The sequence below is a fragment of the Lithobates pipiens genome, unplaced genomic scaffold (genome assembly GCF_037356315.1).
Source record: "Lithobates pipiens isolate NorthernLeopardFrog02 unplaced genomic scaffold, aLitPip1_a1.2 Scaffold_16, whole genome shotgun sequence".
Lineage (NCBI taxonomy): Eukaryota > Metazoa > Chordata > Amphibia > Anura > Ranidae > Lithobates > Lithobates pipiens.
This window is the reverse complement of record NW_027507748.1, coordinates 412,738,069-413,314,017: the sequence shown is the minus strand read 5'-3', so window position 1 is coordinate 413,314,017 and position 575,949 is coordinate 412,738,069. Positions and strand designations below refer to the sequence as shown.

General features: G+C 42.8%; 2 protein-coding genes and 1 long non-coding RNA gene across 4 annotated transcripts; 1 reads left to right on the top strand and 2 right to left on the bottom strand.

The window, feature by feature from the left end:
- The first annotated feature begins 100,874 nt into the window (after positions 1-100,874).
- On the top strand, positions 100,875-102,655 carry LOC143984166 (uncharacterized). Its single transcript, XM_077484469.1, has 4 exons — positions 100,875-101,173; positions 101,365-101,527; positions 101,626-101,767; positions 102,071-102,655. Exons 1-4 carry the CDS (start codon positions 100,948-100,950, stop codon positions 102,653-102,655), a joined length of 1,116 nt encoding a protein of 371 aa, XP_077340595.1. The 5' UTR covers positions 100,875-100,947.
- Positions 102,656-103,831: 1,176 nt separating this feature from the next.
- Positions 103,832-105,771, bottom strand: LOC143984396 (uncharacterized). Its single transcript, XR_013274830.1, has 2 exons — positions 105,427-105,771; positions 103,832-104,802 (listed from the first exon to the last, which is right to left on the bottom strand). It is a non-coding gene; the product is annotated as an uncharacterized LOC143984396 (long non-coding RNA).
- A 5,507-nt stretch (positions 105,772-111,278) lies between these two features.
- On the bottom strand, positions 111,279-394,118 carry CBLB (Cbl proto-oncogene B). 2 transcript variants are annotated; one of them, XM_077482457.1, is made up of 17 exons: positions 393,583-394,116; positions 321,597-321,847; positions 266,920-267,066; positions 253,753-253,909; positions 246,743-246,864; positions 246,446-246,583; positions 233,071-233,158; positions 229,932-230,063; positions 211,747-211,935; positions 200,710-200,892; positions 199,601-199,969; positions 192,747-192,847; positions 164,544-164,687; positions 161,087-161,166; positions 145,543-145,689; positions 127,054-127,155; positions 111,279-112,260 (listed from the first exon to the last, which is right to left on the bottom strand). In XM_077482457.1, the coding sequence occupies exons 1-17, from the start codon at positions 393,781-393,783 to the stop codon at positions 111,998-112,000; spliced, it is 2,814 nt and encodes a 937-aa protein (XP_077338583.1). In that variant the 5' UTR covers positions 393,784-394,116; the 3' UTR covers positions 111,279-111,997. The 2 variants fall into 2 exon arrangements, with proteins under 2 accessions (XP_077338583.1, XP_077338584.1); XM_077482458.1 differs by lacking the exon at positions 164,544-164,687 and having other exon boundaries at positions 393,583-394,118.
- Between the last annotated feature and the right edge of the window lie 181,831 nt (positions 394,119-575,949).

The following is a 575,949-nucleotide window of genomic DNA, read 5'->3' as shown; positions in this document are numbered from 1 at the left end:
CTGAATTTGACCGGACACAGAGAAATGTGCACACACCTGGATGCACAGGTTCTGCATCTGGGTCTGGGCACCTATCCCTCCTCGCCAGTCTAACTTGGCTGTGGGGGTGAGTTGACAAATATTAATTCACTTGGACTACCTTCATCCTGCTCAGTGGTAGTAAAAACATTTTTTTTTTACGGTGCGCAAAGCTGAACGCCTGTGTGAATGAGCATTACTATAATATTTGTATGATACATGAAGGCACAATTGCTTTATTTTGAAGTCTTCTTTTTCCTGCTTTCATTTAGAACAACCTCTCATGTAAGTTACCCTCAGGAAATGCATGCATTTTATAACCCCTGTGTCTTTTAATCTTGCATGCCTGTGTACAGGATGAGGATATCTGTGGTGTGAGTCTAGCTTCTGCAGGAGGCTATACCACCTATCTCAGGCACATGCTTACAATAGACTGCTTGATAAATGTCTGTTACCCTAGGTAAACAATTGTATCTTCACACTTTATTAACTTGTATTGATGTCTTCGTACCCCAAAGTACCTTAACCGATTGCCGACTGCTGCACGATGATGTACGTCGGCAGATGTACCTGTACATCCCTCCATCATCGCAGTCTAGCAGGCACGTCGCCAGCAGCGCACCTGCCATGGGGACGCACCTGCGGGTCCCAAAAACTCGATGTCCGCCGGTGGCCCGGGATCGGGACATGGTGAGGCAGAACGGGGAGATGCCTATGTAAGCAGGACTGTTCTGCTTAGTGACATGACAGGGATCGACTGATTCCTGTGATCGGGAGCATTGATCTCTGTCATGTTCTAGTGAGCCCATTCCCCCTACAGTTAAAACACACCGAGGAAACACATTTAACCCCTTGATCGCCCCCCAGTGTTTAACCCCTTCCCTGTCAGTGACATTTATACAGTAATCAGTGGCTCTTTTTAGCTCTGATCGCTGTATAAATGTCAGTGGTCCCAAAAAAGTGTCAAAAGTGTCTGATCTGTTCGCTGCAATGTCGCAGTCACAATCACCGGCATTACTAATAAAAAAAATTATAATAAAAATGCCATAAATCTATCCCCTATTTTGCAGACACTATAACTTTTGCGGAAACCAATCAATATACTTCTTGCGATTTTTTTTTTTTTTTTTTACCAAAAATATTTAGAAGAATACATATTGTCTAAACTGAGGAAGAAATTCGTTTTTTATATATATTTTTGGGATATTATAGCAAAAAGTTTTTTTTGTATATCGCACTGCAGAGGTGATCAAATACCACCAAAAGAAAGCTCAATTTTTGGGAAAAAAAGGACGTTGATGTTGTTTGGGTGCAACGTCACACGACCGCGCAATTGTCAGTTAAAGTGACGCAGTGCCATATCGCAAAAAATGCTCTGGTGGTTAATGACCTCAACTGTGGTAAGGTGTCGGTTGATTGCATTACACCCCATTAGTAACTGCAGACCAGACGGAAACAAGATTTTAAAAGCATTTCTTGGAAACGTGCAACATATTACAGAGTCCACATGCAAGATTAGGTATTTCTTTCTATGTCTCTAATCCTAACTCAGACCATATGCTGCCCCAGCATACCTGCAAAGGTAGAGTCCATGTATAATCAGGGGATCCATAAGTTGCTTTTCCCTGTGCTGAAGACTTTTTGGGGACAAGCCCTATGTCCTGGTGACCATTTTTTCATGATAGCAATAGCAGCAGGCGACATTCCTTCACCCCACATGGGTGCGGCTCTCTGATTCTCCCCCCTATGAGTTCTGGGCCTCTTGGGTCAGGGGCTCTCTGCTCTGGATCATTTTCCTTCTCTTATAGCACAAGATCATCAGGGCAGGCCCAAAGAAAAAACAGCCAAAACCAAAGGACGTTAACCATTACTTTCCCATCTGGGGCAGCAGCTAACTGGCTAAATTTCTAAATTGACTATAAATTAAGATCTAAGAAGCAAAATATGTGAGAAAAACAAATATGGAAAACATTATTGAATATAAACTGGATTAAATAAACCAAAATGTATATAAATAATTGATTTTACTTGCTAGTGAAAGATTATTAGATGCATATTTCTATAGAAAATGTGCAAGTAGTCATTATGTTTAAATAAAAATATAAAATGCCATTTCCAAAGACAAGACTATTTCACTGTGTACAAAATCAGAAACAAAACACTGGGTGCTAATTTTAGTGCTTATTTACACTTGCTTTGGCTTCAACAAGGCTTTAGACAGGCTTTGTTAAAGATCTCTGAATTCTAGTCAAAGCTCCTTTCACTAAATAAAATGGTTAGCTTAAGTGGTGCTTAAAGGTGTCTTCAAAGCCTCCATAGTCCATGCCAAAGCTGGCTTGAAGCTCTATTAAAGCCCCACTGAAGCCTCATCGAAGCCCCCCTGAAGCCTCATCAAAGCCCCACAGAAGCTCCACCAAAGCCTCATCGAAGCACCAAGCAAAGGTAGGTGTAAACAGGACTGTAAGCTAACCATTTTATTTAGTGAAGGAGCTTTGACTGGTCTGAAGCCATGTTTTGACGCAAGTGTAAACTAGCCCTTAAAGTAGTGCATGCACCAGGTTAAACACTTGATAAGTTTAAATTAGCTGCAGTATAAATGTAGTAAATTTTTACCAGTGAATGTGCAGCTCATGCTGGTGAATTAAAGTAGAAGTCCACCCTAACACTAAAATCCATGCCTCTACAGACATCCACGATCTAACACTAACCTATTTAGCCCTGTAAAAAAGAAATCAGTATACATACCTTTTTTGAAGCCAATCCGACCCGATCCAATGCTGAGCTGTCAGCCACGGCTTCGCTGTGGAGGTGGGGGCAGAGGACACAGCCAACAATGGAAGCCCCATAGTAAGTCTATGGGTGACCTCACTCCCCATTCATTTCACAGCCGTTGTCGGCTGTGTACTCTGCAGAGCTTCTGCCACTGGAGAAATAATTACAAAAGTGTCCAAATAAATATGTGACATCAAATTGATAGGTGACTATCAAACAAGATAGTGATTCCGTGAGTGTCCAACCAAGTAAGTGACAAACGTGATCCACCACCGACAGCACTAATCGCTTACCAGAGGACGTGGACCCACCCAAGTATATACCTGGTGAGTCTAACAGGCTTAATAGTATGATTTCAAGGGTCCAAGGTTCTTTAATGAGGATCAAACCTCCAGGTAATCGTTCTCATAAGTATGAGGTATGCCAAGTTATAAAGGGATCAACCCCACCAGGAAAGCAAAGAAGAAGGAAAAAGGGGGGACATAGTATAATTCTGCATGGAAAGTTTTATTAAAAATAGTGGTATAAGAATTGCACTTATATATTCCAAGTAACAATCAAGCGCTTTAAAACAAACAATCTACAAATCTGCATATATCTCCATGTACACTAACTGCTTTATAAGGTCTTTTATACAGAATTAGGGGGTTTCTATATAGTATTTTCTTTTATGGTTTAAAAAAAAAACACAATGGAAAAGAGGCAACTATTAAATTATCACAGGAAGCTTAGAGAGCTTTTGCATGCTTTAATTTGTTGACCAGGATCCTAGTAAGAAAGGATCATACGTAAAGATGCTTGCATGAAGGGGTGGCTATAAGACCATTTGTAAGACATTTGAGGCAATTCTGGATACTTGTAAACCTAGAAGGAATCTTTTGTTAGGAGAGGGTGGTAATTTATATCCCATGGGGAAGAAAGAGTGCACTCAGAACCTACTAGCACCCTCTTCTAGGCTCAGGCATGAGTATTCTGGAAGTTGTAACCATATTGTTGATTGAGATCCTTCTCAATCATTCTCAGCATGACTCCACACCCCATCCATTTGTTATGGAGATACCAAAAACACGATGGGCATATTAGACGTGCAACAAGGTTGACAAACGTCAGTAAACTTACAGACACTTTGTACCAAATCTGTGATTTTTACAACTGTCTGCAAATAACAGGGGCTGACGATTTGTCATACTGTGTTGACTTTTTCTGTTTCAATAGTATTTATTGAAAAAGTTTTACAAAGGTTAGAAAGGTAGACATAAACATACAAAAATAAGGCCTACAATCGCCCTCACTTGATTCATCTAAAAGTGAACAAAGTGCAAAATCGCAACACAGGCAGCATAAAGTTTTGTTTTGTGTTGACTTTTTAAAGAGGAGCTGCACCTAAAAAAAAAATATTAAAAGCCAGCAGCTACTAATATTGCAGCTGCTGACTTTTAATAAAATCACACTTACCTGTCCCAGGTTCCAGCGATGTCGGCGGCAGATGACGAGCGATCGCTCGTCTCGCTGCTGCCACCGCCGCCATCCTCTGTCAGGGAATCGGGAAGTGAAGCATTACAGCTTCACTGCCCGGTTCCCTACTGCGCATGCGCGAGTCGCGCTGCGCGTCTCTTATGGTCCCCCGCTGTGTCTCTGGGAACTGTGTGTTTCCCAGAACACAACGGGGGGGGGGCGGAGCGTCTGCGGGGGTCTGCGGCGGTCTGGCCGGAAGTGGGTGCAGTTACCTGGATTATCCAGGTAACTGCACCCCCCTCCCCCCTGAAAGGTGCCGATTGTGGCACCGGAGGGGGGGAGGGATAAGATTAGCGGAACTTCCCCTTTAGGGTGAAGAACCGCTTTAAGCATAAACCAGACAGATTACTTGTTATCGGTATTAGAAGAAGGAAGGCGCTTTGAAGAGTATAGTAGTTTAGTAATTGTATATGTGTACCCTCATCCCATTAGATTAGATTAGAGAAAATGTGGATGTCTCCTATCTCCCAAGGGAGACATCAACAAGGAAAGGGGGTGAGTATCGGGACTATTACGGGGCACATGAAGTATTTTTTATACATAGGAAATGGATATCAAGACAATAAGTCATAAAAAGACAATTTATTTAAAGAAAACAGATAAAAATGAGACATATAAAAATATATAAGAAATCTCAAGATACAGTTGGTAGAGACTCGTGAGGTGATTATTCAACTAGTTTCGCTTAATTGCTTCGTCAGGATAACACCTAAGTCTGCAGATATACAAGTAGATATAAACATATCATTAGTGTCAATGAATACAAAGCTTACAATGTTGATAGATTAAACAAAACTGGACAGTTTGTTGAGACATGAGAGACAATGTCATCATTACAATTAAACGTAGAGGCATATTCCTACCTCTCCTTTCAAGCCCGTCTCTGCTCCCGGTCAAACCCAATGGTGCAAAGGGAAAGAGTTCCTCCCGGCGACTGGGGGAAGGATATATCACAGCACCAGCGGCAAGTTGAAGTGTTATAAGGGTTTGCTAGGTATATAAAAATATATATATAATCATGATAAAGTAAATAATTAAAGATATAATGGGTCAGTGTGGGGAAAACCACCAGAAAAAGGAAGAGGAGAAAAATGTATACCCACAGTGAACTGGAATGAAATCCAGAAATTGTGAGAAGAGCCACAGGATGATATATCATCAATCCATAGCTAGAAGAGTTCCGTGATATAAAAAGAAAAGAAGGGTGCAAAGAGTGAGTGAATAAACAGAGTAACCATAGAAATCAGTGAATCAAGAAGACCAAGAGGTCCGTTAAGAAGTAGAGGTAGATGCTGGACCAAAAAAGTGAGAAGGGAAGGAAAAAAGTGTATATACATGAATATATGTTAGGCTTTACCTCTTCTTAAGGGAAGAAGGAAGAGGAATTTTGGGGATCCCGGGGGGAAAAAGCCAGAAGTCTAGCTGGCTATGAAGGGTAATAAACCGAGGACTATCTAGGAGGCAGGGGTGGTGCAAAGTCCATCCTGATTGGCCAAGTGTTCAATGATATCAGTTGTTGCCCACCAAATGCTGAATGGCACATCCATAAAGTAGAAAAATACAAACAGGCAAAATTAGGGCCATATATTAGAGAATAGGGAAGATTCCTACATAGTATCCAATAAGGTGGACTCGGCGCTCACCCCTGTGTCCTCTGTCAGTCACGTCCCGGGTCCCGTCGCTGCTGTGGATAGGCGTTACGAACGCCCTTTTAAGCCTCCCAACCCCGCCGTAGGTCCTCATGCCGTGTCGCCGGTGTATGACGTCGGCGGGGTCAGTGGTCCGGCAAAGTGTGATTTCTTTTTTTTTTTTTCCAAAGGTTTTTATTGGTTTTCAAAATACATCATACAGAAGAATAATAACATATATATATATATATATATATATATATATATATATATATATATATATATATATATATATATATATATATATAGAACAGGCAATCCATGTTGAGCAAGAATAATACAAACAAATTGGATATGGTTATACAGTAGATGTAGAATGGAACCTTAGGTCTAAGTAAACAGTTAACAAGATGTAGAAATCTATGGAAGAGATTCCAAATGCAGATAAAATCAGATCGTTTGATTGCGTAGGTGTAGAGTTGTACTATGATCAACAGGTCTAAAGTTGGATTGCCCGACCGCGACAACAAAGAACGTGTCGAGGTAAGGAAAGATCGAGAAGGAGGTAAGGGGGGATGTTATAGGTTTACACCTTCTATTCTGGAGATGTGTATCCTTGTAGAGAGAAGGGTGGGGAGAGGGAACTATGTAAAAGAGAGACGGGATAAAGAACGAGTGAGAAAGGGCAGAGAGAGGGGAGGTTGTGTCTTTAGGTAAAAGAATCAGACAGGGGTTCAGGAGATCTGCTACTCGCCGTCTACGAACTAACACCCTTTTAGGGTGGACGGTTGAGGTGTCGTGTGGTAGGAAACCCAGGGGGTACTCGGTGCTAATTACGGGTATCTAAATATGCGAAGGTTAGTCAGGAGGGATTTTGAATCAGGTCGTGAAAGTCAGCAGTAGTCCGAAAGTGGATCCAAGGTGCCCATTTGGAGCTAAACTTCGTCGGAGTGTCAGCATGAATGTGGATCAGTTCTTCTATGTTTGCTATCTTATCAACTCTACGAAGCCATTCTGCAATGGAAGGGATGGTAGGAGACTTCCAATAGATTGGGATGCATTGCTTTGCTGCACTGATTAAGTGGAGTGTGAGAGATTTTCGGTAAGGCGTGCTAGAGTGGGCATCGTGATGTAGCAAGAAAAGTGCTGGAGAGAAGGGTATTGTCGAGCTCGTAATTTTTTCAATTTTCCTATGTATTATCTGCCAGAAAGGACGTATGGCTGAGCAAAGCCACCACAAGTGTAGGAGGGTGCCACCCGGATTGTGACATCTCCAGCATGTATCCGGAGTCTTTGCATCCCAGGAGTGGATCAGAGCAGGAGTACGGTACCAGCGGCATTGTAGTTTATATCCATTTTCCTGCGTTGATACATTCAGCGAACCTTTTTGAATATGTAGAAAGATACGTTCCCATTCTTCCTGTGAAAAGGAAGATTCCAGGTCTTTCTCCCAAGCCTTGCAAGCCAACGAAGTGCCAGGATTGTAATTTTGAAATAGAAGTGAATCAGTCGAAGAAACGAGGTGAGTCAGGGGGGTCTGTGAGGTGCAGAGTTTCTCGAAGGGAGTCAGGGATCTAGTGCAGTCACTTTGTTTATTTGTGAATTGCAGGTAATGTCTAATTTGTTGGTAGGTCCACATGGGGATTGGGGGCATTTGTAAGTTTTCTGCGATTTGTTGTGCCGTGAGCAGTCTTCCTTTGTTGTAAAAGGAGTTAATGAGAATCGGATCGTTAGTCCAATGTTTAACAAGGAAGGATTCGTGCATGCCTGGCGGGAAGAGTGGGTTCTGTTTCAGTGGAGTCATTGGTCCAGGATTAGATGAAATTTCCTTTTGAGCGCATATAGTAGAGAAGCATTGTAAAGTTGGGGCTATTAATGGATGGGATTTAGTCGAAGCGAACATGTGTGAGCGCTGTACCCATGGAAGATGTCGAAGAGGGGAGTCCACGAACGAAGATTCTAGAGCAATCCAATCTTTGTAAGGTGAGTGGATGTTCCAGTCAATTATCCTCGTCATATGAGTGGCTTTGTAGTAGTTAGCGATGTCAGGGAGACCTATGCCACCTTTGGCTTTGGGTAGGGAGAGTTGGTGATAGCTAATTCTGGGTCTGTGCATATTCCACAAGTAATTCGTACATGCTCGTTTGTACGATTTAAAAAAAGCTATGGGGAGTTTAATCGGGACGGCTTGTAAAAGATACAGGATGCGAGGGAGGATGTTCATTTTGAGAATAGCAGCCCTACCGAACCACGAAAAGATTGGTTTGTTCCATAGTTTTAAGTCCAACAATATCTTATGTAGGATGGGTAGGTAGTTTTTAGCGTACAGGTCGTCTAAGTTTTTTGGGAGTTGTATGCCCAGATAGGTAATAGTCTCATTTGTCCATTGAAATGGGAAGTTAAGTTTACATTGTTCGGCCAATTCATGGGGTAGAGAGATATTGAGGGCATAGGATTTACTAAAGTTAATTTTTAGGTTGGACAAGGTATTAAATGAGCCAAATGCTTTTAAAAGGGATGGAATCGTTATAAGGGGATTGGTAAGAAATAGTAAGATGTCGTCAGCGTACGCTGCGATTTTGTATTCTTTTGTTTTTAGATTTAATTCCAGTGATATCTGGGTTACATCTTAAGCTATTTAAGAAAGGTTCCAAGGTGAGAATATATAGAATAGGGGACAGGGGACATCCCTGTCTGGTCCCGTTTCGTATGGAGAAGGCATTCGATAAGGTATTATTCACTCTGATTTTCGCTTTCGGGTTAATGTATAGGGCATCAATAAAGCGGAGAAAGCGAGGTCCTAATCCGATGGTTTTCAAAACACAGTGCATGTAATCCCATGCTACCCTATCGAATGCCTTCTCCGCGTCAAGGGAAAGGAAAAAACCTTTTTGTCCAGAGGTTTTGATTAAGTGATGCAAGTTAATGGCTTTAATCGTATTGTCCCGGGCCTCACGGCCAGGGACGAATCCGACTTGGTCACAAGAGATCAGTTTAGGGATAAGAGGAAGAATTCTGTTAGCAAGAATTTTAGAGAAAAGTTTCAAATCAACATTAAGTAGTGAGATAGGTCTATAATTTTCAGCTTTGGTTGGATCTTTGTCACCCTTCGGAATTACCACTATATGGGCTTCTAGCATATCCTGATGAAGGGGGGTAGTGTCTGAAATGGAGTTGAAGGCTCTACAGAAGGGATCTAAGAGAACGTCCGAAAAGGTTTTGTAATAAACCGCGGGCAGTCCATCTGGGCCTGGGCTCTTTCCAGTTTTGGTCTGCTTAAGGGCGGTCTTCCATTCTAAAGGGGTAATCGGGTCCTCTAGAGAGGATATGATGTCTGGGTTTTGAATTTTGGGACAGAATTGGTGTAAAAATCCCTCCATCGTTCGTTGTCTGTGAAGTTTAGCTAAGGGGGGTACATCAGAGTTTTTAAGATTGTATAAATTAGAGTAGAAGCATTCGAATTCTTTGGCTATCTCTTCGTTCGATGTGAGTTTTTTACCTGTGGAAGTATGTAAGGAATGTACAATCGTCTTCGACCGTTTGGCTTTCAAGGCTTGGGCTAGAAGATGACCACTTTTATTGCCGAACTGGTAAAAGAGTTTCTGAGAGAGCATATATTTTTTCCGGATAGATTTCCCCAATTCCTCACGAATGGAGGAACGAATTGCTTGTAAATCGTGGAGGGTCTGCTCAGCCAGCGTACATTTGTGTGCTGTCTCTAACTTTCTAAGACGCATGAAAAGATCGGATAGGCGACGTTTTTCGTTCTCTATTGATCTCAGCAGAAATGGATATGAGTTTCCCTCTGATAACAGTTTTGTGAGCTGCCCATTGAGTGACAGAAGAGGTATCTGGGGTAGTGTTTTCAGTGAAATAATCTGTGAGACATTGTCGGAGTTGAGAAGTGTGAATAGTGTCAGTCAGGATACTTGGATCCAATTTCCAGATATATGTGTGGTCATGAGTCTCAGGGAATGTCAGAGTGATCGAAATAGGGTGATGATCCGACAGGACCATAGGTTCTATAGTCGCATGTTTGAGATAGGATAGATCAGTCTGGGTTAAGAAAAGGTAGTCAAGTCTAGAGTATTTGTCGTGAGGGTTAGAATAGAAGGTGAAGTCTTTTTCGGTCGGATGAAGGGTTCTCCAAGTATCGTGGAGAAGTAGATCTTGTAGCGTCAGTCTAATTTGTTTTAGGGTCCTGTAAGGGAGAGTAGAGGAACCGGTCGAGGTGTCAATCAGAGGATCTAGGGGGACATTAAAGTCGCCCCCTAGAATCAACATACCTGATTGAAAAGTAGCCAGTTGATTCGAGATTAACCTAAAGAAGGGGACTTGTGCCGAATTAGGGCTATATATATTTGCTAATGTAATCGGTTTGTCGTGTACTGAGCCCTTAAGAAAAATGTACCTACCATGATCATCGATCTTGGTATCAATAATTTGTAAGGGAGTCCGCTTGGATATGAGAATGGATACACCCTTCGTTTTAGAATTCGGAGTGGTGGAGTGATAACCCTGAGGGTAGTGTAAGTTGGAGAATTTAGGCGTGGCCTGAGAGCTAAAATGGGTTTCCTGAATAAAAATGATATCAGCTTTCATAGATTTCATATGGGCCAGAAGTTGAGATCTTTTTTCGGGCGTGTTAAGACCTTTCGCATTTAGAGATACTATCTTGAGAGATCTAAATTGTGGTGTGCGTATCGAGTGCTGGGAGGGCATGATGAACGAAATCGTAAGTGACCAGCAGAGAAATAGACGGCGAGTAGCAGAAAACCTACGGGGTTGGGAAAGGGAATGCGAAGGGCAGGATAATAAACTACAGGAAAGAAAAAGAAAGAAAAAAGAAAGAAAAAAAGAAGAAGGGGGGGGGTGAGGGATCAGATACGACAGTAGAAGGACTGATCAAAGGTAAGTGTATTGTAGGTAGTATGTGACAAAAAAGGTGGGTTTTTGGGGTGTAAATACAACTGGGGTCCGGAAGTATTATTAGAAACTTCCCGACAGTAAATAATACCAGTAAAGGTCAGGTGGATCTCATAGAGATTCCTGTGGTGGAGAGTGTTCGGTAACCCGACAAAGATGGGATATGCTCCATGTCCCTTGAGGTCGAGAAGGGAGAAGGAGGGGTATCAGTTCGTTTGTGGCGACAAAGATATCATGAGAGGAAATACACAAACATGGAAGAAAATGGAGATATTGTTATGTAAAGGTACGGGGAGTGGGTAGATTCTACAAAGAGATCATGAAGAGAGGCACTTCTGATCAGGAAGATGCACAATACAACTATGAGGGATCGGATGTGAGTTCTTAATACCGTACTCTACAAATCCAAACTAGAACATAAGCATGAAAACCGAAGGCAGTCTTTATAACAACTCTTGGAGCGAGTAATCAGGGTCTGGGAGCATACATACTGAGGTGCAAGTTAACTGTATATTCAATGAATGAAGTGGGATCGATTCTCCTCGCGAGGGTTGCCTCAGAGAGAACAAGTGTTCGTAGCCAGATATTCAGTGAATATACAGTGTTATGCGGTATTCATGCATAAATCGAACGAGAAGGTTATTAAGCAAACAACAGTAAACGAAAATCTATAAAGCATGTCAAACTGAACGGATACACTCATCATGCAGCTGGTTTATCAGATATACAGAGATCCAAGAAAACTTGGGAAAAAACTGAAAAATAATATACCAATAATTAGAAAAGGAAAAGTAAGATAGCACTGCACCACCATAAAGAAAAAAGAAAAAGGAAAAAATTAAGCAGGAGATGATGACAAAGTCCAAGTGTAAGTTCACCAACTATTAGGGATCGCATAGTGGATAGATATTGTCCAGCCAGACAGCTTACCTACAGGTTTGACGTACGAAATCCAATGCAGTGCAGTAGAGTCTGTAGGTGGTGCGTTGAGGATGCAGGAGAACATTCGTGGTAAAAGACTCCAATCGAGTGTATCCGGGGTACATTCTAGGTCAGTAAACCGCAAAATTTCTCATACATCTATAGTGGTTGTCGAATGAAAAAAGAAGTAGAAATCCTCAGAGCAGTATAGGTTCTAGGTTTCATGTGGGACTGCACTTAACTCAGGTAACCGGGAAAACAGAGAACAAGGTTCGTGGGGTTGTGTGTCAACGAGACGGATTTCCAGGAAGAAGAGACTTTACGATCTCCTGGGCTTTCGGTGGTCTGGTGAGGCTGTAGGGCTGAGATTGCGCACGTTGCCTCGAGCTCTCGGTGATGAGGCAGGGGGATGGCTCCTCCTGCGTCTGCCGATGTTAAAGTTGCCTGCCTCTGCAATGCCTTCCATAGAGTCAGCTCTCCGTAACACGGGGAGACGAAAATCCCTGTACCAGTCAGGCACTTCAACGTGGGGCAAATTGAGAGTACTACAAAAATGATCAAGATCTTCAGGAACTCTGAGATTAACTGAGTGACCATTATAGTTGACTGAGAGACAAAGAGGGAATTTCCATCTGTATGGAATAGCGCGGGCTCTCAAGAGATCTAGGACCGGTTTTAGCTCTCGTCTTCTCTGTAGAGTAATGGCCGACAGGTCTTGGAAAAGTTTAATTTCAGCGCCTTGATGAAGCATCCGCCCTCCATTCCTCGCCCTCCGCATAATTTCTTCCTTAAGGATATAATCGGCTATGCAGCATATGACATCCCTAGGGGGATCAGCATCCCTTCCCCTGGGTCGTAGGGCTCGATGAATGCGCTCTAGGACAATAGGCGTATCGGGAGGCCTCTCTAAGAGGCCATTGAAAATGGCCGTGACAGAGCGGGCAAGCTGTGTAGGTTCCACGGACTCTGGAAGACCTCGTACTCGAACGTTGTGTCTTCTTCCACGGTTGTCAAGGTCTTCCAGGTGGCGGTTAATGTCCCTGAAGTGGACCGCGTGGGATTCCGAGACTTGTTGCAATCGGCAAAGAGTAGTGTCATGGCGGGCTTGTGTGTCTTCTATGTCTTCCACCCTCAGGATCATCGACTGAAAGTCCACGCGTAGTTCAGAGACCGCAGCCGCGAGTGCTCCTTTGATATCCGCCGTCATAGCTTTCAAATCTGCAAGACTGAGCGATGGAGACGACGGTGGATCCGTGGGTTGAGATTGTGGGCTCCGGCTTCTGGATCTGTTAGGCCCTCTGCCATGAGGTGAATCGTCGCGCGGTGCTGCGTGCGAGTCAGACGCCGTTCCTCTATGCCGCGCACGGAATATCTCCGGTATGTGTTGGTTTATAAGGGCGTCTTGGCTCCTGGACGAACGGGAGGGTAAACCAGAAGGGTTTTGCGGTGTGATCCCCATGTTTTTCGGTGAGATAGATACCCGATGAATAGATAGCTGGACCTCTGGGAGAGAGAGCTTAGAAGCGAGCGTCCATCTTCCTCAGGCACCAAGCCACGCCCCGTGATTTCTTATATATTTTTATATGTCTCATTTTTATCTGTTTTCTTTAAATAAATTGTCTTTTTATGACTTATTGTCTTGATATCCATTTCCTATGTATAAAAAATACTTCATGTGCCCCGTAATAGTCCCGATACTCACCCCCTTTCCTTGTTGATGTCTCCCTTGGGAGATAGGAGATATCCACATTTTCTCTAATCTATTGTTATCGGTATTGTTAGTGTTTTCATATTGTGTTTATACTGTGTAAAATTAGATTGTCCTGGTTTTTTATTAAGAGTTCTGTAATTTTTCAGGCTGTCAGTTAAAAAAAAATGTTCTCCGTCAGCAAATTTTTCATGTTTTGTCAGTAAAAAATACTGTGGGAGGTTGGCAACACTAGTGTGCAAGGTGAGTTGGGGCAAATTGCATGCCTTTTTGTAATTAAAAAATATGAAAGTACCCTCCCAGTATTTAAACTGTGTAAACAACCAAACTTATTGCAAAGGACAATACGCATCCATAGGAAATCACTGCAATTTAATTGTAAAATTCAATGGTTTACTACTTCAGAATGATAATATACAAAATCAGGGTATTTGTGTGACTGCGTAGCAATACAATATAAACAAAATGACCAGTACAGCTCCATTTCCCCCTGTAGAATACATGTTGTCAAATTTTGCTTTCCTGGTGAATGCCCAGGTGAATCTAAACAAGACGGCACTTTATCATTTGCCAATTTATAAGTATGTCTCTTATGTCTCTAGACTCACTGTGTGTTAAAAAACCTTTATTTACATCAACAGCAATATAAGATTACCGCCTGTCTTACACGCTAATTTTCCATTCCGCTGGAAAACAGACGCTATTACTTATTTAGGTATCTAACTCCCTAGTAAACTTAATGATCTGTATGAAAATAAATTCCTGTCGGAACTTAGGCTTGTACAGCAGGGTCTCCACAGGTGGGAAGACCCTACCATCTCCTGGTTCGGTCGGGCTTCGATTTTAAAGATGACAGTGCTCCCCCGCTTACTGTACAAATTACAGGCTGTTCCGATTCATTTGCCTCCCTCCTTCTTCACAGCATACAAGTGCATGTGCAGAGCCTTTATTTGGGGAACTAAGGTGGCGCGAGTGGGGTGGGCAAAGTTAGTACTACCAAAGTCGGGGGGTGGAATCAGACTCCCAGACCTCCAGAGGTATTACTGGGCAGTTCACCTGACCCGGGTAGTGGATTGGAGGATCCATACTAACTATAAGAGTTGGGTCTTACTGGAAAAACTGACTTTGGGTACTGAACTCCACTATATCCCCTGGATCTTAAAGAAACACATACCGGCTAGTGTCCACTCACATCCTCTTGTCGGAGCAACCCTGCATGCCTTTGACAGGGCGGGCAAAGTGCACTCACTGTCAACCATGTATTGTGCAATCACGCCTATCAAGGGCAACACAGATTTTTCTCCTGGAAGGAGCCTTCTTAACAGCAGAATGGCCTTATGCAGAAATGCAGGCTAAGCAATTCTTTTACAGGGGAAGGTTTCTCCGACAGGGTGAACTGGCAGCATTGTCTAACACAAAGTCTTTCCCCTTCTGGTTCTATATCCAATTGAAACATTTCCTGGACAGTCCCACAAATAGAGAACACTTTACAAAAACTCCTATGGTCCTGGAATCACTATGTTCTAGCTCCTCTCCCCAGAGCCATTTCATCTAAGGGCTTTTCACCACAATGTTTGGGGAGCCTTATGCCTCATTGAAATCAGAACTATTGGGAAACTGAGCTGGACATAGTGATTGATGAAACCGCCTGGGACTCTTTGAACGTCGATACGCATGAGAATGGTTACAAAATCAAGACGAAGTGGTATAGAACCCCCGAACTGCTCCATAAATTTAACCCGGCAGTCTCAGACCAATGCTGGAGATGTGAACAGGGTCTAGGCACGTTCCTGCATATTTGGTGGACATGCCCATTGATTCAGCCATATTGGCGTAAAGTGCATGAAGTGACGACTGGGATATCCTCGCTGTCTTTGGAATTTTCACCAGCTCAATACCTCCTTCACATCTCCAAAATCTCCCGTAAAAAACATTATAGGTCAATCGCTATCCATATGATCAACGCAGCTAGGCTGTGTCTGCCGGTACACTGGAAGTCCAAGTCACCCCCTACCATAAAGGAATGTGTGACACGGGTCAACCAGATAGCAGCTATGGAGGAGTTGATTTTCACTGCACAAGACAACAGCATAGCATGCTTTTCGGCGATATGGGCCTTGAATACCGAAATTCGCAGCGCTGTCAGGACTTAACCCGGGATAACCCTTGAAAGGTAAAATGAGGGTCACAATATTTTTTTGCATTACATGGGGTTCATTGGGGAGGTTAGCTGGTGGCATTTCCACCCCCTCCTCAAATATTCCCCTCTCAGTGTCCCCCTCAACCCGCCCTCTCCCTCCCCTCTCCACTCTGTCCTTTCTCTCTTTCCTTTTTCCTTTCCTTTCTCCTTTCCTTTTCTCTTTTCTCTTCTTTCCTTATTTTACGCTACAAAAAGCACTAGAGTTGAGTGCCAACCTAGTAGTCTGATGCCTCTCCCAATCCCTACTTATCTTACAGTACTTACAGAAGATATTTTGAATTCTGTTCTACGAAGTCTCCCATTCCAATGTACATCAAGCAGACTTGAAATACACGGCGGTGTGCCTTCCTAAAAGATTACTCCCTACCACTATAAGTTTTTTTGTGTGACCGTGGTTTTAGTATACATAGAGACAACATATGTGGGTTCCTACTCTCTTGAACTTTGAACTCTATGTATCCTCTTAGATGGAACCAGGCACTTATATCTTGGTTATATGTTTTATGGTACTAATTGTATTATCTATGAAAAAAAATCTTAATAAAAGCTTTTGTGGAAAAAAAAAAAACTCTATTTGTTTTGTCAATCAATGATCAATCATAATTATTATTATAAAACAAAAGACCATCTAGAATCACTGTGCCCATCAATTTTTTCTGTTATGCTATTCCCATGTATTTATTCTCTAGGATAACAAATGTTGGGTCTAATTTGCTGGAACCTCAAGAGGTTTGCCCATCCTTGATGTTGCATATTTATTGCAAATAATTATTTCAAAATCTGTTTTATTTATTTATTTATTTTTTTTTTTTGGCATATGCAAAAAAAGCATTACAAGAAGTAAAATAAATGTATTAATACATTACCTGCTACCCATGACAATTCATAAAGAACTCTTTTGTGTTTAGATGCACCTCCAGCGATGTAAAGCACTGTTGGGAATCTTGCCAAATACTATATATACAATGCTTTTTGGCTACAGCAACAACACTAGTTTCTTCTAACTGCAAACAGAAGCTTAATGTTTTATGGCTACTGATCCTCATTCCTATATGTGATTTTTCAGCTCACTGGACACTATCCAGGAATGAAAACCTGAACATCCAGATAAGCAGTGTGCAACTCTTTCTTGTTCTTAGCAACACATTGCTCATACTAATAAGTCCAATAATAGGCCTTCTGTAGGTGAAAACATAAAATCACTCATTGCTGTGATCAATAAAACACTACAAGAAAACAATATTGTGCATTAGAAGATATAGCAACATGTTTTTGCAGTTTTTATTAGGACTTATAATATGACTGGAAATAAGTGGTATAATAGCTGTGTACATGTCAGTTTCTTCTTAAAAATCTATCACTGTATATTGTAAACAGAGAATCATTAAAGTGATATTAAAGGATCGTTTTTAATTTTTTTTAAATAACAAACATGTCATACTTACCTCCACTATGTAGCTCATTTTGCACAGCGTGGCCCCGAATATCCATTTCTGGGGTCCCTCGGTGGGTCTCGCGGCAGCTCTCACAGCTCCTCCCTGCAATAGATAACTCCCTTGGAGAAGCGTTCCCCAGCAACCGCGTCATTGGATTTGATTGACATCAGTGGGAACCAATGGCTGCGCTGCTATCAATCTTCCCAATCAAGAGCAGGGATCCTGCGGAGAGAGGGACAGCTGGGATGCACCAATGGAAATTTGGGGCTTGGGTAAGTAAAATGGGGGGCTAGGGTGTCGGTGACTGCAAGGTGTTTTTTTTACCTTAATGCATAGGATGATCCAATCCAATGCTGCATCTGTCCTCCGCTGGCTCTGCAGGGAGAACTGAGCAATCAAACACTGCTGATTGCTCAGGTCTCCCCCTCCACTCTGAGCAGAGAGCCACTGGCTCTCTGCTCTCCCCTCTAGCACTCACTGGAGTGCTGGCCTGTGGAGGGGGCAGGAGGGGCTGGCTCAGGTTGAGCCAGCACCTCAGGGGATCCCAACCATATAGTCAGGATCTTTCCCAAGCCTGGACTGGCTGAGTGACATTAGCCGACAGCGGGCTTTATTTGTTGACTGAAAATGGGTCACAGGAGTGCACTAACAGCACTACGGTGATCCATAGGAGAAGTATGGCCAAAAAAAGCTTTGACTGTACTTCTCCTTTAATATAATAGACCATGTCTCTCAACTATAAGTAATTGAGTCATGCTTTGACTGTACTTCTCCTTTAATACAATAGACAATGTCTCTAAACTATAAGGAATTGAGTCATGCCAAAAAAGAAGATACCACAAGGAACTTGCAGTTAGGGATAAGGGAGCTGTCAACTCACCAAAACTTTGGAGAAATATCTGGACGTTGTCAAAATCTGCCACATCACTGAAATGCATTGCAGTCAATGGGGAAGGTGAAATAAAAGAGCACCATTGAATTTAAATGACTTGTGAGGATTTGGAAAGCTATCTTTTTTTTTTTTGCAAAAATCTTTTGATTAAAGCCCCATACACACTAGAAAGACCACTTTCTGGTAAAGAGTCAACACGGGAATCTCCCTGATATTTTCAAATGGCGGTTTTTGAAGCTCCGATAACACCAGGTTCAGATCCCACGGGGGTAACGGTGGACGCACCGGAGGGACTACATGTCACACCCCTTGAACAAAAGTACTCACTAATGAGTGAGATGCCAGGGGTCACTGAAAAAAGACAGCCACGGCTGATTAATGGTGCTTAATGCCAATTTCTGGTCTACTCCTTGCTGAAGAAACAGCAGGATTCTGGATATAGAAAAGGAGCGTGGATACCATCCTTTTTACTCGCACATGGAAATGTAAGCCTTCAAGGTCCGATGATATATCTTCCGAGAAGAAAATTTCCGTGCTCTCAACATAGTGGGGATCACCAAGTCCGACAGACCCCGGTTCCTCAACACCTGCCTCTCAATAGCCATGCCATTAAAGCCAGCAATGGTAAAGCAGGATGGAGAATGGGACCTTGAGACAGAAGGTCCTCTCGTAACGGCAGTTGCCTTGGGGCATCTGCCACCAGGCGCACTAAGTCTGCGTACCAAGGCCGCTGAGGCTAATCTGGGGGACCAGAATTACTGGAATCCCCTCGACTTCCACACTGCGGAGCAGTATTGGTAACAGCTTCAGAGGAGGAAAGGCGTAGATCAGCTGGTACTGATCCCACGGAGCCACCAGCGCGTCTGACGCATCTGCCCATGGATCTCTTGTCCTGGACACGAATTTCGGCACCTTTCGATTGAGACAGGAGGCCATAAGATCCACGTCTGGTGTGCCCCACCGCAGGCACAGTAGCCTGAAAACCTCTGGATGCAATGCCCATTCTCCTGGGTCCAGCATCTGACGACTTAGATAGTCAGCCTGCCAGTTCTCCACTCCCGGGATGTAAATGACCGACAGGGCCGGCAAGTGTCGCTCTGGCCACTGAAGTATGTGAGCGACCTCCCGTGCAGTGGCTGAGCTTCTTGTTCCTCCTTGGTGATTGACGTATGCCACCGCAGTGGCGTTGTCTGACTGGATATTGCTTGGACGCCCCTGCAGTCCCATCGACCATGTGGAGAGGCATAGCCTGATCACTCTCAGTTCGAGTAGATTGATCAGCAACTTGGATTCCTCCGTCGACCAGAGGCCATGAGCCGACTGGGCCCCCATTACTCCACCTCAGCCGGATAGGCTGGCGTCCATTGTGATCACTGTCCATTTCAGAGGCAGGAACGACTTCCCGGACTGAAGCACCGGGACCTCAGCCACCAGATCAGTGAATCACTGACTAACTGGCTCACTTGGATCTGTCGATCCAGGGACAACTGAGAGTTGTCCCACTTTGTCAAAATCTCCGTCTGCAGAACCCAGGTGTGGTACTGCCTCAAAGGAGGCTCCCATGAGTCCCAGGACTCGCATGCAGAAGCAAAGCGATGACCACTTGCGGTCTGCAGCTTGTCTGAAGGGAGAAAAACTCTTGCTTCTCTGGAGTCCAGCAGCAAGCCTAGGTACTCTAAACGCTGGGTCGGTAGTACCAGCAACTTCTTTAGGTTTAACAGCCACCCAAACTCTTGCAGGATCTGCATGGAGATCGCCACATCCTCTTCTAATTCTGATGTGGAAGATGCTCTCAGGAGAAGATCGTCTAGATATCCCCCAATCACGATCCCACGTTGCCACGGCAACGTCAAAACTGGAGCCAATACCTTGGTAAAGACTCAGAGGGCTGATGCCAAACCAAAAGGGCAGCCACAAACTGTTAGTGGGCTTCCCCAACTGCAAAACGCAGAAACTTTTGATGCCGGAGGCATATGGGTATGTGCAGGTACGCATCCTGGATGTCCAAGGATGCCAGGGAGTCCCCTTGATGGAGTGCAATGACTACTGAGCAAACTGATTCCTTTCTGAACCTCTGCACTTTCACAAAGTGATTGAGGGCTTTTAGATCCAAGATTGAACATACCCCTTCCTTCTTTGGAACTACAAACAGGTTTGAGTAGAACCCCTGGAAACATTTTGATTCCGGAACAGGTGCAATCACCCCGTAATTCAACAGGTCCCTTTCTGCCCCCAAGAGGGCCTCTCGGCGAGCCGGGGAAACGGGTATGCTGGAGGGGAAGAATCTGTTTTGTGGCCAAGAGAGAAATTCTATTTTGTAGCATTAGATCACAGACCCATTGGTCGGACAGTCGAGAGGATCACTGGGCTGCAAACTCCCGAAGGCGACCCCCAAGCCAAGTCATGGGTGGGGGCAAACCTTCATGCGGTAGCACTTTTGTTCACAGGCTTGTTAGGCTTGCAGTTCCAGGGACGTTTCTGTCCTTCCGTGGTCATCCTGTTGGGCTGGGGATGTTTAACCGAAGCTCCGGGCGGATGAAAAAGCCGTTTGTGAGCGGAAAAAGAGGGCCCCTGCCTACGGCGTGGCTCCTTAGCCTTCCTGGCCTGTGGGAGTAGAGTACTCTTACCACCTGTGACATTCTTAATAATGTCACTCAAGGAAGCTCCAAAGAGCGGGTCGCCAAGGAAGGGAAGATCTGTAAAGCCCCGTACACACGAGAGGACTTATGTCCGACAGACTTCCGAAGGAGTTCTGTCGGAGTTCTGCCGGAGTTCCGACAGAGTTCTGACTGACTTTTCGGCTGAGCGGACTTGGCCACACACAATCACACTAAACTCCGACGGATTCGAACGTGATGACGTACGACTGGATTTGAATAAGGAAGTTCATAGCCAGTAGCCAATAGCTGCCCTAGCGTCGGTTTTAGTCCGTCGGAATAGCATACACACGAGCGAATTTTTCAAAGGGACCGGGTCCGGCGGAGTTCCTTCGGAAAAATTTGAAGCATGTTCCATATTCTAAAGTCCTTCAGACTTTGGCGAGTCAAAAGTCCGTTGCAGCCCACACACGATCGAATAGTCTGACGGAATCAGTCCGTCGGACTTTGGATGTTGAAAAGTCCGCTCGTGTGTACGGGGCTTAAGGACTTTTTTTGAATGCCTGGTCAGCAGACCAGCATTTCAACCAAATCAGACACCTCAGCACCACTGCTGACACTGAAGCCCTGGATAACAGAGGGAGAGTATCCAGGGCCGCGTCACAAATGTACTTAAGTCCTTGCACTAGTTGGTCTTCTAGTTTCACGCAGACAGGAGAAGCCTGTTGTTCTCCCAATTCATGGTGCAACAGTTTTGCCCACTCAGTTAGTGTCTGTGACACAAGCGCGGATGCCAGTACTGGTTGCACGGCTGACCCCACAACCGTAAACAAGGAATGAGCCGCTGCCTCTGCCTTCCTGTCCGTGGGATCCTTAAATGCAGGAGTCCCCTCTATTGGGATCGTGGTTACTTTGTTTTACCTGGATACTGGAGGGTCCACGACCGGAGGAGCCGACCACTTTTTGAGAGGACTCTCCTCAAAGGGGTAACGCACCGCAATGTATTTGGGTACCAAAAAGGTCCATTGCGGGTGACCCCATTCCTTGTAAATGAACTTGTCAAAATAAGTCAGATACGGGAACACCTTAGGTGAATGGGCTGGCTTACGGGACCCAAAAGGGACCACTACCTCAGCAGAGGAATCTGCTGGCTCCTGAATCTTCAGGGTATCATGTACAGCTGTGATAAGTGCTCCAACAAGCATGTGCACGGACACGGACTCATCCTCACTGTCCGAACGGTCCTGGTCAGTATCATCTGAAACGACAGAGCAGGGGTCACCAGCCTCAGCGGGACCCGAGTCTGCATCAGAGCTCTCCCCAGAGGATGGGGGGGGCAAGGGCCACTTTATAGCACCTTTGCACCCACGCACTGCCTCCATCTTGGTAACGAATGAATTGAGGACCGCTGACAAGGTGTCCAAGGGCACTGTGCAGTCTGCAGGTGACCCGGTTGCAATTGCCTGGATTTTGGGGGAAGAAACACCAGTTTCTGAAGCCATGCTGACCCTACCCTGTCTGCCACCCGAAGGGGACTTAGGACAGTGACAGTCCCACCCTACTTACTGCTGCTGGCTGAGGGGCTCTTTCCCGCAGGACTCACCACCCTGAGGGGTTCTGCGCTATCCAGCAGGTTGTGCCTGTAGTCTCTGTTGGCTCCCAGGTGCAGAGGAATCAGCTCTGTGTCGGTGGAAGCAGCTGCTAATGGCGATAAAACTACTATGTAATGTGCTCAGGCTCAAAGAAAATGCCTGCCTAGCGTCCAGCGTAAGGACATAAAACACAGGGAAATGGCCACAGGAGCACATGCTGCCACTAGAGAACACTGAAAAACGTGTTCAGGCTTCCAGGAAATGGCCGCCGACATCCAGTATAAGGACAAATCACAGGGAAAATGGCTGCCGAAGCCCAGGAGCCGCTGTATGTAAAAGCCATGAGGGACAGAGAGAAACAATGGCAGTGAAACAGCGCTGCACAGGACACAAGCACAGCCTCAAGGGCACCTCCAGAGACATGAAAAACAGGACCCAGGACACAGCCAGCCAGCGCAACCCCCCCAGGTGAGAGCCCCCCCGGAGAGCCCCTGCACAGACACACACACGGCATCTGCAGCATCCCCCACAGGGAGGGGGAGGGAGAAAGGGACGGACTGAGAGAGAAGAGAGGGAGGTGAGGTAACCCCGAATCGACCTCCCAGTGAATGCCCAGCTGCTCAGCCCCACTGAGGCGGGGAGAGCCGTCCTGAAGAGCTGGGAGACATTCCATTACAGACCCGCTCACTGATCAGTACAGGGTGGCTGCTGGCCCGGCACACTGTGACGCAGACATCAGTAGCCCGGTCATATGTGTGCCCCGGAGCATAAAATCTCACCAACCACCTCCGGAGCTGAGGTTTCATCGTGGCCGACCCAGCACGGAGCTCTGGTCTGCATGTGCTGGATGGCCGGACTGGGGAGACTACAAGGATAAGGGTATCCAACCTGTCACCCAGCCGGCTGTTGATAGCAGATCACAGAATCTATCATATTGCACAAAAAGTCAAGCTTCTGCAGAAAAAAAACGCAGACCGATGGGCCTGTCAGAGTTTCTAGGTAGTTCTGCTTCACTAGGCAAAATAAAACCGTTGACTGCATGGCAGGCTGGAGGGTTGTTACCCAAGGGACTGCCCCCTGGGTGGAACTGGAAAGTTCTGTGTGTTACATAACATGTAATGCCTAGTATTCTTCTAAAGGTGGCGTAACAACCCAATGGCTAAGAGAGGAGCTGTGTCGGTCAGTGAATATAAGGGAAAATGCCTTATTATTTGTAAGAGCATTCTATCATGATTACTGTTCATTATTCCAATGTGCTACCATGTGTACCATTAAATCTGTTATTTTTCAAATTTTGCAAAGAATTTATACTAGCTCTACAAACAAACAATAAGCATACCCTCTTGGCAATGATACAATAAAGGGTGGGCCAGACTGATTGACAGGCAAATTATTTACTTGGCAATTCTGTAAAGAAACATTTGACTGCAATTGTGCCATTGACAATGACAACCTTGTATATGTCAGCAGTATGTCAGTATTAGTCATGCAATATTATTCATAAATTTAATTTGTATTAATCTGTCACAAAAACTCTGACACTTATAAGTATTCCGTCTTGCTGCACTGTTAATTGCTTTGCACCAATAATCCCCAGGATAAATATTAAGCTTTTATTGTTATATATAGGTGCTAAGTTGAAATGGTGCGATATGATTAAAGTGATGGTAAAGGATGTTTTTTTTTTTTTTTTGTCAAACATGTCATACTTACCTCCACTGTGGAGCTCGTTTTACACAGAGTGGCCCCGAACATCCTCTTCTGGGGTCCCCCGACATCTCTCACAGTTCCTCCCTGCATCATATAACCCCTTAGGAGAAGAGCTCTCCTGAGGGGGTTACCTTGCGGCTAAGCTCCCGTGTCCAGTATTTTTGTCCACAGACATGAATGTTGGACTCAGCCTTGCCCCCGTACATTGTCTATAATAGAAAATGTTTTAAGGATTCTAGAAGCAAAATTGTCTACTGTAACATATCGAACTATAACATAAACATTTTTTTTTTCATTTTTTGCAGCTTCAAAATGTTCTTCTCCTTGTGGACTTTATCAGAAAACACCTTTACCTTTCAGTAATGTGCTTTCTGTAAACCCCTTGTCACTATGGTGTTCACTGTCATTATCCATCCTGTGAAACTAGCTAGCTGATACGGGTTCTTTTTTTCTCTTTCAATAAATTTTTTATTGAAACACATATTGAATACAAATGAAAAAACCATCAAACAGTTAAGCATTACAGATCCAGACTTCCACGATGATACAAATGTTCAATCACATGGAAATTTAATGGAATCATTTTAATGGAAATGCTATTATCTAGAAGTACAATGGTTCACATTACCCTCCTCTACTACAAAGTAGTTTCACATAGCATTTGTGCAGCTGATTGGATCCTCCTCCAGAAGTTTGAAGGGTCAACATTCCTATAGATGTGTCAGGTAAGGAGTATGAAAAGGCAGGAAAAAAAACATGGGTTCTTTTTTTTAAATGAACCAGTAGGAACAGAGATGATTGCCTTCTTGGAAAATTAACCAGTAATCTAATCAAACTAATTTGGATCAACTACAGCAATCAGTATATAACAATAACCATATATATATATATATATATATATATATATATATATATATATATATAGATGCACACCAGTATGTAAATAATACAAGCTATGTATAAGAAAATAATAATAGCACATATAGCCAATACGCAGCTTTATCAGCAAATGACCCAACAAGAGTCCTGGTGAAATTGTGCGCATTTACATAGTTATTAAAGTGGTAGTAAAGTCTTTTCTATTACTTTGACCTACAGGTAAGCCTATAATAAGGCTTACCTGTAGGTAAAAATAATATCTCCTAAACCTGTACAGTTTAGGAAATATTCCCATTGCATGCAGCCTCTAACTTCAGCGGCACATGCGCTCTGAATTTCCCAGCCAAAAAGTCCGGCAGGCGCCGGACCTTGCCGGAAAGAAGTCTCCTGCACGCAAGACAGGCCGAGGGAAAATGTCAGCTCCTTCGGCGTGGACCAAGATCACCTGCCAACGCCTTTGTTCTAAGGTAAGTATTTCATGATGAGCTAGTATGCGGTGCATACTAGCTCATTATGCCTTTTGACTTACAAGTTTAAAAAAAAAATACCTGCTGGTTTACTACCGCTTTAATTAAAAAAACTCCAAATGAATGTTGCAGCAAAGTTCAGTTGCAGAAATCCCTGAGGATTATCTTGATGTGGCATAATTTGTTGTGCTGGAGACTTAAAGATGAAATCAACAGTAATGGGGAGATCCTCCAACCATTTTCCAGCCAGCCTGGAACACAGATTCTCACCAGCAGATAATGTGGTGTGGCACTGAATCTTATAGTCAGCCTATCTACTCTGCATCTTAGTTTCTAGTAGTATCTAATCTGTCATTCACCTGGACATCTAACTATCAGAAGTGACCATTGGATGTCTAACCTGGCTCTAGCCTATACTGGGTATTGAGCCCTAAGATAAAACTAGCTAAAGAGTCCCATACCAGAAGGGACAGGGTTAACTTAACCCCTTGGGGCCAGCGCCTCCTGACCCTTTAAGGGGTTTCAGGTCCTGGGAGGCAGGGTGGCGTTTATGATCATGTGACCGCCATGATTGGCTGTCCCGAGTAGCGATTGAAAGCTTTCCATTAGCTGTTGGTAACTGTGCCATGAGTATGCAGGGCACGCACACTCAGCACAGCTGTGTTTGCATTGTGGTGTGCAAATATACGGCCACTCTGTGCCAAGGCCCACCTGCACACATATTTGCATGCCGTCGGGGCAGAGAGAATAAATACAGGGACTGCATATACTGTAAACTCTATTGCAATAAACAGGTTTACCTTCTAATTTACAGGAAGGTGCCTGGCGATCAGTGGTCCCAGAAGTCTCAGTCCTCACAATCAGTTCCTCCCTGATGTGGTAGCACATGGCAACAGGTCTCCCCAGCTTGGATTTCAAGGCACAACTCCTCTCTCTTTGGGTCAGTCTTTAGCTCTGTTCTCCACAGTCTCTCTCCTCAGAGCAGGCAAGCACTGGTTTTCCCCACACCATCCATCTGTTTGCTGCCCACACTGTTCTCCCCTGAGCTCCATTCACTTGTATTGAGACGCGCCCCTTTAAGAATTACATGTCCCGTGATCCACTGCTGCACAGTAGGCCATCTCTTTGATGCTCTAATTGGCCCCTGCTCTCCTGCTCCTATACAATATTAATATAATATAATGTGAAAAATATAGAACATTTCACTGCTTTAAATTGAAAACCTACTAAACAGTAAAATCTAAACCTACAGTAAAAACTAAACCTACAACAGTAAAATCAGATTGTATATGCAGCAAAGCACGCTTGTTATACTTACTGTGGAACCTAAAGGGTTAATCCTTTGCATTGTGTAAAAAGGCTGTTTGATCTTGTCTTCTCTTGATCCTCACCTTCTTTAACTGTCCCCAAAACATCTGCTAATAGAACCGAGCCTTGGGGCACTCTGCACATGCTTTGTTTGGTGTGTATAGCTGGAGAGTATTTTTTTTTTTGGGAGGGTACATGTGATCAGCATAGGGCCAATCAGCACTGTCCAGACAGAAAGTCAGGGGTCATGCAGCCTCATATGACAGCCAGAGCAGAATGAAAATTCCTTCTACAAGTATTAGCCAGTGCTTGGCTGAACACTGATAGAAGTGACAAGACTGCTATTTACTGTTGATGAGAAAGGGTATTCAGCAGTTTATATTTAATAAAATAATTTAATTTTCAAGTTCTGTGTACTGTGGGAGACCCGATATAGTGAATGCAGGGTCCTGTGTTTAGTAACACTTTAATGGATGTTTATTGAGCTAGCCATAATAGTATATAACACTTAAAGGGGTTGTAAAGGTTTGTTTTTTATTTTCTAAATAGGTTCCTTTAAGCTAGTGCATTGTTGATTCACTTACCTTTTCCTTCGATTTCCCTTATAAATGTTTTTTTCTTTGTTTTCTTTGTCTGAATTTCTCACTTCCTGTTCCTCCTCAGTAAGCTGTTCAGTAATCTGTTCTGGCTGACTAACCACCAGCTCGGATGATGGTGAGAAGTTTACTGAGGAGAAACAGGAAGTGAGATATTCAGACAAAGAAAAAAAACATTTAGAAGGGAAATCGAAGGAAAAGGTAAGTGAACCAACAATGCATTAGCTTAGAGGAACCTATGTAGAAAATAAAAAACAAACCTTTACAACCCCTTTAAAATGTTTCTATGAGCCTAATTCTCTACCAAGAAGTAATTTTGACCTACTTTTGACAACATGGATATGAAGTTTTATACTGTATTTACAATTTGGGGTATGTTTATAAAAATGTACAGGATTGCTCATCCTGTAAAACAGCATGCACATATGTTATGTGCAAGAACACGAGAACAAGGAGCGCCACTCTAAGTGCAGTATGCAATAAAATACCATCGTTTTATCATGCTCTGTGCAAATGGGGGCAAAATCAAATGTTGCTAGGCTCTTTGCTTTCCAGGTAAAATGTCATTCATTAATACAGAATATAGTGAATCAGGAAAACATAAATGGTCACTGGATGTAGCAGATAATGAGGAAATACCTACATATTTACAAGGATCATCGACTTCATCTAGTTGCCATAGAGGGGGATTTTTCCTAACCATTATTTCTAATGGATACTCAAAAGTATAAAAACTGAATACTTCTGAGTAAGTCCCCATCGTATTCCAGGCCCAAGATTCTCCAAGTTCTAGAGTTTTTTTTTTTTTTTTTTTTTTAACTGAGGGGGGGAATTACATATTTCAACAGTAGTGTTCATTGTCACAAGCTAAACAGGCTGAGGTTAATATCCTAAAAGGGTTGCTCCTAGTGGATCTCTAGGTTCTAAGCCAAAAGCTGCTTTTTCTATTTCTAACCAATATTTGTCCCTAGTGTTGTAACTTGGGCTGACGTTGTTTCAACCGATCCTGTATGGTGAATCTACAGTATTGAATAATACTGGGAGCACCCATGCCAGTCAAGTATCTATTGTAGGTCGAAGTAAGGTAGAGTTTCTGCATATGGGTTGTGTCATCCCCAAATATAGCAGTTAGGAATAAGTTGTAGTTTGTGTAGATAAGGAACATGAACATTTTAACCATTAAGATTCTACACACTCAGAAATAATTTTTTTCAGCAATTCATTACATTAAGTAGTTATCTTTTTTGCAATAAGGCATTGTAGTTGCATTAAAAAAAAAAAACTTAGTGAAGTAAGTTGTATCCTCAAATTTTGTAGAAATGAACTTGGAGACCATTGTGTTTTAAGGCCTTGTTGTATGTGTATGTCTAACATTTGGAGGGGTTCATTTTGTAAAGTGAAAGCTGGCCAGATGTTGTGATAACCTGTTGGACACCAGCAATAGACACAAGGGGATTAGAATACAGTCAAATGTTATGTTCCTAAATATCTTATACCCAAAATGTTGGTGTCTGATCTAATGGCTTTAGCCATCTTCCATTTTTTTTATTTTAAATAAATATACTGATTTGTGTTACTGTATTGCAGTTGCTTTGGAAAATACAGCAGCATAAAGAGCCAAGTACTAGTTATGAGCCATATTTGGTACAATAGGGCTTTGTAACATGAACATCTCAGCTTAAAATAGCTATGCTTTCACACATGTCCACTATGTGTTTTTTCATTGTTATATAACACTGGCCCTCATCAAAGTACCTGAAAAAAAAACGGCATGTGTTGCTGAAAGCAAAACACATTCATCTTTTCATTTCAAACCTGCATCGGAACTAGGCAGATGCAATCCTGAATTGCTTTGGGGAACATATGTTCTTTTAGACACTTTGGTGAATATATCTCAACCCTAAATCTTTAAATATATCTCATTCAAAAGAATTTCTATAGTCACATGAATAACAGCCAAAGCCTTTATCCAAACATCAGCTAACACTAGGTTTGCAAAACCATAATTAATTTGAAGGAAATATGAAATTGTTGAGACTTCCTTCCAGCTAAATATTTACAGCTATTAAAGCACTTAGTCTGGTATTTTGGCTGCAAAGATCAATTATGCCAGTTGTTTTGCACTGTAATAATTACAGGACAGTCATTATACAGAATGACTCAAGTAAGCTTTTATTGTAAGCTCTGTAGCTAATTGCACTTTAATGTAATAAATCTCCATTTTTTTTTTCAATCAACTCAAGTATATACACCAGTGCTGCAAAATGCTGCTCCACGTGGTAACCATAAATAATGTGTGTCATGCATACAACATACAAAGAACGTACAAAGAAAAGCCAATGTACAGATATAATAGGAATGGAAAAGAATTGTTCAAAACCAAACTTTCCAATATTTAAATTATGAAAGCTTGCCAAGGTCTTCGTCTGTGAAAAATATTTTCTGTAGGAAATTTGGGGTATGTAACAGGGATTCTTTGCTGTTCTTGGATTTATATGGTAAACATCAGAGATACAACAACATTTATTATGTCGAGGGATATTTTTACAGTTGGAAAAATTACTAGTGGCAAGATGGCAGACTCAAAGTCAAAGTGATCATTTAAAAGTACATTATAAGCATGTAATTGACTTTAAAATATGCCAAGGTTTGAATAAGTGTTTAACAGAGTGAAGCATTTGATATGAAACAATGGAACATTACTCTGAAGTTTTACAAAATTTAGTAATAGATAAATCATTTGAAAAGTCTTATAACCAAGCTAATGATATACAGTACTTTAGAGTCTAGGTTATTTTAATCTCAAAAGGCATACATGGTTGCAACAAAGGGATACCTTTGTGTGTTCAGGACCACAGTTGGCCCTTATTGCATTAGTATTGGGAGTGTGTCTGTGCCATCCGTTGGCAGAAATAGGAAATATAACACAATTGTCCCTCAGTATGCAGATGATCTCCTCAATGAGTAAGTACAAATATTGCACAGTACAGTGGATTCTTGTCTGGGCAAATGTTTTCCATTGTTTCTTGTAAGCTTTCAAACTTGCCTTATTTGTGTTTTTCATCTGTCTGCCACCAGTTTCAATCTGCCAGAGACATGACCCTGTCTAAACTCTGCCTGCCCTAATACACGCCAATGTTTGCTTGATTGCTGTCTATCCAAAATTGTGCCAATTTACACACTAAGCCCTTGCCCATAATTTTACAATTCACTTTTTGGCCATCAGATCTTCAACTGTTCAAAGTGTGGAAAACTGAAGGAGTGCCACTGAATTACGTAGAGCTGCAATCTCCTGTATAATCAGCGCTCCGTCACTCACAGCCATGCCTCCTGGCCCCACATTGGGCCACTGTTCTGTCTTATCATATAAGCAGGGCCAGGAGGTATGGCTGTGAGTGACGGAGCACCGGGTACACAGGAGATCGCAGCTCTGTGTAATTCAGTGGCGCTCGCTCCTCCTCTTCCCTCGGAGACAATAGGGATGATCCAACACTGGTGAGGCTGCAATGATGGGAAAGGTGAGGCTGCAGATGGGCACTGAACAGGCTGCATTGTTGGTCAATTTAATGGCTGTAGATAGGCACTGAGCAGGGTGCATTGATGGGAAATTTAGAGGCTGCAGATGGGCACTAAGCAGGGTGCATTGATGGGAAATTTAGAGGCTGCAGATGGGCACTAAGCAGGGTTCATTGATGGGCAATTTAGAGACTGCAGATGGGCACTGAGCAGGGTGCATTGATGAGCTGTGACCCTAATTTTACTTCAAAGTTCTTTGTTTAAAATGTAAGTTCTTTTTCTTAAACTTCCCTCTTAAAATTGGAATGCGTGTTATATGTTAAAGTGTTTTATGGATGCTATGCTTTGAGGACATGGATTATTTCTGAATTAGAGGTGTGTTGACCCAATCTAAATTGTGTGTACTGAAAAAGTGATCGATATTTTTACATTGTATTGAAATACATGATGTAAGATATGTGTTCACAGATATGGCAAACTTTGGATCTGCCCTTTTTTTGTAGTCTAGTTCTAATTCTAAAGTCTGAATTTGAACTAAGAACAGAAACTGTTATGTGTGCCTTCCTTCCAAAGGACTCATGGATAAGCTTTATTCTATATACAGTGATGCCTCGCTTCACAAGCTTAATTTGCGAAATGACTCTGGTCGGGAACCGAGGCAATTTTTCCCATAGGGTTCAATATAAATCAGTTAATCAGTTCTGAACATTTTTTGTGGTTTTTGAACCACAAAAATATGAAATAAAGTACAGTACAGTATGAAGAGAGAGAACACTAACCTTGCTTGAGATTACTTTTACCGCTCATTACCGCTCTGCACTTTCTTTTCAACAACATGCTTTGTCTGAACAGTCTTGTCACCTTCATTACCGCTCTGCACTTTCTTCTTACCACCATGCTTGCTCTGCATTTTCCTTGGAGCCATGTTGGTACAGTATGTGATAAAAAAAAAAGCTTTACAGCAAGTGTGCACAGGAATGTATAGTACAGTACTGTACAGTATGTGCTAAAAAGCACACCAAAAAACTTCTCAATATAGTGTCAGAGCAGGGAAAATGGCCATGGCCATGGCGTGTGTTCGCGAACCTAAGCAGTGTTTGCGTACCAAAGCAAATTTTTGTGAACGTTCGGGAACCGAGGTATCGCTGTATTGTTCAGACCCAGTTTGATCTAGTGATCGGTTTAGAAACATCAGAAATCATGCTCTCAACCTACTTTGTTCACGCTGCTGGTCTCAATAAATATTCCTATAAATCTTTGCTCAATATTTTCCACTGGCTCCATGGGAAAGGCATGTAGGGAGGCCACAAGGGGAGGAGTATTGTAAGGAACTGGTGGTTTACATTTACCTCCTGTGTAAAGCTGCCAGTCTTCCATCCTTGCAGATGACTGTGCTGGTGTTTGTCCTCTTAATGTGGGCATGCTTGTATTAGTGGCGGTCATACCACTAAAGGGCAAGTGCAAATTCTGCTCACTGTACTGTGCAGATAACTGAGCAAAAAACTCTACATAATTGGGTGCATGACTTAGCCCCTGCTTCAACATCTACTTATGATAAAACTTATGTGATCACCATCCACCCTGGGCCATGGCTCTCCTCTGCTTCCAGCTGTCCTGACCTCTGCCAGGTTACACACTACCCTCTAGTCTAACAATCTGGTATTTTTCTTCAGCTGCATGTAAGCGGTTGTAAATGAGGTAAAATCAATGGTCATGACCCAGGAGTGCCAATCAGCATAATTTAAACATTTAATTGGGGATTCGGGATCCACACTAACCCTTGACAAGTCTGTTGTTAGGCTATCTTAATGATAAATATAAATTATGTTTCCTTGTAATCCATATATTTTTCAGGATTCATATGGTAGTGTGCACGCCTTTGTATTTACTTTTAAGATTCCCCCCCTTCCCCCAAAAAAATCTTGAATTTTGTGCCACAGCAGTCTGAACAAAACAAAACAATCATTCAGGTATGCTTAAAGTGTTACTAAACCATGGATCCTGCATTTACTATATCTGATCTCCCACAGTACTAGACATGTGCATTCGTTTTCGTCCGAATGCATTTTCGTCCGAATTTCAGCTATTTTCGTTTTCGTTTTGACAAACGATAACGAAAGCACAAAATCCGAAAAACGAAAGATCCGACATAAATAAATGCTTTATTTTCGTTTTCATTGTTACAACAGTTCGATATAGAATAGGAGATTCGACATGACTCTGACAACAATCTGTGTCTATAGAACCTGTGTTCGAATGTGCCTAACCTTACCTCTATTAGTCCAAGATTATATATAGAGAAAATATTCGACAGAGAAAAAAGATTTGACAGAGAGAAAAGATTCTGCAAGATACTGTCCTAAAAAGTGTTTGGGGACCCGGGTCCTGCCCCAGGGGACATGGATCAATGCAAAAAAAAGTTTTAAAAACGGCTGTTTTTTCGGGAGCAGTGATTTTAATAATGATTAAAGTGAAACAATAAAAGTGTAATATTCCTTTAAATTTCGTAGGGGGGGGGTTGTCTATAGTATGCCTGTGAAGGGGCGCATGTTTCCCGTGCTTAGAATTGTCCCTGCACAAAGTGTCATTTATGCAGGAAAAAAAGTCCTTTAAAATCACTCGCAGCTATAATGAATTGTCGGCTCCCGTAATACAGAGAACACTCATTGAAAGTCATTGATAAAAAAATAAATAAATAAATAAATAAAAAAAGCGTGGGGGTCCCCCAAATTCAATTACCAGGCCCTTCAGGTCTGGTATGGATATTAAGGGGAACCCTGCCTCAAATTTAAGAAAAAATTTGACGTGGGGTTCCCCCTAAATATCCATAACCAGACCCTTCAGGTCTGGTATGGATATTAAGGGGAACCCCGCGTCAAATTTTAAAAAAAATTGACGTGGGGTTCCCCCTAAAAATCCATACCAGACCCTTTATCCGAGCACGCAACCTGGCAGGCCGCAGGAAAAGAGGGGGGGACGAGAGAGCGGCCCCCCCTCCCTCCTGAACCGTACCAGGCCACATGCCCTCAACATTGGGAGGATGCTTTGGGGGTCTGTGACCCCTCAAAGCACCTTGTCCCCATGTTGATGAAGACAAGGGCCTCATCCCCACAACCCTGGCCGGTGGTTGTGGAGGTCTGCGGGCGGGGGGCTTATCAGAATCTGGAAGCCCCCTTTAACAAGGGGACCCCCAGATCCCGGCCCCCCCCCTGTTTGAAATGGTAAGGGGGTACAAAAGTACCCCTACCATTTCACAAAGAAAGTGTAAAAAATGGTTAAATAAAACAAACACACTTTTGAAAAATTCCTTTATTAAAAATAAAAAAATAAAAAAAAGATTCCAGCGGCGGTAATCCACTCTTGCTATCCAGCGACGGACGGTCATCTCTCCAGCGATGTCTCATCTCATCCAGCGCAGCGAATCCTCCGTCCTTCTTCTGTCTCCGTGGAGGAGACACTGCAAGGATTCCGGCGGCTGACGTTTCTTATATACGGAGGGCGGGGCCACCCGTCACCTGACCCCGCCCCCCTCTGACGCAAGGGGAAACCCGGGGGTTCCCTGTGACGTAGGGGTGACCCGCACCCCTCTGATGTAACACAGGCAGGTTTCCGTTACATCAGAGGGGGCGGGGTCACCTATACGTCACGGGGAATCCCGGGTTTCCCCTTGCGTCAGAGGGGGGCGGGGTCAGGTGACGTGTGGCCCCGCCCTCCGTATATAAGAAACGTCAGCCGCCGGAATCCTTGCAGTGTCTCCTCCACGGAGACAGAAGGATGGATCGCTGCGCTGGATGAGATGAGACATCGCTGGAGAGATGACCGTCCGTCGCTGGATAGCAAGAGTGGATTACCGCCGCTGGAATCTTTTTTTTATTTTTTTATTTTTAATAAAGGAATTTTTCAAAAGTGTGTTTGTTTTATTTAACCATTTTTTACACTTTCTTTGTGAAATGGTAGGGGTACTTTTGTACCCCCTTACCATTTCAAACAGGGGGGGGCCGGGATCTGGGGGTCCCCTTGTTAAAGGGGGCTTCCAGATTCTGATAAGCCCCCCGCCCGCAGACCTCCACAACCACCGGCCAGGGTTGTGGGGATGAGGCCCTTGTCCTCATCAACATGGGGACAAGGTGCTTTGAGGGGTCACAGACCCCCAAAGCATCCTCCCAATGTTGAGGGCATGTGGCCTGGTACGGTTCAGAAGGCAGGGGGGGCCGCTCTCTCGTCCCCCCCTCTTTTCCTGCGGCCTGCCAGGTTGCGTGCTCGGATAAAGGGTCTGGTATGGATTTTTAGGGGGAACCCCACGTCAATTTTTTTTTAAATTTGACGCGGGGTTCCCCTTAATATCCATACCAGACCTGAAGGGTCTGGTTATGGATATTTAGGGGGAACCCCACGTCAAATTTTTTCTTAAATTTGAGGCAGGGTTCCCCTTAATATCCATACCAGACCTGAAGGGCCTGGTAATTGAATTTGGGGGACCCCCACGCTTTTTTTTTTTATTTATTTATTTATTTTTTTATCAATGACTTTCAATGAGTGTTACGGGAGCCGACAATTCATAATAGCTGCGAGTGATTTTAAAGGACTTTTTTTCCTGCATAAATTACACTTTGTGCAGGGACAATTCTAAGCACGGGAAACATGCGCCCCTTCACAGGCATACTATAGACAACCCCCCCCTACGAAATTTAAAGGAATATTACACTTTTATTGTTTCACTTTAATCATTATTAAAATCACTGCTCCCGAAAAAACGGCCGTTTTTAAAACTTTTTTTTGCATTGATCCATGTCCCCTGGGACAGGACCCAGGTCCCCAAACACTTTTTAGGACAGTAACTTGCAAATTAGCCTTTAAAATGAGCACTTTAGATTTTGAACGTTGGAGTCCCATAGACTTTAATAGGGTTCTAAAGTATGCTATATACTAGCTCCGTCGAATCTTCTTTATACATTCGACAGACACCATAAGCCTTCAAAGACAGATTCGACCGTGATTCATGTGGATTTTCGGACGAATGCAATTTTTGAACGAAAAACGAAATAAATAAAAACGAATTTCGGGAGTAACTAAATAAATTAAGTTTTCAGACGAAAACGAAATTCCGAAACGAAATATTTTACTCTGCACATGTCTACACAGTACACAGAACATGGTATTGCAGTTATTTTAGTAAATGTAAACTGCTAAATACTATTTCTCATCAGCAGTTATAGCAATCTTGTGACTTCTATCAATGTCCAGCCAAGCATTGTTTAAAGCTTGTAGGAGAAGTTTTCATTCTCTCCTGATTGTCCTATGAGGCTGCAGGACCCCTGACCTTCTGTCTGGACAGTGCTGATTGGCGCTCTGCTGATCACATGCACCCTCCCAAGAAAAAGAAAAACTCTCTATCAATACACACCAGACTGAGAATGCGCACAGTACCCCCAAGTCTCTGTGCTATCAGGAGATGGGTTGGGGATTTTGGAAGAAGGGGAGGATCAGAGAAGACAGGATCAAACAGCCTTTTTACACAATGCGGAGGATTAAGCCCTTAGGTTCCACAGTGAGTATAGCAAGCATGCTTTACTGCATATACAGACTGATTTCACTGTTCTGGGTTTAATAACACTAACTCTGAGCATAAAATATTTCATTAAAATATATTCCTTGTTAGCCACAGAAGATATAGATCCAATCTGTGAGCACAAAGTGCCTTTGCAAATCTAGATATTGGGGCAATTCACTAAGAGTTAAATAGTCTTGAAAGTGCAGTTCACTAATAATTTTGCACTAAATATTGAGTACGGTATTTGTTGGCTTTAATGGAAATTACTGCATTTTTTCAGCTGGTTGCTAAGGAGCGGGATGGGAAGCCGGCTGCTGAGTCTTTAACATTGGATGACTCGTCAGCTGTCAGCGAGTTCCCCCGCTGACAGGTGAATGTTAAAAAAACGTGCTGATAATTAAAAAGTAGGAAAAAACAGTGCGGGGTCCCCCCTATGCATAGTATCTATAGCATGACATTTCTAAACAAAAAAAATTTATGAAATACATTAAAATTGCCGACAATGCAAAACCATTGCCGGCAATAGAAAAATGTTTGAAAACGTCATTGGGCCCCCCTTCCAGTCCATACCAGACCCCTTCGGTCTGGTACTGATTTTAAGGGGAACCCCACACCAAAATGAAAAAAAACAGCATGGGGCACCCCCCCCCCCCAAATCCATACCAGACCTTTATCTGAGCATGCAGGCCGGCAGGTCAGGAAAGGGGGGGATCAGCAAGAGCCCCGTCCTGAACTATACCAGGCCACATGTCCTCAATATGGTGGGTGTGGGTGCTTTGTTGATGCTTGGTGGTTGTGGGGGTCTGCGGGCCGAGGGCTTATCAGAGTCTGGAAGCCCCATTTAGCAAGGGGGCCCCCAGATCCTGCTCCGCCCATGTGAATGAGTATGGGGTACCCATTCACCAAAAAAGTGTCATAAAAAACAGTGTCCCCCAATGTAAATCTATCATCAATCACACCTGCCACACGCCTGCCGAACCCAAGAAAAACCCCAAGAAAAAGCTCCGCTCATGAGGAAGGCTGACCGCCAAATGCCAAGCATGCACCACCCCATGTTGAGGGCATGTGGCCTGGTATGGTTCAGGAGGGTGGGGGGGCCCTCGCTTTTCCCCCCTTTCCTAACATGTCGAGCTGCATGCTCGGATAAGGGTATGGTATGGATTTTGGGGGGCCCCATGCCATTTTTAAAAACATTTTGGTCTGGGTTACCCTTAAAATCCATACCAGACTTGAAGAGGAACCCGCAGACAGCTGATGAGTCTGTTAAGGACACAGTAGCTGGCTTCCCGGCCCACATCTTAGCAATAGCTTTTTCTCAAAAAACATTGTGGGGTCCCCTGACGCCCACGCTGTTTTTTGACAAATACCACATGTAATATCGCCAGCAAAGCCTCTTGCAACAGTAGCAGTGGCAGCAGTACCATTTACATAGCTTGGGCAAAGAGCAGAGCTTTGGCAGAAAACTGGCAGAACCCACCCATTACAGACTGCCTGCAAAAAAATACAGGAAGGTGCCAATACAAGACCAGTCTTCCTGCACGAGGTGAGAGAGCAGCAGTGACTGCTCTTTATTGGAGATGCTCTTGCACAGAGACATTTCACTTTGGATTACTGCATAGTTCAGGAAGAAATACACAAAACACACCAAGTTTCAGTCCTGGTTCACTTTGGTATGATTTGACATGTGTTTGAAAATGCGATTTGACATGTGAAATTGGTGGCAAATCGGCATCTTAATCGGTGCGGCTCTGCATTTGCAGCTCTGCACCGATTTTCAAAAAGTAGTTTCTGTACTACTTTTTGCGATTTTGGGCTGCAATTTACATTGACATCTATGCAGAAACCTGCACAGATGTCTCTGAAATCACGGCCGAAATAAGGACTTGCGCAGCTTCATTACCGCAACTCATTATGAACCTGGGCTGAAGTAAGAATACACATGGCTCCTGTATTTAGAAAACATTTGCTTATCCAATAGTAAGATCTAACCAAATGTCACATCTGTCAGCATGGCAGGACATGTAGGGACCTATAGTTCCACAGCAGCTCAAAAGCTCCCCTCCTGAACATGATGGTGATGGTTTCCTTCCACCACCAACAGTGCCTCCTGCCCTCCAGTGGATGCTTTCCAGTTTCTTGCACCGGAGCCCTGGAGGTACTTGTTACGCCTCTGATAGGAGGTATATATTAAGCCTCCATAGGGGGGCAGCTTTGTTGATTTTGGAGCCAGTTAGTTGTATACAACAGTTAGTTGTATGGTAATAGGGGCATGATCTGACCAAGTGATAGTTTCAATAGATGAAGAGGTAACAAGTGGGATTGTCCATCTCTCAACAATAAACATATTAATTCTTGAATAAGATCTATGAGAAGTGGAAAAGAGGGAATAGTCCCTCTCTCCCGCATGATGACATCTCCAAACGTCAGACCATTTTTGAAGAGAAACGTGTTCAGACAGGCTGAGGGATCCGTGACAGCATAAATGGCCTTGACGGTTTATAGCAATTTGTTTAAGAAGTTTATTTAATTAACGGATCTGATTTACGTTGGGAGTATATAAATTAACTAGCGTGTATGAAACATCATCAATATCACAGACTAGAACAATAAAACTGCCATTAAGCTCAGTTATGGAAGACTTGGAATGGAAAAGTTGGAATTTAAAGGAATCCTTGATGGCTATCAATACCCCTGCTTTCTTCTTGGCAGCAGAAGCTGTAAATGTCTGTGGGAAATGCTTCAATGAGAGCTTCGGTGGTGCATGTTTGAGGAAATGGGTCTCCTGCAGAAATATAATGTCTCCCTGGAGGGATAGAATCTCTTTTTGCAAGGCCTTTCACTTATGTGGGCTGTTAAGGCCCTTTACATTGAATGATACGATTTTAGGGCCCATAATCCCAGTAGATGTGAGAGGGGAATGCTTGACTTGACGAGTGCAGAGTAAAAAGGAGCATCCCAATCTCTAACCCAGGTGAGGGGTTTTTGGGTATGTAGATGAGTAGTTTCCAAAGATTTGATGAGTATCTTGGGTGGTTGCAGTCATTCATACGGGTACATGGGGGATATGCCATATCTGGAAAAAGAGAGAGTAGGACCAGGACTTGAACTTCCAAATAGGAAAACAAAACAAAAAATAAAACAACTTGGAGCATAAAACGAGCTCCATGGGCAATAAGTGAAACGTATTGCTTAATGGGGGGGGAAATCAGAGAGGTAACAAAAAGTAACCTATAAGTATCCACTGTATGAATCAACATAGATCCCAAGAGAGGCAGATCCCGACTTAGGGCCCTCCATTTTAGAGAGCAAGCAGATGAGAGTGAGGCGATGAAGGGATGCTACCACCTTGATTAGGACCATCCCATGGGGATTTTAACAGGTGAGGTTTGCCAAGAAGTGGGGTATCCGGAGAGATAATGTTCCACTCTTTCAGGAGCTGAATTCCTTTATCGAGCAAATGCACCCCGTTTCTTGCCTTGGTGTGTAATGATCAGTTTAGTAGGCTGTCCCCATTGGAAAGTGATCTTGTGATTGTGTAGGGCTTTGGTTACGGTAAGAAATTGACGACTGCTGTTAAGAATGGCAGCTGAAAGGTCAGCTTAAAGCGCTGCCCCGTTGAATTTTTCTGATAATGCCAGTTTGGTGCAAACAACTGGTATGGCTTTATCCTTGGTGGTATAAAAACGTATACGAGCCAGGAAATCCTTCGGAATGGTGTCAAGGAGGTGTGAGGTTTTAGGGATTCTGTGAGCCCTATCTATGAGGAGATCAATATCTGATGCTGATGGTAGCAGTTCAGGTAGCAGTTGGTGAAGGAAGTTGTGCAGTAGTGGTTGAGTAATCATTTTGGGTATGCTGTAAAATTTGATGTTATTGTGGCATGAGCGGACTTCGAGATCTGCTAATTTGGCTGACAATCTTTTGATTTTTTCCTCATGGTCATTATATGCATCAATGACATCTTTATGGACATGGCAGATATCCCCCATTTTGTCTTCAGAATGGGACATCCAGCGAAAGGTCTTGTACTGCAGAAGTTACATTGGTCAGCATAGCTATAATATCAATGTGGATAGATTCCTTGAGAGACAGGAGCATATCTTTAAGGTCAGCAATGGTGGCAGGCTGAGCAGAGGGAGGAAAGTCCTCAAGGGGTCTCATTAGTTGCAGTGAGGAATGGGATCTAGCTGGGAGCCTTCACACCCCCATCACCACCTTCCTGCCTGGACATTTTGAGTTTTGTGGGGCTGTGTTTGGTGAGGGAGTCAGGAGGGGAAGTCTCACTGTTTGTTTTGTCCAGAGGAGCCGTGCCGTTGCCCTGTGGAGGCGCTGCTACATGTCTTCTCCCCACCACCACAGTGCCTCTGTGTGACTCGTGTGAGAAGAAGCTGCCGCTACCGCCACCGCCATTTTGTTGAAGCATGTCTCTGACCGATGGGTAGAAGTCTGCATGGCTGTCATCCCAGAAGTAAACCTCTTCTAAAAATTATGCACAAGAAAACTGTTTGCTGAAGACAAGCAGGCTAAGAACATGGATTACTGGAACAATATCCTGTGTTCTGATGCAACCAAAATAAACTTATGTGGTTCAGATGGTGTCAAGTGTGTGTGGGGCAACCAGGTGAGGAGTACAAAGACAAGTGTGTCTTGCCTACAGCCAATTATGGAGCTGAGGGAACCATGAAGGCCACATGTACTTGTCATAATATGCCCAAACCATTGTGACTCTATTTTGATATGCTTTGCCATTTCAAACATGAAAGACTGCTTAGAAAAATGCTTGCACAAGCACTGTACTTTATATATATCATTATGGTTTAGTTTGTCTTTTCATGATAAATGTATTTTAGGGGTCATTGACTTGTATAATCATATATTTTATACCAATACATCATTTACTAACCACTCCCCCCTCCCCTCTTTCTATTGATATGTTGAATCATATATAAGCTGTAACGCACCTAATAAAGGCAGACATTTTACGAATGTACAACCTGCTTCTCATTTCATTCGGTGTCTCCAGATATCGGAGGGCCCTGTTGGTGTACCTATAGAAGGGTGGTCGTCCAGAATATCTACTATTTCGTTTCTGATGGGGGTTCTTCCAGGATTTCAAATGTGGTTTTGTCATTGCTTAGGGTGTTATAAAGAAATTAAGAAACATTGTTGCTGTGGTGCATATGGGAAAAAGGGGTTTTGGCTATGCGATTTAAATTTGTAACAGATATTTATATTTTTGCTGAGTGTCAACAAATATCTTAAGAGAACAAAATAGACATACAGTATATAAAGAGAATTAATTTCAAACGACCAGTCAGTACAGTAACACTACAGTAGTGTGTGAGGTAGGTCTCCCCCTTTACTAATATTTGTTTATAGAAATTATAGTGCTTTATTTTGCTGTAAAGATGTGTAATTTTCTTGAAGTACATGTTAAATACATGTTTTGATGACTCTTTGAAGGTAAAAAAGAAGAGAATAGAATTTTGAAGGTTGCAAAAGAATGTGTTAGGTGTGCTGGGGGTTTGTGTAAGGAAAGGGAATGTTCTGAGTACACCCTACTGTGGGAAGAATAACATAAGTGAGTTTAAAAGTGTTTTTAACCGGTTCCTGACTGCCAATATACATCAGCAGAATGGCACGGTTGGGCAAATGGGCGTACCTGTACATCCCTTCCTCCCCCTGGGATTTATGGGCTGGACCTGGTGATCGCTCCTAATGAATGGAAACCTTCCCCTGTCTGTGTAAGTGTAAACACAGACAGGAGGAAATTATGTCATCTCTCCTTGTCGAGTCTTTTCTATTTCAGTGAGAGGAGAGATAACATCTAACCATGAGTTGCACCAACAGTACACATAGGTACACTTGCTACCCCCCGATATACTACCTAATAAAGGGTTTAACCCCTTGATTGCCCCCTAGTTAACCCTTTCACCTCCTGTCACCAGTGTCACTAATCGATTGCCATATTTGTGTCACGGGTGACGCTAGTTAGCCAGTTAGGTGATTTGTTTCACCGTCAGATTTTTTATAGCGGCAGGTACCCCCATATACTACTTAATAAAGGTTTTAACCCCCTAATTGCCCCCAGTTAACCCTTTCACCCCCTGTCACCAGTGATCACTGTATTAGTGCTACGGGTGACACTGGTTAGTTTTTTATAGCATACCCGCCGTATATAAAGGTTTAAACCCCTGATTGCCCGGCGGGTAATATCAGTTAGGTTTTAGCATCAGTCAGGGTCTGCGTTGCCCCTGGCAGCATCAGATTAGTGCCAGTAGAACCAACACCCACGCATGCACCATACACCTCCCTTAGTAGTATGGTGTCTGAACGGCAAGCACCAGTGGCCTAGTACACTCTAGTCGTAGTCAAACCAGCATTGCAGTAACAGGTGGTGGCGTGGCGAGTCCCATAAGTGCAGTTCAAGATGGTGAGGTAACTAGAACAACTAGTGTCCTGCAGCCACCAAGAAGACAAAGATAGGCCCGTTCAACCCATAGTGCCCTAACTGCTACATCTGTCAATCGTAATTGAGAGCCAACCACTTCTGCAGCACCTGTACTTCCCCCATTCACTGGCCAATCTGGAATTCAGGTGGAAACACTTGATTTTTATTCACTGTTTTTCATGGAAGATCTCTATAGATCTATTGTGGACCAAAGCAATTTGTATGCTGGTCAATTCATTGCCGTTAATCCCCATTTGACCCTTGCCAGAGATAGGAAACCTATTACGGTTTAGGAATTTAAGACCTTTCTGGGGCTATCCCTCCTCATGGGTATAACTAAAAAGAGTAAGTTGCGGTCATATTGGTACACTTACCCAATTCACCATATGCCCGTGTTCTCTGCCTCCATGACCAGAGCACTATACGAGCAAATCTTGCGGTTCATGCACTTCAATGACAATGATCTCTGTCGTCCACGGGGTGACCCTGGATACAATCAGCTCTACAAAATTCAGCCCCTCATAAACCACTTTAACCAAAAGTTTGCACCCTTGTTTACTCACCATCAAGTTGTCTGCATTAATGAGTCTCTGATTAAGTTTTCTGGCCACTTTTCTTTCAAACAGTATCTTCCCAGCAAGCGTGCCAGGGCCACAGGCTATACATATAGTTTTATGGTTTACGAGGGAAGAGTTAGTCACATAGAGCCAGAAAACTGCCCAGATTACATAGGGAGTGCTGGTAAGATTGTGTGGGACTTGGTGTCACCCTTATTCGGAAAAGGGTACCACTTGTATGTGGACAATTATTACATGAGCGTGCCCCTTTTTAGTCACTTGTTTAATCACGGAATTGGTGCATGTGGCAGTGCAATCTAATTGCTGGGGCTTACTTCAGCTTGTAGATTCCCGTCTTAGGCTGGGGGAGAGAACCTGTTTGAAGTGTAATAATTTGCGTGCTGTGAACTGGAGGGATAATCAGAATGTTTTTGTTCTGTCCTCCCTTCACGTAGACACGGCGGTCCAAATTCCTATGGCGACTGGTGTTGTGGAGAAACCCCTCTGTGTCCATGAATATAACCATATGGGAGGGGTGGACCTCAACGACCAGTTGTTGGTGCTGTACCTAATTGTCCATAAGGCCAGACGCTGGTACAATAAAGTGTCTGTATACTTATTTCAATTGGCTCTGCTGAATGAATATGTGCTATACAAAGCGTCAGGACCAACTGGATCCTTCCTTATATTCCAGATTCCTTCTGTTTCCAGACGGTGCTGTGGCCCAACTTCCCATTCCAAATGCAGTAAGCTGGGTGCATGGGAAGCATTTTCTGTATGTCCTCCCTGGTACCCCTACCCAACGAGCCCCCCAAAGAAAGCGTGGATATAGGTGTGACACATGCTATTATTGTCCCTACTGTCCTGACCATCCTGGTCTTTGCATTGGTGAATTTTTTGAATGCTACCACACACTAGTAGAGTATTAGCATAAGGTACAGCACAACACAGACTACGAAACACTTTTACAGGGTCTCCAAAGATGCCATCGTATTTTGGGAGACCTGAGCCTGGAACCGAACTGTTACAACAGTTACAGTTACAAATAAATGTGCAAAAAATTATATATATAAAATAAAATAAAACAAAAACTGTTGTTGTTTTATTGTTCTCTCTCTCTATTGTTCTGCTCTTTTTTACTGTATTCTACAATGCAATGTTTTATTGTTACTATGTTTTACCTTGTTTGCTTTTCAGGTATGTAATTATTTTATACTTTATTGTTTACTGTGTTTTATTGTTAGCCATTTTTTTGTTTTCAAGTACACCATTCAGCTGCAGCACTGATTTATTTATCTTGACAGCAACCGATACGTAAAACAACGACTCCAGCACTGTAGAAGGGGATTTTACCATCACAGCTTAAAAAAAAAAAAGAGCATATATGGCAAAGCACGGGGGCAGGGGTGGAGGGGCGATTTGCCCCTAACATTTGGGGTGGATTGTCCCATGCTTCGGCATATATATTTTTTAGGCCCAGATTGCGTTAAAAAATGTTTTATTTTTACTATGTTTTATTGTATTTGCTTTGCAGGTATGGTAAGCCTTACTAAATAAAGAGAGAGAGACGGCGCCCTCTAAGTGCAGCGATAAAGAGGCTAAAATGTATTAAAAAGGTTTAAAAACACTCACATTGGGTTAGTGGTGTAAAGGCACATCTTAGATACAAGGTTTCATCCGTATATACCTTGGGACACAACACATGGGGGCTGTAGTGCAGGGATCCAAGCAACTGTCCTTTAGCCGATGGTTAGTGGCTTGATCCATTTCATGACAGTTTCAGGATGGTCGGAGCGGTGCTGGTCACTGTAGTACCCTTAGCTTGATGTTCAGAGAGTCTGTGTCTTCCGGGAACGGGCTGGAGTAGGTGGCGCTTCGGAGCATGCGTGCTTCTTCATCAGGCTCTAGTAAGCCTTACTGTTATAGTGTAATGTCACTTTGTTTTATTGTTAACCATCATTTGCTTAACAGGGACGCCATTCAGCTGCAGCACTGATTTATCTTGACAGTAACAGTGTTTGCTCCCATGATACATAAATCAGTGACTCCAGCGCTGTAGGAGGTGATTTCACCACCACAGTTAAAAAAAAATGTTGCATGTATGCCCATCATTAGAAGTGGGTGGATGAAGGGCTAATTCTAATAGTGGGCATACCCACCGATCAATCTCTTCTTTTCGTTCAGCCCACAGGCTGCATGAAAAAAAGAACATACAATGTATGCCTAACAAGGACCAGCAACATACTGGTACTTGCTGGACTTTGATTGGTGATACCAGAATGATGCCTGCAGGTTTAGGTATTATTCTTTTCAGCCAGCGGTCGGCTTTCATGTACAGTAAAAGCAATCCTAGAGGCTAATTAGCTCCCACCATCTTCCATAGTTTCTTGGGCTCTCCTGTCCCAACAGGGAACCCGCGAACGCAGCCGGTGATTCCGCTAGCTGACCATAGAGCTGATCAAAGACCAGAATGGCTCCAATCATCTCTATGGCCTAAGAAACAGGAAGCTATGAGCATTTCATGACTTAGGTTTCGCCGGTTATAAACAGCGCCATTGGGAAATTGGCAAAGCATTTTCTCACACCGGTCTTGGTGTGGTCAGAGGAGAGATCTAGGGTCTAATTGACCCCAATTTTTTGAAGAAAAAAAAGAGTACCCGTCACTACCTATTGCTATCATAGGGGATATTTACATTCCCTGAGATAACAGTAAAAATGATAAAAAGAAAATAAAAATGAAAGGAACAGTTTAAAAATATAATAAAAAAGCAAAGGTGAAAGCAAGCGTCGGTCTGGTGTCATATATAAACAGAAATTACACCAAGCATGTGAGGTATCACTGCGAAGGTCAGATTGAGTACAGTAATTTTAGCAGTAGACCTACCGGTACTCTATAAATCTAAAATGGTAACCTGTAAAGGCTTATAAAGGCTTTTAAAAATATATGTAGTTTGTCGCCGCTGCACATTTGTGCACAATTTTAAAGCATTTTGTGTTTGGTATCCATGTACACAGCATAAGATCATCTTTTTTATTTGATCATCACTTGGACAATATAGTGCGTTTTAGTGCATTCAAATTTAAAAAAGAGAGTTATTTTTTCAAAAAAATTGGGTTTGAAAAATCGCTGCGCAAATACTGTGTGAAAAGAAAATTGCATCACCCACCATTTTAATCTTTAAGGCCTTTGCTTTAAAAAATATATATAATGTTTGGGGGTTCAAAGTAATTTTTTTTTAGCAAAAAAAAAATATTTTTTCATGTAAACAAAAAGTATCAGAAAGGGCTTTGTCTTCAAGTGGTTAGAAGGATGGGTGATGTGTGACATAAGCTTCCAAATGTTGTGCATAAAATGCCAGGACAGTTCAAAACCCCTCCAAATTACCCCTTTTTGGAAAGTAGATACCCCAAGCTATTTGCTGATAGGCTTGTTGAGTTCATGGAATATTTAACCACTTAACAACCGCCCATTGCCGATTAACGGCTTCAGGGCGGTTGTTTAACTCTGAGAGGCCGTTAATTAACGGCCTCCCAGAATTCTGCTCTCGCGCGCCCCCTGGGGCGCGCACACGAGAGCATCCGTGACCGCTGGGTCCAGTGGACCCGGCGCATCACGAATCACGGTAAACGGCCGCTCGTCGCGGCCGTTTACCACGTGATCGCTCCGTCAAATGACGGAGTGATCACTTGTAAACAAGCCGGCGTCATGTTATGACGCCGGCTCCTCCCTCCCCCTCTCTGTACCGATCGGTACAGCGGAGGGGGAAGAGATCGGTGTCAGCAGCGATGTGGGCTGCATCTGCAGTGCCCACATCGCTGCTCACCGAAAATTAACCCCTCGATTCCCTGCATTACTCTGCAATACCCTGCCATTACTCTGCATTACTCTGCAATGCCCTGCAACACTCTGCAATGCCCTGCAACACTCTGCAATGCCCTGCAACACTCTGCAATGTCCTGCAACACTCTGCAATACTCCGCAATGCCCTGCAACACTCCGCTATGCCCTGCAACACTCCGCTATGCCCTGCAACACTCTGCAATGCCCTGCAACATTCCGCAATGCCCTGCAACACTCTGCAATGCCCTGCAACACTCCGCAACGCCCTGCAACACTCCGCAACGCCTTGCAACACTCCGCAACGCCCTGCAACACCCTGCAACACTCTGCAACACCTTGCAACACCTTGCAACACTTTGCAACACTTTGCAACACCCTGCAACACCCTGCAACACTCCGCAACACCCCGCAACACTCCGCAACACTCCGCAACACCCTGCAACACTCCGCAACACTCTGCAACACCTTGCAACACCTTGCAACACCCTGCAACACTCTGCAACACTCTGCAACACCCCGCAACACCCCGCAACAACCCGCAACACTCTGCAACACCCCGCAACACTCCGCAACACTCTGCAGCACTCTGCAACACCCGCCAATACCCTGCAACACTCTGCAATGCTCTGCAACACCCGCCAATACCCTGCAACACTCTGCAATGCTCTGCAACACCCGCCAATACCCTGCAATGCTCTGCAACGCAGTACTCTGCAACGCCATACTCTGAGATACCCAGCCATAGACATCCCCCCCCTCCCGCCGCCCTCTGCCCTCCGGTGCTTCTACCGAATCGCTAATACGATCAAAGCCAGAATCTTTTTTTTTTTTCAGGCTTCCCAGCTTAGAGGTGAGATGCGGGGTCTTATTGACCCCATATCTCACTGTAAAGAGGACCTGTCATGCCATATTCCTATTACAAGGGATGTTTACATTCCTTGTAATAGGAATAAAAGTGATCAAAAAAATTATTTTTGGGGAAAAAAATGTCAAACTAAAATAAATAAAGTAAAATGAACAATAAAAAAAAATGTTTTTTTTTAAAGCGCCCCTGTCCCCATGTGCTCGCATGCAGAAGCGAACGCATACGTAAGTCCCGCCCACATATGAAAACGGTGTTCAAACCTCACATGTGAGGTATCGCTGCGAACGTTAGAGCGAGAGCAATAATTCTAGCCCTAGACCTCCTCTGTAACTCAAAACATATAACCAGTAAAAAAAAATTAAATCGTCGCCTATGGGGATTTTTAAGTAGCGACGTTTGGCGCCATTCCACGAGCGTGTGCAATTTTGAAGAGTGACATATTAGGTATCTATTTACTCAGCGTAACTTCATCTTTCACATTATGCAAAAATTGGGCTAACTTTACTGTGTTTTTTTTTTTTAAGCACAAAACAGTTTTTTTTCCAAAAAAAAGCATTCGAAAAATTACTGCGCAAATACCGTGCGAGATAAAAAGTTGCAAAGACCACCATTGTATTCTCCAGGGTGTTTGCTAAAAAAACATATATAATTTTTTGGAGTTCTATGTAATTTTCTAGCAAATAAATGATGATTTTTACATGTAGGAGAGAAATGTCAGAATTGTCCTGGGTGCTCCAGAACACCTGATGGCGCTCCATGCATGTTGGGCCTCTGTATGTGGCCACACTGTGTAAAAGGCTCACACATGTGGTATCGCCATACTCGGGAGTAATAGCAGAATGTGTTTTGGGGTGTAATTTGTGGTATGCATATGCTGTGTGTGAGAAATAACCTGATAATATGACAATTTTGTGAAAAAAAAAAAAAGTAAAAAGAATCTTGATTTTGCAAAGAATTGTGGGAAAAAATGACAACTTCAAAAAACTCATCATGCCTCTTACTAAATACCTTGGAATGTCTTCTTTCCAAAAAGGGGTCATTTGGGGGGTATTTGTACTTTTCTGGCATGTTAGGGTCTCAAGAATTGAAATAGGCCGTCAGTACTTCAGGTGTGATCAATTTTCAGATATTGGCACCACAGCTTGTGGACTCTATAACTTTCACAAAGACCAAATAATATCCACCAATTTGTACTTATTTTTACCAAAGATATGTAGTAGTATAAATTTTGGCCAAAATTTATGAAGAAAAAATTACTAATCTGCTAAATTTTCTAACAGAAACAAAGAAAAATTCATTTTTTTACAGAATTTTCGGTATTTTTTTCTCTTATAGCACAAAAAATAAAAAACCCAGCGGTGATTAAATACCACCAAAAGAAAGCTCTATTTGTGTGAAAAAAAGGACAAAAATTTCATATAGGTCCAGTGTTGCATGACTGAGTAATTGTCATTCAAAATGCGAGAGCACCGAAAGCTGAAAATTGGTCTGGTTATTAAGGGTGTTTAAGTGCCCAGTGGTCAAGTGGTTAATATTTTGCCGAAAGTTTCGAGAAAATTACCCTTTCTTTTTTTTTTTGCACAAAATGATATATTGTTCAAACATGGCATGGTTATATGTGGAATTACACCCCAAATACATGCTGCTTCTCCTGAGTATGGTGATACCTCATGTGTGAGACTTTTTGGGAGCCTAGCCGCGTACAGGACCCCAAAAACCAAGCGCCGCCTTCAGGATTTCTAAGGGTGTAAATTTTTGATTTCACTCCTCACTACCTATCACAGTTTTGAAGGGCAAAAATGCCCCCCCCACCCCAAATGACCCATTTTGGAAAATAGACACCCCAAGCTATTTGATGAGAGGCATGTTGAGTCCATGGAATATTTTATATTTTGCCACATATTGCGGGAAAATTATTTATTTATTTTTTTGCACAAAGTTGTCACTAAATTATCTGTTGCTCAAACATGCCATGGGCATATGTGAAATTACACCCCAAAATACATTCTGCTGCTTCTCCTGAGTATGAAGATACCACATGTATGAGTTTTTTTGGGAGCCTAACCGCATACAGAACCCCAAAAACCAATCACCATCTTCAGGCTTTCTAAAGCCCCATACAAACCTTAGGGGTTTCAATGTGTATGCAATCAGGCAGGCCCTTGTATTACATGGTTTTGGTAAACCTGAAGGAAAAAATCAGTAGACAATCTGATAGTGTGTATGGGGCTTTAGGGCGTAAAATTGTGATTTCATTTCCTCACTACCTATCACAGTTTCAGAGGCCTTGAAATGTCAAGATAGCACAAAACCCCCACAAATGACCCCATTTTGGAAAGAATACACTTCAAGCTTTTTGCCGAGAGGCATGGAATATTTCATTTTTTTTTCTTACACAAAGTTGTCACTAAATTATATATTGTTCAAACATGGCATTACTATTGTTCAAACATGGAATTACACCCCAAAATAGATTCCGTTGCTTTTCCTGTGTATGGGCATACCACATGTGTGAGACTTTTTGGAAGCCTAGCCATGTACAGGACCCCGAAAACCAAGCACCGCCTTCAGGCTTTCTAAAGGCGTACGATTGTGATTTTACTCCTCACGACCTATCACAGTTACGGAGGCCCTGAAATGTCCAGATAGCACAAAACACCCCCAAATGACCCACTTTTGGAAAGTAGACCCCAAGGTATTTGCTAAGAGGCATTTTGAGTATGTTGCAGATCTCATTTATTTTTGAAAATGAAGAAAGAAGAAAAACATTTTTATTTCTTTTTTCAAATTTCAAAAACTTTGTGACAAAAAGCAAGATCTGCAAAATACTCAACATGCCTCTCAGAAAATAGCTTGGGTGTTTACTTGCTAAATTGGGGTCATTTGGGGGGTTGTGCTATCTGTTTTCTCTATTTCATGGCCTCCAAAACTGTGATAGGCAGAGAGGAGTCATCAAAAATGTACGCTCTTAGAAAGCCTGAAGGCAGTGATTGATTTTCGGGGGGTCCTGTTTGTAGTTAGACTGCCAAAAAGTCCCACACATGTAGAATCCCCATACTCGGGAGAAGCAGCAGAATGTATTTTGGGGTGTAATTCCCCATATAACCATGCCATGTTTGAACAATATATCATTTAGTGACAACTTTGTGTAAAAAAAAATTGTAATGTTCCAGAAAATTGTGGCAAAATATAAAATATTCCATGGACTCAACATGCCTCTCAGAAAATAGCTTGGGGTGTCTACTTTACAAAAACTTTGAAACTGTGATAGGTAGTGAGGAGTGAAATCAAAAATGTAACCCCTTAGAAATCCTGAAGGCGGTGATTGGTTTTCGGGGCACCATACACGGCTAGGCTCCCAAAAAGTCTCACACATGAGGTATTCCCATACTCCGGAGAAGCAACATAATTTATTTTGGGGTGTAATTCTACATATAACCGTGACATGTTTGAGCAATATATCATTTAGTGACAACTTTGAAAAATGATAAAAAGAAAAGAAAAATTACACAATCACTTGTGACAAAAAAATGTAATATTTAATGGGGTCAACATGCCTCTCAGCAATTTTCTTGGGATGTCTATTTTCTATAATGGGGTCATTTGGGGGGGGGGGGGGGGTGGGTGTACTGCCATTTTAGAACCTCAAGAAATGAGTCAGGCTGTCATAAACTAAAAGCTGTGTAAATTCCAGAAAATGCACCTTAGTTTGTAGATGCCATAACGTTTGCGCAAACCAATAAATATACGCTTATTGACTTTGATGCTTTTTCTTTACCAAAGACATGTGGCTGAATACATTTTTGCCTAAATGTATGACTAAAATTGAGTTTATTAATTTTTTTTATAACAAAAAGTAGAAAATATATATTTTTTTCGAAATGTTTGTTTTTTTCCCATTTATATCGCAAAAAAATAAAAGTCGCAGAGGCGATCAAATACTATCAAAAGAAAGCTCTATTTGTGGGAAAAAAAGAACGCAAATTTTGTTTGGGTAAAGCATTGCATGACCGCGCAAATATCAGTTAAAGCAGCACAGTGCTAAATTGTAAAAGGTGCTCTGATCATTGAGCAGCCAAATCCTCCGGGGCTGAAGTGGTTAATGAAAACATCCTACATTGTAGAGGGTAACGCAAGTTAAGTTTTGAAGGTGAAGAGGAAGAGAGGAGTTATTTATGAGTGAAAGTTAAATTAAATTAGGAAAAAAAGAGAGGGATTGCAGTGGAAAAGTTACCAGTTCTAGGGCCAGGTAGAGCTCACACCTAGAAGCTTAGGAACACTGTGGGGGTTATTTACAAAAGGTAAATCCACTTTGCACTGAAAGTGCACTTAGAAGTGCAGTCACTGTAAATCCGAGGGGGACATGCCCTAATGTACATGTATACATTTAATTAATGCCACCCGAGCATTAATCTCTTTGCATTGGAAATCCACTACTCCCCCCATCTCCATCAGGATGTAGACATAAGGTGGATGCTGATTTACCTCTTCCTGCCAGTCGCCTCCCGATCCTAAAACGCTGGGAGGGGGAGGTGGGCATTCAGGTCATGTGACCGCTGTGACTGGCTGTCACATGAACAGAAAGTTCCTGATCAGTAGTATGCATCAGAGCTTTCCAGTAACGCTCTAAGCCCAGTAAGTGGTTTACAAAGGGTCGCATATATGTGACCACTCGGCATGAAGGCCCGCATGTTGAAAGGCCACATATATATGTGTGCAGCCAGAGTGAAGAGCTGCTAACACCAGCCATTGAATGACAAATCACTCACCAAATTCCCCATCAACACCAAGACTACATTCCCCCACCCTCCTTTTTGGGAATGGGAAGGGTGTCCCTGAATGGCAGTTTGGAAATGTGGTCATCCTAGTTACACAGTGCTATGCTTACAGAGTTGCAGCGGGACGAGTGCACTCCTGCTTTCATTCAAAACAGTCACTTCACTCTCCGCTAAACCCGAAAGGAGCTTCCTAGGTCTGCGTTTTGTCATTCAGAGGGTGGGAGCCAGGATGGAAGAGGAGCAGTGTGGCCACTCCAAACTGTAGCAAATCCACTACCTACTGTGAGTGAGCACAGAGGCTGCACAGCTTTGTCATAATGACTTAACTGTGTGATCGTAGTGGTTAACTTTTTAATTTGGGATTATGTGCGTTTGTGTGTCTGCTAGTGTATTCATTTGGGTTTATGTGTGTATCTCTGAGTGTGTTAATGTGGGATTGTATGTGTGTCTGCCAGTGTGTTAATTTTGGGATTCTGTGTGTGTCTGCAAGTGTGTTCTTTTGGGATTCTGTGTGTGTGTGTTCTTCCAAGTGTGTTAATTTTGGATTGTGTCTGTCTGCCAGTGTGTAAATTTGGAATTATGTGTGTGCCTGCGAGTGTGTATATTTTGGACTTATGTGTGTGTGTGTGTCTGCCACTGTGCTAATTTGTGATTATGAATATGTGTGTCTCCAAGTGTGTTAATTTTGGATTGTGTGTGTGTCTGCACGTGTGTTAGTTTGGGATTTTGCGGGTGTCAATGTGTTAATTTGGGATTGCATGTGTGGGTTTCATTGTGTTAATTTGTGACTGTGTGTGTATTTATCTATCGGTATATTTGTGTGCATCTGTCATTGCAGCATGCACACATACAATGATATTGCACACAAACAAAAATCTGCACAAGCACATACTGAAATTACACACACAGAAACCGTGACAACCAAACAATAGAAATTACTTTCTTAAGAAAGGGGTACTTAGGAATTTTTTTTAGACCTGCAGGGGTATTTCACAGTAAAAGGTTGAGAAACACTGCCCTAATGTACATACATACCAGGTATCAAGAGTTTGGAGAACAGCAGCGTGAGGTAACTGCTTACAACAAGATTCATGTTTTATAGCACCTATACATTTATCTCCCATTTTTCACTAATCTGCCAATTTCAATATGTTTATGTGATGCGCAAAAACCAGCATTACATTTTCAGATTGCTTTCAAATATTTTTTTTATGGATTAAATGCATGCATGTGGGCTATGTTTTAAATATTTTTTGTGATTTTTCATGGTATACAAAAAGATATTTGCAAGATTGCAGGGGCCCTAAGGGGGGGAAAAGTCAGCACAGATGCACTTATAAGTGCTGCAGCACATTTTTTTTTTTTAAAAGGAGGCCTTAGTACTACTTCAAGTTATATAGTGCTGCTAAATTCCATAATGGGGCACACAGGCTAACCAGTTCCTATAACTGGAGGAACTAAGAGTCAAAAATTCCTGCCACAGACATTTAGGCAAACGTCTTGGTGGAAATCATCTAACTTGACAGCCGTTGCTTGGGAAGATAACCCACACGCATACAGAGAAAGCAAATTCCCTACAGACAGCTGGAAATTTAACCTACAATTTCAACTATAGTATTCAATCAAGGCCAGACATAAGTAGCTCAGGATGGTCTTTCAACTTGAACTTGAGTAGACCGGCATGAACATAAGAAGCTTCTTTCCAGACAACTTATCATATACATTATGCACACACCTTTCTGCAGTAAATTATTCTCCTACACAATAATGAGACATGGCAGTAAATTGGAATTTTGCAGATACGATTTATTATATTAAAGCCCTTGTGATTTTAACATTCATTATCACACTGTCATTATGTGTGACTCAAGTTCAGCCTGTCTCCCACTGTAATGTAAAAGCATAAGCTGAAATGTACAGTTCCGAATAAAGAAATGATTGTAAATCTTTTTTTATGCCAAACAAATGATGTAGCATTAAACAGGTAGAAATTAAAGAGATAAATTGTAAAAGAATTCAAGCTTTCAGATTACTACAATGAGTCAGGAAGATAAACTTTGATTAAGGATTCGGGAAGAATTTGCTGTCAATATAATTTCCTTTTACAAGGATTTCTTTGCTATTGATGTCTACTCCTGGATTTACAGGATACAGAACTCAGAAGTAAGAGTAAGCAGATGATATGACCTATATTTTTTTATTTTTCTGAACAAAAAAATTGTTACTGGAAAAGAAACAGAGAAAAAGAGTAATAAACACCACCTGTATTGTGATTGCGTTTCCTATAAGTATTGTACATTGGTCCAAAAAATATTTTAATTAGGAGGCAAAGAATACCACAGGCCCATTCAGAGGGGCAATTAACAGTCTTAATACTTGAAAACATTACTACTCCCTGGAGACCTAGGAACACGAGCGTACAACATTTTAAAGAACACAGGACTCTTTTTTTGCTGACATTTTTTTTATATAGGTACATTTCTTAGTAACTATAAATTTGTTGCGCTTAAGTTTCAGGGTCTGCGCACCAATTATGAGAGGTTCACACTTTCTCTGCTGTATTTTTTTATTCATTCAGAAGTCAGGAAACTTAGGGCAGGGAGATCACCCCATTGAAGTAACCAAGAAGTCAGGGGCTGACTCAGATTACTAGTCTCCACATGTAACTAAATTATCAGATAGGCCAACTGATAATTACAATTCCAAGATAAAAACACTAGACCTGTTGAACCCTAAATGACAACCATTTTTTTTCTCTGATCTTGTTCTTTCCTTTTAAGCCTAGTACACAGGGGCTGAATGTCGGACAATATCAGCAGATTCAATAAAAAACAGCCAACATTCGGCTTGTGTGTATGGCAACTGGTCGGACAGAGGCCAGCTTCTGTTGGACGAGCGTGCTGAAAAGCCAATGTCTGAGAGCGCTGACCGTGGTGTGTTCTAGCGGGTAGCCTGTCCTTCTGTCAGAACCCAGTAGCACAGCAGGGGAGGTCGCTGTACTAACATCAGTGTGTTAGTACAGTGGCTACGACCTGTTCTGTCAGTTTTTTTCTTCGTTGAACCTGCTGGGTTCAATGAAAAAAGACTAGTGCTATGTACTAGGCTTTATATCAGGCCAAGCCAAGATACTGCCTTTAGTGTGGGTGTCATTACAGCACTATATTGCCATTACAGCATAAACATGTGCATTTAGTTTTTGTCCGAATGTCTTTTTGTCCGAATTTCAGGTATTTTCGTTATTTTAACAAACGATAACGAAAGTGCAGAATCCGAAAAAACAAAAGATCTGACATAAATAAATGCTTTATTTTCAACAACAGCTCGATATAGAATAGGAGATTCGACATGATGATGACAATAACAATCTGTGTGAAAATTGCTCTGTTTTTTTTTTTAGCAAAGGCAGAAAGCAGCATGCTCCACTCCCTGAGTGCACAATTCGCAGACATGTAATGTAATATGCCTTCCAGTGGGGGTTGGTGGGCATGTTATCCAGTGCCTGTGGTGGTGGTGGTTGGAGCTAAGGGGATATTATATAATACATTGCTGCCTGTAGAGGTGAGTATTTGAAATGTCAAAACTTTTTGCTGTTATTGGGGGGTGGAGAAGTGTACAGTGACACAGCAGTAGTGGTAGGGAGAATGGAATTTGTATCTACAGTGGGGAAAATAATTATTTTATCCCCTCCAGATTTTGTATGTTTGCCCACTTACAAAGAAATTAAGGTTTTATCATTTTTATCATAGGTGTATTTTAAATGAGACAGAATATCAACCAAAATCAAGGAAAAACACATAAAACAAATTATATCAATTAGGTTGCAGTGTAGTGAGTAAAATAAGCATTTGATCCCCAAGCAAAACATGACTTAGTACTTGGTGGAGAAACCCTTGTTGACAAGCACAGAGGTAAGACATTTCTTGTAGTTGGTGACCAGGTTTGCACACATCTCAGGAGTGATTTTGGTCCACTCTTCTCTACAGATATTCTCTAAATCCTTAAGGTTTTGTGGCTGTCTCTTGGCAATTTGACGTTTCAGCTCCCTTCATAAATGTTCTATAGGATCAAGGTCTGTAGACTGACTAGGCCACTCCATGACCTTAGTGTGCTTCTTCTTGAGCCACGCCATTGTTGACCTGGCAGTATGTTTTGGGTCATTGTCATGCTGGAAGACCCATCAATGGGCCATCTTCTGTATTCTGGCTGAGGAAAGAATGTTCTCATCCAAGATTCTACAATATATGGCCCCGTCCATTGGCCTCTCAATGTGGCAAAGTCAGCCTGTACCTTTAGCAGGGACACAGTCCCAAAGCATAATGTTTCCACCTCTATGCTTGACTGTAGGGATGGTGTTCCTAGAGTCATAGTCAGCATTTTTCTTCCTCCAAACAAGTAAATTGAATGCCAAAGAGCTCAATTTTGGTCTCATCTGACCACAGCCCTTTCTCCCAATCCCTCTCTGAATCATTTAGATGTTCATTTGCATGACTATACGTGTACCTTCCTGAGAAGGGGGACTCTCCATGTTTGGAGAAAGAAAAATGCTGACTACCCTAAGAACACCATCCCTACAGTCAAGCATGGAGATTGAAACGTTATGCTTTGGGGTTCTCTGCTAAAGGTACACACCGACTTTACCGCATTGAGGGGCCAATGGATGTGATCATGTATTGCAAAATCTTGGATGAGAACCTTCTTCTCTCAGTCAAAACATTGAAGATGGGTTATGGATAGGTCTTTAAGCATGACAATGACCCAAAACATACTACCAAGGCAACAAAGGATTAACTCAAGAAGAAGCACATTAAGTTCATGCAGCGGCCTAGCCAGTCTCCGGACCTTAATCCTATACAAAATCTATGGAGGGAGCTGAAACTTTGTGACCTTAAGGATTTAGAGAAGATCGATAAAAACCAAAATCCCTCCTGAGAGGCACACCTTGTCACCAACTGCAAGAAACGTCTTATCTCTGTGCTTGCCAACAAGGGTTTACTCACTGAGCTGCAACTCAATTTATAACATTTTTATCCTGTGTTTTTTCAGGATTTTTGGTTAATATTCTTTCTCTATCATTTAAAATACACCTATGATAAAAATGATATACCCTTCATTTCTTTGTAAGTGGGCAAACTTACAAAATCTGCAGGTGATCAAATAGTTATTTTCCCCACTGTATGTGTTGTTTAGATCTGTACCTGTTATGCTTGAATTACATAACTGGTTTGGCAGGTTAGTTTGAACCTTGAAAGATATATTCTACTTTGATAAGCTCCAAAAATGTTCAGTGGAAATTTGGAAATTAAACTATTTGTAATTTTGGTTCACTGCCAATTTTAACTGTGAATTAAATCTACAGAATGTGGCAGGACTACCCGCAGCGAATTTCGAAATATAGCTTGCTCCTGCACGAACGCTGGCAAATCATAGCATTTTCCACACCATGTGATTAAACAACAATAGCATAAAAAGTTAAAAATACCTCAAAATAGAGGAAGATTGCTGCAAAATAAAAAGAAGAAACAAAAAAACATTTTTGAAACTAAATGAAAGTGAACTTTATAATAAATCAGTTCACAGCAAACTGTGTAGCTAAAATGGTAAAGTATTTTATACTTTTATACAAAGTTGCCCAGGCAGGAAAAGTTTATAATTGTAGCTTTTCAACCAAACTGTTATTATTTCTATTACCAACAGCATTGAAAACAGCAAATTTTCAACTTCCCATTTGAACTCACAGGAGTTGATTTACTAAAGGTCGGTTCCTTGGTTACCCTGCAATGTTTGCTAAAAAAAACATCCAGGGGGTATGTGCTCAAAAGCTTTGCCAGTGTCAAATCACCTGAAGGTACCAGCCAATAGCCCAGGGTCGATAAATGTCAAGCCAGTGTCCTGTACTCCAAGATAAGGGTTTTACTTTTAAGCCAACGTCCTTTTTTCCTTTTTTTTTGGGGGGGGGGGTATGGATGTGGACATTGGTATTTAGAATTCAGTAATATAAAGAGCACATTTTGTTAATGAATGCAACCACTGAACTACACCTTCTGCTGTATCCTTTTAAGGTTTGTTAAGGGTACCAAAATGCTTGATGTTTCACATTTTAAAAGCATGTTGGAAATGCACTTTGTCTGATGTATACAAGTACCTTTAGGATTACAGAAAAATGATCTTCGTGCAATAAAGCTACCTTAAAAATCCAAGGAGAGTTCCCCGATGGGTGCAAAGGGCAGAGACAATAAAATTGAGATCCCAAGGATGTACAGGGTGCTGTGAGGGTGGTTTTATTCACATTGAATAAGAATTTTGACAAGGGTGCATAAGGTCAGAAGTTGTTTTAGAGAAGAATGGACAAGGCCCAAACCTGTCCATTAAGAGTACTTAAGGCCAAGTCCCGAATAAAGGGAGACCAGAATCTGGGGCATGGAGTAATCTCTGGGGTTGAAGTACCTTTATTCACACCAAGTTTCTGAAAGTGGTTTTCCATGTCCTCTCTGACATGTCAGGGTGAAGGGCCCATTCTCCTTGATCCAGGCAGTGATGACAAGGTAATACACCTTCTAATTGTCTACTCCTGGGATGTGAGCAGCGAAGCTCCCCAGACAGTGTCTCTATCCATGAGATGATCAGGCTTGCTTCCTTCAAGGTTGCATGACTCCTGATGTAGGCTACAGCCATGGCAATGTCTGATTGCACCCCTGACTGGGTGTGCCTGAAGAAGGTGGTCCAGTAATGCAGAACAATTGTTATTGTTCTGAGCTCCAAGATGTTGATGGAAAGCTTGGTTCCTTGGGAGACCTGCAGAGATTTAACACTCATCCACAGTTTGAGAGCCTGACCCTTGTTGTCACCTTCCATTGGTGTATTAGGAACGACTTCTCTATTGTCAAAACTGGGTTGGAAATCCACCAGCTAGGGATTTCCTTGCTTTGCTGGATAGAAGTGTGTGTGTGTGTGTGTGTGTGTGTGGGGGGGGGGGGGGGGGGTCTAGAGAGGGAGTGTGGTTGTTCCATGCCAACAAGATGTTGTGTTTAAGAGGCCTTAAGTGTAATTGGAAGAATTGAACAGCTACGATGACCCAAGTGTGAGATCTGAGATGGAACAATTTGTTTTCTGGAAGAAAGGCATTTGTTTGGGCTATGTATATAATGAGGCCAAAGTATTCCAGGTGTAGGGAACATTGGAGAATGGATATTTGAAGCTTGTTTACCCAGCTGAAAGCCTGAAGTATCTGAATAGGGCTATAGACATTTACTGATAGTTGAAAGGGAGAGGAGTCTTTTAGAAGAGGGTCTGCAGTGGCCTGAATGCCTTGAGTTCATAAGAGAGCAAGAAGGGACAAAAGCATTATTATGATTCCTCTGGCAGCCAAGGATAAGCCAAAAGGTAGAGTGGAAAGAAAGCGAATAGAAAAAGTAATACAGAAATGCTCAAAAACAACATGCATAGATGTGAATCGAGCCTTATAGACCCTAGATCTCTACGTAAAGAGGACCTGTCATGCCCTATTCCTATTACAAGGGATGTGTACATTCCTTGTAATAGGAATAAAAGTGATCAAAAAATAAAACATTAAAAGGGAAAGTTTAAAAATAAAAAAAGACAAAAAAAAATTCAAAAAAACTTTTTTTTAAATGCCCTTGTCCCATCGTGCTTGCATGCAGAAACAAATACATACGTAGGTCACACCTGCATATGTAAACAGCGTTCAAACCACACACGTGAGGTATCAATGTGAACATTGGAGCGAGAGCAATATTTCTAGCACTAGACCTCCTCTGCAATTCTAAACTGGTAACCAGATTTTTTTTTGTCGCCTATGGAGATTTTTAAGTACTGTAGTTTGCCTCCATTTCATGAGTGTGCGCAATTTTAAAGTGTGACGGGTTTGTCATATACTTACTAAAAAATTGGGCTTTCTTGCATTAAGATTTATTACATTGTATTTGTTGCACTGACCCCCGCAGGACCTGCTGGATTTATTGGGCTTACCGTTACCTTCTTGACCTCGTGTACATCTAGGGGTTTCCCAAGGTAGATAGCCCAAAGAATTGTAGAAACTGACACTGGATCCGTTTTTGGGATTTTATATTTGAAAAAAAGGGTAGACAAAACACAGTCTCTCAATGAGGGTTTGGGGGTTTAGGTAGAAAGTCCAATATTTATGATCCAGCCTAAGCTTTTCAAATACGTCACTGTTTATATTATGCTCTGTTCTAGAGTCTGTACTGCGTGATCTCTGAGCAGGAGGTCATCCATATACCCGAGCTCCAGAATCGCTTGGGCCCTTAAAAGACATAGTACTGGTGCTAGGACCTTTGAGAACACCTGGGGAGCTGTAGCAAGCCCGAAGGGTAGAGCCACAAACTGAAAATGACGTTCCTCTACTGCAAAACGTAGGAGCCTCTGATGAGGCCGAAAGATAGGTATGTGTAAGTATGCGTCCTTTATATCAATGGAGGCTAAAAGTCTCCCCTCTGGAGTGAGGTTACCACCGATTGGACAGACACCATCTGAAAGGTTGTATCAATAGATACTTGTTCAGGGACCTTAGGTCCAAAATGGGCCTTGTGTCCCCTGTTTGGTTTCTGAACCGTAAATATGTTTGAGTAAAACCCTGTGCCCCTTTCAGATACCGGAACCTCTACAATCAATCCTTGATGCACTAGATGATGTAGTGCCTGAAGCAATACTTTTCTATTTGGAGGATCTGAGGGAACGCTGGATCTTAGAAACCTCTGAGGGGGCACCCCCCGTAACTCCAGCTTGTAACCCGCGAGATATAATTGAGGTGGCCCACTCGCCCCGGAATTGTTGTTTTAAAAATGTCTGCAAAGTGCAGTAGCCATCCACTCAAAAGAAGGGCTTGGTCTTTTCTGGCCCTGGCCTTGCGGCTTGCCCCTGGCCCTAGCCAGACATTTGACAAAGCAGCCCCTGAGTTTTTAAACAAGGTGCTTTTCTTCACAGGAAGTAGAGAACTCTTTCCTCACGAAATCTTTTGGATATATTCGTCCAAGTGATCAATGCATAAACATTCCCCATGAAACGGGAAACCTGCCAATAACTTTTTACAAGGAAGCTCGGCTGACAAGTTCTTAAGCCATAAAAGTCTGCACATATGTAGAGATAAGAGAGCCAGATGAGAAACCTGCTGTATTGAATCATTTAAAGCATTCACAGCAAAACACAGTGCGAGGAATATCTATCTTACTTTCAGTAAGATCATCCTCCTGGTTAGGCTATCCAGCCATTTGACTTGATCCTTTACGGACTGGCAAATACCAATTGCTGCAACAGCTGGCTGAATAACTGAACTGGCCAAAGAAAAGGAAGCCTTTAACAATAACTCCAATTTCTTGTCAACAGGGTCTTTCAAGCCCTGTAAGTTATCAACTGGACAAGTTAAATTCTTGTTTAAGGAAGAGACTGCTGCATCTACAGCTGGCATGTTCCATTTTTTAACAAACTTTTCATTCATGGGATATAAAAGGGAAAACCTTTTAGGAGACCAAAAAGTCCTGTCAGGATGTTCCCAATCAGCATACACCGCCTGTTCTAATAGGGGGTGTAGCAGGAAAGTGTGCAACCTGAAAAGGTCTCAGAGAGCCCAAAGAGGACCATGGGGGCTCAGTCACCTCTGCAAGAGGTCAGGATCAAAAACGTCTGCGACTGAGAGGCAGGCATCGAGTGGATATCTTCTTGTCCAGATTGCTTGGAAGCAGACTCATCTGCCAGGCACTCCACCTCCACCAAATCCTGAGCTTTAAGCTCTTCCCCATTCTCAACCCATTCCTGCTCCAGATGAGGAAACTCAGGGGGAGGGGGATCTGTCACACTTCCTGCCACCCTGCGGAATAGAGGCAATCATGCCGGCTAACCCGGTTAGGGCTGAGGACGGTTCATCCTTAGTGATAAGGGGTGAAGCAGCAGCGTTGATTGTAGGCACAATACCAGATAGGTGCAGTGGCTCAGATTGCCTGGGAGCCTCTGGTCTTTCAGGGGAAACAACACTAGGGATATGACTAGGTTCATCAGGATCTACTAATTACATAGGTGTGCCCTTCCCTGTGGTGTTAGTCCCACTCCTCTTTTTGGAAGACATTCAATGCAACAAACAAAGAGTACTTGGGTGTAATTAAAACACCTCAAAAGGGAGACCCTTTGATAGGGCTCACCAAGCCCCTATGCAACAATCCTGCTAAGCACCTTTAGCCTCCCGAGCCGACCTGGGCAAGGAGAAATAAACCACTGCAAGTGTCTGTTCAGAGCCTGCTCTGTGTCCCTCAGCTGCCTTCTGGAAGCACCACATGCTTGGCATACACAGCTTAAATAAGTTGGGTGTGCGCCGGAGCATTCTATGCATGTGTGCGCACAGTGTGTGGTCCCGGCGAGTGGGCATAACTATTCGCATACAATGCAAATCTTCCTGCGCCCAGACAAAGGCTACAGTGCATGTGCTGCAAATTCACGTGCAACATGGCTGCCAAATAAAAACTGCGGTGCTCTTTTGCAAATGCACTTGCGCCATGGCAAAATGGCGCACCATAGTGCACCATCGTACAGGTAGAAAAAAACAAAAACAGCCAGACACAAGCAAAAAGGGTACACCTTGCAAACACCAACAGCTAGCCCAGAACTCCCCCGTATAGTCACCGCACACAGGTGTCCAGTCTTTAGCTAGCTTGACTGATTGTTACAATCACTGGGACACCCCGCAATAATAAAATAAAGGGGTTTCACTTACCCATCCAGGTGCAGGGCCACTTAGGAACTAAGGGCCCAATCTTCACCCTTCACGGCGCGTTCCTGTCACTTGGACCCTCAAGGACTGGATACCCTTTCATTTTTAGGGTCCACTCCCTTGGACCTGTACAGCACACTGCAGGAAATGCCTTAGCGCTGCAGTGTCCAGGATTTTCACTCCACAAGGTCCAGCCACATTACAGGCAAAACCTCGCAGGATCTTGAGTCTTCTTTGCGAGGCTTGGGTACCATTTATCTAAGCATAAAAGCCTGTGTCAAATGGATCAGATCAGTCAATGCCTTGATTCATTTTTGGAACCGTCTGTGGGACTAGAGACCTGGAGCTCGGAGAGCTCAAACAAACCATGCCATTCACCTTGCAAACACTGGTAAAAAACAAAAGTACTTGCTGTAAGGGTGGGGTTATATAGGGGATCACTTCCTGTCTGAAGACCTTTGGTCTACCAGTGTCTATTCACCTGATGGTGAAGTATAACCCAGCTGGTAATGAATGTTAGCCTGACTCTGTGTCCCATGATGTATGAAAAATAATAATACATAATGTACATAATGTTTGGGAGTTCTGAGTAATATTCTAGCAAAACAAATTGTAAGGTTTACATGTAGGAGAGGAGTGCCAGAATTGGCTTGGGTGGCAAGTGGGTAAAGTGAAGCTACACTAATGTCATCTGTAACCATTTCTATAATGTAAGGAAGAAGATTGCGTATTCACACACCAATGTCTAAGTGTAAGTAGTAGCAAATGGCAGCTAAGAGGCAAGCAAAACAATATTTTTTGATTCTGATTCTAGAGCATACTGATTGAAACTAAATTTTCATCTTAGCCCATGGTTAGTATACCCAAAGGAATCTAGCTACTTTATTCAGTGATCAAAGACTGTTTGAAAACTTACATTTCCAGTTTTATCTTGTTACAATAGTGCAGTCTTCAGAAACAGGTATTTAATTTTTTTTACTTTTTAATTGTATTCTCTTCCTATCAAAATGTATGGTGCCCCAGTACCTTGATTCAGAGCTAACATACCAAAGGTACTGTCAACTATTACATGAAAGACTAATGCCGCGTACACACGATCAGAATTCTTGTTGGAAGAAGCTCTGATGGTTTTTCCGACGAAATTCCGCTCAAGATGTCTTGCCTACACACGGTCACACCAAATTCCGAACGACAAGAACGCAGTGACGTCCACCACGTACTACGGGACTAGAAAAGGGAAGTTCAGCACCACGTACGGCACCCTTTGGGCTCCTTCTGCTGACCTCGTGTTTATCGTGTGTTAGTAGAAGTTTGGTTAGAGACGATTCGCGCTTTTCAGATTTGTGCTTCAGTTCATTGCTGCTCTACAGTTTGTGCTTGTCGGTGCGTATCTGTTTATCAGTGCGTGTAGTCACTTCGCATTTGTTGCTCATTGTGGACTATATCTTGGTATAGTATGCTTTGATTTTCAGTGCTTATTGTCCGCTCGTTGCTGATTTGCATTTCGTTCTTTCAGGCCTTGCTGTTTATCAGCGTTTTCTGTTGTCCTTTCTGACCAGCGGACCGTTTTGAAGCCATGCTACGTGCACGTACTCATCGTAGAGTTCGTGCTGTGCGGGGGCTTGGTGTTGGGGTTTTTACTTTGACACAAGCCCAGTCCATGAACAGGGCGAGGAGGAGTTCGTGGACTAAGAATTGGTTGCGCCAGCGTGACCAGTTCTCTCATATGCCTTTGCTGCGTGAGATCCGTGAGAATAATCCTGATGATTTCAGGAATTATCTCCAGATGACGGACCCCGTTTTTCACCGTCTGCTGGCTTTGCTGTCCCCTTATATCAGCAGGCAGGATACCTGCATGCGGCAAGCCATCACTCCGGAGCAGAGGCTAGTTGCCACATTGCGGTACTTGGCGACGGGGAGAAGCCTTCAGGACCTCAAGTTCTCGACAGGCATCTCCCCCCCAGGCTCTGGGGCTCATTATTCCAGAGACCTGTTCTGCCATGTAGAAGGACTATATGAGGGTAAGTTTTCTTTAACATCACATTCTATGTATTTAATGTTTGCTAATGTATTGTATTTCTTTCATCATTCTATAATTAACATAATTGTAATAAGCTGGGAATTTCCTCTTTGTCCTCATGCATGTTGGAATTTTGTTTGCTCCTTTTTTGTCCTTAATGCATATTTGCCTTCACTAACCCCCCCCCCCCCCCCCAGCATGCTAACCGAGGCCCATATACTCCTATAGTCTAGTCACTTAACAATGTATTTTGTCATCTCCATTGTAATGCTTTACCCTAAAGACCCCCTAAAATGTTTACAAATGTTATTGTTGTCCTTAAATTCATGCAGAGTGCCAGAGGCCTTTTTGTGGGGCACAAAATCATTTGGAACCCCCCTCCCCCAACCGCTAATAGCAATCCTCTATCTGCTGACTTTGCCAAATCCAATACACACTATACCTACCACTTTTGTGGTCAGATTTATGGATGCATTTCTCCAAAGCATGTAGTTACAGGGCCTGCCTCAATACTTTCAAATGCTACTGTTTAAATTTTTATTCTCCTATTATTATCTTGATAGGTAATTGCAGAATCTACAAATGTGCTTCCAATTATTCTTTTTTTTTTATGCCACTTCTTATTACCTGTCCGGTGGGCTGCCAATAGTGTAATTAAGAAGGGGCTGGCCAAAGTAACACACATTACTTTGTTATTACTCCATTACGTAGTGGAGAGGGTGGTTACCTGTCCAAAACATACCTCCCCCCAAAATATTTACAAGGGGCCATCAGAGGGGGTGATGAATCTAATAAGTGGACCTTATATTTTAGCCTTTAAATACTCTTTACAAGAAATGTTATACTGATGTTGGCCAACAATGTTTGTGTATAATCTGCTTGTAATGTTTTTGTGCAAAATTACTAATTAGATTTTTTTGTTTTGACTCCACAGTTTCCTTCAATGCCACAGGAATGGCAGACTGTGGCCTCCCAGTTTGCCCAGCGGTGGGATTTTCCTAACTGCGGAGGGGCAATCGATGGGAAGCACGTTTAACTATAAGGGGTTTCATAGTTTATATATGTGGACATGGGGAGGAATGGCCGGATGTCGGATGGAGGAGTATTTACCCGGACCGAGTTTTACCGACGTCTCGAGAGTGGTGGCTTGGGATTGCCACCCCCGGAGGAGAACGTTGTGTTCATAGCAGATGAGGCTTTCGGTCTGGGAAACCATATCATGAGGCCATTACCCCAGAGGACCCTCACCCCTGAGAAGAGGGTTTTTAATTACCAGATGGCCAGAGCCAGAAGAGTTGTGGAGAACGCGTTTGGGATTCTGGCAAGCCGGTTCCGCCTGTTTCAAATGGTCATTAATATGGAGGAATACAAATTGAATACCATCATTTTATCTTGTTGCATCTTGCATAACTTCATGAAAAGAAACAACCCAAATTATGTGGTCACAGTTGGGCCTGACGCAAATAAAGACATCCCTGGAAGCGGCCCGTCCTGGCTTGCCCCCCCAAAGTGCCCGTGAAGTGCGCCAAAATTATTTGGAATATTTTTCGGGGAGGGGGGCCATTGCTTTGCCAGCACATGTTTGAATACATTTTACATCTAAAGCTGGAAAAATTTGGATTTTTGAATTCCTGCTTGTGTTTCTTCTTTCTGTCTCCTAGTGCACTTGCAATACCAAGTGGTTTGTACATTATTATCTAAACCCATTGACAGTGTAAACACCAATTTAAACACAAAAAATGGTATTGATCATTGAAATAAGAAGCCCCACATTGTTGAGTAAAAATTATTTTACTTCATACACATTCACACGTGTGTTGTAAAACATTTTTTTGTAAAAAATATAACATTTTGAGTTAGCTACATATTTTTTGGGTTTAAGGTTACATAAACAGCCATGTTTCAAAACAGAACATACACGACTATGGAACTTACAAAGTTCAACATTGAAAAACTTAAAAGGCAAGATCACACATTATATTGTCCAAAATGTGTGGATCTTGCCTTCCACAGATGGGGTGAAGTCATCCCTGTAAAAGCCTAATTTTGAAGATACACACAAATTGGGAGTCAAACTGGGGATTTGCATTCTGTTCCCATGCCTAATGTCAACATCTCCCATCATGGGGGACAAATGGATGTGTTTTGGGGGTGCAACCCCTTCCTCTCACCTACTTGAGTTTTGAGGAAGGGGTTGCAGGCACAAAACGTGTACATTGCTATCCCCTGATGGCAGAGAGCACATGTTGACATACTGTGTGCATCTTCAAAATTAGGCTTTTTTAAAAGGTAAAACTTTTTGACACAAAATAGTGCCCATTTTTTGTAAAATTAAATTCTTCCTAGGACATCAATCATGTTGTTAAGTTTTACTTCAATATCCATAGTTTTCTGATTTATAACATGTAAATCCTGACTGCACCACATGATGTACTGGATTAGCCTTTGGGCACTGTCACTGGTGAAATGATCTGATTGTTCTTCCACAACCTGTACTTCACCTAAAAATCAAAAAAACACACCATGTATTAGAAATATGCAAGCATACATCTCTTATTACCTGAAGCTGGGGTGTAAGACACTCACTTGTTGTAGTCTCAGTCTCCAGCACCTCTCCTTCCTCTACATCCTCTGGCTGTGACCTCTGATCCCCTTGTTCAGGAGGTGAGGGGTCCCTGGTGACCTCATATCTCCCGATTCTTTGCTCCCCTATGAGAATGAAACAAAAGGTATACAAATGGGGTACAATTGTCTGGTCAGAATTACAAGCTGAAGACATGATTTATGCCCTATTAAAGCTGGAATACTTACCCTTTTTGGGCCCCCAAGTATCCAATGGAGTACCTGTGTTTGACACCCTAAAAAGTTTGTTCTGGTGTCCCACACTAGTGCACCTAGCCCAGATGTGTAGACAGGTGCTGACTGTCATCTCCATACATTACACTGAATCTAGTTTGCTGTTCCTTCTAGGTTCAAACACATCTAGACAACAATGTCCTAAACCTCTTTTATTAAATTCAAAAATAACATGAACAAACAGCGTATTTATTTGGAAAACGAACAATGTTTATTACGACCGCTTACTGTGTGTATGAACATGAAAGTAGCCAATTTAAATGTACAACACCATAAAGAAAAACACATGGCGCAGCATGCAATATTAATAATAATAGGAACACACGACAAATACTTTTTTACCTTTTCTAAGAACTTTCTTGATCTTTCTATACTGATCGTGCTCCCTTAATTTTAGGTCCGACCAGCGTTTCCTCAATTGATCCTTGGATCGTCATACCTAAAATTCCTGTACAGACTCTTCACAACTTTAGTCATGATCTTGGCCTTTCTCAGGTTTGGGTTTGGGTATGGACCATAATTCCTGTCATAGTCGTTCTTCCTCAAGATGTCGACCATCTCCAACATCTCAGCAAAGGACATATTTGTGGCCTTAAATCTCCTCCGGGATTGTGACATTCCTGGTTCCAGGCTTTCCTCCTCCTCCTCGTTACTGCTATTATTATTATTCACCTGGTGTGTCTCCGCCATGTTCCTCTGCCACTGCGACAAAAGAGATGGGGCGGGGAGTATTCTAGAAAGAACGTCAGGGGCGGGTGATGCGGGCGGAATTTCACGCATGTGCAGTGTATATCAAGCTTAAACACGTGTGTGTCGGGAATATTCTAGAAATAACATCAGGGGCGGGTGACGCGGGCGAAGTTTCACGCATGCGCAGTGTATATAAAGCTGAAAAAAGGGTGTGTCGTAACTACGTACTGTGTGCAGAGGAAGGAGGAACGAAAGCGACAAATGTTAGACCGAAGGTAAGATTTTAACTTTGGTGACATGAGCGGACTATACTGAATCTAGATTGATGCCTATATTGGCTTTTAAGATTATCCTGAGATTAGTTTTTTGGCCTTTTGTTTGGTCTTGCAGAGAATATGTATCCATTTAAAGATCAAGAATTCCTGGGTGAATTCCTGGATAAATACAGAGATATGAGAAATCTATGGGAGGTGAAAATCCCCTTATATCATAGCAAAGCAGCTAGGAAGGCAACGCTGGAGAAGCTGCTTGAATTTGTGAAGACCCGGGCCCCCAATGCAGACATGAGGTCTCTGGAAACAAAAATTGGTAGCTTGAGAAGCACCTATAGGAAGGACTATCAGAAGGTCCAGCAATCCCTGAGGTCAGGAGCAGCAGCAGATAAGGTGTATGCACCTAGTCTGTGGTACTATAACAGGATGCTCTTTCTTGATGACCAGATTGAGGCCAGGGAATCGCTTGCTTTCGACTCTTCCAGCACCCCTTCCCTCCAGCCTTCCATCCAGCCTTCCCTTAACCCCAGCTGAGGCTTCTGTGGACACACCTGGGCCTTCCCATCCAGGAGGAGATTGATAAGCCCAGTTAGAGCCAGGTATAGGATTTGTATACATATTTTTTATGTGAAAATTATGATTGTTAATTAGATGTTATTAATGATAAGAAATTAATGATTTAACAAAAAGTGTTTCACATATCAATAGACAGTAGTGGCCAAAAATGATTGGGGTAAGAATGAAAAATGCTGGGCTCAGAATGATAATCTTTTGTATTTAGTAACATTAAATTTGCAACAGTCATGAGCTGAAAATTGTGTGTGTTTGATGAACAAAAAACTAAAACTATGTCCCTTTTTCATACACAGGAAGACCTCAGCCAGGACGAGGCTCTGGCAAGTGGCACACAGGAGGAGACGGAGGAAGGTGTCAGCCAGGAGATGGCAGGGCCCAGTAACACCCAGTCTCAGGTGCCTCCCCTCGTCCTTCCTTACAAAAGGCCCAGGAAGGGGACTAAAACAAAGGAGGCAGCACTGGCCCTCATCAAGGAGGCTGACGCCCTGAAATCCCCCCTCGATGCTGTAGAGGCCTATGGCATCTACATAGCCTCCAATTTACAGCAAATGGAGGAGGGCCAACAGCGCAAATGTGAAAAAAATAATTTTTACAACCATCCACAAGGGGTTGAGTGGCAAAATAACTGATGACGACCACCTGTGTGTGCTCCCCCATCCTCCTCCTCCTGCCACAGGTCCACCTCCAGAGCCACAGCCTCCAGGGAAGGCTGCAGAGAAGGCTGTACGGAAGACAAGAAAGTGATTGCCTGCCTTCAGTCTGGTCTGAAGAACACACAGCCTATTGTAGTACCACAGCCTGGATACATATGTCATCTGCTGCTGCTCCTGTTCTCTGGGACTCCTGGACCAGACTGACCTCCTTTCTATATGGACTTCTCAACTACCAAGTTTTTGAGCCACAAAGTTCATGTGTGCCTTGAGGGCCAAAGGCTTTGCAAATTTAAGCACTTTCTCCAGTGTTGCCTTCATCTTTATTTTGTTTTTATGATGTGAAATAAATTGCCTATGTGTTTTTCTTCAAATAGCAAATATAAAATTTTTGGGTGAGTAGGCAGGTACATTTAAAAAATACAATGTCAAAATGAACAAGGGACATCAACAACAAACAGGTTTACAAATACAACATAATAATGGTGCTGTGGAAATGTGACAAAATGTGATAAAAATGAAATGTGATAAAAAAATAAAAAGAGAGCACGAGAAAATAATACAATAATCCAAAAATGTATATTAATGAAAAAAAGGACTTTACAAAAAAAACATATATATTATGTAGATCTGGCTTAAATTAAAATAAAGATTATTCAGGAGTAGGGATGAGCTTCGTGTTCGAGTCGAACATACGTTCGACTCGAACATCGGCTGTTTGCCCGTTGGGCGAATTCTGAACGTTATGGGCCGTTCGCGCCAAATTCGTGTGGCGCTCACGGCCCACAATGCACTGCGTTATCGCAGTGCATTGCTGGCTCATGATTGGCCAAGCATGCACTGTGACCCCGCATGCTTGGCCAATCACAGCGTCAGCAGCGAGGAGAGCCATGATTGGCCACAGGAAGGATGCCTGTGGCCAATCATAGCTCAGGCTGTGTAGTACACGCCCCACACTATATAAGGCCGCCAGCGCGGCGGCCTAGTGTAGTGTGTTGGCGTCTGAAGCAGTTAGTGGGTGTTCTGAATGAATGAAATACTTGTATAGCGCACAATGCGAACTGAATCGCCTCTAGGCTCTGTGTACCTTCAACAGAGTACACACCGATCGTTATCGGCCGATTTTCGATCTTGCTCTTCTGTAGTGGTTGTTGTCTGTGTGCCTTACCGCAGTATACACCGCTATATTCACCTCACCTATATAGCTAGTGATCTATCTTTTATAATAGAGCTTGCAGTCAGTAGTGTTAGGAGCTTGTGCGTGCTGTCTGCGTGCTCTGTACCCAGTACACACCGCTATATCCACCTACATAGCTCTTCTCTATTTGAGCCCACTTGCCATCTGCAGGAGTTATTGGAAGTTGTGTGTGCCTCCAGCACAGCACAGTATACATCTGTATATACCATTTTATCTCTGGTGTTCTATAATAAAGGCATCTGCAGGAGTTAGTGGGTTTTCTGTGCCTCCAGCACAATATACACCTGTATCTACCCTTTATTGCTGTTCTCTAATAGAGGCATCTGCAGGGCTTAGTGGGTGTTGTGTGACTCAATTACAGTATACCCCTTTATCTCTGGTGTTCTATAATAAAGGCATCTGCAGGAGTTAGTGGGTGTTGTGTGACTCCAGCACAATATACACCTGTATCTACCGTTTATTGCTGTTCTCTAATAGAGCCATCTGCAGGGCTTAGTGGGTGTTGTGTGACTCCATTACACTGCTGTTTTACCCAACTCCCTTCAGGCCATTACCATGTCTGGAAGGCCAGCAAGGAGAGGCAGACAGGCGCGAGCCGATAAAAGAGGGCAAGCAGGCTCTGTGTCTAGAGACAACAGTGCTGGTCGTGGACGCGTTGCATTGTCATCAGCACGTGGCCATGGGACACGCTTGTCCTTCTTTTCGGCAGCTGGACATGTTGAACCGCAACATGCCAACGACTTGGTAGAGTGGATGACCAAGCCCTCTTCATCCTCCTCATCCTCTCTCACCCAGTCTCAGGGTACTAGCAAAGCAGCTGCCAACGCATCGTCTTCCCTCCTCTCAATGTCATCATCAGTGACTCCTTCCCTAGATCCACCACGTCCTCCTGAGGAGTCTCCTGAACTCTTTGAGCACAGTGTTGGGTACATGCTCCAGGAGGATGCCCAGTGTTTTGTAGGCTCTGATGATGACACTCAGCTAGAGGAAGGCAGTAGCGTGAGCGCAGAGAGAGGGGATGCTCAAGAAGGACAGCAATCTGGCAGTCATGTTCCACAAGCTGCAGCATACTGCCAGGTTTACTACAGCGATGAAGAGGGAGGGGATGATGAGGGCACTGACTCCACATGGGTGCCTGGTAGGAGAGAGGAGGAGGAGGAGGAGGAGGCACATGTCCAACGAGGCAGGATGCCCTCCGGGGGCCAGCTTAGGGGCAGCACACCGACTGAATCACACCGCAGAGCTCCGCCTGTGCAAGGCGCTGCCTCTGCGCGTTATTCTAAAAGTTCTTTGGTGTGGGCCTTTTTTGAGACGAGTGCATCAGATCGCACCGCTGCTATTTGCAACATATGTCTCAAGCGTATCTCGCGTGGCCAAAACATCAGCCGCTTGGGCACCACATGCTTGACCAGACATATGTTGACCTGCCATGCAGCTCGTTGGCAAGCGTACCTCAAAGACCCACACCAAAGAATAAAGCGGACCTCTCCTTGCTCCTCATCAGCTGGCATCGCCAACCCCACTAGACCTTCAGTCCTCTCTGAAACCTGCTCTGAGAGGAATGAAGGTGTAGAATTAGGTGTGTCCCAGCCAAGTGCTTCCGGGAACTCTGCTAGCGGTACACCCACGTCCGATTATAGCAGGCAAATGTCCCTGCCCCAGCTGCTGGACCGGCGAAAGAAGTTCACTCCCAGCCATCCACATGCCCAGCGGTTGAATGCTAGCTTGGCTAAATTGCTAGCACTTCAACTGCTGCCTTTTCAGTTGGTAGACTCGGCCCCCTTCCGTGAGTTTGTACAATGTGCGGTTCCTCAGTGGCAGGTCCCCAAACGCCACTTTTTCTCACGGAAGGCGATTCCGGCTCTCTACCGGCATGTGGAAGGCAATGTCCTTGCCTCGCTGGACAGGGCGGTCAGCGGTAAGGTGCATATTACCGCTGACTCATGGTCCAGCAGGCATGGACAGGGACGTTACCTGTCTTTCACGGCCCATTGGGTCACTCTTCTGGCAGCTGGGAAGGATGCAGGACAAGGTGCAGTAGTGTTGGAGGATGTTCCGCCACCACGCCTCCAAAATGCTTTTGGTTGTGACACACCTCTCTCCTCCACCCCCTCCTCTTCTTCTTCCTCCATGGCCTCTTCCAGTGCTCTGTCCTCAGAACCAGCGGTGCTCCGTAGGCGTTCCAGGGGCTACGCAAGTACGCAGGCAAAACGATGCCATGCCGTGCTTGCGCTGGTTTGTTTGGGGGACAGGAGCCACACTGGGGCGGATGTTTTGTCAGCTCTGCAGGGGCAAGCCGAGAGGTGGTTGACGCCACGCCAGCTTAAGCCAGGAATGGTGGTTTGTGACAATGGCACCAACATCCTCTCCGCCCTCCGACAGGGACAACTGACCCATGTGCCCTGTGTAGCTCACGTCCTTAACCTGGTTGTGCAGCGGTTCTTGGGCAGGTACCCCGGCTTACAGGATGTACTGAAGCAGGCCAGGAAAGTCTGTGTGCATTTCCGACGATCATTTAATGCCTGTGCTCGGCTGGCTGAGCTCCAAAAGGAGTTGAACCTGCCCAAGAACCGCCTTATATGTGACATGCCCACCAGGTGGAACTCAACGTTGGCCATGCTGCAGCGGCTGCACATGCAGCAGAGGGCCATCAATGAGTACCTGTGCGACTACGGCACCAGGACAGGGTCAGGGGAGCTCGGGTTTTTCTCACCACGCCAGTGGGGCATGATCAGGGATGCATGCACTGTCCTGTCACCGTTTGAGGAGGCCACAAGGATGGTGAGCAGTGACAGTGCATGCATCAGTGACACTGTACCACTTGTCCACCTCTTGGAGCATACGCTGCATGGAATAATGGACAGGGCACTTGAGGCAGAACAGAGGCAGGAAGAGGAGGACTTCCTTGCCTCTCAAGGCCCCCTTTATCCAGACAGTGTTCCTGCTGTGCCACCCATCACACAGGAAGAGAATGAGGAGGAGGAGGATGATTGTGTCAGCATGGAGGTGGAGGCTGGCACTCAGCATCAGCAGCAGCAGCAGCAGTCTTGTAGGAATGATTTACAGTCCCAAGAAACACGTGGACTTGTACGTGGCTGGGAGGAGGTAGCTGCGGATCATGTTGCCCTTAGTGACCCAGAGGACTCCGGACCGAATGCCTCAGCTAACCTACGCTGCATGGCCTCCCTGATCCTGTAAAGCCTGCGGAAGGATCCTCGTATTCTTCGGATCAAGGAGAGGGACCATTACTGGCTGGCCACTCTCCTTGATCCACGGTACAAGGGTAAGGTTGCAGACCTTATCTTGCCATCGCAGAGGGAGCAGAGGATGAGACATCTCCGGGAGGCCTTGCAGAAAGGTCTGTGCAACGCGTTCCCAGAGACTGGGAGGTTACAAACTCCTGGTCCTGGACAACGTGTTGCTGAGGCATCGGTCAGAAGGAGCGGTGGAGAAGGTGGCCGTCTGACTGATGCTTTCAGACAATTTTTTAGTCCGCGGCCCCAAGGTATGATCGGTTCCAGCAACCATCGCCAGCGTCTGATTTACATGGTGCAGGAATACCTAGGGGCAAGGTCAGACTTGGACACCTTTCCCACCGAAAATCCTCTGGCTTACTGGGTCTTGAGAATGGATCACTGGCCAGAGCTTGCACAGTATGCAATTGAGCTACTGGCCTGTCCTGCATCCAGCGTTCTTTCGGAACGCACCTTCAGTGCTGCTGGTGGCTTTGTTACCGATCACAGGGTGCGCCTGTCCACCGAATCAGTTGATCGACTGACCTTCATCAAGATGAATCAGTCTTGGATCACCCACAGCTACCAAGCACCTGAAGCTGATGTAACCGAATAATTTTTTTTGAAATATCACATCCCTTCAAGGCTGCCTATGCTGATGCTGAGTGACTGTCCTGTTATGTTGATTGTCTATCCTCTTCCTCCTCCGCTGATATGTTGGAAGAACATTTCTGGTTCTGGGTGATGCCATCAGCCCAATTTTTCTGCCCCTGTTTAACAGGGGCGTTTAAGTACAATTTGTGATGCAATGCTTTGCAGCAGGGCTAATTCCTGCAATAAAACTAGAGTATATGGGAGAGGTTGCAGTGTCGTGGCACCAGCACCAGTGCCTAAGGCCCAATTTTTCTGCCCCTGTTTAACAGGGACGTTTAAGTACAATTTTTGATGCAATGCTTTGCAGCAGGGCTAATTCCTGCAATAAAACTAGAGTATATGGGAGAGGTTGCAGTGTCGTGGCACCAGCACCAGTGCCTAAGGCCCAATTTTTCTGCCCGTTTAACAGGGGCGTTTAAGTACAATTTTTGATGCAATGCTTTTCAGCAGGGCTAATTCCTGCAATAAAACTAGAGTATATGGGAGAGGTTGCAGTGTCGTGGCACCAGCACCAGTGCCTAAGGCCCAATTTTTCTGCCCCTGTTTAACAGGGGCGTTTAAGTACAATTTTTGATGCAATGCTTTTCAGCAGGGCTAATTCCTGCAATAAAACTAGAGTATATGGGAGAGGTTGCAGTGTCGTGGCACCAGCACCAGTGCCTAAGGCCCAATTTTTCTGCCCCTGTTTAACAGGGACATGTAATTACAATTCTTGATATAATATTTCACAAGAGGGCCCGTTCCTGTGCCCGCCCAGAGTAACTGTGAGGAATTATAGTGTTGTGGCACCAGCACCACAACCACCAAATGTCAATTTTTCTACCACTGTTCAACAATGGCATGTAATTACAATTCTTGATATAATCGTTCACAGCAGGGCACTCCAGCGCCCACCAAGAGTCACTTTGAGGGCTTACAATGTTGTGGCAAAACCAACACCTTGTTCCGCCATTTCTGCAGAGCATATAGGGCAGGCCCCTACTTTCAAACATCCAACTTACAAACATCTCCTACTTGCAAACGGAAGGAGACAACAGCAAGTGAGATGAAAAAAGATGGACGACAAAACAAATTATACAGGGGTGATAACCCTTCCCTATGTTTTCCAAAAAGCTTAAAAATTGTTTTTTTGACTGGAGCTACACTTTAAAAATGGACCAGTTGAAAATTACAAACAGATTCAACTTAACACAACAAACCTACACAGTCCCTGTCTTGTTTGCACCGCCTGTATACTGCTGTTCTGAGTATATAGGGCCTGGGGGCCACACGTATTTCCTTTTTTTAATATGGGTACAGGGTTCCCCTTGATATGCGTACCAGACCCAAAGGGGCTGGTAATGGGCAGGGAGGGCTACCCATGCCATTTTTCTCAATGGTTTTCAACCATATTGCAGGAACCAGATATAACATTACAACCGCAAGCAGTTTTCAATGATGTTATTTCTGTTTAATGTCATTTTGTGCAGGGACTGTTCTAAACATGGGAAACACGTGGCACTTCACAGGCATACTACAGACACCCCCAGGCACCATATTTAAAGGAATATTTCACTTTTTTTTTCACTTTAATCGTCATTAAAATCAGTGCTCCCGCCAAAACGGCCATTTTTAAAAACATTTTAGGCATTGACCCATGTCCCCTGGGGCAGGAGCCAGGTCCCCAAACCCTTTTTAGGACAGTATCTTGCATATTAGCCGTTAAAATTAGCACTTTTAATTTCGAACGTTCGAGTCCCATAGACGTCAATGGGGTTCTAAAGTTCATTCGAATTTGGGGTCCGTTCGAAAGTTCTGGTGCGAACCGAACCGGGGGGGTGTTCGGCTCATCCCTATTCAGAAGATACCTAGAAATAATAAAGAAATAAGTTTGTGATAACTCTGTGTGAATATGAGCAGCAAAACAACTTCATTCTTCTAGCATTATATAAAGAAGAGAATGCACGGCATTGAACACTTTAAAAATTTGCAGTTTGACGAATCTGCTATCTCCATTACAAACGCTAGTTTTACCAGACCGAGTGGTTCCGTCTCGTACTGGATTCTGAGCATGCGTGATTTTTTGGCATGTCGGAATTGCATACACACGATCGGAATTACCGATAGAAAGTTTTTCCGTCAAAAAACATGCAACAATAACATGCTATCAATTTTTGGCTGGCGGAAATTCGGACAGCTAAATTCCGATGGAGCATACACACGGTCGCATTTTCCGGTGAAAAGCTCTCATGGGTCTTTTTCTGGCCGGATTTCCGACCGTGTGTACGCTTAGCCTAGGTTCACACTGACAGCAGGATTGAAACTGTGCAAGTTCAGCTGAACTCGCATGATTTCATTCCCGCATGTCAGTCCAACTTCAGAGATGATTTCAGAGACATCTGTGTGGGTTCCTACACAGATGTCTATACAAACTGCACCCCAAAGTCGCCAAAAGTAGTACAGAAACTACTTTTGAAAGTCTGTGCAGCGCCGCAAATGATTTGACATACGATTGACATGTCAAATCATTGCAATGTGAATCTAGGCTAAAGGCTTTATAAAACTCTCATTCAGCAGCCCAAATAGTGTGTCCTATCAAACTCAAGGACATTGGCCAATCAACCTCTGTGCAGACTATACAACCTGAAATTTCTGCTGGGAGAGAATACAACATACAGTATTTATCAATTTTACAAGTATTGTAAACAGTATTTATGAGCATATACACCAACCTCTGAAAGATTAGGTTGCATTATTATACCAAGTTAAAAGTGGAATTTCAGAAGAAACCTCAATTATTGACTAGCTCTGTTTATAAACCACATCCCATGCAGGGGAACAATATACATTATGAGGGTTTTATAGATTCATTCATCTCCATTCTGAAGTAAATCATGATTACCTTACAATATATTTTCTCAAGCTTTCTGCACTATACTAGAGGGTAAGGTTTTGTAATAGGGTTTTCATCCATTTAGACAAGGAGTAGCCAGAGAAAGTACTGTATGACACCAGCACTAATTAACTATTGAAAGGGGTGCCTGTAATTTGACTTCTGAGGAAAAGCAATGGACCATTCACAAGAAGGAAATGACATTTTCTGGGGGAGACCCATACACAAACAAGAATGCAAGTGACCCAATATTTAATTTTTTTTTAAGAATTTATAAAAAAATCACAGTGACTGCTGCAGATTAAAACACGTTACTTTAACAAGATCATTTTTAATATCCAAAACACAAGGAGACTTTTGTAGCAATTACATTTTATTTTGATGGCAAAAGTGAACAGGAGATCTGCGTACATTTCTGGTTAGGCCACAACACTTGTAAGCCTATCTTATTACATTTGACAGAATAACATAAGGATTTTTGACTTGCTGTAAAATCACTTTCTTAGAATAGATTACAGGACACCGATTTCTAATAATCTTGGCCATTGGTTATGTACTGCCATCTGCAGGTGAAGACATTGACAAGCAAAGTTGATAGGGCAGCTCATTTAACCCCTACCACTCCCAGCAATCCTCAGTTTTTAAGCAAGCAATAAAAGGACAACGCCATGACATAGAGCCTGTGTCCTTTACTGTACTCTAAAAAATATTTTTTTAAGCCAGAAATACCCATTTCATAATTCCACAGTATGGGGCACAGACATCCATTAATCAAGACGACCATGAGATATACCCAAGCAATACAACTGAGGGTTGGAAAGTGGATATTGTGCCCAGAACTCAAGTGCTGTAACCACCGCTATTAATTACACACAAGCTCCACACCTCTGTGCGCTCAATGCTCATACCTTGCACCTATGACCTAAATACTATTTAGATCATATAACGCACATTCAGAATGAAGAACATGTACACAGCCAGAGAATCCTGTGCATCTGAACTGACATAAGAGCCAGGTGAAAAAAAAAATATATATATATATATATATTTTTTTTTTTTCTTACAGGAAGCCCACCAACTGTGTACAGTGGCAAAAAAAATTATTGTATCCCCTGCAGATTTTGTAGGTTTGCCCACTTACAAAGAAATGAAGGGTCTATAATTGTTATCATGGGTGTATTTTAACTGCTAGAGACAGAAAACCAACCAAGAATCCAGAAAAAAACACGATACAAATGTTATAAATTGAGTTGCAGTTCAGTGAGTAAAATAAGTCCTGCAATACTGTCCTCTATATGAAATTATAATTTTTTCACACAAATAGAGCTTTCTTGTGGTGCTATTTAATCACTAATGGGGTTTTGGTTTATTGCTAAACAATCAAAAACTTTTTTTTTGAAAAAACAAAACAGTTTTCACAGTTTTTTATAAAATTTTGCAAACAGGGAATTTTTCTCCTTCATTGAGGAGCACTGATGAGGCTGCACTGGTGAGCACTGGTAGGTGACACTGATAGGCAGCACTGATGGGCACTGGTGGGCACAGATGAGGCGGCAGTGGCTCTCCGTGATCAGGACCGATGTCCCTCTGACAAATACTGGTGATCGGCTTTTTTTCCCACTCCTCATGTTGTCAGCGTGAGGAAAAAAATAGCCGATTACCACCTCTGTTTACATCACCAGATCAGCTGTAGCATGTCTTTTATGGGCAGGAACAGGTTAAGAAGGTCCTCCTACAACAACTCGTTATTTGTAGAAAAGACATCTGTTCACAGAATCTCTTTCTTCCATTCAAACCTCACCATCATGGGCAAAACCAAAGAACTATCAAAGGACGCCTGGGACAAGATTGTAGGCCTGCACAAGACTGGAATGGGCTACAAGACCAAAAGCAACAAGCTTGGTGAGAAGGAGACAACTGTTGGAGGGCTTATTCACAAATGGAAGAAATACAAAATAACCATGAATCATCTTCGATCTGGAGCTCTATGCAAGATTTTTCCTCATGGGGCAACAATGATCATGAGAAAAGTGAGGAATCAGACCAGAACTAGGACATAGGAGGAGCTTGCAAATGATCTTAAGGCAGTTGGAACCACAGTCACCAAACAAATCATCGGTAATACAAAACGCCGCCATGGATCAAAATCCAGCAGGGCCCGTAAGGTCCCCCCCTCCATAAAGCACATGTACAGGCCCAGAAGTTTTCCTATGAAAATCGAAATGATTCAGAGAAGGTTTGAAAGTGCTGTAGTCAGATGAGACAAAAATTTAGCTACCTGGCATTAACTCGACTCGCCGTGTTTGGAGGAAGAAAAATGCTGACTATGACTCTAAGAAAACCATCCCGACAGTGGCAAAAAAAATTATTGTATCCCCTGCAGATTTTGTAGGTTTGCCCACTTACAAAGAAATGAAGGGTCTATAATTGTTATCATGGGTGTATTTTAACTGCTAGAGACAGAAAACCAACCAAGAATCCAGAAAAAAACACGATACAAATGTTATAAATTGAGTTGCAGTTCAGTGAGTAAAATAAGTCCTGCAATACTGTCCTCTATATGAAATTATAATTTTTTCACACAAATAGAGCTTTCTTGTGGTGCTATTTAATCACTAATGGGGTTTTGGTTTATTGCTAAACAATCAAAAACTTTTTTTTTGAAAAAACAAAACAGTTTTCACAGTTTTTTATAAAATTTTGCAAACAGGGAATTTTTCTCCTTCATTGAGGAGCACTGATGAGGCTGCACTGGTGAGCACTGGTAGGTGACACTGATAGGCAGCACTGATGGGCACTGGTGGGCACAGATGAGGCGGCAGTGGCTCTCCGTGATCAGGACCGATGTCCCTCTGACAAATACTGGTGATCGGCTTTTTTTCCCACTCCTCATGTTGTCAGCGTGAGGAAAAAAATAGCCGATTACCACCTCTGTTTACATCACCAGATCAGCTGTAGCATGTCTTTTATGGGCAGGAACAGGTTAAGAAGGTCCTCCTACAACAACTCGTTATTTGTAGAAAAGACATCTGTTCACAGAATCTCTTTCTTCCATTCAAACCTCACCATCATGGGCAAAACCAAAGAACTATCAAAGGACGCCTGGGACAAGATTGTAGGCCTGCACAAGACTGGAATGGGCTACAAGACCATAAGCAATAAGCTTGGTGAGAAGGAGACAACTGTTGGAGGGCTTATTCACAAATGGAAGAAATACAAAATAACCATGAATCATCTTCGATCTGGAGCTCTATGCAAGATTTTTCCTCATGGGGCAACAATGATCATGAGAAAAGTGAGGAATCAGACCAGAACTAGGACATAGGAGGAGCTTGCAAATGATCTTAAGGCAGTTGGAACCACAGTCACCAAACAAATCATCGGTAATACAAAACGCCGCCATGGATCAAAATCCAGCAGGGCCCGTAAGGTCCCCCCCTCCATAAAGCACATGTACAGGCCCAGAAGTTTTCCTATGAAAATCGAAATGATTCAGAGAAGGTTTGAAAGTGCTGTAGTCAGATGAGACAAAAATTTAGCTACCTGGCATTAACTCGACTCGCCGTGTTTGGAGGAAGAAAAATGCTGACTATGACTCTAAGAAAACCATCCCGACAGTCAAGCACAGAGGTGGAAACATTATGCTTTGGGACTGTGTCTCTGCTATAAGGCTACAAGGTACAGGCTGACTTTGCCACATTGAGTGGCCAATGGACGGGGCCACATATTGTAAAATCTTGGATGAGAACCTTCTTCCCTCAGCCAAAACCCTGAAGGTTGGTCATGAATGGGTCTTCCAGCATGACAATTACCCAAAACATACCGCCTAGGCAATAAAGGAGTGGCTCAAGAAGTCTAGCCAGTCTCCAGACCTTAATCCTATAGCAAATGTATAGGGGGAGCTGAAACTTCGAGGTGCCAAACGACAGCCAAGAAACCTTAAGGATTTAGAAAAGATCTGTAAAAAAAGGTCTCCTTCCTGAAATCTGTCTATTAACGACCCTAAGAGGTCCCTCACCGTACCTTTGGTACCAGGTGTTTCTTCTAGGTTTTCAATATTTGGGTCAGACAGACCAAACTGTTTCACATACAGTCCCATCCCTCCCCTTATTTATTGATTCCCTCCTGAGATGTGTGCAAATCGGGTATTCAAGAATCCACTTACTTCTGTGCTTGCCAACAAGGGTTCCTCCACCAAGTACTAAGTCATGCTTTGCTTGGGGATCAAATACTTATTTTACTCACTGAATTGCAACTTAATTTATAACATTTGTATCATGTGTGTTTTTGTGAATTTGTGGTTGAAATTCTGTCTCTATCATTTAAAATACACCTATGATAAAAATCATAGACCCTTAATTTCTTTGTAAGTGGACAAACTTTGCAGGGGATCAAATAATTATTTTGCGCCACTGTATGCAGTAACACCTATTTTTGGAGTGTTGAGGGAGTCATTAAGATCAATATGGAGCTAAATGCTATATGCTTGGCCCAGGCTGCCAGAGTTTGGCAACAGCTATAGATGCTACCCAACAGTCACATGGCCCACAGACCCAACAGTCACATGGTCCACCTTGAGGATCTTGCTAAAGAGGCTTTAGCAAGATTCTCAAACCTTTTGTTTACTGGGTCTTTTAAGACTGAGATGTCCTCAACTGCAACTGTCAGTGATTTGTTGAGGCAGAAAATACAAGATCTAAGATCCAATGACCCAGGTGGGGAGTATTTAGAGCAATCTTTAATAACCTCATTACGGTCCTAAGCACATTGTATGCTGATCTGCCTCCTTGTTCCATATGCCTGATGTCAGGCATGAGAGTGAGGTGATTCCCAACCTGTTGCTGGGGATGTGCTAAGTGGAGCCAGCCTGTGCAAAACAATGCAAACAAACGTGCAGAAAAAATGTTTTATAATTTATATATATATATATATATATATATAATATAAAACGCAACCAATAGTGCTGATAGTAAACTGAGTCTAGTCCATGTAAATCTGTCAGGTCACCTAGAGCCCAGGTGACAGGTGCACACCGTAGGGTTGGGGATGCACCGCAAGGCTGTGGACCCTACGGCTGACGGCTGCAGACGGGGGACAGATCCCACTGGGGTAAGAGCGTAAGATTCCCCGGGGCGCGGAGTCTAAGAGCCAGCTGGTGTTCACCAGAGCTTCGAGTGGTGAAGATGGTCTTGGCTGCAACTGGCTCCAGGTCGCGACCCCCAGGGTCCCCCAGCTCACACCCACAGTAGGTAACAGGAGGATAGGGATGGTGAGGGACAAAGCCAAGGTCGGGGCCACAAGCAGAACAGAATAGTCGGGTACACGCCAATAGGTCAGGGTCACAGGCAAGCAGGGATGGTCAGAACACGCCAAGGTCGGTAACGGAAATCAGAAGCAGAGCACACGACAGGAAACAGGAAGCTAATACACAAAGGTTGATCAGCAGGATAGGCTAGCAGTGCAAAGGTTAATATAGTGTAGTCTGATAGGGGCTAGGGTGGAGCCATTCCAGAGGAAGGAAATAAAAGCAGTCAGGTGAAGCTCGGCTGGTCTCTAGAAATGAACACATGCAGACAGGTAAGGAGAACAACTCTAATGCATAACCATGACAAAATCCTGCAATATGCATCAGGGGAAGTCACGTGGTCGCGACGTCACGCGTAGGGATGGGATAGGTGCTTCATACTGACGTAGGCAAAACTAGCGCGGCGCTCGTAGGAGATAAGTGTTGTTTTTATTTGTTTATACAGTATGAGTACCCTGTATATTATTTAAATAAATATGCTGATTGCTTTTAAAAAATACTACACTATATGGCACTCCCCCTTTCTTTGATTCACCCCTGCTTCTGCTGAGAGACAAAGATGAAAAAAATAATCTACCTGGGTCCAGATATATAAACATCCACTTAGATCCAGAGATATGGGGAGAAGAAGCTTATACAGCCAATGTTTCTATATATGTGGTTACCTCTTTACCGCAAGGTAAGGGGCCACTACTTATTAGTGTGTATTTACACGAAGAGGAGAAACACTTTGATGTCTGCACATTTGGAATACCTGCACATCTAAATATTTGCAGTGAAGCACCTGCACTTTGGAATACTTGCACATTGGAATATTCTATGCATGGTTGAATATTAGCACATGTGTATGCTGATTCATGCGTAGAGGATTTTAAACTAACAGACTACTTTTTTTGTTGCAAATGCATTATTATTTTTTTTTTTGCATATTGCAGGATTTACATGGACTAGACTCAGTTTACTATCAGCACTATTGGTTGTGTTATATATATTTTCTGCACATTTGTTTGCATTGTTTTGCACAGGCTGGCTCCACTTTGCACATAGGAATTTTTCCTTTTTTTTGCATTGTATCACTATCTGTACACCTTCTGGTGTGCTGTATGTATATTGTTTACTACCGACGGTACATTGTTTATTATATAGTGATATTACTCACTTTGCACTTTATTGCAGATTTTGCACTTATTGTGTATGCACTATATTTGTGTACAGTTGCATTTTTTGCACAGATGTGTATTTTGCACTTTGATATGTTTTGATGCCACGATACACCTGAAATTGGAAGGTGAAGGAACTATTAGCTATTTTTGCACAGTACTTAATATTCTATTACAAGAGATATTGTGGCACTTTATTTAATAGTATTTCAAATATTTTTTTCAATCCAATCCATCGTGTCACTATTGTACAATTTTCTGTTACCTCTTAGAACAGCGCAACACCATTTCCTTAATACATTATAATTTCCAGTGGATACGGTTTGACCCACACTCGGTGTTTGCAGCAGGTCTTATACATGGTAGTACAGGAATAATTATCTATTACAACATCTTGATCACCACAACACCAGTCATATGAATGATGGTACTGTACTGCACCAAAAAAAATTAGATTTCTATTTTGCAAAAAAAAAAAAAGACAAAATTACATCTTCAAAAAGCTCACCATGTCTCTTACTAAATTCCTCAGTCTACTCTTCAAAAAGGGGTCGTTTGTACTGTCATGGCAATTTAGGACCTCAAGCAATAAGCCATCACTACATCGGGATTGATCAATTTTCAAATATATACACCATAGTTTGTAGACATGTAGCAAAGTACATTTTGACCTAAATTTATGAAGCAATTAAATTTTTTTTATTGGATATATTTTAACATATAAAGTAGAAAATATTGTTTTTTGATCAAATACCACCAAAAAAAAGCTTTGTGTGAAATAAATTATATAAATTGAATTTGCGTACAGTGTTGCATCACCACGCAATTGCCAGTTAAAGTAGCACAGTAAAAAATGCCTTGGTCATGAAGGAGTAAAACGTTCTGGAGCTTAACTGCTTAACATGAAAGGGCCGCCCTATACACACTATGCAGCCACACAGATGTGAATCAAGGGTTTGTTCACATGAGGTTAGGAGACAGTAAAATCATATGTTTTTACTAACCCCATCCGCTCCCTCTTTAACTTTAGAGGCAGCAGCAACCAGGGTTGTACACATGCTATGGCACTGCATTGCACGGAGATGATGCAATTAGGGAGTAATAATCGGCGTTAATGAGGCAACATCATGCCTCTTCACCACCTGTCACATATCTCTGAAAAGCGATCTGAGCATAGATTTCGTTTCAGACGAGCAGCAGTCCGGATCGTTCATGATTACAGGTCAAGAATAAAAGTGACATACAAACAGCTGCATATATTGCTTCTCTGCAACCTTGATGATTGTCATATAATCCTGGGTACTGCCAAGTCACCAACAACACCTGGGTCCTGGGTACCTGTACCTCACCTGTCAGACCCGAAGACATCTATACATCCTTATCAGAGCCAAGACAGCCTGCATGCAACAGAATACAGAGCACGCTGTCCTGGGCACTGCCCCCCTATGTGTCACCTCTGGGCTCTGCAGTCCTGTCACCCTCACCTGCTGCAGCTCACCTCACCTGGTGCAGAGCACTGATGCCATCTGTATTGATGTTGTCAGTGACCTCCCCAATCTCCAGGAGGTCTTCCCCTGCAAAGGCAGCCAGGAACTTGTCAGGGTATTTCTATATAAAATTGATGAACTAAATATTTTAAATAAACAATTATCTCTTTCCATGAAACATTTAAGACAAGAGCCTGAAGTCTGGGATGGACAGATGCTTCATTACCAAAGATAGACTAGTGAATATATAACCAGTAATGAATACACAGCCCAGGAAGAAAGCCTTGAGTAACTGGTTCTCTACAAACAACTACAGTGCCTTACAAAAATATGGCATTTTTTGTGTTTTGTTGCCTCACAACCTGGAAGTAACATGGATTGTTTGAGGATTTACATCATTTAATTTACAGAACATGCCCGCAACTTTTAAGATTTTTTTTATTGTGAAGCAAACAACAAATAGGACAAAATAACAGAAAAGAGTCAATGTGCAGAACTATTCACCCCCCTAAAATCAATACTTTGTAGAGCCACCTTTTTCTGCCATGACAGCTCCAAGTCGCTTTGGATAAGTCTCTATGAGCTTGCCACATCTTACCACTGGGATTTTTGCCCATTCCTCCTTGCAAAACTGCTCCAGCTCCTTGGATGGATGGTTGGATGGTTTGTGCTTGTGAACAGCAATATTTAAGTCTGACCACATATTTTCTATTGGATTGAGGTCTGGGCTTTGGCTAGGCCATTCCAACACATTTACATGTTTCCCCTTAAACCACTCAAGTAATGCTTTAGCAGTGTGTTTGGGGTCATTGTTCTGCCTCTTTCCCTCAACTCTGACCAGTTTCCCAGTCTCAACTGCTGAAAAAGCATGATGTTGCCACCACCATGTTTCACTGTGGGGTATGTGATGTGTTGAGTTTACGCCAGACATTTTTATTTGATGGCCAAAAAGTTCAATTTTAGTCAAGTAATGGCTTTCTTCTGGCCACTCTGCCATAAAGCCCAACTCTATGGAGCGTACGGCTTATTGTCGTCATATGTACAGATACTCCAGTCTCTGCTGTGGAACTCTGCAGCTTCTCAAGGGTAAACCTTAGGTATCTGTGCTGCCTCTCTGATTAATGTCCTTCTTGCCCGGCCCATGAGTTTTGGTGTGCGGCCATCTCTTGGCAGGTTTGCTGTTGTGCCATGTTCTTTCCATTTGGTTATGATATATTTGATTGTGCTCCTAGGGATCATCAAAGATTTGGATATTTTTTTATAACCTAACTTGACTTGTACTTCTCAACATTGTCCCATACTTGTTTGGAGAGTTCCTTGGTGTTTGGTTAGTGCTGTCTCTTGCTTAGGTGTCAGATCATGTGACACTTAGATTGCACACAGGTGGACATCATTTAACTAATTATGTGACTTCTAAAGGCAATTGGTTTTATAGGCTTCATAACAATCCGGGTGAATACATATGCACATTTTTGAAAAATATTTTTAATTAGATATTTTTCTAGATTTACTTCACCAACTTAGACTATTGTGTTCTGATCCATCACATATAATTTAGATTAAAAAAACATTGAACTAAAGGCTGTAATGTAACACAATAGGTAAAAAGCCAAGGGGGGTGAATACTTTTGCAAGGCACTGTATGTTGACCAGGTTTAAATATTGCAAATAAGTTTACAGCTATTTAACTCTTCAAGAGAAAGACCAAGGTTGAAGAACAGATGACGTTTCATACAAGAAACCAGATAAATGTTATCAGCCCCACCAAGGCAACTAACTAACCTTATTGTTCTGAGGCTGAAATGACTTATCCCAGAAACAACCAGTGTTTACTCAGCCTGAATAAAGAAAATAATGGGACCAAATAATTCATTACCTTCCCAAAAGTTACAAAACAAGCTCAAAAAGATAGCATTTATATATACAGTTAGGGCCATATATATTTGGACACAGGCACATTTTTCATACTTTTGGTTCTGTATTCCACCAGAATAAAATTAAAATGAAACAATCCAAATGAATTTGAAGTGCAGACGTTCAGCTTTAATTCAAGGGGTTGAATATACATATCAAGTATACATTTTAGGAACTGCAACCATTTTTATACAGTTTCCCCATTTTAACTGGACAAATGACTATAATGATAAAAAAAAGTTAATTTTTAATATTTTGTTGAGAATGCTTTAGTGACAATTACTGCCTGAAGTCTGGAACCCATGGACATTACTAAAGACTATTTTCTTCTTTCTGATGCTTTTCCAGGCTCTAATTGCAGCTGTCTTCAGTTCTTTGTTTGTGGATCTTTCTGCCTTTAGCTTTGCCTGAAATGCATGCTAAATTGGGTTAAGATTAGGTGACTGACTCGGCCATTACAAAATATTCCACTCCTTTTCCTTCAAAAGCTCCGGGGTTGCCTTTGCAGTGTGTTTTGGATCATTGTTCATCAGTACTGCACCATCCAAGCAACGTTGCTGCATTTGGCTGAATCTGGGCTGGTATATCTCTAAACAGTGCAGAATTCATCCGTCTGCTTCTGACGCATCATCAATAAACACCAATAACCCAGTACCACTGGAAGCCATGCATGCCCATGCCATCACACTGCCTCCACCATGTTTTAGAGACGTGTGCTTTGAATCACGAGCTGTTCCAAGCCATCTCAACACTTTTTTGTTCCCGTCATTCTGGTACAGATTAATCTTAGTTTCATCCATCCAAAGAAGGCTTTTTCCAGAACTGATCTATTTTAGATGTCTTTTGGCAAAGTCTAATCAGTTTTTTTCTATTCTCCAGGCTTATGCATGGTTTGCACCTTGTGATGAACCCTCTGCCTTTGCTCTTGTGAAGTTTTCTCTTGATTGTAGACTTTGAAAATGATAGGCCCACCTCCTGGAGGTTGTCCTTCACTTGCCTGGATGTTGTGAATGGGTTTTTCTTGATCATAGAAATGATCCTGCGATCATCATCCACCACTGTTGTCTTCCGTGGATGTCCAGGCCTTTTTATGCTGCTGAGCTCAACAGTGCATTCTTCTTTCCTCAGAATGTATCAAACTGTTGCTTTGGCCACTCCTAATGTCGCTGCTATTTCTTTGATTTGTTTCATTTTTGAAGCCTTACAATGGCCTGTTTCACTTGCATGGACAGCTCCTTTGAACGCATGATATACTGTAGGTTCACAGCAATAGATTCCAAATGCAAATGCCACACTAGGAATTAACTCCAGACCATTTACCTGCTCAATTGATGAAGAAATAACGAAGGAGTAGCCCACACCTGGCCATGAAAAAGCTTTTGATTCAATTATCCAATTACTTTAGGTCTCTTGAAAAGGGGGGGTGACTATTCTTAAGAGCTGTAATTCCTAAGCCCTTCCTCCGAATTGGATGTACATGCCCTCAAATTAAACCCGAGTGTGGCACTTTTAGCTCATATCCATTATATAACTATAGCTTAAATATGTTTTGGTAAATACCTGAAAAAACTAAAATTGTGCCTGTGTCCAAATATATATGGACCTAACTAAATAAATAAATATATATATATATATATATATATATATATATATATATATATTGTAATGGACGCCGTGGCTGGGTCCTGGATGGACGCTATATTTCCCCTCTGTTTGGGTTGTGCTCTCTTTAAGGGAATACAATTGATTAACCCACCTGTTAAGGCAGTGTCTTTAAAAAGCAAGACAGGAAGTTGTAGATGGGTGTGGAGGAGTGTGAGCAGCTTGCTGCTGGTTGAAGAGTGGTTTGCCCTGTGGGAGACTGTAGTCCGTGTAAGGGACTGGGAAAGGCTGACAACCTTGAGAGTCAGGAAGACTAAGGAAGTCGGTGAGTCCAGGGGGCTGGAAAGAGTTGACAAATCTGTTGGGAGCAAGCAGAGGAACTGTTGACAATTGAGAGCCAGGTGGCTTGGTATGTTCATTTGTGTGCTGAATGAATTTAAACCCCTGCGTGGGATTACTGGATGAACTAATATTTTGTTTTCTTATAATAAACGTGGGCTACCAGGCCCTTAACCATAAAACGCCTGCCTGATGTAGACTAAAACGTGCATCTACCAATTGTGCTTAATCACCCGAACATTACAAGTGGTGCTCGAATGCGGGCATGACGGTGGAATCCGGGTCCTTGCTCCATGGTGAGTCGCATCAGGAACTACTGCTAGCTGTGTGTGGCAGCCAGGCGAACAGCATTGTGTATACGTTTATTTGATGGACTGTGTTGCATGCGGGTTGTGTACCTGTGAAGGAAGAATCAAACATCAGATTTTTTTCTTTTTTTTTTTCTTTTTCTCCTTCTTTGCTGAGAACTGTTACAAGCTGCTGTGTGCATGTGATTGCAAGGATGAGGCAGTCAAAAAGCAAGAAGTTCATGTTTAATCAAGTTAAAGAGGATGTTGTTCCTGGCAGCCTGAGCCCAAAGGTGCCACAGCATGACGCAAGGAGGCCTCTGCGCTGCATCCGTTGTAGTGAGTGGGGACATGCTGTTGCCCATTGCCCCTTGTCACAGGAATGTTTGTGGAATAACCAAGCTGGATGGGAGGTTGATGAATTCTGGAGCTCATCTACTAATGATTGTGATCAGCTGTGTCCTCAGAAGTGGTATCCAATGGCAACGAGTGAGAGCCAATCATGGAGGAGATGCCAAGAAGTGAGCTCAGCATGGCCTGAGAAGATGTCTCCACCTTGTAGGACCAGTAAAAAGGGGCCAGTGACATGTGAGACAGCGAATGAATGGTTCAAGCGGAATCGCAAAGAGTCGGGTGCACTGCAAGGGGCTGAGATCTTGGCCTCTGACTATGTGCAACCCATGCTGCCTACAGAGGAGGTGGGAGACTTCCTTGTAAGATTTGAAAAAGTTGCTGTAAAGAGAAAATGGCCTAGGGACCGGTGGCCAAAACTGCTGCAAACCTTATTGCGGATAGAGTTCCGGTCGGTTTACCATTTGATGGATGGGGGCCAGGATGACTATCGCAAGTTTAAAGAGGAAATCCTTCTTAGAGGAGAGTTCCATCGTATCATGGGCCGCCAGCAATGCTCCAGGATGGGAGAAGTGTCGCCGGAAGTCCTAGGAATTGGAAATCCAGAGAAACGTAAGGTTTTCTGTCATGGCCGCTTAGGCAAAGGGGTCAGTCCCGAAAGGAGAGTACATCAGCTTGAATCCTGCATGAGTTATAGCCAACCAGCTTTGGAGCGCAAGTCTGCAGTTACCCCTAGCAACAAGGATCTTGTGTTACCTACAGGGGGCGTCAGTGGGTCCAGAAAGGCTGCAGTTTTGCTCCATGGCCACATGGGGGAGTCAGCCTATGGAGACACCACACCAGTGAGACAACGCACTCAAGTGAAGGCTATGACATCAGCTGCAGGAACTGGTAAGACTGTTTCAGTTTATGATGCTGAACCCAGTGAAGTGGGAGTATGTCCAGTGGGGAGATCCGCAGTACAAATGGACATAGACTTTCTGCAGTGTGCTACCCAGAGCAGTGGGGAGGCACCGCGTAAAGCCCAAATAGACGCAGGGCTAAAGACTGAAAAGGACATGGGGACTCTGCATATGCCTGCTATGATCCAGCAAATGGCTGGGAAAATTGAGCTAGGGGTGACCAAAACAGTGCTGGTACCATGTTCCCTAGTGATAGCTGCTGCAGGGTTGCCCAGGGAAACTTCCAAGGAGCTTGCAGTGTTGGAGCAGAGAGTTTCCCAGGTCAGCTATGGAGCTGCCCAAATAGGCAAAAGTGCCCCTTTACAGAGAGCAGGTGCTGTGAAGAGTCGCTCAGAGGTTATGGTGGCTCATAAACAAACCACAAAAACAGCAGTTGTGTCTACATGTAATGAGAATGCTAATGATCGTACTAACAAAAGTGATACTATTGCTAAACGTTGTGAGTGTAATGACATTGAAACATGTATTTCTTGTAATGTCATATCTGAGAGTGAGGTTGGTAATGTGTTCACTACCAGTGATGAGAGTAGGAGATCTCCCATGACAGGCAGAGGCACAGGATTGTCCATGGAAGTCTCATGGGGTCTCCATGTGTTGGAGTCAGAGGCTGCCCAGGATGGCTCTGGTGCTATGCTGGTGGAACAAGGGGGGACTAATTCACACAGTGAGAGAGTGTGGGCGCAGCCCCACAACCCTACGTGTAGCCCAGTGGGCAAGGGGTTAATTCAGCCTGCAAAAGCTGAGTATACAAAGCTGGATGTGTCTGTAGTGCCACCAGAAAAAGGTGTTCAGAATGGTGTGCTGCACCAAGTTTTAGGTGACGAAGCATCACCCCAATGCAACGTTGATAAAAGTGTGGTGTTACAAAATGATCTGTATAGAAGTGAGGAATGTGCAGTTAAAGCGAATGAATCCCAGGTTTTTGTGCGGCCTTCTACAGCAGGTGATGCAATGCTGTGGAACACCCATGAGGGAACCACAATGGACTGGGACAGCTGGGCCAAACAATTGTTAGCCATGCTGGATAAGGCTAGCTTAAGTAACAAGGGTGTGGACACAACTGCTATGCCAGACAGGGGGATCGCCGACCCGCAGGTGGTTGAGGGCGTCTTGGTCCCTGCAAAGGTTGCTGCCCTCCACTCTGAGGAAACAGTTCAGGGCACTGGCATCGCAGATGTGTTGTCCACAGCCCTACAGCTAAATGATATGGAGTATCAAAGTGATAGTGTGACTTGTAATGACCTGCAGAGGCTCACCAACACTGGTGCAGAAGGGATAAGTGTGAGACATGTGTCTGACAGCTCTCCAGGGGAGAAACAAGCTGTGATGATGAGTACCTCCAAGGAGGATGAGGTCTCTTCAAATGTCTCACCCTCTCAACCTGCAGTCGCTGAGCCCCTCCATGTCTTGGACAGGGTAAAGGACCCTAGAAAGTTCTGGTGTTTAGACATGGGATGTTTAGAGATGACAGAAACTTTACTAGAAATGCTAGAGTTGGTAAAGATGAACTTACTGTATACTTGGGTATCTCCGCCGCAGTTGGACCAGGTGGTGCTGCGTAGCACCAATGGGTGGAGCCAGGTGGTACAGGCAGTGCTGGGAAACCATGACAAACAGTGGAATTGGTGGGACCAATGGTTAACCATTTGGCACAGGATCTCCAGATTCTCTGTGAGCGTACTTCTAGTTATTGATTGGTATGGAAGGCACGCGAGAGAACTGCTTGAGATATCAGAGGTCTCTCCGTCTGATGCGATGACTAGAAACATCTCTGCTGGTGTGGTCCGAGGTGCGGCGGAGCAGTTGTCAGTAGAGGGCGCAGATACTGCCTTACCCGCTAGGCCTCATGAGAAGGAACGGCCCAGAATGGACTCAGCAGTAGCAGAGATGCTTTCTGTCACTGGCCCAGAGGTACAAGTTAAGGTGCCCGGAGACACTATGGGAGAAAGTGTTAATATTGGTTGCCATAACAATGTAATGTGTTCACATGGAAAAAATGGTTTATGCTTGGGTCAGGGTAGGTTGTTAGAACAAGTACCCATGGAGTGTTGGACAACGGGTGAGGTGGAGCTGTGCTATGGTCCCGTCAGATGTAGTCCCTCCTCGGGTCTTCTTCTAACAAGCACTGATGATACGGAAAGCTGTGATCTGTTAAGAGTTCGTTCTGCAAACAATGATTTGGTTGCCATGGGTAACAAGAGAAACTGTTTTGAACCTGAAATACAGATGGTGAAGGGTAAAATGGGTATTTGTAAGTTGAAAGGAGGGCTCAAGGAAGGCAGAGTTCCCCCAAGAAAAGTGAATAAGCCCAGGGACCCCAAAAGAAGAGGAAGGCTGAGTATAGGACAATATAGGAACCTGTTAAGATCCAGGGGGGAATGTTCCTGGAAGCGCACCCGGAAAAAAGGTTGGGCCTACGTGGCTGACAGCCAGCAGAGAGGTGTCCCAACCATCATGATGGGTGCTGGTGTTCCTCCCTCCGGATCGAAACACAGGGGGGGGATATGTAATGGACGCCGTGGCTGGGTCCTGGAAGGACGCTATATTTCCCCTCTGTTTGGGTTGTGCTCTCTTTAAGGGAATACAATTGATTAACCCACCTGTTAAGGCAGTGTCTTTAAAAAGCAAGACAGGAAGTTGTAGATGGGTGTGGAGGAGTGTGAGCAGCTTGCTGCTGGTTGAAGAGTGGTTTGCCCTGTGGGAGACTGTAGTCCGTGTAAGGGACTGGGAAAGGCTGACAACCTTGAGAGTCAGGAAGACTAAGGAAGTCGGTGAGTCCAGGGGGCTGGAAAGAGTTGACAAATCTGTTGGGAGCAAGCAGAGGAACTGTTGACAATTGAGAGCCAGGTGGCTTGGTATGTTCATTTGTGTGCTGAATGAATTTAAACCCCTGCGTGGGATTACTGGATGAACTAATATTTTGTTTTCTTATAATAAACGTGGGCTACCCTTAACCATAAAACGCCTGCCTGATGTAGACTAAAACGTGCATCTACCAATTGTGCTTAATCACCCGAACATTACAATATATATATATATATATATATATATTAAATTACTGAGTTATGTGCAAGGGACAATGCATATCAGAAGTCATCAATGTAAGACAGCAAGTTATGATAAACTGACATAAGTTTTCAAGGGGAAATCCACATTCTCTTCAAAAGGAACGACTCGCAAACAGAATTTTTTCATATATCAAGTCACAAGTGTCGTTTCATGAGACACCATACTACAAAGGACATGATATATTCCTATAAACAGATTGTAATACTACTTTTGTATAAATATTACCAGATGAATGAAGAAAATAGTTATATTCATGAATAAATTATATTTGCATCATGATGGAGATCTACAAAGGTTCTATTTTCCTATGGCCAGCAAATTACACTATATTGGAACAGTGCACCAGCGTTATGAAAGCAGGCAGCCACCATATCGACTTCAATATCACTCATATTAATTCTTTCAGACAAATTCGAATTTCATATCAGATGTACAAGACAGTCTGAATCTCAATTCTGTGGCTGAACTGACACCTAGTGGTCAGGAGAGAAATGGCCAGTTACCACCCACTTTTTACCCATCAATCAGGAAACAGTAAATATTGGTTGAGGAGTCGACAATATGGACAATGGTTCCAAATCATATCAAATTCAGTGAGGACGCTTGGGGAAAAATACTCTGTCAACCACTTTAAGACTGGGCCTATTTTTCAAACTTGTTGTTTACAAGTTCAAATTTTTTTTTTGTTAGAAATTTACTTAGAAAAAATATATATATAATGTTTGGGGGTTCTAACACACTAGAGAATAAAATGGCGGTCATTGCAATACTTTTTGTCACAACGAATTTCGCACTTTTTTTGGAAAAAAAAAAACACTTTTTTTAATTAAAAAATAAGACAACAAGTTCTCAATTTTTAAAATTTTTTTTTTTTTAAATCTCCATTTGCGACATTTAAAAAATTCTACAGGTTGCATGTTTTGAGTTACAGAGGAGGTCTATGGCTAGAATTATATTGCTCTCACTCTAATGATCGCGGTGATACCTCTCCTGTGTGGTTTGAACACTGTTTCCATATGCGTGCGCTACTCACATTGTCACTCACAGTGTAACTCTTATTCCTATTACAAAGGAATGTAAACACCCCAAGTAATAGAAAAAAAATGACAGGACTTCTTAAATATGAGATCTGGGGTCAAAAAGACCTCAGATCTCATATTTACACTAAAATGCAATAAAATTTTTTTTAATGTCATTTGAAAAAAAAAAAAAAAAGTTGCAGAAGTGACATCTTGATGTTGCTTCCGCCCTGCAATGGTATGGAGACAGGTAGGGGTCATCTTCCCCTCACTCATCTCCATACCTAACAGGGAGAATGACGCGATCGCACCTGCTGCTGCCAGCAGCTCTAGTAAGCAGCTGAGGGCACCAGAGAGCGGCGGGGGGGCCCTCTCCCACCACCAATAAAATTGATCTTGTGGCCAATCCGCCACAGAAACCAGTTTTATCTGAAAGTGGTCTGCCCACTGAAGAAGAGGATGTTGGAGTTATGGTAGCTAGCTGCTGCCATAACAATTATATTCCTCTTCGAACAGCCGCCATATAACGACAGTGGGCAGTCCGTAAGTGGCTAAAAAAAAACCTTCCTTGATTACACCGAGAAGTCTGCTGCTCGCTGACCACTGCTGATATCGCTGATCTTTTGCTGCCTAAGACGAACAATCATCTCATCCCATAATACCTCAAGCATTTTTCTTTGGAGGAAGTGGTGAGATATAGGCAAAAGTATTGCTACAAACTTTTCTTTCTTTCAAATATTTTGCTCATAGATTATCCCTAGTGTTTTATGGTGTATAGGTTGAATTAATTTGCTAACCTTTTCCCATGAATTCTTATAGTTTGTATTCAGAAATTGTATGGTGAAATCGTGTGCAGATCACCATAGCTTAAAGAGCTCAGAAAAGTGATTGTTGTGTTATACAGAGTGTCTGAACTAAATTCTTATTGTTTTATGAAGTTATTTAATATTTCCCGTAAACAGCTGGAGGCACTGGCTATTAATTCTATTTATAATTCAGGCACCACCCTTTTATTAATAATTTATAATTCACCAAGCCCCTATTTTTATTTAATTACCGTATTTATCGGCATAGAACACTTACTTTTTTCCCCTTAAAATCAGGGGAAAATCGTGGGTGCGTGTTATACGCCGATCCCTGCCAATCCTCCACTGACTGTGAGGGGGAGAGGAGCGAGCGCCGCCGAGATACACATAGCCGAGTGTACTGTTTACTCGGCTAGGCTTGGCTCCGCTCGCAGTCACGCCCAGTCCCGCTATTGGACCTGTGATATGTCCATCATAGCGGAGATAATTTTAAAAATGATCAGACTGCAATGAGACAGGGCAAGGCTGCAATAAAGCTGGGCAAGGCTGCAGATGGACACTGATCATTCTACAATGATGCACAAGGCTGCAGATGGACACTGATAAGGCTGCATTGATGGGCATTTAAATGTAAGTTTTTTCCTTAACCACCTCAATACAGGGCACCAACACCCCCTTCCTGACCAGACCAATTTTCAGCGCTCTCACAGTTTGAATGACAATTACTCAGTCTTGCAACACTGTACCCATATGAAACTTGCATCCTTTTTTCCACACAAATAGAGCTTTCTTTTAGTGGTATTTAATCACTAGTGGGTTTTTTATTTTTTGTGCTATAAATAAAAAAATACATAAAATTTGTGAAAAAAAAGCCTTTTTCTTTGTTTCTGTCATAAAATTTTGCCAATTAGTAATTTTTCTTCATAAATTTTGGGCAAAATGTATACAGCTACAAATCTTTGGTAAAAATAACCCAAATTGGTGTATATTATTTTGTCTTTGTGAAAGTTATAGAGTCTACAAACGATGGTGCCAATCACTGAAAATTGATCAGATCTGATCAGGCCTTCAGTACATCAGGTGTATCTCATTTTTTTGAGACACTAACAAGACAGGAAAGTACAAATAACCCCCAAATGACCCCTTTTTAGTAAGTAGACATTCCAAGGTACTAAGTAAGTAGCATGGTGAGTTTTTTTAAGTTGTAATTTTTTCCAAATTCTTAGCAAAATGAAGATTTTTTTTTTTTTTTTTTTTTACACAATTGTCATATCAGGTTATTTCTCACACACAGCATATGCATACAACAAATTACGGCGATACCACATGTGTGAGACTTTTACACAGCCTGGCCACATACAGAGCACCAACATTGAAGTAGCACCTTCAGGCTTTCTACAAGCAAAAATTACATCTCATTTCACAACCACCTATTACACTTTTGAAGGCCCTGGAGTACCAGGACAATGGAATTGCCCACAAAATGACCCCATTTTGGAAAGCAAACACTCCAACGTATAATCTATGAGGTATAATGAGTCTTTTGAATGGTTAATTTTTTTCCAGAAGTTTTTGGAAAATGTGCAAAAAAATGAAAACGCATTTTGTTTTACACAAAGTTGTCAATTTATAAGATATTTCTAACACATAGGATGTATATAGCAAAAATTATTACACCCCAAAACACATTCTGCTACTCTTCCCGAGTATGGCAATACCACGTGTGTAGGACTTTTACACAGCCTGGTCACATAGAGAGGCCGAACATTGAAGTAGAATCACACTTTTGAAGGTCCTTGAGCACGGACAATGGAATTAACCACAAAATTACCCCATTTTGGAAAGCAAACACCCCAACGTATATTCTATGAGGCATGCGCTGCAAATAGGTACTCGGGTACTCTGATGGGCTTCAAATAGGTACTCGGGTACTCTGATGGGCTGCAAATAGGTACTCAGGTACTCTGATGGGCTGCAGTTAGGTACTCTGGTACTCTGATGGGCTGCAGTTAGGTACTTGGGTACTCTGATGGGCTGGTGACAGGTACTTGAGTACTCTGATGGCCTGGTGACTGGTATTCGGGTACTCTGAAGGGCGGTGATAGGTACTCAGGTGCTCATATGGACTTTGACAGGTACTCATATGGATTGTGACAGGTACTCAGATGGACTGTGACAGGTACTTGGGTACTCAGATGGACTAGGACAGGTACTCAGCTAGTCTGATGGGCTGTGACAGGTACTCGGCTACTCTGATGGGCTGTGACAGGTACTCGGGTACTCTGATGGGCTGTGACAGGTACTCGGGTACTCAGATGGGCTGTAACAGGTACTCGGATACTCAGATGGGCTGTGAGTGACAGATATAATGATGGGTGGTGACAGGTCCTCTTTATTGGGGGGCAATCAGTGTGTGTTGGTGTACACTGTAAGTGGTAACGAGATGTTACCGCAATCTCCTCCTCACACACGATTGGGCGCACGTGCACAGTGGGGGTGTAACCATCTGTGATCGACCGTGACTTCATCACGGCCGATCACATGGTAAACAGCCATACCCAATGACTGTTCACCCCCCACGGTGGCGAGCGGTGTTTCCGTGACACGCTACCAACAAAGGAACAGGGATGTGCGCTGTTTAAATGGATGTCATATGACGGCTTCCCTCCACAAGCGCCGCCTGGCCTTCATTTGAAAGCTGGCGGTCGGCAAGCAGTTAAACTTCCCTCCTAAAAGTTTTTTTTCCTTAAAATTCCCTCCTAAACTTGGGGTGCATGTTATACACTGATAAATACGGTACATTTTCCCTGTATACATCACAACTAGATTATTTATACCATACGCTTCCAACAAACTCGACCGTCAACTCAAATCATACAGTGTGTCTAGCATTCCCATTCATCTAAACATCTTCTCAGCCACCTTCTGGTTGGTGCAGGACCTGTTACACCGGCAGAGCAATGGGAGCATGGTCTGATCTAAATGCTTCTCAACCAGGATGCCACGGCATCCCGATGATCTCAGAGGGCACCACAGTTGAGAAAGGCTTGGTTAATACATTAATTACAAACATATAGACATGATTATCAGCTGGTTATATTTATACAGTATTTGCAGAGCATAGGTCAAGGGCTTGATTCTCAACAGGGGCACTACTTGCATGGAGATTAAATGTTCTCCAATTGCTTGCCTGGGTTTACTTCCTGATCTTATCATTATAGGTTAGATCGGCAGTCTTCTTTCTATGGAAACCTTAAAGCCAAATTCCAGCAATTCAGCCGCTTTGATAAATGTGCAGGCATACTATAAATACAAGGAGGTGCAAGCCATTTCCTGGACTTCTCTATTATTTACATTGGACAGGTTTATTGCACTTGTGAAGGATACTCTTAGGACTCAGAGGAGAGAAGCACACCACATATATGCCTGCCCCTCCTCTCTGCTACCCACCTAATAAAAAAGACTTCTGTGATTGGTCGGGGGGAGGGGGGCATACCATCTTTATAGTTACAGAGGTTGAAAAAAGACAAGTCCATCAAGTGCAACCTGTGTGTGTGTGCTTTTATGTCAGTATTACATTGTATATCACTGTATGTTAAAGGTCATTTAGGTGCCCATCTAATAGTTTTTTTAAATTATCTCTGCTCCCTGCTTAAACCACTCTTACCACTATTACAGTAAAGTACCCTCTAAGCAGTTTAAAGGTTAAACCAATTATATTCCAATTTTAGTGAACGGGCGCATATTTTTAATTTCCCTTTGGCGGAATTTTTTTTATCCCTATTGTGGGGTCACCAGTATGGTATTTGTACATTGAAATCATATCCCCTCCCAAGTATCTCCGCTCCATAGAGAATAAGGCCCCTTTCACACGGGCGGATAGAATGGTGCTTTAAGCTGCGGATTTTCTAGTTTTCCACCGCAGCCAAAGGCACACAATGCTTTCCTATGGCCCTGTTCACACACAGCGTTTAACTGCGATTTCGTTACGTGCGGTTCGATGCGAATAGAAAAAATAGAATTGTATGCGTCCAGGTGCGATGTAGCGCAGCTATAAGCACATAACCACAGGTAATCGCAGTCTTTTGTGTCAATTGCGGCCAGCAGCGTGAAAGAAGAAAAAAAACACCCGGAAGCACATCCTATACAGCAGGTGTACCTGGGAAATGACACAGGAAGTTGAGAGGGATGAAAGGGGAGAAGACAGCATGGCGGCAAGAGATATCTCGCACGAGGCCATCATCGCACTGGTGCATGCCCGACCAGAGTTATGGGACTCAGAATGCCCAGGATATGCAGACCGAGTGCTGAAGAGAGCAAAGTGGGAGGAAGTCTACAAATATGTCACACCGAACTGGGACGAGATGTCTGCAACTGAACAGGATAACCGAGGTGAGTGCAAGGTTTGTTGTGTCTATGCAGCAGGGTACACATGCATCCTAGTAAAGATTTTACCCCCTAATGACCAGGCCATTTTATAGCAATACAGCACTGACAATGCTGCAAATTCCACAAAATTATACATGCTATCTGCCAATAGAACTTAACCAAAAAGTGCATTCTATGTTTTTTATATATTGCAGGAAAGGAGGTTTACACACGTTGGAGGTCCCTGCGCGACCGTTACAAAAAAGAAGTCAACGAAGAGAAGGCTGCGGAGAGAAGCGGAGCACCCTCAACTCGTCGCAGGCCTAACCCCCATGCAGAGGCTTTGTCATTTTTGAGGCGCACCACTGAGATGCGCACGTAAGTATATCCATTTATTTTACTTAGCGATTTGTGACCAGTAAAGGCATATTCATGTTCACTTTTTTTTTAAACGTGTAATCTTTATTGTTACCTAGAACTGTGTCAAGTGTCCCTGTGAGAGCAAGCGCAAGGCGCGAAAGTTCGTCGCCATCACCATCAGGAGACGCTGACACCAGTCAAGAAACCACAGAGACAGTGTCATCCCAAGAATATCATCCATCCACTCAAGAACCTGCGGTATGTATTTTAAAAATGTCACAATTTCTGTCCACAAAAAAACGTATTACTTACATTTTGAAAAGGCAGCTGGTGTTGGCACAAATGTTGGAGAAACAACAACAGCTTATTTTTGGGCAAGGTGTGACTTGTTCTTCTGGCTTTGGAGGTCTTCAGTGAGATCAGGTTTTTGCAGCAAAACAAGTACCTGTGTGTGGTCTATTCTAAACAGGTGCTGCAATATTTGTACAAGCCATCATATGCTGTTCACTAAAGTGTGACCTCAGTATCAGATGCATAATCTATATATTATAACTATTGCAGGCAAATCCAGATAGGAGAGTCCGGTCTACTTCTACCACCCGTCGAACACGTACTCAACAAGAGACACCTTTTGAAGAATATTTCAACCGTATCATTGAAGAAATGAGAAAACAATCACAAAACCAGGCCAAAGATGATGAATTCCTCAACATCTCAGACCCAGATGTTATGTTCTTGAGAATGTTGCTTTGTGTAATCAGGGAGATTCCTGCAGATAAGCGCATTGAGGTCAGGGGTGATATACATGCCTATTTAACGTATATTGTGTCCGCTTGCAAAGAGCAACGCCCATATCCTAAATTTCAGCCATGGGCTATGGGTTTTAATTCACCTAGTGGCTCTTTCAGTAGACCAATGCCCAGTCAGCAGTGCCATGACACAACATCTGCCATTAACCCTTATGCAGGACCCCCACCACTGTATACACCTTACCCGTCTAATCCTGGTTACCAAAGGATGCATGTGCAGCCACACCCAGTGTCTTCACCCTCATCTTCCCATTCAGGATCACCCGTAGATGTTGGCAGTGAACCAAGCCATTCTTCTCTGCGTAACCCTAATTATCCAATATATGAAAACTTATAGTATTCCTATGGCAGTGATATGACGGTTGTATTTTTCTTGTTGTGTAATGTTAATGTTTTACCTACACTACTTAATGTTTTACCTACACGAACTAATGTTTACAACCAACCCCAGATTCCTCCATGTACACTGAACTGTACGCACAGAAGAATCTCCCACTGTCCCAAGCTTATACATGTTGCTACTTTGCCCCACTTGCTCTCACAATACCTGAACTTTCTGATTGGGTGCTAGCATTGTTTAGGTTGAGAGACTTGGCCCAGTGGGAGATTACCCCATCTACACAGTGGAGTGTACATGGAGACATCTTTTGCACTTTCTCCATCTAGCCAAATATTTCAGAACTGTTTACCGCACTCAGTGCCCATCTTTGGCCCCTTTCACACGGGGCGGATCAGTAATGATCTGCCCCGTGATGATCCGCTCGCTCAGCGGGATTGCTCCGTTGTCCCCGCTGAGCCGGCTGCGGACAGGGCGGTCTCCGCACACTGTGCAGGGACCGCCCTGTCAGCTCTCCGCTCTCCTCTATGGTGATCGGACGAGCACGGACCGTCTGTCCGTGTCCATCCGATCCGCTCTGCAGACGGATAGAATAGGATTTTACTCTGCAGAATCGGACTGTTGCGGAGGCGGACGATATCGGGTGCCACCGCAATTGTCCGATTCTGTAGACGGAGGGAAATCCAATTTTTCTAGCCGTCTGCAGAGCGGATTGGATGAACACGGACAGATGGTCCGTGCTCTTCCGATCCCCATAGAAGAGAACAGAGAGCTCACAGGGCACAGTGTGCCGGGACAGCCCTGTCTGCCACCGGCTCAGTGGGGACAATGGACAATGGAACAATCCCTGCCGACCGAGCGGATCATCACGGGACGGATCATTACTGATCTGCCCTGTGTGAAAGGGGCCTTACAGCACTTCAGGAATACTGTAACCTTTTTTTTTTTTTTTTAGGGGGGTAGTGGGGGATATTTTGTGGACTCGTTATCTGTTGCACTTGAAATTCAATACTTGAAACTAAAAGGAGATTTTATATATATATATATATATTCCAAAGGAATTAAAAAACATTTTTCTATACTTGCAAGCATTCAATGTTTTTGTAAGGTTTTTCTATTTTTTATACACCCTGTGCATTGCAAAAGATAGAAATAAAAACAATTTAAATTCTTGAAAATTGTTGACTACTTTATTTAAGGCAAACGTGAAAACTGACACAAAAACTTGAAAACTGTGATGAAAAAACTTTGACATGTAAGGTCCATGCAACACCGGTTAAAAATTTACACATAGTCCAATTGCCATGGCAGCTGTCCATCTTCACTCAAAAAGTAATCAGTGAAATGTTCACGAACTTGTAGGGCCTGATTACTTGGACGAGTGCCAGTAACATGACCTATGGGTTCCTCAGAAACAGGGGTTTCGGTGGCCACGATCTCCTTACCCCTCAAAAAATTGTGGAGAACACAACATGCTAGAACCACATTGACGGCATGATCAACTTCTAGATGCATGGCTGTCATCAAAACACGCCATTTGGCAGTGCAAATGCCAAATGCGCACTCAACCATTCTTCTAGCTCTGCTTCTAGCTCTGCTGAGTCGAAAAATTCGCCTCCTGGCAGTGAGACCATGCCTGGTATAGGGCCTTAGCAGGTGAGTAGATAAGGCAAATGCCTCATCTCCCAGCACTACAAATGGAAGATCTGGTCCAGTAGTACCAGGGAGAGGCCTTGACTGTGGAACCTGAAATTCGCCATATTGAAACCGCCGCCCCATTACGGAATTTCTGAAAATTCTAGAATCTCCAGAACTCCCATACGCTCCAACATCCACAGCGATGAACTTCATATTTGCATCGCTGAGTCCCAGAAGCACAATGGAAAAGTATTTCTTATAGTTGAAAAAGCTTGATGAGCCGGATGTGTTTCCCATCTAATGCCCCAATGCAGTTTGGGAAGTTGGTCTTCTCCCAAAATTCCTCCGCTATTTCCTCCCACAGACTGGATGTTGGCTCTGGCATGACTGATGTTCTCAGTTCTTCCCAGATAATATGACAGGTATCGTGCACAATGGTGGATACGGTGGAAATTCCCATCAGAAATTGATGATGGAGGGAGGTGAAACTGGCACCAGTGGCAAGGTATCTGCAATACAAAATTGATAACAATTCAGAAAATATATAGTAAAATAAATAAAAAAAAAAAAAAAAATCAATATACATATGGAGTTCTACATGGTAACAAATAAACATCAGCATCTATATAAGCTGATGACTTTTAACACATTGCAGCCCAAAGATAAAACATCCCTCGGCTCTGGTAGTAGGTGCTGGCATCCAAACAGGAAGCCTGGTGGTGGGTTGGTCTAGTACAAAATATTATTTGGTGGTACCTTGCTTGTTAATGCAAAATTCTGCCTTTGTGTTCAGAGCTCACCTACATAATGAGAAACTACTGAAATTTGATGACGTTTCCTATTTGCAAAAAATAAAACTGACTGTGCAAGGCACGATAGATAGTTTTCAAGGATAAAAAATAATGGTAATGGTAGTAATGTGCGAAAAATCGCTGTTGTGATATAGATTAGGTCATAGATTCATCTATATATATATATATATATATATATATATATATATATATATATATATATATATATATATATATATATATACACACATACATACATACACACATACACACTATTGCCAATATTGCCTAAGCCTGCATGTACATGAATTTAAGCATTTGTTCAACATATGGAAAACCTACCTTAAAGTAAGTAACAGCCGTTCTTCTGGACTAATGCTTCTTCGCATATTGGTCGTGGTTCTGGTCAAGTGTCCTCTAACAAGTACCAACAGCTCATCGAAGCACGCCACCGACATCCTTGTGTAATTATGGAACTTGTCCCCATGAGTCCTCAGCTCACCGAACATGAGGGCAAAGTAGCCGATCGATAGGCGCTGAGACGTTAAGGGATGGACCCAGTAACGACGAGGACGTCGCCTACTCTGGATCGCTCTTCTTGTCTTCATCCTCATCATCAGCAAAATGAGCATTGCAAGCAAACTACCCATATTTGCATTCATTTTTCAAAAAACTCTGGCACAAAACTGAGCACTCATCTCCACTCCTGCAAAACTCCAACACACACTCAGCCAGAGAACAAAGAAACAGGTTTAAATACAGAGGACCGCAATGCATCATGGGTACATTCCAGGGAACAAAAACAAAAATAAATAAAAGGGTTGCTATGGGAATAAAAACTGCAGTTAAACGCAACCGCATAAAAACGCATGTAAACGCTGGTAAGCGCACTGTGCAAATGCAGCTGATCGCTGTGCCTGGAGCCTTGAATTTTGTAGAAAAAAATAAACATGATAAACTGCGGCAGAACAGCCGCCCGTGTGAAAGGGGCCTAAGTTAAATGCTTATAATCTTTCCTCATAACTAAGGTCCTCCAGTCCCTTTATTAGCTTTGTTACCCTTCTCTGGACTCTCTCCAGTTCCAGCACATCCTTCCTGAGGACTGGTGCCCAGAACTGGATGGCATACTCCAGGTTCGGCCGGATCAGAGTCTTGTAGAGTGGAAGGAATTATCATTTTATCTCTGGAGTTAATCCCCTTTTTAATGCATGCCAATATTCTGTTTACTTTGCTTGCAGCAGCCTGGCATTGCATGCCATTGCTAAACCTGCCATCTACTAGGATCCTCAGGTCCTTTTCGTCCTTGATTCCCACAATAAGTAGAATGCATTTATAATTTTGCATCCCTATATGCATAATTTTTTATTTTTCTACATTAACCTCATTTGCCATGTAGTCGCCTACCCCATTAATTTGTTTTCCGATCTTCCACGTTTCCACATCCTGTGGAGAAACTATTGCCCTGCTTAGCTTAGTATTGTCTGCAAATACTGAGATTGAGCTGTTTATCCCATCCTCCAGATCATTTATGAATAAATTTAATTGGTCCCAGGACAGAACCTTGGGGGACACCACTTCCCACACCGGAGTATTCTCCATTTATCGCTACCCTCTGAACTCACCCTTGCAGCCAGTTTTCAACCCATGTACTCACCCTTTGGTCCACGCTGACAGTCCTTCATTTGTACAGTAAATGTTTATGGGGAACTGTATCAAACGTCTTTGTCAAATCAAGATACACCACGTCTACAGGTCTTCCTTTATCTAGATGGCTGATCACCTCCTCATAGAAGGTTAATAGATTGGTTTGGCAAGAATGATTCTTCATGAATCCACGCTGATTTCTGCTAATGATAGGTTTTCATTACTAAAATCTTCCCTTAATCGTCCCTTATCATCCCCACCAAGAGCTTACAATTTATTGACGTTAAGCTACCTGGTCTGTATTTCCCAGGGATATGTCCTGGTTCTTTTTTAAATATTGGTGCTACATTGGCTTTTCTCCAATCAGCTGGTACCATTCCAGTCAGTAGACTGTTCCTAAAAATTGGGAACAATGGTCTGGCAATTACTTGACTGAGTCCCTTAAGGACCCTCGGATGCAAACCATCTGGTCCCGGTGACCTATTAATGTTACGTTTTTCAAGTCTATTCCAAATTCTATCATCTGTTAGCCATGAGGGTGCTTCCTGTGACATGTCATGAGGAAAAACATTGCAGTTTTGGTTACTGAAACACACTGTTTCACTCGTGAAGACTGAGGAAAAAAAATAAATTCAATACCTTTGCAATCTCTCCATCCTTTGTAATCAGATTCCCTTCATCATTCTTTCTGTGGCCAATACGATATGACCTCCCTCTTTTATTATTTAAATACTTAAAGAATTTTTGGGGATTTTTGTTTACTCTCCTCTGCTATGTGCCATTTGTGTTCTATCTTAGCCGCCCTGATTGCACACTTCGTAAAGTTGGAATGCTGATGATGACCCCTCAGTCTTGTATTTTTTTGAAGCCCTTCTCCATTGCTTTTATATGCATTTTTACATTGGAGTTAAGCCATCCGGGACTTTTATTAGCTCTTTTAAATGTATTTTCCATTGGGATGCACTGGCTAATACCCTTATTTAATATGCTCTTAAAGCACACCTATTATTCCTCTGTGTTCTTTGTTCCTAAGATTTCATTCCATTTAATATCTTCTAGCAAGGAGCGTCCTTTAGGGAAGTTGGCTTTTTGGAAATTCAGTGTCTTTGTAGTTTCCTTGTGTTTCTTTTTTGTGTGATTTAAACTGAAACTCATTGACCTGTGATCGCTGTTTCCTAAATTGCTCTGTATTGCCACATCTGTGATCAGGTCTGTATTGTTGGTAATCAGTAGGTCTAGTAAAGCCTTGTTTCTTGTTGGTGCATTTACCATCTGACCTGTGAAATTGTCCTGCAAGACATTTAGGAAATGGCGAGCTTTAGGTGAATGCGCAGTTCCTTCTGCCCATGTCTGGATAATTAAAATCCCGCATGATGACAAGTCCCATCCTTGCCACCATTCTAAACTGTGATAGGAGGTCCGTGCCTCCCCCTCCTCCCTCTGGTTAGGGGGCCTATAGCATACTTCCAGTTTTACTTTCCCCTTTCCTCCCTTTATAGCTCTACCCATAAGGATTCCACCTCCTCCCTTGCCCCATTAGTGATGTTGTCCATCACATTCACTTGTACATTTTTTATATACTGGCATACCTCTCCCCCTTTTTTACCCTCCCTATCCCTGTGATATAGGGAATACCCTTGAATGGTTGCAAGCCAATCATGAAAGCTGTTGAACCAAGTCTCTGAAATTCCCACAAAATCTTTTATTCTCCTCGTACAATAGCAGTTCTAGTTTTCCCATTTTGACTCCTGTTCTGAGGTTGCAAATAGTATTTGTTACTGTACTTTACTCAGGTTTAGGTGCTTAAGTCAACCTACCACTAATGCCCTCAATACTACCCTCTGGAATTTGTTCCATGCTGACAATCCCTACCTCTGGACACTCCCCCCATCGCCTAGTTTAAAAACCGCTCTAACTTGTTCGCCATTTTCTCTCCCAGCCAATCTGCAGCTTCCCCATTTAGGTGCAGTCCATCCATGCTAAAGCTGGTAACTGACTGAGAAGTCGGCCCAGTTCTCTAGGAACCCAAACCCCTCCTTTCTACACCACCTCCTCAGCCACTTGTTTGCTTCCCTAACCCCATGCTGCTTTTCTGGCGTGGCTTGAGGTACCAGTAGTATTTCTGAGAATACTACCTTGGAGGTCCTTTTCCTCAATTTAGTTCCTAAGTCCCTAAATTTGTTTAGGACACTCCACAATCCTCTGACTTTTTCATTGGTGCCAATGTGCACCATGACAGCCCGGGCTTCCCCAGCCCCTCCCATTAATCTGTCAACCAGATTCGTGATGTACCAAACCCGAGCACCCTCTCTGTTCTTCTAAGAATTGAGTCCCCTACCACGAGAATCTGTCTTTCCTTTCCCTTGGCTTTACCCCCGCCGTCATGCTCGTTGGAATAAATTCATGGTATACCTGCACTGTTTATTTTATTTTTTACAGCAACTTAATTCCCGCAGTTCAGGCTTAAAATTTATATAAATGTCAACAATTAACTTCTTATTTGATACCATTTGTTTTGTTAAATATACATTGTACCATTGCAATTAAATACCTTGATCATTTCAGAGCCGTCTTTTGTCCTGTGCACATTCCTTTTGTTTGGGATAACCCTCCAGTTCCTGTAGTGCACCACAGCACAAGTAGTGTTGTGGAGAACAGGATAAAGGGTGGGCATGAATAGTTTAACAAAATACAACCGAGCAAGGCAGACAAAAAAACTGTTGTCAGCCCACAGTAGGGCATAGAAGTTCAGTGCATTAGTGGCAACTGAATGGTTATTTTTATGAGTAAAGGTGAACGAACTGAATTTTTTTTGCTCCTGCTGTACACTTTAACATTTACATTATTGAAAGAATACTAGGGAAACTACACACTCTAAAAATTTGGGAGTGCCTAGATGTCAGATGCCAGAAGGGTCCAGGTTACCCAGATTTCATTTTAGAAGATATTGTATTAGGTTCCTATTATAGTATTAATGCACTTTTTTTCCACAGGCCTTTTCACACCTTTCTATTGCCATCATCCTTTATCTGCATGACTTGCAAGTGACATACAAGTCCTAATGAACAATGTAAAAGGGGGTTTAGGGGCATAAATTCAGTAGACCATCACTCCCAATCAATGTTTGAGTTTTTCAAAAAGCTTTTCAAAATAATCACCAAACAACGTAAAATTGGCTTTTTGGCAAGGCATGTGGGGGGAAGACACGTAGGACTAGTATAGACAGGCCGAATATCAGCGGTTCAACAGAAACTGTCCGACATCCGGCCCATGTGTACAACAGTCTGTCCAACAGAAGCCTGCTTTTATCAAGCAGAAATGCTGGAAAACCAGCATCTGATCAACACTTACAGCCACCATTTTGCTATGGTGCCACCTAATTTGTAATTTCCCCCCATAGCATACTAGACAAGAAACTGTTATGCAACTGGGTTTATACTTGCCCACTAGATGGCAATCTGCTTTTAAAATAGTTTATTTACCCACAAGGCTGATCTCCAGTGTCGTTCCTACTTATTTATATTCTATACTGATCAGACTGTCACACCTGGTCTGAAATACTTTGGAAAAGTGTGCTCTGCAGATGGAAGCAACTACCATGTACCCGATGAGACAAACTGCAATTGTTAATCTAATTTGTACCTTTTAACTGAATGTGATACCTGAGGATAGTGAACCTGACAGAGTACAGAATTGCTTCCTAGCTGAATGAAAGATACTACTCCTAAACTGGCCATACACTAGTAGAATTTTGATCGCCATTTTTTGTTTTAAGAATGTTTGTTTTATTTTATAAACCTTAATGGGTTTCAATTGAGGGTTGAGAAAAAAACAGCAAAATTGAAAAATTTTCCCTAACAAATTTCTAACCGTGAATGTGGTTTCTGTTTTGGAAAATAAATTCATTCCAAAATCAAAGGAAACATAATTTTGAAGAACTTTCAAATGGCAAGACAGACCTCCATTATGCTACCCTTAATAGGTTGCCCCCTAGGTTGAGAAAACACTCAAAACTACAGAACTATTGTTATTCAATCAACTGTCCAGTATTTGTACATGGATTTATCAGTGGTGATTTATTGTAAATCATTTTACCTATTCACACATCATGGCTTTTAAAAGTTTTTTTTACAAAAAAAAGCAAAGATTTAAACTCTTAAACTTAAAAGAAGCAGCATATAACATATGGAAAATAAGAGTGCACAGAAAAAAAAGTACATTTCTTAAATAAAATCTATGGGTTACTAATGCAAAAAAGAATACAACCGTCTGTTGCAGCCAAAATCTATTTTTGTCATTGGTAAGGTTTACTCAAAGTTCATCTCCAACTACATATACAGGTCACCACGATGACCAATGAGTTTCATATATACCCTTTGCAGTCAGAAAGTCAAGAGAAATGGAAGTGTTGCATCTGAAATCTACAGATGTCATCAATCCACAAACTTATTGCTTTGCATCCAGCACCAAAACCTCAATAGAGATCACATAATTTAAACTGTTCTGTTCTTTGAAGCATATTTTTCCCCAAACATCACATTACACAGGAAAAAAAAATGATCCTGCTCTTTATTGTAAACCTTTTACTTTTATGCACTTTCATCTAAGATCATAGAAGACTGAAAGTGAGCATATTGGAAGTTATACATCGCTGCTAACAACAGTATCAAAATACTTTTGTAAAGGCAAATCACCCACAAAAATGCATTAATTGTACATTCAAATACTTCCCCACATAATACAAAAAAAAACTTCAGTATGTCAGTAGTAAAGGCCACTGTTTGCAGTATATTTTGGATAAATTAAAATGCAATATATATATAAAAAAAAAAAAAAAGGCAACAAAAAAAGAAAAAAGAAAAGCATTTTCCAGAATGCAATGAGGTCAGAAAGTGCTGGTGAACTTCTACAACATAAAACTTCAAAATGTAAAAAAAAAAACAATAAAAAAAACAAAAAAAAAAATGTAAAACTAGAAAAAATAATAATAGCCCAAAAAAAATGACCAGCTTTAATCGATGAAAAATAAAACAAATAATTCACAGGCTTACTTTTTAAAAGGAAAACATGGCCATATGTTACACCTTTATATGGCAGATTTGTAAAATCAACACATTAACATTCCTTTTATTTTTTGATATATAAGTAAGCAATTATTCAAGCCCCAAAACATCTGAAAAAATGTTGGAATGAAAGTTTTTAAATTAGATGATAAATGAAATCCATTCTTCCTTTTCAAACCCACGGTCCTAAAAGACATGTCATCTTGTTATAAGTTTAAACGTGGGCAGACCGGAGGAGGGCAGCACGCAAATTCTCTCAGTATGCTCCGTGCCACATCTACATTATTCTGAGCAATTTCCAGAGCTCTTTTAACTTCTTCGAAGGAGAACCCCTCACCCATTAATTTAGCTATTTTTGCATCTACATTCTCTGCTGAACAGTCAGCACTGTAAGGTCTTCTGTGATGAATCTCAGGTGCTGTTCTGCGTGGCAGTGGTTTGGGCGGTCTGGCTGGTGCTTGTGGACAATCTGGAAAGGAAAAAAATAAAATATAAATAAAGAGAAACTGTAGTATTTTATTTACAAGGCTAGGCCACTGAAAATAAAATGTAAAATTAAGGTATAACAGAAATATTTTTAACTGAAATTATTTTGAGAGACCAAGTTGTAATGTTCTTGTACAGCTAACCATGGTCAGTAGCCATAAGCTTTCAATGAGCTTGGGGGTGCACAATTTACAGTATCTGACAAAAGTGAGTACATCCCTCACATTTTTGTAAATATTTTATTATATGTTTTAATGTGACAAAACTGAAGAAATGTCACTTTGTTACAATGTAAATGAGTGAGTGTACAGCTTGTATAACAGTGTAAATTTGCTGTCCCCTCAAAATAACTCAACACGCAGCCATTAATCTCTAAACTGCTGGCAACAAAAGCGAGTACACCCCTAAGTAAAAATGCCCAAATTGGGCACAATTAGCCATTTCCCTTCCCCACTGTCGTGTGACTTGTTAGTGTTACAAGGTCTCAGGTGTGGTAAATTTGGTGTTATCACTCTCACTCTCTCATACTGGTCACTGGTAGTTTAACATGGCACCTCATGACAAAAAAAACTCTGAGGATCTGAAAAAAAAATGTTTTGCTCTACACAAAGATTGCCTAGGCCAGTGATGGCGAACCTTGGCAGCCCAGATGTTTTGGAACTACATTTCCCATGATGCTCAACTACACTGAAGAGTGCAACAGCATCATGGGAAATGTAGTTTGAAAACATCTGGGATGCCAAGGTTCGCCATCACTGGTCTAGGCTATAAGAAGTTTGCCAAGATCCTGAAACTGAGCTGCAGCATGGTGGCCAAGACCATACAGCGGTTTAAATCAGGATAGGCCTCACCATGGTCGACCACAGAAACGGAGTGCACGTGCTCAGCATCATATCCAAAGGTTGTCTTTTGGAAATAGACATTTGATTGCTGCAGAGGTTGAAGGGATGGGGGTCAGCCTGTCAGTGCTCAGATGAAACGCCGCACAATGAATCAAATTGGTCAGCATGGCTGTCGTCCCAGAAGGAAGCCTCTTCAAAAGATGAAGCACAAGAATAATCACAGTTTGTTGAAGATAAGCAGACCAAGGACATGGATTGCTGGAACCAAGATCTGTGCTCTGATGAGACCAAGATAAACGTATTTGGTTCAGATGGTGACAAGTGTGTGTGGTGGCAACCAGGTGAGAAATACAAAGACAAGTTTGTGTTGCCTACAGCCAAACATGGTGGTGGCAGTGTCATGGTCTGAGGTGTCATGAGTGCTGCCAGCACTGGGGAGCCACAGTTCATTGAGGGAACCATGAATGGCAACAAGTACTGTGACATACCGAACCAGAGCATGCTCTCCTCCCTTCGGGGACTGGGCCACAGGGCAGTATTCTAACATGAGAATGACCCAAATCACCCACACCAAGTTCAACACCAAGGAACTTTTAAAAGTCAGCGGGGAGTCAGTAGCACACTGCACCTGCGGAGCTCTGCGTTGTGATGCAATAAGGTGGCTACCCTTAAGCTGCCCTCCTAGAGGACATCTTGCTATGTTGGAGTTGTACCTCCTCCTCCTCTTAACTCTCAGGCACCCAGATACAGTCAGTTACCTCATCATCCCCTCCCTCCTCATCACTGTAGCAAACTTGGCAGTATGCTGCAGCTGGGGGGAACATGACTGACCGTTTCTTGTCCTTCTTGGGTGCCCCCTATCTCTAGGCTCATGTTACTCCCTTCCTCAACCTGGAAACCAACATTGGAGCCTTCAAATTTCTGCGCATCCTCCAGCAGCATGTACCCGACACTGTGGTCGAATAATTCTCGGGACTCCTCCGTGCATGATAGTGGGGCTACGGAAGTAGTGGCTGTGGACAAAGAGCCGGTGAAATAGGCCACTTTGGCAGCTGCATTGGAAGGCAAACTATTCTGAGACTGGGTGACAGAGGATAAGGAGGATGAAAACAGCTTTGTTACCCACTCCACCAACTCTTCTGCATGTTCTGGCTCAATAACACGGCCAGCAGCAGAAAAAAAGGACAAGCGTGCCCCATGGCCACCTGCAGAGGATGCACCATGTCCACAACCAACACTGTTGACTGTAGACACAGAGGCTGTGTGCCCTCTTTTAGTGCCCTGTGAGCATCTGCCTCTCCTTGGAGGCCCTCCGGACATGATGTATATTTTGTTTTGCAACCCCACACTACACTGTATAAGATACTGTGTACACCACCAGAAGTGTAGTAGAAACTGTACACACTGTATTAGATAATGTGTACACCACCTGAATTGTATTAGAAACAGTAGACCACGGAATGCACTAGATATAGGCTACAATGGATGCAGAGTATATATACACACATACATACACAGTGGGGAAAATAATTATTTGATCCCCTCCAGATTTTGTAAGTTTGCCCACTCACAAAGAAATGGAGGGACTATAATTTTTATCAACTGTGTATTTTAGATGATAGAGACAGAATATCAACCAAAAATCCAGAAAAAACATGACTTAGTACTTCATGGAGAAAGCCTTGTTGGCAAGCACAAAGGGAAGATGTTTCTTGTAGTTGGTGATCAGGTTTTCACACATCTCCAGAGGGATTTAGGTCCACTCTTCTTTACAGATCTCTAAGGCCGCGTACACACGCGCGGACTGTTTGCCCAACCTTGTTCGTCAAACAGTTTCGGCAAACAGTCCGCTCAAAATTTGCATGAGCGGACTTGCCCACACACGAGCGGACTGTTTCAGCAAACTGTTTGCCAAACAGTTCGCTCAACTTTTGAAATGAACGGACTCGCCCACGTAAGGAGGCAAATCCGCCCATTTCGAGCGCGTGTACAGGTAGGCGGGGCCCGCGAAGGAGACGTCGCGGGCTCCGCCGCCTGGAATGGGCTTAAAGGGGAACCCCAACGCCGAAAAAAATCGGCGTGGGGGTTCCCCCAAAGTCCACACCAGACCCTTGTCCGAGCACGCTACCCGGCCGGCCAGGAAAGGGGGGCGAGCGAGCGCGCCCCCCCTCCTGAGCCGTACCAGGCCGCGTGCCCTCAACATGGGGGGTGCCTTGGGGAAGGGGGGGCCGCGCGGCCCCCCCACCCCAAAGCACCTTGTCCCCATGTTGATGAGGACAAGGGCCTCTTCCCGACAACCCTGGCCGTTGGTTGTCGGGGTCTGCGGGCGGGGGGCTTATCGGAATCCGGGAGCCCCCTTTAAGAAGGGGGCCCCCGGATACCGGCCCCCCACCCTATGTGAATGAGTATGGGGTACAATGTACCCCTACCCATTCACCTGTGAAATAAAGTACAAAAAAAAACACAACACAGGGAAAAAATATTTTATTGCACAGCTCCGGGGGTCTTCCGTCTTCGGGGGTCTTCTCGCCGGACTCCTCCGCTATCTGTGTGTAGCTCTTTTACTAGCGGAGGAGTCCGGCTTTCTTCCTCCCCGCCGCCGGCCTCTTCTCCCGACTTCGGGGGTCTTGTCCCCCTCTTCGGTTCTTCTGCCGGGCCACCGCGCCTTCTTGTAGCTCTTTTGCAGGCGGTGGCCCGGTCTTCTGTCGCCGCTGCCTTCCGTTCTTCTGTCGCCGCCTTCGGTTCTTCTGCCGGGCCACCGCGCCTTCTTGTAGCTCTTTTACAGGCGGTGGCCCGGTCTTCTGTCGCCGCTGTCGTCGCCGCCGCCTTCCGTTCTTCTTCTTCTTGTTCTTCTTCTTCTTCTCCTGGAGATGTTGACTCGACGAGCTCTCCGGCCTGAATGCCAGAGCCGTGCTGTGCGGTCACTTATATAGTGACAATGGGGCGGTGTCACATGGTATATGTCACATGGGTTGGTCACATGGGTTGATGTCACATGGGGACTATGACATCGTAAGGGGGCGGGGTCACCATGTGACCAACCCATGTGACATATACCATGTGACACCGCCCCATTGTCACTATATAAGTGACCGCACAGCGCGGCTCTGGCATTCCGGCCGGAGAGCTCGTCGAGTCAACATCTCCAGGAGAAGAAGAAGAAGAACAAGAAGAAGAACAAGAACGGAAGGCGGCGGCGGCGGCGACGACAGCGGCGACAGAAGACCGGGCCACCGCCTGTAAAAGAGCTACAAGAAGGCGCGGTGGCCCGGCAGAAGAACCGAAGAGGGGGACAAGACCCCCGAAGTCGGGAGAAGAGGCCGGCGGCGGGGAGGAAGAAAGCCGGACTCCTCCGCTAGTAAAAGAGCTACACACAGATAGCGGAGGAGTCCGGCGAGAAGACCCCCGAAGACGGAAGACCCCCGGAGCTGTGCAATAAAATATTTTTTCCCTGTGTTGTGTTTTTTTTTGTACTTTATTTCACAGGTGAATGGGTAGGGGTACATTGTACCCCATACTCATTCACATAGGGTGGGGGGCCGGTATCCGGGGGCCCCCTTCTTAAAGGGGGCTCCCGGATTCCGATAAGCCCCCCGCCCGCAGACCCCGACAACCAACGGCCAGGGTTGTCGGGAAGAGGCCCTTGTCCTCATCAACATGGGGACAAGGTGCTTTGGGGTGGGGGGGCCGCGCGGCCCCCCTTCCCCAAGGCACCCCCCCATGTTGAGGGCACGCGGCCTGGTACGGCTCAGGAGGGGGGGCGCGCTCGCTCGCCCCCCTTTCCTGGCCGGCCGGGTAGCGTGCTCGGACAAGGGTCTGGTGTGGACTTTGGGGGAACCCCCACGCCGATTTTTTTCGGCGTTGGGGTTCCCCTTTAAGCCCATTCCAGGCGGCGGAGCCCGCGATGTCTCCTTCGCGGGCCCCGCCTACCTGTACACGCGCTCGAAATGGGCGGACTTTCCGAGCGGGAACAGTCCGCTCATTTCGAAAGTACAGCGGACAGGCCCACACACGGGCGGACTGTTCGCTCAAACACAGTTTCAGCGGACAGTTTTTCGGAATTTCCGAAAGACTTTGTCCGTCCAACTGTCCGCTGAAACTGTCCGCTGAAAGCCCACACACGAGCGGACTGTCCGCCCAAACACTGTTCAGCGGACAAGGTTGGGCGAACAGTCCGCCCGTGTGTACGCGGCCTAAATCCTTAAGGTTTTAGTTCCAGCTTCCTCCATACATGTTCTATATGATTAAGACCTGGAGACTGACTAGGCCACTCCATGATCTTAAAGTGCTTCCTCTTGAGCCACTCCTTTGTTGCCTTTGCAGTATGTTTTGGGTCATTGCCATGCTGAAAGACCCATCCATGACCCATCATCACTGTTCTGGCTGAGGGAAGAAGGTTGTCATCCAAGATTTTACAATTCATGGCCCCATGAAAATGATGTTCTTAGGGTCATAGTCCGCATTTTTCTTCCTCTAAACACAGCAAGTCGAGTTAATGCCAAAGAACTCAATGTTGGTCTTATCCTTCTCGGAATCATTTAGATGTTCATTGGCATGACTGTTTATGTGCCTTCTTGAGGAGGGGGACTCATGTTTGGAAGGAGGAAGAAAAATGCTGACTATGACCCTAAGAACACCATTCCTAGAGTCACGCAATGAGATGGAAATATTATGCTTTGGGACTGTTTCTCTGCTAAAGGCACAGACTGTCTTTGATGCATTGAGGGACCAATGGATGGGGCCATGAATTGTAAAAACTTGGATGAGAACCTTCTACCCTCAGCCAGATCACTGATGATGGGTCATGGGTAGGTCTTTCAGCATGACAATGACCCAAAACATACTGCCAAGGCAACAAAGGAGTGGCTCAAGAAGAAGCACATTAAGGTCATAGAGTGGCCTACAGTCTTCAGACCTTAATCCTATAGAAAATTTATGGAGGGAGCTGAAACTTCGAGTTTCTAAGCGACAGCCAAGAAAACTTAAGGATTTAGAGAAGATCTGTAAAGAAGAGTGGACCAAAATCCCTCCTGAGATTTGTGTAAACATGGTAACTAACTACAAGAAACGTCTTACCTCTGTGCTTGCTAACAAGGGTTTGAAACCCACCAAGTACCAAGTCATATTTTGCTTCAGGATCAAATACTTATTTTACTCACTGAACTGCAACAGTGTAGGATATATATATATATATATATATATATATATATATATATATATATATATATATATATATATATATATATATATCCTACACTGGGTGCACTGTATATATACTGTATTTTTTGCTCCATAAGACACACCTGACCATAAGACGCACCTAGGTTTTAGAGGAGGAAAACAAGAACAAAAATATTCTGAACAAAATGGTGTACTAAAATATTAACCAGTGCCCATGGAATACAGCCTGACCTGTGTCAAAGAAATGCAGCCTGACCATTGCCAAAGAAATGCAGCCTGACCATTGCCCCAGAAATGCAGTCTGATCATTGCCATAGAAATGCAGCCTGACCACTGCCATAGAAATGCTGTATTTCAAATGCAGCCTGGCCATTGCCATAGAAATGCAGCCTGGCCATTGCCATAGAAATGCAGCCTGGCCATTGCCATAGAAATGCAGCCTGGCCATTGCCATAGAAATGCAGCCTGGCCATTGCCATAGAAATGCAGCCTGACCATTGCCATAGAAATGCAGCCTGGCCACTGCCATAGAAATGCAGCCTGGCCACTGCCATAGAAATGCAGCCTGGCCACTGCCATAGAAATGCAGCCTGACCACTGCCATAGAAATGCAGCGTGACCACTGCCATAGAAATGCAGCCTGACCACTGCCATAGAAATGCAGCCTGACCACTGCCATAGAAATGCAGCCTGACCACTGCCATAGAAATGCAGCCTGACCACTGACATAGAAATGCAGCCTGACCACTGCCATAGAAATGCAGCCTGACCACTGACATAGAAATGCTGTATTTCAAATGCAGCCTGGCCATTGCCATAGAAATGCAGCCTGGCCATTGCCATAGAAATGCAGCCTGGCCATTGCCATAGAAATGCAGCCTGACCACTGCCATAGAAATGCAGCCTGACCACTGCCATAGAAATGCAGCCTGACCACTGCCATAGAAATGCAGCCTGACCTTTGCCACAGAAATGCAGCCTGACCTTTGCCACAGAAATGCAGCCTGACCTTTGCCATAAAAATGCAGCCTGACGATTGCCATTAATAATTGCCCTGTGCCATTGCTTGGGCTGCTCTGTTTTCTCAGCAGGTGTCAGGCCCAGCCAGGAGATTGCCCGGCGCTTTGTCTTCCAGTTTAACATGGTGACAGCAGTATGGGGTGGTGGCCTTCCCGGAAGTGGGGGGTGGGGGCTGTCGTATAGTCACACCATAAGACGCAGAGACATTTTCCCCCATATATTTTGGGGAAAAAGGTGCGTCTTATGGCCTGAAAAATACAGTATATTAATACACCACCTGAAGTGTATTAAAAACAGTACACCACAGAATGCACTGTAGATATAAGTAACACTAGATGCAGAATATACACACACACACACACACACACACACATATATATATATATATATATATATAAATATATAAAATCAAATATAGTGCCACTAACTGAACAACCTGCCTGCTTAATCTAAATCAAGCTATCTCTCTGTCCACACCAACACTACACACGGCCTCCATGTAAGCAGCCTTATATAGTGTGGGGTGTGGATTTAGTCAACCTGAGCCATGATTGGCCAAAGGCACCATACGCCTTTCGCCAATTATGGCTCTCTTAGCAGAGCGTGTTGTGACTGGCCAAAGCATGCACGTGAGGCGCATGCTTTGGCCAATCATCATACAGCAATGCACTGCGATCTCGCAGTGCATTATGGGGCATTCCGTGGTGCTTGAATTTGCTGCAAGTGCCCCATAATGTTCGCTCGAGTCAAACTTATGTTTGACCCGAACATCAAGCTGAACCCTAATTAGGACCACAGAGCACCTCTATGTTACAGAGACGGAAAGGGGAAGGTGTTCGTTAGTCCTAACACACACCGTGTCCCAGGGTGACAGTGCTGTTCCTCCAATGATACAGTACAGTAGATGAGTGCTATCACCTTAAGACAGGCAATGTGCTGACCAGGTAACGAAAAAAAAGGACAAAAACCTGAAGAAAAATACATTTAATACAGCAACCTCATGTAAGGACTAGTAAGCTGCATGTTATTCTTGGGTTTAAATACATTTTCATTGAAACCCAACTAAGCAGTATTTTTGTGTGCTAAACAACTTAAACAAATCTTTTTGCTCTCTCTTTTATTGTTAATTCTTTGACTAATGTAGGTATTAATTTCCACATTCGCACTTAAACAACTGGAAACATATCTAATGAAACAAAAAGAAAAGAAAATGATTTGGTACACTTGGCAGGAATATATTCAGCATATATCAGCCACTGCAGAAAAAAAATGCCTTTTCAAAACATGATCTCTCAAGAATATGACATTATAGCCACTATAGCCACTAATTGGTAAAGTGAATAACATTGATTATCTTGTTAAAATGGAATCTGAAAGTGGGTGGGATACATTAGGCAGCAAGTGAACATATCCCTGAAGTTGATGTGTTCAAAGCAGAAAAAAAAAATGGGCAAATGTAAGGATCTGAGTGACTTTGTACAGGTACAAATTGTAATGGCTAGACCTACTGGGTGAGATCATCTCCAAAACTGCAGCTCTTGTGGGATATTCTCAGTTTGTAGTGGTCATGAGCTATGAAAAGTGGCTCAAGGAAGGAAAATTGGCAAACTGGCGACAGAGTCATGGGCAGTCAAGGCTAGCTCACGTAATCTGATCCAATAGAATAACTACTAGAAAATGTTAGAGCTGATTCCAATAGGAAAAAAAGAGTCAGAAGACAAAGCGCATCGTAGTTTGTTGCATATGGGACTGTACAGTTGCAGATGAGTCAGGGTGCCAATGATCACCCATATCCACAGTCAAAAGTGCCTACAATAAGTACATGAGCATCAGAACTAAACAACAGGAGCAATGGAAGAACGTGGCCTGGTCTGATAAATTCAAGAAGGGTTTAAGGAACACAATGAGTTTGAGGTGTTGAATGGCCTCCAAATTATACAGATATCAATCCAATCAAGCATTTGTGGGATGTGCTGGAAAAAAAAGTCCCATTCATGGAGGCCCCACCTCACAATTTACTGGACTTAAAAATGGTTCTAAATGCTGAAGGTTTTTTACCTTCATGCTTTGCATGAAGGTAAAAAACCTTCAGTGAGTTCCCCCCTTCAGCCCCCCTAATACATACCTGAGCCCCATCTTGATCCAGCGATGTGCATGAGAGCAGTGGCTTTCCCAGGTCTCTCCCTCCTAATTGGCTGAGATGCCGCAGCAGGAGCCATTGGCTCAGGCTGCTGTCAATTACAGCCAGTGAGGAGGGAGCGAGCCACGCTCTGTGTCTTATGGACACACATATAATGAGGATATTTGTCAGCACGCCACAGATCGGTGGCGTCCAAATGATTTTTTATTGAAGCATGATCACATCACAGAACAGGTAGTGCAACAGGCGTGTTTGACGAAGGGGTCCTGTGTAACTCTGAAACATTGCACTACCTGTTCTGTGATATAATCATGCTTCAATAAAAAAAATTGGATGCTACCCGTCGATCCGTGGTGTGCTGGCAAATATCCTCATTGTGACTTTCTGATCCAATTTTCAGCTGGTGGTTGCTGCAGTACCCAAATCTTATAGAGCTTTATCCAGGAACGTGTGAGATGGGAATATGGAGCATTTTTTATGGACACAGACCGCTGGCATGGGAGTGAGCGCACACACACACACACACACACACACACACACACACAAGTGCACCCATAGCAAGACGGCTTAGTGCTAGATACCACAGCATACTTTCAGAGGTGTTATGGAGTCTATGCCTTCGAAAGATTACGGTGAGTGGTCATAATGTTATGGCTGATGGGCACATTTTTCACAAACAAAAAAACAGAAAAGACCAATGATTTTAGTCATCTTCATTCAAGGACAACTGCTGCAAAACTGGCTTTAGCAATGTAGTGAGAACTGTGACTATGAGCACAGGCCTTCAATGCAAACTCTTATACATATTCTTTTTAAATTATACATTAAGGAAGAACTGATGGATACAAAATTATTATTTTGCTGCAACAATGCAATATTGGATTTTTCCTACCTATAAGCCAGTTGCCTTCTAAGCTTTCATAACCCTACATTTCTGCAAAAATGATTACAGTATGTGCTGGAGTACAGTCAATACACTGGAAAGTACAATGTAAGCTTTATGGATTTCTTTTTGCTGGTTAAATACATACTTGAGAGACACTTAATTAAAATATCATTATATTTGAGAAATATTTCAACTGCATTGTTCACACTGCTGACTGAACCGAATCAAAAAGTTGCCTGTCTCAGCTGTGTTTTTGTTTTACAAAAACCTCTTCAACATATTGGTGCACTGTGCAGAATGTACTCCTAATTTTTCATTTTCAAAAATGTAACTCATTTTTGTGCACACTATATAGTCTGCAATGAGATTTTGATTCATTACCAACTTACTACATTACAATCAATTTCCTATGTATACTGTGCAAAAAAGTGCAAAGGCATCAAGTACATTACATTTGGTAGGCATAGTATATTACCATATTGCAGTGACAGAAAATTAATTTTAGTTCTTTCAAATCAAGACATTTAAAGAATATCTAAACTCAAAAAGAAAAATGTTTATACTGTAGCTTACCATTCCTTACAATGACTGCATTCGTTTTCACTTTGCAGGTTAAGAACATTTTCCAGCCCTTGTCACTTCCTGTGAGCTGAACTGAAAGCACAAGCAGTGTGAACCTACTTCTGTAAACTACTAGTCTGCTCTCCTCTCCCTGAAAAGATTCTTGTGTTGGAATGTCAAGGTTCTTGCATTGATTCATGCGCCATGGAGCATCTCCAAGCAATGAATACGAAGGGTGGACAAACACTAGGCAAAAAAAGGCAATAGGCCCAAAAAAACAGGGGGCAGAAATCAGATTGTCACTTAAAGATCCTTTTGGTCAAAAGCTGCACCAGCAGAAGACTGGACATCCACCGGTAAAATGTTATAAAAGTATGAACAGAAGATCAGGTGGGACCTTACACAGTTAGGGTACAGATGCTTTGTGAAAATGCACAGGAAACTGCTACACCTCGAGTGTTTTTTTTTTTTGCAAGCATACTCAAATTTCTTTGTGCAATGGTGGATTTTCAAGCAGAATGTTTCTTCTAAGGACCGGAACAAAGAGGGATAAATCATTGGCTGGGACCTTCTGACAAGCATCCACTGTGACTGGACACATCGGGAGTCAGCAGCAGTGTGTGTGTGTGTGAGAGAGAGTGTGTGTGTGGGGGTGTGTGTGTGGGGGTGTGTGTGTAGGGGTGGGTGGGTGGCTGGGTGGGGGTCGTACACCCTGTGCTTGGAAGCACAGAGTGACGTGACATACAGGTATGTCGCTGTGCCTGTAGAAGCTGCCCATCCACGGTTCAATGACGGAGGGTGTTATTGAAGTGATCAAGGATGTCAAAAGCCAGTAGTTATCAAAAGAGACAAATCTCTAATATCGCTTCATGCATACTGAGGTAAGCTAAAACCAGTGACATCGCTATGAGGTGCGGACAGCACCCGGATGACACCACACCATACATAGTTGCCAACTTTCCTGATCTTGTTGGGACACTCCTGGCAGAGTGACAAGAGAGAAGTAGGCAGGTGGGCGGTCTTCAGGAGGTCAGAGCAGTCGGTGGATGTATCATGCAGGTGTGCTGGGAGTGGTCGGGGGCCCATTGTCATGTAGGTTCCAATGAGGAATGGCAGAGTGCGCTGTGCAGGGGGTCAGGCGAGGGGTGTGCCAGCGTAGGGGCTCACTTCTGGTAAACCTGGTTGATAATGTTTGGATTGTACCACATCAGCATAGGCTCACCAAGTAATTCTTTTACACTTGCAACCAGACAAACAAGTATATTAAAACAGACTTTCCTTTACATCAAACTTTGGCTCCTAAAGGACTCAATGAATTGCTTAGTTTCAGCTGCTTTCTATAAACCATTGGGACTTCTTGGTTATTGCCTGTGGGTGCTATATGTGAATGAGTCCTCACTTTCTTTATTCTGGTTGTGGAGTATTGATTCTTGTTATGTTATTCTTGTTATGTACATTAGTATGTATTCCTTACTTTGTGCACTGTCAGTTTTTCTGTCCTTTTCTTTTCTAGACGGCTTTTCACTTTCTCACACTTATTTATGGCAGAAGTGTGCCATTTTTTTTGTTTACTTTGTCATCTTTCATCATGCTGCCCTAGCATATTACTTGCTGCAAATTAATGGTGGCCAGTTCCACCAGGTGTTACCATGTGTAATAGCAGCCGAATTTGTAAATACTACAGGTATGCTTTTTTCTAACCTTTCTATATCTTCCATTTTTATGCTTTAGTTACTTTTGCATAGCTCTGTGGCAGCTAGAATGCAGCTATTTTTTTTTGTTTTGTTTTTTAGGGGGGGGGGGGGGGGGGGGGGGTTGGTAGACCATTGTGATTTCTTTGATTTATTAGCTTTTTTTTACATTTAGGTTTTAATGTCTTGAGAAAGACAGACTGGGCTCCATCAAAAACAATAAAAATGATGTTGCTTTGACTTAAGACCGCTTTCACACTGGGGCCGTGTTCGCGGTAAAGCACTTTACCACTGTTTAAGTGGCGCTTTTGCACCGCTTTTAACCCCATAAAAGGGGTTAAAAACTCCCGTGTTGTGGTGCTTCCAAATCACTATTCAGGCGTTTCGAAAAGCACTGCCCATTCATTGCAATGGGCAGGGGCGCCTTGGGAGATATTTGTTCCTAAGGGGAGAATTACACAGCAGTTGAGAATGCCACAAATCACAAAAACAGAGGTATGCGTCCATGTGCATGAGCCCTAACAAGCAATTCTGTAGCCGACTCCACCTTGATGTATTTAATCCTCAAATTGGCATCTAAAGTGTGACACATTTTACATCTGAAGACTGTGTATGTCTTTTCTGCCATAAATGCTGAGAGTGTACAGTCCTCGCACCGTTCTGTTTTATGACACAGTAACTATTAGTTACTTCATTCCAGGCTAGCCAATCAAGACAGCTGAAGACTTGGAAGATACAAAGAAGCCTTGGTGTAGATGGAAGCACCAGCAACTATGGGGCACAGCTGTCACAGAGAAGGGGATAATCATATTTGCACATTATAGCAAGAGCTCCTGACAGCCCACTCATCTTTACTTTTTAAGTCTAATTCCACATTAATAAATGTTCCCCTTGAGAACCAACCTGGTTGAACATCTGGTATCTCTCAAATCCAAGGGTCACTGATAGCTCAGTTATGATTAGGAACCAACAAGCATTGTTCCTGATCAAGTGATCACTATGTCAGCTATGATATAACAAATATATCCAGGGTGGAGACTTTATTGACAGAATAATGAACACTGACACTTCATTCTGCAATGGGACCTGTTGTGCCATCTATTTAATTGTCTAAATATATGAGAAAAAGCAATGTAACAAAAGATTTATTTAGAAAAATATTAAGGTATGAAATAATAAGATTTATTGTCACGTTAACCATAGCTTGCAGACACTGCCAAATTTTCTCTCGGCATCTAGTCATCATTGACCCCTGGCCATGAAGGGCATTTGAACAAGTCTAGATTTGGTCTGAATAAATAAAAGATCATAACAGAAAAATCTTTGAGCAATTTAGTGCCTGGTCATGGAATCATGCCCTGTGTCTTGTGGATAGATGTTAGGAAGACATTTAGGCATATCTAGGGAGCCAGCAGCTCTGATTATTCCTCCAAAATCGAACGCACTGGTAGTGACTTTTTAAAGTAATACCTTGGAAATGGTAAGGTTACCAGGCCTTTTTAGGATTACTGTTATAAGAACAAATGTAAAGGTGTTAGGCTGTTATGCAGGCTTAATATTGAAATAACTATGTTAACTTTTTACTATAGCCCTTCTTTAATTGCATGTGGAAGGGTTTAAAGACATCTTAAACCTTTTTTATGTAATGTTGCCGAAACAACCAGTGCATTATTTTTCTGTATTGATCCCTCATCACAGACCTGTTTTCGGTATGTACTTTTGTCGCTGGTCTTTCTGAAAGTATATATGCCTTCAAGATTAAGAAAAGGAAAAGGCATAATCTACAATACATTAGAATAGAGAAAAAGGGCAACAATTGCACAGTTTATAATCATATGGAGATTTGTACACTTTTTACTGAAAATAATAAGCAGGAAAACAAAAGGGCATTTAATACAAAACTGAAAAAGTAGTATGGTAAAAAGCATGAACAAAACATATCAAAGCATGTTGAGTGCTTTTAAAGTGTTGCTGTAGTAACTATAGACAGTCATTTTTTATTTAGGACATGCTATCCACATCCTACTTCCTCCTTTATAGGCAAGTATATGCACGGTCAGTAATACATGCCGATTCACTAAAATAACTGAACATTTATGTATTAATAATGGGACTGATTACTTTAAAGTAGAATTAAAGGCAAACTTGTTTTGTCATCTGTCTCATTAGCGTGATTTTTTGTCACTTCCCCTCTCATAGCCAAAACAGGCAGTGATAAGAAAACCCTCCAAAGTGAGGTAACCCCTTGTTACAAACAGGGTCCCCAAAATGACTGTCCCTATTGAAAGATTTGGGACTGTATTTTCCTTTAGCTCCAAGTGATAGCAGTAAACAGGATAAATAGAAAGGGTGAATCTCCCTAATCTCCCACTTTATCCAAAACTAAAAGAAATATTTGCCTTTAGTAATACTTTACTCAAAATTTATATTAGTTTACCAAAATAAAAACGTATACCTGAGCATGCCGGTAGGTGATCATATTCTTGGGAAAGTCTATTTATTTTGACATCATTTGGTGCTCTTCGAGTTGGTGGCAAAGGAGCTTCTAAACAGTGATCTAAAATATGAAGGATATATGATAAAAAGTTTTTACAGCAAATGGGGCCCCTCCCATTTATTTCAACCCACCAATAGCTCAGTTTGCTCTTGTGAATGAAAATTCTGTATTTAATAAGCCCTTACTAGACACCTTCAGTAATTTGCAATGCAACACACACATATCATTCTGGGAACAAACATAGCACAATTGTCATTCACTGTTTGTACAGTGTGCAGCCAGTTTCTTGAAGGACATAATTAAACTCTTCACCTGGTCAATGGCCCTGTAAGTCAAATAAGTTCTGACACTTAAAGTGGTATTAAACCCAAAAGCAAACATTATATTGCAGCTTATCAATTCCTAGATGTGTAGGCTGCATTAGTTAACTTTTTTAGGTTTTATTATATTTTTATCTGGTGATCTTGCCAGTAAGTCTTTTTACAAAATAACAAGCTCTCTTGCACATTTATCAGTTACAGGAATGAGACAAACCATCCAACACTGGCAGAAGTGCTTACAATGATTAGTTTTATTTAAGTAAAACCTTTATCTCAAAAAAGAGCGTTAGCGGTCTGCTAGTACATCGTGCACTCCCTTCCCCCCAGATTAATAGTGCTATCCAAAGGTGCGCCTGTTCACCTTCATCCAGAGGGTGAGGGGGAACCAATATGGGTGGTGTGCTACTAGCCAGATTATCAGGTGAAAACAGAGGGGGGAAAAAAAGCCTAAGAAAAGCTAATGCAACCATCACATCTAGTAATTGGTAAACTAAAATATATTACATTTCTGATTTTGGGTTTAATACCCATTTAAAAAACAGTATAGGCTTCATAGTTTAAAAAGTACATACACAGAGATACAAAAAAAATGCACAAATGAGGGCATGCTGTGCCTATGAAATGTGTGTATCATAATTTTTACTATGGATCACATCTATAGAACACTTTGTTAGTGCAGACTTGGTAAAATCGTTAAGCCAATCACACAAGCAAGAAAATGTTTCTGGGGGCCGTTCAGTACAGATTCTGTGTACAGAACACCTCCAGGCAGTCATATTGCATTTTTAGAAAATTACATCAGCTGCAGATTGAAAAGCAAAGATAGTTTTAAAAAACATTCAACTACAATATGACTTGTGTTGTAATTGTATACGCTATATTATTTCTTCTTTGCGTGCTGTTTTTTTTTTACCCGCGAAAGTGGTTACCCTTAAGGCCTCCTGCACACTGGACATTTTTTGATGTTTTTACAGCAGCTGTTTTTGGCTGTAGATGTTTTTTCTAGTCATTGAACTCTCCATCATGTTATCCTATGTGTCCATGCACACATAGGCTGTTATCAGCAGTTGGGCAGTGGAGTTTTTGAGCAGTAAAAGAAAAACCCAAAACCAGTGGGTTCTGAGAGACGTTTTTCAGCTGTAAAAAAGGCTCTAGCGCTGATAAACGTTGATAAACGCTAAAAACCAATGCTCCCCAGCATTTTTTAAAGTTTTTGATCCATTGAAAAAAAAAATGCTAATAAACGCTATTGCAAAAACATTGAAAAACTCACTGCAAAGCTACTGCCATTTTTATAATGTTATTTTAACATTCAGTGTGGACTTAAAGTTATTATAAATACACACACATACATTATATATATACACACACACACACACACACACACACACACACACACACACACATATATACACACACGTGGGAAGACTGGCCAAAGGCCAGCCTGTATTTGTGGGTGGAGTCTGCCCCTGGATTTCTGTCATGGCGTTGCTGCCCCTGGATTTCTGTCATGGCGTTTCTGCCCCTGGATTTCTGTCATAGCGGTTCTGCCCCTGGAGTTCTGTCATAGTGGTTCTGCCCCTGGAGTTCTGTCATAGCGGTTCTGCCCCTGGAGTTCTGTCATAGCGTTCTGCCAGCATGTCTGTCATAGTGCTTGGCCCAGGATTTCTGTCAGTGTTCTGCCCAACTTTTTCTGGCTCAGTGTTTCAGTCTCAGTGTTTCTGGCTCAGTGTTCAGTCAGCATTTTGGTCATAGCATTTCTGCCCCAGGATTTCTGTCATTGCATTTCAGTCTCAGCGTGGTTTGTCATTGCATTTCTGGCCAGGATTTCTGCCGTTACATTGCAGTCTCAGCTTTCTGTCATAGTGTTTCTGCCCCGGGATTTCTGTACATTGCGTTTCTGCCTCAGCTTTTTGGTCTTAGTATTGCTGTCATTTGCGTTTCTGCCCTGGATTTCTGTCACTTCATTTCTGCATCAGCATTAACTTTTAGCATTTCTGTCATGGCGTTTCTGTCGTGACATTTTTTCTGTCAGTATCTCTGTCATAGCGTTTCTGCCCAGCATTTCTGTCATAGTGTTTCACCCTCGGGGTTTAGCCTCAGAGTGGCGTTGGTCACTTATGACATACTCTGGTAGGTTTGTCTTTGTTGATTGTCATGTACCATCGTATCTGTGTTCATGTTTGTACCTGGGTTAGTTAGCTAGGGCTCGCACATCGGGGTCTGTCACGTCTACAGATCCATACGGGCTGAGGTTTCGTTTGTTAACCGATTGTTGTCCACAATCTTCTCGCCCATATACCATACGTCATACGATGCATGTTTCATTCACCACATCCAAACGACTACCCACCAAGGCCTGTGGGTACACTAGCACTGAGTTTCAGTTAATTACCTGTCTCTGCACTGCAGGTTACTCGGGCTCCCTTGCCACTTACACAAGGGTGGGGGGGGGGGGGGGTCTGTCGTCAGGTTCATGTACGCGCAGTGGTCTTGACATTTCTGCTCATGTTTCATTCTTAGGTAGGCAGAGGGGCGTTGTTGTTCTCATGTCTGATTGTCTGTCATTTATCTAGTTTGTGTGTTTTAGGTTGGGCCGTCTTGGCATCCATACCAATATAGACCATGCTTGCATTCACTTCCTTCAGCCCGGCCGTTGTTGGGAGGCTAGCTGATTGGTGCTGATATCGTTTCGCCACTGGGCTCACCCTTGGGTCAGAAGCAGGCGTCAATTTTTCTTCAGTTGATGTCCTGTTGTGTTAAGGCCCTGGTTACCGCCCAAGGATGTATAGTCAGGGTGTGCCATAGCCACGGTCCTTAGGTGGTAGGTTTGGGCGAGGTCGCTGAAGCACGACCTGTTCGTATCCGGTGGGGCCAGTGTCCTGTGTCTGGCATGGTGTCTCCAGGTCGACGATGCTCTTTGCCATGGCACCTACTCCATCACATCCATCAGGCAGCCAGGTTTCCTCTCCTGTCACTGGTCTTTTTGCACTCTCCCTCTCACTTTCTTTTACCAGGTATGGGTAGGCCAGGGGTTGGGGGGCTTTTCACTGTGCTACTTCACTGGTGTCAATCGAGGTTTTCAGTCTTCTCGGCCATCTTCTTGCAGGGGTTCCTCAGGTCAGCCCTCGCTCCCTTTCCCCCACGTATCCTCTCATTCACAAGAAGCTCATTCTCATGTATGGGTTACGTTGGGCATCAGGCTCATCCTATCCTTCACGGGATGTTCAGTTGGGTTCTGCGTAGCTTTGCAGGCTCTAAAGGGGGTTCCTTCTCATCATCAGGTCAGGATTCAGTGGGTTCTCCTGTCACAGCGGATACTTACCGGTTACTTACTGTTGCCATACGGGCACACGTCATTCTATGGGTTGGATCTTTACCTTTCCTTTCCCACCTAAACTTGTGTCTTTTTGCCCTCTTTTCAGGCATACTGACCAGCCAGGCCATGGCACACCTCAGGCCTTGTTTCTTAAGTATATCGCATTTCCCACTTGAAGACTCCGATTACAAGTGGGAAGGCTGGCTGATTACAAGTGGGAGGAGTCTGAGGGACTATTTTACCCTCCTCCTCTGCCAGGGCTGTCATTTCTGGGTGCCCACCCATCCGTTTCCCCCAGTTTTGTCATACATACTCATAGCATTTTTCTTATTCTTACATTCAGGGTATGCCCTCTTTTCAGGCATACTGACCAGCCAGGCCATGGCACACCTCAGGCCTTGTTTCTTAAGTATATCGCATTTCCCACTTGAAGACTCCGATTACAAATAATATACCCAGTATCTCACAAAAGTAAGTACATCCCACACATTTTTGTAAATATTTTATTATATCTTTTCATGTGGCAACACTGAAGAAATGACACCTTGCTCCAATGTAAAGTAGTGAGTGTACAGCTTGTATAACAGTGTAAATTTGTTGTCCCCTCAAAATAACCCAACACACAGCCATTATCCACTTAAGGACCAGAACATTTGCCCCCTTAATGACCAGGCCAATTTTTGCTATACGGCACTGCGTCGATTTAACTAATTGTGCGGTCGTGCGATGCTGTACCCAAACAAAATTGATGTCCTTTTTGATCACCTCTGTGGTTTTTATTTTGTGCACGATAAACAAAAAAAGAGCAACCATTTTGAAAAAAAAACAATATTTTTAGACTTTTTGCTATAATAAAGATCTCCATTTTTTTTTTCTTCTCAGTTTAGACCGATATATATTCTTCTACATATTTTTGGTTTAAAAAAATAAAAATAAAAAATAAATAAAAAATTTGCAATAAACGTATATTGATTGGGTTGCACAAAAGTTATAGCATCTACAAAACGGGATATATTTATGGCATTTTTATAATTTTTTTTATTAGTAATGGTGGGGATCTGCGATTGGGACTTTGACATTGTGGCATTGTGGCGGACAGATCGGACACTTTTGACACTATTTTTGGGACCATTGACATTATATCAGAGCTAAAAATAGCCACTCACTACTGTATAAATGTCACTGTAAATGTGTATGGGATGGGACTAACTGGGGGAGGAGACCGATTGTTGTTCCTAAGCAGAAGGAACAACAGAGAAGTCTCCTCACCCTTGACAGAACAGAAGTCTGTCTCATTACAATGACAGACCTCCATTCTATCTCTCTCAGGAGCAATCACAGGTGCCTGGTACATGCATCGGCTCTGTTGTCGCACGTCCCCTAGTACTCTTAAAGCGGCCGACATACAGCTACGATGGCTCACCCAAAGAAGCCAATCTGCCACAGTATAACTGTGGTGGCTAGTCCTCAAGTGGTAATGTCTAAACTACTGGCAACAAAAGTTAGTACACCCCTAAAAATACTTTCACATTGGGGCAGGGGGGCTTTAGCGGCGCTTTACTGCTGTAATAGATGCACTTTTCAGGCTCTAGCGGGGCGCTTTTAACCCCTGTTAAAGGCCGCAAAAAGGGTTAATTGCACCTGTAAAACGCCGCTGCTGAAGTGCTTTGCAGCTGTGCCCATTGATTCCAATGGCAGGGGCGGTAGAGAAACGGTGTATTCACCACTCCTGCACCGCCTGAAAGATGCTGCTTGCAGGACTTTTTCTAACATTCTGCAAATGCACCGCTCCAGTGTGAAAGCACTCGTGTGTGCACTCACTCCAGTGTGAAAGGGGTCTAAGTGAAAATGTTCAAATTGGGCCCAAAGTGTTAATATTTTGTGTAGCCACCATTATTTTCCAGCGCTGCCTTAACCCTCATGGAGCATGGAGTTCACCAGAGCTCCACTGGAGTCCTCTTCCACTCCTCCATGATGACATCACAGAGCTGGTGAATGTTAGAGACTTTGCGCTCCTCCACCTTCTATTTGAAGATATCCCGCAGATGCTCAATAGGGTTTAGGTCTGGAGAAATGCTTGCCTGTTCTGAGTGGAACCTATCCTGTTAAACCGCTGTATGGTCTTGGCCATCGTGCTGCAGCTCAGTTTCAGAGCCCTGGCAATCTTTTTATAGCCTAGGCCATCTTTATATAGAGCAACAATTCTTTTTTTAAGATGCTCAGAGAGTTCTTTGCCATGAGATGCCATATTGAACTTCCAGTGACCAGTATGAGAGAGTGATCACACCAAATTTAACACACCTGCTCTCCATTCACACCTGAGACCTTGTAACACTAACGAGTCACATGACACTGGGGAGGGAAATTGGTTAAATTGGGCCCAATTTGGAAATTTTCATCTAGGGGTTTACTCACTTTTGTTGACAGCTGTTTAGACCTTAATGGCTGTGTTGAGTTTTTTTAAGGGGACAGCAAATGTACACTGTTATACAAGCTGTACACTTACCACTTTATATTGTAGGAAAGTGTCATTTCTTCAGTGTTGTCACATATAAAGATATAATAAAATATTTACAAAAATGTGAGGGGTGTACTCACGTTTGTGAGATACTGTATGTATATATATATATTTTTTAAAACAAAACATATACTTCACTGCACTGTGCATATATTTTGCACAAAGTGGGCCCGGACTTCCTCTTCTCGGGTCACCCGCCAGCACTCTAGGCTGCTCCTCTCTTCTCCGAGTGCCCTTCTAGCAAGGCTATTTCTGAGCCCCCTGCTCAGTTCTGATGATTCTAGTTCTGCGTGTCTATTAACACACAGGGCCCACCCCCTCTCGCCTCACAGGATTTGATTGACAGCAGCAGGAGCCAATGGCTCCTTCTACTACTTCCAAGGAGAGAGAGAGAGAGAGAGAGAGAGAGAGATCCCGGGCACAGTGTTGGATCAAGATTGGGCTCAGATAAGTATTTAGGGGGGGGGGGGTGGGCAATTGAAGGTTTTTAACCTTAATGCAAGGCATGCATTAAGGTAAAAAACCTTAAGTCTTTACAATCACTTAAATAAAAAAAAAAACAATATTAAAGATTAAACATACTACAAGGACCATGCATCAGCTAATAAATATCCAGCATATTTTATAATGTGGAGCATTAAAAAGAATCATAACCTCCTAGTGAAATAATCTGATGCCTATTACCTGCCAGGAAATTGCTTTCTTATTAGAATACATTCATGCCAAGAGCATACAAGCATTCTTATTCTGTCAAACATCAGAAATATTGTAATGCTAGTGGCATCCTCTTAACTCTTTCCAATGACTGCAAAGCAGAAACACACAACAGTATCTTCAAAGGCAGTATTCTGGGTTTCAGCATGCTATAGAAATGGACATTTTTTTCAGCTGATTCAACAATGATTTGCACATCGTGATAATATTAATATCAATAGGCAATGAATCACAAATAATGAAAATTGACTGAAAACTATAGCATTTGCAAGAGAAATATGCTGCACTTGACTAATCACATTAACGTAAACAGAAAAAAAGGAGGGTGAACCAGTGTGCCAGAAAAAAAAAAGCTTTTTTGCTAAGCTATCTCAAGATATTTTTCTCTCAAAATGTTCAATTCACAAAAATAAATATTGCATAAGTGTATAATTGTTATTTTTCCAGATGAAATGTACACCAAAATATTAAAAGCCTCAAAACGTTTTACTGAAAGCTAAACTGTAAGCATTTATAAAAAAAAAAAAAAAGACACAATACAGCTCTGTAATCATTAATAAAATAATATAGTTTTTAATAAATGCAAGCAGTGGATATATCTGCAATTAACCTGATATCCTGCAGTCCTGGTAGAGCAGTGATGGAGTGTGAAAGAAAGCATCACAGGAAGCATGAGCTAAGAAAATCAGGTGTATAAGATGACTGGTAGGGAGATGAACGCATCACCATGCTGCTTCTCCTTTCTCTGTCCAGATTCATTTGACCTAGGCTCAGAAAAAGCAAGTTATTGCTGCCCATCAGACTGAAGACATCCATGGTGAAAAGGTAGTACTGAGGGTACAGCTTTGTATTGAAGGGGAATATACCAGCATCGCCTGGAGTTCTGTTTTAAAGTTGAACTTCAGGCAGAAATAAAAGACAGATTAATGCAGTTCTGTATTCAATAATTCATCACTAAATGTATTGTTCTTTAAATCCAAATAGTGCCTGAATTTGATATAGTATCTGCCTCCTCATGTCCACTCTACAGCAGAGCTTTGGCTGGGGAGACAGAAACAGCACAATACGCCAATAAGGTGTGCTGTATTGAACAGGTGTTAAAAAAAAAAAAAACATGCTCATGCGAACAGGACATAATGCAAAGCTTTTGTTATACTCCTTTTCTACGTTACTTAGGTAGCCCTGCCTAGTAAAAATATTTGTTTTGCTTCTCTGTATCTTTTCATGCAATAATGCCAAGCCCCTGCATGGGCGATACTCCTTACATTTTGAGATATACTCAACAACTTTGTATCTACCCATACTTATGTCTAACTTTCTGTTGCAATAAAGTCTATTTTGGTACCAAAAAAAGAACATACTCAGAAGAGGAGGGAGCAGAGCAACAGAAAGATAAACTCTGTCTGTATACCGTACTCTTTTTTTTAATGTCCAGTGATAAACTAGAGGCATAAATAAGACCCAATGGCATTACCCAACTACAGTAGAAAAAAATTAATATCTCCTGCTCAACCACAAAGGGCTGTACTGTGCGGCAAGGCAGTACAGCTACATCTCAGAACTGGGTGGACAAAAATGCAAATTTTTCAACAGGTAAAACCGCTCCCAAATATGTATTTTATCTACAGTAAGTACTTAAATATTGGACAGGCTCCTCAATTGCTGCCAAAGTTTAGCCAACCCAGAGAGAGCTCTCAACACTGAAATCAAAATATACATCATCCCTTCCATTGACACCAGTGAATCAGTTCCAAGTATAACAGTAGATATGAGGGCTGCTGCATCCTGTGGTATCCAAGTGTTGAGAGTTGGAGCAAGAGTGGGAGACTGGCGATCCTGCAGGATCGGCAAGAGAAGTTTAGAAAGGGGAATCTTCTCTTACAGACAAGTCGGTACCTGATGTGGCTTGGGAAGTGGCAGAGTTGGAGCTGGACGACAGGACAGCACCTAGTGACACACCAGGAACATTCTGGGGTGCATTTCTGCAGCAAACGGGTGAGGAGTGATAACTATATAGAAGGATTTTTGATCCAAGTGTGATTGTGCCCTAGTAGCAGTCGAGGGGAAGCCTTAAAGTGATGAGAGCCCATGGTATGACCGGTAGCTGAACGGGCCACCTAATTCATATCTGCCTCCAGGCTGGGGGGTGGGTGCTGCTTGACCTTGTTGTCATGCCTCCAAAGATGGCCTGTAAGGTGTAGGAAGTGATACGGGGTGGAATTCCTTTATCTCCCATTCTCCCGCAGACCTTTTTTGGGGTCATTGAAGCCAAACACCAGGAACTCTATGAAGGGGTGTGGAGAATAGGGCGCTCTGCATAACAAGGAGACTTTAACAAAACAGTACATGCCTTGAAATGTGATTAATGAACCACTGCAGCACGTCAAAAGAGGGAAGCACACTCTATAGGAAAAACAAAGAGAAAAAGGGACTTCTAAGTGCAAGTATAAAACACTTTAACTAGTTCTGGACCACTGCAGCAGGTTGGCTCCCCTGGGCGGGGCGTCAGATATACGTCGGGCTTGTGGTCGCCTAGGGGGTGCATGCACCCGGCGCATCAGCGGCTATCGGATTCATTTCAGAATCGATCATTCTCCAGGCCCAGGCCAATGATTTCTGGCCTGGACCTGGCGATTGGTTCTGGTATGGGAGACTGTCCCTGCCTGCAAGTGTAAACACAGGCACCTTGTCACCTCCCTCTCTGAATTTTTTTTTCCTTCCAGAGAGAGGAGAGAGGAGAGAGGGCATCTAAACGTGAGTTGCACCAACACTACACTGACACAGTACACATAGGCACACGTCACCACCCCCCTCCCCCTCCTTAACCCCTTCACTCCCTGTCACAGTGTCACCAAGTGAACATTTTATATTTTATTTTGATCACTGTACTGGTATCATTTGTGACACTAATCAGCATTAGGGTACTTAATAGCCCCCCTCCAATAAAGGTTTAACCCCTTAATCACCCCAAAGTAAATCCTTTTGCCCCCTGTTCCCATATATAGTATACAGATCTATTTTCTGATCGCTGTATTTAGTGCCACGGGTGATGCTAGTTAGCTAGTTGCCATAAAAACCTAACAGTGACAATGTCAGGGTGCCCGCCATATATTGCTGAAGGTTTAACCCCTGATCGCCCATTTTTCTGTGAGTTTCATTAGTTGTGCCACTAAATTTAGAGGCCACAAGGTCCAATCAAAGGTACACTAGTAAAGAGGCCTACACGTTTCTGAGCACAACAGATGAGAGAGAAGAGGAAGTCACCCATCTGTCAGATTCAGGCTCAAAAAATGAACCGGAAGACAGCAGCACCCTGACAGATAGCTCTGACAACAAAGCAGTGGTCCCTGCCAAGGTCAGGCGTACCTGACCCCATTCTTCTGCTGTTGTTGAGGTGCAAGAACCGAAGGGCTCTTGAATGGAGCAGAGAGCCAGTACTAGTGCCGCTCATCCTTCCAGTGAGCTGGCAAGCACCAGTGGCCTAGTACATCCTGGTCGTACATCCAGCACTGCAGTAACACTTGGTGACGTGGCGAATCCTACAAGTGCAGTTCAAGCTGGTGTGGTGGCTAGCACAAGTAGTGTCCCTCAGCCACCAAGAAGACAAACACAGGCCCCATCGAGCCCTTGGTGTACTTTCTGCTGCATTTGCCAATCCGTATTGGGAGCCCACCACTTCTGCAGCGCCCGTACTTCCCCCATTCACTGGCCAACTCGGAATTCAGGTGGAAACAGTTGATTTTACGCCACTTGATTTTTATTCGCTGTTTTTCACCAAAGATCTTTATAGCTCTATTGTGGACCAAAGAAATTTGTATGCTGGCCAAGTCATCGCCGCTAATCCCCATTTGACCTTTGCCAGAGATTGCAAACCTATTACGGTCTCCGAATTTAAGACCTTCCTGGGCCTATCCCTCCTCATGAGCATAACTAAAAAGAGTGAGTTGCGGTCATATTAGTCCACTGACCCAATTCACCATATGCCCGTGTTCTCTGCCTCCATGACCAGGACACGATACGAGCAGATCTTGTGGTTCATGCATTTTAATGACAATGAACTCTGTCGGCCTCGGGGTGACCCTGGATACTATCGGCGTCACAAAATTCAGCCAATCGTAAACCACTTAAACCAAAAGTTTGCAGCCTTGTTTACTCCTGATCAAGTTGTCTGTGTTGATGAGTCCCTGAATACATTTTCTGCCCGCTTGTCTATCAAACGATATTTTCAGTGCCAGATATGGGGTCAAGATTTAGAAGGTCTGTGACAGGGCAACAAGCTATACAGTTTTATGGTTTACGAGGGAAGAGCTAGTCATGTGGAGCCAGAGAACTGCCCAGACTTCATAGGGAGCATTGGTAAGATTGTGTAGGAATTGGTGTCAACCTTATTTGGAAAAGGGTTCCACTTGTACGTGGACAATTACTACACAAGTGTGACACTTTTTAGTCACCTGTTTGATTGTGGAATTGGCGTATGTGGCACTGTGTGATCTAATCGCTGGGGCTTCCCCAACGGCTTGTAGATTTCTGACTTAGATGGGGAGAGAGCCTGCTTGAGATGTAATAATTTGCTTGTAGTGAAGTGGAGGGATACATGGAATGTTTTCATTTGGTCCTTCCTTCAAGCAAATACGAAATTTCAATGGTGACTGGTGTTGTGTGGATCATTACTGCCCCCAAGACCAGATGCTGGTACAAAAAAGTGTCTGTATATTTATTCTATTTGGCTCTGCTGAACGCTGATATGTGCTATACAAAAGCATCAGGATGAACTGGATCCTTCCTAAAATTTCAGGAAAAGATCACAGCCCTTCCAGACAGCCCCCCCCCCAATGCAAATGCAGTGAGCAGGCTGCATGAGAGGCATTTTCCGTATGTCCTCCCTCCTACCCCTGCCCAAAGAACACCCCAAAGATGATGTCATGTCTGCAGAAAACTCTCTATTTCAAACACTACCACACACTAGTGGAGTATTAGCGTAGGGTACAGCAATACACAGTCCTAGCGCACACTCACACATGGTCTCAAAAGATGAGATGGCCATCACATTTTGAGAGACCCTAATCTGGACCATTTACAGTTGCAATTTATATAAAAGTGAAAGAAAAAAAAAAGCCAAGAATAGTTGTTTTATTTTTCTTCGCTCTCTCTATTGTCACACTCTTATATTTGCTCTCTATAGTTACTGTATTTTTGAACTGTCATGTTTTATTTTTACTGTGTTTTATTGTATTTGTTTTGCAGGTATGGTATGGCTTAGCCCTTGTACACCCAGTCAGACATTCCGACCATAAAATCAGTCTTGCATACACACGGTTGCACAAAGTTGGCGGAAAATCCGATTGTTCAGAACGCAGTGACATAAAAAACGTATGACAGAACTACGAAGAGGCCAGTAGCCAATAGCTTGTGTCCCCAAATTTATTCTGAGCATGCGTGCCACTTTGTGCGTCGGAATTCTATACACCCGGTCGGAAAAAGTCCAATTGGATTTTGTTGACGGAAAATTTTAGGTCCTGCTCTCAAACTTTTTCCGTAGGAAATTCATATCATTTAGTGACAACTTTGTGTAAATCTTTTCTTTTGTCATTTTTCAATCACTTTAACAAAATGACAAAAAAAAAATTTTTTCAATGGACTCAACATGCCTCTCAGCAATTTCCTTGGGGTGTCTAGTTTCCAAAATTGGATCATTTTTGCGATGCAGTACTGCGAAGCTTTAACCAACTGTGCGGTCGTGCAACGTTCTACCAAAACAAAATTGATGTTCTTTTTTCCCCACACTAGCTTTCTTTTGGTGGTTCTTGATCACCTCTGTGGTTTTTATTTTTTGCGCTATAAACAAAAAAGTTTGACAATTTTGAAAAAAAAAAAAACATTTTGTACTTTTTGCTATATTAAAGATACAAAAAAAATAATTCGTCAGTTTAGGCCGATATGTATTTAATAAAAATAAAATAAAAAATGCAAGCAGCGTATATTGATTGGTTTGCACAAACATAGCGTGCCTGCAAAAGCGTCTTAAAGAGCCGACGTACAGTTACGATGGCTCGCACAAGGGAGCCCTTCTGTCGCAGTATAACTGTGGAGGCTGGTCGGGAAGGGGTTAAGGGGCCAATTCTTCCGGGGCTGAAGTGGTTAATGACAAGGGAGGGTTAAAAACACTTACAAGATCAAAGTGAAAAACAGACATATCAATGAATCCATAACATCCAGTGGGATGCCTATTGGGAGTAAAGACAACTACAGGTAGAAGTTCTAGCCAACCAGCGATTCTTGGAGCGACTGGGCATGCTCTGAAACTCTGACTTCACATACCGGTTGCCTGATTTCCATGCTGTCCCTGACAGCACGACTCTCCAGCTGGGATTAGAGACACAGGTTTTCACCGCTGGTCAGCTAGAACTTCCACCTGCAGCTGTCTTTACTCCCAGGGGGCATCCTGCTGGACATTATTGATTCATTGATGTGCTTATTTTTCACTTCCATCTTGTAAGTGTTTTTAACCCTTACTTGTCATTAAAGTGTTTTACTACTACACTTAGAAGCACCTTCTTCTCTGCTCAGGAACTCTGCAAGACTGCTGTATGGGAACATTTGAGAGTGCCAATGTCCATGTGCTCTCCTGTAAGGGAATCTGCTATCATTCAGGAGTTACAAAGGCAGTTATTAAGAATAGAACAATGATGACATATCTTCATTGATAAAGTGGTGTTGTGCTGGCCAGAAAATTTTGGCTTGCACATGTTCACAAGCAGCACACTAAGGTTGGGTAGACACGTAGTTCAGCAGGAACTGGCCTACACTTTTGGTACATGTGTATGGCTGTCTGTTCAACAGAAGCTGGTCTAACGGTCATGCTGTAAAACTAGTAATCGATCAGCACTTGCATCTATTAGTATATCCTGCTTAACACTGGCAAGTGGAGGGACTAGCCAGACCCCAATTATGTTTTTTATAATTCTCTCTATCATAAATGGCTGCTAAAGTTTTTAGTGTATAATACCGTATATACTCGAGTATAGGCCGACCCGAATATAAGCCGAGGCCCCCAATTTACCCCCAAAAAACTGGAAAAAATTATTGACTCGTGTATAAGCCGAGGGTGAGACATGCCTGTCCATCCCTGTGTGTCCGTCCATCCCTGTGGGTCCATCCATCCCTGTGTGTGTGTCCATCCATCCGTGTGTGTGTGTGTGTGTGTGTGTGTCCATGCATCCGTGTGTGTGTGTGTGTGTGTGTGTGTGTGTGTCCATGCATCCGTGTGTGTGTGTGTGTGTGTGTGTGTGTGTGTGTGTGTGTGTGTGTGTGTGTGTGTGTGTGTGTGTGTGTGTCCGTGCAGCCTACCTGTGTCCAGCCTGCCTGTGTCCGTCCAGCCTGCGTCCCGTCCAGCCTGCGTCCCGTCCAGCCTGCGTCCCGTCCAGCCTGCGTCCCGTCCCGGCCCGGCCCGTCCCGTCCCGAGCCGAGCCTCCGTCCTTCAGCTCTTCGTCGGCGGCCATTCTAGGATTCAAAAGCCGCGCCTCCGCCGGTGATAGGCGGAACACTCAATTTCCCACTGACTGCTGGGAAATTGAGTGTTCCGCCTATCGGATGTCCGTGATAGGCGGAACACTCAATTTCCCAGCAGCCTGTGTTCCGCCTATCACGGACATCGTCTCATCCTCGTCCGTAGTACGAGGATGAGACGATGTCCGTGATAGGCGGAACACAGGCTGCTGGGAAATTCAGTGTTCCGCCTATCACAGGCGAAGGCGGAGGCGGAGGCGCGGCGTTTGAATGTTAGAATGGCCGCTGTCTGTCTGCTCGATACGCTGATCGAGCAGGCAGACAGCGATGACTCGAGTATAAGCCGAGGGGGGCACTTTCAGCCTCAAAAAAGAGGCTGAAAATCTCGGCTTATACTCGAGTATATACGGTATTTGCACTACTGCTTTATATTATTAGGTCAAAATTGTTTAAGGATTATGCCAGGTATTGTACCTGTATATACATATATCGATTTTATATTTCTATATATTGCATTTTTATATGTATAGTGTTGGGGTAGAGATACCAGGTTTCCACAGTTATGGTACCATGGCATGGGTAAATGCTATTGTTAAACAAGGCCTGATGTAAGCAGAGGTTAGCACCACTTTAAAGGGGAGGGCCACCCTGAAAAACAAAAAAATGTTAAAAATTACAAAAAATCTAAAAAAAAAAAAAAATGAAAAAAATTTTTTTTTTTTACTTACCAGAAATGCCTGTTGCTAGGCACTTTCTCCTAATCTTCCTCTTCCTCCTCCGTGGAGATCTTCTGTCTTCTCTCTTCGTCGCGGCGTCTTCTGGGTAATGAGTCGCGCTGTGTTCTGGGAACTGTGTGTTCCAGAACACAGCGCGTCCCATTCAGAAAGCGCTGCGGGACTCGCGCATGCGCAGTAGCTGCGGGACTCGCGCATGCGCAGTAGGAAACGGGCAGTGAAGCCATAAGGCTCCGCTGCCTGTTTCCCTTACAAGGGATGGCGGCGCCGGGACCCGAGAGCCGAGGGACGGGTCGGCCTCGGGCGGCCGACATCGCGGGCGCCCTGGACAGGTGAGTGTGTTTATTAAGTCAGCAGCTGCAGTGTTTGCAGCTGCTGACTTTTTTTTTTTTTTTTATAACCGGCCCTCCGCTTTAAGGAAGGCCCTGGGTGTGTCAAATATATTGAGCTGTCTTTTTCCCTTATAAATCAGGGGCTGGGTAAGTTGAATCCAGAAGGTTGATGAGAAATGGTAGAAAACCATCATGTAGGTTTGCACTGCTGCATTGCACCCTTTGGGATGGGTCTGGAATACGAACGAGAGCCTATTTCAGAGAACCTACAGGAAGAGCTGGTCGCCATCCGCTTGTTAAATTTGAATTTATTAGAAACAGTGTCGAAGATACATCATGGGAAGGAGGACACGTTGTACATCTTTACTGTTAAGAATTTTACACCCAGTTCATGTTCACAGTAACCTTTTTTTTAGGCACTTCACCCCCGAAGAATTTACCCCCTTCCTGACAAGAGCACTCTTTGCAATACGGCACTGCGTCGCTTTAACTGACAATTGCATGGCGTTGCACCCAAACAAAATTGACGTTCTTTTTTTTCCCACAAATAGAGGTTTATTTTGGTAGTATTTGAGCACCTTAGCGTTTTTTATTTTTTGTGCTATAAACAAAAAAAAAACGACAATTTGGATTTCTTTTAAAAAATTGCAATAAAATACACCCCCCCCCCCAAAAAAAAATTGATATTAGATATATATAAATTTCTTTCTCAGTTTAGGCCGATATGTATTCTTCTAGATATTTTTGGTAAAAAGAAAATCGCAATAAGCGCATATTGATTAGTTTGCGCATAAGTTATAGCGTCTACAAAATAGGGGATAGATTAATGGCATTTTTATTATACATTTTTTATTAGTAATGGCGGCAATCTGTGATTTATATTGTGACTGCAACATTATGGCGGACACATCAGACACTATTTTGGGACCATTGTCATTTATACAGAGATCAGGGCTATAAAAATATCACTATTATAGCACTGGTTATTGTGTAAATGACACTAACAGGGCAGATGTTAAACACTAGGGGGCGATCAAGGGGTTAAGTTTGTCCTAGGGAGTGATTCTAACAGTGGGGGGGGGTGGGGGTGGACTCACTACAACATGACAGATCACTGCTCCCGATGACAGGGAGCAGTAGATCCCTGTCATGTTGCTAGGCAGAAGAGGAAAATGGCTGGTTTACATAGGCCTCTTCCCTTTCTTCCGGTCCGTATCGTGATTGCAGGCCCCCGGCAGAAATGGAGTCCTCGTGACCCGCGGGCACGCTCATGGAGTATGTGGCGGGCACGTGAGCACCCACATCTTAAAGGGCACATACAGGTACGCCCAGTTGCACAGCCGTGCCATTGTGCCAACTTACATCGTCGTGCGCTGGTCGGCAAGCGGATAAAAAGGCTGATTGCATGGACAATAATTTCCCAAGGTGGGTCACAGACCGGGAATATGTAGCCAAGATAGAGGAGTTCCTCCATAATTCAGGCATTTGTTATTCCATCTTGGGAGATAGGCGTTCTGACGTCTCCGCGTTCTACGCCCAACCAGGAAGTGCGGGCGGCACACGAGTCCGGCCGGCTCGTTTTTTATGTGATCGTTTTTTCTTTACGTATGTGAGTGTACATTTTTTTAAATTCTACTTTATTAAACCAAGTGGTTTTACGCTATGCGAGTGTCTTTGATCTTTTATATATGATCCACGATACCCTCGTTTCCTGATTGGAGGCTTCGTACTGGAGATAGAGACAGCGTGGTGTCAGCAATCTACGACACCTTCGTTCCTCGATTGGAGCCTTCGTATTGGAGCCTTCGTATTGGAGATATAGATGGTGGGATGCCTGTGACGGTTCACCCAGAAACCCCTGTGCTGTTGCCTTATTGATCTCACTAACACTGGGATCTAAAGCTCTGGTAAGCGGCCCCTCTTCTCACTGGTGGAGGATTGTTTTGAATATTTTCTACATACACGCATTTGTGGATATTTTTTTTTCACCTTAATATCAAGTTTGAAGAATCAATAATAATATTTTTGGACTAAAAGTATTATTTTTTCCTTTATCACATATGAACTCTCTATGGTTTTTGAATATTATTTTTGTTAATATTATTCGTTTAGATTTAGCACACATTATTATTTTTGTTTCAATTTACATTAATTACTGTGGGTGTTTTCTATATTATTTATACTAATTTCATTTCAGATCTAGTATACACTTTATTCACTCTATGATGATATGATAGTACTCATATATACTATTTACTAATCACATTTTTGTTTATTTGATATTGTTTTTTATGCTTACTTTGTATAGGTTTTGATTAGGTTTTAGGTGTTTGATTAATTTTTAATTTCTAATTTGTTTTTAGCGCAGCTCATTTTGTTCACCTATTTAGTTTGATATCGGAGTATTACGATTAGGGTTGCTGCTTATAGGTTGCTTTCTTTTGTTGTTTGAGTAGCGTGGTTTACCCTTTGTACCACAAATACTAACTTGTTAGCACAACACAAAAGGTGTGAATCTTCCCTAAACATATACTGTACACCTTTAATATGTACACTTTAATGCAAGGCACTTCTAACACAAACATGAACCCATTCTATCTTGGTAAGACTTTGTATGAACTGTTTGGGATGTATTCTAACCCTTTATAAATCTTCCTAATATGGATTTTAATTGGGTCTGCTCCAGTGGTTTCTTATGTTTATGTGACCCACAGACAAATCAATTATCTGCTCATTTTACCTAAATGGCTATTACAAATTCACAAATATGAAGAAACAGAACCTTCTTAGTACGTCAGTTTGTGGAAAGTGCCTGCAAAGTGAAGGGAGATTTAATGCAAATCCTAATGTTTTTCAATTTAATGCATGATGGTATCTGACATTCCGGAAAAGAATCAATAAAGTACATCAAATGGAAAAGAGTGGTAATAGTTTTCCATTTAATCTGTTTGTGCACAAGTTTTTATATATTTATATATATTTATTTGCTTTCAACCAATCTTACCAACTGATGGAAGAAACAGGTCCACGCCAGAATTCGGTCTGCTTCCCGACACTGATGATTTTGCATGCTCGGTGATGCAGGCACGTGCTGGAGGGGGTGGTGGAGGAGGGGGCTGTGAGGGAGGGGGGCTGTCAAATGCTTCTTCACCTGTGTAGATAGAATTTGTGCATCTTTTAGCTTCATTAACAATATTAAGCACATCTAAGGCTGTGACTTCTGCCATAAATCAAAAACTATATTCCATGACGGCAATAAACAAGTACAAGAAACACTGTGTCTGGAGACTGAGATGTCAAATACAGATTCCATTTCACATAAGCCCGAACGTGCACAAAATGTATGCAATTATGAACCTAGGGCTTCCATTTATTTTTATTGGGACGAGGGGCATCTGATTTATTTCTTCACATTTCCTTTGCTTACAAGGACAAAACTATGGAAAATGACAATTTCAGATACATTTAGAAAACACTTATTTTATTAGACATATAAGAACTGTGTGACCACATCTCTGGACATAGTGACATATGGCCAGTACTATGAAGATGGTTATACACATAAAGAGGTTGCCACACAAAAGGGTCTATTTTGGCTCAACCATGCTGCAGTTTCTGCATATAAGGGTATACGTGATTATGTAGGGAAGACAGTCAATGTTGAAGAAAATCTGGCAATTTGCAAAATTTCAACTAGTCTGCTGTGACCTCTATAGATAAAAGCAAAGCTAAGCTGTCTCATTGCTATAATGTTCTCTACAGAATGTACAGAATCATCTAACGTGCACAAAATAGTAAATGCACATAATGGAGGGATTGTTAAAAAAAACATTACTAGGCATACGAAAGAAAGCTGCTACATGACACCCAGCCATAACAAACACTGTTACCATTATCACACAATGCAAGGAAAAGAAGCACTGAAAACAAAACAAGTCAGCAAAATCCAACACAAAGGGACTAAAGCGATAGAAAACACTTAAGAAGAAGCAGAGCAAGTCCTACTTTCAGCTGTCAGGAGTCCTTAGAGTAATGTTATCTAATCTCATTGTATTGCTGCAGTTGTGGCTTACAAAAAAGAGGATATAATTTTCTGTGAATCTAGCAGCAAAGAAATGGGGAACCTGTTGCCGGATTTAATGCTTTAAGTGATGTGACACATGCGAACATTGTACAGGTGTGATAAGGAAAAAAAAAAGAAAGATGTTTCTTAAATTCAGCAGTCAAGAGAAAGTAAGAAAGGAGGAAAGCTGTAAAAAGGCATAAAGATTCAGTAGCTCAAGCTGTTTAATAAAATGCTGAAGTTAGAAGAGATTAAGGTATGTTGGTGCTGTCAGCTATTTGACCACTTACAGAGAAACTATTTTGTAATTATTCCCAGCATGTGCGAAGAATGCTTGTTGGCAGCACAGTGGAAAGATATGTTAAAGGAGACCTTGTTTGAAATGAATAAAAATTAAGTTCTGGACAAAGTGCAAAGAGAACAGATATAAAATAATAGCTTGCTAACTGCTTAGTTTCTCCCGTATAATCTGGCTGGTCATCCTACAGGAAAACTCAAGGACGGCTGTTTGACTAAGCAGCTATTGACGGTGTTTTGCTAGTACCAGGGTAGGGGTAAATTTAAAGAACATCCAAACCCATTTTTGTTTTCATTTTGAAAATGGTAGGAAATGGTTAAACCCCAATTTTTTTTTGTTTGCAATCTGTATGCTTTTGAGACACAAGTAGGAGGGTATCGTTGCAAAGTAAGATAGCCGTTAGATTTTTAGGCTATTCTGGTGACAACTCGAAATGTTAGCTCTGTTCTCAATTTCCGTCCCAGTGGCAAAGATCACCTGCACAAATAAACATTGGACTGCCATTTAAGTGGATCTAAAACCACAATTTCCTAGTGTTTGCCAAATCCATACCAGAAACTGTATAGTTAGTTGTGAATGTTTATGTGATTAGCGTACAGCATGTCACTGCTTACAATTCAGTAGAATTCAGGTTAAAGTGTTACCTTAAAAACACAAAACATGAATAACAGCACAATGTTTGTGCTGTGTAATTTGGCCCTTTGTATCACCTGAAATACCTGGTTGATCCTGCCTGGTTCTGCCCTCCCCCCTTTAAACTGACGACAGTTCATCATGGCTGCTGAGTCCTGACACCATGGTCAGTTTACGTGCCTCTGTCATCCGCAGATATCCTTGACCCTCCTCTCCCTCTCCCCCCCCCCCCCCGTCAGCTTGTGACAGTGCCTATACCTGCCCTCCTGCTGCTGAAATAACTTTAGCATTTTAATGCCATCCTGTGTGCTTTGATAATGGAATGTCTCCAGTGCATATGCTTTATTAAAAAAAAATAGGATTTTTATAACAGCTTACCTCTAAAATCCTTTTCTTGGAGTACATCATGGGACACAGAGCCATGAGTAATAACTTAATGGGTTATAGGTCACCTTCAGGTGATGAACACTGGTATACCCAATCCAGGAAGTTCATGCCCTATATAACCCCTCCTCCTTCCAGGAGCACATCCGTTTTTGTAGAAAAGCAATATACTTAAATCCCAAAGGAGAGGAGAGACCCCTGTGTCCCATGATGTACTCCAAGAAAAGGATTTTACAGGTAAGCTGTTATAAAAATCCCATTTTCTTGGGCGTGGCCGGCGCGTGACCAAGATGACAATTTTCGTCCGCGCGGAAGAAACAAGATAGCGCCGGCGCGGACTCACAAAGCACACAGGCAGAGGCCGCATCTCGTCCGGACGGAGGGGGAGATTACCGCTTAATGATTAACCCTCTAGTAAGCAGGGGAGAACCTTCTCTCTCACCCCCGGGGACACCCACAGCCCAAAGCCCAGCTAAGGCTAAAATACGCCTAGACAACACAGGGATGGCCCAGTGCATGGATCAGGTTAGTGGGATGCCTCAGGCCTTCCCTCAGCAGCACCAACAGCATATAGCAGCATTTCCTACCATTGGGCAGACTGTCATAGACACTACCTTAAAGGACATGCTCATGTCTCTTAGGAGCTCACTGCAATCTGACATGCTCTCCCTCATGCATAGTTTTGGCAATGAAATAGGAGCAATGGATGACAAGATCACACAAATGGAAGTTACTGTAGGTGACATCACGGGCACAGTGAATGATATTATTGATACTCAGGAGGCACAATCTCAGGATATTGCTTGGATAAAAGACAAATTGGCAGATTTAGAGGACAGGGCCAGACGTAATAACTTTAAAATTAGAGGGGTCCCGGAATCTGTCCAAAACACAGAGTTACCTGCCTTTGCTAAAGGTCTCATTAAAACGGTGCTTCCTGAGGCGAAAAATATTGAGCTTGTCATTGATCGCATTCACAGGCTACCGAAAACCCGCATTCTTACCAGACGCAGTGCCTAGAGATGTCATCCTAAGAGTGCACTTTTATCACATCAAGGAGCAGTTTATGCACAAAATGAGGGGGATTGAATCTCTACCAGACCCGTACTCTCGTCTCCAAATCTATGCTGACCTCTCACAGCATGCCCTGAGTAGAAGGAGGCAACTTAACACGATAACTAAAGCCCTCCGTAATCACCAGCTCTAGTACCAATGGATAGCACCTGCCAAATTGTCCATCCACCGCGAAGGGAGGAAACACGTAGTAACGTCTCTGCAACAAGGATTGCATCTTCTACAAAGATGGGACATTATCCCTGCTCCCCCTGATGCAGCACCCATGGATCAAAGTAATACAGGCTCTCTCTTAGCCCAACCTCTGCCCCCAAGGAGCCAGAAAAATGCCTCCCTCTAGATATCTGGTTTGGGCCCATGCATTACAATTGCCGTTTGGTGTTGCCATCTGCTCACACCAGGTCTTAAGACTCGTTACCCCTGTTTAGTGTTTCTACGCGCTGAGGCGCTGAGGTAGATCCTCAATCGAAACACTTTTTACAGCTTACGGTTAAGTACCATAAATTTCTACGAGCTACGTCAACTTACAAACATCTCTGCTTTTTGGACCACTAAGCTACGTTTTTTTTTTTTTTTTCTCTTCCCCTTCCCATTTTTCTTCCTTCCCCACCTGTTTCTCTGCCCTTATACAGCACTCCGGGAGCCTCAACCTACTTGATTGAACGTGTCTATTCCGGATCCACCCCTGCCTCTACTACAAGCTCACCAGCACGGTTCCTGTACCTCTTGTTGTCCACCAACAAAGCCTACTCATCCTAACATCGGAAACATCTTTCACCGCTCACTGACGTTCCGGTCCCTTCTAGTCCAGCGCCTTACCAGGTAATACCTTTCTCATTCTTTGACACTCCTGCACCCCACATGCCTATCACAATTGTTACAATCAATGCAAAGGAGCTTAACCACCCGGCGAAGAGAAGATCTTTGTGGGCACTGGCCAAACATACCAAATGTGAAATTCTATGCGCACAAGAAATGCATTTCCAAGCTAGTAACCCCCCTATATGCACCAACAGAGACTTCAGTAATATCTTCACCGCCAACACAGACAAGAAAAAGAAAGGAGTACTTATTGCCTTCAAAAATACTCTGGCGTTTCAACTTGTTCAGTGCACTGAAGACCCTGATGGTCGCTATACAATTCTGTCTCTTTTGTTAATGTTTACGCGCCTAATACACACCAAACTCGTTTTTTACGTAAACTATATAAAAAAGTAGAAACAAAAAAACAAGGAGCTACAATATGGTGTGGAGACTTTAACAGCACCCCTGATCCTGATCTCGATTCGACCTTCCAGCCCAAGAGAAGTAGGCTAGCATTGAATCCTCTGCTGAGTAAACTACGACTTCTGGATATTTGGAGATGTCAACACGCAGATGAGAGGGACTATACATACTTCTCCCCAGGACATAACTCCTATTCCCGCATCGACCTCTTTTTGACAGACCCCTGGACTCTTCAAACCGTATCCTCTTCTACCATACACTTGACTACATGGTCAGACCATTCCCCCGTAAGCATAACCTTGGAAGACAATACCAGGCATTCCCCAGTGTATCTTTGGAGACTGAATACCAGAATTTTACAATCTGAACCCTATGCCCAAACACTAAAAGATGAATTAGAGGCCTTCTTCGTTCACAACAAAGACTCTGTTGCAGATCCCCATATTCCCTGGGCCTCGCATAAAGCATTTATGCGGGGACTTTTCATTCAACTTGGGGCTAGGGACAATAGGCGAAGGAGGCAGCAGATGGACGCCCTTCTTATGCGCATCCAAAGTATTGATTTGCTTAACAAGACCCAACCCACCCAAGCACTTAGATCTGAACTAATATCGCTAAGACTAGAACTTAGGGCTCTTCTACTAGAGAAGCATGACAAAATCCAAAGGAGACACAACATGAAATTTTACGTTGCAGGTAACAAATCTGGCAAACTACTCTCCCACCAAATTAAGGGTCATATCACTAGACATCCCATTCCTTATATTCACCATCCTGACTCTAACTCCAAACTATAGAACCCGCAGGACATTGCTAATGCCTTTAGCACATATTATGGCAAGCTATACAATCTGAAAAATGCTCCCGACCAAACCCAACCCACTCATTTGCAGATACAAACATTCTTAGACTCAGTGAAACTCCCCGCCTGACTCCACAACAGCTGGAGGAACTAAATGCCCCATTCACACAAACAGAAATTCAATCCGCTATCCTAACGTTACCCAATGGTAAAGCGCCTGGCCCAGACGGTTTTGTGGGAGAGTACTATAAACAATTCAGCTCTATTCTCACTGAGCACATGACACTGTTCAATTCTGCTGCCTCCTCTGCCTCTTTTCCACAAGAGATGCTAAAAGCCTTAATCGTAGCAATACCGAAGCCAGGGAAGGAACCTAACTTAACTCAAAACTTCCGCCCTATTTCACTGTTGAATCATGACGTGAAACTATATGCTAAAGTTATAGCAAAAAGATTGAACGACATATTGCCAATGTTGATCCATCCTGACCAATCGGGCTTTGTTAAGGGACGCCAAACCTTGGATGCTACTCGACGGATGATCAACCTTGTCCACCACGCAGTGACCCATCGAACGCCTTCTCTGCTTCTTTCATTGGATGCGGAGAAGGCGTTCAATAGGGTTCACTGGCACTATTTAAAATTGACCTTAGAGAAATTTGGATTTCAAGACCATATTCTTTCAGTTATTCTAGCCCTTTATTCTAACCCTTCGGCCCAAGTTTACTGCTCGTCCATGCTATCGACTTCGTTTCACATCACAAACGGCACTCGCCAAGGATGCCCCTTGTCACCCCTGATCTTTGACCTAATGATCGAACCCCTGGCTGCTAAAATTAGATCCCATCCCACCATTTTTGGTATCAACATTGGCAATACTGATAACAAAATCAGCCTTTTTGCTGATGATGTCATCTTTTCTCTAACTCATCCCACAGCCTCCCTGGCTTCGGTACAACAGATACTTGATGAATTCAGCCTTGTTTCATATTATAAAGTGAATGTTTCTAAGTCTTATGTATTCCCCTTGCTCTTACCAGAGCAACAATGTCTGTTCCTAAAAGAACGTTACCACTATGCATGGACTGCAGACTCCCTGAGCTACTTAGGTATCACACTCACTTCTCGCCCTAAAGATCTATTCAAGGCCAACTTTACCCCTTTTCTCAATCAACTCCCATCAGAACTAGATAAAATGTCCAAACTGATGCTCACGAGTTCAGGTAGACTAGCAGCGTTTAAAATGCTCCAACTTCCCCAACTGCTATATATATTTAGGGCAATACCAATCCCCATACCTACATCCTTCCTCACGCAAACCCAAACACTACTCAGAAAATTTGTGTGGCAAGGAAAAAGAGTTAGAATAGCACACAACACCCTCATGAAAAACAAGCAGGTGGGGGGTATGGGTTATATTAATATTAGAGACTATTACAACGCGGCTATACTAGCTCAAATCAGAGCATGGTTTAATCCTGATCCCTCCAATCAGTGGAGCTAAATAGAAACCTGCCAAATACCTGGTAAAAACCTTGGAACGTGGCTCCTGTCTGCACCTAAACTGAGGGGGAATTGTATCCACCTTTCCCCACCCATAATAGCATCAGTGTTAGCGTTCGCCTATTTGGTCGAACACACAAACACGAACATCACCAATTGCAAAATTTCCCTCCCGATTGATATCATTGGTCTACTAATCTCTGATATGCATCTTCACTCTTGGAAAAACAATGGGATTACACATATAGCAGACCTTTATGACAATGGTTTCCTAAAATCCTTTGCATCTCTGCGATGGGAATTTAATCTTCCCTCCCACGACTACTTTAAATACTTTCAAATAACCCACTGCCTACTACAAAATCCCCACCTCCATGTAAGTATTCCTCGGGTAACTTGGCAATACATCACGGGTAATAATGTAACAGCCAAGGGTATCTCTCTGTTCTATGCCACACTTAATGATAAGACGTCCTTTGTTAAACTACCCCCCATGGTGCAATGGGAACAAGACACGGGTACTTCATATTCATCGCATCAATGGTCACTCGCCATAAAAGCTGTTTATTCTGCAACTAAATCGGCTAATCTTTGGGAACTCACATATAAAATTAATCTTAGGTGGTACCTCACCCCAACCCTTCTACACAAATATTTTGAGAACGCAGACTCTACCTGTTGGAGACAATGTGGCCTCCCGGGAACCCTCTATCATACCCTCTGGTACTGCCCCAAACTGGTCCCTTTCTGGACAGACGTATTCAATCTCATATCGGAAGTCACGCACATTGTTACCCTACCTGATCCTGCTCTAGCTCTATTCACCATTGGCATTGAACAATACCCACACAGACTTAAATGCATAGTAACGCACATTTGCTTAGCGGCAAGATTGACATTGACCCAAAATTGGAAATCCCCTGCCATGATTTCCTGTGCTGAAGTTGTGATAACAACACACCTACACGGAATATATGAGCACACGTATGCCACTGCTGAGGGACATCTACCCAAAACCACGAAACTATGGGAAGCATGGATAAAATGGTTCGACAACTCCCATCCCTTACTTATCTGATACTTATGATCCAACATAGGCTCACCTACCCGCTCTTTCACCCCTCCATCTCTCACCTCCCAAAGCCTGACCTTCCCCCCTCCCCCCCCAAACCGTTTTTGTTTTTGTTTTCTTACCCGCTACCATGATCGTAGACCAATACACTTACTACCTACCTAGATCTGGGTGCACTTGAGATATCCATCATCTGTTGTTGTGTTTGCTCCATCCTGTGAGATTGGAGCGTTATATATGTTTTTTCTTAGAGTCGGTTTTATATGACTTGAAATGTTCAACTATACCCTCAGGGAAAACTTTACTGCTGCCCTTTTAATCTTATGATGATCGGAGGCTGATCCTCGGTCCAGTACACAGCGAGATCCCATATGGGGTGTCTGGACAGAGGATATTCCCTGAGCACTGATGTTCATTTTCTCTACTGTTATACTTTCACATTTTACGCAGTCCTACATTATATTGATCAGTTTCTGAACCCAATGTGGATCGTATCACTACTGAATGTAATATTGGCACTATGCTTGTCTTTTATTTTGTTCTTTTGTTTCTTGTATTACTACAAACTTCAATAAAAATCAATGAAACATAAAAATCCTATTTTCTTTATCGTACATCATGGAGCACAGAGACTTAAGTAATAACTTAATGGGACAATCCCATAGCAATGCTACTTGAGGGGAGGGAGACACAACCCGGAGGGTACCCCCAGACTTGAGGACCTATACTGTTGCCTGCAGCACATTGTACCCGGAGGCGATATCCTCATACCTCCTTACATCCACCTGATAAAATTGTGTGAATGTACGCACCAAAGACCCAGTTACGGCCTTACAGATCTGAGCCTTGGAGGCCTGGTGACGCACTGCCCAAGAAGCACTAACTGCCCTGGTAGAGTGCGCCTTAACGTGAAAAGGGGGAATCTTACCCCCTAAATTAAAAGCTTGAATTAAAACTTGCCGAATCCACTTAGCGACAGTGGATTTCGACGCTGCCTGTCCTGAGAGGCGGCCGATCACGTGAACGCCGAGCGGTGCTTGAAAATAAGATATACAGAGGCATTCTTTTAATAAAGCATACACACTGGAGACATTGCATTATTTGACACAGGGGATTGCCTGTAAATACTAAAGTTATTTTAGTTTACAACCACTTTAAGGTTTTATAGTGGATATACATGGTAGTGAAATACTTGCTGCAAATTAACTAATCTGCAGAAAAAGAATATAAATGCTATATAGGCATTTGCCAACAGCCATATTATTCAGTAAAAAAATGGAGGCTTCAGCACATTCCATCTCCAGCATATGGCTACAGAACTGGGAGGCAAAGCATTTGAAAACAAACTGCTTCCTGGTGAAAAAAAAAAGGACACAATTTTACTACTTCTTGGTGAAAAATTATAAAACCAAAATCCCCTTCGTCTCTGGCCCTCCTGGTCATTACACCATGTCTATGCAAAATTACAAATTCCTGTAAAATCAACGAAGGTCCAATTCAGCAAAGATTGAAGAGGGCATGTAGTTTTAGATCATCAAATAGCCTTGATGAAGAGGGGAATCTATACTCAGACCAATTGTTGGTGGACAAGGTCTAAAATAAGCTTTCCCTACAGATCTGCAACTGTAAATTGGCACCTGAAATATGAAATCATTAAAAAACTGCAAAGGTTTAGTATGTATTATTGTACATTGTGCAGCATTCATTGGACTATTTTCTAGGGCACAATTACACCAAAAATTTAACAAATGTAGCAACCATCCTGTGATCCCTATACAAAGTGTAGACTAATCTGACAGCAGTGGCATCCCGTACAGAGAGAACTAGGAGGGTCTATATCCTACAGCTTACACCAAAATGTGAAGATAGACAGATGTGGCAAATCTTCATTTACACATATTATTTGCTCAGTCCTGGAAAGATTATTTGCCCAAAGTCATTACCTGATATGATATAACATCAAAAGAAACTGACAAAGTGGCCTGCAAAGAGAATTTTAATGTACAAGCTTTTATGCCAATATATATATATATATATATATATATATATATATATATATATATAATAGAAAGAAAAGCAAAAGGTAAACACTCAATTACTTTTTAAGAAACCCGAAAACCCTTAGACTGCTACTTTATTGATGGAAACTAAAGACATTTCCCTTATTTTCAACCTCTCCGTTCAATCAGAATAAGGCTGTGTGCAAAAAAATATATATTATAAAAAAAAAGTGAATATAGCATGAACTTGGGTGAATACACTTTTCCAAAAAATGTTGTGTATGCCAAGAAAAATATATTTTTTTTAGCCTGCATTTACGTATCTTTCTAATTGGATGTTTTTATTGAATTATCTGGATATGATCATCATGCAAGGTTAGATTACAAGTGATAGTCTCTTCCAAGCTGCTGCTGCTAATTAACATTAACATTTGTTTGCAGCTAAAAGAATTAGGAAGCTGGCTGAGAAATACGTTATTGTGGAGTTTATGTTTCAACTTACTGAAAGTAGATTTAAAAGAGAGTGGGAGCTCCATAGACCTAAGTGAAAGCAAAAGCTCACATTTTAAATGTATAGTGAATATTAAAATGCTTATATTAACCAGTGTCAAAGCTGTTGCTGTGCCCTGGCGCAAGGGTCATCCTAAATTCTGTATACAACCATATTTAAATTTATGCTGAACTGCATCATCCAACACTGCATGCTCTCTGCTGTCCAGAAGGCAGTTGTCACAACACTGCCGTTGGCGTCATGGCAGCAGCCTCACAAATTAAAATTGCATGGAGCAGGCTGTGTGATAGAGCTACTTGTCCGGTAAAAAAAACTCACTACCATTGACTGAGACCTATATTCTGGACAGCCCCGATGAGCATTGTGCATGCTACTAGGAGAAATGTTAATGCTACTAGAAAAGCATGCTAACAAATACACTCTCCCACTCAATACTGTTGCAATGACAGTGGGGTTGTATGCTCCCCATCACCACCCAAGCAGCCACTGTCAGTCCTGTCTACACTATATCTATGCACTCCCAGAAGCACAAGGGATCTTAAGAATTTTACTATGGGAGGAAAAGCCTCTGTCGCCATGAAAGAACGTAGGATGCCCTCAGCCCCTTCTCACCTGAAAAGGATCAGATTTTGAAAAGAGGTTTGAAATATGAAGATATATTTTGGAGCTATAACATTTTTTTATACATTAAGGAGGCAAAATCAAGTTTCTTGTTATCAAGCTGTCTGTGTGGGCATTGGACTTTAAAAAGAACCTTAACATAAATAGCAAAGATTTGCTAACTTATTGTGAATATCTGTAAGTGCTAAATCGCCTAAGTAGCACCCTGAAAGATTTACCTTTTGTTTTACATTTCCTTTGAAATAAAGCAGTGCCTTTTCTGGCATGTAAGTGTGTATACAGCTTTATAGCGGTATACCTAAGGCACTGCTGCCTGTTACTGCTAGTGTTACAAGATTTGGAGTGAGATTTGGTGATGTCACTACAGTGCTTCTCACTATTTTCCTTGCGATAGAGAAAGTAAGTGTGTAATAATCTCTCTGATGCATTTTTATTTAGTCTGTGCTCCCTGAACCTGTTTTGCTGCTTTTTGAAGTGTCACCTAATAATCAGATCACCAGTCATCAGGGGAAGCACATATATGCAGATGTGTTTTTCACCAACTATGTTGAATAAGTAAGGTATTTTGTTTGTCCGTTTTTTATCTGTCCACGGACAATAACTCATTCCAGTGGGCTTGCGGATGTATATGATTGGTCTACATCTCTGTCCATTAATGTCTATTTTTTTTATAAACTAAACAATACAAGGCTGTCTCCTTTTCCATTTTAACGGATCAGAATGGATGTAAATGAAATGTCCATTCTGTTTATGTCTGTTTTAAGGCAAGAAATATTTTTTGTTTTTTACTTTTGTCACCTATAATTGGTTCCTTCAACAACTAAAACAACAAAACTAATGCAAAAACAGATATAAACTGAACTGAAATGCAAACTGATGTAAACTGAAGTGAACTGAAGACGGGTGTGCATATGGATGTAAAATGATGCAACCTGAAACTGTATTTATCAGTTTTTTTTGTAGCAAACCTGTGTGAAAGGACCCTATAATTCAATTTCCTTTAGATTTACCTTCAATTATTTAGTGCAAGGACCTGCCTGACTACTTACAAACAAAAGAGTTTAGGTTTGACCTCATATTATATGGTTTTGGTAAATCTAAAGGAAAAAATTGTATCTTGTATGGCCAACCTAAAGCCTGGTACACACTAAGGCCGCGTACACACGGGCGGACTGTTCGCCCAACCTTGTCCGCTGAACAGTGTTTGGGCGGACAGTCCGCTCGTGTGTGGGCTTTCAGCGGACAGTTTCAGCGGACAGTTGGACGGACAAAGTCTTTCGGAAATTCCGAAAAACTGTCCGCTGAAACTGTGTTTGAGCGAACAGTCCGCCCGTGTGTGGGCCTGTCCGCTGTACTTTCGAAATGAGCGGACTGTTCCCGCACGGAAAGTCCGCCCATTTCGAGCGCGTGTACAGGTAGACGGGGCCCGCGAAGGAGACGTCGCGGGCTCCGCCGCCTGTAATGGGCTTAAAGGGGAACCCCGACGCCGAAAAAAATCGGCGTGGGGGTTCCCCCAAAGTCCACACCAGACCCTTGTCCGAGCACGCTACCCGGCCGGCCAGGAAAGGGGGGCGAGCGAGCGCGCCCCCCCTCCTGAGCCGTACCAGGCCGCGTGCCCTCAACATGGGGGGGTGCCTTGGGGAAGGGGGGGCCGCGCGGCCCCCCCACCCCAAAGCACCTTGTCCCCATGTTGATGAGGACAAGGGCCTCTTCCCGACAACCCTGGCCGTTGGTTGTCGGGGTCTGAGGGCGGGGGGCTTATCGGAATCCGGGAGCCCCCTTTAAGAAGGGGGCCCCCGGATACCGGCCCCCCACCCTATGTGAATGAGTATGGGGTACAATGTACCCCTACCCATTCACCTGTGAAATAAAGTACAAAAAAAAACACAACACAGGGGAAAAAATATTTTATTGCACAGCTCCGGGGGTCTTCCGTCTTCGGGGGTCTTCTCGCCGGACTCCTCCGCTATGTGTGTGTAGCTCTTTTACTAGCGGAGGAGTCCGGCTTTCTTCCTCCCCGCCGCCGGCCTCTTCTCCCGACTTCGGGGGTCTTGTCCCCCTCTTCGGTTCTTCTGCCGGGCCACCGCGCCTTCTTGTAGCTCTTTTACAGGCGGTGGCCCGGTCTTCTGTCGCCGCTGCCTTCCGTTCTTCTGTCGCCGCCTTCGGTTCTTCTGCCGGGCCACCGCGCCTTCTTGTAGCTCTTTTACAGGCGGTGGCCCGGTCTTCTGTCGCCGCTGTCGCTGTCGCCGCCTTCCGTTCTTGTTCTTCTTCTTGTTCTTCTTCTTCTTCTCCAGGCGATGTTGACACGTCGCTCCCTCCGGCCGGAATGCCAGAGCCGCGCTGTGCGGTCACTTATATAGTGACAATGGGGCGGGGTCACATGGTATATGTCACATGGGTTGGTCACATGGGTTGATGTCACATGGGGACTATGACATCGTAAGGGGGCGGGGTCACCATGTGACCAACCCATGTGACATATACCATGTGACACCGCCCCATTGTCACTATATAAGTGGCAGCGGAGCGTGTCCCTGGCATTCCGGCCGGAGGGAGCGACGTGTCAACATCGCCTGGAGAAGAAGAAGAAGAACAAGAAGAAGAACAAGAACGGAAGGCGGCGACAGCGACAGCGGCGACAGAAGACCGGGCCACCGCCTGTAAAAGAGCTACAAGAAGGCGCGGTGGCCCGGCAGAAGAACCGAAGGCGGCGACAGAAGAACGGAAGGCAGCGGCGACAGAAGACCGGGCCACCGCCTGTAAAAGAGCTACAAGAAGGCGCGGTGGCCCGGCAGAAGAACCGAAGAGGGGGACAAGACCCCCGAAGTCGGGAGAAGAGGCCGGCGGCGGGGAGGAAGAAAGCCGGACTCCTCCGCTAGTAAAAGAGCTACACGAAGATAGCGGAGGAGTCCGGCGAGAAGACCCCCGAAGACGGAAGACCCCCGGAGCTGTGCAATAAAATATTTTTTCCCCTGTGTTGTGTTTTTTTTTGTACTTTATTTCACAGGTGAATGGGTAGGGGTACATTGTACCCCATACTCATTCACATAGGGTGGGGGGCCGGTATCCGGGGGCCCCCTTCTTAAAGGGGGCTCCCGGATTCCGATAAGCCCCCCGCCCGCAGACCCCGACAACCAACGGCCAGGGTTGTCGGGAAGAGGCCCTTGTCCTCATCAACATGGGGACAAGGTGCTTTGGGGTGGGGGGGCCGCGCGGCCCCCCCTTCCCCAAGGCACCCCCCATGTTGAGGGCACGCGGCCTGGTACGGCTCAGGAGGGGGGGCGCGCTCGCTCGCCCCCCTTTCCTGGCCGGCCGGGTAGCGTGCTCGGACAAGGGTCTGGTGTGGACTTTGGGGGAACCCCCACGCCGATTTTTTTCGGCGTTGGGGTTCCCCTTTAAGCCCATTCCAGGCGGCGGAGCCCGCGACGTCTCCTTCGCGGGCCCCGCCTACCTGTACACGCGCTCGAAATGGGCGGATTTGCCTCCGCCTTACGTGGGCGAGTCCGTTCATTTCAAAAGTTGAGCGGACTGTTTGGCAAACAGTTCGCTGAAACAGTCCGCTCGTGTGTGGGCAAGTCCGCTCATGCAAATTTTGAGCGGACTGTTTGCCGAAACTGTTTGACGAACAAGGTTGGGCAAACAGTCCGCGCGTGTGTACGCGGCCTAACAGTTTTTGTTTGCTTGAATGAAAAAAACAAAAAACTGACAGCTGTATTAACCCAAGCAAGGATAGTTCAGCAATCTATGCTGCAGAGCTTTTGTGTTCTGACAGGGGGACTCCCCCACCAGAACACTCCAATCAGCACCTTCTGCCACTGGCTGAGAGCGCTGATTGGGTGTTTGTCAGATGCTGGTTTTCCAGCATGCTTGTCCAACATACACATGAAATGCGTATGTTGAACAACGAATGTTGGCTGTTTTTTTTTGTTTTTTTTAACCGCCCGCTGTTGCCCAACATTTGGCCTGTGTGTAACTGGCTTTAGGGAGACTGTACAAAGCCAGGTGTAAACTGACTGTACAATCTCCCTTAGATGTACCATCAACTATGTAGTACAAGGGCCTACCTGCCTCATGCATATCTTATTTCTGGTAAATCTAAAGGAGATTTTACAGTCAGATTGTAACTTGTACAGCATTCTTTAATTTTATCAGCATTAAAATAAATCCTTATATGGTCAACTATGTTTGGTACAGATGGAAGTGCTGGCCTTAATAAACCCAGAAAAAAACAAGTTTAATTAAAAGCACAGGTTACATATTTAAGGTGTAGTTTTCACAACAGGCTGTGCATTCATTCAAGCATTTAAAACACCAGTTAGAAAATACATCTGCTTTTTTATTTCCGTAAATGATATGCATACTTAGATCTGGAGGCTTCAGCTTTTTCAACTCCGATGTGTCGTGAGTTCCATTTGTTAAACACTGTCCATTTTCACATAACCTGCAAATGAAAAAAAAAAAATCAAAAATCAAATGTTTAATGAAAATAAATTAATGAATCTCAGAAAATTTAATTTTCAACTTCGTGGAAAACCAAAAGGCAACAAACTCTTTATGTTACCCATAGTTGGTTTGAAATTTGGCCAGTTCAGCAGGGACTGGCCAAAATTTGATCCATGTATGGGCACTGTGGTTATACAGAAATTGATATACTGAACCATCCTGTTGGAAAATTTCCCCTTGATCAGTGTATTGTGATGGTAGGGAAGTCTCCTCGCTGTCAAAATGACACAGCGGGAAGGTATTCCCCCATCTACCTCAAATGTGTGGATGGGAAATTGGGTCAGTTTTTTTGATTAAACCCGCTGGTTGAACAACAAAAAAAATGGAGACATCTATGATTCAAAGTTTAACAACCGCAATACGCAGCATGTTATATCCCTTTCTTTCCAGGGCCCATTTTAATTTTTCCGTGCTCTAATATTTTGACTGAAAATTACGGTCATGCAGCCCTGCACCCAAATTAAATGGATATAAGACCTTTTTTATATTTTTGTCCAAGATATAAAGGAAAAACAATGAAAAGAAAAAATGTTCTCCCTACTTTCAGTTATTAAAACAGATTACATAAAGCCTGACACACCCCAAAATGACCCCCTTTGCCACATTTTTTTTAAAGAAACATGCCAGTATTGAAGTAGTTAAAGCGGAGTTCTGACAAAAAAAAAAAGTATAGTTTTGGATTTTCCATCGTTTTCTGTCATAATGGTTACAGGACAAAAAATGAGGATGGGGTCAAAACACAGGAAGCAAGCAATTTAAACTTGACAGTGGCTCTAAAATCATACTTTTTTTTTCTTCTTTTTTTGCAATGGGGTATTTCTTTTCTTTCACTTATATCACAAGTTATTTATGAAACTTTTAGAGTGTCATTTAACGTTACAGAAAACCTAGTAACCTCTAGATCGCCAATTGAAGTAACAAGGCTGGTAGGGAGAACGCTTATTAGGAGTAGATGTTTAAAAAGATCTGTGTGGGTACCATTGGTCATTAGACAGTGCAGATCATAAGAAAATGGCACAGAGTGTCTCTGTGCCTTGTGATCACATTTACGGTCCATCACATTGATCACAAATGTAAACATTACAACCGTTTACATTTGTGAGCTGTCCGCTTCCTCTCATACCAGTGGAAGGGTCAGGAGGATGATTGCAGCTTGAATGAAGGAGATGAGAAAGGCTGCAGCACAGAGAAGGCTGTGGAAGAAAGGCTTTATTCAAGTGGGGGGTTTTAAAGTGCCACTAACCGCCAATGTTGGGGGAGGGATTGGGAATTTTAAATGCCAATGACTATCATTGATTGTAGAATTGCATTTGGTTTCAGTGGATGACTTTAAAAAGTTAAGCACACCTTAAAGCCAAGTTCCACTCAAAAATGGAACTTCCGCTTTAAGTGATGGTGACCCCCCTGACATGCCACATTTGGCATGTAATTTTTTTGGGTGGGGGGGACCGGACACCCTCTTTTTAGAGGCATCTAGCTCCCACTTCCTCCCAGGGCTCCGCGGCATTGGAAGGAAGTTCACCTCTTCCCCCCTCCCTCCCTCCCTGCAATCTTCTGGGACCTGGGATTGCCCGGCCATTCTGCTCGCAGTAAGAATGCCAGCACCATGGAGAGGAGCAGGGCTTTGTACCCCCGGATCTCTGGACCGTGGGACAGGCAAGTGTCTGATTATTAAAAGTCAGCAGCTATACTTTTTGAAGCTGCTGATTTTTAATTATTTTTTGTCACCAGTACAGTAGAGGAGGGTAAATCTTCCAATGGAGTCACCTGTACAAAGGACAACTGCTTAAGAAAAGAATTCCGCTAACTTAAGAGATTTTCTCATTTTCATCTTTATTGAAGGGAAATCTCTCTAAAGGGACACACAGTGTAAGAAATAAGCTGGCAGAGTTTAAAACCTTTAACCTAATCAAAACGGAAAGAAAGGGTTTTGGGTAATGTGCTTTAAATAACAGCAGTACAACCTCCAAGGCTATGTACTTTGGCCCATATGACTGGTGTGATTCCTCAATGCCCAAATTCAGATGTTGTGAGGCACAGAATGACAATGTTAACAAGCTGCTCTAATACTTATTACGCATAATGCAATGTAAAATAGACTTACAGTGTTTGTGCTGATCTAAGCCACACATTGAAAAATCACATAAATCATACTTGAATGGGGAAAATATTTTGATAAGCTAATCAGATGATACTTGCGCTTCTTTTATCACCAAGTATGTAAAGGACAAATCATCAAAAGACACTTGTAAAACAAACTAAGCCCCTGTTCACACCGGTGCGACTTGATTTGACTGTTCTAAATCGCATGACAAGTCGCGCAGCCTTTTTCAGCAATGGGATTTCAAAGCCGCACCAGTGCAAACCGAGACTAAAACAAGAAAAAAATTAATATCACTAAGCAACCAACACTATAAACAACGGGATTTCATACTTCTTAATAGAGGTCCAACATTAAAATCTGCAAAGTTGGACAATTAAAAAGCAGCATAAACAAGCTTTGATGTTTAAACTAGAGTTTATAAAAAAAACTGCAGAAAAAAAACTGGAAGAAAACTCAACTTTGAGTTTACTCAAAAGTGGAGGTTTTATAAAAAAAAAAGTTGAAAAGACCTGTCAGAACAGATTACCACAGAAAGGCTTGTAAGGTTGGTTTAGGCTCCATGCAAATGGCCCAGCTTCAATTTAGGAAAAAAGTTAAAAAAATTAAACCAATAAAAATGCACCATAGCGTTTACAGTCTTATCAAATACGTTGGATGCTCTGGGTAACATTTAAGCAGCAAATTCTGAACACACAACGCCAACTCTGGTTACCTTGGTATACCAAACAAAGTATACAATCTACCTTCCCTAGTAAATTACCAAATCTTGTCCTGTACTGTGTGCCTCTGTGTGGGGGTGGTATAAATTTGAACACCTTTTAAACTTAATGTTCAATTGGGCAGTCTAACTGACCAAAATAGAGGTTCCAAAGCACATGGGAAGGCCAAGGTCCATTTTACAGGAGCTGTACTGCTTACATATCTACCGATAAATATGATACTTTGTTTTTAGTAAAGCCAATACGTTTAATCAGGATATGCTCAGTTGGAATCCCATGGAGTTTTTAAAGTCTAGCTTTAAACCTCTGTTCAAGTAGTTTAAGAAAGCTTCAGAGATAGCACAGTAGAGGGCCATGAGGACCCAGATCTGGGGACAAAATAAACTTGTAATCTCTGTAAAAGTAACATTTTTTTTCTCTTAAAGAACAACAGCAAACATTGAACTTTTCACATGAGAGATAGCATTGTGGATACATTGAAATCTGTCTTACCTAGAGAAAGGCTTTATACTATGGCAGTGAAGAGGCAAGGGACGCGAATGTAGAGGATGGGAAGATGGGATTTTGTATTCACTATCATCATCTTCTGTTGAATTCCTTATTTTATCAGACAGAGAATGCAACAGTAAAGGACACCTAGAGAAAGGAAACAGGAGATCTAGTTAAAGCCAGCTCACCCTGATGATACTGCTTTAATGGTATGTCCACAAAGCCTGCATGATATCAAGCTATCCAAGTCAATGATTTTTTTTTTACTCCAAGCATTGCTGCAGTGTACCAGTCTACTAATACTTTTGGTTGGCAGTTTGGGAATATGGGAACCCTAGCTTGTGATGCAGGAGAGCTATTCCCCAAAAAAATTCACTGAGGCCTGATGTTAAAAAAAAAAAAAAAAATGCGAGGACAAAGAAGTTTTTCTTTTACAGCCACCTATTGTAATCTATAAATATGAGATCTGAGGACTTTTTGACCCCAGATCTCATATTTAAGAGGACCAGTCATGCTTTTTTCTATTACAAGGGATGTTTATATTCCTTGTAATAGGAATAAAAGTGATCCATTTTTTTTAAAACTTAAAAAACAATTAAAATAAATAAGGAAAAAAAAGGTTTTTAAAAACACCCCGTCACGACGAGCTTGCGCACAGAAGCAAGTGCATACGTGAGTAGCGCCCGCATATGAAAACGGTAGTCAAACCACACATGTGAGGTATTGCCGCGATCGGTAGAGCGGGAGCAATAATTCTAGCCCTAGACCTCCTCTGTAACGCAAAAAATTCAACCTGTAGAATTCAACCAAAAAATAAAATAAAAGCCTCATGCATGTGTCCTGCTTCTTAATATAGGGGGTCAACAATGGCAAGAGTTGATAAAAGCAGGGGTCCGTCATCCAGTGATAATTCCGAAAATCATCTAGATTATTCTCCTGGAGTTGCTGCAGCAAAAGGCATTTTACATAATTGGTCATGATTAATAAAGCAACCAATTTTTGGTCCAAGAAATCCTCCTCCTCCTGTTGCTGGACTGGACTTGGGTCAAAGCAATAACTCCAAGGCCAATAATAAATAATGCCTTATCGCCTCTGATTACACAACATGGCTGGTTGATGAACGGCTGTTCAGAAACTGAGAAGCGCAAAATGAAAAGCACAAATCACTCACCAAACTTCTACTAACACAAAATTAGCAGAAGGAGACCAAAGGCTGGTGTTAAAGAGCTGAAAAACCATGCAATACATCAATACATTCGTGTTTGTTGGCCGACAATTCCTTGCTGTTTGTATGCAAAACAAGTTCCTGGCCAACGCCCTTTGTACAAAAGTCAGAGGTTTTGTCTGCGGAAAATCCAAATGCGTGTATGAGGCTTTACTCCTCTAGAGATGGTCACATCATTTCAACAAACACACACACACAGAGTAAAAAGTATACAGTATAAAAAGTCAAAACAGACCATAAAAATTAATCCATAACAACCAACTCTATATCTGGAAAGTAGCTACAGTACAATGTAAGCAATATTTTAAGTTTTAAAAAAAATGAAATATCAGCACCAACAAAAGTAGACGGGTGGCTACTGGGAAAATTGTTTCAGTGGCAAAACCAAATTGAGACTAATGGAAGGGAAAGTGCATTTTATCTCCACTCTCTGTTAATAGATACAATAGAGCAATTTTACAGACTCGGTCCTTAAAACTGTATAGTGAAGTTTTAAATACAGAGTAGTTTGACATACTAAAAAAAAAAAAAAACGAACAGCAAAGAGCATTATTGATTTTTTTTCTCCAGTTACAAAGCATTATAGGAAAAAGATGTTCCATTTACAATACTGTTTCTGGTACTAAAAGAAATAGCCTGTTTCCATTTCTCAGTGGTGTTACACTATTGTAAAAATGACTATCCCATTCTATGGTCAGGGGCAATGTGCAATTACTTGGTTATATGGTCTATAGCATAAGTGTACAACTGCATAGTGATTAAAAATAAGTCAAGTTTGTATTATGGATAAATATGTAAGGGTTCTTCTGAATCTCTAAAAGGTGGCCGATTTTCTGCCTGCTTTTTATTAAAGGTTTGCCATTTTCGTTAAGCAACAGATCTGATTCAGAGGATAAAATTAAAGCACAATTGGTCCTGACATTTCAATTGCAGCTGCATAACCAATTCTATTGGGCAGAGCAGAATAGAGTAAAAACAATATCTTGTGTAGATAGATTATGCCAGTAGAATTATGATATTAAGGAGATAATGGATGTGAGATTCAGAAAAGCTGACATTTTTAAAATGTGAAGGAATGGATATCATGATGTGGTGTATAAAATGGAGTTCAACAATAATAGGAGAGAGGAATATGATAACCAGAGGTAAAATGAATTGGAGACTCTTCTCACATCATAACTGTTGAAATGATTTTTCACGTGTATATATATATATATATATATATATGTATATATGTATATATATGCATCTATATATATATATATATATATATATGTATATATATATATATATATATATATATACCGTATATACTCGAGTATAGGCCGACCCGAATATAAGCCGAGGCCCCCAATTTACCCCCAAAAAAACTGGCAAACTTATTGACTCGTGTATAAGCCGAGGGTGAGACATGCCTGTCCATCCCTGTGTGTGTGTCCGTCCATCCCTGTGTGTCCGTCCATCCCTGTGTGTCCGTCCATCCATGTGTGTCCGTCCATCCATCCCTGTGTGTGTGTGTGTCCATCCATCCATCCATCCCTGTGTGTGTGTGTGTCCATCCATCCATCCATCCCTGTGTGTGTGTGTGTCCATCCATCCATCCATCCCTGTGTGTGTGTGTCTCCATCCATCCATCCATCCCTGTGTGTGTGTGTGTATCCATCCATCCCTGTGTGTGTGTGTCTCCATCCATCCATCCCTGTGTGTGTGTGTGTGTGTGTGTGTGTGTGTGTGTGTGTCCAGCCTACCTGTGTCCCGAGCCTTTGTCCCGAGCCTCCGTCCCGTGCCTTGCCTCCTTGCCTCCGTCCCGTGTCGTGCCTTGCCTTGCCTCCGTCCCGTGTCGTGCCTTGCCTCCGTCCCGTCCCGTCCCGTGCCGTGCCGTGCCTTGCCTCCGTCCCGTGCCCTCTTCCTCGGCGCCTCGGCGGCCATTGTAAAATTCAAAAGCCGCGCCTCCGCCTTCGCCTGTGATAGGCGGAACACTGAATTTCCCAGCAGCCTGTGTTCCGCCTATCACGGACATCGTCTCATCCTCGTCCGTAGTACGAGGATGAGACGATGTCCGTGATAGGCGGAACACAGGCTGCTGGGAAATTCAGTGTTCCGCCTATCACAGGCGAAGGCGGAGCCGGAGGCGCGGCTTTTGAATTATAGAATGGCCGCTGTCTGTCTGCTCGACACGCTGATCGAGCGGGCAGACAGCGATGACTCGAGTATAAGCCGAGGGGGGCACTTTCAGCCTCAAAAAAGAGGCTGAAAATCTCGGCTTATACTCGAGTATATACGGTATATATATATATATATATATATATATATATATATATATATATATATATATATATATATATATATGTATCTATATATATATACACACACACACACACACACATTATCTCACAAAAGTCAGTACACCCCTCAGATTTTTGTAAATATTTTATTCTTTTATAGACACTACTGAAGAAATTACACTTTGCTACAATGTAAAGTAGTGAGTATACAGCTGGTATGACAGTGTAAATTTGCTGTCCCCTCAAAATAACTCAACACACAGCCATTAACATCTAAACCACTGGCAACAAAAGTGAGTACATCCCTAGATGAAAATGTCAAAATTGGACCCAATTAGCCATTTTCCCTCCCCGCTGTCATGTGACTCGTTAGTGTTACAAGGTCTCAGGTGTGAAAGGGGAGCAGATGTGTTAAATTTGGTGTTATCGCTCTCACTCTCTCATACTGGTCACTGGAAGTTCAACATGGCACCTCATGGCAAAGAACTCTCTGAGGATCTGAAAAAAAGAATTGTTGCTCCACATAAAGATGGCCTAGGCTCTAAGAAGATTGCTAAGACCCTGAAACGGAGCTACAGCGTGGTGGCCAAGACCATACAGCGGTTTAACAGGATAGGTTCCACTCAGAACAGGCCTCACTATGGTCAACCAAACAGGTTGAGTGCACATGCTCAGCATCATATCCAGAGGTTGTCTTTGGGAAATAGACGTATGAGTGCTGCCAGCATTGCTGCAGAAGTTGAAGGGGTGGGGGGGTCAACATGTCAGTGCTCAGACCATACGCCGCACACTACATCAAATTGGTCTGCATGGCTGTCATACTAGGAGGCCTTTTCTAAAGATAATACACAAAAAAGCCCAGAAACAATTTGCTGAAGACAAGCAGACTAAGGGCATGGATTACTGGAACCATGTCCTGTGGTCCGATGAGACAAAGATAAATGTATTTGGTTCAGATGGTGTCAAATGTGTGTGGTGGCAACCAGGTGAGGAGTATAAAGACAAGTGTGTCTTGCCTACAGTCAAGCATGGTGGTAGGAGCATCATTGTCTGGGGCTACATGAGTTTCTGCCGACACTGGGAAGATACAATTCATTGAGGGAACCATGAATGCCAATATGTACTGTGACATACTGAAGCAGAGCATAATCCCCTCCCTTTGGAGACTGGGCCACAGGGCTGTATTCCAACAAGATACCAACCCCAAACACACCTTCAAGACGAGTATTGCCTTGCTAAAGAAGCTGAAGATAAAGGCGATGGACTGGCCAAGCATGTCTCCAGATGCAAACCCTATTGAGCATTTGTGGGACATCCTCAAAACGGAAGGTGGAGGAGCGCAAGGTCTCTAACATGCACCATATCCGTGACGTCGTCATGGAGGAGTGGAAGAGGACTCCAGTGGCAACCTGTGAAGCTCTGGTTAACTCAATGCCCAAGAGAGTTAAGGTAGTGCTGGAAATTAATGGGGTCAAACAAAATATTGACAATTTGGACTTTCACTTAGGGGTGTACTCACTTTTGTTGCCAGCGGTTTAGACATTAATGGCTGTATGTTGAGTTATTTTGAGGGCACAGCTAATTTACATTGCTATAAAAGCTGTACACTCACTACTTTACATTGTAGTAAAGTGTAATTTCCTCAGTGTTGTCACATGAAAAGATATAATAAAATATTTACTAAATGTGAATGGTGTACTCACTTTTGTGAGATACTGTATATATATTATATACACACACATTCCACATGTACCACTTGAAAAATTCTAAATGATACTGTAATGGCATCCAATTGGATTAACAAAGTGCTAATGGATCTGGACACTCTCTAAAAAGCTAATTCAAAAGATGAATCCAAAATGAAATTAATCTTTTACAGCAGATACTAAGAACTTGTAAAAATAAGCCGCTATCATTTGGAATGTTAGAGATTTACAGCGTTCAGCCTAAAATATACTAAGCATGGTCATAGGGTAAATTCCCTAATGGAGGGATCAGAGAGAAAATTGAGAAAGGTGCAAAAAACTTAACCAACGTAACCTATTAGCATGCACTTGCATTTGTCTCCGCTACATGTTAGTTCCCAAGGTGGTCACATCGGGGAGGTCCTGAAGAGGCTAGCATAGTAGTAACAAAAGTAATATGTGGGTTCATGGGGAATTTATAAATTTTTTGCTCAACATGCATCTATGCACAAAATTTAAAATTATTTAAAAGATCTCATTGTTCTTGCAATTGTTTCTAGCCTACTCCTATTAATCTGAATGTTCTTGCAGTTTGAAAACTTTGTTTTGAAGATCTCCACACATTTACATAATTTAAAGTAGTTCTAAAGCCAAGATATTTCTACCTTAATGCATTCCCTGCTTTAAGGTAAAAAAATGCCTCCGTATTTGTAATTTATTATTGAAGCTTATCCTAGGTTTATTAACAAGTGACAAACGTATTTTCTACTCCAGGATCAGAAGTTCTAGCATGACATGTAATGAATATATATATAACAATTTGGAAATAAGCCCCAATGAGGCCTTTACTTGCTATACATACTACACTAGGGGATTACAAGTCCTTACATGACATGGCAACCAGTTTTTTGATATTCCCAACTCGTCTACAATGTCTGCTGGCTGGGGTCCCCCACTGAAGAGCAGATCTGCTTTCCTGTCCTCATCAACTATTACTTTTTCTCTGCTATCTGTAACCAAAGCTTGTAAATAAAGCAAGAGCTGCTCGACTTTTTTTTTGTGTTGCATAGCGCTGCTGTGGGTCTGTCCTTTTCTTTCCTTCCACCATAGGGAGCCTTCCTGGCTGGCGGAGCACAATTACTGCTAGCGGCTATAGTTGTCGGCAGTAATCACATGCCAAATATCTAACAAGTTGGTTGTACCCAAGTCGATTGATGGAGGGTGTCTGAGCTGGAAGGGAAGTCAGTCCGTGCTGAAGGGTCTGTGCAGAGCCAGCTTTCGGTGAAAGATTGAATGGGACCACCATGCAACCACCCCACAACTGCATGCCATGCATACAATTGCAGAGTGCTAGTGTGGAGTTCAAAGGGTTAAAGCAGGAGTTGAGGATTCAATACAAGGGCTGTCAAATGTGATCTGAATAATGATCATTCCTCAGAAAACAATGCTAGTGTAAACAAGCCCTTACACTCTTGCTAGTGGCAGTGTCATGAAAGCATATTTTTTGGGTAAACGGATTTCATCATGTGTGCTGAGTAAAGGGGGAGTCGGCTCCATTTTTTTGGGGGGTGGGGGGCAATGACAATCCCCAGGTGCCAGATACGCCAATGTCTGGGGATATAGTATAACAAAGTGTGGAGACCTGGTGGTAGAACTATGTATGATCGAGAGGAATCATACACATCACTTCAAACAATAAAACGTTGCTTCTTTCAATAAACATTATTCCATATTGTGAAGACTGCACACACTGCTTGGTGGGATTGAAATTACCCATCGTGGTGTGAGGCCGCACCATATACACCTCCTGGGGTTGACCTAACCACCATTGCTCCCCACCACTGTACTAATTAATGCATCCAACACCACACAGACACCACAGTGAACTGGACATGGCCAGGAAGATGCAAGATCTTCACCCTAAGAAGACTGATACCAGTGATCAGTGGACCTTTGTTCACCTCCACAATGAATATTTGTTACTTCAGAGACAGGTCTGCTAATCAGAAAACAGAAAATACAAGATGTGAAGTGTTCAGTTAGCAGTTACCTGTATTCGTCAAAGACCACCAATAATGATTGTTAACATAGTGCCTCCATAAAAGTTCCCCCCCGGGGACATTTCCAAAAGTACTTTATTACTACTCCAAAAAAGGCTACAGTCTTGTTAGTACTACTAAAATTTTAATACTACGAAACTCTCAAGTGAACATAAAATTTACTTTAATGAAGAAAAATAAACACCATGATATTTTCTACCGCTCCAAATGAGAAGGCTAAGTTCAGTAGGAGGAGTAAGGAAAATATCAGCACTGCGTCTGCTTATACAAACACTCGCCCTGCTGTGTTATTAACACAAGTCTAAAGGGGTTTGTGGACATAAAGATGCTTGAATAATGCCACTCGTGTATATTAGCTTTTTTTTTTTGCACAAATGCAAACATTCTTTCCTCCACTGTATTACTGTACTAAGAACACATGTTTGCTAATACTATATTTAATACTATAAATTCCCATGTAAACATAATATTTCAGAAACGAATAAGAGTCAATTTGAGATTTTCTAGTGATCTGCACAAGTCAGCTGCGGAGCGCAATAGTGGAGGAGTAATGGAAATATCAGTACTGTGTCTACAAACACAAATGCTTTCTTTGCTGAATTATTCTCACCGGCCTCCAGGTGTTTGTAAATTTACAGACTCGAATCTGAAATCTTTAAAAACCAGACATTTATCCGATTATAATAAAAAAGCATCTTACAATAGTACTGTTCCCAATTAATGATTTTAAATTAGACATTTAGCACTTTTTAACTTCGACAAGTAGTATCACTATTAAAACATTTGCTTGATGTTTTTAATATGTTATTTCATGTCACACTGAGTAAATGAATCTGACCCAGGCCATTAGAACACTCAAAATGTATTCACTTTATTTACTGGTTAAAACCTACAGTTCTCATCAGAGCCGATTCAACACTGTGCTTTATTTTTCTTTATAAGCATTTTAATACATGTGGTATACATTTCTGTGAATGATGCAGGATTAAAGAAAAAAAAGCATGCTAAGGCTAAGTTTACACTTATGGTTGGGAGGTGGTAAAAAAATGACTGCCCCTTTAAGCTGCAAAGGCAATCAGACAGGGTTGAAAAACTTGCCAGGGCTGCGATGCTTTGCTTCATGGCTTGCAAGATTTATACCCCCTTTAGATTAGCCAAGTTGAAGGGGTTGCCTTTATAGGTCAGTACTGCCTGTTGAAAGGGACCCCATCAAGTAAATGTGGGCTATGCCACAACTGCTCTGTAACTGCATGCACTGTAGTGTGGGCTTTCGGGGGTTAAAACAGGTGGTGAGGAGGTGACATTACTGTCAAAACACCCTCTGGAATAAGGTCCACCAGAGGGAAAAGCTAATGTAAATATGTCCTTACTTTACTGAATGAACTGTGCCTTAGGTTGAAAAAAAGCAATATAAAGCTGTATAAATATTTTATATTTGGGGGGGGGGGACACGTCTGTACCAGAGTGCCACTGCCAACTAAATGCATAGAATACAGTACCTAAGCATACACACCCAGTTATTTTGGTTGCAATGTACAGAATCCATGTAGAGTGAGAACGCTCCAAGTTCAAGATAACCAAGTTAATTAATAGGCCCAATTACTAGCAACCAGAACAGAGAAACACAGTTTTTAAGCATAAGCAGTCTTTTGGGACCGATACTGTGTTTGCAACAGCTACAATTCATAAGCAAACAAGAACACACATTTTTAAGCTCTGCATGTAATTGGCTGTAAAACACAACGCTCTGAGATGCCTGTATTACAACAATTCGAAGGACAATCACTTAAAACACTAACTGTATAGCAATTACTGAATTTGCATTGTCTTATACTGAGACAAGCTAAATCATATATCTTTGCTTTAGGCATTTATTGACATACCGTACATCACACCTAAAGCTAGGGGAGTGCTGTATCTTTATTTTCGTTGACAATTCTTGTGAAGTATGAAAAAAAAAAAAAAATACATTTGCTGCATTTTGGTGCAGTTTACAGCAAGCGCATCTTCTTCAAGGTTGAATGGTGCAACATGTCAAATGCACAAGCCTTTCTTGTGGAAAATGCATACAGAAAAGGCACATGAAAAATGTACCTAAAAAAGCAAAGAAACTTATGGAGAAGTGAATCTGAAAGTGATGCCTCAGCTTTCCTAATCCACATCATTTTGATAGTTTTTTCATATAAAAGGTGTATGTCTGGGTAAAAAAAAAATAGGAAGTACATCTCTGTAATATGTGAAACTTTACCCATGCCCTTTCACACTACACTACAGTAGAAGGCTGTGTGGGAAAACCCATGTACCATTCGCGTTTCTAGCACCGCATTCAAAATGCACTGCTCTTGCACTCCGCAGTGAGTGTCAGTGCAAGAATATCGATGGATTATGTGGACATGACCAGATTGGTATTGTTTATAGAACATCCCAATTAGAAGGTTTCAATTGACTTTTTAGGTGCTTAATCAGATAGTACATGGAAATTTCATAAAAGCTATTTTATTTAAACATGATTGTGTTAAAAGCATTTGTACAAACTAGAATATCGTTACTCAAAAACACAGGGGCATTTGACTAGTATGGAGCTAGTATTTTTGACATGTTTTGCCCTATCAGGCTTCTTTAAAAGGAAAAGTGTGATGGATTCACTGAAAAAAAATGCTCCAGATAGTAGAGCTGAAAAAACAAAATTTGAAGAGGAAAGGAGTCTGTCCACATGGGCCAAATGTCCCAAACATTGGCTGATATGCCCCAGAGACCGGATCTCCCGCAGAGGGGGATAACTGGAGCTCACTCTGGCCATACTAGATTTCCAAGGTCTGGAGTATTCTGATGATCATTCAGTCCAGTAATTAACCCTCGGCTGGCTTATGACTGGATGGGTCCTTTTTATCAGGTTATGTCAGTGTTTAACCTGCCATCTAGTGGACGCTTAGACTTCCTACACAGTGATCTAATTTAGAAGAGATCACTAAAGGCCAGTTATCCCCCTCTGCGGGAGACCTGGTCTTTGGGGCATATTCGCCAATGTTTGGTACTTTTGGCCTATGAGGACAGATTCCTCTCCTCTTCAAATTTTTTCAGCTCTATTACCTGGAGCATTTTTTTGAGTGAATCCATCACGCTTTTCCTTGAAGAAGCCTTATAAACATGTTGAAAATACATGCGTGATTCTATTCAAATGCCCTATGTATTTGAGTAATGATATTCTAGTTTGTACAAATGCTTTTAACACAATCATGTTTAAATAAAAAAAAATTATGAAATTCCCTTGTACTATCTGATTAAGCACCTAAAAAGTCCCATACCTATACTTTGTCCTTTGAAAGGTGACAGTGCAATGTAAATGTTTGCCTGCACAATAAAGCCGGATTTTCCCTGGATCAACTTTACCTATAAACTGTTAGTACCCAGTTGCATGTGAATCACGCAGGAATGCGGTTCATGTGTGAACTAGCTCTTACAAATATTACAAGTACAGAAAAATAGCTGTTGATTTTCCAATGACTTCCTAACTTCCTGCCTGGGCTGCCAACTCTACCTCTGCCGCACTGAGATCTCAAGCAGTTACCACCCCTGCCCATGTGCTCCTCTCCTGGATCAAAGAAAAGTTGTGATAAGATGGATGGATGGGGGGGGGGGGGTTTGTAGTCTAGCAGGGTTCGAGAATTCAGGCAGGGCCGACAACATTGTTTGGAATTTCAGTGCAGCAAAGGCATATCTGTCAAGTTAAACTGGAAGTTATGTGCTCACTGGATTTCTAGTAGGATCAACATCTATTTTTCTGTACCTGCAGCATCTGTAAAGAGGCAAAATACAAGGATAGGTGCATGTATTTTAGAAATTCATTTTACTACAGTAAGGTTTTGTGCAAGGTAATATAAATGTTCCATCACATGAATCACAAAGAAAAACTGCTACAGGCAGATATTCATGTGACAGACTAGGGGGGGGGGGGGGGGGGTTACCAGTAAGGTCCTTACCTACACGTTACTTAATTTTTCTGGGTATTTGCTCTAAAGCATCTGTAAAATGTATAAAATAAAGAAAAGGGCGATAAATCTACAGGTCCATACATACATACAAATAAAGGTCACATTTATTATAGTGTACCTCTTAGCCCTTGTACACGCGGTCGGACATTCCGACGGACAATGTCCGATAGGACTGTGTTGTCGGATAATCCGACAGTGTGTGGGCTCCATCGGACTGTTTCCATTGGAGTATCCGACGGACCAAGTTTTCCAGCTGGGCTATAAAATTTTCCGACAACATGATCCGATCGGACAAAGTGCCACGCATGCACAGATCAAATTCCTAGAACAAAGCTATTGGCTACTAGCCTGAACGTAGTCCTGTCCTAACGAAATAACGGCATCACGTTAAGTACGAACAAATTTTCTGACAACTTTGTCCGACTGTGTGTATGCAACAGTTTTGGACAAAATCCGACGGATTTGGTTATCGGATTAGAGAGATTTTCTTCAGCAGTCATGTGACCATGTTACTTCCAGATCATAAGAGCTGGGCACAAAGGGTATTGTCAGCCTGGGGATGGGACTGCAGAAATGCCATGAGGTCTAGCAAAGAGTGTTGCTGTCAGTCTATGTAATCAAGCAGGAAAAGAAAAAAAAATGTGATGGAGGTCCGGCTTTCTTCTATTAGTGCCCAATCACACCAGAAAAAGGCCCTCCTCATCTGTTCAGGATGGGTTTCTGTAATCACATTTTTAACGCTTATACAATGCATTTTACCACATTCCAGTACAGTTCTGTTCTGGAAAAAAAAGCAGCATGTTGTACTTTTTTTTTCTGGAACTGAAAAGCACCAGAATGCACTATTGGTGTGGTGTGAGCTATGCCATTGGAACCTATAGAACCTACTTTCCATGCTTTTTTGATGCAGAACAAAGCACTGCACTGCATGTGGCGTGAACGGGCCCTTAAACTTAATGCATTAGGTAGGCAGTATCCTTTATTTATATTTGGTGCTGGGTGGGAGCATGATTACAAAGCTGACCACAGGATACATATGCACAGCCCTTTGTAACGCCAAACTGACCATTCTCACACAGGTCTGCTTGCCTGCTTGGCATGGTCAGATTTACAGAGGAAGCAAAGTGAACCGATAGATCTTTTATAGAAAAAGAAAATACGAATAACAGGCTAGATTTGCCAAGATTTGTAAAAAAATAAAAATAAAAATATCACAAAACACATATACCTGGTATTTTTGGGGTAACATACCCCAATGTGAATGTAAAATGTAGTGTAGAATGTAAAAAACAAAACAAAAAAAGAAACTTGTTTCACTGCCATCAAAACGTATTCCATGTAGGTGGGGATGGAAACAAGACTTTTATCCATACCTCTATTACCAAAACCAGCTCATCTGAGAATACTGACAAACATTATCCCCCCCTTCCAGTGAGCCAGCCTACATGCCAAATGATTCCCCCATTTACCTCACTGAAGGAAGTGCTCCAGCCACGCAAAGTACAGTACAATGAAGACAAAAGAGGCAAGTAATACATTTAAAGCCTAACCAGCTTGCTCACAGAACATTTTGACCAAGCTTACTGCAAAATTTCAGCTGCCATAGTACTCTTTCATGTAAAAATGTAAATTAATCTCTGCTAATAAAGTAACATTTCAAAAGAAGTACGCTAATAACTTACAGCTCAAACACTATATGTACAGGCAACAAGGACTTCATATGAAAAGGAAGACTACAAAGAATATATTACACATTCTTTTTCACAGAATGACATTGAACTGTAAATTAATACACAGATTGTTTACAAAAGGTTAAATTCTCATATATCTTATATTGCTTTACAGAGAACAATGAACAGTTATTAAAAGTTGTGTTTTTATTAATCAAGCATGCCATCTTCTGCAGTGCTGTACAGAGCTACTGGAATATGTGTATTAAAGCGGCATTAAACCCAAAATAAACCTTATATTGCCGCTTACCAATCCTTAGACGTGATGGCTGTATTAGCCTAAAAAACAAAAAACTTTATTTCTTCAGCAAGTCTGTTTTTTACAAGCTCCCCAGTAGAATTGATCAGTTTACATGGATGAGAAAAAAAAACACTTAACACTGGCAGGGGTGTATAAAATGATCAGCTTTTATTTATGCAAAAACAAAAACTTCTGTAACCGATTATTAAGTGTGAGCTGGAGTTTGGCTTCAATTTGTCAGTGTCTAAATCTGCTATATCTGTATATCTAAACTACATTTAACTCCCCCAGACAATGCTGCTGTCTGCTGTTCTACCTGCGCTCATTCATCCAGAATTGCCTCACAAGATACAAGTGGTGTGTTAGTGGCCAGATCACCAGCTGAAAACACTGAAAGATTGGTAAGCTGCAATAGATCACATTTTTTTGTTTTTGGGTTAATACCACTTTAAAGAATATCCACGCAGGGGTTTTGTGTGGAGAGAACCTTAATAATTAATAGAGACCAACACATTAAAGCGTTTTTTTTTAGGCAAAAAGGTTTATTTAAAAAAAAAAAAAATAATCATTCTCTACATTTTGAGACAGATAGAGCTTTCTTTTGGTGGTATTTAATCACCACTGTTTTTTTTTTTGCTAAAAAAAAAAAAAAAAAAACACAAACAGTTTTTTTAGTTTCGGTTATAAAATTTAGCAAATAAGTAATTGTTATCCTTTACTGATGTGCACTGATAAGGCTGCACTTATAGGATGGCACTAAAATGCACTGTTGGAGCTGCACTGATAACCAAGACAGTGTCACACTAGCCGATACCGGCTCTCGTCTCCTCACATTATGACAGCGTGAGGAAAGGAATGTCAATAACTGACAAGTTTGTTTACATATGATCAGCTTTGATTGGACACATATGTTAAAGAGCCGCTGTGATTGTCCCTTTACAATGATCTGTGATCAGTTGCGTCCAAAGGACACAATGGTCACAGAGCACACCAGATTCATCCATAGGTGCCCTCCTAGAACTGGACCATGCTGTAGCCATCTTTCGGCTACAGAGCAGTCAAGTGGTTAAGGTAAAAAACAAAACAAAACAAAAAACACCACCTTCCAAAATGTTCTCCCCTCGGCCACCCTTAAACACTTACCTGAGCCCAATCTCCATCCAGCGCTATACCCATGTGCAAAAGCTTTTCTCCCTTCTCTTTTCTCACAGGAGACTCAGCAGCAATGAAAGCTTGTGAGGAGCCTGTGAGGAAGGGGTGGGGGCAAGCTGCTCTGTATGCATCTATGGAGCACGCAGCCCAGGTCAGGAGCATGCCCACATACATGCCCCCAAAACAACCAATTTGCTTTGGAGCACTCAGAGAAGGGGAGAGGCAAAGATCAGAAGAGGTGGTTTGAGGCCATACTATGCAAAACTTTGGCATAGACCAGGCAAGTATAATATATTTGTTGTTTTAAGGGAAAAAAGATGCTTTACAATAACTAAAGGGGGGGGGGGGGGGCATTTCCAAAGTAAATTGCCTTAAGAAAAGTGAGCTATGGCCAGAACAAGCCATTGTTTTAGGAAAGCCATAAGAAGTTCCATTTGCAGTTTGGGAGAAGCCATGCGGGGGGCACAGCAAATGTGGAAGAAGGTGCTCTGGTCAGATGAGACCAAAATTTACTTTTTGGCCTAAAAGCAAAACTTTATGTGTGACGGAAAATTAGCACTGCACATTACCCTGAACCCTGACATTATGCAATGTCAAGTGACACAGCTAAACCAAGAATGATAATACTTAGAGGAAAAATAAAGAGAGAGGGGGAGAACAAAAAGAAAGAAAAGAGGGACAGAAGAGGGAGAGAATAGTATATAGTGGATAACAGTCCTCCTGTTTAATATCACAAAATGGCCAGAGCCTATTGTTTGAGTCTATTCCTCAGTTTGTAGGAAGTAGAGTAGTGCATCCAGATGTACCAAAGGGTGGTACATTTTTCCCCAAGTATCCTGTTCTTTAGCCTGCAATTATTATAGTGTCATTGATTATGTCCAACCAGACGGACAAAGAAGTGGATATGTGCATTTCCAAAACCTGGAAATAAGCGAACGGCAAAAGGGAAAAATCTTAAGAGGCTCGATTTCTGAGATTTGACCAAGCTCGGGAAAATAGATAATAGGAAAGATGTCTGAAGATGCAGGGAAAATTTGGTTAATAGAAATCAGGTCACAGTACCATCCGGAAAGCAGTTTATATTTTTCTCTCGTGTGTAACTGGAGATTGAGGATTCATGAGCGAAGAGAAATGCAGTGCGTCAATCTCCAGGAGGGATCTCAAACCCCAGCTCCCTGGAACATAGTTTGGTACATATAGGGAGTGTGCTAAGTGTGTGGGCCAATATTGATTTATATACCATAGAGCAGGCATATGCAATTAGCGGACCTCCAGCTGTTGCAGAACTACAAGTCCCATGAGGCATAGCAAGACTCTGACAGCCACAAGCATGACACCCAGGGGCAGAGGCATGATGGGACTTGTAGTTTTGCAACAGCTGGAGGTCCGCTAATTGCAGATCCCTGCCATAGAGTATCGCGGGGAACCTATGAGAGAAGACACAAATTCTCAAATTCCATTAGGTGTCCATGCACTAGACCTGATCCAAATAAACACTTACAGTAGGTAGATAAATGGAGTTTCGTTAACCAGTTCAGGGGAAGTTAAGCAGCAGTGGATTGGACCACAAAATAACCCAGAGAAGAGTGCACTTATATAAGAGCATGCATAGTGCAAGAGGATCTGTTATATTTATTGTATTTTTTTATCAAAAAGCGGAGTCATAGGAGAGTGAATAATATCCTCTCTGGCGATACCAAACCTGGAATGAAGCTAATGTTAAGGAGGAAAGTGTAAGAAGAGATCGGTATGAAAATCATGGTAATCCCTGAGCAATGCTCATAAATCCACAGGGGGCATATCTTGTTCGACCATGACAGAGGCCTTCACTAATGGACAGGGAAACCCCAACAATTGGGATTTAACTGCAGAGGCACGATATATCTCAAAATCAGGAAGACCAATCCCTCACTCCAATTTATGGTAACAGTAGTTTATGTTTTAGTGTAGAGCAACTACAGCACTAGATATCTAAATCCCAGGAGAGCGGAAGGTACCATAAAATGCAGAGGGTAATACAATTAATATGACCTGAAACAGGTATAACAGCTTGGGCAGAATGTCCATTTTTAAGATATAAATACAGCCAAACCATGGAATTTGCAGGTCTCTGCACAACTCTAAAGACCTCTGGGATGCCAATTGAACTGCCAAATAGTTTTAACCGTGGATAGAGTAGTGGGTGGCAATGAGAGATTTAGGGCTTCTGTTTTGAAGATATACTTTCATTTTTACATGAAAGAGTCTATTTCTGTTGATCTATCTAAAAATAAATTTGAAAAAAAAAGACCACAATTCAACAGCATTAAAACAGGAACATTTCCAATGGGCAAATATGTTTTACAGGCACTGTATATCAGTTTAATTTAAAATGTATTAAATGATTCCTTATTAAATAAATAAAAAAAATCACATATACTTTATTAAAAATACATAACTGCTTTAATAGATGTTTTAATATCTGCCTGGATTCTTAATATTTACTTATAAAGGTTTCTCAGAGATGAAGATTTGTTGGACTATGCAGAATAAAAACCTAAAGCCTAAACATTTTTTATTTAATAGAGTGGAGAGGAGATAGGAGCCCTTTCAGGTTTTCACAACTGAATGGGTAGATACATCCTCATACCATTGTTTTCAGTACAGAAACAGATAGGAAATGCAAACTTTTATAGAGTTAAAGGCAAGGGCAAATCATACAATGGGGGTATCTGTTCAGGTGACCTGCATCTGAGAGGTGATTAACTTTTGTTTCGGGGAAATTTCCATTTACTTCCTATTTTGTCTCAGACAGAAAGTGAAAAAAAAACCTAAATAATCCTAATCATTTTCCTACCCTATCCTTCTCAAAAAAAAATTCTGAGAGTCCACACTACCATGCCGGTCAAAATGTATATATTAATGTTCACACACTAAGGACATAGTAATAAATGTTATCCCCTTTAAACGCAAATACTTTGCACTGCCACAGCCATCCAGGGTCCCCATTGACAAGTAGGAACCAATTGAAGCTTCACTAAGAAAAGTTAAAGCATTCAACCTGCAAACGTATACTGCTACCTTCACGCTTCACTGTTCATCTGCAGTAATGACAGTAATAGAAACTAATGTAGGGTTTTTCATTAAGCAGTGTACCAAACACAAAAATATTTTCCTAAAAATTGGTATATAAACGTTTGGGCATGCAAACTAATTAATGTGATTGATAAGTTAACTGACAGTGCTGCAAAATTTGGCCTGGGCATCACAGCTTTTAGCCCTTGTACACACGGTCGGACATTCCGATGGACAATGTCCGATAGGACCATGTTGTCGGATAATCCGACAGTGCGTGGGCTCCATCGGACCAAGTTTTCCAGCTGGGCTATAAAATTTTCCGACAACATGATCCGATCGGACTTTGTCCGATCATGTGTAGAGAATTCCGATCGGACAAAGTGCCACGCATGCTCAGATCAAATTCCTAGACCAAAGCTATTGGCTACTAGCCTGAACGTAGTCCCGTCCTAACGAAATAACGTCATCACATTAAGCACGATCGGATTTTCTGACAACTTTGTCCGACTGTGTGTATGCAACAGTTTCGGACAAAATCAGTCAGACAAAATCCAACGGATTTGGTTGTCGGAATGTCCGACCATGTGTACAAGGGCTAAGAGCCTCTGGTTTTGAAAAGGCTAAATAATAGTTAAACAAGATCAAGATGAAAGACTTTTTTTGTGTCTTTTTGTTTTTTGAAAAGAAGTGGTTACTGAAAGTGCATAGAATTGGCAGTCACATCACCATAGCAACTCCACTGTGTAAATAATTACAAAAAGACAAAACCCATAAGTATGGACAGCTATAAATTTAGCATATATTGAAAAAAAATAAAAAAAATAAGCAGAGGGTACCATTAAAAAAAAAAAAATTATATATATATATATATATAAATAAATTATATATATAAAAATATATATTAAACACACACACACTGCAACCTTTCCTGTAAAAGCGGAGCTTGGTTTTGCCCTTTCTTGACCCCCAAAGTAATGGGCTGACTTGGTGACCTACAATGCCTTGAAAAAGTATTCATACCCCTTTAAATGTTCCACATTTTGTCATGTTACAACCAAAATTTATTGAGATTTTATGTGATCGACTAACACAAAGTGGCACATAATTGCGAAGTGGAAGGAAAATGATAAATAGCAAGGAGTGAGTCAAATGTCATATTTTTCAGAATTATGTGTTTTTACCTGCCTATATTTGGGGCTGTTGTGCATGGCATTTCCACACGGTGTAACCTGCTTAAATATTATTTTAATTGTATGCAGAGTTTGAATAACTATATATTTGTGACAAGTTCATATAAAACATACACACACGCTAGGATAATGTTCGTTGCAAGTTAAAATATATGTCAAAAAACAAATAAATAAGCAATACATCTTCAAAATGTATGCACATTTTTCATGTTTTATCCAATTAAAGACAGAAAAGTATAGAACAATATTTGTTGATCTGACAGAAATGCACTCGGCTCCTAATATCTGTTCTGCATAGGATGTGAGCAAAGAATAATTCTGAATTTCTGACATGATCAACATGTATTTTTGTGTACTTGAACAGAAAACACCCTCTCAACTGTATATATTAAAGAGCAGGAAAAAAAATGGGATTTACATACACTTTAATGGAGTAAACATCAGGTCATTTTACTTCTGCTCTGCAGGGGGAGCTAAAGTACACAACAAACACCCATAAGTCAACCTGTTCAGAATCGTGCAACATTTGGATAAAATAATTTAACTTTTGAAAACATCTACTACAATCTACTTTTCATACGACATTTAAAAAGAAAACAAAAATGTACAATTAAAAGAAATACTGCATACAGAGTGTTAAATCATTTAGAATTTCGTATTTAAATAAAAATTCTGCCATGTCCTAGTCTAGACACGGTGGTTAGACATGACTGTAGCTTTTTTTTTTTCCTCAAGGTCAAGTCATCCAATATTCTTTCACAGCTAATAGTAATTCTGCTTCCACCTTTCATGATCATTCAGAGGGACTCCACTGCACATTTTCATGTGCATCACATAAGTTATCAGCAGAGCTTCCCCTCATTTCACATTTAAGCCTTAGATTTAGAGCAACTGCACTTCCAAGTGCACTTGCAGTGCAAAGTGGATTTGCCTTTCATAAATAACCCCCAATATGTTAGAAAGAATGTACACGGTTTGTAGCTACCTTGTTGCTTGAACATGTATCTAGGTGGAACTAGATATTTTTAGGAAGCAATAATAGCAGAAAAGGAATTGTTCTCTATAGGATTCATTGCCAGCTGGAAAGTGTGTAACCACAGCCAGGATCATGTGTAAACTATGGTACCCAGCGCTACCCAACTGTATAATAGGAGAATCATGAATATCTGTCAAATATAGTCATGTCATATACAATGCAATTCCCCAAATTGTTAAAAAGGCAATTAGTATGCTAAACTTTACTTAATGCTTTAGAATGACATCTCAGTACTTTGATTGTCTTTAGGAAGGATGGACAAATGGGTCCAATATTGACTGTCCTACACAGCTACCCCTGTACAATTGGCACCAAATAATATCAATGTGGAAATGATTACCTATTACGTTTTTATTCACTGACTGCACAATACATCTATATTATAAAGGTTCAAGTTTACTTAAATCCCAACTATGAACTTTTCAATTTGTTCTCTTTTGGTCAAAGTTTATGTAAAGCTATTTTTTATTTTTTTTTAACTTTAATCAGAAAACGTAATCCGAAAATTTAGTCCTGTTAGATCACTTCAGGCTGGTCCCTTCTGCAGTTTTAGTGCCTATACTGTTCAAAATCCAGTAATACACTGTATAACCCTCCTCTGCACATGCTCAGCGGCTCTCTTTTAGGCACTGTGCCAAATTTATGAAGGCCGATCCGCTGACAGCCTAAAGCTTTATTGCTGTTCAGGGCTTCAACAAAATGGCAGCATCCAGCAAGAAGAAACAGGAGCAATTTACTGCACACACTAACTTTGCTAGCATAATTATTAGTGTGGAATGTATGTCTGTTGCTAAAGAACATTACTCTTTATGAAGTTGTTTTGAGTAAAGTTCTGCTTTAAGTTTTCAATAGAGTAGGGAAGGGCTTAAGTATTTAATCCTGTCTTTATCTCCACTTGACCAAACTGCCCCAAAGATGGTGCTTGCGTGACTTTTCCTAATGTCCCGCAAACGCACCGCCCCAGTGTGAAAAGTCACACTGAAATGAATGGGAGGCGCTTCATGGGTGCTATTTCTAGCGCTAAAATGCCTGAAATCCACCTCACCATGAAAGGGGTCTCAGGGGGTACTCAAACTAAGCATAGTTAGTTGCCTTGTACTGTGTCCAAGCATGGTTACCCCCTCCCCACTCATATTGTGCCATGCCTTAGCATGCATATGTCATCACATCTGCCAGTCAGACCACAGTGAGCCCTGCTTTTATGCTCTGTGAGAGTTTTTTTGCTTGTGCATGGTTAGCGATCACAAAGATACATACTTTGCCTGAGTGCAACTGAGCAGTGTCCATGCCCACCTTTTTCCAAGTGGGCCAGAGCACGGTAGGCTGAATAGTGCCCGAGCATGGTAGGCTGAATAGTGCCCGAGCATGGTAGGCTGAATAGTGCCCGAGCATGGTAGGCTGAATAGTGCCCGAGCATGGTAGGCTGAATAGTGCCCGAGCATGGTAAGCTGAATAGTGCCCGAGCATGGTAGGCTGAATAGTGCCCGAGCATGGTAGGCTGAATAGTGCCCGAGCATGGTAGGCTGAATAGTGCCCGAGCATGGTAAGCTGAATAGTGCCTGAGCATGGTACAGTGCAATAGCAGTCAACCAAACTAAACTTTGGGTTAAAACATGCACAGGGAGAGTATAAATTGCCTAGTGAGAGTACTGCCTTAAAGGTACGGGAAGTAGGAGCAGCAGCAAGCTCCAACACAGCTGTAAAAACTGGGTATTGATAGCGGCTAACAGTACATGCAAGCATCGTGCAGTTTTATTTCCATATGATATTTCCAAGTTGTGGTTAGAGTTTGGCTAAAGAATCTGGCAGATGCAGTTTTCTCTGCAGAAGTTTGTGCCTAAGTCTCTTTTCACAAGACCATACCAAACATATAATTTTTTTTCGGTTACTTTTACAGGCTTATCCTCTACTGAGCAAAATCCATAAGCAGTATAAAAAAACAATACAATCTATACAATGGATAGGAAGCCATTAAGTGATGTATTTTGACAAAAACCCTATATTCTAAAATGCACGTTTGACTAGACCTCTTCATTAACCACTTCACGCCTTAGGGCATACCCATACATCCTCAAGTCAAAGTGGTTATCATCCCGGTAAACTTGTACTTTCCTGCAAAAGTGATCCGAGAGGCTGCCACCCTTCCTGGGCTCTCTGACGCAATCTCGGAGCCCGGGTCTACCTTTCTCTCCCCTCCTCTATAACATTATAATCCGGAAACAAGGATTTTGTCACTTCCAGTTTTGTTGTTTGCAAGCTGTCACTGGCTTGTAAAGCATCTGACCCAATCGATTTCCAATAATATCACAAGGATTGTTATTCATCCTTTGTGAAAACAATAAAGTTGAACCAAAAAGAAAAACTAAGACAGTGTAAAGAAAAGAAAATTGACATAAAATGAATAATAAAATGAAGAAAAAAAAATCACACAAATATGAATTCGTACATAGGTTCCACATGCATATGTAAACTGTGATCACACTACACAGGTGAGCTATCATCATGAAGGTCAGTGTGAGCAGAAATTCTAGTTCCAGAAAACCTGTTTAACTCTAAACTGGTGACACACACCGCTCTGGAGTGAGGATGCACGTGTGGCTTGTTATGGGTGCACCTGGTAAAGAGAAGGAGCCAAGATCGCTGATGAGGGACCCCAGAAGAAAAGGTCTCGGGCCACTCTGTACAATACCATTGCACAGAGTAAAGTAGTATTACGTTTTTGCTTAATTTTATTTAGAAAAAATACAATTAGTAACACTTTAAATGACAAACCTACTGCTTCTATTTCTGTAGGACTCAAGGCGTGTAAATCCTCTATAGTCCAACAAAACCACTGACCACTGTATGACGTGAACTCCAACAGAGAGATGCTGCAGCTGTGGCCTGCAGAGCTAGGGTCTTGCTCAATTCAAAGAAACAGAGTTTAGGCAGCTCTTTGAACTACCTTAACCCTCACTCCTGAGAACATCTGTTCTGGCATCCTCAAGAGGATTTCCATATTGGTCTTTCAAAAGTTTTTTACCAGCAAGACTAAAGACTTCAGATACATGCAGGGAACCACATGAGACCGGTGCATCAAATAGACAGCTCATGTAACCAATTAATGCAAAGAAGCAACTCTATGACCTCTTAACACTGCACTGTGAAGAAGTCTACTGTGCTGTGATCATATTTCGCGGTCAGCAGCAGGCACAATGATTTTGCTTAAGATGAAATGAGCAAAGCAGTTTCCATAGCAACAATGATGAGGTACTCTGGTGGCTACAAAGAAATAATATTAGCAGTAATGAGAAAGCAGGTAAATATCTGCATTGGTAGTTTAGAGAGTGTAGGTAGCTAGCTGTGCCACGCACACAGTAGTTTGGTTTGTTAACCACTTCCGGACCGCCACAAGCCGATATATGTCCTAACTTTGAAGAGGAATATAGTTGTTATGGCAGCAGATAATAGTGGTCTTTGTGGTGGATTCGCAGCAAGATCACTTTTATTGGTGGCGGGAGAGGAGGCCCCCATCGCGCTCCGGTGACCTCTGCCGCTTACCGGAGCCATTGGCAGTGGCAGAGTCGATCAGATGCTGTTCCATGCTGGGTGTGGAGATGAGTGAGGGGAAGATGGCCCTCACCTGTCTCTATACCATTGCTGGGCGGAAGCAACGTCAAAACGGCAAAGCTCTTAAAGGGCCATTTTATTTTATTTTTATTTTTTTAATGACAAAATTTATTTATTTTTTATTTATTGAATTTTAGTGCAAATATGAGATCTGAGGTCTTTTTGACCCCAGATCTCATATTTAAGATCCTGTCGTGTTTTTTTCTATTACAAGGGATGTTTACATTCCTTGTAATAGGAATAAAAGTGAATTTTTTTTTTTAAAAGAACAGTGTACAAATAAAAAATAAAAGGTAAAATAAATAAGAAAAACATTTTTTTTTTAAACGCACCCTGTCCCCCCGAGCTCACGTGCAGAAACAAATGCATAGGTGAGTAGCGCCCACATATAAGAACTATGTTTAACTCTTTCATGACTAAGCCTATTTTTGGAATTTGGTGTTTACAAGTTAAAATCCATATTTTCTACTAGAAAATTACTTGGAACCCCCAAACATTATATATATTTTTTTAACAGGGACTCTAGAGAATAAAACGGCGATTGTTGCAATATTTTATGTCACACGGTATTTGCGCAGCGGTGTTTTAAATGCAACTTTTTGGGAAAAGGGACACTTTCATGAATTAAAAAAAACCAAAACAGTAAAATGATCCCATTTTTTTTGCATAATGTGAAAGATAATGTTACGCCGAGTAAATAGATACCAAACATGTCACACTTTATAATTGCGCGCACTTGTGGATTGACGACAAAGTACGGTACCTAAAAATCTCAATAGGCAACGCTTTAAACATTTTTTACAGTTACCAGGTTAGCGTTACAGAGGAGGTCTAGTGCTAGAATTATTGCTCTCGCTCTGACGATCGCGGCGATACCTCACATGTGTGATTTGAACACCGTTTACATACGCGGGCGCGACTTCCGTATGCGTTTTCTTTGCTTTGCGAGCTCGCGGGGACGGCGGGCGCTTTAAAAAAAAATTTTTTATTTTTTAATTTATTTAATTTATTTTAAAATGACTAAATTTTTAAAAAAAAAAAATAAAAAAATTTGATCACTTTTATTGCTGTCACAAGGAATGTAAACATCCCTTATGACAGTAATAGGCGGTGACAGGTACTCTTTATGGAGGGATCGGGGGTCTAAAAGACCCCCCACCCCTCCTTTACACTTCAGTGTATCCAGATCGCCAAAAACGGCGATTCTGAATACCGGATATTTTTTTAAAACCGCCGCCATTGGCAGCCGAGTAAACGGGAAGTGACGTCATGACGTCGCTTCCGTGTTTACTATGAGGAGACTGGAACGAAGCCGATTACGGCTTCGTTCCAGTTCCTCCCCAGCGGCCGGAGGCAGCGCAAGTTGAATCGGTGCTCCCGATCGAACGGGAGCACCGGTAACAGCGGCGGGAGGGGGGGACGTCCCCTCCCGCTCCTCCGGCATAACAGCCGAGCGGCTTTTAGCCGCATCGGTTGTTATGGCTGGATAGCCAATCGCCCGCTGAACAAAACGGTACCGGGATGATGCCTGCAGGTGCGGGCATCATCCCGGTATACCCCCCGGAAGCCGAGTACGCAGATCTGCGTACGCTCGGCGGGAAGGGGTTAAACCACACGTGAGGTATCGCTGCGATTGGTAGAGCGAGAGCAATAATTCTAGCCCTAGACCACCTCTGTAACTCTGTAACGACTGCCATTTTATTCTCTAGGGTGAAAAAAAATTTATAATGTTTGGGGGTTCTAAGTAATTTTCGAGCAAAAAAAAAAAGTGGTTTTAAACTTGTAAACAACAAATCTCAAAAAGAGGCTTGGTCCTTAAGTGGTTAACAATGCCTTTCTTTAACACACTCCACACAGTACCTACCGTAGTAGTAGAAAAACAACACAAATGTATCTTGGCCAAAAGAAAAAAAAACATGTCAAAACAAAGACATTACATGTCACTGAGCAATAGTTTGCCAGCTATATAGTATGTAAAGTGCTCATGTTCAGCTATGTCAAGGCCTGGAATAACTCCCAAACACCACAGCAGTGCACTGCAGTTGCCCATTAGAGGTTTGCAGCACTTAGCAAAAAGATTTCTTTTCTGAGCTGCTAAATTCATTCTTCTCAGGCAGGGCACATCAGTGCTTTGATTCTATACGCCATTGTGTCCCTAACAAGGCTTATTAAAAGCAAGTGTGTAGCCAAATACACTACTGGGCTTTTGCCATATCCTGGCATGATTCCTGGTACACAACAACAACCTGGCACACACTTCACTCGCATTTCCCTCTTGTTCTGTGTCACTTTAAAACTCCAGCTGGCATTCAGTCATTTGGAACCTAATCCCATTACCAGCCCACAACTACAGCTGAACAGAAGCAGATTTACAAAGTGTTGGAAGAATAGTTTACCTCAACAATACAATCACACTGGCACAAATAAATTGTACAGAACACTCCTGCTGTTGCTCTAAGTGAACTGTTAACTCCTTATTAAAATAATCAATCTTTTACCCATTCTAGAAGCAGCAATTAATACAACAGGTACAATAAGGTCCATTTTCATTATGCCAAAAAGAAGCACCTCTGTGAGGATAGCATTAGAGTTCAGATTTTCAAATGTTCACAGCAGTCAACAGGTTCTGCTTGCTTGGAAGGCACATTTCCAATATGTTAATACATTACAGCGCACAAATTACATTTAAACCTGGCGTTTAATACCTGAATCTACAGATCAAAACTTGCAACAAAATAAAAGTTTACAAGCTAAAGCTCATTAATTCTGTGTATATGTCTCCTTGCATGCATTAATTCATTCTAGTTCTGTGTTTATTTCCCATTGCATGCAGTAGGTAGTTCTAGCTCAGTGTATATGTCTCATTGCATGCAGTAGGTAGTTCTAGCTCAGTGTATATGTCTCATTGCATGCGGTAGGTAGTTCTAGCTCATTGTATAATTCTCATTGCATGAAGTAGGTAGTTCTAGCTCTGTGTATATTTCTCATTGCATGCAGTAGGCAGTTCTAGCTTGGTGTATATTTCTCATTGCATGCAGTAGGTAGTTCTAGCTTGGTGTATATTTCTCATTGCATGCAGTAGGTAATTCTAGCTCAGTGTATATTTCTCATTGCATGTGGTAGGTAGTTCTAGCTCAGTGTATATTTCTCATTGCATGCGGTAGGTAGTTCTAGCTCAGTGTATATTTCTCATTGCATACGGTAGGTAGTTCTAGCTCAGTGTATATTTCTCATTGCATACGGTAGGTAGTTCTAGCTCAGTGTATATTTCTCATTGCATATGGTAGGTAGTTCTAGCTCAGTGTACATGTCTCACTGCATGCAGTAGGTAGTTCAAAGTTTATTTCAGTAATTGAATTCAAAAAGTGAAACTCATATTTAATATAGATGCATTACACACATAGATATATTTCAAGCACTTCTTTCTTTTAATTTAGAGGATTATGGCTTACAGCTAGTGAAAGCCCAAAATTCAGTATCTCAGAAAAGTAGAATATTACACAAGACAAATAAAAAAAGGATATTAAATACAGAAATGTTGGCTTATTTATTTGTCCATGTACAGTATAGTATGCATTAAATACTTGGTCAGGGCTCTTTTTGCATGAATTACTGCATGACATGGAGGAAATCAGCCTGTGGCACTGCTGAGGCGTTATGGAGGCCCAGGTTGCTTTAATGGTGGCCTTCAGCTCATCTGCATTGTTGGGTCTGGTGTCCCTTATCTTTCTCTTGACAGATTCTCTATGGGGTTTAGGTCAGGCGAGTTTGCTTCCCAATCAAGCAGTGATACCATGATCATTAAACCAGGTATTGGCACTTTTGGCAGTGTGGGCAGGTGCTAAGTCCTGCTGGAAAATGAAATCAGCATCTCCTGTAATGCTGGTCAGCAGAGGAAAGCATGAAGTGCTCTAGAATTTCCTGATAGAGGGCTGCGCTGACTTTGGACTTGATAAAGCACAGTGGACCAATACCAGCAGATGACATGGCTCCCCAAATCATCCCTGACTACTAATATACACAGTAGTTCTTTATATATATCTAATTGCATGTTATAGGTAGTTATAGTTGCAAGTTAAATACCAGAACAGCTACTGTAGTTAGATCTCCAAGTCTCCACTAGTTGAAAGCAGGGAGTCAATATCCATGCAGCTGAAAGGATACCATAGTGTATAATAAAGTATTGTTCAATGTGACTTGCCTTATATTATATGGTAAAGCAATTGCCAATTTAACTTCTGTATGAATCAATATACCTGAGTAATCAAACACGCATACAAGTTTTTGGAGCTGTTCAAACGGTCCTAATGATGAATTATTCAGGGTAAGTACTCTGTCCAAAATAAAAAAGGACCTTTTAACAAAAGTTATTTGCACATATATTCTGGCACTAGCTTCTAGCACTAGTGAATTTAATTACTTTCAATAAAATATAGCTAAGGTTTAAATCACAGGCACCTGATACATCCTGGTTCACCGAGTTGTCAAAAGGTTAGGTGAAAGGGTTATTCCAGGTAAAACAGTATCTTCAATGTAATAGATTGTGCCGATACATTATGAAGGACATTTATTTAATTTTTTTCACTTTTGTGAAAATTGGAATTTAACAGCATTGGTATTTTTAATTTAGCAAGGATATAAAATATCATAAATGCATTATTGACTTACATGCATGGATATCTGAAGTAAAATGGGTTGGAAATGATTAAGTATCCTGAAATGCTATCTGTGTCTGGTCATGTAAGAGTCAGGGTTTGGTTGTGTTCAATTTATAATGTGAGCATATCACAAGACTGTTTATACAAGTGCTGGCGGAAATCATAGAAACATTCACATAATGAAAAATATAGGATACTACTGAACAATGGCTTCCACGAGTACAGAAGTCTATGACCAGCTTGACACCCTTGTAACAACATTTGCCATCTTATGTACATTTCTTACTTTGTATTAGGGTTCACAGCAGGGTGAATAGATATCGATGGAGGAGGTGGTGAAATTCTGGGAGGCACATCATAGTCTTCCATTAAAACATTTGATAAAACCTAAGACAATTGAATGATGTGTATGTTAGTAAAACTCCTTAAAAAAAAATCAAATAAAAAAACCCTACACAACAATAATGACAAGTGGTGCTCAGGCAAAAAAACAAAACAAAACAAAACAAAAAAAACAAAGCCGAATATATAACAATTAGGGATGAGCTTCCAGTTCAAGTCAAACTCATGTTCAACTCAAACATTGCCTGTTTACCGAACAGCCAACAATTTGGGGTGTTCGCGGCAAATTCGAAAAGCCTGCGGAACACCCTGTACAAGTCTATGGGTGAAATCTAAAGTGCTAATTTTAAAGTCTAATATGCAAGTTATTGTCATAAAAAGTGTTTGGGGACCTGGGTCCTGGCCCAGGGCACATGTATCAATGCAAAAAAAAAGCTTTAAAAATTGCATTTTTTTCAGGAGCAGTGATTTTAATAATGCTTAAAGTGTATCAATAAAAGTGTATTATTCCTTTAAATTTCGTACCTGGGGGGGTGTCTATAGTATGCCTGTGAAGGGACGCATGTTTCCCGTGCTTAGAACTGTCCCTGCACAAAGTGTAATTTCTGCAGGAAAAAAAGTCATTTATAATCACTCGCGGCTATGATGAATTGTCGGCTTCCCATAATACAGAGAACAGTCATTGAAAGTCATTGATTTTATATATTTATTTATATATATATATATATATATATATATATATATATATATATATATATATATATATATATATATATATATATATATATATATATATATATATATATAAAAAGTGTGGGGTTCCCCGAAATTCAATTACCAGGCCCTTCAGGTATGGTATGGATATTAAGGGAAACCCCAGTTCAAATAAAAAAAAAATGATGTGGGTTTCCCCCCAAATATCCATACCAGACCTTTAGTATGCTGCGCCCCTTCACAGCATACTATAGAGACCCCCAGGTACAAAATTTAAAAGAATATTACACTTTTATTGTTTCACTTTATAAGCATTATTAAAATCCCTGCCCCTGAAAAACGGCCGTTTTTAAAACCTTTTTTTTGCATTGATACATGTCGCCTGGAGCAGGACCCAGGTCCCCAAACACTTTTTATGACAATAACTTGCATATTAGCCTTTAAAATTAGCACTTTTGATTTTGAATGTTCGAATCCCATAGACTATAATAGGGTTCTAAAGTTCACAAGAAGTTTAGGTCTGTTCGCAGGTTCTGGTGTGAACTGAACAATTATTCGAGATATTTATTTAGAGAAGTTTATTTCCACTTTTGCAGCCAAATTAGGATCGCACATATTCCCTTTCACATGGCATACCTTTAAACAAAGTTATATAAAAATCATTGCATACTTTTTTTTACCTGCTGAAAATTCATGCCTAGCTTTCACTAATTTGTAATGTAAATGAGAAGGGGGCATTTATTTATTTTACCATAGTAAAGCATATCTAAACTCCAAACCAAACATGTTATACAGTGAGTATATTGTAGTTCATCAGTAAGGATGGGCGAACAGTTCAGCCCGAGCACAAGATCGGGCCAAACTTTGGTTGTTCGGATGTTCTGCAAACACCGAACAGTATGTGGTATTTGGGGAAAATTCGGAACACCGTTAAAGTCTATGGGACACTAACATGAAAAATCAAAAGTGTTCCTTTTAAAGTCTTATATGCAAGTTATTGTCATAAAAAGTGTTTGGGAACCATGTCCCTGATGCAGGACCCGGGTCCCCAAACACTTTTTATGACAATAAATTGCATATAAGCCTTTAAAATTAGCACTTTTGATTACTCCTGTTCATGGCCCATAAACTTTAATGGTGCTCGTGTGTTCTGCCAAATTTTTTGCCTGTTCAGTATGTTCTGGTTCGAACTGAACCGGGGGTGTTTGGTCCATCCCTGTTTATCAGTCTTTAAATATGGTGTCTGCTTTTATGTCCTTTCACACAGTGCCACTCCGCTTCCTTCAGCAGAGGATCCACGAGTAGATCCCCCTGCTGAATTGGAGATGAATGGAATATAAGTTTAACCACTTGACCACTGGGCACTTAAACACCCTTAATAACCAGACCAATTTTCAGCTTTCGGTGCTCTCACATTTTGAATGACAATTACTCAGTCATGCAACACTGGACCTATATGAAATTTTTGTCCTTTTTTTCACACAAATGGAGCTTTCTTTTGGTGGTATTTAATCACCACTGGGTTTTTTATTTTTTGTGCTATAAAAGAAAAAATACAGAAAATTCTGTAAAAAAATGAATTTTTCTTCATTTCTGTTATAAAATTTAGCAGATTAGTAATTTTTTCTTCATAAATTTTAGCCAAAATTTATACCACTACATATCTTTGGTAAAAATAAGTACAAATTGGTGGATATTATTTGGTCTTTGTGAAAGTTATAGAGTCCACAAGCTATGGTGCCAATATCTGAAAATTGATCACACCTGAAGTACTGACGGCCTATTTCAATTCTTGAGACCCTAACATGCCAGAAAAGTACAAATACCCCCCAAATGACCCCTTTTTGGAAAGAAGACATTCCAAGGTATTTAGTAAGAGGCATGATGAGTTTTTTGAAGTTGTCATTTTTTCCCACAATTCTTTGCAAAATCAAGATTTTTTTTACTTTTTTTTTTTTTTTTTTCACAAAATAGTCATATTATCAGTTTATTTCTCACACAGCATATGCATACCACAAATTACACCCCAAAACACATTCTGCTATTACTCCCGTGTACGGCGATACCACATGTGTGAGACTTTTACACAGTGTGGCCACATACAGAGGCCCAACATGCAGGGAGCGCCATCAGGCGTTCTGGAGCACCCAGGACAATTCTGACATTTCTCTCCTACATGTAAAAATCATCATTTATTTGCTAGAAAATTACATCGAATCCCAAAACATTATATATGTTTTTTTAGCAAACACCCTGGAGAATACAATGGTGGTCGTTGCACGGTATTTGCGCAGCCATTTTTCGAATGCTTTTTTTTGGAAAAAAAACAGTTTTGTGATTAAAAAAAAAAAAAAACACAGTAAAGTTAGCCCAATTTTTGCATAATGTGAAAGATGAAGTTACACCGAGTAAATCGATACCTAACATGTCACTCTTCAAAATTGCACAGGCTCGTGGAATGGCGCCAAACTTCGCTACTTAAAAATCCCCATAGGCGACGATTTAAATTTTTTTTTTACTGGTTATATGTTTTGAGTTACAGAGGAGGTCTAGGGCTAGAATTATTGCTCTCGCTCCAACGTACGCAGCGATACCTCACATGTGTGGTTTGAACACCGTTTTCATATGTGGGCGGGACTTACGTATGCGTTCGCTTCTGCATGCGAGCACATGGGGACAGGGGCGCTTTAAAAAAAAAAAAAAATTTTATTGTTCATTTTACTTTATTTATTTTAGTTTGACATTTTTTTCCCCAAAAATAAATTTTTTGATCACTTTTATTCCTATTACAAGGAATGTAAACATCCCTTGTAATAGGAATATGGCATGACAGGTCCTCTTTACAGTGAGATGTGGGGTCAATAAGACCCCGCATCTCACCTCTAAGCTGGGAAGCCTGAAAAAAAAAAAAAAAAAAAAAAGATTCTGGATTTGATAGTATTGGCGAGTCGGTAGAAGCACCGGAGGGCGGCGGGGGGGTGTCTATGGCTGGGTATTGCAGGGTATCACCGACTATGGCTGGGTATATCAGAGTATGGCTGGGTATCTCAGAGTATGGCGTTGCAGAGTATTGCGTTGCAGAGCATTGCAGGATATTGGAGGGTGTTGCAGAGCATTGCAGAGTGTTGCACGGTATTGGCCGGTGTTGCAGAGCATTGCAGAGTGTTGCAGGGTATTGGTGGGTGTGGCAGAGCATTGGTGGGTGTTGCAGAGCATTGCAGAGTGTTGCAGGGTATTGGCGGGTGCAGGGTAATGCAGGGTAATGCAGAGTAATGCAGAGTAATGCAGAGTAATGGCAGGGTATTGCAGAGAATTGCAGTGTAATGCAGACTATTGCAGGGTATTGCAGGGTATTGCAGAGTAACGCAGAGTAATGCAGAGTAATGCAGGGTAATGCAGGGTAATTCAGAGTAATGCAGGGTATTGCAGAGTAATGCAGAGTAATGGCAGGGTATTGCAGAGTATTTGCAGGGAATTGAGGGGTTAATTTTCGGTGAGCAGCGATGTGGGCACTGCAGATGCAGCCCACATCGCTGCTGACACCGATCTCCTCCCCCTCCGCTGTTCCGATCGGTACAGAGAGGGGGAGGGAGGAACCGGCATCATAACATGACGCCGGTTTGTTTACAAGTGATCACTCCGTCATTTGACGGAGCGATCAAGTGGTAAACGGCCGCGACGAGCGGCCGTTTACCATGATCCGTGATGCGCCGGGTCCTGTGGACCCGGCGGTCACGGATGCTCTCGAGTGCGCGCCCCAGGGGGCGCGCGAGAGCGGAATTCTGGGAGGACGTCATATGACGGCCTCCCACAGTTAAGAAACCGCCCTAAAGCCGTCATTCGGCTATAGGGCGGTTATTAAGTGGTTAATGACATCTGTGTCCATCCAGTTTGTGTCCACATTTTGACAACAGACCTGCGATAGATCCATGAGCAGCCGAATGTAAACAGACATGTGTCCGCAGTGGAGTAGCGTGGGTTGTCAGCACCCGGGGCAAGGCAAGTAATTTGCGCCCCCTAACCTGCAGACTTTTAGCACTCCCGAGTCCCTTTAAATACAATAGTACTGACCTACCCGATTCCTATAATGACCACTACACTAACCTACTTTATTTCAAAACTGACCATCCCGATTGCTTTACTGACCATTACACACTACACTGACCACTATACTATACTGTCCACTACACTGACCACTATACTGTTCACTACACTATACTGACCACTATACTGTATACTACACTGACCATTATACTATACTGTCCACTACACTGACCACTACAGTATACTGACCCACTATACTGTCCCCTACACTACACTGAGAACTACGCTACAGTGTCCACTACACTATATTGTTCACTACACTAACCACTATACTGACCACTATACTGACCACTACACTACACTGACCTGCCTACAGACCCCCAGGGGAGCGCTCTAGCTGACATGTTCAATGTTCGCTGGCACGCTGTGATTGGGCATATGGGGGGGAGGCGGGACTTCAGGAGTGATCTCGGACAGGCCAGCCCTACGCCTCACATGAACCACATACGCCCAATCACAGGGCGCCAGACACTTAACATAGCGGTAGGAGCGCCGGGGGACACAGGAACTTGAAATCAGGAGGAGGCAGTCAGTGACACATACTGGCAACCCCCTAAATGTCACGCTCGGGGCTACGACACCCCCTGCACCGCCCATGCTATGCCACTGTGTGTCTGTCTACATTTGGCTACAGTAATGGGGAGCAGTAATGGTCTGGGCAAATGGCACTAACAGTGCGAAGGGCTTAAAGCGGCATGATTAAATAAAACAAAAGCATTCTTGTACCAAAAAAAAATATGCTTAGATTAATAAAACAAATGTCACTTTAAAAACATGAGCCTACCTTATAAGTGGACAGTGTCAGTCAGTACAGCAGTGGTCAGTGTCAGCAGGGCAGTGGACGGTGTGTAAACAGTGTCAGTGGGGCAGTGGATGGTGTCAGTCAGCAAAGCAGTGTATTTTGTAGCACAGTGGATGGGGGTCAGTAGTTTTTTTTTATTATTTTATTGTTCTTTTTACAATTTATTTCTTTTTTTTAGAATTTTATTTTTGAATTTTTTATTTATTTATCTTATTTTTAAATATTTGTTATTATATTATTATTTTAATTACTTTTTACAATATTTTACTTTACAAATTTTTGAGGGCCCAGTTGGGGGGCTTTGGATAAATATAAGGGTTCAGAAAAAGGGACTGAGGACAGAGATTTCCCAAGTCCCTTTCTCTGCAGCCTCAGATGCACTGGACAGTAAATGAATAGGAAGTGCTCTGTGTGGAGCAGGGTATGAGGATGGCAGCATCCAGGACACATGAATCCCCCCCCACATCCCGCCCCTGCGTTTTGGCCATACTACTATGTATAAGTCTTCTCCAAAGAAACTACTAGAAAGGAAAATGTGCACAGGCAGCATTCAATGAGGATGAGCAAACTTTACTCACAATACATGGATGCTGCAACAGTATGTTGGAGCACCACAAATTTACAAAGCTAATTATATACAATAATATTGCTAAGCTGGCATTTAATTTTGTAACCTCTGCTACAGCAGCTAAGCTTGATCCACTGTAGTTTATGGAATTAAGTTAATGGAATCAATGTGTTTTCTGGGACACACACGTCTCAGAAAGCAACGGGGCTGCTCACTGAAGAGGAGGAAGCACCGCGGAATAGGAAGAGGCAGATTAGGAAGACTGCCTAGCAACAGCGGTTTCAGGTAAGTGAATATTTTTTTTTATCATTAATGCATTTTTTTTTTTTTGGGTGGCTCTAGAATGCACTTCAGCCCATTGCAAATGCACATACTCTCAGGATTTTGAGTGTCCAACATTACGACATCACCTGTGCCTCCTTGAATCTGGGTTGTGTATTTTTTTTTTTTTCTTTACCAGTTCCCATCCACCCCAGGTCACCTGTATTGGAGGGGCTGGAAGCAAAGAAAAACTTTCATTTTCATAGAAATGGTAAAAAATACCCTTCCCGTATGTTTATTAGGAAGCTAGTAATGTGGCAGCAACCTTTAATAAAATTCATATTCTTACCCTTACACCTTCTGAAGGCAAATCATGATGTTTATGTTGTTTGTGCAAAAGCCTGGCATCCGAACTCAAGTGTCTCATGTGTCTTCCATTGAAAATAGAATTAGCTGTTTTTCCAGGTTTAGGGGAACGGTCATGTGAAATATGACATGTAGTTAAATGACTGGCACCAGAAATGTCTCTTGGACACCAGGCTTCAAGGGGCATTGGCTGGTCTCTACAAGGCACATTATCCACATGATGTATGTGTCTACATGTTCTGCTGTCTGGTGGGATCGGAGGCGGTCTCTCTGGTGGAGGAGGTGGTTCCCTTAAAGGAGGTGGAGGAGCTGGAAGTGGTTTATCTTGTTTTCGAACCATACACGGAGAAGACTACAATGAAACAAAAACACATTAGAACAATGTTACACAGTGACATTCTTATTATGTAGAATCATAGAATTTTAAGTTATTGAAACCAACTACATGACCCTGGAGGAAAGGTATTATAAGCCACTCAAAAACGGTTTCTAAACAAGAAAAAGCTAAAATGTCCTACACTATCACTGCAGCAGAACAACCCATCCTAGGCACACATTAGTCAAAGCCAGAAAACAATACATACATTTATGTAAAGAATACTGATAGCACAAGTACCATTTGGCTTAGCATCAACCTCCACTGCACAGAAAGAGAGGGCAGTGGCTGCTGATTTTCTTTGTCCAATCACAGACAGGGGCAGGGAGAGGATCATAAGAAAAGTCAGGTCACCAAACTGGTTCTGTTTCCTGACAGGGCTGTGTAAATCTTAGGACTGGCAAAACATAATTCATAACCCTTTAGAAGGTTAAATCATTTTCATATACAGGTATGCGTTTCAACCACATATTTGTCCATTTGCCCGTCATCAGAAAAAAGGGGCACTCAAGAGCAATCAGATTTATATTAAACTTCAGATACAACACCAGCCTCCTGGCAGTTGGACCATACATAATCCAAACCTAGATATTTTGCAGACTAATAAGGATTGCCTTGGACTCTAGTGTAAATAAATTGCACCTTACTTCCTTTATAAATATTCTGAAGTCTGGTATTTTATAAAAAAAAAAAAAAAAAAACTGTAGGAAATTTACTTTTGGTGAGCCTGTTGGACTGGCGCAAGGTGAGCGTGCTACTCCTTTCTGAATAAGATCTAGTCGAGGAGGAACTGGTGGAAGGTTCAGATGTGGCACCGAGAGATCCGGGGGTGTTTTTTTCCTCTGTGAAATTGGGGAAGAACCTGGTGATGTCACTGGTGAATTATGGCTATTGTTCATCTACAAGAGAAAAACAAAACATTATGTGGAAGGCAACAAGGAGAAGACAGAAAGAGAAAGACACAGTTAGACCACATCCTGGAACTTTATCCCCATTAATGGGAGTAGTCAAATCTGAAGGAGGCGAGCTCAATACCGTGAGTGCTGGGAGGCAGCTGACAGACACTTGAGGATCGCTCTTGATGAGGCTGCTGCATGGAGCTTCACACAAGTACTGCGGACGTATGAACCTCTCCAACCTCTGCTCTACCTTCAATGCTATTACTACCTCACTTATCTTGGTGGTTTCTGTCCCATAGAATTCCACTTTAATGTCTCCCCACAGCCTCTCAAAACATGTTCTGCCACCACTGACCTCAGTTGCCTCATTTTATATCTCAAAACAGTGTCACCGATTCTCACTGTCTGCTATCCATTTGTTCTCCACACCAACTGATCCCAGATGCCTTCCTTCCCATCCTACTTTTGAATTTCTGGCTCCCTTGACTGCTGTCCAATCCCACTTCAGCTGAATTCTGTTGCTGTGTGGTCTTATCTTGCTTCACCAACAATAGTGATGTAGAGGCTGACGAATGGAGCTGCAACCACTAGTGCAATATAACTAGAATAAATTAAACTCACCTAAAAATCAATGTTTTAAAAAGGAATGAGTGTGTTAAAGCTGAATGCAAATAAAGATGTAAGAAACGTAAAAAAAAATAAAATAAAAAAATTCACTTTAAGCTCTCATGTCTTTTGGAAAGTCCAATGATGATCTGGAAGTCTGAGAAGCTCATCTGGCTTGGTATATATAGAAAAATGAAAAAAACAAAAAAACAAACAAAAAAAAAAACATGAGGCCGCATTCCAGGGAACTCCCACTGGTAAGTTTTTTTTGCATGTAGTAGGCTGTTGACAAAGTCCTCGCAAATAGGCCATACCCCTCTGATATGCTTTGTTTTCCCCACCCAGGGCTTCATGGCCGCTCTGATTAAACCCTAGGAGGGGCGAAATGTTACAGAGGTATGGCCTAGGAGCAGGGACAGTGTCAACAGCCCGCTACACACAAACTTACCAATAGGATTTATGTGGAGTTTGGCCAAATTTTTTCAATTTTGTTTAAGAAATGTGTTCCAATGTTACACATTATACAAGAAAATGGACATTCTGAAGTCAAAAACTCAAACTAAATAAGTGGGAGGAGAGGAGGCAAACGAAAAATGATCACTCTCAAACTGTATAACTTAGCATTTATATTCCCTCCTCTCCAACAGGTTTCCTATTACAAAAATTGAAGTTCATAAGGATTTTTATTGCAACTATTGATACTTAAAGAGGAGTTCCGCCTTGGAAAAAAAAGAACTAAAAGTCAGCAGCTACACTTTTAATAGCTGCTGCCTTTTAATATATGGCCACATAGCTGTCGTGGGAGCTGGCGATGTTGGCACCTCAGGCAATTTTTGGGTCTGCTGTGGGGTGCTGCTGCACAATTCATGGTAAAAGAAACTGGCAAAGAAGCCTTTCAACTTCACAGCCGGTCCCCTACTGCACACGCATTAGGCGCAATGCACTTTTTAACTGGCACGGTGGTGGAGGAAGGGGGCAAAATTTCCAAGAGACAGCATCACAGTGCAGTTTCCTAGAAGTGGGGATGGTTACCTATTAAAAACAGGTAACCATCCCTCCCCTTCCCCAAAAGGTGCCAAATGTGGCCACTGTTGGGTGGAACTCCGCTTTAATATCCCAAACTCAAAAAAGGTGGATCTATGTGATGATAACCTAGGCCCTAAGGAGTTAAACATCCACAGATCTAAATTGTTTCATCAGTAATATTCACTTGAAGGCCAGGCTTTTTTCTGACACTGTACTTTTGCTAGAAAATTTCTTAGAACTCCCCAAACATTATATATATATTTTTTAGAAGAGACCCTATAGAATATAATGTGTTTATATAGTGTTTTTTTTTTAAATGTTTATGCCACATGGTATTTGTGCAGTGGTTTTTCTAAAGCAATTTTTATTTTTTTGGAATACACACACTTTATTCATTTTTAATACACACACAAACACAATATATAACCCAATTTTTTTTGGTAAAAAAAAAGCACATGCTCATGGAATAGCGACAAACCATGTCAAAATAGGCAACGCTTTAAAAGCCTTTACAGGTTATCAATTTAGAGTTAGAGGAGGTCTGGTGCTAGAATTATTGCTCTTGCGGGACCAATGCGTGCATTCACCTTTGCGCTCAAGCATGGGGGGGACAGGGGCACTTTCATTTTGAATTTTTATTTTTTACATGGTTTAATTATTTTTATCACTTTTATTGCTGTCACAAGAAATGTAAATATCTCTAGTGATGGCAATAGGCAGTGACCGGTGCTCTTATGGAGAGAGGTCTGTAGATGTCTCTGCACTTACAAGCATCTGATCACACCAAGATCAGTGTATTTAGATGCTTTTCAAATGTAAAAATGTTTACATCTGGCAATCTGGACGTGACGAAAATGCTTGTTGCTCCCAGTTTTCTATACCATAGAGCTCAACCGAGGCCACCTGGTCCTCCACAAGCTCTGTGGTAAGCTGGCTGAACACTCAGGTCTCCTTGTAGGATGGGAGAGCTGCAGGAAGGGGGGGCGGGGGGTTGGTGGACTGGGACTACCCCCTCTTGCTGCTTGTAGAAGCATTTCAACAACTAGTAAGTAAATATTCAGGTATTTTTAGTTGCATGCATGCCCTTTTGTTATTAATAAAATAGTATTGTATTTTAGGTTTTTTATTATTTGGTGATATTTTACTCAATATTTTTTTTTAATATATTTTATTATACCAAACGGAACTAGGTGGGAGAGATATTGCATGAGGCTCTTTGGCACTTATTGTGCAGCCCTTGGAGCCCCTTCAGAAAATAGATGGGGTTTCCCTTACCTGGGTGCCCACTCAAGCCAGTGAAGAAAAATTATTCTTTAGAATGGCGCTAAGTATTACATTTAATATCTTGCTTTTTTTCTGCGTTGTCCTTAACAAAAACATTTTTTCCACGCTGCAGCTCCCCTCCAACGACTTTGAAAATAATTTTATACTGTGAGTCTGTACTTGCCAAATATACTGCAGAAATCTCTCTCCGCTAAGTCTGGCCGAGCCATTTTAACTGTGGGCAGCTGAAGCTGCTGGCTGTTTACTTCCTGGATTTACACAGAGGCACATCTGCCGATCTCATTGGCCCTCTTTTGACTCATCCCCCCTCCCTTTCTGGTAAACTCTCACCAGAGTGAGTGAGCTGTGAATGATGTCATAAGCCTAGGCTTTTTACCAGACAAGAAACAGGAAGTGGGTCGTATAAGGTACTGTATTTCCAGAAAATTAATGTTTTACTATCCAACGTTAAAACAAGGGCAGAAGATTAAATAGATGGAAAGATGAAAAGATAACTGAAGTTCCGCATTAACTTTTTCCCCTCAACTTTTTTTTAAATAGATCTTGCATTTGTACAAGGGGGCAGTAAGTTGCACAAATGGTTTGTAGCATTGCTACAGTGTGGGTCCATTTCCAGTAACATGTTTGCCACCTCCGATCAGCTCTTGTACCATGGCTATGGTATCCGACCATGTTCTGTTGCATGTTTGCAGTCTCTACCAGATTTCTGTAGCATTACATTTACTTGAAAATTATTTGTAACCATTTGGCTATAAGAGGGGCTGAAAATACCATTCATTTATATGTTCCTCTCATATTATTTGTTTTTGTTATGAAAATCTTTACTTTTGCAGACAGGAGCAGACAACGATGTCAATGGTACACAATTCTGCAATGGTATAAGTATCTTACTTGGCAGTTCAGCAATTTTAAATGCAAGTTTATTTATGCATTGGATTTAAACATAAGGCTATATTACACTATTGGAATATCTTTGTGTACTGCACTGCGGAGGAGCAGCCTTATACTTAGAGGAAATAATATCATGGAAGTGGTTTTTGATTTAAATATCAGGAAACCTATGTGTTATGTGGCATGGAAGAATACATAGAAGGAAATATCAGCAAAAAGGTGGGAAGCATTTTTGAACCTTTATAATAAAAAGGTCATTTCCTGCTGGTTTTCTTTATGAGCACTAAAGATGGAGGTTTGCAAAGTGATGGAAGTGGATACCCACAGAGCCGCTTGGAGAAATATAGTTGCAAGAAGATAAACAAACTGTTTTATTCTATGTTCTACTGTTATTTTATAGGAAAGTTGATTTTGTATGTTTTTTGCACTATTCTGCAATCAAAAGGATATGGTTTGCAAATTTAGTAGAGCTGCATGATTCTGGCTAAAATGAGAATAACAATATCATTTGCTTAGAATAAAGATCACGATTCTCAGGGCATAACATCTTTTACACTATACAAAATAAAAGGGCTAACTTTACAGTTTAGTTTTTTTTTTTTTATTGAAGTGTATTTTGTCCCAAAAAATTGTGCTTTAGGCTTGGTCACACAGCAGAGATGCGGGAACTCTGAATCCACTGGGTGTTCCCCCATTGCATGGCACTCGGCGGCAGTAAACACTGCCCTATGCAAACTGCTGGGTGTGTCAACTGAAAGTTAATGACACCCCCAAATCAGTTCACATATCGCAGCGTGAACTGCAAATTCAGATATCCGATTCTGCTGTGGACCAAAAAAGGGTCCTGTGCGAGTTTGGTCCGAATGCAATGTAAATTTAGCCATACTATCTGGATGGATTAAATTGAATTGCACAGAGATTGCATGTGATTTACACTGCAGTGCGAATCACATCTGATGTTGGACATTGCACCAGTGGGAACCAGACCTGAAAGACTTTTGCGCAAATACGGTGTGACAAAATATTGCAACCGCCATTTTATTCTCTGGGGTCTCTGCTAAAAAATAGGATTTTTGTACTCACCACAAAATCCTTTTCTCTGAAGTTCACTGACTGACACAGCTCCATTATTCTTGACCATATGGTTGTTACGCCACCTTCAGAAGAGTACTAGGCAGAACATGTTATACATGTAAAAAAATAGAACTCTCTAGTTCCGCCCAGGAGGCGGTCCCTTCAGTAACAACTCCCCAGCCTGCTTCCTGCAGCTTCAGTACCTCAACAAGCAGTATAACGTAAATCAATAGTAGGGGAGGATGCTGTGTCACTCAGTGAACTTCAGAGAAAAGGATTTTACGGTGAGTACAAAAATCCTATTTTCTCTTTCGTTCACTGACTGACACAGATCCATTATTCTTGAACATAGGGATGTCCCCAAGCAGTGTCATAATTAGGGGTGGGAAAACAGCATAAAAAAGCTTTACCCACTACCAGAAGTGCTCCCTAATAGGGGAGTCACCACCTTATCTAGCCGCATCAAAACTTGCGGTTAACAATGCAACAGTGCATTATACTCAAAGGTACCTGTAATTTCTTTAAAAAAAAATATGAAAAAAATAAGTGCAATTGCAACATTACACGGTTGCCTGCAAAACTTTGCGGCCAAAACAGGCCTCAGCTGATGCACTTATATCCACTTTGTAGAACTTGGTAAAAGTGTGGACAAACGACCACTTGAGCAACTGACGACTGATATTGGAAAGCCCAAGAGGTTCCAATTGCCCTGGTGGAGTGGGCCGTGACGGGAAAGGGGGACACCTGCCCCTTCAAGGAGTAGGCCTGTACCACAATCTGTCTGATCCACTTGGAAGTGGTGGCCGACGAGACCACCATACCTTTTTTCGGACCAGCTACCAAAACGAACAGAGAGTCCTACTTCCAAAATATACACCCTTAGGGCCCGGACCACATCCCGGGAATGTAGGGCCACCTCTTTAGGATGTATCAGTTTAGAACACAGAGATGGTAACATAATGACTTCATTGATGTGAAACGCCAAAACCACCTTCGGCAGAAAAGAAGGTTGCGGACGCAACACCACCTTATTCTTGTGGATAAGCAGATAGGGCGACTTGCAAGACAAGGCCGTCAGTTCTGAAACCCTCCTGGCCGATGTAATGGCCACTGGAAAGACCACTTTCTGGGAAAGAGTCAACAAGGGGATTTCCCTGATGTTCTCAAATGGCGGTTACTGAAGTGCCGATAACAACAGGTTCAGATCCCACAGGGGTAACGGTGGACGCACCGGAGCAACTACATGTCGGACCCCCTGAATAAAAGCGCTCACTAGAGAGTGAGACACCAGGGGTCGCTGAAAAAGAGACAGCCAAGGTTGATATTTGTCCTTTAATGGTGCTCAGAGCCAATTTCTGGTCTACTCCCTGCTGTAGAAACAGCAGGATCCTGGAAACGGAATAGGTACACAGACGCCATCCTTTCTCCTCACACTTAGAGATGTAAGCCTTCCAGGAACTTTGATATATCTTCTGAGAAGAAGGTTTCCGTGCTCTCAACAGAGTTGAAATCACAAAGTCCAATAGGCCCCGATTCCTTAGCACCCTGCTCTCAACAGCCATGCCGTTAAAACCAGTGATGGTAAAGCAGGATAGAGAATTGGACCTTGAGACAGAAGGTCTTCTCGCATCGGTAGTCGCCAGGGAGCGTCCGCAACCAGGCGCACTAGGTTGGCGTACCAGGGGCACCGAGGCCAATCTGGGGCAATCAGAATTACTGGAATCCCCTCGGTCTCCACTCTGCAAAGCCGACATGGAAGTAGCTTCAATGGAGGGAAGGCGTAGATCAGTCGATACTGACCCCACAGAGCCACCAGTGCATCTGCCAAGGATCTCTTGTCCTGGACACGAATCTCGGCACCTTCCGATTGAGATGGGAGGCCAGGGGATCCATGTCTGGTGTGCCCCAACGCAGGCACAGTAGACTGAACACTTCCGTATACAGCGCCCATTCTCCTGGGTCCAGCATCTGGCGACTTAGGAAGTCTGCCTGCCAGTTTTCCACTCCCGGGATGTAAATGGCCGACAAGGCTGGTACATGTCGCTCTGCCCACTGAAGGATGTGAGCGACCTCCCGTGCTGCAGCCGAGCTTCTTGTTCCTCCTTGATAGTTGACATATGTCACAACTGTGGCGTTGTCTGACTGGATCCTGATCGGATGCCCTCTCAGTCTCATTGACCATGTGGAGAGGCATAGCCAGATCACTCAGAGCTCGAGCACATTGATCGGCAACTTGGATTCCTCCTCCAACCAGAGGCCCTGGGTCGACTATACTCCCAATACTCCACCCCAGCCAGTCAGTCTGATGTCCATTGTGATCACAGTCCAATGTAGAGGTAGGAACGACTTCCCAGACCGAAGTGCTGGGGACCTCAGCCACCAGAGCAGGGAGTCCCTGTCTGACTGGCTCACTCGAGCCTGCCGATCCAGGAATAATGGAGATTTGTCCAATTTCATCAAGATCTCCTTCTGCAAGACTCTGGTATGAAACTGGGCGTACGGCACTGCCTCGAAGGAGGCCACCATGAGTCCCAGGACTCGCATGCAGAAGCGTAGCGACGACCACCTGTGGTTCAGCAATAGTTTTACCCCAGTTCTGAGAGTCTGCAGTGTGTATGAAGGGAGAAACACTCTCGCTTCCATGGAGTCAAGCAGTAAGCCTAGTTACTCCAAACGCTGAGTCGGTATGAGTGCCGACTTTTTCAGGTTCAACTGCCACCCAAATTCCTGCAGGGTTTGCATGGTGATTGCTGCATTCTCCCTTAGTTCTGAGGAGGAAGATGTCCTCAGGAGGAGATCATCTAGGTAACCCACGATCGCGATCCCACGTTGTCACAACAATGGCAAAATTGGAGCCAATACCTTGGTAAAGACTCGGGGAGCTGATGCCAAGCCAAATGGGAGAGCCACAAAATGGTAGTGGGCTTCCCCAACTGCGAAACGCAGAAACCTTTGATCCCTGAGGCATATGGGTATGTGCAGGTATGCATCCTGGATGTCCAACAGCGCCAGGGAGTCCCCTTGATGGAGTGCAGCGACTAATGAGCGAACTGATTCCATTCTGAACCTCTGTAATTTTAAAAAGCAATTGAGGGCTTTTAGACCCAAGATTGGACGCATCCCTTCCTTTTTGGGGACTACAAACAGATGAGTAGAACCCCTGGAAACTTTTCGAATCCGGAACAGGCACTCCTTAGCAGGTCCCTTACCGCTCCCCATGAGGGCCTCCCGGCAGGCCGGAAGGAAGGGTATGCTGGAGGGGAAAAATTTGTTTGGTGACCAAGAGAGGAACTCTATCTTGGCCCCGGGTGGACGAAAAAGCCGCTTATGAGCGGAAAAAGAGGGCTCTTGCCTATAGAGTGGCTCCTTAGTCTTTCTGGTCTGTGGGAGTAAGGTACTCTTCCCACCGGTGGCATTCTTAATGATGTCATCCAACAAGGCTCCAAAGAGCCGCTCACTAAGGAAGGGTAGATACGTCAGGGCTTTTTTTTTTTTTTAGATGCCTGGTCCACAGACCAGAATTTTAGCCCAATCAGGCGCCTCAGCACCACTGCTGATACTGAAGCCCTGGATAGCAGAGGAAGCGTATCCAGGGCCACGTCACAAACATACTTAAGGCCTTGCACTAACTGGTCTGCTAGTTCCACGCAGACAGGAGAGGCCTGTTGCTCCTCCAATTCGTGGTGCAAAAGTTTTGCCCACTCAGTAAGTGTCTGCGACACAAGTGCAGAGGCCAGTACTGGTCGCATTGCTGACCCCACAACTGTAAACAAGGAAGGGGCCACTGCCTCGGTCTTCCTGTCTGTGGGGTCATTACACGCAGTCCCCTCTACCGGGATCGTGGTTACTTTGTTTAACCTGGATACTGGGGGGTCCACGACCAGAGAAGCCAACCATTTTTTAAGAAGGCTCTCCTCAAAGGGGTAGCGCACGCCATTCTTTTAGGGATCGAGAAGTTCCGTTGCGAACTTCACCATTCCTCTAAATAAGTCAGACCCTTAGGTGTACGGGCTGACTTACGGGACCCAAAGGGGACCACTACTTCATCAGAGGAACCTGCTGTATCCTGAATTTTCAGGGTATCACGCACAGCTGTGATAAGTGCTCCAACTAGTGCTTTGTCTTGTGCGGACTTGGACGGGGACTCATCCTCACTGTCCGATCGGTCCTGGTCAGCATCATCTGAAGCAACAGAGCAGGGGCCGCCAGTCTCAGCGGGGTCCGAGTTTGCATCAGAGCTCTCCCCGGAGGGCGGGGGCAGGGGCGGCTTTTTACCACCTTTGCGCCCCCACACACCGCCTCCACCCTGGCAACAAACGTTTCAAGGACCGTCGACAAAGCGTCCAAAGGCACTGCACTGTTTGCAGATGAGCTGGTTGCAATTGCAGGGAGTTCTGGGGAAGAAACACCAGTTTCTGAAGCCATGCTAACCCACCCTGTCTGTCACCCTTGGGGACTTAGGGCAGATGCACAATCCCACACTCCTAACTGCTGCAGACTGAGGGGCCCCCACCACAGGACTCACCACTCCGACAGTGCTGCACCGTTCAGTTACAGGTGTCTGTGTCCAGTATCAGCTCCCAGTTGTCCTGAGTATAAAAAAGCGCCGCTCTGAGCAAAAGGGACCAGCGCTGAGGATAAAAACTGTGCTGGGCTACAACAAAACGGCCACCCTGTATAAAGGACATAATCACAAGGAAAATGGCCGCTGAGCTACAGAAAAATGGCCCCTGACCATGCTTTCCACTGAGGCACATCAAAAATGTCCGACAAACAACTGTACACAGTAAAAGGACAGAGAAAATGTTGGCAGAACAGCGCTATGGTGATCAACACATGCAGACCTCCAGACACCCAGCCAGGAGACCGCAGACACCCAGGGACACAGACACCCGGGGCAGCCCCCAATCTAAGGTGAGAGCCCCCCAGGGGACCCCTGGCTACAGGTACACACACCGCTCAGCAGCCCATCATGCAGCATCCCCCACAGGAGGGGGGGGGAATAGGGACAGGGAGAGAAGAGAGTGAGGAGAGGGACCCCCTAATCGACCTCCCAGGAAATGCCCAGCTGCTCAATCCAGCTGAGTCAGGGAGAGCTGTACTTACCTTCCGGACGAGCTGGGGACATCCCATCACAGACCCACTCTCTCCGAGCAGTACGGGGTGGCTGCTGGCCAAAGCACACTGTGACAGGGACATTGGTACTCTGGTCACATGTGTGCCCCAGAGCGTTGCGCTCACCGGCCACTCCTGGAGCCTGAGGGGCATGTCGTGGCTGACCCAGCGTGTAGCAAGGGTCTGCACACGCTCGATGGCCAGGCTGGGGAGAATACACGGATCTAAGATATCCAGCCTGTTACCCAGCCGGCTGTTGAAAGCAGATCACAGGATCTTAAAATCTTGCGCAAAAAAGCAAACGTTCAGTAAAAAAATCCCAGGACCGATGGTCCTGCAGGGAGCCTAGGTCCATCTCCTCCACTAGGCAGAGAAAAACTGAGCTGCAGAAAGCAGGCTGAGGGGTTATTACCAGAGGGACACCCCCCTGGGCGGAACTGTAAAGTTCTGTTTTTTCACATGTATTACATGTTCTGCCTAGTCCTCTCCTGAAGGTGGTGTAATAACCCTAAGGTCAAGATTAATGGAGCTGTGTCAGTCAGTGAATGAAAGAGAAAAGAGAGTTTACTCCCACTTTAATCTTATCAGAATACAATTAACCAAATAATTTCATTCCCCGTTAGCAATTATAAAATTAGAAGTTGGTTAACCTATCGGAATGTTCTGGTTGAATTAAAACCAGAGGAAAGAAATCTAAACACCAATTTACAGCAGATATGGTCCCCGCAAAATTTATCCCAACAACTTATGGTAACATTGTTACTATACGAATGAATGACGTGTCCTAAACCTTAAGAAGAGCAATCTCGGGCACAAATTTTCAGATGTATAAATAAAATAAAAATACGTTTTTTTTACCTTTCTCACAGAAGCAAGTCTGCTCATTATCATCAAGCATTCTTCCCTCTCGTCATCCTCATCAAAATCCAGTATTGTACCTAAACAGTCTATATTGTTATCATTACTTGGATCAAACGGGTCAACTATAATCGGTTCCGTCCCCTTGATTTCACAACGACAGAAAGGACAGCCTTGACCATCAGATTCCTATTAAGAAGTGAATGAAAAATAGGATGAAATAACCATAGGCGTGTTCCGATTCATTCTGTATTAAATTAAAACTGAAAGACAGTTTGTTCATAAAAAGGACTCGAGTATCTAAGCATGTATGCGTATGTACATGCAATAGATATTGTTTCCCCAAAATTGTTTTGTGAATGTAAACAAATCAAATACAAAAGATATTTTTCTGTTAATAATCGGTTACAACACAATTTTTGATTAAACATTAATCACAATCAAACAAGGAAGCAACAGTCATCCACCCACAAACTCCAATACCTGAAAAATCTGAGCATCAAGAAATAGATCAGGGCTCAGACACAACACAATGTGGTGCACTTTAACACATGCATTTTCATGCACTGCGCTAGGTTAGGCATCTCATTCATTTTGTAAGGCCCCATTCAAGAGGAAGTAAACCCTGATGAGTTTACTTCCTCTTTCATTCCCTGCAAAGGCAAAGCATAATGGACTACTATGCATCGCATAGTAGCCCATTATGTGTCACTTACCTGACACAGGAGCCAGCGAAGTCACCGCTGTCCCCTGTAGTTCGGCGCATCCATCTTCTCGGTGGGGTCTCGCAGCTCCGCCGCTGTCATTCGGCGAACCCGCGACGACGTCACTCCCGTGCATGCGCACGGGAGCCGAGACACACGGCATTGTGCGGCATCTTCGTCATGCGCCGTAGACAGCGGTGCCCGTCTTCGGGCAAATATCGCCTAAACCGTATAGGTTTGGGAGATATTTCTTGGACCTACAGGTAAGCCTTAATCTAGGCTTACCTGTAGGTCAAAGTGGTTTGTAAGGGTTTACAACCACTTTCACACTTGTGCTTAGGGCTATAGTGTGAATTCAAACAGCAAGAACTGGAAGATTCATGGGCAGAAATGATAGGTGTCTGTCAATAGCTACCAAGTGTGGCTGTTTTGGATGTAATCCATGGATTACCCTAACAGCAGTTAATTGTTGAAAGTGTGCACGGCCATGGGCAGCTGCAGCCACCGTCAGCCTATCATTGCTTCTTATAGGCCAAGAAGCCTTTCTGGTAAGAATTTGAAACTGTAAAAATAGGAGAAGATACTGGCCAGAGAGCAATCACTTTTATGCGGCTGTCCAGCTTGAACATGTATTAAATAATATGCAGAAGTTTAGGGTGTACAGTGCACAAGAAGAATTTGGATCCCCCTCCCTAAACACTAGGGATGAGCTGAGGTGTGTTCGGATCCTATTCCTAGTGAATTTGTGTCAACCACCTTTGCATTGCCCGTCGCTTCAATTTAATAATAAATGCATTTATCCGCTCCCTCAGCCCAATTTTAACATTTCAGCTTGTATGCAGGGTGCACTTTAAATTTGAAACAAATGTTTATTTTGCGTTTTTTAAATGAATAACATTTTTCACATTTGTCTGCATATCTTCTTTGAAATGTATAATGCCAACTATAGTGCAGTAAGTTACCAAGTTGTACCAGCTATTTTAACTGTGTTAAAATAATGTCATAATTTTGTTATTGATATGTTCAATTCGCATGAATAGTGCACAGGTGGGCAACGTTTTTCCACATTAAATTGTTTTATCCATATGAAATTGTTATTTAGCCATAACAGATATTTATTTCTTATGAAATTATACTTCTTTCTTTAAAAACAATATTTCATCTCCATCACAAATGGCTTTTTCTACTGAACAAATCAATAGATACCTCATTCAACCACACAATAATTGTTGGTCAGAAGCTACCCACATTACCCAGGAGCTGAAATCCCTATCAAACAATTAGTAATCATTTTTTGTGAATTGAACAGACACAAAAAATACTGCAAAAATCAATAACAAGTATGTGGTTCATGCAACTGATCAGTACAGATAAACCTCTAAGTAAACTCAAACCATCATTTTTGACCCTTAAAAAAAATAACCACCATACGATAACGAGAATGCTAAATAAGCTATGATTTCGTGAACTGCTTCTCATGGCTTTTGTTAGTCTCATTATACTGTACAGCGTAAGCTCTCCATTTTCTACATGGTATATAAATAGCTCAATAATGCATAATATATCTTACCTACCTTAAAAATGGAAATTGTAAAGAAAAACAAAATTCCAGCTTACTACTTCCATGACTTTGTCATTGCATGATTAAACACAGCAGCAGCCCAATGATCATTCTGGTCACAAGATCTCAGTCTGACATCAATTAAGTATCAGCTTAGACTCCACACTATCACATGCTCCCTAGCTAAATTGAGAGTTGAAAGACAGTAATCGGATAAACTTGAATATCCCTGCATGTTCAAAATTTGCCATTGGATTTTGGGATGTGCAGCTTCCACTTTTTATGGTGGTCTTTACTAGCTATGGACTGTTCAGCAGAGCAGCTGTTCAACAGACACCATATGGAAAAGCTCTTGTGAAATCTATGACTAAGGCCTAATAAATAACCTTATTACTCATTTAATTGCCACCTATAAAGATGAAGGCTAAGGAATTAGAAAAAAAAAGCACCTTACACTTTCAACCATAGAGGAGTATGACACAGTTTATAGTCACAGAAGCACAATACAATTGGACCCATTCAAAATTGATGCAATGCAGCACACATCTGGGTACATTATTTTTGAGAAAAAAAAGCTAGTGGAAACCAGTCAGCACTAGTCAATACATAATGCCAGCAAACATCTTATATTTTGCTCTATATTGCCCGGGTAGTCACTTAGTTTAAAGAAATTTTAAAAATGTTTCAATATAGCCTGATGTATGGCCCATTTAACGGCAGGTGGGTTGGGCTGCGCTATTTCCTAGTACAGTCCCAATGCAAAAACAAGGCAATTTGTCTCATTTAAAATTAAGGGTGGTGGTGTGTGCTGAGAAAAAGCAGAGCATGCTATACTTATTTCACGCAAGCATGTTACTATCCAGTGGAAAAGAGAACTGAGGGGGCATGGCTAAGGAATGACCGAGTGAGGCAGCTTTTCTCTAGAGCTCCAGGACCACGGCTTCATGCCCCGGCGATTACAGGCATTCCCACCGGTATGAGCTCATCTAGGAAACACCGGACACGGGGAGCGACACGAGGGACCCCCCACAGCAAGTCTGCCGGTTCGTTCCACCGCTACTTCGGGCGCAACGAAGGATCTCCGCCGGGCGCGACTGTGGCGTCTCCACGAGGCACCATACAGGCCTCATTGCAGCGGACACGAGCGGTGTCCTCCAGCCCACTCCAGCCCGCCGAAGAGACACCGCCAGTATATTGTATGGCAGACACGGAGCAGGGAGAGGAGGTGATGTCTGCCCCAATGGCTTCTACACCCTCCATGCTTGACCAGGACATTAGGGAGATGCTCCAGGCCCTCCCAACGCAATCGGTGATAGAAGCATTGATCCTGCGCTTAGAGGAAACACACAGGAGGGACAGCCAGGAGGTCCAGGGGGAGGTTTCCAGCATAGCAGAGCGCGTGTCCACAGGGGAGACATCCCTGACATCCTTGGAGGTCAGAGTTTCTGCGCTGGAGCAGTCGCGTGACCACCACCGAGATACCGCCATCTCCCTTCAGCTACACATGGAAGACCTGGAAGACCGGAGCCGCCGCAACAACCTGCGGCTCTGGGGGGTCCCGGAGGCGGCGGGACCGGAGGATGTGAGCGTGGTGGTCAGGGGTGTTTTCCGAACGGTGCTCGGTGATCCAGAGGTGGTGGTGGCCTTGGACAGGGCGCACAGGGCCCTCGGCCCGAAACCAACTGACCCGGTCAGACCACGGGACATTGTGTGCAGACTACACCGCTACACGCAAAAGCAATCTATCCTGAGGCACGCCTGGGAGCGCGGTGATGTGGAGGTGAATGGCGTGAGCATCCGAATCCTACAGGACCTGTCCCGATCTACGCTGCGACGGAGGGCCCTCCTCAGACCGCTCCTGGACCTGGCCAGGCAGCTTGGCAGTACGTATCGCTGGGGCTACCCTCTGTCAATCACATTCCGCAAGGAAGTTGGAAGCTTTACCCTACAGACTGCCGCCGACCTGCCGGCACTTTTTCGGTTCCTGGGTGCGGAGCCTATCCCGGTTCCGGACTGGCTACAGCTGCTTCTGCGGCAGCTGGGTAGATCAGGCACATCGGTCAACCGGGGCCCCCTGCCCCCCCACCAGCAACGGGGCCGATGGCGGCACCGGTCTGCGTCAGGAGGCGCTCCACGTGAGTAGGCCATGGGCCACCCTCTCCAGACACTCATCCCACTCCCATATGGCAGGAAAAGCACTGGCATAGGTGGTAGGAGCACTCTACACCATTATTGCTTGTGCCCTTGACTCCTTCACTAACAAGCCCTCCCATGGGAAACCCCCCTGCCCCCTTGCCAGTAGATCACACCATTACTTGTATGAAGTTCCCCCCAGAGGCACACCACGGCCACGCTGGATTGGGCCGGTGATACGGGCTCATAGCCGCGTTTCCGGACAGGACTCATTTTTGTTTTTTTTTGTTTCTCCTCAAGACCCGGCATCCCGGCCAGAACGAACAGACCCGTGGTGTCATGGGTTTACCATGTCTGAATGTCACCGTTGCCAACCATTTTGTCCCAGGCAGGGCTGCTTTTCAATGACTCTACGGCCCTACTTTTTCTTGAGCCACGGTGCGGAGGAGCACATTGCCGGCCCTGGAAAGTCTTTACTGTGTTAGAGATATTTAAAAGAGAAGTAGAAGATTCTCAAAAAATAAACATTCATACTTACCCATTTAGATGTCCCCTCCTGCATCTACACCAAGAACTCAATAATCAAAATGTACAACTAAGTTGAACAACAAACTGAAATCTTTCAGGTGGAGGGAAGTAAAAATAAAAAACAAAAATAATATGGTTGCATAAGTGTGCACACCCTTAAAACGAATATTTTGTTGAAGCACCTTTTGATTTTATTACAGCACTCTGTCTTTTTGTGTATGAGTCTATCAGCATGGAATATCTTGGCTTCACAATATTTGCCCACTCTTCTTTGCAAAAACATTCCAAATCAATCAGATTGCAAGGGCTACTCCTGTGCACAGCCCTCTTCAGATCACCCCACAGATTTTCAATTGGATTCAGGTCTGGGCTCTGGTTGGGTAATTCCAAAACCTTCATTTCTTTGTTGCTTTGGATGTATGCTTTGGGATGTTTTCATGCTGAAAGATGAAGCTCCTCTCCATGTTCAGCTTTCTAGCAGAAAGGTTTTGTGCCAATACTGACCGGTATTTGGAACTGTTCATAATTCCCTCTACCTTGACTCCTGTTAGGCCCCTAGGATCTAGGCCCCTGTTCCAGCTGAAGAAAAATGGCCCCAAAGCATGATGCTGCCACCACCACGTTTTACTGTGGGTATGGTGTGCTTTTGGTGGTGTGCAGTGTTTTTGCACCAAACATATCTTTTTGAATTATGGCCAAAAAGTTCAACCTTGGTTTCATCAGACTAACATTTTCCCACATGCTCTTGGGAGACTTCAGATGTGTTTTTTTTTATGCAAAATTTAGCTGGGCTTTGGGTGTTTTTCTTCATAGGAAAAGGCTTCTGTCTTGCCACTCTACCTCACTGGCCGGACATATGAAGAATACGGGAGATTGTGGTCACATGTACCACACAGCTAGTACTTGCCAGACATTCCTGAAGCTCCTTCAGTGTTGCTGTAGTCCTCTTGGCAGCCTGCCTGACCAGTTTTTCTAATCGTCTTTTCATCAATTTTGGAGGGGATGTCCAGTTCTTGGTAATGTTACTGTGCCATATTTTCTCCACTTGATGACGACTGTCTTTACTGTGTTCCATGGTATATCTTATGCCTTGGAGATTTTTTTGTACCCTTCTCCTGACCGATACCTTTTAAAGATTATATCCCTCTGATGCTTTGGAAGCTCTTTGTGGACCATGGCTTTTGCTGTAGGATGCAACTAAGAAAAGGTCAGGAAAGACCTATTAGAACAGCTAATCGTTTATTTGGAGTTAATCAGAGGTACGTTAAATGATGGCAGTTTGAATGTGATTGCTTAATTCTGAACAAAGCTACAACCCCAGTTATAAGAGGGTGTGCACACTTATGCAATCACATTATTTTAGTTTTTTTTTTTAGTCCCTCACCCTAAAAGATTTCAGTTTGTTTTTCAGTTGTTGTGCAGAGTTGTACAGCTTATAGGTCACATTAAAGGTGGAAAAAGTTCTGAAAAGATTTTGTCATTTTTTTTTTCTTTTACATCACAGAAACCTGGCATTTTAACAGGGGTGTGTAGACTTTTTTTATATCCACTGTATATGCACTTGAGGGGTTATAAGGAATACACAGCCACTATTAGGTGACTAGCTGAACCACAATGCTGTAAGAGACCCAAGAAAAACACAGCAAATCACTGTTAAGATTATGGCACTGAACCTGGGAACCTTGATATGCCATACTTCCCAATAGTTATTCGTTAACAATTGCTTGGACTGGTTTTTAAGGTTTAGTAAATACGATTGAAAGAATGTAATTATTATTATAATGGATTTATATAGAACCAATAGTTTACATTGTTTATATCTGCTAGTACTAAAGAGGAACTGTAGTGCATTTTTACATTTTAGAAAATTTGCCAGATTACCAACAGAAATTCCAGTAAGATCCTCACTATAAAAACGTACAGTGTGTTACACGTTTCCAGATTTTCCCCCTTAGCAATTAAAGGAGAAAGTATAGCCAAAGCTATTTTGGCTATACTTCTATGGATCACAGGAGTTCAGCCAACAGCCGACTGAAGGCTGTTGTCAGCTGATGTCACAGAGCCAGTCCAGGCTTTCCGACCTGGATTCTGACCATTCAGTTGGGTTTCATCTAGAAGCCTGGACGGGTAGCTGGCTCAGGGTTTCAGTGGTCCACCTGCCCCTTTCACAGCCCAGTGCTCCAGTAAGCACTGGAGGGGCAGAGCAGTGAGCCAGAGACTGACAGTCCCTGGCTCAATCAATGCTCACAGAATGCTAAGAACTGAGAGATAAGTGGTCTTTTCTGCAGAGTGGGCCAGGGACAGATGCAGCATCGGATCAATACTGCATCCACCTAGGTGAGTATCATTTTTTTTTATCCCATACTTCCCTTTTAAGGTTGCATCCTTCCTCAATCTTTAACCTGTCTTACATGACACATGTCATAACTGCCCACATGCTCAAATTACAAGGTGCTTGAGAACTATATAGTGGTTGCCAATATCCACTCATGGCAACCAACAAACAAGGAACTATGAACATAAACTTGAGAGAGTTTATCAGAATGCAGGAAGAGTGACTATTTATCAGTTCGGCTTTGAAAACTACTAGTCTTAGTATCTGTCAAAGACCAAGAGTATAGCATGGACTTTCATAATTCCTGTATTAGAGACCACAAAGCAGATTTCCAAAAAAACTATCCGATCGATTGCCATTACAAGCAGCGGGAGGAGACGTTTAGCCACCCCCCCCCCCTCACTTTCCGCCTTCTGTGGCTCTCTTGGCCTCTCCCAATCCAACAGGGGGCCTGAGCAACAAGCTGACACGACCGCTGGCTAGTCAGGGACCCATAGAAAGCCAGGATTGGCTTTGATCAGGTCTCTGCAATAATACTCCGGATGCCATGACATCACTTCCAGGTTAACCTGGATGTCAACGGTGGCATTTTTTGAAAATCAAAAGTATAATAAAAATTCAGATTTTGGTGTTTTGAATGCTTTCAAGGTCAAAAGTACCTGTCACGTAACTATTGCTATCACAAGGCATGATTACATTCCTTAAGACAGCCATAAAAGTGACAAAAAAAGTAACAGTTTAAAAAAAATAAAAAAAAAATAAAAAATAATCTAAAATATAATAATAATAAAAAATAAAAAAGTGCCCGTGTCCCCCCATGCTAGCACACAAAGGCACCTACACGCATGCAAACAGCAATTTTCCCACGAGAGGTACTGCCTTGAACATCAGATCATGGGCAGTAATTTTAGCACTAGACCTCCTCTGTAAACCTAAAATGGTAACCTGTAAAGGCTTTTAAGTATCGCCTAGGGATAGTAAAATTTACGTTGTTTGTTGCTGTTTTGCACGGTTAATATTAAAGCGTGACATATTTGGGATCGAATTACTTCGTTTAACATCTTTTATATTTTACAAAAAATTGGGTTATGGTTATGTATGGTGTTTTTTTTTTTGGATTAAAATTCAAAAAAGTGTTTTTTCTTCTTTCCCAAAAACTGCATTGGAAAAGCCACTGCATAAATATTGTGTGACATAAAAAAATGGCAAAACCCACCAACTTATTCTCTAGGGCCTCGGCTTTAAAAAAAATATATAATGTTTGGGGTTTATAAATACCGTATTTATTGGTGTATAACACACTTTTTTCCCCTGAAAAAAGGGGCACATCACGGGTGCAAGTTATGTGCCGATAGTGTACCCCGAAGGGGAAAGAGGGGGACGAACACCGCCGGAATTCACAGAGCCATCATCTGCTGTTTACTCTCCCACTCGGCTCTCACGTCACACACAGTCCCACCTCTGCTACGGCGGAGGCGGAACTGTGTGTGCGAGAGTCGGGTGAGAGCCGAGTGAGAGAAGAGTAAAGGCAGAGTAAACAGGAGATGACAACTCAGTGATTTCCTCGGCTCAGGCTGCATTGATGGGAGATGGGCTGCAGATGGACATTGATCAGGCTGCATTGAGGCTGCAGAGGGACATTGAGCAGGCTGCATTGATTGGGAGATCGGGAGGCTGCAGATTGGCACTAATCAGGCTGCATTCCTGGACACTGAGCCTTAATTTGCTTCAAAGTTGTTTATTTAAAAATTGTGTTTTTTTCCTGAAACTTTCCTCTTCAAATGAAGGTGCGTGTTATATGCATTTACTGGTTATACGCCAATACAGTAATTTTCTAGCAAAAAATACAGATTGTTACATGAAAACAAAAAGTGCCAGAAAAGGAGAAAAGGCAGCCCCTCAAATACTTACCTGAGCCCCATCAAGATCCAGCGATGTTGCATGAGTGTCTCCGCTGCCCAGCACTCCCCTGCTCATTGGCTGAGACTGTAGTCTGGTGTCCTTTGTTCCCCTTGCTGTCAAAGTCAATTAGCCAATGAGGAGAGAAAGGGGATTGGGCCAGGTCACGGCTCTGTGTCTGAATGGACACAGGGAGCTGCGGTTCGGTGCCCCCATAGCAAGCCGATTGCTGTGGGAACACTCAACAGGAGGTAAGGGCCAGGAGCACAGAAGAGGGACCCAAGAAGTGTAGGATCTGGGCTGCTCTGTGCAAATCCGCTACTCAGAGCAGGTAAGTATAACATTTTTTTTTTTTCCTAGTTAAAAGTAACAAAGGAAGAAGAGGAGAGACTTTAGTACCATTTTAAGAAAACAAATCTCTCTCTTTCCCCAACACACCCCCCCCCCCCAGCTAGAGCTCAGACCTGAGTTCTACTCCCCCCCCCCCCCATTCTTTTTTTTTTAATGTTTTGCTTTTCTACTAAGGGATGGGTAATCCCACTGCGCCAGGACACTTGTTGCCATTTCCAGCACCGGATGCCAGATGTTTTTGCAATTTTGCCCTTCTTTTAATTAACCCCGCCAAAAAAAAGTGTGCTTCTTCTATGTTTACATGTTCTTTTACCTGTTTCAATCCCCTGTGTGGGATTTATATGTTCAGCTAGTACTTTGTTTTGTTTTTATTCTCAATAAAAACGATTGTACCTAATTTCAGTCCTTCTCTATCATATCAGTTAACTCAACTTTAAGTGATAGGTCCACTTTAAATGTATTAACTTAAAGTGAACTTGCTCCCAGCCTATGGATATGTTCGCAACCAGCAGTTAAAAAATAAAATTAAAAAAAGGGTTCATATACGCACACACACTAAAGTGAGCCTAGCATAATTCTCCCTGCACCTTGGGGAGTCACATGCTGCATAGAGCCTGCCATACAACTGAATGGTTGCGTGTGGCCGTACTCTTCTAAACACTAATGCTACATTACTGCATGTGCAGCCAATATATTTTCCAAACGCGAACATTCCCCAAATCTTCTGTTCTAAAAAGTAAAGTGTTAAGAGCCAGAATTTACTTTGCCTGGATTTTCAAGAGCCAGGACATTTTGAAGTCATCAACTTGTCTTACATACCAACTGTTTAACAAACCATTAAAGTGGGCAAATAGAAGTCATTGCATTCTTTACACGTAAAGAGTAAAATTGATTTCTGTCAGCTGCTGTTCACAGTTGAGGAGCTCATAAGAGCTATATTCGGCAATGCAGCATATACTGTAGGTAAATGTGAGCAGAAAATATTTACATAATACTTTTACAGCCCTGATATTATCTACTCAGAGGATTTTGGGACATTAATTAAAAGGTGTTTTAAAATCACATTTAAAGTACTGCACATACTAATATTTAAAAAATAATGCGAAATACACCAATACAGACAGCAGAAAGACATCTGGGCATGTGCTAAAAAATATATTACCACTTAGGTCACAAAATAACCTGGTCAAGGAATGAGTCTGATCAGAAGACATTCATTTTTATGCATTCTCTATAAATTCATCCACATTCTCCCCTTGAAAGGGACTGCAGGAAACAGATTTAATGGCATTAGTAGGTTTGAACAAATGCTTTGTTTGGTGATCACAAGTATAAGTGCATATAAACATGCAAACTTGTGTGCACATGTATACATTTTGGTACACAAGGGAGTGAGGTTATTTTTAATTCAAAGCAGAGTTCCAGTCAATTTTTTGTTTATTAAAAAGTCAGCAGCTACAAAAAAAGTGTATCTTCTGACTTTTAATAAAAAGACACTTACCTGTCCCACACTCCAACGACGTGGCCACCCAAACCCTCCCTTCTCTTCCCCGCCTGTCCAAGGCGCTGGCAATACTACTGTGGGCATCCGGCTGTGACAGCTTGCAGCTTCAAAGCCGGGTGTGCATGTCTTACTGTGCTGTGCTGCATAGCTCGGCAATCTTTTGGGAACTGTGATGTGTCCCAGAAGACCAAGCGGAAGTGGTAGCTCGCTGATAATCGTGATGCATCGTGGAATCAAATTGAATCGTTGACCAGATAATCATAATCAAATTGAATCCTGAGACCAGTGAAGATGATCACCCCTATTATAGACACACTAATTTATTCCAAAATATAATTTTTATTACACAAATCAAGTTAAAAATCACAAATACATTATTAAAAGATCAGCCTCTATATACGCTGATCATTTAATAATGTATTTGAGGACTCAAATCCTCCACCATGAACATCAACATCCCTGATTCCACGCTTTCACATCTATGGGATTTCTTTCCATTTCAATGGGCAAACCCAACTCTCCCATATTTGGAAATTAACCTCTCTCCCTCATACAAGGCCATATATGCGGTGTATTATCCTGCTTGCTTTCGGCGTTTAGAACAACTGCTTTCTAGCTGGACATTATATGATCTTTCATGGCTCGATAGAATACATGCAGTCAAAATTACTCTTCTGCTTGAACTTCTCTATTTAGATCCCTGCCGGTAGCGGTCTCTAGAGAGGATTTACTCAGTTTTGAGTCCAAAGTGGTAAAGTTTATTTGGGGCATGAAGGGCCATAGTTTGGCTCATTCAACTCTATTTCTCCTAGGGCAAAGGGAGGTCTCGGAGTACCCGACTTTTATGCATGTTATAAGGCAGCCTAACTGATGCAACTATTGGTTGTGTACTTTCACCACAAGAGACTGGAATGGGTTCAGATTGAACGTCACGCTAACCCCTCCTACGCCATTGATTATTTACTATGGTATCGGCCACTTCTTTACTCATAGAGGTCCCTTCACCCTTCCTCATTGTTCCTCGGTTCTAAAAATGCCCGTCTTAGAAAAAACGTTTTTTTCAAATTGCTCAGTTTTTACATTAGATTTGGCTGGCATGAGAACCCCCTTCACTAACTACATACAAACAATGGTGCACTAGAGACCAGGGCACTAGCAGGGTCTATGGTGCATGAATCGCTGCTCACTACGTCTTGGAAATAGCCATACATGATCTGTGGGAGGGATCTCAATTGTGCCGATGACTTAAATTCCTGGCCGGCTAAACTTTAGGTTGCCTATAAGGAAATACTCAATGTCTTCCTTGTGGAGGCCAGACTTAAAGTGCTGACCAGATGGGGCTTGGTCCCAACTTGCCTGGCCAGGATGTATACTATAGCATCTTCAGAATGTTTATGTTGTGGGGTTCGATGTTTCATCTATGGTGGGAATGTCCTAAAATTAGGGTATTCTAGAATAAGGTTGATCAGCAACCAAGCTTAGTCCTGCTTAATGTTTTCCCTACTAAGTGGCCGTGTCCCTTGAAACATCTGATTTACTTTATATTACTAGCGTCAAAAATAACTATAGCGGGAGCATAGAAGACACCCTTTGTATCCTTTAGATGATTTAAAACCACTAAATATCATGGATTATGATACATGAAACAATTCCTAGTATGAACAATGACCGAAGTGCCTTGCTTTAACAAATGTAGGAACCTTGGGAGTCATACATTCACGTACCTTTGTGAACAAAATAGCTGATAAACAGCGATTATTAAACTCCGCGCCACTAAAAATAATCGGATTTGATCAATAATCAGTGAAAAATAAAATAACTAATAGCTGCTCCCTAAAAAAACAAGGAAAAACTTGTCATACTGGAAATATACTAATGATAGGGGCGCTAGTGCAGATGTAAATATCAAAAAAATGTGAAGAAAAGTGACAATCATAAAACATCTAAAATAATCCACACCATATCACAAAGCTGCAATAAACAACAAAAAATGCAAGCAAAGTAAATAAAGTCCCACGTTCGGGTAATAGAACTCCAAAGTCCAAAAACAAATGTGATTTTTTCAGTGAAAAACTCCTTCTGAATCCATAAATCGGAAAAAGTTGAAATCTTCTATAACGTGATAAAACGTCCCTTCACCAAACAACTTATGGATAAGGAAAAACAACACCCCACTTTTAAAGATAAAGATGTCTTCTTACCAGATGCTGTTGACTACTTTAATTAAAAAGATAGTCAAATAGGCTTATGCAGGTTGATTCCCTGCTGACATGGAATGTGATGGACCTCATATGGACAGAAGCTTCCTCCTCATAGGCTCAGATAGGACATAAAAAAGCCAAACAAAGTTCCAAAGCATAATACCGTTTAATCATAAAATCAATTTAAAAACATAAGGCCAAGTGGCTGCTTACATGTGTAGGTGCCCAACCTGGCACTGGGGCTGCTTGCTTAAAACAAAAATTTCGTAATGGATACGTAGTTCCTCGTGGTGCAAGGCGTGCGTTCCACCAAAGGGCAGCCGATGACCAAGGACGACCGGAACTAGACGTAAACGAACGTGACTGGATACCGCCTCCAGTTTTGAGGCGGTATCCAGTCACGTTCGTTTACGTCTAGTTCCGGTCGTCCTTGGTCATCGGCTGCCCTTTGGTGGAACGCACGCCTTGCACCACGAGGAACTACGTATCCATTACGAAATTTTTGTTTTAAGCAAGCAGCCCCAGTGCCAGGTTGGGCACCTACACATGTAAGCAGCCACTTGGCCTTATGTTTTTAAATTGATTTTATGATTAAACGGTATTATGCTTTGGAACTTTGTTTGGCTTTTTTATGTCCTATCTGAGCCTATGAGGAGGAAGCTTCTGTCCATATGAGGTCCATCACATTCCATGTCAGCAGGGAATCAACCTGCATAAGCCTATTTGACTATCTTTTTAATTAAAGTAGTCAACAGCATCTGGTAAGAAGACATCTTTATCTTTAAAAGTGGGGTGTTGTTTTTCCTTATCCATAAGTTGTTTGGTGAAGGGACGTTTTATCACGTTATAGAAGATTTCAACTTTTTCCGATTTATGGATTCAGAAGGAGTTTTTCACTGAAAAAATCACATTTGTTTTTGGACTTTGGAGTTCTATTACCCGAACGTGGGACTTTATTTACTTTGCTTGCATTTTTTGTTGTTTATTGCAGCTTTGTGATATGGTGTGGATTATTTTAGATGTTTTATGATTGTCACTTTTCTTCACATTTTTTTGATATTTACATCTGCACTAGCGCCCCTATCATTAGTATATTCACGTACCTTTGTCTGTGACCACAGGTACTATGCGGATACCACGCTCATCTCCTCCTAATATTTCTACACCTTGGACCTAGTTCTCTCCTTGTTTCCAGGATTATAATCTCCCCCCCCTTTTTCCCTCTCGCTTTCTTCTTCTGTGTCTCTTCTTTTCTCCTTCTCCTTATCCTTCACAATGCCAAGAACTTCTCTTGCGAGGTTCAGCTGTGAGACTTATGGTTATATTACTGTTGGTGACAGATGACATTGCCTGTGATTCCAGACTAATAAGAGAATCCATCTCTTTAGTTCTGTTATTCGATACACATGTCCGATTCACTAAAGTGTTAGTGACATCTGTCTCTGTTTTGGAATCACTAATTCTTTAGTTCCAATATTCTTGTTCTTAGAACTTACCTGTCTATGCCACTGTCATGAAAATTCCTGCATCGTAAATGAATATAAATTTATAACGTTAAGCAAATTAAAGTAAGGGTAGGCTGTGTTGGCTCTCTCCACCAGATCAATGGACCTAAAAAGTGAAACTTGAAAATTGCTCTTAAAAAGGTAAGCCGCTGCGAGAGTTAAAAAAGATTAAAGGCGTGCTTTCACATGGAATCAAATATTAGCCAAAATATGTTTAAGGCTTTCTCCTACCTGCAGAAAACCAATGGTAGCAGATTCTTGCTATCTAGGAACAGTCACTTGCCTGAAAATCACAAGCTGCAGTTTAAATTTCGAAATCCACCTTATGGAGCAAAACAACCCATGCAGACAAAAGGCCTCAGTATATTACAATGCACTGTGCTTTTTTGTAAAATACAGTTTAATGTGATTGCCACAACTATAGGCCTCTGCTGGCATCCCCAAAACCTGCCCAATATACTTCCATATTTTTTACCTTTGTTTCTACCCAACAGCCTATGGGACCCAGCAGAGCTCAGCCTCATGGTGGCATGCTTCTTTCATTCAAATGAGGTAAATGCAAAGTGTGGGCTTTCTTTCCTTATACCAGCAATGCCGAGTGGCTTGAAGAGGACACACTGTGCATGCACCATGGAAGGAGACCATGGATAATGTATTTAATGGGAAAAGGTACCTCTCGTTTTTAAAAATTATACGGTTGATGAATTTTGTGACATTTTCAGAAGAAGAAAAAAAAGGGGGGAAAGGCCCCTTTCACACGGACGATCCGTCCAGGCCCGCCTGTCAGTTTTTTAGGCGGACCTGAATGGACACCCCATAGAGGTCTATGAAGGGACGGATGTCAGCGGTGACATGTCCGCTGACATCCGACCTGCTCCGATCTGAAAAAGCGTGATGGAGGAAAAACCTATTTTTCCATCCGTCTGTGGATCGGATTGGGCGACGATGGACTCTACGCTCCGTCTTCATCCAATCCCCCATAGGAGAGAGAGACCTCTCATCTGCCTGCTCAGCGGGGATCGACGGAGCGATCCCCCGCTGAGCATAGCGGGCTCCGTACACGGACACGTCCGTGTGAAAGAGCCCTTAGAGATTCCTGTGTTATTACAAATAACCTCCGTTGTTTAGCAATGCACACATGTTCATCAACAAATCATGTAAATATTTACATTGGTTACATTTCTGAATTTACAAATAAAGTGACTCAGTGCATACCAGAATTCAACTGACATGTAAACCTAGAGCAGGGGTAGGCAAACCTTTTGAGCAATGTGCCAAAATTGAGAGTGCCGGTTCTATAAAACAAAATGTCCACTTCACGCTCTCAATAAGAAAAAGAAAATATGAAGAGATTTCTGTAAACAACTTCAATAATAGTTATAAACAAATATTGTGCTTTAAGTGGTAAATAATAACTTATCTTAGTTTCAGAAGATGTGTGATATGAGGTTGGGAAAAAAAAAAAAAAAAAAACTTATGAGGTGATATTGGTCATCCTAATAAAGTTATTTCAGATCAGTCTCAATTCCTGCCCCTTCACACCTCAGATTACCCCAATCCCTACATCCTTCACATCTCAGATCACCCCAATACCTGCACCTTCACACCTATGATCCCCCCCTATTCTTGTCCATTCACACCTATGAACACCCCAATTCCTGCCCCTTCACACCTCAGATCAGTCACAATTCCTGCCCCTTCACACCTCAGATCAGTACCATTTCCTGCCTCTTCACACCTCAGATCAGTCCCAATTCCTCAGTCTTCACACCTCAGAAAAGCATAAATTCCAGGACATTAACACTTCTGATCATGCCCCAATTCCTGCACCTTCAGAACACACAAAATGCATTGCAGCAAGCACTGGTGTCAAAAACAGCAGGAAAAATCGGCTGTTTCCTGCCACTGCCATTTGTATCATGCCTAAAGAATAGGGTTTGGAAACTAATAATTTTGAACAAAATAGAATGTATAAAAGCAGCCGTTACCAAACCCTGTTAAAAAGTTGTAGTTACCTTTTAAAGCTTCCAAAGTAGTGGTTACAATGCCAGTTGTCAAGCATTACTCACAAAGCCAATGACAGTATTATTCATTGCTCACAGAGCCAAATATAACGTGTATTGCTTTATAAATGGCTTTTTGAACAATGCTTTATACCTGGCTTTGTAAGCAATGCTTTATAAATGTATTTTTAAGTACTGCAAAGCCAGTTATAAAGCACTGCTCACAAAGCCAAGTATAAAGTATTGCTTACAAAGCCAGATATAAAGCAGTGCTCTTTTATAACTGGCTTTGTGTGAAATGCATCATATCTGGCTTTGTAAGAATAGTGTTATATCTGGCTTTGTAAACCATGCTTTATACCTGGCTTTGTTTTTTTTCAACACTGCAAATATTGAATCTTTGCATAAACTTCATGTAATTGCCAATAAAAGCATTTGACACTTATGAAATGCTTGTAATTATACCTCAGTATACCATAGTAACAGCTGACAAAAAGATCTAAAAACACTGGAGCAGCAGACTTTGTGAAAATTAATATTTGTGTCATTCTCAAAACTTTTGGCCAGGGTTGTACATATTAGGGCCAATTTAGAGAGGAGCCAATTTACCTACCAGCATGTGTTTTCAGTGTAGGAGGAAACCCACACAGCCATAGGGAGAACATGCAAACTCCAGCAGGTAGTGCCGTGGTTGGTATTTGAACTAGTGCTGCTAGATGGAACACTAACCACTCAGCCACTGTGGTTGATGTATGGAAACTGGTAGGCACAGCTTCTGATTACATCAGCACTGTGCAGCAGGAGCAGGAGGCACACCTATCAGCTCCGGGTATAATGGCCCATTAAAAATGTTGACTCTGGCTGGCATAAATTGGTTAGGAATTATTTATTTTGATTACCAGTTAAAGTACCTTTTTTATACAGTGAATTTTAAAGCAGATATGCCATGTACAGTCTACCATTAATATTAAAAATGAAGTGCAGTACATAGCCACTATTAGACATTTGGAAATAGCAGCATGCATTTTACGCAGGAGCTTTTACTGTTTTATTAAACATAATCACACAAGTTTCCATTTAGACATTTACAAGCAATTAGGAACCATTGGTGCGCACATGGTGGAAACCTTCCTGGGTCAAGAAAATTCTTGGAACTACAGCAATTTACATTAAAAGCTACTAAATGGGTGGTTAACTAAATATCTAAAGACACTTTATCTGCCTACAAGCCAGCAATTTCAAGTACTTGTACAACAGAAGAAATTATACAGCTCGAATGTGCAAAAAAAAATTACTAAAAATGATGGACAATATCAGTTGATGCTGCTCTGCATAGTTAATATTGTAGGTTCACGTTAAAGTCCAGAAAAGGGACATGACATAGCTTATTACTAAAAGGGTATATGCAACTTTAACAAGCATTGCTAACATCCAAATCTTTAAACATACTCTTTACTGTACCTGCCAAGAGGTTAGACATGACGTACACATCAAATGGCCACAAGGCTCAATCTTGACATCCTTGTCATTTTCCGCGCAGATTTTACAGAGCTGAAAAGTAGAGCCCATTTCACAGTACAATTCATATTGTTCCTGAAAGGAAGTGGGCAAAAAAAAAATATATATATATATATTATAACACTTGTACTCACCACTTGCAAAAAAAATAAAAAATCAGTTATCAAGTTGGCTTCAAAACACCGATATAAGCAGCAGGTTTGTGGTTTGCTGAAGCACAAAGCTTATAGAAATGACAAACGATAGCTTTTCTAAGGCTAAAATTACAAGATCAGAAACAATGGGCTCAATTCACAAAAAACAAACATTTTTTTATCTTAATGCATTCTATGCATTAAAACAATTGTATACCTCTTTAGCACATTTTTACCTACAGGTAAGCCTATAATAAGGCTCACCTGTAAGTAAAATGAATATCTCCTAAACCTGTACGGTTTAGGAGATATTCACCTTGCATGCAGTCGCAGACGTCAGAGACGCATGCGCAGTGAAGGTCAGGCATATCATGCCGGAATGGCATTGTGGCTCTGGCCACTCACAGTGCTGGACCTGCCAACCTGGAAGAATCGCTAAGGCAAAACGTGAGCTCCCTTGGTGATGACCGTGAGACGGTGTGGGGGGCTTCATTCTAAGATAGCACACTATGCATCTCTTGTGTGACACATAGGGCTGCCATTAGCCCCAAGCATCTCAGCCCACAGCACAACTGCGGGTGCCGGAACCACAGGGAAACCGCATGGTCAAAAAGACCACACGGTTTTCCTGCGGCCACATTTTTAGAAAGTTGCATGCGCTTTTTTTTCTGCTGTTCATTCAAATGAACGGGCTGCTGTGCTCGAGCAAACGTAGGCCGCACGGACCGCACTAGTGTGAACTAAGCCCAAGTCAGTACAGTTCCTGCAACATATGTATTCATACAAAAGAAAAAAGATGACTGGAATACCAAAGTGAAGCTGCTTTCACAGTATACACATGGTGTAACAAAAACAATTAAGTTACATTAAATAAAAAATATATTTATAAATGTCAAATATTGAATGAAAATGGTATAAAAAAAAATAAAAAAAATCACACACACATAAATACACTTCTTCCACCAATGAAAAAGACAACATTGTCATTGGGGGGGGGGGGGGGGGGATTTCCCCTCACTTCCTGCAACATAGCCAAACAGGAAGTGAGAGGAAATCCCTCCAAATTAAGGGAATCTCACCAGAACCAGTGTCCCCATTAGATTTCCCCTCTTTACTTTTACGGGGCAACCCAAAATTTAGAAGTTTCTTTCACTTTCAATGATAACAGTAAACAAGACAAACAAGGGTTAAGATCCCTACTTGGGCCTTTAGTTATACTTTTAAGAAAATCAGCCCCAATGATTGCATTTTTCCATATTTAGATTTCTATGCATTACTGCTGAGAAACTGATCCAAAAAGGTAGAGACTCCTCCAAATTGGCCATTATATTTTTACATTCCTTAACCACTTGCCTACTGGGCACTTAAACACCCCTCCTTTTCAGCTTTCGGGGCTCTCACACTTTGAATGACAATTAGTCATGCAACACTGTACAAAAATGAATTTTTTGTGCGTTTTTTCCCCACAAATAGAGCTTTCTTTTGGTGGTATTTGATCACCTCTGGGGTTTTTTATTTTTTGCACTATAAATGAAAAATTTTTGAAAAAAAACACATTTTTCTTTGTTTCTGTGATAAAATTATGTAAATTATTAATTTTTCTTCATACATTTTGGCCACAATTTATACTGCTACATGTCTTTGGTAAAAATAACCCAAATTAGTGGATATTATTTGGCCTTTGTGAAAGTTAGAGAGTCTACAAGCTATGGTGCGAATCATACAAAATTGATCACATCTGATGTACTGGTGGCTTATGTCATTTCTTGTGACCCGAACAAGCCAGGAAATTACAAAAACCCCCCAAATGACCCCTTTTTGGAAAGTAGACATTCCAAGGTATTCAGTAAGAGGCATGGTGAGGTTTTTGATGTTGTCATTTTTTCCCACAATTCTTTGGAAAATTAAGATTTTTTTTCCCACAAAATTGTCATTGTAATAGGTTATTTCTCTCACATGGCATGTGTATACCACAAATGACACCCCAAAATAAATTCTGCTACTCCTCCTCAGTATTACGATACCACATGTGTGGGACTTTTTCACAGCCTGGCCACTTAGAGGGGCCCAACATGCAGGGAGCGCCATCAGGTGTTCTAGGAGCATAAATTACACATCTAATTTGTTAACTACCTATTACACTTCTGAAGGCCCTGGAGCACCAGGACAATGACACGTGGCACGTGGCACTGATGACAGATGGGACTGATATGTGGCACTGATGACACGTGACACTGATGACAGATGGCACTAATATGTGGCACTGATGACAGATGGTACTTATATGTGGCACTGATGACACGTGGCACTAATTCTTTGATGCGCGCTCTCAGGAGCACGCATTGCAGAAGTAAATAGGAGGACGTCTAGGGACGCTCTCCCGGCAGGTAACGTCCACACTGTAGCAGTCTTTCGGCTATAGCGTGGGCGGGAAGTGGTTAAATACCTTGACCACTACTATTTTAACGGATGCATTTACTGTAATTATTGGTTTCCTTTTGTAAAATTACTTTAATGAAGTTTTATGAAGTATTTACTGAGTGATTTTGCTTTTTTTGGTAAATACCACATAAGGTGATAAAAAAACTGACATTTTCAGCTTTGCATGAGATAATTGGAAAAAATGTGTCACGTGATTAAACTATCAAATGAAATGTTATTTAGTGAGTTGAGCTTGATGTTTTTGTTGTGAAAAAGACAACCATGATAAAAGATCATAAAGTCTGTAAAATAAAATCCAGCGTATCTTTCATTTTTCATTAACATTTTTGCACAATAGCATAGAGTCAAGTGTATGTATTTCCTGTTTTATGCATACCCACTGGCCATCCTTGGATTTCATATGACATACCCAATATAACCTAGTGTTATGGCAGAAGCTGATAATAATCAAGTAATAATGTATCAAATATGCATTTATGAGAAACACGTATGATCAGCAAAGCTACCTGGGTAACTTTTATGTGATCGTGTGGCATTGGCTCACACAGACCCGTCAAATCAGGATTATAACTTCTTCCATCAGGATAAAGATAGCTGAAAAAAAAAAAAAAGGCCTTTCATCAATAGCAGATAACTAGTACTTGGTAACTATGCGATGAAACATACAGCTAAATACACGAATGCAAATAAGAAGATAAGACTTTTAATATTACATAAGTATAACAGACATTGTTTTATATTTATGTCATTACCTACAATCATTTATGTTTAGAGACGTTCGGATTCCTGATCCTAAATCCCTTTTGCCCATTATGTTTTTGTAGGTTGAAGTAAAGTAAATCATGTAAAATAGAAATATAACCTGAAGGTATACATACAGCCCACATATAGGTAATATTATATAGATGCAAGGCTCAAGTTGTTCATAACATTGGCTCACTATTTCATGTCAAGGACCACTTGTCAACCTTCCTGAAATAATAAGGACTACGTCTTTATTTACTAAAATCTTGTTTCTAAGGCTGGCCATACATTATACAATTTTCCTTTAGAGTTACTAAAACCATATCATACAAGTAAAAACCTATAAACACTTTCAATTAGTATGCAATCAAACAGGCCCTTGAATTAAAATAGTCGAAGGTAAATCTAAAGGAAACTGAAGAAAATTGTATAATGTATGGCCTGCTTAACCACTTGCCGACCGCCGCACGCCGATGTACGTCGGCAGAATGGCACGGGCAGGCATAAGGGCTTACATGTACGTCCCTTGCCTCCCGCGGGTCGGGGGCCCGATCGGGCCCCCGCCCGGTGCCTGCGGCGGTCGGTATTCGTTCGGAAGCGATCCCGGACGAGGGGACGGCCATTCATTCATGGCCACCCCCTCGCGATCGCTCCCGGCGAATGAAATTGTCCGGTGACATCACTTCCTCTCCTGTAATGTAAACACAGGAGAGGAAATGATGTATTCTCTCCTCCGTGTCGGTAGTTTTCGTTCCGGCACCGAGGAGAGAGCATCGGTGAGTTGCACAAGCACTACACTACACAGTAGAACATGCCAGGCACACTCACACCCCCCCTTTACCCCCCGATCACCCCCCAATTACCCCTGCCCCCCCAGTCACAGTGACACCAATAGCTTTTTTTTTTTTTTTTTGCATTGGTGTCATTTGTGACTGTAATAACTGTTAGGGCAGTTAGGGTTAGCCCCCTTTAGTTCTAATGTGCCCCCCTAACCCCCCCAATAAAGGTTTAACCCCGTGATCACCCCCCGTCGCCAGTGTCACTAAGGCAGGGTTCACATTGCAGCGGTTTATGAGAACGAATGTGATTCGCACCGCACTGCAGTGCAAATCACATCCAATCTCTGTGCGATTCGAGTTCAGCCATTCGCCGCACCCGCCACACCCGCCGCACCCGCCGCAAATTCGCACGGGACCCTTTTTTTGGCCCGCAGCAGAATCGGATCGCATGGGTGTTCACACCATGCGATCCGAGTTTGCAGATCGCACTGCGATATGCGAACTGATCTGGGGGCGTCAGTAACATTTCACTGACACTCCCAGCAGTTCACATAGGGCAGTGTGAACTGCCGCCGGGAGGCATGCGATGCGGGAACCCGCCGCGGATTCGTGGCGTTTCCGCATCGCTCCAGTGTGAACCCAGCCTAATAAGCGATCATTTTTCTGATCGCCGTATTAGTGTCACAGGTGACGCTAGTTAGGCAGGTAGGTATTTAGGTTCGCCGCAGCTTTTTATAGCGCCAGGGACCCCCATATACTACCGCATAAAGCCCCCTGATTGCCCCCTAGTTAACCCTTTCACCAGTGATCACCATATAACTGTTACAGGTGACGCTGATTGGTTAGTTATTTTTTTTATAGTTTCAGGGCACCCGCCATTTATTACCTAGTCTCACTAGTGTACCCCTAAATTTAGGGGTGTCTACTTTCCAAAATGGGGTCATTTGGGGGGGGTTTGTGCCATCTTGGCATTTTATGGCCTTCAAAACTGTAACGCCCTTAGAAAGCCTGAAGGCGGTGCTTGGTTTTCGGGGCCCCGTACGCGGCTAGGCTCCCAAAAAGTCCCACATATGTGGTATCCCCGTACTCAGGAGAAGCAGCAGAATTTATTTTGGGGTGTCATTTCACATATGCCCATGGCATGCGTGAGCAATATATCATTTAGTGACAACTTTGTGAAAAAAAAAAAAAAAAAAAAAGTTTGTAATTTTCCCGCAACTTGTGGCAAAATATAAAATATTCCATGGACTCAATATGCCTCTCAGCAAATAGCTTGGGGTGTCTACTTTCTAAAATGGGGTCATTTGTGGGGGTTTTGTGCCATCTTGGCATTTTATGGCCTTCAAAACTGTAATAGGTAGTGAGGAGTGAAGTCAAATATTTACGCCCTTAGAAAACCTGAAGGCGGTTCTTGGCTTTCGGGGCCCCGTACGCGGCTAGGCTCCCAAAAAGTCCCACATATGTGGTATCCCAATACTCAGGAGAAGCAGCAGAATTTATTTTGGGGTGTCATTTCACATATGCCCATAGCATGTGTGAGCAATATATCATTTAGTGACAACTTTGTGTAAAAAAAAAAAAAAAAAAATTACCAGTTAAAGCAGCGCAGTGCCAAATTGTAAAAAGACCTCTGGTCATTTACCAGCAAAATGGTCCGGTCTGAAGGTGGTTAAAGTGTGTATTTGTTATGTGGTTACATTTTATCTGGGAATGCATGGACAGATTAATAAGCAAGTAATTAGTCAATTTAAAGGTAAAAATGTAAACCTATTTGAAATATGTTAAACTCAACGTTTGTAAATCAGCAAACTATGATCTCTTTACTCATTCAGAACCACCCAAAACCCAACAATACCATTAAAGGATTGTTGTTTTTCACATATCTGTCTACCTGTAATCCCTACACAAGCCCAATTATCGCAAGTGATGCTCAGCTCAACTGTAACACCTATCTAATAGGTTTTAAAATGTATTCAACTTGAGCATTAGTTAAGTAGAGGTCCTCAAGTAAAACACAATCCTTAGCAGCAGGGATATCCTACTTGTACTCTACAGCTGACAGGCCTAAATTATCCCATCTTCCTAAGCATTCATACATTTGGCTGGAACACTTGTCTTCCTAGAAGTGCTTGGTTACACTACCGAACACAGCCATTCTAATCTAGTGTTTGCAAACCGAGTGTCTTTCTCATCTCACTTGATATTGACATATTCAATATTTTCGATTTGTTCTCATTTTCATTATTGAGTTAAATCACATACTCTAAAGGTAATATAGTCTGGAATCTAGCGGACGATAAAAAATACCATGTCAGCTTCACTGTCACTGAAGATTCATACACAGCCAGATTGAGTCCGTTAAAGTAACTGTAAAGTTTTTGTTTTTTTTAACTAATATGTCATACTTACCTTTGGTTTTGCACAGAGCAACCCAATCATCCTCCCCCACCGGCCCTCCTGGCTCCTCCTGCCTTCTTCTGAGTGTGATCGTAACAGTCTATTTTTCCTTAATGCAGAGAATGCATTAAAGTAAAAACCTTTACAACCACTTTAAAAAGAAAAATTACTATAGACTTTAAATCTGCCAGTAAAATTATTTATGATTTCTTGGGCATTTTTCAGAGAATATGATAACACAAAAACGTTTCTTTCACTCGTGGTTAGTGTTTGGCTGAAGCCATTTATTATCAATCAGCTATGTTTACTCTTTATAAATCATAATGACAACAGAAACTACCCAAATGACCCTGATCAAAGGTTTACATACCCCAGTTCTTAATACCATGTATTGCCCCCTTTAACATCGAAGACAGCTGGAGGTCTTGTGTGGCATTTCTGGATGAGGCTCTTTATCTTCTCAGATGGTAAAGCTGCCCATTTCTCTTGGCAAAAAGCCTCCAGTTCCTATAAATTCTTGGGCTGTCTTGCATGAACGGCACGTTTGAGATCTCCCCAGAGTGGCTCAATGATATTGTGGTCAGAAGACTGAGATGGCCACTCCAGAACCTTCACTTTATTCTGCTGTAGCCAATGACAGGTCGACTTGGTCTCGTGTTTTGGTTTATTGTCATGTTGGAATGTCCAAGTATGTTCCATGAGCAGCTTCCTGACTGATGAATACAAATGTTCCTCCAGTATTTTTTGATCATATACTGCAGTCATCTTGCCATCAATTTTGACCAAATTTCCTGTACCTTTGTAGCTCACACATCCCCAAAACAGCAGCGATCCACCTCTGTGTTTCACAGCAGGAATGATGTACCTTTCATCATAGGCCTTGTTGATGCCTCTCCAAATGTAGCAGCTTGTGGTTGTGGCCAAAAAGCTCAACTTTGGTCTCATCACTCCAAATGACTTTGTGCCAGAAGGTTTGAGGCTTGTCTCTTTGCTGTTTGGCGTGTTGTAACCGGGAAACTTTGTGGCATTTGCATAGTAAAGGTTTTCTTCCGCCGACCCGAACATGCAGTCCTATATTTCACCTGAAGTTATTTGTGGGTTTTTCTTTGCATCCCCAAAAAAATTTCCTGGCAGTTGTGGATGAAATTTCAGTTGGTTTACCTGACCGTGGTTTGGTTTCAACAGAACCCCTCATTTTCCACTTCTTGATTAGAGCTTCAACACTGCTGACTGGCATTCTAAATTCCCTGGATATCTTTTTATCTCCCTTTCCTGTTTTATACAGTTCAACTACCTTTTCCCACAGATCCGTTGACATTTCTTTTTCTTTCCCCATGACTCAGAATCCAGAAACATCAGTGCAGCACTGGATGAAAGATGTAAGGGTCTGTCAGGAGTCCAGAAGCTCACTGACCTTTTGTACACACACAAGCAAACAGATCACAGGTGAGGATGGTTACCTTTAATTGCCATTCAAACTCCTTTTGTCAACTTGCGTGCATATTATCAGGCCAAAATCACCAGGGTATGTAAACTTTTGGTCAGGGTCATGTGGGTAGTTTCTGTTGTCATTATGATTTAAAAAGAGTAAACACAGTTGATCATATCAAATCATAAATTCTACCAGGTCTGAGCACAACTGTATATATACACATTCATACATATAATAAATATATCTATCTATCTCATATATATATATATATATATATATATATATATATAGATACATATACACACACACATATTATATATACACATATACACTATATTACAAAAAGTATTGGGACACCTGCCTGTACACACACACATGAACTTTAATGGCATTCCAGTCTTAGTCCAAAGGATTCAATATGGAGTTGGCCCACCTTTTGCAGCTAGAACGGCTTCAACTCTTCTAGGATGGCTGTCGACAAGGTTTAGGAGTTTTTCTTTAGGAATGTTTGAGCATTCTTCCTGAAGCACATTTGTGAGGTCAGGCACCGATGTGGATGAGAAGGCCTGGCTCGCAGTCTACGCCCTAATTCATCCCAAAGGTGTCCTATCGAATTGATGTCATGACTCTGTGCAGGCCAGTCAAGTTTTTTTCACCCCAAACTCACCCATCCATGTCTTTAGGGACCTTGCCTTGAGCACTTTTGGTTGGGCCTGGCCCCTTAGCTCCAGCGAAGGGAACACTTAAGGCATTAGCATACCAGACAATATTGGGGTTGAGGAATGTAACTAGCCTGCACAGTCCTGACTTGAACCCGATAGAACACCTTTGGGATAGATTAAAGTGGAGACTGCAAGCCAGGCCTTCTCGTCCAGCATCAGTGCCTGACTTCACAAATGCGCTTCTGGAAGAATGGTCAAATATTCCCATAGACACACTCCTAAACCTTGTGGACAACCTTCCCTGAAGAGTTAAAGCTGATATAGCTGCAAAAGGTGGACCAACTCAATATTGAATCCTATGATGCCATTAAAGTTCATGTGCATGTTAAGGTGTCTCAATACTTTTGATAATATAGTGTGTGATTTATTTTTTCAAGGCAGCACTCACAGGGCAAGAAAAGTGAACATTCAGTGATGAGGTTTATCTTGTCTTCTTTGAGGACATGAACAAATGGTGACCAATTTAATTGAATGTATACACTGATCAGCCACAGCATTATAGATGACCAACGTAATATTGTGTAGGTCCCCCTTTTGCTGTCAGAACAGCCCTGAACAGTCGTGGCATGGACACCAGTAGACCCACAGATGCTCGATGTACTGAGATTTGGAGACTAAGTCAACATCTCAAATTCATTCTATTCCTAAAAACCATTCTTGAACCAATTTGCAGTGTGCCATGGAGCATCATCTTGCTGAAAGAGGCCATCAGACAATACCATTTTCATGAAGGGGTATACTAAGCCAATTCTTAGGTAGGTGTCAAATAACATCTACATGAATGGCAGGACCCAAGGCTTCCCAGCAGAGCACATGAAAAGCATCACACTGCCCTTACCAGCTTGCCCTTTTCTCATAGTGCTACCTGATGCCATCCTTTCCCCAGGTAAGTAGTGCACACGCACCTGGCCATCCAGACAATGCAAAAAAAAGAAATGGAATTCATCAGATCAGGCCACCTTCTTCCATTGCTCCATGGTCCAGGTCTGATGCTCATGTGACTGCATAAGGTCCCTAATTTTCTATAGGTCAGGAAGGCACCAGTATTATATTAAGAAAAGATGGTGGTGGGGAAGAGAGGGTGCAGTGCTCAATTTCTAAACTGATATCAGCACTTTATATACTGCGCTCCCAAGGCTCCTGGGATCTAGGCACATTTAGGTAGGCACTTAATGAAACAAAATGAGTATGTACAAACATCTCAAATTTTAACAGGACAAAAAGGAATGGAATTTTTGTGGGAAAGTTACTTACCAGTTAACCAATTCACCTAAAGTCAAAAATGATCATATTTTCAATTTCATAATACTGGTTTAAGGTCTTTTGTCTCTGCACCCACCTTGATGCTGCCATTAAAAAGCAGTGAGACTCCAAAATCCCTTGCCTCTCTCCCTCATTTGGATGCTCCAAGTCAGCCACGGTCAAAGGTAGGTTTATTTGTGGTAGAGGGCAGTCTGCTCAGTTCAAGGCATCCAATAAGTTTCTTAACCCAACGTAGAAGGAGGCAGTAGGGTTGATTTAAAAAAGGCAAACAGACTATTCACTTTGCAAGTGCAGTTGCTCTATAGCTTAGTAAATGAGGGGGAGCATTGCTGACTATCATCATCCAATCATGTGCACGTGGGTATTCTTTGAAAATTGACGCTTCATCCAATTTACTAAAAAGCTCTGGAACAACTGAATAAGTAAAGTGCACAATCTTTAGTAAATCAACCCAAATAAGTCTTCAGCTGGTAAGAATCCAATGGACCCATGCATGTAGAAAGTGAAGTGTTTTTGGGTGGGGGAGGGGGCATATTTAACAGCAGCAGAAAAAGGATCAAATGGACAGTTTTTAACTTAAGGTCTGCTTTATGAATGTAAACCAAATATCAGACTTTGTACTTGACTTTCCAAGTGCTCCCCTTGAGGTCACACTTTTATTAAATACTGTAAAAAAGTTGTGGATTTTGCCACATTCATGTGACAGGAGAAGAGTGATTCATCCAAAAAGTTAATACTGCCTTTCTCAGCTTAGCACAGAAATATCGCAGCAGCATATCTGATAATACTCAGAGGGTTACTAAAGGCTAATTTTGCAAACATTGCAGAATGAATGTTATCTGCAGTTGAAGTCATAATTGTTTTATAAGTAAATATTTACTTGTCATGGACAAATTACATATTTACTATGGAGTTTGAAAGAAATATTTGAAGCAGCAAAAAAAAAAAAAAAAATGTACACACGCACTCACAAAAATGAGAACACCCCTCACATTTTTTTAAATATTTTATTATATCTTTTTTGAAGAAATTACACTTTGCTACAAAGTAAAGTAGTGAGTATACAGCTTGTTTAACTGTGTAAATTTGCTGTCCCCTCAAAATAACTCAACACACAGCCATTAATGTCTAAAACCGCTAGCAACAAAAGTGAGTACATCCCTAAGTGAAAATGTCCAAATTGAGCCCAAAGTGTCAATATTTTGTGTGGCCACTATCATTTTCTACCACCATCTTAATCCTTTTGGGCATGGAGTTCACCAGAGCTTCACAGATTGCCACTGGAGTCCTCTTCCACTCCTCCATGATGACAGCCGGTGGATGTTAGAGACCTTGCACTCCTCCACCTTCCATTTGAGGATGCCCCACAGATGCTCAATAGGGTTTAGGTCTGGAGACATGCTTGGCCAGTCTATCACCTTTACCCTCAGCTTCTTTAGCACAGCAGTGGCAGTCTTGGAGGTGTTTTTGGGATTATGTTGGCATACTGCCCTGCGGTCCAGTCTCCGTAGGGAAGGGATCATGCTCTGCTTCAGTATGTCACAGTACATGTTGGCATTCATGGTTCCCTCAATGAACTGTAGCTCCCTAGTGTCGGCAGCACTCATGCAGCCCCAGACCATGACACTCCCACCACCATGCTTGACTGTAGGCAAGATACACTTGTCTTTGTACTCCTCACCTGGTTGCTGCCACACATGTTTTGACACCATCTGAACCAAATAAGTCTATCTTGGTCTCATCAGACCACAGGACACGGTTCCAGTAATCCATGTCCTTTATCTGCTTATCTTTAGCAAACTGTTTGTGGGCTTTCTTGTGCATCATTTTTAGAAGAGGATTCTTTCTGGGACAAAAGCCATGCAGACCAATTGATGCAGTGTATGGTCTGAGCATTGACAGGCTGACCCACTACCCCTTCAACCTCTGCAGCAATGCTGGCAGCACTCATATCTAGACGTTGTCTTTGGGAAATAGACGTATGACACTGAGCACATGCACTCAACTTCTTTGGTCGACCATGGCGAGGCCTGTTCTGAGTGGAACCTGTTCTGTTAAACCGCTGTATGATCTTGGCCACCGCACTGCAGCTCAGTTTCAGGGTCTTGGCAATCTTCTTATAGCCTAGGCCATCTTCATGTAGAGCAACAATAATTTTTTTCAGATCCTCAGAGTTATTTGCCATGAGGTGCCATGTTGAACTTTCAGTGATGAGTATGAGAGAATGAGAGTGATAACATCAAATTTAACACACCTGCTCCCCATTCATACCTTAGACCTTGTAACACTAATGAGTCACATGACACCAGGGAGGGAAAATGGCTAATTGTCCCCAATTTGGACATTTTCACTTAAAAGGTGTACTCACTTTTGTTTCCAGCGGTTTAGACATTAATGGCTGTGTGTTGAGTTATTTTGAGGGGATAGCAAATTGACACTGTTATACAAGCTGTACACTCACTACTTTACATTGTAGAAAAGTATCATTTCTTCAGTGTTGTCACATGAAAAGATATAATAAAATATTTACACAAATGTGAGGGGTGTACTCACTTTTGCAAGATCCAAAAAAAAAAAAAAAAAAAAAAATATATATATATATATATATATATATATATATATATATATTTTTTTTTTTTTTATTAGATACACACACACACCCATATATTTAAGGTGAGACTGATTCACTGTGAAACAGCTGACATTTTCCTAAACACCATTATTCATTGGTCTGTGTATGAATTACTTTTCTTGTATCTGTGATTCATGCTCTTCTGTGTTCTCCTTTGCCCAGTACAAGCTACAGTGAAGTCAAAAGATGTCCTGTGGCAGCCATTCAGCATTGGCAGCAGAAGATGGGAATGATGAGCGATTCGAAACCCTGATACAGATAAGAACTATTTGACCTTTTTACATCCAAAAGGCCAATTTTCTCTAGAGCCGCAGTGGCAGCACGTCCATAGAGGGCTCATGGAGGCCACCTCCCCTATCCATGCGTCCAGCCCCCTGAGCTATACATCAGTGGCGCCGGACCATGAACACCAGTGTGGGGTGGGTGTTTTTTTGAAGCTCCCGATTAGAGCCAGAGGCTCCAATAGGCATCAAAAAAAGGGAGGGTTCAGAGCATTGCGCTCAAAGTCCACCCAGTTGTGTGACTATAGCAAATTAATTTTCACTATTATCGTATTAGAGTTAATCCCCGCCAATCAGGAGCTAGGTCTGTGAGACCTGTTTCCCGACTGGCCAAAGCTTCATGTGATCCTAATAAAAGCCTAACACTTTGATGTAAGAGGAGACACACGGCAGTGGAAGCTGGAGGAGTGGACACCGGAGCCACTGTCCGCACTCCAGGAGAGGAGGAGAGGGGACATCACAGCCCTGCCACAGGAGTGAGTAAGTGTTGGGGGTTTGGTGAGGTGGTGGTGCTATTTCAGGGCTGTGCCCCACAACCGGGAGTTGTGCTGTTTTTTGTTTACCACCCCCCCCCCCCCCAAAGAAAAACCCACCAGCCACCACTCCTAGAGCGTGATGAGTGATCTATTCACATTGTTGTGTGGGGTTTGCTTCTACGATAGCTACACACAGCAAGGTAGCGGTTGGAACAACTTTGTTTTCATGAACACATAAGAGGTTGGGTTGTACTAACATGGAGAATCATTAAAGCATTTTTTCCCCATCAATAAAAAAAAAGTTGTTATTCTTACCTGCTCTGTGCAACAGTTTTGCACAGAGCAGTTACATACCTCCTCTTCTGGGATCCCCCGCTGGTCCTCTCTGCTGCTCCTCTTCTCAAAATCCTTCCATAAAAAGAGCCTTGTGCCGGAGCACCAGGATGTGTGCATACATCGCCATATAAAATGCTCGGCTGTTGGCTTTTGACTTCCCAGTAAAATCTGTTTCTTGCAGTAAAGTACAGAACATGACACAGGACCTTTATCTTTAATAGTAGCAAAAAAAAGCTGCAGAGACATGCCTTATATAACCCCCCTTTCCAACTCCCAGCAAGCCTCAGGGGAGTAGGACCTGTGCCCTGCACCGTACCCAAGAAACATTTTGTTTACAAGTCCAAATTCGATTTTCTTTTTTGTCGCACAGTACAGGACACAGGTTCTTTAGTCTTTTACCATGGGATGTTCAAAGCAATCCACCGGGTAGGCAACAAAGCAAACGCTAACAGGCCCATGTAATAAATAGGTCAAGAAGGGATCACCAGAAATTAGTGAGCAGCTTGTAGGATGTTACACCAAAAAACTGGCATCAGAGAGTCAAACAAATGAGGAGGGGTAGCAGCTGAGAGATAAATGCAACCATACGGGCACATGAACATGCATACCGTACTTACATGTACATTTTCTGTGATCATACACATTTCCACATTTAATTTTTTTTTATTTCAGGTACTTACTGTATATAGCGCCGTCAATTTACGCAGAGCTTTATATATACATTGTACATTCATATCAGTCCCTACCCTCAAGGAGCTTAAATCTGAGGTCCATAACTCACATTCATACTAGGGCCAATTTAGACAGGATCTAATTTACGTACCAACGTGTCTTGTGAAGGTACCCAAAAATGCATCCATGCGAAATACACACTGATGTACATGTAAAGCCAGAAAACCAATGTAGTGTGTCCTCACTGATTTTAAATGGCACCTCCATGTACTAAAATAATAGCAGGCAACAGACTTGCACTGCAGTGCTCCACAGTGCATATGCCATACATTGTGGGAACTGTGCTAGAAAAAAAAAAAAAATAGCTCATGTCCAGTTTTGGTGGAGTTGTGGTACGTTGGCAGCACATTCATAATTATAATTAATAGAATTCTTCTTTGTGAGGGCTGGGCGTGGAATTTAAATCTGGTTTATGATCAGGATTTTAATGTCGTTTTTATAGTATGTTGGTATTATGTTAATTATTATTTGGGGTGGTGCCAAAGAGGGTGACGTATTGTTTGCATTTTGGTAGTTTGTTTTTCTGTTATATTTTAATCTGTGTTATTTATACTATGTCGTATTTTAATTGTATGGAAGGTTTATTAGTGTATAGCTTTAAGTTGGTTTATTTGGTGCTAATGGCTGTTATTGGAAATTCTGTTAGGTCATTGTGTCTTGTTCTTTACATTGTTGTGATCTTGTGTTGTCTTTGTTGAGTGTGGCTGTGTCTCAATAATTTCCCTTTGGGATTAAAGTTTTCTGATTAACGGTCTTCCTTAATGCAACACTGCAGCGCTCTAAAGTATGACTAGAAAAGCAACAGTTTTTTCAATGAATACATTTTGACTAACTAAATGCAATCAATTCATTTTTCACAATGAGAAAACAGCGTCTATGCCTTTCAACGACAAAAACTCTGGATTTTTTTGTGTCTGTTGCTGAACTAATACATCATGCTGAATGGCAGGAAAACTTATACCGTATATACTCGAGTATAGGCCGACCCGAATATAAGCCGAGGCCCCCAATTTACCCCCCAAAAAACTGGCAAACTTATTGACTCGTGTATAAGCCGAGGGTGAGACATGCCTGTCCATCCCTGTGTGTCCGTCCATCCCTGTGTGTCCGTCCATCCCTGTGTGTCCGTCCATCCCTGTGTGTCCGTCCATCCCTGTGTGTCCGTCCATCCATCCCTGTGTGTGTGTGTGTCCATCCATCCATCCATCCCTGTGTGTGTGTGTCTCCATCCATCCATCCATCCATCCCTGTGTGTGTGTGTCTCCATCCATCCATCCATCCATCCCTGTGTGTGTGTGTCTCCATCCATCCATCCATCCATCCCTGTGTGTGTCTCCATCCATCCGTGTGTGTGTGTGTGTGTGTGTGTGTGTGTGTGTGTGTGTGTGTGTGTCCAGCCTACCTTTGTCCCGAGCCTCCGTCCCGTGCCTTGCCTCCTTGCCTCCGTCCCGTGCCGTGCCTTGCCTTGCATCCGTCCCGTGTCGTGCCTTGCCCCCGTCCCGTCCCGTGCCGTGCCGTGCCTTGCCTTGCCTCCGTCCCGTGCCCTCTTCGTCGGCGGCCATTGTAAAATTCAAAAGCTGCGCCGCCGCCTTCGCCTGTGATAGGCGGAACACTGAATTTCCCAGCAGCCTGTGTTCCGCCTATCACAGACGTCGTATCATCCTCGTCCGTAGTACGAGGATGATACGATGTCCGTGATAGGCGGAACACAGGCTGCTGGGAAATTCAGTGTTCCGCCTATCACAGGCGAAGGCGGAGCCGGAGGCGCGGCTTTTGAATAGAATGGCCGCTGTCTGTCTGCTCGACACGCTGATCGAGCGGGCAGACAGCGATGACTCGAGTATAAGCCGAGGGGGGCACTTTCAGCCTCAAAAAAGAGGCTGAAAATCTCGGCTTATACTCGAGTATATACGGTAAATAGCAGAATAGGGAGATTCGTGATTTTCTCCTGGGTCAGACCTGCTTGGTTCTGACACAATATACAGAAGAAAAAACACATTTTATATACATTTCCACATAAGCCTGAGTCTTAGACACAACATTTCAGGGATTGGACCATTCTTCCCCAAGTATTCTTGTATACTTACAATCCTTCCCGACTGCCATCGATAAGAGCTTGAAACAATGGTTTGTTATGAGGTATCGTCTGCAGAATATTCCCATCACCAGTCACATATCCTATAGCCCACTGCCCCAGTCTTGTGCAACTCAATCTAAAAATGTAACTGAAAAGGCAAAAATATATAGATCACTAAATAATTAAAATGTTGAATACAAACAAATCACAACAGAATAAACTCCAGAAAGGACACAAAGAGGAAAAAAAAAAACACATAAAACTTTGAAGTGGGAACAAAAAACCCACAAGGAAAATGACTGTTTACCTTCCTGGTTTAGTGCTGTACTTCTGTAAACGTGCCTTGACCTCGTCATATGTTAAAAAGGCCATATAACCAGGGTGAGTCACTGCTAAAAAGTTCCAGTTCCTTAATATGGAGCTCCAAGGCTGAGGAAGGAAGGTGGGAGAAGATATACTGGTGTCAGTTCAGACATTAATAACAAAGCAATCTATTTTAACAGCTTAGATCTTTGAAAAATTCACAGCTCAGTAAAAACATATACAATGCACAGAATTTAAAATGATTATATAATGAAACCATAGTGTTCATATATTTAAAAGAAAGAACAACCTTGTTTACTTATATATACAAAAAAAGATCCATACTGATGTTACGTATGCTATGCATTGCCACAAGCAGCCAAGCAAAAAGGCTGAAGTCATTATATACCATTAATAAATGGTATATAATTATATATATACCATATACCCTTATATACCAAAGTTCAGAGATGCCTTTTGATAAAGTTGTTTAAACAGAATAACACTGATCCAAAGAAAAGGCTCTGCGCTTAACACTCTTAAAGAAAGAAAGCCTGTGTTTTGCCTATGCTGGGTCCTCCCAACCTAGTAGCACACACGTTTGACACTCCTTCACCCCCCCCCCCCCCCCCCCCCCACTGCTCTGTTCAGCTGGCAGGAGCAAAAGAAAATAACTGGTACTTCCAGGTATCAGAGAATGTGACTCACTCCCCTCTCTCATGTGACAGCACAAGTACATGATGATTGGCCCAGTGCTATCACAGTCCAGTTTCGGCTCCAACTACAGCAACTCAGAGCTTATACTGGGCTTCTTTTACTCACCCCTGAAAGTTGAAACGCAACAGTGGAACATAAAGAGGGTAAAAGCATAAGTTGCTGGAGAAGGTTGCATTAAAGTGAGACTATTTTGTGATGCAAAGCAAAGGTCCCCCAGCCATAGGCAATAGGACACTCCTTGCTTTATATGAATATATCCACAACATGCCTTCCACTACTGCTGACATGTATTTCAGAATATTTAGTGCAATGTATCGATCTGTGGTGAGTACAGATCTTGAAGTAGAAGTTTAGTAAAAACCCAACTAACTCTAAACCTGCTCTGAGCCACATTCTAAGCCTATTCTATATAGCCCTGTAAAGATAAAAAAAAAATGCTATCCTTACCTGTTCTGCAGTCGCTCTGGTCCGGTCCCATGCTGAGAGGTCAGCAGCAGCTTCAGTGTATGGAAGTATGCAGGAGAGGCAGCTGACAATGGAAGCCCCACAGTAACTATGGGTGACATCAGTTCCCAGGCATTTCACAGCTATTCTCTTCTGCACACAGCAGCTGCCACTAGAATCCGAACCAGAGCAGTTGCAGACCAGGTAAGTATAGTGATTTTTTTTCTTTACAGGACTAGATAGATTAGGCTTTGAATATGGCAGAGAGATGGTTTCGATTTGTGTTTTGACTAAATTTCCACTTTAAAGCAACTGGTCACAAGTTTAAGAAAGTCCACCCTATAATGAAAACTACTTCTGATCCCCACCCCTGCGTGCGTCCAATCTCTGTTGCCTACAAAATGTTCTACATTAATCAAACTGCCAGGTGCTACATGCTACTGCTGCACCACTGCCACGGGCTGCAACATCACTACTGAGTCACATACTGATATAGGGACTGGCATAAGGAACTATAGTGTTCAGAGAGGGACAAGGCACCATCCCTAATTGCTGGATGCTAAAGAGCCAGCACACCTCATCAGAAAGCCAAGACTAGCAGGTCAGGCTGTGGGAAGGTCAATGAAGAGTCTCTTTCTATGCAGGGTGGCCTCAGTCCTGAAGACTCAGGCCACCAAGAGTCTTCAAAACTCCAGGATGTGCAAATACAGCTTACTGACACAGAACATCTAAAATATGCCTGGCCATTTCAAAACACCTGGTAACACAGCACTGGTATGTGTAATATAACATTTACAGGACAGACTTCAGACATGATCTGAGTCAATGGCCTCAGCCTTCCTGATATGAAATTATGGCACATATGCACAGTAATAAAAGAATGACAAGGAATTGTATAGCACTGTTCAGACCCTAAATATTCTCAAACATTGCCAGAACATATTAGCAACAGATAAGATTTTCTGGAGTTGTTCTTCAATGTCCAAGAGCAGCAGACCTTGAACACTCTATGAATTACTGTGCAATAATGTGTGAATGTAACATCACTTCTAATATACAAGCGTATATTTTTTCCCCTAATCTTTAAGCCACTTCATTTAATAACAAAACTTAGTCTAAATCAGCTTAAGTTGCATCCCTGTGAAAATGTGAAGATAAAAGAAAAAATAGTTTCAGAAGCAGTATTAGGATTCTGTGGAAATACCCTGGACAAGCTTGTGCCATGATGGGTTCCAAAGTGGATTATTTTTATCTCCTCCACAGAAAAAAAAAAAAAAAAGCCAAAGAAAAACACAACAAAATCAGTCAGCACTTTCTAAAAAGATAAACATTTCAGTCTAAACTTTGCAACAACATTCAGACAATAGACTCAATCGCTGTAACCAATTATAGGAGCATTTACGGTTTATTTTTATTTTTTTTGTTTTCTTTTTACTCCAAAATTTTTTTCTTTCAGAATCCTACTACTTATTAATGTGCTGTGGAAAAAAAAAAATTATACAGGAAGGAAATGTGAAATCTCACAGCTTTTCAAATGTTATTTTTAGATGAGAAAAACAAAACTTCCATGGGAGGCTGATGTATTCAAGTAAATATAGCATATGATTTTAAATACTGCATATCATGGTTTCTTTTCATACAACTGCACGTAAAGGGCATTCCCTTTTCCATGGAATTGGTAACGGGAACTTGCTAGAATAGCAGTTATGATCCTCTGTTGGAGGTATATCCCACCCAAGCCTACAAGTGTAGAGTACACCAATTGTATACAGTGCAATGCCTGTCCCAGAACCAGAACTGCTTTCACAAATGGAAACAAGCAAAAAAATATTATATAGGTACAAACAAATCTTTGGGAAGGCCAGTTACAAGGTTTTGTTTGCCCTTTGCCCCAAGATAAAAATCGTACAGTTAACAGCGTTCAAAGAGTTTCTGATGCCAATCGATATTAGTTGTGTACAGAATGGCTTATCGCAAACTGCAAACAGGACTTCTTATGGTTTGCTTTCAACAATGGCTTTCTTCTTGCCACTCTTCCATAAATGCCAGATTTGCAGAGTGCATGACTAAGGCCCCTTTCACACTGGGGAGGTGGGTGTGTCCGGCGGTAAAGCGCCGTTGTTTTTAGTGGTGCTTTACCGTCAATTTTGCGGTGCTATATTTTAGTTAGGGGCATCAGTGTAAAAGGAGCTGAATACAAATGCAAGCCACACTTTTCAGATATTTACTTGAATAAAATGTGACAAACCATTTATCATTTTCCTTCCACTTCACAATTATGCGCCACTTTGCATTGGTCTATCACATAAAACCCCAATAAAATACATTTATGATTTTGGTTGTAGCATGACAAAACATGGACAATTTCAAGGGGTATGGATACTTTTTCAAGGTATGGTTTGACCAATGATAGGATTATTCAAGGGCCATTTGTATAAGGCTCTCAAATGATTGTTCCTCTTGAATCCCTGCTTACACCTCCATTATATATTAGATAGGGCTACCCGTCACAAAAAAAACAACTGATCTCAGTAATGGGATGGTTACTAGTAAGCATAAAAAAATGAAACATTCTGTTTAACCACTTCAGCCCTAGAAAAATTTACCCCCTTACTGACAGGGCCATTTTTTGCGATATGGCACTGCGTCGATTTAACTGATAATTGCGCAGTCGTGCAACGCTGTACTCAAAGTTGACATCCTTTTTTCCCACAAATAGAGCTTTCTTTTGGAGGTACTTGATCACCTCTGCGCTTTTTATTTTTTGCGCTATGAACAAAAGAATACCGACAATTTTGGGAAAAAAATAACAATATTTTTTACTTGTTGCTATAATAAATATCCCAATTTAAAAAAATAAAAAAATTCCTTAGACCGATTTGTATTCTTATACATATTTAAGTGTATATTGATTGGTTTGCGCAAAAGTTATAGCGCCTACAAAATAAGTTATTGATTTATGACATTCTTATTTTTTTACTAGTAATGGTGGCGATATGTGATTTTTATCAGGACTGCGACATTGCGACAGACAGATCAGACACATTTTGAAACCATTGACATTTATACAGCGGTCAGTGCTATAAATAGCCCCTGATTACTGTGAAAATGTCACTGGTAGTGAAGGGGTTAACACTAGGGGGCGATCAAGGGGTTAAATGTGTTCCCTCACTGTGTGTAGTAACTGGGGGAATGGGACTGACTGGGGGGAGGAAACCAATTGGTGTTCATATATTCTAGGAACATACAATCTGTCATTTCTCCCCTGACAGAACTTGGATCCCCATTCCTGCTCTGCCAGGAGCGATCACTGGTGCCTGGCGGACATCGTGGCTGCCAGGCATGTGCATCGGCTCCTCAGTGACGCGTTCGGTGTGCGCACTCCCTATACCCCTTAAAACGGGTGCCGCACGGCTATGGCAATTCGTGCAGGGGTGACATTCTGACGGCAGAAGGCTAGTGGGTAAAATGGATCTCCAAGCAAAAACAAAAGTAACATTTTGTTAGCTTCTGTCATACAAACATACATGAGCCTTGCTGCCTACTTCAATCTAAAATACACCTTAAAAGTCCCACGAGCAAGGAACAATGGTACATTTGACTACTACATTTGTAGACTTGTTTTTTCTCTCTAGACATAGCACTGCACTAAAACAGACAAGAGTGATGAGCCAATGTCCACTGAAAGCCTTTTCTCTCTTATCCCCCCTAAATAACTGCCCAACTAAGCTCCTCCCTGCTAGGGTTGGGAGCTTTTAACTTGTGGGAGATGGAAGCAAACAGGCAAAAACGCAAGGGTGAAAAACTCTAGGGAAAACTTTTTTTTTGAAAGAGTGGTAAATCATTGGGGAGGTTTACTCCATTAGGCCGCGTACACACGCGGGGACTGTTCGCCCAACTTTGTCCGTCAAACAGTTTCGGCAAACAGTCCGCTCAAACTTAGCATGGACGGACATGGCCACACACGACGGACGAACAGTTTGCTGAAACCGTGCGCGATGACGTGAACGGCACGTACGACGGGACGAAAAATACGACGTCCTATACACTGCATTATAACTTTCGGCGTGAAAATCCTTTCTGAGCATGCGCGCAACTTTGTTTGACGAACAAGCCTACACACGAGCGGACTGTTCGCTGAAACAAGGTTTCAGCGGACAGTTTTTCGGAAATTCCGAAAAACCTTGTCCGTCAAACTGTCCGCTGAAACTGTCCGCTGAAAGCCCACACACGAGCGAACTGTCCGCTCAAACACTGTTCAGCGGACAAAGTTGGGCGAACAGTCCGCCCGTGTGTACGCGGCCTTACTTCTGAGAAACCAAAAATTAAAAAGTAACTGAAACAGGTGTCAAAGACAAGAGGATACAGAGAGCAATCAAAACCATTTCTATCCCTCTTCACCAAAAATGTTTTTCTGCAGTTTGTGTCCACATTGCAGATTTCTCCTCTCTAGCTATCCCTGTGACAAAGCATTGTCAGGACCCAGGCAGCGATGAGAGGTTTTTATCATAATTATTCTATCTGAACAAATTATTATTTTTTTTTTAAATTTGAGTTGGGATTTAAAGCACTAGACACTCTTGAGCATACATCTTGTAAATTACCGTATTTATCGGCGTATAACACTCACCTTTTCCCTCTCAAAATAGGGGGAAAATCGTGTGTGCATGTTATACACCGATATAGGCTGCCGAGGGGAAGGAGGGGGTGAGCGCTGCCAAAATAGAGCCGGGTCTCCTGTGTACTCAGCTCAGCTCTCAGTCACGCACAGAACTGCCCCCTGGACAGCTCCTAGCATGGACGACCCAACATTGGACCGGCGTTATGTCCATCCTAGGATCCAGGCCAAGGGGCGGGACGCTGAGCTGAGTACACAGGAGATCCGGCTCTATTTAGATGGCAGCATATATAACAGCAAGGCTGCAGGTGGACACAGATCAAGCTGCAGATGGACACAGATCAGGCTGCACTGAAGCTGCAGATGGGCACTAATCAGGCTGCATTGATGCCCAATGGCCGTTATTTAGCTTCAAAGTGGTTTATTTAAAAAAAAATTAAAAAAATTCCCTGAAACTTCCCTCTTAAATTGGGAAGTGAAGGTGTTATACGCCGATAACTATGGTATACAGTATGTAATAATGTCTTATTGGCTGCTCATATTACAGGATGAAAGGAGGAACAGCTTCTGCTGCCCATGTCACAGAACCTGGGATTTGCCCCAAAGTATCATGAAAATAATCAATTAAGCCGCTTCTCCATTAAACCCTCTTTTGTTAATGTTTTATGCCAAATTCATGAAACATCACCTGAACCATTTTGCATATATTTAGAAAACGCAAAGCATTCACTGAATGGCACCTGTGCCGAATGGCCAACTTCATGTGCTCACAATGTAGGACAGCAGCTGCTCAGTGTGAGACGCGAAAGCAAGTAGAGATCAGTGAAGAAGACACCACTACTCCAGTGATTTCCAGCGGCAATGGACATGTATGTCATATACATAATCCAACCAGGTATAATATGCCAATACCTGGAATTATTCTTTAAGGCAGCAGTATTTGTTAGCATTTTAGAGTACGTTTTTTTGCTTCCCTTCAGCCTGCCTCATTCTAAGCCGATTAGCTATCGTAATTAATATCAATTTGGTTTTACTTTAAATTATTGCAATTGCTGGTAAGGTAGAAATGTTAATTTAGTCCTAGAGTTTAATAAAGACTGCTTTACAAGAGTTAAACAGTATTGATGAAGAGCTAAAATAATTAAACAATAAAAGCAATTTCCTAAGAATTCATATATTTATACACAGGTGTTTAAGACAACAGTGACAAGATACATACAAAGAACACACCATACCTGAAAAAGTCTTGTAAAAATATCAAATTCAAATACTGAAATGTAATCATTGCATGTCAAATCTATTGTAGATTTTAAAGCCATTGCTTCTAAGCCTGATGTGATCTGATGTACTTCATGAAGGCACTGTCTAAATACTTTCCATGGCACGATGGTTCTGTGAAGGGAGGGAAAGAAAACCAATAAAGCTTGTTGTATAATAGTATATGGACACAATGTACAGAAAATAAACATTTACCTTGTGTAAAACATTAATCCCCTAAAAAGGAAGAGTGCATTTTAAACCATGTACATTTTAACACTTGAAAGTGTACTTGATAGTAAATTTTTCTTAAGTGTTTATGAATGCCTACAATATTATAAAATCATTTTTTGTATTTCCTTTTTCGCCAGTATAAACGTGAAGGTTGGGTTCACACTATTTAAAATTGGATGTAGATTTCCCTGCATCCAATTCACATGTCAGGAGACTGTGACCGCTTCTCTATGGAGCTGGTTCCCACATCTCTGGAGCGGCTCCCATGCCAATTGGACAGGAGTCCTGTGCGTCTTCTGGTCCATTTCAGGTCTGAATTCAGCCAAAAATGTGGGTTGAAATCGTACCTAAAATGCATCAGACCCCTGCTTCATGCTGAGGTGTGAACCCAGTCTAAAAGAAACTTTAATGACAACCCGCTAACCCCCCCCCACTCCCCCAATACCAAGGAGAAATATCACGTCTCCATGTATACTCTATTCTTAATGGAGATCATATTACATAGGTTATTCCAACTCTAGGAGTGGATCAGAGGGGAGGGGAAAGACCTATGTCCTGTGTTATATTCCAAGAAAGGATTTTTACGGGCAAGACAAAAATACAATTTTCTTAATCGTACACTATAGGATTTGTATTCTGAAACACTACGGTGTCCAAAAGTAGTACAACTGAGGGTACGACTGTAGCAAACGAAAATCTAACAGGCCCACAAGGAACAAACCAAGACTTAGTTAACAAGGACAGCACAACAAAGCCTACAGTGCCATCTGAAGTACAATACAACCAAAACTGGCAACTAAGCATCCCCCTGGAAAAACTTAATGAACATGTGAACAGAAGACCAGATAACAGTCTTGAACCTGAGCAACAGATGATCAAGCCAGATAACCGAGATGCCATGGAGTAATGAGGAGCAAACAGGGAGTGGGCAACACCCTGAACAAAGCCTTCACAAGGGAGTGGAAGCCAGTGATCTCTGAAAGAGAATTGTTAAGGCTGAGATTTGATCCTTACTGGTATTCAAGGCAAGATGTTGATTGAGACCAGATTAGAGGAAATGTCCTAAAAAGTACTTTCTGGGTTAGAAATTCCCAATGTTGCACTATGTGAAATACAATTTCCAGGTGCAATGTTAGAGTTTACAAGAAGTTAAAATCCTAGCCTTCTGGAAAGCAGAGATATCAGGTAGTCTCTTATACTGTATTCAGGACTTGGGCTTCAATAGCCAAGTCATCAAATCCAGTAACCAAGAAGCAGAATGTTAATCTGATCTTCGGATCACAAGATCCGAAGTATCGGGGAGGGCCAACCGAGACCACCAGAACCCTGTTCGGTGCAATGAAAATACTGAATTAAAGCACAATATCCTTGCGCTGCCCTTCACCTAGCACAAATACAGTGCCTTGAAAAAGTATTCACACCCCTTGAAATTTTCCACATTTTATCATGTTACAACAAAAACGTAAATAGACCAGCACAAAGTGGCACATAATTTTGAAGTAAAAGGAAAATGATAAATAATTTTCCACATTTTTTACAACTAAATATCTGAAATGTGCAGGATGCAATTGTATTCAGCCCTCTTTATTCTGATACCCAACTAAAATCTAGTGGAACCAATTGCCTTTAGAAGTCATCTAATTAGTAAATGGAGTCATCCTGTGTGTAATTTAATCTCAGTATCAATACAGCTGTTCTGTGAAGCCCCTTAGAGGTTTGCTAGAGAACCTTAGTGTACAAACAGCATCATGACGTCCAAGGAACACACCAGACAGGTCAGGTACAAAGTTGTGGAGAATCTGAAAGCAGGATTAGGTTATAAAAACATATCCCAAGCTTTGAACATCTCATGGAGCACTGTTCCATCCATCATCCAAAAATGGAAAGAGGCCACAGAGGCCCATGGTAACACTGGAGGAGCAGCAGAGATACACAGCTCAGGTGGGAGAATCTGTCCACAGGACAACTATTAGTTGTGCACGCCACAAATCTGATCCGACTGTTCAGAGCTGTGCTCCCTTGGGGGCTGTGCCCAGATCCAGGGTCCTACTGCCTCCTCAGGGCAGGAGATAATGGCGTTCTCAGGGTGCCCTGCCACTAGGCCTGTATTGAGCCAGGGCCTGACAGGAGGAGAGGACTCGGGAGGCAGAAAATGAATGCCAGGAGGAGAGGGAAGTGAGCCATCACACTGAGGCTGAGAAAAGTCCTTAGTGGGGTGACTGGGATTGAAATTTGTGAAGTGGGGGGGGGGTTATTTATGGAGTATAAGGGGTAGTGCTGGGGTTAATAGTGCGTCAGCTGACACCAATGCTAGGGGGTTAATCGTACGTCAGCTGACAACAATGCCCCGGGGGTTAACAGTGTGTCTGCTGACACCAATGCTGGGGTAATAATGCATACATTGACACCAGTGCTGTTTTTGAAGTTTGAAAGTTTACACACTGCCCCAGTGGGATATGAAAACTTGTTTTGTGGCCCTCAGGTAATTTGAGTTTGAGACCCCTGGTTTAAATCAAAGCATAATTATTTATTAGAATGGCCCAGTCAAAATGCAGACCTAAATCCAATTGAGAATCTGTGGCAAAACTTGAAATTTGCTGTTCAGACGCTCTCCATCCAATCTGACAGAGCTTGAGATATTTTGCAAAGAATAATGGGCAAAAATTATCACTCTCTAGTTGTGCAAAGTTGGTACCCAAACAGACTTGGAGCTGTAATTACAGCGAAAGGTGGTTCTACAAAGTATTGACTCAGAGTGGATCAATACAAAAGCATGTCACACTTGTCAGATATTTATTTGTAAAACGTTTTGAAAACTGGAGTTAGTACTTACCGGTAACTCCTTTTCCGGTGGTCTTCCAGGACAGCCCTTGAGAGATGGAGCTCCTCCCATCGACCCAGGAAACACATTGCCACAGTTCAAAAGGCGGTCCCTCAGGTCCCTGGTCAGTCATTCACCAAGAACCGAAGGATGGAACTGAAAAACATATAAACCATAACAGGTAATAACATTAGTACATCATTATAATCAAATAAAGGGTGGGATCGTGCTGTCCTGGAAGACCACCGGAAAAGGAGTTACCGGTAAGTACTAACTCCAGTTTTCCCAAGTGTTCTTCCAGGACAGCCCTTGAGAGGATCCCCAAGTACTTACCAGATTAGGGGGGGACCACGGCCTGGAGGACTTTCCTCCCAAAGGCCTGATTCTGACTAGACATTAAGTCCAGTCGGTAATGCCTTGTAAAGGTGGAAAAGCTTGACCATGTGGCTGCTTTACATACCTGCTCCGGGGTGGCACCAGCTCTTTCTGCCCAGGATGCAGACAACGCTCTTGTGGAGTGAGCTTTAACACCCTCAGGAGGATCTCTATTCAAGGCCTTATACCCCTCTGCTATAGCTAGCCTAATCCATCTAGCTATGGTTACTTTTGAAGCTTTCTGTCCCCTACGCTATCCGGAGAAAAGGACAAAAAGGGAGTCTGAAATTCTGCATGGATTTGTTACTTTAAGGTATTCTAGAATACACCTCCTCACATCCAATAAATGAAAACGTTCCTCTTTCTCATTTGCTGCATTTTGACAAAATGAGGGAAGGACAATATCTTGGGACCTATGGAAGCTAGATGCTACCTTTGGTAAGAACCCAGGGTCTGTCTTTAGAATGACTCTGTCTTCTAGGATCTGTAGAAAAGGTTCCCTGATGGAAAGGGCTTGGATTTCACTGACCCTACGGGCTGAAGTGATTGCCACCAGGAGTACTGTCTTAAATGTAACAAGCCTTAAGGAGGCCTCCGAGATAGGCTCAAAGGGTGACCCCAAGAAAGCTTTTAGTACAACTGCTAAATCCCAGGATGGGACTTTGGTGACTCTGACTGGCTTGCGTCTAGCGACTGCCTTACAGAATCTAGCGACAAAAGGATTTTCCTGTAAACGTTCATCTAGGTACACACTTAAGGCAGCTATCTGTACCTTAATGGTACTTAGGGTTAAACCCTTGTTTACACCTTCCTGAAAAAACTGTAGAATATTAGCCGTGTTTATGTCACGGCTATTCAACCAGCTATTAAATTTTTGCCAGACTTTTTTGTAAATAGCCCTCGTGACTGGTTTGCGACTCTGTAGTAAGGTCGCAATTACCTCATCTGTCAGGCCCTTACTCTTTAAGATTTCCTCCTCAGTAACCACGCCGAAAGCTTCAGTGTGGCGACCTGTGGATGGTAAAGAGGTCCCTGCGACAGGAGGTCCTGTCTGTAGGGAAGCCTTAGAGGTGGACAATCTGTCAATTGTAGCAACGTTGTGAACCATGGTCTCCTGGGCCAAAACGGTGCTACTAGAATCAAACCGGTTTTTTCCTTGAGGAATCTTGCTAGGACCCTCGGAATGAGATGAAGAGGGGGAAAAGCATACGCCAGACTGAAAGACCATGGAGCTTGCAAGGCATCTACAGCCAGGGGCCGATCTCCTGGGTTTAGCGAGAAAAAATTTGGAACCTTTGCATTGTTTTTGTTCGCAAAAAGGTCTACCTCTGGTTTTCCCCAGTGATTTGTTATGAGATTGAATGCCTCTGGGTGTAAGGACCATTCTTGGTTCGAAATCTTTTGTCGACTCAAGAAGTCCGCCGTGTTGTTCAGCTCCCCTTTCAGGTGGACTGCAGAAATGGATTCCAGATTGGCTTCTGCCCACTGGAAAATGCGTCTGGCTACTACCATCAAACGAGGACTTTTGGTACCTCCCTGTTTGTTTATGTATGCTACAGCCGTCATATTGTCTGAACGGACTTGTAGATGGTGACCCTGTATTGTGGGGTGAAAGGCTAAGACCGCTCTCAGGATTGCTGTTAGCTCTTTCCAGTTGGAAGAGAAACATTTCTCTTCCGGGGTCCACTTGTCCTGGACCCAGCTTGAGCCGAGGTGGGCTCCCCAGCCCCAACTGCTCGCATCTGTTGTCAGTGTTGAAGTGATAGGAAGGACCCAATGAACCCCTTTGTTCAGGTTCTCCCTGTCCTTCCACCACCAGAGGGAGCGTTTTATCCTTGAGGGGATCAAAACTTCCTCCTCCAGATCTCTGCCCCTTAATTGTTCTAGCAGAAACCCCTGAAGGTCTCTTTGGTGGAACCTGGCCCATTGTACGGCTGGAATGGCTGCTGTCATAAGACCTAAGACCGACATTACTTCCCTCACTGTACATTTGGGGCTGCATTGAAGAAAAGATATTCTCTGCCACAGATTCAAAATCTTTTCTTCCGGCAGTATAATTTTTTGATCTACTGACTTGATCCAGTAACCCAGATACAGGATCTCCTGTGTTGGGGTTGTCTTGGATTTCTCCTGGCTGACAATCCACCCTAACCGACTCAGGCTGAGTTGAGTCAACTCCAGATCCTGAGAAAGACGACTCTCCGAGCGTGCTGTTAGGAGTAGATCGTCTAGGTAGGGAATAATTGAGACTGACTGAAGCCTCAGTGGAACTAAAGCCTCTCCGAGAACTTTGGTAAAGATTCTTGGGGAGGATGACAGCCCGAAGGGAAGCGCTCGGCACTGAAAGTGGTAAACCCTTGTGTCTATCTGTACTGCCATTCGAAGGAATTTCTGGCATTCCTCCTTTATTGGAATATGCAGATAAGCATCCCTTAAATCCAGGGTAGCCATAAACATCTCTTTCTGCAGGAGATTCTTTATGGAGTAAATGGACTCCATCCGAAATCTCTTGTAACGGATGGAGCGATTCAATGGTCGGAGATTCATAATTAATCTGAATCTTCCTGACGGCTTTTTTACTACAAAAATGTGAGAGTAAAAACCGTCTCCTTGTTCCTGTATAGGGACTGGTGTCAATACTTCTTGATCCACCATCTCCCCTATCAGTAAGGGTAAGGCCCTGGCCTTTTCTGAGTGACTTGGAAGTTTTGTCACTACAAACTTTGAAGGAGGGCGGCTGTGAAACTCCAGCGCATGACCCCTTTTTATTATGTTTAAGACAAATTCGTTTGAAGTTGTCTCTTCCCATTGTGGAAGGAATTGGCTTAATCTTCCTCCCACAGGGACCCTGGCATCACTGGGGTTTGGGATCCTGATTGGGGCGGCTAAACAGTATGCCCCCTTTTCCTTTCCCTTTATGCCCCGACCAATGTTTTTTGGGGATTGAACTCTTCTCTGGTTTAGAGGGTTCTTTAAAGGGACGAAAAATTTTTCTTTGAAAATTTTTCTTTTTTGCGGGAAAGGTTTTCTTTTTATCCGCCGTCCTTTCTAAGGCGGAGTCTAATTCAGGCCCGAAGACTAAGTCTCCTGTAAAAGGGACGCTGCACAGGCGGGTCTTAGACGCCGTGTCTCCCCCCCAGGTTTTCATCCATACTGACCTCCTTGCTGCCACTGAAAGTGCTGCTGACTTAGCCGCAAATTTTACGGAGTCCGTGGAGGCGTCAGAGATGAAACTGGTGGCCTTAAAAAGCATAGGGAAGGATTTCAGAAGCTCCCCCCTAGGAGTGCCTGCTTTTAAATGTTCTTGAAGTTGCGACAACCAGAACTCCAGGTTTCTAGCTACACAAGAAGTGGCTAGAGCTGGTTTTAAGCCTGCCATAGAGGCATCCCAGGCCCTCTTTAAGACAATGTCAGTTCTCCTGTCCATTGGATCTTTCAGGTGACCCATATCTTCAAAAGCCAGATCAGCTTGTTTTGAGATTTTGGACAAAGGGGCGTCTAGTTTAGGATTTTTATTCCAGACCGCCTCTGGGCTCTCATCAAAAGGGAACCTTCTCTTAAGGGATTTAGGAAAGAAAACCTTTTTATCTGGTTCAGACCACTCCTTAAGGACAAGGTCAGAAAGCACCTTATGTATAGGGAAAACCCTTGCTTTCTTTTTCCCCAGAGCCTCATACATTTGATCATGTCTAGATAACTGAGTTTCTTCCTCCTCAATTTCCAGCGTATCATAGATAGCCCCCATTAGCTCATCTACTTCCTCAAGAGACAATCTATACTTTGAGGCTTTGGATGTTACTTGATCCTCTTCCTGACCCGAGTCAGTGTCAGAGGAATCGGGGCTAATCAACGTGGGGCTAGGCTCCCTGATCATACGGGGCTCCCCTGAGCTGGGTGTTGTAAGGCATGGTGAGGAAGAGATTATAGTTGCTTTACTCGTGGAGGCAGCTGCAGCTGATCCCACGTCAGTGATTAACTCCCGGAGGGACTTAAAGGTCGACGCCATTTCCTCTTTAAAGGAGCCCAAAAACTTTGCTAAAGGGGAATCTGCCTCAGATTTAAGCAAGCTTGCAATGCATTGCTTGCATAGGGCTTTGTTAGAGCCAGAGGACAACCTATTCCCACAATTAGGACACTTTTTGCGGCCTGTCTTGTCTTCCCTTGGGATATCTTTAGCCTGAAATAAGAAGACAAAGGATTTCTTAGCGTCAGCCCCATGTCCCTCCTTCAATCACCAAGTGCAAACAATCTCACTGTGAGTAAACCGCCACCGTGGGGCACTACAGGACCCAGCCTACAAACACCACCACTCCACCAGAGTAATAGCATGCCCAGCAGCCTACCTGGGATTGGCTGGTGCCTGTCTCCGCCGGAGTATCCTGGGGAATAGCCTCCATGGTCCCCCTCTGATGCTCCCGATCCCGCCGCTAGTCCGGTATTGCTGGACGCTGGTCGGGCTTCACAGGCACAGCGCTGGCTCTCCCTCTCCTCCTTGTACCTTTAGAGACCCGGAACCGGAAGTCTCGGCACGCAGTGATGACGCGGTTCCGCCGGAAGTGACGCTCGGCGTCTCCGACCCCACCGCAACAAGGAGCTGAGATGGAGGTTCCACTCACCGCTCCTGGGGGAAACCAGCGCCATTCTGCCCCTGGCCACCTCGGCACTGGAAGGAGGAGGGTAACGGGTCTGCTCCGAATCAGCTGGACGGTACCCGAGCCGTTTAAAAAAGGTATGGACCCAAAACTGCAGCCAAGGAATAGGACCCGGTCCCTCATGGCTACAGGTTCTCAGGCAGCCCCTGAGAGGGGCCTTCAGGTTCCTGGCAACATGTTCCTCCGACGGAGGAAACACAAATGACTGACCAGGGACCTGAGGGACCGCCTTTTGAACTGTGGCAATGTGTTTCCTGGGTCGATGGGAGGAGCTCCATCTCTCAAGGGCTGTCCTGGAAGAACACTTGGGAAAAAACATTTATCATTTTCTTTCCACTTTACTATTAAGGGCTACTTTGTGTTAGTCTATCACATAAAATCCCAATAAAATACATTTACGTTTTTGGTTGTAAAATTACAAAATTTTGAAAATTTCCAGGGGTATGAACATTTTTTCAAGGCAAGTGCTTTTCCCTCTCTGAGGTAGTCCAATTGGGACACAACACAGATGGGGTGGGTCCAGTGATGTCATCATGCATAACAGATTGGCCAAGCATTGCTGATTACCACTGGCTTTATGTACACAGGGAGTGGTGACAAGCATCTTGCAAAACAACTTGTACATATGCTATCTAACGTGAGTTCTTTTAACCATGGTTTTATTAACCACTTGAGATCCGCGCTATAGCCGAATGACGGCTACAGCGCGGACCTCCTTTGCCGAGACTACGTCTATTGACGTCGTCCCGTGCACGAGCGGCCTGCGCGCCCCCTGAGGGGCACGCTCTGTGATCGGCGAGTCTATGAGACTCGCCTGATCACGGATCCGAGGAAGGGGTCGATCCCGAGCTTGCTATGGGGGATCCGATCCTAGTCACAGCTCTCTGTGTCCATTCAGACATGGAGCCCGACCTGGCCCGCCTCCTCTCTCCCGATGGCTTCCTCTGCTGTCAGCTAGGCAAATTGTGCCGCTGCTGTGTCTCAGTCAATCAGGGAGAAGAATTATGGATGACCGAGACATTTGTGGACATCGTTGGACAGAGAGGGACCTCAGGTAAGTGTTAGGGGGCTAACGGGGGCTGCTGCACACAGAAGGCTTTTATCTAAATGGATAGAATGCATCAAGATAAAAAAACCTTCTGCATTTACACCCCCTTTAAGTACAAACTCTGATAATGACAGAGCTGAATACTTGTCACCAGAAGGTCACACGATTGATTCTTGGAAGACAAAGGGCACATCATGTACTATTTGTTTCAGACCTTCGAGAAGGTGGTTAAAACATTAGGTGTCAAAAGCAAGAAAAAAATAACCACAACAATTGCTATGAAAAACTGGCTGACGTAAAATGGTTGGGCAGATGAGTCAACACTGATTGATTCATCTTTTTAAAGTGCGTCTAAATCCAAAAACAAAAATATATATATATTGCAGCTTACCAATCTTTACATGTGGTGATGTGGTAGCGGATTTAGTTTTTTTTGGTAGGTATTTTTCCACCCGGTGTTCTGGCCAGAAAAACACTTCCTTTCTTAGCGTTGCTACGCTAAGTCCTCCACTGTATCTATGGAGACGCACAATAGCCACCCTTGAACATCAGCATTGTCAACCTGTGCAGAGAGTACTTTTTGGCCAGATATACATGGTTCAAACTTCAGCTGATTCAGCAGGAACCTGCCGAGATTCAAATCATTAATGGGTAGGCTGAATGTGCCAAGTTGATCAATTGATGCTTTAGCCGCTGGCAATAATCATGTTCTTCTCCCAGTGGGGATACCCTCCCCTGCCTGCTCCCGCACCCTCATCTGGGGCAAACAATGGCTCGGCAGGAGAGATTCCCCTGTCAGCACAATTTGTGCTAAAGAAGGAAACACGCAAATTTCTTTCCTGCAACCTGTGGCTTCAGAAAAGAAATTTGCACCATCTATGGCCAGTCTTGTACACACGGTCGGAGAATCCGTCGGAATGTGTCCTATCGGACCGTGTTGTCGGATAATCCGACTGTGTGTGGTATGCATCGGACTGATTCCGTCGGAATATCCGTCGGACCAAATTCTCCAACATGTTGGAAATATTTTCCGACAAACTGGTCCGATCGGACATACTCCGATCATGTGTAGAGAATTTTGATCGGACAAAGTGCCACGCATGCTCAGATTAAATTCCTACACCAAAGATATTGGCTACTAGCATGAACGTAGTCCCGACGTAACGAAATAACGTCATCACGTTCTGAATGATCGAATTTTCCGACAACTTGGTCCGACCGTGTGTATGCAACAGTTTCGGACACAATCCGTCGGACAAAATCCAATGGATTTGGTTGGCATAATGTCCGACCGTGTGTACAAGGGCTTAGACAGACTAATTAATGTAGTAACAGTCACACTTGCTTATAATCATCTTTAATAATTCATGTAGTCTTTCATGCTCTTTTAAGCATATGCTTTTTTTCACAAATCTTCCTAGATAGTATTTTCTTAACCACTGTACAAAACAAAAAACTGGAACAACATTTTTTGCGTCTTTTGATGCTCCTGAGCTCTTTCGGGAACTAGCTCCTCTCAAAAATGCGAGTTTGGTAGAGGTTTTTTTCTGCCTGTAGGAGCATATGCCTGAAAACACCTGAAAAAGCCCTAGTGTGCATGGACACATTGGCTAACATGGAGGGGAGTTTCTAGGCAAAAAAAAACATATTATAAAAAGACATTATAAAAGTGAAACTTTAAGTTCTTTAAGCACTCATCGCCCCTTTACATGCCACATTTGGCATGTCATTTTTTTTTTAGGGGGGTGGGATACCTAGTTATGACAGGTACCCAGCTCCGATGTCCACTCGGCTGCCTAGGTGGCTCCTTCTCTCTCCCCTCCCTCCAATCTCCTGGGACTTGTCACAGGTCCCAGAAGATTGCCTGGCCACTGAGAAGCAATGCACGTATGGCTGTGAAGCCGCAATTTGTCACAGCCGGGTGCCCACACTTGCAATGACAATGCTGCGGAGAGGAGTGAGGCTTCAGGCAGCTGCATCACTGGACCGTAGAACAGGTGAGTGTGTTTATTAAAAGTCAGCAGCTAAATTTTTGTAGCTGCTGACTTTAAAATAAACGTAAAGTGGTTGTTAAGCCACTAACTGATCATTATATCATCCCCTCTATCACATAAAAAGCTGTATCCTAGTGCCTGTGCAATATAAAAAAAAAGTTGATTTCTACCCGTTTTAACTGTGTCTTCCAGCAATCACATGACCCCAGGCTCTCTGCTCTCCCCGTGTCACATCTCCAGTGGGGGGGCCAAGATTCTCCTGCTGATGTCAGCGAGGGAGAGGAGCAGAGAGCCTGGAGTCATGTGATCACTTGACACTGTTAAAACAGGTAGAAATCTGATTTTTTTAGTTTTATAAAGCACAGGCGCTACTAGGGTACAGCTTTTTATGCGACAGAGGGGATGATATAATGACCAGTTAGGTTTGAAGCAGTGGGGAAAGGAGCAGATCGGCACTAGTGAGAGCTGACGTGCAGGGTGGGGAGGGGGGAGGACGACAGAGGGAGACACAGGGAGAGCTGTAGATAACAGAGGCACGTACAATGACCATAGTGTCAGGGCTCAGCAGCCCTGATATATCATGATCAGTGTACAAAGGGTTTAATACTACTTTAAAGCAGATGAAAATCCACTTTTTTTTTTTAATACAAACATGTCATACTTACCTCCACTGTGCAGTTCGTTTTGCCCCCAATGGTGCTATCAGCACCTCCCCACATCGGTAAACCCCCTAGGAGATCGCTCTCCCTGGGGTAACCACGCGGGTGTGCTTGTGTGTCCGACTTTTGCATCCATAGATACAGAATGCCAGACTTGGCCTCACCCCCAGCGTTATTGGATTTGATTGACAGCAGTGGAAGCCAATGGCCACTATGCTATCAATCTATCCAATCAATAGCCGAGACAACACGCAGAGAGGTAGTGCATGTCTCTGTCTTTGGAACGAATGGGCTTTTGGGGGGGTGGGGAGGGGGCATAGGATGCATTAAGGTGAAAAAACACGAGGGTTTACAACCCCTTTAAAGCCCAACTTCAGCTAACACTATTTAAGCAGTTACAGCAACAGTTGTTTCCCTTTTAAAACGCTTTTAACTAAATAAAGTAAAATCTGAACCATTATAAGCAGACTTGTCAGCATTAGATCTGAAATTTGGTATTTTTTTGCCATACGGCACCAAACACATTAGTTATGTGTAATTGTGTATATTTATTTACCTGCAAGCTGCTGCTTCTTGTTAAAATCCCTTCAGTGCATTTCAGAGTTGCCAGATATTGCCCTGAGTGGCTACTACCTGGTGCTGTGGAAGTTACAACCACCGCTGCTAGTCTTAAAAGTTGTGCAGCTCGCTCTACCACCTCTTTTTGCCCTCCGCCATTCAGAGAGCTTGTATTTATTTTCTCCAACAATGCATCACATTCTTTGAATGGGTGGTGAAAGATCTTATCATTCCCCGAACGAGATACATTGTCAGAGAATGGTAATACAAATTTAGTGAATGGTGAAAAGGGCAGGTGAGAGGCACAACTTTTCAGATTAGCAGTGGTGGCTGTTAATTCTTACAGTGACGGAAGGCAGCCTCTCAAGGCCATATCCAGCAGCTATGAAGGAGGCACTGTAGGGAAGATTTTAATAAAAAGGAGCAGCCTGCAGGTAATAAGACACACACCACTAAATGTAATTAATATGTTTGGTGTTGTATCCCAAAATAACATTTTACTTCAGTTTCAAATATTTTTTTTCTCAACTCTCTAATGTTCACTTTGTTGGACAGCATGTTAAAACAAAAAATAAATAAAAATACTTAATGGTCAAATCAACATGTAATAAACCTTTGTTACGGGGGGAGTTGGAAAAACAGACTGTTGTGTTAATGCTACTGACAGACTTCACAAATGTAATTTTATTTATTTTGTCCATAGTTACACTAACATAGTTACGAATTGGCAGTTCGATTTCAGACACACCATCATCATTAGTGAACCTTGATATCTTGTATTTTTCTTACATTGATAACACTTACTTTTCTCCAAAGAACTTCCTCCAGAACTCTGCAGCATCTGCTTTTGTTATACGGAAGTTATCCCCTTGAAACTGTCCATTGGGAAAGATTGCTTTAATTTCTGCCAACATGTGGCTAAATATTAAGGATAGCTTTGTAAGGTTTCTCCTGCAAAGAAAGGGAAACAAATTAAGTGTGTGATAATTCCTGATTTCTCTTTTTAAATCTAAGTTTATCCTTCTCTTATAGGCTGAAAAATTGGGAAGGTGGAAGTGTTGGGGCAGTGCCTGATGCTGACCCATACACATCCCCACCTAAAGAGGTTTTGTGGACTATCTCGGTACTGATACAAATGACAAATAAATTGTAATAAAAATTCAAGTTTTAATACATCTATAAAGAACATACAGTGTTGAAAAAAATATATACACCACAATTAACTGCTAACGGGTTCCCCCTGTAGTGTTTCTGTTGAAGTGGGGTATACGTTGTTTCCTCTACCGGTTTTGCAGCAAAAAACTGCTTCTTCAGGAGTGGTCGATGCAGCAGATAATACATAAAAAAAAAAAATTACATTCAATGTTAAAACAAGACGACTGCACTTGGACGGAACCAGCAGAAGACAGGACCCAACAAACCCCCCCCACGGCGAACAAGGGGCATTGTAAATGTGAGGTGGTAAGGGGACCAAACCAGTAATGCGGTGAAGCAAGAAAGGAAGTGGAAGTGTATCCCGCACACCGATTTCAACAGACAACGCTCACCTGCAGATGCCACCGTCCATCGCAACAGCCCAGCATGGAGAGTCACTACTGCTCACATAGTGGTCCCGAGGACTATATGAGCTCCCCAGCCCTGCAGGCTTCAGCAAGTAGGGACGGCTGCAAACATTTCATTCAGGTGATAAATTTCCACTTTTGCGTCAAGGTTGGTGACATTATGGGAATTTTTAACCTATATTCTAATTTTAGTATTACCTTCCAATTAGAGACTGTCATTTACAATCCCCCTTGTCGCAGAGGGGGAAATTTGCTGGGTCCTGTTGCCTGCTGGTTCCGTCCAAATGGGGGAGCGGGTCTTCTCGTTTTAACGTTGAATGCAATTTTTTGAGAAAATTAATTTGCTTTGTAATTATGCTTTGTTTTAAATGTATTATCTGCTCCATAGACCAGTCCTCCTGAAGAAGTGTTTTTGTCTCAGGGCGAACCCGTTAGCAGTTAGTTAATTGTGGTATTTATATATTTTTTTTAACACTGTTTGTATGTTCTTTATATATGTATTAATTATTTTTTATTACAATTTATTTGTCATTTGTATCAGTACTGAGAAATCCACAAAACCTCTTTAGGTGGTGATGTGTATGGGTCAGCATCAGCAACTGCCCCTACACTTCCACCTTCCCAATTTTTTTTTATACATTCATTTGGATGAGGGTACCTCTATACTACATACTACTGCTTACCACATGAGGCTGCACTCACAAATTGTCATTCTCTTATAGGCTGTCTATTCTTCATTTTTTTTAACCACTTCACATGCAATTACCTTAATTTTAACATATTCAAAATTATTTTTGGTAGGTCCTTCTTAGACTGCAGTTGTTTTTTTTTTTTTAACATTTTACTGGTTCTTGTTGGTGAAATATACACAAAACTTTCTGTATATAGAACAAAATATCTCCTGTAATAGCCCCAACCTGTATACAACTATCAGCTATACCATACTATGCCAACTCTCATGCATTCGACTGCACTATCCCACTTTTTTGCTAATCATCCACACTCAACTGTGTCCTGAGATTTGTCCAGGGAATGAGCACTCCTGCACATTTTGCTGTACATGACAGATGGCATACTGTGGAGCTTGGGTCCCGACAAGCACAGGCATTTCAATGGGGCATACCATTCTGCATTGCACCACGGGGGAATACTGTGCATACTGTGTAGCCTGGGATCTCCCCTCTCTTCCTCCAGAGGGAATTGCATCTTGGAAGTGGGGTGCTGCATCATTCCTGGGCACTCTGGCTTCTGAATAGATGCCAGGGAATGCCTGAGCAGGCACATGACATTGTATATCAAAGCTTGGCCAGGATCTAAAAGAAGATGAAGAGAATGGTAATGGCAGAGATGTGCTGGAGGGCGGGGGTATGAAGGCTAAGCATTTTTGGGGAAGGATCATGGGGGGGGGGGCAGAGGTGTGTGGGGGACATTGGTGACAGGTGTGATGGAAGGGGTGGGGGAACGGAAGCAGTAGTGTGCTGGTGCTGGGGGCAGGTGTGATTGAGGATGGGGATGGAAAGAGGAGCATGCTAAGGAAAGGGGTCTGGAGGTGGAGATATGCTGGGGAGCAGGAACTGGAAGCAGAAATGTGCTTGGGGGAATTGGAAACAGAGGTGTGCTTGGTGTGGGAACTGGAGACAGAAAATTGGTGTGGTACAGAGGTCTTAAGGGGTCATTGGAAGTGGGGGGGGGGGGGGGTCTGGTGGGATCATAGGAAATCATTGGAGATAGAGATGTACTGGGGATGGGCACTGGAAAAAGATGTACTGGGGAGGGGTGGTGGAAACTGAAGGTGGAGGAGTGCTGGGAGAATGGCAATGGAGGCTGTGGTGTGCCAGAGGAAATTGGAGGCAAAAGTGGCATTGGAGGTAGGCGATGCTCTGAGGGGCACTGGGGTGCTGGAGGAACATGGGGAGCTGGCATTGAGGCATAGGCATGCTAGGGGGCACCTGTGAATGGGAGAGAGTGCGACCAGACCCAAGATTTTCACCCCCATTCCCCAATAATGGTACACGCAGAAGAAGCCAAAAAAGGTTCAGGTAGAGAACTTTTTCACAGCAGCTTAACAAAAGACCCAAAGCTATTAGTGTTACTAAACACACAGCAGTAAAAGCAGTCTGTATATGCAGTAAAGCATGCTTGTTATACTCCCTGTGCAGGGGTTAATACTGCTCATTGTGTAAAAAGGGTGTGTAAAAAGGGTGTTTTATCCGGTCTTCTCTGATCCCTCTTTCTATGGTCCACAGAGGAAATTCAGAGACAAGAAGAGGATGTGGGATCCCTGCACAGAAAATTTTTCCAAGATCCAGCTGACTGGGATGTCCTTCACTACTGGTAAGTTATTGCACTAAAGCTGGCGATAAAGCAAGAACCAGGTGAATTTCAGCCCATATGTGGACACTGTAGTCATACAGAAGTTGATCTGCCAGTCGACTTCTGTACAACCGTCCTATTGGATTTTCCCCACTCGATCTTTGCAGCAGATTATAGCCTGCAGCGCTGATCAGTGTATTCTGATAGTGGGGAAGTCTCCTCACTAGGGATGACCTCAGGCGTATTCGCATGGAACACGTGCAGAGCCCGCCAGGAAGTGAGCGCAGCGCTGCACTAATCACAGGCAGTGAGACATTGCCAGATCTCTGCAGCCGCACATCGAGGCAATGTCTCACTGCCTGTGATTAGCGCAGCACTGCGCTCACTTTCTGGCGGGCTCTGCACGTGTTCCATGCGAACACGCCTGAGCTCATCCCTACTCCTCACTGGCAGAATGCAAAGGCTCATCGGGAGGACTCCCCTATCCACCTTGAGCCTGGGTTCACACTATAGCATGCTTTTCTGTGCCGATCACATGCGATGTCTGTGAGTTCAGCCATACAGTTTGCGTCATTGAACTTGCATTGGATTTGCACAAAAGAAAAGGATGCAGGGTCTTTTCCCCACACTGGGATCGGATCGCATGGGTGTTCTCACCTGCGATCTGATTCCTGTCCAAATCCACAGTTTGCACTGCTATCTGTCAACCGATCATTGGGGTGTCATTAACATTGTATTGACACCCAAAGCGGTTCGCAGAGGGCAGTGTGAACTGCCTGTGGGAAAGATGCGATGCGGGAACCAACACTGGAATTGTGCTGATTCCTGTCTCTCTATAGTGTGAACCCAGGCTGATTGTGTATGTAACGAAACGTCCCACACTCCACTTGGGTGCTTTCGTCATATACCACTTCCTCCCAGTCTGAATATAGATATCAGACATTCCAACCAATCACAAGCACAAAACAAGACAATACTTGTTTAGTTGCTGAACATGGACTATTTTATTAGAACCACAATAGTTTATAGTCTTATATACAGTAGAAGAGGAGGTCCCCCTCCTGCTCATATTACTCTAACAATACAATTGTAACCAAAAACCTAATTAACATGAGCTAATTAACTAATCCCTTAAAGCAGCCAATGTGACTCTAAAGCAGCTGATGTGACCTAACTACACTACACGTTATCATACATCTCAACACAGAACTCCTTCATATAGTTGCAGGGTTAATTAGCACAAACAACAATGGGTGAAAGACTTAGAAGCTGTGGCAAGCCAGACTAGAAACATTTACATTATAGAAGACAACAGACAGGTGGCTGGAGTTAATGACATTAGCGTCTAATAGTATGTATCAGTCATTATTTCTAATATGTCATATACAGGGTTCCCAGAGTCTGTGTGTCTTGGGGGGACATGGACCTGAATCCAAAGTAACCACCTCCAGGGTCCCCAGGCATACAGCTCACAAAGAGCACCCTTCTCCCAAATGCCAGGGTCGGTAGGCAATCGGTAGGCAAGAGGCTAGCATTCAGTCACCTCCAAAAGCCTCTGTCCTGGCTAGGTCTGTCACAGTGTAAATTGGGTCAGTTTTTTCATTCAACTCACAAAAAAACTCAGCTTTATCAATATGCCTCTCCGCAAACTAAAGCTCATTTACTTATAGTGGCCAGCTGGTCACACAGCAAAAAGTGGCCCCTTTTTTTTTTTTTATATTGGCAACTATGCTATACACAGTGCAACTCACAGCATACTCAAGTTTAGAAGCGGCAAGTGCAGGAAAAGCTGAAGATTTATGTGCCTTGCCAATGTAACACCAGAATGAGATTTTATGTAAACACAGAAACAGCATCCAGATATTCAGCACTTTCTGGTCACTTTCACATTATAATTTTCTATACAGAAACACAGTATGTTCTAGCAGCTTATGCATCCAACTACTGTAAGTTTGTAATAATGTATTATTCAGTTATTAATCACGTTATTTAAATGCTTGGATAAATATACTGATGTGGTTATAACACAGCCATGCTTACTGTGCATTGACTGTAAACAGAACCACTGCTGAATGCCAGTTTTCCCATTACTAGGATGCAAGCTGTAAGGTCGCCACTAGCGAGTGCAGCCAATTTATAATTGTATCAGAGCATATTATTATTATTATACAGGATTTATACAGCACCAACAGTTTGCACAGCGCTTTACAACATTAGGGCAGACAGTACAGTTACAATACAATTCACTACAGGAGGAATCAGAGGGCCCTGCTCATTAGAGCTTACAATCTAGGCATAGTTTCAAAGCATACCTTCAGGTGTATTCAAAAAATACTTTGCAACTCTTTTTTTAACCACTTCTGGACCGCCTACCATTGTTATACATCGGCTGTTTGAAGAGGAATACAGTAAGCCATGCTCTGGTGCCCTCTGCCGCTTACCGGAGCCGTCAACAGCGGCGGAGGCGATCGGATCTTCACCCTTGCTGGGCATGAAGATCAGTGAGGGGAAGATGGCCCCCACCTGTCTCCATAACTATGTAGGGCAGAAGTGACGTCATGGCTCTTAAAAGAGCCATTTTTTTGTTTTGTTTTTAATTACAATTTTTTAAATTTATTTTTTATTGCATTTTAGTCTAAATATTAGATCTGAGGTCTTTTTGACCCCATATCTCATATTTAAGAGGTCCAGTTGTGCTTTTTTTCTATTACAAGAGAGGTTTACATTCCTTGTAACAGGAATAAAAGTGACTTTTTTTTAAAAAAAGTGTAAAAATAAAAGATAAAATAAGAAAAAAAAAAAAAAAAACTTTTTTAAAGCAGGAGTAAACCCGCAGATTATTTTTTTTTCCTACTAGCATACTAGTTCATTATGAAATACTTACCTTAGAACGAGGCCCCGACATCTGGTCCGATCTACGCCGAGGGAGCCGACATGCTCCCTCGGCGTTTCTTTCGGGTATCGCGGCTCCGGCGCTGTGAGTGGCCGGAGCTGCGATATCGTCACTCCCACGGCCACTGCCGGGCTTTCAGCCGAGAATCTCCTTGTGCGCATGCGCCGCTGAAGTCAGCGACGCATACCGAGGGGAATATCTCCTAAACCGTACAGGTTTAGGAGATATTTTTTTTACCTACAGGTAAGCCTTATTATAGGCTTTCCTGTAGGTAAAAGTAAAAAAAATTAGTATACAACCACTTTAAGCGCGCCCCATCCTGACGAGCTCGCGTGCATGAGTAGCGCCCGTATATGAAAATGGTGTTCAAACCGCACATGTGAGGTATCACCGTGATCGGTAGACATGTTGGGTATCAATTTACTCGGTGTAACATTATCTTTCACAAAATAAAAAAGAAATGGGCTCACTTTACTGCTGTCATATTTTTTAATTAAAAAAAGTTTCCAAAGAAAGTGCGCTTGTAAAACCGCTGCACAAATACAGTGTGACAAAGTATTGTAACGACCACCATTTTATTATCTAGGGTACTAGAAAAAAAATTATCTTTGGAGGTTCTAAGAAATTTTATAGCAAAAAAAAAAAAAAAAAAAACAGTTTTCAACTTGTAAACAACACATCTCAGAAAGAGGCTCGGTCCATAAGTGGTTAAATATTATGGAAATCTGAAAATACTAGCGCAATGAAAAGACTGTCATTAGCAGGTAATCCAATCAGATTGCAGCTGATGCTTGTCTACAACAAGCAGCGGACTGACTGCATTGACTGAAAACCACAATACTATTTGGTGAATGAAAATTCACAGCTGGAAAGAAGATTTTCTGTTATGCATAACAAAACTCAAAACAAAATCAACACTTCAACCAATTTTTATGACGTACACATACCACTTCCTGACATTGCATGCATTTGAAACATCCAGATCCCTCCATCGCCAACTGTTTCCTCTGCATTACAAATATTCATTGTGCATGGATTTGCTACATGTAGTACTTATATTGAAGCCTGATATTAACCACCACCCAATGAGAATTAAAAAACAAATGTGGAAGGAGATGACCGGTCCATAAACATACAATAGCAACAGACCACAGATCAGTTAAAAAATTTAAAGGATGTGACTAGTTTACATTTTCTTATCAAATGCCTATTAAATCATTTTCTGGCTCTTTGCGGACAGGTGTACCCTTCATCTCAGGAACTGATTGACAGCGTTTGCAAGAAATATTCTCCCTGATTTATCATGTATTTCTGTTCACGCACAATACAAATGAAACCATACACAATTGGTAAAGTCCACATCACAGGCCAGAAATCAGCAGTGGATTAGGTCACTTATTGCTTCTGCTAGTTCACCAACTTACCATGAGGGTCCTTTCAAAAGCAACAAAACACTTAGGAAGAGATCAGTTTGCACGTATTTAGAAGTTTGAATTGTCCCCAAAATAAGGCAGCCCATAGATGACTCAATATTTTTTTCCCTTCCTCCTTAGGTGGAAGGAAAGAAAATCACTTAATTCGGTCAGCAACACAGTCAGTGTCGATGGTGGAACGCCTCTCGCAGTGCTATTGTGTTCTGCCAGGGATGGGGCACGGGGAGCCTTCCTAGGCCAGCAGAACATGATTACTGCTAGCAGCTATAGCCGCCAGCAGTAATCCAATGTAAAAAATCTGACAGGCTTGTTTGTGTCCAAGTCAATGGATGGATCGACTTGGGTACAATAAGCCTGCCCACACATGGATCGTATCTTGGCCAGTCCTTGCTAAACAGGCTACATTTCGGTTAAGATGGCCAGCTTAAGATGACTGATACCAGCATTATCCTCAAACATAAGTAAATATTACGAAACCAAAAAAGTACCTGCCTTGGTAGGAGCAATACCATTAAAAAAATAGGTTGCCCCAACAGTTCATCATCTTGATATGTCCCTGCTGTACAATATACTCGTCAGGGTGGAAAAAAATATTTAAAAATAAAAAAATAAAAAATAAAGATTTTTTTGGATTTTTAATCACATTTATTTTAATGAAATGTTTTTGGAGTAAAAATCTACCTAAAAGATAGTTTTCTATTTAACCACTTAAGCCCTGAACCATTTGGCTGCCCAAAGACCAGACCACTTTTTGCGATTCGGCACTGCGTCGCTTTAACTGACAATTGTGCGGTCGTGAGACCTGGCTCCCAAACAAAATTAATGTTCTTTTTTTCCCCACAAATAGAGCTTTCTTTTGGTGGTATTTGATCACCTCTGCGGTTTTTATTTTTTGCACTATAAACAAAAAAAATAGCTTCAGTTTAAAAAAAAAAAAAAAAAACGCATTGAATAGAATTCTTCAGAATTTACAGGAAAGTCATTTTCATGTTGCAGGCAAAAAATATCTGTTACATAAAATCTCATAAAAGTCATGAGAAATTTGCAGAATGTTAATTATAGTACTCAAAATTGATGCATTAGACGTTGATTATATTCAAAAACTTGTAAATAATCTTTAATAAGGAACCAAATGTGTGGCAGTTAATTCTAAAGAGCATTGTGGATGACCTAATAGCACTTTGGTTGAGTTTACCTGCCCTGCACTCTAAAGAAATGTATGATATCGGCAGGAAGAATCTGTATAATTCTGGCAGTGAAATTCAACTACATTTGGAATTACAAATCATAAATGTCGCCTCCAAGTCACAGAGATTGTATAACATATAAGTACCATCATCCACCATTCATAATGTAGAGAAAATATTTGGTATTTGAGTGCCGGGGTAGCCGCTCACGCTAGCCCTTAAGCAGTTCCAAACCACAATAGCAAAAATTGGACTATGTCGGTACTTAGATATCTTAAACAGGCAAAAGGAAGAAGAAAATTTTATTAAAATGTCATATTTAATAAACACATAAGGAAATGACAGAACATCACTCATTAAAATGTAGTAACAGATGCACCACAGTTAGAGCATTCCTAACGGATTCCCCATGGGGAGGGTTCAAACTTGATGGTGCACAGATTTTCTCAAAATTCCTCTACTAGTTTCGCTTCTTCAGGAGGATATCTATACAAAGTATAAGTAAATAACATTTCAATAATTAACAAACAAGACATTTGGAATTTGTATTTGTACCAGTCAATGACACCAGAAGGAACTAGTCTTCAGGCTCTGCCAACACTGCAAGTAGTTTTGCCCCAATTGGTGTAAGAGAAAGAATGTGGAGTGTAACTAAATGAACCTCTTGGCTCTCAAACTTCTGTCTCAGGTTAGTTCATGCACACGTAAATCACATCTAAAGTGAACCTCTGGCCAAGGTCTGGACATTCAAGTGTGTACATATTCTTAAAAATCTGTAAATTAACTTGAAAACAGACCAACACTTCTGTAGTTGCAGACACTGTGGGGAAATGCATCCACAAAGGTCATAAACCAAGTCACAAAAGATGGTCAGCCCTGTATCCTCTCCCAAAGCACCTGTATTGTGTTTATATTAGAATGCTGAAAGGCCACTAAGTCACTGCTGGAATTGGGTGAGGTATGGAAAGGGTGAATTGAGCCATTGAGAAACCAACTGGAGCAGGGTTCAGTTTTTGTGTTGTAAACTTTAACCACTTGCCGACCGCCGCACGACGATATACGTCGGCAGAATGGCACGGGCAGGCATATGGGCGTATATATAAGTCCCTGCCTGCCCGCGGGTGGGGGGCCCGATCGGGCCCCCCCCCCCGGTGCCTGCGGCGGTCGGCATTCCTTCGAGAGCGATCCGGGATGAGGGGGCGGCCATTCATTCATGGCCACCCCCTCGCGATCGCTCTCGACGAATGGAAATCCCCGGTGACATCACTTCCTCTCCTGTAATGTAAACACAGGAGAGGAAGTGATGTATTCTCTCCTCCGTGTCGGTATTTTTCGTTCCGACACGGAGGAGAGCGGATCGGTGAGTTGCACCAACACTCTACACACACAGTAGAACATGCCAGGCACACTCACACCCCCCCTTTACCCCCCGATCACCCCCCCAATTACCCCTGCCCCCCAGTCACAGTGACACCAATGTCATTTTTTTTTTTTTTTTGCATTGGTGTCATTTGTGACTGTAATAACTGTTAGGGCAGTTAGAGTTAGCCCCCTTTAGTTCTAATGTGCCCCCCTAACCCCCCCCAATAAAGGTTTAACCCCGTGATCACCCCCCGTCGCCAGTGTCACTAAGGCTGGGTTCACATTGCAGCGGTTTATGAGAACGAATGTGATTCGCACCGCACTGCAGTGCAAATCACATCCGATCTCTGTGCGATTCGAGTTCAGCCATTCGCCGCACCCGCCGCACCCGCCGCAAATTCGCACGGGACCCTTTTTTTGGTCCGCAGCAGAACCGGATCGCATGGGTGTTCACACCATGCGATCCGAGTTTGCAGATCGCACTGCGATATGCGAACTGATCTGGGGGTGTCAGTAACATTTCACTGACACTCCCAGCAGTTCGCATAGGGCAGTGTGAACTGCCGCCGGGAGGCATGCGATGCGGGAACCCGCCGCGGATTCGCGGCGTTTCCGCATCGCTCCAGTGTGAACCCAGCCTAATAAGCGATCATTTTTCTGATCGCCGTATTAGTGTCACAGGTGACGCTAGTTAGGCAGGTAGGTATTTAGGTTCGCCGCAGCTTTTTATAGCGCCAGGGACCCCCATATACTACCGCATAAAGCCCCCTGATTGCCCCCTAGTTAACCCTTTCACCTGTGATCACCATATAACTGTTACAGGTGACGCTGGTTGGTTAGTTATTTTTTTATAGTTTCAGGGCACCCGCCATTTATTACCTAATAAAGGTTTAACCCCCTGATCACCCGGCGGGTGTCATTTGTGACTAATAACTGTTAGGGCAGTTAGGGTTAGCCCCCTTTAGTTCTAAGGTACCCCCCTAACCCCCCAATAAAGGTTTAACCCCGTGATCACCCCCCGTCGCCAGTGTCACTAAGGCTGGGTTCACATTGCAGCGGTTTGAGAACGGATGTGATTCGCACCGCACTGCAGTGCAAATCACATCCGATCTCTGTGCGATTCGAGTTCAGCCATTCGCCGCACCCGCCGCAAATTCGCACGGGACCCTTTTTTTGGCCCGCAGCAGAATCGGATCGCATGGGTGTTCACACCATGCGATCCGAGTTTGCAGATCGCACTGCGATATGCGAACTGATCTGGGGGTGTCAGTAACATTTCACTGACACTCCCAGCAGTTCGCATAGGGCAGTGTGAACTGCCGCCGGGAGGCATGCGATGCGGGAACCCGCCGCGCATTCGTGGCGTTCCCGCATCGCTCCAGTGTGAACCCAGCCTAATAAGCGATCGTTTTTCTGATCGCTGTATTAGTGTCACAGGTGACGCTAGTTAGGCAGGTATTTAGGTTCGCCGCAGCTTTTTATAGCGCCAGGGACCCCCATATACTACCGCATAAAGCCCCCTGATTGCCCCCTAGTTAACCCTTTCACCAGTGATCACCATATAACTGTTACAGGTGACGCTGGTTGGTTAGTTATTTTTTTATAGTTTCAGGGCACCCGCCATTTATTACCTAGTCTCACTAGTGTACCCCTAAATTTAGGGGTGTCTACTTTCCAAAATGGGGTCATTTGGGGGGGGTTTGTGCCATCTTGGCATTTTATGGCCTTCAAAACTGTAACGCCCTTAGAAAGCCTGAAGGCGGTGCTTGGTTTTCGGGGCCCCGTACGCGGCTAGGCTCCCAAAAAGTCCCACATATGTGGTATCCCCGTACTCAGGAGAAGCAGCAGAATTTATTTTGGGGTGTCATTTCACATATGCCCATGGCATGCGTGAGCAATATATCATTTAGTGACAACTTTGTGAAAAAAAAAAAAAAAAAGTTTGTAATTTTCCCGCAACTTGTGGCAAAATATAAAATATTCCATGGACTCAACATGCCTCTCAGCAAATAGCTTGGGGTGTCTACTTTCTAAAATGGGGTCATTTGTGGGTGTTTTGTGCCATCTTGGCATTTTATGGCCTTCAAAACTGTAATAGGTAGTGAGAAGTGAACTCAAAAATTTACGCCCTTAGAAAGCCTGAAGGCGGTGCTTGGTTTTCGGGGCCCCGTACGCGGCTAGGCTCCCAAAAAGTCCCACATATGTGGTATCCCCGTACTCAGGAGAAGCAGCAGAATTTATTTTGGGGTGTCATTTCACATATGCCCATGGCATGTGTGAGCAATATATCATTTAGTGACAACTTTGTGAAAAAAAAAAAAAAAAAAAAAAGTTTGTAATTTTCCCGCAACTTGTGGCAAAATATAAAATATTCCATGAACTCAACATGCCTCTCAGCAAATAGCTTGGGGTGTCTACTTTCTAAAATGGGGTCATTTGTGGGGGTTTTGTGCCATCTTGGCATTTTATGGCCTTCAAAACTGTAATAGGTAGTGAGAAGTGAACTCAAAAATTTACGCCCTTAGAAAGCCTGAAGGCGGTGCTTGGTTTTCGGGGCCCCGTACGCGGCTAGGCTCCCAAAAAGTCCCACATATGTGGTATCCCCGTACTCAGGAGAAGCAGCAGAATTTATTTTGGGGTGTCATTTCACATACGCCCATAGCATGTGTGAGCAATATATCATTTAGTGACAACTTTGTGTAAAAAAAAAAAAAAAATTTTTTTTTTGTCATTATTCAATCGCTTGAGGCAAAAAAATAAAATATTCAATGGGCTCAACATGCCTCTTATCAATTTCCTTAGGGGGTCTACTTTCCAAAATGGGTGTCATTTGGGGGGGTTTTGTACTGCCCTGCCATTTTAGCACCTCAAGAATTGAGATAGGCAGTCGTAAACTAAAAGCTGCGTAAATTCCAGAAAACGTACCTTAGTTTGTAGATGTGACAACTTTTGCGCAAACCAATAAATATACAATTATTGACTTTTTTTTTACCAAAGACATGTGGCTGAATACATTTTGGCCTAAATGTATGACTAAAATTGAGTTTATTGGATTTTTCTAATAACAAAAAGTAGAAAATATCATTTTTTTTCAAAATTTGCGGTCTTTTTACGTTTATATCGCAAAAAATAAAAATCGCAGAGGCAATCAAATACCATCAAAAGAAAGCTCTATTTGTGGGAAGAAAAGGACGCAAATTTTGTTTGGGTACAACATTGCATGACCGCGCAATTACCAGTTAAAGCAGCGCAGTGCCAAAGTGTAAAAAGACCTCTGGTCATTTACCAGCAAAATGGTCCGGTCTGAAAGTGGTTAAAGATGACATTGCCTTCAGCTACAGTATTCAGTAAGGCCAAAAAGGTACACTTCAAAAAGCCCCGCAATGCATATAAATAAATACATTTAACAAAACAATAAAATATGGGAATGTAATCTTATTCTAACTTAGTTTGCTGCCCTGTTTGCTCACCAGAGAGTAAAAAAAAAAAAGCCCTGTGTAAATGCCATGTCGGTCTTGGTCAAAGATTACACTGGGCTAAAGTACCTCCCCACCAATCATTCAGAGTTGCAGGGACAAAACCAGGACACATCTGATGGCGGGACTGTGTAAATGCTGAGAATTTATTTTTGTGATAAGGTGTTAAAGATTATCTACGATAATTTACTTTTACTGTTCTGTCCCTTATGGGACAAAGTGCGTGTAATACTTTGTCCCATGTTGCTAGATGCTAGCGAACCTTTGCAATGAGGCCCAAACTGCACTCCACTCCTTCTGCCACAGCCGATCTAACAACATCTAGAAAGGAGACACCTACTTCAACAGCAGCTTGTCTTGGCAGGCCGGCACATTCCCCCCCTTCCCATTCCTCTTACCGTTGCTGCTCTCGGGAAAGTGCCTAGTGCCAAGATAAGCTTCCCTAATAAAGCAGCTATCTTCTTCCTAGCTGTTGTCCAATCAGCTGTGGCAGAAGGGGTGCTGTGCAGTTCAGAGTTCACAGCTATGGTTAGAAAGCACCTAGCAATACGCTACAAGGTACCAGATGTACTTTATGTCATAAAGAAAGTATTACGCTAAATCTTCTTTGGAAAAATATAAACAGGACGAAAGCATGACAGGTGTGGGACTGGGCAGGGTATGGGGTAAATCTGTTACATAGACAGTATGGTTGAAAGGACTGATGACTTGGCTTAATACACAGTGGGTTTGATTAACTAAAACTGGAGAGTACAAAATCTAATGCAAGATGGTCATGGTTGGCAGCCAATGTGGTTCTAACTTCAACACTCCAGTAAATTAATCCCGGTGGGCCTTAATAAAGCATGTGCATTGCAGCACACAGAGAAAAGTGTCTGTAGCATTATACAGACTTTAATGCTGCAGCATCCATTCCTGTGAATGGTTCTCCAACACAGAAGACAGAAAACAGGTTCTCTGTCTGTCACAGGAGATATGAAATAATAAGTTAAGGGTACATTGAGCAGCCAGAAATGTTCAATGCAAGCTTATATGAGTAAATTAAGACAAAATGAAGTCTTTTCAGACTCTTTAAACTGTATGTAAGTAGTATGCAGAAAGAAAAGCTTTCAGACTTTTTCTATTCATGTACATTTTTGATCCTTTAGCAACAAGGGTGTTCTTAATACACAGCGATTCCTTAGATGCTGGTAGCAATTATATTAGGAGGTGTTCCACATAAAAAAGTATTATTAGGTCCTGCAGATTTATTCTATGGATGCTTTTTTAAGTTAATTGCATTTTAATTTAAAGAGAAGAAGGCGTACGCATTGTGATAAAATAAAAAAATATAAAAAAAAAAAAAACACAAATGTTCCAATTTTAGATTTAAAAGCAGCAGTAATTTCAAACTCTATCAAGCCATAAAACCTCAGTAAAATAAAAGGCACTGCTGGGTTACAGATTTATTCAAATAAAAATAAAGATAATTCATTTGTACAATAAAATGTATTGACTCCCTAATATATCATTACTAAAGCCCTAATTGTTGTCAAATTGTTGCTTTTTTTTTATTCAACCAATAATGGACAGTGAAAGGGACAACCTTGATAGGGACATCATAGGCATTAACTGCAAGCACTTTCACAAAAAGATCTATAGAACAATCAAAGGTGGTACAAGATGTACAAAGGTTTTTGATAGCATGGAGAACTATGCATTTGTTCTTAGGGCAAAAGCTATAGCCATGCATGCAGTAAGAGCCCCAGTGCACAAAGAACTGTCTTATCTAGCTGCATAATGAGCATGAAGTGAATTATCAGGATGGAACTAATGGGAATAGTTTAGAAACTGCAGTGGAAGTGCAGGTATATGTAAATTAGGGGTGTGGAAATTAAAGATTAATTCCTCGATTAATCGTAAAAATTTTTGAGATCGATCAAAATACTCACCTCTCCGCCGGCTTCCGGGTCTTCAAGGAGTTCCATCAGAGATCCAGTGATGTCACGGACATAGACGTCACCAGACTCCTCCCCCCTTCACCAAGTGCCTCCGTCTGCTAACGAAGGGAAGGGGGGAGGAGTCCGGTGACATCGAAGTTCTGATTGAAGGTAACATGTATGGGGGAGGAGCTACCCATGATGTCACCTGATGCTACCCTACAGTACTAACACAATTGTCGGCTTTACATGTTGTGTTTTTATCATCTTTATGTGAGTAGTTTGTGTTTGAACACAAAAATTAAATCTTATACTTAAGCGGTGAGCACTTAGATCTTTTCCTTCTACCCATGACCTGGTGTCCTTGCTGAGATCTAAGGAGACGTGAGAGAAGTTTATGGTCCATGTTATCCCTTTTGATAACCGCTTGCATGAACACCAGTTTGCACAGGGGTCCATGTCATAAGGGGAGAGTGCTTAGTTCGATCGGAGGTGGAGGGATTGTCACACTACTGTGGAAATAAAAATTACTTCCGTCAGTGCTATAGTTTGAATTTAAAATGTATTTGTGTGAACTGTGAAGTTAAGTCATGGATTGTAGAAACAAACTAGCATCGGGTGATTGTATATAGTATATACCACATTTACCACTGACTAATGCAGAGTTACAATGCAAGGAGATTGGCTAAAAGTAGTTGGACCTGTTTGTGCGTTATAATTAATCAAAATTTGACGATTAATCGATTAAAAAAAATGATTAATCGAACACAAAAATTTTACAGCAACGGCCCTAATGTAAACCTAAGACTAAAATCTCATAAGCATTCACGTTATTTCAGGAGGAGTCATATTCAAATCTGCAGCTGTTATTAAAATAATGTATGTTTCTCCTGCTATTAAAGGGGTTTTAAAGGCTCAAGGTTTTTTACCTGTTTTTTTTAACCAATTTTTTACCTGATCTGTGTGTTTGGGAGGGGTGTAATGTGGGGATTTGTCACCCGCTGTCTGAATAAAAAACAAAACAAAAAAAAGATATGTATACCCAGCTTTAGGGTCCTTGTTCAGGCACATCCTGTCTTACGATTTGTGCTGTCAACCTCTCGCATGTATTTTATTAAAAACTACCGGTAAATGGCAATTTTTTATGATACATTGTGCTTTCACAAACTAATTCTAATTTAAATACAAAAAGCCTTTTGGAGATAGAAAATGCAGGCTTTGTTCTCCAACATAACAAAAGCGTTATACATTTAAAAAGGTGGTAGGATATCTAATGGACTGCACTAAGCCATTAAAGAAGCTATGAGAATGATGATGGCTAGAAACAATAGAAATTGTAATAAAATGGAAATCGAAAAGAACTGTGTGGTAGGCTACCAACCCAAGTTATTATACAGATGCATACAGCCTTACCACTACTACACTACTGTTGGTTACAGTGCTAAACTAAAAGTGATACACAGTACTCACTTTGCATAACAAATCTCATAGACAATTCAACCTTGATATAAAAAGGGGAACAAACTTTCACTAATGGATTTTATTAAACACACAGAAAAGAGGAACATAATAGTTAATCAAATCACAAACCTGCAGGCCATGGTTACAGCTCAAATGCACTAAAGTCAAAGGAGGATTATATTATTCTACAGACCCCAACACACAAAAGCTTCACAAGAAAGGATTATGGTTTAATTTGCAGTATTACATACATTACTATTAATTAGTTTCTTTCATCTACCTAAATTAAACATGCAGATGTTCTGCCAGCCAAATTAGATACAATATTTGTTTTTAAATAGATACAAACTGTATTCAGGACTCCTATATCTAGGTATCCACAACAACTAATTACAAAGCTTGAGAAATCATTAAAATAATGGTGAGGAATAGAACAATGATACAACAGATTTATAAATAAAAGGTATTACATTTAAAAAAAAAAAAAAATGGCTTCAGTTTTTCCAGAGTCACTGAACAAAACCAAGTATGCAGATAATTACATAGCTAGTAAGGTTGAATAAAGACACCAGTCCATCCAGTTCAACCTGAGTGAGCGTCTACAATTGTCCCTATCCCTGTACATTGCACACTCACATCGGTCCCTACCCTCAAGCAGCCCACAATCCAAGGTCCCCATTCATATACTAGGGCCAATTTTTGACAGAAGCCAATTAACCTACCTGCATGTCTTTGGATTGTGGGAGGAAACCGGAGTACCTGGAAGAAACCCACACAGACACAGGGAGAACATGCAAACTCCAGGCAGGTAGTGTCGTGATTGGGATTTGAACCAGCGACCCTTTTTCACTGCTAGGTGAGAGTGCTAACCACTACATCACTGTGCCGCCCCACAGTAGCAGGACTTTTTTTTCTGATCTTCCAGGCCTGCATACTTGTTCCACATCAGAAGTGCTGAACCAAGGGGTCAGAGTAAGCCCTGGCTCACGCTGATGTGATTTTGTATGCATTCCGGAATGCATGAAATCGCATGACAAGTGAAATAACACGACTTTCTATGGTGGCCGTTCACACATATGCAATCCAAATGCAATGCGTTTTTAAAAAGGGTCCTGTGCGTGTTTGGTACGGTGTGATGCGATTTTCCCCTACATAGAGCCTAATGGAAACTGCATAGAAAAAAAACTGATTCCAATGTGATTTCTAGTAAGCTATAGTTATATCCAAGTATCCAAGTCACACTGGAATCACACCTGAACCCTCACTGAACATTATTCTTGAAGCACACTAAAAACCTCAGTCAAATCGCACTGCATAAGACCTTAAGCTGGTTCAGCAGTGACCGGACACATTTCAATCAGTGTATGACCATCCCTGTTTGACAGAAATCAATTGTTCAATCAACTTCTGTCAAAGGGACATGCAGGAAATCTTTTGTCAATCAGTGGCTGCAGCAGCTGATCAGTGTATACAACGTCCCAGTGGAGAGGTTTCAGTCCACTGGCTGGAAAAAAAGGGGGGTCTATGGCCAGCTTAGCAGGCAAGCAACTTGCATTCAGAAGGTAGTTGGCAATGGCAGTCCCCTGTTTGAGAAGTTTATTTTGTGATGAGTCAATACAGCATAAATGAACCTGGAAAAAAAAAAAAAAAAAAAAAACTTAAGCCACATTACAGGGCTGAACCAATATCTGGTGGATATCATACAGGCAGAATGCAACACCTGTGTTCAGAGCACACATATTTGTGAAATCTCATGTATTCATGAAAGGCAGCACACAAAACAACTTCCTGTTACACCAATTGCCAGTCTTCTTCACCTGATGCCAGTGAGCTACTTGATCTCTTGTACCTTTTTGCTACTATCTTTGTGCACACTTGTTTCTACTCAGAATCTCCCCATCCTTACATTACGTTATTGTACTAAGCATCAAATTCGTTTATATCCAGTTTTATACAGAGTTCTTATTTGCCTACGTTGTTCACTCTATCTGTATACATAATGCAAGCAACTGGATTTACTCCAAACTGATTGGCGTGCTTACTTTCATTCATATATTATATTTGATTTTAGGGGTTTCAGCACCCACAAATTTGACATTTATGTGGTTTTAACATATATTAGAGTGTGAATCTGCTATTCCAGTTCAAATGATTAGCTTGGGAGTTTAAAACTTGGACATGACAGAACGCTTGATTTATACACATTGCCGAAGTTTGGTACCTTTGGCTTACATTTACGAGGCTCTGTCAGTGCATTGTGGTATCTAGGTCCAGCTTGCCATTAGGTGTATTATGTGGATTTTGGTATCTCATATCCAACTCAATTCAGACAAACGCCTGGGTGGTGGATTACCACAAATCTCTATGGACATGGTTTAAAATGCACAGAACTTAGTCTGCTATCTCCATACAAAGTAGAATGTGAGCATACAGTGCATTGCTATGCAGAGTGTAGCAACTGTGCTGTCTTGGACTGGTAAGAAAAAAAAAAAAAAACACCCAGGCACACCAGAATGGCAACACCCACATCATCAAGAGACACTCATTCCTTTATTCAGTAAAGAAAAGCAAACATTCAAGGCTTTAGTGTTGCTTAACTGCTTGTTTGTTGATGAAAATATGGTGAACTTTGTGTGGACATGGAAGCCTGCCATGTTTGCCAAGTCAACCTTACATTTACCCTCTGACTGTGGAGGTCTGACCCTTCCAATTTTTCGATCTATTACTGGGATGCTATCCTTGTAACAATCCACTGGTGGTTTGTGCAACCTAGAGAACGCAGTTGTGACACTCGAGACTGCCCTGTTGGGCTCCTATGCGGAGCTGAGTAATTTGCCCTTTTGGGGTCACCTGTCTAACCCCGCGATTACCATTATGATGAAAACAACCCTTTTGGTTTGGAGGCAAGCCAGGACCTAAGCTGATAATGCACATTCCCTGTATACCCCCTTGTGGGTCAATCCCAACCTTTCCCATTTTCATACTATCCCGAATTCAGTTCTATGGGCCAGGCATGGAATCACACTGCTCGAACATATTCATGCACTCCGAGATGCTGCCTGTCTAACATTAGGTTTTTAGGTTCCTGCTGCTTCGCCAAGCGGCCTCAACTCAGTTGCCTCAACCTATTACTCTGACAGCTGACCCATTAGAAATGCCATTACCCTGTGCTGACTTGCCTAAACCATTGTCGGCATTCTATTCTCAATCGTCATCCCTGATTCTAGCTAGGGTGACTACCCTGTACTACAAATGACTTGCTGACATTCACACTTTGACAGATGATGACAGGAAAGACTGCTTGCTTCAGTTTTTGAAGACCACGATTTCCTGCAGGGGCCAGTTTTTCCAACTGAAATTCCTTGAATGAATGAATGAGTGACTTGTATAGCGCTACCTATGCGAACTGAATCGCCTCAGGGGGCTTTCTTGCCACCGGTGTCCATCTGCAGCTTTTTTTATGCGGTCCTTTAACCTGTAGGGTCCCGACACTTCACTGAGTCTAGTACACCACCAGCATCTATTTCAGTGCATCCAGAAAGTATTCACTGCGCTAAACTTTTTCCAGATTTTGTTACATTACAGACTTATTCAAAAATTTATTATTTTCCTCAAAATTCAAAAAAAAACAATACCCCATAATGACAATGTAAAATAAGTTTTTAGAAATCTTTGCAAATGTATAAAAAAATAAATAAATACATTTACATAAGTATTCACAGCCTTTGCCCTGATACTCAAAATTGAGCTCAGGTGCATCCTGTTTTCACGGATCATCCTTGAGATGTTTCTACAACTTGATTGGAGTCCACCTGTCGTAAATTCAGTTGATTATACACAATTTGGAAAGGTACACACCTGTCTATATAAAGGTCACACAGTTAGTGCATATCAGAGCACAAACCAAGCCATGAGGTTCATGGAATTGTCTGTAGACTGCTGAGACAGGATTGTATAGACGTACAGATCTGGTGAAGGGTACAGAAAAATATCTGCAGTATTGAAGGTCCCAATGAGCACAGTGGCCTCCATCATCTGTAAATGGAAGTTTTGGAACCACCTGGACTCTTCCTAGAGCAAGCTGCCCTGCCAAACTGAGCAATCGGGGGAGAAGCGCATTAATCAGGGAGGTGACCAAGAACCTGATGGTCACTCTGACTGAGCTCCAGTGTTTCTCTGTAGAGAGAGGAGAAGCTTCTAGCAAAAACAACCATCTCTGCAGCACTCCACCAATCAAGCCTGTATGGTAGAGTGACCAGACGGAAGTCTCTCCTCAGTAAAAGGCACGTGACAGCCCGCCTGGAGCTTCTCTCTGACCATGAGAAACAATTTTCTGGTCTGATTAACCACTTAAGGACCGCCGTATTGCCATTGTACGTCATCACAATGGCACAAGCACGTACATGTACGTGCCTGCCTTCCAGCGGGTGGGGGGTCCGATCAGACCCCCTCCCGCTGGATACGGCGGTCCGTTTCCCTCCAGGAGCGATCCGTGATGAGGGGATGGCCGTTGGTTTCTGGCCACCCCCTCTCGATCGCTCCTGGCCAATGACGAACTTCCTCCCACTGTGTATTGTTTACACAGGAAGGAGGAAGTGATGTCATTCTCCTCGGGGCGGTCTTTTTGACCGGACTACGAGGAGAAGACTAAAAAGTAAGTGCACCAAAACACTACACTGACACATAGGTACACATAGGTACACAAACCCCCCCCAGTCACAGTGTCACTGATTGCATTGATCATTTCTTTACTGATCAATGCATTCAGTGTCAGTTGTAAAAGTAAAAACTGTCAGGGCAGTTAGTGTTAGGTCCAGGGTAGCCCCCTATCACCCCCCAATAAAGATTTAACCCCCTGATTGCCCCTAGAGTTAACCCTTTCACCCCCTTTTGCCAGTGTCACTAAGCGATAATTTTTCTGATCGCTGCATCAGTGTCGCTAGTGTCGCTAGGTAGCTAATTATTTTTTTAGGTTCACCGCCAGGTTTTTATATCGCTAGGTACCCCGATATACTACCCAATAATGGTTTTAACATCCTGATTGCCCCTAGTTAACCCTTTCACCCCCTTTTGCCACTGTCACTAAGCGATCATTTTTCTGATCGCTGCATCAGTGTCGCTACTGTCGCTAGGTAGCTAGTTTTTTTTTAGGTTCACCGCCAGGTTTTTATAGCGCTAGGTACCCCGATATACTACCCAATAATGGTTTTAACATCCTGATTGCCCCTAGTTAACCCTTTCACCCCCTTTTGCCAGTGTCACTAAGCGATCATTTTTCTGATCGCTGCATCAGTGTCGCTACTGTCGCTAGATAGCTAGTTATTTTTTTAGGTTCACCGCCAGGTTTTTATAGCGCTAGGTACCCCGATATACTACCCAATAATGGTTTTAACCCCCTGATTGCCGCTAGTTAACCCTTTCACCCCCTTTTGCCACTGTCACTAAGCGATCATTTTTCTGATCGCTGCATTAGTGTCGCTACTGTCGCTAGGTAGCTAGTTATTTTTTTAGGTTCACCGCCAGGTTTTTATATCGCTAGGTACCCCGATATACTACCCAATAATGGTTTTAACATCCTGATTGCCCCTAGTTAACCCTTTCACCCCCTTTTGCCAGTGTCACTAAGCGATAATTTTTCTGATCGCTGCATCAGTGTCGCTACTGTCGTTAGGTAGCTAGTTATTTTTTTAGGTTCACCGCCAGGTTTTTATAGCGCTAGGTCCCCCGATATACTACCCAATAATGGTTTTAACCCCCTGATTGCCCCTAGTTAACCCTTTCACCAGCGATCACAGTATAAGTGTCACTGGTGACGCTGGTTAGCCAGTTAGTTATTTAGGTTCCCCGTCAGGTTTTTATATAGCGCCAGGGACCCCCATATACTACCTAATAAAAATTTGAACCCCCTGATTGCCCCTAGTTAACCCTTTCACCACTGATCACCGTATAAGTGTTACGGGTGACTCTGGTTAGTTTGCTTTTTATAGCATCAGGGCACCCACCATTTATTACCCAATAAAGGTTTAACCCCCTGATCACCCGGTGGGTGATATCAATTAGGTTTTAGGGTCAGGGTCTGCGTCGCCCCAGGCAGCGCTAGGTTAGTGCCAGTACCGCTAACACCCACGCGCAAAGCATACACCTCCCGTAGTGGTATAGAATCTGAACAGATCAATATCTGATCTGATCAGATCCATACTAGCGTCCCCAGCAGTTCAGGGTTCCAAAAAAACGCATCGTTAGCGGGATCAGCCCAGATACCTGCTAGCACCTGCGTTTTGCCCCTCTGCCCAGCCGACCCAAGTGCAGTATCGATCGATCACTGTCACTTACAAAACACTAAACACATAACTGCAGCGATCGCAGAGTCAGGCCTGATCCCTGCGATCGCTAACAGTTTTTTTGGTAGCATTTTATATTTAAATCCGGAAGGCAGTGCTTGGTTTTCGGGGTCCCGTACGTGGCTAGGCTCCCAAAAAGTCCCCCACATGTGGTATCCCCGTACTCGGGAGAAGCAGCAGAATTTATTTTGGGGTGTAATTTGACTTCTGCCCATAGAATGTGTGAGCAATATATCATTTAGTGACAACTTTGTGCAAAAAAAAAAAAAAGTTTGTAATATTCCCGCAACTTTTGGCAAAATATAAAATATTCCATGGACTCAACATGCCTCTCAGTAAATAGCTTGGGGTGTCTACTTTCCAAAATGGGGTCATTTTGGGGGGTTTTGTGCTATTTTGGCATTTTATGGCCTTCGAAACTGTGATAGGTAGTGAGGAGTTAAATCAAAAATTTGCACCCTTAGAAATCCTGAAGGTGGTGATTGGTTTTCGGGGTGCCGTGCGCGACTAGACTCCCAAAAAGTCCCACACATGTGGTATCCCCATACTCGGGAGAAGTAGCGGAATATATTTTGGGGTGCAATTCCACATATAACCATGGCATGTGTGAGCAATATATCATTTAGTGACAACTTTTTGTAAAAAAAATTTTTATTTTTTTTTTGTCATTATTCAATCCCTTGGGACAAAAAAAAAAATATTCAATGGTCTCAACATGGCCCTCAGCAAATAGCTTGGGGTGTCTACTTTCCAAAATGGGGTCATTTGGGGGGGTTTTGTGCCATCTTGGCATTTTATGGCCTTCAAAACTGTGATAGGTAGTGATAGGTAGTGAGGAGTAAAATAAAAAATGTATGCCCTTAGAAATCCTGAAGGCGGTGCTTGGATTTCAGGGTCCCGTACGCGGCTAGGCTCCCAAAAAGTCCCACACATGTGGTATCCCCGTACTCAGGAGAAGCAGCAGAATGTATTTTGGGGTGTCATTTCACATATGCCCATAGCATGTGTGAGCAATATATCATTTAGTGACAACTTTGTTCAAAAAAAAAAAAGTTTGTAATATTCCCGCAACTTGTGGCAAAATATAAAATATTCCATGGACTCAACATGCCTCTCAGTAAATAGCTTGGGGTGTCTTCTTTCCAAAATGGGGTCATTTTGGGGGGTTTTGTGCTATTTTGGCATTTTATGGCCTTCGAAACTGTGATAGGTAGTGAGGAGTTAAATCAAAAATTTGCACCCTTAGAAATCCTGAAGGTGGTGATTGGTTTTCGGGGTGCCGTGCGCGACTAGACTCCCAAAAAGTCCCACACATGTGGTATCCCCATACTCGGGAGAAGTAGCGGAATATATTTTGGGGTGCAATTCCACATATAACCATGGCATGTGTGAGCAATATATCATTTAGTGACAACTTTTTGTAAAAAAATTTTTTTATTTTTTATTTTTTGTCATTATTCAATCCCTTAGGACAAAAAAAATAAATATTCAATGGGCTCAACATACCCATCAGCAATTTCCTTGGGGTGTCTACTTTCCAAAATGGGGTCATTTGGGGGGGGGTTTGTACTGCCCTGCCATTTTAGCACCTCAAGAAATGAGATAGGCAGTCATAAATTAAAAGCTGTGTAAATTCCAGAAAATGTACTCTAGTTTGTAGACGCTATAACTTTTGCGCAAACCAAAAAATATACGCTTATTGACATTTTTCTTACTAAAGACATGTGGCTGAATAAATTTTGCCCTCAATGTATGACTAAAATTTAGTTTATTCGATTTTTCTTATAACAAAAAGAAGAAAATATCTTTTTTTTTTCAAAAATTTCGCTCTTTTTCCATTTATATCGCAAAAAAAAAAAATCGCAGAGGCAATCAAATACCATCAAAAGAAAGCTCTATTTGTGGGAAGAAAAGGACGCAAATTTCGTTTGGGTGCAATATTGCATGGCCGCGCAATTACCAGTTAAAGCAGCGCAGTGCGAAATTGGAAAAAGACCTCTGGTCCTTAAGGTGTTTATTGGTCCGGGGCTGAAGTGGTTAAAGAAAGATTGAACTATTTGGCCTGAATGGCAAGTATCATGTCTGGAGGAAACCAGAAACCGCTCATCCCCTGGCAAATACCCTCCCTACAGTGAAGCATGGGGGTGGCAGCAACATGCTGTGTGGATGTTTTTCAGCAGCAGGAATTGGGAGACTAGTCAGGATCGAGGAAAAAATGAATACAGCAATGTACAGAGACATCCTTGATGAAAACCTGCTCCAGAGCGCTCTGAACCTCGGACTGGGGCGAAGGTTCATCTTCCAACAGGACAATGACCCTAAGCACACAGTCAAGATAACAAAGGAGTGGCTATGGGACAACTTTGTAAATGTCCTTGAGTGGCCCAGGAAGAACCCAGACTTGAACCCGATTGAACATCTCTAGCGAGATCTGAAAATTGCTGTGCACCGACGCTCCCCATCCAACCTGATGGAGCTCGAGAGGTCCTGCAAAAAAGAATGGGAGAAACTGCCCAAACATAGGTGTGCCAAAGGTGCTTCAACAAAGTATTGAGCAAAGTTTGGGCTGTGTATACTTATGTATATATTTTTTTTTCATTATTTTTTTTTTTTTAATAAAATTACTTTTAAGTTGCAAAGATTTGAAGACAGAGGCATAAACGGAATTGTAGTTACGCAACAGCGGAGGCCCACAGATTGAGCACCCACATACAGTAGGTGATAACTGCCAGTTGAACAGTGGTCTGCATCCAATCAGATGCAGCCACTTTCAAGTATTCGGCCCACAGATTGAGCACCCACATACAGTAGGTGATAACTGCCAGTTGAACAGTGGTCTGCATCCAATCAGATGCAGCCACTTTCAAGTATTCTGACAGCTGCTGGAGCTGGCTGACAGATTTCAATAGCAAGCTCTGGAGATTCAAAAATCCATGCTCTATAGTAGGGAAGGAAAATTTTCATTTTTTCCTTCAGCCTTTTTCATCCAATATAATCACCTGTGTAGTCCTAGGCTAAAAACAACTGTTAAAGACTATGAATGAACAAGGTGACAGTCTGTCTAATAGTCTGAACTTCTGTTACAGGTTTGCTTTATGTTATATATACTGACATAGCAATAGGTTATACATGCATTATGATAAAGATACAATGACACATCAAATGGTACATTCTTGCTTTCTTCTATAACTTTGTAGCTAACATTTTGCCATTTGTATTAGAACACAATCTTAAACCTACAATTCAGAACACATTCTAATTTATTTTAAAAAGTGCTCAATTATATTTAGCAAAGAAATTATACAGCAAAAAAAAACAAAAAACAAAAAAAAAAACAAAAAAAAAAAACACATCATTAATGCCCACACAAAGTGCACATGCCAAGCTGACACTTCAGTTGTCGCTGTACTCAAATCTTGCTGCCTAGCAACTGATGCAACTTCCCGTTATTCAAGCATTCAAACAGCGGGTTTATTAATTCCTGGCTATATTACCGAGTCTAATGATTATGTGGTGGCCGTGATAAAAACTCAGGATTAATAGTGCATGCCTCAAATATGTAGGAAGTTGTAGGATAAAAGCAAATTCTCTTAAAAGAAAATAAATATTGAGCACTGGCCATTTTTTCATGGCTATTTGGTGTTCATATAGAGCGAGATAGTAAAAGAGAATAAAGGCAATGTTTGTGATCATAAAATTATAATGGCAGGGAGATAAGCAATCACAATAATAATATATGGCACCAGTTTCTAAATATATGATGCAAAACAGGTACAAAAGATTAACAAATGCAGCTATGAACATTAAAAGCCAGGGTGGAAGTGGCCATCAAGGTTCCACAATTACTAGCTATTATACAAGTGTGAAACGAGCTATAGGCACTCTGAGGTCATCTGCCAATCTGTGTTATACCATACAAGTCCCTTTACTGCTTTATGAAAAGTACACTTTTCTAAACCTTGTACAATTACATTATTTTTAAATGTAGCACATTTTTAAAATGGTCTCCACTCCTTTTTTGAGTTTTACGCTTTGGTTAAAGTAACGGGTCAAGACCAGCAGGGCAGTTTGCTCTGGTCCTATGATATGTCATAAGAGAATTACTGTAACAGGTGGTGAGTATACACAGCTATGGATTAGATTTGTTAAGGGGGGGGGGGGGTATGGTTGTACCAGTATCAGTACTCGTGACTATTTACATGGGTATCGGTACTCATGCAAATTTACCGATACTTAAAACTGATACCTCAATTCTTCAGCTGTCAGCAGAATTTGCCCGCTGACAGCTGAAATGTAAAGAAAAGAATTCTGACAATTATTGGTTGTGCGGGGCCATCACGTCCTTAACCAATGACATTTAATTTTCCTCTCCCCGCCGCCTCCTCCTGCCCTCACTTACCCTCCTATTAAGCTCTGATATACTTAACCAGTGGAGTACCCACATTTTTTTTTTTTACAAAGCCAAACACACCGGTGCACTTTTGCTGTTCTTTTCCAGGATGACAAAAGTGCATGAAAACTATTCCCCATTTGGCGCAGTACACATTGCCATGACTTGGGGTCTGACTTGTCAGACCCCAAGTCGTTTGACATGTGAAATTCCATGTTAGTATATGAGAGTGGTCCTAATTAGCACTCCTGAAGTCACGTCGACTTTAAAGAAGGTTCCTGTACTACTTCAAGGTGACTTCTATCCAACTTGTGCCCATAGACTTTAATGGAGGTCGCCTCCAAGTCAGATCCTCATCTATATTTATGTGATTTGGATCCGAAATTAAAGGAAGATTACCCAGGCATTCCTTATGGTGCACATCCACCCTTGTTTCAAAGTCGCAACAAAGTAGTACTCAAGCTGGTTTCCTACTGCGCATGCGCAAATCACACAGCGCTTTGTGAATGGCCAGCTTGTCTTCTGGGACACACACAGGTCCCAGAAGAGAGTGTGTGTGTGAGTGTGTGTGTGTGTGTGTGTGTGTGTGTGTATGTGGGGGGGGGTTCCTCACCGCACAAGAGGACATGACGTCCTGCGCCGTGGCCTGGCTGAAACAGAAGTACACTTAGTACTTCTAAAAAAGGTACTTTAGAAAAAAAAATGTAAATATCCAAAAACGAAGACTGGTCTTTAGTTTAGGTTCACCTTGCAAAAGTGGGTGGATCTCCGCTTTAAAATTATCATTATTGTATTTTCAAACAGATAGGGTTTTCTTTTGGTGGTATTTAATCACCACTGGGTTTTTTTTTTTTTTGCTAAACAGAAAAAAAAAAAAGACTGAAAATTCTGAAAAAAGAAAAGTATCTCTTAGTTTGTTTTGGCAAATAAGTAATTTTTGTTGTTCACTGATGAGCACCGATAGACGGCACTAATGGGGCTGCACTGATTATCAGGGCAATGATGATCAGTGCCCTGATTATCGGCGTAAACAATGTACTCACTGTGCCACGTTCGACTTGCTGGTTATCGGCATTCCTTTCTTTATACAGAGACCGCGCGTGAGAAAAGGAATGCCGTAAACCGGCAAGTCTGTTTACATGTGACCAGTTGTGATTAGACACAGCTGATCACATGCTAAAGGGCTACTATGATTGGTCCTTTAACCTGATCTATGATCAGCTGTGTCTAAAAAAGGGTGCACACACATGGGAGAACATCCATGGACCTTCTCCCAGATTTGGAGAGCCGCGCTGTAGTTGTCCTATAGCGTAGTGGGAACAAGTTAAGCTGCACAAAAGCGCATTAAAAGCACATCAGTGTGAAAAGCCCCTTAAGCAGGGATAAATATGATCAACGAGTAACCAAATGCAACAATAGAATAATAAAATATCTGAACCTGGCAGGATTGGGCAATTCCTGGAATTTCTATGGTGTACCAAAGACCTCAGCAGTGATTTCTGGAAAGGTCAAAAAATGGGTTGACAAATATTAACAGTGATTATTTTACCATCAGAGTGACCGGAAAAGTTTAGACTGTGAAACAGCTTTTAATTCCCAGCAGCGTCATATACCAGGAGCCTTTGGTGAGGTGGAAGATCTTTAAGATAAATTTCAGAAAAGATCAATGTAACAGGTTATGAATTTTGGTGAGCAACCCAAAAAGGAAATTCTGGTCTACTGCAAACAACCGTAATTAAAAACTGTAGAGCACAGGATACAGAGAGCATCACAAAAGGGAATTAGGAGTGGAGTGCATTTCTGGCAGATCAACTGGTATTTTTTTTAAATCTGCATGGTCTTTAAATGAATAAAACACATGAAATGCACACGTACTGCAGACACATACTGCATTTATTTTGTTCTCTGACATTCACTTTAAAGCCACCAAGCAGGGAAAACATATCTACAGGTACTAAGGGAGATCAGCAGCAGGATTTACAGAGTCTAAAAATGGTGCTCCCTCCGTCTGCTTTAACTAAACACTCAGTAAAGAACACTTTGCTTTAGACAGATCTAAAATGATGATAAATCGCTTAATTCTATGCACAGAAAATTTGGCATTCATACAGACGTGAACTACTGTAAACATGCTTAGCAAAAGATATAAAACACAAATGTTGGTAGAATAGAACAGTATATTTGAGAATGCAATGTATGCCTCGACTCCTCTCAGGAGACCACCGGTGTTCAATAAGGGGGATTTTTTTTTCTGTTTCCGGTACAAAAGCTTAAAACCTCACGTGTATTTGGAATGATTTTCTAATCATTTCTAGGACATCATGATGCTGTGAAAAGCAATATAGTCCATTTCAATTAAGAACATCAATTAGAAAATTGCTGCAGTACATTTGGCAAACAGATTTCCTAACAATAAATGTAATAGGAGGAAATGAAAATCTGAAATTTTACAGACATAAAAGAGCGAGTGATGCTTTTAGCCAAATGATATAAGTGAGTAATCTTGAATATCACACTGTAGTATCTGACCTTACCTAACAGAATGGAACTGCTATGATGTGTAGCCCACTATAGGAACAATTACGTAGGTAAAGTGTACATGGGCAATGCCAGTTTGTAAACTCTACACACAACACATGTAACTAAGAAAAGAGTCCATCGTTACACTTTGAAAAATGTCAAAGTTCAAGGTGGATTCTGTGGAAAGGTAACTGCACACTTTAGTAATCCTCTTCCTCTCTGCATTTCCCTTTTTCTTACTGCAAGGCTTGACCGCAATCTGCTTTTTTAACACAAAAGGAGAAAATAGACATATTAAAAGGAAATAGGAGTTTCATTAACTCATTTTATAGCATAAAATTACCAAAGATACTACTTAGCAATGCATGCATTGTTCAAGCAGACCTTCAGCTAGGGGTTAAAAAATAATGCTGCCTTTTGCAAAAAATAAATACATAAATTGTAAATGCAATCCTATTGCAAAAAGCAAAAATGTGCAAATATTTTTGTTTGATTTAAAGCATATCTTCACTGCATCTGAGCAACCCAAAGCAAAAACATTATTTAATTTATCTTTAACCAAGGGGACAGATTCCTCCCACCCCTTTAAGGGGGTTTAGATGCCGGGGGCAGGGTTTATGATCATATGACCACTGTGATTGTCTGTCACAGTGGTCACATGGTCGTAAAGCTCCAGATTGCAAGTAGCGGCTGGTTCCATTACACACCGGTAACTGTGCTAGGAGCACGCGCTCTCAGCACATCTACAAATTGGTCCGCAAATATGCAGCCTCTCTGCGCCAAGGCCTACCTGCTGAGAGGCTGCATATTTAATACTGTCGGTGCCTAGGGGTCGATATTCAAAGAAAACTCCCCAAACTATGTCTCCATGCTTTATTTTGTTGAGAAACAACCCCTAGCATTTCTGGTCATGTACAGCTTGTCTAAGGGCAGATGATTCATGTAGCATTTACTTCTTGGAATCCATCTGCCCTTAGCTCAGGCATGCATGCAGGAGAGTGTGCTTAGTGCTTAGCTGAGAAAAATGCTCATCCTCGCCTCCGCTCCTGAAGACTTCTGGGGTGTAGGACATCATTTGCCTAGGCAAGAAACCAGGCAGTAACTAAATAAATGCAAAAAAAAATAAAAAAGTTGAAAACAAGTACTGTAAATATGATATACTTCCCTCTATTTACTAATGCTAGCAGGATGAGGATTAAACAGAGTCAATGTTAATTGGGAGAGTGAAATTCCACATTAAGCTGGCAAAGCTTTGCAACCGTGATCAGTAGATGGTGGGGGCAATACCCTGGATGTGAAATAAAGATTGCTACTTTTCTGCACATTTTTATGCACTGTATGAATTTATATTTTTATACATTTTATTAATATATTTATATTAGTTTGGCAAGTACGCATTTAGTAATATTTTAGTTAGCGCCACATAAAACACCCCCCTTTATTTGTTATTTTGAGTGTAGAGAACACTTTTATATGTGAGCAGCTTTCTATAGTTTATACCCAATTCCCCTAGCGAGGTTGTGCGCAACAGGACTTACCCTGGATGTGGCAAATTGTTCTTCCAGCTCAGGTTCCTAGTGAGGTATAGACTACAAGTACACTGATGTCACCACACTTGTGCTCCATTGAGAACTATAGTCCCTCTGCTGTCAAGACAGATGGGAATGCTATTCCCAACTCCTTGTAAATGAATGATGCAGCTGTGCGGGCGGAATCATGCCAAATTCAAATCTCACAGGAGCCAGCAGGAAGAATCCCTGGATTATGCAAGGAGGGAGGGATGGTGTGAGGGTAAGGGACTGTGACCAGGTTCATGCTACACACTAGATATATGGGTGGAACATGAAATCTGATCAGAAATTCAAGTTGATTTTAAAAACACCTCTGAAATATATAGGAATGGTTTTATCATATTATTTCTAATTCTGTATAGCCAGTTCCCGTGATTCATGCAGTACAGGTTAATCATAAAGCCTCATACACAGGATCAGACTATGTACAACTTTCTCATGGATTTTTGTCCAAAGGGCGTTGGCCTGTGAACTTGTATTGCATGCACATGGCAGGACTTTTTCAGCCAACTTTCACCAAATAACTTGTTTTTTCTGCTCTTTATCGCCACTTTTGGTCAACTTCTTTATTGTTGTCTGATCATTTGCATTGGTTCTAAGCATGCGTGTTTGTACTTTGTACAAACGTCCTATGGTTTTCTGTACACACGATCGGACTTTGCTCCATCAAACTTTTGTTGCCCGAAAGTTTGTCTGTTCGCACAGCCAACAAAAGTCAGATGAAAACCGAAAAAGTTTGTCCGATGGAGCGTACACACGGTCAGTTGCCTTAAAACAGCTAATTTGCATGTTTGTTGTCAAAAAGTCAGATCATGTGTATGGGCCTTAACACACACCAGCATGTTGACTGGACAGTAAAAGTATAGAATCACACTGATGAATCATCACTTGGATCACATTGATCGTGCCTTCTGGTCCACAGGTTACCTAGAAGCATGTGTGCACTGTAACAGAGCCTGGTTACTTGAGTGTGCAGGCTCTCCCTAACCAGATCTGAATCCTCCTATGAAGGGTTTCACAGGAGGCTGATACAAGACAAACTGTGTGAATTTAAAGACATTAAAGGCTTTTTAAGTTGGATTTACAAGCTTTCCATGAAATTTTTTTTTTTTTTTTTTACGTGTGTCATCGCAGCACAATGGCTTTGATTTCAATGCATATGTATGCACTGCTATGGTCATCAATAAGCCCTTCAACACTTTTTAATGCATCAAAAGCAGACATTAACGCTTTCAGGCTGGTGCGGTGTGGTTTTCCCACAGCGCAGTGTACCCATTGTTTTCATGCGGGATACCTGTGCTTAGACTTCTATTCAATCACGCAGTTTTGGTGAGTTTTCTGAAAGCACACCAAAAGTCCTGCAAAAACACCTAAAAAAATTAAAATATAATATGGCAATTATTTTTAATGATACGTGGTGCTTTCGGAAACTAAATGTCATCCATTTAGGGTTTACATTTTTTTTTTATGTTATAATAGCAAGATGCTAGTTACATGGAACAATTGTGCAACTGCTTGAAGAAAAACAAACAAAAAAAAAAACACTTCTATACACAAAAAGGAAAGACATTGCCTAGTTCTCTATAAAATCAAATATTTGTCACACAACCCTAAGCACGTAGGCACATTAGTGAATTTTCTGATGCAGTTGCTTTCATGCAGCATTGCATGTCAATGGAAATCACATTAATTCTCTTAAGGGCACTTTCACACTGGTTTGCTTCAAAATTGCCAGTAAAACACCTATGCGTTAATGGAGCGCTTCTTCAGCGCGTGTGGTTTTTAAAGGACATGCGACTTCAAAAAAACTGCAGCAAAAATGCTTAGTGGGGGCGTTTTTGAGGCAGTTCTCATTCATTTAAATGGAGAGTTTTTGGTGCGTTTTTTTTTAGCTCTCCAAATATGCTCCAAAGATGCTGCAACGAAAGCCCACCACTCCGTTTGAAAATATTAATTGTTTTTAAAGGGAAGCATTTTTCTTGAGCTTTTCAGGTGCTTTTTTTTTTTTTTTTTTTTTTTATAACACAAAAGCGCTTTAAAACTCCTCAGTGTGCAAAGGCCCTAAGGTGCCCGCTCACATCAATGCAGTGTGTTTTTGGAAAAGGTGCAGTTGCAGCTCCATTTAGGCCCTGTGGACTTCAATAGAAACACACCACAAATGCATGTAAAATTATACGCAGGTTTCTATACAAAATCCAGTCTTCTACAAAAACCACATGAGGCATGAAAAAAAACACACTACAAAAATGTACTGAAAAAAATGAAGATGCAGCAGCACTAGTGTATACCTACAAGTATAAATATACAGTGGGGATCGAAAGTTTGGGCACCCCAGGTAAAAATGTGTATTAATGTGCATAACGAAGCCAAGGAAAGATAGAAAAATCTCCAAATGGCATCAAATTACAGATTAGACATTCTTATAATATGTCAAAAAAGTTAGATTTTATTTCTATCATTTACACTTTCAAAATTACAGAAAACAAAAAAATGGCGTCTGCAAAAGTTTGGGCACCCTGCAGAGTTAATATCTTGTACTGCCCCCTTTGGCAAGTATCACAGCCTGTAAACGCTTTTTGTAGCCTGCCAAGAGTCTTTCAATTCTTGTTTGAAGTATCTTTGCCCATTCTTTCTTACAAAAGTGTTCCAGTTCTTTGAGATTTCTGGGCTGTCTGTCACGCACTGCTCTTTTAAGGTCTATCCATAGAGATTGTGAAAGCCATGGCAAAACCTTCAGTTTACGCCTCTTGATGTAATCTCCCGTGGATTTTGAGGTGTGTTTAGGATCATTATCCATTTGTAGAAGCCATCCTCTCTTTAACTTCAGCTTTTTCACAGATGGCATCAAGATACCATCTTTTATTGAATCCATTTTTCCTTCTGCTCGTGAAATGTTCCCTGTGCCACTGGCTGCAATACAACCCCAAAGCATGATTGATCCACCCCCATGCTTAACAGTTGGACAGAGGTTCTTTTCATTAAATTCTTTGCCCTTTCTTCTCCAAACGTACCTTTGCTAATTCCGGACAAAAAGTTCTATTTTAACCTCATCGGTCCACAGAACTTGTTTCCAAAATGCCTCAGGCTTGTCTATATGTTAATTTGCAAAGTTCAAACGCTGATTTTTGTGGTGAGGACGTAGAAGAGGTTTTCTTCTGATGACTCTTCCATGAAGACCATATTTGTACAAGTATCTCTTTATAGTGGAATAGTGTACCACAACTTCAGTGTCTGCCAGATCTTTCTGGAGGGATCGTGCAGTCAAACGTGGGTTTTGAATTGCTTTTCTCACAATCCTGCGAGCTGTTCTGTCTGATATTTTTCTTGGTCTTCCAGATCTTGCTTTAACTTCCACTGTTCCTTATGACTGCCATTTCTTAATTACATTCCGAACAGAGGATATTGACATCTGAAAACGCTTTGCTATCTTCTTATAGCCTTCTCCAGCTTTGTGAGCATCAACTATTTTCAGTTTCAGTTTTCTAGACAACTGCTTAGAAGAACCCACGGTGCTGATTGTTGGGGCAAGGTCAGATGAGTCTGGCCATTTAAAACCTTTGAGATTGACATCACCTGGTCTTCCCAGACGATGATTGAGAACAATCCATGACATGGCAGGTCTCAGCTTTGCAAAGGGGGCAGTGCATGCTATAAATGCTGCAGGGTGCCCAAACTTTTGCAGATGCCATTTTTTGTTTTCTGTAATTTTGAAAATGTAAATGATGGAAATAAAATCTAACTTTTTTGACATATTATAATATCTAATCTGTAATTTGATGCCATTTGGAGATTTTTCCATCTTTCCTTGGCTTCGTTATGCACATTAATATACATTTTTACCTGGGGTGCCCAAACTTTTGATCCCCACTGTATTTCTCATGGACATCTCAAGGTTTTAAAAGATATTGTGAGCCTTTTTATTTTTTAAAAATATAGCTGCATTCAAGCACTGTAAAAATGTGAGGGGCTCCTCGACCTGTCAGATGTACGCTTCCAACAAATACTACTGACTGCAACCGGTTTGACAAAAAAAATATATATATAAAATACGAATCATTAATTTATATTAATTTGCAATAAGAAAAAAAAAAGAAGAAAAAAAAACACACAGTAAGAGGCTCAGCTGTCTCTCAATAATTTTTTTTTTTAAATAAAATGGAGGTAAATATACTAACAAACCAGTACTTGTGTCACAGCATTATCATAAAATCACCTGCTTAAATCCAAATGCGAAAATCCACAACACTTGTAGTAACGCGTTTCAAGGTTTCCCTCCTCTTCAGAGCCTTGTTTAGATGTCTTAGTGTTGACAAGGAACCTTTCAGTCAGGATTCAATGTTTCTCGGTTTAGTGTTGCTGTATATAGCTTCCTTGTTCCTGGGTCATATACAGCAGCACTAAACAGAGAAGCATTGATCCTGACTGAAAGGTTCCCCTAAGACATTTAACAAGGCTCTGAAGAGGAGGGAAACCTTGAAATGCGTAAGGCCGCGTACACACGCGCGGACTGTTCGCCCAACTTTGTCCGTCCAACAGTTTCGGCAAACAGTCCGCTCAAACTTAGCATGGACGGACATGGCCACACACGACGGACGAACAGTTTGCTGAAACCGTGCGCGATGACGTGAACGGCACGTACGACGGGACGAAAAATACGACGTCCTATACACTGCATTATAGCTTTCGGCGTGAAAATCCTTTCTGAGCATGCGCGCAACTTTGTTTGACGAACAAGCCTACACACGAGCGGACTGTTCGCTGAAACAAGGTTTCAGCGGACAGTTTTACGGAATTTCCGAAAAACCTTGTCCGTCCAACTGTCCGCTGAAACTGTCCGCTGAAAGCCCACACACGAGCGGACTGTCCGCCCAAACACTGTTCAGCGGACAAAGTTGGACGAACAGTCCGCCCGTGTGTACGCGGCCTTAGCCAATGTTACTACAAGTGTACAAGGATTTTCACAAATATATTTAAGCGGATGATTTTATGATAATGCTATGACACAAGTACTGGTTTGTGAGTATATTCATCTCTATTTTATTAAATAAAAACATGTATTGAGGATAATGTTCTAGGCCTATGCACCCTCAGTGTTGTTCTATGCTTTCAGTTCATTCAGTCTTTGGAAGGTAGAGAGGTATGCATTATCCACATATACTGACATGTCAAGATAAGAGTCTGATAACACGTTGGGACTTACCGCACAGCACAGGAGAGTGAACATTTTGATATGCTCTGAAGCTCAGCTATCTCTGTCATTGCCCACAACAAAACTTAAAGGATCCATCATCAAACACAGCTGAACTCGCATGGTTTCAAACCAGAATTTTAGTGCGACTTCGGGGGAGATTTCAAAGACATCTTTGGGGGTTCATGCACAGAGGTCTATTGAAACCAGTGAGGCGCCGTAAAGTCGGCAATGCACCGATTGGAACAATGCCATTGCCGACAATACACTACGATTTGACATGCGATTTGACCAGTCAAAAGCACCCATGTGATCGGGGGCTAAGTCACTGACCTTGGGCTCTAAGCCCTATAATTTTCTCCCACGGAATTCTATCTAGAATGCAAGAGTACATTTTTAATGTTTACCAATACCACATGTACACTTGAATCCATTAAAAAAGTTAATCAGGTTAAAGGAGTTGAAAAGGCAAAATGTTTATCTTAATACATTCTATGCATTAAGATAAAAAGCCTTCTGTGTGCAGCAGCCTCCCCCAACACTTGAGGTCTCTCTCTGTCCAGCGATGTCCACGAGTGTCTCAGCTGTCTGAGATTCTCCCTCCCTGATTGGCTGAGACACAGCAGTGGCACCATAGGCTGCTGCAGAGGTCAATGAATGCCAGCTAGCCAATCAGGGGAGAGAGGAGGTGGGGCGGGGGGCTCCTTGTCTGAATGGACACACTGAGCTGTGACTTGGCTCAGGTGTCCCCAGGGGACACCGAACAGGAGGGAGGGGCCCGGAGTGCCGAAGAGGGACCTTAGAAGGGGCTACTCTGTAAATCCACTGCAACAGAGCAGGTAAATATGTTTGTTATTTTTATAGCAAAAAAAATTAATAAAAAATATGAGCCTTTACAATCACTATGTTTATAGCCATTTACATTTACTATGTAGATAAATGCTCTATGATTTCTTGGTTTCCTTCCCAGGGGACTCTACAATGATCCTTGTTACATACCAAAGACTTTGTTTTACCAGTCTACATGAACACCCTCGGCTGACTTTGCACTTGCCTCAGCAGTTGGGCAAAACTGGGAAGTATGAATGGGATAACTTTCCATATGAATTGCATGTTGGTGCTGACTTTTACAGCTGCCGTAATCTTTAGGTTGACGCTATGGAACTGAACGGATGGTCAGGTTCCCAAGCTGTAGAAAAGCTATTTACACGAGGCTACATCTATAACCATCCATAAATTCTGTTTCCCACCACAGTGTCTTAGAGGACCACAGCTATTCCCAGGAAATAAACAATAAGCACACATGGCATTTGTGTACATTTTCTGTTAAATATTGTGCTTTCAGATTTCTACCTGACTTTTACAGATTAAACTTTAGTCAATTTGAAGTTGCTTTACAAATCTACAGCCCCAAGCAAGGATAAACAGTCTTTCTCCAGCAAAGACTCTGCCGCCAAAAATTCATGCCAGAAAAATCCAGTGGATAAGCTTTTACCTATAGGGCAGATTTGTAAAGCGATATTCGGAAATATGATGGGTCGTGTAATGTTATATGAATTTACATACGTTAAACTGACCATGGAGAGGCTTGCAATGTCTTCTAAATCTTAGACGTCTGACTTCTTTCGTGTAGATAATCGGTTTAAGAAACGATTTGGACTGCTTAGTAAATGCAGGTCAACACATTCTTTTAGCAACATAGTCATTTTGGAAAGCATAACAAAGGAGATAGGTAGGGCAGAGGGGTTTTGAAAATACAAGAATACATGTAAAACACTGCAAACACTTTTAAAGGTGTAAATTGTTTTGACATTACATCTGTTTGCTTTATATTGTTCTTTATGACCCTCTGTTCCTTGACTTGGTCCCCTTTCACACTGAGGGTGTTTTGGAGGTGCTATAGCGTTAAAAATGGTGCCAGTAAAATGCCCTAAAACTGCTGCTCCATGCACTCCACTGTGAAAGCCTGAATTTTGCTGACGTTTTTAACCCCTTTTCGACTGCTAGCAGGGGGTTAACATACCCCCTGCTAGTGGCTACGATGTTCCACCGGCCACCCGATCGTTCCTCAGAGAGGCAGAATGGGAATCTGCCAGTGTAAACAAAGCAGAACCCCCTTCTGACAGTAGAGTTCAGCGTGATTGGCTGTTCCTAGTGATCGGGAACAGCGATCTCACTGTACTTTCTGTGTATTTGTTCCTATTATAAATAATTGAAACATGTGACGCTAAACCAAGTGACTGTTACACCACTAAATATTATACTACAAAGTGCATCAGATATAGCTCAAAAAATTGTATACATAAATAAAAAATGATTAATAGTAAATAAACATTAAATAAAAATAAATAACCCAGTGAATAAGTGATAGTTCACACTATACATTTAAACACTCCTCAGGGAGTATTGCAGAGCATATGCAGTGTTCATACAATGTTGTAAAAGTCTGCGAGTCTCCTGGATTATTTAATAAATAACTGGGTTATTTATTTTTATTTAATGTTTATTTACTATTAATAATTTTCATTTATGTATACAATTTTTTTTTTAGCTATATCTGATGCACTTTGTAGTATAATATTTAGTGGTGTAATAGTCACTTGGTTTAGCGCCACGTGTTTCAATTATTTATAATAGGAACAAATACACAGAAATTACACATTTTAAGTGGCTGCTTAGTGGGGAAGGGTTCTTTTGCTGGAAGCGCAGTGGTAAATACACAGGTGAAAGGGCATTAGTGAGTGTATTATTGATCTCACTGTACTCCCAGTCAGTCCACTCCCCCTACAGTTAGAAACACCTCCCTAGGACACACTTAACACCTTAATGGACCCCTAGTGTTAACCTCTTCCCTGCCAGTGTCTTTTATACAGTGATCAGTGGCTATTTTTTAGCTCTGATCACTGTAATAATGTCATTGGTCCCCAAAAAAAAAGTGTCAAAAGTGTCCGACCTGTCTGTCGGAATGTCGCAGTCCCACTAAAAATCGCGGACCACATCCATTGCTAGTAATAATAAAAATGCTATAAATCTTTCCGTTATTTTGTAGACACTAGAATTTTTCTGCAAACCCTTTAATATACATGTAGAAGAATACATATTGACCTAAACTGATGAAGGAATGTGTTTTCCTTTTTATTTTTTTTGACTATTATAGAAAAAAAGTATTATAGCGCAAAAAAAAAAAAAAATGCAGAGGTGATAAAATACCACCAAGAGAAAGCTGTATTTGGGGTGAAAAAAAAGGACATCAATTTTGTTTGGGTACAGTGTCACACAACCACTTAATTGTCAGTTAAAGTGACGCAAATCCACCCTGACACAAACACAACATAATCCCCAATTAGTAGGAAAGTATAAAAGATGAGGTTTTGCTGAGTAAATACCGTATTTAAATCAGTGTATAACACACACATTAATTTTAAGAGGGAAGTTTCAGAGAAAAAAACTAAAATTTTCAATAAGGAACTCAAAATAAGGGTCAGTGCCCATCTGCAGCCACATCATTTCCATCAATGCAGCCTGATCAATGCCCATCTGCAGCCTCACAAGTGCCATCAATGCAGCCTCACCATTGCCATTAATGTAGCAGCCTCACCATTGCCATCAGTACAGCCTGATCAATGCCCATCTGCAGCCAAGAGGGGACAGGGAGAGAGGCGGGTCGAGCCCGACAGATTACATGCAGGGAGAATCTCTTATGATAGAAAGAACAGTGGTCCAACGGCAGCCCAGGAGACGGGACTTCCTATTACAGAGGCCCCCAAGTAAACAGGAGATTCTCACTGTGTAATCTGACGGAGCTCGTCCCGTCCCCATCAATGTCCCCTCTCAGGCAGCTAAAATTGAAGTATTGCCGTATAAAACGCATATGAATTTCTGGGTGAAAAAGTGTGTTATACGCCAAAAAATACAGTAGATACAAAATATCTCAAATTTGCATGTGCCCAGTAAATGTACTAAGGTACCCAAAAGTGTTCATAGACGCTTTAAAAACCTTTACTGGTCATCAAATGATGGCCCTAGAATCATTGCTTTCACTCTGGCATACATGGCAAGCAGTGTGTGTGTGCATGTGTGTGTGTGTTCTCAAATAAAAATGGCTCTGTGGCCACTTTTCATCTCAAATGCAATCCAATGACAGGGCTGGACCACGCCTGTGTAATGTGCATTAAAAAGGTCACATGCAAACCCACTATTTGAATTATTACATTATACTGTATGTATTTCAATAATTGCCATTTGTGAAGATGCCTGGGTTTCTTTAGATGAATATCAATGAGAGATTAAAATGCTCTACTTGTTTTTTTTTTTGTTTTTTACGAAGAACAAAATGGATTTGTCCAAAATGGACATTGCAAAATTCAATAACACTTCAACCTGGGTAAATTAATAAAATGTGTCTGGTAAATGTAACATTTATCTACTGGTAGTTTTAAAAAGTGGGACTGTTCCAGTAATCGCCTGTTTCAATAGAACAAATGTTTACTGTTGCAAAAACAAGTTATAAAATTGCATTGTACCCATATTCCAAATCCACTCATGCTGAAATAGGCAAAGGATAGTATGCCATTATTACCGTACTTCCTTTTATAATAAAAGATACTATTGTTGCAGCAAACTTGTCCTCTGCCCTACTATTCGGCACCACAAAGTGTTTAGTATTACCTTTCTCTGTTCTGAAAAGCTGTTCCCGAGATTATTTTACCTTTACTATATGGCAGTCATTCTAAACCAGGCTTCTTCAGAACCCTAGGGTCCCCCCAGGGGTTGCTAGGGGTTCCTTGAGCTGTATGAAAAATACCTCCTATACCATAATGCATGTATAGTTCTGGATCCAACTCCACTTGGCCAAGCCAGCAGCATGAACCCGATTATCTTTTGCGCTGTTTTTAAGGTTGGCAAGTCTGACTACCAGTTTAAAGGAGTCCTATTTTTCCCCACTTACTACCAATGTAAGAGGCATTCTTCCCACTAACTCCTGAAGAATTATTTTTACCTGAGATTCCCTGAGTCCTGAAACATTATTTTAAAAGAGAAGTATGAGTTTTTCTCTTATCCCATGATCATACTTACCTAGGTGGATGCAGCATAGGTCCGATGCCGCATCTGTCCCCCGCTGCTTCTTCACTGCGAACCGAGCCACCGAACATCGCCGATGGCTCGGTTCTCTCACCTCCCCGTGTGGAGAGCTGCCACCTGTCGATCAGCAGCTCTCCTCCTCCATGCTCACTGGAGCACTGAGCTGTGGAGGGGTGCGGAACGACTGTTTCAGCAGCTCACTGAGAGGCTGCGACGCCTATCAGTCCAGGCAACTGGTGGATCCAGACTTCCAGAGTCGGGATTACGTGGTGCCTGGACTGATCTTGGCGATGTCAGCAGAGATCGGACTTTAATGAGTCACAGGAGTGCAAAACAAATAGCACTCCTATGACCCACAGGAGAAGCCCAGCCAAATGAGCTCAGGCTGGACATCTCTAAGGGTTCCTCTGGGGTAAAAAGCTTGGCAAAGGCTGCTATAGTAAATCAGGTTCTGACTTGGCCTCAAGTTGGTCCAGAGCCCCTGTCTAATAAGAGAATCTTGTAGATGAATAAATGTACACCCACTGAACAAAACATCATTTAAGAGGGGATTAGGCTCAAAGATGAGGAAGTAGAATCTCCATAGTCAAAGTTGAAAGGACAATAGTGCAAAACATTGCAGTGAAAGCTCTTAAAAAGCATTTCTAATTATCCACCACTGAGAGAAAAAATATTATTATTTTAAGGGAAAATATTTTACAACTTAAGGTGCCAGCCACTATCCTTGGGTCCAAGCCCCACACACACTTGAAGTTCTAAGTTTAAACCACCAGCCCTCTATCTAATTGGAATGTCTCCACTGGCCAGCAAAGCCCTCTTTTTGTACCGGGGATTGGTGGGATGGTTTGGGGGTCTGACTGTGTGATGTCTCTATGGCAAAAAATAAATGCAGTTACGTACAAACAGTTCAAGCAGCCTTTGGGGCTGGGGCAAATAATGTTAGACAACAAGTTTGTTCTGGTTCTTGTTCTTGAGCAGTGGAAAATACACTTATCCACTTGCAGTTCAGCACAATTTTAACATGTCTCACATAAATGTTAAAATCAACATTCTTTTGCTAAAAAATTACTTGGAATACCCAAACATGATATATTTTCAGAAAGCAAAGGCCCTAATGAATAAAATAGTGGCTATTGCAAATTTTATGTCACGCAATATTATCAAAAGTGAAATTTTCAGGAAAAAAAACACAAAAAAAAAAAACACTTTGGATTTTAGTACACACAAGCAATAGAATACCCAGTTTTTTTGGTAAAATATAAAAGCTGATGTTACGTCGAGTAAATAGATACCAAAACATGTCAAGATGTAAAACTGCTTACATGGCAACAAACTATAAATGGTATCTAAAATTATCCATAGGCAACACTTTAAAAGCGTTTACATCAGGGGTGCCCAACCAGTGGCCCGCGGAGCCCTCTGATGTGGCCCTCCACTTCCTGCTCTAAGATGGCAGGTTGGCAAGCCCAGATCACAGGTTGCCAACCAGCCATCCCAGAGCAGCAGTTTTGTGAATGAAGCCACTGGTAGTGTAAGCAAGTGGCTAAGGAGCAGAGCCACATAAGCCAATGCTTCCTGTATGGTGCCCGCTCCTGTTACAGGCAGAGTGATACCAAATGCACTCCGCCTGGGACAGCAACAGCCAGGGATACCAGAATGGAAAACGGTTATTAAAAGGTAAGTTTACCACTAAATTCACAGTATATATGGATATATCCGTTTTGCAGTGGTTACTGGGCTGCTTTCAAACTGATCCAGAGGTGCAGTGTAGCTGCGGGTTACCTGTATTGAGCCATAGACTTCTGTTATTACCTGCGGGTTTGTTGCGCCTTCAGAAAGTGTGCCACACCTGCAGAATATAATATAAGTTTATGGCAAAGTGCAGCTAACCCACAGAAAATCCACAGGTTCACTGCGCTGCACCCACGCTTTGGGCAAATCGCAGCAAATGGGATTGGATCAGAGGGCCCATAGTGGGCTGTGTCTGTGGACACGGACCTGTCTTATCCTCCCGCTCTGCTCATTGTGGCCCGCGACCAGTTACCAATTCACTTACGTGGCCCTCGCTCTTCAAAAAGTTGGGCACCCCTGGTTTACATGTTAACAGTTTAGAGTTAAATGTGAGCCCTGGTACTCTCACCCTGATGTTCAAGGTGATACCTCACATGTGATGCATTTACATATGTGTGTGGAACCTATTTGCAATTGAGCATGGGGTAATGGAGGGGCTTTACTTTTTTTATTATTATTATAATGTATTTTTTTTATTTTTACGTTATTTTTTTCCCCCATATAACTTTACTGCCATCACAAAGAGTGAACATCACCCCTAGTGATGGCTTCAGGCAGTGACAGGTACCCTTTATGAGGAGATTGGGGTCTATTACACCCTTGATCCCTCCAAGGCAGTTGATCAAACAGATCTGTCTGATCAGCTGTTTCCTTGGCCCTGCTGGCCAGGTTAACACAACCCACTTGCCGACTCAACTATAGCCGAATGACTGCTACAGCACAGCCAGCTAGTTCTGGGAGGCAATCATATAATAGCCTCCCGTGATTGCAGGTGGCGCGCTCTAATCGCATTGTCCTACGGACACTGCTGATCACAGAATGAGATAAAGATCAATGTACATTCAAGGCACTGATTATCAGTGCAGCCCCAACAGTGGCACCTACCGGTGCCCATCAGTGCAGCCTCATCAGCACATATTAACGAAGGAGAAAAATTACCAGTTTGCAAAAATGTTTATTTGTTTATTTACAAAAAATAAACCCAGTGGGATTGGGTAGGTTGGGAGATAGATAGGGGGCAGCGTATGGAACAAGTTACATATTACATCCTAAATACGGATGAAACATGTAGCAATGGTGAGCTTAGCCTTCAAGCATGCAAAATCCATAAAATGGCAAAATGTACTACACAACTCTAAAGCCCCATACATATGATCGGATTTTCCGCAGCCAAAACCTCAGACTTTTGTCTGAAGGTGTGTGCCTGGATTTTGTCTTGCATTCAAAACGGCAAGGAATTATCAGCCAGCAAACACGAACGTAATGATGTACTACATGGTTTTTCAGCTCTTTAGCGTCACCCTTTGGGCTGCTTCTGCTAATTTCATGTTAGCAGAAGCTTGGTGAGTGTTGATTCGTGCTTTTCATTTAGTACATTTCAGTTTGCGCTCTTCAGTTAGTTACAGAACGCCCGTTCGTCAACCAGACATGTTGTGGAATCGGAGGAGACAATGTGTTATTTATTATTGGCCTTGGAGTTATTGCTTTGACCCAAGTCCAGTCCAGAAACAGGAGGAGGAGGAAAAGTTCTTGGACCAAATATTGGTTGCTTTATTAATCGTTCCAATTATTTCATATGCCTTTAATGCGGGAGCTCGAGGAGAATAATCCAGATGATTTTCGGAATTATCTCCGGGTGATTGGCCCCTGCTTTTACCAACTCTTGGCATTGTTGACCCCCTATATTAAGGAGGGGGACACATGCATGAGGCTTTTACTTTCTTTTTTGGTTGAATAATAATTTGATTTGTTATATTTTCTATATTTTTGGATGCATAGAATGCACTTGTTGGTTAAGTTCTATTGGCAGATAGCATGTTTTATTTGCTTTCATTTTTAATGTGCAATAAAAAAAAAAAATGTGGAGAATAATACTTGGCTGTGTTTTATTTCAAATGACAGTTGACAGTTTGGGAATAGGCAGTTACATTTAAAAACAATTACAATGTAAAATCGACAAGGGACACCAACATAGTTGTATCTTTGATTTTAAAAACTATGGGATAATGGTGTTGTGGCAACCCCCCCCCCCCCCCCCCCCCAAAAAAAAAGCATAATAATATTATTCTTGATATCACTAGAAAAAAAAAGCCTTTGAAAATTTGTTTGCAATAACTCCATCAGTATCACCAGCAAAGCAGCTTCATTATTATCCCATTAAAGAAGAAGAGAATGTGCGCTGCATTTTGACCGGCCGCTTCTGGCTCGTCCTTGCTTCCGAGCATGCGTGTTTGTAATTTGAACTTTTGTCTGACAGACTTGTGTCCGCGGAAAATTTTAAAACCTGCCATCCAACATTTGTCCGACAACAATTGTCTGATGAAGCATACAAAAAACGGTCAGATTTTCCGCCAACAGCCTGTCATCGCACATTTCCCGTCAGAAAATCCAATCGTGTATATACGGTTTAAATCATAATCTAAATCATAAAAATATGTCTGTATGCAAAAGAAAACTTTTTTTTTTTCTATTATTAAAATAAAAGAGGGTAATACACAGCTAAATTGTTTCATTATAGTGTTAGCTGTATGTTATTTTGTATAAGCAATATTATTTAAAAACAGTCTGTCAGTCCTGCAAGACAAAAGTAACCAAGTTTAGGCATATCATGAACTATACACAATATGTTTTTCGTCCAGCCTAAAACATGGTTCATAGAGGAAATTGATTTCATATAAATTGCATAACCACAAGCTTACTCAATCTATTCCTTGGAAACTCCTCTTTTTATTTCTTTTTTTTAATCAGATTAAATCCTTGCATAACTTGATTTTAGTCATATTTTAAACAGCCAGAGTAAATAATACACTCATCTTTCTGATTCTCACACCATGGCACAGACAAATCTTAGGCCAAAAACATGGGTCTGACCAGGAAACTCTGGCATTACCTAGGTGTTCATCATTGGAAATAAAATAAATGTGTTACATGTAGTTTTAAAAGGTTTCAGTTATCAACAGATTCAACAAATTTTTCAAAAGTCATACTCTCAGTCTTTTCAGCTGAAAGCTTATTGTGACTATAGTACCCAAGACTCAAGAAAACTGCTGGTATTTGAAATTTTCCACACGTTGAATGCTGGCTGTAAAAATGTATTCATACTGCACAAAAATAGAAAATATGGGGCGCTGACATTAATCTGCTCACATATATAGTCATATGCACACTCTGATGTACATATAAATTTGTGCAACACTTTTGCAAATCTTACCTTTTTTATAGGTGGAATTTTACATTAAGTCCTGTTTCCTGTCACATAACCAGGAGAAAAAATGGTCATGGGAATTCCTGCCAGTGTGGAGGATTCTGGGGACAAAAGGTCAGGGAACTCCTTAGGCAGAGATGCATGCTGGCCAATTGCCTGAACACACTGCTATCAGTCATCCAATGTGTGCCGACATCACTTGTGACCAAATCTACAGCATGTCATATGGCCAAGTACTAAAGACTAGGTTCACATAAAGATATAACATAAAACAAAAATATAACATTTAGAAATGTTTAAATGAAGTGCATCTCTAGCCAAATTTTGTGCTGGATAAAGTAAGTTATAGCTAGGGGCCCATTCATATCCCTGAGTTGCAGTAACATTTGCATCAACAATACGGTGTGCTGCGGTACCATACATTGAGAATGGCACCTCAACATACCTTCATAACTCAACATAGTGCAGCACAATGCATAATGGCCTTTGCATTGCTCGAAATGCAGCTGGCTCTATTTTCGTGTGTGTTGCTGTGTGCATGTTCTCAATTTTTCGGTTGGAAAAAGTTCCTATCCAAAAATCCATTTGTGTGTATGCAATTCTGGTGTGTAAAACGCATGCTCAGATTCAACTACAAGACAGGAGCTATTGGCTACTGGGTATTGAACTTCCTCTTTATAGTCCCATCGGAATTGTTGTACGTCACCGCATTCTTGACGGTCGGAATTTGGTGTGACCGTGTGTATGCAAAACAGCTTGCGCAAAATACCATCGGAATTCCCTCGGGAAAACCATCAGAGCTTTTTCCAACCAAAATTCTGATCGTGTGTATGTGGCATAAGGCCCATTTATGAGATTTGCTTTTACTTCTTTTTGAGTAGAGACAACAAAAATTTAGAGGCAATCACTCCAAAGTGATGGAAATCCTCTTGTGAGAAGTCGTCACCAGGGCTGGTACAAGGCAGGGGCAGAAGGGGCGGATGCTCTGAGTGGGACAATTTAATAGAGGAAGGGGGGCGCAGGTGAAGTGTCAGTGGTGCCTGGACTATTATACACAGGCTGCGCCAGAATACTGCAGTCAGTCAGATTCAATGATGTGCCAAGTGCGCTCCTGCACACGGCACAAGCCTAGGTCAAGCCCTTCAGTTCACTTCCCTGTCAGGCAAAGCAATCTCCGCCTGACAGGCATTTCCTAGCCCGTCCCGATGTGACTCCACAGAGGCCAGCTGGGAAGCGGGAGTGAAGAGGGTCATAGAGTGCTGCCGGAGCTGCGAGTGTGATCTAGGAGAAGAGAAACCAAGCAATATAGGAAGCCATCTGCAGATGAAGTAGTTAACTCTTTTTGGGTGGCTGAGGGGTGGTTAATAAATTACCCTTGGTATTTCAGTAATATGCATTATGAAGGGGTTAATGTGTATTGTTACTGATGCATTAGTGACAAGTGGCAGTTAATTAACCCCCTTAGGCTGCATTAGTGGCACCAGTGTCTGTTAATTAACCCCTTCATTCTGCATATTACAAATACCATTGGTAATTAACCACTTGCCAACCCATCGCAGTACATATACTGCGACAGGCTGGCAGCTACAAGCACCGAAACATACCCATACATCACTGCCTGTTTCAGCCTAGGGTCACGCGGTAGCGAACACAAACATCGCATGTGATTCGCACCCGCACTGCAGTGCCGATCACATGCAATGTCAGTGGAACGCAAGTGTATTTGCATTGGATTCACACAAAAGAGGTGCAGGGACTTTTTTTTTCCCCCACACTGGAATCGGATTGCATGGGTGTTCTCACCCATGCAATCCGATTCCTGTCCGAATCCACAGTTCACACTGCAATCCGATCTGGGGTGTTATTAACATTGTACTGACACCTGCAGCGGCTCGCAGAGTGTGAACTGCCTGTGGGAGAGATGAGATGCGTGAATTAGCGCTGGAATCCCACTGGTTCTTGCATCGCTACAGTGTGAACCTAGGCTTAGGGTTTCGGGTGCATGCCCCCGACCGCCTACTCCCATGTGATTTGACACAGTGGGAGTCTGTCAGCAGATCATGGCCAATGATTCATGCCCAGTACCTATTGACTGGCTGTGTCCAATCACAGCCCTGTGTTGACAATTAACACAGGGCTCTGTCCAGAGGGAATGTTTGCTTTCAAAGCAGGGAAAATAAACAAATCAGTCTATGGTAAAAATCAGTACACAGTACACACATTGTTAGACACACATTTAACCCCTTGAATGCCCCTAGATATTAACCCCTTCTCAGCCATTGTCATTAGTACAGTGTTGGTGCATTATATTAGCACTGATCAGTGTATAAGGCTACATTCAGGACCTAGGCGTTCCAGAGCTTCTTTTGGGCAACAGGTGCCCCGCAATTTTGTTGCGGTTTGTCAGAGGACAATGGTCACAAAATTTCACCGCAATTGGGCTGCCATTGAAAGTAACAGGATCACAAGCATGTCTGTGCAGCGATTTGGGAATTGCAAGCAGAGTCACAGCCATCTTCGCCCTGTGAACCAGATGACCTTGTCCCGGCACTGGCTGTCACCCACAACAATTGGCCCCATTGGAAGTCTTCTCTACTGTAGTGCTGCTTTGGCAACAACTTATAATTGTGGCTTTTCCCTCTTTCCTTTCACTCAAGGCAACAATGTTCACCAGGACAAAGGGTGAATCTCTTAGTAGAGACACAGAAAATAATAAAAACTTGTCGTCAGGTTGCTAACAATTCTACACTGTACCAAAAAATAAAAGTTTTGGCATTTGATACACTTCGATTTTAACTACAGAGCATAGTATGGAAAAAATAAATATGACTACATTTATGACTACAGGTTCACATTAAAATATTCCACAAAATGTCAAAGCATCCATCAATACTGGATATGCAGATACAGCTGTCAGAAATACCATTAATACCTCCTTCTGACTAGTGATGTAAGCACTATTGTGAAGCATCTCCATGTGTCTAGCAAGGTTTGGGGTGGCCTTTATTCATTTTTATGATAACTGAGGCTGTCATTCATTCATAATGCAGCTCTTTAAAAAGCTCTGTGTGGCCCAGAGTGGCGTGCTGGCGTCAATGGTCATCGTGTGGCCCCTCTCCAATGTGTTTCGTCACCCTGACATCTGACACCGCTACTGCCAGAAAGTTGAGCCGAATTTGGTAGGAGACACTGCTGCGATCCCCACTGGTATACGGTTATCACTATAACAGGCCTGTTTGTATTTGATGCTTTGTAAGTGCAAGTCCTAAAGGGGGGGGGAGTTTTAATACAATAAATTATTTTAAATGGGATTATATTATGGAGTGGTTTCTTTTGTTTTGGAGCAAGCTCATTAGCGTGTAAATCCTTCCGGCTGCAACAGGATCTGGAAAGAAAATCCTCCAGAGAGAGCTCAAAGTAGAGTTCCAGTGTTTATGCCTGTTATCCAGTTAATTGTGGTAAGAGTCAGATTCAAAGGGGGTCCGCCTTATTCCCCCATTTTGTCCCATGTGGTGGTGTTGGTGACAGCTATTTCATCTCAGTGTGTAAATTAAACACTGTTTGGACTTTTCTACACAAATATTGTGGAGCTGATCTAGCATTTGTTTGCAATTTAATTTTGACTTTATATATTCATGCATTAATGTATGACAGCACATACATTATAATGGAATAATTGGACTGCGCATTTGCTATTTAGCGCTGCCTAATATAGGAGAGGCGACCCCATTTCACTGTGTATATTAGCATTTTCAGCCTGGTTTTTACAAAGACAGACAAGTTGATTGCACACTTGTGGGCTAGGTTTATATTCTTCCCAGGATTAGAGCTCAGAGCTTCCACTTGGAGACAGCTAGTCCGGCCGGGGAGTCAGGAGGACTCCACCCTAAAGACACTACATCTGTGTATGAGTGTCAGGAGGACACCCATGTTCCCTAGGAGAGGGAGGCTACAGCTGGCAGCATGAGCATACGCTCTTAGAAGCAACCCAAAAGCCTAGGCACAAGGTCTGAAGCAGTGGTGTGGCAAGTAAGCCAGGAGGCGGGACTATACAGTAATGGTAGAACCCCTTGCAAGGGAAATTGCTGTTATTTTCTTTGAATTTGTTTCCTTTGAATAAAAGTGGGCTGCCAAGCCTTTAAAATACAGTCTGGACTGACACGTGTTAGTGAAATTGCATTAACCACTAGAGCTTAATCACCCTGGAATTATATATATATATATGAACTGTAGTACAATTTCCTATATTAATATAGAGCGCTGTATATACTGTATGTGGTGAATGTTTTGGGACACCCATGTGGGTGTTTGGATACAGCAGCTGACATGCATTGATTTACCTTTTTTCCCCTTGAGAAATACTAAAGGTGGATTTGCATTAAAGGAGATCACTCAATGGGTGATTATATGCCAGTGTCCACAATTAGCCTACAGTTAATCACCAGGAGCACTCACTGGGGTTCCTAAGTGTTATCAATAGCAGGCACATTCACAGCTGTGAATGTGCGCTTGAGAATAAGGCCCCCTTTACACGGGCACCATCAGTTTAGCCACATTAAAAACTTATCAGTTCTTATCCCTTGCTTCATCCGTCTTCTGTTCTGTTAATATCCGTTATCATCCGTTAATGTACAAGTTTACATCCGTTTTTCATCCGTTTTTTTATCTGCTTTGATCAGTTTACAGCAGTTTCTGTGCCTTTAAAGAAATTACTATAAAAGCATTGCTCCTCCCATACAGATTAACAAAAAAATTATAATTTCATCAAAATGGATCTTAACTGATCGGACGTTGACGGACACGTCAGTTAATATCCGTTTTGTCGCGTAGCCTAGTACGTTAAAAAGAAACGGATAAAAACGGAAGCGGAGGTTAACGGATGGTAACAGATGGTCATCCTTTTGCCCATAGGAATACATTTTTGTCCATTGACGGATGGAAGAAAAACGGATAGACAGTCCGTCCGCGTGAAAGGGGTCTAAAGCTGGCCATGGACCTGTCCATTTTTTTCCTTTAACCAGTAGGTTGGGGGAGAAAAAAAAAAAAAAAACCTGGCCCTATTCCCCCATCCACACATTCAATGGGAAGGAATACTCTCTGTAGTGTCATTGTATTCTGAATCTAAGAAGACTCTCCTGCTGTCAAAATTTTCCAACAAGTCCCAATCAGTAGATCGACTGTTGTTCAACCACAGTGATCATACGTGCCTTGAAATTCAGGCAGTCTCTGCTGACCCAGCCAAATTTTGATCCGGGCCAGATTAAGTGCAAAAAAATACTTGGCGATTCTGAAACGAAATCTCAAACAATGTTATCAGCTTTCTTAGCCATCTTCCGTAAACTGCAAAGCAATTTCATACTGTGTACTAAAGATAAGAGGATGTATTGGTAGCCCAAATCAGGAGAGCCGTCAGGGTGACAACGCTGTTCTCTCATGCATACAGTTCAGTGAAGTTTAGGATTTTGATATGCATTAAAGTGGAAATAAACAGGGTGGTGGCCAACCAGCGTTTGCCATAATGTATGCCCAGTATACTTACCTCTGAATGTGCGCTCATTCAGCTATGAGAGGTCAAAAATGTCAATCTCCATTCTCTTGTCACTGCTAAAGGCCAACAAGACTTAATAACTTAAGTTGACACCTGACTTCATTCTCAGCATCCTTTAGATCAGGGGTCTCAATCTTGCGGCCCTCCAGCTGTTGCAAAACTACAAGTCCCATGAGGCATTGCAAGGCTGACCATTACAAGCAGGACTCCCACAGGCAGAGGCATGATAGAACTTGTAGTTTGGCAACAGCTGGAGGGCCACCAGTTTGAGACCCCTGCTTTAGATGCTGGGGAAGAGGCTGGAACTGTATGCTGTCCAACACATGTGCTGTAGTCAAGTACATGGATAATACAAATTTGCTAACAGAAAGGTGATGTTTATAGCAGAAGACATTTATAAAGTCTAGGCTACCAAAAGATTCTACCCGTTCGCATTTTTTTTTTTTTTTCATAAAAAAAATAAGACATAAATAAAAAATAAATGATTTTTATTAATCTAATATAGAAACTCAGGAATTAAAAGCGGTTGTATACCCGCACAAGTTTTTTTTTTTTTAAACCTGTAAGGCAAAAAGGAATAATTAGCATACTAGCTCTTTATGAAATACTTACCTTAGAACGAGGCGTCGGCAGCTGATCTCTGTCACGGCCAAGGGAGCTGACATTTCCCCTCTTCCAGGTTTGCGGCTCCGATACTGCGAGTGGCCAGAGCCGCAATGTCGTCACTCCCATGCATTTGCGCGGGAGACTTTTTGGCAAGGTCCGGCAGCATTTGCCGGACCTTCACAGCGCATGCACCATTGACGTCAGTGGCTGCATTCAAAGTGAATATATCCTAACCCGTACAGGTTTAGGAGCTATTAATTTTACTTACAGGTAAGCCTCATTATAGGCTTACCTGTAGGTAAAAATATAAAAAAGGGTAATATTAAAACAGGTTGGAACACCATCCACAGTGAAAAGTATCACTCAAATTTGGAGAAAGCCTATTGGGCTTTCCATATACTTCTGAATAGCCCACCCTGTGGCAGGTACATTGTTTCTCCAAGTTTAACACTTTATCCTGAAACTTAAAGAGGGATTTCACTGTGAAAAAAAATATTAAAAGCCAGCAGCTACAAATACTGCAGCTGCTGACTTTTAATAAATAGACACTCACCTGTCCCAGGATCCAGTGATGTCGGCAGCCGAGGCCGATCAATCGCTCGGCTCTCGGCTGCTGCCGCCACCATTCTAGGTGAGGGAATCAGGAAGTGAAGCATTGCGGCTTCACTTCCCGGTTCCCTACTGCGCACGCGCAAGTCGCACAGTGCAATAGGAATTGTCCGTGCTGTCTCTGGGACCCGTGTTTGTCCCAGCAGACAGCACGCAGGGACAGGAAGAGGCATAGACTCCTGTGGGAGTCTATGCCTGGAAGTGGGTGTAAATACCTGTCTTTGACAGGTATCTGCACCCCCCTCCCCCCTGAAAGGTGCCAATTGTGACAACGGATAGGGGGGAGAGTTCAGATGAGCGGAAGTTCCACTTTAGGGTGGAACCCCGCTTTAATCTATTAATTCTGGCAAAGCAGACTTTTGGAAATCATCCACATATCAGCTTATTCCATCACACGACAAGACACTGGGAAAATGAAGTACCTAATCAAGTGGGAATAAATCTGCATAGGTGTCAAAATTACATATTAGGAAAATAGCCAAGCTCGGCATCCTGCAAGATAAATTATCTTAAATCCCTACTACCCTACTACACAAGATCATATTGGGCATCATATACAAAATTAGACAAAGAGAAGCCCAAACCCATTTAAAAAATAAAAAACCTGGTAGATATTTCTGCTAGCAGAATTAACTCAGGAACAGCTGAAGTAGACGGAAATAAAAACTGAAAGATAACTTGGGTAGATTGGAGGTTTCCTAGAGTAGACCAGATGTAGAGAGAAGATAAGCATCCCTAATTATCAAAACGATCCCTACTATAGACTGCTTTGACCACACTGAAAGAGATCGAGTGGACCCCTCTTCCAACCCTACAGAGAATGGGATTGTAAATATAGAGAGGAAAAAAAGGCACCACTACCAAGCAGGCACTTAAAAAGCGATGTTCACAGATGGAATAATAATAGATTTCAATTGGTATCCACCAGTTGGGTTTGTTTTGTTTATTGACAATTCAGAAGTTTATTATATGTAATATATTTGTATTAAAGTTACTGCCACAAAGAACAGAAATGGCTGCTTACCTTTCCTGTGACTGTTCTTCATACATCCTCTCTTTTCCTTCCTTGAAGAGTCTTATTGCTCTTTTCGATTTCTTCATTAGACTGTCAATGTATATTTTAAAATATTCATTTTCACTGAGCTGTACAAGCTTCTGATTGTCATCATACTTGCTCAAAACAAGTCTTAAATGTTGATATGTGTCAGGCAAAATATCAAGTATGTATGGAGGGCTGTTCTTCAGCTGAAGTTTGGGACTTTGGCATAATCTTACCTGAAAAAATAAAATAAAATAAAAACTTAGAACTAACATTCTGAATGTTCTCAGAAATTAGATACACACATTCTATAAATGATAATAAAAAATAAAACAAAATTTGCAGACTTCCCACTTGAAAATGAATGCTAAATATACCGTTTTAACAATCCCCACTTTTTTGAGAGGTTAAATTCAACTATCTGGACTGGATTGTTTTGCTATACAAAATTTTTATGAGCCCCTACAGTTTGCTTGAATCTCCTCCAGATGTCCAGGTGTAATCACACAACTGAGACAACACTCTGCCTTAATTAAGTTTAATCTGCTGCAGAAAAAGTATGTCCCTTGTGCATGACTGTATCAACATGATTGGGTCTGTAGATTGCAGTCATGGGTGGCGCCCCAATCGGCCTAGGGGGCGGCAGACGGACCTGACCACCCCCCAGCCCATACTCCGACAATCCCCCCCCCTTCCTCGGCTCACTGTGTGCATGGCCCACTCACCTCTCCTCTGCTGGCGGGGATCCTCTGGCTCTGGGCACCAGAGATCAGCACACACACAGCCCGATCTCCAGCCCCAATCTCACACTCAGATCCGATCCAGCGTTGGGTGACAGCAGGAGCAGGTGTCCGGGCAAAGCCTTTGAGATCGTCCCCCCGGAGCAGTGCCAATTTTACAGTTCGGATAGAGAGGAGGAGGCGGCGACGGGGCTGAGAGCCGTGTGTTCAAAGAGAGCGCCGATTTCATCATGGCAGCTGTGCGTTTCCTCCCTCATCCCCCTGGGGCCAATGGGATCGCTTCTCCTTTTGGCCAATCAGAAAATGTGTCTCAGGACCTGCTTCATGATTGGCCGGGAGGAGAATCAGTGTGATAATAGCGAATATTCATTCGCTATTGTCCTACAACTAGGTAGGCTCAGAGCACAGTGCTCTGCATCCCAAGCCCACCCTTTTTTTGAAGCCTGTTAGAGCCTCTGGCTCCAATCACGTGCCAAAAAAACAAACAGCTTCCAACAGTGATTTTCACATTCTACTTTTAGCACATCTCAAACGCTAGTCCTTAAAATGATCTTCTCTCTGGCTTTAGGTCACAAAAAGGAGCTTAAAAATAGGAAAGGTTTTATGCATGGGAAGCATGGGGTATTATTCTTACTCAAAATACTTTCAAGGTTTTCTATGCAGAAGTGGGCCTATTTTGCACTCTCCAGCTTTAGTAAATAAACTCCATTGTGTCACCTCAAGTCCTGGCCACTTTGCACCCCGTGTTATTAAATTTGAAATGTAAATGTAGAATTTATTTGTGCTACTTTTTTGTGGCAAAAAAAATATATATCTCAGAAATCAAACTGGCTTACATACTTAATATTCTCCCCCCATCTTGCACCCCATGTAACAGTAAAAGCTTCAGCTGTTGCAAACTTATACTTAAGTATTCTCCATGCATCAGTGTCTTCAACACAGCATAACCTGAGTTGCTTGCATCATCTGGTTTTAACTCGCTTTTATATTTACAGTGTGCGCGTGTGTATGTATATATACAGTGGATATGAAAGGTCTACACACCCCTGTTAAAATGTCAGGTTTCTGTGATGTAGAAAATGAGACAAGGATAAATAATTTCAGAACTTTTTCCACTTTTAACGTGACCTATAAACTGTACAACTCAGTTGAAAAACAACCTGAAATATTTTAGGTTGATTAACTAAAATAATGTGGTTGCATAAGTGTGCACACTCTTATAACTCGGGATGTGACTGTGTTCAGAATTAAGCAAATCACATTCAAACTCAGTACACACCTGCCAACATTTAAGGTGCCTCTGAATAACCCCAAATAAAAGTTGAGCTGTTCTAGTAGGTCTTTCCTGACATTTTCTTGGTTGCATCCAACAGCAAAAGCCAAGGAGAGCTTCCAAAGCATCAGAGGGATCTCCTTGTTAAAAGGTATCCGTCAGGAGAAGGGTACAAAATTATTTCTAAGGCATTAGATAACCCATGGGACACAGTGAAGACAATCATCAAGTGGGAAAATATGGCACAACAGTGACATTACAAAGAACTGGATGTCCCTCCAAAATTGATGAAAAGACAAGAAGAAAACTAGTCAGGGAGGCTTCCAAGAGGCCTACAACAACATTAAAGGAGCTGCATGAATATCTGGCAAGTACTGGCTGTGTGACAACAATCTCCCATATTCTTCATATGTCTGGCTTATGGGGTAGAGTGGCAAGACGGAAGCCTTTTCTCACGAAGCAAAACATCCAAGCCCAGCTAAATTTTACAAAAACACATCTGAAGTCTCCCAAAAGCATGTGAGAAAATGTGTTATGGTCTGATGAAACCAAGGTTGAACTTTTTGGCCATAATTAAAAAAATATGTTTGGTGCAAAAACACTGCACATCACCAAAAGAACACCATACCCACTATGAAGCATGGTGGTGGTATCATCATGCTTTGGGGCTGTTTTTCTTCAGCTGGATCAGGGGCCTTAGTCAAGGTAGAGGGAATTATGAATAGTTCCAAATACCAGTCAATATTGGCACAAAACCTTCAGGCTTCTGCTAGAAAGCTAAACATTAGGAGGAATTTCATCTTTCAGAATGATAATGACCCAAATCAACAAAGGAATTGCATCACCAGAAGAAGATTAAAGCCCAGACCTGAACCCCATTGAAAATCTGTGGGGTGATCTGAAAAGGGTTGTGCACAGGAGGATGCCTTCGCAATCTGGCACATTTGGAGTATTTTTGCAAAGAAGAGCAGGCAAATATTGCTGAGTGCAGTAATAAGACTGCTGAGTGCAAAAAGATTGTTGAGTGCAGTAATAAAATCAAAGGGTGCTTCAACAAAGTATTAGTGTAAGGGTGTGCACACTTATGCAACCATATTTTATTTTTTTATTTTTACTTTCCACCACCTAAAAGATTTCAGTTTGTTGTTCAACTGAGTTGTACAGTTTATCGGTTACATTAAAGGTGGAAAATGAGTCTTAGTCAAATTTTTTTTACACCACAGAAACCTGACATTTTACCAGGAGTGTGTAGACTTAAGATGCACGGTTAAAAAAAAAAAAAATTATATATATATATATTTTTTTTTTTTTTCTCACAATCATTTGTACAAAGTGTTAAATTAAAGAATTCCCACAGTCTTGGCTAGCATTTCCAATTCCCTTACAGTTCACTTTTTAGTGAATAGGGCAGTTAACCCCTTCCCAACCAGCCGCCACAGTTGTACTTTGGCAGGTTGGCTCCCTTGGTTGAACCGACGTAGCTGTACGTAGGTTTGCCTTTTGGCCACTAGGGGGCGCGCCCGCAGGCACGACACCGGAGCCGATGCACAACGACCAAGCACCCGCCATCGCTCCACACGGAGACAGAATGCAGATCTGTCAATGTAAACAGACAGATCTCAGTGCTGTCAGGGGTGAGGAGAGTGATCTGTTGTTCATACTAATTATGATTATAAAATACAAAAATGATTATGGGTATTATGTGTGATCAAATAGAACTGCACAATATTTGGAGATTGAATGCGAAGTTTAAAACAGCCACTATGCAAGCTTAAAGTTCACTTAGTATAATTATATATATATATATATATATACACACACACACACACACACACACACACACACACACACACTTTTTTTTTCATATTCCATCTTGTTAGCTCAGTGGTAGAAGCATTTTTAGAGAGACAATGCCAGTCCAAACTGTATTTTGGGGCTTGTTGACACACACTTATTAAACAAAGTCAAAGTTCAACAGATTGAAGTTGCCCACGCAGGGCTTTTCACCATCAAAACAAGAAACAAATAATGCAAGCACTTTAGCAGCACCACTGCTTAGGCCTTAGACCATGGCCTTTTGGCTTTTAACTGGTCACTCTATTTCTGTGCTGCTCTCAGCTCACTCAGTTTTCTTGGCTCTCTCAGCCTTGTTAGTCACAGTTCCTGGCTGCACGGGCCCATACCCTGGTCTTTACAGAATCTCATGACATCCCAGGCTCTCTCAAGTCCACAGAGTATCTTAGATTTCCTCAGGTCTCTGGACTGAGTCTCCAGCAGCGGGAGACTCAGGGGGGGAGGGCAACAATCCACCCTCCCACTCGTTCGCTGTCTGCCGAATTGTCCGGCACTTACCTCATCTAGGCAGCGGGCACCAGGCCCTGGGCATCATGCAGCAGCTCTTGTGTCCTTTCCTTCTTTGATCGTGATAATAAAAATAATAAAATACAGTCCCTGCCACCCACAGACCCAGCATCTGAATGCCATCTTGTCAAAGCTGTTGGCTCTCCAACTTCTGCCTTTCAGCCTGGTGGATTCTGCCCCCTTCCGTGAATTCCCACAATATGCTGTACCACAATGGCAGGTTCCCAGTCGCTACTACTTTTCACATAAGGCAGTTTTATCTCTCTACCATCACGTGGAAGGGAATGTTCTGGCATTGTTGGGCATGGCAGTCACTAGTATAATCCACCTTACTGCTGACACATGGTCCAGCAAGCATGGATAGGGATGATCTATTTTGTTCACAGCACACTGGGTAACGCTGCTTGCAACTCGAAAAAGGTTGCAGGACAGGGCCGTGGTGCTGCAGCTTGTTGTTCCCCCACGTCTCCATACAGCTGGTGGTGATAATGCCAGACCTGTGGGCTCTACCCCCCTCCTCTGCCACCTTCATGCCCTCCTCTGCAAAACTGTCCTATGAACATCAGGTACCCCCTAAGCGTTCAAAAGGCTATTCTCAGAGTCAGACTAAAAGGTGCCCTGCAGTGCCTCAGCTGGTGTGTTTAGGGGACAGGAACTACACTGGAGCAGAGATTCTTGCAGCTCTGCGGGGACAGGCCCAGAGGTGGTTCACGGCATGACAGCTGGAGCCAGGAATAGTGGTGTCCAATAATGGCTCAAACCTCCTGTCCCCCCTTAGACAAGGAAAGTTGACACATGTGCCATGCCTGGCACATGTCCTCAATTTGGTGGTGCAGTGTTTTCCAAGTACGTACCCAGGCTTGCCACGATACCAAGCTTGAAGTATCTATGACAAGTACAAATCCTAATTGCTTTGCTGTAAATTCATCTTCAATGTATTTTCTAAATTACGGTTTTGAGTAAAACTGCATTTTGTGGAACTGAAATTTGATTTGTCTTACAACCTTCTTTTCCTTGTCATCTGTTTCATCCACCCCCTTTTTTTCTTAAAGGGGTTGTAAAGGTAAAAAATGTTTTCACCTTAATGCATTCTATGCATTAAGGTGAAAAAACATCTGACAGTGCCGGCGCCCAGCCCCCCGTTTTACTTACCTCACCCCTCGAATGTCCCGCGCTCGTCCCCCGATGTCCTTTCCACCGTTCTGTCTGGCCACTGATTGGCTGGAGTGGATGGATGGAAAGCAGCGCAGCCATTGTCTCGCACTGCTGTCAATCACATCCACTGACGCGGAGCGCCGGGGGGCGGGGCCGTGTGATACAGCGAGCGGCTATAGCCGCCGGCTGTATCACGGGAGCGCTCCCGCAAATGCTTCTCACCATGCGAGGGAGCTCGCATGAACGTGAGAAGCACCTGCAGGAGGAAGCCGAGACAGCCGCCGAGGGACCCCAGAAGACCAGGTTCGGGCCACTCTGTGCAAAACGAGCTACACAGTGGAGGCAAGTATAACATGTTTGTTATTTAAAGCGGGAGTCCGCCGGGACTCCGCGTTTTTTTTTTTTTTTTTTAAAGCCAGCAGCTACAAATACTGCAGCTGCTGACTTTTAAAATAGTGACACTTACCTGTCCAGCGTGCCCACGATGTCGGCACCCGAAGCCGATCTCTAGATCGTCTCTCGGGTGGTGCCGCCGCCATCTTGGGTATGGGAATCAGGAAATGGAGCCTTTCGGCTTCATTTCCCGGTTCCCTACTGCGCTTTCGCGAGTCACGCTGCGCAATAAGGACGGTCCCCGCTGCCTCTGGGATCTGTGCGTTTCCCAGCAGGCAGTGGGGCACTTGCGGAAAGGGGCGTAATCTACGCCCCTTTCCGCAGAGAGCTATCCCGGAAGTGGGTGCAGATACCTGTACTGTACAGGTATCTGCACCCCCCTCCCCCCTGAAAGGTGCCAATTGTGGCGCCGGAGGGGGGGAGGGTTCCGATGAGCGGAAGGTCCACTTTAGGGTGGACCTCCGCTTTAAAAAAAAAAAAATTCACTTTACAATCCCTTTAGTTACATATGTCCAATTATATGCATTTTTTGCTTTGGATCACCGCTGCCCTACTCTAACCATAGCCACCAGGAGGTTGTCATGTGCTGGGCCTTTTCCTAAAATCACCCACTCGGGGAGTGCGGGGGCCATCTGCGTCAACTACATTTCTGTTTTTGATATAGCTGGCCTCTTTAGGTCTGGGAGTATTTGGCCGAGCGTATGCTTGCTGCCATGATGCCCATTGTGCACCGCGTGTCACCGATGTCGGTCACCCAGATAATAAGTCTCCGCCCCCCCTCCACCGGGTCGATGGCGTCATGATGCTGACTTTCAGTGCCGCTCTCATCTTGGAAATTTTTGCCAAGCTGACGTTCTGGGGGGCGGATCTGTGCGCTGGGGTCTCTGGGGACTGGGGACTTTGGAAGCTCTCTGTGCACCATGGCTTTTGCTGTAGGATGCGACTAAGAAAAAGTCAGGAAAAACCTACTAGAACAGCTGAATAATATTTGGGGTTAATCAGAGGCACTCTAAATGATGGCAGGTGTGTACCGACTCCTATTTAACATCAGTTTGAATGTGATTGTTTAATTCTGAACATAGCTACAACCCCAGTTATAAGAGGGTGTGCACACTTATGCAAACACATTATTTTAGGATCTCGTTGGTTGGAGGATGCTTCTACAGCTACAACTTCTATACCCTGAAGTATTGTGCACTTTTGTGCTAGTATACTCCTGAATATGTGACTTGTCTCACTTATTATTTAGGGCTGTGGGATTGTTCTTAGATTTATATCTTTATATTGTTATTCATCGTAGAATTGGTTACTTTCAGGATTGTAATAGTATCCTGCATTTTAACATATTTTAGTGCTTGAGCCACACAGCGTATGGTTGTTTTTGACCTTGCTCGACTCTTCTTTAATTATTCGTTTTAGCTTCACCTCAGCGAGGGCACTTTAGCAACTAGTTTGTTATTTTTGTACTAAATATAAAATAAAACAGATTTTTAAAAACTATTATTTGTCTCTCTCTGGTTTCAACAGTAGCTCTAGTCTAGAACAAGCATGGGGCAGATGAAGTCAGAGCTGATCTACACACTTGTCCTAGGTTAATAAAAAGTATTCCAGCAACTAGATCAGTATAAAATCAGACAGCTTTCACTTTTATCAGGAGAGGTTAGCAATGGTAACCAACTTGTTCAGCTGCAAAACACAAAACCACAGGATGTTGCTTAACAGAACATCCCACCCACAAAACAGGCATTTTTCATTGTTTACCCAGTATTTCCAGAGCTGAACTCCCATTTATACTACACAAGGTTTAATAAGGAAGATTGGTTTGCTGAGTACACTTATGCTGGCCATAGACTGTGTGAATTTCCTTCCAGGTTGCAGGAAAGAAATGTGCATGATTCCTCTCCCCCGAAGGAACGGACTTGACCGCACACGATCACACCAAAGTCCGACGGATTTGAATGCGATGACGTACGACCGGACTAGAATAAGGAAGTTCATAGCCAGTAGCTGCCCTCCAATGGAGCCCACAAATGATCAAATTGTCTGACGGGTTCGTTCCGTTGGACCTTTGCTGTCGAAAAGTCCGCTTGTGTGTACACAGCATAAGTGTGTAAATACTGGTTATGGTCCACATAGTTCTGAAAACATGGAGACTCCAAGAATTTGGACATCTGCCATTCTTGGGCTGGCTCCCCTTTACCTCCACAGTCCAGCCAATGCAGAGACGCAAAAGCTTAAAAAAAAAAAAAAAAAAAGAAACGTGGCATCTCTTGATTCCATAAGCAGGTGAATATCCTCTTCATTTAGCTGGTAGTTGGTCCTTTGCCTAAAAATACCATAGCAAGTACTGTATATGATCTGCAGCACCCACAGACATTTCTGGAACCAAAATTTCCATATCCAAAACAACCGGAGTAAGTTTCAGAAAACAAAACAAATGTACTGTTGGAGATGAAAGCTTTTAACAAATATACATCTACTGATACTTCCAACTCAAGCATTGGAGTTTCTTACTTCCAATTACATAGAAGTGATGCAATGCATGAAAGAAGCTGATCTACATCTCCCCAAGATGTTAAAGCAGATGCTTGATTTTAAATTGTATAAATGAGAAGATCATGAGTAAATATGAAAATCTAATTATAGCAATGTATGATCTTGTAACATTCTAAGAAATTTGGCTAGACCTGTCACGTTTATTCCCTTATTGTCATTTTCCTAGTTTCAAGCTGCTCATACTAACAAATAAGGCAATAATATCTGACTGGCTCACTGGTCTGTCCTGTCCTTCACAGTCCTCTTGGATTACAGCAAGGCAACTATGTTAGCTGTAGTTCTAAAAGCACATACCTATACTTGATCAATTTTTACATGAGTTTAAGGTTTGCATTAACATGAATCAAAAAACCAAAAACATGTAATATAGTGACACTTACCATTCCTCAATCCTTACATGTAGTGACTGCATTTTTTTTCAGGCGTTTTGTTTCCTTTTTTTTTCTATGCATCTGCTAAACACCACTTTCTGTCCCTTTGTGTCTACATTCATTTCTCCACTGTATCTATGGTGGCAGCCATGGTAGCCACATAGGCTGAACGTTCCAGATCTGCCCCATGCTCCAGGAACTAGCAGTTTAAACTATACTATAAATAAAATACAATTATATTTGTGTTCCTAGCAAAATTAAACATTTTCTATACTTACTGAAAAAGGTTCTAAGCCTAAAAAGTGAAAAATGAATCCAGCCCCCAAATCTAAGGACCTTTAAGCTGCCTGTGATGTATTACATTTTTGGTTTAGATATGCTTTAACCATTTAAGCCCCGAACCATTTGGCTGCCCAAAGACCAGAGCAGTTTTTGCGATTCGGCATTGCGTCTCTTTAACTGACAATTGCGCGGTCGTGCAATGTGGCTCCCAGACAAAATTAAAATTAACGTCCTTTTTTTCCCACAAATAGAGCTTTCTTTTGGTGTTATTTGATCACCTCTGAGGTTTTTATTTTTGCCATATAAACAAAAAAAAACAGCGACAATTTTGAAAAAAAACATTATTTTTTACTTTTTGCTATAATAAATATCCCCCAAAAATATATAAAATTTGTTTTCTTCTCGGTTTAGGCCGACACGTAGTCTTCTACATATTTTTGGTAAAAAAAATGGTTTGCGCAAAAGTTGTAGTGCCTACAAAATAGGGGATAGTTTTATGGCATTTTTATTATTATTATTTTTTTACTAGTAACGGCGGCGATCAGTGATTTTTATCATGACTGTGACATTATGGCAGACAGATCGGAAACTTTTGATCAGTGTAATTAAAAATGCATGGATTACTGTGTAAATGTGACTGGCAGTGAAGGGGTTAACCACTAGGTGGCGTTGCAGGGGTTAAGTGTGTCCTAGGGAGTGATTCTACCTGTGGGGGGGGGGGCTATGTGTGGCAGGACATTGATCACCACTCCAGATTACAGGGAGCGGTGATCAAGTGTCCTGTCACTAGGCAGAATGGGGCTTGTTTACCTTAGCATTTCCCCGTTCTTGCTCTCCATGAGACGATCACGGGAACCGTGATGACAGTCATGGAGGGCAACGTACAGGTACATTAATCTGCCTGTACGTGCCCTTCTGCCGACGTATATCGCAGTGAGCTGGTCGGCAAGCGGTAAAGACATTGTACCAATAAGCAAAGAAGGTATGTCTAATGCCCAGTACACAAAATGAGAAATTTGGACGAAAAATATTCCTTTCAGAGGTGATCATCCGATAATCTGACCATTCACACGCAGCATTTGAGAGCAGATCACAAGACTCTATGCTAAATAATCTGAAGGGACAAACACAAAAGCAGTTTCTCGTACCATAACAGAACAAACAATTTCCGCTTAAAAGGAGTTGTAAAGTCTCAAGGTTTTTCACCTTAATGCATTCTACGCATTTGGTGAAAAACCTTCTGTGCTGCAGCTGCGCCCCAGAGCCACCCTTTTCCTTATCTGAACCCAATCCTTCCAGTGACGAGAACAAGCCCTCATTGGATAGATTGATAGCAGCAAGCGCCATTGGCTTCCACTGCTGTCAATCAAATCCAGTGACATGGTGGACTCGGGAGCATGCTCACATGAGTGCCTCCATGAAAAGTGTCTCTCTGTGGGGACATTCGATGAAGAGGAGGAGCCAGTAGCACCGCCGGGGGACCCAGAAAAGGAGGATCAGGGCCGCTCTGAGCAAAACCCTTGCACAGTGCAGGCAAATATGATGTGTTTGTTAAAAAACAACTTTACAATCACTTGAAATCAATACAGTTTTCTTCCATATAAAAATTAAGCGACTAAGCCTAAGCATGCTCCGAAATGAAAGACAACATTACAATACATCAGGGCAGGAAGTTGTATTCTGTCTTAGGAGAATTTTCAGAACTCTAGTAGTCTATTGGTTTTCAATATGAAAACAGCATGCAAAACAAAATGGACAATCATTTGTCCAATATTCTCATTGTGTGTACCAGGCTTAAGTTAAATATAATTTACAAAGTTTTAAAGCTTGGAGTTCACTACTCTAGATCTGCAAATTGCCGTTTTCAACTGTAAAAGGTATTATTATCGAGTCAATATTCCATTGCATAATTTACTCTTTTGGCTAGACAAATGTAATATGTATGTTGACTGGCTGTGGTTCAGCTTGTCTACTCCAAAGCATAAATTGCTTGTACTGTACATGTTCTGACAAATAGCAAAATGTTAATTCAAGACAGATCAAAAGCCCTCCAGCCCCCACGAGAATGTAGCTGCTGCAAGAATCCCTATCCACAAAGCTCCTGCAATCACTTAACTATAAATGATATGACAGAACAGAATATTAAAGGCTGCTTATTGCAATTAAACAGGTGTAAACATATTTTTTACAATTGTCTATATACACTTTTAATTTATGATCACCATTAAATTGGTTGAATATAGACCAAGTCACATATGATACTGCATGCAAATATAGCTAAATATAAGGGGGAGGGGTGGGGGGGGGGGGACATTCCCCGTTTCATACTGTGCTGGATACTTAAAGCGGTAGAAAAGTCTTCTGTAGTTTCATCCGTTTGGGGTCCCCCAGGTGGGTTATGTCATAGTGCACTAATCTGCACAGCATATTAGCATATTATGGGACCCTTACTTGACAAACCAACCCATCTAGCGCTGCGAATGACCCGATGGATCCAGGGCGCTTACATATCCTAAGTCAGTCTTCCTTCAGGGTTCTGTGCCTTCAGAGGCTTTAATGGCCAGGCATGCCACTCCCATATGTGGACGGGAGTCACATCACAGCAGCACCGATCAGGGGCTGTAAATGTTCGCTGAGGTGCACAAGCGTGGCTCAGTGTACATTACCACTGACAGGCAGGAGGAAGCATTTATGACAGAAGAGGATATCAACAGGGTCTCTTCTGTCATACATACCCTGCCTGTCAGCAACTTTTCACAATGCTGACTTTACTACCACTTTAAATCGGAACTTCACTCTCTTAATTTACACTATTTTCCCTCCTTGTGCTGATAGCATTACTAAACAGATAGTAAAGCATATCACATTTACTTGTTTTAAACGTATTTCTCTGCATTTCTTCCATTAGGTCCTGGATTTCCAGGCCTAAGGAAATTATAAATCTCAAGAGTCTTCAGGAGAAGAGGAATTTTCTCAGCTAAACACACCCAGTCCTGCCTGTATGCCCAAGCTAAGGCTAGATTCCAGATAGTAAAAGCTACATGAATCATCTGCCCTTACTCAAGATGGCTACGGTGTGTTTTTCAAAGTGATTTCGCAGCAAAATAAACCTTGGAGACATGGATGGATGGATGGATGGATGGATGAGTTTGCACCGAATAATAAAAAATTAATTAATACCATTTTTGGTCTGTGGTACTCAGATGCAGTGTAGTTCCACTTTAATTCTTCTGTAATTGTTCTAAGCACAACTGGTGTTGAGTGGAAGGATTTTTAGATTATCCACCGCAGATTCCATTTCACAGAGGACAAACACAAACATGTGAGACGGCAAGATTAAATCTTTAGTTAGTGGCATGCATACTGCCTTATCTTCATCTTTTCTGTGAGAAAAGAGAATGAGAATGATCCCGTCAGAACACAAGCTCCACACAGAACATCACTAGAATAAAATAGACGCTACCCTGGTATCACCTAGACCTTTCTATATTATGGCCAAGAGATCTGGCCACCTACACAGCAACCATAAACCTAGCCATACAAACTTTGGATTTATTTTGTTTAGCTGGCAGGAAATTCAATCGATGTCCAGCAAGCAGCATGGATAGAGGAATGTCATTGTTTAGCTATAATATTCAGCAGGCATTGCCCTAGCGGCTGCTGAATACCTTACCAAGTGGGGAATGGGAGGCCGACAGGGCCACCCATCAGCTTGAATTCCTGTTGAATTGCTGCAGATAAATAAGCAGAATTTTAATCTCTAGCTGTTAAGATCCTTCGGTCCTCTGGAAAAGGTGTACCCCCACATCCAGAGGTGGACTGTTCCTGATGCCCAGTCTGTGGATGTGAGGACGTCAGGAACAGTCCACCACACAAGAACACTGGACTTGCAGATGGGCAAGAGCTGAAAAGACCGGTCGCTCACTGGGAAGATCGAAGGATTAGGCGAGTATATCTCAGCTCTCTGAACCTCTAGACTAAAACAAACAGATTAACCCACGCAGTGCAGGCACAGCAGCCACTGCATGGTATATAAAAAAAAGTGTGTGGAGCTTAGCTTTAAATTAAATACAAAATGCCACAGAATTCATTACTAGTGTCGTGAATTTGGTTGATCAAATGTTATTGCATTAGACAAAAACACATGAAAAAAAAAAAATGTGCACACAATTTTTCTCTTTCTCTATCCCCTCTTTTTCAGTTTTCTCTGGTACCTCACCTCTTAGCCACCGCCAGGCTTCTGTGCCATTAAAAGGGGAATTCAATCCCTTCAGGCATATCTGCCCACAATCTATCTATTGCTTTATACTTTGTTTCAAAATGGGGACTTTCATAGACTAGTGCAGGGGTAAGCAAGCTTAAAGAGGTGGAAGTCTACCTGCACAATACTGGAGAAGTCAAAAGATCACCAGACACAGTGTTGCCCAGTGTCATCTCACACCCAATTTAAACCTTTAATAGTCGTACTACCATGTCATAATCACATGCATTCCATGGCAATCATGGGTTTAAATCAGGTGTCACCACCTGTCAAACACACTCAGATTACTTTTCACCTTTCTTTCCTGTTGCTGGCACCACTCTGGAGACCAGTAACCAGGATAAAAGGTGGAGTGCAGTTGGTATCACTCAGAGAAGGCATTGGCTTCTGCAGTTCATGCTTCCTGCTACAGCTCCAACTTTACAAGTAGTCCCTCTGCCTTGCACTGTGTGATGTTCTGGAATGGTGGGTCAGCAAGCCCAGACTGCGATCTACCACCTGTCACCTGTCTGTGATCTACTGGTAGATTGCAATCTACAGATTGCTGACCCCCAGACTAGGGGGGTCTTTCACAAGGCAGAGTGGCTTCAGCAAAGCAAATGTAATGCAACTAATCTGTCGGGGTGATCAATAGATCTAAGGATACATTAGCAGCTAAACTCATTAACAAGTTGGCCCCCCTCCCTAGGTAGCCTAAATGAGCAACTAGGAACTCTGGGAAGTGAGGCCAAAATAAAATTTCATTGAAAAAGTGGAGTCATGCATTTAAACTTAGAGATCCTGTCCCCATACTATAAAAATCAGCAACAATCTTCCTCGAGATTATGAGTCAAATTAACTTGTTTCTTGCATTTATTCTTTCTGTAATTCCTGATGTTATGATACTGAAAAGACCTAAGGCTGACACAGATCAGTCGGCAGGCTGATCGGAAAAAAAAAAACTAACATTCCCCAATCCGCATAAGCCAGGCCACTGTCTAAAAGGTCATCTATATTCAGTAGATCTAGCAATATAATCACATGCTCAGCTATAAATGAACTGGGTAAACACAATTTTACTCTAAACTTGTGCTGTCCCTTACTTAGTAACCAAAAAGGTAAGTTTGTTTTCAGGTAAGAAAATGCTTACTATTGACAGAGGTCAGAGAAATTAGTTTATTGAAGACTAAATGGATGGCATTTAGTTTGTTGATACACTCTGCATCCAGCAACTGTTATAGCTTTTTATATATAATATATTTATTTTGTTTACCTCCCACAGCCACTTCCTGTCTATATGCACCCATTCCAGTGTCAGCTGCATATGATGGCTCTGGATCTCTCTCCTGATAGTGACTAGTGTGGACCATTTCTCGGCTATGTGTGTCAGAATGGCAGCTTGTACTTCTAACCTGGGGCAGATACGACCAGTCGACAAAACAGAAAATCAACTGAAATGCAGTTCATAAAGCACCTGCTACTACAGAGTGACAAGGTGCTTTTATATGGGACAAGAAATGAACAGCATAAAAGAACATAAATATACAAGTACATTTCATCAGAATATAGCACAGTAATACAGTGACATATAGTTACAACTTAACAACTTCAAAATCATCTCAAAAGGGAAGTTCTAGCCCAAGTGAAGGGAAGTGAGGGTTTCCCCAATCAAAAAGACAGATGAGATATAACGGAACATGACATAACAAAATATATGTATTGGGGAAATACAATTGGCAATGTTAAACAGGATACACTCAGTATATAGAAGTAGAACATATAAATAATAAATAAAAAAGTTGGAAAGAATGAGGAAACGAAAGAATGAGGAAAGAGAGGAGGTAATATAAATATATATATATATATATATTATCTTATTCCTGACATGTTAGTAAGCAAAGGATCCCAAGTTTTTTCATACATGGTCAAGAGTATCATGTAGAATAGCATAGCTTGTTTTCATTAATCATTATCCATGTAATTTTGTTTTTAACTAGATCAAATGTGATCATTGGCTGTTGTAATTCTAGCTGCTATAAATAGAAATTGAATTAGATAGAAATTGAATTAGTTTACTCATGCATTTAGATATCCCTTTAATAGGTTGGTGTAGTAATGCTTGTAATGGAGATTTTTTAAGTTTAATTTTGGTTAAGGGGTATATAATATCTATGAGTCCAGAATTTACCAACCTTTGGGCACTTACACCAAATATGGCAAACTGTACTCTTAAGCACAATCTCTGAAGCAATTAGAAGAAATTCTTGAAAAGCCAGTTTGACGGGACCATATAACAACGTAATATAACTTTGTAATTCACTTCAACTATCAAGGTATTTATATATGTTGTAAATGCACAGGAAGCCAATTTATGTCAGTTGTCAATATTCATTTCTATATCCAGAACTTGTTCCCATTTGATCATATAGGATCATTTTGGGTATTTAAATATTCAATATGGAATACATTTCAGAAATTTGACCAAATAGAATATTTCTGCAAAATGGGAATGGGAGGTACATGCTGGGTAGCCAGCAGCACCATATCCATGAAGCTACTAATGGGAATTACATGCCCACAATGAAGATGGGTGTGCTCAGAAGGGAAGAGAAAGGTTACTTTTAACGAAAACAAGCATTTAGACAAACGGCATAGCATAACATTTTTATTGATTTAGATAAATTAAATCATGGGGTTTTTACTTATTAAATGTGGCTGGAACTCCGCTTTAAAGCCAACTCCATAAAAAAAGTGGATTAAAAAAAAAAAAAATGAGCTGGGCTTGAATGGGACAAACATGCAAATTAGTTCTGGCTTAACTAGCTACATGCTTATTCCCAGGTATGTAACTCAGAAAGCACTGAAGTCAGTGGCCAATCATTTAGCATGTTCAGAAAGTCACCAATGGACGCCTTCATATTTACTTCAGTATTATGCAGGGCAGATTTGATTTCAGTCACGATTTAAAATCACTAGTAAAAAGGCTTGATTTAAAACATAATTTTTAAAGAGCAACTGTCATCTTTGTCCTGCAGCTTTTCGTCCTCTGACCCACTGTTGGCTGCCCCTCAGTCCCATTCACTTTAAATGGGAAAGCTGGTGATGGGGCTGTGACACAAGTTGATGGATGTGGTGGCAGCAGGTGAGCGGATGCCCACTAAAAGGCGCTGCATGATGGATCTGAAATGACAGGTGCTCTTTAAATGTAAGGGCATATTCTTCCTGGTATTTAGAATCTTTAATATTTGCAAACAAAATGAAGGTTTCTTATTTAGTATAATAAGCAGTCAGGTTAGTAAAACAGTGATATCAGAACCGATTCAATCATACCGTTTTTCAGTGTACATAGATTTGCAAAACAATGGGATGAAGGAATATTCCTGAACTTTGTTTTATCGGACGGTTATTGTGATATTGTGTGAATGCATTGCATGTTATCTCAGCATGCAGAGCTTGGATTCACTAAATGAGTTTACCAAAAAATTAAATATTACAGAATATATAGCCTCATGCTACATAACTAAGCTCCATTTCATGCTAAATAAACTAAATTATGAATGTATCTTAAATAGAAAACTATCTTTAGATTTGTACTCCAAAAAGCATTTTAATAAAAAAAAAATCTGAATTGAAAACAAAAAAATTCTGATTCATATCCACCCTGGTATTACGCTTACAATCACTTTAACTCATAGTTTGTTTTATTTCTCCTCTGATTCTTACTTGAAGAATTCCACATGATGCAACTGTGGTACACAACTAAATAAAGCTCAGAAAGCAGTGCGTGAGAGAATTCTTGCAGAACCCAATTTTGGCTTGTTTCTTACCAGCCAAAAAACACTGTGGTGGAAACATTACAGCTTGAGGCTATTTAGCTGTCCTGGGGCCTAGGTTGCTCACTGTTATGAAATTAGCCAACAAAAAAAAAAGTTGGATCGGTAAAAATGGAAATCTCAGTTAATCTGAAGGGTTATGGAAGAACATCAAGCAGTCTGTATATTCAAGAAAATCCTTGAACACGCCAAAATTCTTTGCCTGTATGTCTGCCAAGGTGGGTTAACATAAGCTATTGAAGTCAGACAAGAATGTATTCCTATCCCCAGCACATTGTTATATTGAAGGTTAGCACTAAATATTTGCAATAAAAAAAAAAAATTGCGATAAAGTATTACAATAATATATGGTAAACTATCAATAGCTTAATATTGTAAATCTATGTGCACAACATGTACAGTATCTCACAAAAGTGAGTACACCCCTCACATTTCTGTAAATATTTTATTATATCTTTTTCATGCAACACTGAAGAAATTACATTTTGCTACAATGTATACAGTAAATTTAGAGTTTGTATAACAGTGTAAATTTGCTGTCCCCTCAAAATAACGCACACAACCATTAATTGTCTAGCAACAAAACTGTGTATATCTCTCAGTGAAAATGTCCAAATTGAGCCCAAAGTGTCAATATTTTGTGTGGACACCATTATTTTCCAGAATTGCCTTAACCGACATCACAGACCTGGTGGATGTTAGAGGCCTTGCGCTCCTCCACCTTCTGTTTGAGGATGACCCACAGATGCTCAATAGGGTTTAGGTCTGAAGACATGCTTGGCCAGTCCATCACCTTCACCCTCAGCTTCTTTAGCAAGGCAGTGGTCATCTTAGAGGTGTGTTTGGGGTCATTATGTTGGAATACTGCCCTGCCGCCCAGTCTCCAAGGGGAGGGGATAATGCTCTGCTTCAGTATGTCACATTATATATGTTGGCATTCATGGTTTCCATAATGAACTGTAGCTCCCCAGTGCTGGCAGCATTAATGCAGCCCCAGACCATGACCCTTTTACCACCATGCTTGACTGTAGGCAAAACACACTTGTCTTTATACTCCTCACCTGGTTGCCACCACATGTATCTTGGTCTCATCAGACCACAGGACATGGTTCCAGTAATTAGTCTGCTTGTCTTCAGCAAAGTTTTTACGGGCTTTCTTGTGCATCGTCTTTAGAAGAGGCTTTCTTCTGGGACGACAGCCACGCAGACCAATTTGATGCAGTATATGGCATATGGTCTGAGCACTGAATGGCTGACCCCCCCCTTTCAACCTCTGCAGGAATGCTGGCATCACTCATACGTCTATTTCCCAAAGACAACCTCTGGATATGACGCTGAGCACATGCACTCAACTTCTTTGGTCGACCATGGTGAGGCCTGTTCTGAGTGGAACCTGTCCTGATAAACCCCTGTATTGTCTTGGCCACCATGCTGCTGCTCCATTTCAGGGTCTTGACCATCTTTATGTAGAGCAACAATTCTTTTTTTCAGAGAGATACCACCAAATTTAATGCATAAGAAAAATAAAATGAGTGCAGTGCAATAATGATTTAGGCAAGTCCATAATACAAAGTTTCTATCAGCCCAATCTCATATCAGAATTAAAAATTTTAATATTGTGATAAAAATAGCATACAACCTATAAAAAAAAAAATTAGCAAAAATACATCATGTGTGCAAATTATTGCAAAACTCATCTTCATCTGGCTGCTGCTAAAACTGAAAACGTGTTCACTTCACATTAATCAACATATATACCAAAACAGTGCTGCGCTGCCAATCAATCTTAAAGTGGTTCTGCACCTAAAAAAAAAAATATTAAAAGCCAGCAGCTACTAATATTGCAGCTGCTGACTTTTAATAAAATCACACTTACCTGTCCCAGGGTCCAGCGATATCGGCGGCAGATGACGAGCGATCACTCGTCTCGCTGCTGCCCCCGCCGCCATCCTCTGTCAGGGAATTGGCAAGTGAAGCATCGCGGCTTCACTGCCCGGTTCCCTACTGCGCATGCGCGAGTCGCGCTGGTCCCCCACTGTGTCCTGGGAACTGTGTGTTTCCCAGAACACAACGGGGGGGCGGGGCGTCTGCGGGGGTCTGCGGCGGTCTGCCCAGAAGTGGGTGCAGATACCTGGATAATCCAGGTAACTGCACCCCCTCCCCCCTGAAAGGTGCCGATTGTGGCACCGGAGGGGGGGAGGGAATCAGATTAGCGGAACTTCCCCTTTAGGGTGAAGAACCGCTTTAAGCAGTATTTAAATGAATGCTAAACATATAATGGAACCAACCTGTGAATAAAAAATATGCAAAATACAATTATGCCGCATACACACAACCAGACTTTCCAGCAGACTAGGTCCGAAGGGATTAGTCCGTCAGACAATCCGATCGTGTGTGGGCTAGTCCGATTGTTTTTCAAAAAAACAAAAAACAAACAAACAGACAGACCTAGAAATAGAACATGTTTCAAATCTATCCGATAGACACAATTCCCACGGACTAAAATCGGGAAAACCGTTCATCTGTGTGCTGGTCCGACGGACCAAATACGTTGCAAGGGAAGCTATCGGCTACTGGCTATTGAACTTACTTGTTTAGACCCGTTTATGTCATCACGTTCAAAGTGAACGGACTTTCGAACTGACCTAGTCCGTTTGTGTGTGGCCAAGTCCTTTCCTTCGGAAAGTCCATTGGAATTCCGCTGAAAGTCCGTCGGGAAGCCCGTCGGACCTAGTCTGCCGGAAAGTCCAGTCCTGTTTACGCGGCATAACAGTGACAAACCACCTGATTGCAGCTGGCACTGAGCAAATGAATAGCCAAAACAGTGCTGCGCTACCAATACAAAGATGCAACATAAAAATCCATAAGCCTAAAAATTATAGCGATATAAAAGAGTCTTCAGTTTCTTCCAAATTGTTCGCAAGTTGAAAGTGCTGGTGCTCTCCTCCACCTCAGTGCTCTAGCTGCTCACCTTATGATCTGAACCCTGTTTTAGCAGCAGGTCAGATAAAGCAGATGCCCTGTGAGGGTAATCAATGAACCAGCCTGGCGTGGAACTGCTAATCCCTTGTGCCACCCTGCCACCTGCACAATAATATGAATTGCGGTGCAGCACTGTTTTGGTATACAAGTCCATAAATAAGTACAAAGGAACTAAAAGTCCCAGGATGGAAGAAGAAGACACCTTGTGAGAAGATGAATTCCAATCCACTGGAAATTCTGAGTGACAGGCCCTCCACCAGTAAATAAATGCTCTTACCAGATAAGGTGGACCCCTGAATTAACAGACAGTCATACACGATTGTATCCACAATTGGATGGAGATAAATCTAAGTACTCTCTGTTTGTTATGTCATTTAATAAAATTCATTCACAATTCATGTGGAATGTCAGCGCTAAGTAGCGCTTAACGATGTGCCAGTAAAGATAGATTAAAAACAACGATAATCCTGAGATGGCAGTGGGTGACCTCCGCATGATAGCTCCTACCCCTGCAAATTTAACACACCTGCTCCCCATTCACACTGAGATCTTGTAACACCAGCGAGTCACATAACACTGGGGAGGGAACTTGGCTAATTGGACCTAATTTAGACATTTTCACTTTGGGGTGTACTCACTTTTGAGGGGACAGCAAGTTTACACAGTTATACAAGCTGTACACTCACTACTTTTCATGTGATGGCACTGAAGAAATGACACTTCGCTACAATGTAAAGATATAATACAATATTTACAAAAATGTGAGGGGTGTACTCACTTTTGTGAGATACTGTATATAAACCACAAACATTTTTCAGGGGTAATTCTTGGGGCTTGTGTAGACAGTAGTTTAACCACTTGACCTCTGGAGGGTTTTACCCCCTTCATAATTTTTTTTTCTATTCAGCACTGTGCTACTTTAACCTGCAATAGTCATGAAAAATGTATCAAAAAAAAATTGATATTCTTTTTTCAGTTTTCATGGTATTTAATGCGGAGTGACACTCAAAACAATCCTTGTCCCTTTACATGCCACATTTGGCAATTTTTTTTGGGGGGGGGGGGGGGGGGAGTGGGTACCTAGTTTTGACATGTACTTCCTGTCCAACTTGCCCTTTTCATTGCCTTGCCATCTAGGCGACTCCTCTTCTCCCCCTCCTCAATCTTCTAGCACACGTCACAGCCCCCAGAATATTGCCTGGCCACTAAGAGCGCAGAGTGACTCACGCATGCACAGTGCACATGACTGCCACAAGCTGTCACAGCCGGGTGCACACATTTGCAATGACAGCGCTGCTGAGAGGAAGAGGAGCGAGACTTTGGGCGGCCGCATCACTGGACCGTGGGACAGGCGAGTGACTGCTTATTAAAAAGTCAGCAGCTACACTTTTGTTTGCTTGCCAGCTTCAGAAAACTATACAAAATTAACAAAGCAGACTTATTAGTATAACAAATAATATCATTAGAAACTATTGTAAAAGTCTGCAACACAAAGCGGCAGGAGCGGTTTACTGCTTCAGCTACTCTGCGTTACTGCCTGCAGTGGGTGGGAGGGTGGTGTGGTGCACGATTTATCACATTGCACTGCTCCCCTTTTTTTTTCCATTTTGTACAAGCTTTATTTAAAGTATACAGAATGTACACTTCGTTCACTACAATGTGCCTGAACATTGAAGTGCGATTCGGGCTGAAGCGCTGAGATAAAACGCAGCACACCGCAGCGCTAGGCTGCGTTGCAGTGTGAATGGGACACATAGGAAACAATTGTTTCCTGTGTGTCCCTGTAGTGACAGACGTATTATGCAGTAAAACAATCTGTAACTGCACATAGTGTAAATTGGCCTTTAACAAGGAAGGATTTTCACAGGACCTAAAAGAATTAACTGATGTTTTATTCGCAGTAGTGGTTAGAACTTTTGCTGGAGTCACCAGTTCATGGAGTTTGTATCTTTCACCTGTGCTTGCATGAGTTTACTCCCGATATTCCCGTTTGCTCCAACATTCCAAAGACATGGACATGCTGGTTGGTAATTTGGCTCCTGTTTAAAATTGCCGCCAGTACCTCTATGCATGCGAGCTGGAGACCTTGGACTGTAAGCTGCTTGACAGCAAGGATTCATGTGACTCTACAGTATGCGGAAATTGTCGATTATATATAAATACCCAGAATAGATAATAAATATTGCTACCAGCCATACAAATAGAATAGTATCCGTGAATTCCTTTTTTTAAAATGGTGTATGTTAAAAAGGGGTTCCTGCTTTGGATGCGTAACCCTTTTTCATGGAATTTCTTTGGTGTAAACTTTTCTCTGTCACTGTTAAACACATGGGTCAAAATGTTTTCCTTTTTTACTTTATAATTCCTTTTAAATATAGAAATAAAGTTTGAAATGCATACGGAGAGCATAGCCTATCTTCAGTTTTTTTCCCAGGTATTGCTGTAGTATAACAGTCTATCCAACTGCCTTTTGTCTGTAATCTAATGATTCCAAATCACCCTTTGCTTATCTGTTTGTAGCGCTAGAGCAGTGATTTCTGAACATGCCAATGCTGGGTACACAAGCTTTTTTCCGATCAACTCGTTGGGGTGAATGAAAAAAATAAATAATAATTTACAGATCGCCACATCTTATGTTAACCACTTCCATACCGGGCATTTTTACCCCCTTCCTGCCCAGGCCAATTTTCAGCTTTCAGCGCTGTCACACTTTGAATGAGAATTGTGCGGTCATGCTACGTTGTACCCAAATGAATTTTGATAATTTTTTCCCCCACAAATAGAGCTTTTCGGTGGTAATTTGATCACCTCTGCGGTTTTTTTTTTTTGCGCTATGAACAAAAAAAGAGCAACAATTTTGAAAAAAAAAAAAACCCACAATATTTATTACTTTTTGCTATAATAAAAAACCCAATTTAAAAAAATAAATCGCAATAAGCGTATATTGATTGGATTGCGCAAAAGTTATAGAGGCTACGAAATAGGGGAAAGAATTAAGGCATTTTTTTTTCACTAGTAATGGCGGTGATCTGCAATTTTTATTGTATCTGCGATATTGCGGTGGACATATCGGACATTTTTTTTACACTATTTTGGGACCAGTGACATTTATACAGCGATCAGCGCTATAAAATGCATTGATTTCTGTATGAATGTGACTGGCAGGGAAGGGGTTTAACACTAGGGGGTATTCAAAGGGGTTAACTGTGTGTCCTAGAGAGTGATTCTAACAGTAGAGGGAGGGGACTCACAAGGGGAGGAGATCGATCGGTGTGCCTCTGTAATGGGGACACATAGATCGGTCTCCTCTCACCTGATAGGACGTGGATCTTTGCGTTTACACACACAGATCCACATCCCTGCTCTGTGATGAGCAATCGCAGGTGCCCTGCGGACATCCCGACCGCTGGGCATGCGCATCAGGTCCCAAGTGATGTGGCGGCGTACGCCCCACACCCTCTACAATGCAGGGAATTAAGGCGATCTCCCACGCTGAGCTGTTGTGTTCTGATAGGGAGCTACCCCTCCATCAGAACACCGCATTTACAACAGAAAGCAGCCGCGAGAGGTCTTGTTGTCTCACAGAAAGCTTGTTATTAGTTAAAAGTTTAATGTAGCCACTTCTTTAAAAACATTTTCTTGGAAGCTTGAGGCTGAATTAACACTAGTGGGGATTGAATATGGCTTTCCCGCATCCAATTCGCATGATAGAAGATTGTGACCAGCTGACAATGGAGCCAGTTCACATATCTCCAAGGCGGCTGCGGACCAGGAGTCCTGTGTGTCTGTCGTTTCAGGTCCAAATTCAGGCAAAAATTCTGACCTGAAACAGAACAGGGACGCACCAGACCCTGCTGTCAGCCTCAAGAAATGAGATAGGCAGTCAGTACGTCAGGATGATCAATTTTCAAATATATACCATAGTCTGTAGACTCTATAAATTTCACACAAACTAAACAATATACACGGATTAGGGTTATTTTTACCAAAGAAATGTAGCAGACTACATTTGTCCTATATTTATGAAGAGAGGTTATAGGCAAAATTTTATAACAGAAACACAGTGGTGATTAAAAGCTGAGCTTCACTCTTTTGTAGGTTTATTAAAAGTCAGCAGCTTCAAAAATAATATTTTTTTTGTTAACCACTTAAGCCCCAGACCAATTTGCAGCCAAAAGGACCATGCCCCGTTTACAAAATAGGGGATAGTTTTATAGCATTTTCATTAGTATTTTTTTTTACTAGTAATGGTGGCGATCAGCGATTTTTATTGTGACTGCTACATTATGGCGGACACATCGGACATTTTTTGACACATTTTTGGGACCATTGTCATTTATACAGCAATCAGTGCTATTTAAATGCACCGATTCCTGTGTAAATGACACTGGCAGTGAGGGAGTTAACCACTAGGGGGCGGGAAGGGGTTATGTGTGACGTGTGCCTGTTTTTTTTACTGTTGGGGGCGTGGCTTGGCATGTGACGTCACTGATCGTCTTTTACTTTAACAGGGAACAGACGATTGGTGACAGCCACACTAGGAAGCACGGGGAGAGGTTTGTTTACACAGACCTCTCCTCGTTCTTCAGCTCTGTGACTCGATCGCAGGACACCAGCGGTGATCGGGTCCGCGGGGTCCCGCGGCCACAGTCATGGAACTCAGGACCTGGTCGCGAGCATGCAGCCAGCGGCGTGCGAGCCGTGCCATTCTGCCTATGTATATTGGCGTAAGGCGGTCATTAAACGGTTATATCGCACACCCTGAATAAGTTGTTGTCTGAGATAGTGGAAGTCATATTGTGTGTTCATCCCCATATCAATGCAGATAACACAATAAGAAATAGAACAAACTACTTCCTTGTCTCTGACTTGGCTATCGTTAGCAATGACAGGTGGAGGAAGTAGAATAGTGGCCACAACCAGCTACCAAAGTTTTTAATTTATTTACATGTACTTGGCTGGGAACTGCCAGAACAGTGTGTTTTCATTTCCACAAAGAGCTGAAATTGCACTGACGTTATTCATGTGGTCAGTTTAGTTGATTTCATCTTTACAGAAATGTAATAGGTCAAAGAAAGCAACCAACGAAAACTCCTTTGGAGTTCAAAGTTTTCACTGTTCAACTGGTTAAAATAAGCAGGTCAAAAGGACAGGCAAAACATGTTGGGGGGGTCACAAAATGCCCCTTCATCAGGGCTGGGTGAAAGGACAATATTTGACTTATTACAGTTGGATTTCTCAACTTGGATGAATGATCCTTTGGGAGACCCCCATCTATGTGGTGAGCTGCCGAATACAGGCTAATTGGGCTTAAAGCGGGAGTTCTACACAGGTATCTGCACCCCTCCCCCCTGAAAGGTGCCAATTGTGGCACCAGAGGGGGGGGAGGGTTCCAATGAGTGGAAGTTCCACTTTAGGGTGGAGCTCCGCTTTAAGTAATGACCACATTTTGATAACCTGTAGAAATCCAAGTTCAGAGCCCCTCTACCACAACCGCCTTATCTTTACAGAAGTCAGAGCCTTGAACATGCACCATTTACCTCCACAATCTGCTTTGCTTAGAATTCCGGGAGTAATATTTGGGATACCGTATTTATCGGCATATAACACGCACTTTTTTCCCCTTAAAATCAGGGGAAAATCGCGGGTGCATTTTATATGCCAATACTCCGCGATTTCCACACAAGTTTTTGGGCTCTGGGCGGCTTTCAGCCGCCCAGAGCCCTTCTCGTGGCTTTCGGCCGATCTCGTACCTTCTCGGCGGCTTTCGGCCGCTCTCGGACATTCTCGGCGGCTTTCGGCCGCTCTCGGACATTCTCGGCGGCTTTCGGCAGCTCTCGAACCTTCTCGGCGGCTTTCGGCCGCTCTCGGACCTTCCGACAGTGGCTGAAAGCTGCCGAGGTCCGAGAGCGGCCGAAAGCCTCCGAGAAGGGCCGAGGCGGCCGAAAGCCACCGAGAAGGTCCGAGAGCGGCCGAAAGCCGCCAAGAACTTCCGGGTGCCGCTGAGATACACGGGACATCTCGGTGGCGCCATTTTTAAAAAAGTGGACAATGCACCAAGACGGACAAGCTGCATGTCAAGGCTGCAATGAGGACAGGCTGCATGACAAGGCTGCAATGAGGACTGGCTGCATGACAAGGCTGCAATGAGGACTGGCTGCATGACAAGGCTGCAATGAGGACAGGCTGCATGACAAGGCTGCAAATGACGCTGACGAGGCTTCAGATGGACACTGATAAGGCTGCATTGATGGGCATTTAAATGTAAGTTTTTTTTCCTTAAATTTCCCTCCTAAAAGTTTTTTCCACAACATTCCCTCCTAAACTTGGGGTGCGTGTTATATGCCGGCGCGTGTTATACGCCGATAAATACGGTATATATAATTTTTTATTTATTTATTATTCATTCAGCTGAGAAACAAATGCTTAACCACAAAATGGTGTACACCTTTTTACACATACTATTTTTGGCCTAAAGTCAAAAAATCTCCCACACACACATTATTTATATATATATATATATATATATATATATATATATATATATATATATATATATATATATATATATTAGGACTGAGAATGTTTGGTTTGTCTAAATGATACATTCTTTCTAGGTAAATTATTTTCTAAGTCTCTGTTCTATGTAAATGTAAACAGGATGTGCTTAACCAAAAGGTCAAGTAAAAAAAAGAAAAAAAGGTTGTTGTTGCTTAGGATTGTTAGCTGAGCACGTGTAAACCAGTCTGTTAAAATCACTTGCAGATGCTCCTTAGTGTTTCTAATAAGGGAAAAACGCACACTTAACTCTTAGAGCAACAGGGTCCATACGATGCATCAAATTGTAGCAATCTTTATAGGTAGGCATAGCAGACACACAGATTATTTTTAGGCAATTAGATCTTTTTTTTTTTTTAAACCCTTTTCCTATGTTGTACTTTTTATGTGCACTGCCTCCATCTAATAGGTACAGAAGAAGATCAAAAAGCTTTTCAAGCTTCAGAGCTGGCATTTGTGTTTTCCTTTACACAAAGAACTCTACAGGTGCATTTTGTATTTCGCCACGTCAAATATCACTTTTGATTTTTATTTTTTTCAGAAAAAAAAATGGCTTCTCTGTACTAATTAATTAGCACTATAAAAGGCTTAAAAAAAATATGCTACATCACAATCCTTCAAAATAAAAAAGTAAAACACATCAAGGCAAAACTTTGAAGTTCAGAAGAATACAGAGCCGAATGCAGCATAACCAGGCCCTTCACATGCTTTCATTAGCAGAATACTTTAGCATATCAGCCAGGTTGTTCTGTCTATGCAAAGGGCATCCAAAGCCCTCATGGAAAGGGGACTCTCTCTTTGTCAGCAAGGCCAACCATCAAACTGGACAGCAAATAGATAGGCAAAGGTTCAGGAGGATGGGTTACAGCACAACTGTATGCTTGGTGTACAGACGGAGCCACCTAGGGCACTCTGCAAATCACATAAGCATAGGAGGTGCCTGTCTTAGTCTTAGTCAACAGGTAAATATGTGGAAAAAGAATGAATGGAAAAGCACCAATGCACTAAAACGCATACTACAGAGCATGTTAAAGACACGTCACACTAAATGCAAAGTGTGCATCTAGCCTCAATTAGCTAACCACTCACAATTTCCAATCTTCTGAATGTGACATGTGTATGAGCTCAGGTAGCAAATATCAAAAGACCACTTGTGACTGGCGCTCTCTTTAAAGTGCCCAAAGATCGCAGGGAACATTTGGACATGCAGTATGTATGGTTTGGGTGGTCAAAACACCAGCACCATCTTGTCTCGGGGTCTCCTCTGCAGAGATGACCTATAGCACAAAGCAAAAGCTCAGATTTGAAGTGGTACTAAAGAGAAGTTAGAAACTGCAGGCACACAAAGCTTTTTCAGGCTGAAGTCAGAATGCAAAATTGATGCGTGTCAATAAGTGGTTACCTTGTACAGTATTTTTTCTTATACTGGTTTCAGTATGACAGCATTCAAAACAAACATTTAAGGAGGAGGTGGAAGACTCAACTGCCTCAACTAGTCTGGTTACGTCAATATCTGCGAAAGGTTAGAAGTTCGTCTTTCTCAGCTTTTACTTCAGGACATTGATTTCCAACAAACAAGTAGTCAGAAATAGGGGGAGGGGGGGAGAGATACTAAAAAAACATGATCTCAATAATGTCTCAGATTTACCAGCCAAAGCACAGAGTGTTCATTTTCTTCCTGGAGTCTGAGATTCCTTAGCGGTCCTATATCAGAAAAAGATTTTGCCTAAAGGTGGCAATGACTATTCAGCACTAAGAACGGGGGGTGCACCTACCCACGCACCGCTAACCACTGGAGCTAAAATATCAATTTTATTTGACAATATCCAAAATAGTGATGTATCGTTCTATTCTATAAATACCAGAAACTGCTCTGTAGTTAACCGCACTTGTACATTTGCAAAGATATGGATATTGGACAACACACTTGTCCTCTACTTCCTATCAACGGACAACAGCTCTATTCTCAAAGGCACTGCGGCCACTAAAAGATTTTATCCGTCTCCCTAACGCCCAGCTTACATACAGTGCCAGCCATTGCCCAAAGATGTGCTAGTGGCTTAAATAAAATTCTTAGACCAGATTCAGAGCATACTTACCAGATGGAAGCCTGACAGAGGGAGGGACCAGCAGCCATATGTCCTCCAGAGTGACGTTTTTCCCAATAGTATTCCCATTGGAAGGATTTCCCCTCTTTTCCAGTTGTTTCACCCTAAAATTTGTAAATTATCCTCCACTATTAGAAAACAGGATAAAAGGTGAATCCCCACTAAAGGAGGAAGACAATAAAAACCTGAAAGGTATTCTAATCTCTCTCTCAACGCTATCCAAAATTATAAAATAAAAATAAAAAGAAGATGTGCTATTTGTTATATTTTAAACATTGATACTAAAGCTGAAAAACTTTGTTTTACCTTAATGCATTCCTTACATTAAAGAGGAACTGCAGTCTGCTTACATATATTGCAATAAAAACATCTTTGCCATTCTGAAGCTTCCCTCCAAGCACTTTGCATATTATTTTATATATACTGTGATTCTGTATTTGCCAAATATGCTGCAGAAATCTCCCTCCACTGAGTCTGGCTGCAACCATTTTGACTGTGGGCAGCTGAAGCGGCTGCCTGTTCACTTTCAGGATTTACACAAAAGCCACCTCCAGCTCTGCAGCTCTCATTGGCCCTGTTATGACTCATCCCCCTCCCTTCCTAGCAAACTTTCATGAGAGTGAAAGAATTGTGCATGATTTCATAAGCCTAGGCTAATGACCAGACATCTCAGGAAGTGGGCTGTACAAGGCATTTACTGGCAGAAAAAAAAAAGTTTTACTATCTAAGTCAGTGATGGCGAACCTTGGCACTCCAGATGTTTTAGAACTACATTTCCCATGATGCTCAACTGCACTGCAGCGTGCATGAGCATCATGGGAAATGTAGTTCCAAAACATCAGGGGTGCCAAGGTTCGCCATCACTGATCTAAGTTAAAACAACAAGGGCAGAAGATTTAATAGATGGAAAGGTATAAAAATGACCGAAGGTCTGCTTCAAGGTAAAAAAAAAAAACATTAGTTAATTCTTTGCCCCTTCCCTCTGTGAAGGGGAAGTGAGGGGAGAATAGACTCAGTGCTCTGCACAATTGCATCTCTGCCCGCACTTCCTCTGCACACAGCACTCAAGCTGCAGGAGAAGCTATCCTGCTGCTGTCAATCAAATGGAGCAAAGAAGAAGTGGGGGCCGGGCTAAGTCCTGCTGTGCAAGTCTATGGAGTACAGCTCTATAGACACACAGCTTAGGAGCACGCAGACACTGTGTGCCTACATAGCAAGCGGCTTGCTATGGGGGCATGCAAAGAAGGCCGGATCACCACTGGGAAGAGAAGAAAAGATTACAGCGCACACATGCTAAAATGACATTTAAATTCTGCAAGGCTATTTAAAACACCTAAACATATTCAGAAGATAAGCAAAAAAATATGGGGATTTTGGCACACTTTATGGCCACATAGTGCTTACCCCCACTAATGCCTCAAAGTACACCATTATGGACCACCACTGGGGGTCTGTAGAAGAGGAGGATCAGGGCCAAGGAGGATCAGAGCAGGTGAGTATAATATGTAACACTTTAAGGGCTCATTAGCAGTTGAGGTTGTCAAACACACAGTTGTAGCAAGTTTTTACTGACTCTCACCCCCCCCCCCCACCAGCACTCCCCCTTAAGTTGCAAAGACAGAACAATGATGTACAAACGCCACAACAAGAATTGTTCCTGTCGTCCAGTGCACACAGCTGCAGTGCGGGTTTGAAGAGGTTAAAACAGATGTTCAGGATGCAACATAATGCTACCACACCGCCTGTCAAACGCCCTCAGAAAAGCAATCTACCATGGAGCACTCCTCAGAGCACTAACGCTAGTGTAAAACTGGCCATTCACTAATAGATTTTCTTCATTCAGCCTGCAAGAGAAAAGCCTAACAGATTTCTTCATCCATACTATACAGCATGAACAGACGAATTAGCAGTGCTGCCTATCTTAGTCCAACGGCCGGCACCAGTGGCTGTCATAATTCCCAAACAGTACCTGCATCTAACTGAATACTGCCGCTATTCATAACAATTTTCTACCAGAGTCTTTCAATTTTTCAATCGGAGGATGTCAAGTGCGGAAGAGGTGGATGGCGACAAGGACACCCACTAAGTAAATTTCACCAAATTCATCTGGAACCAGCCAAAATCCACTCTGTGTATGGCCAGCTTTAGGCATGGATTTTAATGAATTTAAAAACATCAGTTTGCATTTTATCTTTTTTGGAGATCTAGGGGCTGAAAACAAGGAAATGTGTCAGAGAAAAAGATTTCATATCACTTCCTTCTTCATACTGCAGACTGTAATCTACAATTACTCTCAAGTCACCTTAGCTGTACAAATAGAAGTTATCCAGTTTGGAGACCACTTGCAATGAAAATACTTGTTGGTTAGTATCTAGCAAATTCATTCCATACTTTTAAACATGCAACATTTCAAAAGATTGCAAAAAGGAGCAAAGGTTTTTATGTTAGTGACCTCCAATACGTCAAGCTTGAGTTCACTGTATTTTTAAATGAGGATATTTAAAGAAAAAACAAAACAAAAAAAGGAGTTATATTTCAAAACATAATGCCCAGCTACTAAAGGAAAAAAAAAGTACAAAAAACGCCAGTCTCAGGGTGTTTTGTAGCTGAAAAACACAATTAGTCAAAAGATAAATGAAGCAAATACAGACATCACTACTAATAGGCTGCCTGTTCACAGACATCAAACATCAAAGGAAAAAACAAAGGGCTTGCTGCTTTAGAAAAGGTCACAAATAAAGGATAATTATCATCCTCTCTTTTAAAATCAGTTTATTTGCCTCCAGGTTATAGAAGTCTTCTATGTCTATGATTGATGGATTTTAAGGACGCAAGAAAAATAAATCAGAAAAAGAAAATATTAACTTCACTTATAAACCTATCATTATTTCCATAGCCAGCTGTGATATATTAAGCTGTCCTCATCTGACGGTTTGGTGGTCAACTTAATGAATACAGGGGGCTCCAAGTGCAGCCTCGGATATGTCCAGTGTTTCATTTTCATATATAGTGGGGACGGAAAGTATTCAGACCCTCTTAAATTTAGCATTTTTTATTATTTTTAAATCTGGAAAAATGTCAACAATTCTGTGTTTTTCTGTCAATATGGGGTACATTAATGAGGAAAAAAATGACCTTCAATAATTTTAGCAAATGGTTGCAATATAACAAAGAGTGAAAACTTTAAGGGGGTCTGAATACTTTTCGTCCCCACTGTAGTTGTGTTGCATTAACAAGCAGTAAAACACTTATCAATTGCAACGTATGGTAATCTGTGCACCACTGTATAGGTTGCAGTGGTATTGCTTTCAATGACAGCCAAACTCACTGTTACAGTAGGGAGCAACGCACCAGCACTGCAGAGCACCACAATGTACGGTGTTTTTAAATTCATTAAAATTCTGAACACCGTGGGGGTTATTTACGAGAGGCAACTCTACTTTGCACTGCAAGTGCACTTGGAAGTGCAGTCGCTCTAAATCTAAGGGGTAGATCTGAAATGAGTGGAAGCCTTACCTTGTACCCTTACAATCACATTAACCACTTTCCATCCTGCCAATGTAGATAAACGGTTGGGTGGATGCTCTCTACCTCCGAGAGGACATAACCATACATTCTCCAAAAAGCCAGCCTGGGCCACCAAGTAGCACGATCTGTTAACGCTATGTACACCACACACATCGAATCACTGATCACTGTGAGTGGTCCTGGTACTAGGTTATCGCTGCGATCAATCACACTGATCACAGTTAAGAGTAGTAAACAAGGCTGCCATTCATAATGATTGGTCACAGCGATAGTATGGTACCAGAGCCGATCGCAGTAGTAAGCAAGGCATCATGAATGTCAGTGTTACGGATTGCATATACAGTGATCATCACTGTAATAAGCAAAGTGTAAAAAATATAAAAAAATGATATTCCTGCTCACCCTCCCAGAGTAGTGCAATAACTATGGTGATGGTGGTAACTTGCTGTCACCAGTGCACGTGCAGTTTTAATATGGTAACATTGTACCACTGTGGCGCTAATCAAATACAATGGCTGACTGCTCTGATATCACTGTTTGTCAGTGCCACCAGCCACTATGCCTGCTCACTGCCACAGCACTACAATGTCACCAGACCAGTGCTGCCAGTTAGTGGGTGCTGCTACCCACTAACAGTGTCCCTAGTGGCCGCCACACTAGTCATATTGTCCCCAGTAAACGCCACACCAGTTAGAGTCCATGATCACTGCCAGACGAGTCATGTTGTCCCCAATTACCACCAAACCAGTTAGTGTCCCTGATCACTGCCATGCCAGTGAGGTGTTGCCTCTGCCTGTACTAAACCTGGCCTGTTTATTGATCATGTTTCATGCCTGCTGCCTAGATGGTTTATTTGCCCGTTTACTACACTCCTGTGAAACATCAGGCCAGTGAACATGCCATTCCTGGGGGCAGTCATGCACCAGTTGGCTAGGCTTGCTCGGCCTATTGAAACCGGGACGGCTATACATGACCGCTACACTACACTATTTTCCCTGACCACTTGTATATTGGTTCTGACAAGATACAATGTCCGGTACATTACCAGCTCAGACAGTGAAAAAGTCTCACACGTACTCAGGAGGCATACCAGAATGTGTTTTGGGGTTTAAGTCTAAGTATGCCCCAAAGCTGGGTGTGAGAAATATCTTATTATATGGACAAGATTATGAAAAAAAAAAAAGAGATACAATTTTTCCTGCATTTCCAAGAAACACTATAACATTGATCAATTTTAACTATACATACCAAAGTTCGTAGACTGTATAAAACGTTCACACAAAGTAAATAACATATACCAATTTGGTTATTTTTGCCATTCTGCTTTCTATGGGTTATACAATGTCCTTTTTTACCATTTGTATACAGGAGGCCCTCAGTCTCTCTCCTGCATAATAAGGACACAGAAGACACCAATGACGATGTAACCAGGAAGACAGTCTAGTCTTCAAACTATGGCCTTCCAGTTGTTCAGGAACTACAATTCCCATCATGCCTAGTCATGTCCGATCGTCAGAGTTTTACAATGCCTCACTGGATGTGTAGTTCCGCAACAGCTGGAAAGCTGTAGTTTGCAGATCCCTGGTCTAGACTCTAGAGTCTAGACCAAGGTTCCCAAGTGTCCTGTTCTTTTACCCACAATGTGTGATGCTTTCTATACCAAGTTTATTATTTGTTTTGTTAAAAACACAAGCACATGCATTCTGCTTAATGGGCCGAGGAGTATGAAGTTCCTCGTCTCACCTGGCAAGACAACAGTCAAGGTTTGTATGTCAACTTTCAAAAATTCATCACTTCTAATTCAAATACTTCTAAAGAGCCAGCCAAGAACATATTTATTATGTCAGTATTGTCAGAGTTCATACATATTGAAGTATTAATGTCAACATAAGGTGCATCTCATGTTGAAAGCAAGAAAACCATTGTGGAGATGACCAGGCTAGAACCCTACTGACAATATTAAGACCTGGTTCACATCTACGTATTATAGGATGATACATAAAACACCAGAATCTTTCTGCATTTAGAGTCAGGAAACAAATACTCTTCTACTTCGGAACTGAAGGTTTCCATTACAGGTTTCTAAGATTTATCCAAACACTTACAAAGACCCTACCAAAAACTGAAAATTTATTTTGTCAAATAAGGCTATGATCTTTAAAAAAATAACACTTTGAAAATAACCATGTTGGATTCCTTTTGGCTACATTTTTTGTATAAATATGCATCTTCCCCTGGGAAACGTGACATCACAGTTAAAATCAATCAAAATTAGCATAGTTAAAAAAAAAAAATAAAGAAAACGGAACTGAATGAGGCCCAATGTTAAAATATAATTAGTTAAAATGGGTGGTGTCAACAAGGTTATCTCGAATTTCAGGAAGATTTAGCAGAAAATAGCTGAAATTTGAGCTTTGTATGGTAGCAATATAGTACAATAAAAATTCTCTTTACTTCTCTATTTTTTTTACACTTTTATGTTTACAGTATATCTTTAACCATTCATTCTGCGTGAATCAGAAAGCCAATATGATAACCTATTTACCTGAATACCCACTATACTTTAAGTTTCACAGTTAAAGGCCTCATTCATATGGGTAATGACATACATGCAATTGTATGCATTTATACAAGATTTTGAAAGAAATATAAAATGCTATAAGACCCCTTTCACACAGGAGGCATTTTTTAGCGCTAAAGGGCTAATAGCTCTTGTAAAGAGCCTGAAAAATGCCTCCCCTGCAGCAGCCCCAGTGTTAGAGCCTGAGTGCTTTCACACTGGAGCGGTGCGCTTGCAAGACGTTAGAAAAAGTCTTGCAAGCAGTATCCTTGGAGCAGTTTAGGAATGGTTTATACAGCGCTCCTCCACCCCTGCCCATTGAAATGAATGGGCACCACTGCTGAAGCACCTGCAAAGTGCTTTGGCAGTGGCGCTTTTCAGTCCCATTTAACCCTTTCTTTGGCTGCTAACAGGAGTTAAAAGGGCCCCGCTAGTGACCGTAAAGCACTGCTAAAGATAGCAGTGCTTTACCGCTAACATGGCCAAACTGTAAGTGTGAAAGGACTTAAAAGGATTTTAACTACTTCAATACCAGGCACATAAACCCCCTTCCTACCCAAGCCAGTTTTCAGCTTTCAGCACTGTCACTGTTTAAATGACAATTGCACGGCCATGCTACACTGTAACCAAACAGAATTTTTTATCATTTTGTTCCCACAAATAGAGCTTTCTTTTGGTGGTATTTGATCACCTCTGCGTTTTCAATTTTTTGCTAAATAAATAAAAAAACACCTAAAAAAAAAAAAAAAAAAAAGTTTCTTTTGTTACCGTTATAAAATTTTGTAAATAAGTACGTTTTCTCCTTCACTGATGGGCACTGATAAAGGTGGCACCAATGAGCAATCATAGGCAGCACCGATGGGCACTCATGGGTGATATTGGTGGGCACTGATAGGCTGCACTGATGGGTCCTTATGGGTGGCACTGCTGAGCACTGATAGCAGCTGATACGTGGCACTGATAGATGCCATTGATAGGCATCACTGATTGCACTGGCAGGCATTGGGGATGGGCACTGATTGGCATTTCCCTGTTGGTCTAGGGTGGCATCCCTGGTGGTCCTGGGTGGGCATCTGGGGGGGCTGCGCTGATAAACAATCAGCACCGACTCCCCCTGTCAGGTGAGCAGCTGATCGGCTCTCCTCTACTCGCGTTTGTCAGACCCGAGTGAGGCCCTTACTGTTTACATTGTGATCAGCCGTGATTGAACTCTTTACGGAGATCAGTGTAGCGGTGTGTCAAACTGACACACACCACACCACCAATCACCGCGATGTACTCTCCCACGGGCACGCAAGTGTGGACGTTCTGGTGGGCCATCATATGACGTCCACTCAGAACGAGAGCTGCGCCATCCAGCCGTCATTTGACGGCCGGCGGGCAGGAAGTGGTTAAAATGGTATAATGCACACCATGTATTTTATTAGCATTCGGATACATTCAGTTTAAATACCTTCAGAAAAATAAGAAATTTGCACACAGGGGGTGGATTTTACCTAAGCTTCCTGCACTATTATAATGGCACAGAAAAATGACCTGAGTGGCATGTGTGATAATGTGTAATGGGAACACCAAAAACTGGTCAGATAGAGCAGCCATTTTGTACAATTTATGGTCAGCCATTTTTTTTTATTTTTTTTTTAGCAGCAGGACATGGGTACATTAGGACTTCACCTTATACAATTAAACTTTATCCGTCAAAATTTGTTAATAAAAGCATTCAACCTTAAACTTTTTAGCTGCATCCCAGAACATCTATATCAGTCAATTAAGAGGACACCACTGACTTTCTTAACCTATTAACACAAGACACATCTCAGTATCACTAGAATAACCCTCAAGTTTACATCATTAGGAGAGCAAGCAGATACCCTCCAAGATAATAGGAGCATAATACTTTAGCTGGGGTAATTTATGCATATGCAGGTCTGTCAATCTTGTCCTGAAGAATTCAAGCTTCAGCTTATTTCATAACTTCTGAGATAATAACAGTTCTGCCAGGATAAGGATATATTTACAGTACCTGTATCAAATAAGTAGCAGCATTTTAAACCCAAACACCATTATATGCAAAGTTACTGGAGGCAAACTGGACAGTAATGTGAATCTGATACCCATCATATTTGCATTCATTCAAATGGTAATTCCTTGCTGGACAATAATATTTAAGTTATCAGAATGCAAACTAAGTATAAGTATTCAAAGATGTTCAAGCCTGCATTTTAGGTACAACGATCATATGTCCAATGAAGGAAAGATCAGAGCAGAAATAATGTCCAAACAGTGACCAAAAAAAAGTGTGTATAAAAACAGCAACATTTTTTTAATAAAACTTCATAAGGAATGTGTCCAATCAAATAACTAATTTAAAATCCTCAGTGAAAAGTGATGTAGCAAAGAAAACAAGGATCTGGCTGTAGAACCAATTGAAATCCAGACAATCTTCTAATGGAAAGTTTTAGAAAAATACTGCTTACCAGACAGAATGGACCCACTTGCCATACGACAGTGGGTCAATCGAGCTCTTATCAGCCAAAAGTCTGATGGTCAAACAATGATACCATCTCAGATACGATTGGAACATGGAGGATCACTCCAAATACGAACGGTCGATCAATCGACAGAAATGGATACGGGAAGTATTCTCCAGACCAAATATAAATGTAACCTCTGGGGGGGGTCCGTTTTAGAGACCTATAGTAGATGGAATATTTTCACATTTAGACCAGGATGAAAAATAAGGGGAAAAGCTCCATATGGTGCAGGTCAAAAAAGGAGATTTTGAATTTTAAAGATGAGTGCATAAAAAATGTGATCACAAATAAAAAAAAGAGTAAAAGCAATGTGGGAAGCAAGTGAAGCAGGTCTGACGTCTTTAGTCCCAACAGACTTCAAGTGGGGCATTTTTTTGGGCAGAGTGAGGCTGAGAGTACCATCATGGCATATCAGTAACAGCACGGTGCGAGTCTGACCAGCCATTTGTCACAAGTTAGTGAAGGAGACCAGGATCTGACACCACGTCCATCACAGCATGTATCACATTACCTGAGCAGATAGGCCGGTTTTAGGGCTCTTCACGCCACAAGCACCAGTTTCAGGGTGAAATTGGCACAGGGTCCGCACCTAATTAACAAAGGAACATGGACGTTTCAGTATAGAAAACTTCCACAGATCCCCACCAGTTTGACCTGGCATATGGGAGATAGGGAGAGGAGAGGGCGTAGCCCGATTTTTATATTCACAGCAGATATTTAAAAAAAACAAAAAACGCTCTGCCTGGAGCTTTAGCGTACACCTGGGCCTTGCCCATGCAGACCTGCCACCCTTCCCAGCTTCATATTATTAAAGCTGCAGCACGAATACAGGAAACCCTGTGCAAGCTCCAAAATCAAGATTTGGAGGTTACACAAGACTGAAGATTATCACCTTCCCCTACATGATGGCACTGGATGCATGAGCATCCAAACACAAAGCACCAGTGCTGTTACATGGGAGGAAAAGGTGTGCGCCAGATTTCACCTGTTGTCCCCTTATTGGTCTCTAGAGAATTCTCAAATTCAATTGGTAGCCTGGCTATTACATAAACCGCAAGCAGATTTTAGGCAGAAAGTTTTCTTGATAGTCTGGAAAAGATGTGATCACAGTTCCTCTTTTTCCCTCTCTGATTCTAACCACATGCCCACTTGACAGTAAAAGAACCTGTGTAATGCAGGATTTAATGTCAGATTTGAACATTTCTAATGAGGGAGGAAGAGCATGGCCTCTGACACACCATACACATTCAAAAGAAACCTGTCAGGTTAGAAATATGAAAGCTTCCATGGTTGCATTACATCTTAACAGGCTCCTTTTACAAGTGATTTGTAACTGCTTTTTTTAATGCGGAGAACAGCCTTCCTCACGACAAGTAGCAGATTTTAGATCACCATTCTTTCTTATACTCTGTGAAAGCAAGATACCAACATGCCTCCATGCCTGGCATACACATATAAATTGTTGGAGGTGGGTTGCCTTCCATTCAATAACTTTTGAGAAAAGTTGATGAAATTAAATAAAATTGTATGGCTAGGATATGAGGTGCATTGACACTCCCAGAAGTCTTCACAAAACCCAAGGTAAATTTGTAGGTAGCTTGTTGCATGAAATATGGCATCCCCAGGATGACCCCACTAGGGCTGCAACTAACGATTATTTTAATAATCAATTAGTTGGCCAATTCTTGTTTTGATTAATCGGGTAACCTTAAAAAAAAAAAAAAAAGTGTGGTGTATAATTTAGTTAATATGTAAAGTTTAAAAAGAAAAATGTTATTTCTTAAACATCAATAACCAACTATATAGTTAGGGAGCAAAATCTCTAATCCCCTCGAAGAATAACAGACAGAAGAGATAGCCTGTATATACTATTAGAGGAGATATACTATATATACACTATTAGAGGTTGAAGCTGGTAAATATCATCAGACTTTTTTATTTAAATAAAAAATAAAAGTTAAAGACGGTTTTGCAGATTTTCAAACTGAACTGTAATATATTATATGCATGGCCATACAAAAACAATGTCTTCCTTAAAATGTCATTTTAAGAACGTTCATTCGATTTTCTAATCGTTCATGGGGTCAAATTGATGTTTGTTTTCAACCACAGTGATGGTAAAATGTTGAAATAATATAAAACTTTTCAAAGGAATTTTTAGACAGCATATGTGGTTTTCGTTAGGGCCGGTTCACACAGCGAGGCGCGGCGAGGCGTCTCCGACTTGCCTCGCCGCGACCTGCGGGGACCTCAGCGGCGACTTGCAGAGGACTTCTGTATAGAAGTCAATGCAAGTCGCCCCCGAAGTCGCCCCGAAGTAGTACAGGAACCTTTTTTCTGAGTCGGAGCGACTCGAGTCGCTCCTCTCAGAACGGTTCCATTGTACAGAACGGGGGCGACTTGCGGGAGCGAGGCGAGGCGAGCCGTGTCGCCTCGCATCGCCTCGCTGTGTGAACCGGCCCTTAGGAAATGACATTTGTTTTAAAACAATGTCAAAAGCAAGTGAAATTTGCAAACATTCGTACATTCAGCCAATGTACAAAGATTGAACCAAAAAAAAAAAAAAACACTGTTTTGCGTTGAAAAAATCCTTGACCCTTTCCAAATACGCAGTGGCTGAAAAAAAAAAGCCATAAATGTGAACGTGTCCCACAGGAAACCATGTTAAATGAACTGTAGTGTGTTTCTGCAAAAAGCACCAAAAAACACATCGGTGTGAATCAGGCCTAAGACGTTTAGTAAAATAATGGGGTTAAAAAAACTAAAATGAACCCTTTATAGTACAAAAAGAGCAAATTGCTACTGTAAAGGGTTAATTTACTGTGGAACAGTGAAAGTAATATTTACAGTAGCGATTATTTGCAATTTTTGTACTATAAAGGGCTAATTTTAGGTTTAGCCCATTATGTTACTGGCCGATTAATCGATTATGAAAACAGTAATCTATTAATTTCATAATCGATTGTTTTGGCCTTAGTTCCCATCATACTTTACCAAGCTAGCCATACACTACAAGATGTCTCTCATCTAGCCCCGTGGGCTGAACAAGAGGATCTATGAATTCCCACATCCACGCTAAACAGTGGATGGACAAATCTGCAGTGTTAGCAATTGTATTTAACCACTTGCCGACCGCCGCACGACGATGTACGTCGACAGAATGGCACGGGCAGGCATATGGGCGTACCTGTATGTCCCTGCCTTCCCGCGGGTGGGGGGCCCGATCAAGGCCCCCCCCCCGGTGCCTGCGGCGGTCGGTATTCGTTCGGGAGCGATCCGGGATGAGGGGGCGGCCATTCATTCATGGCCACCCCCTCGCGATCGCTCCCGACGAATGGAAATCCTTTGTGACATCACTTCCTCTCCTGTAATGTAAACACAGGAGAGGAAGTGATGTCATCTCTCCTCCGTGTCGGTATTTTTCGTTCCGGCACCGAGGAGAGAGGATCGGTGAGTTGCACCAACACGACACTACACAGTAGAACATGCCAGGCACACTCACACCCCCCCTTTACCCCCCGATCACCCCCCCAATTACCCCTGCCCCCCCAGTCACAGTGACACCAATGTATTTTTTTTTTTTTTGCATTGGTGTCATTTGTGACTGTAATAACTGTTAGGGCAGTTAGGGTTAGCCCCCTTTAGTTCTAATGTACCCCCCTAACCCCCCCCAATAAAGGTTTAACCCCGTGATCACCCCCCGTCGCCAGTGTCACTAAGGCTGGGTTCACATTGCAGCGGTTTATGAGAACGTATGTGATTCGCACCGCACTGTAGTGCAAATCACATCCGATCTCTGCGATTCGAGTTCAGCCATTCGCCGCACCCGCCGCAAATTCGCACGGGACCCTTTTTTTGGTCCGCAGCAGAATCGGATCGCATGGGTGTTCACACCATGCGATCCGAGTTTGCAGATCGCACTGCGATATGCGAACTGATCTGGGGGTGTCATTAACATTTCACTGACACTCCCAGCAGTTCGCATAGGGCAGTGTGAACTGCCGCCGGGAGGCATGCGATGCGGGAACCCGCCGCGGATTCGTGGCGTTCCCGCATCGCTCCAGTGTGAACCCAGCCTAATAAGCGATCGTTTTCTGATCGCTGTATTAGTGTCACAGGTGACGCTAGTTAGGCAAGTAGGTATTTAGGTTCGCCGCAGCTTTTTATAGCGCCAGGGACCCCCATATACTACCGCATAAAGCCCCCTGATTGCCCCCTAGTTAACCCTTTCACCAGTGATCACCATATAACTGTTACAGGTGACGCTGGTTGGTTAGTTATTTTTTTATAGTTTCAGGGCACCCGCCATTTATTACCTAGTCTCACTAGTGTACCCCTAAATTTAGGGGTGTCTACTTTCCAAAATGGGGTCATTTGGGGGGGGTTTGTGCCATCTTGGCATTTTATGGCCTTCAAAACTAACGCCCTTAGAAAGCCTGAAGGCGGTGCTTGGTTTTCGGGGCCCCGTACGCGGCTAGGCTCCCAAAAAGTCCCACATATGTGGTATCCCCGTACTCAGGAGAAGCAGCAGAATTTATTTTGGGGTGTCATTTCACATATGCCCATGGCATGCGTGAGCAATATATCATTTAGTGACAACTTTGTGAAAAAAAAAAAAAAAAGTTTGTAATTTTCCCGCAACTTGTGGCAAAATATAAAATATTCCATGGACTCAACATGCCTCTCAGCAAATAGCTTGGGGTGTCTACTTTCTAAAATGGGGTCATTTGTGGGGGTTTTGTGCCATCTTGGCATTTTATGGCCTTCAAAACTGTAATAGGTAGTGAGGAGTGAAGTCAAATATTTACGCCCTTAGAAAACCTGAAGGCGGTTCTTGGCTTTCGGGGGGCCCGTACGCGGCTAGGCTCCCAAAAAATCCCACACATGTGGTATCCCCGTACTCAGGAGAAGCAGCAGAATTTATTTTGGGGTGTCATTTCACATATGCCCATGGCATGCGTGAGCAATATATCATTTAGTGACAACTTTGTGAAAAAAAAAAAAAAAAAATTTAAGTTTGTAATTTTCCCGCAACTTGTGGCAAAATATAAAATATTCCATGGACTCAACATGCCTCTCAGCAAATAGCTTGGGGTGTCTACTTTCTAAAATGGGGTCATTTGTGGGGATTTTGTGCCATCTTGGCATTTTATGGCCTTCAAAACTGTAATAGGTAGTGAGAAGTGAAATCAAAAATTTACGCCCTTAGAAAGCCTGAAGGCGGTGCTTGGTTTTCGGGGCCCCGTACGCGGCTAGGCTCCCAAAAAGTCCCACATATGTGGTATCCCCGTACTCAGGAGAAGCAGCAGAATTTATTTTGGGGTGTCATTTCCCATATGCCCATAGCATGTGTGAGCAATATATCATTTAGTGACAACTTTGTGTAAAAAAAAAAAAAAAAAATTTTTTTTGTCATTATTCAATCGCTTGAGGCAAAAAAATAAAATATTCAATGGGCTCAACATGCCACTTATCAATTTCCTTAGGGGGTCTACTTTCCAAAATGGGGTCATTTGGGGGGGTTTTGTACTGCCCTGCCATTTTAGCACCTCAAGAAATGAGATAGGCAGTCGTAAACTAAAAGCTGCGTAAATTCCAGAAAACGTACCTTAGTTTGTAGATGTGACAACTTTTGCGCAAACCAATAAATATACAGTTATTGACTTTTTTTTTACCAAAGACATGTGGCTGAATACATTTTGGCCTAAATGTATGACTAAAATTGAGTTTATTGGATTTTTCTAATAACAAAAAGTAGAAAATATCATTTTTTTTCAAAATTTGCGGTCTTTTTACGTTTATATCGCAAAAAATAAAAATCGCAGAGTCAGTCAAATACCTTTAAAAGAAAGCTCTATTTGTGGGAAGAAAAGGACGCAAATTTCGTTTGGGTACAACATTGCATGACCGCGCAATTACCAGTTAAAGCAGCGCAGTGCCAAAGTGTAAAAAGACCTCTGGTCATTTACCAGCAAAATGGTCCGGTCTGAAAGTGGTTAAACAGCCAGTACCCAGGGCTGCAGATCTATCTTTTAAAAACAGCCTCTTTTGTTCTCCTCTGACCAAACTCTGAGCTGCTGGCAACCCCTGTCTTTTTGCATGCCCCTCTTTAACCACTTCAATACTGGGCACTTTTACCCCACCCAGTCCAATTTTCAGCTTGCAGAGTTGTCATCTTTTTGAATGACAATTGTGTGGTCATGCAACGCTGTACTCAAATGACATTTTTATCATTTTTTTTCACACAAGTAGAGCTTTCCTTTGGTGGTATTTACTCACCACTGGGTTTGTTATTTTTTGCTACAAAACAAACAAAAATACCAAAAAATTATCCTCAGAAAATGTTGTAAATAAATAATTTTTCTCCTTCACTGTTGTGCGATAATGAGGTTGCACTGGTGGGCACTGATGAGGAGGCACTAATATGCAGCACTGACTTTCATTACTGATGGGCACAGATTGGAATCACTCATGGGCACTGTTGAGGCTGCACTGATGATCAGTGCCCAAATTATCTGTGCAGGTCTCCCCTGTGAGAAAATGCTATTGATCTGCATTTCCTTGTTTATGTGATTGGACACAGCTGATTACATGGGTAAAAAGAGCCACGTCATTAGCTCTTTACCAAGCTCCTGCTCCATCCTCCCAGCAATTTGACTGACGGCAGCAGAAAGCTATTGATCTGCTGCTCTCAGAACCCTCCTCTACAAGGAGGATTTAGGGAAGCAGTGTAGATCATGGAGGACCCAGCTGTGGTAAACCTGAACCCCACGCAAGTGTTTGGGGACAACAGGGCCACAAATAGATACTGAGGCATTTTGAACCTTAATGCATCATGGGGAAAAAAACATCTTGTATTTAGTCCCACTTTAAAGAAAAAAAAATCTTTATGCACTATACTGCTATTTTTAGCTTTGTAATTTTAAAGGCAGGTTCAGAAGTAATTAACCAAAGCAGCAGCTTTAAGTTCACATTTAGGTGTCTAACTAGTATATTTAGAAAAGGTACCGTATTTAAAAGACAATATAAAATATGATATATGTTTCTGGGTGATTTGAGAAACTGCACATTTGGAGTAAATTCAGACAAATGTAAAACATATTGATAAAGTCTTCAGGGAAACTGCAGTACAAAATTGCTCAAAGCAGATGTTAAAACACAATCGTTTTAAAAATGCTATCGTACAGTACTTGTCAGATCTTCAAAAGTCCCCATACCAGATCTGTGAGGGAAACGTAAAAAAAAAACAAAAAAAAAAATGTATAATATAATTATATATATATATATATATATATATATATATATATATATTTTTTTTTTTTTTTTTTTTTTTTTAAAGAAGAAAGCAAAACCAAACTAGTTTTTATCTGCCAGGAGTACCACTGGAAGGGAGCAATATTTTAACGTTTAGTGCCATGTCTAAAGCGCATGCTGCTATATGTTTTGCATGCTCAAAGCACAATATTAAATAGCAGTGCATGCATATGACTTATGCACTATTGGGTCTATCCTGTGTAAGAGGCTCATGGACGTGTAAAGAAGTCAATTCCCTTTATATTCATAGCGGCAGGAATTACCATTGCACGATCCTGAAGTCAGCTATTATCCCACTCATGGTCAAAGCGAAGCTATCTTGGATCATGATAAATGAAAGACTTTCTGCACTTCTTAATGATAAAGTGAAGTTGTTTGAAAAGGTTTGGGATCCATGGATCTTTGGGAAAACAGTGTTATTCTTAGGCAGCAGCTCCTAAACTTTGCTAAAAGCCTATGTGTACATGGAAACATAGGCTTTTTTGAAGCAGAGTTTAGGAGCTTTGGCAAAAAAATGCAGAAGGCTCCTAAACTCATGTTTAGAAGCTACTAGTGTACATGAAGTCTAACTTTTATTACCGGTAGCAAACAGATGGTTTCTTGGCTATACCCCCTTTATCGCCTTTTTCCCCATCTTCTGAAGATTCTTCCCGTTTACCCAATTCGGCACGTTTGCTCTGTCTCACATTGACACATTGAATTGGAAATAACCTTTCATACAAGGTCCCACTCACTTGCAGTAACTTTGTTTTCCTGCAGATTGTGTACACATTGGTTCTAACATTTGAAGTCACATAAGTTGATTTTTATGTTATTGTCTGTAACCCAAGTTGGGAAATTTGCTCTTCCTTCCTCTTTATATAATGTATTCCTTTTTTCTTTCTTTTTCTATGTAAGAGACAATTGTATTCACGCGTCAACCATACTATGTTTTGTACACCACCTTTTTATTGGGAAAATAATAAACATTATTGGAAAAGAAAACAGACTTATTTAACAGGCAATTGCAAAGTGCAACAGTAAGGTACAAAGTATTCGGATCTAAACGCACCAGCCACACCAGTACCTCTATATAACATTGGTGGCTATTTTTACTGAACCTCATACATGCTGTAATTATGATAAACAATGAATACTGCCTGTATTACTACATGCTTTGCTTCTAGAGTGTTCACATATACTTTAAATACATCTATGTTCCTCTGGCAGACAGTAGAATGGTTTAACCCTCTCTATAGGGTCCTGAGAAAAATGACAGCTTTAAGCCTAGTGTTTACATGTTCTCTTGGTGCTTGCATGGGTTTCCCCGGGTCACTCAGATTACCTGCCACCAGCTGAAGGCACGCTTATAACAGTTATTTCACTCCTGTCTAAATTGGCCCTGGTATGTGTACAAGTGAGAGGGCAGGGACTGATGGGGATGAATACTCTGTAAAAAGTGTTAAACACCTATTATAAGTAAAAAAAAACAAAAAAGAAAATGTTGCATTACTGGCAAAGGGCTGCATTCTTTTATCAATTACCCTATTGGCCTCTAATCGGCATCCTATTCAAGTGATACATATATAGGTAAAAGCCAAAACAAACAAATCATTTTATCTCTAAAAACAAACAAATTTTCAATTTTTCTTGGGTAGTACTGTTCAACGGTGACAATTTATAATGACAAAACGTTAGCATGGTTGTATAATTAATATGAAGTTTTCCATGTAAAAGTTGCATGCTGTTTTTGTAGCAGAGTAGTTACGTAGGAGTTGTTTATGAAATTGAATGCTGTGTTTGAGGCTCTGCTTCTCATACAGCATTATTTACACCTCAGTTATTTTTGTCCATGTGTCTAGCAGATATTGCAATGCATTCTTTAACCCACGTAAATCAGAGATATGTTCGTCTTCCAGCTCCGGCAATCTTTTAGCCAACTTGTTTTATCCTGCACAAGTTTTAAATGTCTCTGTGATGTTTGTTGAAGGGAACAGTACATTAATCATGCTATGTAAATACAGCTGATACACATGTGCTAACTGGTAGTATGCTATTTTCCAAATTATGTCTGATAAAACTGAAAGGCAATAGTTTCATAGTTAGTTAGGTTGAATAAAGACACCAGTCCATCCAGTTCAACCTGAGTGAGTGTCTACAATTGTCCCTATCCCTGTACATTGCACACTCATGTCAGTCCCTACCCTCAAGGAGCCCACAATCCAAGGTTTCATATACTATACTACCAATTTTTGACAGAAGCCAATTAACCTACCTGCATGTCTTTTGGATTGTGGGAGGAAACCGGAGTACCCGGAGGAAACCCACGCAGGCACAGGGAGAACATGCAAACTCCAGGCAGGTAGTGTCCTGGTTGGGATTCAAACCAGCGACCCTTCTTACTGCTAGGTGAGAGTGCTAACCACTACACCACTGTGCTGCCCATGAGCAATACTTCAATTGCAATCAGATTTCCAATTTTCTTCTCGTCTTTGCAAGAGCAAAAAATAAAAAAAATACAAAATTCAGGCAACATTCAGTCAATGGATGTCTATACATAGGCAGATGTCTGAAGGAGGATCTGAGACCTGCCTAAACTTTTAGACCCCTTTCACACCAGGGCATTTTGCAGGCACTATAGCGTTAGAAATAGCGCCTGCAAAACGCCCTAAAGAAGCTGCACCATTGTGTGTAGTGTGAAAGCCCCGAGGGCTTTCACACTACAGCGGTGCGCTGGCAGGACGTCAGAAAAAAGTCCTGCCAGCAGCTTCTTTGGAGCGGTGAAGGAGCGGTGTGTTTACCGCTCCTCCACCGCTGCTCCCCATTGAAATCAATGGGGCAGCGCTGTAATGCCGCCGGCAAAACGCCGCTATTGCGGCATATTGCCGGCGGTTTTAACCCTTTTGCGGCCGCTAGCGGGGGGTAAAAGTGCCCCGCTAGCAGCCGAAATGCGCCGCAAATCCGGCGGTAAAACGCCGCTAAAAATAGCGGCGTTTTACCGCCGACGCAAGGTGTGGTGTGGTGTGAAAGGGGTCTAAAGAATACCAAATATCCAAACCCCAGGTTCTCTTTGCTTGTGTTGTGCTCGTTTATTCTCCAATGTAAATTGAAATGCTTGGTTATTCACTGTAAATGTAAAGGTCTGTTCCAGTCTCCTTTAAATCATATGAGTGCTTGTTAAAGCTTATTTCATGTCCTAAAGGTAGGTAATAGACGATTGGAATGTTTATTACTCATTATTATTACTCAGGATTTATATAGCACCAGCAATTTACGCAGCGCTTTACAATATAAGTTTGACTCATCCTTTACTGCATGTAACAGGCAAGGTATATCTGTCTTTACTGAATAGGTGGGTTCTCTATGCCACAGGTTCGTTAAAAAAATAAAATAAAATAAAAAACCCTAATGGGTGCAAAAGGTTTACAATATGCAGAGGCTGACATTTTGCAAAATTATATTTTTATTAAAAACAAGGTAGTACAAACCAACACCATGCCACTGTATAAGCTACATTGGAAAACCTTTGGTGTAGGAGTGTCAGCTTTGGGGTAGAGCCAGGAGCGCTAGCGAGGGACAGAAGAGGAAAGAGGCTGCTCTGTGCAAAACCATTACACAGAGCAGGCACGTATAACATGTTTGTTATTTCCATAATAAAAAAATAAAAAAAAAACAACAAAGCTTTACAATCACTTTAAGAGCCAGTTCACACCATGACCACACATAAATCGCACAGGAACACTGTGTGCGTTTCAGACTGCATGCAAAACACGCTCCATTTGGGATCTGCAGTGGGGTCGATACAAAGTTGACAAACCACCAAACGCAGGTCGCAAACACAGTGCGTTTGCCTGCACCAGATCGCTGGGTATTTTAGTACCATGCATTTTGGTTACAGTGCATCTGCATGCATTACTTTGGTGCAGTGTGGTGCAATTTTAGCCAATTCAAGACGAATGGGCTGAAATCACACCGCACACAACTGCATGTGAATCGCACAGGAATGCACAGCATGTTCCTTTGCAAATTCACGTAGGTGCATGGTGTAAACCAGTCCTTAATGTTCCTTTTCAGTGTTTGGCTTAAACAGGAGGTTCAGACCCCCATGAAAAATTAAAATTACAAATACTGCAGCTGCTGACTTTTAATATATGGACACTTACCTGTCCAGGGAGCCTGCAAAGTCGCCCCCCAGCCGCTGACATTCCTACCACGCATGTGCGAAGCGCGCTGCACTTTCTAATTGGTCCGTGGTGGAGTAAGGAGGAGGAGAGGCCCGGTCTTCCAGAAGTGGGGAACAGTACTTCTATAAAACAGATACCTGTCCGCCACCTCCTCCTACCCCCCCCCAGATGCGGCACCGAAGGGGGGGGGGGATAAGCAGAAGTTCCAATTTTGAGTGGAACACCACTTTAAAGTAAAACTATAGGAAAAGCTTTTATTTATTTTTGGACAGAGTAGTGGAGGCTTATAACCCATGTCCCATCTACTTTTAAGCCATCTGTGTCCCACTGGGGAGATTTATCATCACTTCCTGGCCCATAGCCTAAACAGGAAGTAAAATAAAAATCCCTTTAAATTAAGGAAATTCCTTGGGGATTCCCAGGTCACCAGAACCACTGTCCCCATTGGGAGATTTCTCCTCTATTACTTTCCTGGGAACAATCCAAAATGTTACCTTTTATCATCAAGAGTGAAAGTAAACAGGACAAATAGAGAGGGTGAATATCCCTAACGGGGGGGGGGGGGGGGGGGGCAGAAGTAGCAATAAAAAACTAATTAGTGTCCTAATTCATCACCACTCTTTCCAAAACTAAAAAATAAAAGTTTTACCTTTTAGGTATACCTTAACGTGCAAGAATGGTTTCAAAGAAAGAATCCAGCAGACAAGGAGTTCCAGAAGCTGCTTCTGTTTACCTCTGCTCTATGGAATTTCTTCATGGTGCTGTCTACGTTATTGTTTCTCAGAAAAAAACAAAAACGGTTGTCTCTAGAGAATGAAGATATTTTTATGGGGATCAAGAGCACATGCTCTGAGCACAACAGAAGAATCCAGGAGAACAGAAGTAAAGAAAGGCAGTAACTCCCAGCAGATTGGTCCTGCAGACTCCTGCCAGGTGACTGTCAACCAAAGAAAGGCCCCAGGAAGTAAACAGAAGAGAGAAGGATCATAAATACAACTATAGCTTCAAGTAAAATAGGCATTCCATTTTTTTAGAACAGCGGTTAGAGGGGGGTGGAAGGAGGGGTTGCTAATGAAGATGGGCTTCGCATGTTCGGATTCTAGTCCCAACCCACCTGCCTGATCCCGCCAGGAAGCCAACACTGCACACCGCTAACAGGCAGCGAGACATTTCCCTCTCTGTGCAGCTGTGGACCAGGAAATGACTCATTGTGATTAGTGGTGTGCAGTGATGGCTTCCTGGTGAGAACAGGCAGATGGGTTGGGACTAGGATCCTGAACATCTTGAGCATATCTCTAGTTGCTAATATGCTGCAGTTGCTCTAAGTTTTAAGTAGTTTTAGTTTCAAGAGATCCAATAGAATGTCACCTGAGTGACAGCTGAGGCGGCTAGGGTTTCTGACATTTCATCCAAGACGGTGGTGCCCAGCAGCCGTCTTAGGGCTTTTGGAGGATGCCTACAAAATGGCATTTTCTTAGGTTAATAACATTTATAAAATATGTTAAATGCATGGAAAAATGGTTCATTTGAATAAATGGTTTGCTGACAAGGTCTCTAAATTAGGGGCCAGCAGGGACACTTGGGCTAACTTTTTCTTGACTGGAGGCTTTGACAGTGAGCTATCAACTTAGAAACCCACAAAAACTCCCCGTTTTATAATACAATAGATATGATGGCGGTCCAGCAGCCCAAAATGTTTTGTGCAGTCACAGTTTTCATGATGGTAAAAAGTACACAGGGCCTCAGGTACTTTCCTCAATTGTAATAATGCTGAAGTCTTATGAAATCCATAGAAATAGATTCCATAGATTGAGCCATTCTAGAAATGCAGACAATAGCAGCTATGTGCGTATTTGAGGAACAGCCATTGGGCAAGTTAAAATGCCTAGTCAAATTGTATGTTTTTCTGACCAGTTTGCACAAAAAAAGAAAATTCTGAATGCCTACCTCACATAAGTAAACTGGTCTAGATAAGAATGGTTGGCAGATATAACAACTGTTCATGTGCTGGCCCTGAACAATTTCTGAAGTCATTCAAATAGGGACCTTCCTCTAGTATCTATGGACATCTTCAGAGGGGAGACTCCAGCAGATTACGAACAATCCATAATGAATTACATTTTTGCCAAGTTTAATAATTCTGTCAAATCTACCATAAAGTACCGTATTTATTACAGAGCTGTTTCACTCTTAATACAAAATGTATTCCAATCTGTTTCTCCTATGCCTTGGTCAGTAACACAGTGGCGTAGTGGTTAGCACTTCCACCTAGTACCACTAGGGTCGCCAGTTTGAATCCCAACCACGGCACTACCTGCCTGGAGTTTGCATGTTTACATAACATGCCCACAACTTTGAAGATTTATATATATATATTTTTTTTTTTTTATTGTGAAGCAAACAATAAATAGGACAGAATAGCAGAAAAAGTCAATGTGCATAACTATTCACCCCCCTAAAGTCAATACTTTGTAGAGCCACCTTTTGCGGCTATCACAGCTCCAAGTCGCTTTGGATAAGACTCTATGATCTTGCCACTGGGATTTTTGCCCATTCCTCCTCGCAAAACTGCTCCAGCTTCATCAAGTTGGATGGTTTGTACTTGTGAACAGCAATCTTTAAAGTGGTTGTAAACCCTTACAACACACTTTGACCTACAGGTAAGCCCAGATTAAGGTTTACCTGTAGGTGCAAGAAATATCTCCTAAAGCTACACAGTTTAGGAGATATTTGCCAAAAGACAGGCACCGCTGTCTATGGCGCATGCGCCGTAGACAGCGGCGCGCAGGCACACTGAGCGTGGCACCACCAACGGCGAATATGCTGCGTGTGGCGGCTCCCGTGTGCATGCGCGGGAGTGACATCATCGCGGCTTCGCCGAATGACAGCGGCGGAGCGAGACCCACTGAGAGAAGATGGATGCGCCGGACTACAGGGGACAGCGGTGACATCGCTGGCTCCTGTCAGGTAAGTGACACATAATGGACTACTATGCGATGCATAGTAGTCCATTATGCTTTACCTTTGCAGGAAATGAAAGAGGAAGTAAACCCATCAGGGTTTACTTCCTCTTTAAGTCAGACCTTAATCCAATAGAAAATCTGTGGTCAGGGCTTTGACTAGGCATGATGCAGCTATCACCATGTTTCACTGTGGGGATGGTGTTCTTTGGGTGATGTGATGTGTTGGGTTTGCGCCAGACATAGCGTTTTCTTTGATAGCCAAAAAGTTAAATTTTAGTCTCATCAGACCAGAGCACCTTCCTCCATACATTTTGTGGTTCTCTCACATGCCTTTTCGCAAACTCAAAACATGCCATTTTGTTTTTTGCTGAAAGTAATGGCTTTCTTCTGGCCACTCTGCCATAAAGCCCAACTCTATGGAGCGTACAGCTTATTGTCATCCTATGTACAGATACTCCAATCTTTGCTGTGGAACTCTGCAGCTCCTCCATGGTTACCTTAGGTCTCTGTGCTTCCTCTCCGATTAATGCCCTCCATGCCAATTATCAGTTTTTTATTTCTGAAAAATAGTTTTATGTATATATTTTTCTAATTTTACTTCACCAACTTAGACTATTGTGTTCTGTTCCATCACATACAATTCATATTTAATTCACTAATGATTAGTGAATACTTTTCCAAGGCACTGTATAAGTACTTGAAATAAATATGCTATCCATACGACCTCTGCAGTAGCTGAATACCAGACAGACAAATACAAGCTACTATTTTTCCTAAATTCTTGTCATGTCATCCATTCACAAAAAGCCCTGCAGTCTTTTAACAGAATACAAGGTGTTCTATGAATGAGATGAGAGGAAGGGGGGGGGGGGGGGGGGGGGTAAATGATGGGATCTCCCCTTGTACATTTAACAGAATGCTGGGAATGCTATAAAAATAATAAAAGTCTATTGGGAATGGATGAGGGGAGAGTAAAAACAATCACAGCATTGTACTCCAGTCAGTGCCTGCAACCAATTCGAATCCATTCCATACAGCAGTGGTTCCCAAACGCCATTCTCAAGCCATGCTGGGAATTTCCATTTGGACTCATGCATACAGAGCTTAAAAAAAAAATACTAGAAGAGTGCGCATGCGCGAGGCTTCCAAGATGGCCGCGATCATCTAAAGCTCCGCTGCCTCGCGGAACAACGGAACCCCTACCGCACGGCACGGCTACCCTTCCGCTTCCCGAGCTATAGGGGCGGAATCCCGAAGTGTTGGGGCACATTTCTGAATGACCGGTGGACTGGCTAAACGCAATCTCGGCCCGCTGTTCGCTTCATTGGACGTGAGGGAGAAATCCAAGATGGCCACCGCAGCACAGCTCCTGTCTCAGGATCACAGATCCGCAGGCACAGTGGATTTCAGGTCAGATACAGACTTTCCTCCCCTCCACGCCACCCCAGGCAACCCCAGGGGTCTCCCCAAGGAAGCCACACCGTCCCCGGCCTCCACGGTCTCTCTGCTGGAACGCACCATCCAGGAGTTCTCTCCCTCCCCAGCGGGGACCTACAGAGTTACCCAGACCGCCATGGCCCCCCACGAGGCTGCTCATACAGACCCAGTCTCCCACATGGATGCCCTGTTTGGCAAATTCTCTGAATTATTAGAGAGGGGCCTCTCCCAAACTGCTTTGCAAATCACGGGGGAATTGAAAGCTGATTTTATTAACCTAGGCTCCCGGATCGAAACGATCGAACATAAAATGGAGGATACCATAGCCAGATCCATCCAAAACTCCAGACACATCTACTCAGTACAGGAGCAATTGGACATAGCCATGGCCCGTATAGATGACCTCGAAAATAGGTCACGCAGATATAACGTCAGAATTCGCGGGCTTCCAGAATCAATAACTGATGTGTCCAGGGCGGTGCAAGACCTCATTCAACAGCTAATCCCTGACATCCCAGCTACTAAGCTTGAACTTGACCGGGTCCATAGAACCCTCGGCCCCCCTAGGAAGGATGGCACCCCGCGAGATGTTCTGGCCAAGCCACATCACTTCTCGGTGAAAGAAGAATTCATGAAGAGAGCCAGATCCCTGCAACACGTCAATTACCAGGGTCACCAGGTTCAGATCTTTGCGGACCTCTCCCCCTCCACGATACAGAGACGAAGAGCTCTAAAACCCCTCTTGCTTGCAATGTCCCACAAAGACATAAAATACAAATGGGTATTCCCTTTTGCGGTCAGGTTCACGGACAAAGGGAAGTCTTTTGCCTTCTCCACTTTTCCCGAGGGGGAAAAGCTCCTCACCAAGCTGAAAATCATCTCTCAAGAAGCTGACATGGACACTTCTAACCCTAGCCAGGGATCTAACAAACGACCCACTCCTAACAGCCCACAATCCCCGTTGTGGACCTCCGGAAGAGCCAAGAAGGTCAAGGATAATGCACCCACCTGAGCAACTTCCAATCCCATTATCAGTCTCTCCATTTTGTGACTGACCGTCCGAGGTCCTGGAGAGGGCCGGAGGACTGCTCCCCAAACTTGGAAAGTTTGGCCCTCCAACCCTTTTTGCCCTCCCCTTGCCTAGGACTTGTGCTACCCTTGTTCTACCCTTATCCCCATTGCCTCCAATAATCCGGGACGCTATGCAGTACTTTGTCCATCTACTGGACTGCCCATAACCCCGCATATATTTTTTTTTTTTTTTTTTGTTTACATACCCTCGAAATGGGCCCTAAGGTTGCTTTGAGGATTTCCCAGGGGGCTGCATTCCTCAGCACCCCCCCTGGACGTACCATCCTTCCTTATGCCTTAAGAACAGAGTTCATTTCTTAGCCCCAGTGTCTTTTAGGCATTATGTTTAGCCGTGCCTCACAAGAAAAGTTCCTTTTTATGTATATTGCAGCTTTTATGTTATTGCTATTTAAAGTTGATTTCACAGTTCGGGTAGTTACCCGACTAGGGGTCCCCAGTTCCGCGAGGGACCACATGTGTAACTCTCCCTCCCTCGGCCTTTCCCAGGCGTCTGAGGGTCGGGACTCCTGACCTTATGGGTCGGTTGTCTTCATTGTGTTTGCTTGGGATTTCGGGGGGTGTCTCCTGCCCTGATCTCCTCCTTCTCTTCTCAGGAACCCTTTCTTTCCTTGCCCTCTCTCCCCTTCTCTTCCCCCTTGATGGTAAGCTTCCCCCGTTGAATGTTTGCATGACACTATTTTTTTTCTCCTCAGGTTGGGCTGAGCCAACCCAGTCGACATGGTATCCTGGGAGACATCCTCGGGCCACCGTTCTCAATGCCCTTACCAAGAACCCAGCTATAGATTGGGTAAGTGAGGTCGTCTTCAGATGCTGGGCTCCCCCTCTGCTCCATGGCTGATCCACAGGCTGCTAGGCTTAAGATAGCCTCCCACAACATTCAGGGTCTTAATTCCCCCATCAAACGGAGAAAAGCCCTCGATTACTACAAATCCCTGAAACTAGATATAATTCTGCTTCAGGAAACCCACTTTCCTATCCGGTATAGTCCCAAGTACCTACATGCCCACTTCCCTCAGTTCTTCTTAGCCAACGCGGAATCCAAGACCAAGGGGGTGGCCATTTTGATGGCCAAAACATGCAAATTCAATAAGAGTTTTGAAAAAGCGGATCCGGAGGGCAGATTTTTACTTGTAAAGGGCACTGTGGGGGACCAACTTTACTCCTTGGTCTCCTACTATGCCCCGAACACGGGTCAGGCCAAATTTTTTGAATCCATGCTACGTATCTTAGCACCTCTTTTAGAGGGGACGGTTATTGTCGGAGGAGACTCTAACGTCGCCTTTGATCAAGGACTTGATAAATCCTCCCCCTCACGTCCCCGCTTAACCAGGCCCACAAAGGCAAGCTTACGGATTGCCAAATTGCTACACGCTCATGGGCTATCCGATGTCTGGCGGGAATTAAACCCCACAAAGAGAGACTACACTCACTTCTCAGCGCCTCACCAATCATATGCACGCATAGACCACATACTTGTCCCCTCCTCGCTCCTTCCCAGGATGCTCAAAGCCTCCATCACTGACACAGTGATCTCAGATCACTCTCTTGTAATTGTGACGGCCCTGGGGGGCTCGAGTGGGAGACATCCTAGGCATTGGAGGTTAAATGAATCCCTCCTTTCGGAGCCATCACGAGTTATAGATCTCGACAAAGCATTGAAGGAATATTTTTCTATTAATGCGACTCCTGATGTCTCCCCCGAGGCCCTGTGGGCGGCGCACAAAGCTTACATTAGGGGAAAATTCATGCAATTGGGTTCTCAAATAAAACGGGAAAGGCAATCAACCATCCTGAAGCTAGAAGAGGAATACTCTAAACTCAGAGCTCTTCACAAAAAGGACCCCCTCCGTACCCCCACGGCCATACTAGACAGGACTCGCTTAGAACTAAATCTCGCCCTCACCACGAAAGCTGAAAAATCAGTTAGGTGGGCTGGCCACAAATTTTACTCACAGGCGGATAAAATAGGCACTCTCCTGGCCAATAGACTCTCCCCTAGAACCAAGCTGAGCACCCTCCCTCGGATCAGAAGCGCGGGACTCCCGCCCACGTCTAATCCGGTCACAGTTCTGAATGCCTTTCAGAAATTCTACACCTCTCTCTACAGTAGCTCCCCACCCCCCAAAGATAACCTCCTCCCAAAGTTTTTGGAGGGTCTGCCCATCCCGGCCTTATCGGACGTTCACAAACAAGTTATGGAAGCCCCCTTCCAGACAGAGGAGATACTGGAAGTCATTAAGACTCTTAAAAAAAGCTCCGCCCCTGGTCCCGACGGCCTGTCGATCCCTTACTATAAAGTCTTTGCCAACACACTAGCTCCCCACCTGGCCAATCTCGGTAACCATAAAGCTAATGGAGACCCCCTGGATCCCCACCTTAACACGGCGTATATCACGGTCATCCCCAAACCTGGCAAGAACTTGGAAGATGTCAGCAACTACAGACCGATTTCCCTTATTAATAATGATCTCAAAATTCTTACGAAAGTTATGGCCAATAGGTTAGCCTCCTTTATTGGACGCTATGTCCACAAGGATCAAGTCGGTTTTATTCCCGGCAGACAGGGACATGATCAAATTCGGAGGGCGATCGACATTATCTCCATTTTGCAGTCTAATTGGGAAGGGGGACCCGGACAATCTGGCTTCCTCCTTTCCTTAGATATTCAAAAGGCTTTCGACTCGGTCTCATGGCAGTACATCTTCCAGCTCTTTGACAGGTGGGGATTTGGGGCTCGCTTCCTTGGCTTATTACAGGCCTTATACTCCCAGCCGAGGGCCCAAATTCGAATGCAGGGATACCTTTCTGAGCCAATTCCCATCACCAGGGGGACCAGACAGGGGTGCCCCCTATCCCCCCTCATATTTGCAATAGCCATTGAAACACTGGCGATCGCAGTCCGCCACAATATGGACATTAGAGGTGTCCAATGCGGTAGTCAAACGCACAAATGTGGACTCTTCGCGGACGACATACTGTTGTTCCTCACTTCCCCCCTCACAACCCTACCCAACTTATCCCGGGTATTGGACGACTTTGCCAAGGTCTCAGGCTTGAGGGTTAATTACTCCAAGTCTGTGGCGTTGAATGTTTCTCTCCCCACTCACCAAGTCCTCTCACTCAAACAATCCTTTCCGTTCCAATGGAGTGACACTGCCATCCAATACTTGGGTATCTCCCTCACACCTAAAATAGAGATGCTATATGCCCACAATTACCCCAAATTATACAGACAGCTGGAAACCGACCTCTCCTCATGGTCTAAACATGAATTATCCTGGCTTGGCCGGATTAACTCCATAAAAATGACCCTTCTCCCCAAAATCCTTTACTACTTCCGAGCCCTGCCAATACCAGTTCGGAAGGACCACCTTTGCTCTCTGCAAAGCAAAATACTGAAATATATTTGGGGTAATAAGGGATACCGTCTACCGCAAAACACGCTCTTCCTGCATAGACGCAGAGGGGGGCTGGGTCTGCCTAACCTCCACAAATACTACCTTGCAGCTCGCCTAGCCCAAATCTCCTCGATCTACTCCAAATATGAGAAACCGGACTGGCAGTCCATAGAACGCTGTGCGGTACCCTCCTATACACTAGATTTTTTATTATGGTGCCCGCCCAAAGCCAGGCCGCCCATTATGTCCCCATCCCTTTCTCACTCCTGTGCCCTATGGGACGGCCTTCGCAAAGAGCCGTCCCTAGTCTCCACTATAAGACCCCTTGCTCACATGTTCCGTAATCATGACTTCCCCCCCGGTCTGAACATTGAGGCCTTCAGATGGTGGTTGGACAAGGGACTATACCGGATAGGTCACTTTTTTAATTCCAGGGGTCCGATTTCCCTAGCTTATTGTATCGAACACTTAGAGCTACCAAACACAGAGAGGTTCCGCTTCCACCAAATATCTCACTACTTGAACTCACTTTGGAAAAACAAACCCCTTCCTCCTCCCTTTACTGAATATGAAGCCTGGTGTGGTGGAGTCGGGGAGCAGAGGGGTGGTATTTCAGTGATCTACACGGCTCTCACTTCCCCAACGGGTAAATCCCCCTATATGACGGCTTGGGAATCTGATCTCCAGACCTCTGGGAGTCTCGAATCCTGGCAGCTGGCCTTAGCCAGATCCTTTCGTGGGATCCAGAACACCTCACTAATGGAGGCTAGCATCAAATTGATAACCAGGTGGTACCTCACTCCAGTAAGGCTAGCCAGAATATATCCCACGGCTAATCCCTTATGTTTCAGGGGGTGCCAACTTCGTGGCTCCATGATCCACATCTGGTGGGAATGCCCTAGACTCCGTTCGTTCTGGACTAAAATATTCAATTTGATTTACTTAGTCACAGGCTGCCGGGTTTCGAGAACTCCAGAGGTTGCGTTACTCAATACCCCGATTCCTTTGATGTCTGGTAACATTCAGAAACTAACTTATTTTATTCTATTAGGAGCCAAAATTGCGATTGCCTCCGCATGGAAGCAACCCAAACCCTCCTTCCTCGCAGTTAAGAGGAAGATATCGTGGATAATGTCCCAAGAAAAACTATCAGGTATTCTGTCAGACACCACACCTAAATTCCGAAAGGTGTGGGACCCTTGGGCCCGTTACATGGGAATCTCTCTGCTGCCGGGGGTTCCCCCAGGCCCTCCCCTAGGAACCAGACCTCACCCATAAAGCACCCATTTTTACACTGAATGTGAAACATTCCCTCGCTTTATCCTTCCACCCTCTCAGGACATAGCTTACCTCCCCCGACCCCTCTGTTCTCCTCTTCTCCTCCTTTCTTCTCTTCTCTGTCCTTCTAGTCGTTCTAAGATTTTGGTTTGCTCAACAGAGCTGTAATTGACAGGTTCACCATACAGTCCAATTTAATGTTGCGGTACCCACGGCAGACGATCCTCCTACTGTTTTTCCCCTCTGCGAGGGAGGGGCCTGGGAGGATACTCCCTCATCCTGGCACAGCAAGTTCCCTATTAGGGGTGTCGGGATGGGGGCTCCTGGGAGTTACCCTAATAGTTCTACCTGGTGGGCTCTCCCGGGGGGGACACCCTCCGTTTACCTCTTATTGATGCAGCCCCTCGATAAGGAAGGGCTTGCCGACTGTACACTCTTGATAGTATCTGTTTTTCACTAATGTCTCATGTTTTTTTTTTACTTACATTGTGACAGCAGGCCCTCCCTGCTACTGCTAGTTTGTGTACTGTTTTACGTATGTAAGTGCCTTTAATATAAAATAAAATATTTTGAAAGTAAAAAAAAAATACTACTTATGCAGGCATTTTTCTTTTGCCCACCCTATAAAAGCACCTCTGTGTAAGATTATGTGCCCATACACACCTAGGCAATTACAGGCATATTACAAGAGGAACAGTTACAGGCAGAAAAAAAAGTGCATCCTTGAGATGAAAGTTTCAGTAGAAAAAAAAAATGTCAATGTGCTTAAATGCTATGCATATAAAATGTATGCGTGTGACTGCATTCCAATTGGTTAAAATACATTATTATTCTGGGCAGTAGAATGCATTTGTTTATAAATGTGTGTTCAATACGTGGCTTTTAGTGCTTTTTTTAATGTTGCTTTTTCCTGCCAGCAGTTCTGAAGTTCAGAGGGGCTTTTTCAGATGCCATGTATGCATGTGGCCTTAGATAAAATGGCTCTCATAAATACTAAGTCACTGACATGGATTTAAAGCATCTATGCAAGGGGAAGGAAATCCTGATAACATGACCTGTTGGTGAATGAAGACTAAGGCTGGGAACCACTGGCATACAGGAATGGTTTAATAAGTATTAATAAGTTGCTATTGTGGTTACTGCAATAAACGGATAAGCACTCTTAAGCAGGCCACACGCCGATTGACCAGCCAAATTTGGATAAAGCCCTGTACACACGGGCTGAATGCCAGGTGACATCGGTCTGTGTGCACGGCAGCCGGTCTGACAGAAGCCAGCCATTTGACCGGCTTCTGTCAGACGAGCATGCTGGGAAACCAGCAGCCGACCAGCTCCAGAACAGCGCTCTTGGCCAATAGCTGAGAGCACTGATCAGAGTGTTCTAGTGGGGTGCATCCCCCTGTCAGAACACAACAGCTCAGCAGGGGAGATTGCTGTACTAAACGTTGGATTGTTGGTACAGCAGCTCTGACCAGAGCAGACAGGTTGTTTTTTTTGTTCAATCTGCTGGGTTGAACAGAAAAAAAGCTCAGTGTGTACCAGGCTTTAGCGTCCAGGCTCCCCTACCTGACACACGTTGAATTTTTAAATCGACTTTTGTCAATGGGGCAGGTTAGAAATGTTTTGGACAATTACTGGCTATAGCCAATCAGCTGCAGATCAGTGTCATTTTATGCAGTGTTACTTTTGTTGTCAAAATTAACACGATTTTAGTCGACTAAAACAAACAATTCAGATGACTAAAATGCCATTTTAGTCAAAAGACTGACTAAAAATAAATCAAAATTTGATGTCAAAATAAACATTGATATTCTGAAAGTAGCGGGTATTACTGTCAGATTACCATGTCCCGGGGACCGAAGGGGCGATGGGAATTCCTCCATCCACCTCATTTGTGTGGATAGCTAGCTTTTTTTGGTCAGTCGATGGCGGAGCCAAACAAAAACAAAAAACCCAATGTGTAAAGTAACGGTGTATGGGCAGCATTAGAGGTATAAGGGAATGTGCATTTTAGCTATCCATAGTCAATACATCAAAGCACAACAGGCTGTAATGAGAGGAAAGGACAGCCCAGTGCTACGGCTACATTTTCACTCTGGTACTTTTTCTGGATTCAATCCAGGAAGAACAAGAAAGTCACAAGGACTACACATTATTAAATCATTTACAATGTCTACATCACAGCAATTACAGGAAAGTACATTTTTACAGTTATACATGTCATTGTTTCCAGTGCTGATGAAGCAATTGTTGAACAAAAAAAAATAAAATGAAATGTTCTAGCCGTTTCAGAAGCATATGCTCCGTCTATTTTTATTCTCAGACTTGATTCTGTTTCAAAACAAGTTTGTCTTAACATGAAAACATCCAAAATGGAAAATGTTATATTGTGTTATGTAATATAGAAGCAGAAGCCTTTATTAAAAATGTCCCAGCTTACAACATGGGCAGGTAGGCCAAGGGAAATTCTAAAACTACTATGATTACTCAATTGGCCTTGGCTGAAAAAGACCAAAATTGTTTGGCAAATGGGGTCTGCAGCCAATTATCTGCATGGACTGTTCGGATCTGCTGCCAGCCAGCGCTCATGGCCGTCAGAGTACAATAGCCAGGTGGGGGGGAGGGGGTAGTATATTCGTTCATCCACGCTCCAGGCTAAACAAAATTATTAGGCTGGGTTCACATTGCAAATTGGATGTGGGATCACCACATCCAATTCACAATAGCAGGAGATTTTAACCGGATCTCTATGGAGCTGGTTCACATATCTCCGCAGCGGGTCTGGTGCATTTTGCAGAAAAACAGTCTTTTGGTCCATTTAAGGCCCAAATTCAGCCCAAAATTTGGTCTGAAATCGGACCTGAAACAGTGAAGTAGCACGCAACAGACTCCTGCTGTGAGATGGATCCGTCTTAGGTATGAGCCGAGCCTCAGTGTATGGTTAGCGGGTTTAAAGAATGAAAAAAAACTGACAGCTCAGGTTGGAGGAGCTGTACTAACAATCCAATGTTAGTACAACAGTCTCCCCTGCTGTACTATTGTGTTCTGACAGGGGAACGGCCCCCCTGCTAGAACATTCCAAGCAGCGCTCTCAGCCATTGGCTGAGAGTGCTGATTGGGAGCCAGTCGCCAGACCTTTTTCAGTCACGACTCTTCGATAGAAGCCAAATAGTTTTCTTCTGTCAGACTGGCTACCATACACATGGCAGAATGTCAGCCGGTTTCTATTGAACTGGCTGATGTCGTCCACCATTCAGCCTGTATGTACCAGGCCTAAAGCCCATCTCTAAGCTTCGTTTGGAAAGAGGTGAATGTAGCCTTTATGATGTGCAGGGTATACACAGTTCGCTTTGTGTTCAGCATTCAGATTCCCCCATTCACAAGTGAAGTGGATGGAGGAATTCTCCCAGACATGCTATTGGCTGCAGACAGCAGGGACTCCCTTACTGTAAGAATACACTGAACAGCGATAAAGCTGCTGATTAAGCCTCGGTTCACATATATGTGGGAAATGCAGCTAATCCTGTGTGTTTCCCACACTACACTGAAATCCCACAGCGTTAACGCAATCTTCTGCGAGTGTCAATATTAAATTAATACCCGAAACAGCTTTGAAAATGCAGTGTAATTACCTGAATCAGATCACATGGGTGTGAACACCTATGCAATGTAATTCCAGTGGGGGCAAATAAAGGGTCCTGCACCATTTTATAGTGGATGTGGTGCAATTTGAGCCATACAAAATGAATGGGTTCAAATTTCCCTGCAAAGAATCAAATGCGATTTGAACAGGAATGTGGTGCAATTCCTCTCTGCATCACATGTCGTTCCCTACACTACTGCACCAGTGTAAACCTAGTTTAAAGGAAGTTTTCCAGCAGGAACATTTAACAGAAGCCATTCTAACAATCAGCTTCTGTCAAACCAGGGCTACACACAGATCACAATTCATCCAGTCCCTGCTAAACCGGCCAATTTTCCATCTATGTGCCATGTATACTGTGTGTGTTCTATTCATGTGTGCATGTGTTCCCTACTATCATAATCTCAAATCAGCTCCTCGTGGAATTACATTGTCTTAGCAACACAGTGTACTGTAACTTAAAATGGGTATTACTGTGTGTGGAGTGGGGATCTTCTAGCACCTAGAGAGACAGCATGAAAAAAAGACCAGTCAGACTGGGAAGGTCTATCCAATTCCTCCCTATTCCCAGTTTAATTGTACTGAGAGGAAACTAAGGCATTCACGGTCTCTAAAACCCATCTCTGGGGAAAGGAAAAATGCTGCCTGTGCAATGTAAATAATAAATACTTATTTATGTCTAGGCAAGGGCCACAAAACCTTCTTACCTGATGCCTCGCTCCCCCAGCAGCCAGGGCTCTCCTTTAACCCCCACACTCTGGTGGTGGACTGCCCTTTGGTGTTCTCAAGTTCAGTACAGGTCTATGGGCTTTTTATTGTATTTTTTATTTTAATTTTTTTTATCATATTGTATTAGAATTTATTTTTATTTTTTGGACAAATTTAAGAGATATATACAAAATGGCAACAAAAAAGATAAGCCAAATAATAAAAAACACATATTGTACGTGACGTCAGAGGACCTGTGACAGGCAGAGGGTAAGGGGACAAGAGTCTGCATGGACTTACAGCCTGGACCACACTGTTTCTTTTTGTTTAAACAAACTTTATTGATAACACACACACACACACACACACACACACTACAGGAACTAATTGTTTATGAAAACATTTCCACTTTGTCTGAAGTACAGCCATTCTATTTTCAAACACCATCCAAATATATAGCAACTATTCTGTATATAAAAACTTTCTATATGCGATGTAGACTTTAAACTTTATATACAATAGACCTTCCAGTGGAGAAAATGTATACGACTACCCACAGACAAGGCAGCAGTTGTAAACATGCAATTACGAGTCAATTATTTGACCACCTAAAAGAAAGCATACAGTGGACCCCCCACAAACTTAATTGGATCATGCAGGGTACAGGGTCAGAGTACACAGAAATTTGTGTTTTGCTCCTGACATGGGTTTGTTAAACATTTCTGCAGGATTTGGATTAGCGTATTTGAAGTTTGAACAGGATAATGTGATGACAGTAAAGAATATCAACATGAAGCTTCTAGGTACATGGAGTGTGTATAACTATTGGGTATGATCATTTGATAATCATAACAGGAACCCTAATTAAAAGCAACAAAATAATTTTAAATAATTGTTGAACACTCAGTCTTGCAGAGCAGAAAAGGTCTTGCCATAGGCAGGCCATACATGGGTCGAATTGTGAAAGAATTTTCTTTTCGAAAATCTTATCTAAGAATTTCCATGCATATCTCGCACCATTAGTGGGCTACAGCAACAGCCAATTTTTGTGCGGCAATCAAATACGAGTAATTTAGACATGTTGGAAATTTTGTGAAAAACTAACAATTTTCTAATCAATGATGGGAGAACCGTGCGAGAAATGTAATCGAAAAGGAAATGCGCACGTGCAAGAAAAGAAAATTCCCGGAAAGAAAAGAAAATTCCCAGCCATGAAAAGTCTTTTCTGTAGCAACATGAGGTGAAATTGAAGGCTTGGTTGGCCAAATTTAGAAATAAATGGTGGCGTCATTGGATCACAAAACGCACAAATTTTCTGATTTTCAAAAGAAAATTCTTTCAAATTTTGACCCATGTATGGCCAGCCTTAATGTGAAGCCAAACTTCTGCGGTCACAAACCGTGAGCAGGCAGGCTCTTTATTGCAGGGTTTCTTCTGTAATTAACTACACCTACCTGCCTGTTCACCGCCTTCTCCTCCAGCTCAGCCTCTTCTATGCAGCTCAGCTTATATCACCATAACAGTACCTGTGTGCCGGGACTCCTGCGCATGGAGTCATCCAGCACCAGCCAAAGTCCGGCATACAGTGCATACATATATAGCCATAGTTTCACACTTGTTTAGGTTTGTGGCCTGCGTCTGTGCGGGCACGGCAGCCCATTCATTTGCATGGGTTGCTGTGCCTACGTTTCATGCAATAAAAAATAAAAAATTTGAATATATTATATATGAATATAAGAGGGAAAATAAAGAAGGAGCTTGCACCATTTTCAATACATGGACGCAGGGAAATCACAATTTCCCTGTAGTTCCTGCAAATACACTGCAGGTCAACATGTGTGAGGGTGCCATTAGGAATTACTGGCAGCCACATCTGTACAAAGTAGTGCGTGTTGGTTGTGGGTGTGGGAACAGCTGTGTTTCCCCCACGCACCACACAGTGACAACCTAGCCAAAAATAATTATTCAGTGCTGTAATGAGCCAGCAGCCCTATGGGGCCCCTCAAAGCTGCAGCCCAGGACAGCTGCCTATTCTGCCCTTGTCATAATCCATCATTACTTCTTATAAAAAGAAGAACTTGCTCTGAGGGAGGCTTCCAACTGTGTGGACCTGAATGAACCTTCCTTCTGTTCATCAAAAAGCAGGCATTACTATCAGTACATGCGATACTCAAGTTACATGATTACCCATTGTAAGTTCCTACAAAAAAAGCAAACAAACAGCAGACGTCTTCCAGAGAAACATCTGCCTGCCTATTTGAAATCTCACCACACACACACACACACACACACTGTACAATCGCCTTCAGATCTACAGACAACTATGTTGTACAAGTGCATGCCTAACTGGATACAGATTGATTGGATAGTTTAGGTAGGTAAACCAAAAAGTTGTTTGTACAGTTCAGATTGTAATGTGTATGGTGACTTTAATGCCTGGTACACACGATGATCGGACGAACAATCGTCTGTTTTTTTGTTTTTGTTTCTTTTTTTCTTTCTCCATGCTAGTCTCAGATTGAAAATTAAATCTTTACTAAATTGACAAAAATTCTCATATGACAAAATACAAATTTGGAAGCAATGTGTTGTAGTGCATTTTCAAACAACAACCATACTGATTAAAATTGTAAATCATATGATTTGGTATCGTACGAGAAATATTTTCGTGTTTGTCCCATCAGATGGACCCAACAGAACACCAACTACAGTTATGACTAGAAACAAAAAAAAGTTTGTTTTCAGATCCTAAAAATAAACACACAAACACCTAAAATTCCACAAACTGTCAAAGGCTTCGTGTGCTGCATAGGTTCAGTTTTCACAAAACTTTTACAATGTATCAGCATTGTAATCATTTACAATTCACCTCATACACACAATAAAAAAAACTCAAAACAAGTAAACAAGAGCAAAACAATCCAAGTATGTCTAATACCCTGCAATGTTTGGTGTACAGTACAAGTAGGTCACTGGATCACATTCCCAGTGTTTTATTTGAACTTTTAGCTCCAAGAATAGTACAGTACCCTGAATTGTATGATCAATGGAGAAAACTAATCAGTAGTATGTACGGTATATAGTGAACATAGGACGCTTCTCCTAGTTCCTGCAACCAAGCCAACACCTAGCTAGGTACAGCAGCGGCCACTTCCTATTATTCCAAGCTGACAAGCATAGCAACCATCCACAGCTTGCAGCTTATTGGCCCATCTCAGTTACCCAACACTTACTCTATATGTAAACCCGAACAGTACATTTACCTCATTTGCTCCCTGATGGTCTGTAAAATATACCAAGAGTTTTATTAGTTAAACAAGGAATAAATAGCCATTCATCCAACAGTAATCTTGGAAGCCGGTAACAGCCCACAGGCAGAGAGCACAGGAAGTAATTAGTCAGTATTGTTCCCTGCTATCTACACGGGCTACAAAACACAAACACACTTGTAGAGAAGATAGGGAGGTGTAACATAGTCCTCTGTGTTGGGGGTGACAGTGCTGCTCAGTACAATGGTCACCCCAGAAGAGGAAGTGTGTTGATGGCAGGACTATGAGGATATAACAAAAAGGGGATAAAAAAGTGTAAAATAAAGAAAAATGCAGCCACCACATTGAGCTAGGCTCATACTTATGTGTTGACTGAGTCTGACTTTTAGGTCAATTTCAAGAAACAAGCTCAGTGTGGCTTCATGTGGGTTCAGTGCGATTCCAATGCGATTTGGTTACAGCTGCATATTTTTCTCTGGAAATCAGCTCAGAAAGACACAATAGCCCGATAGAAAACACACTGGAATTGATTAGTCTTTGAACACCTATGCAGCTCTATTGGGAGATAAACCTTGCATCAAACCACACCAAACAAGCACAGGACCCCTTTTAAAAAACGCATTGTTGCATATATGTGAACGGCCACCATAAAAAGTCATGTTATTTCCTGTTCTGGAACGCATACAAAATCACCAGGGCTGAAAGACTGGTAAGCTGCCATACTATCAAGCTTTGGGTTTAGATACACTAACTTTTTGCAAAATGTGTCATCACATGCTGAACAAGATACTGCTGAACAAGATACTGCTGCTTATCATGAATCTGACAGTTAGGAGATATTCCACTGGGCACAAAACTTATTGTAAAGTGTAAAGCTGAACTCCAGGAAAACGAACAGTCCTCCCTTGCAGTGGGGCTGTATAATGAAGGGTTAACTGCTCCTTTCTGTCTAGGGGACTGGGCAAGGGTACATTCACACCAGCTGCTCCGTTATAACGCGTGGTCCAGCCAGATCAGTGCAGTGATGATGTGCCCGACTTGGTGTATGGCACGGTTCACTTTTTTATTTTATTAAAGGAACTTTATTGAAATGTCACACAGACAACTCATTAAGTTCAACTGGCCAGTGGATAGTGCGAGGCAGTTGATTGCCCCACACTGCACTGTGCTGTGCTGAAAAAAACCCAATACTGAACGCAGTACTTTATTTCATCATACACCATCGCAACACAGTGGTATGAACTGGGCACACAGGAAACATGGCATTTTGACTTGTCCTGGTGGTGGGACTGCATTGGAATAGCTGATCCATGCAGCCCCATTGCATCTGTTGTAAATATACCTTAAAGGATAAGTTCACCTTTTAAAAAAAAAATGCATATATGTGTTTATTTTTTTCAGCAGATTGTGGGTGCCATGCAGTACACCTGCAGACTTCTCAGCGTATCTGTTTGCCCATATCTTGTATGGGCAGGCAGATACGCATTGACAGGAAGAGACAATGACCTAACTAGAGTGCTCAACATCCTGGTAGTTCCCTTTTTTCTTCAAAATAGTGACAGCGAGTGGGGGGAGAAGATCCCCCCTACTTGCTGTCAGTAATGGAAACGGTGTGGGTAGAGGCTGCAGAAGTGGGAACATGTACCATGTTCCCAAAGATGAACTTATCCTTTAAAGCACTTTGACTTACCTGATCTTCTGCTCCAATAAGTTCATCCAAGCTGCTAGACCAGCCATTGCAATCCAGCGGTTTAAGGTCTTTTGATGTCCTTAAGACCAATGCAGGAACCAGAGCCCTGCACTGGACATGAGGATGCTAGGGGACCATTCACTGCCGGAGAGTGTTGTCTGCTAGATGAGCGAAAGATCAGGTAAGAGCTTGTTTACATTAGCAGCAGCCTCTGAAAAATGATCCACAATGGTGGATTAGGAGGGGGACTGACAGGTAGTTGGCACCTGTTTTAACCATTAAAGCCCAACTCCGGGCAATTTTTTTTTTTTTTTTACCATGCAACGGGACTGTGCCTGTACTGCACAAGTCAACTGCTTGTTATGTCTAGGGGTATAGAAAAAGCTTAAGCCTAGTACACACTATCAGTTCAGTAAAAAAACAACTCAGGTCAGAGCTGCTCTACTAACAATCTGGTGTTAGTACAGCAATCTCCCCCACTGAGCTATTATGCCAGAACACTCTGGTCAGCACTGATGTTGCCTGGCATTTGGCCCATGTGTAATTACCCACCATCCAACAAGGTGAACTGTTCCTGGCCTACGGAGCCTGCACTGGGCTTGAAGATGTCAGGAACAGTCCACAACTCAAGACTGCTTGAGTGCAGGGGTGTCAGACTGGTCTTGTGCTGGGCATCGAAAGATCAGGTAAGTTTTTGCTCTCCAATACCCTAGACAAAACCAAGCAGGTGAACTATGCAGTGTGGGCACAAACCCACTACACAGGGGAAAAAGAAATTGCCTGGAGATGATCTTTAAAAGTCCACTACACTCATGGGTCATCATAAATGGCAAAACTGAAATGGGGGTAACATTTGAATGCAAAGTACAACCCAGTCTAGTACAACTGTGTTGGCATTAGAGGGGGCAGTAAAATTGACTTATTCTTACCACAAGTGTAGTATGTGTATGTATGAATGGGATTTAGGGACTTTCAATTGTAAGCTCCTCAAGGGCAGGGACTAATGTGAACGAACAATACATATGTAAAGTGCTGCATAAATTGATGGCACTATTTAATGGGTTACTAAACCCTAAGTTTTTCTTTTTTTTTTTTATAACAAAACATATACTTACCTCCACTGTGCAGCTCGTTTTGCAGAGTAGCCCTGAACCTTTTCTTCTGGGGTCCCCCAGCTGTGCTTGCAGCTCCTCCTGGCATCTGGAAACCCCCTAGGAGAAGCGCTCTCCCAGGGGGTTACTGTGTGGGGGCGAGCTCCCAAGTCTAGCATTTGCGTCTATAGACACAGAATGCCGGACTTGGCGCCGCACCCAGCGCCTGTATCATTGGATTTGATTGACAGCAGCGGGAGCCAACGGCTGCGCTGCTATCAATCTATCCAATCAAGAGCTGAGAACCCCGGCCAAAGAGGTAGAGCCAGTCTCTGGTGGGGGAACAAAAAGGCTCGGGGGAGGGGGGGGGGGGCTGAGGAGTGCCAAAAAAAAAAATGTCACCTTAATGTATAGGATGCATGAAGGTGAAAAAAAAAACACTAGAGTTTACAATCCCTTTAAAGTGGTTGTATACTTATTTTTTTTTTTACTTTTACCTACAGGAAAGCCTATAATAAGGCTTACCTGTAGGTAAAAAAAATAACCTGTATGGTTTAGGAGATATTCCCCTCGGTATGCGCCGCTGACTGCAGCGGCGCATGCGCACAAGGGGATTCTCGGCTAAAAGTCCGGCAGTGGCCGGACTCGGCCGGGATGAAATCTCCCACACGCATGCGCAGGAGTGACGATATCGTGGCTCCGGCCACTCACAGCCACGATACCTGGAAGAAATGCTGAGGGAGCATGTCAGCTCCCTCGCCGTGCATCGGGCCAGATGTCGGGGCCTCGTTCTAAGGTAAGTATTTCATATTGAGCTAGTATGCGGTGCATATTAGCTCATTATGCCTTTTGCTTTGCAGGTGGTAAAAAAAAAAGTAGCGGGTTTACTACCGCTTTAAGTACCTGGAATATTAATAATATTATTTGTGGTGGTTGTTAATAACTACTACTAACAACAACAACTAATAATAATAAAAATAGTGAAAGAGCCCTAGAAGTGCCCCCATCCGCTACACAGAAGTGAGTAATAATAACAAATAATAGTGAAAGACCCCTAGGAGGTGCCCTCCATCCCCTACACAGAAGTGAATAATAATAATAAATAGTGAAGGAGCCCTAGAGGTGCCCCCCATCCTCTACAAAGACGTGAATAATAATAATAATAATAATAATAATTATTATTATTAATAGTGAAGGAGCCCTAGAAGTGCCCCCCATCCCCTACACAAGTAAACGTTATTATTATTAATAATAATGAAGGAGCCCTAGAAGTGCACAAAAATGAATAATAATAAAAAGAAAAAAAAGTGAAGGATCCTTAGAAGTGCCCCTCATCCCTTACAAAGATGTGAATAATAATAATAATAATAATAATAATAATAATAATAATAATTAATAGTGAAGGAGCCCTAGAAGTGCACAAAAGTGAATAATAATTAAGAATACTAGTGAAGGAGCCCTATAAGTACTCCCTATCCCCTACACAGAAGTGATTATTATTATTATTGATGATAATAGTGGAGCCCTAGAAGTGCACAAAAGTGAATAATAATTAAGAATACTAGTGAAGGAGCCCTATAAGTACTCCCTATCCCCTACACAGAAGTGATTATTATTATTATTGATGATAATAGTGGAGCCCTAGAAGTGCACAAAAGTGAATAATAATAAAAAGAAAAAAAAGTGAAGGATCCTTAGAAGTGCCCCTCATCCCTTACAAAGATGTGAATAATAATAATAATAATAATAATAATAATAATAATAATTAATAGTGAAGGAGCCCTAGAAGTGCACAAAAGTGAATAATAATTAAGAATACTAGTGAAGGAGCCCTATAAGTACTCCCTATCCCCTACACAGAAGTGATTATTATTATTATTGATGATAATAGTGGAGCCCTAGAAGTGCACAAAAGTGAATAATAATAATAATAATAAATAGTGAAGGAGCCCTAGAAGTGCTCCTTATCCCATGCACATAAGTGAATAATAATAATAATTAATAACAGTGAAGTGTCCAGAAGTGAGTAATAATAATAATAATAATAAATAATAGTGAATTGGCCAGAAGTGGATAATAATAATAATACCAGTGAAGTGCCCAGAAGTGAGTAATAATAATAATAATAATACTAGTGAAGTGCCCAGAAGTGGGTAATAATACCAGTGAAGTTTGCAGTAATAGTAGTGATGTGGGCAGAAGTGGGTAATACTACTAATACTAGTGAAGTGGGCAGAAGTGGGTGAGAATACTAGTGAAGTGGGCAGAAGTGGGTGATAATACTAGTGAAGTGGGTCCCCCGAATGTAGAGGGCACTTGCCCAGAGTTGGGGTGATGAAGTGTGGTCCCCATGTGAGGAGGACCTGGTAGTCCTCTCCGGGGGTCCCAGCTCTTCCTCCTCCATAGCTCCCAATGTAATGATAAAGTTGGTGCCCCCATGCCCCCTCTTACCACTTTATCCATCAGTTTCCAGGTCTTCTCCACTGTCCTCCTATCAGCCGCCGCCTGTTTCGGGGGTCCCACAGCATCCTGGATGGCATCGATGAAGCCCAATATGCGGCCCTTGCGGGGGTTGGCGCTCCGGGCCCCCGGGAGACGCCCGCTCAGGGGCCCAGCACTGCTCGTACTATTACTGCCGCTACTGCTGGCCATGGTCGGAGAGGCAGAGCTGGTCGGGGAAGGAGAGATGGTCGGGGAGGGAGAGGCGGCCGCAGGCTGACTCCCCACAAGGACACAAAGGACGGGGCCGTCCAGAGCTCCGGACACCACTGTTCTCCACACAACAATCCCCCTCACTCTCCGGACACTCCACACTCCGCTGCTGGGCTTTCCAAACTCCGCGTCCCCTCTCTTCCCTGATCATAGGAGCCGCAGGCTGGGCGGGTGAGATCACCGGAGGAGGAGGAGGGGGGAGGAGCGGAGCTCACTGACTGCTTCACTAGTCTTCTACACCGAGCGGCTCACTCCGGCCTCCCCCGCATCCCTTTAGACGTTCCTGAGCTCCGCTCTGTCCGGAGCCCACACTCTCCACTAGGGGAGGGAGCCACCCCCACTGCTTACTCAGGGGAGCTCCTCTCCCTTCCATCATCCAATCAAGGCCGAGGAAACATGCTGCTAACATGATTGGCCACTCTTTGCCAAGTGACATGTCACCAGGATCACTAAGCCTAGGGAAAGTTCCTTTCTAAAGTGAACAGCCTATTTGCCTTTAGTAAGCCAACTTCTAGGAATCCATGGATCAATTGTATTCAGAGTGCTAGGCAGTCACACAGTGTAACCAGGAGGGGAATAGGCTGGTGAGTAGGGATCATCCCAGGTGAGTTAACAGAAAAGAAGAGAGGGCGCACCGACCTTGTGCAGTACCACAAGTATTTTCATAAAAGTAAATCAGCAATGGTTATACTCACATAGAAACGTGGTATACAAGCATATCAGTGTGCATCTTGTGCAGGCGATTGTTGTGTTGTCTTTGTTAAGTGTGTGTGTGTTGTAACAATTTCCCTTTGCAATTAATAAAGTATTCTGTATCAAGGCAACAGCAATAGCCAATGGTATCTCTTGGGTCTATAGTTGGAACCAAAGATGTCAGAGGACCAGATGGTATAGCAGAGTGGATAACGCGTTTCGAGGGAGGAAACTCTTCCTCAGAGCCAAAGTGATGAATGCTTGGCTCTAAGGAAGAGGGTCCTCCCTCGAAACGCGTTAGCCACCCTGCAATATTGTCTGGTCCTCCGACATCTTCAGACCTAAGAGATGCCGTTCGCTATTCCAGTTGCCTTGATACAGAAAACGTTATTTATCGCAAAGGGAAATTGTTACAACAGACACACTTAACCTTTGTCACAATAATAAACATTACAACAATAGACTGAACAAGGTGCAAAACTGATATGCTTGTATACCACATATAACCAACACCACGTGAGTATAACCATTGCTGTTTTACTTTTATTAAAATAGTTTTGGTAATGCACAAGGTCGGTGTGCCCTCCCTTCTTTGTTATAGGTTTCAGTTCCAAGGACACCCATTGTTCTGAGGAGGGCAGCAAGACCATTTCCATTCTATATAAAAGGGTTGACTGCACCATACATCCCTAGACCCAGCACCCAAGTGGAGGAGAATTGTTTTTTGGAGTGTACCAAAGTCTGAACCCACCCACTGAGTCCCTCCAAGATGATGGCACTGGTAGGCATTCTCCACCCTGCAGCTGCATGTATATATTGCCCATTCTATACATTCAGTTGCAGGACAGGAAATGGAGATACTTTATATACTTATCAGTGGTGGTTGGTGCTTTATTTTCTTGGGGGGGGGGGGGCAGCCCTCTCCTCCCCCCCCCCCCCCAGCAAGCTACATAAACACCCCTCTGCACTCGCTCAATCACCACTCCCACCATCACTCCATCGATCGTCGCCTGCCAGGCCCACTGCCAGCCCCTGTACTTACCCCATCCAGGTGGCGGCTTCCCTCCCCGTGTCTCCTCCCGGATCCCCATGTTTGCTTCTCTTCGTGGCCAATCAGGAGTTAGGACTCGTGGCCAATCAGGTCTTAGGATCCACAGGTAGCCCACGATACACTCCCATTGTATACAGTACATGCGGCTGCAGGGCAGGGAATGCCCTGGCCACAGATAATCCACTATACACTACCATTGTATACACAGATGCAGGACAGGGAATGCCCGGCCAGAGTTCATTTGCTCATTATACATGTGGCTGCAGGACAGGGAATGCCCCAGCCACAAATAATTAGCCTAGTACACACACCCATTGTATACACACCCATCATATACATGTGGCTGTGGGACAGGGAATGCCCTGCCAATAGATAATTGGCCAAGTATACACACCCATTGTATACATGCAGCTGCAGGACAGGGAATGCCCCAGTCACAGAATATGCACCCATTGTGTGTATTCAAAAAACAAAACAAAACACAAACAAACACACACAATATATATATATATATATATATATATATACACACACACACACATATATATATACACATATATATATATATATATATATATATACACACACACACACACATACATATATATATTTTTTTATTATTTTATATATATATATACACACACATCTATCACATAAATGTGGCTACAGGAGAGGGAATGCCCCAGCTGAGGGTTATTGGCCCAGTACAGGCGACTAGGGTCCAAACAGCTACTGAATAAGAGTGTCTGATGGGTGTGTGATAGTGCTAGGTTGATATAAATTAAAATTGATAACAATGGATCTACCATAAAGTATATTTTCGCTCAAAGAAACAGATCTGTGGTTGACATATAGCAGTGATGGCGAACCTTGACACCCCAGATGTTTTGGAACTACATTTCCCATGAGGCTCATCCACTCTGCAGTGTAGTTGAGCATCATGGGAAATGTAGTTGCAAAACATCTGGGGTACCAAGGTTCGCCATCACTGACATATAGCATATGTGGACCTTATTCTGGTCCGAGGCTGCTACCTCTCTGATAGAGGCAAAGAAAACGCTCCCCAGATGATGCATTCTTATGCCTTGTACACACGGCTGGACTTTGACAGCAAAGATCCGACAGAACAAATCTGTCAGATAATTCGACTGTGTGTGGGCTTCATCAGACCTTTGCTGTCGTAAAAAAAAAAAAACAGACGGACTTTAGATTTAGAACATGTTTCAAATCTTTCCGATGGACTTGAGTCCGGTCGAAAAATCTGTTCGTCTGTATGCTAGTCCGGCAGATGAAAACCCACGCTAGGGCAGCTATTGGCTACTGGCTATGAACTTCCTTATTCTAGTCTGGTTGTACGTCATCATGGTCAAATCCATCAGACTTTGGTGTGATTGTGTGTAGACAAGTCCGATTCAATGGAAGTCTGTCGAAACTCTGTCAAAGTCAGACAGAATTCAGTCCATTGAAAATTCCGTCATGTATACACAGCATTAGGTGTGTAATGAAGTACTGAGGCGCCCCTCAGTGCATAGCTAAGAATATTAGATTGACCACACACCTATTTTATAGCCTCTAAACCAGAGTTCCTCCAGTGGCTGCTGGGGGTTTCTAGATTAGTTAGTACAAAAAGCTGCCATAGACAGACCTAATCTCCAATACCTGCTGAACCAAACAAAACTCAAGCCATGGGTGGCCCTGTGGGCACCACCCGGCTCAACAAAACTCAATTTTTTAAATAAACTTTTGTTAAAGGAGGTGGATGGAAAACTGTCAACTGTACAGTGACTGTATCCAATTGCTGACAAGGGGGATTCACTCTGTTTAGTGTAGATGGAGGAATTTATTAGATTTCTTCATAGGCTGAATAAGAGAAGACTATATGGGTACTTGTGGCCTAACTCCAGTGATTTCCGTAGCGATCTGCTAGGCGTTCTTCCCACTGACCATCAATATAAGGGGTAATCTTCCCAACAATTACCAGTATAAGTGGGCTCTTTTCTGTTGACCACCAATAGGAAGGGGCACTACACTGACCTCCAATGTAAGCAGGCACTACATTAATCACCAACATAAGGGGCCCAAAAATGGAAGGCGACATTGAACCGACCACCGATGTAGGGGGACACTACACTGATCTGGGCCCCGTCATTTTTGTGGGGCCCAAAGCAGCTGCCTCATACTTGCCAACTATCCCAATTCCCTTGAAGTTTTAGTCCTGTGTTGTGTCCCGATATCTCTGTGTGAAAGTGCTGGTACTAATGCTGCCCAGCTTTGCCCTATTGTTGTGTACAGATGCAGATGTGTACAGACCCTGTGTTTACATGTAAATAACAGGCATTCATATGTAATTGGAGGCGGCATTGCTAGGTAAATAGCTGCAGCCAGTGTTATTGATCTGTAAACAAAGGCGACATTCATATGTATATCATGCTCCCCTGCAGAGAGGAGATTATGTGCTGTAACCTCTAGCAACCAGTGAGCAGTATTACTGTACAGTGATCTCTAGCAACCAATTAACAAGCAGAAATAATTTGCTGTAACCTCTAGCAACTAATCAGTGAGCCGTAATGTGTGCTGTAACCTCTAGCAATCTGATCTCATACAGTAACCGATTTTAAGTCTAGCTGCTATTTATTGTATGTCTCAGAGTAGGTAGAGCGTGAAAGCGCATGGGGGGGGGCCCCCCCAAGATTTTTTTTGCCCAGGGTCCAGTCAATATTAAAGACGGCCCTGACACCGATTAACAATATGGTGGGGCACCACTGAACAACCAATCTGGGTGGATGCTAGGCAGTGTAAAGCCCCATACACACTATCAGATTATCTGCTGAGTTTTTCCTTCAGATTTACCAAAACCATGTAGTAGAAGGGCCTACCTGATTACATACACATTGAAACTCCTAAGGTTTGTCCTCATATTATATGGTTTTGGTAAATCTGAAGGAAAAACTCAGCAGATAATCTAATAGTGTGTATGGGGCTTAAAACTGATGTCAGATTGGTGATTTACTTGCAAAATCCCCCCCCCCTACATTTCTTTCCCACTGATGTGTTACTAGTTGCTCATCAAAAAAAACTTTGGAATTGTGTTTCCTGTCAACATTATTGCTAGTTTTAATCACCTCTAAAACTGGATACATACTAACGATTGTCCAGTTTTCCTCAATGTTTCGCAGCAAGTTGAACCCAAAGATGGTACTAATTATACAAAATTCCTTATTCTGATCATAGGCAATCTTTTGTATCCATTTTTTTTCTCCTACAAAAACTGTACACATTAAAACAACAATCATTAGTTCTGTTCACGTACGAGAAAAATTCTGGAGTTTGTCCCTTCGGAAATTTTTGTTGGGAAAGTCTGAATTTGATTTTCGTGTAGTGTGTACACAACTTTCGTCATCCACCGATTGTTCCTCGTACAGACGTTTTCTTTTCTGATTTTGTTATAGTGTGTACCCAGGTTAGCTACAAATTGCTGAAGTAAAGTCATTTGTAGCAAAAAGAGACATTGATTGCTGTAGAATTAGTTTAACTTGTAGCAGCAATGGAAAAAAAAGGGGGGGGGGGGGAAACACTGAGCTAAAGCAAAAATGAAAAATAAGCTGCTAACACTCAAACAAACAAAGCTTTACAGAAATAAATAAAAGTAGTGTAGCGCCGATATACAAATTTATGTGTGAAACTGTGACTAAGTGTGAGAAATACCAATGAAGGCTAATCCCATAAGACACACATATCTGTGATAAACACATAAGTGAAAACAAAATTGGAATCAAAATTGTGAAAAAATTGAATATATACAAAAGTTAAGTCCACAATTCACTGAGTATGTAAATTCCGTACTCAGAGGAAAAGGAACATGTGTCCTAGTAAGTACTGAAAGAAATGGAACATATATCCCAATAAATAGTCCGCATATATTATGTAATAGGAATAGATCAGTGGAGATCTTCCTATAAACAAGGTGAGGAGCCGCACATGCCAACAGGAACAGATACTTGTCTGAAGTTGTATCAACAATGGAAAGAAGATGGATACTCTTACCAGAGAAGTTGGACACATGTGTCATATGACAGTGAGTTATATACGCTTGGAATCCTGACTGATCCCAATCAGGTGCTGTGCGTTAGATGAATCCTGGTGGGGGTCCTCACTTTCTCGTCTCAAAGGCCGCAAAGGCAGGGACTCCTGGTGTGAAGTGCTCACTTGTTCGTCTCCAGGCTGCAAACAATGACCACATAAGCATCCAGCATGCATTAATAGAGAACACCACTATGTCCATGGGTTGCCCAAAAGTGTCTCGCACGACCGTGCAATTGTCAGTTAAAGCGACGCAGCACCGAATTGCATTCCTTTGGCTGCAAATTGGTCGGGGGCTTAAAGAGGAAGTAAACCCTGATGAGTTTACTTCCTCTTTCATTCCCTGCAAAGGTAAAGCATAATGGACTACTATGCATTGCACAGGAGCCGCCACGAGCGGCATATCACCGTTGACGGCGGCGCGCTCAGTGCACCGCTGTCTACGGCGCATGCGCACCGTAGACAGCGGTACCTGTCTTTCGGTAAATATCTCCTAAACCGTGTAGGTTTAGGAGATATTTCTTGGACCTACAGGTAAGCCTTAATCTAGGCTTACCTGTAGGTCAAAGTGTGTTGTAAGGGCTTACAACCACTTTAAGTGGTTAAATACCTTCTTCAGCTCTGTGTATACAAAGAAAGTTGTTTGAGCTCCACTATAATAGTGAGTATTGTCACAGCCTCGGATGAACCACCATGGCTTAAAACGAATGTAGTCCAGAAACTGTTCGATAAAAAAAATTGGTGAATAAAGCACCTGGACCAGATGGCTTACATCCACGTGTAATCAAAGAGCTGAGCTCTGTTATTTCAAAGCCATTGTTACTAATTTGTAGAGACTTTTTAATAACTGGCTTGATACAATGTTTTAAAAACATATCAAAGTCTTTAACAACTGCAGACGTTTAACATTCAACTTCTAGAGTTGGGAAGATACTTGAGAGTTTAGTAAAAGACCACATAAAATACTTTTTGCTAGAAAACAATATAAGCAAGAGTCAACATGGATTCAGAAACAACCGGAGTCGTCAAATAAATCTGCTTTCCTTTTGTGAAGGAAAAGGTTAGACAAAAGGAGAGGCTGTGGAAATAGTATACTTGGACTTTCCAAAAACGGAGTACCCCAAAGAAGCAGAATGTGTTAAAATCTGTAGAAAATTTAGTGTTTAAAGTGGTTGTAAACTTTAATCTTGTACCTGTACCTATAGGTAAGCCTGATTATAGGCTTACCTATAGGTACTGTAAGTATCTCCTAAAAGTACACTGTATAGGAGATATTTACTATATATCCTGCTGCTGAGGTCATCGGCATATGTACTCTGAAGGAACGGCCACCCGGGCTGCTCTGTCAGAATCCTGTGCCCTAAATGGCAGCACCCAAACGCATGAGTGGGAGTGACATCACCGCGGCTCTGGTCAGTCACACAGCCGGAGTCCGTGGACCCGGAAGGAAGATGGGTTTAGATGGAAGCAGTCTCCAGCAATGAGATCGCAGTGCTGGAATGCTTCGTTTTTAGGTAAGTTTACAAACCGCTTCAATTAAAGTGAATGTAAAGAAATGTTCTTTTTCTATAAAACATTTTATACTTAACTGCTCTATGCAGTGGTTTTGCACAGAGCAGGCCAGATCCTCTTCTTGGGTCTGTCTTCAGTGTTCCTGGCCCCTCCCTCCTGTTGAGTGCCCCCACAGCAAATACCTTGCTATGGGGACACCCAAGCTAAGCTGCAGCTCCGTGTGTCCATTCAGACATGGAGCTGTGGTTTGGTCCCACCCCCTTTCTCCTCATTGGCTGACTTTGACTGACAGCAGCAGGAGCCAATGGCGCTGCGTCTCTGCCAAACAAGAGGGAGAGTCCTGGACAGCTGAGGCACTCCTGCACATCGCTGGACTGTGATGGGCTCAGGTAAGTATTAGGGGGTCTGCTGCACACAAATGGCTTATCTTAAATGCATATAATGCTTTAAGATAAAGATTAAGAGTTTGGTCTGAGCAACAAACAAACATTTACTCCTGCTAAATCAGTGCCCAATCAGCTGCAGCCAGGGGGTTCCCACATTGCAGTTGCATGCAACAAAAGGGCGAGGATGCACATATTAGTGGCTTAAAGCGGAGCTCCACCCAAAAGGGGAAGCTCTGCTTGTCTGCCTGTACCTGGCCGTGGCAAACTCAGCCGGAAGCTCGGCCCCCCTCCCCGGGCCATTCAAAAAGTGCAGAACACTTTGCACTGTGAAGCCACAAGGCTTTGTAATAAAAACATCTTTGCCATTCTGAAGCTTCCCTCCAACCACTTTGCATATTATTTTACATATACTGCGATACTGTACTTGCCAAATATGCTGCAGAAATCTTCCTCCACTGAGTCTGGCTGCAGCCATTTTAACTGTGGACAGCTGAAGCTTCTGCCTGTTCACTTTCTGGATTTACACAGAAGCACATCTCCAGCTCTGCAGCTGTCAATGGCCCTCTTATGACTCCCCCCCCCCCCCCCTTCCTGGCAAACTCTCATGAGAGAGAGAGCTGTGCATGATGTTATAATCCTAGGCTAATGACAAGAAACAGGAAGTGGGCTGTATAAGGTATTTACTGGCAGAAAAAAAAAAAAAAAAAAATACTATCCAAAGTTAAAACAACAAGGGCAGAAGATTTAATCAATAGATTCTGCTTGAAGTCAAAACATATATAAAAAAAAAAAAAAAAAAAAAAAAAACACAGTTAACATCAGCATGCAGAGATGCCTGCTGATGTGAATTGTATTAAACGGGGAAAAGGTCTGCTTAAAAAGTTTGCTACAATAAAGATTTTTTTAAAACAACAAATATGCATGTATAAAATATCAACTCAGTTGCATATTGAAACAAAATCCCACCCCACCATCAATAGCATACTTTGTAAATGTATCTTATATCAGGATCAGTTGATGCAACTGCACAAAGGATAATTCTTATCTACAGACCTCAAACATCACAAAGACACTGTATCACATGGTACATTCAATGACCTCAAGGCACACAATGCAGTGAATACAGTCAAGATTATATACAAGATATTTTTCTAAAAAGTACTAGGAGGTATATAAAAATATAAACACAGATCATGAATAAATACAAGGAAAGCAATGTACTTGAAAATTCATATACATATTCATGATACAAACATTTTGGGAGGGAATGTAAATTTACAATCCCATTAGTTGTAACAGCTTATTACCGAATGTATATTCTCTTGGCACACATATTTTGTAGCAGATTATTATTGTTTTAAAAATGCATTTTACTTTTTAGTCAATTCTCTTATGTTGTAAGTTATGCATCAGTAAAAAGAGTTAAAGCAGTTGTAAAGGTTCGTGTTTTTTTCACCTTAATGCATCCTATGCATTAAGGTGAAAAAAACACCTGTCAGTATAAGGACAACCAAGGCCTCCCCCCCCCCTGTTTTACTTACCTGAACCCACAAACTTGTCCCACTGGTAAGGGGTTCTCGGCTGCTGATTGGATAGATTGATAGCAGCGCAGCTATTGGCACCCACTGCTGTCAATCAAATCCAATGATGCGGTCGCTGGGGCCGAGTCCGGAATTCATGTCTATTCATTTAATGCTGGACTCAGGAGTGCTTCTCCCAGGGAGTTATCTGATGTGGGAAGGAGCCGCAAAGGGACCCCAGACGATGAGGTTTGGGGCCACTCTGTGCAAAACGAGCTGCACAGTGGAGGCAAGTATGACATTTTATTTATTGATTTTTTTATAACAAAGAACCTTTAGTGTCATTTTAAAGTCCTTAATGACTTAGCAGCTAATCAACAGCTCCAAGTACTGTCACACTGGGGAGGGGAGCATGCTTGCGCCTAAATAGGTTTCAACCCTTAGCAGTTTGGCCCATACAGCATTAGGCCTAGGTTCACATTGCTGCGGGTTAGAAATTGTGCGAGTTCAGCTGATGCAGTCCGACTTTGGGGGCAATTTAGACATCTGTGCAGGAACCGTCGCATAGATTCGGACAGTGCTGTTGCCGGCAATAGCCTCCGATTTGACATGTAATTTTACATGTCAAATCACATGCCAAATCAGACCAAGGTGAACCTAGACTCAATCCCAGTGTTTTTGGGGAGCAAGGGAGACACAGGCGTAGCATATAGCTGGCTGCCGGCAGCATGCCAACATCAGTGACAGGCGGAAGTATGCATCCACTGTATAGCTGGTGTTCTGTACAGTACTTACATTTAAGGTTGTATGCATTCAGAGACTATGGGGCTGATGTACTAAAACTAGAGAATGCAAACTCGGGTGCAGTTTGCAGCTTTTTTTTTTTTTTCTTTTTTCCCCAAAGCTTAATTTAACAAGTTGAAGGTAGAAGCTGATTGGCTACCATAACCAGCTGCATCAGATTTTACAATCTCCAGTTTTAGTAAATCAACCCCTATGTCCTAAATACAACAATTCTATGTCATTGAATGCATACAAACCTTAAACATGAGTACTGCCTGGGACAGCATCCAGCGCAGTGTTTTCCAGCCTGACATTCATTTTGGCAGTCTGCTGGTAGTGGGCTGTAACACTGCACCTGTGCCACCCTTGTGCCCAAAGATGCTGGGATTTTACTTTATATCAGCCAGAGCACCCTTGTGCATGCTCCATAAAATTTGAAGTTTGTAGAATGCTGCCTAGATAAATAAACCTTCACAGAATACATAACTAAAAGTATGCAAAGGATTGCAAGTTCAGCTTTAGATTTGAGGGTGAACCAAGCTTTGTACCCATGCCAGAATGCATGAGCTATGGCATTACATGTCCAAATGACAGACGTTATGGAGGTCAAATACAGTGCTGAGCATAAATGAGTACAGCCCTTTTGAAAAGTAAGATTTTAATCAATATCTCAATGAACACAGGAACAATACCCAATTTTTTGACAAAATTGAGTTGTTTTTAGAACATTTGTTTAGCTCATTACATGAAAGGAGGGTTAACCACTCCAGGACCAAGCCTATTTCTGACACTTGTCAGAAACCCCACACACACATACATATATATATATATATATTATATATATATATATATACACACACACACACACACACACACACACACAGGAGATTAAAGTGGCGATCATTGCAATATTTTATGACACACAGTACTTGAGCAGCAGTCTTTCAAAATGCAATTTTGGAAAAAATGCACTTATAAAAAAAACAAACAAAAAAAAAAAAACAGCACAGTTCGCCCAATTTTTTTGTATATTGTGAAAGATGATGTTATGCAGAGTAAATAGATATCCAACATGTTATGGTTTAAAATTGCATACACTTGTGGAATGACGACAAACTACGGTACTATAAATGTAAAAGCGTAAAAAATCTCCATAGGCAACACTTTGAAATTTTCTTTACAGTTACCAGTGTGGAGCTACAGATGAAGTCTTGTGCTAGAATTATTACTGTCACTCTGACGATTGCGGCAATACCTCACATATGCGATTTGAACACAGTTTACATTTGCGGGCTTGACTCATGTATGGATTTTCTGTAGTGCAAGAGCACGCCGGGACAGGGGCACTTTAAATTATTTTATTTTTTTACATGCTCTTTAAAAAAAAAAAAAATAGGATAACTTTTATTGCTGTCACAAGGAATGTAAACCTCCCTTGTGACAGGAATAGGCAGTGACAGGTATTCTTTACAGAGGGATCTGGGGTCTAAAAGAAATCTGCGTTTTGGAATACTTTGGATTTTTTTTTAAATCAGCGCCATTGGCAGCCGTGTAAACCGGAAGTGACGTTGCTTCTGGGTTACTACATCGGAGACCCAATCGAAGCAGATTCTGGCTTTGTTCAGGACTCCAGCCAGTGGGACAGGAGACCCAGGCAGAGTGGTGGAAGGTGGCGGGGGATGTCCCCTCCCATTCCTTGTGATAATAGTTGAACATCTGCTGAGCCGCATCGGTTGTTATTACCAGAAAGCCAAAACCACATACATTGTTTCATTTGAAGTGGTTAAAAATATAACTTAGCATTACAAATTCTTCAGTTTTACTCAAAATTAGTTGATGCAAAAATGAATGCACCTCACAACAAAAACTAATAGTCTTCTAGGCATGGAATGAACAAGTTAGCGACATATTGCAACATTTATCTTTTTCCATTCTTCAAGAACTCTTTTAGAACCTGGAGAGTGATACTCAACTTTTCTCTTCAGAATTCATTCCCCAGAGGTGTTCGATTGGGTTCAGATCAGGAGACATACTTGGCCACTGAATCACTTTCACCCTGTTCTTCTTCAGAAATGCAACAGTTGCCTTAGGCCGCGTACACACGGGCGGACTGTCCGCCCAACTAGGTTCGTCAAACAGTTTGACAAACAGTCCGTTCAAAATTAGCATGAACGGACTTGACCACACACGACGAACGAACAGTCCGCTGAAAAGTTGCGCGATGACGTGAACGGCACGTACGACGGGACGAGAGATTCAAAGTCCAATACACTGCAATGCAACCTTCGCCGTGTAAATTCTTTCTGAGCATGCGCGAGACTTAGTTTGTCGAACAAGCCTACACACGAGCAGACTGTCCGCTCAAACCAAGTTTCAGCGGACAGTCTTACGGAAATTCCGAAAAACTTTGTTCGTCAGACTGTCCGCTGAAACTGTCCGCTGAAGCCCACACACGAGCGGACTGTCCGCTGAAACACTGTTCAGCGGACAAAGTTGGGCGAACAGTCCGCCCGTGTGTACGCGGCCTTAGATGTGTGTTTTAGATCATTGTGATGTTGGAAAAGGGCACAATGATGCCATGCAGTTTTGAAGCCATAAGTTCCAAAAACATTTGGTTTAATCACTCCAGAGTTCCAGTAGTCTTTTTTTCACCATGGGCCTTGGCAATTTCTAGGTGGGCTTTTTTTTTTTGCATGGGCTTTGGGAGAGGCTTCCTTTGTGTACGACACCCATGCATGCCATTCCTCTGCAGTGTACACTGCATATAATGCATGCTCGTGCTCAGTGAATCACACACAATCCATAATGATCTAAAAATGATAAACAAAGTCCATAAAAATAAATGAAGTGTTAGGGTGTCTTCATGCAATGTGCACTCCTCCCCCATCAGTTGTACCCTCACCTTAAGGTCCCCCGTGCCTTCCAGTCTCAGTGGTGACGCCCCCTATGTAGTATTTCATCAGTAAACATCCTGCGGATTTGAACACATGATTTGGGCAGCAGGAAGGGGTGAAGCCGTCATCTTGTTTGTTTGAGAGGAAGTGGCAGTGGCTGAGCCTGAATGAAGGAGGGGGAGACACGGAGCGTGGTGGAGGTGACCAGTGTGGAGCATCAGCATACAGCAGCCAGTATGCTAATAGGAGACATAAGGATGATCCCGGATATCTGCTGATAACAACTTTAGGCTTATTTTTTAAGCCCTTAAGGTGAGAGTACAACTGATGGGGGAGGAGTGCACATTGCATGAAGACACCTTATCACTTCATTTATTTTTATGGACTTTGTTGATCATTTTTATATCATTATGAATTGTGTGTGATTCATGGAACACAAGCACTTTATAGTATATTTTACTTTAATTTCAATCCACTTTTTTATTTTACGCATTATATCCATCTATATTGGTTTATATTTTTATAGTTTTTTCACTTTGTGGGGAAATGTGGAAAGTGCTGGCAGCGTTTTTCAGTCTTTAGTCCACGGTAATGTATTGTTTTGGTAGCTCACAAGATTTAACCCACTCGGAAAATTACTTAGTTACAAAATTTACCGACCGGAAAAAAAAAAAAAAAAAAAAAAAAAAAGTAAAAAACTTTATTTTTCCAAAATTTTTGGTCTTTATTTTTTATTGTAAAAAATAAAAAACCCAGCAGTGAGTAAATACCACCAAAAGAAAGCTCTATTTGTGTGAAGAAAATTATAAAAAATGTTTGGCTACAGTGTAGCATGACCGCGCAATTCAAAGTGCGTCAGCACTGAAAGCTGAAAAATGGCTTGCGCAGGAAGGGGGTGTAAGTGCCTGGTAGGCAAGTGGTTAAGTAATGCCCTTTTATAATCAACTGTCTGCTGGACACCTGTTTAACCTTTTCCTGCCAAGTGTACGCAGATGTGCATACTTTGCTTTCGGGGGTTATACTGGGATGATGCCCGCAGCTGCAGGCATCATCCCGATACCGTTATTTAGAGCGGCCGATCGACTATCCAGGGATAACCAATGTGGCTAAAAGCCGCTCAGCTGTTATCCCGCCGCTCTTCCTGGGCCTCCCATCCCACTGGGAGGCCCAACCGACAATCCGCCGCTTCTGGAGGCTAGGGACAGACTGTAACAAACCCGTAAACGGCTTAGTTCCAGTCTCCTGATTGTAAACACAGAAACGACGTCACAACGTCCCTACATCACTTTCTGTTTACTTGGCTGCCAATGGCTCCAGTTTTGAATATACAGTATTCAGAATCACCGAAAATGGCGATCTGAATACTTTGAAGTGCGAAGGAGGGATTGGAGGTCTTTTAGACCCCGATCCCTTCATAAAGAGTCTGTCACCACCTATTACTGTCACAAGGGATGTTTACATTCCTTGTGGAAGCAATAAAAGTGATCAAAAAAAAAAAAATTTTTTTAAACACAACTTAATAATATAAAAATAAATAAAATAAATAAGAAAAAAAATATTTTTTTTTATAGCACCCCTGTCCCAGCGAGCTCGCGCAGAAAAGAAAAACGCATACTGAAATAGCGTCCGCATATGTAAACGGTGTTCAAATCACACATGTGAGGTATCGCCGTGATCATCAGAGCGAGATCAATAATTCTAGCACTAGCCCTCCTCTGTAACTCTAACCTGGTAACCATAAAAAAAAATTGAAATCGTCGCCTATGGAAATTTTTAGGTACCGTAGCTTGTTGCCATTCCACAAGTGGGTGCAATTATAAAGCGTGACATGTTAAGTATCTATTTACTCTGCGTAACATCTTTCACATTATACAAAAAAATTGGGATAACTTTATTGTTTAGTTTTTTAAAATTCATGAAATTGTCCTTTCCCAAAAAGTTGCGTTTAAAACACCGCTGCACAAATACCGTGTGACATAAAATGTTGCAACAATTGCCATTTTATTCTCTAGATTCTCTGCTAAATTATAAAAAAAAAAAAAATATTATATATATATATATATATATATATATATATATATATATATATATATATATATATATATATATATATACACACACACACACAGTTTTAATAATAAGAAATAGATATGGATATACTCTGTTAGTGTATAGCCATATCTATTGCTTATTATTAAAACTGTTACCTGCTGCACTTAGAGGGCGCTGTTCTTTGTCCTTCTTACCTTTGAGTCGCCTGCTGCCCTCTGAATCCCATGTAAAGTGGCTGCCCTGCTGTATAGTAACCACAGAGGAATGCTTGCTAGGCATGGGCACAATGTACAGAATGCCTTCAACTTTTCTAAATTATTCTCCAATTGGACAAGGTAGAGATTGTGACATCATTATTTCGTCTCTCTACCTTGTCCAATCAGAGACTACTAATCAATGCTTAATTTCAGAAAAATGCAAGGAATTCTCTGACTGTACCAAGCAAGCACCTCCCTGTGGCTTCTATGCAGCAGGCAGCTATTTGGGACAGGACCAGGACATAGTAAGGACTACTGTAGTAGAGGCCACTACTATAGTTTATTTGCTTCCAAAGGGATCAAACAGGTATGGAATATGTATACTTGTACATATACTTGTGGATCACAGGAGTGCAGATTGTTCTGCACCCTGTGACCCATTTTCCAGGCTCAGGAAGGATCGTGACCATATGATTGGGATCCACCCATATGCCTGGACTGGTACCTGGCTCAATCTCTCAGCAAGCCGCTGAGAGAGACTGAACCATTAGCTCTGGCCTCCTCCACAGCTCAGTGGTCAAGTGAGCAAGGAAGGGGCAGAGCAAAGAGTGGTGACTGACAGTCACCAGCTCTCTGCTCAAGGAGCTCTGAGAACCGAGCAATTGGTGGCGTTTGATCGCTCGGTTCTCAGTTATAGAGCCGGTGGGGGACCAATACTGCATCTACCTAGGCAAGTAGGATTAAAAAATAAAAATAAAAATCTCATACATCTTAGTTTTCTTAGTGAAGAAAAACCAGTGTCAGATTTTTACTGATATTCACGTCTCCATTATAGAGTGCTTCTTCACTTCCTGTCCTGCATTACCTGACATCAAGTGAGCTGAAAACACTTTAATGGCAATGAAGACAAACATAAAATTACTTTTTTATTTTTTTCAGTTGAGTAGGAGAAAGCTAGGACCCGGTCAGATCTGTATAGTTCTGTGTTTGTTGCAGATTTGCCCTCATGTCTTGTGTGGTAAACCACAGCTGTCACATGGACAGTAAAGGAAGGAAAATCTTTTCTATCCAAGCCCCAGATACAGTAAAAATAAACAGGGCTTCTAAGCCTTCCCCACTCTACTACAAATCCATTTTTGGTTTGACACACTTTCATTCCTAGAAACACCATTTTAATATCTGCCACCATCAAGTGTAATTGAGAAAAAATGCACACCTGCCTCTCCTCAAATTCAAACCGTAAGTCAAACTTATGCCAAAAAGTAAAATACAGATACTACATACCCTGGCCCATATGCATGATTCCATTAAGACTTCCTGGTTACTATCCAGTCCACACAGCTCTGTTAATCAATTGCCTACCTGGTAATTTTTTTTTACTCACTTTAAAATCTGCATTTTTTGCTAGAAATGACTTTAAACCAACAATTATATTAATTATTATATGCAATTAATTTTTTTATGAATGCAGAGACCCCGGAGGATAAAATGGTGGCAGTTTACATTTTTATGTTGCACATTTGCATAGCTATTTCTCAAATGTATACTGTCAGGGGAAAACAATATGCCAAAATTAAATTTTAATACAAAGACAATATTATACCAAATTTTTGGTAAGCTATAAAAACAAAGGGTTTACACCAAATAAGTCAACCCTTTAAATTAGGTGTGCCTGTGTAATCACAAAAAAACTATGGTACCAAAATCTCCATAACTGTGGGATGCACCCTCAGAGTCTAGTAAACGTCAACATTTTGGGGTTTCCATCAGTTTCTCTCAGAGATGGTGGGCACCAGTAGAAATTAAAATGGTAAATCTGCCCAAAAAAAAAAAAAATTGGACAAGAGTCTAACCCTTCCCCGGTCCTTCCACATAAATTAAAAGTTTCTCCTAGAAAGATATTTTCATGCATTGGGAACTGAATTGATACACTGTAATGAAGTATGCTAGACTCCGTATATGACACATCTAAGGGGACGCTAAGGATACCTTATATTGTGTAACACTAGTCCCTTTATATTTCAATATTTTTATTACAGAAAAAAAAAAAAAAATAAATAAAAAAGTACAAAAATGAAAAACACCATATGGAAAGAAACAGGATTGTCTCAGGTTATCATTCAGATATGGCATTAATAATGCGTGGAAAGATGATCAAAAAATAAATCAGTCAGCCTGACCTCGCAGATGTCCCACTTTTGGATGAACAGAGACTTATTCCATTATGGCCACCTGATAGACCCCAGAACTAGATTTTTGAAATCCTTCCAGGACTTACAGAACACCTTTAATCTACCCAAACAGGCCTTCTTTAGTTATCTGCAACTACGGCACTATGCCCATTCATTTGTGGCCAACCTTTGTTTTTCCCCTTTAACTGAATTTGAAAAAATATGTTTAGAGGGCTCTTCCCCACAGGGTATGATATCCTGCACCTACCAGCTTCTGATCGCGTCCCCCTCACCGGACGGGCCAAGACATGCCTATATGGGCAAGTGGGAGCAGGCCCTGGGTGAAACTATACCCCTAAACACGTGGCAGCGTATCTGGTCGCAGGCTTCCAGAAGCTCCATTTGCACACTCTACAAGGAGAACCAATACAAGATCCTATTCCATTGGTATCAGACCCCGGACCTGCTCCACTCCATATACCCACTGACTGACTCCCGTTGCTGGCGCTGCCATAAAGATAGGGGAACGTTACTCCATATCTATTGGACGTGCCCCCTACTTCACCCATACTGGCTGATGGTGCAGTCCTTGCTCCGATCTATCTTTGGCGCTGAGGTGCCCTTGGATCCCAAAATGTATCTGTTGGGTCTACCACCCGTCTCCTTCACTAAAAGGTCACAGAAACTATTGTCGCATGTATTAACCGCAGCCCGCTGCCTGGTGGCCCTAAAGTGGAAGCAGACAGACCCCCCCTCCTTATCTGAGCTCCACGCCAGGATTAGAGATGTTAAGAGGATGGAATACCTGACGGCCTCCCTGAATGACACCCTTGATAAGCACGACGGAATCTGGGGGCCTTGGGTCCTATTCGAGACTCCCCCAGCCTACTGATGCATGGTTTTTTTTTCTCATGGGGCTACTGCTGCCTGAGGTGGCTGTTTTTTTGGGACAGCCCTGGGCTCTGGGGGCGGGAGGCTGCCTTAACCCTTTTGCACCCTATTTCTATTCTTTCTCTTCTCTTCCCGACTTAGCTTTTCCCTTCTCGGATGCTCCTATTGCTATATGTTGAAGTGACCTGTCACAGGAGACCCGCTATTGCGGCCCTTTTACTCTATAGTAGTTTATTAGGATCTCAGGGGTCATAAACTTTACGAACCGCCACCTACTCTTACCCCTACTGGGGATGCTGGTTTAACTGACAATCTGATGTTGTGATTATTACTGTACTATGCATCATCCTGTGCTCTTTATTGGGAATGCTCTGTTCTCCTTTTTATGCTTTTTTCCTTTTTCCTGTTCGCGCGATTCTTCGTGTTCTTGTTCACCTTTCCTATTTTCCTTCTTTCTCTTTAAGTTCCCTTCCTTTTTCTATTTTTGGTCACAGAAAGGTTTGTTAAATTGACCGGTAGCAGGCTGCAGGAATCTAACTCTCCCGGTAACTGAGTGTCATTGTACTGTAATGCATGAGTTGATGCAATGTTGTATTCTTTGCCTTTGCTTACTGTGGTCTGTGACCGCTTACTTTTATTGTCTGTGCCTTATTGTTCCTTCTTTGATTTCTTTGTTTCACTTGAAATTTCAATAAAATGTCAGTTTTCAAAAAATAAATCAGTATTATCCACAAACGCAAGAACCAAAGGTCCCTCTGGTAAGACTCATTAATAAAGAGATGAGCAGCATCCTTCATTACTAATCCTAAACATATTACAGTAATCTACATTATCTCGAGTAGATGAGGAGAATATTTTAACATCCCAACATATAAATGTTGTGAAAATGATAATGTATTGGTAATGGTAATAAGAGGGGGACGGAAAGGGAAGAAGGCTTAGGGAAATACCCAGCAGAAAAAACAAAACAAAAAAAACATTGTTTAGCTACCAGAGTGTAAAACCACAGAAACGGTCAGGTAATGAAGGTAAGTTGCATCAAGAGGTAAAAATAGGACCAAAGAATGAAAAAGAAAAAAAGAAAGAGGGAAGAGGGAAGACGGAAGACGGAAGAGGGTGGGGAGGGGAGAATAGAGTAGAAGTAGTAATAGAAGAGGGCCTTGACAAATACTGGATCCATAGGTCCCACGTTTTGTCCAATTTCACCAAGTTATTATGAAGGACGCAGGTAAGTTTGTCATTAACTATAATCCAGTTCAAAGCTAGAAACATTTAAAGGCAACTAGGACTTTCATGATACGGTATAGACTTGCACAGTTTTAGTACAATTATATAAATTCATTAAACAAAAACAGATTTATCATCATTTAAAAACATCGGCAGACATGTAATACATAGAGGATGCTGAATATCCTAATAGGGGAGCACCCTTAACCGCTTCAGCCCCGGAAGATTTTACCCCCTTCCTGAGCCAAAGCACTTTTTGCAATAAAGCACTGTGTTGCTTTAACTGACAATTGCGCGGTTGTGTGACCCTGCACCCAAACAAATAGAGCTTTATTTTGGTGGCATTTGATCACCTCTGCAGGTTTTATTTTTTGCGCTATAAACAAAAAAGGTACCAGTTACTTACCGGTAACTGTCTTTCTGGGAAATCTTCCAGGACGGCACACCTGAGAGATGAGAGGCTCCTCCCTACAGGAAGCACAATCAATCGACAGCTGTTTTAAGTCCCCACCCTTCCCCTTGATCCTCAGTTTGTAGAGAAGTAACTCCTGAACCCGGTTCACAAGGGAAATCATTCCTCATAGGCACCCACCTTCTAGTGTTCTACAATTTTCCCTCCTCCAACGGGCAGGAAGTAGGCCTGCCGTCCTGGAAGATTTCCCAGAAAGACAGCTACCGGTAAGTAACTGGTACCTTTCTCAAGTCATCTTCCAGGACGGCACACCTGACAGGATAAACAAGTACCTCAAGCCTACCTTAGGGTGGGGCCACTACAAGACCCTCTTGGCGAACCTTGGTTCTGCAGCGAGCTTTACCTCCACTCCATATGCTCATATGCTTGATGAAGGTATCTTAGCTGGATCATGCGGCTGATCTGCAGGTCTGATCCACCGATGTCCCTGCCTTTTCCGCTTTGGATGTAGTATCTAGGTGGAATGGGCTCTTAAAGATGGAATCAGAAAACATGTTAAACTTGTAGGTTAGCAATGTTGCCTGTCTCACACATCTAACAACCATGGCCTATTGTGCCTGTAGGTGCTAGTTAGAACCACTAAAAAGATAAATCAGAGACCTGTGTAAGACAAGGACACTATATTAATCAATAAGAGGGCCTGTCTTAACACTACCCTGTTCAGGGAAATAAAACTGCAAAAAAAGGGGGGGGGGGGCCCTGACAGACAACCTTTTTTGTTCCTTTTTATCTTTATGTCAGCAAAGACTAAAGGGAAGCCTACTTAATCTATTGATTAACAGAAGCTTGATCCCTGGGTTTAAGGCATGCCCAATCTATGGCTTTACTTACGCATGAGAGCCTACTTCAGGAGATTAAAGTTCCTAGCAGGAGTAGACTGCCCATATTGCTAGGTCTAGTTTTGCTAAAAGGGTGAAATGAAGGCCATGCATCGAGCCGAAACCTATTCGATCGGGTATACATCTTTATACTTCAGCCTCCGGCCCTAATACTCCTCTGAACAGAACTCTCCAAGTTCTTGACAGGCCGATTCATTATCCCTCCTCCAGTGTCCCACAACCCTAGGAAATGGTTCTGGCATCCCTGAATATAAGGGGTCGAGGTTTTCTGACATGTGGCATCTGCAGCCCGAACTCCTGGCCCCTCCATGGAAGGCTGAAATACAAAAGGTAATACATGTATTATTAATATCACAAATAAAATGATCATAGATTGTGGGCACGGCACAATAGATTTAGACAGAAAGGACACAAGCACAGACAACAATGTTGTGTACCTGAGTGTGACTAGCTAAACCCATATATCAAATATAGGAAGAGATTCAAATCTGAACCTCAATGTAGACAAACAGTCCTCACAGTCTGGTTTTCTGATGTGCTGCCAAGATGTAAAAACATTAAGACACAAGCAAACCCTAAATGCTGCGTATTTCTATAGTGCAGCTAGCTAGGTCATAACTGATATATAAATACAGAAAGGACAGGAACCCCCTTTACTGTTGTGTTTGACTGATGTACAGCAAAACAAGGCTATAAATATAAAGACAGAAAGACCCAAACTTATATGTTGCATATTTCTGACAAACTACCAAATACAGTTATAAGATCAATATGAACACCAACTCCGGTGTTGTGCATTTCTGCTATGCCACAGGGTAAAATATGGAACACAAGACAACCCTTTCTGTCATGCACTTCTGTAGTGTAGTTCAGATAGAACCAACACTGAGAAAGGACACAAGCAACCTGCAGCATTGTGTTTTTCTGAAACAGAAAGCACCAACAAGCTTCAATCTTGAGTATTTCTGCTGTGCAACAACATAAAAGCAGACACTGAGGAAAAAAGACAGACAGCCTTTACAGCTGCAATCTTTCTGGTCTGCTGCAAAATAAGACAATAATGCCATGAGGAGTATGTGTAGCAAAACCTCGACCAGAAGGGACAGATAAGCTTAGGGCTCCCACACCAGTGTGACCCAACCTGCGACTTAGGACTGCAAGACGCATGAGAAGTCATACACTATGGCTTCCAATGGGTACCATTTGTGTCTGTGCGACTCCAGCAGTCCCTGATTCCAGGATCCACAGACCTCAAGATTACACAGGTCGCAGGGGAAAAAAATAGCAATTTTCAGGTCGAACAAGTAAGGGGTCCCCAATGCTGTGACTCCCTAAGATGCAGAAAGGTAGATCAATGAGAAACACTGCTCACTGCTGTGCCTGATATACAAACGATAAGGCAGTAAATATAGGACATACAGGGCACAAAAATTCAATCTTTGTGTATGTCTGATGTGTAGCAATATACCAATACTGAGCAGAGATGCCACCATCCTCAATGTGTCTCTCAGTTGAGCAGCAAAAACAAAATCAGAAAAAGACAAGCAACCTCACTGCTGTGTCCTTTCTGATATGCAGCCAATAAGGCAGTATATGCAAGACATAAAAAAAGGACAAACAACCTTCAATCTTTTATATGTCTGATGTGCAACAATATGAATAGAGATAGCACATCCATATTGAAGCAATTTGGCCTTGCGACTCAACATGTCAAATCACATGGCTAAAATCCGCACGACACCACTTTGTGGTGCTACACGGATTACCAAAGGCAGTATATGTACTACACCCGGCAGGGGTTCAATTTGTATTTCTGCTATGTAGCCCAACAAATTCGAACCATCAATTTTCACTGCTGCCTTTCTGATAAGGCAGTAATACAGGACACAAAACCCCACAGACCTTAATCCTGTATATGTCTGATGTGCAACAATAAAACACTCTGAATAGAGATAGCACATCCATATTGAAATGATTTGTCATGCGACTCAACATGTCAAATCGCATGTTTAAACTCGGCAGCCATTGCCGTTAATAGCACTGTCTGAATCAGCACAACGCCACTCAAATCAGGACCATCAGACTTCACTGCTGCCTTTCTGATAAGTAACCACCAACAAGACAGTAATACAGGACACAAAGCCCCACAGACAGACCTCAATCTTGTGCATGTCTGATGTGCAGAAATATAACCATTATGAGCAGAGATGTCACCAGACTCAATGATGTGCATTTCTGCTGTGCAGCACAAAACCTGAAAGTACAGACCACCTTCACTGTTGTATTTTTCGGATCTGTAGCCAAACAAAGTAGTACCTTTAGGATATAAAGGACAGCAAACAAGCTTCAGTGCAGTACATTTCTGATATACAGCAATATAGCCCTTATGAGCAGAGATGTCACAAATCTCAATGTGTATTTCTGCTGTGCCACAAAAACATCCCAGCAAGGACAAACCTTCACTACTGAGGTCTACTGGTGTGCAGCCAATGAGGAGTCATGGTCTATTCCTTTATGAAATAACCAAACAGGCAATTTATTTCATAGGCATAGCCTGGGCTGTAGATACTAAACCTTCACCACCAGTGAAGGAACAAATCCTAAAATGGTTGGACACCCTACTATAGTAGTTGTTGTCCTACCTTACCCTTAGACTGAGCAAACGCTAGCCAGCTCATACCCAGGTGGGACTGATTAGCAACTAAAGTCTCAATGAGCCCAGCCCTAGAGACCAATTTAAGACAGCCTCTAGAAGAGGTGGTTACCAATTTAGCTTGGGGGTAAATAGCTACTTGCAGGCTTCAAACAAGCAATTATGTAGCTCTTGCATAGGTTTGCACAGAAAATCCTCAAATAAAAGGATGTAGGAAGCGATCTATGGTGAATCACCTTTAGATCTGCCACTGAGTGGATTGTAGCCCAAACCAACAAAAAAAAAATTCTTACCTCCTACACTATAATATAACCACAGTTTAAAGGTGGCGTGGGAGGTTGGCGCTTATGAAAGTTACCTAAAGCAAGAAACCCCCAAAAGGAGGATCTGTCACAAGGGAACCCCTACTGTGCCACACAGAAGCTTGGTCCCTGCCCATCCTTGAATGTTAGGTCAGCTTTTAAGCATCATGAAGCAACTTCAGATTCCTAGCAGCCGGGCTAATAAGGCCGGTAACCTAGTGCACCTGCTGACCAGGGGAGCTTCTGAATCCACCAACCACTGCACAATTAATAACTTGTTCAGTGGTATACCTGGCCTGTAAGTAACTTTTTATCTACCAGGTCCCCTCTGTACACTATATTCATCCCTACTAATGTACCACAACTGGGCATGTAGGGAGAGGCTGGTAACCTACTGCTGCGATAACCACAGTGTCTCTGCTGTAAGAGGGAGCTGTGTCTGGGGGTTTTAGCATTGGCGTCTGGGCCATTTCTATCCCGACCCCAGGTTCTGCACTGCACCAGTCAGTATATACATGGGGAAGGGGGAGCAATGGCCTACCTACCTCTTTCCCATCTGAGGTGGTTTAGGCACACTCATTCCTCTGCACCACCTGTCCACCATACAGCATCTCTGATGTAAGAGGGAGCTGCGGCTGGTGTTTTTAGCAGAAGCTTAAGGGCTATTTGAATCCAGACCCCAGGGGAGATCATCTCAAATGCCCAGAAACCCTCTGGCTGGAATTGGGGATTGTGCAGCTAAATTCCCAAAGCAAAAGGAAAGTACTCACCGTTGTAGTCTTCCCCTCTTTGTCACAGCCAGCGGGCTTGCGTTTCCATCCTTATGGTCCACACGCAAGGAGGATAGCCGCCAAAGTGCCCCCCCCCCCCCAACTGCTGTCCCCATAGGGAGGTGCAAGGTTATGCTGTGTCCTGCACTGTACCAGTCAGTATATACACATGGGGGGGGGGGGGGCAATGCCTTCCGTTCCTCATTCCCATCTGAGGTGATTAAGGCAGACATCCACCGTAGTGAACTGGTGCCTCCTCGCTCTAGAGAAAGGAGGATGTGGGCGCCTGCTCCTACTGACTCTCAGCCTTCCTTCCTGGGTAAGAACGCCGCCGTCATTTTCCCAAAGTTTAAAAATGATGCGGGTGCTTGTTGCCACGCCCTCTCCGGCAGCCCACGTGAGCTACCGGGGACCCAGGAGTCGGAGACACGATCCCCCTGGAAAGAACCGATGGCCAGCACCCCCGTCTGAACAGCCACCTGTACAGGTAAGGAGGGGAGACAGGATAATGACCCCTGAAGTTCTGGATACACCACTGTACCCAGGGTTCTTCAGCTCTCAGGGTGGCTCTTCCAATTTCTGCTGCCCCCCCTGAGGAAAAAGATAGGGGAACCCCCCAAGAAGGACAAGAATATCCTACCAGACCCAGAGGCTTCCTAAGCTTGTGGTCCAGCTCCCAGGGGGAGACCACCAGCCCCAGGCTTCGGGTCATTTGGAAAAAAACAAACAGTTTTGCTGTGTAGGGAGAAACACAATCAAAAACTGAGGATCAAGGGGAAGGATGGGGACTTAAAACAGCTGTCGATTAATTGTGTTTCCTGTAGGGAGGAGCCTCTCATCTCTCAGGTGTGTCGTCCTGGAACATGACTTGAGAAATATTTTTCTTTTTTATATACAGAGTGGTAATTGGCAAATTAACATCTATAAAAAGGGTTTATATGAATTTCAATAATTCCAGGGGGACCTAAAGCAAATAATTTTTCTATTTAGAAGTATTTCAGATCTTAGAATAGAATTGCCCAGTCGCCTCCTCTAGGGTTAGGGGGGACCTCCAACAAAGGAGGACGCTAAAGAGTTGTCAAATCTATGATGAAGGCCTATATGTCTGGTAATGGGAGTGATGAATTTCTATCCTATCGCCCACTTCACATACAGTTTTACTGATATTGATATAAAAAGAATGACCTTGATATGTCATCAAGTATATTACACCACAAGTGGCTCAATCAGCTTATTGCCATGACTGATGCCATTGGACAAGTGGATGTCACTACCTTCAGTGATCCAAGGGAAAAGGCTAAATTTTCCACAATGATAAGTCCCCCTGGAGGGTCCAGAGGGAGAATCCAATCTGCTTTGGTAATGGCTGGTAGTTAGGGTTACTCGCAAGGAGATAGCCCTCCTAAACACCAGTTCAGGGGTTAGGCGTACACACTTGGGCAATGTATGATCTTCAGCCAGTAATTGCAAATGGTTGGAGATTGATGAATGTAAAGGTTGTTCATTAGTTAACCATGTTGGTCACAGCTTTGGGGACGCTTTTATAAAGGAGTTCAGATCTAGGCCTCAATCTTGCCTTGTTAAAAGCCCTTCTTAACAAGGTTTTAGAATAGCCCCTATCCAGTAGCCTTTTCTGTAGTAAACCAGATTGGTAGAAAAAGTCCTCATCTGAGGAACAGTTCCTACGAAACTGCAAATATTGCGCATAGGGTATGCTCCTGATCAATAGGACAGGGTACTAGCTAGAGACATGCAAAATGGTATTCTCTGAACTAGGCTTACGGTAAAGATCAGTCACTATATAACCATTCTCATCAACAATAATGGTAAGTATGCCCAACGAGTACTGAAGGTATACGTAAATCTCAAATTGAAATCGTTAAGGGCTTCCAGAAAGTTTAAAAGTTCATCCCTGGACCCTGTCCAGATAATCAATAGGTCATCAATGTAACAAAACCAGTATTGTAACCAAAACCCAAAACTTCTCCTCAAAGATCCACCTTTCCCAACCACCGAGATACAAGTTGGCATGCAAAGGAGCACAACAGGTGCCCGTTGCCACTCCTTGCATTTGCAAGTATGCCTGATTCATGAAAAGAAAATGGCTTCTGGTTAATATAAATTTAAGTAGAGCCAAAACAAAACCATTATGGTGGCAAGTGGTCTGATCCTACTCCATAAGAAAGGACTCAATCACCTGGATACCCCGCTCCTGTGGGATACTAGAGTATAAGTCCTCTATATCCACAGCTATGAGGAGGGCATCTGGAGGAACACAAGTCCCCTCTATGTGTTTCAAAAGGTCCAATGTTTCATGAAGATAGGAGGGAAAATGGGTTACATGGGGCATTATAAATGAATTAACATACCTACTAGCTTTTTCAGTAACTGATTAATTCCCAGAAATGAAATAATCCAGTTCAATTTACTTTTGACATAGTCAAGTGGTGCCATCAGTCGCTTCTGGTATTTAGCAATAGTTATCCTCACTACCGGAAGCATATATAGGATAGGTTTCATAGATTTCTTTGGGATCTCCTCAGGCAGTTTCTGGAAAAGGACTGTCCCCGGAGATCCACAAATATTTACTCCCAACACCGAATGAATGAAATTAAACAGTCAAATTCAAAATCCGTATACTATGGAGCATTGTCACCAAATGTGGTACATAGTTCCTATTTGTCCACAGCGCCGAAAACAGGTAGGCTATGCAGCAGAGTATCTTTGCAACTAGTGTAGGAACCAGGTACCACCTTAGAAATGTTTTAGAATTGGGTTCTATCAATTTTGTATTAATAGAGACCTTAGACAAAGCATAGGCAAAGTCTTGCCATTCATTCAGTTCAAGGGAAACACCCTGGTCATTTTCCCAATGGACAATATAAAAAATTCTGGTATTTGGATCAGTAAGGTATGCATATAGTGTGAATTTTCAACCTTTCAACAGACCCCCAACTTGACAGGATAGTTCAAATCACGAAAGTGTTAGAGGTCCTCCTAGTAGATGAATTCTGGATCGTATAAAGGACACTATTTGATTGTACCAAAACGTTTCACTGGGCTGCATCTGTAGGTGTTCACTAAAGTGCTGCAAGCCGTATGACTTGTCTCCATCAAGATAATCCCCCACTTTGTAAGAGGCCTTTATTAAAACACCAAGTCCCTTTAAAGCAACAATCCAAAAAACTCAGCTAAATCCCTATAACATTAGGCGGGCTACAGCAGAGATCCAAGGCAAGTAAGGGAGACAGATACAAATTGGACGATAAAACAAATTGGAGTGCTTTGTGAATTTATATTTCACAAACCATATAGCATTTTTCCTATTAGCACCAATGACAATTCAGAAGTTATGGACTGTCATAGCACTACAGTTTTCAGAATACAGCAAGGCTACTCAAAGATTTTTTTTTATTTTTTTTTAGCAGCACAATGATGACAGCTAAATGTCCTCCACTTGATTAGCTTACTATTCATTACATTTTTTTTCTTTACATAGTTGAAATTACAAACAGTTTTAAAATACAATTTTATCAGCATAACTGAAAATGTTAAATGCCTTCATTCGTAAATTAATTTTATGTGACCAGGTGTACAAAAACGTTGTAATCATTCTGCTGTTACAAAATGCTGTTACATTGCTATGGTCCTGGGTCCAATTCCAGCCTGGAATACCATCTACACTGTTGTGCATAAGTTTTCTCTCGACGTTCCACAACTGGTCCTAGCAGGACTGTGATAGCACCAATAAACTAAGCTTCTTTAGATATAGTGTTCAATGCACTCCATAAGAGGTTTCAGAACTGGTCAGTGCTCTATATAATCAAATAAATTGTGGAATATTAGGATTAGGGATGAGCCGAACACCCCCCGGTTCGGTTCGCACCAGAACTTGCGAACGACCCCCGCGTTCGGTACGAACGTTAGAACCCCATTGAAGTCTATGGGACTCGAACGTTCGAATTGGAAAGTGCTAATTTTAACGGCTAATATGCAAGATAGTGTCCTAAAAAGGGTTTGGGGACCTGCCTCCTGCCTCAGGGGACATGGGTCACTGCAAAAAAAAGTTTTAAAAACTGCAGTTTTGGCGGGAACACTGATTTTAATGACGATTAAAGTGAAAAAAAAAAAAGTGAAATATTCCTTTAAATATGGTGCCTGGGGGGTGTCTGTAGTATGCCAGTGAAGTGCCACATGTTTCCCGTGTTTAGAACAGTCCCTGCACAAAATGACATTAAACGGAAATAACACCATTTAAAACTGCTTGCGGTTTTAATGTTATATCTGGTTCCTGCAATATGGTTGAAAATCATTGAGAAACATGGCATGGGTAGCCCTCCCTGCCCATTACCAGCCTATTTGGGTCTTGTACGCATATTAAGGGGAACCCCGTACCCATATTAAAAAAAGGAAATGCGTGTGGCCCCCAGGCCCTATATACTCAGAACAGCAGTATACAGGCGGTGCAAACAAGACAGGGACTGTGTAGGTTTGTTGTGTTAAGTTGAATCTGTTTGTCATTTTCAACCGGTACATTTTTAAAGTGTAGCTCCAGTCAAAAAAACTATCTTTAAGCTTTTTGGAAAACATAGGGAAGGGTTATCAGCCCTGTATAATTTGTTTTGTCGTCCATCTTTTTTCATCTCACTTGCTGCTGTCTCCTTGCGTTTGCAAGTAGGAGATGTTTGTAAGTTGGATGTTTGAAAGTAGGGGCCTGCCCTATATTATAGCGGTATGTACTGGGTACAGAGCACGCAGACAGCACGCACTATCTCCTAACACTACTGACTGCAAGCTCTATTATTAACCACTTGTTAGCCCAATGTTTGCATAAAGTGAAAGATGAAGTTATGCTGAGTAAATAGATATCAAACATGTCACTCTTCAAAATTGCACATGCCCGTGGAATGGCGCCAAACGTCGCTACTTAAAAAATCCCCATAGGCTACGCTTTAATTTTTTTTTTACTGGTTACATGTTTTGAGTTGCAGAGGAGGTCTAGGACTAGAATTATTGCTCTCGCTCTAACATTCTCGGCGATACCTCACATGTGTGGCACATGCGAGCACATGGGGACATGGGCGCTTTAATTTTTATTTTATTTTTTTATTGTTCATTTTACTTTATTTATTTTAGTTTGACATTTTTTTCCCCAAAAATATATTTTTGATCACTTTTATTCCTATTACAAGAAATGTAAACATCCCTTGTAATAGGAATATGGGTTGACAGGTCCTCTTTACAGTGAAATCTGGGGGGTCAATATGACCCCACATCTCACCTCTAGGCTGGGAAGCCTGAAATAAAAAATAAAAAAAAGATTCTGGCTTTGATCGTACTGGCGAGTTGGTAGAAGCACCGGAGGGCGGTGAGGGGTGGGGGGCGTCTATGGCTGGGTATTTCAGGGTATCACCGAGTATGGCTGGGTATCTCTGAGTATGGCTGGGTATGGCAATTTATGGCAGGGTATTACAGAGTATTGGCGGGGTATTGGCGGGGTACTACAGAGTAATAGCAGGGTACTGCAGAGTATTGGGGGGTACTACAGAGTAATGGCAGGGTACTGCAGAGTAATGGCGGGTACTGCAGAGTAATGGCGGGTACTGCAGAGTAATGGCGGGTACTGCAGAGTAATGGGGGGTACTGCAGAGTAATGGGGGGTACTGCAGAGTATTGGGGGGTACTGCAGAGTAATGGGGGTTACTGCAGAGTAATGGGGGTTACTGCAGAGTAATGGGGGTTACTGCAGAGTAATGGCAGGGTACTGCAGAGTAATGGCAGGGTACTGCACTGCAGAGTAATGGCGGGGTACTGCAGAGTAATGGCGGGGTACTGCAGAGTAATGGCAGGGTACTGCAGAGTATGCACTGGTATTGCAGAGTATTGGCAGGGAATTGAGGGGTTAAATTCGGTGAGCAGCGATGTGGGCACTGCAGATGCAGCCCACATCACTGCTGACACCGATCTCTTTCCCCTCCGCTGTACCGATCGGTACAGAGAGGGGAGGGAGGAACCGGCGTCATAACATGACGCCGGTTTGTTTCCAAGTGATCACTCCGTCATTTGACGGAGCAATCACGTGGTAAACGGCCGCTATGAGCGGCCGTTTACCGTGATCCATGATGCGCCGGGTCCTGTGGACCCGGCGGTCACGGATGCTCTCGAGTGCGCACACCTCGGGGCACGCGAGAGCAGAATTCTGGGAGGCCGTTAATTAACGGCCTCTCAGAGTTAAACAACCGCCCTGAAGCCGTTAATCGGCAATGGGCAGTTGTTAAGTGGTTAAAGCTAGATCACTAGCTATATAGGTGAGGTGAATATAGTGGTGTATACTGCAGTCAGGGCACAGACAACAACCACTACACAGCAGCAAGATAGGAAATCAGCCAAAAACGATTGGTGTGTACTGTGTTGAAGGTACACAGAACACCCACTGCTTCAGATGCCAAGTAACACACTACACGAAGCCGCCTCAAAGGCGGCCTTATATAGTGTGGGGCGTGCACTACACAGCCTGAGCTATGATTGGCCACAGGCAGGATGCCTGTAGCCAATCATGGCTCTCCTCGCTGCCGGCGCTGCGATTGGCCAAGCATGCGGGGTCACAGTGCATGCTTGGCCAATCATCTGGCAGCAATGCACTGCGCCAACGCAGTGCATTATGGTCCGCGCGCGCGTCACTCGAATTTTGACGCGAACGGCCAAAACGTTCGGAATTCGCCGAACGCACGAACAGCCAATGTTCGAGTCGAACGTACGTTCGACTCGAACACGAAGCTCATCCCTAATTAGGATGTTACAATTCTCTCAGGTCAGCCATAGAGGATTACCTCCTGTGATTGGTATTGTATATCTATCAGCATGTTCTGCAGTCATCCTGAACATAACCAATCTGGGGGAAAATGTTGTCTGAAAAAATTCACTTGTTCTCATTAGGCAAACTGCCGAGGGTGAAGGCTGCGCATTTAAATATGCACACTTTGCCTAAATGATTATACTCCTTCTGCGGAACAACCATGACATTTGTCTTATGTCTATTGGAAGCCTCAAAGTGCTGTTCATAGATGTGTGATGGTCATTACACAAAACAAATTTGCCTGACCAAGAAAACTTCTATCTATGGACAGCTTCGGATCGACCTCAGAAAAGAAATGGAACAGATTCTTTAGGGATATTTTGTTTGCCATGCATTTTGCTGCATTTTCCAGTAGACATTCAAAAATTATTTATTTTCAACCTACCGGAAAGAATCCTGAAAGGATACAGACTTGTTCACAAACTTGTCATCTCGGAGAAATGGCGGGAAACTCAATTTAATATCACTCATAGAGCTTACTACCCCTTCCGCACCAACACTGTGGATCCCTCCCAAGCCAAATGTCCATGGTGCTCCCTGGATCGCCCCACTCTACTGCACCGTTTATGGGACTGCACCTCAATATCGGCATTTTGGGACTCGGTCCTGGACTATATCCTGCACATCAACAAAACACCTGTACCTAAGGACCCACTTACCTGCCTGTTTAGCTGCGACCCTCCACCCCTGTCGCTGGGGTCTCCTCGTCCGGTTACCCTTACTCATTGGTCCCACATATGCCTGTTGGCAGCTCGCAGGACTATTATGAATTGCTGGATTTCCACGACCCCACCGAGTCTAACAGGTGTTAAACAAACCCTGCTCTCGCTGTTCCACATAGAACGACTTGATGTTATCTCATCCCACTTCAACTCTACTCCCCGCTTCTTTGCTAGATGGAGGGACTTTATCGAGCAATCCTTTAACTCGGAGGAGATCACATCCCTTGTTTATCCCTTTCGTTATACAAGCTGGTACCTACGCCACGATATCGGCAACGCACTGGGGAAACTCAAGCTGGCGTCCTTACACACCAGCTCATCTCCTTCAAAGGACTCTGCTCTCTTGCTGGACCAACTGCCACCAGGTATATTCGACCCTATCTCGACTGCACTGGATGACATGCAACCCTCTACTCATCCCTCTACATTTCCATAACCCTCCCTGGACTCATGGTTCTGCTTATACTAGTACTGTTCTCCTGTCCTACATGTAGGAGACTTGTGTTACTGTTTTTTGCTGTTGTTTTTACTCCTAGGTAGGGGTGCTATGCCTGCCGAGAGCCTTCTTTTTCACTACCCTTCCTCAACATGATTATGAGAGGGTTCTCGCCTCCCTGGGTACCGTTCCCCATCCCCTCTTCTCCCCCCCTACCCACCTCTCCCCCCCCCTCCCTTCTATTTCTTCTTTCTTCTCTTTTCTTTCTTCTCTTCTCCTTTTCTCTTTTTTCTCTCTGTTAACGACTAAACCGCATGATGTCGCGACCCTTCGGGTCATCAGGATGTTGTATTTTTTTTTCTCTTCTCTACCATGATATTGTCATACTGTTCAACTGATATGTATTGTCAATTTTTTCAATAAAAATAGGTTTTAAAAAAAATTTTTTTTTTTTCAATAGATTTTGTTTTCATCAATGTGTTTCTCTTTAGTGCATTAAAAAAAAAAATAGCTCTGCACTGCATTTTGGGTGCATTGGTCTGCAGTTTTTCAAAAGTACAAAACATTACATATCAATGCACATCAACGCTTCAAAGCATATTAATACACACATTTTGACATGAACATGTCCTTAGGAAACTTTGATCATTGTTTATCCCCAGATAAGCTGGCACCAGCACTGTCTTCAGTGTGCAACACAGGCCTCTATCCTGCATATACCCAAACACAAACACTTGTGTGACCTGACAGAAACTTGGCCAAAACACATCTACCGACATTTGGTTCACATCGGTCCATATCCTGTCTGTGGCCGGCTTTAGTTTGTTCCCCTTCTAATAGAGGTTTTATCAACTTTGTTCTGACTGTTGACCAAGCCAAAATCAGTAAACTCCAACAGTGTATGCAATGATTTATTTTCTTCCTCTGCTGGCAAATCTTTCTGTTTTGTATTTATTTCAGTCCCTGCCTATTAAAGGATACATTTTTCTCAAGCCTGATATTTCAGTAATAACTAGGTTTCGTGCCATGTCCATCGATTGCTGGTGTGAGACAAACCTGTATTGGACACCATAGCTCAAGTGTTTTAGAACTTCTATGCCTCATGATATGATGTCCCAACTTCTATTTCCCTCCTGATAAACATCCAGCAGAGGGATCACATTAAGGTGTACTTACATGAGACAGCTTTCCCTGTGACTCTCAGACCAAATAATAAGTTACCCAGAATGCCCTATTACTGAACTGGAACTGGGCAGTCATCTCTGGCATCCCTTCGGGTAACAGTCCGGGACCAGACGGCTTTACTAACCATTATTATAGTAAAAACCTGTCACACATGCTGGTGGAACCAATGTGCCAATATTTGAACGCCATCAAGGACTCAAAATCCCCTACCCAAAATGGCTTTATTGCCATATATAACAGTACTGCCCAAACTGAGGAAGAATACCCAATTCTATTCAAACTATAGGCCTATTTTCCCATTAAATGTAGACACTAAAATCCTTTTTAAACTTTTGGCTATGCAACTCCAAGACCAGTGGTTTACCCTGATCAGACAGACTTCACTGCAGGTCAAGAGACACATAATTATACCATCAGAGCCTGCCATGTCCTACACTGGGTGAAGTATGGCCCTGAAAAAGCTCCCTGCTTGATTCTGTCATCTGATGCCAAGAAGAAGGCCTTTGACAGGGTGAACTGGATGTGCATGAAAGAAAAGCTATGGAATTGGGCCTGGGGGGGGGGGGGGGAACAGATGCTGTGCTGGATCTTAACCCCTTATCACAGACCCAAGGCTTGGGTGCAAGTGAATGGTCGTTGTCCAAACCATTTCCTACTGGTAAAGAAACCCAACAAGGGCCCCCCTTGCTCTCTACATTGGTCCTAGAACCTTTTCTTCGAAAGGTCAGAAGCAATGGGAACATTAATGTGGAACTTTACCCATTAACAACTTGAGATATATATTTTTTTTAACAAATTTTTATTGGGGAAAAAAAAATAATACAAAGGTATATAAAAATAAATATACAAATCCAGTGAATTTTCTTGAGATACCAAAAGATAAAAAATACAATAACAACAAAGATAAGGATAATAAGGTACAGTGGACAGTCCACTTAGGCGTAGCCTATAGCAAGCATGAAGGCAAACCCCTAGGAGTAAATGTAGGAATGGTTATAGTAACAGTAATACGGACAACGCAGATAACGATAGCAATAGCAGCGATGCCGTCGTCAATAGTACAGGGGGGGGGACCATCAGATAATAGAGACGGGAGAATAGACCAGACTGGATGGATCTATGTCCTAAGCCCTAACAGTTGCAGATGATATCAACAGGCTTAAAAAAAAAAAAAAGGTTGAAAACATAGCCTAGAGTTATTAAACAAAGTCACTGAACAGAAAATAAAGGGGGGGTAGAGTGGGAAGGGGGGAGGGGGATGAGGAAAAAGGGGGGGGGGGAGAAATGGGATGGATGAGGTATATAACAACATTATGCTGAGAAGGGTCCATTGGTAGTATCCAGAGAAAGAAATGTGATGGGGGAGAGCAAAGGAATCCACCAGTGTTTGAAAGGGTAATGGTTTGCCTGTGTTCGGGTCACACAAGGATGAGAACTGCGAAAGGTTTACATTGAAGTCCTGGGAGGAAGCAAGGATTCCCCTTCATCGGCAGATGTAAAGAAACATAGGGAGGAAGCTTGGCTAGTTTCCTGGATTCCCTCCACGCTATTGCCGTATCTCTGAATAAGAGGTTGTGTTGGTAGGGGGGAGGAACAGATTTCCATCTACTGTAGAGGAGGGAAGTCAGGGAGTAAGGATGTGCCATGGCTGATTCCAGTTCATAGTTAGAATACCTAGACGAGTGGGTGATCCAATCTAAGCTAAACAGGCTAAGTTATATAGGCAGATATTTGGTAGACTAATACCCCCCTTGTCCCTGGGAAGGTGCAGTTTTTTAAAAGCAATGCGGGGTTGCTTGCCATGCCATAGAAATTTGGAAATAGAAGAGTTTAAAGAAGTAACATCTTTGTTCTTTAGTAATCGCGGTAAAATTTGCATAGGGTATAGTAATCTGGCAAAGCTAACCATCTTGACAAGGTGGCACCTTCCCATGAGTGAGAGAGGGAGATCCATCCAGTTTGTCAGTTCCTGAGATATTTTGGCCAAGAGGGGAGGGCAATTCAAATAGTACAGCGAGGATGGTAATTTTCCAATTTTAATTCCCAGGTAGGTGATATAAGAGGGAGCTACGGTAAATATGGATTGGCTAGCCCATGGGGGGGGGGTGGTATGAGTGCCAATAGGTAAGATTTCGCTTTTTGAGTAATTTATACCAAGCCCAGAGCATAGTCTAAACTCATCAAAAGTATGTTTAATGGTGTGTATGTCTGCAGAGGGGTTGGATGAGAAAATAAGAACATCGTCTGCGAAAAGGGATGTGCGGAGTTCTCTATCACCTATCTGAATACCATGTAAAGGAGCTATGTGGGACAGGTATCTAGAGAGTGGTTCCAGGGTGATATTGAAAAGGAGGAGCGATAGTGGGCAGCCCTGTCTGGTTCCTTTGTGGAGGTGAAAATCTTGTCACAGGAAGCCCGCCGCGACTAATTTAGCTGTGGGAGAAGTATACATCGAGTTAACGAGATGGCAAAAGGGGCCAGAGAACCCCATTTTGGAAAGGGACATGGAGAGCCAATTGAAGCTAATGTTATCGAATGCTTTTTCCGCGTCCAAGGTGATGATGGCATATGTACCAATGGGGTTTTGTCTAGCTGTTTGGAGGGCTAGGAGAACTTTTCGAATGTTCAAAGTGGCTGTGCGGCCTTTGACAAAGCCAGATTGAGCCAGGTGGATGAGGTGTGGGAGAATGGTAGCGAGTCTCGATGCTACTACCTTGGATCGAATTTTCACGTCTAGGTTGAGCAAGGAGATGGGCCTATACGACCTTGGCTGTAGTGGATCTTTGCCTGTTTTAGAGAGAAGTTTAATAACTGCCAGGTTCCCAGATGGAAGATGAGGGCCCCCCCCGACCAAATATTTGAGTAAACTGAGTGGAGTGTGGGGGCTGTGATGTGGATAAGACTTTTGTAAAATTCGCTAGTGAAACCATCGGGGCCAGGAGCCTTAGATGGGTGTAGGTTGCGGATGGTGGTTTCTATTTCAGGAAGAGTGATGGGGGCATTGAGGGAATCTAGTTGGTCTGGCCATATAGTGGAGAGTGTCAGTTTTTCCAGAAAGGAGCATGCTTTGTCCTCTGCGATTGGATCCGGGGCATAGAGGTTCGTCTAATACCGCAGCATGATCTCATTTATGGCTTGGGGGGTGGAATGGGTACGACCCGTGTGATCGCGCAAGGAAGTAAAGTGGGTTGGACGGTGGCCCCCCTTGCATAATCTGGAGAGAAGTTTCCCGGCTTTGTTACCAAATTTATGGAGGGTGGCGTCCAAGTGTGCCTTTTTAGTGATTTCAAGGGTATCAGCCCAGGTATCGAAGGCTGACTTGGCTGCCACCCACTCATCATGATGCTGAGGAGAATCTGAGGATGCAAGCTGCCTTTGGGCAGTGTGCAGTCTGGCACTAGCAGATTTGTAATGTCGAAGTGCATTGTGTTTAAACGAGGTAGCATAACAAATAATACAACCCCTGAGGTAAGCCTTCCCAGCATCCCAGAAGAGGTTAGGGTCTGCTGCATATGGGGCATTTGTAGAGGAGTAATCTGACCAGGCCTGGTCCATGTATTTTTGGAAGTCTGAGTTATGTAGGAAGTAAGGGAAGCGCCAGAGATTGGGGTGGGGTGGGGAGGGAGGTCTAGCCTGTCTAGGGAGATCCCTATTGGAGCATGGTCGGAGATAGCTATGTCGCAGTCTGAGACCATATGCAGGATATCATCGGAGCCAAAGAAGTAGTCAAGTCTGGTCAGGGATTTATGAGGGTTTGAGTAGAAAGTGAAGTCTCTGTCCACAGGATGAGATAGGCGCTATAGGTCCGTCAAGTGCAGGGTGTCCATGGTGGAGGTGAATAGGGTAGGGGGGATGTGCTTGGGCCCAGTGTGGGACGTTTAGGGGAGAACCTGTCCACCTAGGGATGCATGACATCATTAAAATCCCCCCTGGAGTGCGCATGCGCGAGGCTTCCAAGATGGCCGCGATCATCTAAAGCTCCGCTGCCTCGCGGAACGACGGAACCCCTACCGCACGACACGGCTACCCTTCCGCTCCCCGAGCTATAGGGGCGGACTCCCGAAGTGTTGGGGCACATTTCTGAATGACCGGTGGACTGGCTAAACGCAATCTGGGCCCGCTGTTCGCTTCATTGGACGTGAGGGAGAAATCCAAGATGGCCACCGCAGCACAGCTCCTGTCTCAGGATCACAGATCCGCAGGCACAGTGGATTTCAGGTCAGATACAGACTTTCCTCCTCTCCACGCCACCCCAGGCAATCCCAGGGGTCTCCCCAAGGAAGCCACACCGTCCCCGGCCTCCACGGTCTCTCTGCTGGAACGCACCATCCAGGAGTTCTCCCCCTCCCCAGCGGGGACCTACAGGGTTACCCAGGCCGCCATGGCCCCCCACGAGGCTGCTCATGCAGACCCAGTCTCCCACATGGATGCCCTATTTGGCAAATTCTCTGAACTATTAGAGAGGGGCCTCTCCCAAACTGCCTTGCAAATCACGGGGGAATTGAAAGCTGATTTTATTAACCTAGGCTCCCGGATCGAAACGATCGAACACAAAATGGGAGGATACCATAGCCAGATCCATCCAAAACTCCAGGCACATTTACTCAGTACAGGAGCAATTGGACTTAGCCATGGCCCGTATAGATGACCTCGAAAATAGGTCCCGCAGATATAACGTCAGAATTCGCGGGCTTCCAGAATCAATAACTGATGTGTCCAGGGCGGTGCAAGACCTCATTCAACAGCTAATCCCTGATATCCCAGCTACTAAGCTTGAACTTGACCGGGTCCATAGAACCCTCGGCCCCCCTAGGAAGGATGGCACCCCGCGAGATGTTCTGGCCAAGCCACATCACTTCTCGGTGAAAGAAGAAGTTATGAAGAGAGCCAGATCCCTGCAACACGTCAATTACCAGGGCCACCAGGTTCAGATCTTTGCGGACCTCTCCCCCTCCACTATACAGAGACGGAGAGCTCTAAAACCCCTCTTGCTTGCAATGTCACAAAAAGACATAAAATACAAATGGGCATTCCCATTTGCGGTCAGGTTCACGGACAAAGGGAAGTCTTTTGCCTTCTCCACTTTCCCCGAGGGGGAAAAGCTCCTCACCAGGCTGAAAATCATTTCTCAAGAAGCTGACATGGACACTTCTAACCCTAGCCAAGGATCCAACAAACGACCCACTCCTAACAGCCCACAATCCCCGTTGTGGACCTCCGGAAGAGCCAAGAAGGTCAAGGATAATGCACCCACCTGAGCAACTTCCAGTCCCATTTTCAGACTCTCCATTCTGTGACTGACCGTCCGAGGACCTGGAGAGGGCCGGAGGACTGCTCCCCAAACATTGAAAGTTTGGCCCTCCAACCCTTTTTGCCCTCCCCTTGCCTAGGACTTGTGCTACCCTTGTGCTACCCTTCTCCCCATTGCCTCCAATATTCCGGGACGCTATGCAGTACTTCGTCCATCTACTGGACTGCCCGTAACCCCTCATATTTTTTTACAACCCCTCGAAATGGGCCCTAAGGTTGTTTTGAGGATTTCCCAGGGGGCTGCATTCCACAGCACCCCCCCTGGATACACCATCCTACCTTCTGCCTAAAGAACAGCATTCATTGTTTAGTCCCAGTGTCTTCTAGACATTATGTTTAGCCGTGCCTCAAGAAAAATTCCTTTTTTTGTATATTGCTGCTTATATGTTATTGCTATTTAAAGTTGATTTCACAGCTCGGGTAGTTACCCGACTAGGGGTCCCCAGTTCCGCGAGGGACCACATGTGTAACTCTCCCTCCCTCGGCCTATCCCAGGCGTCTGAGGGTCGGGACTTCTGACCTTATGGGTCGGTTGTCTTCATTGATTGTTCTTGGGATTTCGGGGGGTGTCTCCTGCCCTGATCTCCTCTTTCTCTTCTCAGGAACCCTTTCTTTCCTTGCCCTTTCTCCCCCTCTCTCCCCCCTTGATGGTAAGCTACCCCCGTTGAATGTTTACATGACACTATTTTTTTTCTCCTCAGGTTGGGCTGAGCCAACCCAGTCGACATGGTATCCTGGGAGACAGCCTCGGGCCACCGATCCCAATGCCCTGACCAAGAACCCCGCTATGGATTGGGTAAGTGAGGTCGCTTTCAGATGCTGGGCTCCCCCTCTGCTCCATGGCTGATCCACAGGCTGCTAGGCTTAAGATAGCCTCCCATAACATTCAGGGTCTTAATTCCCCCATCAAACGGAGAAAAGCCCTTGATTACTACAAATCCCTGAAACTAGATATAATTCTACTTCAGGAAACCCACCTTCCTATCCGGTATAGTCCCAAGTTCCTACATGCCCACTTCCCTCAGTTCTTCTTAGCCAACGCGGAATCCAAGACCAGGGGGGTAGCCATTTTGATTGCCAAAACATGCAAATTCAATAAAAGTTTTGAAAAAGCGGATCCGGAGGGCAGGTATTTACTTGTAAAGGGCACTGTGGGGGACCAACTTTACTCCTTGGTCTCCTACTACGCCCCAAACACGGGTCAGGCCAAATTCTTCGAATCCCTGCTGCGCACCTTAGCACCTCTTTTAGAGGGAACGGTTATTGTCGGAGGGGACTCTAACGTCGCCTTTGATCAAGGACTTGATAAATCCTCCCCCTCACGTTCCCGCTTAACCAGGCCCACGAAGGCAAGCTTACGGATCGCCAAATTGCTGCACGCTCATGGGTTATCCGATGTCTGGCGGGAATTAAACCCCACAAAGAGAGACTACACTCACTTCTCAGCGCCTCACCAATCATATGCACGCATAGACCACATACTTGTCCCCTCCTCGCTCCTTCCCAGGATGCTCAAAGCCTCCATCACTGACACAGTGATCTCGGATCACTCACTGGTAATTGTGACGGCCCTGGGGGGTTCGAGTGGGAGACACCCTAGGCATTGGAGGTTAAATGAATCCCTCCTTTCGGAGCCAGCACGAGTTATGGATCTCGACAAAGCATTGCAGGAATATTTCTCTATTAATGCGACTCCTGATGTCTCCCCCGAAACCCTGTGGGCGGCGCACAAAGCATATATTAGGGGAAAATTCATGCAATTAGGTTCTCAAATAAAACGGGAAAGACAATCAACCATCCTGAAGCTAGAAGAGGAATACTCTAAACTCAGAGCTCTTCACAAAAAGGACCCCCTCCGCACCCCCACCTCCACACTAGACAAGACTCGCTTAGAACTCAATCTCGCCCTCACCACGAAAGCTGAAAAATCGGTTAGGTGGTCTGGCCACAAATTTTACTCACAGGCGGACAAAATAGGCACACTCCTGGCTAATAGACTCTCCCCTAGAACCAAGCTGAGCACCCTCCCTCGGATCAGAAGCGCAGGACTCCCGCCCACGTCTAATCCGGTCACAGTTCTGAATGCCTTTCAGAACTTTTACACCTCTCTCTACAGTAGCTCCCCACCTCCCAAAGATAACCTCCTTCCAAAGTTTTTGGAGGGACTTCCCATCCCGGCCTTATCGGACGTTCACAAACAAGTTATGGAAGCCCCCTTCCAGGCAGAGGAGATTCTGGAAGTCATAAAGGCTCTTAAAAAAAGCTCCGCCCCTGGACCCGACGGTCTTTCGATCCCTTACTATAAAGCCTTTGCCAACACGCTAGCCCCTCACCTGGCCAATCTCGGTAATCATAAAGCTAATGGAGACCCCCTGGATCCCCACCTTAACACGGCGTATATCACGGTCATCCCCAAACCTGGCAAGAACTTGGAAGATGTCAGCAACTACAGACCGATTTCCCTTATTAATAATGATCTCAAAATTCTCACGAAAGTTATGGCCAATAGGTTAGCCTCCTTTATCGGACGCTACGTCCACAAGGACCAAGTTGGTTTTATCCCCGGCAGACAGGGACCTGATCAAATTCGGAGGGCGATTGATATTATCTCCATTTTGCAGTCTAATTGGGAAGGGGGACCCGGACAATCTGGCTTCCTCCTTTCCTTAGATATTCAGAAGGCTTTCGACTCGGTCTCATGGCAGTACATCTTCCAGCTCTTTGACAGGTGGGGATTTGGGGCTCGCTTCCTGGGCTTATTACGGGCCTTATACTCCCAGCCGAGGGCCCAAATTCGAATGCAGGGATACCTCTCTGAGCCAATACCCATCACCAGGGGGACCAGACAGGGGTGCCCCCTGTCCCCCCTCATATTTGCAATAGCCATTGAATCACTGGCGATCGCAGTCCGCCACAATATAGACATTGGAGGTGTCCAATGCGGTAGTCAAACGCACAAATGTGGACTCTTCGCGGACGACATACTGTTGTTCCTCACTTCCCCCCTCACAACCCTGCCCAACTTATCCCGGGTATTGGACGACTTTGCCAAGGTCTCAGGCTTGAGGGTTAATTACTCCAAGTCTGTGGCGTTGAATATCTCTCTCCCCACCCACCAAGTCCTCTCACTCAAACAATCCTTTCCGTTCCAATGGAGTGACACTGCCATCCAATACTTGGGTATCTCCCTTACACCTAAAATAGAGATGTTGTATGCCCACAATTACCCCAAATTATACAGACAGCTGGAAACTGATCTCTCCTCATGGTCTAAACACGAACTATCCTGGCTTGGCCGGATTAACTCCATAAAAATGACCCTTCTCCCCAAAATCCTCTACTATTTTCGAGCCCTGCCAATACCAGTTCGGAAGGACCACCTTTGCTCTCTGCAAAGCAAAATACTGAAATATATCTGGGGTAATAAGGGTTACCGTCTACCGCAAAACACGCTCTTCCTGCACAGACGCAGGGGGGGGTTGGGTCTGCCTAACCTCCACAAATACTACCTTGCAGCTCGCCTAGCCCAACTCTCCTCGATCTACTCCAAATATGAGAAACCGGATTGGCAGTCCATAGAACGCTGTTCGGTACCCTCCTATACACTAGATTTTCTTTTATGGTGCCCGCCCAAAGCCAGGCCGCCCATCATGTCCCCATCCCTATCTCACTCCTGCGCCCTATGGGACGGTCTTCGCAAAGAGCCTTCCCTAGTCTCCACTTTAAGACCCCTTGCTCACATGTTCCGTAATCATGACTTCCCCCCTGGTCTGAACATTGAGGCCTTCAGATGGTGGTTGGACAAGGGACTATACCGGATAGGTCACTTTTTCAATTCCAGGGGTCCGATTTCCCTAGCTTATTGTATCGAACACTTAGAGCTACCAGATACAGAGAGGTTCCGCTTCCAACAAATATCTCACTTCTTGAACTCACTTTGGAAAAACAAACCCCTTCCTCCTTCCTTTACTGAATATGAAGCCTGGTGTGGTAGGATCGGGGAGCAGAGGGGTGGTATTTCAGTGATCTACGCGGCTCTCACTTCCCCAACGGGCAAATCCCCCTATATGACGGCTTGGGAATCTGATCTCCAGACCTCTGGCAGTCTCGAAACCTGGCAGCTGGCCCTAGCCAGATCCTTTCGTGGGATCCAGAACACCTCACTAATGGAGGCTAGCATCAAATTGATAACCAGGTGGTACCTCACTCCAGTAAGGCTAGCCAAAATATATCCCACGGCTAACCCCTTATGTTTCAGGGGGTGCCAACTTCGTGGCTCCATGATCCACATCTGGTGGGAATGCCCTAGACTTCGTTCGTTCTGGACTAAAATCTTCAACTTGATTTACTTAGTCACAGGCTGCCGGGTTCCGAGAACCCCAGAGGTTGCGTTACTCAATACCCCGGTTCCTTTGATGTCTGGTAACATTCAGAAACTAACTTATTTTATCCTATTAGGAGCCAAAATTGCGATTGCCTCCGCATGGAAGCAACCCAAGCCCTCCTTCCTCGCAGTTAAGAGGAAGATATCGTGGATAATGTCCCAAGAAAAACTGTCAGGTATTCTGTCAGACACCACACCTAAATTCCGAAAGGTGTGGGACCCTTGGGCCCGTTACATGGGAATCTCTCTGCTGCCTGGGGTACCCCCAGGCTCTCCCCTAGTGACCAGACCTCACTCCTAAAGCGCCCTCTCTTACATTGAATGCGAAACATTCCCCCGCTATAACCTTCCACCCTTTCAGGACATAGCTTACCTCCCCTTACCCCTCTGTTCTCCTCTTCTCCTCCTCTTTTCTTTTCTCTGTCCTTCTAGTCGTTCTATGTTTTTGGTTTGCTCAACAGAGCTGTAATTGACAGGTTCACCATACAGTCCAATTTAATGTTGCGGTACCCACTGCAGACGGTCCTCCAACTGTTTTATCCCTCTGAGAGGGAGGGGCCTGGGAGGATACTCCCCCATCCTGGCACAGCAAGTACCCTATTAGGGGTGTCGGGATGGGGGCTCCTGGGAGCTACCCCTAATAGTTCTACTTGGTGGGCTCTCCCGGGGGGGTCACCCTCCGTTTACCTCTTTTTCATGTAGCCCCTCGATGAGGAAGGGCATGCCGACTGTACCCTTTGGATATTGTCTGTCTTTCACTAATGTCTCCGGTTTTCATTACTTACATTGTGACAGCAGGCCCTCCCTGCTGCAGTTAGTTTATGTACTGTTATACGTATGTAAGTGCCTTTAATATAAAATAAAATATTTTGAAAGTAAAATCCCCCCTGACCAAGTGGGGCAAATGCGTAAAATTTAGCAACCAGGTCGATAGCTCGCTATAGAACTGTTTAGTAGGGTTATTGGGGGCATAGATGTTAGTGATCAAGATTTCCTTAGAGCCTATCTTCACCCTTACCGTGAAGAAATGTCTATTGCTATCTGAAAGTGTGGAGAGGACCGTACAGGGAAGGTTCTTGTGAATCAGGAGGAGGACACCAGCTTTTCATCCCGCTGATTCAGCTCCGAGTACCGTTCCCACCCACATCTTTTGCATACAATGAAAGTCAGGAGCTTGGAGATAAGACTCCTGAAGCAGGGCAATGTCTGCTTTAAGTCGTTTAAGGTGTCGAAGGATCTTCATTCTCTTGTGGGGAGAGCGAAGACCCTTGACGTTCCAGGAGATTACCCTAAGAGTGTGGGAGGGAGTAGATATGAAAAATAGGATGCGCAAGCAATATGGGCATAATAATATGGGCGGCATAAGCGTAGCTCGGTAATGGTTTGGGATAGAGTACCTTGTCCGGGGACCCTTGTTTGAAGGGAAGATGAACCCAATATACCAGAAGGGTGAGGGGGGGGGGCGAATGTGAAGGAGGAGAGATGGGAGGGTGTGTGATAAGGGAAGGATAAGTAACCAAATAAAACAATCGCATGTACTTCACTTTTTTCCCGCATGAGTTCACTGTGTAAGGGACCCCCCAAGCAGGGCCCGAAAGCGGGAGGTGAAATTGGGTGCAGCCACAATGAGGTCTGAGGACCGTTTAGGTGATAGGGTGCGATAGCTGAGTTTATTGCGGGGAGTTAATACACAGTGGAGTCATGTAGGAGCATATCATAAGCTAGAAACAAGATTAAGGCAAAGCATAATATCAAATATCAACGTAGAGCATATAAAAAAAAAAAAAAAAAAAGTATAGAAAACAAGACCATGAATTAAAATAATGGAACAAATTGAACAGGAGAGGGCCCCAGGATCCCGGGACATTTGTACTTGGCTAGGAGTAGCTCCCAGCACTGGGAGGTTAGAGGCTGGGAAAAGAGGAGAGGATAAAAAGTACGTGAGTTAGCAGCAAAAACCCAGAACTTGCCATACGACCTGAGAAAACTTGGTAGTCAAGAACAAGGTGGTAGGAGAAACTTCAGCGTAGAGAATTGCGGTTGCGATGATCAGGAGCCGAGGCCCGAAAGCGTTTGGTGGGAGTCCTTCCTAGGGCTCCTCTGATCCAGAAAGCGAATGGTGGAGAGAAGGAAGGCGTGGCTGGAGTCGAGTCCGACCGGAGAGACCGCAGAAATGCTTCTGCTTCTGAAGGGTCCTGGAACGAGAGTTGTTCCCCTTTTGGGGATTTGAGACGAATTACAGCAGAGAATGCCAGAGAGAATTTGATTTGTAGTTTGAAAATTTCCGAGCAGATCGGTTGGAAGGCTTTGCGTTTTTTGGATATGTTGATGGAATAGTCTGCGAAGATCAATATTTTCACGCCATCAATTTGTAGGGAAGGTGATTGCCAGAATTTTTGAAGAATGAGGGCTTTGTGTGCATAATTAAGATATTTGGCAATGATAGGGCGGGGGGGATTTGCGGTCCGCATTGTATGATCCCATACAGTGGGCCCGCTCCACCGTGAAGGGACCTGGTAGACCCATGGCTTCTGGAATGCGGTTAGTGCAGAATTCGGCCAGATTGGCTGTGGGGAGCGATTCAGGGGACACCTACAAACCGCAGGTTGGAGCGTCTGGATCTGTTCTCCAAATCTTCCAATTTTTGGATAATATACTGGTTCGTTTTGTCCTGTGATTGCTCTGCAGCTTGGGATTGATACAATTCATCTTCCACCTCAGAGACACGGTGTTCTAATTCGTTTAGCCTGGTTGTATGCTCAGTTAGTTGAGCCTCAATTTGTTTCATCCCAGCATGTATGGCCTTTTCCACAGACACTGCAATCATAGGGGATAACAGGGCTGCGACTGCATGGGTGATGCGGCTATCATGTCAATCTTCCCCTTGGGAGGGCGATTGATAATCCCCAGACTGAGCTGGGGGGATTATAGATGCATGCACAGGGAGTAGGGATGGAGCAGTGGATGCTAGGGATGTGGGAAAGGAGACCCTGCTCACCTCCATGTCTGCGTGTGGAGTCTCCGCCAGAGAGGCCTGGGAAGCAGGAGCGGAGCAGGCCGAAGCCGGGGGCTCGATTTGTGGCCGGTCCGGAGGTGCCGCCATGGCCGCGTACGAGCGGACGCCTGTTTTCTACACAAAGCGATCCATGGCATTGGGGGGATCGTTGGGAGGCACCCTGAGCCGATTTAGGGGTGTGGGGGCCGCTGTAGCCGGTGTTCAATGCCGGTTTGTGGGACGCTGCTGCGGGAGCTAGGAGAGGGCGCAGCTATCTCATGCGGCGCCGGAACCGGAAGCATAATTTTTTTTTGAAGAAAGGAACATACATTTCTCATTAACAATTTTGCTACAAAAATGACTGTGTGCTTTAAGCCCTTGCTGCCCACCAGCCCTCAAATGATGGCTGGATGGCACAGCTCTCAGTCTGGATGGACATCATATGACCGCCTCCCAGAACAACTGCTCTCACACGTATGTGGGGACCTGCATCAGGCGATCTGTGGTGCAGTGTGTCAGTCAGACACCGCTACATCGATCTCACTAAAGAGCCTCTGGCAGAGGCTCTTTACCATGTGATCAGCCATGTCCAATCACGGCTGATCACGATGTAAACAGGAAGAGCCGTTGATTGTCTTTTCCTCACTCACGTCTCACAGACGCGAGTAGAGGAGAGCCAGTTGGCTGCTCTCCTGACAGGGGTGTCTGTGCTGATTGTTTATCTTGCAGGAGTTCATTGTCTGACTAAAGTTCCACTTAGTCATCCAAATAAGCTTGAGAGAGCCCAAATTATCCACTTGTCTGATTTTATATTTTCCAGCCACTCAGCACCCACCCATTCCATGGCTGAGCTAAAAAGATTTGGGCGGCTGTCTCTTTTTAAAATCGATAAGTCAGAAATTTTACCTTAGAATGTCCCCGGGGAAGTTAGCCTCTCTTTTGGAATAGTAATTTGCTATGAGCGCCTTACTGTTTGTATTAAGCGCTGGTATTTCACAATTATGTGAGTGGATCCGCTTGTGCTCTTGATTGTGTGCTATATATGTAGAACGTGCACAATGATTAATTTCCTTTATTTTTATGAGAACACTAAGTTAAACGGTGAAACTGTCAGGAGGAACGGGATGAACAAGCAGAGCACTACTAGTGCTGTGTAAGCCTACTGGGATTGTTTTTCCTGCTGAATTACACCGAGGAATTGCCTATTTCACCATTTTTTTTATCCATAGTCTGGGACTATTGTGATCTGGGAAATTATTTCTGTATCTGGAGGGGTGATGTCTACCCCTAGTATTGGTGTTTAAAGACATCTACACAATAGTCACTGAAGACATCTACATATTTATTAGCACAATTTACTTGGTATTATCACTTTATGCCCTTAGTATCAATACTCCATAGGAGTCTGTGCACTATATTAGAAAGTTAATTGCAGCGCGCTATTATTTGTTATATAAGACACACAAGTCATCTCCTTTCCCAGCTATATAAATCATTACTTGGGTCCTTCACAACCCCCATACTTTATTAGAGAATGGGAGAAAACTTGACACTGAATTCTCCCCACTGCAAAAAAGTAAAAAAAAAAAAAAGTCAGTAGAGTAGTAGACTCACACACACCACCTCTATAACCTCTAAAGTTCAAGAGTCATGTTACAAGTTTTTAGTCAGGCGGTACAAAACACTTGCCTGCCTTGCACAAATATTTCTAGGAACCAATACGGTGCTGGAGGGGACGTAACCAAAAGGGAACCTTTTTACATATATGGTGGTTATGCCCTAAAATTAAGAGCTTAAGTGACTCAATCTACCTCTGATACAGAAGAGCACCCTTAAACCAATCAGGAGTACATCCCTCCACTATTTTTTCTACAACACTCCCTCCTCTTCAGTCATAAGAACAGTGTGACCCCTCATTTATCTAACACAGCTGAGAGTCTGATCCCAAGATTTTGAATCAAACTGACTGTCTCACCATCTTGCTTTGGAGGAGGGAGATGGATAATATCATGAAAGCTGAACACTGGGTTCACACTGCCAAAACACACTGAGCAAATTTAGGAATACATGAGTGGGAAGGATATACTACTCTAGTGAACTTGCAGAAAATTTAGTTACAGTAACGGGAAGAGTGAAGGTCTCCTATAGCCCTTTTTATCTCTAGCTACAGAAAAGGGTGTTGATTATGACAAAGCATGCCCACATTGCTTAATTTTAAATTTGTCAAAGTAGATCCTATGATAATTTCCTTTGGCTCTTGGTTCAAGACATTTCTTAACCCTTGTATTTATGATTGTCGCCATCTCTTCCCCATGCACCTGTTTGTACACTCTAATTATTTTATTTTGCTTTTGCTTTACAGTTGTACTGAAGTTACCGTTCACATTGAATTGTTACTAGTCTCCATAACATGGAACAAAAATTCTGAAATTTGAAATGGTGTTTATGTTGCTCATTAATTATTCCATTGCGTATCCTTCCTGACCTTGTCAGATACTTTGTTGGAGATGTGCCATGTATGAATTTTCTCATTTGATAATTGTTTCAACTATGTCAAACCTTAATAAAAATTTGATTGAAAAAAAATAAAATAATAATTCCCGTTTTAGGCCAAAACTTTTTTGGTAGGTTTGGGAAGGTTTGAAGCCTTACTGGCTCTTTATTACCTCCTCTGTCCCTGTTGTGTCTTTACCCTCACTTCCTGTGCTGGACACTGGTACTACCTAAAACAGAGGGGAAGAAAAATCTCTCAAATGGAGAGATTAAAGAAATTATTTGTGTTGTTGTTGAATAGGAACGTGTTGCGTCATCTTTTTTTTTTTTTGCTGACCCAGCTGGGGAGATTTCACCTTACTTTCTGGAGAAAAACAGTTTCTTATGTCCATTTTATTTTTTATTACATCTCCCGGAGTTCAAACCTAAGTTTCTAGATGACCAAACCCAACAGATTTCACTTATGATTCTACCTATAACAAATATCACTTTTGAGTGGGGACACCACATAAAAAGAAACCAGCGTTTTAGCTATACCAAGCCTAGTAAACAGGTTGACTTGAAGCAAATTAAAATTACATCAGTGCTAAAGCTTATGTAAAAAAAAAAAGGCAGCCTGTGGCTGGCAGTTCAATTTCGTCCTAATCCTTTAAATCCTATTTTGTCTCATTCCATTGCAATATGGGACTCGGTTAAATATTCTGCAGGGCTACTTTCACCTCACTTTCCCCTTCTGGACATCTTCAGCTGCCCATGGTTTCCTCCAGGGCTGGATGACCAGTGGTGGAGCTCCAAAAACCTTACAACGGTCCGCTCTTTCCTCATGTCTAGAGGTTTTCAACAACTTCAGGAGACTTATGAGGCCCCTGACAGAGAGAGATGCCGCTATATCCAAATTTCCCCATTTCCTGGACTCCCTGGTTAGAAATGATAGTTCCCGACCATCAACTGCATTCAAAAACCAGGTGTCGTACTCATCCGACTACTCAGGGCCTTGACTCGTTATTTTACTCTTCTCTTCTGGGTGCCTCCAACACTTCAGCCCCCTCTTACTGCGCACAATGGGAGTCAGATTTCGGTGCCCTTCAATCCCCTGAGGACTGGCCCAAGATGTGGGAGGCACTTTTCCATTCCTCCCACATTGAAGACCCCTGCTCTGGGGCTATGACAAACTATGGCCCTCCAGTTGTTCAGAAACTATAATTCTTATCATGCCTAGTCATGTATGTGAATGTCAGTGTTTTACAATGCCTCATGGGACGTGTAGCTCCGCAACAGCTGGAGGGCCATAGTTTGGAGATCCCTGCCCTAGAGAATTCATTTAAAGTTATGTCTAGATGGTATTACACCCCAGAGAATTGCAAAATATCTTCCTACATATCCAGCATTGTGTGTTAGGGGTGATATGAAGTATATATGGTGGACATGCCCCAAAGTTAAAGTGGTTGTATAGTCATTTTTGGGACTTTTACCTACAGCAAAGCCTATAATAAGGCTTACCTGTAGGTAAAAAAAAAAAATCTATCCCCCTCGCAATGCGCTGCTGACTGCGGGGGCACATACGCACAGGGGATTCTCGGCTGAAAGTCTGGCAGACGCCAGACCCTGCCGGGAAGAAATCTCCCGCTCGCTTGCATGGGAGTGAGGATATCCCGGAAGAAACGCAGAGGGAAAATGTCAGCTCCCTCGGCATGGATCGGGCCAGATGTCGGGGCCTTGTTCTAAGGTAAGTATTTCAAAATGAGCTAGTATGCGGTGCATACTAGCTCATTGTGCCTTTTTCTTTGCAGGCGAGTTAAAAAAAAAAAAAAAAAAAAAAACACACACATCAGTGGGTATACAACCGCTTTAAAAGGTTGTGGATTCAAGCATACGCTTTGGTCAATATGCTCTTTCATTCTAATATACTTAAGGACCCGTGGGAAGTGCTACTTCATAAGCCTATTTTGTAGTTAACAAAACTGTTTTGTGAGTTTAGCTGTATTCAATTAAAATATTGTGAAAGAAAAAAAAAAAAAACAACAACAACAAAACAGGCAGCCTGAAAGCAAAACACCTAATGTCCAAAGAATTCAGTACAATAGCAGACAATACTTCAGATTATGCAGTCCTCTTCTGATTTGGGGAAACTGATTCTAAATGACAAAATAGCAAGAAAAGGTGCAGTAGCCTTGTGCATTACCTCTTTCTTTGAGGAAGAGGGTATACACCTTGAAACACATTAGCTCTTGATTTTCTTGCCCACTGTGGCCTTGGTTTCTACAGACAAATATCTCCTCAACTCGAGTTGGGATTGTTGTTCGGTCCACATTAATACGACTATAGCCACATGGTTTGAGAGTATATTTGTATGTTTTTATTAATAAATGTTTTTTTGAGGTAGTGCACAAGACTATTGCACCCTTCTTACTTTTTTTGTCATTTAGAACCACAGGTTGACTTAAAGATGAGCTCCAGGTTCCTGTAGAAAAAATGAAAAAAATCAGCAGCTACAAATACTGTAGCTGCTGACTTTTAATGTTAGGACGCTTACTTGTCCAGGAATCCAGCGGTGTCTTCACCCTCTGTATCAGTACACCCAGGAATGTTGACTAGAATAGTATAGCAAACAATCACCCTATACTGCAATTAAGACAAAATGTAGTTATACAGAACCAGCATGGGTAAACTACACATAACATACTAAAGTAAACAAACCGTTGCAGGGAGAGCTATACAAAAGAAGGTGCCAGTTTTCTAGGAGAAATGGAAAATAAAATAAAATGTACAGAAGACTGTCAGAGGTAACAAATACCAATCTTGCACATTATTGGCATGCATTTTACAGAAAAAAATAAAAATTATATATATATATATATATATATATATATATATATATATATATATATACACACACACACACACACACAGACACACTGGAGTTAATCCTACAAGGACAATGGAAGGGTTCAAGTGCCTTTGTACCAGAATTGGTGACTAGAACTTGAGCTGGTATCAGATTTGCAGGAGTACAGCTGGCTGGTAATGCACCAAAGATATACCAAGTTCATATAGGAGTGAAGTTAGGTCACAAGATGGGGTCAGCAGCATTTCAACAGCAAAGCACTGAATAATAATAGACAGAATCAAAGTCAGGAACAAAAAGCATTAAGTCAATAAGCAAAATCTTGGTCAGAAGTCCAGGCTAACGTTGGTAGAGGAAATGAACAGCAATTATGTGCAGACAGAGGAAATGCAAGAGCATGCTAGGTGGAACCCGGGTTAGCAACAAAGGTCAGATATACAGTAAGTAGGGATGAGCCGAACACCCCCCAGTTTGCTTTTCGCACCAGAACCTGCAAACGGACCGAAAGTTTGCGCAAACTTTAGAACCCTGTTAAAGTCTATGGGACTCGAACGTTCGAAATCAAAAGTGCTCATTTTAAAGGCTAATGTGCAAGTTATTGTCCTAAAAAGGGTTTGGGGACCCGGGTCCTGCCTCAGGTGACATGTATCAATGCAGAAAAAGTTTTAAAAACTGCAGTTTTTTTGGGAGCAGCGATTTTAATGATGCTTAAAAGTGAAAAGGGGGGCTATAGTATGCCTGTAAAGTGGCATGTGTTTCCTGTGCTTAGAACCCTGCAGAAAATTACATTTTTAAAGGAATAAAAGTCATTTAAAACAGCTTGCGGCTTTAATGTAATGTCGGGTCCTGGCAATATGGATGAAAATCAGTGAGACAAATGGCATGGGTACCCCCCCCCCCCAGTCTATTACCAGGCCCTTTGGGTCTTGTATGGATATTAAGGGGAACCCCGCACCCAAAAAAAAAAAAAAAGGAAAGGCGTGGCCCCCAGGCCCTATATACTCTGAACAGCAGTATACAGGAGGTACAAACAAGACAGGGACTGTAGGGTTGTTCTTAAGTAGAATCTGTTTGTAATTTTGAACTGGTACATTTTGTAAGTGTAGCTCCAGTCAAAAAATCTATTTTTAAGCTTTTTGGAAAACATAGGGAAGGGGGGTTATCACCCCTGTAACATTTCATCTCACTTCCTGTTGTCTGCTTCCGTTTGCAAGTAGGAGTCGTATGTAAGTTGGATGTTTGAAAGTAGGGGCCTACCCTATATACTCCGCAGAAATTTGTTGCCAAAACACTAAGCCCTCACAGTTACTCTGTGAACCATTATATCAAGAATTGTAATTACATGCCCTTGTTGAACAGTGGTAGAAAAATTGGGCCTTTGGTGGTGGTGGTGCCACAACACTGTAAGACCTCACAGTTACGCTTGGTGGGTGCAGGAATGGGCCCTCCTGTGAAATATTAGATCAAGAATTGTAATTACATGTCCCTGTTGAACAGTGGCAGAAAAATTGGGCCTTAGGCGCTGGTGCCACAACACTGCAACACCTCAGAGATACACTAGTTGGAGCGCAGGAATGACTCCTGCTGCAAAGTATTGCATCAAAAATTGTAATTACATGCCCCTGTTAAACAGGGGCAGAAAAATTGGGCCTTAGACACTGGTGGTGGTGCTCAGAACCAAAAATGTTCTTACAAGCCATCAGCATGATCATTGAGGAGGAAGAGGATAGTCACTCAGCATCAGCATAGGCAGCTTTGAAGGGATCTGACATTTCAAAAAAATGATTCAGTTACATCAGCATCAGGTGCTTGGTAGCGGGTGGTGATCCAAGAAGCGATTCATTTTTATGAAGGTCAGTCTATCAACCGAGTCATGGACAGGTGCACCCTGTGATCGGTTACAAAACCTCCAGCAGCACTGAATGAAAGAACGCTGGATGCAGGACAGGCCAGTAGCTTATTTGCTTACTGTGCAAGCTCTGGCCAGTGATCCAACCTCAAGACCCAGTAACCCAGAGGATTTTCAGTGGAAAAGGTGTCCAAGTCTGATCTTGACCCTAGGTATTCCTGCACCATGTAAATCAGACACTGGCGATGGTTGCTGGAACTGATCATACCTTGGGGCTGCAGACTAAAAAATTGTCTGAATGCATCAGTCAGACGGCCACCTTCTCCACCGCTCCTTCTGTGACTGACCGAAGCTTCAGCAACACGTTGTCCAGGACCAGGGATTTGTAACCTTTCAGTCTCTGGGAACACATTGCACAGACCGTTCTGCAAATCCTCCCGAAGAGGTTTCATCCTCTGCTCCCTCTGCGACAGCAAGGTAAGGTCCGCAACCTTACCCTTGTAACGGGGATCAAGGAGGGTTGCCAGCCAGTAATGATCCCTCTCCTTGATCCAAAGAAAACGAGGATCCTTCCACAGGATTTGCAGGATCAGTGAGGCCATGCAGAGTAGGTTAGCTGAGGCATTTGGTTCCGGAGTTCTCTGGGTTACTAAGAACGACAGGATCCGCAGCCACCTCCTCCCAACCATGTACAAGTCCATGGGTTTCTTGGGACTGTAAATGATCCCTTAAAGACTGCTGTTGATGCTGAGTGCTAGGCTCCACCTCCATGCTGACACAATCCTCCTCCTCCTCATCCTCTTCCTGTGTGATGGGTGGCACAGCAGGAACACGGTCTGGATAAAGGGGGCCTTGAGAGGCAAGGAAGTCCTCCTCTTCCTGCCTCTGTTCTGCCTCAAGTGCCCTGTCCATTATTCCATGCAGCATTTGCTCCAACAGGTGGACAAGAGGGACTGTGTCACTGATGCACACATGATCACTGCTCACCATCCTCGTGGCCTCCTCAAATGGTGACAGGACAGTGCATGCATCCCTGATCATGGCCCACTGGCGTGGGAAAAAAAACAAGCTCCCCTGACCCTGTACTAGTGCCATAGTCGCACAGGTACTCATTGATGACCCTCTGCTGCGTGTGCAGCTGCTGCAGCATGGCCAATGTTGAGTTCCACCTGGTGGGCATGTTACAGATTAGGTGGTTCTTGGGCAGGTAAATTCCTTTTGGAGGTCAGCCAGCTGAGCACTGGCATTATATGACCGACGGAAATGCAAGCAGACTTTCCTGGCCTGCCTCAGGACATCCTGTAAGCCCCGGGTACCCGCCCAAGAACCGCTGCACCACCAAGTTAAGGACGTGAGCCAAACAGGGCACATGGGTCAGTTGTGCCCGTCGGAGGGCGGAGAGGAGGTTGGTGCCATTGTCGCAAACCACCATTCCCGGCTTAACCTGACGTGGCAACCACCACCTCTCAGCCTGCCCCTGCAGAGCTGACAGAATCTCTGCCCCGGTGTGGCTCTTGTCTCCCAAGCACACCAGCTCAAGCACCGCATGGCATCATTTTGCCTGCGTACTTGCGTAGCTCCTTGAACGCCTACGGAACACCACTGGTCCTGAGGACAAAGCACAGAAAAAGAAGAGGAGGTGGTGGAGGAGAGAGGTGTGTCAGAATCGCCAGTAGTAGCATTTTGGAGGCATGGTGGTGAACAACCTCCAACACTACTGCACCTTGTCCTGCATCCTTCCTAGCTGCTAGCAGAGTCACCCAATGTGCTGTGAAAGATAGGCAATGTCCCTGTCCATGCCTGCTGGGCCATGAGCCACCTTACCGCTGACTGCCCTGTCCAGCAAGGCCAAGGCATTGCCTTCCACATGCCGGTAGAGAGCCGGATTCGCCTTCCGTGAGAAAAAGTGGCGTTTGGGAACCTGCCACTGAGGAACTGCACATTCCCACAAACTCACTGAGTCTACCAACTGAAAAGGCAGCAGTTAAAGTGCTAGCAATTTAGCCAAGCTAGCATTCAACCGCTGGGCATGTGGATGGCTGGGAGAGAACTTCTTTCGGCGGTGCAGCAGATGGGGCAGGGAAATTTGTCTGGTACAATCTGACGTCAGTGTAGATTGCCTGCAAGTACTTGGCTGTGACACACCTAATTCTACACCTTCATTCCTCTCAGTGCAGGTTTCAGAGAGGACTGAAGGTATAGTGGGGTTGGAGATCCCAGCTGATGAGGAGCAAGGAGAGGTCTGCTTTGTTCTTTGGTGTGGGTCTTTTAGGTACGCTTGCCAAACGAACTGCATGGCAGGTCGACATATGTCTGGTCAAGCATGTGATGCCCAAGCAGGTGATGTTTTTGCCACACAAGATACGCTTGAGACATATTCTGCAAATAGCAGTGGTGCGATTTGATGAACTTTTGGAATGAGGCGCAGAGACAGCAGCGCCCTGCACATGCAGAGCTCTGTGGCGTGATGCAGTCGGTGTGCTGCCTTTAAGCTGGCCCCTGGAGGGCATCCTGCCTCATTGGAGATGTGCTTCCTCCTCCTCCTCTCTCCTATCAGGCACCCACATGGAGTCAGTGACCTCATCATCCCCTCCCTCCTCATCACTGGAGCAAACCTGGCAGTATGCTGCAGCTGGGGGAACATGACTGCCAGATTGCTGTCCTTCTTGGGCACCCCCTCTCTCTGGGCTCACGTTACTGCCTTCCTCTAGCTGTGTACCATCAGAGCCTTCAAAACGCTGGGCATCCTCCTGGAGCATGTATCCAACACTTTGGTCAAACAGTTTGGGGGACTCCTCAGGAGAACATGGTGGGGCTAGGGAAGAAGTGACTGGTGCCACTGAGTTGAGGGAGCTGCATTGGCAGCTGCTTTGCCAGACAAAGTACTTGGGTGAGAGAGGATGAGGAGGATGAGGACAGCTTGGTCATCCACTCTATCAAGTCTTCGGCATGTTGCGGCTCAACATGGCCAGCTGCCAAAAAAGGACAAGCGTGTCCCACGGCCACGTGCTGATGAGGATGCACCGTTGCATCTAGACACAGAGCCTGCTTGCCCTCTTTTATTGGCTCATGACTGACTGTCTGCTGCTCCTTGTTGTCCTTCCAGACGTTACTAATGGCCTGCAGGGAGATGTAGCTGCACAAAACTGCGAGGTATAATAATAAATATATATATACACATATACATACATATGTATACACACACACACACACACACACACACACACACACACACACATATATACATACACACAGATTATACTGCAGCTAGCAGAATCAACTGCCTGCCTGTAGTATTAGTATGAGAACACCAGCAATTGTCTTCAGTTAGCTTTATTTTCACACTGTGCAGAGGACACAGTACACTAACTGAAAACAGCAGCAATTGTATTCAGGTAAGCTTTAGGTGCACACTGTGCAAAGGACAGTAAAGTAAAATACTGCAGCTCCCTGCCTGTATTTGTATGAGAACACCAGCAACTGTATTATGTAAGCTCTAGGTGCACACTGTGCAAAGAACACATTACACTAAGTGAAAATACTGCAGCTCCCTGCCTGTCAGTATATTATGAAGAGAATAACAGGAACAGATCTAGCTAAACTGACTACAATATATATATATATATATATATATATATATATATATATATATATATATATATATATATATATATATATATATATATATACACATACATATATATACATACATATATATATATATATATATATATATATATATACACACACACAGACACACACACACACACACACACACAACACCTGGGATGCATATATATCCTCTACACTGTAACTGAAGCTAACTGACTCGCCTGCCTACTCTAACTCAAATTAAATGACACTGTCTCTCCCTCTCTGTCTGTCTATAACCACTTAAGCCCCGAACCAATTGGCAGCCAAAAGGACCAAGCCCCTTTTTGCGATTCGGCACTGCGTCGCTTTAACTGACAATTGCACGGTCATGCGATTTGGCTCCCAAACAAAATTGACGCTCTTTTTTTCCCCACAAATAGAGCTTTCTTTTGGTGGTATTTGATCACCTATGTGGTTTTTGTTTTTTGCGCTATAAACAAAAATAGAGCAACAATTTTGAAAAAATTAAAATATTTTTTACTTTTTGCTATAATAACTATCCCCAAAAAATACATAAACATTTTTTTCCTCAGTTTAGGCTGATACATATTCTTCTATATATTTTTGGTAAAAAAACAAAAAAAACAAATCACAATTAGCGATTATTGATTGCTTTGCGCAAAAGTTAGAGCGTTTGCAAAATAGGGGATAGTTTTATAGCATTTTTATTATTTTTTTTTACTACTAATGGCGGCAATCAGTGATTTTTATTGTGACTGCGACGTTATGGCGGACACATGGGACATTTTTGACACATTTTTGGGACCATTGTCATTTATACAGCAATCAGTGATATTTAAATGCACCGATTCCTGTGTAAGTGACACTGGCAGTGAAGGAGTTAACCACTAGGGGGCAGTGTAGGTGTTATGCATGACGTTATGTGTTTTTTTTTAATGTAGGGGGGCGTGGCCTGACATGTGACGTCACTGATCGTCTTTCCCTATAAAAAAGAACAGACGATTGGTGACAGCCACAGTAGGAAGCACGGGGAGAGGTTTGTTGACACAAACCTCTCCTTGTTCTTCAGCTCTATGACCTGATCGCAGGACACCAGCAGCGATCGGGTCCGCTGGTCCCACGGCCGCAGTCATGGAGCTCAGGACCGGGTCAGGAGCGCGCCGCCACCCACGGCTGGGCACTTAAAAAGCAACGTACAGGTACACGCTTGTGCCCAGCCATGCCAGTCTGCCGACGTATGGGTGCAGAAGGCGGTCCTTAAGTGGTTAACCACCACAGCAACACACTACACAAGGCCGCCACACAGGTGGCCTTATATAGTGTGGGGCGTGTACTAAACCCCTGAGACATAATTGGCCAAAGTCACCCTGGCTTTGGCCAATTATGGCTCTCTGTTTTTTCTGCGCTGTGATTGGCTAAAGCATGTGGGTCATAAAAACTGGTGCACATAGAATCTGGTGCAGCTGAAAATTGTAACCAATCAGCTTCTAACTTCAGCATGTTCAATTAGGCTTTGACAATAAAACCTGTAAGCTGATTGGTAACCATGCACAAGTGCACCAGATTCTGTGTGCTCCAGGTTTAGTAAATCTTCCACAGTGTTCCTGCCACCATGCCTGCATGGGGTGGTCAGATTGTCAATGATATAAAGGGCTCTTTCTACCAGAATGTTTTGCCTGGTCTGGAACAATCTGTAAAAACGCATGACAGCACATAGTGAGAATAAGCCCTAAAATATAAAAGCACTCATCTGACTTGCTTACAGCTGGTTCAGCTTTGTTAGCCCTCATACATGCAAAATACAGAAATTGTGTTTTCTAAAATAGTAATTGAGGAGCAAAAAGATAAACTAAACATTTATAGCAATGGTTGATCTGCACAGCTCTGAAGAATAAAACCCTTTTTTGGAGTTGACTTCTAAAATACTCTCTTTCTTAGGAAGGAAAGTGTTCTCTTTTTTGTGTCAATGTCTTAGTAATTGTTTTTAACATTTCAATCAAGTATTTTCCAGTTCACCCACATAGTAAAATGTGCCACCCAACATGTTTTCATCCTCAGCTTTAGATCATCAGCAACACTCAGCATTTCCTATGTTCCTATAGACATGTCATATTTTTGTCATGCATGATCATCTGCTTTTATACTCTTCTGCAAAGTTTTTTTTTCTTCTTTCCGCCATGTAGTGAAACATAAAAAGAAAGAAATGCAAACATCAGAAACAGATGTAGTGTTAGTCATATACATGATCCACTACAGCTTTATGAGGATTTGTAGAAAAGCAATATCAGTGAAACATTAAAATAAGATCGGAAGAATGGGCTGTTCCTTATTAATGTCTTTGGTATAAATCTATTCCTTGTTATGTACACTTCTTTATATTATTCGAGGTGTACATCATGGGAAATCTGAGGTACTAACGGCACCAAAATCAGTAAAAATGGTAACATGCCAAAATTTTGTTTGATGCAAACAGAAAGACCATCTAAGTGCAGCAGACCAACATTTTTTATTGAGCAGATAAAATTGGCAACTCACCTTTTAGAAACAGTAACTCCCTTATCAAAAATGGGTAAACACTGCTGTCATCCCAGTCCCAGGTTCCCAGGTGTACCAGGAAGACACCGCTTTGTCTCTATGTGGATACTATAGCAGCCAGAGCCAACAAACCAGAACCAGGAAGCAAAATAATAATGCAAACTATCTTGGAGTGCTCCACTGGCGCAGAGGTGGAAGTCACATCAATCCCGGGGCACAGGACACTGTATGAGCATTCGCTCCTTCCTCAGAGCTATGGTTTGGCTGCTACAGTAGCCACACAGACACAGCGATGGCTGCTTGGTACACAGTGGGAACCTGGGACCAGGCTAACAGTGGTGTTTACCAATCTATGCACTTAATAAAAATTGTTGGTTTTCTGCACTTAGATGGCACTTCTCTCATGCATTTGGTTTTCAGAGTTCACTTCTAGCTCTTGGATAGCAGCTACAAGTTTGAGCAGGCCCTAAGAGTGACTCCTCACTGGACTGGAATTGCATTTTAATTGGACTTTTAGCTGTTTTGTGCAAAGAATTAGCCCTATGGTCTTAACACAATAAATACCATATCTAGTTGGGAGGTGAAGCCCTTTTCCCCCCAAATTGCAGGCTGCGCAGAAGTAGTATACACTTTCCATACTGTTGGCTGGGCAAAAAAAAATAGGAGAAACTAAGAATGTGCAGGGAGGGAGTGAGAGAAGATTTTTAATATATGTCAATGCACTGACATAAGCTGGCCATACATGGTTATTATTCTTTTTGTTCAGTCTATAGCAGGCTGCGGCTGGACAGGGCAGAACACTACTGTTTAGCACCCTTTGCATTAAGGCATAAAGGTCCAGAACACAGAATAGCAGATTTCCAAATGTTGGGGGGGGGGGGGGCGGAACAAAAAAAAACAAAACACAGGAGAGATGCTTTAAGCAGGTTTTCATATGTAGCGGCCCTGCCAATTGCAGGACAGCCTATACTTTAAATTTAGTATTGCCAAGCTGTATGAAGTCTGGCAATAGTCGATCGATAGACTGCCTTCTTCAGGTTTCCTTAAGCTCTGGTAATTATTGGTTTCCCTCTGCTGCTGGGGAATGTCCCTGGCAACACTGTAGGGCAACAATGAATATTTATACTCCCCCCTGGCCAAGTCACCTGGAATTTCTTTTTATCAATGGTGAATTAAATAACTGTATGATCCTCTACAGACTGCCCATCTCTGCTGGAACAGAAGTAAGAAAAAACAAAAATTGTGATCTGCAGATGCACTGAATTTGTCCCACATTCAAACTTCATTTTATCAAGCAAATAAAAAAATAACAGAAGCACTCTCGGAAGTTAGCTATTCGGCAAGTAACAGTCAATATGACTTTTTTTTCCCCCCTTTATTGATACATAACATGAAATGTCTGTAACCTGATGATGTCATCTTCATCAAAAATGAAATTTATGTTATACTCAAGTTCAGCTTGAACAACTTCACACATCAGTGTGCTCTCTTCTGCATTACCAAAGCTCTGTAGGATATCTAAGATATCTGCTCCGTGGTATTAATCCTGACAGGGAGGAAAAACCGGTTATCATTCAGTTCACTTTCGTAGTGCATGTTCATGCATACTCCACATTAAATTGTCTATTACCTCCAGGCTCCACTGAAACATGACAGTTTCTCCAATATATATATATATATATATATATATTTATTTTTTTTTATTTTTACTATGGATGAGTGAATCTGCTGAGGGTTTGGCAAATTCTGTTTGAAATTTTCCAAACCCGATAAAGTGTTTTTCAAAATCCATACAACGAACAAGGTATTTTCCTATAGCTTTTAGCACAACACATATCCTGTAAAAAACATGATGCCTTAAAGCTATACTTGCCATTACGATAAAGCAATATTTTAATGGACCATCTCACGGACAGTGTAAAGCCTGGTAGACAAAATTAATTTTTTTTCTTTCAACACATCGGGCTGAGCGAAAAAACAAAAAAAACAAAACAAACGCACATATCACGGTTTTTGTTTTCTTGTTTATTACAGTTAGCTTGTCTTATATATAGCAGCAACACTCCAAAAACGGATTATCGCCAGTTGAAAAAAAAAAGAAAAAAAAAAATGGAATGTTATTTCATCAAGTGGTAAAAGGCCACTTTTGCTGGGGGATACAAACTGCCCAGTAGTTTGCTGAAGTAGTCCCTGTTGTCACTGATAGCAAACTGTCCTGCCACAGGCCGGTTTGTCTAGAAACTCTGTTAGAAATCAAAAGACTGCGGATGATACAGCAGTGTAAAAATTGCTTAGCAGCAAAACAGTAGAATTGGCTAAAATGTACTAGAGACAAAAAGTACAATCAGGTAAGCAAATTTTGAACCTACAGGATTTGCCAATGTAGCAGCAAACCCAAACTTAATCCGAAGCCTTTACTTGACCTATAGATTGCAGAAGAAAACACAGGAGAGGAAGTCTTCTTTTTAACCAGTTCCTGACCAGCGCACGCTGATATACGTCGGCAGAATGGCGCGGGCAGGCATATTGGCGGACAGGTACGTCCAATCTTCAATGCCGCCCTGCCATCGCAAGCGCGGCGCCGGCGGCGTGCAAGTGTGCCGGTCGGGACCCCCGTTAGTCCGGTCGCGTGTAAACAGCATTTCCCCCTCCTGCCTAGCAACTATTGGAGCAGAGATCAGTGTTCACTAAATGAAAGCCCAGCCCCCACACAGTTAGTAACACACCCCTAGGAACACTTAACCCCTACACTGCCACCCACTGGTTAACCCCTTCACTGCCAGTGTCATTTACACAGGAATCACTGCATTTATATAGCAGTGATTACTGAATAAAGGACAATGGTCCCAAAAATGTGTCAAAAAAGTCTGATGTGTCCGCCGCAATGTCGCAGTCACAAAAAAAAAAAAAAAAAAAAAATTATTAATAAAAATGCCATAAAACTATCCCTATTTTGTAAACACTATAACTTTTGCGCAAACCAATCAATCGCCAATTGCGATTTTTTTTTTACCAGAAATATGTAGAAGAATACGTATCGGCCTAAACCGAGGAAAAAAATATGTTTTTTTATATATTTTTGGGGGATATTTATTATGACAAAAAGTAAAAAGTATTGCGTTTTTTTCAAAATTGTCGCTCTATTTTTGTTTATAGAGCAAAAAATAAAAACCGCAGGGGTGATCAAATACCACCAAAAGAAAGCTCTATTTGTGGGAAAAAAAGGACGTCAATTTTGTTTGGGAGCCACGTCGCACGACCCCGCAATTGTCAGTTAAAGCGACGCAGTGCCGAATCGCAAAAAGTGGTCTGGTCTTTGACCAGCAAAATGGTCCGGTCTGTAAGTGGTTAAATTGTACCTATAAGCAAGCCATAGGCTTACCTGTAGGTACTGTAAAGTAGCGCTGGTATTTTTGTCTTTTAGTGCTAGGTAATGTTAACCTATGGACAATGTTATAAATTGGTAATTACTGTTATACCAGTTCTAGTAAAATCACATTATGGTTGATTACAATTGGTGTGCTGTGTTGTTCCTTTTCCTACAGGTGGGGCAACAGATACCCAGGTAATGGTAAAGGCATATTATTGGTATACTCTTATTGTGGGATTGTCTTTTGTTGTCTAGGTTCACACCAACACTATTCCACAGCGGTGTCAAGTGGGTTGAGCCAATTAACTGGGGTGGAAGGGCAGAGTACAGGCCCAATCAAATAGCAGCTCCTTCGGGGGTCAGTGCTACAGTAAATATCTCCTAAACTTGCACCATTTAGGAGACATATACGCTGCCGATTACATCATTGGTGCATGCACTCTGAAGGAACGGCTGTACGTGCATTTCTTCAGAGCCCTGTGCCGTGACTGGCAGCTCCCGTGCACATGCGTCATCCTGGCTCCGGCCACTCACAGAGCCAGAGCATGCTAACCCGGAAGAAACACCGGCGAAGATGTCAGCGTTGTGCGGGTGCTGCTGCAGGGCTTTATTCTAATATATTTCATAATGACCTGGTATGCAATGCATATTAGCTCATTATGCCTTTGTCTTACAGGTTTTTTTTTTGTTTTTTTCATCGGGTTTACAACCTCTTTAAAATGATCAGACGGTAAAAAGAAGAGTATTGTTGAGGGGAGGGCTTAAACAGTTTAAAGGTTAAACATAACATAAATCCAGAGAAATCTGCATTTGTGCAAGTGAGTGAACTTCAAGCTTCTATGTTTAAAAAAAAAAAGAAAAAGAAAAATCAGTACCAAAAGCCTTCAATATCAGACCTCACTTACAATGTACCTGTTGGTAAAGGTTAAAATCATTGCATATCATATAGATCATTGGTCATCAACCCTGTCCTCAGGGCCCACTAACAGGCCAGGTTTTATGTATTACCTTGGGGAGATGCAGACTAGAATACTGCAATCACTGAGCAGCAAATGATATCACCTGTGATTTATTTCAGTTATCTTGCAAACCTGGCCGGTTAGTGGGCCCTGAGGACAGGGTTGATGACCACTGATATAGATGATAGCACAAGACAAGCACAATTACACCTGAATCAGGGGGGTTTACTAGATCAGTGTTCCTCAACCTTTTTTCAGTCAAGGTACCCTTTCAAAATTATGGCCAATCTCGAGGCACCCTTTAAAAATAAAGGACATGGTTGAGACACCCTATACAAATTATGGACAGTCTCAAAGCACCCTATTCTAAAATGTAAAACCTATCCTAATATTTTTACATAATGCAGCAACATCCACATAAGTTGGGAACCACCAAAGGTTAAAACCGATTTATTCTTCCACAGCAAATACACTTTTGAAAAAAGGTAATGACTAGTATTCCTGTTTTTCTCTTGACTATGGTATTGTGTCTTCCTAACTGCTATACCAAAAACCCCACCTTTCCAATAGTTACCACACAAAATTGAAGTTAAATTGGCCATAGCAGCCTTTTTATTAATAAAAATATAAATAACCAATAATTAACAGATCAAAAACATAAAACCAGACAGTTTATTAAAGAAGGAGCCACAAGGTCCCAATAGGCATAAAACCAAGACAGTACCTGCTTGTCACTTCACAGGCCTCCAGACGAAAAAAAAGGGGCTCTGAGACAACTCGCAGGTACACATCCACCAACTGGGAGCTGTACATCAGACGGGTCCCCACACCATACCTTTTTGTGCCCATATGAACCTAAGAAATGCACCTTGCACCCCACCAATCGTCACTTCTGGCTACACCAGTGCCCAAATCCCAAACCAGCTATACTCTCCCAATGTAGGGCGGGAGGGTGGACAGCTGTTCCATGCTGTTGCTCCTACTAAAGACCTTCCCAATCTGGTCTCCTCACCACTCCCCCAATGCTCCACCCAGCCCAGACCATGCCCAGCCAGCCTGTTCCCAACCCTATCCTACAGTAACCCCCACTGTTCCTTATTTACTTGTCCCAAGCACCTTTAACACCTGTCATGTTGGCCCTCCATTTATTGCCTTTGGGTTTTACTCTGGGCCTTTCTTGACTATGTATTAAATAGGTCTTGCTAACTGCTATACCAAAAACCCCACCCTTCCAATATAACCACTAAGAGTGCCAAAAACTAAATGGAAGAAGATCACCTGCCCACATCCCTAATAGACTGTATAATAGGCCAATTTTTCCTCTTTGTGGGACTTTGAGAGGCAGGAGTCCTCAAAAATTATATCAAAGTATACATTTTATTAGAAAAGTTAAAATATGAAAAAAACTATAAAAATATATATGGATGCAGAATTACTGAATCATGATATACAGAAAAACACAGTGACATATACAAACACAATAGGAATCATAACACCACACTAATGAATCCTCAGTAGTGAAATTGAAACCAGAAAATCCAGACGCGTTTCAAGGTAATTAAAGAGTAAAACCTCTTCTTCAGGGGCTGATAGTGTAGTATATCCTCATCTGTAAACATTGCAAAAAGGACACAAGTAAAACGGACAAGATAAACATGCTTAACAACTATGGCTCAAAGAATAAAGTATCAAATAACATCCGCTAGATATATTGTATAGTATTCTAACTGTATAGTGTTGTACATCAATGTTCAGAAAGCATCCGACATGCTAAAATTGTGAAGAAATAGGATTTTGCCTGCAGGGATCAGATCCGTAAGCCAGTACACTATGTCAGGGGGGTGCCATGAACTCAGCAATCAAGCCATGCACAGAGGGTCTATCCCAGCCACATATGTTGCACCCAATGGAGTGTAGCCAATATCGATTCTATGATCTAATAAAGAACAAAAACATAAGTGGCTGGGATACGGCCTCTGTGCATGGCTTGATTGCTGAGTTCATGGCACCTCCCTGACATTTACTGGCTTACAGATGAGGATATACTACACTATCAGCCCCTGAAGAAGAGGTTTTACTCTTTAATTACCTTGAAACGTGTCTGAATTTTCTGGTTTAAATTTCACTACTCAGGATTCATTTGTGTGGTGTTATGATTCCTATTGTGTTTGTATATGTCACTGTATTTTTCTGTATATCATAGTTACATAGTTAGTAAGGTTGAATAAAGACACCAGTCCATCCAGTTCAACCTGAGCGAGTGTCTACAATTGTCCCTGTCCACTGCACACTCACATCAGTCCCTACCCTCAAGGAGCCCACAATCCAAGGTCTCCATACATATACTAGGGCCAATTTTGGACAGAAGCCAATTAACCTACGTGCATGTCTTTGGAGTGTGGTACACCAATGTGATCATGAATCAGTAATTCTGCATCCATATATATTTTTATTGTTTTTTCATATTTTAACTTTTCTAATAAAATTTATACTTTGTTATAATTTTTGAGGACTCCTGCCTATCAAAGTCTCACAAAGAGGAACAATTGGCCCATTATACTTCCAACATGACCACACAAAATTGGCGTTAAATTGGCCATAGCAGCCTTTTTATTAAATGAAAAAAAATCCCCAAAAAAAAAAAATACACAACACAATAATTAAACAGATTTATAACATAAAACCAGACCAGACAGTTTATTAAAGAAGGAACCACAAGGTCCTAATAGGCATAAAACCAGGACAGTACCTGCTTGTCACTTCACAGGCCTCAAGCTGCAAAAACCACCAACTCGAAAACAAATCACAGGTACACATCCACCAAATGGGAGCCGTACCTCAGACGGGTCCTACACCATACCATTTGTGCTCATGTGAACCTAAAAAAAGGACATTGCACCCCGCCACTACCACACAAACCTGAAACCTTAAGTTTGTGCGGACCTTCACACCCTCAGGATACCCTCTTCCAGACCAAGACACCACAGATCAATGCAAACGGCATTCAAATGAACATTGTCCCTACATAAGTACCTCCAGGGATCTAACTCCAGCTCCCAATGCTGCACCGACAAACCCCCATTCCACATCAGAAATCAAGCCACCTCCCGATTAACCTTCACCTTAGCCTTAAGAGAAGAAACTGACCTAGCCACCCATCAATGTTTATGAGCCACCACATCGGACCAGACGATCAACAAGTCTGGATAATCTGTATGCAGCCATAACAAGTCATACTTAACATACCATATAAGCTCCCCCATACTCCTAAGATCCAAATCGTTACCCCCAGCATGTATGGGCTCTATCAAGTCGAGCATAACACTCCACTTCCAGAACCACCCTACTCCACAAGAGGCCTGGCACTCCTATCCAACAAGCCACTTCCTCATCTCTAGGAATGCCCAATTGACTTCCGTCAGGCCGGACATCAGTTCTTCTTGCACCCCAGTGGACATACGAGTGGCCCAAGATCCAAATCAAGCATGAGTGAGTCCTGTGAAGAAAAAAAAATAAAAAAAATAAAAAAATAAAAAAAAAACACACACCTAGAGGCTAGAGCTAGAATGCACCCTCCCCTTCCCCCTTGAAAGGGAGAACAAAGAATACAGTAAACAGACACCACACCTCCACATGAAACAGCTCAGACAGCTAAAACAATTGAGGATACTAGGCCTAGATCTTCAAGCATGTGGCAGAGTGGGAGGTGCAGGACTGAAACCCCCCTGCCCAGCTGTCAAAAGCAGCCCACTAACCTGTGCATGCAGCCAGTCCGTGCCATGCACAGCTGGGACAAATGTGCATCCAATTTGGCCATATTCATGCAGTACAGCAATAGCAAGGAGCTGTGTCCAAGCTGTTCCACGCTGTTGCTCCTACTGAGGACTTCCTCATCCAGTCCCCTCACCACTCCACCCAATGTTCCACCCAGCCCAGATCATGCCAAGTCAGCCTTTTCCCAACCCTATCCTACAGCAACCTCCACTGCTACTTATTTACCTATCCCAAGCCCCTTTAACCCCTGTCATGTCGAGCCTCCGTTTATTGTCTTTGGGTTTTAATCCAGGCATTTCTTCTCTCTGAATTTTTTTACATCACTCAGCTAATGTCACTCTGATGGAGAGGGGCACTGAAGGGTCAAACAAGCATGCTATGCAGGCGACTGAAATCCTCCATATCAACTGATGATGCCGTTGTTCATTAGGATGACGGTGTGCCATCAGAATAAGTAACGGAAGTGACATTCAGTCACAAAACTGCAAGGGCCATCTTGCTTCACCTGCAATAAGCATGCAGTTAGAAGGTGGCAGCGGACATCTTTTTACACCCAGCCAAGACTTGCATTTCACACTTATTTTTACCAGTAAACTGAGCTTATATATTGGAATGCCGTATTTTGAAATCTGTGACATTGTTTTGATGTTGAATTTTAAAAGCAGCAGCAAGCCAGGTTTGCTAATCTGACAGAATACCGTTGCTTTTAAAACTCAACATCAAAACAGTCTGATGGATTTCAAAATACTGTATTTCACTATATAAGTTCAGTTTACTGCTAAAAATAAGTGTAAAATGCAAGATTTTGGTGGATGTTAAAGCTGTCCACTGCTGCCTTCTGACTGCAGCCGAGTGTGGGGTGTCAAGATGGCCATCATGGTATAGTGATGGAATGTCACTTTCATTACCTAGTCTGATGTGTCACCGATTCTGATGCAACACCGGCAGCTAGAAGGTTGTAATGGTGCACAATAAAAATCTGTGGCCTTGTGTAACTAAAAAGGCAGGCTTCATCCACGGGCTAGCTTGTATACAATTTTTGGCCAATTTTTAGGCATTTTGCCAATGCACCCCTAAAGAAACTTGTTAAAGGAGTCTCCCAGATTCCAATAGGCCCCCTGTCCACAGACCCCCCACAACCTCCACCCAGGGTTGTCGAAGAGGCCCTTGTCCCCTTTATAATGGGGACAAGGTGCTTTGGAGTGCCCCAAAGCACCCCCCCCCCCATGGTGAGGGCACGTGGTCTGGTATGTTAAGGAGGGACCCCCTTTCCTGGCCTGCCAGGCTGCATGCTCAGATAAGGGTCTGGTATGGATGCTTTTTTGTTTTCTTTTAGCAGCCAGTGGGGAAGCCCACTGACAGCTGATGACTCATCCTTTGTTAAGGACACAGCGACCAGCTTCCCAGGCCCTGCTCCTTAACATATTTACTGTGGCTTTGGCAGAGAAAACCCGAACGAGGGAAGCGTTTGCCCAACACTACTCCTAATGATCACCATTGTCTAAACAATTGCTGGTTGATTAGTATTCTTCACTTTTTATATTGAAGTTCTCTTTTAAAGTAGGATCAGAAAAAAGTGTTAAATCTACATCTGTATTCTTACATAAAATGAAATGTAATAGAAGAGTATGATTCTTAACCGCATGCCGACCAGCCGCCGCAGCTGTACTGCAGCAGAATGGCACTGGCAGGTGAATCGCCGTTATTTAACATCGCTCCTTCTGGTGGGCACTAGGAGCCAATGCTAGTGCCAGCGATCTCAATGACCACCAGGCTCCCGCGAATGCTCGTAATACGGCGAGAACCGGGATCTCTGTGTAAACACAGAGATCCCAGCTCTCTAAGAGAAGTGACAGATAGTCTGTTCATACAAAGTATTAACAGCGATCTGTCCCCTCCCCTAGTCAGTCCCCTTCCCCTTTCAGTTAGAACACACACTAGGGAACACAATTAACCCCTTGATCACCACCTAGTGTTAACTCCTTCACTGCCAGTGACATTTTTACAGTAATCAATGCATTTCTATAGCACTGATCGCTGTATTAATGCCAATGGTCCCAAAAACGTGTCAACATTATCTGATGTGTGCTCCACAATGTCGCAGTTGTGATAACAAAACAAAAAACAAAAACCCATGCGGATCGCCACCATTACGAGTAAAAAAAAATAAAATAAAAATAAAAATGCTATAAACCTATCCCCTATATTGATGACGCTATAACTTTTGCGCAAATCAATCAATATACGCTTATTGCGATTTTTATTACCAAAAATATGTAGACGAATACATATCGGCCTAAACTAGGGATATTATAGCAAAAAGTACAAAATATTGTATTTTTTCAAAATTGACACTTTTTTTTGTTTATAGCACAAAAAATAAAAACCGCAGGAGGTGATAAAATACCACCAAAAGAAAGCTCTATTTGTGGGAAAAAAGGATGTAAATATTGTTTGGGGTACAACGTCGTATGACCACGCAATTGTCAGTTAAAGTGACGCAGTGCCGAATCACAAAAAATGGTCTGGTCAGGAAACTTCTGGGGCTGAAGCCGTTAAAGCATAACTTGATTTGTATAAATAGTTTGTTTGGACCAAGCAGGTCTAACAGATGTCCATGTCTCCTGGGCTCAGCTACATACGGTATACAGCACTGTTACGGCAGTGGGGTGGAAACTTCACATGTAGGGAAGGACTGTGCCATAAGTGTGCAGTATATACACTAAGAAGGCCCAGGCTCTCTTTCACACCCTTTTACGCCATACATTTTGTTTAGCAAAATGTGGCCAAGCACACTGTTCATTTCCATTAACAACAATGTTTCTCTTCTCGAAGAATGTACTTGAGGGTGCCCTAGGTCTTTAATGATTTTAGCAACAGCCCTGATCTGCTTGGATGAATGGATTTCAACAAAAACATTTAATAGAGAACAGTTTTGTGTGGGAACCCTTATACAGTAAGTTGTGCAGAAAAATAAACATTTGTCAAAGATTGCATAACAAAAACGTCCACGTCTCCTGGACTTTATATCACTAATATATTTATGAGGCTTTTATACAAGCAGCATTTCTGAAATTTACACTACTGGGAAGAAAACGTCAAACATTAAAAAGTCTTCCCAGTCAATCCTTTACATTCTGGAGCAATGCCGCTCAAATGACTTATAAGCCACGTGTAATCATCTTTGAAAAACACACATTTTTTAAACATATCTAAAGTCAAAATCCTAATATATTACAGCTTACCAATGTTCAATATAGTAGCCGCATCTGTTTTCTTTTATCTGTATTTTATTCTCTTATAGTCTTGCAAAAAATGATCACACAGGCCCTTGTTCAACTCCATTACACTGTGGTGTGATGGAACTAGTAGTTTACACAATGAAGATAAGGTTCTTAGGACAAGGATGGTGCATTTCTATACTTGCTGAAATCTTCTTGACCTTAAAACTAAGTTTTGTTTTGGGGGTTTATATTTGCTTTAATAATGGTCTGTGTACTATGTTGACTTGTCAGCCTTTGCAAAAGTTTTCAGGAGAACAAGGCTGTAGCTTAGTACTGGGCATTTCTGTTGCTACCATTCCATCATTAGGCACTTAAACTCTAAACTAGTATTAATCTTTAATCCCTGTCCGTAGCTCTAAGCTTATACTAACCCATAACCTGAACACTCCAAAACATCATTGCTTTAACAATACCTAGAGCAAATCACAATGAATACCCCAACAGCGATCATGACCTATAAAAGAGAGACTATTAAACCTCCAAACTTCAATTTATAGAAGTGCGCAGTAGACGAATACAAAATTAATTCAAAACTATAAAGTCCCTATAATCCCTAAACTATAAATAAAACATTGCTTATCCTCCACTTGAATAATCAGTCACCACTGTGCATTAGGTGTGCCACACCCTCCTCATGCCACCTCAAGCATCACAGGTACTTCAGCAACAGTGATGCATTCTCTCCCACCCCCCGTTGGGCTGGTTTCCAGTTATGCTAAAACTTAAGCAAAGAGGACAAAGACGATCTCACTCACAATCCTTATGAAAAAACTCATTAAAATTTACACTCATGAAAGTGCATAAAATAAACTCATCAGTAATAAAGCCAGGATCCGGCCTTCTATGAACTGTCAAAACCACGTCTCTCCACACTACCGGAATCAGCGTCACATCTGGCCATCGCTGTCACGTCACTTCCTGTCACCATGTAGTTACGCCCTGGGGTTTTGTTCTTCTGACTTCTTCAGAGCATTTGACATCAAGCAATGTTTTATGGACTTTTTAGCATTATTTTATTGAGGATTTTATAGTTTTGTATTAATCTCATGTACACATCTATCACTTGTAGAATCTAGATGCTCTAGGTATTGTTAATTATATTGTTTTTAATGAAGCATCAGCTCACCAGATTAGTATTGGTCAGATTTTCATCACACCCCCAAGAGGACATAGTGTGGGTGGATCATTTGGTCGGCCTCGCACTTACCCCATCAAGGAGGCAGTGCTTCCCTCTGGGCGATGGCTTCTCATGCATCTTCTCGTGGTGTCTGATGCATCTCCTTCCTCCTTATCTCTCCTTCTCCTAAGCCAATAGGAGCGCTTCTCCTTTCGGTCAATCAGGAAATGGGTCTCCAGACTTGCTTCCTGATTGGCTGGGAGGAGAATCAGTGTGACAATAGAGAATATTAATTCACTAATTGTCACACAACTGGGTGGGCTCAGGGCCCAGTGCTCTACGCACCAAGCCCACCCTTTTAAGCCTATTAGAGCCTCTGACTCTAATCACATGCCCCTAATGGACAGGTCGCCACTGGTTGGGAACATGGTTTTGGTTTATTTAATATCAGTGCTTTTCATAAAGTATCTTGTTCTGGCATCAACAAGGATACCTTCCAGTCTCCATGCCCACTTTAAGCATCACTGATTCAGCACAAAATTTGCTTTATGGTTGCTAGCTTAAAATGCAGTTCCAAGTTTTAAAGATTTACTACCTAAATGGATTACATCTGGAAATATTCATAATATAAACCAGCTGTCAAATACATCTTCTTCTGCAGTTAAAATTAATACCATTTGTGAATGTTGCTTAAATTCTATCAGTTATACCTAAGGTGGTTTAAAGAACTTTGCCCTGTTTTTTCTTTTTAGCTATCTCTAGCTATCCCTATACAGTGACTATTGATGTGGCGTGGACTTCACTTTTTGGACTGATGGGAGATTTCTAATTTTAAAAAGTCAAAGGCAAATGGAATTTCTCTCAACTGTACAGTATGAAACATGAATGTAAGCTTTTCAATACGCCTTTCAACAGATCATTTCTACTGTTTAAGAAACAATAAGATTATATAATCTTTGCACGTATACACATTCAAATGTACATGTAATTGCTAAATGTGTTTAGCTTAAGATGAGATCTGATATAGCTTTCACATTTACATGCTCTTATATTTCTGTTATTTTATTACATATAATTAGTTAGTGGATAAGCCACTAGAGTAAGCAAGTGAATATTGATTAAAACCAAAAAATTTAAATGTATCTACGTTTAATACCAATATATATACACACGTTTCAGACCACGTTTTAAAGTGGTTGTAAAGGCAGAAGGTTTTTTCTTTTTATCTTAATGTATTCTATGCATTAAGATAAAAAACCTTCTGTGTGCTGCAGCCTCCCTCAGTGTTGTGGAAATGTTATTGTATGGACTTGTGTGGAAATTTTATTTTAGGATGTGTGTTTTATAGATTGTCACCTGTCGCCCTGTGTCTGATTTAACCAAGAAGCATTCTAGCATAGCGCACTTGGGTTGAATTGGGACCAGCGGTAAAACTGTCAGTATGGAAATCTTTTCATGAGCTTGGAGATGTGTTCTCTGTGTGTGGGCATTTGCCGGTTTGTAAGTATCAAACGCAATGCGCTGGGCTTCTTGCCTTCAAATATTTATGCACATTAGAGAAGCAAAGTCCACATAACAAGAGAAACATATTATATATCTCTGTTGTGGTTACGGTATCCCTTTTTGGATACATATCTGCTTTAATAAGAGGACATTGATATCTACCTTGTTGGTATACTTGTACCGTATATTGACAACAGCAGTAGCAAAGTCCCCGCAGATATTCTCAAGCCTGTAAGAACAAGTAGAATGATCTTACTAGATACTGGTTACTCTGAGCAGTATTGAGTGGGCTCCATGCTGACAAAGATGGTGGATGTGCATGCATGTGGGTGAGTAGTGTACATGCCTCAAGTGGATGAGACATGAGCACTTCTCCCTAATACTCCTGTGGATGTTCTCCCCTTTAGTGTGGCCATTTCCTGTGTGGTCATTTTGCATTGAGGAACTGATTGGCTGTTGGGGCCATGACTTCTCGTTTGTCATTTACTTTTGTTGCGGATAAATAAAAACAAAATGCCTTGGCTCATGAGGGCAGTCAGTCGAGCTGAGGATGTAAGATGATGGTCATGTCTGTTTACTTATACCGGTTAAATTAAATGCATTAAACTAAAAGGCTGAAAGGGCTATTAATAGCGGAATGCCATTGACAATTATAAGAGAGAAAGAGGGCTGGGCCTAGTCATGGCCCAGTGTCTGAATGGACACATGGAGCTGTGGCTCAGGTGTCCTCATAGCAAGCTGCTTGCTGTGGGGGCACTCAGCAGGAGCGAGGGGCCTGGAGAGTAGAAGAGGAGCCAGAGAAGAGGTAGACCTGGGCTGCTCTGTGCAAGACTACTCACTACACAGAGCAGGTAGGCACAACGTGTTAAAAAAAAAAAAAAAAAAAAAACAGGACTTTAGTATCACTTTAACCGCTTAAGGACCGCCTCATGTACATATACCATGGCAGGGAGGCTCTTTAGTGCAAAAATCACGCACCGGGTTTGGGGTGCGCTCACCCGCCGCCAGCAGTCTGCTCCAATTGGACACAGCATGAGCTAATCAGTGCGTCCAGCAGACCCGATGTCTGACAGGACCCGCCGATCTTTCCCAAGGCAGACAGTAAAAAAGACAGATCACCATTCTGTGGCAGGAGAAGACCGAGATCTTGTGTTTCTGCTAAGCAGGAACACAGGTCTCCATCTTCTTACAGTACAAGCAACCCCCACAGTTATAAAGCACTCCCAGTGTCATTAGTACAGTTACAGTGCTTTTTTAGCACCGATCACTGTATTAGTATCACTGGTCCCCAAAAAGTGTCACTTAGTGTCCAATTTATCTGCTGCAATGTTTCAGTCCCGCTATAAGTCTGATTGCCCTCATTACTGGTAAAAAAATAAACTATAAAAATTCCATAAGAATATCCCATAGGTTGTAGACGCTATAACTTTTGCGCAGACCAATCAATATACGCTTATTGGGATTTTTTAGCAAAAATATGTAGCAGAATACATATTGAGCTATATTGATGAAGAAATTAGATTTTTTTTTTTTACTTTTTTATTGGGTGCGTTTTATAGCAGAAAGTAAAAAATATTGTTTATTTTTTTTTCAAAATCGTCAGTCTTTTTTGTTTATAACGCAAAAAAACAAAAAACTGCAGAGGTGAACAAATACCACCAAAAGAAAGCTCTATTTATGGGGAAATTTTTTTATTTGGGCACGGCTACACACAACCATGCAATTGTCAGTTTAATAATGCAGGGCCGTATCATGAAAAAATGGCCTGGTCATAAAGGGGGTAAACCTTTGGGAGCTGAAGTGGTGAAGGTGTAACATCAAACATGGTGGCATGAAACATGCAGCCCAAACAGAACCTTTTACTGAATCCTAGGGTTCTTCTCCTCGCAAGCTCTTGTTAGTTTTTGAATTTGGCTCACACAACTGCATCATCTATTCACAGAGATCTGTGAATGGAGAGGCAAGTCTGCCACTGCAGAAAGGGACTCTTAGGCCAGGTTCACACTGCTGCAATGTCAGATATTGCATTTTATCCGCACCACATTGCTGTGCAAATCACATGCGATGTCTGTGCAATGCAAATTCAACCATACACATTGTATGGCTGAATTTTCATCGCTTGCGGGCCAAAGTCGTGTAGGACCCTTTTTTTTGGTCCGCACTAGAAACGGATTGCATGGGTGCATCCTATTCCTGTCCAAATTGACAGTTCGCACTGCGATATGCAGACCGATCTGGGGGTGTCATAACTTTGTATTGACACTCGCAGTGGTTCACATAGGACAGTGTGAACTGCCTGCAAGTTTAATTTGATGTGGGAACCCGTACTGGATTTGCATGGGTTCTCGCATCGCAGCAGTGTGAACTGAGCCTAATGCTGGCCATACACTATACGAAAATTCGGCCGAAAATGTAGACACTTTGTTCATTTTTCGGCAAGTTAATGGGCACAAATCGTTAATCGTTGGGGAAGTTTTTGTGGGAAAAAAAAAAACGAACCGCAAGTTTGGAAAACTTCTGAAAGAACGATAACTTGCAAGGTTAATGCGTTATTCGTCCGTGAAAAAACAAATGGTTGCTACTGCGCATGTGTGAAAAACCATTTAACCCGGAAGGTAAATATTTGTGCCAAAGAACGTTCACGTTAAAATGTCATGACAAAATCACCCACACCAACAACTATATAACCCGCAACCTGGTCAATCGTAATATACCCATCTTGTAAAAAAATAGTAGAACAGACCAAATATGCAATATTAAAACTTTATTGCAAATGTCATTTTTTTTTATAAAAGTAAAGAAATATTGTTAAACTTTTTTTGTGCATTTTTTTTTTTTTTTTTTTTAAATAGCCTCCAAAAATGCTATTCTCACATTTTACTACTGAACATTATACATCCATCAACCAATGATTTTTAATTACCGGTATCCCTCATGGTTTTCCAAAATGTATTTTTTTTGTCAAACATTATCAGTAGTCTTGAGATTTTGGCCTGCATAAAAAAAACATGGTTTGAGTTTCTCTTTAAAGTTTGTGATGACAGTCACCTATACTATAAGTGTGTGTCCACACATGTGATATTTGTGTGCATGAAAACACTACCATGTGTGTCCATACATATTTGACTTGTTGTATCTGAACACAACTATAGTAGAGGTGACCGGCTGCACAAACTGGAAAGACAGCTTTGCGCCAACCATGTTTTTACATGGTAGGCCTGAAGTATAAATGTGCATGAAGTGCCCACATTACAAATAGAGTAGAAGGAAAGGGGAAGAGGTTTCTAAGAACCCCCCTTTCGTCATGGGATTACGGCAGGAGGCAGTTACAAGGCCCCCCCCTCCTGTGTGAATGAGTCACACAGGTGCCTTGTTAGGTCAAGTGCACTGAGGTGAGGTCACATGGCCTGTAGGGGTTAGGCCATGTGAGTCAGGTCAGAGGTATACTAGGCTAAGATTGGCAAATTCGAGGTAATGTCACATGGCGTGTTAATTTCCCCTCTGAACATTCCATAAACCACCTGAGCCTGGCTATAAAGGGGTGTTCCATGAAGAGGAGCTCATTCATCTCAGAAGGCATAGCCGTGGTGCTACCCACTCTTCCACACAAAATTGTAAAAATGTTTTATTTTTTTGGCAACCGATATTGTGTGATGAACTCTGTGTCTGGTGTATTTTTGGTAAGTTGCCTTCCTGCCTGTTATCCCATGTGTATTTCCACAATAAAGTGCTTGTCCTCAAGTAGAACTAGCTGAAGTTTTGGTGCAAATTTGTACAAACAATGACCACATGAACTTAACTATACAAACATAAAATTAACAAAAAAACTTGTACAAAAGTGACACGTGTTAAATTTTACATAGTGTGTCAACTACAACCATAAAACCTTTTTAAACAGAGGTCAAGTGATCTTTGAGTTCTATCTCTGATGAGCACTTCAAAATATCAGATACCAATCTTTGGGCAGTGAGGGAATTGAATCCCTGTTCCTCAGAAGATGTGCTGTTGAAGATAAGAAAAAAATAAAGAAAAATCAGGTAAATGTTTGGGAAATGGTGTTGATGTTAAAGCAAATACTGCAGCTGCTGACTTTTAAAATAATGACACTTACCCGCCCAGTGCGCCCGCGATGTTGGCACCTGAAGCCGATCTCTCGATCGTCTCTCAGGTGCTGCCGCCGCCATCTTGGATATGGGAATCAGGAAGTGGAGCCTTGCGGCTTCATTTCCCGTTTCCCTACTGCGCATGCGCGAGTCGCGCAATAAGGATGGTCCCCGCTTTCTCTGGGATCCGTGTGTTTCCCAGGAGACAGCGGGGGACCTTCGGCAGAATCTACGCCAGAAGTGGGTGCAGATACCTGTACTGTACAGGTACCTGCACCCCCTCCCCCCTGAAAGGTGCCGGAGGGGGGGGAGTGTTCCAATGAGCGGAAGTTCCACTTTAGTCTGGAGCTCCGCTTTAAAGTGCATGTGTAGTGGATTACCTGTGCTGCTTGTGATGGTCTCAGAGGAATGCTGGGCCTGGTCTGCTTCAACATCTGTTATAGTTTGGGATGTTCTGCATCATCATCTGGTCCTATAGCAGTAGCTGGAGCTGTGTCATCAACCAGAACAATATCCATTCCTGTTGTCACAGTACTGTTATCAAAGTGTGCTTTTTTGGGTCTTTCTAGGTTTAGGAAAGAAAAAATTAAAAAAGCATGCATGCTAAAGAATATAGTTTGCATTGATGAAGACATTGCTACGTGGATTGCATGCCTAGCTGAGAGAGCAGAAATGTCAGAAAATAAGCTAAAATACCTTTTAGGATCATTCTATGTATTTTAGGGAAGGCTTCCTCCCTATGCTTCAAGTCAGACCATCTCTTGGGCAGCTGGTCCTTTGCTCGCTCCACACCATACTTCTTCTCCAGCACATGGACAACCTTCTCCATGTTGTCTTTTCTTGTATTAGGCCTGGGGTAGTTTTTGCGCCTCCCATCATAATATTTTTTTTTCCAGAATCTTCGCCATCGTTTTCATCTCATCCAGGGACATAGGTGTTGCTTTTCTTTCACGGCTAAAATGTTTGGCAATGGCATGCCCCTTTTCTTCAGCCATCGTTCTGTTGCTAAAGATGGTGCCGGATGAAGAGGGGTGGAGCTTCTAAACTCCCATAAAGCACCATGGTACAGTCTGACCTGGCACACAGAACGTTGTCACGTACGAACACAGAACGTACTCTCGCTCGATGCCACTGACCAGCCAAACGATTACACTGATCAATACACAGAAGAGTCGTAACAACTGAAGGTAAGCAGACCAGTACAATAGTTTTAGGACAGGGGTGACAAACTCAATTTAATCATGGGCCGCATCAGCATTGTGATTGCCCTCAAAAGGGCCAGTTGTATCTGTAAGATTAGATGTCCAGCGCATCCCCTCTCCTTACATTAGATGTCAAGAGCCACCCCACCTTTAGATGTCGAGTCCCCCACTCTCCCTTACATCACATACATCACAGTGCACCACCCCTTCCTTATGCTGCTGCTCGGAAGAAGCTGGATGCATTGCTTGAAAGCAGAAAGTAAGAGTCTGGAGGAGAACCGGAGGAGGGCTGGAGCTCTCCTGCAGCTGCAGGAGATGTGCAAGGGCCACATGAAATGGCCTGGAGGGGCGGATTTGGCATGCGGGCCTTGTGTTTGTCACCTGTGTTCTAGGGTATTAATTGTTAGGTGTAGTTTGGCACCTGAACAATGATGCATTGTTTCTTATTACAGGAGCAATGGTGGACAAATTTACATCACCACATTTCCTGCCACAATTCCTTGAAATGTACCGAGACCTTCCATGCCTATGGAAAGTACGCTCCAAAGACTATTCAGACCGTCAAAAACGTATCAAAGAGTATACTAAATTAGTGGAACTATGCACGGTTGCGTATGCCAAAGCAGATATATCCTATGTGACTGAAAAAAAAAACCTGAAAATCTGCATACAATCTTCAAAAAAGAATTGAATAAAATTAATGAATCCAAAAGATCTGGTGCAGATGCAGATCAAGTATACGTGCCCCGCCTAGGGTATTTTGAGAGCCTACAATTTCTGACTGACCAGGAGGAAGCAGGACCCTCTGTGTCAAGTTTAGACAGTATCAATGGAAATATTTCAGGAGATTTGAGAAAATGGCAGACAGTCAGGTAAGTCATCATATTTTTTGGAATACACTTTTATATGTACAGATCAGAAAATAAAAATGTAAGATACCTACAAAAAAAAAAAATTGCAAAACACATCAAAATTTAAAGCACATGTACCTTTGTACTTTTTTAAATTTTTAAAGAAAAAAAATAACATGACACCTGTGTTTAGTACTGAAATAAGATATAAATGCAGCCACTCAAATTTAGATATACAATTTAGAGATTATTTTGCCAATCTACTGCTCCATGATCCAGAAAATATTGTATATAATCCAGGCGATTCTGACGAGCAAGTTGACTGGAGAGAAGTGGTGGGGCACGGCCTAGGTTTAGTAGCCCTTCTGTATCATTTTGCCACTCACCAGGCACGACATCCCCAGACAGTATCTTCCCAGTCCACCAGGGATTGTGGCATATAGGTGGAGCTAGTATGCCTTAAGAAATTATGCAACACACAGCAGCAATGAACCATAGTGTCAATTTTGGGGGGGGGGGGGGGAGCTACATTTATTGCTGTATGGAAGATACAAAATCGGTTGGCCATAATACCAAAAGCATTTTCTACAACTCATCTAGCATGAGAAAACCTGTAATTAAATATTTTTTGATCAGGTGTAAGGTTTTTAAGGGCAAATGGTTTCAACACATGCTCAGATAATGCAAATGCGTCATCTGCAACAAATATGAAGTTTAGTACTTCCACTGTGTCCTCTTGGGATGGTTGATTTAGTAGTCCATTTTTTAAACGGTTTTCTCAATTATTCCCCCATCTGAATTTCGTCCATTTTTGCCAATGTCCACAAAGATAAAAACTCATACTTTGCATTCACGATTGCCAATAGGACGAAGCTAAAGTAGCCTTTATAATTATAATAGAAGAAGGAGCCAGATTTTACTGGTGGCATTATGCAAACATGTTTGCCGTCTATGGCACCACCACAGTTTGGGAAATTCCAATAGTCGTTAAATTGTTTAGCTGATGCTTTCCATTCCTCCACAGATGCCGGTAGCTGTGCAAAGGTAAAAATATATGTTAAAAAAAAAAAATGTAAGGCTTAATTCTAGATACATTTAATTTTGCTTTATTATACAGGATCTATTTGACAATGAAACACAAACTGTCACATCACCACCAGTAAGCAGGAACAAAAAGAGAAAGACAAGGCAAGATTCTACAGGCAACTTTCTACTACAAGCATCTGCAGCGTTAAAGCAGAAGAGGGATGAATGTGATCACCTGGGTGTATTTGGTGCCAAGAAAATACGCAGGATGTCAGAAGACCAAAAACAATTATTGGAACCATTACTCATTCAGCTTCTCAATAAAGGGTTATGGGGGGAACTGACCACAAATACGCACTTAGCTGAGCACAAAACCACACACACCCGATCATCGCAACTACCTCAACAAATGCATTAGTGGCACGTACCATTCACACAGCAGGATCGCCCACAAAGCAACTGGGGACATGATTATCAGTACAGATCTTTGTGAAGCACATACATTTGGTTTAAAATATGTTTTCTTTGTCAGTTTGACATGTTATAAACTAGTTTGAGTTTACTGATATGTTTAGAGCTTCTAAATTCAAAGTTTAACAAAGCAAGCTGTACAGTGTTTGAGAGTTAAAAATAAAAAAGCACTGTGTCATTACCTTTAAGTATTCGTCTTGCATGGATACTACAGGAACCAAGTGAGAGAGGGGGCTTAGCCTTGCCAGATTGGCACAAGTACTATTTGGCTGGTCAGATGGTGTTTGCTCGCAGATGGCTCGTGTCGGATGACGGTGATGCAGCTACCGTTTTAGAAGCTGCCTCGCTGGGTTCGTATTAGAGTCTGCGTTTGGCACTATTTAGGGGGGGGCAGGTCGGACCTGCCTCTGACACAAACAATGAGGGCCACTATTAGAGCTTGGGGACAGGCGGTGAAACTGGCGTCCCCTAGCTATAGAGGACTTTCCCCATCTACTCCGCTGTGGATGAACCACTTATTACCTCACTTCTACAATTTGCCGGATCCGATGATTTGGGCGGTTAGGAGAGTAAAAACGCTAAAGGATATTATCTCTTTTGGAGACTTGCTGACATTCCCCCAACTTCAGACGCGACACGACCTACCGAACACATATCTTTTTCGCTTTTTTCAGATTAGGCATGCTTTTCAGAAACAGTTCGGGGAGTTAAGGATAGAGTCCCTCCCATCGTGTCTTGAGTCCATGTTGTCCCGAGAGGACCTTGAAAAGGTTCTCTCGGTGTCATACAAGGAATTCTTTAAGTTAACACCAAGGGCTGTTCTGAACTACAGAGCCAAGTGGGAATTGGAGGTGCCGGATATTCAAGGGGAAGATTGGAAAGATTTGTGGTCCCAACCCTTTAAACACCTGATATCTGCCAGGGATAGGCTGATCCAATTTAAGTTTCTCCACATGAGCTACTACACGCCAGCAAGACTGGCGAAGATTTACGGCCATGATCGGGCAGAATGCTGGAGATGTTCGGTCACCCCAGCTGATGCCAGGCACATCTTTTGGCTATGCTCACACATACAGGATTTTTGGGAGGAGGTCACGACATGTATCTCAGATCTCTTGATGGTGCACATTCCGCTAACTGTGAAGGTTTGCCTACTGGGGTTGGTAGACGAGGTAGTGCCTACGAGGGCCTTGCGAACCCTACTCACTATTCTTTTATATTATGGGAAAAAGGCAATATTACTTAAATGGAAAAACGCTAGTGCTCCTGATCTTAACTTTTGGAAGAGCTTGGTTAATGGTATGCTGCCATACTACAAGGCTACATATATAGCCAGGGGGTGTCTTAAGAAATTTGATAGAGTGTGGAGGGTGTGGTATGAGGCTGAAGACACTGTGGGGTAGATGGTCTCCTGGGGATGATACTGGACTATTGAGTGCATGATGACCCTTGCAATACAACTGGACACGGTATGATGTACGGAAGGGGGAGAAATTCTGTTATAGGTATGTGAGGGGAGGGCCCTAGAGCGGCTGGGGACATATGTGAATGGCAACAATAAGAAGGAATTCATTGGGGACATTCTGACTTTAAATTAGGTCTATACGATCCACTGTGAGCTGTGACAAAATGGGAGGGGGCATTGGGGAGGGTGGGGTGGTGGGAGGGGTGTTATGGGTAGTAGTTAGGAGCTATCAATGTTAGTCAGGAATGACTGGGCCCTGCGAGGCCCTCTTTTTTTTTTTGGTTTATTGTTTTTCGTTTTTTTTGGGCCAGGTCACGCTGATATGGCCTGGATTTATGTATGTTTAAAATGTAATCTTCAATAAAAAGAATTTTATAAAAAAAGTATTCGTCTTGCATGATTCTTATGATGCGGCCAAGCGACTGGGCAAAGATTCCAGTGGTGAATTTGAGGTCTTCAAAACTTTGTCCAGTTGCCACAAAACGGAGTGTTGCTACCATTCTCTGCTCCGCTGTGATGCTAGGTCTTAAGACTGTGTCCTTTTTTGTTGTGAGGTGTGACACTTTACTCAGTAGCAGCTGAAAGGACTCATCAGGCATCCTCAGATAGCTCCGATAATCATTGGGATTGTTTTCCTTCAGCTCTCAAACCAATCTCATAGAGAAGTCATCATGGTTCTTCAGCCACTCTTTACTCCATAACCTTTGTTTTTTTCTTCTGGGCTCCTCTGCTTACTGTATAGCCATCACTTCAAGCATTACTATGGCAATGGTCCTCTCATCCACATCCATATTGAAGGTGGTGCAGTAGATCTCTACTACACACAGGGTTCATTCTGATCAACGTACGTATGCGTAAACCACAGGAAGCCACAGTGCAGAGGTCAAAACACATTTTGACACTTCTTTTATATGCAAAAACCTCATGAAAAAGAAAATGATACATTGATGTTCATAAATTATTTATTGTTCGAAAATCGTTATTTACCAGATGGCGTGATCGTTTGCTCTCACAAATGTATGTTCGTTTTTCAAATGCGTACTCGGCCGATTTTTTGTGTAGTGTATGGCCAGCATTAGTTATCAGTGGACTTTATCATACTGCCTCCAGCTCTTTACTGGAATCCCTGTATCTCAGTTACTGATTGGCATTTCTGCTTGGAGGCAGAAAAAAAAAAAAAAAAAAAAAAAGTCTCCTAAACTTGTCTAGACTTTGTACAAAAAATACTTTTTTTTTACTCCCAAGAGAACAGACTTTCCGAATTAACACAACTTTGTCATATTTGCCAACACTTAATTTGCATAGTAAACATTCACATCGTGAGGAGAACAGACTCTGATCCTTTAATAAATCAACCTCATTGACATGTATCGTGAGAAGGAGCAGCTAAGCAGAACTATTGTGTAGCACCAGTGTTAATTTTGGCAGCAAATTTCTATTTAGTTTTTGTCTTAGGCCGCGTACACACGCGGGGACTGTTCGCCCAACTTTGTCCGCTGAACAGTGTTTCGGCGGACAGTCCGCTCGTGTGTGGGCTTTCAGCGGACAGTTTCAGCGAACAGTCCGCTGAACAAGGTTTTTCGGAAATTCCGTAAAACTGTCCGCTGAAACTTTGTTTCAGCGAACAGTCCCCTCGTGTGTAGGCTTGTTCGTCAAACTAAGTTCCGCGCATGCTCAGAAAGGATTTACACGCCGAAAGTTATAATGCAGTGTATAGGACGTTGTATTTTCCGTCCCGTCGTACGTGCCGTTCACGTCATCGCGCACGGTTTCAGCAAACTGTTCGTTCGTCGTGTGTGGGCAAGTCCGTCCATGCTAATTTTGAGCGGACTGTTTGCTGAAACTGTTTGACGGACAAAGTTGGGCGAACAGTCCCCGCTTGTGTACGCGGCCTAAGTCTTAGGACTAAAATTACATTTTAGATTTAGTCCCATTTTAGTCTTCTGCAATTGTTTTCGTTTTGGTCGTATTTAGTCAACTAAATCTCCAGTACATTTTAGTCATCTGAAATCGAGTGGGTGTAATTAAATTGTAATGCATTTGTTATCATTTATCTACAATTTCCAAACTAATTCTGGTGGAGTGAAAAATCTCATGTGTTATTATTTAAGGTATTGAGGTATGAACATGCACTAAAGGCCAGTGTTAATTTTGAAGTCAAATTTCAATTTACTTTTAGTCTTTGCCCTTGTACACATGCTTGGAAATTCCGACGACAAAATCCGTCGGATTTTCTCTGACGAATTTTGTCTGAAACTGGTGTTGCATACACACGGTCAGACAAAGTTGTCGGAAAATACGAACGTTCGGAACAGGATGACGTTCGTTCGTTCCGACGGGACTACGTTTAGCCTAGTAGCCAATAGCTTTGCTCTCGTACTTTGATCAAATCATGCGTGGCACTTTGCCCGATCTGAATTCTCTACAAATGATCAGAAAAAGATCGGATTTTGTTGTCGGAAAATTTAAGATCCTGCTCTCAAATTTTTTCCGTCAGAATTTCCAACGGAAAAAGTCCGATAGAGCCCACACACGATCGGATTTTCCCACAACATAATCCGATTGGACCGTTTCCGTCTGAATTTCCGACCGTGTGACAAAAGACAAGGGCTTTGTGTTTTGACTAAAATACCATTTTAATTTTATAGTCCCATTTTAGTCTTTTGACTAAAATTCCATTTTAGTTTAAGTCGTATTTTAGTAGGCTAAAATGTTTTAGTCATCTTAGTCAACTTAATTAACACTGCATGGCTAAGCAGGGTGCAGAGTGTAGTACAAAAATCTAGATGTCCAATGCAATTACCAAAAAAAAAAAAAAAAAAAAAAAAAAAAAAAAAAAAAGAAGGAAACGCTGGTAAGCTAATTGGATCCTGTCTAAATGGTCCCTAGTATGTGTGTACGTGAGTTAGGGACCTTAGAGTGTAAATTCCTTGAGGGTAGGGACTGATGTGAATGTACAATGCATATGTAAAGTGCTGTGTAAATTGATGGCGCTATAGAAGTACTTGAAATGAATAAATAAAAATTAAGATTAACATTCCCTTGAAAGGGAACTTCCAATTGCAAGATCATACATTAGCGTCTGATCCCAATCGTAATGGCTTGTCAAGGTGTCTTCGTTCTGACACAGTTTGTGGTGTCCCCCAGCAACTAATCAGATTCAAACATGCCCTGCCATAATGACATCTGCACAAAGATATTGATAAAAACCACAGTTGGAATGGCTAGGTCAGACTATAAAGTTAAAAAGACAAACAGAGGCACACTGGCATAATGCAATTATCCCTTTTATTTGCTTCAATAAAAAGCTCAGTAAAACTTACAGAAAGATGAAGATAAGCAGTGCCCGTCAGTAGATGGATCACATACTGTGAACATGTTGTTTCAGACACATCTGGACAGTGTATAGATTGAGGACCTGCCAACCACACATCTCAATTGTGGATTTTGTAAAGTGAAGACCCATGAAAAAATAATACAATTCCTTTTAGGGATGTGATCGGTCTTGTCAACTAATATACTGTATGGATGACAGGCAGAGAGAGTGAGTCAATGGCTGATGGATAAAATGCAGATAAAAATTGGACTTACATTTGCTCTGCCCAGAACTCATATGTTAAGATCAAGGAGGTCTCATCATGGTCTTTTTGACTTGTGTGACTTTTGTTAATAGCTTTGTCAAAGTCCAGTTCATTTAGGGCTTGTTCACATGTGTGGGAATACCCAGTGTTTATGCGACATTTATTCAGCATTTTTAAAGCTGATGCCCGCCATGATTATTACCATGGTACCACACAGTACTGTTTACACAGGAGCGGCAGCATTGTGTTAAAAATGAAGTGGCATGTTGCTTTTGTGAGGCATCAACGCTTCTCAGCCGCTTTCATTTATTGCAATTGTAATGTTCTATTACCGCACCTTAACAGCGCCTATTTGTGGCGTGTTAGTGAAGCATTTATAAAGTGTTAGTTGGGCATTGGGGGAGAAACCATGGAGGTTCCTGTATCCCAGAATGCACTGGAAAATAATAGTGAACTAGCACAGTGCAGCTCCAGTCACTTCCTGTTTGTACAGACACTTCTTTTCTTCATAGACAATGCATGTGTGAATGTGCCCTTAGTCTGTCTTCTTTATCATTCGATGAATCTTGCACATCTCATTTTGCTGGCTGGACAGAATATACTGTATTCTGTAGGACACATAGGACACATGTCCTAATCCAAGCCTCCTACTTCTCTAGCCACTGTGGCCCTTAACCGCTTTCTGGCTGCCGCACGCAGTTGTACGTCGGCAGAATGGCACAGCCAGGCAAATGGGCGTACCTGTACATCCCTTGTAATTTGCCACCTATTGGGGACCCGCGATTGTGGAGAGGAGAGGCAGAACAAGGAGATGCCTTTGTAAACAAGGCATTTCCCTGTTCTGTCTTGTGACATGACAGATCACTGTCATGTCAGTGGTAGCCCACCCCCCTACAGTTAGAACGCCCCCCTAGAACATACTTAACCCCTTGATCACCCCCTACAGTTTAACCTCTTCCCTGCCAGTGTAAGTTATACAGTAATCAGTGCATTTTTATAGCACTGATAGCTGCATAAATGACAATGGTCCCAAAATAGTCCCAAAAGTGCCCAATGTGTTTGCCATAATGTCACAGTCATAAACATTGCAGATCGCCGCCATTACTAATTACAAAGTAAAAAAAGAATAAAACTGCCATTAATCTATCTCCTATTTGTAGATGCTATAACTTTTGCGCAAACCAATCAATATACACTTATTGCGATTTTTGTTTACCAAAAATATGTAAAAGAATACATATTGGCCTAAACTGAGAAAGAAATACCTTTTTTATATATTTTTGGGGGATATTTATTATAGCAAAAGTTAAAAATATTGCTTTTCTCTTTCAAAATTTACACTTTTTTTGTTTATAGCGCAAAAAAATAAAAACTGCAGAGTTGATCAAATAACACCAAAAGAAAGCTCTATTTGTGGGAAAATAAAGGACGTCAATTTTGTTTGGGTGCAACTGTCAGCTAAAACGACGCAGTGCCGAATCACAAAAAATGCTCTGATCAGGAAGGGGGTAAATCCTTCCGGGGCTGAAGTGGTTAAACACTGGTATCCACTGCCTTTTTTATCCCCCCCCCCCCCCCCCCCCTAAATACAGTGCAGATAAACATTTTATAAATGACAGAATAGTGATATACACTACATTGTCAAAAGTATTGCGACATCAGCCTTTACAAGCACATGAAATTAAATGGCATCCCGGTCTTAGTCCTAATAGTGAGTTGGCCCACCCTTTGCAGCTATAACATCAACTCTTCCGGGAAGGCTGTCCACAAGTTTTAAGAGTGTGTCTACAGAAATGTTTTACCATTCTTCCAGAAGCACATTTGTGAGGTTAGGCACTGATGTTGGACGAGAAGGTCTGGCTCAGTGTCTCTTCTCTAATTCATCCCAAAGGTGTTCCATCACGTTGAAGTCAGGGCTCTGTGCTGGCCAGTCAAGTTCCTCCCCCTCTCTATGGGCCAAGCTTTGTGCATGGGTGCGCAGTCATGTTGGAACAGGAAGAGGTCATCCCTAAACTGTTCCCACAAAGTTAGGAGCATGAAATTGTCTTGGTATGCTGATGTCTTATGATTTCCTTCACAGGAACTAAGGGGCCAAGTCCAACCTCTGAAAAACAGACCCCCACCATAATACCCCCTTCACCAAATTATTTGGACCAGTGCACAAAGCAAGGTCCATGTAGACATGGATGAACAAGTCTGGTGGAGGAACTTAACTGGCCCGCACAGAGTCCTGACCTCAATCTCATAGAAACCCTTTGGGATGAAAGCGAGTGCAGGCTGTTAGCCAGGCCTTCTCATGTACATCAGTGCCTGACCTCACAAATGCACTTCTTGAAGAATGGTCAAACATTTCCAAAGACACACTCCTAGACCTTGTGGACAGCCTGCCCAGAAGAGTTGAAGCTGTTATAGCTGCAAAGGGTGGACCAACTCAATACCGAACCCTAGGATGCCAGTAAAGTTCATGTAAAGGCAGGTGTCCAAATACATTTGACAATATAGTGTATGTTAAGGGAGAAGTTAGAACTCTTGAATATCCTAAAGCCTAGGTTCACACTAGATGTGGTGCCGAATTCACAGTGAATTCAGCACCGCATCTAAACTGCACCCCATCTATGCGAACCGATTGTGGAGTACATGATAACTCAATCATTTAAAAAAAACGCAGCGCGATTTCTAGAATCAGATCGCATGGGTGTGGACACAACAAAAAGATCCTGCACCCGTATGGTGCAAATGCAATGTGATTTGAGCCATACAAAGCTATGGCTCAAATCGCACCCTAGAGATCGCAAGTACAGCGGTTTAGCCCAGGAATGTGCTGTGATTCCTGTGCAAATTACAAGCAGCGTTTCGCACCGCAACAGTGTAAACCTGGGCTAGCTAAACTCACAACAGGAACATAACCTGACAAGAAGTGTATTATTCCCAGGATTACCAAGTGAAATTATAAAATCTAGAAAAAAAGAAAAATGAATACAACCTCCTGTTCTGAATCTGGCCAGAGACAATTCATTTTTGCAGAATATTTTTTTTTCAGCCCCAAAACAAGCAAAACAAACATGGATTCTTCCATCCACACAATAGAGGTGGATTGAGGAATCTTCCCAGCTGAGACATTGTACATGATAGAGAAAAATTTTCCAACAAGTCCATTCAACAGAAATCTAACAATTGACTTGACTGCAGAATAGGCATAGTCACACATGGCTTTGAATTCAGCCGTCCCTATTTATCCAACCAAATTTGGATCCATCTAGGCCCAGCTCTAGAACTGGAAGCTGCAATGTATTACATTTTTGTTTTGGGGCCTAGATAGGCTTTATATTTATTAGCCATCTTGCATATGGGTTAAACAAAGCTTGGGATCACACTTCTGCATCTATAAACAAAGCTGAGTGTCACTATATAAATTATGCATGGCTTACGTGATTAGCATGTAGAGCCAAGGGTCATCAATATGTGTACAGAAACAGAGCCAAGGAACACACAGTATAGGAAAATATTGTTAGGTTAGTTTTTAGGTCCACAGCCAGGGGACGTCAAAGAATTGTAAAGTTCCACTTCCTAGCAAAATAAAAAATAATTGTAACTTTACTTTGCAGAACACATCATGCAACAAACAAAAGGTCTGGTATACTGTTCTATCCAAGTGCAGTTTTCACAAAATGTACTGCGATTTGTATTTATTATGCAAAAAAGGCCAAGAAAAAAAAAAAAAAAAGTCATACTAATCCTGTATTCTGTAAGTAGTCACTTACCTGTTCCAAGCAGGTGGTCGGTGGTGTCTGAACTTTGATCCTATTCAAAGTCAGTAGCTTACGGTGATACTATAAAATGATAAAAATACTGTAGCTTGCAACTTGCAAAAAATAAAAAAAGAAATAAAGCGGCTCCGTTTCTGTCCTTACATGTTTGCTATAAGGATTTTTTTTATTATGCAGAGCTGTAGAACAGTACAAGAGTATTAGAATGAGATAACTCAGGGTACCAACATAATTTATCAAATTATTCATTCAATTTGGTGTGGGTCAGGTATTTCTGCCAATTCTCCATCGATTCAACACATATACAGTAAATATTACATTGAAATAAAGCAGTGTGCATGGAGGCTTTAAGAACTTTCCAGTGTTAAAATAGCAACTTTAACAATATATGTAAATTGAAATGGAAAATAATTGCTCTGTACTGTGGAAGTGTGGGAGCTCCATAGCTCAGTATTAAGACTGGTCTACACAATGACTTATTAGTCATTTTTTTCCTCTCTGTGGTCCTTTTGATTGATTATGATATATTTAATGTCAGTTTTTCCTATATGATTCATTTAGGGTATGCTTTCGATCCTGTTTGTACATGCTCTACATAAAGATTGCCTTTGATGTCTTCCTTGCTCATCTTTAAAATGTGTGTAAAAGTTTAAGTACGTGTGCATGTCCTATTTATAAAATCAGTTAAAAAGAAAATGTGTTGGATAATTTCCATCAACAGAACGTTAAGCATGTACACACATCTCAGAGCCTTAGTGTACATTCTAAGGTCTCCACAGCAAGTGCTGAAAGAGGTAATATAGTATTAAAGACTAAAACGCCAGGTTCTTATGACTTTAAAGAAGAAGTTCACCAAAAAAAAAAAAAAAAAAAAAAAAAAAGGAGTATTTTTTTTTTTTTCAAGTTTGGGGATACTAGCTCCGCGGGACCAAGTGCATAAACCGGTATAAGGTGAAACCAAAATATATTTATTTATAATTAAACCAAAAATAAAGCTTTTCTTCAGCATACAAAAAAACGTAAATTGAAGTCCGCTGATCTTCAGCACAAATAATACGAAAAGAAAGCATCTACAGTTCTTGTAGTCGGGTCTTCACCAAAAAGTTTCTTTAGAGTCCCTGCAGAGATCTTTTTGCAGCCTCCAAAGCAGCAAAACAGCAATACAACAACACAGCCAGACAGCTCCTCAGACAGGTGTTCATCTCCTTCTCCTCCTCCGCACCACCACCTCTCTACTACTTCCTGTCTTATAGGCTGTCTTTTTGGAGGCCGTTAACCCCCTGTGGGCCGAATCCCTGTGGTCAGGGAGGGAGGCTCTTTCCCACCCAAATGTCACTTCAGAGCCTCCCAAATTCCGGGTCCCAACTATCTCTCTTAATATAGAGAGGACCGCGAATCAGTCCTCTCCTAAAACTATCCCCGGAATTTGTCACCCATTTTTGGGTGACCCCCTGAGGCCTACCAGGATTCCCTTTAAAGGGACCACATCCCGAATATAGGTGCTATATAGCACCCATCCAGGACCCAACCTTGGCGTCCTGTACATATCCCCCCCCCCTTTGCCTCAACGCGGAGGTGTTGGAGGCACCATTTGACACCATACAGTGGACCTGGGAGAGGGCATCGGCATTCTGATGTAGTCTCCCGGATCTGTGCTCCACCACAAAATTGAACTCCTGGAGAGACAGGAACCACCTCGTTACTCTGGCATTAGTGCATTTTTTTTTTACCTCATCCAGGTCAGTGGGGCGTGGTCGGATACCAGGCGAAACCTTCTGCCTAGGAGGAAATACTGCAAGGAGTCCAAGGCCCACTTAATGGCAAGACACTCCCGCTCCACCACCGCATAGTTTTTCTCCGCTGCCATCAGCTTTCTACTTAGAAAAACTACGGGGTGCTCTTCCCCGTTGACTACCTGCAACAGGACTGATCCTAACCCCTCATTTGAAGCGTCTGTCTGTACTACAAAATCCTTCGTAAAGTCTGGAGCAACAAGCACCGCATCCTGGCACAATGCCGTCTTAAGCTTTTGAAAAGCTTTTTCGGCATTGTTATTCCATTTTACCATCACCGACTTTCTGCCTTTGGTCAGGTCAGTCAAGGGTGGAGCAATGGTGGCAAAGTTGGGGATAAACCTCCGGTAGTAGCCAACTATGCCCAAAAATGCTCTGACCTGCTTCTTGGTTAGGGGACGGGGGCCAGTCCTGTATGGCTTTCACTTTACTCATTTGGGGCTTTACCAGCCCTCTACCCACAATGTACCCTAGGTACTTGGCTACCTCCACCCCAACTGCACATTTTTCTGGATTGATGGTGAATCCTGCTCTTCTCAAGGAGTCTACGACTGCCTGAACTCGGGGAAGATGTGACTCCCAATCAGGGCTGAAGATGACGATGTCATCCAAATAAACCGAAGCGTACCGATGATGTGGACGCAAAGTTTTGTCCATGGCCCTTTGGAACGTAGCGGGGGCAGAGTGTAAACCAATTTGGCATTCGTTTGTACTGGAAGTGGCCTACCGGGGTAGAGAAGGCCGTTTTCTCCCTAGTTTCTTTGGTCAGGGGAATCTGCCAGTACCCTTTTGTGAGGTCCAGCGTGGTAATGTACCTGGCAGGCCCCAACCTCTCAATGAGCTCATCTACCCGTGGCATGGAATAAGCATCAAACTTGGAGATTTCATTCAGTTTTCTAAAATCATTGCAGAAGCGAAGAGTGCCATTGGGTTTGGGTACCAACACGATTGGACTCGACCACTCACTCTGCGATTCCTCGATGACATCAAGCTCGAGCATTCTTTTGACCTCTTCAGACACTGCCACTCTATGAGCTTCTGGGATACGGTAAGGCTTTAACCTAACTTTTACCTTGGGATCAGTTACAATGTCATGCTCGATGACATTGGCGAGTCCCGGCAACCCTGAAAACATGTCCCTATTTCTTTGAAGAAACTCCTTTGCTTGCTGGGTTTGGGGTCTAGTTAAGGTAGCAGCCACTTGCACCAGGTCGATCCCTGCATGGTCTCCTGACTGTACCGCTACCACTGCGGATACCTGGTCTGTCTCTCCAGGGTTTCAACAAATTCACATGGTAGATCTGGTATGGTTTGCTTTTCCCTGGCTGGTGTACCTTGTAGTTTACCTCCTCCACTTTTTCCACTATCTCAAATGGACCTTGCCACTTGGCCAAGAACTTGCTCTCCACTGTGGGTATTAGAACAGCCACCCGGTCTCCTACTTGAAACTGTCTGACTTTCGCAGACCGGTTATACACCCTTTTTTGGGCTTCCTGAGCCCTCTGCATGTGCTCCCTCACCAGCGGCATCACCTTAGCCACCCTCTCTCGCATTTGAGAGATATGCTCTACTATGGTTTTGTGTGGTGAGGACTCACTTTCCCACGTTTCCTTTACCAGATCCAGCAACCCCTGAGGCCGTCGCCTATACACTAGCTCAAATGGGGAGAAGCCCGTGGACGCTTGTGGAACCTCCCGGATGGCAAACAAAAGGGCAGGGAGTAACATATCCCAATCCTTCCCGTCCTTCTGGACGACTCTTTTTAGCAGGGTCTTTAAAGTTTTATTAAACCTCTCAACTAGGCCATCGGTCTGCAGGTGATAGACGGACGTCCGCAACTGCTTAATTTGAAACAGTTTGCACAGGTCCGCCATCACCTTTGACATAAAAGGGGTGCCCTGGTCAAAAGGAACTGCTTCTGGGTACCTGGTTGCGTAGTCTAGGATGACTAATATATACTGGTGCCCCCTTGCCGATTTTACCAGGGGTCCCACGAGATCCATAGCGACCCGCTCGAATGGAACCTCAATAATTGGCAAGGGTACCAGAGGGCTTCTATAGTGGGGCACTGGGGCAGTTAACTGGCAAACGGGACAAGATGCACAATATCTTTTAACCTCAACCTTCACCCCTGGCCAGTAAAACCGGTCGGTTATCCTGGCCTCCGTTTTCTCTGCCCCCAAGTGTCCTCCCAGTGCGTCATTGTGTGCTAGATCGAGTAGCATCCACCTATATGGTTAGGGAACCAGCAACTGCTCTATAGTTTCCCCACGGCTTTCAGCCACTCGATAAAGCAAGTCCCCCTTTAACGCAAAATGAGGAAACCTCTGATCTGCTCCTGGCTAGGGATGAGCCGAACACCCCCCGGTTCGGTTCGCACCAGAACTTGCGAACGACCCCCGCGTTCGGTACGAACGTTAGAACCCCATTGAAGTCTATGGGACTCGAACGTTCGAATTGGAAAGTGCTAATTTTAACGGCTAATATGCAAGATAGTGTCCTAAAAAGGGTTTGGGGACCTGCCTCCTGCCTCAGGGGACATGGGTCACTGCAAAAAAAAGTTTTAAAAACTGCCGTTTTGGCGGGAGCACTGATTTTAATGACGATTAAAGTGAAAAAAAGAAATATTCCTTTAAATATGGTGCCTGGGGGGTGTCTGTAGTATGCCTGTGAAGTGCCACGTGTTTCCCGTGTTTAGAACAGTCCCTGCACAAAATGACATTAAACGGAAATAACACGATTTAAAACTGCTTGCGGTTTTAATGTTATATCTGGTTCCTGCAATATGGTTGAAAATCATTGAGAAACATGGCATGGGTAGCCCTCCCTGCCCATTACCAGCCTATTTGGGTCTTGTACGCATATTAAGGGGAACCCCGTACCCATATTAAAAAAAAGGAAATGCGTGTGGCCCCCAGGCCCTATATACTCAGAACAGCAGTATACAGGCGGTGCAAACAAGACAGGGACTGTGTAGGTCTGTTGTGTTAAGTTGAATCTGTTTGTCATTTTCAACCGGTACATTTTTAAAGTGTAGCTCCAGTCAAAAAAACTATCTTTAAGCTTTTTGGAAAACATAGGGAAGGGTTATCACCCCTGTATAATTTGTTTTGTCGTCCATCTTTTTTCATCTCACTTGCTGTTGTCTCCTTGCGTTTGCAAGTAGGAGATGTTTGTAAGTTGGATGTTTGAAAGTAGGGGCCTGCCCTATATTATAGCGGTATGTACTGGGTACAGAGCACGCAGACTAACACTACTGACTGCAAGCTCTATTATTAACCACTTGTTAGCCCAATGTTTGCATAAAGTGAAAGATGAAGTTATGCTGAGTAAATAGATATCAAACATGTCACTCTTCAAAATTGCACATGCCCGTGGAATGGCGCCAAACGTCGCTACTTAAAAAATCCCCATAGGCGACGCTTTAATTTTTTTTTTACTGGTTACATGTTTTGAGTTGCAGAGGAGGTCTAGGACTAGAATTATTGCTCTCGCTCTAACATTCTCGGCGATACCTCACATGTGTGGCACATGCGAGCACATGGGGACATGGGCGCTTTAATTTTTATTTTATTTTTTTAGTGTTCATTTTACTCTAGGCTGGGAAGCCTGAAATAAAAAATAAAAAAAAGATTCTGGCTTTGATCGTACTGGCGAGTTGGTAGAAGCACCGGAGGGCGGTGAGGGGTGGGGGGCGTCTATGGCTGGGTATTTCAGGGTATCACCGAGTATGGCTGGGTATCTCTGAGTATGGCTGGGTATGGCAATTTATGGCAGGGTATTACAGAGTATTGGCGGTGTATTGGCGGGGTACTACAGAGTAATAGCAGGGTACTGCAGAGTAATGGGGGGTACTGTAGAGTAATGGCAGGGTACTGCACTGCAGAGTATTGGGGGTACTGCAGAGTAATGGCGGGTACTGCAGAGTAATGGCGGGTACTGCAGAGTATTGGGGGGTACTGCACTGCAGAGTAATGGCAGGGTACTGCACTGCAGAGTAATGGCGGGTACTGCAGAGTAATGGCGGGTACTGCAGAGTAATGGCGGGTACTGCAGAGTAATGGCGGGTACTGCAGAGTATTGGGGGGTACTGCAGAGTATTGGGGGGTACTGCACTGCAGAGTAATGGCAGGGTACTGCACTGCAGAGTAATGACAGGGTACTGCACTGCAGAGTAATGGCAGGGTACTGCACTGCAGAGTAATGGCAGGGTACTGCACTGCAGAGTAATGGCAGGGTACTGCACTGCAGAGTAATGGCAGGGTACTGCACTGCAGAGTAATGGCAGGGTACTGCACTGCAGAGTAATGGCAGGGTACTGCAGAGTAATGGCAGGGTACTGCACTGCAGAGTAATGGCAGGGTACTGCACTGCAGAGTAATGGCAGGGTACTGCACTGCAGAGTAATGGCAGGGTACTGCACTGCAGAGTAATGGCAGGGTACTGCACTGCAGAGTAATGGCAGGGTACTGCACTGCAGAGTAATGGCAGGGTACTGCACTGCAGAGTAATGGCAGGGTACTGCACTGCAGAGTAATGGCAGGGTACTGCACTGCAGAGTAATGGCAGGGTACTGCACTGCAGAGTAATGGCAGGGTACTGCACTGCAGAGTAATGGCAGGGTACTGCACTGCAGAGTAATGGCAGGGTACTGCACTGCAGAGTAATGGCAGGGTACTGCACTGCAGAGTAATGGCAGGGTACTGCACTGCAGAGTAATGGCGGGGTACTGCAGAGTAATGGCAGGGTACTGCAGAGTATGCACTGGTATTGCAGAGTATTGGCAGGGAATTGAGGGGTTAAATTGGGTGAGCAGCGATGTGGGCACTGCAGATGCAGCCCACATCGCTGCTGACACCGATCTCTTTCCCCTCCGCTGTACCGATTGGTACAGAGAGGGGAGGGAGGAACAGGCGTCATAACATGACGCCGGTTTGTTTCCAAGTGATCACTCCGTCATTTGACGGAGCAATCACGTGGTAAACGGCCGCTATGAGCGGCCGTTTACCGTGATCCGTGATGCGACCCGGCGGTCACGGATGCTCTCGAGTGCGCACACCTCGGGGCACGCGAGAGCAGAATTCTGGGAGGCCGTTAATTAACGGCCTCTCAGAGTTAAACAACCGCCCTGAAGCCGTTAATCGGCAATGGGCAGTTGTTAAGTGGTTAAAGCTAGATCACTAGCTATATAGGTGAGGTGAATATAGTGGTGTATACTGCAGTCAGGGCACAGACAACAACCACTACACAGCAGCAAGATAGGAAATCAGCCAAAAACGATTGGTGTGTACTGTGTTGAAGGTACACAGAACACCCACTGCTTCAGATGCTAAGTAACACACTACACGAGGCCGCCTCAAAGGCGGCCTTATATAGTGTGGGGCGTGCACTACACAGCCTGAGCTATGATAGGCATCCTGCCTGTGGCCAATCATGGCTCTCCTCACTGCCGGCGCTGCGATTGGCCAAGCATGCGGGGTCACAGTGCATGCTTGGCCAATCATGGGGCAGCAATGCACTGCGCCACCGCAGTGCATTGTGGTCCGCACGCGCGTCACTCGAATTTTGACGCGAACGGCCCAAACGGTCGGAATTCGCCGAACGGCCAATGTTCGAGTCGAACGTACGTTCGACTCGAACACGAAGCTCATCCCTACTCCTGGCATTTGTGAGACCTCGTCATCCTCCCCCAGCATAACTTGTAACGGGAAGACTCCCCCACCCCTCAGAGTTTAACTCGGTTTTGCAATCTGAAACAGATCCTTCAACTTAGTATTCTCTACAGTATCATTATCAATAATGGGTATCTCTGTATCAGTGGGGTGGGTTGTGGGGGTTTCAGGCCCAGGTCCCTCAGACTCTCCTGGCTGTCCTGGCAGCCCCATCTGTACCTGGCTCCACAGTTCGAAAAATAGTGGACAGTCCCGCCCCACTATAATGTCATGTATTCGGCTTCTCACTACCCCGACCTCTTGGGTCACTGAGGTATGGCCATATGACACAGTCACCAAAACCATGGGGTACTCCTTGGTGTCCCCATGGATGTACACTACCCGTAGGGTTTTCCTTACAGGGCCAAGTCTCCCAATCACCCTGGCATGTACCAATGTTACCATGCTGAATGAATACAAAAGTGGTAGTAACGGCGCTCTCCTACTATTAGTTATGCCTGCAGGAGGCTCACCTGCTATTAATTGTACTTAGTCTTTACGTGGGTGTGTATAACGATAAACAGTGTAACTGGAAGATACCTACGTGACAATATCTCACACCAAAAATTATTATGAGAAATTGTTATGAAAAAAACAAATGAATTACTAAAAATCGCTGGCAATATGCATAAGGGAACCCTAATTCACATTATAAAAGCTACAAAACAACTTATTGCGATATTGAAAGTGCAAATGTACATGTGTGCAAAACTTACAATGAAAGGTGCTAAGTGCTTAAAAAAGTGCCATAATATCAATGCCAATTATGAAAAAGTGCTACGTGCTACTACAAGTGCCACAATATATAAATCCAGTCCTTTATATTTGTAAAATCGCTAAATGAAAGCATGCGATTTTTTTAAATCGCTAAATGGAAGTGTGCAATTTTTAAATAGATGTAAAAGTCCAAAGCAGAGAAAACAACACTACACCAATAAGAGAGTTCTTCTTAACCAAAAAGTGTCAATGTGCTTCAATTCCCAGTGGACTCCTGGATTGCAACCGGTGCGATTTTTGTGTATAAAGACAATAGTCCGCACTCACCAGCTCCCCCTCCCCTTGAGGGTTTAATGCGCCTCCACAGTGTAAGCCCCTGTGTCGCTGTGCAGAGCTGGTCCGGTTATTATCCAGTAACCGTCCAGTGATTTTTCCTCATTTAAAAGCAAAAAAGGCAAACATAGTGTAATCCAGTTTTTAAAAAGTCCAGAGTCCAGTAGCGCCCTGGCAGGAAGGTGGTTGATCCACACTTCACACTCAAACTGTCCTGCAATTGGATCCAGGTGAGTGGTGCAGACTCTTTGCACGTAGAAGGAGCTTCTCCGACCACTCCCGCAGTCCATAGGCTCCTCCTGAAGTGGGCATTGCGCCCGGATATGTCCCCAGGACCGACATCGCCAACACTGTAGGTCTCCTGTTCTTGGGACAGGAACCACCCTTCGAGGTTCTGTAGCAGACGATGCGGTTTTGCGGATCCCAACGTCTGGCAGGGCTTCTTTCCTAGGCGCAATGGCTGGTCTGGTTGCCCTTGGTGTGGGTTCCTTACGCCTGGCAGGCCCAAGCAGGTCCTCTACCATGGTGTACCTTTCAACCAACTCCACCAGCTGGTCAGCGGTTGCGGGGTCTCCATGGCTTACCCAGCGCTGTAGGTCATCTGGCAGGGACCGCAGGTACCAGTTCATCACTATTCGTTCCACCATCTGTGGGCCTGACAGTTTTTCTGGCTGCAGCCATTTTTTTACCAGCTGAACCAGTTCATGCATTTGCAACGTGGGTGGTCGGTCAGGTTTGTACCGCCAGCGATGCACCCTCTGAGCCCGGACAGCTGTGGTCACTCCTAGGCGGGCCAGGATCTCTTCAAACGCTCATAGTCGCTGATATGTTCCGCTGGGAGGTCAAAATAGGCCTTTTGCGGATCACCGGTGAGGAAAGGGGAGATAATGCCGGCCCATTGGTCACGAGGCCACCCCTCTCTCTCCGCTGTCCTCTCAATGGTGGTGAGAAAGGCCTCTACATCATCGCTGGGCGTTAGTTTTTGTAAAAAATGGCTGGCCCTCACAGACACCTGGTTGCCAGCGGCGACAGCCTCTTGTTCACGTCCCTGAACTGCCTCCTGCAAGGCAGCCACCTGTGCTTGAGTGGACTCCTGCTGAGCAGTAAACTGGGCGGCTAGCAGCCGTGTGCTTTCCTGTTGTGCAGCTATGGCCTGTGCCAGGGCCTGCTGCTGCTGAGCCATCGCTTCCTCATGGCGACAGTTTGCATCTGCTGAAGCTTGCTGCTGGATCAGGGTGGCTTGTGCCAAAGCCCTGATGACCTCCTCCATGTCTTTGCCTGCTGCTTGCAGCGTCTGGGCTGGCTTCACCCATGCAATTTGTACACAATCTTTTAAATGTCAGTTTTTAAATGATTTTTGCGGCTGCAAATGCAATTTTGCCAGCATCCAAAACACCAGTTGTCAAGTTTGGGGATACTAGCTCTGCGGGACTAAGTGCATAAACCGGTATAAGGTGAAACCAAAATATATTTATTTATAATTAAACCAAAAATAAAGCTTTTCTTCAGCATACAAAAAAAATGTAAATTAAAGTCCGCTTATCTTCAGCAAAAATAATACGAAAAGAAAGCACCTACAGTTCTTGTAGTCAGGTCTTCACCAAAAAGTTTCTTTAGAGTCCCTGCAGAGATCTTTTTGCAGCCTCCAAAGCAGCAAAACAGCAATACAACAACACAGCCAGACAGCTCCTCAGACAGGTGTTCATCTCCTTCTCCTCACCACCACCCCCTCTCTACTACTTCCTGTCTTATAGGCTGTCTTTTTGGAGGTCGTTAACCCCCTGTGGGCCAAATCCCTGTGGTCAGGGAGGGAGGCTCTTTCCCACCCAAATGTCACTTCAGAGCCTCCCAAATTCCGGGTCCCAACTATCTCTCTTAATATAGAGAGGACCGCGAATCAGTCCTCTCCTAAAACTATCCCCGGAATTTGTCACCCATTTTTGGGTGACCCCCTGAGGCCTACCAGGATTCCCTTTAAAGGGACCACATCCCGAATATAGGCGCTATATAGCACCCGTCCAGGACCCAACCTTGGCATCCTGTACTATATATATATATATATATATATATATATATATTTTACACAGCAGTCTGAAAAGCAGTTACTAAAGCCCAGGAAGAATCAACGAACTACAAAAGCACTCATCATCGCCCTCACAGTTAATTGAGAACTAGAAGCTGTCTGCCACAGTGGTGGACAGTCCTTGTAGTTTATTCATGTGTATGAATGATTGTGAATGAATGGTGTAGTTATGTGGGGCTCCGCCCTGCGTTTTCAAAAAGTGACAGCAGGTGCAGGGATAAGATTTCCACCTGCTGTCACAGAACAGGAAGTGCTAGTGGTGGGTGTATAGGGCATGTTACACACTAAATATGGTAAAAGGTGAACCTATACTTTAACCAGTTAACAACCGCGCCATAGCCAAATGATGGCTACAGCGCGATTCAACAACTCTGGGAGGACATACTATGACGTCCTCCCTGAACTGCACGCCCCCTGGGGCATGTTTACATGGCTGTCCATGCCCACTGGGTTTACATGCCTGACGAAGGGGTCCTGAGTGGCTCTGAAATGTTGCACCATCCCCGTGTTGTGATCATGCAATAAATCGCCCATTTGGACGCCATTTGTGTCGTTGCATGGTGTGTTGGCAAATATCTTCACTGCCGGGTTTACGGAACGCGAGGGAGGAGTAGCAAAATATATTTTGGGGTGTAATTTGTTGTACGCATATGCCATGTGAGAGAAATAACCCGTTAATATGACAATTTTGTGAAAAAAAATAAAATCTTAAATTTTGTAAAGAATTGTTGGAAAAAAAATTACTAAATACCTTGGGCCTCAAGAAACGAGATGATAGGCAGTACATCAGGTGTGATAAATTTTCAGTGATTTGCACCTTAGCTTGTAGATTCTATATGTAGCGGATGGCATTTGGGATCAAATGTCATACGCATTGTAAATTTAGTTTTTGGCCTCCGGACAATAAAGGTTCTGAGGGTTAATTATTGTAGGTAGGCCTAACACCAGTCTGGCCAGGCTATGTTTGAAAGTTCTGTCTGGTCATGTGAACGGTGAGGTGCGTATGACAGGCCAGAACCAAGTTTGGTTGGATGTTTGGGTATCGGCCCTCTCGGAGCCAATCAGCGGGAGTGCCGGGGCCCGCTGAGGAGTCTGTAAGGGGTACAGGTTCTGGAGTTGTTAGTGAGACGCGTGGTCTGTTCTGGTTCCAGGACCGGGGTAGCCCCGTGAGGGGTCCCGGTCATGGGGTGTTCGACATCCCAAAACACGTTCCCGTTAGTGGCCCGATAGACCTGTCTGATCTGGGGTAGGGATCCGTCTGTTCCTGAGTCTCGGAACCTGCTGGTCTGAGGTGCAGTAACTGAGGGAGGATTCAAAGTGTCCGGGTGTGCTCTCAGCTTGGGGAGACACCACAGCTCGTGGAAGTGACTGGGGAAGGAGGATCGACAAGTGGCATCCTGAGAAGTGTCTGGTTACTGAGTTGGGAAGGACATTGACGAATTCACAATTTTCCAGTACCATAAAAGGAAGTGGGAAATGTTCCAGGTACGGTTTGAAAAAGGTGTCAACGTGCTGACTGCCATGATCTCTGGCTAGAGATCTGTTCAGCCTTAAGTTACCCAGCTGCGAGTGGCTACTCTCTGGGTGGAAATAGAGACTTTGCTAAAACCTGCAGTTCAAGGTGCCCGAGTTCTTCACCTGTGCCCTCTGTTCCCTAAGAGACTGTGTTTGTGAAAGTTCTACTGCAAAATAAACCTTATTGAAAGGACTTCATCTGTGTCAGTGTACAAGTCATTGGGTATCAACCCTGGGAACCCCTAGACATGGAGTAGCAGGCCGAGAGAAGGTAAATCGGTAAGCCCATTAAGTTAAGGCCGCCCTGCAATGGGTTATGGCCTCTAAATACAAGACCCTTTTCACACCGAGGGTGTTTTGCAGGCGCTATAGCGTTAAAAATAGCTCCTGCAAAATGCCCTAAAACAGCTGCTCTATGCACTCCAGTGTGAAAGCCCGAGGGCTTTCACACTGGAGCGGTGCGCTGGCAGGGCATGAGAAAAAGTCCTGCTAGCAGCTTCTTTGGAGCGGTGAAAGAGCGGTAAACTCACTGCTCCTCCACTGCTACTCCCCATTGAAATCAATGGGGCAGCGCTGCGATACCACCGCCAAAACGCTGCTCCTGCGGTATTTTGCAGGCGGATTTAACCAATTTTCGGCCGCTAGTGGGGTTAAAACTGCCCCGCTAGCGGCCGAACAGCGCCACTAAAATGACGGTAAAGCAGCGCTAACAATAGTGCCGCTTTACCGGTGGCAGCTCAGTGTGAAAGGGGTCTATCTTTCACAAAGACCAAATATTATACACGGATTTGGGTTATTTTTGCCAAAGACATGTAGCAGTATAAATTGTCCAAAACTTATGGAGAAAAATTACTAATTTGCTAATTTTTTTAACAGAAACGATGAAAAATGCATTTTACAAATTTTTTGGTCTTTTTTATGTATAGTGCAAAGAATAAAAACCCCAGTGGTGATTAACCACTTTCAGACCGGACCATTTTGCTGGTAAATGACCAGAGGTCTTTTTACACTTTGGCACTGCGCTGCTTTAACTGGTAATTGCGCGGTCATGCAATGTTGTACCCAAACAAAATTTGCGTCCTTTTCTTCCCACAAATAGAGCTTTCTTTTGATGGTATTTGATTGCCTCTGCGATTTTTATTTTTTGCGATATAAACGTAAAAAGACCGCAAATTTTGAAAAAAAATGATATTTTCTACTTTTTGTTATTAGAAAAATCCAATAAACTCAATTTTAGTCATACATTTAGGCCAAAATGTATTCAGCCACATGTCTTTGGTAAAAAAAAAAGTCAATAATTGTATATTTATTGGTTTGCGCAAAAGTTGTCACATCTACAAACTAAGGTACGTTTTCTGGAATTTACGCAGCTTTTAGTTTACGACTGCCTATCTCATTTCTTGAGGTGCTAAAATGGCAGGGCAGTACAAAACCCCCCCAAATGACCCCATTTTGGAAAGTAGACCCCCTAAGGAAACTGATAAGAGGCATGTTGAGCCCATTGAATATTTTATTTTTTTGCCTCAAGCGATTGAATAATGACAAAAAAAAATATATATTTTTTTTTTTACACAAAGTTGTCACTAAATGATATATTGCTCACACATGCTATGGGCGTATGTAAAATGACACCCCAAAATAAATTCTGCTGCTTCTCCTGAGTACGGGGATACCACATATGTGGGACTTTTTGGGAGCCTAGCCGCGTACGGGGCCCCGAAAACCAAGCACCGCCTTCAGGCTTTCTAAGGGCGTAAATTTTTGAGTTCACTTCTCACTACCTATTACAGTTTTGAAGGCCATAAAATGCCAAGATGGCACAAAACCCCCACAAATGACCCCATTTTAGAAAGTAGACACCCCAAGCTATTTGCTGAGAGGCATGTTGAGTCCATGGAATATTTTATATTTTGCCACAAGTTGCGGGAAAATGACAAACTTTTTTTTTTTTTTTTTTTTTTTTCACAAAGTTGTCACTAAATGATATATTGCTCACGCATGCCATGGGCATATGTGAAATGACACCCCAAAATAAATTCTGCTGCTTCTCCTGAGTACGGGGATACCACATATGTGGGACTTTTTGGGAGCCTAGCCGCGTACAGGGCCCCGAAAACCAAGCACCGCCTTCAGGCTTTCTAAGGCCGTTACAGTTTTGAAGGCCATAAAATGCCAAGATGGCACAAACCCCCCCCAAATGACCCCATTTTGGAAAGTAGACACCCCTAAATTTAGGGGTACACTAGTGAGACTAGGTAATAAATGGCGGGTGCCCTGAAACTATAAAAAAATAACTAACCAACCAGCGTCACCTGTAACAGTTATATGGTGATCACTGGTGAAAGGGTTAACTAGGGGGCAATTAGGGGGCTTTATGCGGTAGTATATGGGGGTCCCTGGCGCTATAAAAAGCTGCAGCGAACCTAAATACCTACCTGCCTAACTAGCGTCACCTGTGACACTAATACAGCGATCAGAAAAACGATCGCTTATTAGGCTGGGTTCACACTGGAGCGATGCGGGAACGCCACGAATGCGCGGCGGGTTCCCGCATCGCATGCCTCCCGGCGGCAGTTCACACTGCCCTATGCGAACTGCTGGGAGTGTCAGTGAAATGTTACTGACACCCCCAGATCAGTTCGCATATCGCAGTGCGATCTGCAAACTCGGATCGCATGGTGTGAACACCCATGCGATCCGATTCTGCTGCGGGCCAAAAAAAGGGTCCCGTGCGAATTTGCGGCGGGTGTGGCGGGTGCGGCGGGTGCGGCGAATGGCTGAACTCGAATCGCACAGAGATCGGATGTGATTTGCACTGCAGTGCGGTGCGAATCACATCCGTTCTCATAAACCGCTGCAATGTGACCCCAGCCTTAGTGACACTGGCGACGGGGGGGTGATCACGGGGTTAAACCTTTATTGGGGGGGTTAGGGGGGTACCTTAGAACTAAAGGGGGCTAACCCTAACTGCCCTAACAGTTATTAGTCACAAATGACACCCGCCGGGTGATCAGGGGGTTAAACCTTTATTAGGTAATAAATGGCGGGTGCCCTGAAACTATAAAAAAATAACTAACCAACCAGCATCACCTGTAACAGTTATATGGTGATCACTGGTGAAAGGGTTAACTAGGGGGCAATCAGGGGGCTTTATGCGGTAGTATATGGGGGTCCCTGGCGCTATAAAAAGCTGCGGCGAACCTAAATACCTACCTGCCTAACTAGCGTCACCTGTGACACTAATACGGCGATCAGAAAAATGATCGCTTATTAGGCTGGGTTCACACTGGAGCGATGCGGAAACGCCGCGAATCCGCGGCGGGTTCCCGCATTGCATGCCTCCCGGCGGCAGTTCACACTGCCCTATGCGAACTGCTGGGAGTGTCAGTGAAATGTTACTGACACCCCCAGATCAGTTCGCATATCGCAGTGCGATCTGCAAACTCGGATCGCATGGTGTGAACACCCATGCGATCCGATTCTGCTGCGGGCCAAAAAAAGGGTCCCGTGCGAATTTGCGGCGGGTGCGGCGGGTGTGGCGGGTGCGGCGAATGGCTGAACTCGAATCGCACAGAGATCGGATGTGATTTGCACTGCAGTGCGGTGCGAATCACATTCGTTCTCATAAACCGCTGCAATGTGAACCCAGCCTTAGTGACACTGGCGACGGGGGGTGATCACGGGGTTAAACCTTTATTGGGGGGGTTAGGGGGGTACATTAGAACTAAAGGGGGCTAACTCTAACTGCCCTAACAGTTATTACAGTCACAAATGACACCAATGCAAAAAAAAAAAAAAAAAATGACATTGGTGTCACTGTGACTGGGGGGCAGGGGTAATTGGGGGGGTGATCGGGGGGTAAAGGGGGGGTGTGAGTGTGCCTGGCATGTTCTACTGTGTGTGTAGAGTGTTGGTGCAACTCACTGATCCGCTCTCCTCCGTGTCGGAACGAAAAATACCGACACGGAGGAGAGAATACATCACTTCCTCTCCTGTGTTTACATTACAGGAGAGGAAGTGATGTCACCGGGGATTTCTATTCGTCGGGAGCGATCGCGAGGGGGTGGCCATGAATGAATGGCCGCCCCCTCGTCCCGGATCGCTCCCGGACGAAAACCGACCGCCGCAGGCACCGGGCGGGGGCCCGATCGGGCCCCCGACCCGCGGGAGGCAAGGGACGTACATGTATGTCCTTATGCCTGCCCGTGCCATTCTACCGACGTACATCGGCGTGCGGCGGTCGGCAACTGGTTAAATACCACAATAAAAAAAAAAAAAAAAGACAAAAATGTCATATGGGTACAGTGTTGCATGACTGCGTAATTGTCATTCAAAATGTGAGAGCGCTGAAAGCTGAAAAATGGTCTGGTTAGGAAAGGGGTTTAAGTGCACAGTGGGCAAGTGGTTAAATAGTTTATTTGGCCCAAGCTGGTTCAAACCAACTATTTCCTTTACAAACAGATGCCCTTGCTGTATAAACTGTATGTAGCATCAGATACATACAGTATAAAGTGTTGTGTATCGGCAGGTTTGAAGCAGGTGTATGACGTTATGATTTCCATCTCAGTCATTCAGAGGAAGCCTTGTATTTATTTATGAAGTGCAATGCTTCCTGTGAATGGCCAAGCAGTGCTCAGCCTGACTCAATTTGTTCTGGGAGCTGGAAGGGAAATCCCCATTCTGCTGCGGGAACAGAGCATTGCAGCATGTATATGGTGCTACACAATTTATACAGGACTCCCAGCATGAAAAAACATGCTTTCCAAATTTTTGGTCTTTTTTTGTAAAAAATAAAAAACCCAGCAGTGAGTAAATACCACCAAAAGAAAGCTCTATTTCTGTGAAGAAAATCATACAAAATTTGAGTACAGTGTAGCATGGTCTGGTCTGGTATGGATATTAAGGGGAACCCCTTGCCAAAAAACTAAAAATGGTGCAGGGTCCCCCTCAAAATCCATACCAGACCCTTATCTGAGCACACAACCTGGAAGGCCACAGGAAAAAGAGGAGGAGGGGACAAGAGAGTGCCCCCCCTTCTGAACTGTACCAGGCCACATGCCCTCAACATGGGGAGGGTGCTTTGGGGTAGCCCTCCAAAGCACCTTGTCCCCATGTTGATAGGGACAAGGGCCTCATCCCCACAATCCTTGCCTGGTGGTTGTGAGGGTCTGCAGGTGGGGGGCTTAAACAGGGGGGACCCCCAGGTGCCGGCCTTCCTCACTGTGTGAAATGGTAAAGGGGTACCAAATGTACCCCTACCATTTCACAAAAAAAAAAAAAAACCTGTCAAAATGGTACAAAAGACAAGACAGCTTGGGGCAAGTCCTTTATCAATTAAAAATAAAAATGTTCCACGAAGTTCATTCATCTTCTCTCGCTCCGACGGCCGAAAACCCGCATCTGACCCGCCTCCATGGGAGGCACCCACCATATGATTAGTCTTCGCTTGATGGGCATTGAGTCTTCGCTTTGACATTTCTTATATAACTGAGGGCGGGGCCACACAGTGATGTTTCCGGGTGACCTTGCTCCCCTCTGAAGGGGACCCATGGCTTTCCCCATGGCTTTCCTGGGGGGGGACAGAGGGCAGGGCCACCCATTTACATAACACAAATTTTCTAACACACTGTCCCTGTGAAGGACATTTACTAAAATCTGTCAAGTATAGACAGGTTTGTTATTTATTTTTTCATTTACCTTTACAATCACTTTAACTTTAGGCTGCTTGATTTGAGAATAAAACCTAGAAGCTGAATGGCTAATATGCACAACTGTACCAGATTCTGTGTGCACCAGCTTTAGTAAATATCCCCCCTGTCATGCCTCCATACCTATTTGACACAGTACAATTAGAAATAAAGTCAAGTTCATTTTTTGTGTGCATTAAACTGTATGCATAGACAAAACTTTTCTTCTTTGTATTGTAAAGAGTAGGGGTGGATTAAAACCCAACCGTTTATGTTTTTCGCTATATTCTGTTGGAGAGATTTTTGTTCAATTTCTGTCTCAGACACACAACAGGAAGTAAGAAGAAATCTCTACAAAGTGAAGAATAATTCTCTTTTAGACAGCGGTTACCAGAACTAGTGTCCCTTGGAACATTTCCTGCAATGCTTCTGTTTTTTCCAGCAATTTTGGGTCCTGTCTGGTGATGTCACAGGTCCTCTTCACCTACTTCTTCCTCTATCAGAGGGTAGACCTCTAACTGTTTGTACTGTGAAGGACTTCATCCTTAAAGATCCTCAAAGCTCACAACAAAGACTCAAAGTTGGGTATCAGTAAGTTTCTAACAGCTTAGAAACATCTTTTGTTTACATTAGGGAGTGAGCAGGCTGCCAAGAATCTACATGGTACAATGGAAAGTAAAAGATTTCAGTGCCTCTGTTGTGAACTGTCAGAAACGATGAAACAGACTGAGACAGAAGTACAATCAAATCACACTTGTTTATTAATAAAAATTAAAAGGTAAATATAAAAAAGGCATAGTCAAGCATAGCAAGAGTCCTGTAGCCAGATCGGGTAATCAGCCAGGCCGGAAGGGATCCAAGGAGAGCAACTGCAAGCAGGATGAGAAGCCAGGTGAGATGTCAGCAAGCCAGTCTTGAAACAAACAGCAGGAGATGGTTCCCTGTAATGTGACCAACGCGAAGGCAAATGAAAAAGTGTGCAGGAAGGCTTTAAATAGGCAGGTCAGACGAGCATCATCAGAGCTGGTAACTGTGGAAAGAGAAGAGAGCTGGCAATTAGCCGACAGCTGAGCGGCCAGCCCAGAGGAGGAAGGGCTAAGCCAGCCCCGACATGAACTTAGCAGATTCATTTCTCCACAGTGCCTATAACTAGAGAGGTATTCCCTTCTCTAGCTATAGAAATTGTGTTTTTACTGCTTGCTCAGAATAAATGTTTTAGTGTGCACAGTATGAGCGCAGGTTCACTTTTTAGCAGACAGATACTGGTGGCTAATGGAAAATTTCTGCTTGCTTCTTGCGATTTTGCTGCTTTCCGATTATGTGATTGCCATCACATGATCATAAATCCCGCCTTCTGGCATCTGAAATCCTCTAAAGGGCTGGAAGGCACCGGTCCAAAAGGGGTTAGACCCTCAGCTGGTAAACATTTTTAACAGCAGAATTAATCATTTTCTGAGCATGCAGGGTCTTCATCTTTGATTCCAGTTTAAGCTGGTGCCATGATTACCATCCAAGGTTTCCTGGTTCAGAATGACTCCTTTTTGTTGCAGCATCCTATGGAGCCACCCTTGTATGTAGGGACTAAAGCTCTGTCTCCCTGCACTGTGTGCATCAAAAGAAACACACAACCTTGAAGAATGGGATGGCAAAGTACTCCCCTTCTCCTCCCTCTCCCTTCTTCAGACATTCTGACTGGAAACTGCATGGTCCATGCTTTACTCTGCTATAAAGATCAGAAATTCAGGGACGCAGCACTGAGAGGAGAGCAGAATAGAGCAGCAATGGAAGTTGCAAACTGTGTGTGCTGGGGTAAGAAGGTGTTGTCTTTAAAGTGGAAGTCCAGGCTAGAACTAGCTATGCCTAATACTGCTCCAACCAACCTTCTAACACCTATACCAATTATCCTGTAAAAGGACAATGCATATACTTAACTACTTTGAGGGTACTTCAAGCTAGTCACATGATCTCCTCCGTGGGTGGTTTTAGTGAAGAGGAGAGGCTGCCGACAACGGCTCCAAAACCTGAGTGGGGATGTCACCCACAAGCTTACTATTGGACATCCATTATTGGGTGTCCCTCCTCTCGCCTGAGCCAGGCCGCTAGGAGCTGATAATGTGACTAGACCTAAACACTCTGAGAACAGTATAAGCATCTCCCTTCAAAAAAGGTAGTAATGCAGGCCATACATGGTCGAATTTCGAACTAATTTTCTTTTCAAAATCAGAAAATTTGTTTTTTTTGTGATCCGATGATGCCACCATTGATTTTTCGAAATTCGGCCGACCAAGCCTTCAATTTTACCTCATGTTGCTACAGAAAAGAATTTTCTTGCCCGGGAATCTTCTTTTCTCTCTGTAAATTTTATTTTCTTATTACATTTTTTGCACGATTCTCCCATCATTGATTAGAAAATCATTTGTTTTTCAAAAAATTTCCAACATGCCAGATTCCTCAAATTTTATTTCCGCACGAAAATCGGCTGTTGCTGCAGCCCACTAATGGTGCGAAATTCATACGAAAATTCTTAGATACGATTTTCGAAAGAAAATTATTTCGAAATTCGAACCGTGTATGGCTGGCATTAGTGTATGGGTTAGAAGGGGTGAGAGCAGATTTAAGCTTAGATAGCTCTAGCCTGGACTTTCACTTTAAACTAAAAAAAAAAAAAATCCTCAGAGGGTTATATACTAATTTAAGGTTTCTACACGAGGCAGTGATCTAGAGGGAAAGCTTGAGTTAGATATTCTTTGCCACCAGTAATTATGTGTTTAGGCTCCCACCAAATGTTATGCACTAGGGATGAGCCGAACACCCCCCGGTTCGGTTCGCACCAGAACTTGCGAACGACCCCCGCGTTCGGTACGAACGTTAGAACCCCATTGAAGTCTATGGGACTCGAACGTTCGAATTGGAAAGTGCTAATTTTAACGGCTAATATGCAAGATAGTGTCCTAAAAAGGGTTTGGGGACCTGCCTCCTGCCTCAGGGGACATGGGTCACTGCAAAAAAAAGTTTTAAAAACTGCCGTTTTGGCGGGAGCACTGATTTTAATGACGATTAAAGTGAAAAAAAAAAGTGAAATATTCCTTTAAATATGGTGCCTGGGGGGTGTCTGTAGTATGCCTGTGAAGTGCCACGTGTTTCCCGTGTTTAGAACAGTCCCTGCACAAAATGACATTAAACGGAAATAACACCATTTAAAACTGCTTGCGGTTTTAATGTTATATCTGGTTCCTGCAATATGGTTGAAAATCATTGAGAAACATGGCATGGGTAGTCCTCCCTGCCCATTACCAGCCTATTTGGGTCTTGTACGCATATTAAGGGGAACCCCGTACCCATATTAAAAAAAGGAAATGCGTGTGGCCCCCAGGCCCTATATACTCAGAACAGCTATTATGAGTATCGCCTCTGGTCTAAATCATTATAAATATTGTATAACGTACCATCATCCAGAATTTGTAGTTTTTAAAGGAAAAGGGGGGGCTTCGAATGGAAATACCGGGTAGTCGCTCACACCAACCCCATATGTAGTTCCATTCAGCCCTATAATAGATTGAATACCTCAACTGTGATGTGCATATCATTGTACTCCTTCAAGTGATATTTCATTACTGTTTTGTTTTATATCTTTATTAAACATTATATTGATTTTAAATTTTATTAGTGTTCTTCTATTACCAAGTACCGGTATAGTCCAATCTATTATAGGGCTGAATGGAACTACATATGGGGTTGGTGTGAGCGACTACCCGGTATTTCCATTCGAAGCCCCCCCTTTTCCTTTAAAAAATACTCAGAACAGCAGTATACAGGCGGTGCAAACAAGACAGGGACTGTGTAGGTTTGTTGTGTTAAGTTGAATCTGTTTGTCATTTTCAACCGGTACATTTTTAAAGTGTAGCTCCAGTCAAAAAAACTATCTTTAAGCTTTTTGGAAAACATAGGGAAGGGTTATCACCCCTGTATAATTTGTTTTGTCGTCCATCTTTTTTCATCTCACTTGCTGCTGTCTCCTTGCGTTTGCAAGTAGGAGATGTTTGTAAGTTGGATGTTTGAAAGTAGGGGCCTGCCCTATATTATAGCGGTATGTACTGGGTACAGAGCACGCAGACAGCACGCACTATCTCCTAACACTACTGACTGCAAGCTCTATTATTAACCACTTGTTAGCCCAATGTTTGCATAAAGTGAAAGATGAAGTTATGCTGAGTAAATAGATATCAAACATGTCACTCTTCAAAATTGCACATGCCCGTGGAATGGCGCCAAACGTCGCTACTTAGAAAATCCCCATAGGCGACACTTTAATTTTTTTTTTACTGGTTACATGTTTTGAGTTGCAGAGAAGGTCTAGGACTAGAATTCTCGGCGATACCTCACATGTGTGGCACATGCGAGCACATGGGGACATGGGCGCTTTAATTTTTATTTTATTTTTTTATTGTTCATTTTACTTTATTTATTTTAGTTTGACATTTTTTTCCCCAAAAATATATTTTTGATCACTTTTATTCCTATTACAAGAAATGTAAACATCCCTTGTAATAGGAATATGGGGTGACAGGTCCTCTTTACAGTGAAATCTGGGGGGTCAATATGACCCCACATCTCACCTCTAGGCTGGGAAGCCTGAAATAAAAAATAAAAAAAAGATTCTGGCTTTGATCGTACTGGCGAGTTGGTAGAAGCACCGGAGGGCGGTGAGGGGTGGGGGGCGTCTATGGCTGGGTATTTCAGGGTATCACCGAGTATGGCTGGGTATGGCAATTTATGGCAGGGTATTACAGAGTATTGGCGGGGTACTACAGAGTAATAGCAGGGTACTGCAGAGTATTGGGGGGTACTACAGAGTAATGGCAGGGTACTGCAGAGTATTGGGGGTACTGCAGAGTAATGGGGGTTACTGCAGAGTAATGGCAGGGTACTGCACTGCAGAGTAATGGCAGGGTACTGCACTGCAGAGTAATGGCAGGGTACTGCACTGCAGAGTAATGGCAGGGTACTGCAGAGTATTGGGGGTACTGCAGAGTAATGGCGGGTACTGCAGAGTAATGGCGGGTACTGCAGAGTAATGGCGGGTACTGCAGAGTAATGGCGGGTACTGCAGAGTAATGGCGGGTACTGCAGAGTAATGGCGGGTACTGCAGAGTAATGGCGGGTACTGCAGAGTAATGGGGGGTACTGCAGAGTAATGGCAGGGTACTGCAGAGTAATGGCAGGGTACTGCAGAGTAATGGCAGGGTACTGCAGAGTAATGGCAGGGTACTGCAGAGTAATGGCAGGGTACTGCAGAGTAATGGCAGGGTACTGCAGAGTAATGGCAGGGTACTGCAGAGTAATGGCAGGGTACTGCAGAGTATGCACTGGTATTGCAGAGTATTGGCAGGGAATTGAGGGGTTAAATTGGGTGAGCAGCGATGTGGGCACTGCAGATGCAGCCCACATCGCTGCTGACACCGATCTTTCCCCTCCGCTGTACCGATCGGTACAGAGAGGGGAGGGAGGAACAGGCGTCATAACATGACGCCGGTTTGTTTCCAAGTGATCACTCCGTCATTTGACGGAGCAATCACGTGGTAAACGGCCGCTATGAGCGGCCATTTACCGTGATCCGTGATGCGACCCGGCGGTCACGGATGCTCTCGAGTGCGCACACCTCGGGGCACGCGAGAGCAGAATTCTGGGAGGCCGTTAATTAACGGCCTCTCAGAGTTAAAGAACCGCCCTGAAGCCGTTAATCGGCAATGGGCAGTTGGTAAGTGGTTAAAGCTAGATCACTAGCTATATAGGTGAGGTGAATATAGTGGTGTATACTGCAGTCAGGGCACAGACAACAACCACTACACAGCAGCAAGATAGGAAATCAGCCAAAAACGATTGGTGTGTACTGTGTTGAAGGTACACAGAACACCCACTGCTTCAGATGCTAAGTAACACACTACACGAGGCCGCCTCAAAGGCGGCCTTATATAGTGTGGGGCGTGCACTACACAGCCTGAGCTATGATTGGCCACAGGCAGGATGCCTGTGGCCAATCATGGCTCTCCTCGCTGCCGGCGCTGCGATTGGCCAAGCATGCGGGGTCACAGTGCATGCTTGGCCAATCATCGGGCAGCAATGCACTGCGCCAACGCAGTGCATTATGGTCCGCGCGCGCTTCACTCGAATTTTGACGCGAACGGCCATAACGTTCGGAATTCGCCGAACGCACGAACAGCCAATGTTCGAGTCGAACGTACGTTCGACTCGAACACGAAGCTCATCCCTATTATGCACAATAGTCATCTGTGTAGGTATAGTTTGAAAAAGAATGGAATATAAAATTTACCTGAGGACCAAGTCTGTGTTTTCATGCTGCTCTCGAACAACAAATTGATATCATCTTCCAACTGAAGGACTGGGATAACTAAATGTGCTGCAAATTGTGCCATTGTCGAAACAAAGGAGTCTTGACTGGTACAATATAAAAAGGCATTTAGACAGCTTTACTCATAAATCTATAAAGGTCGTTTAAAGCTTTTTATTAAAAGAATTTTAGGTTTCATTTTTGTTTTTTTTTTGTTTTTAATAATGTCGTTTCCCTGGATGCTATGATCAATAACAGTACAATATGATCTTTTCTGTGTATAACAGAAATAGCTAGGAAAAAAAAAAAAAAAATACATTTTGCATTCAAATTTTTACACTACTTCTCATGTGCAAATCAGATATATCTGACTCACTGGATGTTAGAGGAAGAGATCAGGGAGTCTTTGAAGAAATATTACACATCACTGATATTTTAGACATCGAAAATCTAGAAAAGCTTACAAATTATTTCATTCTACAAAGAACCTTTGTCTGAAGGACCTTCTATTCCGCAAGACAAATTTATAAAAGAAAAAAAAAAAAAAAAGTGAGATAAAGGATATAGAAAAATGAAGCAAAAAAGGGAACCGTTTCGTCCAGTTTTCATAAAATCAGTTCTAATCATCATCACAACAATAGTTTTTTACTTCAGCTTTCACAAGCTAACTTGAAGACAGGGTCTTTGACATTATCTAAGGTCTACAAAGGCATGGCACATCACGTGTCCTAGAATCTCCTACCACACTGCTTTCCATCAGGCCAGACAAGAAGTCATAGTTTTGAAATTAAGCAGACAGAGGAAGGAGACGCAAAAACAACAAACAAACTGTGACCACTGTGAGGAATGAGATTGGGTCATGCTGCTAACCCTTTCATTTGTGCTACAAGAATAATATACATTCTATAAATATCACACATGTGTTTGCTTGTGTTAGGCTGACTGTGAATAGACAGCTTTTCCACCAGGATTGACATATATAAAAGGCAAGATCTACTCATTGTGATACGTATAGATAACCCAACACAATTTTTTCCCCAGTTGAGCCAACATTCCGATTATATATATATATATATATATATATATATATATATATATATATATATATATATATATATATATATATATATATATATATATAGTGTATTAAGAGGGAATCATTCCCATCACTATAGGAAAATGTAAATGGAGGCCACTGGCACCGCAAGATTTTAACCATACGGAACCATAATTTTCTAAACACATCTTAAAAACACCAAACACGTTTATCGATACGCTAGTGGCAGAAAACAATGTTTGGTTGAAAGTGTGGTAAAACATGAAGGCAATAAATCTTAAGAACATGTTGATTTATTTAAAAACAAAACGAACATTGTGCCTAATCAGGTTTTTCTCAGTTTTTGGCGGAAAACAGAATTTTTTCATATTTCTCAGGATCTCTGATCTGTGATCCAGTTTCCAGGTCTATACATTGACAATCTTTTGTTAAGTTTTTTTAATTATATATATATATAGATTTGCAAAATTAAAGTTTTGGTTCACTTCTTAATTTTTTCCCCAAAAAAGTGAACTTAACAGTGTACCTACCCTGGGCTTAACTCCATGGATATTGAGCTGTCAGTGCAGCCCAGGGATTTGAAAAGGCATGCTCTTCTCCCTCTTCTCTCTGCAGTAGTTCCAAGATAGATCAGAGGCACTGACCAATCAGAATTGTTCTTATTTTTTCCCAAAAGCCCTGCAGAGGGAGAAGGGTAATGATTGCAGCTACATGGGCTGTGTGGGCACTGATAGATCAGCACCCCTGAAAATAAGTACAGCTGGGACCAGAGGGAGGGGAGGGGGTAATGAACGGTATACGGTGTTCGTTCACTTTTTATTTTTTTCTGAAAAAGTTGAGCACTTTAGCGGTCATCTCATGCTGTAATGCTTGCATTACCACACAATCCTACATGTTCCATTTTTTTGAGATTATATATATATATATATATATATATATATATATATATATATATATATATATATATATATATATACACACACACACATACATACATACACACACACACACACACACACAAAACACAACACAGTGCCTTGCTAAACTGCAGCGTGCTTAATTCTTGTTAAACAGAAGTGTCATAAATCTGCTCACCAGATATTTATGGCCACAAAGTGACCACCAGGCATATAATAGAGGGAAAGAAAACTTTCCTCCGTTAGCTGGGATCCTCCAAGCCAGATAACTCCAATCGACCGTTTCCAATATCGACCAAAATTAATTCAATCATGGATGGTGAATGGTAATTCCTCAAAAGGATAGTGCCTCAAAAGTAATACACTCTGAAGTGTAAATCCAACGCTCCTTATCTGAAAATTGTCTCCCCACATAAACGATCCACAGAGAGGCACTATATTACCAAAAGTATTGGGACACCTACCTACATATACCCTCTGTAGCTATAATTCATTCTCTTCTGGGAAGGTTATCCACAAGGTTTAAGAGCATGTCCATGGGAATGTTTGACCATTCTTCCAGAAGTGCATTTGCGAGGTCAGGCACTGGTGTTGGACAAGAAGGCCTGGCTCGCAGTCTCCACTCTAATTCATCCCAAAGATGTTCTATCGGGTTGAGGTCAGGACTCTGTGCAGGCCATTTAAAGTTCCTCCACTGTAAACTTGCTCATCCATGTCTTTATAGGACCTTGCTTTGTGCACTAGTCCAAATCATTTGGTGGAGGGAGGATTATGGTGTGGGGTTGTTTTTCAGGTGTTGGCTCCTTAGTTCCAGTGAATGGAGCACTAAAAAAGGTGTCAGCGTACCAAGACATTTTGGACAATTTCATGCTCCCAACTTTGTGGGAACAGTTTGGCAATGGCCCCTTCCTGTTCCAACATGACTTCACACCAGTGCAAGGTCCATAAAGACATGGATGAGCGAGTTTTGGGGGGGGGGGGGGGACCTGACTGTGTCCTGACCTCCTCAACCTGATGTAACAACTTTGGGATGAATTTTTGAGCGGAGGCAGTGAGCTAGACCTGCTAGTCCACATCAGTGCCTGACCTCACAAATGTGCTACTGGAAGAATGGTCAAATATTCCCATAGACACACTTCTAACTTGATATTTAACCCTACGGACAAAAAATGGAATGGCGTTAAAGCTCATGTACGTGTAAAGACAGGTGTCCCAATACTCTTGGTAACATAATATACTTGTGAATAAATATATGAAAATCAATTTTTACACATGTCCTCTAATTCCTCTTTATTTTGTCTTCATAACAGAAATACCCTTAGGGCACATTCATACCAGTGATCTGTGGTAACGCAGTAAGGCACCCCAGTCACAGTGCACTGCCATGTGCAGTACTGCACTATAGTACTTTGCAGTGCACTGTTGTAAAAGCTGTCTGTATGATTTTTGATCTGTTCTAGTGCATTAGGCAGGCTTATCAGAATGGGCCCTTGCTGTGCTGGTTTCTCTGTTAATAAATATGTTTTGTTAACTCAGAAATAGGTGTAGCACCTTTAATAATGTAGTGATTGTGGAGGGGTTCTTTCTCCCCCCCTGCAAGGAGGACTAAGAGATCTCTCTCCCTTGTTATGCAGCTCAGCACACAGGCATTTATCAGTTCTGTCCTAGAATTCTACCTCCTCCTGTGACTCTAGCAAGTATTGAGATTTGCATGCAAACAGATTTTCTGTTACTGAAGATCTCACACCTGCCATTTAAATACATACGTTCTGCTGTGTATTAAAACCAGCTTTTTTTTTTTTTGTTTGTTCCTTAACCACTTCAATACCAGGCACTTAGACACCTTCCTGCCCAGACCAATGTTCAGCTTTCAGCGCTGTCGCATTCTAAGTGACAATTGCGCAGTCATGCTACACTGTACCCAAACAAATATTTTGTAATTTTGTTCCCACAAATAAAGCTTTCTTTGGGTGGTATTTAAGCACCTCAGTGATTTTTATTTTTTGCGCAACAAATAAATAAACCACACATTTTGCTTTGTTTCTGTTATTTTTTGTAAAGAAGTACGTTTTCTTCTTCAATGACGGGCACCGTTATGGTTGCACTGACAGGCACTGATAAAGCGGCACTGAAAGGCACCGATGAGGTGGCACCAATGAGGTGGTAACGATAGACACTGATAGGTTCGCACTGATGGCCACCACCGATTTACACATTACAGGGAGTGAAAACGTGTTAAATGATGGTGCCAGTCAGTGCCCATTTGTGGGCACTGATTGCCACAGATTGGGCATTTGCACATGTGGGTGGCCATGGGGTACATACCTGGCCATCCACATGTTGCCCCCTTCCCTGGTGTTCTAGTGCAGATCCTCCCTGGCAGGAGAGCCACCGATCGGCTTTCCTCTACTCGCGAATGTCAGACGCGAGTGAGGGAAAGATGATCAACGGCTTTCCTGTTTACATCGTGATCAGCTGACCCAGCAGACACAGCTGATCAAGGGGTAAAGAGCCTCCGTCTCCTGTACATATACATCAGTCTTTGAAGAGGGATATCCTGGCAACGGCAGCAGCTGCTGCCACAACCGAGATATCCCTCTTAATAGGAGGTCCTGTGTACAATAATGGTGGTCTCCCCCGCAAGATCACCATCATCGGCGGCAGGAGGGGTGCAGCCGCCCTCCGCCGCTTACTGGAGCCGTCGGTAGCGGCGGAGGCGATCGGGTCCTGCACAGATTTTTTTCAATGTCATTTTTTCAAAAAACATTTAAGTCCAAATATGAGATCTGAGGACTTTGACCTCAGATCTCATATTTAAGAGGACCTGTCATGCTTTTTTCTATTACAAAGGATGTTTACATTCCTTGTAACAAGAATAAAAGTGATAAATTTTTTTTTAAAACAAATAAAATCAAGTAAAATAAATAAGAATTTTTTTTTTACTTGAGTAGCGCCCGCATATGAAAACGGTGTTCCAACCACACATGTGAGGTATTGTCGCTATCAGTAGAGTCAGAGCAATAATTCCAGCCCTAGACCTCCTCTGTAACGCAAAACATGCAACCTGTAGAATTTTTTAAATGTCAGTTATGGAGATTTTTGAGGGTAAAAGTTTGACGCCATTCCACGAGCAGGCTCAATTTTGAAGCATGACATGTTGGGTATAAATTTACTTGGCGCAATATCTTTTACAATATAAAAAATTGGGCTAATTTTACTGTTGTCTTATTTTTCTATTCAGTGCGCTTATAAGACCGCTGCGCAAATACGGTGTGAAAAAAAGTATTGCAATGACCGCCATTTTATTCTATAGGGTATTAGAAAGAAAACAATATATAATGTTTGGGGGTTCTAAGTAATTTTAAACATGTAAACACCTAATCTGAAAAAGAGGCCTGGTCCTCAAGTGGAAACCATTTTATACTTTTTGTTAATATTATATTTTTTCCTTCTACTTTTTATTATATACAGTATTTTTTCATTCTTTCATTTTCACCCACCATACCATCAACTTCATTTTTTGGTTTCATTCTTTTCCACGATAGACATTTTCCACCCTGCTGGTAGATTATTGTATCCGATGTTGGCTTGTTTAGCAGAACTGAAAGAGGAAATTATGTTGACCCCATCTAGAGTGAAAAGCCCAGGAAAAACATTGTAAATCCCATGCATTTTTTTGTAATGAGTATGTTTTCTCAGAGCTTATATATTTTTCCCTAGAACCTATGATTTATAAAAAAATAGTTGTTTGCCTTTCACTGCGGAGCAAGGTAGACATTTAGAGAGCCATGTTTCTTTCATTTTTTTAGTATAGAACATAAATTCTACAGCTTTTAGGCTGAAGAATGGACCCTTCTAGTGCATTACAAGTGGTAATGAATGTATATATAGAAGTTTGTACTCTGTCACCTTGAGAAAGGGGACCATTGTGCCTTCAAAATGTCAGTGTTTTTTTCTTGCACAAGCTATGTTTTGCTAGTATAGTAAAAGTTTGAGATCTAGGATTATTGGTATGCTTGTTAAATTTCATCTATGGTTTTACAGTTTCTCTGTTGTCTGTGTATCCCCAATAAGTCATAAAAGGTAAAAGGTGTGGAATGGTTGTTTCTCAAGTTACTTCCTGTCCTGTAGAAACAACAGGAAGTGAAGAGATTTCTTCAAAGTGAGGTTATTTTCCTCTTAGACGGTTGTCACTACTACAAGTGCCCCCGTCAGCATTTCCCCTATAGTTGTGATCTGGTTGAAATCAAAATTTTGGATTTTCCCTCAGTTTTAAACAATGGTCACCAGAACAAACAGAGGTGGAAACTCCCTTGGCCGGTCCAGCAGGGACCGGCCAAGATCCAAACCTTGCATAGGCAGACTTAATATACCCAAGTTGATCAATCGAACAACTTGGGTACAAGCAGCTTTTTGGGATTCTACATTTGATTATTGTTAGTGGCCATTATGGCCAATAGCAGTAATCATTATGCTCTCCTGGTGAAGACAGTTTCCCCTGCCCTGACCCCCCCCCCCCCCGCGCGCTGAAAGAACACAATGGCTCTGCAGGAGGGATTTAAAAAAAAAAAAAAAAAAAAAAAAAAACTTGTTACCCACCGATCAACGCAGTCAGTGTTGATGGGGAAAAAACAAACAAAACAAGTTTCTTTCCTACAAGCTGTGGTTGCAGGAAAGAAAAATTGGGCCGTCTATGGCCAGCTTTAGAGGGGACATGTACAGCAATATAAACATGATAGAGGTTCCTCTCCCCTCACCAAGATGTGCAAGAGGAAGAAAACAATTTGGCCTTTAGATACTCTTAAAATGTTGAATTAAAACTAATGCAGAGCAAAGCAAATAGTTATAAAACTAATCTGATTTAAATATTTTATTTAGATATAGCTATAGAGATGTAAAAGTTCTTATATAGGACATGAAATGTTTAATGTGGACTAAACAACATTTGGCTCAGGCTTCATTTGCAGCAGTCTTGTAGTGTGTATAAGTGATAAAGAATTACTAAATCCTGCTGAGCAGCGGAATCTTGCAAATCAACTGTACAGATCTTCCAAAGTTCAATATTAAAACAGCACCTCTCAGTGTTTGTAATATTGTGCATGGGAACATACCAAAGATTTGGTGAAACTGCTTGGTTTTCTAACAAATTTTCTAATCTAAACAATCTAGATTTTCTTCAGTGGTCATCAAAAAGCCAGCGTGGCCTGAACTGTGTGTTCTGCTCTTTAATATCTCAGTGGATATCTGAATGGCCTCATAGACAGGGATGGCTAATGCATAAGCTGATTATTGGAAGACTCGTTCTAATAGATACAAATTTACCCAATCATATAAAAATTACATATTTATATACCATGTGAAAGTATCTCTAGATTTAGCAGTTAGTTGCATTGTATATTTCAATGTTTTTATTGAACGTAAGAAAATACAGAAATGGTAGAAAATGCCATATAGAAGGACACAGATTTCTCAGGTATACATAGCAATAACACCACTGGTACATTAACCAATTGCCGACCGCCGCACGACGATGTACGTCGACAGAATGGCACGGGCAGGCATATGGGCGTACCTGTACGTCCCTGCCTTCCCACGGGTGGGGGGCCCGATCGGGCCCCCCCGGTGCCAGCGGCGGTCAGTTTTCGTTCAGAAGCGATCCGGGATGAGGGGGTGACCATTCATTCATGGCCACCCCCTCTCGATCGCTCCTGACGAATGGAAGTGAGGCGTGACATCACTTCCTCTCCTGTAATGTAAACACAGGAGAGGAAGTGATGTAATCTCTCCTCCGTGTCGGTATTTTTCGTTCCGGCACCGAGGAGAAAGGATCGGTGAGTTGCACCAACACGACACTACACAGTAGAACATGCCAGGCACACTCACACCCCCCCTTCACCCCCCGATCACCCCCCCAATCACCCCTGCCCCCCCCCAGTCACAGTGACACCAATTGCATTTTTTTTTTTGCATTGGTGTCATTTGTGACTGTAATAACTGTTAGGGTTAGCCCCCTTTAGCTCTAGGGTACCCCCCAACCCCCCCAATAAAGGTTTAACCCCGTGATCACCCCCCGTCGCCAGTGTCACTAAGGCTGGGTTCACATTGCAGCGGTTTATGAGAACGGATGTGATTCGCCGCGGATTCGTGGTGTTCCCGCATCGCTCCAGTGTGAACCCAGCCTAATAAGCGATCGTTTTTCTGATCGCTGTATTAGTGTCACAGGTGACGCTAGTTAGGCAGGTAGGTATTTAGGTTCGCCTCAGCTTTTTATAGCGCCAGGGACCCCCATATACTACCGCATAAAGCCCCCTGATTGCCCCCTAGTTAACCCTTTCACCAGTGATCACCATATAACTGTTACAGGTGACGCTGGTTGGTTAGTTATTTTTTTTATAGTTTCAGGGCACCTGCCATTTATTACCTAATAAAGGTTTAACCCCCTGATCCCCCGGCGGGTGTCATTTGTGACTGTAATAACTGTTAGGGCAGTTAGGGTTAGCCCCTTTAGTTCTAAGGTACCCCCCTAACCCCCCCCAATAAAGGTTTAACCCCGTGATCACCCCCCGTCACCAGTGTCACTAAGGCTGGGTTCACATTGCAGCGGTTTATGAGAACGGATGTGATTTGCACCGCACTGCAGTGCAAATCACATCCGATCTCTGTGCGATTCGAGTTCAGCCATACAGATAGTATGGCTGAATTCGCACCGCACCCGCCGCAAACTCGCACGGGACCCTTTTTTTGGTCCGCTGCAGAATCGGATCGCATGGGTGTTCACACCCATAGGTATTTAGATTTGCCGCAGCTTTTTATAGCGCCAGGGACCCCCATATACTAACCCATAAAGCCCCCTGATTGCCCCCTAGTTAACCCTTTCACCAGTGATCACCATATAACTGTTACAGGTGACGCTGGTTGGTTTAGTTATTTTTTTATAGTTTCAGGGCACCTGCCATTTATTACCTAGTCTCACTAGTGTACCCCTAAATTTAGGGGTGTCTACTTTCCAAAATGGGGTCATTTGGGGGGGTTTGTGCCATCTTGGCATTTTATGGCCTTCAAAACTGTAACGCCCTTAGAAAGCCTGAAGGCGGTGCTTGGTTTTCGGGGCCCCGTACGCGGCTAGGCTCCCAAAAAGTCCCACACATGTGGTATCCCCGTACTCAGGAGAAGCAGCAGATTTTGGGGTGTTATTTCACATATGCCCATAGCATGTGTGAGCAATATATCATTTAGTGACAACTTTGTGTAAAAAAAAAATATATATATTTTTTGTCATTATTCAATCGCTTGAGGCAAAAAAATAAAATATTCAATGGGCTCAACATGCCACTTATCAATTTTCTTAGGGGGTCTACTTTCCAAAATGGGGTCATTTGGGGGGGTTTTGCACTGCCCTGCCATTTTAGCACCTCAAGAAATGAGATAGGCAGTCGTAAACTAAAAGCTGCGTAAATTCCAGAAAACGTACCTTAGTTTGTAGATGTGACAACTTTTGCGCAAATCAATAAATACACAGTTATTGACTTTTTTTTTACCAAAGACATGTGGCTGAATACATTTTGGCCTAAATGTATGACTAAAATTGAGTTTATTGGATTTTTCTAATAACAAAAAGTAGAAAATATCATTTTTTTTTCAAAATTTGCGGTCTTTTTACGTTTATATTGCAAAAAATAAAAATCGCAGAGGCAATCAAATACCATCAAAGGAAAGCTCTATTTGTGGGAAGAAAAGGACGCAAATTTTGTTTGGGTACAACATTGCATGACCGCACAATTACCAGTTAAAGCAGCGCAGTGCCAAATTGTAAAAAGACCTCTGGTCATTGACCAGCAAAATGGTCCGGTCTGAAAGTGGTTAATGATGCTTGGAAGATCTAAAAATCAAACTATAGATCACTTAAAGGGATTGTAAACCCCATGTTTTTTCACCTTGATGCATCCTATGCATTAGGGTGAAAAAACACCTGGCACTGACCGGCCCCCCAGCCCCTCAGTTTTACTTACCTGAGCCCTAGAACTTGACCCACAGGGACACGCCGTCTCTGCCCGGGGTTTTCGGCTCTTCATTGGATAGATTGATAGCAGCACAGCTATTGGCTCCTGCTGCTGTCAATCAAATCCAATGATGCAGGCATATGGGGGGGGGCTGAGTCCTGCATTCAGCCTCTATGGACGCAGAATGCTGGACTCGGGAGCACGCCCACAAGGTAACCCCCCCCCAGGAGAGCGCTTCTCCCAAGGGGTTATCTGATGTGGGGAGGAGCCGCGAGGGCCAGTGAGTGACCCTAGAAGAGCAGGTTTGGTACCACTCTGTGCAAAACAAGCTGCACAGTGGAGGAAAGTATAATATGTTTGTTATTTAAAAAAAAAAAAAATAAATAAAAAAAAAAAAAAAACCCTTACAATCACTTTAATACCAGACAGCCCTCTGGTAAACACCCAAATGGTCTGTACACACAATTGGAAATTCTGCCATTAAAAGTCCGATGTGAGCTTTTGGTCGGGAATTGCGATCATGTGTATGCTCCATCGGACTTTTGCTGGCAGAATTCCCGCCAGCAAAAGATTGAGAGCAGGTTCTCAATTTTTTGGTCGGAAAAAGTGGGGAACGGAATTTCCGATCGTCCGTGCCAATTCCGACGCACAAAATTCCTACGCATGCTCGGAAACATTGAACGTCATTTTCTCGGCTCATCGTAGTGTTGTACATCACTGCATTCTTGACGATCAAACGTTCAGAGAACTTGTGTGACCATGTGTATGTAAGCCATGCTTGAGCTGAATTCCATCGGAAAAAACAACAGTTTTTTCTGATGGAAAATTCGCTCGTGTGTGCGGGGCATTAGGCTCCATGCACATGGAATAAAAAAAAAAAAAAAATGATAGTTCTCCTGGCAGAAAAAAAAACACTCATATGGAGCATTTTTGTGCCAGTAAACTCCAATCAGAAACGCAAACCAGAAGGTTTTTCGTTTTTTTCCTACCTCTAAATGTTGAATTTAAAATATGCCTGTAATTGTCCTAATGTGCATGGACACATAGGAGAACATTGAGCTGCTTCTACAAGCAAAACACAAAACTCCTGTAGAAGCAAGGTTTTTTTAAGCCAGTGTGCTTGGAGCCTAAGATGTAAGAACAGTTATCAATGCAAAAGTTGGTAAATACAAACTTGGTCCATATTGAACCAAAGTAGCATCCAAAGATAACATGCTGTGGGGAATGCATTGCACAATAAGGGGTATTAGGGGAGGGAGAGGGACCTTGGATAGGAGATTATAGGGAACCCCAACTAGTCAAATTTTAAGATAATAGCAAAGCAACAATATTTGAGTTACCAAAGAACAAACAAGGAGAGAAACAAAAAGGGAGAAAAAAAAAAAAAAAGAAAAAAAAGAGAGAAGATATCAAAAAGTAGAGGGTCTGCTATGAACTTGTTAAGGGACAAACAGGTATTGAATCCATGGGTCTCACATTTTATCCAATTTTTTGGTGTTATTACACAGAGCTAGTTGCATTTTAAAACATATTATAATAACCACTATTTTTTCTCTTGTTAAATGCCAAGCACTTCTATAGGACACCACTGTAGATGCATGCTTTGTGTTGTTCTAGGCATCCCTTCCTGAACAAAGTGGGGTTGGCTGGAAAAAACTATCAGGACAGCTGAGGCTTTAGACATAGATGTCACTGAAATCTCCCCTGAGAAGCGCACACAATAGAAAGCCCTGGGAAGTGCAGGCTGGAGCTCAGCAGGCAGACATAAGAGTGATAGGCTATGTAATGAGTTGAGTTCAGGCCCCATGTGTGGCTGGGTCATTATAGAGCACTTTACATGCAAACAGGGAGCAGAAATGCCTCGTTAGGTGAAAGCCTAACATTCTGTTCTTGTTTTCAAACAATGATAATAAAGGGCAGATACCACTGATTCGCTCTATAGCCTTTAAAAAAAGGGAACGGTCTTGTAATTGTTTAGCAATAATTGAGCCTGAAAGTGGCTCCTTATGCAAATACAACATTATGGTAATAGAATTGTTGAACCTTCATGTATTTGTAAGAGTATTCTTTTCTTTAAAGGTAATGATAAAATGAATGTGGTGAGCATATGCTAGATAAATTGAAGCTATGGCTATTATTACAGGGTCTATTATTAGATATGAAAGGGATCCATGGACTTCATGTTAAGATCCCTATGAGAATGCGATCACCTTATTGTAAATAAGGTAACAAGTCTTAGATCTCCAGCCAAACAGCATATTTATATTGTGAAGGATTAGTATATTAAAAGCAGGTAATACCAGTTCACACACAGGTCAGTCCACACAAAACGGCAATCGGTACCTTACCAACCCTCCCTGAATATTCTATCCTGCGGTATTAAATGCAGTACAAATGTTCATACTCCTAGCCCACAGTCTAGATTAGGGGTCTCAAACTGGCAGCCCCTCCTTCTGTTGCGGAACTATAAGTCCCATGATGCATTGGAGGGCTGACAGTTCCAAATATGACTCCCCACAAGCAGAGGCATGATGGGACTTGTAGCTTCACAACAGCTGGAGGGCCACCAGTTTGAGACCCTTGGGCTAGATGTTGTATGCTTACAAAACCATGCAGTTTTTGCAGTCATCAGCTGGGCTCCCAGACTGGATGGACCTCTCACCAGCAGTCCCACCTGTGGCCTCTTGGAGATTTATAGAACTCAGAGTGGAGTCTTTTCTTTGCTATTATACATTCTGGATACAACAAATTTTCAGTCCTTAACTAGCCTGTGCTAAATATTTTTTTTTCTATTTTGAGCTAAATATATGCGCAAATGCACACATTTAAGAATATACATCTGTCTGCATAAGTGTCTGAAATCTTGACATGTACTTTAAACAGTATTTCTATACACAGTGCGATTTTGAATAGGCACTACACTTAATGTTATCTACAACTGTTCAACATAAGAACATCTTAATAGTTAGGCCCTATTTACACTATTGCACTGCAGTAACACACTTTGGGGGTTATATACGAAAGGCAAATCCACTTTGCACTAAAAGTTAGGGATGAGCTCAGGCGGGTTTGCATGGAACACGTGCAGAGCCCGCCAGGAAGTCGTCGCAGCGCTACGATAATCACAGGCAGTGAGACATTGCGCCGATGCACGGCTGCAGAGATCGAGCAATGTCTCACTGCCTGTGATTAGCGCAGCACTGCGCCGACTTCCTGGCGGGCTCTGCACGTGTTCCATGCAAACACGCTTGAGCTCATCTCTACTACAAGTGCACTTGGAAGTAAAGTCGCTGTAGATCCAAGGGGGACATGCAAGGAAAATAAAAAACAGCCTTTTTGACTTGCACATGATTGGATGATACAATCAGCAGAGCTTCCACTCATTTAAGATCTTCCCCTCAGATCTACAGCAACTGCATTTCCAAGTACACGTTCAGTGCAAAATGGATTTGCCTTCCCTTTATGTACATAGGTGTGATGCTGAGCCTTTCATTCTAAATTGCAAACCAACGTACCTTCTCAATGCATTTGTACTGCATCTTTTTTGGTGCATTAGGTAGCCCTATTCAGTGCTTTCAATGGGCTGCGCTAATCCACCTCAACTCCAGCCCCCCTCAATTCCACCTTTCCTGCACTCCACAAATACATTTTGATAAATTAAAATGTACATATCTTTGGTTCTCTTCCCCATCTCCAGCATTAGGCACTGGCAGTAGGTGTTGTGTGATTGCCATTTCATGCAGCATTTCAGTGTGAAGCTAGCTTAGGAGTGTGTAATTGACATCCTGATCTCACAGGAAGGGGCTGGACAATGCTGGGTGTGTTCATCCAGGATGGTAGGCAACAATCAGAGTCAGAGGGGGATGTGAAGGGCAGCACTGAAACGGGTGTAGGTACAGTAAGTACAGCTGTTTACAATGTATTTCTTTGTTTACACATAGGAGAGGGGAAAAAGGTATTTTACAAATAAATAAAACCTGACGTTTATGGATAGATGATAATTCTGGATGGAGACAAAGACAAAAGTCCTGATTCATCAAACTGCAAGACAATTCAAGTCGGACCTTTTATGAGGTCAGCAGAAAAGCTAATGTTTTAGGCCCCTTTCACACGGACGATCCGTTCAGGTCCACCTGTCAGTTTTTCAGGTGGACCTGAACGGATGCTCCATAGAGGTCTATGGAGCATCGGATGTCAGCAGTGACATGTCCGCTGACATCCGACCCGCTCCGATCCGAAAAAGTATGACGGAGGAAAAAGCTATTTTTCCATCCGTCATCGGATCGGGTGACAACGGACACTGCGGTCCCCGCAGAGCGATCCCCGCTGAGCAAGCAGATATCCGCGGGGGGGGCGGATCAGCACTGATCTGCCCCGTGTGAAAGGACCCTTAGTCCTTCCAAGAGCTCCCTTCCTTTGGGCCTGACCTGCTGCTGTATTACTCTCACTTTTGCTCCTTTTAAAGACCATTTATTTGAACAACAATCTTCCCATAATATTATGTGCAAAATGAATTCCTTTATGAACGCGTAACACATATATGCAGCATCCAGGAGTGGGATTTAACCACTTAAGCCCCGGACCATTTTGCTGGCCAAAGACCAGAGCACTTTTTGCGATTCGGCACTGCGTCGCTTTAACTGACAATTGAACGGTCATGCGACGTGGCTCCCAAACAAAATTGGCATTCCTTTTTTCCCACAAATAGAGCTTTCTTTTGGTGGTATTTGATCACCCCTGCGGTTTTTATTTTTTGCTCTATAAACAAAAAAAGAGACAATTTTGAAAAAAAAAAAACGCATTATTTTTTACATTTTGTTATAATAAATATCCCCCAAAAATATATATAAAAAATTTTTTCCTCAGTTTAGGCTGATTCGTATTCTTCTACATATTTTTGGTAAAAAAAAAAAAATTGCACTAAGCGTTTATTGATGGTTTGCGCAAAAGTTATAGCGTTTACAAAATAGGGAAAAGTTTTATGGCATTTTTATTAATATATTTTTTTACTAATAATGGCAGTGATCATTGATTTTTATCATGAATGTAGCATTATGGTGGGCACATCGGACATTTTTGACACATTTTTGGGACCATTGGCATTTATACAGCAATCAGTGCTATACAAATGCACTGATTCCTGTTTAAATGACACTGGCAGTGAAGGAGTTAACCACTAGGGGGCAGTTTAGGGGTTAAATATGTCCTGGGGAGTGATTCTAACTGTGGGGGGCGTGTCTACGTGTGGCACATCACTGATCTCTGCTCCTGATCACAAAGTTTAAATGAGTTTAATTACCACCTTACTCAGACACAGAACCTGCATAATTAACATGTGTTCAGGTTTAAAGTGGTGAGGTGGCAACCCTAGGCCATCCCCAAACTGTTCCCACAAAGTTGGGAGCAGAAAATTGTCCAAAATGTCTTGGTATGCTGACGCCTTAAGAGTTCCCTTCAATGGAACTAAGAGGCCAAGCTCAACCCCTGAAAAAATACCCCACACCATAATCCACCAATTATTTCGACCAGTGCACAAATCAAGGTCCATAAAGACCTGTATGAGTCTGGGTTGGAGGAACTTGACTGGCCTGCACAGAGTCCTGACCTCAACCCAATAGAAAATGAATTCGAGCGGAGACTGTGAGCCAGAACTTCTTGCCCAACATCAATCCCGGATCTCACAAATGCGCTTCTGGAAGAATGGTCAAACATTCCCATAGACACACACCTATACCTTGTGAACAGCCTTCCCAGAAGAGTTAAAGCTGTTATAGCTGCAAATGGTGGGCAAATACAATATTGAACCCTACGGACTAAGACTGGGATGCCATTAAAGTTCAAATAAAAAATGCAGTTGAATCCATTTTTCATTAAAATCTTAATGCTTTATTTTGAAAAACACCCCCCTAACATTTCTGGCCATGTCCATCTTGAGTAAGGGCAGATACTTTGCATACCATTTACTTCGTTGAATCCATCTGCCCTTAGCTCAGGCATACAGAAAGGAGAGTGTGCTTAGCTGAAAAAAAAAAACCTCTTCCCCTCCCGAAGACTCCTGGGATGTATGATAACATTTTCCTAGGCCTGGAAATCAGAAAATACCAGAATACCAAATACCAAATACCAGAATAAATGCAAAAATAAAGTTTATTAAAGTCTATTTACTAATGCTTGCAGCATAAGGATTAAAAAGAGTCTAAAGCCTCATACACATGATCAGACTTTGTACAAACTTTCCCGTGGATTTCTGTACAAAGAGTGTTGCCCGTGAACTTGTATTGCTCACACACGGCAGGACTTTTTCAGCCAACTTTCCCCAAATCACGTGGTTTTTCTGCTCTTTACCGCCACCTTTGGTCAACTTCTGTATTGTTGTCTGATCTTTTGCATTGGTACTGAGAATGCATGTTTGTAAAGTCCGATGGTTTTCACACCATCGGACTTATTTTATTGAAAAGTTTGTCCGTTCGCGCAGCCAGCAAAAGTCTGATGAAAACTGAAAAAGTTTGTCCGATGGAGAGTACACATGGTCGGATGTTGCCTTAAAACAGCTAATTTGCACGTTTGTTGTCAAAAAGTCAGATCGTGTGTACGGGCCTTAATTCTGATTCAGAGAGTAAAGTTCTGTTTTTGTGTTCATGTGCAATTCAGATGTGAACCTGTTTTTAATACAACACATATTAATGTGCATGTGTTAACACAATTATTATTATTAATATCATACAGGATTTATATAACGCCAACTGTTTACGCAGCACTTTACAATATAAAGGAAGGCAGTTACAATACAGTTCAATAAGGAATAGGAGGGCACTGCTCAAGCAGCTTACAATCTAAGAGGAGGAGGTGGAACAAAAGATAATACAGTAGATGCCGGGAATGATCAGATGGAGGTGACTCAAGTGCAATTCTTAGGTGGAGGTAAATTAGTTTTCAGGGATCAACTAAATGTGGACCAGGTAGGAGCTGACCAGACATAACACAACACAATGCACTAGATCAATAAAGTGTCCCAATAGGTTTTTTATTGTATCCTAAAGTGAGTGACCTTTAAGTGATAATATCACGTTATTACTTTTCTTCAGAGGTCACTTTAGTATACGTTATATATTCTTATTGTACATCCAGTCAGTAGATGGAGCTCAAATCCCTTTCACACATTTTTCTCTGTACCACCTCTTGTATAACCTGGTGTTTATAGTCCTCTGCAGCTCAAGCTGAAATAGATCTACACATGTGATACAGAAATATACTTTCACTGAACTCTGGAAGCTGTGCCATTAAAAAAAGGCAGCTAAGCATGCAAAAGACTAGTCACCAGTAATGCCTGCGGTCTCCCAGCTGCTGATCTTTTATCATTACTGACCTACACGCCTTGTTCTGCACTGGGCTTCTGTTTGGGGGAAACCATCTTGGTAGAGGCAGGGCTTTACTTCCTCATGTCAGAGCCTCCAGCAAGGAGATCATTAAGCAGAATATTAGTGACATCTTAATGCTTGATGGATCAGGCCATCCCCCATCCCTGGTGGATTCTGCATAGCGAAAACTTTGTAAAGTGGAAAAAGTCATTTCAGCCAACAATAATGCCCTGGCTGTCACCAATACAAAATGTTAGAGAAAATCTATTTGAGGTGGGAAGAATAGACAGTAGAGAGGCTAAACATAAACCACTTGATCTTAGACTTGAAAATAAAAGCTTTTTTTTTTAAACTGTAAATCTATTGTTTAAAGCAGAGCTCCACCCAAACGGGAAAGTTCAGCTTTAAGGACTTATCCCCCTCTCCTCTTGAAGAATTGGCATTTTTGAGAAGGGGGGTTTGGGAGCGGGTACCCGATTTTGAGAGGTACCTGCTCTTACTTCCTTTCTGACCACCTAGGTCGTTGGTAATAGAGGTTCTCCTCCCTATCCCTCTCCCCCTCCACAGTCTTCTGGGCCACTGACAGGTCCCAGAAGACTGCATCCACCATTCACGATGCGCTACGCTGCTTAGGCATGTGCAGTGAACACCCAGCTGTGAGGCTGCAAGGTGTCACAGCCGTGTGCCCATAGTGAAGATACCAGCGCAAAGAAGACAGTGGGTGAAACTGGCTGGGTGAGCAGGACAGGTGAGTGGCTGTTTTTTTAAAAGTCCGCAGCTACAGTTTTTGTAGCTGCTGACTTTTATTTTTTTCATAGGAGACTGGAATTCCTCCTTAAGGCTGCTTTCACACTGGGGCGGGAGCAGCGTCGGCGGTAAAGCGCCGCTATTTTCAGCGGCGCTTTACCGTCATTTTAGCGGCGGTGTGCGGGCGCTAGCGGGGTGGTTTTAACCCCCGCTAGCGGCCGAAAAGGGGTTAAACCCGCCCGCAAAGCGCCGCTGCAGCGGCGCTTTGCCGGCGGTATTGCCTCGGTGTCCCATTGATTTCAATGGGTAGGAGCGGTATAGGAGCGGTGAATACACCGCTCCTTCACCGCTGCAAAGATGCGGCTAGCAGGACTTTTTTCACCGTCCTGCCAGCGCATCGCTCCAGTGTGAAAGCCCTCCGGCTTTCACACTGGAGTTAAAGGGGCCGGTTTTTTTCAGGCGTTACACAGGCGCTATTTTTAGCGCTGTAACGCCTGAATACCGCCCCAGTGTGAAAGCAGCCTAAGACAGGCCAATTCATGACCTGCCTAGCCCAAATGTCCCCTTTCTTTTAACCCACTGCCACCTCGACCTTCTTATCAACCTTACTAATAATGAAACCACACCTTCTCTTTGGAGTAAACTGGCCATAACAGCCTTTATTAACACAACCAAAACTTTTTACTCACTCCAAAGATATATATATATAAATATATAAATATATAAACATGTATATCAAACCATAAACAACATTTTTAAACTAAATTCCAGTCTGGTGATCTCTGACGGTGACCCACTTTAAACCAAAAACACCAACCTCACTGCGGTACCTTTAACATACCAGGCCTCCAGCTGTGACCGCTCAGAGACAACCAATTCCTGCAGTGAAAAACATCCCAGTATTCCACCGTTCAGGAATACACCGGAGGGGACCATATTACCGATGAGCCCCCCACCCCTTTTTGATCACCTCCGTTTACCGCCACCGTCAAAGACCACCAGAAAGATACCGCTGCATCCCCCCAAAATGGCCATTTTCCACTGTTGTGACGACCAGCCATCTGCCCCTGCAAGAAAAAACAGAAACGAAAAAACACCAGCCAGATACAAAACACCCCGCACTAAAGAACAACCCCACAGTAGGGAGGGAAGGTGGGAAAGCTGCCTCCTCCGATAAGTTCCCTCGTGCACTGGCGCCCGCTCTAGCTCCGCCCCCCTTTTATACCGCTCCTCCCTTTCTTTTTTCCTTACCTACCACTCCCTCTTCTATCTTCCTGGTTCCTAAGGCACCAGGTCATGCCCGCCCCTCCATTACCCCTCCCCTTGGGGCGGATCATTACGAGGCTCCCTTTACACAAATGTGTAACTGTAAACTTTAATGTGTATGACTGGATTTAAGTGTATTTCATTTGCAGACAATATCCTGATCAGACTAAGTCATGCGTAGGTAATCCACTACCTGGGGTTTGCCATTTATTGTACTATTATTTCACATAAAATAAGCCACAATGAATTCCCTACTTCCTTCCAAACACTTCATAGTTATCGATCGACATTCTGATATAATTATCTCCTTCCTGAGCTTTAACCAGAGAGAGAGAGAGGCTGTATATTTGAAGCATGGAAGATGTAAGCTGTTTTGTTATTTAATTAAAGAATTTATAAAAGGACAGAGGCCTAATAGGATTTTGGTTGCTGTTGACGACAATAAGAAACAAACATGCAAAATCTAGATTTGATAAGCTTTAACCAAGATATTTTTAGTTTTCATAAGACATAGTGAGGTCAATGAAATGTGGTGCTGCCATTAAGAAACGCTGTCACTTTAGGAATATTGAAAGCTGCTGACCGGTACAGTGTACCAAGTACAAAGCGGTACCTGCACAGCACCCAGTATTATTGAAAGATATACTTCCCTTCAAATGTTTTCCTTGTTTAATTATTAAAGAGGAAGTAAACCCTGATGGGTTTACTTCCTCTTTTTTTCCCTGCAAAGGTAAAGCATAATGGACTACTATGCATCGCATAGTAGCTCATTATGTGTCACTTACCTGACACAGGAGCCAGCGATGTCGCCGCTGATCCCTGTAGTCCGCCGCGTCCATCTTGCTGGTGGCGTCTCGCAGCTCCGACCAATGACAGCGGCGAAGCCGCGATGACGTCACTCCCGCGCATGCGCACGGGAGTCGCGCCTCGCAGCTCCGCCGCTGTCATACGGCGAGGCCGCGATGACGTCACTCCCGCGCATGCGCACGGGAGTCGACAAATTTGGCAAATCCATTCTTGGACTTGCCGCATTTAGTGCGCATGCGCGCCGCTGTCTACGGCGCATGCGCCGTAGACAGCGGTGCCCATTTTCGGGCAAATATCTCCCAAACCATATAGGTTTAGGAGATATTACTTGGACCTACAGGTAAGCCTTAATCTAGGCTTACCTGTAGGTCAAAGTTGTTTGGAACGGTTTACTTCCATTTTAAGGTATTTGTGTAGTTATATTCCCTGTGCTCTTTGTTTGCCTTCTCTTGTAATGATGGGCTTACATGTTGCAGTTTGTGGTGTCATGGCTTATCAATTACCCTATGTCCATGTATTGCTTGAGCTAGCTTGTCCCTATTTGCCAAAGGGAGAAGAGAACTTCCTGTTCCAGGTCACACATCATCCAGTGCATGAAGTGCCATCTCCTCTGTGTCACATCACACATGCAGGAAGGCTAATGTAGTTACAAAAAAAGTCTTCCAGCTGTATAGTAAGCTGTGTGTGTGTATGTTTGAATGCTCTGCCTGCTTGTGTCTGTATCAGATCTAATTGCTGTGTAGCTCTCATCTGCATCAGCACTAGATTGAGAGGACCAGGGATCATGGCATATTTAGTTTCTTCACAGTATATGTCAGTTCTCAAACATCATACAGAGGTAATTTATTGCCCTCTGTAGTGTTGAATGCTGAATACCTCATGTTTCTACAGAAACAGAAGCTACTGACTCAGGACTCAAACAATATCACCCCCCCCAACCCCTGGTGGTCAATTAGTTGGTGGGCAGGTCAGGTGCACTCACCCCATCTATGCAGCGCTTCACCGGCGGCTTCCCTTGCACCTCAGCGTAGACAGCTCTCCCTTCCCCTGCTCTCCATGGGCATCGGCGGCTTCCATTTCCTCCCTCCTCGGTGGCCTATTGGGACTCTTCTCTTTTCGGCCAATCAGAAAACAGGTCTCAGACCCACTTCTGATTGGCCGGATTGAGGATCAGTGCTACAACAGCAAACATTTATTTGCTGTTGTAACATCTGGGTGGGCTCATAGTGTAATGCTCTGCGCTCCAAGCCCACCCTATTTTGAAGCCTATTAGAACCTATGGCTCTAATCAAGTTCTTCAAAACACCCCCGCCACTATAATTCAGGCACCTGGCATCCTGAAAGAGGCTGGACACCTGAATTGGGTGTGGCCACGGCGGCCATGGATAGATTCATGCTATGCCTGAATCTATCCATTATTCATATAGGGGGTGGCGTGAAGAGAGGGGGTAGCACCCAGTGCCCCTAATGGACTGCCAATGGTCAAAGCACATTTTATGCAGGTGAAAAGGTGCAGGTAGGAATGTTTACAATGCCTTTAAGTGACAGACCCAGACTGATAACGATTAGATCATGAAATGATCCACGTTAAGAGCATTTTTATATATGTCCTTTTTTTTTATTGGTACATAGGGGGTTATTTATGAAAGGCAAATCCACTTTGCACTGCAAGTGCATTTGGAAGTGCAGTCACTGTAGATCTGAGGGGTAGATCTGAAATGAGGGGAATCTCTGCTGAATTTTTCATCCAATCATGTGCAAGCTAAAGTGGTATATTTTTTTACTTGCATGTCCTCCTCAGATTTACAGCCACTTCCAAGTGCACTTGTAGTGCAAAGTGGATTTGCCTTTCGTAAATAACCCCCAATGTCACTTTTCCAGTTTAGACAAAACCGTGGAAAGCCACCTCCCCTACCCACTGATACTTCACTCTCTCACTGTTCCTCCTATGGGAGAACAGGTAATCTCTGTGCTTTATGCAGTCGCCCATCACTAGGTCTGAGCACTGTCATGTGACATAGGAAGTGACATCACTAGGTCTGAGCAATGTCATGTGACATAGGGAGGGACATAACTTTTCCGTCTAAGTTCTGATACCAGCCACGTTTTCATGGTGACTGAGGAGGAGGGAGAGCATCTGGGTTTTTGGGCAAAATTGGTGAGTCTTGATGGACATAGCTTTTGGGTAAACATTCTGTTGACAGAATAATAGATGTCAAGTCAAGTCAACATACCATAGTGAAGAAACTTTAAGGGTAGCCGTAGATTTTAAAAGGTTGCTGTCATTCATCCAGACTGATAACGATTAGATCCTGTAATGATCACATACTGCCAGCCTACACAGTCTGCAGATGGCTGAGCAGTCTTAGGCAAAAATAATTAAAATAGATTTTTAGGAAAGGTCAATACTATTTCCTAAAGATAAGACTGGCACTGAGGTGTCTGCTCAATGCATCAGCATGCATGCTTGGTCAGAATGATTTTGTATAAATATACTGTAAACCTTTTAAGCCTCGTGCCTAATTCTGCATTTGGAGGCATCTTGTTTTTTTTTTTCCTTTAAAACTGAATGAAAACTGCACTGCCAGTATGTTCAGAAGCAACAGGCTTTTGTCAGGAATAAATGCCTAACTCACGTAAACATGCCTATATGCACTAGGAGCATCAAGCTCTTGGGTGTTCATTCATTTAAATGGTCAGAATAAATTTATATTCTCGCCAATTAAATAAATAAATGCCCAAGTGCTTGACAAGCTTAAACACGCCTAAACTAGTTTTTAAAAATTAGGCATATTTAGCCTGGGTTCACACTATTGCGAACACAGACATTGCATGTGATTCTCACCCACACTGCTGTGCCAATCACATGTAATGTCTGTGTAATACAAGTTCAGTAATACAGTTGTATTGCTGAACTCGCATTGGATGCACATAAAAAAGGTGCAGGGACTTTTTTTTCCCACACTGGAATCGGATTGCATTGGTATTCACACTCATGTGATCTGATTCCTGTCCGAATCCACAGTTCACACTGCGATCTGTGAACCGACCTGCGGGTGTCATTAACATTTTATTGACACCCGCAGCAATTCTCAGAGGGCAGTGATGCGATGCGGAAATCAGCGCTGGAATCGCACTGTTTCCTGCATCATTATAGTGTGAACCCAGGCTCAAGCTCATCTTCGGCTTTAGGCTCGTTTTTGATGCTGCTTTTCTCCTGCAAGGAGAAAGGCAATTATAAGTGTGCATAAGGCATTAAGAAAACTCTTTTTGCAGTTGAAACTTTTGATTATCACCCTCTGTTCTCAGCTGCATAAGCAGCTCAGAGGGTTAGGGGAGGAGAAACAGCAGTACACTGACTTTTCCAGGGAAAAGCTGTGCAAGGGGGTGTGTCAGCACAAGTCTAATCATTGGAGGAGAGCAGGCTGAGTACCCAGTATAGATAGAAAACTGACCATGTTGTGCTTTCATGCCTTATGGGGTCAGTTTAAAATAGGAAAGCAGAGGGACTGAGAGGAACACAAGGTATTTCACACATAGGAAGCAATACAAAGAGAACAGGATACTTTCTCATACAAGTACAGTTGCATAGCAAATATGATTTTTTTTTTTTTTTATGTGTTTTTACAATTGCCTATAAGAATAACTCTGTGTATTGCCATGATTTCTAGTTTGTTATCCATGTATTGTCATAATTTCCCTTTGTTTTCTGCAGTTTGTCATGATTTCTTGTTTATCTTTCCAATATTGACATGCACACAGATGCTTACCAGCTCCTGTGTGCTTATAAGTAAAATTCCTGACCCTTTCCAATGGCCAGGAAACCACACATACTGCATACAGCGGCCAATACTAGTGAATGGCTATATGCGGCCATGTGTCGGTAAACACCAATGGCTTCAGCATGAGCGTTTACTTGCGCATGCATCCCCAGCATCAGCATCTACCTAAGCACGACCACGTACAGCTATTCACTTGTATTGGCATTTTTTTATTTCTCCATTGAGTTTGCTCTAATGATATGGTCAGTATTTTGCAGTTGAAGAACTAAAATGATGATTCTTTGTATTTGTAAAATTCTAGTTATTTATGTATTGCTACAGTATATAGTCTGGAAACATATTTGTTTGCCATTATCCCTTTAACGTTCTACTCCACCGTTTGGTAGGGCACATTTTGAATCACGTTGAAAAATGTGGACTTTAAAGGGTTAAAGAACATATTTGTTTGATACTGAAGGCATGCATGATGTGTCCAAAGTCCTGAGGAAACGGCTTAGTCCACAAAACATGTAGACAGGCATGACATATTTAGCGTCAGGACATACACTGTTACAGTATCTGTACTATATAAGTTTGATTTTATGTTATTACTGAAAGTACTGTATATACACTTTCAGTAATTACAAACATTATTTATGTAATAAAAGATTGTATGATTTTATTTGTCTCTATATATTGTTATATGTGATCTCCTTGGAGACATAATTAGAGTCCCATTCTGGACTATTGTGCGGGCACATGTAAACTTCAGGATGATGCAGGATTTTGCAAAATGTATTCAAAAGAAGGAAACATGGACTTTAGAGGCACATCCATAGCATCGAAGTAAAAAATAAACTTTTATTTTAGTTTAAAATTCACATTATTGACATCACATGATAAAAACAGAGACAGACAGCCTTAAAACTGTTGGAGCTCCACTGGCTTCTTACACTTAAAGTGGACTTTACATAGGGATAGCTCAGTGGCGTACTAAGTGGGGGGGGTGTCAGGCCAGCGCCCCCCCTCCGCAACTAAAGAGGAGACAACGCCATGCCTTGGGTTCGCAGCCCACACAGAGAGAGCCCGAGGCACTGGCAGTGGGCGGCATTGCAGGGGGGGGTTGCGAGCAGCACTCGAGTGGAGAGTGACATGCCGGCTCAGTGATCCGGGACTCGGCGCAATAATCCCCTTCTCTCTGTGGTCGCGTCGCGCTGCCGTTCTGATCAGTCCCGGGCAGCGGCTGTCACTCACAGCCGAGCAGAGTGAAGCCGCCTCCCCTTCCTGTATGCACAGCACTGTGTAGACAAGGAGGGGGAGGCGACTTCACACTGCTCGGCTGTGAGTGACAGCCGCTACCGAGACTGATCAGAACGGCGCGACGTGAGTCACGCGACCACAGAGAGAAGGGGATTATTGCGCCGGGTCCCGGATCACTGAGCCGACAGGTGACACTCCACTCGGGTGCTGCTCGCACCTCCCCCCTGCAATGCCGCTGCCTTGGGCTCGAGGTACACTATGGGTCCTTAGGGGAGGTTGTACACTATAGGGGGGGTTCTTTACTGTGGTGGGTCCTGCACTGTAGGGGGGTCTGCACTGTAGGGGGGTCCTGCACTGTAGGGGGGGGTCTGTACTGTAGGGGAAGATTTGGCACTGTAGGGGGGTCTGTACTGTAGGTGAGGATTCTGTACTGTAGGGGAGTCTGTACTGTAGGGGGGTCTGCGCTGTAAGGGGAGGGGTCTGTACTGTAGGAGGGTCTGCACTGTGGGGGAAGGGGGGGTCTGCGCTATAGGGTGGAGGGGTCTGTACTGTAGGAGGGTCTGCACTGTAGGGGAGGATTCTGTACTGTAGGGGGGTCTACACTGTAGATGGGGGGTCTGTATGGTAGGGAGGGGGTCTGCACTGTAGGGGGTCTGTGTAACATGCAGAGGGTCCAGAGCTGTGAGGGGCTGTGTAATGTAAAGGGGTGCAGAGGTGCAGGGTGCTGTGTAATGTAAAGGGGTCCAGAGGTACAAGGGCTGTGTAATGTAAAGGGGTCCAGAGGTTCAGGGTGCTGTGTAATGTAAAGGATCCATAGGTACAAGGCCTGTGTAATGTAAAGGGGTCAGGAGGTTCAGGGTGCTATGTTATGTAAAGGGGTCCAGAGGTACAAGAGCTGTGTAATGTAAAGGGGTCCAGAGGTGCAGGCTGCTGTGTAATGTAAAGAGGTCCTTAGGTGCAAGGTCCTGTGTAATGTAAAGGGGTCCAGAGGTGCAGTTGTGGAGAGGAGGGTACACAGTAGTGACAAAAAGATATTGAAGGATGCAGAGGTATGCAGGGGACACAGTGGGTGTTTTTACATTTTATGGTGGGGGGGGGGGTGCCAGATATAGGATCCGCCCCGGGTGCCAAATGCTCTAGGTACGCCCCTGGGATAGCCATATTGAGCTTTCCCTTTACATGTGTATGGTACTAGTGCCTGGTTCAAATTTCCCTAGTTTGGCTGTTGAGGTTATGGTGATTTCCCCCCCGTCCCAAACTATTTATAAGGATTTTTTGAGCTCTAAATTGCTTAAAGGGGTTGTAAACCCTTATGTTTTTTCACCTTAATGCATCCTATACATTAAGGTGAAAAAACTTCTGCCAGTGACCAACCCCCCAGCCCCCCATTTTACTTACCTGAGCCCCGTATTTCCCTCAGTGGAGACACCTTGTCCCTCTCTGCACGGGGTCCCGTCTCTTGATGGGATAGATTTGATAGCAGGGCAGCCATTGGCTCCCGCTGCTGTCAATCAAATCAAATGACATGGGTGCTGGGCGTCGGCGACAAGTACGGCCTTCGTGTCTATGGATGCCGAATGCTGGACTCCGGAAAGTGCCCGCAAGGTAATCCCCCGGCAGAGTGCTTCTACTAGGGGGTAATTTGATGTGAGAAGGAGCCGTGAGAGCCGCCGAGGGATCCCAGAAGAGGAGGATCGGGGCCACTCTGTGCAAAACGAGCTTCAAAGTGGAGGTAAGTATGACATGTTATTTTAAATATAAAAAAAAAAACCAAAGGCTTACAATCACTTTAAGGCAGGAGAAACCGTTGATTGGTGGATGATCCTGCCAGGTTTGCCTGCGTATACTGTTTTGTATATTATGCACCACTGCAAGCTCCTGAAGAAGCGCATAAGGGGGCGTAACATGTAGAGTTTTCTTCACTACATCTCTACCACCAACCAGCTGCTCCTTCTATTGATAACACTTGATTTGAATTGTTATTGATTGATCTGTTTCACTGTGGTAATAATTGGTTGTGGCAGGTGGTGCGAGTGTTGTATAGACCAAACACCATGTTTTGTTTTTAACATGTGATGTCAATAATCTGAATTTTAAAGTAAAAATTTATTTTGTACTTTAGTGCTATGGATGTGCCTCTAAAGTCCATGTTACCTTCTCTTGAATACATTTTGAAATATATTTAGGACTTTGGCACACCTATAGTTATCTGTATCCATAACGCCATCTTGTGGTGATATTTTTAAATTTAAAAGCCCCCAGGATATTACCATTGGATGTGTCCTCTTTTACCCTATTTATTGGCGGTTATACTCAGCAGACATGGCTCTCTGGGAGCTAAAAAGTGCTGGGGATTTTACTCCGCAGCACACAAAAGCTAGTAAGTGTCCATGTGGGTATTAGGCATTAAGGCAGATGTCACACGTGTGATCCTCCTGTCAGGGTTGGTAAAATATGCAGTAAAAATACTAAGGCCCTGTTCACACCTGAGTGTTTTTCAGCTTATAAACTTGCTTGTAAAGCTCAAATGCCCAACAAGCAAAATCTCATTCATTTCAATGGCCCCTGTTCATATACTGTATGAGTGTTCTGTCACCAGAAGCGAAATGTCTGAAGCTAAACCCAATAGAAATGCCTGACTTGAGTAGAAAAATGCTTGGAAAAAATGTGTAAAATGCTCAAATAGCATCTCTCCACCCATAATTTCCTCTCCCTCGTCTCCCCCTAGTGCTTTCTATTGGCTAAACAAAAATGCCTGAAGCTGTAAAACGTTTGTAATACACTTCTAAAGCTCTTTAAAAAAGCTTGTAAAAAGCTGCAAAAAAACGCCAGTAAATTGATTTGCTCAGGTGTGAATAAAGCCTAATGCCGCGTACACACGATCGGAATTCTTGTCGGAAAAAGCTCTGATGGTTTTCCCGTCAGAATTCTGATGGAATTTTGCTCAAACTGTCTTGCCTACACACGGTCACACCAAATTCCGACGGTGAATAACACCGCGACATACAACATGTTCGACTGCACTATAAAGGGGAAGTTTAATGCTTCTGAGCATGCATCGGATTGTTTCCGAGCATGCGTCGGAATTTTGTGTGTCGGAATTGCATACACATGATCTAATAATCCGATAGAAAGGTTTTCCATCAGAAAAATTAAGAACAGGCTCTCAATCTAAAGACCGTTGGAAATGCTGACAGAAAAAGACCGATGGGCATACACACGGTTGGAAAATCCAATGAAAAGCTCCCATCGGAAATTCCGGCCGTGTGTACGTGGCATAACAAATTTTCTCAGGTGGCTGTGACACTGGCTTGATGTGTGTCCCTCACTGGTGGAAATGCTGCAGAATGTAAGTCACCAGAAAGACAGCAATAACTCACTAATCCAACCAGTGAGGGAGCAAACTATGCATTTTGGTATTTCTCTGCCCAACCCTGTCCTGCATTGTAAGTTGCAGTGGTAAAACCAATACTACAGATATACCATTTTTTTCAAAAGAAAAAAAGAGAGAGAGAGATGTAATCCTGAACACTACACTGTTATTTCTTATGTAACAAAGTTTTCCTTTAACCTATTGCCGATCAGCCGCCATCATTATAATGCGGCAGGTCGGCACAATCCTGCGAGCCATCATAGCTATACGTTGGCTGCTTCAAGCAGGATAGTAGGCACACGTGCGCATCGCCAGAAGCACATGCATGCACCCGCTGCACTGTGGGGGTGCCAATGCTCATGGCCGATGACCGCCAGCCACGAGCGATCATTGGCACGAGAGGCAGAACAGTGACATGTGTGTAAACACACAAATCCCTGTTCTGTTCTGTGAGGAGAGAAAGATTGTGAGTTCCTAATAGCTAGGAACCACAATCTGTCATCCCCTCTAGTCAGTCCCCCCCCCCTACAGTTAGAACACACAGTCAGGGAACACAGTTAACCCCTTAATCGCTCCCTGCCAGTGACATTTTATACAGTAATCAGTGCATTTTTATAGCACTGATTGCTGTATAATTGTCAATCGTCCCAAAAGTGTGTCAAAAGTGTTCGGTGTGTCCGCCATAATGTCGCAGTCATGATAAAAATCGCAGATCGCTGTCATTACTAGTAAAAAAAAAATAATGATAAAAAAATTACATAAATCTATGCCCTGTTTTCTAGACGCTATAACTTTTGCGCAATCCAATCAATATACGCTTATTGAGATTTTTTTTATTACCAAAAATATGTAGAAGAATACATATCCACCGAAACTGAGAAAATAAATGAGCTTTTTTTATAAAAAGTAGGGATATTTATTTCAGCAAAAAGTACAAAATATTGTATTGTTTTCAAAATTGTCACCCTTTTTATGTTTATAGTGCAAAAAATAAAATGCTATTATCAGATACCACCAAATGAATATATTCCATTTGCTCCTGTATGCACACGAAAAAAATGTACATACAGCTTCATTGAATTAATAGTTGCATAATTGGTAAGGTTGGATAAAGACACTGATCCATCCAGTTCAACCTGTGTGCATGTGTATGAAAAGCTTTGTAAATTTATATAAATAAACTGTATGGGGTCTGTTTATGGCAAATGTGCTTTGATATGTTTGCATGAATGATAAAACATTCACAAATGGTACCTGTAATATGTGTGTAATAGTTTCTTTGTTGCCTTTTGCCGGGTAAATGTAGCATCCTTATCACAAATTATTTTCTCTAACACTATAATCAAGTGCTGTTAGCCCACAATATGATCAATTTGAAAAATTGCTCTCAAGGGCCTATGGGCAGCTAGAAAAAAATTGGTCTGAATAAAATATATAAAAAAAAAGTCCTTTATTACGTACAAATGTATGAAAAAAAGCACACAAATTAAAAACTGCGTGACCTCTGGTATGCATGCTATGAAAACATGAGATGTCAATATTACAAATAGCAAAAAAGAGTTTAACACTAAATACTATTGCTCAGAGAAGAGCCCCAACACGTTTTGATCGTATATTGTTCTGATCTTCCTCAGGGGGTGACGAAATCTTCAAATTGAAATATCGTGCATGACCAGAGTCAGTTGAAAACATATAGGTGGGGTAGTTTCCAGGTGGTAATCTGTTCAAGGAGTATGCATACCAGATGCAGTTTTTTTAATTCATGTGGTTTTTTTTTCATATATTTGTATGTAATAAAGAACTTTTTTTCTAAACATTCTATTTAGTTCAATTTTTTTCTAGCTGCCCATAGGCCCTTGGGAGCAATTTTTCAAATAGTTTAACACTATAGGCTGAGAACATTCAACCAGCAGGGGAAATAATACAATTAAAACTTCGGGCACTTGTACCTCTATGTAGTTTTCTGTGCAAATGGTGAAAGGAATAGGTGTTTGGCTAAGTGAACCTCCAGCTGCCCACATACAATACAGTAACACTAGGCTGCATGTGGTTTTTCCACAGGGCACTGGCTGGTAATGTATAGCACATGCAAACTATCAGTGGATATACAGTATTGTAGATAGCAAAATACTGTGTATCTTGTGGAATTTGGGGGTGGGGGAGGGAAGGCTTTTTTTTGTCTTTTTTGCATCATAATGGTGCTGATAGTCTGTGGCTTCTTTACAGCCTGCTCCAGTCCACATGCACTACAGTAATAACAAGATGCATGTGTTTTTATAATATAATATAAGATTCGCCATTCAACCTTTTTCAGAGGGCCAAAAGTAATTGGGCAATTAAATCAAAAGCTGATTTATTGCCAAGTGTGGGCTACTCCTGTTGTTATTTCTTCATCAATTAAGCAGTTAAAAGGTCTGGAGTTGATTCTAAGTGTGGTATTTGCATTTGGAATATATTGCTTTGAACCTACATCATGAGCTCAATGGAGCTGTCAATGCTAGTGAAACAGGCCATTCTAAGACATCAAAAGCAAAACAAATCCATGAGAGAGATAGCAGCAACACTAGGAGTGGCCAAATCAACAGTTTGGTACATTCTGAGGAAAAAATAACTCACTGGTGAGCTCAGCAACATAAAAAGGCCTGATCGAAGGATCCTCTCTATGGTAAAGAAAAACCCATTCACAACATCCAGACAAGTGAAGGACACTCTCCAGGAGGTTGGCGTATCATTGTCAAAGTCTACAATCAAGAGAAGACTTCAAGAGAGCAAATACAGAGGGTTCATCACAAGGTGCAAACCATTCATAAGCCTGAAGAATATAAAAGCCAGATTAGACTTTGCCAAAAAACATCTAAAAAAGCCAGACCAGTTCTGAAAAGCATTTTTTTGACGAATGAAACTAACATTAATCTGTACCAGAATGACGGGAAGAAATAAGTGTGGAAAAGGCTTCTGAGGAGCTTTTGAAGGAAGATAAGTAGAATGTTTTGCAATGATAGAGTCAATCACCTGATCTCAACCAAATTGAGCATGCATTTCACTGCTGAAGGCGAAACTAAAGGCAGAAAGACCCACAAAGAACAGCTGCATTTAGAGCCTGGCAAAGCATCAGAAAGAAGGAAACTGTCAGGGCTGGGCTCGGGCTTTCCTTCTCTGAGCTGGCTGCTCAGCTGTCAGCTAATTGTCAGCTCCTATCTCTCCACAGTTATTCACATGTTGATGATATCCTGCTTGTCAGTCCTGCCTACTTAAGCCGTCCATCCCAGAGGATCTCTGCCTTTGCTTTGGTCAGCATCACAGAGACTCCTGCATTCCTGTTAGACTTGCTTGGTTGACATCCCTTCTGGCTCCAGATTCTGCTTGCTGTTCCACTACACTGATCCCTGACTTTCTGGCTTGGCTGACTATCCGTTCCGGTTACCAAACTTTGGCTATGTTTTGTCTACCTTTGTTCTATTTACTTTTATTATTAAACAAGTGTAATTTAACTGTACTTCTGTCTCAGTCTTATTCATGGTTTCTGTCAGAAAGTCATTAGTAATATTCATGAGTTCCAGATTGGCCGGAAGGAGAATCTGGAAGACAATAGCGAATATTAATTAGCTATTGTCATACAACTGGGTGGGCTCAGGGGACAGTGCTTTGCACCTTGAGCCCACCCTTTTTTGAAGCCAGGTAAAGCCTCTGGCTCTAATCATGTTCTTAAACAAAAATGAAGGCTTTTTTAGGGAGTGAATAACCAAGTCTTTGTCTGTTATATGGGACCTGACCAGATCCCTTGGGATGGAGCACCCCATCCCCTCACCATTACCTCTAATTAGTGTCCACCTGAGTTATAGGAGGAGTCCTTTTAGTTCTTTCACAAAGAGGAGTGTATTTCTCCCATGGTTGAGAAGCAGGATCTTTCATTCTTTGAATACTGTAGGACCCACTGTCAATGGGGCACTTTGACGCAGTAGTGGGCTTAAGCATTGTATGAACATATGGTATGACCAAATCCCCATATTTTTGCTAATTTTCCTAATATGTTCAGGTGCTTTAAATAGCCTTGCAGAAGACAGAAGCAGCCGGATGAATTCTGCAATGTTTAGAGATATATTGTCAGCCCAGATCCAGCCAAATGAAGCAAAGTTCATTGGACAGCGCTTCCCGGTATAAATGGACAATAAACCAACCCAGGAGCATTTGAAGGAAAAGAAATGTAATATTCTGCAACGGCTCAATCACCTGATCAATCACATGATCTCAACCCAATTGAGCATGCAATTCACTGCTGAAGGCAAAACTAAAGGCAGAAAGACCCACAAAGAACTGAAGACAGCTGCAGTTAGAGCCTGGCAAAGCATCAAAAAGGAGGAAACACAGTCTTTGGTAATGTTCATGAGTTCCAGACTGGCCAGGAGGAGAATCAGGAAGATGATAGTGAATATTAATTTGCTGTTGTCACACAACTGGGTGGGCTCAGAACATAGTGCTCTGCACCCCCCTAGCCCACCCTTTTTTGAAGCCAGTTAAACAAGTTAAACAAAACAAGTTGGAATCAATGCTTCCGGGGACACTGCATGTAGATTAGGGGCCTGGTGCATGGCTTAGGGTGGTGGCACCCCTGCACCCCATATGGATAGGCCACTACTGCTTAGAACCCTCCCTGACATGACATGTGCAGCAGTGTAAGTTAATGCCTGAATTTTTAGCCACCTCCAGTCATTGATCCATCCTTGACACTCGATCCATGAATATGATTTCTTATATGTGTTTTACTTTTGTTTTTAAAAGGTAATCTGTAAATACCAAATAACTTCATTAGAAAATGGATGGGAAATTAGCTGGCTCTGGGTCAGCATTACCAAAGGTCAGATTTCTGCCCTTTCCTTCACCTTGAAGAGTGCTACTACACTGAAAATCTCTGTAATATTTCTGTCTATGGTGACTTTGGATATTACAGGCATTTATTAAAGTCATACAATAATTGTTATTGTGAATGGCTGACAGGCCAAAAACTTTCTGATGGCAGTTTGGGGTATGAAGGGTTAACTGCGTAGTTAACCAAAGCCAGCGACTATCGCTCTGTCTGTTGCCACTTATTATGGTCCTGTGAGCTGGAATATCTTTGTGAAGGGTGAGGCTCTAAGTTTTGTTGTCGCATATCGGTGACGGCACGGTGTGACTTTGATCAAGGTTAAATATTCAGGGTATATATTTTAGAAGAAATTACCTTTCTATTATGTTTCAGAGTGTGTCCGCTTCTCACTCCTTGATTATGACCTATTTAGGTTTTTCCTTTTGAATCTATTGAAGACATTCCTCTCTCTACTTTCACCTACATGGTGGCATGGTGGCATTTCTGGCCACCATCACCTCTGCAAGTTGAATGTCTGAGCTGCTAGCCTTAGGATGAATCTGAAAGAAATATTCCACCAGCCCCACCAATCCCATTCTTGGCATTCAGGCCCTTAAAGCGGTTATAAACAGTTGGTTGTTTTTTTTCCCCTGGACCTGCAAGGTAAAGGCATAATGTGCTAGTATGCATCGCATACTAGCATATTATGTGAAACTTGCCCTCCTCCAGCGATGCAATGTCAGCGACCATTTTCACCCATCTTCTTTACGGGTCCGCGGACTCCAGCTTTGTGACTGTCCGGAGTCGCAATGATATCACTCCCACATGCGTGGGGGAACCATCATTTATGGCATCGGATTCTGAAGGAATGGCGCAGGTGGCCGTTCCTTCAGAACACATGCGTTTAGAAGATATTTACAGTACCTATAGGTAAACTTATTATAGGCTTACCTATAGGTACAAACTCTGCCACGGGATTTTACTTCCTCTTTAAGTGCCTGAGCTGATGGCATTCTTTTGCAAGGAACCTTTTTTGGTTTTGCATAGGGCCAGGGTGATGGAGAGGTCTAGGGCTTCTTGAAAAACGTAGTACCCATTTTGCATAGCCACCCCTGCCTGTTTGCTTGACTGCTTCTGGCTGTTTCTCCATTTGCCCTTAGAAGGAAGATTTGAGGAAAGGTAGGAAGCATGGACATAGGACTTGCTCTTCATTTTTGTATTTTTTTTTTTCGTTCCTACCTGCCCTTACCCCTGCTATAGGCATTGACATCATAGGAGGAAATCTCCCACAAGAAAAAAAACATCCCATCATAAAAGAGGATAAAACTCTGAAAGAATTATTTCAGCAACCCCAATGTTGGCCTTCAGTCAACCACATAAACATTCAGGGATACAAACAAGAAGATTAAACCTTGCAACACCAAATACTGCAAGTTTTGTATAAAAATCAATATACTGAAAAGTGTGACATATACAAAATAGACCTTCAGTATTAAAATATCATAGTGGCACATCCAGTAAAAAAGAACATAAGGAAGATGATTACAGCACACCCATGGGATAACATTTCTCACAATCAGTACACTGTATAGAAGACATGAATGTTTGGGTTTTCAAAGGAAAAAGTACTCAGGAAAGGGAATTCTTGACCCCCAAATGATGCAATTGTTTTTGATACCAGAGATAATGGATAAATGGCGGTCCTCAGTTTTCTAAAGTGCTATACAACAGTTTTATGACCAATATTCACCTCTGTGTCTCTTCCTCCCCTCTCCCATTCTGTAGCTCACTCATTTCAATATGTTAATAACTATCCCACTTTAATTATCATTGGTGTGTGTGCGTGTGTGTGTGCGCGCGCGTGTGTGTGTGTAGATTTTTTTTGTCCTACTTAACATTTTGATAAAATTATACTGCTTGAACTGAGAAGAAGGTAAGGCTGGCCATAGACAGTGCAAATTATTGCTAGTGGCTATAGCAGCCGCTAGCGATAATATTAAGTGAATCCGGCAGGCTGGTTGTACCCAAAGTATTCCATCGATCAACTTGGTATATTCAGCCTGCCTACACACAATTAGACTCTCAGCTGGTTCCCACTGAACCGGCAGAGATGTGAAACATCTATGGCTCGCCTAACACCATGAAAGATAATTCAAAAAGAGGTTTCACCAAAAGTGGACTAAAGCATTGCCACCATCCCATACGTAGGTATGTAAAATGAGGTCCCCCAAAGAGGGTTGGGACTTTGAAGGCAACTTAATATAGGTACACAAACCAAATTTTATAATGACCTTATTTATTCAATATTATAATAAGAAGTTAGAAATTATGCTTGACGCGTTTCAGGATTTTATCCTTTCTTCAGGGGCAATCAATTGTGGAGCACAGGGTACATCTGGTATCAAGAAAGAGGAATATTCACTGCTGGATGTCACCCAAAAGTAGAGGGAAGTAGGATCCAACCATCAAGTTCAGGCAAAACCTTTGAACCCGATAATGATTGATAGTACTGGATTCAGATGATAATTGTCAAAAGACAATCAAGCCAGGTGTTTGATTTGCAGGAAGCCCATTCGTGAACAGATAATTGTTCAAGCAAAAGGGATAGTATTACCAAAAGGTGGCAGAAATGAACATATGGCAAGATCCTTCCACCAGGGAGCAGCGGTGCTTTCCCCTGAAGAAAGGATAAAATCCTGAAATGCGTTGAACCTAATTTCTAACCAGGAGACTATATCAGTGTTTTTCTGTATTTATAATTTATGTTTTGACATTGTTCTTAATCAGTCAATTGCAATGTTTTCACATACATTGACTTCTTTTTGTCAGGTGCGTGTATGGAGATCGAGATGATAAGAGGGCTCCCCTTGCGGCTAAGTGCGGCGCGTTCCTGAAGTTGGGAACAGGAAGCATGGTGCCCAAAGAAGCACGGTTGGCCAGGTTCTTGCTTGCAGTTCAATGAGCTCAGCCGCTGAGGGATGGCCGGAGCAGGCGGAGCAGAACTTGCTGTATTCAGATAAATGGAGAAACCAGGAGCCAGGCCAGGGGTCATACACAGATAGATTAGTCCAGAGAATACACAAGGGTGAGCCCAGGTCAAACACAGGCAGGGTCCAGATACAAGCCGAAGGTCAAGCCAGGAGATCAGGAAGCAGAAGGATAGTCCAGGAGCAGGCCAAGGTTCAGGCTAGGAGATCAGGGAGCAAGGTCAAGGCAAGCAGGGTCACAACGGGTATCTTAGATCAGGAAGCAAGGTCAAGGTACACAAGGGAGCTGAGAAGATAATCCAGCAATGTCCTGTGGTTACAGGCCGGCTTAAATAGGGCCACTGGCACCAGCGTCTGTCACACCAGTTGTGCGCCGATGCGCACCTGTATGCGCCAATGCGCACTGATGCGAACCAGCATGCACCAATGCAAGCTGATGCAAACTAGCATGCGCCAATGAGCGCTGATGCACACCGGCAAGTGCCAATGCGCGCTGATGCGCGGCGTATGCTCATGCACGTCTTGGGACCCTCCATGGGCATCCATGAGTGTTCTGGGCGGCATTGCCAGCACCGTGATAGCCATGTCCCTGACACTTATAATATTGAATAAATCATTTGGTTTGTGTACCTATATTAAGTTGCCTTCAAAGTCCCAACCCTCTTTGGGGGACCTCTTTTTACATTAAACACTATGAAAGATTGTCCCAAAAATTAAAATGCTAGCACAAAAAAAAGGGAACATGGACCGTTGTTTTTGAAAGCTTGAATGACTTAGCAAAATAGACAACTTAAACCAGGCATGTCCAAAGTCCGGCCCGCGGGCCAATTGCGGCCCGCGGTTCGGTTTTGAACGGCCCGCGGTTCGGTTTTGAACGGCCCGCGGTTCGGTTTTGAACGGCCCGCCTGGTCTTTCTCAATTTAGTGTGCCACGGGAGCAGGGCTGTCAGATGAGCCCAATCCCCAGCACTGTGAGAAGCTCCGTGAGCTTCAAAAGTGAAAGTAAAGTGCAGAGGAGTGTACTGTGCTCTCTGCTTCCCCCTACAGTGCAGTACCCGGCTGAATGAGGAAGCTGCAAAGGTACTGTAATTCGTGTGTGTGTGTGTGTGTGTGTGTGTGTGTGCACATGTGTCTGTATGTGTGTGTGCACATGTGTCTGTATGTGTGTGTATGCACATGTGTCTGTATCTGTGTGTGTGCACAGATGTGTCTGTATGTGTGTGTGTGTACATGTATCTGTATGTGTGTGCACATGTGTCTGTATGTGTGTGCACATGTGTCTGTATGTGTGTGCACATGTGTCTGTATGTGTATGTGTGTGTGCACATGTGTCTGTATGTGTGTGTGTGCACATGTGTCTGGATGTATGTGTGTGTGTGCACATGTGTCTGGATGTATGTGTGTGTGTGCACACATGTGTCTGTATGTGTGTGTGCACATGTGTCTGTATATGTGTGTGCACATGTGTCTGTATGTATGTCTGTGTGTGTGCATGTATGTGTATGCGTGTGTCTGTATGTATGTGTGTGTGCACATGTGTCTGTATATCTGTATGTGTGTGCATGTATGTCTGTATCTGTGTGTGCACATGTGTCTGTATGTATGTCTGTGTGTGTGCATGTATGTGTATGTCTGTATGTATGTGTGTGTGCACATGTGTCTGTATATCTGTATGTGTGTGCATGTATGCCTGTATCTGTGTGTGCACGTGTCTGTATGTATGTCTGTATGTATGTGTGTGTGTGCGCATGTGTCTGTATGTATGTCTGTATGTGTCTGTGTATGCATGTGTCTGTATGTATGTCTGTATGTATGTGTGTGTGTGTACGTATGTGTGTGTGCACATGTGTATGTATGTCTGTATGTATGTGTATGCATGTGTCTGTATGTGTGTGCGGCGTGCATTTGTCTGCAAGTGTGTGCATGTATCTGTGTGTATGTTACGTTTAATCCGGACCCCCCCCCCCCCCCCCATTCTTATACCATCAAAACTGCTTTTGTAGGGCTTGTGTGTGATATTAGCCAGGACTGCTGCTCCTCTGAAAAGCAATCCATGCACAGATCTCTTTTCAGAGGCATTTGAATGGCGGTAAAGAGGCATTATGTTGACTCCTCACCACCTGTTTTAAGCCCTTAAATGCAACATCTGTGTGGCTGCGTACTGTGTGTAGGGCAGCCCATTCATTTCAATGACTTCCCTACTCACAAATGCAGGGAAAGAAGTTCCCGAGCTTTTTTTTTTTTTTAAATTGCACTGCACCAAAAGCACCCTACATTTTCCAATGTGTGGGGTACCATTAAGAATTAACGGTACCCCCTAAAGTGCAGAGCATTCGTCTGTGTGTTGGGAACAAGCGCGACAAAGGCAAGAGAATTCTTGTTGGGCAGTGTATTAGTGCTCTGATGGACACACTTAGACCGAATTTTCAATGGTTCAAAGAATGTCAGGCAAAATGGTCGGCCCTCACGCATGTTCACTTCATCAAATCTGGCCCTCTTTGAAAAAAGTTTGGACACCTCTGACTTAAACAAAAGGTGTTAAAGAAGTGTAGCCAGCAGCTGGCTAAATTTCCTGTGTTATCAGAGGATACTCTACAGCATCTGCCACAGTGAGGCTGTTCCCTCTAGTGATCAGCCTGGGATCTGTCTTGTCACATCCTGAATGCAGAGTGAGTGAAAACTTACAAAAGAGTGGAGGATCTTGGGACATGTAGTCCAAAGAGCTCAAATCTACATTGAACTCAGATCGTTCCCCTTAATATCCATACCAGACCTTAAGGGCCTGGTATGGAATTTCGGGGGACGCCCACGCATCTTTTTTTCTTAATTTTTTTGTTTCTTAATGCTAACATGACCTGTGTGCAAATAGCCGTAAAAAAATAAAAACATAGAAGTGAACCATCGCAAAAAAAGTCAAGTTGAGAGGTGTGCCTGTTCAACTTATGCAAATGAATCTACGTGGCTTGACATTTACTAAGATTTTGCCAGCGCAGTGAACCAAAGCACTTGAATGTGCGCAAATGCCGCTTGCGCATGCGTAGTGCATGAATTGACCTAGCGCCATTCCAAGTGTATTTGCAGGCACAGCAGGCTTGTTCAGAGAAAGTTACTTTTCCATTCTATTTTGGGCATATTTGTTACTTGGACAGTTATAACTATACTGCCTCACATCACCCACATCACCCCCATAATATTGGCACTTCCAGCTTCTTTTAATTCTGAGTTGAAGAATGTGTGCGCCATGTCTATAGCGGCACACAGATCGCCACCTCCCATGCGTCAGCATGCTAATATTAAATGGGGAATTGTGCTGTGTTACAGGCGCAAATACTTTGTGAGTACGAAAACAGCCGTTGCGCATCGGCGTGTGCCGCTACTCATGGCGCAAACCCTTTGTAAATCAGCCCCAGTGTGTGTGTCTCTCTCTGCTAGCAATCGTAAGTGAAAGTAAGTTGGCTGTACGTGTGTACTTAAAGGGATTGTAAAGTAAATTTTTTTATTTTTTTTAAATAACAAACATGTTATACTTACCTCCACTGTGCAGCTCGTTTTGCATAGAGTGGCCCCTGAACCTGCTCTTCCTGGGTCCCTCGGTGGCTGTCTCGGCTTCCTCCCGGCTTCCTGTTCATGCAAGCTCCCTCGCATGGTGAGAAGCACCTGCAGGCGCGCTCCTGTGATACAGCCGGCAGCTATAGCCGCTCGCTGTATCACACGCGCTGCGTCATTGGATGTGATTGACACCAGCGCGAGCCAATGGCTGCGCTGCTTTCAATCCATCCACTCCAGCCAATCAGCGGCCAGGCTGAGTGGCAAAGAGGACGGTGGGGGCGAGCGTGGGATTTTCGAGGGGTCAGGTAAGTAAAACTGGGGGACTGGGTGCGCCGGCAGTGTCAGATGTTTTTTCACCGTAATGCATAGAATGCATTGAGGTGAAAAAACATTTACCTTTACAACCCCTTTAATTCTAGCTATTCTACTGCTCCTCCTCTTTGGTTACAATCAGCCAATAACATTCATCATCATCATCATTATTTTTATTTTACTTCCCCCACCCAATTCAAGCAGCGATCTTTTCTCTCTCTATGTCAAATCTTTTGTCTCTATGTTGAATCTTTTCTCTCTATGTCGAATAATCCTGGACTAATAGAGTTAAGGTTAGGCACATTCGACCACAGGTTCGATAGACACAGATTGTTGTTGTCAGCATCATATCTAATCTCCTATCTATATCGAACTGTTGTCACAACGAAAACGACAATAAAGCATTTGTTTTTGTCGGATCTTTCGTTTTTCAGATTCTGCACTCACGGGGGTTGCACTACAGAAGAAAAAGAAGCTGCTTTGGATACTTAAAGGGGTTGTATGCATTAAGGTGAAAAAACACCTGGCAGTCACCGGCCCCCCAAGCCCCCACTTTTACTTACCTGAGCCCCTTCATCTTTCCACGGGGTCCTGCCTCTTGATTGGATAGATTGATAGCAGTGCACTGCTATCAATCAAATCCAATGATGCGGGTGCCCGGGGGGGGGGGGGGGGTTGCAGGGCCAAGTCTAGCATTTGTGTCTGTGGATGCAAATACTGGACTCGGGAGCATGCCCGCAAGGTAACCCCCTTGGGAGAGTGCTTCTCCTAGGGGTTATCTGATGCAGTGAGGAGCCACAAGATCTGCTAGGGGACCCCAGAAGAGGATGTTCGGGGCCACTCTGTGCAGAACGAGCTGCACAGTGGAGGTAAGTATGACAATATTTGTAAAGGATCGTTTTTTTTTTTCTTTTTTAACCACTTGCAGACCAGACCACTTTTTGCTATTCGGCACTGCGTCGCTTTAACTGACAATTGCGCGGTCGTGCGACGTGGCTCCCAAACAAAATTGACGTGCTTTTTTTCCCACAAATAGAGCTTTCTTTTGGTGGTATTTGATCACCCCTGCGGTTTTTATTTTTTGCGCTATAAACAAAAATAGAGCGACAATTTTGAAAAAAACGCATTATTTTTTACTTTTTGTTATAATAAATATCCCCCAAAAATATATAAAAAAACATTTTTTCCCTCAGTTTAGGCCGATACGTATTCTTCCACATATTTTTGGTAAAAAAAATCGCAATAAGCGATTATTGATTGGTTTGCGCAAAAGTTATAGCGTTTACAAAATAGGGATAGTTTTATAGCATTTTTATTAATAATTTTTTATTATTTTTTTTTTACTAGTAATGGCGGCTATCAGCGATTTTTATTGTGACTGCGACATTGTGGGGGACCCATCGGACATTTTTGACACATTTTTGGAACTATTGTCATTTCTACAGTAATCACTGCTATATAAATGCAGTGATTCCTGTGTAAATGACACTGGCAGTGAAGGGGTTAACCAGTGGGTGGCAGTGTAGGGGTTAAGTGTTCCTAGGGGTGTGTTACTAACTGTGGGGGGGTTGGGCTTTCATTTAGTGAACACTGATCTCTGCTCCAATCACATGGAACAGAGATCAGCGTCACTAGTTGCTAGGCAGAATGGAAAAATGCTGTTTACACAGCATTTCCTCCATTCTGCCGCTCCGTAAAAGATTGCGGGGATGCCCGCGGCGATCGAGTCCACGGGTCCCGCGACCGGACTCACGGGGGTCCCGACCAGCGCGGGAGCGCGCCGCCGGCGGCGTGCTCCCCGATTGCAGGGCGGCATTGAATATTGGACGTACCTCTAAGCCAATATGCCTGCCCGTGCCATTCTGTCGACGTACATCGTCGTGCGCTGGTCAGGAAGTGGTTAAACAATCACTTTAAGCCTGGTACACACTGAGTTTTTTTCGTTTAACCCAGCTGGCGGGGAGAAAAAATAAAAACTGAGGAGCTGTACTAACAGAGGGGTTTATTTACTAAAGCTGCAGAGTGCAAAATCAGTCTAACTTCTGCATAGAAACCAATCAGCTTCCAGGTTTTATTGCCAAAGCTTAATTGATTGGTTTCTCTGCAGAAGTGGGACTGATTTTGCACTCCCCAGCTTTAGTAAATAAACCCGTAGCACAGTCTCCCTGCTGAGCAATTGTGTTCTGACAGGAAGACTGCTACCCCCCACTCCCCCCCAGCCATTGGCTGCCAGTGCTGACTAAATGCTGATTGGATGCTGGTTTTCCAGCATGCCCGTTTGACAGAAACCAAGCATTTGGCTGCCAAATTTTCATCCAGTTTCTGTTGAACCGGCTGATACCAGATGATATTCTGTGTGTACCAGGCTTTAGTGTGCCTTTTACTTCAAAGTGAGTACCTCATCATTTTTCTCATGGTGCATTGGCTCTGGAGATTCAAGTCATACAACTAATAATAAAAATTAGCTTCACTAGGCTTGTTTAAAGCAGAATTACAACAGCTAATATGGTATCAGAAGGAATAAGGGAAAGCTGTCTACTGTCATGAAAATCGCATGAAGAGACTGACCTCCAGGTCTTCTGGTTTACGATCGTCGCAGGTACGCACGATCGTACGAACGCGCACGCGTTCGTACGCAGGTGCGCGTGCACGTGCGCGGTGGCGTGCGTGCGTCCGTGTTGGTGCCAAACGCCCTATTTAAACTAGCCTCTTGCTAATGGTCTCTGCTGTCTGCTCTACAGCGTTATACCTGTGAGACCTGATCCGTAGTGTTCGTTCCTGTTTGACCCAGCCTGCCTGTGACCCATCTGCTATCTGCGTGCACCCGACCCCAGCTTGTTGTGACGATTCTCCTGCCTGTTCCCTTGTACTTCGTTTCCAGTCTGATATCCGACCCGGCTTGCTTTGACCATCCGTCTGCTAAAGGTGAACCTGCTTATATTGAACTGTGTCATCTGCTGCAAGTAACCTGCTTGTATTGAACTGTTCACCTGCTGCAAGTACCTGCTTATATTGCGCTGTTCATCTGCTTCAAGTCACTTGTCATATTGCGCTGTTCATCTGCTTCAAGTCACTTGTCTTATTGAACTGTTCACCTGCTGCAAGTGCCTGCTCATATTGAACTGTTTATCTGCTGCAAGTACCTGTGTATACTGCATTGTTCATCTGCTACAAGTTGCCTACTTCCCTGCACTACTTATCATCAAGTTACCTGTTCCATTGAACTGTGTTATCTGCTATAAAGTACCTGCTCCACTGAACTTTACCTACCCATCCTACTCATCTGTTGATCCTGCCAGGCACCTGTACCCCTCCTTACTCCTGTGTTCCCTGTTACATTGCCAGGAAACCGGTAGTGGGAGTTGTAAGGGAGGCCTCTCTCCGCAATCCGGGCTCGCTACTAGAAGGTACGTGACAGTAGCAGACAGCCAATGTCTGAGCCCGAGCAGGGAGCCTCCGCCATGGAAGAACTTTGTCAGCACCTGGCAGGACTTTCTGAGGCAGTTAAGGGCCTCCAGCAAGGCTACACCCGGCTGGAAGAACGGGTGATTGCTCTTTCCAACCCCTCCGGATCCTTGAGGGCCCCTCAACCATCAGTTTCTTCAGCTGAAGCAGGACCAGCACCTACAGTTGTGATGTTACCACCAGAACCTAAAGTTCCCACACCCGAGCGATTTTCTGGGAATCGCAGTGGCTTCAGGGCCTTCCGCAACTGCTGCGAATTATATTTCGCCCTCCAACCACCGACCTTTTCTCTGGAGGCTACCAAGGTGGGTTTTGTGGTATCTTTACTCTCTGGAGACCCCCAGACCTGGGCCCACCGCCTATTAGAACAGAAGGATGCAGCGTTGGCTAATCTTACTACTTTTTTTGATGCAATGGCTCAAATATACGAAGATCCCCGACTTTCAGCGACTGCAGAAACTGCCTTGCGGACCCTCCAGCAGGGACGAAGGGCGTGGAAGATTATGTGGCCGAGTTCAGGCGATGGGGCGGGGATACGAACTGGAATGATGCTGCCCTTCGTCATCAGTTCCGCATGGGACTCTCTGATTCTTTGAAAGATGAGCTTGCTAGAGTTGGTGTTCCACAGACCTTAAACGCACTAATTGACTTGGCGATACAGATCGATCATCGTCTGAGAGAGAGGAGAGCCGAGAGGGCCACAGGTTTCTCTCGCCCAACCTGGATGCTTCCAAAGGCCCCAAGCCATTTACATCCAGCACCTGCCGCCCGACCCGGGGCCACGTCTGACACACCTGAGCCTATGCAACTTGGGGTCTTGCGACCATCTCTTACCCCCGAAGAACGTCAACGTCGGCGGAATAACAATCTATGTCTCTATTGCGGGGAATCTGGACATTACGTCAGGAATTGTCCTATTAAGCTCCGTAAGTGTCCATCTATGCCTCCTGATCTCCCAGACTCTTTAATAAAGTTTTCGTCTCACCTTACCATTTCTGTCTCCTTCCAGTTTCCAGGAAAGACTTTACAGACGCCCGCCATTATTGATTCCGGGGCATGCAGCTGTTTTATGGATTCATCCTTTGCTGCCCAACATCAAATTCCTCTCCTACCTAAGACCCGTGGACTCTCTATCCATTTGGCCGATGGCTCCGCTATTAAATCTGGTCCTGTAACTCAAGAAACTGCACCTCTATCTACTGTTATCTCTGGTTCGCATTGAGAACTTCTCCGGATGGACATTATCACCTCCCCACTTTTTCCTGTAATACTTGGGATGCCCTGGCTACAGGCCCACAATCCAACCATAAATTGGGCTACAGGAGAAATTACTTTTTCTTCACCCTATTGCCAGAAGTTCTGTGGTTCCTCCGGTTTCCTGAGACCAGCAACCTTATTATCTATTGACTCAGAGGTCGATTTACGTCAGGCCATTCCCGAAGTCTACCATGAATTCCTGGACGTGTTCAGTAAACAAAAGGCAGAGGTGCTCCCGCCCCACCGAGCTTATGACTGCCCCATTGAGTTACTTCCTGGAGCCAAAATTCAGTTTGGGTTTTCCCCTTAACAGAGGTAGAGCAGGAGAAACTCAAAGAATACCTCGAAGAAAATTTAAAGAAGGGGTTCATTCGCCCGTCTACGTTCCCAGCAGGTGCGGGTATTTTTTTTGTTGAGAAGAAGGACCACACTCTCCGACCCTGCGTGGACTACCGTGAATTAAACAACATCACTATAAAGAACCGGTACCCTCTCCCTCTATTTCCAGAGTTATTCCAAAGACTGGGAACTGCTACGGTTTTCACTAAACTCGATCTCCGCGGGGCTTACAACTTGATCCGTATCAAGGCCAGAGATGAGTGGAAGACCGCTTTCCATACCCGATTCGGACACTTTGAGTATTTGCTGATGCCCTTCGGTTTGTGTAATGCCCCCGCCACCTTCCAATACTTTATCAATGATGTGCTCCGGGACTTTCTGGACTTATTCGCTGTCGTTTACTTAGATGATATTTTAATTTTTTCTTCCTCCCTTGAAGCCCATCGCAAGCACGTCAAAAGCGTGTTGGGTCGGCTCCGCCAACACGGACTATATGCAAAAGCAGACACGTGTTTGTTCGAACAGGAAAGTATACCATTCTTGGGGCTAATCATTTCTAGTAAGGGTATAAAAATGGATACCTGTGAGACCTGATCCGTAGTGTTTGTTCCTGTTTGACCCGGCCTGCCTGTGACCCATCTGCTATCTGCCTGCACCCGACCCCGGCTTGTTGTGACGATTCTCCTGCCTGTTCCCTTGTACTTCGTTTCCAGTCTGATATCCGACCCAGCTTGCTTTGACCATCCATCTGCTAAAGGTGAACCTGTTTATATTGAACTGTGTCATCTGCTGCAAGTAACCTGCTTGTATTGAACTGTTCACCTGCTGCAAGTACCTGCTTATATTGCGCTGTTCATCTGCTTCAAGTCACTTGTCATATTGCGCTGTTCATCTGCTTCAAGTCACTTGTCTTATTGAACTGTTCACCTGCTGCAAGTGCCTGCTCATATTGAACTGTTTATCTGCTGCAAGTACCTGTGTATACTGCACTGTTCATCTGCTACAAGTTGCCTACTTCCCTGCACTACTTATCATCAAGTTACCTGTTCCATTGAACTGTGTTATCTGCTATAAATTACCTGCTCCACTGAACTTCACCTACCCATCCTACTCATCTGTTGATCCTGCCAGGCACCTGTAACCCTCCTTACTCCTGTGTTCCCTGTTACATTGCCAGGAAACTGGTAGTGGGAGTTGTAAGGGAGGCCTCTCTCCGCAATCCGGGCTCGCTACTAGAAGGTACGTGACATCTACACTGGCCTCTATTTTAAACCGTTGCCAGAAGGATGATTATTAGAGAAGTACTATATGTTTCTACTCATTAAATGAACCTCCTACCAGTGAAGACGCTCACCAAGCAAGCAAGGATATGTAGTGACTGACGTTTGTAGGTAAAAGCTGTATTATCACCAAGTAGCTCAAGGAAAAATCTGTATTAGTTCATGTGCATTTGAGTCGCAAGAGTGAAAACATTTGTACTTTATTCACGTCTAGCACAGTCATCTTGAACAGGAAAATCCTGAAAATATAAATTAGCTAAAAATCAACATGCCAGTGGCATAAAAATTGATCCATACAGTCAAAATAATGAAGCATAAAGTGAAAAATGACAAGGAACTGTTTCCTAAAAGTAGCAACCATAGAGCCCTTCAGCCCATGCACCTAATTTAATTTAGATCGATGTGGTCCTATTAAAACTTAGACTCAAAGAAATAAAGGGCTTTTCTCACTATCAATGATGACTACTGTGAGATCAGAGTGATTAAACTCAAGCAGCAGCTACATTTACAATGAGCTACGCCAGTCCAAACTGTAATTTTAGGGTGTGGCAGCCCACTTTTATTGAATAAAGGAAAAGTTCACTTATACATCAGTTGCCCACGCAGGGGTTTCTTCCACATAGCATTAATGAAAATACCAAGCCACCTGGCTTACGTCTTGGCAGCACTATTGCTCCTCTTGTCAGTCCTTTTATCTGTGCCATCCAACTCTCTCAGAATACTTGGCTCTCTAGCCTTCAGTCACAGCGCCCTGCTGCATGGCTCACCTCTGGCCTAAGGATTGGGATTCTCCTGACACCCCTTAGAGGAGCTGACCTGACTCCTGGAACCAAGACCTGCTTTCTCCTGGCTTCTGGCTCGGGCCCCTTGACCCCAGGTGAGACCTTCCGCCTCCCACACTGGGAGTGGTCTCCAAACTGGAAGCTGTCTGCAAAATGGGAGCTCTGAGCAATTCTCAGACCTAATTATATAATGACCCTGCACACCTGTGTAGTGAGCCGGGTTGCAGGCGTCTAGCAAAACCTGGATTCAGAACAAAAGAATCTGGAGAAAGCCAAAAACTCAGCTTTCTCCACTCAGAAATGCTAGTTCTAAACCTTGCATTAACTCTTAATGAGACTCCTGGGTCACCTTTTCCTATATATTTATAGTGACAGAGCTTCTCTCTGTCACACTACATAAGGCAGCCTTTCAGAACTTTTTAACCTGGAGTAATCCTTGAAATAACTTTTGAGTCTCAGGGAATCAATGCCAATAATTACTATATCTACAGCCTACCACGTATTAGCATGGTAGTTAGTGGAAAGGATGCTCCTTCCTTTGGTAGTCAAAGGAAAGAATGCTCTCCTTACAGAACGTTAAAAAGTTAGTTGGTGTCAGTGGTTACATTTCTGAGAGGCAGAAATTGTTCTCCTCTTAAAGAATCCTAGATGCTTCTGGAGGAACCCTAGGGTTACACAAAACCCTGTTGAAAAATGTTGACTTAGGCTGGCCATAGATGGTGCAAATTTCTTTCCTGCAGCCATGGGTTGCAGGAAAGAAATTTGCACGAATCCCCCCTCGGCACAGACAGCGCTGACAGGGAAATCCCTCCTACCGGGCCATTGTCTGCTGCCGGCTAGGGGGGCAGGATCGGAGTGGGGAAACCATCCCCGCCAGGAGAAGACAGTGACTATCACTAGCAGCTATAGCAGCCACTTGCGATAAACAGAAGTGAATCCGGCAGGCTGGTTGTAACCAAGTTGAGCGAATGACCAACTTGGTACATTCAGCCTGACTATTAATGGTTTGAATCTTGGCCAGTTCAGCAGGACTCTGTGGAGACCAGTCAAGTTCCTCCACCCTAAACTCGCTCATCCATGTCTTTATGGGCCTTGCTTTGTGCACTGGTCTGTATCATTTGGTGAAGGGGGAATTTTAGTGTGGGGTTGTTTTTCAGGGGATGGGTTTAGCCCCTTAGTTCCAGTGAAGGGAACTCTTGAGGCGTCAGCATACCGAGACATTTTGGTCAATTTCATGCTCCCAAATCTGTGGGAACAGTTTGGGGATGGCCCCTTCCTGTTCCAACATGACTGCGCAGCAGTGCACACCCAAGGTCCATAAAGACGTGGATGAGCGAGTTTGGGGTGGAGGAACTTGACTGGCCTACACAGAGTCCTGACCTCAACCCGATAAAACACCTTTGGGATGAATTAGAGCAGAGACTGCGAGCTGGGCCTTCTTGTCCACATCAGTGACGGGCCTCATAAATACGCTTCTGGAAAAAAGGTCAAACGTTCCCATAGACACACTCCTAAACCTTGTGGACAGCCTTCCCAGAAGAGTAAGGCTGTTACAGCTGCAAAGGGTAGGCCAACTCAATATTGAAACCCTGCGGACTAAGACTGGGATGGCATTACATTTCAGGTGCGTGTAAAGGCAGGCATCCCAATACTTTTGGTAATGTAGTTTATACTGTGCTCTACCTGTCATGCCGCAAAGTTCCAGCTTAACCTGAACAATATCTTGTCCAAGTAATTAACAAGTTTGGCAAAATGTCTAAAGTATTTCACATAGATAATGACACAGAGTAAACAAGTTGTAAAGCACAAGCTATTCTTAATAAGCATGGAATTAGGTTATGTACTACTGTACCATATGATAAACCAAACTATTTGTAAAGAAGCAGAAACATGCTTTTTGGTATGTATATGACAATAAATAATTAGGGAGAGGCAATCGTGACAGCCTACTATCTTTAAAATCCCTACCTGGAAAAGCAATAAAGAAAACACCCTATGAGCTATGAAATGTAAAGAACCTGACCTGAAACACATCAACATCTTCGGAAACAAAGCATGCACACATACTCCTAAAGAAAAATGTAAACAATAGAACCTATAGAAGGTATATTCACTAAGTCTAAAAAGGGTTACAGATTTCTGCATCCAGAACCAATAAGGAAACATTCAGCAGAAGTGTAATAATAACTAACTTAGCAAGAAGCCTCTGAAAAGAACCCAAACCGCCTGCAACCTCAGTTAGAAAATCCACAAGATCCAACAAGGCCACCCTAGCTAGATGCTTGCCATATATGGTTTGTACAGCACCTCAGCCATAGCCAATGTCATGGGAAGAAAAGCAAAAATGACCTGTTCAAGAGAAGCAAATGTGGATTAAAGTTTCAGATGAAGAAAGGACACCTCTCGATCATCACCAAGCTGGAATGCAAAGATGTAAGCACATCAAAGGAGACCACTCACCAAAAGTTGAGAAGGAAAAGAATATCTTCTACCAAACAGTGGACAGTACAAACACTGGCACACTTTTTTAATTGCAGCCACTAACCAAGTCAAAATTTGAAGAACCCTGAAAGAAGATGGGACCTACTGTATATACTGTTAGAAGCAGGGGCGTAACTATAGGGGGTGCAGGAGTTGCGACCGCAACTGGGCCCTGTGATGCAGGGGGCCCAGGCAATCCCCTCTCTACATATGGCCGGCAGCAGCATAGGCAGCTAGCACACACTATTACATACCCCCTCCATATCCCCCTGGGGACAGGGACCCCTTCTCACGTGAGGACAGGGACCCCCACCTCCCCTGGGGACAGGGACTCCTCACCTGGGGGCAGTAACTTCATCTGCCCTGGAGAAAAGGACCTCATCTCTTCTGGGGACGGGGACACAATTCTGCCTAGGGATAGTCCCCCAATGGGGCACCTAAAAAAAATTTAAAAAATAAATAAATAAAAACTACTGATACCAGTGGTGGAACTACAGGGCTCACAAAGGTCATACCTGTGACCACGCCCTGGAGTTCCACCACCGGACTCGGAGGGAAGGGCCCTGGCTGGGGTTCAGGGGGGGCCCTTCATGGTTTCTTGCATCGGGGCCCTGAAGGTTCTAGTTACGCCACTGGTTAGAAGTAGTCGTTGGCTGAGGTGTTGGCATGTAGTTTATGCAGCCATAGGTGCAACAACTTCTGTCATCTATTATACTGTGATTACCAATTCATCCACTAGGTGTTATGTTTAATCCTTGTACAATTTATTGTTCTCTCTAATGCAACTATAAGACTATGAGGTATTTTCTGTCCCTTTTTGTTCCTGTTTTCCTTTAAACAAAAAGGCTAATTTATGTGTCTAGCAACATCTTCTTTTTGCCAGCCATTGGCTGGTAAAAGTAATACCTGCAGTAGCTTTCCAACAAGAACAAACAAGACATTAGGTAACAATAGTAACAAGGGAAAAAGCAACAATTGCAGTTTTAAGGTGCAGAAATAGTCAAATTGAAAACAATATCAGTTTCATTCATTTTATTTAATAAACATGGTTTAAAAATGTTGTTATATACTTGTTATTTATTAAAACCAACACATGAAATCATACCTCATACATCGTTGTGCAAAAGTTTGTTGCCTCTACATGTTTCGCCCTAATTATGGCTTCTTCTGGAGCTTTTGCAAGACCCAATGTATAGTATCACTACAAGTAAAAAAGATACATTTTACTACACAGACTTTTACTAAAAACATCATAAGTATAGAGACCAGATTGGTATAAGAATTTACAGTTAATATATTGAACATAATACAACAGTATACCTGTATAGATCTTGTATGTGTCTAGCAACATCTTCTTTTTTGCCAGGCATTGGCTGGTAAAAGTCATACCTGCAGCAGCTTTCCAACAAGAACAAACAAGACATTAGGTAAAAATGGTGTTAAAGGTAACATTTTAAGACAGTATAGACTTTTGGTTTTCAAACAGATTGTCACTTATAAATATACAGTATATATGCATGGACAAAGAAGGGTCAATGACTTTACTTCGACTAACACACCTGTATATGTGTAATGATCAAATCTTGGCCTATGTTGTGTGCTGTAATAGGCACATCTGTTCTAGCTTATTAAGGGGTATTTCATGTCCTCCTGCTGTTCTACTGCCAGTTCATGAGCATAGACATATGCACTTAAAATATTCATGACTGCAGCTGTATTCTGCTATGGAAAAAAAATGGAATTAGCTGTATGTGGTGGAAGTTGACATATTTCTATAGGGGAAAGTTTGCAAACATAAAGATACAACACAAATGTCTATTTATCTGGGGCATAGTTTGGGGAATCTTCAGTTAAGCAAAGCGTCTCACTTACTCAGTTAAAGCAGACCTAAAGCTTCATAATATAACACACCCTTTTGTCCTTCCAAAATTCTGTAAGTCAGTAGATGTTAAAGAGAACCTGTCAAACTAAAAACACTGGAGCTGCAGTTGCTGACTTGTTTTCTAAGGTGCATGCATGGGCCTTGTCACCCAGATTCTGGCTTCACTGACTAGTGCATAGCCATCTGGAACTAGCATGTGCATCTCTGATGTCCTAACATCGTATATGTACATGTTTGTCCCAAGTTTGTAACTCCCTAGTCCAAGACCGCGCCTTCAGAGTCAACCATGATAGCGCCCATATTCCTATCTTGTCAAGGCTGTGTTCTCAGCTGAAGGGGCTTAGGGGATTGATGTTTAGTTTATCGGTGGATCTTCTCAAGCATAGATCAAGTCTTTAAAACAGAATAAAAGAGAGGCGCGCGCACCTAGTACATTACCAAACACATGTATGGCTCATTGTGGGTCGCCACTTTTGTGAGTATCCACTTTTAACCTTTAATACCTATTAAATGTATTTGGTAATGCACTAGGTGTGCCTGCCTCCCTTTTGTTCTGTTTAATAGTTTTTACTGGATTACCCCATCCGAGGAGGGCAGCATCCATCTGGTTTTGGAATACTGATGTCCTTTTTGCTGTTTAAACCACAAAAGACCTTTTTAGCACTGGAAGTGAATGTTTTTTCTTGTATAGATCATGTCTTTGATCTGAGATCACATGACAATACTTTACTGTTTGGTCACAAGATCAGCTGCCATGCTACTCTTTGATTATTGGTTTCCGCAGCACAGGTATTTCAAGGCTTGTAACTTAACTGCAGGTTCAACCTTAGACTAGGTATTTACACGTGTCAAAAGCATTGCTCATGTCCCATTCCCGATGCATTGCATTCTCATACTAATTCCCAGGGCTGAAAAGGTCCATTGAAATAAACTGCATTATTCACACAAGTGACGCATCAGTGCTATGCCATGTGGAAAAAAATTGAGGCTGCCATGTCTGTGGGTAGCCACTGTTTATTTCACCAAGGCACCAAATGTATTTGATTCCAGTGCCCCTGTGCATTGATATTGTTTTTTTTTCTGCATGTGAGCAACAGTCACAACAAACTGTAATGCAAAAAATATATCTCAAGTAAATTTTATTGTGAAATATAATAAGGAACATAAGAATAATCAGTAGCAGCTGGTATCCTACACCTGTCCTGTACACATAAAAATATAAGAACGTGAATGTACAAGAATTAAAAAATAAAGCCCATCTTCGACTTTGAACAAATTAGTTTTTCGTGTAAGGCTGAGTTTACACTGCTGCTGGATACGGCTCGCAGCAGTGGTCCGGTGCGTTTCTGTTCTACTTTTCAGGGATGAATCAGGGCCGAATTTTTGCCAGAATTTGGCCCTGAAACTGAGCCAAAGATGCACAGGACTCCTGTGCAAGCCGCTCCGCAGCCGCCACGGAGATGTGTGAACTGGCTCCATAGAGAGCGGAAAAACCACATCCAATTCGCACTAGTGTGAACCCAGCCTAAATCTATAGGTTTTGCATTTGGATGGTCCTACAAAAAACAATGGCTCCTACATTTGCACCTAATTGGTATATAACATCTATCGGATTCATTACCCAATTACATTCTAATTATAAGTGTATGGAAAAGACCCTAGGAATCCTCTTGCAGGACCCAATATTAGGGTAAGGGCCCATTATACCAAAAAAACACACATTTACCTATCACAGAGCATAAAATATTATGATATAGCTGCAAGTAAGCTTAGGATACAGACCAACACATGCCCAGTGGTAGGCCATCTTTTAAAAAAAAACTAAAAAGTACAGCACAACACCAATCTTAAGAAATATAATATTCACTGTATCACGTGAAAAAATGCATCTGGAGCAGAGCCACGTGACGTCATCACGCCTGGAATTTGTGAAGCAGTCATCTTGAAATATCTTCTCTAGATGCCCATGATTAAGAGGGCAATGTATATGTAATTTATATAGGCGATTACATCTTGTGCACTGGATTTGACAGTGCGCTGTGTTTGTGAGCACATTTTCTTCTCTTACTGAATAAATGGTTTAATAAAAATGTGCTACACTATGGAAGGCTTTTTGCTTAATTTTTTCTGCTGAGTGGTACATTCCCTGAGGCATTGTTTGGAGAGTTAGTCTTACCTACCCTTTGGAGGATTATGGCAGAGTTACACACTCAGGTGTCTGGGATAGCTTTGGTTAACCTTACCATTGTGTAGGTCGACCATGGAGGTGAGAGGCAGCTGAGACTGGTGGTGGTCACACAACGGTGGAGCACTCTTGCATTTGTTACGTCAGCCACCCACTGATGTAACCAGATGACCCGCCTCCCCTCTGACATCATATGACTTCAAAAGAGGGCAAGTTCTCTCGGTTACATCACCAGGTGGCCCCGCCCTTGCCTATATAACAGCTGTCTAAAGCAAAAGAGCCAAAACTTTTTAGATCTGTTGGATGGCGTGATTGAAGATGGATGGACATCACAGGACACTAGGTTTTTGACAATTCCTTTATTTAAAAAAAAGTCTGTGGTTTTAACTTTTTGACACTTTTTTTTGGTGAATGGGTAGGGGTACAATGTACCCGATACCTATTCACATAGGGGGGTGGGCTGGGATCTGGAGGCCCCCTTGTTATTGAGGGCTTCCAGATGCCGGTAAGCCCCCCGCCTGCAGACCCCAACAACCACCAGCCAGGGTTTTCAGGAAGAGTTCCATGTCCCATCAACAAAGGGACAAGGTGCTTTAGGTGGCACCCCAAAGCATCCTCCCATGTTGAGGGCAAGTGGCCTGGTATGGTTCGGGGGGGTGGCAATCACTTGTCCCCTCCCTTTCCTGACCTGCCAGGCTGCATGCTCGGATAAGGGTCTGGTATGCATTTTGGGGGGGACCCCACGCCATGTCTTTTTAAAATGTTGGCGTGGAGTTCCTCTTAAAATTTATGCCAGACCCAAAGGGCCATTTTTTTCTTAAGCTGAAAAGTACTGTGTGTCAGTTTTTAAAAAAGAATAATCCCAAATACCTTCTTTCACAGCACTGCTCTGCAGTCACGTGACCTCCCTCTGCTGGTTGGTTGATGTCAGAGCGGAATCTCAGCCCCTCCCTCTGCTCTCCTTTGATCAGGGAAGGAGAGCAGAGAGAGGTTACATGACCATAGAGCAGTGCTGTGAAAGAAGGTATTTGGTATTATAATCTTAAAAAACCAACACACAGTACTTTATAGCTTGGTAAAATAGAGAGGATAGAAGTAATGGGGTTATGTGACTTCACAACCCCTTTTACGCTGTTTTTAATATTAGAATTTTTATTTTTATTTCAATTTTAATTCAAACATGTATTTCATTTGCAATCCATTATCCTGTTATGGCCAATAGTGATCTTCTACAGTTTGACTGCTACATGTAAATAATTGATTATAATAATTCTTGTCCCATATCACTTATCTATTCATGATCCAATTCTTTGTACTAGATTAGATTGATCTCACTGATCCTGCCCCCCAGTTCCCTTTAAATACACCTCTTGTCCTTCCCTTCCATCTCCATTTGCCTTGACAAAGAGGCGGGCACAGCCCTGAAATGTGTAGCCACTCCCATCTATATGAGCATCTTATGTAATTCGCTGAGCGGAGCCCCAAAGTCCCCAGCTGCATCACCTATAGCAGTGATGGTGAACCTTGGCACCCCAGATGTTTTTGAACTACATTTCCCATGATGCTCATGCACTCTGCAGTGTAGTTGGGCATCATGGGAAATGTAGTTCCAACACATCTGGGGTACCAAGGCCATCACTGACCTATAGCTTGCATTCCAGCATGGTTCCCCCACTGCCGCTTTTTATCCGGCAGCTTCCTTGTACAGCTCTGCATAAATCAGCTGAGCTGTGCCATTCCTGCCCACTTCCTAGACAAACTTTGCACAGAAGTTTACTATTGAAATGCTGCTCATTTATGGAATACAGTTAGTGCATACATGTTTTTTATGTTTTTTTATTATCGGATGCACTTAGATGGTGGCGCCCTCTCTCTTTTGTTTACTATAGGTTTTGAATTTATGTATGCATGGTAATGGCATGAACTCCTAGCAAACAAGCTCATGTTCAAATTAGAATGGTTAACGGAATACGCCAAAGGGAGAGGGAGCAGAAAAACCTCACTTGTGCTTCCATCTATTAGAGCCACAACTCTCACAACAGGAGCTGTATTATATGGCATAAAGAAAAGCATAGATTCTAAAATTCTAACTCTAAAGAAATGGTTCAGACGATTTGAACATTTTTTTCCAAGTCTATATTTATCTACTGAATCCCTCAGAAGAGGTTTTGGATTGGGAATCAGACTTCTTATTGTCAATTACATCTTATTCAGACTTATTTTTGTCACTTACATCTTGCCTGTTGCTCAGTGATACAAAAATTTGATGTGTTTGAAATGCATCTATGGATTTTTAGATATTGTGTTTAAACTTTAAAATCACCTTGATGGTGAAAGTTTTACATGATAAATGCTAAGATGAGTGTACAGTCCATTTGGCAGTTCTGTGGCATTTTTACTCATTCAGCTATTCTTCTCTCCGAAATACAACAGGGGAGGGATTAGAATATGAGATTCTAGCTGTGTGAAGACCTTGAGGATTGTATAATAGAAGATGCCAGATGTTTTTGATAAAACTAACAGGGATATATAAGAATGCAGCTTGCAAGTTTTTCTAATTACTTTGAACATAAAGAAAGACCCTGCATTTGTTTGCACTTTAAAAGGTTTTTAACCACTTAAGCCCTGGACCAATTTGCAGCCAAAGGACCAAGCCCCTTTTTGCGATTCGGCACTACGTCGCTTTAACTGGCAATTGCGCAGTCGTGTGACGTGGCTCCCAAACAAAATTTACTTCCTTTTTTTCCCATAAATAGAGCTTTCTTTTGATGCTATTTGATCACCTCTGCGGTTTTTATTTTTTGCGCTATAAACAAAAATAGAGCGACAATTTTGAAAAAAATGCAATATTTTTTACTTTTTGCTATAATAAATATCCCCCAAAAATATACAAAAAACATTTTTTTTCCTCAGTTTAGGCCGATGCGTATTCTTCTACATATTTTTGGTAAAAAAAATCGCAATTAGTGATTATTGATTGGTTTGCGCAAAAGTTATAGCGTTTACAAAATAGGGGATAGTTTATAGTTTATTAGGATAGATTTGTTTTAAGTTCTATATTACACTACATTGAAAATATGATATTCATATGCACTGAATATCCAAAGTAGTAAATGACTGGAACCTTGGCAGATGAGTTTTATACATTTCTAAATAAATACATTTGTAAAGGGTCCTTTGAAATGAATGGTCAATGCACAAAAATGTACTGTATTAGTGTATCTGTACTATAGAAAATGTATGCTCTTGTTTTCACTTTATATAACACTTGAAACAACTCAGGAATGCATTATATGCATATATACATGGCACAGATTTACAAACACTAACATTCCACGATGGCTGTCATAGTGCCCAAGGTTTTATGTTGTAATACTTAGGGGCTGATTTTCAAAACAGCATTGTGGCCTTACCACGCTGATACTTTTGTTTTGTTTTTTAAAAATTCAAAGCAAAAAACAACGATTACTCATCCAGGAGGTCATAAAAGAACCCAGAACAACATCTAAAGAACTGCAGACCTCACTTATCTCAGGTAAGGTCAGTGTTCAAGATTCACTAATAAGAAAGAGACTGGGCAAAAATGGTGTCCGTGGGAGAGTTCCAAGGCCAAAGCCACTGCTGACCAAAAAGAGCACAAAGGCACATTTCACATTTGATTATCCCCAAGACTTTTGGCAAATATTCTGTGGACTGATGAGACAAAAGTGGAAAGTTTTGGAAGGTGTACGTCCCATTACATCTGACGTAAAACGAACACAGAATTTCATAAAAAGAACATCATATTAAAGCGGAGGTCCACCCTAAAATGGACCTCCGCTCATCGGAACCCCCCCCCCTCCGGCGCCACAATTGGCACCTTTCAGGGGGGAGGGGGGTGCAGTTACCTGGATAATCCAGGTAACTGCACCCACTTCCGGGATAGCTGTCTGCGGAAAGGGGCGTAGATTACGCCCCTTTCCGCAACTGCCCGCCCCTTTGCGCAAGTGCCCCGCTGCCTGCTGGGAAACACACAGTTCCCAGAGGCAGCGGGGACCGTCCGGATTGCGCCGCGCGGCTCGCGCATGCGCAGTAGGGAACCGGGAAATGAAGCCGAAAGGCTCCATTTCCTGATTCCCATACCCAAGATGGCGGCGGCAGCACCCGAGTGTTGATCTAGAGATCGGCTTCGGGTGCCGACATCGCGGGCGCGCTGGACAGGTAAGTGTCACCATTTTAAAAGTCAGCAGCTGCAGTATTTGTAGCTGCTGACTTAAAAAAAAAAAAAAACGCGGAGTCCCGGCGGACTCCCGCTTTAAGGGTCAGACATGGTAGTAAGGGGATGGTCAGGGGGCTGCTCTACTCGCCATCATTAATGGAACCATGAATTCTGAGCTCTAGCAAAAAATCCTGAAAGAGAATGTCCGGTCATCGCTTCCTGACCTCAAGCTCAAGTGCACTTGGGTTATGCAGCAGGACAATGATCCAAAACACACCAGCAAGTCCACCTCTGAATGGCTTAAAAAATACAAAATTAAGGTTTTGGAGCGGTCTAGTGAAAGTCCGGACTTAAATGCGACTGAGATGTTGTGGCATGACCTTATACGGGCCATTCATGCTGGAGAACCCTCCAATGTGGCTGAATGACAACAATTCTGCAAAGAAGAGTGTGGCAAAATTCCTCCACAGGACCAGGCAGGTTTGGACAGCTTTTTAACCTTAATAAATGAAATCCTCACTTAAAAACTGCATTTTGTATTTCCTGAGTGTGTATTGTTAACATTTGTTTGATGAGCTGAACCATTTTAGTGTCACAAATATGCAAAAAAAAACAGGAAGGGAGCAAATACTTTTTCACAGCACTGTATATAGTTTGGAGCACCTCCAGAGCATATTAATTAGATTTCCTGTTGGACCTCTACATTTGGTGCAGGATGCATCCGGACGTCCCCCAAATAAGAACATTCATTTTGGGGTGTAATACTCCCATATGGACAATGCAGAACTGTGTGAGCCTTTGAGTTAATGAAAGAGATTTTAATCTACTAGACAACTTAGAGTCTTTTTCCAATACCTTTTTAGGTGTATATTTTTGGTACGTTTTCAAGGTTAACCCCATTACGGAAATGACATTCACTAAAGTTACCAATAATGGGATACCACTCCATTCTAGTCTTTCCTCCTTAAACTGTGCTGTTAAAGTGGTTGTAAACCCTTACAAACCACTTTGACCTACAGGTAAGCCTAGATTAAGGCTTACCTGTAGGTCCAAGAAATAAAATATCTCCTAAACCTACACGGTTTAGGAGATATTTACTAAAAGACAGTGACAGCTGTCTACGGCGCATGCGGCACGCAGGTGCACTATCGTCGTTAGCAGCATGAAGTGACGTCAACGCTGCTCTGGCACTGTGATACCTGGAAGAAGATGGATGCTCTGGACTACAGGGGACAGCGATGACATAGTAGCCCATTATGCTTTACCTTTGCAGGGAGACAAAGAGGAAGTAAACCCATCAGGGTTTACTTCCTCTTTAATGCATGCATTAACTGTAGGTACTGATATAAATTCCTATTTAAACATCCAAATTCCTCCCTCAATTCCTGAAATGTCCTCAAAACCCCTCCTGTATATAGCTGTGATAGTCTAACCACCCCTCTCTGTTTCCAATTAGGTGTGAACTCACTATACTCCGAGTAGTGTAATATTGATCTTATTGTGTTCCAAACTTTCTGCGCCAACTTTGCCGAAAGGCATTGGTCCTCTCCCCCGAGTGACTCTGCTTCTAATGCCTCTATCAGGGATGTATGTGGGGTGCAAGCTAGTAGTGTTTGTGAGTTATAGCTAGTAGTAGAGTTACACACCTCCCAGCCCTTCACTTGTTGTAACTAAGCTTTTCCTTTCCTCTAATTTAAATCCCTAAAGAGGTCCTCCAGTTTCTTAAACCACACTCCAGGGATCCATATTGGAGAGATATTCAAAATGTATAAAAGTTGAGGCAACCGTACCATTTTGATCAATCTACAATGACCCACCACTGACAGAGAGCCCAGAGAACGAGCCAAATGATATCTATTGCTGCTGTCAATGATTGTCTCATGTCTCCTAAAAACAAAAGGATATCCTCCATGTATAGCAAAATCTTTTCCTCATTCACCCCCCTCCTGAAGCCCATTATATCTCCCACTGTTCTAATAGCTATAGCCAGTGGTTCCTCTGCCAGAGCAAAAAGCAGAAGCAATATAGGGCGCCCCTGCCTCCTCCCCTGGGCCAGTGGAAAGTATTCAGAGACTCCTTCATTGATCCTCACTTTTGCCATTGGGCCACTATACAGCAACTTTTATTAATACAGGGCCTATGTTAAAAGCCGACAGGGACTCCCAAAAGTACTGCCACTCGACACTGTCAAAATGCTTTGGCCGCATCAAGTGACAGCAGCACGGCTTTAGGACCCATCTCTTCTGATGGAATTTGTACATTCAAGAATAATCTCCTAATATTTCATGATGCTGATCTACCCAAGATAAAGCCACATTGATCAGGGTGGATTATAGTATGAATTATTTTACTTAGTTTATTTGCTAGCACTTTTACCAGTATTTTGACTTCTGTACAAAGCAGAGAGATTGGTCTATATGACGCGGGTTGTGTTGAACCTTTCCCATCTTTGGGCATAACTATAATCATAGCCTCTGCCATGGATGAAATTCCCCCTTTTTCAGTGCCTCATTTAACACCTCTAATGCCCCGTACACACGAGAGGACTTATGTCCGACAGACTTCCAAAGGAGTTCGCCGGAGTTCCGCCGGAGTTCCGATGGAGTTCTGACAGACTTTTCGGCCGAACGGACTTGGCCACACACGATTACACTAAACTCCGACGGATTCGAACGTGATGACGTACGACCTGACTCGAATAAGGAAGTTCATAGCCAGTAGCCAATAGCTGCCCTAGCGTCGGTTTTAGTCCGTCGGAGTAGCATACACACGAGCGGAGTTTTCGAAGGGGACCGGGTCCGGCGGAGTTCCTTCGGGAAAATTTGAAGCATGCTTCATTTCTAAAGTCCGTCAGACTTTGGCGAATCAAAAGTCCGTTGCAGCCCACACACGATCGGATAGTCTGACGGACTCAGTCCTTCGGACTTTGGATGTTGAAAAGTCCGCTCGTGTGTACGGGGCATAATAGTTCTGGCACCATTATCTCTCCGTATTCAGTATAAATATAATTTGGCAATCCATCTGGACCTGGTGTATTATGGTTAGGTTCTTCCAATACCGCTTTTTGTAGTTCTTCAATTGTAATCGGGATTTCTAACATTGCTCTATTATTTTCTGACAGGTGTGGGATAGTTAAGCCCTGTATAAAGTCATTAATTTCTCTATCTACCTCTCCCACCTTGGATCTATATAAATCGGAGTAATCGTTTTTAAAAACATTTATTATTTCTGCCGGGCACGTGGTTAACCCTTCAGCAAGAGTCTCGATAGACATTATGGTGGATGTATAGGAGCTCTGAGACCTTGCCAGAGCTTGTGCATGTGCCCAGTACTTTCTCCCTCCTCATACTGTACTTGCTTTAGTAAAAACCTTCTATTCTCAGCTTTCTTCAGGGACAGTATTCAATATAGCTGTTGGGCCTCAGTCCATTTAGCTAGATTATCTGACGATGGATCCTCTACATATGCCTTTTCCATATCAGTCACTCTCCCCATTATTTCCACCTCCAAATCCTTAGTGGACTTCTTCCTCCTAGAGTTCTGTTGGATTATGATTCCTCTCAAATAGGCTTTAAGGGTGTTCCAGATCACACAATGTGTTGCTGTGGTTCTATTATGATCTCGAAATTCCAGGAGCTTATCTAGCATATGTTCTTTAGGGGCAATTAACTGCAGCCAGAAGGGATTAACTCTCCACTCTCTCCCTCTCCACGGTTTTTCTAATCCTAGTGTCGGAACTAAAGGGGAGTGGTCCAACAATCCTTTAGCCTTTTATCTGATGTCTGTAATCAATGTAATAAGAGCGTCATTCTCTACTGACATATCAATCCTAGAGAGCGAAGAGTGTGTACCTGAGTAACATGAAAAAGTTTGTATCACTGGATGGCGTCCCATAAATTATCCCTCAGGCCTATTTCTTTAAATATCCTTTATAGAGGCGTGTATGGAGTCTGATCCAATCTTTTTTCCGGAGGGAAAGCCTGAATCAGCCTGAATATTCATCACTATATTAAAATCTACCATTATCAGTTTAGAGACCCTTGGTTTATCAGCTATAAATCCCAGTATGTGTTTAATTACTTCTAATTTAAAAGGAGGTGGCAACGTACACTGTATAAGTATGAATCTTCCTTCTTCATATATCTTTACCTGCCTACAGGAAAATTAAACTGAAGTATGAATTAAAATACTTGTACCTCTTGAATATGAGGTATACACAGAATGATACTGGCGGGGAAACCCTCTACATTTTAGACGACGCGTTGTTTCTTTTGCCAAATATGTCTCCTTTAGGCAGAGCACCGCTACCCTAAGAGTCTTAATTAAAGACTTTTTTTAACAAATCACCCAGACAAGCCAAAATTTCAGGGAGCAAGAGATGAGCGTAGTAGAGCAGCAAGCAGGATCTGGAGCCAGAAGGAATGTCAGCTAAGCAAGTCTTTAACGGGAACACAGGAGAGTGTCTCTAGAGATGTGATCAAGGCGAAGGCAGAGATCATCTGGGCTGGACTGTTTAAGTAGGTAGGACTGATGAGCAGGATATCATCAACAGGTGAGTCACTGTGGAGAAATAGGAGCTAGCAATTAGGGCTGAGCCCAGCCCTGACAAGTGTACATTGCTCAAAAACATTTTTCTTTTTGTGCCAAATAAGTTAATTATTTTTTTTAATCCCAACTCCCATGAGACAAGAAAACCCCACTCTTCTTCTCTGCACTTTGCCGAGAAATCCGGAAAGAATTAAACTTTTGCCCCAGTAAACATAAATTTTTTTTATTTCCCTTGCTTTTCTCAATATTATTTCTTTGTCCTTAAAAAAAAATAAAAAAATAAAAAGGAGTTTCATGATTACTGATCTTGGCATCCCTGCTGGGGCAGACATTTTCAAGAGGACTCAATGAGCATTCTATTGCAAAAAAGGGAGGAAGTTCTTCCTGTACAAAAACATCTGAAGCCACTTTTCCAGAAAGTCTCTCATACTGTTCCCCTCACTTTCCTCTGGTAATCCAATTATACAGACATTGTTTCCTAGCCAGTTCTCCAGGTCTTCTAATCATTTTGTCTGTCAACTGCCTTTTAAAAGTTCCATTTCCTTTTTCATGGGCATTTTTACATCCTCAATTCCACTGACCCTACCTTCCAGCTCTGAGGTGAGCTTGAGTATTTTCTGTAAATCATGTCTGATCAATTCCATTTCCTCAACACATTTCAATTGGTCCATCATTTCTGATAAAGCAGATTTGCACCCATTAACTGCCATTAGTACCTCTCTCAAAGATCGCTCCTCTGCTGTTGAGACTTCCAAAACGGAGAGGTCGCCGTATCCTGCTACAGTTGAAATGGAGGTTGTTAAGGACCCTTAAGGGTCATGGAAGGTGATACCGATGTCTTGGGTTGTTGTATTTTCCCTATATTTTGGACATGGATTATGTGCAAACCGATCCAACTTGTTGGATACTTCATTACTTTTATATTTTACCGTCTTTTGTGGTTGTGTGCTAGAGGCATCCTGTGATACTGATGTATCTCCCTTTTTTCTAGTCATAGTTCTTAGCTTTATCTCCAGGAATTACCTAAGTACAAGTCCTACTCCCCAGATCACTCTCCTTTATGTTATTCAAATGTAGAAAGATATACAATGCAAAAAAATAAAAATAAAACATTTAAAGTTTGTCACTTTTCTGATCCACTACAAGATATGGTCATAGGCAGTCAGAGAAGCAGGCCAGAAATGTGTTCTGGATCTCTCGCCCCCAACCAAGAGGTGGAGAGCTGGAGGAAATGGGGGAGCAGTATCAGACAAAAGGAGAGCAGGTACCAGATCTTGATAGCAGGTAATATTAGAATAGCCCATCAAAATAGCCCACCAATGAGCCTCATATGGGCTAGGAAAAGCCCACTCCAGCTGAAGGTTCCAAGTAGAGGCCACCAGCACTTGATACTCAGAACCAAGGAAGCTGCTTAATGCCAGCAAGATCAAATCAAAACCGAGGCAGGCCGGAAAAAACCGAAGGGAGCCAGAGCCTGGCCAAGCCCGGAGGAGGCCGTCTGTAAGGGAAACCCGGGCACCAAGCGCACAGTGGAAAATCCAGGATATGCTCAAGAAAAGACATGTACTGGCGCATGTGCGAGCACGCACACTAGTGTGTGCATTGGTGCACAAATGTGCACACATTGGTGCCAATCTGCCTATTTAAACCTGCCAGTGACATGCAGAACTTGCTGAGTGGTCTTTTCAGCTAGTGCTTGCTTACCCGATCTGAACCAGTTTTCTGGCTTGCCTGAACCACCTCTTGACCTCTGCCTGCCTACTTGTGACCCCGGCTTGTGTTTGACTCCATTGCCCGCCTGTGTACGGAACCTGGCCTGTATCCCGTCTTTGCCTCTGCCTCACGTCTCAGTAGCTGCTCTGCCCAGCTGTCGATTAACCCTTGGCTTATGTCCCGGCTACGCTTCCAGCTACTGATTCAGTGTCATAGAGCCCCTGTCTTCAGTTCCAGCCCAGCGCTCTCAAGTCACCTGGTTCCTGCCAAAGTACAGCCAGAGTCATCCACCACATTGGCCCTCGTGCCACTCTGTGTCCTACACTCCCTGTCATCACTACCAGGGGTGTTGGACAGGAGAAGAGAAGCCCCCTCTACAGCTCGATCTCCACCAGGTATGTGACATTGTCACACACTCATGCCTCACGATGCGGAGTCTTCCCGAGTCCCTCCATCTTCAGCTGTTATCCAGCTCCTCCTCAACCTTACAAGTAGCCGCAAAGGCATATGGAGATTCTCGAAGATCTGCTGCAAGTCTGCCAGGGTTGGGGCGGAATTTGAAACCACTCCTCACTATTGGCCACTTCAGCGCCAGCGGTTTCCAAGGCTCCGGAGCACCGCTTCTCTATGCGCCCTCCGCCGCTCGTAAGTACACCAACTTCAGCCATTCTCACAGGACAGTCCGTTCTATCTTCAGGATGGAGGAGCCCTAGGTGAGCTATTCACGCCCGCTCACATTGGCATCAGGCCACGCCCCTCCAGCTGGACTTACACTTTAACAAAATACTTACTAGTATTTTAAGGACCATAGATCTAAAATATCTCAGAGTGTAGGTAAACCCTCAAAATGAACTTCTCTTTTATGCTTCCTTTTGGTCAGCGAAACATAGCATTGAAAGTGTTTTGTCATACTGTACTTTGCAAGCGCAGTTGCACTAATTTTCCCCAGAGCTTAGTGAATTTTTTGAAGTTTCACTTTGTACAGCATACCCAATCAAGTACAAGGAAAATAAAAAAGAAAATGGCAATCTCATGACCGAGTTGATAATTCAATATCTTGTTCAAAGTCCACCACATACATAACTTCCTTAAAAACCATGCTCATTTATATATGTAGAAAATTCCCATAAAATGTTATCCTGTTTAATCACCTTGTTTGTGCTGGAACCTTATTATCTATTTGAAACTGAGCGATCCTTTTTACACACTGTTGTATTGTTAAATACGACTTTAAAGGTTACTGAAAGGGAAAAGCTCTATCGTAATCCATAAATAGCTAGGAGTGCCAGCTAATCTCGAATTTATTACAGGAATCTATATAAGCTGTCAATTAACGCAGTGCTTTACATGGTATTTATTTAACAAGTCAAGTTATTCAGTCAATGAGATACACTGTCAACTTGACTGTTTAATGTCATCCTAGAACAGTCATAGGAGAAGCAGACAACAATAACCTTGGCAGCATATTATTTATATATAGTTTTATATACTATATATTATCTTAAAAGTAAAAAGGAGTGATGAATCTGTTATAATAACACAAGTGATTAGCAGTAGTATAATGGCAGGTAATTGAAGCAACCTGCCTTTTTCAAGTTTTATACAAACATGTAATCTCATAAAGGAAAAAAATTATTTACCATATAGTTACGAGACCATCGGGCATCAGATGAGGAGCCATCTTAGAGGCTGGGAGAGGGAGAAGGACTAGGACTAGGAGGATTTTGTGTTTTAAGAAAAATGGAGTGAACTGGAAGTACAGAGATCTATACATCAAGATATAGGTAGTATCTGGAATAACAAGTAATAGATTAAAGTACAGAGAGAATGCCAGAAAAATGTCTTTAAACAAAGTAACGCAAAACCAGGAGTAAGGATGAGCCGAAAACCCCCCAGTTCGGTTCACACCAGAACCCACGAACAGACCTAAACTTCATGGGAACTTTAGAACCCTATTAAAGTCTATGGGACTCAAATGTTCAAAATCTAAAGTGCTCATTTTAAATGCTAATATGTAAGTTATTGTCCTAAAAAGTGTTTGGGGACCTGGGTCCTGCCCCAGGAGACATGGATCAATGCAAAAAAAGTTTTAAAAACTGACATTTTTTCGGGAGCACTGATTTTAATAATGCTTAAAGTGAAACTATAGAAGTGTAATATTCCTTTAAATTTCATACCTGGGGGGTGTCTATAGTATGCCTGTAAATGGGTGCATGTTTCCCGTGCTTAGAACTGTCCCTGCACAAAGTGTCATTTCTGCAGGAAAAAAAGTCATTTAAAATCACGCTATAATGAATTGTCGGCTCCCCATAATACAAAGAAGTCATTGAAAGTCATTGATAAAAAAAAAAAAAGAGTGGGGTTCCCCCAAATTCAATTACCAGGCCCTGCAGGTCTGGTATGGATATTAAGGGGAACTCCGTGTCAAAAAAAAAAAAAAATTACGTGGGGTTCCCCTTAAATATCCATACCAGACCCTTTTAGGTCTGGTATGGATTTTAAGGGGAACTCCATGCCAAATTTAAAAAAAAAGGGCGTGGAGTTCCCCCTAAAAATCCATACCAGACCCTTTATCTGAGCACAAAACCTGGCAGGCCGCAGGAAAAGAGGGGGGACGAGCGAGCGCCCCCCCTTGAACCGTACCAGGCCACATGCCCTCAACATTGGGAGGATGCTCTGATGTAATGCAGGTTTCCGTTATATCAGAGGGGGCGGGGTCACCCACACATCATTGGGGAAGCCAGGCTTTCCCTCCTGCGTCAGAGGGGGTGGGGTCGGTGACGTGTGGCCCCGCCCTCTTCGTATAAGAAATGTCAGGCTGCCGGCATCCCCGCAGTGTCTCCGCCAGTGGAGACAGTGGATGGATGGACTGAGCTGCACTGGACTGGAGGGAGAGATCACCCATCGCTGGATCAGATCAGCCATCGCTGGACCCCGCAGAGATGATCATCCATCGCTGGATAGCAAGAGTGGATTACCACCACTGGAATCTTTAAAAAAATGTATTCTATTTTTAATAAAGGACTTTTACAAAAGCGTGTTTGTCTTTTTTAACATTCTTTTACACTTTCTTTGTGAAATGGTAGGGGTACTTTTGTACCATTTGAAATGGGGTGTATCTGGGGGTCCCCTTGTTAAAGGGGGCTTCCAGATTCTGATAAGCCCCCGCCCGCAGACCCCCACAACCACCCGCCAGTGTTGTGGGGATGAGGCCCTTGTCCTCATCAACATGGGGACAGGGTGCTTTGAGGGGTCACAGACCCCCAAAGCATCCTCCCAATGTTGAGGGCATGTGGCCTGGTACGGTTCAGGAGGGGAGGCACTCTCTCGTCCCCCCCTCTTTTCCTGTGGCCTGCCAGGT

Coding starts and splice junctions, on each gene's coding strand:
- LOC143984166 (XM_077484469.1), top strand. CDS start 100,948: ATGACACAGGAAGTTGAGAGGGATGAAAGGGGAGAAGACAGCATGGCG. Junction 101,528..101,625: donor CGCACCACTGAGATGCGCAC/GTAAGTATATCC, acceptor ATTGTTACCTAG/AACTGTGTCAAGTGTCCCTG. Junction 101,768..102,070: donor CATCCACTCAAGAACCTGCG/GTATGTATTTTA, acceptor TAACTATTGCAG/GCAAATCCAGATAGGAGAGT.
- CBLB (XM_077482457.1), bottom strand. CDS start 393,783: ATGGCCAGCAGTAGCGGCAGTAATAGTACGAGCAGTGCTGGGCCCCTG. Junction 164,688..192,746: donor GCTGTGAACCCTAATACAAA/GTAAGAAATGTA, acceptor TCCTTTCTCTAG/GTGTCCTTTACTGTTGCATT. Junction 127,156..145,542: donor CCTGTTTCTTCCATCAGTTG/GTAAGATTGGTT, acceptor TTCATATTTTAG/ATCACTGTTTAGAAGCTCCT.